The 433,300-nt window shown below is 39.5% G+C and overlaps 5 protein-coding genes, 1 non-coding gene and 4 pseudogenes across 19 annotated transcripts; 8 read left to right on the forward strand and 2 right to left on the reverse strand.

The window, feature by feature from the left end:
* The first annotated feature begins 29,189 nt into the window (after positions 1-29,189).
* On the forward strand, positions 29,190-30,945 carry LOC124087152 (uncharacterized). Its single transcript, XM_046435884.2, is given in 1 exon segment — positions 29,190-30,945. A coding segment is annotated over 1 exon segment (1,536 nt). The 3' UTR covers positions 30,726-30,945.
* A 2,144-nt stretch (positions 30,946-33,089) lies between these two features.
* Positions 33,090-34,691, forward strand: LOC131423858 (uncharacterized protein K02A2.6-like). The gene has a single exon (XM_058576233.1). It carries the CDS (start codon positions 33,348-33,350, stop codon positions 34,440-34,442), a length of 1,095 nt encoding a protein of 364 aa, XP_058432216.1. The 5' UTR covers positions 33,090-33,347; the 3' UTR covers positions 34,443-34,691.
* A 7,345-nt stretch (positions 34,692-42,036) lies between these two features.
* Positions 42,037-67,372, forward strand: Resf1 (retroelement silencing factor 1). Of its 9 annotated transcripts, XM_058576170.1 has the most exons (7): positions 42,057-42,164; positions 43,678-43,751; positions 44,682-44,772; positions 47,129-47,233; positions 57,758-62,308; positions 63,722-63,805; positions 64,406-66,627. In XM_058576170.1, the coding sequence occupies exons 5-7, from the start codon at positions 57,814-57,816 to the stop codon at positions 66,319-66,321; spliced, it is 6,495 nt and encodes a 2,164-aa protein (XP_058432153.1). In that variant the 5' UTR covers positions 42,057-42,164; positions 43,678-43,751; positions 44,682-44,772; positions 47,129-47,233; positions 57,758-57,813; the 3' UTR covers positions 66,322-66,627. The 9 variants fall into 9 exon arrangements, with proteins under 9 accessions (XP_046291726.1, XP_058432153.1, XP_046291730.1 ...); XM_046435774.1 differs by lacking the exons at positions 47,129-47,233; positions 64,406-66,627 and adding an exon at positions 67,108-67,372; XM_046435766.1 differs by lacking the exon at positions 47,129-47,233.
* A 14,674-nt stretch (positions 67,373-82,046) lies between these two features.
* On the forward strand, positions 82,047-82,538 carry LOC124087234 (large ribosomal subunit protein eL43-like; annotated as a pseudogene).
* A 7,886-nt stretch (positions 82,539-90,424) lies between these two features.
* On the forward strand, positions 90,425-97,659 carry LOC131423881 (uncharacterized). Its single transcript, XM_058576339.1, has 2 exons — positions 90,425-90,536; positions 95,641-97,659. Exon 2 carries the CDS (start codon positions 95,689-95,691, stop codon positions 96,523-96,525), a length of 837 nt encoding a protein of 278 aa, XP_058432322.1. The 5' UTR covers positions 90,425-90,536; positions 95,641-95,688; the 3' UTR covers positions 96,526-97,659.
* A 32,141-nt stretch (positions 97,660-129,800) lies between these two features.
* Positions 129,801-130,940, reverse strand: LOC124087414 (growth arrest-specific protein 7-like; annotated as a pseudogene).
* A 64,238-nt stretch (positions 130,941-195,178) lies between these two features.
* Positions 195,179-424,776, forward strand: Bicd1 (BICD cargo adaptor 1). Of its 6 annotated transcripts, XM_046436115.2 has the most exons (10): positions 195,181-195,909; positions 292,207-292,419; positions 357,869-358,021; positions 364,516-364,941; positions 378,737-379,831; positions 383,971-384,122; positions 388,049-388,366; positions 389,336-389,529; positions 412,966-413,041; positions 418,410-424,776. In XM_046436115.2, exons 1-10 carry the CDS (start codon positions 195,697-195,699, stop codon positions 418,495-418,497), a joined length of 2,928 nt encoding a protein of 975 aa, XP_046292071.1. In that variant the 5' UTR covers positions 195,181-195,696; the 3' UTR covers positions 418,498-424,776. The 6 variants fall into 6 exon arrangements, with proteins under 6 accessions (XP_058432431.1, XP_046292071.1, XP_058432430.1 ...); XM_058576447.1 differs by lacking the exon at positions 412,966-413,041 and having other exon boundaries at positions 195,182-195,909; XM_046436111.2 differs by lacking the exon at positions 389,336-389,529 and having other exon boundaries at positions 195,184-195,909; positions 388,049-388,256.
* Positions 221,090-221,189, forward strand: LOC124087486 (U6 spliceosomal RNA; annotated as a pseudogene).
* On the forward strand, positions 246,905-247,106 carry LOC124087499 (small nucleolar RNA SNORA73 family). Its single transcript, XR_006850088.1, has one exon. It is a non-coding gene; the product is annotated as a small nucleolar RNA SNORA73 family (small nucleolar RNA).
* Positions 256,259-261,076, reverse strand: LOC124087107 (large ribosomal subunit protein uL24-like; annotated as a pseudogene).
* Positions 424,777-433,300: the final 8,524 nt, after the last annotated feature.

Here is a 433,300-nt window from a genome sequence, read left to right on the forward strand (position 1 = left end):
TGATGAATTCAATCATTGGCCACTAGTGATCACCAGCATTCAGCCCTTCTCCTGGGACACTGGGGAGTAGAGCTAAAAGATCCCAATCCTGTTATCCTGTCTTGGTCTTTCTTATGACCAGTCCTGATCCTGAAGCTTCCTCAGGGTGTCTGGTCATCAGCCCACTCATTATACAAAAGGATATTTATCATTTTGAAGATTGCAGGGATTTTAGGAGTTGTATGTCAGGAAGCATATCTATGGTGATATTGTAAAATACATATTTCTTCCTCCAGACCAAATATGTTCTGCCTAAAAACAAAATGCAGATGCTGCCTCGGGAAGCTGAGGTTCCCTTTAATGGGATGAAGAGGCAACAAAAGCATAAGTGATGCTTTGGAAGGAGGGTAAGCCCCATGGGTTTTCTGCCTTTTGTCCCCTAAAATCTTTTTTCCTCTCATAAAAGTTGTTTACATTCCTGAGCCCCTTGAAGATAAAAATCTGAAACTAAGAAGGTCTCCTTTGTTTTCCTCAAGGCAGGCTTTAAATAAACCTGTTTTCCTTCATTAACCTCTGTCTCCTACCCTGTACAGAAGTGAATAGCAGTAGAACCTTCCTCTCTGGGAAGTCTTTTTTTTTTTTTTTTTTAAATAATATGTACAGGTGGCACATTGTGCCAATTTTATTTGCAGGTATAGTCCTCCAACTCAAATTCACAAGTTCCTTCCCAGAAAGCCTTGCCTTAAATCCTTAAATCTTCTACATGGTGGGATAAACAAGCTAGAGTTGATTTCCACTTGATCTTATTTTGCAAGCAGGGGAAGGTAAATATAGAAATAAATCAGAGGATAGTGTACAAAGTCAAGCGTTCCTGAAGAAACCATATTACAATAGAACTCTTTTTTTTTTTTTTTTTTTGGTACTGCAGATTGAACTTAGGGGCACTCAACTGAGCCCTATTTTGTATTTTATTTAGAGACAGGGACTCATTGAGTTGCACAGCGCCTCACCATTGCTGAGGCTGGCTTTGAACTTACGATCCTCCTGCCTCAACCTCCAGAGCTGCTGGGATTACAGGTATGCGTCACTATGCCCGGCTACAATAGAACTCTTTTTTTTTTTAGATGTTGATGTACCTTTAATTTTTATATATTTATATGTGGTGCTGAGGATCAAAACCTGTGCCTCACACATGCTAGGCAAGTGCTCTGCCACTGAGCCACAACCCCAGCCCCTCAATAGAACTCTTGAAGCAAGTACCAGATGGATAACTTCTTCTCATATTGATTTTTTTGGTGCTGGAGATCAAACCTTGCACATGCTAGGTAAAAGATATGGAAAATGACAATTTCTGGGAAGAAGGCATTTGCCAGTGACATTAGACCCTGGAGGAAGAAGATAAGCCAGGAGCACAGTGCTGGAAACTTTTCACCCCTTCCCAGCAATAATGGGTGTTGGATTTGTACAGCCTCTTTCCTGACTGCCCAAACCAAAATGTTCTGCTGAAGTGTTCGATGATTAGATCATCCTTATTGTAATCTATGAAACACAGACCCTTCATGTGACCTGGGGCCATTTTTTACCCTGAGAATGAGACCTCCAGTGCCTGATTGACTCCTTGGCTTAATAAATGGGCCTTGCGGAAAATGTTGAGGTCTGTTCCCTCTCCATTATTTGTGCTTACAGGAGGCAAGTGCTCTAAGACACACCTCCAGCCCCTCATTTCTTTTCAAAAGGAAATAAAATGGCAGGCAGGCATGGAGGCAGGGCCTGCAAAACACAGACCACTTTTCAGCCTTTAGAAAACAAGCCATTAGGGTTAGGGCTGTAGCTCAGTGGTAGAGTGCTTGCCTAGCATGTGTGAGGCACTGGGTTCGATCCTCAGCACCACATAAAAATAAATAAATAAAATAGTTAAAGAAAACAAGCCATTACATCTCACCTGTTGTATCTGACCTAACATTCTCACTGTAGTAGACAAACATGAAGTTAAAGGGATAATTCTATAGACTGAGCCTATGGGCTGGATGTCCATATGCTTTAGTGATATATATGTTTTAACATATATATATGTTTTAGTGAAATATATATATGTGTGTGTATGTGTGTGTGTATGTGTGTGTGTGTATATATATATATATATATATATATATTTTTTTTTTTTTTTTTTTTTTTAATGCACAAGGCCCTGGGTTCAATCCCCAGTACCAAAAAAAAAAAAAAAAAAAAAAAAGTTTAGTACCTGGTCAGGATTCTAGAAACCTCACTAAGACCCCAATAAAGTTGAAAAACAAAGGAATATGGATTCAATCTCCTGAGATAACCCAGTATCTTTGAAGGGTGCTTTCCTTTATCTTTTAATGAACTTTGCTATACATTTACTATGGCTCATGTTTTGCTTAAAACCTAATCTTGCAAAAACACAAGAATTAAGGGACACAACACAATTCCCAGACCTTGTAAACCTTCCAGGATATATAGACATCATAAACCTTCCAGGATATACATTAGACTTGGTTAACCATCTTCTTAACAAAGAATAGACCCCTGCCTTGACCAATCTGCTCTGAAGAAGATGACATTTTATACTAATAGCCAGAATTTCCCCACTTTATCTTAACCTACCTGCATAATGCTCCACCAATGTATTCACTAAATGTATACTAATTTATAATTGCCTTTTTCCTCAGCCTATAAGAATTGTTACAACCACTTTTTTTTTTTTCAAGCAACTTGAATCTATGTTCCTGGGACTTGGTCACTCACAAGTTTTGGCTCAAAATAAACCCATTTCAGCAGGGTGTGGTGGCACACATCTATATGTAATCCCAGTGGCTCAGGAGGCTGAGGCAGGAGGATCATGAATTCAAAGCCAGCCTCAGCAAAAGTGAGGCTGCTGAGCAACTCAATGAGACCCTGTCTCTAAATAAAATACAAAATAGGACTGGAGATATGGCTTGGTAGCCAAGTGCCCCTGAGTTTGATCCCTAGTACCTAAATAAATAAATAAATAAACTCTTTTCTCTCTCTTTCTACATTTTAGCCTGATTAACACTGCATCAGTGGTAGGATGGTTGTACAATATTGTGGATATGTTTGATACTTAAGTGTACACTAAAAGGCTGTTAAAATTAATTTATATGCATGTGTGCTTCTGGGGTCAGAATCCAGGACTTCCTACACGCTAGGCAAGTGCTCTAACACCGAACTATACCCAGTCCAAAATGGGAATGTTTCATGTTATATATTTTACCACAACTAAATATATACCAAAATAATAATAATAATAATAATAATACTGAGGATATAGCTTAATGTTAGAGCATTTGTCTAGCATGCACAAGGCTCTGGATTTGATTCCCCAGTACACAAAAAAGGAAAGAAAGAAAATAAAAATAAAAATATTAGAAAATATAAGGAAAGATCTTTTATCAGCAAGAGAAAATAGACTATATCAGAGCTGGGCATAGTGATGCACAGCTCTAATCCTAGCAACTCAGGAGCCTCAGGAAGGAGAACTCCAAGTTCAAGGCTAGTCTCATCAATTTAGCCATTCCTTAAGCAACTTAGTGAGAACTTGTCTCAAAATAAAAAGGACTGGAGATGTGATTCACTGGTTGAGTGCCCCTGGGTTCAATCCCCTGTACAAAAAAGAAAAGACAAGACACAAAAGAAAACCTGAATACTGTGCTCTGGATTGGAGAAATCACCATAAAATTTGTGAAAAGGAAATTATTCCTTCAATTTACCTGTGCATTCTATGCAATACAAAGGAAGTCTCAATAGAATTTTTACAGACATGCACATAATATAGATCCCTAATGAATGCATAGATATATTTATATTTATTCATGTACAAAAATGTATTCTCTTGCTATCTGGAATGGATTAACCAACAAGGAGTATTGTGACAAATGAATAACAATCTGGAAAGTGAGAGTTGAGTTCCCATAACTGATGTCAAAATTAATTCCAGGTGGATTAAAGATGTAAACTTTTGTAAAATTGTAAAAGAGTAATGAAAACCAGCTGGGCACCATGGCCTATAATCCCAATAACTCAGGAAGCTGAGGCAGGAGGATCGAAAGTTCAAGGCTAGCCTCAGCTACTTAACAAAATCCTCAGTCACTTAGTGAGACCCCCATTTCAAACTGAAAAAAAAAAAAGGCTGGTGGGAATGTGGCTCAGTGGTAAAGCACCCCTGGGTTCAATCCCCTATTGTACTAAAAAAAAAAAATTAAATTCATTAGGAAAAAATGTGTGCTCCCCTCCCTTCTCCAAAGGTGCTTAAAAAAAATAGTTCCTCTTAGTTTTATAAAAGAAAAAAATGAAAACAACTAAACTATGACCTGTTTAATAATATCCATATTGTGAAATGCAAGAGGCTAGCAGCATTTTTTGCCTCTAGAAGAAAAAAACCACACAATATAGAACAGTATTGGAAATAGGATTTTTCCCCTGTTTTTTGTTTGTTTGTTTGTTTGGTACTAGGGATTGAACCCAGGGGCACTTAACCACTGAGCCACATTCCCAGGTTTGTGTGTGTGTGTGTGTGTGTGTGTGTGGTGCTGAGCATTGAACCTAGGCAAGCACTCTACCAACTAAGCTATATCTCCAGCACCCCCAGCCTTTTTAAATATTTTATTTAGAGACAGGGTCTTGCTGAGTTGCTGAGGCTGGACTTAAACTTGCAAGTCTCCTGCCTCAGCCTCCCTGGCCACAGTAATTACACGTGTGCACCACCACATCTGACTGTGAGCATGGATTGAGCATTGAAGGGGACTATTTATTCTTGGCCAAGAATAGGAGTTAAACTTGCAACTCAACTTGGGAGTCTGAGGCTTATAAGTATACAGTAAAAGAAATGAGGAGGGATAGGCTGGAAAGGGGAAAGCAACACCGGGTGTGGCAGTGCCTGCCTGTAATCCCAGAGACTGAAAGCTGAGGCAGGAGAATTGTGAACTTGAGGCCAGACTCAGCCACCTGGCAAAACCCTAAGCAACTTAGGGAAACCCTGTCTCAAAATAAAAAATGAAAAGTGTTGGATGTTACCCAGTGGTAAAGCACCCCTGGGTTCAATTTTTAGTACCAAAAAAAAAAAAAAAAGAGGGAGAAATAGTTATGTATTTCTTGGGGAAGGGTGGAGATGTTCAGGGAATTCAGTTGCCACCTCTTTTCACCCATTTTATACCTCTTTGTAGTCATCTTCATGGTAATTGTCAACTGTCATGGCACTGGCAGCAGTGGGGGGGGTGTATCATTTAACATGTAGATGGGATTTTTGTTGGTTTTACGGTACTGGGGATAAAATCCAGGGCACATATAGGTAAGTGCTCTACCACTGAGCCAAGTCCCCAGCACATGCAGATGTATTATAATGAGGTTAGAGAGTATCTGGAGGTCATTCACTCTGGCAGTCATCTTAGATCCAACAAGCTTCATCCTGAAGCTGCTTACATCAATTTTGGTCTCTGGTGGTCTTTTGGGGGGTCCTGAACTCGAGCATACACTGGGTTCAATCTTACTGTAACAGTGGCCCACTTTATGATTTGAAAATAACCCTTGAGGGGCTGGGGATGTGGCTGAAGCGTTAATGCGCTCACCTGGCATGCGCGCGGCGCTGGGTTGGATCCTCAGCACCACATACAAATAAAATAAGAAGTTATGTACACCGAAAACTAAAAAAATAAATATTAAAAAATTCTCTCTTAAAAAAAAAAAGAAAATAACCCTTGCTACTTTCTCTTCCTGTCTCTCTACTCCTTCCTAATCTCTCCCCCTCCCTAATCTCAGGGAAACAAGATTAGTTTTCTTTCCCATTTTAGGTAGATTTATCTGTCCTTGAGTCCACAACCCACTGAAGGATGTGGAATTGGGCTGGCATGGTGGTGCATGCCTATAATCCCAGCAATTGGGGAGGCTGAGATAGGAGGATCTTGAGTTCAAAGACAGCCTCAACAAATAGCAAGGTGCTAAGCAACTCTGAGACTCTGTCTCTAGATAAAATACAAAATAGGATTTGGGGTGTGGCTTAGTGATTGAGTGCTGCTGAGTTCAATCCCCCATTCCCCCCCACCCCCCACACAAAAAGGTTATGTCCCCACTCTAAAGGACGATGGAAAAGCTCTGTAAACTCAACAAGTCAAAACAACCGTTTATTAGCGGGACCACAGTGGCCAGTCGCAGAAGAGAAGGGAATCGAGGGGAAGAGAGAGGAGAAGGGGAAGAGAGGAGAGGGGAAAGAGAGAGGAAGCAGGGAAGAGAGAGGATGGGAGAAGAGAGAGGGGAGGGAGAGAGAGGGGGGAGGGGAGGGGGAGAGAGAGGGGAGGGAGAGAGAGGGGGGAGGGGAGGGGGAGAGAGAGGAGAGAGGGGAGGGGGGAGAAATAGGAGAGGGGGGAGAAATAGGGGAGAGAGGGGAGGGGGGAGAGAGGGGAGGGGGGAGAGAGGGAAGAGGGAGGAGAGGGAGTAAGAGAGAGTAAGAGAACGAACACGAACAGGGTATTGATATTTATGAGCTTAACACAGGATGAGGAGGAGCAAGGTGAGTGGGCTATTACTTCTTCAGTGGCCGAGAGTTCCCACCACTTCAGGGATTGGAGGTGCGCCATTCAAAATTCGAGGCATTCACAGGGATTGGAGGTGACGGTTTGTGCGCCATTCAGTGGGTTATGGACCTGAGCTCCCTGAAGAGAAGCAGTCTGGGCGCCATCTTTACCAACACCCACCAAGACAGTGTGTGACCTGGGATGAGGAAGGGAGAGGGAAGCCAAAGCTTCTATCCTTCCAATAAATCATTTCTCAGTGACATGACAGTGAAACTACACATTAATCTTATCACCATGTCAATACAATGACCCCTGGAGGTCAGATGAGCACTGGACTCTGAACTCTGAACCCTCCATCCCTGCCCTTAAAAACACTCAGAAACCACGCCCGGTAGAAACAAGTTCCAGATGTTTGCAACCTTTTGCCCACATCCTGTTAAAGTCTTCAAGGACTAAGACACCCCCCAGTGTAACCTGTATAAACCCGTATCTCCCTTGTAATTGGTGCAGCTTTCTACCCAGAATGTGTGCCCACTTTCTGAAAGATGCCTGACTTCCCTGATGGATAAAGGCTTTGCTGAATTCGCGAAGTACACTCCCCCATAGAAACAAAGTAGTCCAGACTTTGGGGATGATACCAGAGATCTCAGAAATGACTATCTTCAAAATTAACAAATGAATGACAACAGAGAACATGTGGAATGTAACCTTTGAGTCACCTATTTAAAAGCCCCCTGTTCCTGCTGATGGGCAGAGTCACAGCCTTTGGGACAGGAGTCCCCTGTGTATCTCTTTGCTAACAAAGCAATAAGCCTTTTTCCTTTCTCAAAAAACCATGTCCTCGTTATTGAATTGGCATTGGGGGGACAAGGATGAAGCTTTGGGCAACAGGATGACTGCCAGGAAAAGAAAACAGAAAGTGAGTTTCTTGAGTCAGCGTAGCCTCTTATATTCAGTCTGATAAATGCAAAACTCTTAATATTTCAATTGGTGTTGATAACTGAGAAATAGAAAGTTTGGTGGTCCGTTTTCAGAATATAGCCTTAATTGGATCCAACGGTGGCCATGTTAAATAAAGGCTTTAATTAAGCCCTTCCCTTTGCCCACCCCAATTTTGAAATGAGCCAATCGTGTAGATTGTAACTCCAAAATCCTCCCATCAGAGTGAAGGGCAGCACTGTTGCCTTAGGTTAGAGATATAAGCAGGTGGACTGCTGACCTCAGCTGTTAGCTATCCAGGTTCCAGTAGCATGCCCTTCTGGCAGGAGCAAAAGTCTGCCTTGTCCACCCACTTTCCACCACTTTAAAGCACGTTTGATTTTTTTCCCCCTTTATTTTCCTAATTACCAAATTTCCCAAACTTGAGCTTGATTTTTCTTTAGATCATTCAACTCACAAGATCCCTTGCCCTGTTAAAATAAACACGACAGTGAGATCACTTTACAATGAGATAAGGAAAGGATAACTTTTTGGGTGTCAATGAAAATTGTCACAGCCTTAAAAGGAAGACATCCAGCAAAGTCTGTTAGGTTACAATCACATTTCAACACAGAATTGTCTTTCTTGGAATTTTTCCAATGCTTGTGGTTTATTTACATTGGCAAATTTGTAAATACTTTCAATATGATAATATCTTGAACAATTTAGAGGAGAACATTCTTTGCTTGACCAAACCTTTAGTCAGGTTCTTTAATCTTCTTCTGGATTCATCTATACACTGCCTTGCTGTGGTGAGCCGCTTCTGCCGTTTCTGCAGACTATGGTTGCCATTACAAGATGGCGCTGGCTCCGCTGTGGTCTGTGACAAACAACTCCTTATTTGGGAGAGTTGGCGCATGGTTTTTCACCACCCTATGAGAAAGCTCCACGTGGCAGCTTCGCATTGGGGCTTGAGATGCTTTATTAAGGCTGGGAGGGGCATCCGAGAGGGAGAAGAAGAAATATCAAGGGCCTGAATAAACTGCTGAAAGAAGATTCCTGAGTTGTGTCTTCCTTGCGGGCAAGGGGTCGCGACACCTTGCAAAATCAAATTTATGGAAGAACCTTGTTAAGTCATTGTATTCCATCTGGATCTTCAACCTTCATCCCACCCCAGATGATATCTGATCATCTTATCTTTTCTTCAGCAAGAATCCTGTTAGATTGCTTTATCCAGAATCTCCCTCAACCCTGATGTTTCCTCAGTAATTTTCCACTCACTGACCCCACCATGTTCCTTGGCTCTGTGTGTACTGTATTCAGAGTTAAGCCAACTGTTCCCACTCCTTTTCTCTGTGTGTACTGTATTCAGAGTTAAGCCAACTGTTCTTCTCCATTATAAGACTATTGCAGTGGTATCTACAATTATTGCAATGATCCTGAAAGGTCTTCCTTACCATGTTTTAACAAGCATTAGTATTTTAACAACTGAATAGATATCATATTGTTTGGAGTAATGACTTGTTGAATATAGCAAGACTCAGAAAAGTATGTACCATGTGCTATGTAATAAAATGGTGACTAAAATCTGTCCATGTCAGGTGCTGTGTATGAAAGAATAAAAGAAATTGAAGTTAAAATGTAAAGGATCAGGTTTTGTAAAGTTTCCAAGCTGCACTCAGAGCCTGAAATTCCTGTGGCAGTTAAGACAATCCCCGGAACTGCCTGACCACTTAGTTACTAAATCACCCCTTCCCAGAAACCGTGCAGCTCAGCACGTACACATCTCAGGGCTTCAACCAATCAGTTTAAATATATACCTATCTTAGTACTAACCAATCACACCCACCCAACCTGTTCCCACCAATGAATGTGCTAATCATGTTTTAGAGTTGTTATTTGATTTTCCCGCGGTATATGATGATTTGCTAAAGGAGGCTATGATGTATTTAAAACCCCTGCCCTCTCTAAAGAATGTATATAAACTCTGTTCAAGTGGTTCTCGGGGCTCTTTGTTCTCTGCTCTTCTGAAGTGAGCTCTGAGCCCCAGCATGCTGGACCCCCAATAAACCCTTTGCTGTTGCATGAGACGGTCTCTTGGTGGTCTTTTCCTCCGACGCTCACCCAACCTTTTCATGTAGTGCATACCTGTAATCCAAGCTAGATGGTAAGCTGAGGCAGGAAGGCCACAAATTCAGGGCAAGCCTGAGCAACATTGTCTCAAAATACAATGAATAGGGCTGTGTGTATAGATCAGTGATAGAGCATCTGCCTAACATTCCTGAGGCCCTGGGCTTAAGCACTAGTGCTTAAACAAAACAAAAAACAAACTAGTTAAAAAAAAAAAAAAACTACTTATTTTTATTAAAAGATGGCTGAATGAGCCAGGCAAAGTGGCACATGCCTGTAATCCCAGTGGATCAGGAGGCTAAGACAGGAGGATCACGAGTTCAAAGCCAGCCTCAGCAACAGCGAGGTGCTTAGCAACTCAGTGAGACCCTGCCTCTAAATAAAATACAAAATAGGGCTGGTGATGTGGCTCAGTGGTTGAATACCCCTGAGTTGAATCCCCGGTACTAAAAAAAAAAAAAAAAAAAAAAAAAGACTAAATGAGAGAAGTACTGAGGTATTTAAGGATTAGGGGGATTTGGTGCTGTATCTCTCAAATAATATACTTTTTTTTTCTGTGTGTGTGGTACTTGGAACCTAACCCAGGGCCTTGAACATGCTAGGTATGTGCTTTACCACTGAGCTGTGTCCTCAGTGTCAGTGTCATACCTGCCCCCACCAGTACCATACTTCTTGATTACCATAGTGTATGCCTGGAAATCATGCTATAAAAGTTCTTCAACTTCTGTTTTCCTTTTTATTTTTTTGTACTGGGGATTAAATCCAGGGGCACTTAATCACTACCACTAAGCCACATGCCCAGCCCTTTTTATTTTTTATTTTGAGACATGGTTTCGCTAAGTTGCTGAGTCTGGCCTCAAACCTGTGATCTTCCTGCCTCAGCATCCCGAGTTGCTGGGATTCCAGGCATGTGGCACTATGTAGGCTCAACATTTTTTTTCCCCAAGATTATTTTTATTATTCTTGGTCCTTTATATTTTTCTAGGCTCAGGTCTTTTTTTTTTTTTTTTTTAAAGAGAGAGAAAGAGAGAGAGAGAGAGAGAGAGAATTTTTTTAATACTTATTTTTTAGTTTTCGGCGGACACAACATCTTTGTTTGTATGTGGTGCTGAGGATCGAACCCTGGCCGCACGCATGCCAGGCGAGCGTGCTACCACTTGAGCCACATCCCCAGCCCCTAGGCTCAGGTCTTGTAATGGTTAATTTGAATTGCCAACTTGATTGGATTAAGAGATATCAAAAATAAAGAGGGTTATGGGTGTGTCAGTGAGGGTGCATCTAGGAATGACTGGCATGTGGGATAGCCATGGAAACGGAGACCCTCCCTAACTGTGGGCAGCACCCACCCAGAGGAGGATGGCTTGAATGGAATAAAAGCTGGAAGAAGAAGGAAGCAGCAGCAGATGCAAGTTGGATTCTTCATGAGAAGTTTCTTGATTTTTGCTGCGATATCTGAGGATATCCGTCTCTCACTTTTTCACTCTTCCAAAGTGGAACCTGCCAGTGATTCTTCAGAAGGCTTTGGTCTCAACAAGGGTAGCACTGTTGATCCCTCCTGTTCTGGGGCTTCAGCCTCTTGAACTGCACAGCTACTGGTCCTTCCACCTCTCCAACCTGCAGATGGCCATTGTGGACTATCCTGCTTCTGGTCATATAAGTCAACCTAATAAGTCCCTGATTTATAATTGTACTTCCTGTTGATTCTGTTCCTCTAGAGAACCCTAACTATAAAAATTGTTACGGGGAGTGGCTCCAGAGAAAGAGAAATGTAAGGATGAATTTCCTTAGTTGGTTTTGTGGGTTCTGGAGTTGGCTGTCTAAATTCATTAAACCTAAAGTTACTAATGTCTCTCCTACTGGTACTATGGAGAACAGTGACAATCCATGTTGTGAACTGTTTAAAGAGATTCGTAAAGTAAATGCATTTGATGCTCCTAATTCGCCACTTCTAAAAAGCACAGCGTTTAGTGACTATACATGATACCTTTGAATTGTTCTGAAAAAAGTAAGAAATATGATGATGCTGGTTGGTTGCTTCTGGCTTCACTGGACAACTTAACAAAGGAGAAGGATGAGCTCAAAAATTCAGTTTCTCAGCTACAGTCATTCGTAACTGATCTGAAAGCTGCTAAGTGTGTTCTGTAGGAGACTCTGCTTTCTTGTAGTCAGGGCTGAGGTTGCGGAAAAACAAACAGAAATTCTAATCCTACAATTGGCTGAGTTAAGATGAGACTTTACTCTCAGCCTTGGAAGATGTCTGTGGTTAAGATGACGGCTCTGCTTGGAAAAGAATGGGATCCTGCAAACTGGGATGGTGATGTATGGGAGAAGACTGAAGGGGTTGGGTTCATTGAACACCCATAGTCTGATGAGTTTATTTTGCCAGAAGTTGTTGAGTCCACACCCTTAGCCACAATGGAGGCATCCATACTCCTACCCTCTGTGGCACTGGTTTCTCCATCCTCCCTAGAGGGAACTAATCCTGCTTTGCTTATGGAAACAGTATAAATCTTCCATAATTCAGTTGCTCAGCATGAAAATTGACACTTCTCAGGACCCACCCTCACCATCCACATTTGCCTCCAGGCCTATAACTAGATCCTAATCTCAGCAGGCCTCCAGAGGCGAGGTACAGAATGTGACCCATGAGAATGTATGCTACATTCTGAAGGAACTTGAATTTTCTAATCTATACAAGCAGATGTCTGGGGAACATGCACAGGAATGGATTTTAAGGGTGTGGGATAATGGCAGAAGGAATATAACCTGACATCAGGCTGAATTTATTGATATTGGCCCATTAAGCAGAGATTCTAGATTTAATGTAATAGCCTGCAGTGTTAAAAAAAAAAAAAAGTACTAATAGTTTGGCTGGTTGGCTGAAGTAGGAGTTCAAAGATGGCCTACTATAAATGAGCTGGAAATGCCTGACATCCCTTGGTTTACTATTGATGAGGAATTCAGTGGCTCAGAGAGATTGAAATGCCAGAGTGGATCTGTCATGTACGACCTTCTCCTCCATACTTTGGGGGTCCAGTGCCGCGTCCGGCCAAGGGAGCCGAGTCCGGCGAGGGACGGCGAGGTTAAAAGACACACAGGACACCAAGGTTCTTCATCCAGGAGTCAATAATCTTTATTGTTAATACACCTTTTTTTATACCCCAAGCAGCAGAAGTGGAAAACTACCCAAAAGCAGGAGGGAGGGTGGAGAAATTTAGTTTTAACATCTATTATTGTCAGGTACCGAAACCTCCCTTAACAATAAGTCCATCAGACCAGAAAAGGTCAAGGCATTCCCGTGGGATACATATGTCTCAGACGGATAAGCAGGAACAGAAAAACCGCAAGTTCGCCATGGCCTTGTGAGCTGGCCACACTGGCATGCAGAACAAACTAGTGGAGGTAGGGCTCCAGGGGCCAAGGTGGACCTGTTGTCAACAGTCCAGAAGATGTAGCTTCACCAGAATTATAAGAAACAAATTTGTGAGAGGAGCACCAGCATACTTCAAGAGCTCTGTTGTTGCTCTTCTTTTCATGCCAGACCTTACTGTGGGAGCTGTGGTCAATAAATTGGAAGACTTAAATGAGATGAGAATGATTGGATCTCGAGGAGGAAGAGGCCAAGTGGCAACCCTCAGTCACCAAAGACAGGGTGGTTGGAGTTACCATAATGGACAGCAAAGGGGAAGAAATGAACACAATATTTTGACTCATGGAAATCTCTGGCATTAGCTAATTAATCATGGTGTTTCTAGAAGCCAAGTAGATGATTCCAGAGCAAATGTACCAAAGTCTGCCCAGGTCATAACATCAGAGAATCATGGTCTCTCAACCACTTCCCAGATTTGAGTCAATTTACAGATCTGGAAGCCCTTGAATGAATGGGAGGCTAGGACCCCTTGAGGAAGGTCCCTGGTACAGTACCAGAAACATTCACTATTAATCGTCGTCCCATCCTTCCCCAAAGGGACCAAAGGCCTTTTACCAGGGTAACTGCATTGGGAAAAAGGCAATGATCAGAACTTTTGGGCACCACTAGACACAGGCCCTGAATTGACATTGATTCCAGGAGACCCAAAACGCCATTGTGGCCCTCCAGTAAAAGTAGGGGCTTATGGAGGTCAGGTGATCAATGGAGTTTTGGCCAAGGTCTGACTCATAGTGGGTCCACTGGGCCCCCAAACTCATCCTGTGTTTACTTCCCCAGTCCTGGGATGCATAATTGGGATAGATATATTAGCACTTGGCAAAACTCCCATATTGGTTCTCTAACCTGTGGACAGAGGGCTATTACAATGGGAAAAGCTAAATGGAAGCCTCTGGAGTTGCCTATACCTGGAAAAATAGTAAATTAAAAGCAATACTGCATCCCTGGAGGGATAGCAGAGGTTAGTGCCACCATCAAGGACTTGAAGGATGCAGGGGTGGTGATTCCCACAACATTCCCATTTAACTCTCCTGTTTAGCCTGGGCAGAAGACAGATGGGTCTTAAAGAATGACAGTTGATTATATTAAGCTTAATCAGATGGCAAGTCCAATTGAAGCTGCTCTACCAGATGTGATTTCATCTCCTGGTACCTGGTATGTGGCTACTGATTTGGCAAATGCCGCAGTCTGGCTGGGCACACAATCACGAGCCACCACACAGCTTGTAGATTCAAACAGCAACTCTTTATTCCCGAACTCACACCAGCTGACTACAATCAGGTTCTGGGGAAATCCACGTTCTCTGCCCAAATCCACCTCCACTGGGCTTCTATCTCCCAAAAATATACTGTCTGAATCCCGTGAGAACTCAAGGGGAACTCAGGCAGCAGGATACGCCCTATTCCCAGCAGGAATAATCTTAAACCTGGAACGCCCTAAACCCGATTATCCTAAACTGGGAACACCCTAATCTGCCCTGGTCCTTGAGCAAGGTCACCTATATTCAATGTCACTGCAACATGGGGTACGCTGGCAAGGAAATTGTCATACCTACTTGGCTAATGGCTCCCAGCATCTCCCCCCTTCTGATTAATTAAACAACAAGCAATGTGGCTTAAGGACCGTGCCTGGTAGGTTGTCCAATTCAACATATGGTTCTTACCCGTCATCGGAAAACTGACCTTTAGGCATCAGCCTCCTGTCTTAGGTTGATACCACTGCAATTGAATCATACCCGTCACTGACTACCGGTCCACCATACAGCCATACTTGTGGATAGGTCTATGCACCAGTGGGGGGGTGAGGTTCTTTGCCTCACCTCTGTTGGCCCCCAAATTTGGCCTTGGTGCCAGTGGGGGAGTGAGGTTAATGTGGCTTAAGGATCATGCCTGGTAGGTTGTCCAATTCAACATATGGTTCTTACCCGTCATCGGAAAACTGACCTTTAGGCGTCAGCCTCCTGTCTTAGGTTGATACCACAGCAATTGGATCATACCCGTCACTGACTACCGGTCCAGCATACAGCCATTGGCCCCCAAATTTTAGACCATCACTAGCAGAAGGGAGGAGGATACAGAAATGCCACAACACCAAGCCAATTGACGGCTCCTTGGGAAAAATTGCATCACTGGTGACACCATCAGCAAAGATATGCCAGCACTACCACAATTAACATGGCGTGCGCTGGCAAGGAAATAAAAATTGCATCACTGGTGACACCATCAGCAAAGATATGCCAGCATCACCACAATTCGCTGCACCAAACGATAGTTGCATAGTCCAGGCAAGTTCTGCAAGCAGTTCAAAGCAGAGGAATCTATCAATATGTCCATTTCCTCCCCAAATCCATTTCCTCCCAAAGTAAGTTGACTCCTTGATTGAGCATTACTTGTTGAGTTATATTCATTGATGCATCAGTTTATACAGTTTACTGTGATAGCTATCATAGAAGCTGTAGTCTGGTTTTATCTTTGTCTTCACCGGCACTGGGATGAAGATAGGAATTCTGCAATTCTGCAATGATGCTAAAAGACATTATCCTAAAAAGAATTATTAAATATAATGAAAAGGAGAGGTGAAAGTAAACAAACAGATCTGTTAACCTACTTTAAAAACAATCCTTAACAGCTGTTTACCTAATTTAAATTAAACCATTTAAATCACGTGAATAAAAAGAAATAATAATAATTTGGATCCATTTTTTCATGAGCGCTCCTCATATAAGAAATATGGACATACGCACATACAGACATACAACACAAAACACAAGAGTGTACACAGATGTACAACACATAAGAAAATAGTAAAGGCCTTGTAGCTTTACCTAGGTGAAATCTCCATTGCAATGTTTAAAAACTCCACAGTCAAAAAAAATAAAACTGATCAGAAAAACATTAACCTAGGATTGTATGAGCTCAAAAAATAAAAATAGAACCTTATGATGTGGAAAAATGCAATAATAAAATAGCTATTGAAAAAAGCATCCTGGTTAATCACTGTCGCAGATGTAAGAATGGCCAAGCTGGAGTTCTGGATATCAGCTGTTATGGATTTGAGTCAAATCATCTTCTTTTCCATCTGTAGAAATTGTTTTAGTTAATCTCTCTGGAATCCAAATCGGCTGCTGTTCTCCCTGTGGAAACACACAAACAGAGCCCCGACTCCAGACAATCACTGGGTCAGGACCTTTCCATTGTCCTGTGAGAATATCTTTCCAAAGTACTTTAGGCTTATGTACATTTTTTGGATACATGTGTCTTTCCGCAGCACTAAGTCCTGATGAATCCAAATTTAAAAAGTTTAGAGTAAAAAGCGTTATTTTAAGTTTATCTTTGGGGGATATATGCCCCCTTCCAATTCCCTCTTTTTGCTTTAATAAGTACGTTTTAATAGTTTGATGAGCTCTTTCAACTATGCCTTGTCCCTGTGGATTGTATGGGATTCCTGTTATATGAGTAATACCAAATGATGAGCAAAATTGTTTAAAAGAGGTAGAGGTATAGCCAGGACCATTATCGGTTTTTAACTGTTTAGGAACACCCACAGTGGCAAAATTTTGTAAGCAATGAGCTATAACATCTTTAGTTTTTTCTCCAGCATGAAGGGAGCCCATCAAAAATCCAGAAGAAGTATCAACTGTGACGTGTAAATATTTTAATTTTCCAAATTCTGGCAAGTGTGTGACGTCCATCTGCCAAATATGGTTAGGCTTCAGTCCTCTAGGATTGACTCCAAGATTAACTTATGGTAAAAATGTCACACAATTTTGACATTGTTTTATTATATGTCTGGCTTGTTCCTTAGTTATTTTTAAACACTTTTGTAAAGTATTAGCATTAACATGAAACCTTTTATGAAAATTTGTAGCTTCTTCAAATGTAGAGAAAATATGTATGTCATGTGTAGTTTTATCTGCTAAATCATTGCCTAAACTAAGGGCTCCAGGCAATCCTGTATGTGCCCTAATATGTCCTATAAAGAATGGATCTTTTCTGTCCCAGATTAGACTTTGTATAGTGGAAAGCAAAGAGAAAACAGTAGAGGAAGGGGAAATCCTACCAGCATCTTCAAGGGATACAATAGCATTAACTATATATTGACTATCAGAAAATAAATTAAATACAGAATCTTTAAACATCAAAAAAGCTTGTAAAACTGCATTAAGCTCTACCTTTTGAGCTGATTGTTTGGGTACTAAAAATGTAAAAGTTTGATCAGGGGTAACGACTGCTGCTGTACCATTATTTGACCCATCAGTGAATATATTTGGAGCCTTCATGATAGGTGTTTTTCTTGTCATTTTAGGAAAAACTACAGGATGCTTAGACCAAAAAGACAACAAAGGATTAGATGGTAAATGATTATCAAATGAAACATTAGATTTACACATGATTATTGCCCAAGTATTTAACTCATTAGCTAACTCATCAATTTGATCCATAGTATATGGAGTAATAATTTTATTGGGAGAAATTCCAAACACTCCCTTCGCTGCTTTTATTCCTTTGAGTATTAATTGTCCTACAGCCTCAGGATACCTAGTAAGAATAGTGTTAGGAGAATAAGATAAATGTATCCACAATAATGGACCTTCTTGCCAAAATACTCCTGTAGGAATATTTTTTGTTGGTAGTACAATAAATAATAAAAGCAAACTTATATCAATTCTATCCAAATGTATATTTTCCATATATGTTTCAATAATTTTTAATGCCTTTCTTGCTTTAGGAGTTAACATGCGGGGTGAATTTGGATCTGATGGACCTTTTAGAATATCAAATAAAGGTCCCAACTCTCCTGTTGGTATACCTAGATAAGACCTTATCCAATTTATGTCTCCTAATAACATTTGAAAGTCATTAAGTGATTTGAGTTGATCTACTCGTATTTGAATTTTTGGTGGACGGACCATGGTTGAGGATAATAGAACTCCTAAATAATTAATTGGAAAATTTAATTGTACTTTATCTATTGTTATCTCTAGATTATAATTTTTTAATAAGTTTGTAACTGTGGCATAACATTCCAGCAATATGTTTTTATCTTTATGTGCCAATAATACATCATCCATATAGTGAAATATTTGTAGTTCAGGATTTTGATTTCTAAGTGGCTGGATTGCTTTGTTAACATATATTTGACACATAGTTGGACTGTTAGCCATCCCTTGAGGGAGTACTTTCCATTCATATCTCTGATCAGGACCTTCATGATTTAATGCAGGGATAGTAAATGCAAAACTTGGACTATCCTCGGGATGAATTGGAATTGAAAAAAAACAATCTTTAATATCTATAGCTAAAACATGCCAGGTTTTTGGCAAAGCAGACAATTGAGGAATCCCTGGTTGAGCAGGTCCCATAATAACCATCTCATTATTAATGGTTCTTAAATCTTTCAATAATCTCCATTTACCAGATTTCTTTTTAATGACAAAAATGGGAGTATTATGGGGAGATATGGAAAGTTGTATATGTCCTTCCGCTAATTGTTGTTTGACCAGATCATGGGCTACTTGTATCTTTTCTTTAGTCAGGGGCCACTGAGGAACCCACACTGGTCTTTCTGATTTCCAAGTAATTTTGATTGTCTCAGTGGCCCTTTCTGAAAATCCAACCCATGTCTGTCTGTTCCTTGATCTATTTGTACTGGTGCTGCTATACCTTGCCCTTGTTTTCCTAATCTTTTTTCTTTCCTAAAGCCTTGTCTAGCCCTAGTAGTGGGCGCATTAGGATTGATGTTATTTGTTAACATCAAACCTAATTGATCTAGGACATCTCGTCCCCATAAATTTATAGGAAGATGATCCAATACATATGGCTGTACAGTTCCTTCACATCCTTCAGGATCCTTCCAATCTAATATCATAGAACTTATATGGGGATTAGTCGCCACTCCTAGGCCTCGAAGTGTTTGAGTGGCTTGTTGTAATGGCCAATGTTTTGGCCATTCTTGACGAGATATGATGCTAAGGTCAGCTCCTGTGTCCAGTAGTCCATTAAACTCATGACCTTGAATATTTAGTTTTAGCATTGGGCGAGAATCTAAATTTAAAGACAACATAGCCCAATCTACACCTGTGGAGCCTAATCCCCTGGAACCTCTTTCTACAATATGACTAGGAAATTTATTATGTAGGCTGGGTATTATTAACAACAGTGCTATTCTATCTCCAGATGAAATTACTGATGTACCTCTTGGAGAACTAGCTATAATTTTTATTTCACCTACATAGTCGGGATCAATTACCCCAGGACTTATCATAAGTCCTTTTAATGTAGATGAACTACGTCCCAAAAATAAGCCTACTGTTCACTGGGAAGAGGTCCTTTTACTCCTGTGGGAATGATTTGAACTCCCATCTCTGGAGTTAATACTGCTCTGGCAGAGGCGCAGATGTCCAACCCTGCGCTCCCTCAGGTTTGTCTGATGAGGGATTTAATGGACAATGTGTCCTGGGCACTACCCTGATGGTGCTGCTGGGTTCCTCCACTGCCCCGTAGATTTGTGGTTGTGGGCCCCGGGGCATTGGGCCCCCCTGTCCGTTTTTTGGCAATGGAGCCTGATGCCTTTCTCCATGATATCGTGGATAAATACCTGGTCTTTGTCCATTTTTTGATAAGGGAGTACCCTCTATGGTGGTTTGAGAACGGCATTCATTAGCCCAATGTCTCCCTGTACGGCATCGTGGGCAAATACCTGGTATTCTATTCCTTTGATACCTACTTTTGTTAAACCTTCCTCCTATGGGGCAATTCCTTTTAAAATGTCCTGTTTATTCACAATCATAGCATGTTTTTGGCCTGGCATCTAAAGCCTGTTGTACTGCAGCTGCCAAGACTTGCCCTTGTTCATTAATATCTCTACATAACTTAATATATGTGTTTAAATCTTCATGTCTCCATGGTCTAATATCCTCTCTGCAGCAACGATTTGCTTGGTCATAAGCCAGTTGTTTTATTAATGGCATTGCTTGTTCTGTATCCCCAAAAATTTTGGCAGCCGTTTGAATTAGCCTATCTACAAAGTCAGCATAAGGTTCATTATCTCTCTGTATTACCTTAGATAGCTGACCTTGTAAATCTCCATGTCCTTGTAAAGTCTTCCATGCCCTAACTGCGTCTGCAGCAATTTGTGCATATATAGCAGGATCATATTCAATTTGTTGCCGTTGACCCTCATAAGGTCCTTTTCCTAACAACATATCTAGATTTCTTTGAGGGTAACTGGCTGCTGCATTTCACCTAGCTGTCTCCGCGCAAAATTTCTCATTGGCAACCTTCCATAACAAATATTGTCCTCCATTTAGTACAGATTTACACATGCTAGCCCAATCTGCTGGCGTCATGTCCAAGTTAGTAATGGACTCGACCATGCTTACCGTGAAGGGAGCTTGGGGACCATAGGTTGTTACAGCCTCCTTTAACTGCTTCACTGTTTTAAAATCTAAAGCATGGTGAATTCGCTGTCCTCCTACCTGTTCAAGTACAGGGCATGGTAATCTTTGCGGTCCTGTCTCAGGATCCCATTTATCAACTACGGGGTTTGAGGGCCACTCAGCTGTCTCCATCGGTGGGGCTGTTGGTTGAATTACGCCCTCTTGTGATAAAACGGAGTTAGTAACAGCCTCCTGTTGTGGCCTTTTTCCTAACAACCCCTTTTCCTTTAAATTTTCTTCCTCTGTCTGACTAGCTCGAGAGACCTTCTCTTTTGCTTGATCTAAAATATCTTTCTCCATGGTCTGAACCTCTAACAATTTAGTTAACATCTTTTCGGTTTGTTTTTTACTAATTTCTAATCTACTATAAAGATAACACAACCCAATAAGATAACACAAAACAAAACCGAAACTGAATGAAACAAAAACGGAATAAAAAAATCGTTGTATCAATTTTCTCTTCCTCAGGGCTGACAAACTTCAAACCTTTAGTCAACCATTTTTTCCAGTTTGCCTGAGAAATTTCTAGGGATAGGCAGCTTGAAACAAAAACAAGATAAATCAAAACAAGAACGCACTGTTTTTTTTTTGAAACGGTCACCCATTCTTTTGCTCTTCCTCAGGGACGAGCAATTTCACTTACCTCCAAGCTTCAGACGTTCCCCGTACGAGCCGCCAAAGGCGAATGCTTTTTTCTCCATCCCAGTACATAAAGACCACCAGAAATAATTTGCTCTCAGCTGGCAAGGCCAGCAGTACACCTTCACTGTCCTTCCTCATGGGTATGTCAACTCTCCAGCACTGTCAGAGCTTAGTTTGCAGCGACCTTTGCTGCAGTCTGGCTGGGCACAAAATAACCGAGCCACCACACACCTCGTAGATTCAAACAGCAACTCTTTATTCTTGAACTGTCACTGGCACTCTACATGCACGTTCTAGGGAAAATCCACCTCTCCACTGGGCTCTGCATCCCAAATACTCTCTGAATCCCACGAGAACTCAACAGGAACTCAACAGAGTGGGTGCCTGAGGCAGCAGGATCCACCTTAAACCTGGAACCGCCCTAAACCCAAGGAGCAGCCCCCCTAAACCCAAGAATACTCCCTATTCCCAGCAGGATACACCCTAAACCTGGACCCACCCTAATCCAGCAGGATCCTCCCTAAACCCAGATCATCTTTCTCTTTCATAAGTTGTTTTTTTTTTTTTAAGAGAGAGTGAGAGAGAGAGGGAGAGAGAGAGAGAATTTTTTAATATTTATTTTTTAGTTTTCGGCAGACACAACATCTTCGTATGTGGTACTGTAAGGGTAAAAGAAATTGAAGTTAAAGCGTAAAAGTTAAAGGGTAAAAGACCAGGTATTGTAAAGTTTCTAAGCTGCAAGGTCTGAGTTAAAATGTAAAGGATTAGGTATTGTTAGGTTTCTATGCTACCTGCAAAACCTGAAATTTCTGTAGCTGTTAAGACAATGCTTGGAATTGCCCAGTAAATATTCCCACTGACTCCCTGGTTGTCCAATAACTAGGGACTCTGTGTAACTGGTCACATAATCCTTTAGGCCCTAAAACCAATCAGTTTGAATGTGTACCCCGTTTAGAAATGACCTATCATTCCAGCCTGACCTGTTCCCACCAATGAATGAACTAATCAGGTTTAGGAGTTGTTGTTCAATTTTCCCGTGCGTCATGACGATTTGTTCTGATGTATACAAAGCCCTCCGCCCTCCCCAAAAAGTGTACTTAAGCAGTGCTCAGCCCCTGCTCGGGGCTCTGGGCTGCTTTCCCTTCTTGAGTGGGCACGGAGCCCCAGCATGCTGGTTCAATAAATCCCCTTCTGCCAATTGCATGAGTGGTCACTTGGTGGTCTCTTTCTCCGATGTTTCGCGGGACCCTTACAGTACTAAGGATCGAACCCGGGCCACACGCATGCCAGGCGAGCGCGCTACCGCTTGAGCCACATCCCCAGCCCCTCATAAGGTATTACACTGGTCCATTTTATTGATGACATTATGTAAATTAGGTCAGCTGAGCAGGAGTTAAGCAACTCAGTGAGACCCTGTCTCTAAATAAAATACAAAAATAGGACTGGGGATGTGGCTCAGTGGTCATATGCCCCTGAATTCAACCCCAATACCCGCTGCCCCCAAAGAAATCAAACACAGCTAATAGTAAAAATTATTTAGTGCATTGATTTACATACCATGGTGGTTGCTCCATAGGCAGACGAGCAAGGAAATCAAGGGATGGACAGCATATACATAAGGTTTGGGGGCTAGAAATTAACATATTCATAGCTTGGCACAGTAGTACACACCTGTAATTCCAGCAATTTGGGAGGCTGAAGCAGGAGGATCACAAGTTAAAGGCCAGCTTCAACAATTTGGGAAGACCCTGTATCAAAACAAAAGATAAAAAGGGCTGGGGATACAGTTTAGTGGTAGAGTGCCCCTGGGCTTTATCTCCAGAACCTTTAAAAAAAAATAAATTGACAGATTCATAAATTATGTTGCAATATTATCACTGATTCTTCATTATTTTGTACTTGACCAAAAATGCCTGAATTTGTTTCAAAATGTTCACAGAAATCCACCCACCTCCTTATCTTTTAGCATTTAATTGAGTTTCTCAGTTTAAGACAAGGGAGTGTGGTCATTTCTGCTTATGCATTCAGTGTTCTCCTGTTCTTTGTCTTTTAAGGATAAGGAATTTGTTGCAAAAGCTCAGTCCTTGTCCCTGAAGCCAATCCAATAATGAGGACACAGCTTCGAGAAAAAGAAGGTTTGTTATTCTGCCAGCAAAGGAGAAACACAGGGGACCCCTATCCTAGCAGCTGTGATTCTGCCCATCAGTAGGAACAGGGTTTTTTTAAGAGGTGATTTAGAGAAAATGAGATTAGGGAGGAGAAATCAGGAAGGAGAAGATCAGAGAGGAGAAGGTTGGGAAAAAGAAAAAAACAAGTTTCAAAGAGAAAGGGATTGTTGGCAGCAGGTCCACCCTGGCCCCTGGAGCCCAACCTTCACTAGTTTGTTCTGCATGCCAGTGTGGCCAGCTCACAAGGCCATGGCAAACTTGCGGTTTTTCTGTTCCTGCTTATCCGTCTGAGACATATGTGTCCCACGGGAATGCCTTGACCTTTTCTGGTCTGATGGGCTTCTTGTTAAGGGAGATTTCAGTACCTGACAATAGCAGATGTTGAAACTAAATTTCTCCCCCCTCCCTCCTGCTTTTGGGTAGTTTTCCACTTCTGCTGCTTGGGGTATAAAAAAAGGTGTATTAACAATAAAGATTATTGACTCCTGGATGAAGAACCTTGGTGTCCTGTGTGTCTTTTAACCTCGCCATCCCTCGCCGGACTCAGCTCCCTTGGCCGGACGTGGCAAGAGATAGAGTAAAACATCAAGTGAACCCGTTATAGAAATGACAACCCCCAAAACAATGTGGCTTGGGAAGAGGGAAGGAGGAAGAAGGCAACACATTGATAACATTGATCCTTTCCCAATACATCCTTTCCCAGTGATAGGACAATCCCTGGAAAGAAAATATCCATCAAGTCTAAAAAAGACAGTCTCTGGGAAGGAGCCAAAACAATAGAGTCTGAAGGGGAAAGAAATAAGCACTGAATGCTAAACTGTGGATCCTTCAGTCTTCTCTTTCCACCCCCCCGCCCCCCTCCCCCGCCTTGGTATCAGGGATGAACTCAGGTGCACTGACCACTAGGCAACATTGCCAGCCCTATTTTTTTGTGTTTTATTTAGAGACAAGGTCTCACTGAGTTGCTTAGCACCTCACTTTTGCTGAGGCTGGCTTTGAACTCAGGATGCTCCTGCCTTGGGATGTTCTCCCCAGCTGTTAGGATTACAGGATTACAGCTGTTGGGATTATTGGATTACATTAGCCAGTTAGCCATCAAGCCTGGCTGCCCATTCCTTTTTCATTGTTTTTGTTGTTGTTGTTTTTGTTTTTTGGTATTTCACAGTCTTTTTTTTTAAAAAAAAAATTAATATTTTAGGTGTAGATGGACAAAACACAATGCCTTTATTTGTATGTGGTGCTGAGGATCGAACTCAGGTCTTGCCTAGAATCTGCCGCTGAGCCACAATCCCAGCCCTCACAGTAATTTCCTGACTAACTAAATGAGAAGAAAGATATTAATTCACCTTTAAGTTGCTGAGGCTGGCTTTGAACTCATTATCCACTTGCTCAGCCTCCTGAATTGCTGATTATAGGTGCCACACCCCAAAAGTTTTTCAATGGTTAAATCATCTCCCAGTGTGCAACCTACATAAACCCAAACCTCCCCTCAAATGGGGGCCATTTTTTCAGCTCAGAGAGTCAGCTATCTGAGACCTAACTCTGTTACTGAATAAAAGCATAGCTGGTCATGAGGTCTGCTTCTGTCCTTGTTATTTGTACTTTCATTATGGTGCTGAAACTATTTTCATTATTTTTGTTTATACTTTGACAATTTCTCTCAAGCATTGAGCTTGAAATTCACCAGTTTAACCCCATACTCCTGCCTCACTACCAAACTGCCAAATACATTTGTGGAACAACAACAACAAAACAAAAACAAAAAGAATGCCTATTCTCAAGAGTTGTCTTCCTTTGTGTGGCTGAAATTAGGTTACTGCCATTTTTACATTCCAATCCAAGGGAATAGAAAAAATACATGTGTCTCCAGATAAACCATGCTTTTAGGCAGAATTTGCATATAGTATTTCTGCTTCTGAGTCATTGTGAAAACTGAAATTTGACAATACATACTAGCTGCAAGGGAGGCTTGGGGAATATAGTCTCGAATTGCCTTAAAAGTGACTAGGTGCTAAAAGGCTTTGTACTCAGTTGAATACTAAAAGATGGGCAAATATTGTAGGGAAAAGCCAAGGAAAGAAAAAGAAAACTAATGACCTCATTTACAATGAATCCTAAACCAACATAATTTCTTTATTGTAGACATGTTAATGATGTCATGCTGTTTTATTTATTTATTTACTTTTTTTGTGTGTCGGTGGTGCTGGGAATTGAATCCATTTCCCACTGTTTCCTAAAGCATGGTTGATAAACCTAGGAGTTAACAAGCCTTATGGCCAAGTATTCTGCTCTAAAAGGGCACCTTTGGGGCTGGGGTTGTAGCTCAGAGGTAGAGTGCTCTTGTCTCTCATGCTTGAGGCCCTGGGTTTGATCCTCAGCACCACATTAAAGAAAGAAATAATAAAGATACTTGCCACAGTCTGGCTGGGCACAAATGCCGCAGTCTGGCTGGGCACACAATCACGAGCCACCACACAGCTTGTAGATTCAAACAGCAACTCTTTATTCCCGAACTCACACCAGCCGTCTACAATCACGTTCTGGGGAAATCCATGTTCTCTGCCCAAATCCACCTCCACTGGGCTTCTATCTCCCAAAATATACTGTCTGAATCCCATGAGAACTCAAGGGGAACTCAGGCAGCAGGGTATGCCCTATTCCCAGCAGGAATAATCTTAAACCTTAAACCTGGAACCTAAACTGGGAACGCCCTAAACACGATTATCTTAAAACCGGGAACACCCTAATCTGCCTTGGTCCTTGAGCAAGGTCACCTACATTCAATGTCACTGCAACATGTCAGCAACATGGGGTACGCTGGCAAGGAAATTGTCATACCTACTTGGCTAATGGCTCCCAGCAGATACTAAAAAATAAAAAGGCACCTTTGCCTTTTTAGGGGGGCGGTGGTGCTATGGATTCAATTCTGGGTACTTTACCACTGAGCTACCTTCCAGTCCTTTTTAAGTTTGAGACTGTGTCTCAGTAAATTGCTGAGGCTGGCCTTGGCCTTTCAATCCTGAGTTTCTAGGATTATAACATGTACCACCTGGCTTTTAAAGTTTGGGAAATACAGGGACAGGGTCTGTAATTTATGAAAGGACACTTGCAGAGTCCACGCCAAGTCCAAAGTCAACGTCATACACTGGAATCTCACGAAAGAGATTTCTTTTCAGTAGCACAAATTAAATCGACAAGGCTGTCCTTCCGAGAAGAGCAGCAGTGTGTCCGAGCGAGCACAGAGCAGCTTTATGTCCCTCAAGAGGAATTTCATGAGCTGCTTAGGAGTGGCATCATAAGCAACATAAGTTGATTGTTTAGCTGGCACATGTTCTTACAGGAAGTTAAGTGGCATTGCCTTAGAATCAAAATTTTGGAGCCTCTACATAAAATGGCTCCCAACCTAAAATGGCAGCTCTGATGCCAATAATTTATAAAATCAGATACAGTCTAGCATAATCTAATCTGTTTTGGGGGAACGGTGGTGGGTGGTCTTTTCTCAACCTATCCAGTTGGATGACAAAGTTTTCTATGACACACTGGGTTGTAAATCTCCTCAAGTGACAACAATGTAAACATATCCCTTCAGTAAACATACTTTCTGGTTCATGAGATTACTTCTTCCATATGTCAAGAGCTTTGTAATGTTTTAAACAACCAATAAAAAGAAAAAAGAAAAAAAAAGAGATTACTTCTTCCTTTCTTTCTTTCCTTTTTTTTTTTTTTTTTTTTTTTTGGTACTGAGGGATTGAAAAGAGGAGCCATTAGCCACTGAGCCACATCCCCAGCTCTTTGTTTGTTTTTTTAAACAAACAGGGTCTTGCTTAGTTGCTCTGGGCCTTGCTAAATCACTGATTCTGGTTTTGAATTTGTGATCGTCCTGAGCTGCTGGGATTAGGGCATGCACCACCAGGCCAAGCTGTGTTCTTCCTTTTTGTCTCCTAGCTGGTGATCCTGTAGGGGTTTTATATTGGTGAATGTCCCTTACACTTCAGGATTGGTGCAAAGACCAAACACTTGGAAATCAAACTTTACTTAGCTGAAGAAAAGAGGAATGTCACCACAGGTGCCTGTCAACAGGAGCAAATCTTTCTGACTGGATTTGGCCACCTGCCCCACATAATGATCAAAAGATGGGAAAAGGAAAAATGTATTTCATGCAGTTGATTAAACTGGGGAGAAACAGATAAGTTGCTTCTCTGGTGGGTCCTATAGAAATAAAAAGAATTTATAAAAACAAAGCCAGGGGGCTGGGATTGTGGCTCAGTGGTAGAGCACTCACCTAGCCTGTGCACGGCCCTGGATTTGATCCTCAGTGTCAGATCAGGTGAGGCAGACCAAAGGAGGCAGATTTAAAAGGGCTGCTGAACAGGCTTTATTGAGATATCGCTCCTGGGCGGAACTCAGACCCACAGAGGGGACAGGGGAAGAGTCTGAGGAGAAACCACATGGAAGCTTGACTGGACTGGACTTTTATGGGGCTTACAGCAGGAAGGGAAGGGCTCAGGACAGGAAAAGGTGTTTCTAGGGTCCCTTTCCCCCTTGGAGTTGGTCAGGGGAGTTGGCTGAACTCCAGGATTGGCCAGGGGGTCCTGCTGATTGACAGGCGTTAGTCAAGAGATCTGGCTGATTGACAGGCATTTCTGCCGGCATCTGATTGATGTTCTTTTCCAGCGCGGTCTGCTTTGTTCTAAGTTGCCAATAAGTCGCCAGCAAGTCGCCATCACCGACCTAACACTCAGCACCACATAAAAATAAGTAAAATAAAGGTATCATGGGGCTGGGGTTAGGGCTCAGCAGTAGAGCCCTTGCCTAGCATGTGCAAGACCCTGGGTTCAATCCTCAGCACCACATAAAAATAAATAAATAAAATAAAATTATCGCATACAACTACAACTAAAAACAAACAAACAAAAAAAGATTTTTAAAAATTCTATGTTTAAAAAATAATAAAGGTATTGTGTCCAACTGAAGGACCCCAAGGCCCCAGGCCCAACATTAGGAAATCTAACCCCTGTGCCCTGAAGCTGCAAGATGTTCTCTTACACAACCCCCATGTCAAAACCCCACCAGCTGCACGTAGCATTTCAAGTCTTGCACAATGCCACCACAAGATGTTCCATATAGATAACCCCGGAAGGGCCAAACTTGAGCAAACAGGGTAAAAACAGGAACTAAACAGGGTAAAAACAGGAACTAAAAGGACAGGATGCAATTTTATGGTTTTTCCGAGAACTAAAGTGGAAAAACAAGTTTACCCCCCAGGTGACCTAAAGGCTGGATTCAGAGGAACCAATAGAATAACTGTTACTGTGCTAAGCTAAAAACTAACCCCCTGCTCTCTATAAAAGATCTGTGCCCTAGAGCCCGGTGTGCCAGTCACCAAAGCTCCGGCTGAGGTTTCACTGAGCACCCGCAGGCGCCTGTGTATGAATAAAGAGCCTCCTGCTTTTTGCAGCCAGTGTCTCGTGTGGTTCATTCTGGGTTTGAGATCTGTGGTTCTTTCATTGTGGAGGTCCCACCGAGATCCAGGATCCCAGTTCCGACCCAGATCCCTATCCGGAGGACACCCGACATCACTGGGAGGTAAGCCGGCCAGCTTGAGCTCTCTGTTTTGTTGGTCTAATGTTTAATGTCTTGCGCAGCGTCTGTAAGACTATGCATAGTCATCCAGTATTTTGAGGCAGCTTGAGAAGGAGTTGACGAACTCAGACTTCTCCCCTGCCACCCTGGGAGACGTCCCAGGGATCAGAGGGGCCCATTTCTTCGGGGCCCCCAGTGTTTCCGAGGGATACACTGTCTTTGTAGGCAACGGAGAAACCCGTGCTTCTCCCAGGCCGTCTGATACTTTCTGTTTCCACTGAAGTCGCGCAGCGCTCTTCCTGTTTGGTCTTGTCTTTGTGTCTGTGTGTTTGTCTCTTTACTTTCTCTCTACAACTAACATGGGGCACTCACTGACCACTCCTTTGAGCCTCACTCTAGATCATTGACAAGATGTTCAAGATCGGGCAAACAACCTGTCCGTGACAATCAAGAAAAAGAAATGGAAAACACTCTGCACCTCGGAATGGCCAGCCTTCAACACTGGCTGGCCGGCAGAAGGGACTTTTAACATTAATCTTATCTTACAGGTGAAATCCCAAATCTTTACCCATGGTCCTCATGGACACCCCGACCAGGTACCCTATATAGTTACCTGGGAAGATCTGACCTCCAATCCACCCCCTTGGGTGGTTCCTTTCTCTCCTCCCAAACCCCTTGAACCTTCTGCTCCCCTCATCCCCGTTCCCCCTCCCCCTTCTCAAACCTCTCAACTTTACCCCGTTCTTAACAAATCTGAGACCTTAATTAAAGCAGGGGCAACACCAAAGAAGGTTCTGCCGCCAGAAGACTCAACTCTGATTGACCTGCTGACTGACGAGCCTCCTCCTTACCAGCCCCAACCCTTACAAGCCCCTGAGCCCGATCAACAATCCTCAGAGGAGGAAAACAACCAGGAGGGTCCAACCGCCAGTGCTCCCCCGGATCCATCTCCCATGGTGGGACGACTCCGGGGACGTCGAGACCACACCGCCTCAGGGGACACCTCTAAAGTCCTCCCCCTATGAAAAACAGGGGGCCCCAATGGCCAATATCAGTACTGGCCTTTCTCTGCCTCTGACCTCTATAACTGGAAAACCCATAACCCTTCCTTTACTAAGGACCCTATAGCTCTAACTTCTTTGATTGAATCTATTCTAGTAACTCACCAGCCAACATGGGATGATTGCCAGCAGCTCTTACAGATACTCCTCACTTCAGAGGAAAAACAAAAGGTTCTCTTGGAAGCTCGCAAAAATGTGCCAGGGGACGATGGGCGCCCCACCCAACTCCCAAATTTGATTAACGAAGCTTTTCCTTTAACCCGGCCAAACTGGGACTATGCAACTGAAGCAGGTAGGAACCACCTACGTCTCTATTGCCAGTTACTCATAGCGGGTCTCCATGGAGCAGGGCGACGGCCCACCAATTTGGCTCAGGTAAGACAGACTATCCAGGGGTCAGAGGAAACTCCAACAGCCTTCCTAGAGAGATTAAAAGAGGCTTATCGGAGGTTTACTCCCTTTGATCCTGATAGTGAGGACCAGAAAGGAAACATCTCTATGGCTTTTATTTGGCAGTCCGCCCCAGACATCAGGACTAAATTGCAAAGATTAGATAATCTACAGGAATTTTCTCTAGCAGATTTACTGAAGGAAGCTGAAAAGATATTTAACAAAAGAGAAACTCCAGAAGAACGAGAAGATAGGATTAGAAAGATGCAAGAAGAACGAGACCTTAAGCTTAGGGAAGAATCAGATAAGAGAGAGAGGGAAAAAGACCTGAGGCATAACAGGGAACTGAGTAAGATATTGGCCACTGTAGTTCAGGCAGGACAGCAGGGAGACAAGATAAACAGGGACAGGGAACGGAGCAAACCCCGTGTAGACCGAGACTAATGTGCCTACTGCAAGGAAAAAGGACACTGGGTAAAAGACTGCCCAAAGAGACCCCCCAACCCCAGAAGAGGTACAAATTGGACCCCCCAACTGCTAGCCTTAGACGAAGACTAGGGGAGTCAAGGCCAGGAGCTCCCCCCTGAGCCCCGGGTAACTCTGCAATTAGGGGGGCAACCTGTGACCTTCCTAGTGGATACAGGAGCCCAACACTCGGTGCTGACGCGAGCACCAGGGCCCATGAGCCACAAAACGACATGGGTTCAAGGTGCCACCGGGAGCAAACCATACCGATGGACCACCAAAAGAGAAGTACACCTTGCCACAGGTAAGGTTTCCCATTCGTTTCTACATGTGCCTGATTGTCCGTATCCACTACCAGGAAGAGACTTATTGACCAAGTTAAGAGCCCAAATTTATTTTAAGGATGGGAGTGCCTCCATCACAGGGCCAAACCAGACCCCCTTACATATATTGACTTTCAAATTGGAAGACGAATATAAACTGTTTGACAAACCTTCTGTACCTATAAAAGATATGAACTATTGGCTTAGTTCTTACCCGGAGGCCTGGGCTGAAACTGGAGGAATGGGAATGGCTAAACAACAATCTCCAATAGTCGTTCACCTAAAAGCCACTGCTACTCCCATCAGTATTAAACAATATCCTATGTCAAGGGAGGCCTATCAGGGCATCAAACCACATATCAAACGCCTCCTAGACCAAGGCATTCTAACACCTTGCCGGTCGCCCTGGAACACTCCATTGCTGCCCATCAAAAAGCCAGGAACTAATGATTACCGACCGGTCCAAGACTTAAGGGAAGTCAACAAGAGGGTAGAAGATATTCACCCCACTGTGCCAAATCCTTACAATCTCCTCAGCACCTTGCCTCCTACCCATACTTGGTATACTGTTCTGGATCTGAAAGATGCCTTTTTCTGCCTAAAACTGTCTCCCCAAAGTCAGGCTCTTTTTGCATTCAAATGGAAGGATCCAGAGGAAGGAGTCTCTGGACAACTGACCTGGAGGAGACTGCCACAAGGATTTAAAAACAGCCCAACACTCTTCGATGAGGCCTTGCATCAGGATTTGGCCGATTTTCGTGTAAGACACCCTTCCTTAATCCTGCTTCAATATGTAGATGACATCTTGCTGGCTGCAGCCTCCAAGGAAAATTGCCTAACAGGTACGGAGGAATTATTGCAAACTCTGGGACTATTGGGGTACCGGGCGTCAGCAAAAAAGGCCCAAATCTGTCAGACAAAAGTTACCTATCTTGGCTATGAACTCCATGACGGTCAACGCTGGTTAACAGCTGCCAGAAAAGAGACTATCTCGAGTATACCAGCCCCCCAGAGCCCCAAGCAGCTGCGGGAATTTCTAGGGACCGCCGGTTTCTGTAGACTCTGGATTCCTGGGTTTGCTGAGATAGCAGCCCCCTTGTATCCACTGACTAAACAAGGTAATTCCTTTACCTGGACTAAGGAGCATCAATTGACATTTGATCACATTAAATTGGCTCTTCTGTCAGCCCCTGCCTTGGGCCTACCAGACATCACCAAGCCTTTTGATCTATTTGTAAATGAAAAACAGGGTTATGCAAAAGGGGTTTTAACCCAAAAGCTGGGGCCCTGGAGGCGACCTATAGCCTACCTGTCAAAGAAATTAGATCCAGTGGCAGCAGGATGGCCACCATGCCTCCGGATGATAGCGGCTGTGGCCCTTCTGATTAAAGATGCCACTAAACTGACTTTGGGACAGCCATTAACCCTATTAACCCCTCATGCCATTGAAACCATAATTCGCCAGCCACCTGATCGCTGGATGTCAAACGCCTGACTCACCCATTACCAGTCTCTATTGTTGGACACTGACCAAATTCAGTTCGGCCCCATGGTGACCCTGAATCCAGCAACCCTCCTGCCACTCCCAGGAGAAGCCAATCCTCACAACTGCCAGCAGATTCTTGCAGAGACACAGGGAACCCGGCCAGACCTCACAGACCAACCAATGAAAGACGCGGAGCTGATCTGGTACACAGATGGAAGCAGTTTTCTGCTCAATGGAGAACGACGAGCGGGAGCGGCCATCACCACCGAATCTGAGGTAATATGGGCGAGTGCACTTCCGGGCGGGACATCAGCTCAGCGGGCAGAACTGATAGCTCTGACTCAAGCCCTGAAGTTGGCAGAGGGGAAGAAGCTAAACATATATACAGACAGCAGGTATGCCTTTGCCACGGCTCATATACATGGAGAAATTTACAGGAGACGGGGATTACTGACCTCAGAGGGGAAAGAAATCAAAAATAAGACTGAAATATTAGCTTTGCTTAAAGCTTTATTTTTGCCTAAAAAGTTAAGTATCATGCATTGTCCCGGCCATCAGAAAGGGGATACTCCAGAGGCCAGAGGAAACAGATTAGCAGATGAGACAGCAAAAAAAGCCGCCCTAGGGCCACTACTTCTGATAATGACTCTATTGCCCCAATGAGCAGACCCACAACATGATGACCATGAGGAACAATGGGTCTATGAGGACCAAGATTTAAGTGTCATACAGAAACTGGGGGCCACTTACAACCCAGAAGAAAAGACCTGGAAATACCAGGGAAAGACTATCATGCCCCTCAAAAATGCAAAACAACTGGTGAAGTCCCTACACAGACTGACACATCTTGGGGCTAAAAAGATGAAAGAACTCTTAGAACGTGGAGAGGGTACTCTATATCTTCCAAATAGGGATCGACTCCTCCAGAGGGTTGCAGAAAATTGTCAGGCATGTGCCCAGGTAAATGCTGGTAAAGTCAAACTTGGAACAGGAGTCCGGGTTCGAGGACATAAACCCGGGACACATTGGGAAATAGATTTCACTGAAGTCAAACCTGGTATGTATGGATATAAATATCTTCTAGTCTTCGTTGATACTTTTTCCGGATGGGTCGAAGTGTTCCCCACCCGACATGAAACTGCCAAAACCGTTGCTAAGAAGCTGTTGGAAGAAATTTTTCCAAGGTATGGGGTACCCGGGACAATTGGGTCGGATAATGGGCCTGCCTTCGTCTCCCAGGTAATTCAGATGGTGGCCAATACATTGGGGATTAATTGGAAATTACACTGTGCTTATAGACCCCAAAGTTCAGGGCAGGTAAAAAGGATGAATAGAACCATTAAGGAGACTTTAACTAAATTAACGCTTGAAACTGGCACTAGAGACTGGGTACAACTCCTACCTTTAGCCTTGTATCGGGCCCGAAACACCCCAGGCCCACAGGGATTAACTCCATTTGAAATCCTGTATGGTGCCCCACCACCCACTGTTAACTTTTATGAAACTGAAACCTATGCCTCCCTCACCCCATCTATGCAGACTCATTTACGTGCCTTGCAATTGGTCCAGAACGAGGTTTGGAAGCCTCTAGCCGCAGCATACAAAGAGGAACTTAAAACCCCCTCGCTACCACATCCCTTCAAGGTCGGAGATACCGTCTGGGTACGCAGACACCAGAGCAAGAACCTCGAACCACGGTGGAAAGGACCCTACACCATTCTGCTGACCACTCCTACTGCAATCAAAGTGGACGGCATCGCTGCTTGGATCCACGCGTCCCACGTGAAGACTGCCCATCCACAGGAGTCCGCAGATACCTCTCCAGATCCAGAATGGAAGCTACAACGCATCCAAAATCCACTAAAGATAAGACTCACTCGCTGTTGATTTTTTTTTTTGCTTTGTGCTTTATCTTCCCCATATCAGCCGCCTATAACCCCAACCAGCCTGTGAGCCAGACATGGCAAGTAATATCGGGGACAGGAGAGATAGTTTGGGAAAAAACTTCCACAAAATACCCCCTTTGGGCTTGGTGGCCTGCCCTAGACCCTGATCTTTGTCACCTGCTGGCTGGAGCAGACGACTTTGATATCCCGGCTACTGACCCAGCTAAACCAGGTCCAGAAGTGTGCACCACCAGTGGACGCTGCCCCTGCTCCCGTTATCCAGCAGGGTGTAGGGACCCTAGAGCTCGAGCAGCTCTAAGAAAGAAATCCTTCTACGTATGCCCTAGGGACGGGAGATCTAGGAAGCAGGCATATAAATGTGGGCAATATGAATATTACTATTGTGGGGCTTGGGGATGTGAAACTACGGGGGAAGCATGGTGGAAGCCAAGCTCATCTTGGGATTTAATACAAGTAAAAAGAGAAAAGCAAAATGAGCCCCCACTCTCCACCGGCTATTGCAGGAGTACGCCTGGGACAGTCAAAACTTTATGGTACGGGGATGGGCCATGTACCGCATTTGCCTGCAACCCCTTAAACATCACCTTTACTCAGGCAGGCAAAGTATCAAAGGATTGGATGAAAGGAAGGCTATGGGGCCTAAGAGTATATCACCAGACTGCCTATGACCCTGGGGTCCTATTCAAAATTAGATTACTAGTAAATACCAACCCCCAACCAGTAGGCCCTAATGAGGTACTCTGGGATCAAAAGGCTCCTCCTCCTAAAAGATATACTCCTCCTCCCCAAAGATATACACCAGCACCCTCAAAGCCAACGTCCCCATCTAATCCCACCTATCCAAGCCTCCCCATTCCCCCAACCGTGCAGATTGCCATAAATCGTACCCTATCAGGGTCAGGAAAAAGACTGATAAACCTAGTTGAAGGGGGATATCAAGCCCTTAATTCCACCCAGCCCAATCTTACTGAGTCCTGCTGGATTTGCCTACAGGCAAGCCCCCCCTACTATGAAGGGGTGGCTGTTAACGGGAGTTTTACCTACGATGCTCCCACCAGTTGCAACTGGGGAACAAGACACATGTTGACTTTGCCTGAAGTAACCGGTTCAGGAACATGCCTAGGGGGCTCTTCTATATTGGAAAAAAATGAACTCTGTACACGCACTGTAAGTGTGTCGTCCTCTGATATGTCCAAATACATAGTGCCTTCGCCAGGTCTTTACTGGGCATGTAACACCGGGATTACTCCATGTGTCGCGGTAGCTACCTTTAACCAGTCTAAGGATTTTTGTGTGTTAGTCCAGATCTATCCAAGGCTACTCTATTATTCCACAGAAAAATTTGAGGGACATTTCATGGGCAGGACTCGATTCACCCGAGAGCCTATCAGCATTACCCTGGCAGTTTTGCTGGGGGCAGGAGTGTTGGCAGGGGTTGGAACTGGGGCTGCAGCTCTGATTGAAGGCCCTAGACAGCTGGGGATCCTAGAGGCCGCAATACAACAAGACCTGAGAGCAATAGAAACCTCTGTAACCGCATTGGAAAAATCCTTAACCTCCTTATCAGAGGTGGTATTGCAGAATAGACGGGGGCTAGACTTATTATTCTTAAAGGAAGGAGGACTTTGTGCTGCCTTAAAAGAAAACTGTTGCTTTTACACAGATCACACAGGGGTAGTAAGGGAGTCTATGACAAAGCTCAGAGAAAGACTAGATGAAAGAGAAAAGTCCCTGTGAGGCTCCCAAAGTTGGTTTGAAAGCTGGTTTAATAAATCCCCTTGGTTAACTACTATATTATCCACTGTAGCCGGCCCCTTGATTATATTGCTGTTGATTTTAACATTTGGACCCTGCGTATTTAACAAATTAATGCAGTTTATAAAAGAAAGACTATCCGTAATCCAAACTATGGTTCTCACGCAGCAATATCAGTTACTCCAACAACATGCTGAGCCATCAGCTGAGACAATGCAGGAATCCGAGCACATGGATCAATGGATATAAGATTATATCCATGATATAGAAAAGGGGGGAATGAAGGACCCCAAGGCCCCAGGCCCAACATTAGGAAATCTAACCCCTGTGCCCTGAAGCTGCAAGATGTTCTCTTACACAACCCCCATGTCAAAACCCCACCAGCTGCACGTAGCATTTCAAGTCTTGCACAATGCCACCACAAGATGTTCCATATAGATAACCCCGGAAGGGCCAAACTTGAGCAAACAGGGTAAAAACAGGAACTAAACAGGGTAAAAACAGGAACTAAAAGGACAGGATGCAATTTTATGGTTTTTCCGAGAACTAAAGTGGAAAAACAAGTTTACCCCCCAGGTGACCTAAAGGCTGGATTCAGAGGAACCAATAGAATAACTGTTACTGTGCTAAGCTAAAAACTAACCCCCTGCTCTCTATAAAAGATCTGTGCCCTAGAGCCCGGTGTGCCAGTCACCAAAGCTCCGGCTGAGGTTTCACCGAGCACCTGCAGGCGCCTGTGTATGAATAAAGAGCCTCCTGCTTTTTGCAGCCAGTGTCTCGTGTGGTTCATTCCGGGTTTGAGATCTGTGGTTCTTTCACAACTACAACTAAAAAACATTTAAAACAACAACAACAACAACAAAGCCAGGTGATATACATATGCAGATTTAGTTAGCCAGGCTTGGTGCCTGGGAGGGAGTCAATTTACATTCTTAGCTTCCTGGGCATGTCCCAGGCCAGGTTGGGGCAGTTCTTCAGCCTTTACTCTCAGTGCAAGGAAGTTGTTCTTAATTTCAGCAGAGTCCCAGATTCACTGGGAGTCTGTCAAGGACACATGGCAGAGAGAGCAGCAACCTAGGCCCAAAAGGAGTTGTAACTCCCAGGTATTGAACTTTGCTGGGCCTTTAGCATTCCTTAGGCTGTATAGGGTGTGTGCCAGATTTTTCTGGCAACAACACTCTCCCTTAAAATTTGTTTTTACTTTTTTTTTTAAGAGAGAGGAGAGAGAGAGAGAATTTTAATATTTATTTTTTAGTTATCGGCGGATACAACATCTTTGTTTTGTATGTGGTGCTGAGGATCGAACCTGGGCCGCACGCATGCCAGGCGAGCGCGCTACCACTTAAGCCACATCCCCAGCCCCTTGTTTTTACCTGTTGACTTGTGTGGTTAGGCCCTAGAAATCCCATATCTAAACCAAGTGTGGCACCCTTAGAGGAGTTGTTCTAAATGAGGATTGCGTATTAATTCATATAACTATCTAAAAATCCTGAGACTTGTTAACCCCACTTTATAGATGAGAAAAGTAAACAGTGAGATGAAATGACGGTCCCCCCACACACACAAGATCCCCAGTTTGTTTAGTTACAGCATTGCAGAGACAAGAACTAACGACTTCTGTTGCTCTCCTTCCTTAAACAGGATTCTGATTGCTTCCTTTATAAAAATCCCAGGTCAATTTTCTTCAAGATTCCCCTGCATAATGGATGTTCTCCCTACAGTAATAGCCTAAAAAAACAAAAACCCAAAACCCCTCTTAGAACAAAAAAGACCAGGCTGGATGCACACTTCACGAATCAGTTCAGCTTTTTATTAGAATGAAGTTTCACACAGGAGCAGGGGATACAGGGACGAAAAGACATCATAGTGGAACTCACTTTCCTGGTGGAAAAATGAGCCCCAGAACAAAGAAAGGCCCTGGGATTATATAGGTTATTCTGAGAGGTGGTCTAGTGAGCACATCAATTTTCTTTGGGCGCCCAGGAATTTGGAGTTGGTTCTATCAATCAGTGAAGGGGTCAGTTTTAGTGCTTAGGAATGTGAGGTCTGTTTTATGGGACAAAATGGGAGGGAGTCTAGGGTCAGTGGTCAGTTTCTGGGATTTATCTTACTGGATCTGATGGAGAGCCTGGGGTCAGTGGTTGGTATCTGGAAAGGATTTGTTTCCAGAAGGATTAATGCTTTGGCCTCTTCCCTGCATTTCCAGGTTTGATGGAAACCTCTTCCCCAGGGTTTGTTTTACCACCAGGAAAGAATGTATTGGGAAAGGATCGCTGCTCTCAATCTATGGCTTCTCTTCTCACTCCCCCCCCCCCATCTCACTACTTCTGGGGTTTATCATTTTCCATATCTAATAGCAGGGATGAGGTGATGCTGTTGGACCCACTCTCCTGGTGGAATGAGCCACTGAACAAAGGAGGGACTGAGAGGTGATTTAGTGAGCCTGTCAGTTTGGGCACTTGGGAATTTGGGATCTGTTTTATCAATTAATGAATGTGTCCCTTTGAGCACTCAGAAATTTGAATTTTTGGATGGGGGGTGGTTTGTGATCAGCATCTTGAAAGGGTTTATTTTAGGAGTGATTAATGCTTCCCAGAGAATATCATTTTTAGGTTTGATGAAACACCTTCTCCCTGCTTATGGCCAGCATCTGGAAAGGATTTATTTTAGGAGAGACGAAAGCTATTAATGTATGGCTTTCTTTTTCACTCACTTTTCCCAGGCCTCACTATTTGGGGGTTTGTCATTTTCCATATCTAATACTGTCCCCTTATGTATCTCTTTGTATACTTTCTTTCACATACTTTATAGAAAATGCTAGCTGTTTCCTACTCTAGATCAACAGTTCTGAGGCCAGCAGCAACTGTCCCTCTTTATAGAATTGCAAATGTCAGAAATGCAACTTGTTATAAATAAAAATCTTTAGCCCTACTCCAAATTACTGAGTCAGCGATTTTGCAGATGGCCTACTTCAATTCTCTCCCCCATTTTTTTTTTTTTTCTTTACCAAGGAATTGAACCCAGAGTGCTTTATCACTGACCTATATTCCCAGCCCTTTTTATTTTTGGAGCCAGAGTCTCACTAAGTTTCTGAAGCCGGCCTTGAAATTGAGCTCTTCCTTCCTCAGCTTCTCCAGTTGGTGGTATGCTCAACCCTTCATATCTTTTTTTTTCGTTTTTTTTTTTTTTTTTTTTTGGTGTGAAGGATTGATTGAATCCAAGGGCACTTAACCACTGAGCCACATCCTCAGCCTTTTTTTTTTTTTTTTTTAATATTTTATTTAGAGACAGGGTCTTGCTGAGTTGTTTAGGCCCTTACTAAGTTGCTGAGGCTGACTTTGAACTTCAGGATCCTCCTGCCTCAGCCTCCAGAAACGCTAGGGATTACAGGTGTGCATCATTATGCCTGGCCCTTCATCTCTTTTTAATAAGCTCTCCAAATAATTCGTGTTAATTCTTTATTAAGTAGGTAGTTAGTTATGAGCCAGTGGCAAGAGGGACAGTAAGGAAAAAACTTTTATGGAAGATATCAAGTGTGTACATCAGAGACCAAGTACATAGATAACAGGACTGATTAAAACAGAAAATTAAAACAAAAAGACAAGCATCTGGTCACTTAAAATTCACCAAAAAAAAAAAAAGGAACTGGTGTTTCAAACCACCCTAGGCCATAGTTAATTATAGCCCCTTAAAGGAACTATTATTTTAAAACCATATCAGAACTATCTCCTATGACCCAGTCATTACCACCATAACAGAAAACTTGTTGCCTACCCTAAAGGCACACACCTGTAATACCAGCAATTTAGGAGGCTTAAACAGGAGGGTTGCAAACTCAAGGTCAGACCCTGTCTCAAAAATTGAAAAGTGGCTGGAAGGTCAGTGATAGTCCTATAGGTTCAATCCCCAGCACACACACACACACACACAGAGAGAGAGAGAGAGAGAGAGAGAGAGAGAGAGAGAGAGAGAAAGAGAGAGAAAAGAAAAAGAATTGCTAAGGGCCTGTACAGAATGACAAAAAATAACTTGTTGATCAGTGGGGTATGAGGAAACAGACTCTGTGGAAACCTAGAGTTAAAGAGCCATGCCTTTTTCTGCTCAGGGCCTATGGTGTGCTTACTTTTCACTTTGATTTCTTCCTTCCTTCCTTCCTTCCTTCCTGGGTGCTTAACCACTGAGCCACATCCCAAATCTTTTTTATTTTTAATTTTGAGTCAGGGCCTCGCTAAATTGCTGAGGGTGGCATTGAACTTGGAATTCTCCTGCCTCAGTGTAGGGACAGACTTAGCCTAAGCAACTCCATTTTAAAATAAACCTGCAGTCTCACCAGGCACAAGCCTACAGAGCCCTCCAATGTCATTAGGCATAGCCTGATAAAACAAGTCACTTTCCACAACCCTGATAAGAATCAGTGAAGTCACTTTACATAAACATGTCATTTGCCTTAAACCTGATAAGAGTCAGAAGGGTAATATCTGGGTGGAAACAACCAGACCATATGTACTGACTCTAGGGACCAAAGGGGTGTGCAGATGCTCCCAAATTTAGCATAAATAATGGAGCAAATGAACAGACATTTGAGCTAGCAGATACTGATGCACACAGGCCTGAGAACCTGATGAGGACCTGGACTGACATCTCAACTCCTCTCTTCGTCTGCCTTATCCTCTCCATCTGTCCTCACTGCTCTCAAACTCTACAGCAGCCTCTTGACTGTGGAGAGAAGGGCCACATCCCTTTACCACCATCTCCTCAACCAGTCTTCAACTCCACACAAGGAGAAGCCTCATTCGGTTCCAGACTTGATCACTGCAGTCTGAGTGAGTGTGCATCTGCTGGACTTAAGCCTTAATCTAGCACTTGATCTAGCACTTGAAGGGAAAGTGAGGAAGGAGAGATGGGTAAGTGAGAAATGAAAGATGAAGACCAGGCAGAGATACACATGAGCGTGTATTTGTCAGAGTTGACAAATAAAGGCCATCTGTCTATTGCAAAGAGAGAGGCAAAACAAGCTTGGGTTCTGGGACTTTTATGGGGCAGGTTCAGGAATTAGAGCTGGGCAGGTACTAATGTGGGAGGTTAGGGCTTGGGTTGGTATGAGTGATGAGCCTTTCTCAGAAACACCCCTGGGTAAGAAAGCGAATTTTTTTCCTTAAAATGGCCATCCAGATGTTAAGCAAGGACCACTTAAGCTTAGCATGCAGAAGAAATATCTGTAATAGGTCTGTTATGATTAAGTGTGTTTGCATTCCTTAGAGTTAGAATTGCTTGCTTTGAATTAATTGGGCCTATTGCAGTGTTTGTAGTGCCCAGCATGAAGGATTGCCATTTTCTTGGTTAAGAACCTATAGAGTGAAATTGTTTTGAGTAATGTGAGTGAATAAAACATTGAAAAGCGCTGAAGCAGGTGGACCTTTTTTTAATTTCTCCCCCTCAACTGCATAAGTCGCACCTTTGCCCAATGAGACACTCAGCCTCTGGAGTTGTCGGGATTAAAGGCGTATCACCACCATAGCAGGCTTCCGCTAAAAAACTCTCGCTTGCTATTCTGTGCGTCTGGTTTGCAATCTTTCCTGCTGGTACACACAGGGGATCACATGGTCGCTTCAGCTCCACGCGATTCCTCTATAACAATTCGGACACAAATTAAAGTTATCCGACTGCTCGAGTTATCCCAACAAACAAATGAAAGAGCTTGGCAAACCTAAGGCTATTGGCTGAGCTTTGCGTAGCGGAGGCTCATCTACCCGGCACTAGGACCGCGGCGGCGAGGCACGCGCTGCCGCCGGCCGGGGCGGGGCTCAACTGTTGGGAGCCCGAGTCTCGCTCCTCGCCCCACCCCTAGGGGCGGACCCGACTTGACTTAAACTCCGGGTCCCGGGAGGCCGGGGGCGTTCTCCCGCTTCTCTGGGTTTGGTTTGAACGCTGTCCTCAGCGCTTCTCGGTAAGTGTGAGGTCGGGACCCCGGCCCCGGGCTCCTCTTCGGGGATCCCAGGCGGGGCGGGGTCAGGGGGATCCCGAGGCGCCGGCGGGCTGAGCTGTGCGCCGCGGCCCAGCGCTTTTGTTCTGCGCGAGGTCCGAGCGTCGGACCGCCCGGTACCTAGGCGTCCGGGCGCGCGCCCCGCGGGCCGCCACCCGGGGCTGCGCGGCGCACTCGGTGTTGCCCGCTGCTGTGGGTCGGCCCTGCCCTGCAGCCCAGGCCCAGCCCGGCGTCGGGAGGGCCCCGCCTCGGTGTTTGCTTTCCTTAAATTTCGATGTGCTTAACCTTAGAGGTCGCGGCCGGCGAGGACGGGAACGCGTTTTGTTCAACTGTGAGGCGGTTGGTCAGGCGGGTTTGTGAGTGCTGCTTATTATGTCTTTTAATTCTGTCTCGTCGTTGGAGTGATAAGAAGAACCTTTGTGGTTTGTTGTTGTTGTATGTTTGTTTGTTTTTACTGTTTAGGTTTCCCTCCTTCTCGGCCCTATTAAGCAAAAGCGTCCTGGAAGAGAATTTCTCTGCACGCATCTACAGTTGGCCTATGAAGGCGTGTGTGCAGAAGATGCTTGCTAATAGTTAGTTCCTCGAGGCATTTTAAAATGCATACCCACTTTAGGTGGTCTCCAGGGACGCGGGATTCTCTAAGCAAAGGTCCTTAGCGTCCTGAGTTTGGCAGCAAGCTTTCGGGGAATCATTTCTGTGCCAAGAGTTTATTAGTAGTACTTTGAATACCTACCTTGAAAATAAAGGCAAATGACGAATATGAGCTTGGGGTGCAGTTTAATGGACCAGCCTCAGAGTTTGTTTAGTGATTGTCGTTTTTGTATCAAATCATGTTTGTTTTTGTTGTTGTTGTTTGGTACCGGGGTTGAACCCAGGGATACTTAACCATTGAGCCACATCCTTAGCCATTTTATTTTATTCTTTGTGGTGCTGGGGATTGAAACCAGGGCCTTGTGCATGAGAGGTAAGCACTCTACCAACTGAGCAATATCCCCAGTCCCCTAGCCCTTTTAATATTTTATTTTGAGACAGGATCTGGCAGAGTTGCTTGGGATCTCGCTAAGTTGCCCAGGCTGGCTTTGAACCACCTTCTGGTTCAAATCCTCCTCTGAAGCACCGCTGCACCTGGCCCATTTTATTTCAGTGTTGACTGTGCACCTATATTAAGGTGTTAGTGTTTTTTTCATTCCTGTACAGTTGAATTCACGTTTACTATCGCAGTTGTTGTTGTTGTTGTTGTTTTAATTGCTAAAGTATTATTGTTTTGGAATGATAGGACAATAGTGGGCCTGGAGGAGCACATGAATTCGAACCAACCTACTGGTATTTTGTGGACAGACCCAGTTTAATGTTTCTGTTTTTAGCATGCTTAATAAGAATTCAGTGAACTTATTGTGCCTTCAGTGCAGCCTTAAGGAATTCACTATCCACAGCAATGTGCTTTTTATTGATCAAAATGTTTTTTTGCTGTCCCTAGAACCGAAGAAACAAAACCTCTGGGTGGAAGGGATTGACCTGTGAAAGGACATGTAAACATACAGTATTTAAAGAGTAAGTCATTTAAAAGTAATTATGTCACCGACCTTGATTTAACCAGTTAATTATTCACACTGTAGAATAACTTCTCTGTTGTGGAATAAAATGTTAATTCAATCAATCAGCATTGGATAATGAGTTTGTCAGTTTGGGCACTCAGGAAATTGAGAACTGTTTTTACTGAGCTATGTTGGGAGTCCCCCCCCCCAAGAGCCCCCCAATGGTGAGCCCTGCTGACTCACAGGATCCTTACCCACCAATCAGACTACTAATTTCCCCATCCCCCCCCCCCCCAGAAGAGCCGCCCAATGGTGAGCCCTGCTGACTCACATGATCCTTACCCACCAATCAGAAAGCACCCTGGCTCTATAAATATGCAGAGCCTGTTCCTCAATAAATGGGCACTTCTCCGACAACCAGCCTTGTCTGGTAGTTCTTTCAGGCTAGACTGAGGGCCTGGGGTGAGTGATCAGTATCTAGGAAAGAGTTTATTTTGGGAAGAATCAATGCTTTGGTCTCCTCCAGAAACTCTTTCTAGGCTTGATGGATATCTCCTTTCCCAATACATTCTTTGACACTGGGAAAGAATGTATTGGGAAAGGATCAATGTGTTGCCTTCTTCCTCTTCCTAGGCCACACTATTTTGGGGTTTGTTATTTCCCATATGTAACAGGTACCCGCTTTTTGTTTTTTCCCCTCCAACCCAGGGCCTGGTGCCCACTGAGCAAGCACTCTACCACTGAGCTACACCCTTAGCTCAGGAAGAGGTTGTTTATAGTGATGTGACTGGTTGAAATTACCTAGGCAGGGGTGTACATAATGTGCTGGCACTTATTTGATTTATTTATTTATTTATTTTTGTAATAGAGATTGAACTTACAGGTGATTCACCACTGATCTATATCATCCCCCTTTTCCTTTTTTTTTTTTTTTTTCTGCATATAGATCTTACCAAGTTATTGAGGGTCTCAGTTGCTCAGGCTGGCTTTGAATTGGGATCCTTCTGCCTCAGTCTCCAGAGTTGCTGGAATTACAGGTGTGCACCACTATGCCTATATTGAATGTTTTTAGCGTGGAGGGTCGTGGGAGAGCACCATTCTGGGAAAACTAGTCCTATAAAGCCAAAGCAATTATCTGTGAGGCTTATCTCTAGTAACCACACAACTTGTATTAGGAAGCCTTATGTAATGATGAAGGCTGTTGTTCCCCACAGTCATACCACACTGCTTTGTTTAAGGTCTCAGCTCTGTTGCTGACTATGTAACTTCACAGCAGTGTTCTGTTTCAGTTTTCTTATCTGTGAAATGGAATAACAAAAAATGCATACCTCATGGGATTATTGTGATCAGTTATATGAGTTTCATACATGGAATACTCATAGAACAGCTACGGGCATATGATAGTACATATTAGCTATTGTCATGTTAGAGGAAGTGTTTTGTGACCTAATGCATTTAACATTGTCTTACAGGAAATTCATTTTGCTTTTTTTAAGCTCTAAGTAAATTTATGGAGCTTTGTGTCATTTTAAACCCATCCCTGTAGATCCCCACGAATGCTTTCTATGTCAGTTTGAGATAAAACAAGAATAGTTCATCAACCCTGGCTATTGAAATATAAGTTAAAGTTTATTTTGAAAGAAGCCTTTAGTTGTGTGTGGTAGGGCATACCTGTAACCTCAACTACTTAGGAGGCTGGTGCAGGAGGATCACAAGTTTGAGGCCAGTCTCAACAACTTAGCAAGACTTTGTGGGGGGCATTAGGGGGAGGCCTTTAGAGAAAAAGGTAATCTTATAGACCTTGAAGAATTCTAAGTGCATGTAGGAAGGCAGCTATGCAGTGCTTAAGTTCTTGATGCCCTAAGTGTACTTGTACATGAGGGAAACTGGGAGAGTGGCCTGTTGAAGCAAATTTCTCCAATGAGATTAGAGCTGTACCTTTTGTGCTCAAAGTTATAGTTGCCAAGATTTAATGACAATGACTTGAGATTCTCTTGAGATGTATCAAATTACAAGGCTTCTTTTGTAGAGTCTTGAGATGAAAATATCACTGTTAAAACTTAATTGGATGGTGTGATTTCTTAAACAGAAACCATAAGCAGATTGCTTTTTTTTTTTTTTTTTTTTTCCTTTTTGGTACCAGGGCGCTTGATGACTAAGCTACATCTCTAGCCCTTTTTAATATTTTATTTAGAAATGGGGTTTTACTGAGTTGCTTAGGGCCTTGCTATGTTGCTTAGACTGATTTTGAACTTGTGATCCTCCTGCCCCAACCCTTGAGATTATAGGCAGTTTCCTGATGCTTAAGTTAAGTTAAAAATGTTTTCATGTACATATGGCTAGTTTTTTACTTTTAAAATTTTTTAGTTATAGATGGACACAATACCTTCATTTTATTTATTTTGTATCTGGTGCCGGGGATCGAACCCAGTGCCTCATGCATGCTAGGCAAGCGCTCTACCAGTGAGCCATAACTCTGGCCCCGGCTAGGTTGTTTTTAAATGTACTTATTCCTTATTAGTGATCATAAATGTGAGGGTTTATTTATGGGTTCTGGCTTTCTATTGACCAAAGCCTATCTTACATGAATACCCCAGTGTTCTTGTTTACTGTTTTGTACTAAGTTCCAAATTTCAAGTATAAGTTTTCCAAGTTTGCTTTTTTAAGATTGTTTTGAATCTTCTCATCTCACTCTTCATATGAATTTTATGATGAAATCTTCAATTTCTGTAAAATCCTTAATTTTTAAAAAAATATATTTTTAGTTGTAGATGGACATAACTCTTTATTTTTATGTGGTCCTGATGATCAAACCCAGTGCCTTACATTCACTAGGCAAGCACTATACCACTGAGCCATGATTCTAGCCCCAAATCCTTAATTTTTATTCTGTAACCTAGTCAAACTAGTTTCTTAATTCTATTAGTTTTTTAGTGGATTTAATAGGATTTTCTATGTATTCATTATGTATCTGCAAATGACAGGGTAGTTTTAGTTCAGTTCCAATCTGGATACTTTGCGGGGTATAACTGCAATGGCTAGAACCTCTAGTAAAATATTGAATAGAAGTGGCAAGGTGGAATCCTCATGTTACTCCTGATCTTTTACAGGGAAAGCAGTCATTCTTTCACCATTGTTATTGGTATCAGGAATGATTCCCGATTCCCAACCATCTATTGAAGGCTTGGTTCCCAATATAGCGATACAGAAGTGGGACTTTTGGGAATCATGAGGGTTCTGAGCTCATCTGTGGGATGCATTGAGGGATTCATGGCTGAATGGATTATTGGGAACTTTAGGAGGTAGGACCAAGTTGAAGGGAGCAGGTTCTTGGGGACATGGCTTTGGAACTGTATCTAGTCCCTTATCCCTCTTTCTCCCTCTGCTTTCCAGAAATGAGGTGAGCAGATGTGCTCCATCATGTTCTGCATTATCACAGTGATGGGGCCAAATGAACATGGACTGAAACCTCTAAAGCCAGGAGCCAAGCCTGACATGGTTGTGTAATCCTCATGATTTTGGAGGCTGGGACAGAGGATTCCAAGTTTGAGGACAGCCTCAGTGATTTAGTGAGACCCTTTGCAAGTTAGATCCTGCCTCAAAATAAAAAGGTCTGGAAATGTTGCTCAGTGGTACAGCACAGCACCCCTGGGTTCAATCCCTAGTATTGGAAGGAAGGAAACCATGAGTCAATATAATCTTGTCTTTTTTTTTTTTTTGGTACTTGGAATTGAACCTAGGTGTACTTTATCATTGAGCTATATCTGTAGTCCTTTTTATTTTTTTACTTGTTTTTTTTAGTCTAATTTTTTTTCATATTAATACATGATGATGAAATTTGTTACATATTCAGTATACATACACAATATATATAATCAACAATGATAGTTGTACATAATAATGGGTTTGTTACATATTCGATATACATGTATGCTATAACAATAAAATTTGGCCAATTTTATTTTTTAGTTTAGGACAGGTTCTCACTGAATTGTGGAGGACCTAGGTACTGAGCTTAGCCTCAAACTTCAGATCCTCCTGCCTCAGCCACCCAAGTGGCTGGGATTATAGCATGCACCATCATGCCAGCCTGATCTGTCTTTGGCCTGTGTCTTTGGAATTGTATAGAGTTGTCTGCCCTTATGAACCACTGCTACACCCAAGGGAGGATTGTTGAACTCATTAATTTGTTAGGACACTTAAATGATATTTTGTAATCAAAGCATTCAGCACAGTTCTTTTTTGGTACCAGAGATTTAATTCAGGAGCGCTTTACCACTGAGCCAATTCCTGGCCCTTTTTTGAATTTTGAGACAGGGTCTCAAGTGTTTAGGGCTTCACTAAATTGCTGAAGCTAGTCTCAAATTTCCAATCCTCCTGCCTCAGCTAGGGAGTCACTGGGATTATAGGCATGCACCGCCACGACTGGCCTTGTGCTGTTCTTGATATGTAGTAAGTTTCCAAATATTAACTGTTACATTTTAATTTTTATTTATTTTTTTAATACTAGCTAAAATTTTGAAATAAATAACATAAAATTTAGAACAATTGATTCTAGAAGTCCAATTTCAAGGACTGATAGTGTAATTTCTTTTCTTTTTTTTTTTTTTTTTTTTTTGTTGAGAGAGAATTTTAATATTTATTTTTTAGTTTTCGGCCAACACAACATCTTTGTATATGGTGCTGAGGATGGAACCCGGGCCGCACGCATGCAAGGCGAGCGAGCTACCTCTTGAGCCACATCCCCAGCCCTGATAGTGTAATTTCTTAACTAAGAATAGAAAAGGAGCTACTATAGGTTGACTAAATCATGACACTTCTGAAATTCCTGAAAAGTGACTTAACCCCAAAGTGTTGGCATCTGTGGTTTTGTTGATTTTTTGTTGTTGTTGTTTTAATATTATGTATGATTTTTTTTTCACATACTTTTATTACAGATCAGTTTTTTTCAGTGAGAAATCCTGGCTTTGCACAATTTATCCACATCAGTGAATAGTCTACAAGAAATGTTGCTTTTTGTAATATTGGAGTTGTCAACTCTTATAAGAAATAGAGGTATAAATTAAGAAATGAGTTATTTTAGGCTGATCACTGTTGCATTCTGCAGTAATACAAATTTAAGCAAAATTGAACATGTGCTTCTGTAGCGATTTCAAAGAGGTTTTAAAGACAAAAGTCACATGGGGAGAGAGGGGTTACATTAATTGTTAGTGAATTTGTTTAGCTTGTATAGACAGGTTAGCAAGCTCTCTTGTAAGAAAAATATTGTATAAAAGTGGATTGTTCGAGTATACTAAACAGATTCTACTGGTGAGCTACATCCCAGCCCCACAAGAATTTTCTTCACCTTAGTGAGATCTTTGAGAATTTTTTCTTGGGGCTGGACATGTGGCTCAAGCTGTAGCGCACTCGCCTGGCATGTGTGCGGCCCGGGTTCGATCCTCAGCACCACATACAAACAAAGATGTTGTGTCTGCTGAGAACTAAAAAAAATAAATAAATATTAAAATTCTCAAAAAAAAAAAAAAGAAAAAGAAAAAAAGAATTTTTTCTTTTTGATACCAGGAATTGAACCTAGAGGTACTCCTCCACTGAGTCACATCCCCTGCCCTTTATTTTTTAAAATAAGGTCTTGAGTTACTTATGGCCTCATCAAGTTGCTGAGGCAGTCTTGCACTCCTCCTGCCTCAGCCTCCAGAATCACTGGGATTATAGGCATTTACCTCCCCCCCAACAAGATCTTTGATAAATTTTTAATGTAAGTCCACATCCATAGTAATTATATTTACCACTTATTTATAGAAACTCATATCCTTTTTTTTCCATTATCACAAATGACTTTTGCAACTCACAGCTTGCTATTCACAATTTCCTACACTTTGGATTTGAAGCAACTAGCTGTCTTTCCAGTTTTTTCACAGGAAATAGTAGCAGTAGTAATGCCATCTAAGATTTAAATCCCCCAGTTGTCAAATCTAATGATAGACATTGTCTGTTTACAGGAGGCAGGGTTTGGAGGTTCTTTTTTTTTTTTTTTTTTGAGATGGGTTCTCAATGTGTTGCCCAGGCTACCTGCTTCAACCTCCCAAGTCACTGGGAATATAGGCTCATTGTACCACAACCAGATTTTTTTTTTTTTGGGGGGGGGGGGGGGCACCTGGAATTGAACGTAGGGGTGCTGAACCACTGAGCCACATCCCTAGCCCTTTGTGTTTTTTAAATTTTGAGACAGGTTCTCCCCAAGTTGCTCAGTTTGGCTTTGAACTTGCTATCCTCCTACTTCAGCCTCCCAAGTCTTTGGGATTACAGGCATGTGCCACTGTGCCCAGCCCACAGCTGGACTTCTAAAATTAATTAATCATTATTCTTTTTTTATGCTACAAGAGGTTGAATGCAGGACCTTATTACATCCCCGGCATTTTTAACTTTTTTTTTTTAGATTCTTTTCAAGTTTCCCAGGCTGAGCTTGAACTTGCCAAGTTCCTGCTCAGACTCCCAAGTACCTGGGATCAAAGGCATGCATCACTACCCCAAGCAAATTAAACATGGTGTAATCTCTTCAACTGAGCTACAACCCCAGCACCAAATTTTAAAATTCTAGACAGTAAAATTTAACCTTAGATTTAGCTCTCTTCTCTACCAGAAAATCGACCACCATGGTTTATAAGTAAAAAGTGCTGAGTAATAATATCATTATGACATATAGAAAGTCTCCAGATTCCCTATAAAATAGGAATGTGTGAATTATGACCCTGAATTCTGAAATTTGGGCTATGGCTCTTTATCAACCTCAAAAAGGACTGCTTGTCTCGAAGTGAGGGCCAGCACAACTTACCAGCATCAGCACATTAGAATTGTCCATCTTGCAAATGGTAAAACTTGTTGGCGGATGATTGGGATTATTAGAGCCAAATTATGCTAACTACAGTAGTTCCAGTTTATTGGTGGGGGATATATTCAAGACTCCCAGATGGAAACTGAGTAGTGTTGGGTATTTTTTTTCTTTTTTTTCTCTCTCTTTTTTTTTTTCTCTTTTTGGTGTCAGAGAGTGAACTCGGGAACACTCAACCACTGAGCCACATCTCCCGCCCTATTTTGTATTTTATTTAGAGGCAGGGTCTCACTGTTGCTTCCTGCCTCACTGTTGCTGAGGCTGGCTTTGAACTTGTGATCCTCCTGCCTTATCCTCCCAAGCTGCTGGAATTATAGGTGTGCGCCTGGCTGTACTGGATACTATATTTTTACTGTGCATACATTATGATAAACTTTCACCTTCTCACTTAAAGGAAGCACTTTTACAGAATTTTTTTTTTCATACTTGAATTACCATCACGATTGCTCTGTCTTGTGCTTTCAGGCCATTTTTAAGTAAAATAAAGATTAGTTGAATGTAAGCACTGAAAACCATCTATCTGAGATGCCTACCAAGTGACTAGCAGGTAGATAGCATGTACAGAGTAGATACATTCATGTGCTGGATAAAGGGATGATTCATATTGTGGGCAGAAAGCTGTGAGATTTCATCATATTACTCAAAAAGGTACATAATAGTAAACCTGTGAATTGTTTACTTCTGGAGTTTTCCACTAAATCTTTTTAGGTCTTGAAAAGCAAATCCACGAATAAGGGAAGACTATCCCATATCTCCAGTCAGAGTTTCAGGTTTGCTCATTTACCTACACCGTATCTTACGAAGGGTATCCTAGGACAGTTCCCCACAACAGAGTCTAAGAATTTAGTTCCTTTAATAGCCAAGATGCTGAATAAACTGGAATATTCATCAACAGATAAATAGATAATGAAAATGTGGTATATGTGATGGAATATTGTTAACCCAAAAGAAAAATGATTTGCAGCAACTTGGGTAAGTGGAGGTCCTTATCTTAAGTGAAATAAGACAGGTACAGAAAGAAAAGTACAAAGTTGATTTCATAGAAGAATGGAATGAAATAGTGGTCACTATATACCGGAAAGGGCAGGTAGGAAAGAGGCATGAAGGGACAGAGGATGTTAAGAAAGGGGCACAAAAACAGAGGCTTGGTTTAGTGGCCCACACCTGTTACAGATATAAAGTCCAAATGCTCAAGGCCAGCCTTAGTGACTCAGGCAGACTTTTTCTCAAAATAAAAAGACTGGGAATTACCTAATTGGTAGAGCATTTGCCTGGCATGTGGAAGGCTGCGGGTTTAATCTCAGTACCAGAAAGTGGGGGGGAAAACAGATACGGAAAATTATTTCTGGTTTTCTATTGCATCTTAGGGTAACTTGTTAACAATAATCTATGCCTTATTTCTTTTTAAAAATTTTTATTTGTTCATTTTAGATATAAAATGACAGTAGAGTGTATATTGATATCAATTAACTTCCCATTCTTTTGATTGTACAATCCATCAGTCTATGCCTTATTTCAAAAAACAAAAGGAGAAAAGCTTCCAAAATATTAAAATGATTGCCTTTAAGGAGATGCAGGTAATCTGATCATTGTATACTGCCATGACCCACACAGCATCACAAACTATCTTGAGAAAAGGCTACTGGAGATGGAGAAAAATACAGAAATAAAGAAAATAGATAATTTTAAGCAAAGCTGGGGCCAGATGGGACACTGCCCTCTGATGGAGGACAGTGACCCAGAACTAGCTCTGCAAATTTATGATATAGTGTCTCATAACCAGGAAGTTAAACTTCAGGGACTTTGTAAATTGTTCAAGGCATATGAATTAACAAGAGGCTTCTTTTGTGTATTAAATAGGTATAGAGCTAGAAACATTTTTGTAGCTATCCTACTGTTACAGTGCTAGGGACATCAGTTATCCTGCAGCACCCAGGAAGCCCATTGTACTGAAATATTGGATAACTGTTAAGTGTCAGATCCTAGTGTCAAGGCTGTTAACATCCTTGCCTTTTGGCAAGGAATGTTTCCCACGTTGGCTTTTGCCAACACTACAAAATCAGTTGATGACATGGGGCTCTTCTGCTTTTCATAGTATACATGTTTTGAATTATCATGAATTATATATCACCATAAATATATTTAATAATTATATCTCAATTTTAAAATGACTATAATGATACCAGGCACTGTAGTATACTCCTGTCATCCTGGCAACTCAGGAAGCTAAGGCAGGAGATAAAGAACAGCCTGTGCAACATAGTAAGACCCTGTCTCAAAAAAAGAAAGGGCTGGAGATGTGGCTTAGTGGTAGAGTGTAAACTGCAGTACCACCAAAAGGAAATATAAAGAAAAAGAATTCAGTGTGTTGATGGTATCTGCTTGCTATTATAGGCCTGTGTGCTGACTGTAACTTCATGAGTATTTGGACACCTGGGTCCAATCCACAGTAACTGTCAAAGACTAGAGACAGGTCCTACCTACAACTAGCGGACAATTAGTCCCTCTCCTATAACTTAGGTACTTCAGTTTTTTTTTTGTTTGTTTTGTTTTTAATGGGGAAAGGATGTGGGTGTGTATGTTCAAGGCTTCTGTTTTCTTACTGATTTTTGGCCATTTTTCTATTCATCATTGCAAGTAGGGAATTGAGATCCTGTGTCTTAATCTATTTTGTCTGTGTATTAGTGTAGCCATTCCAGCTGCTATCGATTGAATGCCCCCGTCTAAACATCATGTTGAAATTTAATCCCCATGTGAGGTGTTCAGTCAGTAGAAACTACCATGTTTGAAGGTGGGACCTTTGGGAGGTAATTAAGGTTTAGAGGAACAATCTGAGCTTGGATGCTTTGTCTACATCTTGCCATGGGATGCCTTCTGCTGTCTTAGGATGCCATCAAGTCCCCACCAACAGGAAAAACCTCACCAGATTCAGCTGCCTGGTCTTGAACTTTCCAGCCTTCAGAACCATAAGCCAAATAAATATTTATTTATTTATTTTTTAATATTTATTTTTTAGTATTCGGCGGACACAACGTCTTTGTTTGTATGTGGTGCTGAGGATCGAACCGGGGCCGCACGCATGCCAGGCGAGCGCGCTACCGTTTGAGCCACATCTTCAGCCCCATATTTATTCTTTATAAACTACCCAAGGTGTGGTATTCAGTTATAGAAATAGAAAATAAAGATAGGAGATTTCTTGTGGCTGCTGTTATGCATGATGATTTTTTTCCATCCCGTTAATCTGTCTCTTTAAGGTGTGTGTCTCCTACAAACTACGTAGAGTTGGATAGTTGGGTAGTTTTATCCAGTCTGGTATTTCTGTCTTTTAGATTGATTAATGTTATTTTGATATAATTGGGTTAATATCTGCCATTTTCTGAGTTTTATAACACTTTATTGTTTTTCATTGGATGAATTTTTTTATGGTATTGGATAATGAACCCAGGGGTACTCTACCACTGACTTAACATCCCCAGCCATTTGTTTTTTTAAAAATCGCTGGGATTACAGGCTTTACCATGGGCTTTACCATGCCCAGCTAAAAGAATATTGCTTAATTTAGTATCTTAATTTCTTTAATGATATTTTTATTATATATTTTAGTTTCGTGGAAACATAAGTTATTTTTATTGATTTTCTGATATGGAGATTAAACCCAGGATGGCTCTAACTCTGAGCTCTATCCCCAGCCCTTTTTTTTTTTCATTTTGAGACAGGGTTTTTGCTAAGTTGCTGAGGTTGGGCTCAACTCCTGCCTTAACTTCCCAAGTGACTGCAATTCCCAGTGTGCACTACCAGATGTGGTAGAGGAATTACACTTTTATGTAAAATTGTACGTATTCTTTGATGCAGCAAAAAAATGACATACACATGGCAGTGTCCATTCTGGGTGCCTTGAAACCAGGATAAGGAGCAATTGCAAATTTTCCTCTTAAGAGATTTTTATGAAGGGCTGTAAATAAGACTAGCAGTACAGAACCCTAAGAGATTAGTAATTATGTTTGTTGAACACTCAAAATCCTATAGGCTGTGTGAATTAATTACCCCATGGAGACAGTCTGATGCCAAGAAGAAAGGGGAATGGGATGTTATTTATTTGGGTGCTGCACATGCTAAGCCCGTAACCTGCCACTGAGGAGCCATACCCCCAGTCCCGTGTGTGTGTGTGTGTGTGTGTGTGTAATTTTTTTCCCCTTAGAAGAATAGGCAGCAGAGTATGGGGAAGTAGTATATGAATTGGAGTAGCTGGGGACCAGGGAGGAGAAAAAAGTTCTGAGAGGATCGAAAAATAAACCTATTTTGAATATAAATCAGATTTCAATACAATGAAGTAGAATTGTGAGGTAATATTGAGTTAGATGTCTACGTTTCTTGACTTTTCTTTTTTGTCGGGGGAGTGGGCGGTGGTACTGGGGATTGAACTCAACTACTAGTATTCAACTACTGAGCCACATCCCTATCCCTATTTTGTATTTTATTTAGAGACAGGGTCTCACTGAGACGCTTAGCACCTTGCCATTGCTGAGGCTGGCTTTGAACTCATGATCCTCCTGCCTCAGCCTCTTGAGCTGCTGGACTATAGGCGTGTGCCACTGTGCCAGGCCTGACTTTTCTTCAGAAAATTTTAGGTGCTTTTATGCAAAGAAGGAGATGCTTTCTTTTTTCATTCATTCTTTATTTTATTTTATTGTATTTTATTTTTTTTGTTTCTGGAAGTTGTGGAGATTGAATGCAGGGCCTTGTGCATGCTAGGCAAGCACTCCATACCTGAGATACAGCCCCAACCCAGAGACGAGTTTTGTTATGGTTTAAATAAAAAAGTTTTTCTCTAAAAGTTTGTGTGTGAGACAATGCAAGGAAGTTTAGTGGTGATATGATTGCTTTATGAGAGCCTTAACCTAATCAGTGCATTAATCCACTTGGATGGATTAACTGGTGGTTGATCTATTAGAATGGTCTAAGCAGGTGGAGTACTTGGGAGAAGGTAGGTTGCTCTAGGGCATGCCTTTGTGATATATATTTTTCCCTGATGAGTGGAGCTCTCTCTCTCTGCTTCCTGATTTTTATGTCCCGAAGTACTTTTCTCTGCCTTGTCCTTCTACCACACACACTAGTGAAAAAGCTGACAAAAACAGGTTTTTGTAGGGGGGTACTGGGGGCTGAATCCAGGCCCTAACTAACACACAGTAGGCTAGTACTTTGCCACTGAGCTAGTCCCCAGCCCTTTCTTTAGGCATTCTTGAGAAAACTTTTAACTATCATGACAACTCCCTCCTTCTAATTTGAGTTTTCAGAGTGCTTATATATGCTCTAGTTTAGTTCTGTGCTAGCAAAAAAGGAGAAGGGAGTGGGGGAAAACCCAGTTTACAGTAGGCTCTGTATTAGTTTGCTCGGACTGTGTTTGAGAGAAAACTCCAGACCAAACGTTCTCACATTGCTCACCACTTACCCTCTGGCACCTCTACGCATCACTCCCCATCAACAACCAGCTACCTAATAGACTCCAACTGGGGATATTACAATTAAATTCATTTTATTTTATTTTTTGGTACTGAGGATTTATCCCAGAGGCCCTTTGAAGTACTGAGCTGCATCCCCAGGTCTTATTTTTTATTTTGAGACAGGTTCTCCTTAAGTTGCTTAGGGCTTCCCAAAGTTTCTGACAGTGACCTTGAACTTGACATCTTCCTGCTTTCAGCCTCCCAAGTTGGTGAGGTTATAGGGATTCAACACTGGCTTTTGTCTATTTCTAGATTTATCAATGGACTGTTGGTGAGAGTGCCAACTATTTTAACCTTTTTGAAATAGTTTGTCACTTTATCAAAATTATTTTTATGTGTATCTTGACACATTGATTTTATATATAGGCATTTCTAGAAACATTCAGCACAAATGTAAAAGCACATACGAGATGTTTAGTTTTGGGAGAAAAACCACTTTCTTTTTCTTTACTTTGTTTTTTGTATGGGGGTTGGGGATTGAACCCAGGGGCAGTTTACCACTGAGCTATATCCTCAGTCTTTTTGATTTTTAAATTTTGAGACAGATCTTCCTAAGTTGACAAGTTACTAAGTTTTACTAAGCTACTGAAGCTGGCCTTAAGCTTATGATCCTCCTGCCTCAATCTCCTACATTGCTGGGATTCCTGGATTGCACCACTGCTTCCAACTCAGGCCTGCTTTTCTTGTCCCCTTGACTTTGCTTGAGAGACATCTCCAGCACATGGTATTGGATGTCCCTTCTTCCTTTTTTAAGATTCATACAAGATGCTTTGGTTTTCTGAGAATTTGAGGTCTTACTTTGTTGCCCAAGGCTGATGTTGATCTTGGGATCCTCCTACTTCACCTCCCAAGTGGCTGGGATTATAGGAATGTGATTTTATGCATGAACCAGTGTTTGTTTAGGGAATTGAATACAAGGGTCCTTTGTACTCAGTTACATGATGACCTCCAACTAATCCTCCTGCCTCATTTGTCATCACAAATTGGTTAGGATTACAGGCATGCTTCACCCTTCCAGGCTATGTCTAGAAAATTTCTGAATAAAGTAATGTACTCTGTTTTTTGTTATTGTTGTTTTCTTTGTTTTGTTTTTTTGCTTGAAACTAGCACAGATTAGTTCGAATAAGAAGCTTATGAAAACAAGCAAAAGTAGGGTTAAGGACATAGCTCAGGTATGTCACATGTTCAGCTTGAAGGAGGCCTTTGGTTCGATTCCCTAGCACTGTCCAAAAATAACAAGTAGAACATAAAGTGATAGCCACTTAAATAACAGTAATAACCATGTCATGTAAACAAATGCCTCTTATACATTCTATACATTTAATTGTTGTCTTCTTATTGCAGCTTTTGTTGCTATTCCTTTTCTAAGATTATAGTGTTTTTTGGTCTCAAAATTTCAGTAATTATGATAGACGTAGTTAGCTACTAATTTAAAAAAAATGTTTTTAGTTGTAGATGAACACAATACTTCCATTTTATTCATATATGCTGAGGATCAAACCTAGTGCCTCACACATGCTAGGCAAGTGCTCTACCACTGAGCCACAACCCCAGTCCCAGCTACTAATTTTTTTAGAAATCCTGTCTATGCAGAAGATCAATTTAATAGCAAATCTTTATTTCTTGCAGATTCCTGATATTCAAAAACAACATTTTTATTCCACTGCTACCATATCACACCAGTCATGAGTTGGAATGCAAAGCCAGAAGGTGATATGTTACCACCGCCACCACCACCATATAATAAAAGCCAGTCATCTGTTCTGCACCAGTTTTTTATAAACCAGCTTACCACAACATCTCCAAGTTCTTTCAGCTATCTTGGAAATAATGAAGCATGCATGTATTCCAGTAATTCAAATCCAGTTTCACAGTATCCCAGTAATTCAAATCCAGTTTTACAACCAGTGAAAAATACCAGAAATTATAATACTCCTCAAATTCCTGTTTCTAATACGCAAAACAGGACAGTGATGGCCTCACAAACATCAGTAGAAAGAATAACATGCACGCAATATACTGGACCCAGACAACCAAATCCTAATTTGCAAGTGTCTTCAGGAGTTTCGCAAAATGTGTGGTTGAATTCATCAATGAGGAATTCCATGCCTTCTCATATAGAGGCAACTGTATGTCATCAGGCTGATGTTGGAACTAATATGTCTAATGCTCATGCACTACAGAGTCAACTTGTATCATCAGATAGGTATTCTTTGCAACTACAAATGAACACTTCAAATTCTATAAGAGCTCCTGTAACTTTTCAAGATCAGGGACTTAGCCAATCACTATCAGATCGACAGGTTGATTGGGTGCAACAGTATACATCAAATGAACAGACTTATCGTGATTATAGACGACCTCCAAAGCAATACTCTTATTCATCACAAAGATTTTTACAAGAGCCAGCTGTTCAGAAACAAAACATTGCACCACAAAGCTATTTACAAGAGCCAGCTATTCAGAAACAAAACATGCTATCTACATCATCTCAAGTTAAAAATTGTCAGCTTCCAACCTTAACGCACATTTTACAGTCATCACAGACTCTGCCTGTGTCCTCATGTCAATACCCTACACAAACAAACAAAAGACCCCCTCCTCTTCTTCCTTACCCTTCTGGAAATGGAAGCCAGCCTTTGCCAAATTCTCAACATGTTATAAAAAACTTGCCTATGGAAGTTCCTCAGAGTCCTGAAGTGTGCTCATCTGAACTAAAAGACTCAACTAAAGGCTTTCATCAGCTCTGGCCAAACATTAGTGAAAATTTAAACACAATTGGAAATTTCTGTGATTTGAAAGTACATACTAATATTGCACAGCCTTTTAATGAACCAGTTAGATCTTCTGTGGATAGTGTTCAGACTCCTGCTCAAAATAATCAAGAGAAAAGAATGGATTCCTGCAATCCAGCTTCAAATCGGGTACTAGACACAAAAGAAAAGTTAGTGAGAGATATTAAATCATTGGTAGAAATTAAAAAGAAATTTTCAGAACTTTCAAGGAAAATTAGAATTAATAAAAATCTTCTAATGGGTTATAGGAAAACAGCAAATAGTTCTTGTAGTGGACCAGCTCAGCCTTCTGAATTCTCAACCCAAGGAATATCTGCTAAAAGTGACAGTCACTGTTCCATGGAATTGCTAACAACATGTCTCAATCTTTGGAAGAAGACACCAACAACAGCAACAGAAGAAGCTTCAAAACCTTCAAAGGAAAAGCAGTGTAATGAATTAAAAACAAACACAACTGCGCATGGAATTTCAGTGACTACAGAGGGTGATGAGAAGGGGTTTTGTTCAGTTGAAGGAAATTCTCAGAATAAAAGGGCAGAGTCATCCCAGGAAACAACCTTGACAATGATAACACAAAATTATGACTCTTCTGGTGCAAATGTACCCAAGGGCTCAGAACTTCAGATTGCTATTGTGTCACCCTTGATTCTTTCAAATGTCAGATCATTGCCTCACAAAAGAATGACACCTGAAGCTTTACGTGAACTGGTGTATCCAGTTATCAAAGAAGGTAGTATTTGTAGCTTACAAAGTCAAATGGAAAAAAATAAAATAGTGGATGCTTCAGTGAACATCAATGTTAACAGTCCAGTAGCCAATACTACAATATCAACCAATGCTTTTCCACTAACTCAGAAGGAAAAGCGGAATGAGCCAACTAGTGGTAATTCAGAACACACGTCTAATACCAGTCAAGGAAAGCACTGTCCTCTGGGTGATCAGCAAGCCTCATATAAATCAAACAGCATTTCTGTTGAGAGTGATGATATATTACTGATTGAAAATATTTGTTCTCTTGTTGAAGGCGATATAACTTATAATTCTCAAATAGCAAAGATATTCAACTCTTCCCCTTTGGAAAAGATCGACCCACAGAAACTCTCTTCATCCTATCAGCAAGTGATTAATAGCAGTCAACAAAAAGAACAAGTAGATAATACCACTACAAATAAGGACCTTGGTTTTCAAAGAGATGAATGTGTGCAGTGCACAGATGTTCCTGATGAAACAGTTGATCATTCGTTATCTTTTAAGTATATTGAAACAAACAGAGGAATTCCAGAGGAAAGCAATTTAGAACAAACCATTGAAAAGGAAAGCACAGGTGAAGATGTATGTTGTTCACCTCCCACGATTCAGCAGAGTATTTACCCTCAAGAAATCAAGGCAGCCAGTGATGTCACTACCCAAGATCCTGCAAGAAAGGAGATTCATGATGATGACACACCCATGTTTTATCTACATGACCAGCTCTCAGAACTTCTAAAAGAGTTTCCCTATGGCATTGAAGCTGTGAACTTATATGAAAAGTCTGGGGGCCAAAAAGTAACAGGTCAAATCTCACAAGATCAAACTGGCGATAAAACTATTTGTGATTCTCAGGACTCCACAGACCAAATACATATTACCATATTAAGCTCAGAACAAATGAAAGAATTATTTCCCGAAGATGGTGAACCCTGTGATGTAGACACAGAGGAAGCCTGTGAGGTAGATAGGTTGGCAGAATCTCAGACAGAGAAGCCTATAGCAGAAAGGAGCCTGTCTGTCCCACAAGCAACTACCTCAGAAGCCAGTTGTGATTCTACAACATGGGACCCAGAAAAAGACAAAATCCATTGCTGTGCATTGGGTTGGCTCACAACGGTCTATGAAGGAGTGCCTCAATGCCAGTGTAATTCCATCAAGAGTTCCACCCCAGAGGAAGAGAAAGGGAAGGATCACTGTTCTCCTTTGGAGACCAAGAGTTGTAAACAAGGAGAGACAACCTCAGAAAGTGATATCACTATCCTTGAATTTAATGTTTCAGATAATCCAAAGACAACTCTTACTCTGGTGGCTGAGAAAAAAAATTTTCCTGAAATATGTGGTGAGAGTATAAAAAATACATCTGAAACAAAAAACTGCTCGCTAAGGACAGAACAGGAATTGCCTGGTCAGTTCTCTAAATGTGATGGCGATAAAAAGGACACATCTAAAGCGAAACAGGACAGCTCCCTAAAAGAAAAAGAATTGAATTGTCAATTTTCACCAAAAGGCAACAAACTAGATGGCTTGCAAAGTAATACAAGAAAAAGAAAATTGAAATTTCATGAAGTGTCTTTTCACTTGACTAATAAAATGACAATGGTTTGTGAAGAAGCTTCCCAGGTAAACCAGCAGGAGAAACACATACCACAGAACTCTCATCCACTCCAAGTGAAAACTAAAGAGCTACATAGGAGGAATGGTTCTTTGGGACATTCATTATCACCAGAAAAGAAAAAATTTAAGTTTAGGGTAGGTACCTCCAAACAAAGACATACAGAAGAAAGAAAGTTAGCCCAAGGGAACATACTGGATGGGGAGATAAACAAGGAAAAATCTGATAAACAGGAACAGAAGAAAAATGTGGGAGGTGCACTCAAATTCTGTAATATTTTGTCAAACCCTAATGAGAGAGACAGTGTTAAAGAAAACACAAAGTCCTCAGACTTGAAGCATAATTCATCTAAGAAAATCATAACACCGCAGGAATATTTACAAAGGCAGAAGCATAAAGAATGGATGGCCAACAAAACATCAGAGAAGACATGTGTTAACAATGTACCACATGATTCTGATGGGAGGCCCAGTCAGCTTCCTGTGCAGATGGGGAACTCTGGGAAACCAGGCAGTAGTACAGAGGCTTCTAAAGAACCAGCAAATGTGTTGACCAGCAATGTTAAAAGCCTCAAATTCCACCATTCTGAGAAGTCTAAGAATGACAGTTCAAGGAATGTTAAAGGAAGAGCTGAGCGCATGCTGCCTGACAAAGTGTGTACTGATAAAACCAAAGCTGACCAAAAATCCACCAATACAAGTAGTGAAGTTGAATTCCACCAAATGCCTCCCCAAGCAAACAAGCAAAGAAAGTTGTATCTGAACAGAGTTGCGTTTAAGTGCACGGAACAGAAAAGCATTTGTCTCACCCAGTATGACAGTTCACCACCCCAAAAGCTTCAGAAAGACAAAGAGCAGGAAAAGAACCCTCAGAACTCTTCTCCTGTGAAAGACACCACAGTAAAACCAAGCATGTTAGAGTTTAAATTATGTCCAGATGTACTGTTAAAGAATGAAAACTCTGTCAAAAAAGGGAATGATCAGAAGCCTCATTCTAAGGAGCAAGAGCAAGCCCCCGTGCAAGGTGAAGTATAATTTTCTTGATGTGTACAACATGATGAAGAGGTGTAGGTGATAAAAGGGCCATGTGAATGTGTTACACAGTTACTATTCGTTATTGTCAGATAATGTTTCCTTGAGCAATGTTTGTTTTAGATTTGTGGCTCCCTTATTGTAAATTATAGTAAATTCATAGTAATGACAAGAGATACATAAAATCATAAAGTTTGCCAAATACAGATATTTCATTTACTATCAAGTTATATTGTGAGGGCTGGAGATATAGCTCAGTTGGTAGAGTGGTTGCCTCACTTGCATGAGGCCCTGGGTTTAATCCCCAGCACCACCAAAAAAAAAAAAAAATTGTGAGCCAGGTGCAGTGGTGCACGCCTATAATCCCAGCCACTTGGGATAACAAGTTGGAGGCCAGTCTCAGCAACTTGGCAAGGTCCTGTCAAAATAGAAAATGAAAGGGCTGGGGATGTAGCTTAGTGATAAATTGCCCCTGGATTCAATCCTGATTGCCAAAATTAAGAAATGATAATATTATCGAAAATATTTTTTTGACATAATTTAAAAGCAGTCCTGTAAATTGAAATTTTGTTCTAAATATTGGGAGACATGTAAGGTTAGTAGGAAGGTCCTCTTGTTCATATAGAAATTGATCAATTTATTTTCATCTTTGAAACTGTCAATGACTATTTCCGTAAAGTGCAGATGGTAACATCTAATCTGCACATGAAATGGGGACCAGAAAGCAGTGTCATCCAGTAGTAACTTATGTCACTAAAGACAGAGTGGCAGCCATGAGCAGAGCAGGAATAAAGGAGAAAATGACTGACTAGTTGTTTGTACTCATTTATGTTTGAACATTCAGGAATTGTGATTATTAACATAAAGCACTGTGCTTAGAAATCCAGATTGGAAACCTAAAGGATTTTGAGTAAAAATCTGTCTCTGATGTGTTTTTCTGACTCTCTGTTGGGGTGTATAAAGCTTCAGCATAAACAGGGTACGTTTTCATGGAAGGTGAGAGGAATGTGTGATGAGAATACAGAATTCAATTTGTTAAATGTGGATGATTCAATAATCCATTTCATTTGGGTCCTTAGAACCTGAGGCCTTGGGTGTAGCCACATAAGTGGAAGTAGATGGGCCATGGGACTGGCTTGCCCTCTCATTTCTTTGAATACCCCAGATGTGTCTGTGTTTCAGCCCCCATAGGGAAACGAATACAGAATGTAAAGAGAAACTTTTATTAAAAATAGCTAATTTTTCATTGGAGGTATTCAAGCACTTCATACATCATTTTTCCAGGCCCTAACGTATCTTGGTGTATTCCAAAATCTATTTTCAACTTAATGTGATATTTCTTCATTATATTACAAAAAGAGATGAATAACAATATGTAGAGATCTGAAAATAAATATTTAAATAGTTTCAGGAATAAAAAGTACAAAAGAAGATTGGATAAAATGTGTGACTGTGAAGAAAAGGAAGCAGGAAACCAGCCAAGAAACAGGTAAAATTGTCTATTAATTATATTATTTGAAACCATGTAAATTAGATTATGATTTTAATGCTTAAGAAATGATTTTATCCATATCCTTTTAGTCATTCGATGTTTTTATGAGTGGTAAGAGGGCATTCTCCACTTTTCTGTCATGCCATATGGGCTAGGAAGCTGGGGTCTATTATTTCCTTTTAAAAAAGAAAGTAAATCTCATCACTTTGAGTTAGCTAAGGGGTTTTCATATTTTTCCTATATGAGGCCATATAGTAAACGTTTTAGATATCTCAGGTTTTTAGCCTAACTGCTCAATTCTGTCATTGTTCCAAGAGAGAGGCTGCAAATAATGTGCAAATAAATTAGTGGAGACTAAGTTCTTAGTAAACTCTTTACCAAAATAGACAGCAGGCTGGACTTGCCCTCAGGTCAGAGTTTCCCTCCTCTTAGGCAATTTACAAGTTAGTCATTTTAATCCTCAAAGAGGCTAGGATATTTCCATTTTAAAGATGAGACATCATTTTGGTGCCATGGACTGCATTTGCATTGACCCAGACATAGCAGTTAGCACAAATCGGGGATCTGATGAGCTTTTCTCTACATGTGTCACTGAAGGACCCTTTATAATGAGCAGCAACTCTACCTCTGCAGCAAACGGAAATGATAGCAAGAAGTTCAAAGGTGACAGCAAGAGTGCCAGTGTCCAGCCCCCTGTGATCCACATCAACAAGCTGCCCAGTGAAGTCACCAAGGGCGAGGTACTCTCCCCAAACCGAGCACAAGCTGAAGTGGCCCTGCAGGCTGGGAACTCTGTCCATTCGGCGAACCTGACCTGTGCAAATCAGGGATCTGACGAGCTTTTCTCTACGTGTGTCACTGAAGGACCCTTTATAATGAGCAGCAACTCTACCTCTGCAGCAAACGGAAATGATAGCAAGAAGTTCAAAGGTGACAGCAAGAGTGCCAGTGTCCAGCCCCCTGTGATCCACATCAACAAGCTGCCCAGTGAAGTCACCAAGGGCGAGGTACTCTCCCCAAACCGAGCACAAGCTGAAGTGGCCCTGCAGGCTGGGAACTCTGTCCATTCGGCGAACCTGACCTGCGCAAATCAGGGATCTGACGAGCTTTTCTCTACATGTGTCACTGAAGGACCCTTTATAATGAGCAGCAACTCTACCTCTGCAGCAAACGGAAATGATAGCAAGGAGTTCAAAGGTGACAGCAAGAGTGCCAGTGTCCAGCCCCCTGTGATCCACATCAACAAGCTGCCCAGTGAAGTCACCAAGGGCGAGGTACTCTCCCCAAACCGAGCACAAGCTGAAGTGGTCCTGCAGGCTGGGAACTCTGTCCATTCTGCGAACCTGACCTCGGCCACAGCTGTGGATGCAGGGATGACAATAGCTGGGCACAGCCCTGTGCTCAGGATCATCATAAAGAACGTCTTCTTCCCTGTGACCCTGGATGTACTGCACCAGACTTTCTCCAAGTTCGGCACAGTCCTGAAAATCATCAAGTTCATCAGCAACAACCAATCCCAGGCATTACTGCAGTACGCAGATCCTGTGAGCGCCCAGCAAGCCAAGCTGTCACTGGACAGGCAGAACATCCTTGATGGCTACTGCACACTACGCATCTACTTCTCCAAAATCACCAACCTCAAGGTCAAGTACAACAACGACAAAAGCCATGACTACACACGCCCAGACCTTCCCTCTGGGGACAGCCACCCTCCACAGGAACAGACCATGGCCACAACCTCTCTGTATGCAGGACCTGGGTTCCCTCCAACCTTTACAATTCCTCAAGCCGTGGTTCTTTCTGATCCTAATGTGCATAGAGCCCCAGCCCTGTTGCCCACCCCAAGCCTGGCAGGGCCTGGGAACTCCATTCTGCTGGTCAGCAACCTCAATCCCAAAAGAGTCAGACTCCAAAACCTCTTTATTCTTTTCGGCCTCTATGGTGATGTGCAGCGGATAAAGATGTTCTTCAACAAGGAGAACGCGCTTGTGCAGATGACAGATGGGAACCAGGCCCTGCTGGCTATGAAGCACCTGAACGGGTTAAAGCTGCATACGAAGCCCATCCACATCATGCTGTCCAAGCATCAGAGCTTAGATCTGCCCCACGAGGTACAGGAGGGCCAGGGCCTCACCAAGGACTTCAGCAACTCTCCACTGCACCGCTTTAAGAAGCCCGACTCCAGATCCCTCCAGAACATCTTCCCGCCCTCCGCCACCCTGTTCCTCTCCAACATCCCACCTTCCCGAACAGAGGAAAACCTCAAGGTCCTGTTCTCCAGCACTGGGGGCGTGGTCAAGAGGTTCCAGTTCTTCAAAAAGAACCGTAAGCTGGCGCTGATCCAGATGGGCTCCGTGGAGGAGGCAGTGCATGCGCTCATCAACCTGCATAATCTTTACCTGGACAAGAAGCACCATCTGTGGGTCTCTTTTTCCAAGTTCACGTCTTTGGCTGGGCTCCCTGGAGCCACTTCCATCATTCCAAAAAAAGCCATATTAAGAAGAAGCAGCTGAAGTGACCCTAACAGACCAGAGATTTTATTGTTCTAAAGAGAGAAGTCAGTTTACTTTTTTAAAAAATAAACTTAATCTAGCTCACCTTGCTGACAAAGAAACATGAGCCATTACTGGCTCAGGCTGTAGCTCAGTGGTGAAGGACTTGCCTAGCATATATAAGCACCTGTTGTCCCAGCAACACAGGAGACCAAGGCAGGAAGATCCCAGGTTCCCGGCCACCCTCAAGGACTTGGCAAGACCCTGTCTCAAAATAAAAAGGGCTGAGATTAAATGCACTCCTGCACACACACACACACACACACACACAATAAAAAGTCACATCTATACAAAATGTACATTGAATGTGGATCTTTGGGGGTTCTTTTGTTGTTGTTTTTTGGTACTAGAGATTGAACTCAGGGGCACTCGACCAGCCCTTTTTTGTATTTTATTTAGAGATGGGGTCTCACTGAGTTGCATAGAATCTCACTGTTGCTGTGGCTGGCTTTGAACCCATGATCCTCCTGCCTCAGCCTCCTGAGCTGCTGTTGTGTGCCACAGTGCCCAGTTGAATGACTTTATTAAGCCAGGATAAAGGTAAGGGAACCCAGCCCTGGGCTATGAAAATGGGGTTGACAGGAGGAAACACGAAAGGCAAGAGCTCATGTGTATACGCTTCATTAACTCTTTTCCTAACATTTTTGTCCCATTGATAAATGTATAATTTTCTTCAATTTTTTGATTGTATATTGGTCATGTATGAAGAGTAACAAAGAAAATAAAGTAACATTTCTGTTTCTTTAGATGAGACTAATTTAAGACTTTGCAAGAGAAGCTTCAGTGCAGATGGATTTGAGAAAGTACCAAACCCTATAAAAGATTCAGTGTTTCAGACCTACAAACAGATGTACCTGGAGAAAAGAAGCAGAAGCCTTGGTAGCAGCCCTGTAAAGTAATCCCAAGATGTGGTTTTATAATTGCCACTAGGAAGTTCTGTTTACTTTCTGTTCAGCATCTTGCTGGAAATAACTCAGGATTGCTTCCACAATAAAGATTTCTCATCCAGAGAGTTTGGTTACCAGTTATGTTTCATTTATACTGCTTAATTAAAATGGCTTGACAACTTTGTGAGTTAAGAGACATAAGAAATGGATGATATTTGTCAGTGAAGCTATAAGGTGTTTGATCCTAGACATTGTTGAACCACAATGATTATTTAAGAAGGCTTGTACAAATGCTACCTGTCCATCCTGAGGGATGACTGTTCCTCAGCTGAGGGCTTGTTTATTTAACTTGGACTGTACATATTTCTGTTTCTAAGCTACATTAGCAAAACTTATTTTTCAAAAACACTCACTGTGAATGTCAATATATTCTTAAGTATTTTATACCTAATTGTAAACTTTTCATTTCTTGTTTTATACTGGTTAAAGCTGACCATAATTTTTGCATAATGTCTTAATGTTACTTTTCATACTTGAAATAAACATTTATTTTTAAAAAAAAAAAAAATCACCATAGTTTTGTTACTTTGTTTCCTAACCTCACAGAAGGACATATTTTGGGAAGGTTTTTAAAATGCTACACCAGGGCTAGTGACACACCTGTAATCCCTGTGATTTGGGAGGCTGAGACAGGAGGATTGTAAGTTTGAGGCCAGCCTCAGCAAATTAGGTCCTCCACCACTTGTTGACCCTGTCTCAAAAAATAATGACAGGGACTGGAGATGTAGCTCTGGTGGTAGAGCACTTCCCAAGTGGTAGAGCCCTTGAGTTCAGTAACTGGTATCAAAAGGAAAATTCTTCAGTGGTTACATAATAGTGTTTCAGAAACAAGTATAATAATGATGTCTAACTCATTCCACCATCATTTCCTCTTTCCTCCCCTTTGCCCTATCTAAAGTTTCCTCACCTCCCATGCTCCCCTCCATCACCATTATGAGTCAGCATCCTCATATCAAAGAAACATTCGGCCTTTGGTTTTTTGGGATTGGCTTGCTTTACTTAGCATTATATTCTCCAACTCCATCCATTTACCTGCAAATACTCAATGTTCCACTGTGTGTATATATACCAAAGCTTTCCTATCCATCTACTGAAGGGTGTCTGGGTTGGTTCCATAATTTAGCTCTTGTATCTCACTGTAGTTTTGATTTACATTTTTTTTGATAAGCAAGCATTTTTTCACGCCTTTGTATTTTTTTTAATAGAATTTTTAATATTTTTTTCCGCGGACACATCATCTTTATTTGTATGTGGTGCTGAGGATCGAACCCAGCGCTGTGCTTATGGCAGGCGAGTGCACTACCACTTGAGCCGTATCCCCAGCCCTACCATTCATATTTCTTTGGAGAAATATCTTCAAATAATTTCTTTTAAAAATTGTTTTTTATTATTTTATTCCTGATTAGTGATATTTTACTTTTTGAATTCCATATGTCTCCTGGGTATTGATCCTTTTTAGGGTGTGTAGCAGATACGTTCTCTCCCAGTCTGTGGGTTGTCTCCTCCCTACGGCACCTCGGTTGTTTGTCAATGTTTGCTTTTGCTTCCTAAAAATTTTTTGCTTCAAAAAATTATTGCCTGCTGTAATCCCAGCAACTGAGGGGGCTGAAGCAGGAGGATCCCAAGTTGGAGGTCAGCCTCAGCAATTTAGACCCTATCTCAAGAATAAATAAAAGGGCCGAGAATGTAGCTCAGTGGGAGAGTGCCTTTGGATTCAATTCTCAGTACCAAACACACACACACCAAAAAAAAAAAAAAAATGAAGAGGGGCTGGAAGGCAGGTATGTGACATGTGCCAGGCCATGGGTTTAATCTCCAGCACCAAAATACTGAAATTGAGCCACAACATTCCAACTCATATTCAAAGTAAGCTGGTTACTCAAGGACTTTATTATTATTTATGGTGCATAGGATTAATTGCACCATCCTAGAAGCTACCAACCTCATCCTTTCCTAAATTCACCCCTAAATTGGTCCATCTTAGAATGACAGTGGAAGACCTGAAATGGGAGCATGATCTTTCTGTTGGACTGGAGTAGCCTGGTGCTTACTTTGACCAAGATAAGGATAAGTGTTTCAGACCTACAAACAGATGTACTTAGAGAAAAGAAGCAGAAGCCTTGGTAGCAGCCCAATGTGAACTGTGCTAGCCAGTGATGGCAGGCATTGGTGCCTCTCTTAATTTGTCTACATGGGATACTGAAATATATTCAAAGGTGCCTTTGAGTTAACCAGTTACCTAGTCCAGTTGTAGCTAAGAGGTGGGATTATAGCTCAGTGGTTTAGTACTTGCCTAGCACGTGTGAGGCACTCTGTTCACTTCTCAGCACCACATATAAATAAATAAAGGTCCATTGACAAGTTAAAACAAAAAAACCACCCTTTATTAAATTCGTGCTTGGACCCCTTGAATCCACAGTACTTTGCAGCTATGTTGGTAGTTTATACTCCAAACTGTTCTGCGTGACTGACAAAGGGCCCAGCTGGCTGTGCTGTGAAGCCTCAGCTCTCCCTCTCTGCCCGATTGTGCTTTCTTCTGCCATACTGTTTACTTGTATGACAACCTCACCTAAGCAAAAGCTGTGGAGACATTTCAATGACCCAAACATGTGATTGCTGCAGGTGGGAAGTCCTATCACCACTCTGTGCGCTTCAGATACAACTACAGTGCACAGATCCCAAGAGTATCAAGTACCCTTGGACCACCTCCCAGCAGCAGGGCACAGTCCCACACCGCTGCACAGAACCTCATTCACCGTTTTCCCATACAGGCATTTTCCTTCCATGCTGGTCTCCAGGCCACGCTCTCCAATGTTGCTTGCTTGCTTGCTTGCTTTGTTTCTTTCTCTCTTTCCTTCTTTAGCATTACCTTGTTGATTTTTTTTTTTTTTTAGTTGTCAATAGACCTTCATTTTATTTATTTGCAGTTCTGAGAATCAAACCCAGGGCCTCACACACGCTAGGCAAGTGCTCTACCACTGAGCCACAACCCCAGCCACACCTTGTTGATTTTTTTATATTATAAGAATGCTTATCAGATAATATTATATTTCTTCTGAATATCTAGACAATTTAGGAGCTCAAGGGCAGGCATGCTGGCTTAATTATATCCATATTCACAGTACCTGTTGTCTAGCATGTGCTGTTCAACAGAAATGAAATGTGAGCCATATGTAATTCTAAATTTTCCAGTGGTCACATTAAAAACAGCAAACATAAGTAGGTGAATTCAAGTTTAAAAGTGCATTTATATCCAAGTGGCTCATATCTATAATGCCAATGATTTGGGAGCCTGACACAGGAGGATCACAAGTTCAAGATCAACCTCAGTAACTTAGCAAGACCCTGTCTCAAAACAAAAAAGGCTGGGGATGTGTGTCAGTGGTTAAGCACACCTTGGTTCAATCCCTGGTACAAAAAAAGACATTTACATTACTTTTTCTTTTTGTCAATACTGAGACTTTGAGTTATGATGTATATTTTATGTGTATCCTAATTTATATTAGCATTTCAAATGCTCAGTAGACATTTTTGGCTACTGGCTACTATATTGTATAACATAGACTAGGTGTTATATGAGGGCTGGGGATGTGGCTCAAGCGGTAACGCGCTCGCCTGGCATGCGTGCAGCCCGGGTTCAATCCTGAGCACCACATACAAAAATGTTGTGCCCACCAATAACTAAAAAATAAATATTAAAAAAATTCTCTCTAAAAAAAAAAAAAAAGTGTTATATGAGACTCCTCTATCCTTAGGATATAAGAAGTGCTTTTGTGTGTGTGTGTGGTATTAGGGATTGAACCCAGGGCCTTGTGCATGGGAGGCAAGCATTTTACCAACTGAGTTATATCCCCAGCCCTTGTTTTGTTTTTTAGTAAAAAGAAAAATTTAAAGGTTAAATAACTTGTCCAATGAGTGTCGGAACAAGGTTCAAACCCAGTGCTCTTTTGAATTCTCTCAACCTATGCCCCCTCTGTGAACAGATGGAGGAATCGGTAAGTTAATTAGTAGTAAGCAGCACATTTATAAGGATATTAAGCCCTACCATGAATGCCTTGCTATGTGAAGCAGATTTTTTTTTTAAAGAAAGAGTGAGAGAGAGTAAGAGAAGAGAATTTTTTTTAATATTTTATTTTTTAATTTTTGGCAGACACAACATCTTTGTTTGTGGTGCTGAGGATCGAACCAGGCCGCACGCATGCCAGGCGAGCGCGCTACCACTTGAGCCACATCCCCAGCCCCAATGTGAAGCAGATTTTTAATAAGTAAATACCAGAAAATATTTAGAAGTGATTGAGAAATAAACATTAAGATACACTTGAGATATCATGGTAGAGTGATTGCCTCACATGCACAAGGCCCTGGGTTTGATCCCCAGCACCACAAAACACCGATTCAGATTGCAGCCACCTTTATATTCTACCACCAGGCACAAATGAGGATCATTCACTTAAATTGTTTTTTGAGTTACTTATACTGCAACCCCATAGTCCTTTTATGAGCAAATTTTTGGGTGTGATTAGATATGAAACAGAGACAGAGAGCCTTGTACTGGTCCATTCATCTTTTACAACAACTACAAACTGGTAGAGTGGACTGCAGACAGGCAAAAACCAACAGGAAATGACCTGAGTAGGAAATGCCCTGTCTTGTTTGACAGGCCTTCAGGAAGCCTGTGTGTTAGCACAGAAAGACCAGGACACCAAAAACTTCACAAATCAGCTCAGCACTTTATTCAGGAACGAAATTTCACACAGGAGCAGGGGACACAGGGACGAAATGACGCTGTGGTGGGACACACTTTCCAGTGGAAAATGAGCCCCTGAACAAAGAGGGCCTGGGCTTATATAGGTTATCCTGAGAGGTGGTCTAGTGGGAATATCAATTTTCTTGGGCACCCAGGAATTTGGGATTTGTTCTATCAATCAGTGAAGGGGTCAGTGCTTACGAATTTGAACTCTTGGGTCAGAGGTTTGTGTTCCAAATCTAGAGAGGATTTACTCTGAGGAAGGTCAATGCCCCCAGAAGCTATCACTTGAGGTGTGATGAAACACCTCCTTGCTGCCTGCAGTTTGCATCAGGAAAACATTTGTATTGGGGGCTGAAAGCTCTCAGTGTGCTTTTTCATTGTCTTTTCTCAGGCTACATTATCTTGGATTTTTCATTTTCCCTATTACTGTCCATTCACTCTTTTTTCTTCTTTTTTTAATTTAGTTTTTCAATTGAAGATGAACATAATACCTTTGTTTCATTTTATTATTTATGTAGTGCTGAGGATCCAACCCAGTGCCACACATGTGCTAAGCAAGCACTCTGCCACTGAGCCACCACCCCAGCCCTGTCCATTCACTCTTTAAGTGACTATCACTGGGCTCTGAGATTGTCTGTATGTACTATCTGCTCTGTAGCTGCTAGCACATATGAGTTTCAAGGAACTGAATTTTAGATTTTTTAAAAAATTTAATTAATATTAAATAATAAGCTTTGTGTGTTTGGCTACATGAACCTTATTGGGTAACACAACCTTGTAGGATGGGTGGAATGTTTTCACTACTGTGTCTCAGCCTTGGGATCACCACAGGCCTTGCACCCAGAGAGGAGAGTTATTCTGTCATTAGGACCCTGGGAAAGCCTGGCTGAGACCTTATCTGGATTCTCTGTGAGCTCACTGCACCTGGCTACCATCTAACTTCCTAATCATAATTCTTTCAAACTCTAGAGCATAAACCAACAATTAGCATATCTGGTTGTGGTTACTTTGAGCTCAGACAGCTGCCTTCGAGCTTCCTGTTTTCTGTTATAAAGTGAAATTTGGCAATGCGGTGTCCCATAGAACATTGGTCTATTGCTTTGATAATATTATGCTAATTTGACCTAACAAGCAGAATAGGCATTACTTGAAACTTAATAAAACACATGCATGCCAGAGGATGAGAAAAAATGTTGTAAAAAATTCAAGGACCAACCACATCCTTGAGGTTTTTAAGGGTCTGACAGTAGTCTGGTGTGTATTGCAACATCCACCACAAAGAAAGAGGCACAAAAAAAAAAAAAAAAGAGGCACAAAATTTGATGCTCTCTGAAGAGTTTGGAGGCAACATAAGCCACATGTGGATATGCTGCCCTATGCAATTAATTTATCAGGTAACTCAAGGACTCACATTTTATAAGGCTGCAAGTTAAGATAAGGCTACACAACAGGCGTTGGCGGTGGTGCAAGCTGCCCGAGCCCTCCGGAATCTGGGTTTCAAGAAGCCTCTTGAAAACCTGCTTTGCGGACAATCCTCACAACCCCTCCCCAACCCTGATGACAGTATTCACCATATAAAAAGCAGCTTCATAGCTTTCCACCGGCTTTGTCCTTAGGAAACAAAATTGTGCATCCTGATCTGTCCTTTGTGAATGGAGTGTCATTTTCACAAAACTCTACAACTTGGACTGAGAATGTAGCTCTGTATAGAGTTTTTGCCTAACATAGGTGAGGCCCTGGGTTTCCATTAAGAAGAAAAAAAAATTATAAAACTATTATTTACAGCAGTATTTCATTGTTAAATAAAAATAGAATATAGGAGAATTGCCCAATCGGGTCTTAAAGGCAGAATTGAAACAGATAAGCAAGTAGCTAGCTCAGGAATGACTAGTTATTGCTTTATTCCTTCTGCTTTGCTGACTTTCCCTCAGTCCTCACATATGCCTTTGTAGGATCCAGCTTAGTGTGACAACAGCCATCTTGGTTGTAACCATATCTTTGCCAGTAGGTGACCCTGGCACACATTCCAGACCCTATAGGATAAACTGTTAGCCCCAAAGGACCAGGCAGGATGCAGACTTCACAAATCAGCAAAGCCTTTATTCGGGAATGGAGTGACACTTCTGATGGACTCACTCTTATGGTGGAAATTGAGCCAAAGGGCGAGTTTATGCTTCTGTGGATTACACTGAGAGGTGAGTCAATTAATGAGCACATCAGTTTGGGCTATCTTTACTGGGCCAGGTGGAGGTTTGGGGGTCACTGGTCAGTATCTGGGAAAGAATTTGTTTAGGGAGGGATCAATGCTTTGGCCTCTTTCTAGAAACTGTCATTTCAGACTTGATGGATATCTCCTCCCTGGGGCCTGTCTTGTCATTGGGAAAGAATGTATTGGGAAAGGATCAATTTGCCTTCTCCCTCATTCCCTGTCCCTGGACCACATTATTTTGGAGCTTGACACTTTCCATATCCAACATGAACGAAATTGTTAAGACAATCAGTGAAGCATTTTGTGTTGCCCACTGACATCTGGAATATTTAACTGAGGTTTGACATGTTAATAGTTTTTGAGATGGGCTTGTGGCTCAAGGGTAGAGCACTCACCTCACATGTGTGAAGCCCTGGGTTCAATACTCAGCACCACATAAAAATAAATTAATTAAATAAAAGCATCATGTCCATCTACAATTTAAAAAATAGTTTTTGAGAAAGCCCAGGTATATACTGATTGGCTGTGAGTCACCACCTTCAGCCTGCCTTGGAGTGTGAGGATCCTCCCATTCTGCTGCTGCTGAAGAAATGCTTCTGTTCTTAAGTCCCTAATAAATTGCATTTTGTGCAATTTTGAATATTTCTACATCTTTCTTTAGTTGCTCAGTACCTTCTGCCATCAGCAGCATGTTCTTTTTTTTTTTTGTACCAGGAACTGAATCCAGGGATGCTTAACCACTGAGCCACAACTCAAGCCCTTTTTTATATTTTGAGGCAGGGTCTCCTTGAGTTGCTTAGGACCTGGCTAAATTGCTGAGGCTGGCCTTGAACTCATGATCTGCCTACCTTAGCCTCCTGAGCCACTGGGATTACAGGTGTATATCATTGTGCCTGATGGCAGCCATTTCATACAAACTGGGTTTTATTGAAAAATGTATCATCAGTAGTTAACAGAAGAAGAGCAAGTGAGGTCCTGGTTTATGCTGACTGATGAACCCAGTCTAATTCCATTTTAAGATTGGGAGCCATCTTGTCAAAAAGTCATGAAAAGTTAATTTCTATTTTACTATAAATTACTGAGATTTCTAAACTTGTTTGGAATTCCTGCCCGTGCCTTGAACTCACCCATGCCTGGCTTTCTCTGATCAGATAACAACCCTCTCTAAAACCTTAGTGGCGCCTCATAAATCCTGGCTCCCCCTGACCAGATAACAACCCTCTTTAAATCCTTAGCCGTCCCTCATAAATTCTGATATTGGGATCTGAATTTATTCCCTACCTTGAAATGTTCAGCCATGTAGAACATTAACCTATCTGCCTTTTTATTATGCTTGTCAAAATCCTGTTAGCTGTAAGTTCTCAAGACACCCCTTTTGCTACTTTTTGTGCTATAAAACCTAATTTCTGAAGAGCTGGGGGCACTGGTCTCCCTAAGCTGCCCAGCTTAGGAAGAGACAGTCCTGGCCAGCTTTCTTTGTGTAAACAATATAAGCTTGCTTAATTTTATTTAAAAGTGGAGTCAGTGGTCTTTTCTTTGTTGTGGTTCAACACTGACTCCAGCCAGAAGCACTACACAGCCCCACTGAGAGGGGATCATAGTCAGTAATGAGGCCAACTTCATTATATCATGTTACCAACAGGGGCAGAGCAGAATAATTCTTTTAAATAGCTTTTGTTTTTTTTTTTTTTTTTTTTTTTTTTAAATACTTATTTATTTAAGTTCTCGGCAGACACAACATCTTTGTATGTGGTGCTGAGGATCGAACCCGGGCCGCACGCATGCCAGGCGAGCGTGCTACCGCTTGAGCCACATCCCCAGTCCCTTAAATAGCTTTTGATTTACCTCTACAATAACATCCCCAAATGCCACAACTCTAGCTTTTTGTTTGTTTGGTTGGATTTGTGGTACTTGGAATTGAACACAGGGCCTCACTCATGCTAAGTGTGTACTCTACCACTGAGCTACACCCTCTTCCCCCAACCTGTCCCCTGCCTTTCTTGGGGGTGAGTGTGCAGTGGGGAACTGCACACTCACAGACACTGAACTCACAGATACTCAACCACTGAGTCACATCCCCAGCCCTATTTTTTGTATTTCATTTAGAAAAAATGTCTCACTGAGTTGCTTAGCACCTTGCTTTTGCTGAGGCTGGCTTTGAACTTAGGATGCTCCTGCCTCAGGATGCTTTCCTGTGCTGCTGGGATTATAGGTGTTAGCTACCAGGCCTGGTTGCCCATCCCCCTTTTCATTGTTTTTTTTCCCCCCTATATTTCACAGCCTTTATAACAGTAATTTCCTGACTAAATGAGAAGAAAGATACTAATTACAGCATCAACACACTGGCATAAGGCAGATGGGCAAATCCAGCATTAAACAACTTCCAGAACATAAATTGAGATGCCCTATCTGGCATCCACTGAAGATGAGGTTCTCAATAATCAGACAGACAAGATTTCCAGCTCTATGGATAGCAGTCTGCCTTTCTCCAAATATTCTGGTGCTCAATTAAAGGGATATGGTGTAGATCATCTTGGTGCATACCTGTAATCCCAGCTACTGAGGCTGAGGCACAAGGATGACAAGTTTGAGGTCAGTTTGGACAACTTGGTGGGATACTGCCTTAAAATAAAAAAAAAATAAAAAGGCCTGGGGACGTGGCTTCATGAGAGTGCCCCTGAGTTCATTCTCAGTACGACAATAAAAGGGGAGCTGTGGCTAGAGATGTAGCTCAGTGGTAAAGCACCTTGGGTTCAACCCTCAATAACCCTCCAAAATAAGTTAATAAATAAATGAAATGGCATGGCAACAGGGAAGGAGGCTCTGCAAGGACTTTCCCTATTTACCAAAAGTTGTGTGGGTCCCTGATATACTCCACCATTTTCCAGGGATCCCGTGAACCATTTGGTGGTAGACTTGGTATATTGGACCTTTTCCATCATGGAAGGAACAGTGATTTGTCCTCTTGGGATTAGAAACATTCCAGATATGGGTTTGCCTTTCCTGCCTAAAATTCTCCCAGCACTGCTGGGAGCCATTAGCCAAGTAAGTATGACAATTTCCTTGCCAGCGTACCCCATGTTGCAGTGACATTGAATGTACTTAACCTTGCTCAAGGACCAAGGCAGATTAGGGTGTTCCCGGTTTTAAGATAATCTTGTTTAGGGCGTTCCCAGTTTAGGTTCCAGGTTTAAGGTTTAAGATTATTCCTGCTGGGAATAGGGCGTATCCTGCTGCCTGAGTTCCCCTTGAGTTCTCACGGGATTCAGACAGTATATTTTGGAGGTAGAAGCCCAGTGGAGGTGAATTTGGGCAGAGAACGTGGATTTTGGCAGAGAACGTGGATTTCCCCAGAACGTGATTGTAGACGGCTGGTGTGAGTTCGGGAATAAAGAGTTGCTGTTTGAATCTACAAGCTGTGTGGTGGCTCGTGATTGTGTGCCCAGCCAGACTGCGGCATTTGTGCCCAGCCAGACTGTGGCATTTGGTGGCCCGTACGGGGAACTTCTGAAGCTTAGAGGTAAGTGAAATTTCTCACCCTTGAGGAAGAGAGAAAGAATGGGTGAACATTTCAAAAAACAATGTGTTATTGTTTTGATTTATTTTGTTTTTATTTCAAGTTGCCTGTTCCTAGAACTTTCTCAGGCAAACTGGGGAAAATGGTTGACTCAAGGTTTGAAGTTGTTCGCCTCCGAGCAAGAGAAATTGTTAGAGGAAGGAGGCACCCCAGTGAGACCAAGAACAATTAGGACATATGTTGATACAATACAAAAATGTAGCCCATGGCTTTTTAAAGACGAGTTATTAAGTATATCAATGGGACCATCATGGTATCCTGTAGAAGGATTTTTCTTCAAGAAAGAGATGGCTAGTTCTGTTTACTACACTTGTCTAAGATCTTGGTTTTTACAGATATCTGATTAATTTACAATGCTAAAGTGTTAAAATATCAACCACTAAATATAAAATCAAGTACTCTTACTTATTAAGTTCCATAAGGTAATATATTTAAACATTATGTGTGTTTTCATAAATTGGTAAATGGAAAAAGGTTTAATATTGCTTTGTGTCTGTGTCTTTGCTAAAACAAGGTTACTAAGTGTTAAGATTCTATCATGTGTAATTTATATACAAAGAGTAGAAAAATTTTCAGTTGGGTTTCAATTATAGTATTATAGTATCATAAAAAACATGAAAGTCTTTCATCTTATTAAAGTGGAGTAATTTGTCTAAATCAGAAATTTTATAAGAGTTGTTTCAAAATGTGAATTTATAAAAAGGGTTAACGGTTAAAAAAGAGATAGAAAAAGATTCAAGATGTAGAAACATATTTTAATATAAAAGGTTAAAGGAAAAAGAAATGTTTCTAGATGAGATAATCTATGTGTGGTAAAGTAAAAAGTTGTAAAATGCCATTTAAAAAGAATTTGAGGAAACTAGACTTAATTTAAAAGCTTGAGAAAGGAAGAAAGAAGAAAAGATATTTGTACATGGCAGATTGAGACAAAGCTTCTCAATGGAGTTAAAAAAAAAGGCCTTTGGTTGAAAGGCAGCCATGTAAACTAACATTGAAGCGATTTAAACAAAATCTAAGCCTCGTTTAAAAGAGTGAAGCTGTAGGTGGTGAAAAAGTACATTTAAAAGTACAGTATAGATGATAATTAAAAGGCTTTAAAAGGTTAAATTGAAGATGGTTAAAATGCCTTCATGATGGAGGAAAGAAGCTTAATCTTAAAGGCATTACTTAAAAAAAAATCGGAAGATAATAGGATAAAAGATATTTAGATAAAGAAGATTAAAAATTTAAGGTGAAAAACTTTAAAGACAGAAGTATAGAAAGTTAAAAAGAATAAAGATAAAAAAGATATAGGAAGATAGAAAAGATGTAGGAAGACAATAATTTTAAACTCACAAAATAGGAAAAAAAAAAAACTAGGAGGAAAATAAGCAACTAAGGGTAAAAATACAAACCTTAGGAAAAAAAAAAAAAACTAGAAGATAAAAATAAGATAGAAAATGGTTGAAAATGTCAAGTAAAGATATTACACAGATAGAAAATGCAAAAAGCTAAGACAACTATTAGATACAGACATACTTATTAAAGCAAAAAGAGGGAATTGGAAGGGGGTATATATCCCCCAAAGATAAACTTAAAATAACGCTTTTTACTCTAAACTTTTTAAATTTGGATTCATCAGGACTTAGTGCTGCGGAAAGGCATATGTATCCAAAAAATGTACATAAGCCTAAAGTACTTTGGAAAGATATTCTAACAGGACAATGGAAAGGTCCTGACCCAGTGATTGTCTGGAGTCGGGGGTCTGTTTGTGTTTTTCCACAGGGAGAACAGCAGCCCATTTGGATTCCAGAGAGATTAACTAAAACAGTTTCTACAGATCGAAAAGAAGATGATTTGACTCAAATCCATAACAGCTGATATCCAGAACTCCAGCTTGGCCATTCTTACATCTGCGACAGTGATTAACCAGGATGCTTTTTTCAATAGCTATTTTATTATTGCATTTTTCCACATCATAAGGTTCTATTTTTATTTTTTGAGCTCATACAAACCTAGGTTAATGTTTTTCTGATCAGTTTTATTTTTTGACTGTGGAGTTTTTAAACATTGCAATGGAGATTTCACCCAGGTAAAGCTACAAGGCCTTTACTATTTTCTTATGTGTTGTACGTTTGTGTACACTCTTGTGTTTTGTGTTGTATGTCTGTATGTGCGTATGTCCATATTTCTTATATGAGGAGCGCTCATGAAAAAATGGATCCGAATTATTATTTTTTTTATTCACGTGATTTAAATGGTTTAATTTAAATTAGGTAAACAGCTGTTAAGGATTGTTTTTAAAGGTGGTTAACAGATCTGTTTGTTTACTAGTTTAAATTAGGTAAAAGGCTGTTAAGGATTGTTTTTAAAGTAGGTTAACAGATCTGTTTGTTTACTTTCACCTTTCCTTTTCATTATATTTAATAATTATTTTCAGGATAATGTCTCTTTAGCATCATTGCCAGAATTCCTATCTCCATCCCAGTGCCGGTGAAGAACTCAACAAGTAATGCTCAATCAAAGAGTCAACTTACTTTGGGGAGGAAACGGATTTTGGGAGGAAATGGACATATTGATAGATTCCTCTGCTTTGAACTGCTTGCAGAACTTGCCTGGACTATGTAACTATCGTTTGGTGCAGCGAATTGTGGTAATGCTAGCATATCTTTGCTGATGGTGTCACCAGTGATGCAATTTTTCCCAAAGAGCCGTCAATTGGCTTGGTGTCGTGGCATTTCTGTATCCTCCTCCCTTCTACTAGTGATGGTCTAAAATTTGGGGGCCAATGGCTTATGCTGGACCGGTAGTCAGTGACGGGTATGATCCAATTGCAATGGTATCAACCTAAGACAGGAGGCTGACGCCTAAAGGTCAGTTTTCCGATGACGGGTAAGAACCATATGTTGAATTGGACAACCTACCAGGCACGGTCCATAAGCCACATTAACCTCACTCCCCCACTGGCACCAAGGCCAAATTTGGGGGCCAACAGAGGTGAGGCAAAGAACCTCACCCCCCCACTGGTGCATAGACCTATCCACAAGTATGGCTGTATGCTGGACCGGTAGTCAGTGACGGGTATGATTCAATTGCAGTGGTATCAACCTAAGACAGGAGGCTGACGCCTAAAGGTCAGTTTTCCGATGACGGGTAAGAACCATATGTTGAATTGGACAACCTACCAGGCACGGTCCTTAAGCCACATTGCTTGTTGTTTAATTAATCAGAAGGGGGGAGATGCTGGGAGCCATTAGCCAAGTAAGTATGACAATTTCCTTGCCAGCGTACCCCATGTTGCAGTGACATTGAATGTACTTAACCTTGCTCAAGGACCAAGGCAGATTAGGGTGTTCCCGGTTTTAAGATAATCTTGTTTAGGGCGTTCCCAGTTTAGGTTCCAGGTTTAAGGTTTAAGATTATTCCTGCTGGGAATAGGGCGTATCCTGCTGCCTGAGTTCCCCTTGAGTTCTCACGGGATTCAGACAGTATATTTTGGAGGTAGAAGCCCAGTGGAGGTGAATTTGGGCAGAGAACGTGGATTTTGGCAGAGAACGTGGATTTCCCCAGAACGTGATTGTAGACGGCTGGTGTGAGTTCGGGAATAAAGAGTTGCTGTTTGAATCTACAAGCTGTGTGGTGGCTCGTGATTGTGTGCCCAGCCAGACTGCGGCATTTGTGCCCAGCCAGACTGTGGCACAGCACTAAACAGAAGGTATATTCCATATAAATCACCTCAGACAAGGAGCTTATTTACAATGAAGGACTTGATGGAATGGAATGGGTGCTCACAGAATTCACTAGCATTGCCACGAGCCCCAACAACCCCAAAGCATCTGGTTTGACAAAATGATGGAATCGCCTGCTACAAACTCAGTGACTACTAGTCAAGGGAAAATTACAGGATTGGGAAGATGCCTTATAGGATGAATATATAATTTGGCCCAGTGGCTGATATTTGATGACATCTCCCTCACAGCCAAATACATGAGCCAAAGAACCAAGGGTTGAGCTGGAGGTAAAGTTCAGTGGTAAAGCACAAGTCTTATGTGTGTGAGAACATGGATTCAATTCTGGGTACAAAAACACGCATACACACACACACACACACACCCGAGTTAAAAGTTTGGAATGGCCTCTTTTACTTTTCTTCCCTTTTTTAAAAAATTGAGATGTAGTTCATATATACACATAAAGTATGAAGTGTGCTCTTCGGTCTCGGGCCTAAGTCGCGGCGACATGGCTAAACGCACTAAGAAAGTCGGAATCGTCGGTAAATATGGGACCTGCTAAGGTGCCTCCCTCCGGAAAATGGTGAAGAAAATCGAAATCAGCCAGCACGCCAAGTACACATGTTCCTTCTGTGGCAAAACCAAGATGAAGAGACGGGCTGTGGGGATCTGGCACTGTGGTTCCTGCATGAAAACTGTGGCTGGTGGTGCCTGGACCTACAACACCACTTCTGCTGTCACAGTCAAGTCTGCAATCAGAAGGCTGAAGGAATTGAAAGACCAGTAGAAAGTTCTACCATATAGCAAAATTGTGGTTTGTTTGTTAATTGTATTAACTGGATGTTCTGATGTGAATTGCATTAATATTGCCCTTTCAAAAGATTTGTAAATTGAAGCCCTTCTAATTTGAATTGGAAAATTTTGCTAGATGGGTTATTGTAATTCAGGTCTTTTTTCTTCAGTAATCAGATGATAATGGCATGAACTAAGTCTTATGGCTTAATATATACTCAGCTTTTTTTTTTTTTTTTAAACACTGTTCAACTACTCCGAGATACATTGATATTGTACAAAATTTGTTTTAAAGGTAAAATATGCTAAAATACACAAAGGATATACATAAAAAAAAAAGTATGAAGTGTATAATTCAAGGCTGCTTTTGTAGCCCAGTGGTTGAGAACTTGCCTAGCATTGTATGGGGCCCTGGGTTCAATTCGCAGCATTAGAGGGAAAAAAATAAATAAACTACTTAAGTGTACAATTCCTTGATTATTTTCTTATTGTAATATATTCACAAAGTATAAGCCTATCAGCACTAATTCCAGAACATTTTCATGGCTTCCCAAACTCCATGTCCATTATGGATCTACTCTCCCTTCACCCACATCTCGCCCAGGCCCTGACAACCACTAATCTACTTTCTGTCTCTATGGATTTACATACTGAGGACATTCAAAATGAATGAAATCATAATATGTATGTGGCCTTTTGCATCTGACTCCTTTCACTGAGTATAATGTTTTCACAGTTCATCTGTGATGTAGCATCTGTCAGTACTTCATTTCTTTTTTTTTTTTCTTTCCCTTTTTTGCAACACTGGAGATTGAACCCACAAGCTCTTACCACTGAGCTATATCCCCAGAGCTTTTTTCAGTTTTGAGACAGGGTCTCACTTAACTTGCTAAGGCTAGCTTCAAATTTGTGATTCTCCTGCCTCAGTCTCCCAGGTCACTGGGATTACATGCCATTCCTCTTAATACTGAATAATATAGTTATAAGGAGCCACTCAGAAACAACTCTAAGTCTGAATTTAAACAAAAGAGAGAGCTTTATTTACCTGACCAGGGACTGTCACCCTTTAGAGACTGATGCTCTGTGGGAAAACAGCAATTTTCTGGCCTGTGTCTTGGGAGTTTAACAACGAAAACTATAGCTCAGTGACTTTCCTTAGCGTCATGCAAGCAAGCCAGCCAATCACGGAAGCTAAAACAGCAGTTAGCAGAGCAACTCAGAGACCTGCATCTTGGGTTTAAGCAGGTGTTATACACAACCGTATCCTGGGTTCGAGCAGGTGGTTAGCGGGGCGAGAATCTACTTCAAAGCCGTACAGACCACCAGGACCAACGTATCTTGGGGTGGGCACATCTTGCAGGGTACAAAGTACAGAAAAACAAATTTTTATAAGAAAACAGCTTTCATTTTGTTTCCTCTGAAATAGGTCATACAGCAGCCTTTTCACAGGAGCAGGAACAGAAAAGGCTAAGATGGAGTCTCCACGGTCACACCTGTTTGTTCATGGATAGCCAGAGTGATGCCATTTTCTATGTTCCAGCAAAAAAGGAAACTGTTACAAGTGACCAAGCAGTTTTGCCATAACAATTGCTTTATACAACTAGTTTTGGTAGCTTATTTAATGCTCACTTAGGACTATAGTTAACCTCTGGGCCTACACACACATTTACTTATCATCTTATTACTAATCTCTTAGAGACCTTATGTCTAGATGCAAAGCTATGTGATCATGCCAATACACTTGTCTGTGGCTATACTGATTTAACGTTATCTATGCCTATGTTAACTTCTTGACCTATATTTATCTGTAACTGTTTTTATTTATTTATTTATTTACTTTTTAGTTTTTAGTTTTCGGCAGACACAACATCTTTGTATGTGGTGCTAAGGATCAAACCAGGGCCGCACGCATGCCAGGCGAGCGCGCTACCGCTTGAGCCACATCCTCAGCCCTGTAACTGGTTTTAACTCACTACCTTATACTTATTATCTTATATCTTATTTCCTATGGCTTAAATCCTATGGCTTACAGTTGCTTTTTTCTGTTATCTTATTTTACTTATCAAAATCTTACTCCTATAGTCTATAACCTATGCCTATAATTCATTGATTGTATTGATCAATGCACACCACAACATATCGTTGTATGACTTTCACTTTTTTTAATATGTATTTTTTTAGTTGTAAGTGGACACGATACCTTTATTTTATTTTTATGTGGTGCTGAGGATCGAACCCAGTGCCTCACGCATGCCAGGTGAGCCCCTCTACCACTGAGCCATAGCCTCGGTCCAAGACTTTCACTTTTTTTGGGGGGGTGGGTGGGTACCAGGGATTGAACTCAGGGGCACTGGACCACAGAGCCACATCCCTAACCCTATTTTGTATTTTATTAGAGACAGGGTCTCACTGAGTTGCTTAGGGCCTTACTAAGTTTCTGAGACTGCTTTGAACTCACCATCCTCCTGCCTCCACCTCCCGAGCTGCTGGGATTACAGGTATGAGTCACTGCACCAAGCCATGACTTTCACTTTTAAGCATAATGATCCACTTCAGAAAAAATTTGAGGTTCTAGGGTCTAGGGTCCAAGGAAGGGATATTTTCACCTCTGAGCACTGACATAATTCTACTAATTTTGGAGCAGACACTTCCCCTTATAATTTTGGGTTCCTCATGCCACTGAAATAAGCAGAGGGAAGGAGGTCACTATACTGAGCTGATTAATCTTGATTGTCAAGGGGAAATTGGGTAGCTGCTAGCTAATGGGGGAGGAAGATCAGTCTACATCTGCAAACTATGAAAATGGAGAACAGATTTAGGAAACGTGTAGGGCTCGGGATATGGCTCCATGGTAAAGCCCTTACCTAGGATATGCAAGGCCTTGGGTTCAATCCCAGCTCCATACACACACACACAAAAAAAAAAAAAAAAAGAGAGAGAGAGAGAGAGAAATATGTAGGAAGTTTTATTGCTGGCACTTTGTGATTGACAAGATGGAGAGACTCAGGACAAGGAAGGACTCTCAACTTACTGGCTCTTCCTTTAGTTCTTCTGTGTCCTTTTTGGTTTCTATTTATAATTCTATAAATATTATTATATTCTATAAATTAAAAACTCTTAGGTAATAATAATTGGTAATAATAATAAATTTGGTAACAATAAAATTTCTGTTATTAATCTATTTTTGGTTCTATTTATTATTTTATTAGTTATTGGGAGAGGAAGGAAAAATAACCAACAATAATTGAGAAACAAGGCACAGTGACATGTGCCTATAGTCCCAGGTACTCAGGAGATCAAGGCAGGAAGATCATTGGAGCCTCAGAGTTAGAGGATAGCTTGGGCAATATAGTGAGACACTGTCCCAAGAAACAATTAAATAATTGAGAAGTTGTTGGATGCTGTGGCCCAAACCTGTAATCCCAGAGGCTGGGAAGGTTGAGGCAGGAGGATCACAAATTCAAAGCCAGCCTCAGCAAAAGTGAGGTTCTAAGTACCTCCGTGAGACCTTGACTCTAAATAAAATACAAAAATAGGTCTGGGGATGTGGCTCTGTTGTCGAGTGCCCCTGAGTTCAATCCCCAGGACCAAAAATAAATAAATAAATAAATAAATAATTGAGAAACAGTCAAGGTCCCTTCTCAGTTTTACCCCTGTTCGAACACCTTTTTCATGCAACAGACTGTTCTGAACTATTATCAACTGCATACATATGTATTTAGGATTGTTATGTCTTCTTGATGAATTGAGCCTTTTATCATCATGAAACATCTATTTCGGCTAGTATTCCTTGTCCTGAAATCTACTTATCTGAGGTATATAGACACTCCAGCTTTCCATTGGCCAATGTTTGTGTGGTCTGACTATTTTTGATGCATTTATTCTTTTTTTAATTTTTTTTTTAGTTGTAGATGGATACAATGCCTTTATTTCACTTATTTATTTTTTATGTGGTGCTGAGGATCAAACCCAGCTCCTCACACATGCTAGGCAAGTGCTCTTCCACTGAGCCACAACCCAGCCCTGATGTATTTATTCTAAACTTCTTTAGCCTTCACATTTAAAGACTTATAGCAGAGCTGGGAATGTAGCTCAGTGGTAGAGTGCTTGCCTAGTACGCGTGAGGCACTGGGTTCCATCCTCAGTACCACATAAAAATAAATAAAATAAAGACTTACAGCATATGTAGGTATAGTAGTAATATGTTTCTTAATGCATTAAGAATTTTAATATTTTGTCGCACTCTCTGTGATTGATTTTTCTGAACTACTTTTCATGGCTCTCACATACAATGAATTTAAAAAGGAGAATTTTTGAAGGGAAAGTGGGAAATGAGATTGCTGATCTTCATCCTTCATACCAGGCAACTCTTGTCCAGGAAGATAAAACTGTTTACTTCAGGATGTGGTTGCCAGCCAGGGTATCTGAGCAGATCATCTGCAGGAACAATTCTCTTGTTTAGATAACAGCTCTCTCACCTCAACAAAGAGCTTGCCTTGCTGACAAGTTTGCTTATCAAAAACTCTCTCCAAAATTCTCATTTTGTTGTCATGAATTTTACCAGTTCTAACCAGGGTCAGTGCCTTGAAGGATCTTCTTTTAGCCATTGGCACCTAGACCCCCAAACCCTTAGTACTTCCCTAATCATCCCTCTGCCCCTTCTGAGACTTAATTGTCTTCATCAAGGTGGCCTTCTCCCTGCTGAAGTCAGCTTAATGAGTCAACTTTGAGCACATTGCTCTGATAGTCTTATGGGAATTTGACAACATTTTGAAAGCAAATCAGGTAGGCATTTTTCACAAATTTAGGCTAATAAAATTATTTGAGCCAAGTGTGGTGGCACATGCCTATAATCCAGCGTCTCTGGAGGCTAAGGAACGAGGACTGCAAGTTTGAGATCAGCACCAGCAATTTAGTAAGCACTAAGCAATTTAGCAAGACCTTGTCTCAAAATAAAAAATAAAAAGGGCTGGGGATGTGACTTAGTGGTTAAGTGCACCTGGTTTCAATCCCTAGTACCATAAACACACAAACAAACAAATAAAATGTTGTTTTTTTTTTTTTTTTTGTGGTGCTGGGGATTGAACCCAGGGCCTTGTGCATGAAAGGTAAGCACTCTACCAACTGAGCTATGTCCCCAGCCCCAAATAAAATGTTTAACTAAGGTTGCATCTGGGTGCTGTGGCACATGCCTGTAATCCCAGCAGTTTAGGAGGCTGAGGCAGGAATATCCCAAGTTCAAAGCCAGCCTCTGCAAAAGTGAGATCCTGGGGGCTGGGATTGTGGCTCAGAGGGAGAGCGCTTGCCTCACATGTATGAGGCACTGGGTTCAATCCTCAGAGCACTACATAAAAATAAAATAAAGATATTGTGTCCACCTATAACTGAATTAAAAAAAAAAAACAAAAAAACGTGAGAGCCTAAGCAACTTAATGAGACCCTGTTTCTAAATAAAATACAAAAAATAGGGCTGGGGATGAGGCTAAGTGGTTGAGTGCCCCTGAGTTCAATCCCAACTACCCCCACACATACAACAAAAAACAGATTGCATCATTTTGGGGGAGGAAGTGATATTGGTGACCCAACCCAGGGTATTTTATCACAAAGCTATACCTCAGTTCTTTATTATTATTATTATTATTGTTATTTTGAAACAGCATATCCCTGAGTTGTTGAGGCTGTCCTAAAACTTGAGATCCTCCAGCTTCAGCCTCCTAAGTCACTGGGATTAAGAGTGTGCACCATATTTGCAATTTTTTGCTGAGGGTATGGCTCAGCGATAGAGCAACTGCTTAGCATGCAGGAGGTCATCTGGGTTCCATCCCAATCAGCAAAAACAAAACAAAAACTTTGCAGTTCTCTTTTCTAGGAACATCTTCCCTCTTCCCATCTTATGCATTCTTCTCCTCTTCCTCACCTGTATCATTTAGTTTTCAGCTTCAATAGCACTTCCTAGGATTTGTTCCCAGGTGTTCCAGACTAGGTTTTCTTTTCTCCATATTGTAAATTGAACTCAGGGGTACTTTATCATTGAGCTACATCCCAGCCTTTTTTATATTTTATTTTGAGACAGGTGCTCCCTGAGTTGTTTAAGGCCTCTCGAAATTGCTGAGGCTAGCCTCAAACTTGGGATCCTCCTGCCTCTCAGACTCCTAGGCTAGAAGGCTGCCCTTGCCTCAGCAAGTAGGATTCCTCTACACTGTCTTTTCTACTGGGTATTGAATTCTTTGAGCCAATTTGGATACTGCACAGCACAGCATCCGCCTCACTATGTATTTGTAGAACAGATGAATGAATTTCCAAAATTCATCTTTAATCTGGATCTTTTCTTCATGATTCTCCTCTCAATGTAGGAAAGTATGTGAAATAAAATAACATTCCTTTTCATGCTGAACTCCTGATGGTTAAGTTTTTGTTTGTTCGTTTGCAGTACTTGGGGACTGAATCCATGGATGTTTTACCACTGAGCCACATCCCCAGCCCTTTCTGTTTTGAGACAGGGGCTTGCTAAGTTGTCTAAACCGGTCTCCAATGTGTGATCCTCCTGCCTCAGCCTCCCAAGTTGCTGGGATTACAGTCTTGTGCCACCATGTCCAGCCTGACAGGTAACTTTTAACACAATTTTTAGAAGGCTCAGCTACAATTTTATTTAGGTAGAATGGCTTGGAACAGCTCTGCTTTTTCTGGGCCTTTCATACAAAGTCAAATTCTACAAGCCTTTTGGGTGAAGACATTCTTTAGTGCCTTATGCTTTCTTGGCATATCTCTTCAGATGACCTGCTCCCCAACTGATGGCTTCCCTTGCTACATGCCTTTTGTGATAAAGGGGTGCTGCTTGATCAGTTAGCACCTTTGGGAAGCAGAATGGTTTACCAGCCTCACCCTAGTGGTGTCAGACTCCATACAGGAGGCATTTTGGAAGTTAACTCTGCTTTCTTCTGCAAAAACATCTTTGTTTGGGTTTTTTTTTATTATTATTATTTTTTATTTTTTCAGTTTTGGGGATTGAACCCAGGGCTTCCTGCATGCTAGGTGAGCACACTACTACTGAGCCATACCCCCAGTCCTTGCTTTGACAACTTAAGAGGTATAAATTTTCTTTCTTCAGTTTCTTTACCTATTAAGAGAACAATAGCCAGGCGCCATGGTGCGTGCAGCTTGGGAGGCTGAGACAGGAAGATCAGGAGTTCAAAGTCAGCCTCGGCAACAGAGAGGCGCTAACCAACTCAGTGAAACCCTATCTAAATAAAATACAAAATAGGGCTGGGGATGTGGCTCAGTGTCACTGAGTGAACCCAGGGCCTTGCACATGTGAGGCAAGCACTCTACCAAATGAGCTATATTCCCAGCCCCCACCCATACTTATTTTTTATTTTGAGACAGGGTTTCACCTCAAGTTCCTGAGGTTGGTCTTGAACTTGAGATCCTCCTGCCTCAGCCTCCCAAGTTGCTGGAATTACAGGCATGTGCCACCACACCTGGCTTGACCCTATAATTTTTGTTTTTTAATTTTATTTCTAGGTTTTTTTTTTTTCTTTAACACCATAATTTTTAAAGTTTTTTTTTTTTTTTGATCAGGCTCGGAGTGTAGCTCAGTGGTTAACTCTTCCACTCTTTCGTGAGATCATAGATTCCATCACAGCACCAATAAACAAATAAACAAACAAACAAATAGTTTGTTTGGTTTTCTAATTCAAAAGGAATTTGACCTGTATAAGACTTAGAAAATTCAGCTGGGTACAGTGGTACATTGTTGGCAACAGGTCCACCTTGGCCCCTGGAGCCCTACCTCCACTAGTTTGTTCTGCATGCCAGTGTGGCCAGCTCACAAGGCCATGGCGAACTTGTGGTTTTTTTGTTCCTGCTTATCCGTCTGAGACATATGTATCCCACGGGAATGCCTTGACCTTTTTTGGTCTGATGGACTTATTGTTAAGGGAGGTTTCGGTACCTGACAATAATAGATGTTGAAACTAAATTTCTCCCCCCTCCCTCCTGCTTTTGGGTAGTTTTCCACTTCTGCTGCTTGGGGTATAAAAAAAGGTGTGTTAGCAATAAAGATTATTATTGACTCCTGGATGAAGAACCTTGGTGTCCTGTGTGTCTTTTAACCTCGCCGTCCCTCGCCGGACTCGGCTCCCTTGGCCGGACGCGGCAATTGGAGGCTCCCACTGAGATCCGGAAAGCAGGGGTAAGCGGACGGGGCTCACCTTCTAAGAAAGAAGGGGGAGGATTGGTTTAAAGATAATTTAAAGAGACAGGGTACGTACCATGGGTAACTCAACAGCGAAGGTTCGTCTGGCCAACGAACTGAAAGAGCTGTTAAATACACAAGGAACAGGAATAAAAACTAAGACTGCAACCGAATTCGTTGAAATTATTGCCCAGGCTTGTCCTTGGTTTCTGACAGGAGGATTTCTTAATAATAGTGACTGGGACCTGGTGAGGCATGACCTTCAGAAATTATTGAGGGACCGGGGCTCGGACAGTGTCCCAGTTGCCACCTTTTCCTTATGGAGGTTGGTAAAGGATGCTTTATTAACAGATAAAGTAAAGATCAAGGATCAGCTTGCTGAATGTGAACAGGCCCTTAATCAGGTGCAGAAAGAGCAAATGGCAGAATCCTTAAAGGATGAGGGTCCTCTTGAGGACTCGGGCTCGGGGGGTAGGAAACGCCTCCAGATTTCTAAGCCCAAAAAGGATCCTGAGGACCTCAGTTCTCTCTCTGAGGAAGAGGAGGGATTAGAAAGGGAGATAGAGGAACTAGAACATAGCCTTAAAAGGACAAATGTGAGGGTGCCTAGGGCCCCCTCAATTGCCGCACCTCCTCCCTATAATCCTGATTGGAATGAGGACGCCCCTACTAGACGGGCGGGGGTCCACTGGGGTTCTAGAGCGGCTCAGGTTTTTCCAATGATTGAAAACGCCGATGCTGATGGACAGCCGGCCAGAGCCCATGTCCCCCTAGCCTTCAAGGACATAAAACAGCTTAAGGAGGCGGTCATTAATTATGGACCTCATGCCCCTTTCACATTGACCCTCTTCGAGTCTTTCTCAGCCAGTCAACTGATACCTAATGATTGGCAGCAACTTTGCAGGGCTGTGTTATCTGGAGGGGATTTCTTATTGTGGAAAAGTGAATATCATAAAAGGTGCCGCGAGCTGGCTCAGATTAACCTGAATGCGGGCCATCAACGGCAAAATGCTAAAATGTTGACAGAAACTGGGCAGTATGCCACCATAGGCCAACAAATTAATTACGACCCAGGTGTTTATGCTCAAATAGCCTCAGCTGCAGTTCATGCCTGGAAAGCCCTGCCCATTTCTAAGACTGAAGCAAAAATTTCCAAGATCTCTCAAGGACCCTCTGAACCTTATTCAGACTTTATAGCCCGCCTAATGCAGGCTGCTGAAAAAATATTCCCTAATCTGGAACAGGCTATGCCACTTATTAGACAACTGGCATATGAAAACGCTAACACTTACTGCCAAAATGCTATTAAGTCCTCCCGGGCCAAAAGTATAGATGACATGATTCGAGCATGCAAAGATATAGATGGGCCTCATATTACTGGTCAGGTTTTGGCTGCTGCCCTTAAGACTGGAATGCAAAAAGCTGATAACAGGGGAACCCGCTCTAAGGGGTGTTTTAAGTGTGGGAAAGAGGGACATATAAAGAGAAACTGCCCGGAAAGGAGCGAGGGTGCTGGCAGAGGGATGCCTGGACTTTGTCCTAGATGTCATAAAGGAAATCATTGGAGCAGTGAGTACAGGTCAAAATTTGACATCCAGGGTAACCCAATACCGTCGGGAAACGGGAGCAGGGGCCCGCCCCGGGCCCCGGAAGCCAAAGTGTACGGGGCAATGCAGGGACGAAACAGTGCCCCAGGGAGTGGGCGTCTCCGCCGCCTCCCACTGACCAACCCCTTTCTATCTGGAAACTCCCCAGGGGAACACCAGGAAGCGCAGGACTGGACCTCAGTTCCACCTCCCGAGCGGTATTAACTCCCCAAATGGGACCTCAGACGCTGCCTACTGGGGTTTTTGGACCCCTGCCAGAGAGGACGGTGGGACTAGTGTTGGGACGAGGTAGCGCAACTCAGTGGGGCTTGAAGATTCTTACGGGGGTTGTTGATGCTAATTATCAGGGAAAAATAAAAATAGTAGTAGAAGCTACCCAAGAAATTGTTATTCTTCCCCCCGGGGAGCATATAGCTCAATTGCTGCTGCTACCCTTAGCTTCCATTCCTGGGCACGCCCTCCGTGGGTCCCGGGGCGACGGCAGCTTTGGCTCCACTGGAACTCCCCAGGCCTTTTGGGTAGCTCATTTGGATTCGCGTCCCAACCTGACCATTGAGATACAGGACAAGGCTTTCAAGAGAATACTAGATACGGGGGCGGATGTCTCTGTCATTTCTGAAAAACAATGGCCACCTGCCTGGCCCCTCCAGAGTCCCTCGGCCATATTACAGGGGATAGGACAGACCCGACCAAAAAGAAGTGCCTCCTTTTTAAAATGGAGAGATGGCGAAGGACATAGTGGCCATTTCCAGCCCTATGTGGTGACTGGACTCCCCACGAACCTTTGGGGGAGGGACTTGCTTCATCAAATGGGGGCTATTCTCACTACCCAGACTTTAAAAGGAAATAATGACTTTGTTAATGATGCAATGCTAGACATGGGATGGATCCCTGGAAGGGGACTAGGAAAGAGACATGAGGGCAGAATATCACCCGTGGATCCAGCAGAACAGGTTACCCGGCGGGGAAGAGACCGGAGAGGACTGGGAAATTTATCCTAGGGGCCACTGAAGTGCGGCCACCTCCACTGTCCATTACTTGGTTATCAGATGACCCTGTGTGGGTAGAACAGTGGCCCCTAACTAAGGACAAATTACAGGCCGCTTCCCTATTAGTTCAAGACCAGCTTAAGTTAGGACATGTGGTGCCCTCTACCTCCCCTTGGAATACCCCTATTTTTGTTATACAAAAGGGGTCTGGGAAGTGGAGACTTCTTCAGGACCTACGAGCTATTAATAAAACTATGCAACCCATGGGACCCTTACAACCAGGGCTACCCTTTCCTACTGCGATCCCAAAGGATTGGCATCTTATTGTTATAGATTTAAAAGATTGTTTCTTTTCTATCCCCTTAGACCCACGAGACCGAAAGCGTTTTGCTTTTTCCTTGCCTTCCACAAACTTTAGGGAACCTTACCAACGGTATGAATGGACTGTCCTACCTCAAGGGATGACTAATAGTCCTACAATGTGCCAATATTTTGTAGCTGAGGTTTTGCGACCCTTTCGACAGCAGTTCCCACAGCTCTACCTCATTCATTATATGGATGACATCTTACTGGCAGGGCCCAAGAAAAAAAAACTTCTTCAATCTTATGAAGTCCTCCAATCCCTTCTAAAAGGGGCAGGGCTGGTCATAGCACCCGAAAAGGTGCAGTTTCAACACCCTTACAATTATTTGGGATATATCATTAATAACATAGGAATCTTTCCCCAGAGACCCCAGTTCCAGATAAATCAGCTCAAAACTTTACATCAGTGGCAGACATTCCTCGGAGAAATACAGTGGCTGCGCCCATCCTTTCATATTCCAACTGGAGAGCTCAAACCCCTGTATGACCTCTTGCGAGGAGATCCTTCTCCTACGTCGTGTAGAGTACCTACACCAGAAGCCTTACGAGCACTGAGGCTAATAAAAGAGGCTCTGCAGGACATGCAGATTACGCAGATAAATTATTCTCTGCCCTTGTCATTTATAGTTCTACCTTCTAAAATTACTCCCACAGGAGTGTTCTGGCAAACGGGTCCCATTTATTGGGTCCACTTGCCGGCTTCTAACCCCCGGGTATTGACTCCCTTTTATGAGCTAGTTATTAACTTAATTTGGAAGGCTAAATATTTGGGTGATGCATTGTTTGGAAAAACCTTTGACATACTTATTCAACCTTACACTCAAGATATGATACACAAGTTACAACAAAAACATGACCTTTGGTGTCTTTTCCTGTGCAGCTTCAAGGGTCAGATTGATAATCACTTCCCTAAACATAGACTTTTGGAGGGCTTTAAAAGGTGTCCCATTATCTTCCCAAAGATTATGAAAAGGGAACCTATTCCAAAGGCCCAAACTGTATATACAGATGGGGCCAAAAATGGATTTGCTGTCGTTTTTGATGGATCTCAAATTCTCCGACAACCTGTGTCAGGTCAGTCGGCCCAAAAGACAAAAGTTGAAGCTTTAATCATAGCTCTCAAAGTCTATAGCTCTATTCCTCTTAATGTGTATACTGACAGCTTGTATGTAGCCAATCTGGCTCTAGTCATAAAAACAGCATCATATATTGGCAAGCAATCCACCATCACAGAACAACTACAGGTATTTCAGCTTCTCATTTGGGCTAGACGAGATCCTTTATACATTGGCCACATCCGAAGCCATTCAGGGCTCCCTGGACCTTTGTCAGAGGGCAACGCAAAAGCAGACGCTGCTACTCATGCTGTTGGCCTTTCCTGTGTGACGACCAAATATGATAAGGCCTTACAATTCCATAACAAATTTCATTTAAATACACAGTCTTTACGCTTCCACACAGGATGTTCACGAGACCAAGCTTTACAGATTGTCTCATTATGTCCAACCTGTGCACCATTTATTCATTCTCCTTCCCTTGGGGTTAATCCAAGAGGACTACAACCTAATGATGTCTGACAAACTGATGTTACACACTTCCCTAGCTTTGGTAAGCTCTCCTTTATACATGTTTCCACTGACACATATTCTGGCTTCATTTTTGCCACCTTACATACTGGAGAGAAGGCTAAGGATGTAATCAGTCATCTTCTAAAAGCCTTTTCCTCCATGGGCACCCCACGATGCCTCAAAACTGATAATGGTCCCACATATGTAAGTCAGGCGGTTCAACGGTTTTGCACCCAATGGGAAATTAATCATAAGACTGGAATCCCTTATAATCCACAGGGACAAGCTATCGTGGAACGAGCCCATCAACATTTAAAAACTTATTTACAAAAAACAAAAGAGGGGGAGATATACCGGAATTGTCAGGGACCACAAGCACTTCTAAGCATAACCTTATTTACTTTAAATTTTTTACTCACTGACACTGGAGGGCGCACGGCTGCACAACGCCACTTTTCCCCTCCCACTGTACAAGATGCTCAAATAAGGTGGAAAGATTTATCCACCGGAAAGTGGCAACCCCCGGCTCCACTCTTAGCTAGAGTGAGGGGAGCTGTATGTGTTTTTCCCCCAGGAACTGAGAAGCCCATTTGGATCCCAGAGCGCTGCACCAGACCGGTGAATGAAAATTCAAGACAAAATGAAGTTCCCAAGATGGCTGATCCTGCCGCTGTTGTTCTCACCCCTTCAAGTGAGTGCCGAGACACACCTCATGAGCTGGACCCCTCTTGTGGCATTCCTTCTGGACAGGTTTGCTGAAGGAGGGCTTGACCCCCCACCTGGGAATATTCATGAATATCTTTTTGGAGCCCCTTGTGAGTGTAAGGGAGGGCCCCAGCACTCGGCCCCCTCTGGTTATATCCAGAGCATTGATTGTGGGACTAAAGTAGCCTACATGGCGGCTGAACTCAATGAAAACATCGGAGGATTTAAACAACCAAAATGGGTATGTGTTAATAAGCCCGGACTTGTTGTCCCTAATCCGACCAAGACTCTTGGAAGCTGTTCCGCCACTTGTCATTACACCCCGGCAATGCACATCTCCTGTTATACATCGGCCTCAATTTGTGTTAATAATCAAGGAAAACAGTATTTTGAGGCCATCCTAACTAACACCCGTGGAGAATGGGGGACCACTTATAATTATATTCCTTTTCTTGGTGACCGGGGAGGGGAAGGCATCACGACTCGGTTAACTGAGGCGGGATGTGAGGGCGTCGTGGGTAAACCCTCCTGCTGGCCCATGCAGGCCCCTATCGGAATCTCTGACGGAGGGGGACCCACTGATGCTATTAAACACCTTCAGGTGATTAAGCTTTTAAAGCCGGAGATCCCTAAGCCTACATACCACCCCTTGATATTGCCCAAATCCCAGTTTCCTGATTTAGATGCCAATACATTAGATATCCTAGAAACTACCTTTTCTTTACTTAACAGTTCCAATCCTACATCATCCTAGATGATGTGCAAACCCTGTCGGGAACCATTAAAGACTTACAAGACCAGATAGACTCCCTAGCAGAAGTAGTTCTTCAGAACAGGCGGGGTTTAGACTTGCTTACTGCCAATCAAGGGGGAATTTGTTTAGCCCTTGGGGAGAGGTGCTGTTTTTATGCTAACAAATCTGGCATAGTTCGCACAAAAATTAAACAACTCCAAGAAGACCTAGAAAAAAGGAGGAGGGAATTATTTGAGAACCCTCTCTGGACTGGACTTAATGGATTTTTGCCTTATCTTCTTCCCTTATTGGGACCATTGTTAGGCCTCCTTCTAGTAGTGGCAATAGGACCCTACATTGTAAATAAGATAGTACAATTCATTAAGGATCAAATTAATATCTTAGCCTCTAAGCCAATACAGGTTCACTATCAACGCTTGAAGATGGATGATCGCCTCTCTGAGATATACTTCAGACCTATCCGAAGATGAGTGTCCTCCTTAAAAAAAGAACTCCTGCCATATCTTTTCTCTATGCATACCTCTCCCTCTTGCCTTCCTGTACTAGGATCTTTGCTGTCTAATCTCTCGGTCCAATCACATCTGCCATTCGGCGGTGACGGTCATGGGTCCCGTGGGTGGAGACGGTTAAGCGTTTACCGCAATAATGTCTTGATAGGTCATAACACCTTGAGCTGATCTTGTAGTACCCAGTGACGGGCAACTTTCACGCTTGCTGTGCGACCTAAGCCAGGGAATCGGGGCCTTCCCAGAGACGGGTAAGCATCGCAAGGGCTGTGAACGACCTAAGACAGGGGCTACTTGATTCCCACTGACATGCAAAAAACAAAAGAGGGGGACTTGTTGGCAACAGGTCCACCTTGGCCCCTGGAGCCCTACCTCCACTAGTTTGTTCTGCATGCCAGTGTGGCCAGCTCACAAGGCCATGGCGAACTTGCGGTTTTTCTGTTCCTGCTTATCCGTCTGAGACATATGTATCCCACGGGAATGCCTTGACCTTTTCTGGTCTGATGGACTTATTGTTAAGGGAGGTTTCGGTACCTGACAATAATAGATGTTGAAACTAAATTTCTCCCCCCTCCCTCCTGCTTTTGGGTAGTTTTCCACTTCTGCTGCTTGGGGTATAAAAAAAGGTGTGTTAGCAATAAAGATTATTATTGACTCCTGGATGAAGAACCTTGGTGTCCTGTGTGTCTTTTAACCTCGCCGTCCCTCGCCGGACTCGGCTCCCTTGGCCGGACGCGGCAGTACATGTCTACAACCTCAGGGATTCTGAAGGCCAAGGCAGGAGGATGACAAGTTTGTGACCAGCCTCAGCAACTTAATGAGATCCTGACTCAAAATTAAAAAGTTAAAAGGGCTGGGGATATAGCTTAGTGGTAAAGTGTCCCTGGGTTCGATCCCCAGTATGGCAAAAGAATTTTTTTTTTAAGTGGGGAGTTTCATTTGATGTGTCTTTGACCCAAGTTCCAGCTAATGTTCGACTTCAAGGCAGATAATGTATCTGTAAGTTCTATATATGGGTGTCTAACACATGATGTGAGCATTATTAGCTGGTAGGAAGGTGAATGAATAGAAAGAACAAACTCAGTTTCTCCTGCTCTACTCTCATAACACAGAGCACTTCTGGATCAAATGTGTAGGTGGTTTTTTCCCATACACCAAGCCAACAACTCCTCAGCAGATACCAGTGGTATGTCTTTAATTGACTTTTGATCTTATCTTTTCTTTCCTTCCTCCCTCCCTCCCTCCCACCTTCTTTCTCACTCTCTCTCTTTCTTTCTAGTACTGGGAATTGAAGTCAAGAGTGCGTAACCATTGAGCCACATCCCCAGCCTCTTGTATATTTTTATTTTGAAACAGGGTCTTGCTGAGTTGCTGAGGCTGGCTTTTGAACTTGCAATCCTCCCATCTCAGCCTCCCAAGCTGCTGGGACTACAGACCACCATGCCCGGCACACTTTTGACCCTTTCCACCTGGAAATAGTATCAGATTCCATAGATGGAGGGCTCAGTCCCTAGGACTATCTCTTCTTCAAATGTGGGTCAAGAATTTAGTGACACCTTGGGCCAGGTTGTGTGGCAAACACCTATAATCCCAGCAGCTCTGGAGACTGAGGCCAGAGGATCAAGAGTTCAAATCGAGGGCTGGGGTTGTACCTCAGTGGTCCAGGGCTTACCTAGCATGTGCGAGGCCCTGGGTTCAATTCTCAGCACCACATATAAATAAATAAACTAAGGGTCCTGCTGGGGCTGGGGTTGTGGCTCAGCGGTAGAGCGCTTGCCTAGCACTGGTGAGGCCCTGCTTTGATCCTCAGCACCACATAAACAACAACAAATAAAATAAAGATTAAATTCTTAAAAAAAAAAAAAAAATCAGGGTCAATCAACAATTAGAAAAAAATATTTTTTAAAAAGAGTTCAAAGCCAACCTCAGCAACTACGAGGCACTAAGCAACTCAGTGAGACCCTGTCTCTAAATAATATACAAAATAGGGCTGGGGACATGGCTCAGTAGTTGAGTGCCACTTAATTCAATCCCCAGTACCAAAAAAAAAACAAAAAACAAAAAAAACCCGGACTGGGGATGTGACTCAGTGATTAAGCCACTGAGATTCAGTCCCTGGTGCCCCCCCCCCCAAAAAAAAAAAAACCACTTTGCTTGCCCTCAGATATTTCTAAAATGAAACTTTTGAAACAATACATTCATCCATCTTCCTTCAAAGGTGGCCTTGAATAAAACCTGTTTTCCTACCAACTTGATTCCAAATATATATGATGGAGCAGCAAATGGTTTAGGCTAGCCTCTCCACACCCCCTGCCCCTCACCTGAGTGCTATTAATGTTGCCCAGTAACAGGATGTGACCAAAGTAGTTAAGGTGATAAAAAAGATAGATATAAAATGACATTTTGTAAAAACTGGAGATTGAACCCTGTAGTGCTTTACCACTACTGAGCTATAGCTACAGACCTTTTAAAATTTTTGTTTTAAAACAGGTCTTGCTGTAGCCAAAAGCTCGGTTCCTGTCCCCAATGCCAATTAATGCCAATTTAATAAGGACAACACGGTTTTGAGGAAAAGGAAAATGTTGTTTTATTGCTTTGCTAGCAAAGGAGAAACCCTGGTGACTCTGGTCCCTGAAATTGTGAATCCGCCCATCTGCAGGAACCAGGGGATTTTAAAGAAATTTTCAAGGGTTGCCTTCCAGGTGTGCTCTGGTAGGGGGGCCCAGGGCGCCCTGCTGGTATGTTAGGATTCACTTGTTAATTTGGAAGATATTTACTTCCTAGATCCTGTGGAGCACAGATGACTCCTGGTAATCTTATTCTCCGCCCCCAAGTTAGGGAGGAGGAGAGGGAGAAGAGGAAAAAGAAAATATGTCCCTTTTAAAAATAAGCCTTATAACTATATTCAAAAGCTGAAGTAGACCAATGTTAAATTGCTGAAGCTGGCCTCTGGATCCTCCTGCCTTAGCCTCCTGTGTGGCTGGGATAACAGGCATGCACCATCAACGCTGGGGCCTCTGCGGGCCTAAGATTCATTGCCTTTAGAGAAGGCAGCCTCTCTTAAAGTCCCTCTCACAAAACTTCTGACCAACCAACTATAAATCAGGTTTCCCAACACCCCCTTCTTTGGTTCAATTAACTTGCCAAAGTGGCTCACAGAATTTAGGGAAACGTGTTTCCTGGTTTGTGATAAAGAACATTGCAAAGGATAGAGATGAAAAAGCACATATGGTGTGGGTAGAGACTTAGTCTCCCCCACCCTCTGTGGATGCACCACCCTCCAGGAACTCCCAGGTGTTCAGCTATCAGGAAGCTCCCTGAACTGCATCCTGGGGGGGGTTTATGCAAATTTCCTTATGTAGGCACCAATTGGTTAAATCATTGGTCACATACCCCAAAAAAGTCCAGGTTTGCTGCCACCTGAGAAAGCCAGAGAAACAGTGATCAGAACAAAACAAATTTATTGGTAATAAGCTGTCAGGTAGAGGACAAAGGATTGCCACCCAAATTCCATTTTGCCAGGGCTCACAGGTGCAAAAGTTTATTTGAGGTTTCTGTGGGAGTCTAACTTTAGCCATAGCCTGGTGAGTATAGGAATGGTCTTTCATGTGGGTAGCAATCAGTTCTCTTGACATGGTTTTCTTTCTTTCTTTTTTTTTTTTTTACAAGAGAGAGTGAGAGAGAGAATTTTTTAATATTTATTTTTTAGTTTTCGGCGGACACAACATCTTTGTTTGTATGTGGTGCTGAGGATCGAACCGGGCCGCACGCATGCCAGGCGAGCACACTACCTCTTGAGCCACATCCCCAGCCCTTGACATGGTTTTCAATTTTGTCCAGGTTACTAGGCATTCCAATTGTTCTTGGTTCCTATAAATCTAAAGATTACTGATTAGGAGGTCATATGCCAGGTATTGTTCCTTGATGTTTTCCTTCATTCTTCTTTTCAGGCAAGGCTGACTTCATTGGTTAATTATTTGGGGAGTGAGGCAAAACAGAAACTGTGAAAAACAGATTAGCTAGTGCCAGGAGTGAGTTAACCTACTTATGTGCTTTAGCCACTGGGAATCAACTTAACCTCCAGCCCCTGTCCCCCTGTAAAGTTCCCAACCTCTAACCTTGCCCAGGTCTTTCCGGAGACCTGTCTCATTTGGAGGCTTCCGAGGGGCTGAGGGCCCTCAATCACCATTAGCATAAAAAGACACTTAACACTGTGAATTTTTCCCAATATCACAGATCAGGAAGAAGTCTCTCTGACTTTGAATCCTGGTGTATTCTTTCAGAGTGTATGGTGTGGAAATTCCCACTGACACCTGGAGTCACAGACCTTTATGGGGGATGACTTCTTTCCAGTTCATGAATCAAACAGAAAGATTAAAAAAAAAAAAAAAGTTTACATTTTTTTTCCTTGAAATAATACCAAACTAAAAAGCCTCTGCACCACCAAGAAAATAATAGATGAAATGAAAAGGAGATCTGGGGAATGGTAGGAAATATTTGCAAACCATATATCTCAAAATATAAAAGGGTTACTATCCCAAATACATCAGAAACTCATACACCTCTGTTGGGGCTCAGAGACCAACACCTCCAAATTATGGTGTTTGTAGCATGCTGAGTTATTTGATCCAAAGAAGATTAAAAACCCTTAAAAGCTTTATTGCTTTCTCTGGAATTTCTCTCATCTGCATTAAGACCAGATAAGCTACAGGGAATACAATTGCCTCCCATCATCAAAAGAGAAAGGAAGAAAGTGACCTCACCTGAACAGATTTCGGCATGATAAGATAAGCTCTGTGCTTTTCATATGCTTGGATTCCAAGACACTGTCTCCAGAACCATTCCCTTTCCCTAAAAATCATTTACAGGACCTCAAAATTGTCTATATCCTTCATTTCCCTTTCCCCTATAGAAAAAGGGATATGTAAATTTCTGGATATGGTTAAGTTAGTGGGTGATCACACTCCTGTGATATCCCCCCATGCTGTGGTTTTCTCCAGGTCAGTACATTTGTATGCTCTTTCTCTTATGTAGTCTTGGTCAGTTTATCCCAGTGAATTTTCAGGAGGTGTAGGGAAATTTTTCCTTTCCTCCTGAGGTCAAGAGGAAGAGATAAGGCTAGGCAGATAGGGTAATGGGTCTCTTGGTGATTTCCTGAGCAACAGACCACAAACAGCAACTGCAGGCTTTTGCTGAGAAACTTGCAAAAAGATTATTTTAAAAATCAGGACATATGTGATCTGGAGTCCACAGTCTCTTCAAAGAAGGAAAAAAACACTTGATCAGTATTTTTGTTGGGCTAAATGCCTCATGGACACTGAGTGCTTTACCCAGGATTGGGCTGAGGGCTGACTTCCTTAAACCTGTAGATCCATATCAACCAACAGACAATAGCCATTCATGGGCACCCCTCTCTGTTCCCAATCATGGAGCTTTGCTTCACTTTGCTCTGATAAATCCTTATACTTTGTTATCACTCTCTGCTGTCCATGAATCTCATTGTTAGAATTCACGAAACAAAGAACCCACTGGACTCCATGCTCCATATTACACTCCTGTACCTCAATAGCAAAAAAAAAAAAAAAAAAAAAAACAACAAAAAAAAACAAATAATGCAACTAAAAAGTTGGCAAAGGACCTGAATCAACATTTTCCCAAAGAAGGCATATAAATGGTACTGAACCTTACTAATTATGAAAATGCAAATCAAAATGAGAGCCAGCCCAGCAGCACATGCCTATAATCCCAGCTGCTCAGGAGGCTGAGACAGGAGTATTTGAGTTTAAAGCCAGCCTCAGCAATGGTGAGGCACTAAGCAACTCAGTGATACCATGTCTCTAAACAAAATGCAAAATAGGGCCGGGGATGTGGCTTGGTAGTTGAGTGCCCCTGAGTTTAATCCCCAGTATTAATTAAAAAAAAAAAAAAAAACTTTAGTGAGATATAATCTTGACACCTGTTAGTAAATGGGTATCACCCAAAGACAAGAGATGTGCTGGCAAGGATGTACAGAAAACGGAATATTTTTGGTGGGAATATAGATTTGTGCAGCAAAACAATATGGAAGTTCCTCAAAGAATTAAAATTTAAAACTACCATATGAGTTGGTGGTAGATGTCTGTGATCCCAGCCGTTTGGTACACTGAGGCCAGAGATTTGTAAGTTTGAAGTCAACCTCAACAACTTTTGAATTTGTCTCCAAATAAAAAATAAAAAGGACCCTGAATGCAGTTCCCTGGTAGGGCACTTTCCTAGCATGCACAAACCTTGGGGTTCAGTTCCCAGTACTGCAAACGACAACAGAAACTACCCTAGGATCGAGCAATGCCATTATTGGTTGTATATGTAAAAGAAATGTAACCCACTAGCAAAAAAAGAAAAGAAAAAAAAGGAAAAGAAAGAAAAAAGAAAGAAGGAAAGAAAAGAAATGTAACCAGTAGCTTGAAAAGACACCTGCAACCCCGTGTTTATTGCAGCACTATTCACAACAGCCAAGATAACAGAAGCAACTTCCAGTATTTCAAGTGTCTGTCAGCCCATGAATGCATAAAGAAAATACTACACACACACACACACACACACACACACAGGAGAGAGAGAGAGAAAGAGAGAGAGAGAGAGAGAGAGAGAGAGAGAGAGAGAGAGAGAGAGAGAGAGAATAGAATAGAATATTATTTAGCCATAAAAGAATTTGCAACAAGAATGGACCTAGAGGACAGTATGTAAGTGAAATCAGCCAGGCTGATTAGTGTATGTAGCCTAGGACTTCACTTACATGTAAAAACCTGGCATTTGACCCACTTTATTTCCCATTGTTCCTTAATGGAGCAAACTGAAAAGAGGGATAATAAGATTCTAATTCCACAAGCTCTTATCCTGAAAAGTCTCTCAGGAAAGTTTCTTTTCCTTTGACTAAATAACCATTATTACATTTTTTTCCCTTCTTGTGAAGAAGTTCTCTCTCTCTCTCTCTCTCCCTCCCTCTTTCTCTCTTTTTTGGTACCAGGGATTGAATGCATGGGGGCTTAACCATAGAGCCACATCCCCAGCCCTTTCTTTATTTTGAGACAGGGTCTCACTAAATTGCTTAGGGCCTGGCCCTAGAACTTGTGATCCTCCTGCCTCAGCTTTTTGATGAGCAGGGATTATAGGCTTGTGCCACCACATCTGGGTTAGGGTTGTATATTCTTATCCCCTACAAGGTAACTTCACAAAAGATAAAGAAACTGGTTGGGCATGGTGGCGCATGCTTGTAATCCCAGCGGTTTGGGAGCCTGAGGCAGTATTCTGGCTGTTTACCGGTGATGAGTCCTTTCTTCCCCAATGCTGAAGTATAACACTAGAGAAGCACCTGAGGCAAGTGTAGAGTGGAAAGTAGAAGTTTTATTAAAGGACAGCAGAAAAGACTTCTCCCCGAGGAAGAAAGGGACCCAAAAGGTGGAATCCCTGGAAGGGGGAGGTCTTCCCTCTTTTATAGCTAAAATCTTCTTTCAGCTTTCCCACACTCCTGTTTTTAGTTTTCCTTTATCTTGCAGTGATAGAATGCAGGTGGGAAGGCCAAAAGGTGGGAGACAGGTGCACTGGAGGAGTAATCTGGGCAGGAAGGGCCTGGGGAGGTTTTGGATTAGCACCTCTCTGTTTGCTGGGAGCTGCTTCATTAACATTTCCTTAGGATGGGTTTAGGGCCTTGGGGACATTAACATTTCAATTTCCCCAAGTGCTGCTCTGCTTTCCTGGACTACATTCTCAAAAATGGCCTCCATTTTCTTTATCTTACTCGATATTAGACCCGATTTACCTAATTACACTAACTACCTATCTGTAAATCTGGTTTCAGCAGGAGGATCGAGAGTTCAAAGCCAGCCTCAGCAACTGAGAGGCACTAAGCAACTCAGTAAGACCCTATCTCTAAATAAGTTATAAAAAAGGGCTGGGGATGTGGTTCAGTGGTTAAGTGCCCCTGGGTTCAATTAAAAACCAAGAAAAAAAAAAGAGAGCCAGAGAAACTGAACCTAAGATTCAGTACTTCTAAGAGGTATTATAAACTAGTTGCAAACAAACAAAAATTCTTTAATATTACTATGAGTTTTTAGAACATAATATTTTAGTAGGGACTATTCATGAACAAACTGTAACAGGGGTTACAGTTTTGTATGCATTGACTATATCTATCGCATGTGGCTTTAAAACTTACATGTTTTTTCCTTTTCCCCAACCTTCCCCTCCCTGATCCTCTCCTCTCTGATCTTCTCCTTCCTGATCTCTCCTCCCTAATCTCTTTTTCTCTGAAGCACCTCTATAAAAACCCCCTATTCCTGCTAATGATAAGAATCACAGGCTTTGGGACAGGAATCCCATGTTTTTCTCCTTTGCTAAAAGGGAAAAGAAGGTTTATTTGCAAAAGCAATAAACCTTCTTTTCCCTTTTTCTCAAAACGGTCATCTTATTATTGGATTGGCATCAAGGACAAGGACTGAGTTTTTGGCAACAAAACCAAGAAATAATTTGGAGCTGTGATAAAAATTATGGAAGTGTTTGGCAGCACAGACTGTAATCAGGAAGCAGAGACAGGAGGATTGTAAGTTCAAGGCCAGCCTGGGCAACTTAGTGAAACTCTGTCTCACAATAAAATAAAAGAGAACTTGTCTGGTATGTGTGAGGCCCTGGGTTCAATCACCAGCTCTGAAAAGATAAAAAGAAGTGTCTCCATCTCTCCACTTCAAAAAACCGCTGGGAATTGAAAATAAATGTCAGGGGCTGGGGATGTGGCTCAAGCAGTAGCGCGCTGGCCTGGCATGCGTGAGGCCTGGGTTTGATTCTCAGCACCACATACAAAGATGTGTGTCCGCCGAAAACTAAATAATAAATATTAAAAAATTCTCTCTCTCTCTTTAAAAAATAAAATAAAAGAAATGGCAGGCAGAGGACCAGGCCTTGAAAGGTCTTGCTACAGAAGACAGGAACAGTCCACAGGTATATATACTTTCAATATATATTTATATTGAAAAACCAGCCTCTATCTCAGAGCAAAGCCTGTCCAAGAAAGGGACATGACCTTTGTCCTTGGAAAATCCCACAGAGCACTCCTAGGCACATTCCCACCCTGCTAAGTGGTTTATCTACAAATAACAGGGGAGATCTGCTGCACCAGGTGTCCCTGACTCAGTCAGGCTAGGTGGAGATCCATAGCAACCCCCTAGCAGCCACCAATCAGCATGAGACAGGGAAATACCTGGGATGCCAGATAACCCTCCCAGTAGTTTATGGTGGTTGATAACATATTGGGAAACCATGTAGTTCAGCTCGTACACCCCTCTTGGCTTAAACCAATCAGTTCAAACGAATACCCCTTTTGCACTGACCAATCACCCCTACCCAACTTGTTCCTGCCAGTGAATGTGCTAATCATGTTTTAGAGTTGTTATTTGATTTTCCCGTGGTGTGTGATGATTTGCTAAGGGATGCTATGATGTATGTAAAGTCCCTGCCCTCTCCAAAAAATGTATAAAAATGCTGCAAACCCTGGGCTCAGGGCCTCTCAGCATCACCAGTTGCTGTGTGTGCATGCGGAGGACCGAGCTAGCTCGCAATAAACACCTCTTTGCTGCTTGCATCGATCTTGGGTCTCTGGTGGTCTTTGGGGGTCCGGAATTCAAGCATAACAATACACTGCTAAATAAATAAGCAAAATGTAGTCTATCCACACAATAGAAAATTAGCAGCAAGAAATAGAAATGCGATATTGATACAGCTAGAGGAATCTTGTAAACATTATGGGAAATGAAAGGAGTAGTAGCAGAGCACTGATTACATTTATATAAAATCTCCAGAATTGGCAACCCTTATATGTAGAAATTAAATTAGTGGTTTCCTAGAGCTTGGTGTCTGGTGGAGGTTGGATTGAGGGGTGACAGCTAAAGAGTACATGATTTCTTTTGGTGGTGATGAAGATGTTCTAAAATTTACTGTAATATGTGACATTATGAAATGTATGACATTATGAATATACTAAAACCACTGAGTTATGTACTTTAAGTTGGTGAATTCAATAATATGTGAGTTATATCTTTTTTAATTTTATTTTTTTAGTTGTAGTTGGACACAATACCTTTATTTTATTCATTTATTTTTATGTGGTGCTGAGGATCGAACCCAGGATCTTGCACATGCGAGGTGAGCGCTCTACTGCTGAGCCACAACCCCAGCCCAGTGTGAGTTATATCTTAATAAAGCCATTTTTAAAAGGTCATACAGGAGCCAGGTATGGTGGTGCACACCTATAATTCCAGTGACTAGAGAGGCTGAGACAGGAGGATCAAAAGTTCAAGTCCAGGGGCTGGGGATGTGGCTCAAGCGGTAGCGCGCTCGCCTGGCATGCGTGCGGCCCAGGTTCGATCCTCAGCACCACATACAAAAAAACAAAGATGTTGTATCCGCCGATAATTAAAAAATAAATATTAAAATTCTCTCTCTCTCTCCTCTCTCTCTCTCTTTAAAAAAAAAAAAAAAAAAAGAAGTGGACTCGGGAACCGAGACCCTCATTCTTTAAAAAAAAAAAAAGTTCAAGTCCAGGGCTTGGGATGTAGCTCAAGGGGGTAGCTTGCTCACCTGGCATGCCTGCGGCCCGGGTTCCATCCTCAGCACCACATACAAACAAAGACGTTGTGTCCACCGAAAACTAAAAAATAAATATTAAAAAAATAATAATAAAAAAAATTAAAAAGGCTGGGGTGTGACTCAGTGATAGAGTTCTTGCCTAATATGCACAAGGCCCTGTGTTTGATCTCCAGTAGCTGGAAGGAAAAAAAAAAAAAATATATATATATATATATATATATGTAAATTAGACAATTATTAGTAAGAATGAAAAAGACACTGTTCCTAGACATCTGAAGAGACCCATCTGGCACATACATCATAGCATCTTAGCAAATCATCACACACCACGGGAAAATCAAATAACAACTCTAAAACATGATTAGCACATTCACTGGTGGGAACAAGTTGGGTAGGGATGATTGGTTACTACAAAAGGGGTATTCATTTGAACTGATTGGTTTAAGCCAAGAGGGGTGTACGAGCTGAACTACATGGTTTCCCAATATGTTATCAACCACCATAAACTACTGGGAGGGTCATCTGGCATCCCAGGTATTTCCCTGTCTCATGCTGATTGGTGGCTGCTAGGGGGTTGCTATGGGTCCCCACCTAGCCTAAGTCAGGGACACCCGGTGCAGCAGATCTCTCCTGTTATTTGTAGATAAACCACTTAGCAGGGTGGGAATGTGCCTAGGAGTGCTGTGTGGCTCTTTCAAGGACAAAGGTCGTGTCCCTTCCTTGGACAGGCTTTGCTCTGAGGTAGAGGCTGGTTTTTCAGTTTGAGGCTGTTGGATATGAAAAACAAAACAAAAAACTCCAAATAGTGCAGCCTGGGAAAGGGATTAAAAAAGAAAGTCATACATTGATAACATTGATCCTTTTCCAGTGACAAGACAAGCCCTGGGGAGAAAGTATCCATCCAAAATCTAGACTGTCAGTCTCTGGGAAGAAGCTAAAGTATTGACCCTTCTCAAAATAAGTCCTTTCACAGTGACAGTACGAGGAGATCTCAGAGGGAAAAAGATAATTACTGACCACTGACGCTGGACCCTCCAACTGGCCCACTGACCTGGCCACTGACCGCTGAACCTGGAACCTCCGTTAGACCCGCTCTGGCAATAATTAGGTTACCTCCCAGTATAACCTATATAAGCTCATACTCCTCTTTTGGCCAGTGGCTCATTTTCTACCAGGAAAGTGGGTCCACCAGAGGCGTCACCCTGTTCCTGCACATACTGTTCCTGCATGAAGTTTGAGTCCAGCCCAGTCCTCTCGTGCTAACAGAAGCCAACCTCAGCAATTTAGTAAGATCCCATCTCAAAGTAAAACTGAAAAACAAACAAACAAACAAAAAAACAGTGGGGGGATGTAGCTTGGCGGTAGAGTGCTCCCCTACCATGCACTATGCACCTGAGTTTAATTCCCAGTACCATAGACAGAAAGAAGAGGAGAGAACAATAGATTGAGTACCTTGTAGAGAAGACAAAATCTCCCTGGATCTAAAATGACTGCTTTGTATGAATGCTGAGCTCAAGGTCTTACCTTTGACCTGATAAGAAGCTTGACCCTCCCTCCATGATCTCAACAAAGAAATGCAATCAACTGAATGATCATGGTTCAGGGAAATCCTAAGTCATGGGAAACTCTGTCGTGCTCTGGCTGGGCATGGTGGTGCACACTTGTGGTCCCAGCTACTTGGGACACTGAGGAAGAAAGATCACTTCAGCTCAGGAGTTTCAGGGCCACCCGGGCAACATACAGAGACCCCAAACTTCGCTCAGGCCTCTGAGAAGCTCCCTACTGGTTACTGGGACATCTCTCGTACCATCTTACCCCAGGCCTCTGTGCCTCAGAAGCTGGAAATTTCCTACTCTTGGTCACAGTGTGCATGAGCACTGGCAATAAATAGCAACAGGAAGAATATGAACAACAGGTGCTGGTGGCCTGTCAATTAACAGGAGAGTGTTACTGCCATACAAGGGTATGATGGCATGGCTCCCTAGGTTAGGAGGATATGAGAGGCCAAGAACTGGGAGGAGCATGAACATGTAAGTATCTTTTATTTTTTATTTTAGTTTTGGAACTGGAGATTGAACCCAGGGTCTTTACCACTGAGCTACATCCCTGGTTCGTTTTATTTTTTATTTGGAGACTGGATCTCTCTATATTATTGAAGGTCTCCCTAAGTTGTTGTGGCTGGCCTTGAACTTGCCCCTGCCTCAGTATCCTAAGTCTCTGGGGTTACAGGTATGCCCTACTAGGCCCAGCAATGTATATTCTTTAATATGACAATTCTTCCAGTATAGGCTAGAGGTCCTGGGGATACCCAATTTTTGTTACCAAGGAAAAACCTAAATGAACTCTCTAGCTTCACTTGCTCAGTTGACTTAAAAGTTAATCATTTTGGAGGTCACAATACACAATACATTCTTATTCTCCCATTAGCTTTGCTGTAGAAAAAAGTTACCAAAAGCTCTGTGCTTGTCCTCATTCCAATGAGGACATGATTTTGGGGAAATGGAAAAAGAAGTTTAATTTTTTCGCTAGTAAAGGAGACACAGGGGACTCCTGTCCTAGAGGCTGTGATTCTCCATCAGAGAGGAGAGGGGGCTTTTAGAGAGGTGATTTAAGACCAGGTGCGGTGGCTCATGCCTGTAATCCCAGCAGCTCAGGAGACTAAGGCAGAAGGATCACAAGTTCAAAGCCAGTCTCAGCAATGGCAAGGCGCTAAGCAATGAAGTGAGACCCTGTTTCTAAATACAAAAATACAAAATAGGGCTGGGGATGTGGCTCAGTTGTCGAGTGCTCCTGCTGAGTTCAATCCCCAGTACCCAAAAAACCAAAAAGAGGTGATTTAAACTAGGTACAGTGGCACCCGCCTATAATCTCAGTGCCTTGGGAGACTGAGGCAGGAGGATCATGAGTTCGTTCAAAGCCAGCTTCAGCAAAAAAAAAAAAAAAAAGGGGGGGGGGTGCTAAGGAACTTGGTAAGACCCTGTCTCTAAATAAAATACAAGATAGGTCTGGGGATATGGCTCAGTGGTTGAGTGCCCCTGAGTTCAATCCCCAATAACCCCCACCCCCCCCTTGACAAAAAAAAAAAAAGGTGAACCAAAGTCTACATTACACTGTTATGGTCTGAATTTATGGTCTGAATTTAATCAATAGATTATAGGTTGTGAAATATTAATAAGTAGGACAATACAATTATGTTATAAGTATTATAGAATAAATAATGTTATGTGATAGTCAAGCCAAAGTGACTCCATTTTGTTTAGTAACTCCACTTTGTAAAACAGTCATGCCAAATAGAAAGGTCATGACTGGGGCAAGTTGTTTTTCCTTTTGTTGTAGAAACCCTCAAGAACACAGAACTATCTAAGGGGGTTCTGTTTCTGTAATTGGGGTGATTACCGCGCTAATTGTGATTGGCTAAGCTTCCCGCCACCTGACTGCAATCTCCAGCTTCTGTAACTTGGCTTGCTTGCATTGGCTAAACCCCCAAATGTCCCTTTTGTGGTTTTCAAGCTTAAAAGGAAAGCTCTTACTATGGTTCGGGGCTGATCCAGAACAGACTTTATGTTCCTAGTCAGTCACAGCCGGTGTGCTTCAATAAAGGCTTGATTTGATTATACATGAGTGGTCTGGAAGTCAATTTATGGGACTTTGCTTTAACTATAACAGGACAGCTGCCCTAGTTATAAGCCAGAAGAAGTAAACATAAGTAATAGTAGGACAGCATAATCATGTAATTGTAAGGCATGAGATTCAAGTTGTTAGAAACAAGATATAGAACAAGGTGATAAGTATAAGCTGATAAGTTAATATCATTATAGATAAGTATAGGTTAATGGAACAATAGATATAAGTACAAGGCATAGCCATAGACAAGTATAAGTAAGTATAGCCATAGTGACTCCATTTTTATTTTATTTTTTAAATGTCCTCATCTTTTTTTAATTGATTTTAAAGAAATTAATGACAGCAGAATGCATTCCAATTCTTATTACACATATACAGCACATTTTTTCATATCTCTGGTTGTATGTTGACACCAATTTGTGTCTTCATACATGTACTTTGGATAATGATGTCATCACATTCCACCATCCTTGCTGACCTCCTGCTAGAGGAGTTCCTCTATTCCTCCCATGCTCCCCCTCCCTACCCCACTGTGACTCCATTTTTATGACTCCCATGTAAACTTGTTATATAAGCTGTTTTTAAGATGTTGAAAAATAAATTGTTTTTCTGTGCTTCATATGCCCACAAAAGTACTTGAACCCAGGATGTAGACCCACACATGTGCTCGAACCCAGGATGTGGTTGTCTGTTTCTATTCTGCTAACTCCTTTCTCAGCCCTTCTATCCTGGGTGCTTGCAACTTGCAGATTCCATAGGATGTGGTTTTCTTCCTTAAATACTCTGGCCACAGACAGTTTGGGGCTGTTCTCCCAGAGGGTCACTTGGACCCTGTGGGGAACAGTCTCTGGCCACATAATAAAGACTCTCTAATTTGTTTCAAATTCAGATTTAGAGTGTTTTCTGAGCGGTGGCCCCAGAATACCATGTGAGCCCTGACTATGCAGATGGGGTGGGGGGAGTTTTAATTCACTTGTTAATTTGGGAGATTTCTTAGTGTAAGCAAAAATAACCAAAACATTTTCTGCACCATAATAAAAGTGAAGCCAGATTTAAAGATAGGTAGTTAGTGTAGTTAGGTAAATCGGGTCTAATATCAAGTAAGATAAATAAAATGGAGGCCATTATGGAGAATGGAATCCAGGAAACCAGAGCAGCACTTGGGTAAATTGAAATGTTAATGTCCCCAAGGCCTAGAGCCCATCCTAAGGAACTGTTAATGAACAGCTCCCAGCAAGCAGGGAAGTGCTAATCAAACCACCCCAGGTCCTTCCTGCCTAGATTACTCCTCCAGTGCACCTGTCTCCCACCTTTTGTCTCCCAGCTGCATTCTATCCCTCCAGGATAGAGGGAAACAAAGGACAGGAATGTGGGAAGACTAGAAGAAGACCTTATCTATAAAAAAGGGAAGACCTCGCCCTTCCACGGATTCTGCCTTTCGAGTCCCCTTCTTCCTCCAGGGAGAAGTCTTTTCTGCTGTCCTTGAACAAAGCCTTCCACTTTCCATTCTACACTTGCCTCGGGTGCTTCTCTGGTGTTATACTAAAAGCACAAATAACTGGGATGGGAGCAGACTTCACGGGTCAGCAGTGCATTTTTTCTTTTTTTTTTTCTTTTTTTTGGTACCAGGGATTGAACTCAGGGGCACTAACCACTGATCCACATCCCCAACCCTATTTTCTATTTTATTTAGAGACAGGGTCTCACTGAGTTACCTAGCACCTCTCCATTGCTGAGGCTGGCTTTGAACTCAAGATCCTCCTGCCTCAGCCTCCTAAGCCACTGGGATTCCAGGCGTGGGCACTTTTTATTCAGCAGTGGAGACAGGCATCGAAGAGCTCACTTTCTGGATAGAAAATGGCCCTGGGTTTCAGAAGAGATCTGAATTTTTATTCCACTACACTGAGAGATCATTTAATCTCTTTAATAGAAAGTGTCAGTTTGGGCATCAGGAAACAGGTTGTGAGAATTTGAAACATGTTTTCCCTGGGCAAGGATGAAGGATCCAGAGTTTAGCATTCGGTACTTATCTCTTTCCCTCCAGAGTCTATCCTACTGTCACTGGAAAGGACTTATTGGGAAAGGATCAATGATTGCCCTTTTCCCAGGGACTACCATTTTAGGATTGATGGATATCTCCTTCTCAGGGATTGCCTGTTTCCCCACCATCCCTCAGGTTAGAGAGAGAGAGTAAGGCCAAGGAGTGGGAGGGAGAAAGGGAGAAGACAAAAAAAAAAGTCTACTTTAAAAATAGGGCTGTATTCAAAGCAAGGAGTGAACCACTGTAACAACACCCCGGCCACATGAGTTATAATGATAACAGTTGTCTAGATTACTTTTCAGGGACTTGAAGGCCACTTTTGCTGAAAACAGTGAGTCTTCACTTGGGCCTACAGATGTCCCATGTTGACAAAAGTGGGCTGGAAAGACTTGGCAGCTGTCTTCTTATTATGTCTGTCTCCTCTGTGGCCTTAACCTCTGGGCTAGAACACCTGCCAGCCACCATGACCAGGAACACCAGACCATACAAGGAGCAAAAAGAGGTGGCACCAGAGTTCCTGGAAGATCTCTCCCTATTCCCAGAAAGTATGTGAATATTCCTCCCCTTCATTAGTCTATCTCTCCCTGTCTTCATTCCTATCCGCTATAATTCCCCGTGTTGTCAAAAGCTCAGTCCATGTCCTGGATGCTAATCTAATAATGAACATGCTTTTTTTTTTTTTTTTTTTGGTACTGGGGATTGAACTCAGGGGCATTAGACCACCAAGCCACATCCCTAGCCCTCTTGTCATTATTTTTAAAATGAAGTTGCAAATATTTTAGCACCCTCCTCTTCATCCCCCCTGTATTGGGGATTGAACTCTGGGTACTCTACAAGGGAGGTACATCTCCATTTTAATTTTTAACTTTCACTTTGAGAGAGATTCTACTAAGTTGCTAAGGCTGGCCTGCTAGGAGTGATCCTCCTGCCTCAGCTTCCCAAGTAGCTGGATTACAAGCATGTGCTACCATCTGGAATATTGTAGACTTTTTAATATTAATGTAATATAGTAAGTGTACATAAATATGCACTATAAGAAAAAGTTCAGCCAGGTGAGGTGGCACACACCTGTAATCCCAGCTGCTTGGGAGGCTGAGGCAGGAGGATTGTAAATTCAAAGCCAGCCTCAGCAATTTAGCAAGGCCATGAGCAATTTAGCAAGACTCTGTCACAAAGTAAAAATACAAATGGCTGGTGATATGACTCAGTGGTTAAATGCTTCTGGGTTTAAGCTTCAATACCAAAAGTAAAGAAAAAGTAGAGTCCTCAAAGATGAGTAAGAATTGTGTCCTGAGCATGAAACATTTGAGAACTGCTGCTAAAACAGCTTTCTTTCCATTAATGGTGAGCACTTCTGGTCTACCATAATGGTGGATTTCTTGTTGAGTTTCTTCCATTCCATGTAAAGAGGTTAGATTCTTCCATCACATTATTTGACTTTTTCCTCTGCCTTTAAGTATTTGCATCGTAGTCATTTACCTCTAGTTTTGTGTTAATTCAAAAGTGTTAAATAATTGCATAGCTTTGTCATTGGAGGTGGTCTGAAGAGGTCCAGGAGAGGGGGAACTGAACTCAGAATGACAGTGTCCTTGACAAATACTATTAAATTTCTAGATGTGTCAGACATTGGAAACAGAGGTTTATTTAGAAAAAAGGAGTACACAATCAGGGGAGAATGTGGCTATCTCTAAGATGCATCTTGGGGGTCTTGGGCTTTTTTGGGGGTGGGGGTGAGGGTGGGTACTGGGTATTGACCCAGGCACTCTATCATGAGCTACATTTCCAGCTCTTTTGTTTTTTTTTATTTTGAGGCAAGGCCTCCCTAACTTGCCCAATCTGGCCTTGAACTCATGATCCTCCTGCCTTAGCCTCCCAAGTTGCTGGGAATACAGGTCTGCACACCTGGTTCCATGCGCTCTTCTTTTAAAGGAAACTTGGTTGAGGGTTGGGTATGGGAAGGCATGTGGCAGATGATATCAGTCTTCAATAGACTATGGTGTTCTGGCACCTGTCCAAGCCCAAAGAATGGACTGAGAGATACAAAATACAGCAAAAACAAGGCTTTAGTTTAATGATGGTCTTGCAAGGTCGGATGCCTAGTGATCAGGGACCGAAGGATTGGGCACAACCGGTGTTTTATCCCCTAGTGTATAAGGTCCCTCCTTCAGTTACTCATTGGTTGAGTATTATGGGGGGTACAGTTTTTGGAATGCCACCTAGGTTTTACTGCCTCCCATTGGATTATTTAAAGAAATATTCCTTTAGTTGTCCTCACCTCCCTTTACTTCCCTTTGTGCTCTTGTAATGCGACTGTCACCTTGGATCGAGTAACTTTTGGCACACACACCATTTGTTCCTGTTGGTCAGGTGGAGCCCCTTGAGTCTCACCTCCTGTGTCAAGGGGCTGGCAATTTATCTGCGTTTAACTTTTAGTCTGCTCTCCCTGCCAGCTGCCTTTCTTGTATTCCCCCATCACTTTACATTTAAAGCTAAATACTGTATTCTGAAAATGGATCTTCTATTTCTCACAGCTCTCAGAATCTTTAGGCTGAGGTCTTCGCTAGTTATTTGATGATGAGATAACATTGGAAAAACACTTATTGGTTTTGTATGTCCTTTTGCTCAATCTGTTTTAAACATACATATATTTGTGGGCTATGTAACAGGGCACAGGGCAGTTTTCATAGGTGAGTGAATTTCCAACATTAAGATTGTGAGTGAAGATTTGCTGATTTCCCAGAAATTTGGGAGAGACCATTCCGGGATACAGCTCTGCCTTGGGAAGCATCTTAGCTTTGGGAGTGAAAGTGTGAGAAGCTTTAGCCTAAGGTTTTTATTTTACTAAAATATTTATTTTTTTTAGTTGCAGTTGAACACAATACATTTATTCCAAACATTTAGTTTTATGTGGTGCTGAGGATCGAACCCAGGGCCCTGGGCATGCTAGGCGAGCGCTCTACCGCTGAGCCACAACCCCAGCCCCAGCCCAAGGTTTTTAGATTGTAGTCTCTTTGTCCTGTAGCCTGATTCCTTTCTATCTGTCTTTTTATTTCTTCTATTCTACCTCAGAGTGATAGAATATATTTATTATTAGGAAGTGTTAATGAACCAGGGTTTTTTTTTTTTTTATGGTACTGGGGATTGAACTCGGCATCTTCTATGTATGTGCTCTACCATGAGTATTTTAGTCAGGCTTTTTTTTTTTTTTCTTCTGTGACTAAAAGATCCTGATCAGAACACAATTGTAGAGGAGGAAAAATTTATTTGTGGGCTCATGGTTTCAGAAGTCTCAAACCATAGACTGCACGCTCCATTCCTAGGGGCTCCAGGTGAGGCTGAACATCATGATGGAAGAGTGTGGTGAAGGGAAGCAGCTCACATGATGATTAGAAAGCGGAGAGAAAGAGAAAGAGATAGACATACAGAGAGAGAGAGAGAGAGAGAGAGAGAGAGAGAGAAATTTCACTCGCCAGATACAAAATATATACCCCAAAGCCACACACACTCCCAATGCCCTCTTCCTCCAGCTGTATCCCACCAGCCTTCAGTTACCACTAAATTAATCCCTATCAGGGGATTAATTCACTGAGTGGATTAAGATTCTCACAACCCAATCATTTCTCCTCTGAACTTTCTTGCTTTGTCTCACACATGAGCTTTTGAGGGACACCTCACATCCAAACCATAATAATGAGCCATACCCCTCTGCTAACTCTTAAAATTGTGAGTGAGCCAGGTTTGGTGACTCAACCTGTAATCCTAATTATTCAGGAGGCTGAGGCAGAAGGATCATATGTTCATGGCCAGCCTTAGCAACTTAGCTGAGACTCTGTCTCAAAATAAAAATAAAAATAAAAAAGGCTGGGGGGTGTAGCTCAGTGGTTGAGCATGCGTGGGTTAAATCCCCATACCACAAAATAAATAAGGAAACAAATAAATACAGTACCAGTCCCCCCACCCCTTTAAAAAAAACAAACAACTTTTTCCAAACACACACACACACACGCCACATATATCAGTGAAAATTTGTGGGATAGAGAGGATAGCAATTTGATTTTCTGTTCCTTCTGTCGTTGTTATTTGAATAAAGGTGATTTGGGTTATTTAGAATTCTAATACTGTATATTTTTGAGTTCCCACAAATGAATACGAAATTTTGAGGGGGAGCTGATCTCAGGAAACACTGGGTGGGGAATGGCAAAGTGAGATGAGGAAGGAAAGGGAAAGCAGATAAGAAAAGGGTAAATCAGGTGCCATGGCACTTCCCTGTGATCCCAGCGGCTCAGGAGGCTGAGGCAGGAGGATCATGAATTCAAAGCCAGCCTCAGCAATTTATGGAGTCCCTAAGCAACTCAGTGAGACCTGGTCTTTACATAAAATACAAAAAGGGCTGGGGATGTGCTCAGTGATTAAGCGCCCCTGGGGAAAAGAAAGAGAAAGAAAGAAAGAGAGAGAGAGGGAGGGAGGGAGGGAGGGAGGGAGGAAGGAAGGAAGGAAGGAAGAAAGGAAGAAAAGGGTAAGTTATTACTCAAGCGAGCCATCACTGTGAGTAGTTATAGCTTTTCCTGAGTGGGAACTCGGCCTCAGTGTAGAAGTATAGCCTATGAGATGGGTGAGGGAGCTGGGATATTTCTATACCAACCTCCTTCAATGAACTAATTGTTATAAACTGCTGGGGAGTGTTTAAATTCAGACTGCCAGAGAAAATCAGTGAGTCATATATTAGAGATTCAGAAGTATGGATGGGGCATCAACTGGACAGTTTCAAACACAATGCAAAGGTTCCACCACAAACTCTGCATTGCTTTATATGTTTTGAAAGTTTTAGATAGTTATGTGTAATATAATGATGTTTCAATCAACAATGGGTGCCCATCTGATGATGGTCCCCTAAGAATTATGTCATCTAAAATATAGAAAGAAAAAGAAAAAAGAAAAAAAATTATGTCATAACATAGGCCTCTTAATTTGTGTAAACACTCTCTAGGATGTTCACACCATGATAAAATCCCCTAATATCTAACAATGGATTCTCAGAATATAGTCCCCCATCTCTAAACAATGCATGACTGTGATTGGAATCAACTTAATGCTATCTGTGAAGGTAGGATTTGAAGAGAAAGACTATTTAAGAGTCTTGAGGTATTCTAGGTAGCAGGTTGGATTTGGTTGAGTAGAAATAAACAAAGACCATCAAAATCAGAATATGCAAAGGCTGTTGTTTATTTATAGTTTGCCAAAGCAAGGGTCACTTGAACTTGGTAAAGATGTGAACTCAGAGAGCTTGGTATGGTGGTACATGCCTCTAATCCCAGCAACTCAGGAGGCTGAAGCAGGAGGATGGCAAGTTGAGGCCCACCTCAGCAATTTAGCAAGATCCAGCGCAGTGGCACATGCCTGTGATCCTGGTGGCTCAGGAGGCTGAGGCAAAAGGATCACAAGTTCAAAGCCAGCCTCAGCAAGGGCAAGGCACTTAGCAACTCAGTGAGACCCTGTCTCTAAATAGGGCTGAGGATGTGGCTCAGTGGTCAAGTGCCCTTGAGTTCAATCCCCATTACCCCCTCCCCCAAAAAAGATCCTGTCTCAAAAAGTAAAAAAGGGAGGCGGAGTTGTGGCTTAGTGGTAGAGCATTTGCCTCACACACATAAGGCACTGGGTTTGAATCTCAGCACCACATAAAAATAAAGAAATAAAATAAAGATATTGCGTCCATGTACAACTAAAAATATTTTTTGAAAAAGTAAAAAGGGTTGGGGATATGGGTATATAGCTCAGTGTCAGAGTTTTTTTAAAAAAAGGAAGAGTTTCAGGTGTGTTCCATTTGAAGAAGTTGACATGGGAAGCTATAGGGGGCTAGCTAGAAATGGAGTATCCTATCCTATATGATTGGTTAGGAGTACCTACTTGGCTTTCTTTAGTTGGTCCTAAATTGGAATCCAGGACAAACTAGGGAAACTGGCATTTATTGACTAAGACTTTGGCATTAAAGCATACCTGATTTTTTTTTTTTTGGTCCTGGGGATTAAACCCAAGGGCGCTTAACCACAAAGTGGAACCCCCAGCCATTTTTAAATTTTTTAAAAATTTTGAGACAGAGTTTCACTAAGTTGCTGAGACTGGCCTTGAACTTGCGATCCTCTTGCCTCCGTGTCCCAAGTTCCTGGGATTATAGATGTGGACCACTGCACCCAGCTCCAAAGCATACTTGAAATCTTTTTTTTTTATTATTATTTATTTATTTAGCCAAATTGGGGATTGGTAAATCCCCAGAGGTGCTCTACCACTAAGTGTTAGCACAAAAAGACTGAGCCTAGTGCAAACTTCACAGATCAGTACAACTTTTATTCAGTGACGAGATAAAAAATCTGATGGACCCACTTTCCTGGTGGGAAATGAGCCACTGGCCAAAGGAGGAGTGTGTGCTTACCCAGGTTGTACTGAGAGGTAACTTTTTTACTGACAGAACATGTCTAATGGAGGGTCTGCAGTCAGCGGTTAGTATTTACCTCTTTCCCTCCGGCGTCCCATTGTACTGTCACTAGGAAAGGTCTTATTTTGGGAAGGATCAATGCTTTGGCTTCTTCCCAGAGACTGCCAGTCTAGGCTTTGATGGATATCTCCTCCCCAGGGTTTGTCTTGTCTCTGGGAAAGAAGGTATTGGGAAAGGATCAATGCTATCAGTGTGTTGTCTTCTTCCTCACTCCCTCTTCCCGGGTCACACTATTTGGGGGTTTGTCATTTTCCATATCTATGTTATACTTCTAGCCCTTTTAATTTTTTTATTTGGAGGCAGGATCTGCCTCAGCTTCCTGAGTAGCTGGGTTATAGGTGTTGGATATGGAAAAAGACAAACCCCAAAATAATGTGGCCCAGGGAGAAGGAATGAAGGAGTCACTGTCTTTCCCAGCAACAAGACAGGCCCTGGGAAGGAAATTTCTATCAAGTCTAAACCGACTGTTTCTGAGAATAGGCCAAAGCATTGATCTCCCCCTAAACTGTCCCCACACCCTCCACCTGGCCCAGTAAAGATAAACCCGGGGCACTGATCACTGACCCAACACTCACTAACCCCACACCCTCCATCTGGTCCAGTAAAGATAGCCCAAACTGACATATTCACTAATAGAGTCACTTCTCAGTGTAACCTATATAAGCCTAAACCCCTGCTTTGGCCAGGGCCTCATTTCCACCAGGAAAGTGGGTCCATCAGAGGCATCACTCTGTTCCTGAATAAAAGCTGTGCTGATCTGATCTGTAAAGTTTGCGTCTGGCCTGGTCCTTTTGCACTAACAATAAGCATGTGCCAATACAACCGCCCTGAAATCCTTTTCTTCCTTCCTTCTTTCCTTCTTCCTTGCCTCCCTCCCTCCCTCCTTCCTCCTTCCCTCCCTCCTTCCTCCTTCCCTCCCTCCCTCCTTCCTTCCTCCCTCCCTTCTTTCTTTCTTTCACAGTGCTGAGGATTGGTCCTGGGGCTTTGTGCGTACTAGGCAAGCACTTTACCACTGAGTCATGTCACCAGCTTTTCTGTCTGTGTAGTGCGGGGGCACTTTTCCACCCTCTGTCTGCCTGCCTTTGAGTCTCTGCCAAAATACAGGTAATGGTGGCTGAGTCCCTTGTATAGCAAGCCCCAGATAAATAGCCTTTGTTCTCATTTGGTTGGTTTTTGTTTATTTTTGTAGATTGAACTACTTTTACTCTCATTCCCCTGCTTCTGGCCTACATTTTCTTTGTGCCAGCCATACTGTTGCCAAAAGCTCGGTCCTTGTCCCTGATGCCAATCTAATAATGAGCACATGATTTTGAGCAAAAGGAAAAGGAGGTTTATTGTTTTGCTAGCAAAGGAGAAACATAGAGGACTCTTGTCCCATAGGCTGTGGTTCTGCCCATCAGCAGGAAAAGGGGGCTCTTAGAGGTAATTCAAAGGCTCCATTCCATGTGTTCCCTGTTGGAGTAGTCATTTCTGAGATCTTCTGGTACCATCCCTGAGGTCTGGATTACTTCCTTGCTATGATGGGTGTGTACTCAGGGACAGATAACTCTGCCTAGGATGGGGAGGAAAGGTAATCCTGTTTTCCCTGAGATTAGGGAGAAGCAGGGAGAGAGGAAGAGAAAGAAACATGTCCATTTAAAAACTAAGTTGCAACTCTGTAAGTGCCCATGCACTGCTGCTCTCCTCAGAAGGACAGCCTTGTCTGTTTGCCTCGTTCTTCTGACAGTAAATCTCCTGCATGAGAAAAAAAAAAAAAGAAGAATAAAAAAATAAGTCGCGGGGCTGGGGATGTGGCTCAAGCAGTAGTGCGCTTGTCTGGCATGCGTGCAGCCCGGGTTCAATCCTCAGCACCACATACAGACAAAGATGTTGTGTCCGCCAAATACTAAAAAATAAATATTAAAATTCTCTCTCTCACTCTCTCTCACTCTTTCTTTAAAAAAAAAAAAGTCGCAGTGTCAGAGCAGCAAGAGCTGTATTCAAAGCATAAAGTGGGCCACTTTATTTATGTTAAAATACTAAGTTTCTCAGGCTGGGTTTGTGGCTCAGTGGTAGAGTGCTTACCTAGCACATGTGAGGCACTGGGTTCGATCCCCAGCACCACATTAGAAAAAATAAATAAATAAAATAAGGGTATTGTGTCATCTACAACTAAAAATAAAAATAAAAAAAATATTAAACTTCTCATTTCTCCCAAATAAACACACCAGCCCCTGGTGTGCTGCGCTCATGCTGTAGGTCTCCACTATCTAGAAAACCCTCTTACTGTTTCCCCAGCTTCTCCAGCTGATGGAATAATCTTACTCACTTTATTCCAAAGCTCTGCTCAAATGTCACCTCAGCTGTGAGGCATTCTGACCCTTCCAGGGAGAAATATATATATATATTCTATTATATATTATATTGAATTCCACTCCTGGCATCCCGTTACACTGTACTGGTGCTGTGAGCATAAACTCCCAAGGCCTCTTATAGTCATAGTTTTGCTTTTTTGCAGGAGATTTCACTCAGGGGGCCTCTACACCAGAGGCCTTTTTATTTTTTATTTTTTATTTTGAGATATGGTCTCACTAAATTGCTGGCCTTGAACTTTCAAACCTCCTCCCTCAGCCTCCTTAGTAGTTAGGATTACCAAAGTGCACCACCAAAATTCCTGTAGGTTAGGTGCCTAAATTTACTTTTTTTTTTTTTAATGCTGTGATAGGGATTGAACCCAGGGCCCTGTGCATGCTAGGCAAGTGCTCTGCCACTGAGTCTCATCCTCAGACCTTAGCTTACCTTTATATATAGATATATATTATAATATATAATATATAAAATATTATATAGGTAGATAGAGATAGAGATAGATTTTTTTTTTTTTGGTGGGCCTGGTGTATGCTAGCAAGTACTGTACCTCTGAGCTGCATCTCCAGCTTTATTTATTTTATTTTGAGACAGAATATCACTAAGTTGTCCAAGCCGGTCTCAAACTTGGATCCTGATGTCTCTGTCTCCCAAATACCTGGAAATACAGATATGCACAACCATGTTTATCTTTTTTGTTTGTTTGTTTGTTTTTTAATTTTTTAGTTGTAGTTGGACACAATGCCTTTATTTTTTATTTATTTTTATGTGGTGCTGAGGATCAAACCCAGGGCCTCACACATGCTAGGCGAGCGCTCTACCACAGAGCCCAGCCCCAGCCTATGCCCATCTTTTATTTTGTTCTTGACCTTGAGAAAATGCTCATAAGAGCTGGCATGGTGGTGCATGCTACATGACTCTAATCTCAGCAGCTCAGGAGGCTGAGGCAGGAGGATTGCAAGTTCAAAGTTAGTCTTAGCAACTTAGTGAGGCGAGGTGCTACGCAACGCAGCGAGACCCTGTCTCTAAATAAAATGTAAAAAAGGGCTGGGGATGTGGCTCAGTGTTTATGTTACAGAGTGCATGAGGATTATAGAGCACCATGGTTAATTAACCAAAAATGAAAGGGTAGCTAGGCAAGGGACTGGGAGCAGTCTAATGCCTCAAAAACTCCCTGCATTTGAATTTTGAAAGTACAGTTTATAAAGGCAAAAACTACAAGGACAGTTGAGCCAGATGTAGGTCATAAGACCCTGTTGAAACATACATTTCGAAGTCATTTTTGTTACACATCAGGGCAGGCAATAGTCAGGGTCACGGGAAGGTCCTACTGAATTGTCAATGTTAGAGCAAAAAAAAAAAAATGGGACAAACGAAAAATTCACAAATCAGCTCAGTGCTTTATTCAGGAACAAAGTCTCACACAGGAGCAGGGGATGCAGGGACGAAATGATGCTGTGATGGGACCCACTTTCCTGGTGAAAATTGAGCCCCTAAACAAAAAAAAAGGCCCTGGGATTATATATGAGATGTGGTCTAGTGATTATATCAACTTTCTTTGGGCTCCCAGGAATTTGGAGTTGGTTCTATCAATCAGTGAAGGGGTCAGTTTTGGTGTTTAGGAATTTGGGGTCTGTTTTAGGGGATGAAATGGGAGGGAGTCTAGGGTCAGTGGTCAATTTCTGGGATTTATCTTATTGGATCTGATGGAGAGCTTGGGGCCAGTGATTGGTATCTGGAAAGGATTTGTTTACAGAAGGATCAGTGGTTTGGCCTGTTCCCTGCCTTTCCAGGTTTGATGGACTCCTCTTGCCCAGGGTAAGAATGTATCGGGAAAGGATCAGTGCTTTCAATGTGTGGCTTTCCTTCTCACTCCCTTTTTCCCAAGTCTTGAAAAACCAGCCTCTACCTCAGAGCAAAGCCTGTCCAAGGAAGGGACATGACCTTTGTCCTTGGAAAGACCCACAAAGCACTCCTAGGCACATTCCCACCCTGCTAAGTGGTTTATCTACAAATAACAGGAGAGATCTGCTGCGCCAGGTGTCCCTGACTCAGGCTAGGTGGGGATCCATGCTGGGAGCCATTAGCCAAGTAGGTATGACAATTTCCTTGCCAGCGTACCCCATGTTGCAGTGACATTGAATGTATGTGACCTTGCTCAAGGACCAGGGCGGATTAGGGTGTTCCCGGTTTAAGATAATCGTGTTTAGGGCGTTCCCAGTTTAGGTTCCAGGTTTAAGGTTTAAGATTATTCCTGCTGGGAATAGGGCGTATCCTGCTGCCTGAGTTCCCCTTGAGTTCTCACGGGATTCAGACAGTATTTTTGGGGAGACAGAAGCCCAGTGGGGGTGGATTTGGGCAGAGAACGTGGATTTCCCCAGAACGTGATTGTAGACGGCTGGTGTGAGTTCGGGAATAAAGAGTTGCTGTTTGAATCTACAAACTGTGTGGTGGCTCGTGATTGTGTGCCCAGCCAGACTGCGGCAGATCCACAGCAACCCCCTAGCAGCCACCAATCAGCAAGCATGAGACAGGGAAATACCTGGGATGCCAGATGACCCTCCCAGTAGTTTATGGTGGTTGATAACGTGTTGGGAAACCATGTAGTTCAGCATGTACATCCCTTTTGGCTTAAACCAATCCAAATGAATACCCCTCTTATAGTAACCAATCACCCCTACCCAACTTGTTCCCACCAGTGAATGTGCTAATCATGTTTTAGAGTTGTTATTTGATTTTCCCGTGGTGTGTGATGATTTGCTAAGAGATGCTATGATGTATGTGAGGTCCCTGCCTTCTCCAAAGAATGTATAAAACTGCTGCAAACCCTGGGCTCGGGGCCTCTCAGCGTCACCAGTTGCTGTGTGTGCATGCGGAGGACCGAGCTAGCTCGCAATAAACACCTCTTTGCTGCTTACATCGATCTTGGGTCTCTGGTGGTCTTTTGGGGGTCCTGAATTCAAGCATGACAGTCTCACTACTTTTGTCATTTTCCATATCTAATGGTCAACATAGATACAGCTGTCAGGAGGCTGAAAAGAAAATATTTTAAGCAAGCATAAAATGAAGCCAGGTGAGAACAAAATGGCATTACTCTGGTTCTTTTCCATTTTAGTTAAGCACCTCTGGGTTCAGTCCCCAGTAAAAGAAAATGCCCATAAGTGTTTATAAAATGAAGTTGATTTGAATCCCTCCTCCTTAAACTCATTTTTGCTATATTCTGTACAACCAAAGGTAAAGGGTTGTCTAATTGATTTTACTGGTTGAACAGTTACTTTGAGCCTTAAAATACATTTTCTTTAGTTGTGATTTATCTAATTTAAAATCTATGCAAGCCTGATAAGTCTGGCATTGCCACCAGGTATAGTGGCAAACAATTGTAATCTCAGCTACTCAGTAGCTTGAGTTAGGAAAGTTATAAATTCAAAACCAGCATGGACATCTTAGTGAACCCTTTCTCCAGACAAAAATAAAAAGGGCTGGCTGGTGATGTAGCTCAGTGGTAGAGTGCCTGGGGTTTAATCCCAAGTATTGCAGGAGGGGGAGAAATTGGCATCTCCAACTCTCCTTCTTTCCAGGTCCTTTGCAATTAAAAAATAATAATAATACTTATAGCCCAGAATGGTGGTACATGCCTATAATCCCGGTGGCTGAGGCATGAGGATTAAGACTTCAAAGCCAGGGCTGGGGTTGTGGCTCAGTGATAGAGCGCTCACCTAGCATGCATGAGGCACTGGGTTCCATCCTCAGCGCCACATCAATGTAAAATAAAGATATTGTGTCCACCTAACTAAAAAATAAATATTAAAAAAAAAAAAAAGAGTTCAAAGCCAGCCTCAGCAACTTAGTGAGGCATATAGGAACTCAAGGAGACCCTATCTCTAAATAAAATACAAAAAAGACTGAGGATGTAGTTCAGTGGTTGAGCACCCCTGGGTTCAATCCCCATCCCCCGAGCCCCCAAATAATAATACTTGTGCTGGGCTCAGTGGCACATAGTTATAATCTCAGTAATTTCTGAGGCTAAGACAGGAGGATCACAAACTCAAGGATAGTCTCAGCAACTTAGCAAGATCCTAAGCAATCTAGCAAGACCCTGCTTCTAAGTAAAAAAAAATTAGAGGATTGGGGATGTAGCTGAGTTGTAGAGAGCTTGGCTAGCCTATGTATGTGTGAAGTTCTAGGTTTAATACCCAGTGTTGCAAAAACCTCCTTGTGAAAATCAGATGCCTTCCTTTTCACAACTGAGGTATTATAAGAGGAAATTACTAGAGATACCAACGGGAGAGATTAATAGTTTTAAGAGCATTCATAATATTAATACCAGGCATGGAGGAAGGAACTCTACTTATTTGGTCTCCTTTCAAAGAAATATTGCTCAAATATGTATTCAATATTTGCTTGGAGCAGATCCTAAGCCTTACTTGGAGAAACCAAACTCACTCAGTCAAACAGATGGCTTCCACTTACAAATCTCTGCTCCTTAAGATACTAGTTATGATCACTTGAGCATGACCCTTTGCAGTCTCCTCACCCTATCATCTTAAGCATTTCCATAAAGTCCCTTTTAACCCCAGTAAGACATCTGATAAATAGTTTATTCCATGATCCCTTACATCTCTAGGTCCTGGGAGTTTACTTTGGACAGCCATACCTTATCCTTGTCCCTTTAAAAAGAACATACTTTAACAAAGTGTGGTTATAAATAGTTTTATTAAAGTCAACTGGTATGGGCTGGTAGGCTTGGAGTTGACCTTATAGCTTCTGCTGTGATCTCCTGGCAGCAGATCTCATGGACACTTGTGCTGGAAATAGGGCTCTCATTAAATGTGAGAGATCATCTGTCTCCCTATTGCCGATCCCTGCCAGACATTACCTAATGCCACCTTCTTAGAGGACTGCAGGCAGAGGCAGAGTGCTTGCTTCTAAATAAAGTGTGATCCAACACTGGTGGCTGGGGGCAATGAACTCATTCAGGTCTCAGATGATGGCATGACAAGTTTGGGATGTTATTCTGCTGGCCACTTGATACACTTGCCACTTGAACCCAGGCTTTCATCTGAGTCGTGCAAAGTCTCCAGGCCACCCAATTGCAGGTTAGTTGTACATGAAACAAGTGGAAAAAATAGACTGAGTGACTCTGGAGAGAAGCAGACATTCTAGTTTCAGGATTTGATGGATGTTTTTGGTGGTTCTGGGAATCAAAAACATCCAGAATCTTGCTCATGCTAAGCAAGTGTCCTACCAGTGAACTCATTCCCCAGTCCTTTAGTGGTTTTATTATATATCGTGTAAAGATATATATATATATATATATATATATATATATATATATATATATATATGTATATATTTATATAAAATGTATAATATATATATTTATATATATATTATGTTTCAGCAGTTTATTTATTATGTTATTTTTTCAGTAAAGTCTTTCAATATTAATAAGCTTTTTGCTGAGTGTGATGGCATATGCCTGTAGTCCCAGCTTCCTGGGAAGCTCAAACCGGAGGATTACCTGAGCTCAGGAATTCAAGACCAGTCTGTACAATATAGAAAGACACCACCTGGGAGCTGGGGATATAGCTCATTTGTAGAGAGCTTGCCTAGCATGTGGGAAGCCCTGGGTTCAATCCCCAGCACCACACACACAACAACAACAACAACAATGACATCAGGACATCATCTGCCAGGTGTGGTGGCACATTTCTGTAATCCAAGTGACTGAGGAAGCTGAGGCACAAGGATCACAAGTTCTTTTTTTTTTTTTTTTATTTAAAGAGAGAGAGAGAGGGGCTGGGGATGTGGCTCAAGCGGTAGCGCGCTCGCCTGGCATGTGTGCTGCCCGGGTTCGATCCTCAGCACCACATACAAACAAAGATGTTATGTCCGCCTTTAACTAAAAATAAATAAATATTAAAAATTAAAAAAAAAAAAAGAGAGAGAGAGAGAGAATTTTTAATATTTATTTTTTTAGTTTTCGGCCAGGCAAATGCGCTACCGCTTGAGCCACATCCCCAGCCCAGGAAAGAATAATTTTTAAAACAAGTTCTTTTTTTTTTTTTCTGGTTTGCTTTAGTATATTGAACATCTTTCTAAAATAAACTATGAGAAAGCCATTCTAATTCAATGGAAGAGATGCTGAAAGATTCAAGATTAACATCCATTATTTGCATGTAAAACGGAGGGAAAGATCAGTGAATTGTTCTTGAAGAATTCTGCCCCCATGGGAGATGGAAGGGTCAAGCCAAAAGCCATCAATGGGAAAGATGAAGAAAGATGGGCTCTCAGGGCAGGGGTTTCTGGCTAGAAACTGTTCCTTGCTCACTGTGTCAATTTTTTCTCTCAGCCCCCTCAGGCTGGTTCTCTAGGCTAAGATGGGGGAGATGGTGTTTGCTGTAGTCGAGAAATAAAGTGGTGAGCTGAACCCAGGGGTATTGCTGAAGCTTCCCGAGTCACACTTGGCTCAGGCCTCTCCAGGGAAGATGGACAGAGGGAAAGGAGGTGCTGGCACCAAGCGAGGGCTTGGTGCAGGGCTCTGGAAAGTTCAGAGGAGCTGGAGGCCCAGGTGGCAGGACACGCCTGGATAGCAACAAGAGAGAGTCTGCAATGCCCATACAAGGGACAGCAGTCCAAACCCTATCATGCATAAGCAGATGGAGTTGACAAAGACTTGCCCTAACCTGTCTCCCATGTGGGACTGACCTAGCCCTATTAAGCCCTTGGTGGGCAGCCTGGGAAAGCGGGGGTCAGGGTAGCCCAGTGTTGGACAGGACACCATGGGAGACAGACCCCATGTGGTTTCTGGCTCATCTCCATCTCTCAAAGCTTTTGGACATGCACACAGCTAAAGGAGGTTTCCCTGGCAGAGAACTTTGGAAAGCTCCCTCTAGTGAGACTGGGCAGGGGTGGCAGGGTGGGGGTGGGGAGTGCCTTGAGAAAGCAGCTGAGGAATGGAGGGATCCGGATTTCCAGAGACTTCAGAGATGATGCCTGGTCTGATAGGAACCGTGGGGCTAATTTGCCAAATGAGGTAGTTCCATCCTGACCTCTCTGGGCAGGGTTGGTCAAGGAAGACAGAAAACAGGCCTTCCCAAGACCCAGGGGGATGAAAAGTGGCCAAAAAGAGCCAGATTTGGGCTCCCAGAACGCAATGAGAAAAATAGAGAGCCGTAAAGGATTCTAGGTGCAGGCTGAGCTGATGGCGCCTTCTATCCATGATTCTGATCCTGACATTGGCTTGGAGGCAGAGACAGCCCTTCCCTGATCTTTCAAAGCCCTGGAGATAAAGGGACCAGCTGGAGGATGGGCTTTGGGGTACCCAAGGGCACAAGTGTGTGACGGCCACCCTTATGGAACTCAGCAGGGACCACAAAGTTCCAGCCTCAGTTTGTTCTTAGAGCAACAAGCACGGCACGGGTTTTGGGGGGGCTTCAGTCTTGGAGACAAGGGCGGGGTTGCAGGTCTGTCTTCTTGGCCTGGGAATATTTGGGATTCCCCAGCTGGGCCATCCAGATCACCCTTCTGGAATTGCCGCTCTCTCCTCTCTCCTCAGTGGACAGGAGAGTGGGTGGGAGGGCAGCGTCACCCAGCGGGAGCCACCAGCCCCTCTCCTGGGCAGGACCCCCGGGGGCCCGCACAGGCATGTCTAGATCTCCATGTCCACAGGGCAAATGTTGCCCGTTTTGTGCTCTCTGACCTGTAGCTCTCTGTCTTTGGCCGGGTCCACTTTTCGAAGCAGTTGGTCCACAGGCTTGACTGTGCTTTGGTTGAACATGTCTGTCTCATGCCACAGCTGTGTGTGCTGACACAGATGTTGCCGGATCATCTCCACCCTCTCCACCTCCAGCCGCTCCAGCTCCAAAGTGGTGGTCACCATCTCTTCAAACCACTTGGACTGGGCCTGGTTGTAGAGGTCCACACAGCGCATGAGGTCGTCACCAGACTGTGTGGACTTTCTCCGTGCCTTCTTGATGTCCTCCTCTGTCTTGTTGCTCAGCTTGATCTCCAGCTGCTGGGTCTTCATCTCCAGGTCTTTCTGCCACTCAGTGAGGGCTTTCCGGGCCTTCTCCACCGACGCTTAGCGGCTGGCGAGCTGCTTGAGGAGGTCAGCGATATGGTGGTCACACTTTTTCATGTCTTTCTTGAAGTTCTCACGAAAGTTCATTAGGGGCTTCTCTACCTCGCTGTGAAGCTTGGCTGAGAACTTGAGATGAACTTCTGCTTCATCTACCAGACTCTTCTTCACCTGGGCTCAGGCTTCTCCCAAGGAGCCTTCCTCCTGTGCAGCCAAGGAGTTCTGAGAGAGCTTAGCCAAGTTCTTTGCATATTCTTCTTCAATCTTTATCCTCTCTAGGATGAATTCAGACATTTCTTTCTGCATTTGTTTGCCTTTCAGTTGCTTTTGGAGCAGCAGTTCGAACCCAGCCACCGTGCCATTGCCTTGGGGATCCTTCTTATCAGCCCAGAAGTAGTCACAGTAGCTCCACTCGGTTGGCTTTAGCAGTTGTTGTTCAGGCATGGTGTCTGGGTGAGGGAATGTCACGCAATTTATCATCTTCTCTGTGGGGTCAACTTTATTTTCAAGATTATATATTTTGTCTTCATTGCCTGAGGTTCTGTCTTCCAAATGGTCTTGTCTGTGGGTGATACTTTCCATTGAACTTTTAAGTTGGTTTAGTGATTCCTTCACTTCAAGGATTTCTTCTTCATTTCTTTTCAGGACCTCTAATATATCTTTACAGAAGTGATCTTTCATCTCCTGAAGCGAATCTGTTATTTTACTGCATAACTCCTGTGCCTGCTCTCTTCGATAATTCTTTAAGTCGTAGAACAGTTTTACTAAATACATCCTGAACTCCTTCTCTGACATTTCTTCGATGGATTCTCTTATGGGAGCAGCTTGGTTTGTTTGGAGCACTTTATTCCCTTGTTTTTTCATTTTGTTTGTGTGTCTTCCCATCTAGCCGTGTGGATCTGAGGCAGGATAGTTTCTACTCCGTAGATTTGAAGTGTCCCTGAAGGTTTCCAGAAACTAGCAGATCCAGGCTCCGCAGGACCCAGGAGGCTCACCCACCGAGGACGATGGATGAACTCCAGGAGAGAGTCAAAACAAGTTCTTAATGAAGGGCTATAGCTCAGTGAGGTGGACTACTTGCTTGAACTGCCATATGGCCCTGGGTTCAATCCCCAATACTGCAGGACAAAAACAAAACGACTATGCCTGAGGATAACCATGTAATACATGCAGAAGCAGAGATGAATTTACTTACCCTCTGTGAGGCATTCTTTCCATTTAAATCAAATGGCAGTCTAAGTTAATTTTCTCACTTTCAAGTCTAAGTTTTCTTGTGCTCATGTGAAAAGTAAAATGATATTTGTTAATGCTCCATCTGTCTTAGCGGAAAGAAATTAGCAATAAGTTTAATCAGGTCTGTTTTATATTGATGTCTTTGGACATTTAAGTTAATTCCAATAATTTCATTTAATTTTTTTTCCTATGATGTGTCAAAATACATTCTACTGTCATGTATAACTAAAAAGAACAAATTAAAAACTTTTTTAAATTGATTTTTTTTTTCATGTAATCCATGGAAGCAAATAAAATTTTTTATTTTTTATTGTCTATTAATTATTTTTCTTCATATTGGGGATTGAACCTTAGGGAGCTTTACCACTGAGCTACATTCTCATTCCTTTTCATTTTTTTAATTTTGAGACATGGTCTCACTGTGTTACTCAGGGCCTTGCTATATTGCTGAGGCTGGCCTCAAACTTACAATCTTTTTGCTTCAGTCTCCTGAGTCACTGGGATTACAGGCATGCACCACCACACCCAGTTTATTATAAATATTATTATCATTTCAGAGCAAAAAGTAAATGCATCAAAGATAAAATGATTTTGTTTTCATTGATATTGGAAAGGTAAACTTTGATGGAATACAGCTTTATGGTGAAACAATGTTCTTATTAAATTAAGAAATCTAGGATTAGAAATGTTCTTGGATTTGGTTGAGGCACAAATATAATTCATAATTGTTTTTAAAATTGCAACAATATACCAATGGAAATAGAAGCTATACTCTAAATTAATAAATATTTTATATATACACAGTTTAAACTATAAAATTTTACTGAGGTTTATTTGAATTCAAATAAGAACTCTTATGGGGTGGGAATGTAGCTCAGTGGTAGAATATGTACTTAGCATGTAAGTACAATCCCTAGCACCACAAAACAACAACACAAAAACTACTATTAGTCAAATTGTTAAAAATACCTAAGTCTCATAAGAACTGTTAAAAAACAACAACAAAAAAAAAGAAATAAAAAAACCCTGAGTCATTGAACCTTTTGATAAGCCAGTTCTTTCTGAGTGCATTGTATTTAAAATGAGAAATATTTAAGAAATGAAGCACCCCAAAAATATCCATTTCCAAAATTTTTAGCAAATTCTAATTACTGAAATTACAAAACTTGCAAGTAGGGCTGGAAGTGTAGCTCATGGATTTGATTCCCAGCACTACAAGAATAAACAAACAAACAAAAAACAACAAATACTTATAAATAGAAATACACTAAAATTTATCCTTATGAAATTTATTCCTTATGAGAGCAAAGGAAAAGCTGAACAAATTTAAGAGTGAGAAGTGAAACAGTACATAAGATTAAATTTGAGGTGGCACATGCCTGTAATCACAGCGGCTCAGGAGGCTGAGGCGGGAGGATTAAGAGTTCAAAACCAGAATCAGTAATTTAGCAATACCTTGTCACAAATAAAAAGGGCTGAGGATGTGGCTCAGTGGTAAAGTGCCCTGGGTTCCATCCCCAGTACAGCAGAGAAAAAAAGTTTAAAAAGTAATATTATGCCCACGAAAAGATTTTTCAGAAAAATGCTAATGATACTCTATTGGCATATGTCTATATGGTTAAGAAACTGATTATAGTATGTGAATGTGTGACTAAAGTAATTATTCTGATTTTGCTATTTTTAGTGTTCCTAAAATCAACATGGAGTTTTAAAATTTTGCTTTAATATACACAGATATAGCTTATATCTTTATTATTATTTTTTAAGATTTTTAAATCTTTTATTAATTTTATTGTTTAAAATACATGACAACAGTTGAATGCATTACAATTCTTATTACAATATAGAGCACAATTTTTCATATCTCTGTAATCTAAAGTATGTTCATGCCAATTCATGCCTTTATACATGTACTTTTTTTTTTGCTTTACAGTTCTTAATACACATATATACCACAATTTTTCATATCTCTGTATATAAAGTATGTTGACACCCAAATCAATGTTTTGGCATTATATTATAGATCAACTAAAATAATCAAACCAACTTGTTGATCAAAAATAGATATTTCAAAAATTATAAAATTATGACAACTTTTGATATCCCCTTTCAAATCTCAAAATTTTACTGTTTAGAAGATAAACTATATGATAATCTTCCCTATCCACAGATTCATCTTCTGGGCCTCTGCCTAACTGCCCTTCTGCTTTAGCTGGCTCAGGATAAAGCACTGAAAATAGCATGGACAAATAAGTCACATCACAAGTTATTAAAAGAAGATGTGTTACAAGGGAGCTCAGGGAGGACAAGAAAAGGAGGGAGGGAGAATAGCAGCAGTCTCTAATAGTAATCTAACCCTCAACCAAAGAATTTTGAGGGATCTTTGCCATTTCATTCTCAGGCCACTGTATCAGTCCATTAGGGTTGCTGTAACAAAACACCACAGCATGGGTGGCTTATAAACAACAGTTATGTATTCCTTATAGTTCTGGGTTTGGGAATTCTGAGATCAGGGTGCCAGCATGGTTGGGTTCTGGTGAGGGTCCTCTTCCAGACTGCAGGCTACAGACTTCTCTTGTATTCTGAGATGGTGAAGAGGGCAAGAGAGCTCACCAAGGTCCAGTTTATAATGGTACTAATCCCATTCATGAGGCTCCATCTCATCACTTAGTTCATTCTCAAAGGTCCCACATCCTAATACTGTCACATTGAGGGATAGGACTTCAACATATGAGTATTTTGGAGATGAGGGGAAACATAAAGTTCATTGCATCCATCACCAATTCACTAAGCTAAATCCAGAGTAAATATGTGAAGATTTTCTTTCTTCAATTTTATTATAATAATTATTATTGATATTGGTACTATGGGATTGAAGCCAGGGGCACTTAGTCATTGGCCACAACCCCAGCCCTTTTCTGTATTTTGAGACAGGTTCTTGCTAAGTTGCTTAGGGCCTCACTTATATGCTGAGGCTGGCTTTTGAACTTGCAATCCTTCTGCCTCCGCCTCCTGAGCTGCTGGGATTACAGTTATGTGCCACCAAGCCTGGCTTCTTCAATTTTATTAATAACTATTTTCCACTTTAAAATTTTTACTATGTCTTGTGTCTTTTACACTGTACTTGTCATTCAAACATATTAGGTAAACAATTTGATGTGAAGTAAGTACTGTGTAGGGTAGCAACGGGTTGTTATGGGCCAGGCTATATGGGCAGTGACCAAACAGACTCCAATTTGCACTAAGATTCCATGTCATGTAAGAAATGATTCTTCCATGGGAACACCCCACCTCTGCCTTTCTGATCTTGCTTAGCACACCCTGCTTAGAAACACAAATGTTTCTATTCTTCTTATACAATATAAAATTGTTCTCTTTTTGGTTCCCATTTTTCTTGGGCAATGTACCCTGTCAGAGAATGATTGTCTAGATGTTAGTAACCATTCTTTAACTTGGACTCAACTAGAGTCGTTTTGGCTCACTTCCCCTTCTGCTTATGATTTTAGATCTCATGACCTTTATTTATGGTTTTGAATCATAGCAACAGCCACTTAGGATTAATGTGGTTTTGGACAATAAAGGTGTACTCTAACCCTTGGAAAGGGTCAAAGGGTGTAGACTTGCAGCCTGTCCCTTGGCTCACCAGCTAGTGAATAAATGCTTCGTGTCCTGCTTCAAGACTGACCCAATGATTTATTGTAATCTCACCATAACAGGGTGTACCAACAGGGTTTATTTGACATTCTCATTAGGAAGGTCATAATCTAGAAATGGCCACTACAAACGGTGAGTTAATTGTACTTCTGCATAATCCCAGAAGCTTTATTGTTAATGCCCACTCAATGTGTATTCAGTTTCCCAAATGGAGTGGCCAGAAGATTGGAAATAAGACAAACACACAATATAGAGAAAGTGGGACTTGGTAGACCAACCAAACTCCTGATGAGAGAGAGACTGGCCACAAGCAGGCTCCATATGTTTATTACATAGGTTTCAACATCAAAAGGATTCATTGTACGAGAGTTACTTTAATACCGAACTGATGTCAAAAGTTTGAACAGCCCAATTATAGTTGTAAGCACAAAATGATGGAGACAGGTACAGACCTCACCAATTAAGCTAAGCCTTTATTCAGCAGCAGAGTTAGGCATCCGATGGGCACACTTTCTGGATAGAAAATGGCCCATGATTATAGGAGAGATCTGGGTTTATATAGGTTACAACTGAGAGGTGACTCAGCCATTTAAGACTTTTTAACAGGATGTGGGCATTCAGGAAAATGGTGGCAAAATTAGAAATTTGTTTTTACTGGACAGTATTTTTACAGGGCAAGAATATTGTGCTGTAATCGAGAAAGGATTTATTGGGAAAGGACCAATGCTTGCCCTTTTTCAGAGATTGTCTTGTCACTGGGTGATGTTTGCTTCCTTCCTAGGGATTGTCTTGTCATTGGAAAGGATCAATGTTATCAAAGTTTCACCTTCTAGATGGGCTTCTGTCCATCATTCCTATTCCAGCAGCTGTGTGATCGAATGCTTCATTTACTGGGCTATAGTATAAGCTTTCCCTTTAGGAAAGAGGATTGAAGCCAAAGCCTTTAGTCATGAAACTCTATGAACCCAGGTCTTCTCTCCAGTCTGGAAATACAAGTTCTTTCCTATCCCAAGCTTTTGCATGTTCTTTCTTCTTCCCGAAGCTTCTCCCCCAACCAACTGTAGCATACTTTCATCCTTTAGTTTTTTAATTAAATGTCACCTCTTCCAAGAGGACTTTCCTAACCATCCAACCTGTTTTAGGCAGCTTTTATCCTTTCTCCAAGCATCTTGTCTTTTTTGGTTGTTGTTTAGTTTTATTGGAAATTGAACCTCACAATCCTATGCAAATGCTCTACCACCAAGCTATACCCAGACCTTTTTATTTTATTTTGAGACAGGGTCACAATAAGTTGCCAAGGCTGGCCTCAGACTTAGAATCTTCCTGCCTCATGTCCCTGAGTAGCTGGTATTACAGGTGTATCCCCTGTGCCTGGCCAATTTGTTTTATTTTCTTTGTTCAGTTTTTGTGGATTCTTGCTCCGCTGAGTATAAGCTAGGCGACAGCAGGGACCTTGTCTGTCTTGTTTACCTTGCCTACTCACCACCTAGTACAGTGTCTGGCACAAAGTTAACCATATGTATATATATTTTAGTTGTAGTTGGACACAATACCTTTATTTTATTTTGTTATTTTTATGTGGTGCTGAGGATTGAACCCAGCGCCTCACACATGCTAGGCGAGTGCTCTACCGCTGAGCCACAACCCCAGCCCCCCTGAAGTTGACCTTTAATGAGGTCCTGGGTTGATCCTCAGCACTGAAAAATAAATAAATAAATATTTAAAGAACCAATGACTGAAAATGAGTGAGGCAACTGGAGTTTTTGTTCAGCCACTTTCATTAACTAAAAGAATTTTATCCTTAAATGATCTTGGGTAAGATTCTCTGTGAGATGGTTTCTACTTCAACACCACATGGTTCAAAATGAACTTTTGATTTATTTATTTAGGTATCAAGGATTGAACCCAGCTTAACCACTGAGCCACATCCCCAGCACTTTTTATTTATTTTGAGACAGGGTCTTGCTAAGTTGCTTAGTGCCTTGCTAAGTTGCTGAGGCTGACTTTGAACTCATGATCTTCTTGCCTCAACCTCCCAAGTCACTGGGATTCAAGGCATACACCTGTAATTTTAATTTTAAAATCTATCTGCATCTGCATCAGAGCATATGCTCCTGGTGGGTAGGCCCTTTGTGTCTTCCTTTAATTATTCATCATGTAAGGAAAGCATTTATATTAATTTCTTTTTCTTTTTTAGTGGTACAAGGATTTGACCTAGGGACACTCTACTAAAGAGCTACAGTCCCAGCCCCATCCTCCCATTCCCTCCCCCCCCCCTTTTTTATATTTATTTTTTTAGTTATAGTTGGACATAATGACTTTATTATATTTATTTATTTTTATGTGGTGCTGAGGATTGAACTCAGGGCCTCGAATGTGTTAGGTGAGCCCTCTACTGCTGAGCCACAACCCCAGCCTCCCTCCTACTTTTTTTGAGACAGGATCTCCAGTTGCTCATGCTGGCCTCAAACTTGAAATCCTTCTGCCTCAGCCTTCTAAAGTTGCCAGGATAGGTGTGCGCCATGACACCTGGCAATTTATGTTAATTCCCTGAATGCATGTGAAGAATAGGAGCCACCTGCCAACTTGGACATAAGTGTTGGACTCTAGACTGTAATTATGCTGCACAAAATATTAATTGCAAAGAGAAATTTGGCAAAGCTTTGATGCAGGTCAAGGAAAATAAATGTTGGAAATGGTAGGTATAGCACATCTACAACAAATCAAACAGCTGGGTACAGTGGTGCATGCCTGTAATCCCAGCTATTCAGGAGGCTAAGACAGGAAAATCACAAGTTCCAAGATAGGCTGTACAGCTTAGGAGATTCTGCCCCCAAATAAAGGGAAAAAGCTGGAGTTGTGGCTCAGTGGTAGAGTGCTTGCCTAGCATGCATGAAGCACTGGGTACGATCCTCAGCACCACATTAAAAAAAAAAATGTGTCCACCTAAAAAAAAAACAAAAAAGAAAATACATAAATAAATAAATATTTTTTAAAAATAAAGGGAAAAAAGGATTGGGATGTATGTCAGTGGTAAAGCACTGGCTTAACATATGTAAGGCCTGGGTTCAATCCCTTGTGGGGGGGAAAAATCAAGATTGCATCTGTTTAAGAAGGTGCATATGATGGAAAAGGCAGAAACATTTCCAGCCTTTCACCTGGTAGAATTTTGCCTTGGAATTTGGGACAAGAAATTTTATTTATTTATTTAGTTAGTTATTTTTTCGGCACTGGGGATTGGAGCAACAGCCTTGCACTTGGTAGGCCAAGTGCTCTACCACTGAGCGACATCCCAGCCCAAATTCTTAAGTTTCAAACCACTTGAGCTTTGTTTTGTTAATTTTCTCTTTGGGTGTTTGAATGAACTCTAGATAAAATCTCCACCAGGTGTCAGTAAACTGCAGATATGAAAACACCCTACTCAGAACACCCCTGGATGTCACCATTTCCCTACTTTCCCCAAGCAATGGCTACATGTTTAGTGAGGTCTCACTGGACCCAGCGTGTCTCCTCCAGATGCTGTGGCTTCAATAAATTCAGGGAAAATGAAGAATGGCAGCTCCTCAGCCACCGCCAGGAGCTCCTGCGGCTCCATACCAGGCAATCCAGATGTCCTGTAACTTCAGTGTGCAGACTGGCGGAAGGCCAAATGAAAATACGTCCACATCCGGGTAATACTCATGCATTTCTCCATCAGCGGCGTGGAGTTAGCACGGAGGGATAACTCTAGTCTGAAAAAGTGAAGACCTAGTTTCTTGCTTTAAATCCATCACTAAATTGCTATGGGACCTCAGGTAAATGACTAAACGTCAATGGCGTTAACTTTTTCTCATTTGGAAAAAATGGTAAATCATGGTTCAAGATCTTTTTTCCAGTCCCTCGAGATTATTTTTGTCCATATCTGTCTACCTATTTACAGATACTAGATGTATCTTCTTCTATTTACAGATACTAGATGTATGATACTTCTTCCTTGTTTATCAGGCTACTTTATTCCTTAGCGGCTGCTATTGTTCAAGCACAGTTCGAGCGTGTCCCCAAAGGCTCCTGAAGCGGGTGTCTGGTCCTCAGTGTGGCGATGCTGGGAGGTGGCGTGGAACCTGTAAGAGGCGGGGCTAGTGGGAAGTGATTAGGTCCCTAAGAGGGCTGCCAGAAGGAACTGGTGAATTTCTCGCGGGACTCTGGCTAGTTCTCGCGAGAGGGTTGTTATAAAGGAGTGAGCCTGGCCCAGTCTCTCCCTGGCCTACCACGTGATCTCTCTCTTGTACACCTTTGCACTGTGTTGGTGGAACCCCGGAGTTAGGCAGTCAGGTGGGTTCTTTGTGAAGCGAATTCAAAGGATGAGCTCCTTGGACAAGCGGAGGGTAGAGCAGTAAGATTTATTTAAAGCAGAGAAAGTAGAGTAGTATTTATTTAATGCAAGAAAGATTCCCACATCAGGTACCCAAGGGAGGGTACCACTGGCTAATTTTTGTGGGGGGAGGGGTGGCTAGGTTGGGGGGTATATTTAAAAGCTATTTACTAGCTCTGCATGGATGATTGATTGAGGGGATAGCCATACTAATGAGGGTTGTTGGTATGGACCAATCAGAAGTACATACTTTCAGTCCCTTATTTGCATAGTTAAGAGGAAGGGTCCCACTTTGTGGTTTGACTTGTCTGTTAGAGGAAGCACTTTGGGTAGGGCTCTGCTTTGTGGTCTTCTGTTGTTAGGGGTAGGGGTAAGGGTAACTAAGGAAGGGCTGCTGTGGTTGAAGCTGTTAGGGACAGAAACAGACGTTCTAACTCAGAAGAAGTCGAGGTTACCCAGGATGTTCTGCAGACCCAATGTCTCCTTGGCATGATGTTCCCCTCCCCTCCTTGCCTTCTCCAAATGCCCTTATCTGGTCTGCCTATGGGAAGTCTACCTTCCTGCCTCAATACCAGTGATGCAGCCCAGTAGACATTCAGCAGAGGTGACCTGATGCCCGCACCATACCACTGAGTCTCCAGAACTGAGCTTTGTAAACTTCTTTCCTTTATGTTGTAAAATACCCAGCATCAAGTATTTTGTTATAATAGCAGAAAATGGATCAATACACAGGCCTTCCTTGAGATAAGTGAAGGAGGCTGCTTTCTAGAAAGTGAGAGAAACCAGGGGTGAGTGAAAATGCAATGAGTTTCGAGTTTCAAATACCAGACTTGGGATGGCTGAAATCCCCATAGGTGATTTGGACTACCAGTAGTATCAACTGGTAGATGAATTGAGAGGACAGACTAGATTTGAAAACCTGGCCTGTTAAGCTCTGAGACATACTGAAGTAAGTTAATTGACTTCTTCCTTTTTTTTTTTTTTTTTTTGGTACTGGGGATTAAACTCAGGGTGCTTAACCACAGAGCTACATCATCACCCCTTTTTATTTTTTATTTTGAGACAGGGTCTTGCTATGTTGCTTAGGGCCTCCCTAATTTGCTGAGGCTAGTCTCAAACTTGAAATTCTCTTGCCTCAGCCTCCCAAGTCACTGGAATTACAGGCATGTGCCACTGCACCCTGCATTTAATTGACTTCCTACTTCTTTCCTTTCAAGTAACTATTAGGGATCTCTTAGGACATTTCTCAAAGAAATACATCCTACAGGGTTGGGGATGTAGCTCAGTGGTAGAGCACTTGTCTTGCATGTACTGGCCAATCCCCAGCACTACAAAAAGAAAAAAAAAAAAAAGAAATATACCTTACATTACAACCCAGAACACATATTTGCATGCATACATACACAAAAATATTTTTATGCCACCGCACCATTTTCTATTCTATTGTTTGTTTTGTGGTGCTTTGGATTGAACCCAGGGCCTCATACATACTCGGAAAGTCCTACCACTGAGCTACATCCCCAGACCTTTTTATTTTGAAGCAAAGATTCACTAAGTTGCCAAGGCTGGCCTTGAACTTGGCAATCCTCCTGCCTCAGCCTCCTGAATATTGGGATTTCAGGTGTGTGTCATTGCACCAGACTTATTTGTGTCTAATTCTTGGCTTCCAATAGCATTTTAAAAGTTGTCTTGCTCAAAATAAATAAAGGTTGTGTTAGAGTGATTTCCTAGTCTGTGTCAGGCCCTAGGTTCTCTCCCCAGTACTAGAAAAAAACAAAAACAAACAAAAAGAGCAGCAGCTGTTTTGGGGTAGAGGAACATGGCTAGCAGCTGTCTTTTTCTTGGATTTATTTGGGTTGTGGATTTTAGACCCAGATGTTTGTTATTCACTCTCAACTTTCCAGGCAATCTGCCAGTGGGATTGTGCTGCTGTTGGTCTCTGAGTTGATGGCTCAGCTGCCCTGCATCTTGGTGAAAGTGGGAGTAAAGTGGGGGATGCGTTAAACATGGTCTTAGCAGTGCGCAGTGGCGCACGCTTGTAATCCCAATGGCTTCAGAAGCTGAGGCAGGACAATTGTGAGTTCAAAGACAGCCTCAGCAACATCGAGATTCTAAACAACTGAGACCCTGTCTCTAAAGAAGATACCAAAAAAAAAAAAAAACAAAACAGGGCTGAGGATGTGGCTCAGCGGTGGAGCGCCCTAAATTCCCCTCAATTCCCAATACCCCTCCCAAAACAAAAAACAGCAACAACAACAACAAAAACAAAAACATGGCCTTATTGGGGTTGAAGGTATCATTCAGTGGCAGAATGCATGGCACAAGTGAGGCCCTAGGTTCAATCCCCAGCATTTAAAAGCAAAACAAAACAAAACCCCTGCAAAAAACAGTAAAGATTCACAGCTTTTTCCTAGTATTCAGAATGTAGTGGTATCTGTTGAATCACCTTGCCCGCAAGGTTGTTCTTTAAAAGAAATGTGAATTTTACATTTCGAAAAACTGGATGATTTAGAAATGTAATCATCTTCTGCTTAACATCAGCATTCTTACTGAAAAGGGATTGTTTTATATGCAACTGTTATTTTGAAGCAAAGATTCACTACGTTGCCAAGGCTAGCCTTGAACTTGGCAATCCTCCTGCCTTAGCCTCCTGAATATTGGGAGCCTATTTTTTATTTTATTTTAAACAAGAAAAATTATAGTATGTCATTCCCAAGCCCTCAACCCATTTTTTAAAAATGTAGCTAAAGCATGGCAATATACCTAAGTATAATTTTAATAAACACAAACTCGTTTACCTTTGTTAGTTAAGTGTTTAACACATTGCTACTTGATCACCAAGTAATTAACGTGACTAGTAATGAATGGTGGCTTTTGTGCAGGGGAAGGCTGCTGTCCAAGGCAACCTAGTGTCTTCCTCAGTTGGACTGAGCTAGAAACAGGCTTCTTCCTAACTCTGGGACCCGGGCCCCCACCCCACCTTTTATAGCATTTACTTCAGAAACTTATAGTTGCAGATTTTTTCTTTGCCCTTTGAAGTATTAATAATAATAATAATAACAATTATTATTATCATTATTATTTTAAGCCTTGTTAATGTTATGATCCAGGAAAAGACTCAAAAACCTGGCCTGGGGTTGGCCACTGCAGCACAGGCCTAGAGTGCCAGCTACTCAAAATGCTGAGGTGGGAGGATTACTTGAGTCTAGGAGTTTAGTAAACAAAACAAAAATCTGGGAACCATTTCTTTGTGGTATTTTGTTTTGTTTTGTGATGTTTGGGATAGAGTCCAAGGCCTCACCCATGTGAGTCAAGTACTCTGCCACTGAGCTACATCTCCAGCCTCTGGAATCATTTCTTTGAATACAGTAAGCAAAGCACTTGGCATGCCTATCATTCAGTTTCTGTGGGAGGCTAGGATCCTAATTTCAAGTTGTCTTGTTCCAAGTTATAGACTACTTCCTAATACAAAAATAGGAGAAACTTATTTCTCAGAGCTTTGAAGTCTGACAGGGAGCCAGCACAATGGTGTTCTGGCGAGAACCCTCTTGCAGGTTGCAGACTGCTAACTTTTCATTGCATTCTCATATGGAGAAGAAAAAGACTTTTCTTTGAGTAATGACAGCCTACACACAATGAAATACAATCATCCTTAAAAGAGAAAGGAACTCTGTTACTTGTGACAACATGGATGAACCTGGAGGTCATCATGCTAAGTGAAATAAGCCAGGCACAGAAAAACATACACACCATGATCTCACTTAATTTGTGGCATCTGAAACAACTGAGTTCATAGAAACAGAGAATAGAATTATGGTTGTTAGAGGTTAGAAGTGGGGGAGAATGGAGATATGTCAGGCAAAGGGTACAAGGTTTCAGTTAGACAAGAGGAAGAAGTTTCAGATGTACTGCATAGCACAGTGACTGTGGTTAATGGAATAATGATTTCAACATTGCTAAGAGTAAATTTCAAATGTTCTCATTATGAAAAATGGTACGTATGTGAGGTGATGGATATGTTAACTAGCTTGAATTAATCATTCCATATTGTGTACCTATATCATCATATCACCCCATAAATATAGACAATAAATAAAACCAACAAGCAAACACAGATGGCTTCTGATTTCCCCCTCACATCCTGCAGCTCCCTACTAGCTCACTCCAGTCCTTAGAAAATCCTATCCCCTCGCCTACAACAGAGTTTAGTCCAGGCTTAGCTCTGGCCTCACTCCCCAAGCAGTAGCCATGGATAAAATCTTTGTTCAGTTCTGTGTGTGTGTGTGTGTGTGTGTGTGTGTGTGTATGTGTGTGTGAGAGTGTGCTTGTGCGTGCAAGTGGTGCTAAGGCTGGAACCCAGGGACTCACAGCACATGCTAGGCAAGTGTTCTACCACTGCTGCTGAGCTGCACTCCATGTCCTTGTGTGTGTGGTACCAGGGATTGAACCCACAGGGGCACTCTAATGCTAAATTACATCTCCAGTGATTTTTAAAAAAAAATTATTTTCAGAAAGGTTCTAGCTAAATTACCCAGGCTGGTCTTGAATTTGTGATCCTCTTACCTTAGTCTCCTCAATGGATGGGATTACAGATGCCTGCCCCCACACCCAGCTGTTTAACTTCGTGTTTAGTGCACTTTTTCTTTAACACCATCCATGGTTTTGAATTTCACCCCTTTTGTTGACATTTAGCTACACAATTTTCCAGAAATTTAACAGGGATTCTACAGTTGTTTCTACAGTTGCTGTAACAAAGCACTACAAATAAGGTGGCTTTAAAAACAGAAGATTTTCTCACAGTTCTGGAAGCCAGATATCCAAAATCAAGGTGTTGGTGGGGCTGTGCTCTTTCTGAAGGCTCTAGGAAAGAATCTGTTCTGTGCCTTTCCTGATCCTGCCATTAAATCCTTGGCAATCCTTAGCCACAGATGGGACTCTCCAGGGAGTGCCTGTCATCACGTGGCATTCCCCCTGCACATCTCTGTCTCTTACCTGCTTTTAAGGACACTGGTCATATTGGATTAAAGGTTCACGCTACTTGAGCATGACATCCTCTTAGTTTACATCTTAATTAAATGTGGGAAGACTATTTCTAAATAGGGTCACATTCATAGGTCCAGGGTTATGACTTTAATGTATCTTTTTGTAATGATGTAAAGGAACTCATAATGGACTCTAATTAAATAGCAATAGTATTTAGGATGAAAGACTTTTCCTATATTTCATTTAAAAAAATTCTTATGTTTATTATGTAAGATTTTTCTTATATAAATGTTGACTAGAAATGTTGTATTGAGAAACGCAGATGTCCTATGAAGTTTGGGTATTAAAAATGAGAAAGTGGAGGAGAAGGTTTGAGAGACCTGGTACAGGATGAGTAACAAGCGCTCTCTCTAGATGGCACCCTTGGGATTGGGGAGGGTAAACCTTCTTCAAAGAGGAATCAAGGGATGGGTCAAAGGCAAAAATCCAGGGCTGGGGGTGCAGCTCAGCTGTAGAGCTCCTGCCTAACGTGTGTAGGCTCTATCACCTGCATGACACATAAAGTAAAAATAAAAATAAAGCAAGTAAAAAATGTAAACGAGTAAAGAGATTTATTTTTCAGGGTTTTATTTGTGTGTGTGTGTGTGTGTGTGTGTGTGTTTGGAATTAAACCCAGGGCCTTGCCTATGTTAGGCAAGAACTCTGCCACTAAGCTGCATCCCCAACCTTTTTTTATTTTATTTTGAGACAGGATCTCGTTAGGTAGCCCCAGCTGGCCTCAAATTTGTGATCCTCCTGCCTCAGCCTCCTGAGTCACTGGGATTACAGGTGTGTGCCGCTATGCCTGGCAAGGAGATTGATTTTTATTTAGACTACTGAGGTAGGAAGTGTACCCTACATTCAAAGATTGAACAGTCTTAGCAGGGTGCCTTTGCTATAGACTCATAGAGGGATGAATAAACAGGCTAGAGGTGAGGTTATAATGTACAGTGGGGTAGTTTTGCAAGCAGAAGTCTCAGCTGAACAGGAAATGTTTTTCTCTGTGGTTAGTTTCAGGGGAACAAAGTGTTGTAATCTTAGTCAGTTATAACAAAGAACAGAGAGTTGGACACTCTGTGTTTGACATTGTCACAGGTGAACAAGGAAGTCATCCATGAAAATCATGGGAGTCATGAGAGAGTAGACAGTAGTTTTACTTAAGTCCTATAGGGAACGATTGTTAGATTAAATTGTTTCCTAGAACACAAAAGATTGGTGGGTTTTAAACTGAAAGCTTTTCCCCTAAGATCTGGAATAGAGTGTTCACTCTTAACCACTCTTACTCAATGTAGCACTAGAAATTTTAGCCAGAGAAATTAGACAAGAGAAAGAAATAAAAGACATTCAAACAAGAATGGAGGAAGTCAAATTATCCATGTTTGCAGATATGATTCTGTATCTAGAAAAATCTAAGGGCTACACAGAAGGACCATTAGAATTGATAAACAAATTCAGTATATATGCAGTGTACTAAATTCACAATACTAAAATAAATAATATTTTTATACATCAGCAATAAACTTCCAAGAAAAAAAAAATGACAGAAATACCATTCACAGATTCATAGTAACTACCAATAAAACAAAAAAAAAAAACCCTAGGTAAAAATATATCCAGGGAAGTGAAAGACTTTTACTATGAAAATTATAACATGCTGATGAAAGAAATTGAAAAAGACACAACAAAATGCAAAGGCCTCTCATGTTCATGAATTGGAAGAAATAATATTATTAAAATGTTCATACTGGGGCTGGGGTTGTGGCTCAGCGGTAGAGAGCTCGCCTAGCATGTGCGAGCCCTAGGTCGATCCTCAGCACCAAATAAAAATAAATAAAATAAAGGTATTGACAAATACAACTAAAAAATAAATATTTTAAAAAGTTCATACTGTACAAAGTGGTTTATAGATTAATATAATCCCCATCAAAATACCAATGATATTCACCAAATTAGGGGAAAAAATAGAAAAATTAGGAAAAAAAATTAGAAAAAAATAAGTGTTCGGAAATAGCTCAGTGGTAGCATGTGCAAATCCCTGGAGTCAATCACCAAAAACAAACAAAAAACCTCATAAGTCACAAAAGCAAAAATAGCATTATATCAAGAACCTTCGACATAGCCAAGAAAACAACAGAGTGGAAAGACGATGTACAGAAAATATTTGCAAACCATTAATCCAGCAAAAGATGTGTTATGGTTTAGGTGCGATGTGTGCCCCAAAATCTCGTGTATGAGACAATGCAAGAATGTTCAGGGGCTGAGGCTGTGGCTCAGTGGTAGCGTACTTGCCTGGCATGTGTGAGTCACTGGGTTCCATTCTCAGAACCACATATAAATTAAAAAAAGAAATAAAGGTCTATCAACAACTAAATAAATAAAAATTAAAATTAAAAAAAAAGAATGTTCAGAGATGGAAACAATTAGATCATGAGAGCTGTAACCTAATCAGTGGACAAATCCACTGATGTAACTAAGCAAGTAGGGTGTGGCTGGAGGACGTGGGTCACTGGGTGGGTGTCTTTGGGGTTTATATTTTGTCCCTGGTGAGCAGAGCTCTCTCTGCTTCCTTATTGCCATGTCCTGAGCTCTTTTCTCCACCACATCCTTCTGCCACGTTAGGCCTCACCTCAGGCTCAGAGCTAGGCAGTCAGCTGACAGGGACTGAACCTTTGAAACCATGAGCCAAAATAAACTTTTCCTCCTTGACATTGTTCTTGTCAAGTCTCTTGGTTACAGAGACAAAAAAACTGACCCAAAACAGTGTATAATATCCAAAGTAAATGAAGAGCTCAAAAAATTCAACAATAAAAAAACTGCCAGGTGCAGTGGCGCACGCCTGTGATCCTAGTGGCTCAGTAGGCCGAGACAGGAGGATCACGAGTTCAAAGCCAGCCTCAGCAATGGTGAGGTGCTAAGCAACTCAGTGAGACCCTGTCTCTAAATAAAATAGAAAATAGGGCTGGGGATGTGGCTTAGTGGTCGAGTGCCCCTGAGTTCAATCCCCAGTACCAAAAAATAAAAATAAAAAAACAACAACCAAGTAACCCAATGAAAAAACAGGGCGAATAATCTGAATAGACATTTCTCAAAAGCAGACATAGAGAAGGCCAAAAAATACATGTAAAAATGTTCAACATCATTATGCATCAGGGAAATATAAATCAAAACCACAATGAAGGGGATGGGGGGCATGTATCTCAGGGTAGAACACATGCTTAACGTGAGGCCCTGGGTTCAATTACCAGCCAAAAAAAACCAAAAAAGCAAGGAGAAATGATTTTGTTGTGGAGAAGACATATTTCTGAGAAGGGTCTAAGGAGTTTGCAGAGAGAAGAGGGAACTTGACCTGGGACCAGTAGGCATCACTGATGGAAAAGAATTTCAGCGTGTGTCAGGCAAAGGCATAGATGACAGAGATTTATTTGGGAAAATAGAAACATACTTGCTAGAGAATGGGGGGCCATCTCAAAAGTGATGCCTTTGGTTGGAGTAAAGCAAGAAATACCCATTTGAGGGAGAATGCAGGCTATCCCAGAGGGAGAGTCAGCAACCCATTGATGTGGGGTGTTAATATTTATAGAGAGGCAGTTGTTAGGGTCTGGGCTAGAGGTGGAGCCAGGTTGGAATTACATAATTTCATGCCAGATTTTCCTTTCCTTGCCCATTGCTTTCATGTGATGAGGACATGGATCAAGAGTGTTCTCTGCATTCCAATGGTTCATGAGTTTTTTTCTGTATTTCAATGGCTTATGAGCACCTCTTTGGAGACTTAGTATCATTCCCTTTAATCTCAAATTTCTATCATCTCATCTATCATCTGGTTAGAATGGCTAATTACCAAAAAGAAAAATAAATGCTGGTGAGGATGTTGAGAAAAGAAAACTCATTTATACTATTGGTGGGAATGTATATTAGTAGAGCTATTATGGAAGACAATGTGGAGATTTCTCAAAAAACTAAGAATATGATCTAGCTGTCCTACTTCTATGTGTGTGTGTGAATGTGTGCTTGTATTATCTATCTTCAAAGGAAAAGAAGTCAGCATATTAAAGAGAGACATACACATCTGTTTATTGTAGCACTATTCACAATAGCCAAAGTTTGGAATCAATCTAGGTGCTTAACAAATGAATGGATAAAGAAAATGTGGTACATATATAAAATAGAATATTATTCAGTCATAAAAAATAAGATCTTGTCTCTTGAAGCAAAATGGATGGAACTGGAAGACATTAAGTAAAATAAGTGAGATCTTGACAGAGGAATACTACTTGTTCTTTCTTGTGTGGAAGATATAAAATGTCAATCTGAGTGTAGACTAGTGATTTCTAAAAGTTGGGAAAGGTTGTGAGCAGGGCAACAGAGAGAGGTTGAATAATGGATATTCAAACTTAAATTAGATAGAGGGAACAAGTTCTAGTGTTCTACAGCACAGTAGGGTGACTTAGTGTTACTAGACCAGTCTGCCTACTCACCCAGTGACAGGCCAATTAAGTTGAGAGACAAGGTATTGAGGTAAGGGAAGTGACTTCATCTGGCTCAATGAGAAGTAAGGGGGGACTCTTGTCACAAAGCCTCTATTGCTTAAAAGCTTATATAGTTATCTAATGGTGTTCCCAGAGCAGAGGATGCCTCCTTCTTAGGGGTATGAGCCAGATGTGCACATCAGATTCTTACCACCTAGTCCTGAGCATCTTTTCAGTTCTGCAAATCTCAGGAACAAGATCAATTCTTCTGAGAATAAGAATTTTAGTTTGAATCCATCCCATTTATTAATTCTTGATTTTATTTCCTGCACTTTAGGAGTCTGGTTAAGGAAGTCAGGACCTAATCCAACATGATGAAGATTTTAGTCTACTTATTCTTCTATCAAGTGCAGGGTCTCTGGTCTAATTCCTAGGTCCTTGATCCACTTTGAGTTGAGTTTCATGCATGGTGAGAGATAGTGGTCTAATTTTATTTTGCTGCATATGAATTTCCAGTTTTCCCAGCACTATTTGTTGAAGAGGCTATCTTTTCACCAATGTATGTTTTTGGCACCTTTGTCTAGTATGAGATAACTGTATTTATGTGGATTTGTCTCTGTCTCTTCTATTCTGTATCATTGGTCTACATGTCTATTTTGGTGCTAATAACATGCTGTTTTTGTTACTATAGCTCTGTAGTATAATTTAAGTTCTGGTATTGTGATGCTTCCTGCTTCACTCTTCTTGCTAAGGATTGCTTTGACTATTCTGGGTCTCTTATTTTTCCAAGTGAATTCCATGATTGCCTTTTCTATTTCTATGGGTAATGTTGATAGGATTTTAATTGAAATTGCATTAAATCTGTATAACACGTTTGGTAGTATGACTATTTTGACAATATTAATTCTTCCTATCCAAGAACATGGGAGATCTTTCCATCTTCTGAGATCTTCTTCAATTTCTTTTGTTAGTGTTCTGTAGTTTTCCTTGTATAAGTCTTTTATCTCTTTTGTTAGATTGATTCCCAAATATTTTATTTTTTTGACACTATTGTGAATGGGGTAGTTTTTCTAATACATCACTGATGTATAGAAATGCATTTGATCTATGGGTGTTGATTTTATATCCTGCTACAGAGTAGGAGAACATCTTTTCTACACACCCTCAGAGCACTAATCTCCAGGATATATAAAGATCTCAAAAAACTTAACACCAAAATAAATAAGTGAATAAGTAACCCAATCAATAAATGGGGTAAGGAACTGAACACTTCTCAGAAGAAGATATGAAATCAATCAAAAATATATTAAAAAATGTTCAATTTCTCTAGTAATTAGAGAAATGCAAATCAAAACTATTGTAAGATTTCATCTCACTCCAGTCAGAATGGAGATTATCAAGAATCCAAACAATAATAAATGTTGGCAAGGATTTGGGGGAAAAGGTTCACTCACACATTGCTGGTGGCACTGCAAATTGGTGCAACCACTATGGAAAGCAATATGGAGATTCCTTAGAGAATTTGGAATGAAACCACCATTTGACCCAGTTATCCCACTTCTTGGCATATACCCAAAGGACTTAAAATCAGCATACTACAGAGATGCAGCCACATCAGTGTTCACAGCAGCTCAATTCACAATGGCTAAACTGTGGGACCAACCTAGATGCCCTTCAACAGATGAATGGATAAAGAAACTGTGGTATGTATATACAATGGAATATTACTCACCATTAAAAGAGAATAAAATTATGGCATTTGTAGGTAAATGGATGGAGTTGGAGAATATCATGCTAAGCGAAATAAGCCAATCCCCACAAACCAAAGGCCGAATATTCTCTCTGATAAGTGGATGCTGATCCATAATGAGGGTTTGGGGGAGAATGGAGGAACTTTGGGCAAATGGGGAGGGAAAGAAGGAGGAGGGGGCACGGGGGCAGGAAAGATGGTGGAATGAGATGAACATCATTACTCTAGTTACAGGATGACTGCTCATACGATGCGACTCTACATCATGTAAAACCAGAGAAATGAAAAGTTGTGCTCCATTTGTGTACAATGAATTGAAATGCATTCTGCTGTCATATATACCTAATTAGAACAAATTAAAAAATAAATAAATAAAATAGATGAATTCTTCTTTAGGCTGTTCTTGTCTCTATGGAGTTCCACATGACACAATGGACCAGTTAGACGGTGGGCATAGCTGCCCAGGCCCTCCTGCTGATTGCCAAACTCCCTATAATGAATGAAAACACTTGTAATGGTTTTGGTACTTCTTGGGAACCTGTTATGTATTTTAGGAAGAACTAGAAATGAGGAGCTCGGAGGCTCTAAACATAAAGAAATGATAGGGAGATAATAACACTAAATGATTTGATCAGAACAGACTGTCTACTGTGTTGAAACATGGTACTATACCTTTTGGAAGTATACAGTATTTTTTTTTTAAATAGAGGATTTCAGAACAAAAGGCTGGAGTTAGAGGGGTTTCTTTACCATTGCACTTTTCTTGAGCAAGAGACTCAGAAAAACTCAACCTGGCTCAGTGGTCAGGAAGAAGAAGGACCTGTGTGTCGCCTTGCACACGTTGTTACTTCTGTCTTCATTCATTTAGTCTCTCCTTTGCCAGTTTATTTTTGCAAAATGAATGTCACAGTTGTGGGATACTGCTGCCATCAGGTGGTGATATTCACTTAACAATGGACTTGAAAGAGGTTCTTGGCGTTAGACTCCAGCAGGCTCTGAGCAACCCAGGTGTAGGCCCCAAACCCCTGGGATGCAGGAAGAAAACACTACAAGTTTCACTTTATTTTATTTTTAATTTAAAAAAGCAAAAAATTTAAACTTTACTGATATCTGATATTTAATCTACCTGAGTGCACTGGGTTCCTCACCCTGATAGCTTCCTTAGTACTGCATATCACCTTCTTAGGAAGAAGTAGAAGTCTCACACTGTGGAGACTTTCCTCCCTGAACTCCTTCCAAGTGCAGCCACCTATGGCAGATCGTGAATGACTCGCAAAATGCAGATAATATTATCTAGTTCCAACTAAACCTTTTCTTGCACAATGCTTTAATTCTTTTAAAAGACTTGAAGAGAAAGAGTCTGTTTTCAAGATAACAGTGCCCGTGCCAGCAGCTGAGCCAGAGCTACCCATCGCATCTTCCTATAGGATGGAAGCTCCTAATTAGCTACTTGCCAAAAAAATATTGCTAACTAATACTTAAGAACGATTTTTTTCTTTTCTTTTTTTTCTTTCCTTTTCTCTCCTCCTCCTCCTCCTCCTCCTCCTCCTCCTCCTCCTCCTCCTCCTCCTCCTCCTTCTTTTTAGTACTGAGGATCAAATCCAGGGGTGCTCTATCACTGAGCTACATCCCCAGCACCTCCCCCCCTTTTTAAGACATTAAGTTTTCCAGGCTGGCCTTGAACATGAAAACCTCCTGTCACAGCCTCCCAAGTAGGTGGCATGCAGCTGACAACTTTTAATATATAATTGATCTGTTTCCATTACCTTCACTTAGTTTTTCTATCTCAAATTCCCCAAGTTTTATCAATCAATATTTATTGAACACATACTCTGAGCCAGAAAATGCTGGGCTGAATAGAACTTAGGCCTGTCACTTTTCCATTTACTGAGGAGGTCAAAGGTGTAGTGGTAAAAGGTTTTTCTCTTAGAGAAAAGCTGGAGGGAGTCTGAGGAAAGTGTCCTAGACATTGAAAACCGGAGGTTGGAGGAGAAAGGGAAATGAGACACATTAATAGTTACTAAAAGGGAAAATTTGAATTGACTTTGGGGTCTCTATTTTCAGGAAAACTACTTTAATGGGTCTTTTGATAATAGAAAAGTAAAACAAAAGTTCATTTTGGGAATGAAGATGTGTTAGGAAGGTGTTTTGCTTGGTATCATAATGCTCAGTCTTAGTTCCAGATGCCAATTTGTGCCAATTTAGTAATGATGACATGGATTTTGAGAAAAAGAAAAAAGGATGTTTATTGTTTTGCTAGCAAAGGAGAAAGTCCCAGTCCCAGAGGCTGTGGTTCTGCCCATCAGAGAAAACAGTGGGCTTTTAAAGAAGTCATTTTAAGGCTAATATTCCAGATGTGCCTTGCAAGGGGTCCCAGGAGCAGCCCCAAGTATGTTGAAATTCACTTGTTAATTTGAATTATAGTCACTTCCTAGATCTGGTAACAACTCCTTTCTGTAGAGAACACTTAACTCAAGGTAATCTTGTTCCTTGCCCCTAGGTTAGGGAGGGAGAGAGGGAGAAGACAAAAGAAAAAACATGTCTCTTAAAATAAGCAGCAAGGACTATATTAAAAGGTGAAGTGGGCCACTGTTATAATTGTCTTATTTTGCCTTCTTACAGAAATAAATGTTCTAACACCCTATTTACTACACAGCTACTTGTACACACAGTTTTTTTAAAATCAATATGTAATACTCAAGTTGAAACACAAGAGTGAAAAAATGATTTATTAATAATATCTAGCTAATATATAACTGTTTGTGTATGATCACACTAAGTCATAATGAAGAGTGAGATGCAAGGGCCTCTGTGTAGAATAAGAATGTGAAGACTATAAATGCATAGAAATAGTTATGGTATATTTCTGACTTAAATGCTGTAAGTGGAATTTGCTTCAGGGAAATGATTCTCCAAAACAGTGAGTATCTAAATAAAATTCAGAGTCAAGGGGCTGGGGTTGTGGCTCAGTGGTAGAGCACTTGCTTAGCATGTGTGAGGCACCAGGTTTGAGCCTCAGCACCCCATAAAGATAAATATATAAAGGCATTATCCATCCACAACTAAAAAATGAAAAAAATAAACATATTTTTTAAAAATTCAGAGTTAAGCAAAATACATACAATCTTTTAAAAATTTATTTATTTACATGCAGTCTTTTCTAGATTTTTCACAGTAGTGGCTTCCTGTGTTGAACCATGATGCAAAGAAAAGACCACCAACTCCAATTTGAAATAAAAAAAAAAGTGGGCTGGGGATGTGGCTCATGGGCTGGGGATGTGGCTCAAGCAGTAGTGCGCTCGTCTGGCATGCGTGCGGCCCGGGTTCGATACTCAGCACCACATACAAAGATGTTGTGTCCGCCGATAATTAAAAAAATAAATATTAAAAAATTCTCACTCTCTCTTTAAAAAAAAATAAAAAATAAAAAATAAATAAATAAATAAATAAAAAGCAAGCTTGTATTTGTGTACACTGGAGCTGGCCAGGACTGTCTCTCCTGAAAACCCTAGGCCAGAGATCATTACCCCAGCTCTCCAGGAACCAGTTTTGTTTTTTTTTTTTTTAGGGACAAATGGTGGACCTTTATTTTATTTTTTTATATGCAGTACTGAGATCGGAACCCAGTGCCCCACACATGCCAGGCAAGTGTGCTACCGCTGGACTCCAGCCCCAGCCCAGGAACCAGGTTTTATAGCACAAAGAGTTACAAAGGGGGTGTCTTTGAGAACTTACAACTAACAGGATTTTAACATGCATAATACAAAGGCAGATGGTAGGTTAGTGATCTATATCTACATGGCATGATATTTCAAGATAGGGAGTAAATGCAGATCCCAACATCAGAATTTATGAGGCACTGCTGAGGTTTCAGAGAGGGTTATCTGGTCAAAGGGAGCCAGGATTTATGAGGTGCCACTAAGGTTTTAGAGAGGGTTATTTGGTCAGAGAAAGCCAGGCATGGGTGAGTTCAAGGCATGGGCAGAAATTCCAAACAAGTTTAGAAATCTCAGTAATTTATAGTAAAACAGAAATTAACTTTTCATGACTTTGTGATGAGATGGCCCCCAATCTTAAAATGGAATTAGGTTGGGTTCATCACCTGGAAAATTCAGTGTGTAGTAAAACCATGAAATATTTTGTAATATGTAAAGCAAAGTCACATTTAATTTCAGATAATCATAAATAGGTTTTTAACCTCCTTAGATGTGCAGAGGGATGCTAGAATCCTACCTTGGCTGAAGAACAGTTTTGCACTGTTCTAGGCTATGGAATGTTCTTGGTCCCCACCCACCAACTAATGCTGGTGCTCATGCAAATCCCTCTACCCCAAACTCAGTCACTGGGACCAAGAGACTTCCAAATCGTCCCCTAGGGGGCAGTATTATCCTTGTGGATAATCACTTGTGGGTGCATATTACCTCATTCTGTTGCCTGGGTAAGGGTGAATGGGGGACAAAGAATATTTTTTTTTCCTTTTCCTAGTTCCATAGGGTAAAATGGAGTGCTGAGGCTTTTACACACATCAATGACAAAGACACCTCTGACAACTTTCTGGAGTTTTGAGTTATTTTGTTCAATTTGCCTGCTGTAGAAAGCTGGAGTCAAAGGGGCTGGAGGATATGAGGCCCTCAGTTTGAATCCCAGTACTGCAAACAAACAAAAGATGAGGGGTCCTGAAACAAAAAATCTTACTGCAAAAATAATGACACAAATGCAGAAATATTGATGTACATAGCAAAAATATATGTGCATTTTTTAGTACACCCCAAAATACACACCATTATCATGACATTGTATTGACTTATTTATTTATTTATTTATTTTTATTTTTTTTTGGAACTGGGGATTGAACTCAGGGGCACTCCACTACTGAGTCACATCCCCAGCCCAATTTTGTATTTTATTTAGAGACAGGGTCTCACTGAGTGCCTTCCTTTTGCTAAGGCTGGCTTCCCCAGCTGCTGGAATTACAGGCATGTGCCACCGCACCCGGCTATGACATTGTATTTAGAAAAAGTGGAGGCATTCTAAATATTCAGGAGACTAGATTCTAAAAAAGAAAAAAACAAAAATATTCAGGAGACTAGATTCTAAAAAAGAAAAAAACAAAAATATTCAGGAGACTAGATTCTAAAAAAGAAAAAAACAAAAACAAACAAACAAACAAAAAACAACAACAACAACAACAACAACAAAGCCAACCTATGGCACATCCATAAACTGGAATCTAACAATTGAACTTCTAAATATGTTTAGGGAAATTGTATTTATTCTTTTTTATTACTTTGTGGGGGGGGGTAGTGGGAAGTGAATCCATGGATACTTTACCACTGAGCTACATCCCCATCCCTTTCACATTTTTTATTTTGAGACAGGGTCTCACTAAGGTGCTGAGGCTGACCTTAAACTTGTGATCCTGGTGCCTCAGCTTCCTGAGTTATTGGGATTACAGGTGAGCGCCACTGGAAATTTTACATTCAGTCTTGGAACTGCTACATGCCAGAGACTATGTCTCCTCAGACTATGTTACCTGTGGTGCATAGGCATGTTGACATCATGTTGCATAGGCATGTTGACATCAGCTCTGGCAATGTTTCTGTCCGGCTTGTGATTACAGAACCCGTGACAGAAGAAATGGGGATGGTCAGTTTTCTCTGCACCTGCAGGCTACTTGGACTTGAACTTGGTTCTGTAGTCCTCTGATCAATTCTCTGTTGAGTTAACTCCTTTTTCTGCTTATGTCAGTCAGAGTGGACTACTGTGGCTTGCAAGTGGAATGCTGGGTGAGCAGAAACTTTCTCTCTAAAGTAGAAGAGCCGTCAGACTTTTGCTGAGAAAGTCGCTCTCATTTTGTTTAGCCTGGGGCTTCCATAGTGACCTGTCTCTTGTGTACCAGGTCCCCAGGTATCCCTGATGAAGTTCAATGGCAACGTCTCTGAGAACAGTCAACAGTAGAGAGCAGGTGAGAGAAGTGGAGATGCCTGGCCTATTCTACCAAATAAAAATGAATATTACTAAACATTTGTGGCACTCTGAGCATGGACTGGTCCGTGTCAGATGCTATAATGATTTAATCTTCACAACATTTTAAGGCAGGAACCTAATGTGTGGAATCCAATTTATGGACCAGGAAATTAAGGTTTATAAAGTGTGAAGAGGTAGGATGGTGATTTTAATCCAAATTGTGTGTTTTGAGAACCTATTGACCTTAATTAAAAATGCTACAGTCTCCAAAAGTGTATGAGCTATGGGAAATTTTATCAGGCTGATGTGAACACAAAGATCAAATGTTAAAAAAAACAAAACAAAACAAAAAAAACGTTGGTTGAATTGACTTGCTATGTTGTGTACTGAGAGAGACCAGAATAAGGTGTAGAAATGATAAGATTGTATGTGGATGTGTTTGCTGTGCTTCTGAGAACTTCTTCCTATAGGGTGCTGGACTCTCTGCTTTTAAAGTTGTGTGACTAGTGTGGGATAAAGGCAGCACTGGCTTCAGTTGCTTGCCTTTACTAGACAGAGGCTGGTTGAATTCAGAATGAATAGGCTGTTTGAATGAGAAGGTCCTGGGGTAAAGTCTCTTGACTCTTTGGTGATCAGCTGGTTCAGGAACAGCATCAGCAACAGCAAAGTCCTTGACTAAAACACTTTCTATGGATGGAAGTTGTTGCAAACTAAATATTTTGTATTGATGTCCAAAGAACCAAGCCAGTTGTTTTAGTCAGCTTTCCATCCCTGTGACAAAATACCTGAGATAAACAATTTAAGGGAAAGAAAGGTTTCTTTTGGTTCTCAGTTTTCGTCCATGGTCACATGGCCTGGTGCTTTAGGTTTGTGGTGAGGCAGAACATTATAGTGGGGAGTATGTGGTGAAACAGAGCTGCTCACCTCATGGTGGCCAGGAAGTGAAGAAAGAAAGGTGATGGGGCCCAATGTCACCTTAGGGGCACAATTACAGTGACCTAATTTTCTTCTATTAGGGCCTAATGGAAGGAAATTAGGTCACTCTTAAAGGTTCCATCTTCTTTCAATAGGACCACAACAATAAGTCTTTAGGATATGGGCCTTGTGTTAGTCAGGTTTCATTGCTGTGACAAAATACCTGAGAAAAAGGAAATATTTATTTATTCCTTAGAAAAGGAAATATTTATTTTGGCTTATGGTTTCAGAGTTTCAGTCCACAGTCAGCTTACCCTGTTGCTTTGGGCCTCAGTTAAGGTGAGCATCATGACACAAAGACTGGCAGAGGAAAACTGCTTACTTTATAGCAGCCAGGAGGCAGAGGAAGAGAGAGGAGGAGGAGAAGGAGGCTGGAGACAAGGTACAGTCACCACAGGCTCATTCCCTAAGGACCCCCTCCCTCTAACTGGCTTCTACCTCTTGTAGCTTCTACCGTCTGGCAACAGCCCATTCAGTTATGAATCCCTGGATAGATTATTCCACTGAAGAAGTCAGAGCCCTCATGATCCAATCACTTCCCAGAGGCACCACTTCTAAACATTGCAATGTCAGGGACCAAGCTTTCAGCATGTGAACCTTAGGGGGACATTTCAGATTCAAATCAGAGGAGGCTTTTGGGACATTCAAGATCCAAACCGTAACACCAATGCTGGGACATCTCATGTACACGCCAGTTGAAGAGAAATGTTTGCAAACTATTTCATGCTCTATATCTTAAATCCATTCACCTCTGCCTTCTCGGGAAGGAGTTTGTGGGATGTTACAAATTCACAAGTGGAAAGAGATACAGAATGATAGAAAGAAACCAACACATGAAGCAAAATTAAGCATATAAAGATCATTAGTCTGACTTTTCTGAGAACCAGATGTCAATAAACATGGTGTATTTTACTAGGAGAAATGCTAGCGTTAAAGAGAACGGGCAAGCAGCAAGGGAAGGCCAAGAGAGCCATCAGATGTATTAGGTCCATGCAAGTCTGCCCACCTGTGAAGGAGGAAGAGTGTGGAGGAATGGAAGCACCATAGCATGTAGCCCAAGGATTATTCTGAAAAACCTTTGAGGACCTGGGTTCAAATTAACAGTAATCTTTTAATATCATCCAACACTCAAATATCCAAATTTATAATACGTCCTTATTCCATTTTTTATAAGCATCTATTTTTTTTTTTTTTTTGACCAGGGATTAAACTCAGGGGCGCTCAATCACTGTGCCACATCCCCAGCCCTATTTTGTATTTTATTTAGAGACAGGGTCTCACTGAGTTGCTTAGCGCCTTGCTTTTTGTTGAGGCTAGTTTTGAACTTGTGATCCTTCTGTCTCAGCCTCCAGAGCCACTGGGGTTACAGGTGTGCGCCACTGCATCCAGCAATTTTATATAAGCATCTAAAATTATATTATTGAAGCCTGGCATGGTAGTGCTCGCCTGTAATCCCAGCGGCTCAGAAGGCTGAGACAGGAGGATTGGAGTTCAAAGCCAGACTCAGCAAAAGTGAGATGCTAAGCAACTCAGACCTTGTATGTAAATAAAATACAAAATAGGGCTGGGGATGTGGCTCAGCAATTTAAATCCCCAGTACACCCCCACACAAACAAAGTAAAGTTATATTATTGATTTGTTTGAATCAAGATACAAAATTTAAAAAGTCCACTCATTGCATTTTTGTCTCATAAAATTTTTTTTAAAAATTTTGTGGAAGAAACAAGAAATTAAGATCCAAAGAAAAATGACAATTCATAAACAGAATCAGCTAAGTTTATTATTGAAATAAATAAATAAATGTTTTAAAATTTCATATTCAGGCAGCTCGTGAGTGATTACAAAACTATCATAGGTATTTAGCTGTTCAATCTGGATTTTTTTTTCTTTTTTTTTGGTACCAGGGATTGAATCCAGGATTCTTAACCACTGAGCCACATCCTCACCCTTTTTATTTGTTGAGACAGGAAGTAGCTAAATTGCTTAGGGCCTCACTGAATTGCTAAGGCTGGCCTTGAAAGTCCAATTCTCCTGCCTCAGCCTCCAGAGTTACTGGAATTATACAGGCCTGTGCCCAGCAATGTTTTATTTTATTTTATTTTTTATTTTTTTGGTGGTGCTGGGGATTGAACCCAGGGCAGTGTGCATGCAAGGCAGGCACTCTACCAACTGAGCTATATCCCCAGCCCCCAGCAATTTTTTTTGTAAGTCATCAATTTGATTATGAAGCCAGGTCTATTGTCCCAAGAAATGTCCTTAGTTCTGGTTAGATTGGATACTAGCTTGTAGTATTAGGTAACTTTTCCCTCTCATCCTCTATGTTTCCTGTAGACTGCAGGCTTGAATTCCTTCAGTTAAGCTTTGGGTTTTTTCAGAACAACTTCATTGGTGGTATAGTGTGCTTCATAGTGCATCATACTCAAAAGCACATAATATCTGGTTTTATTTTAGAGTATGCTAACATTAATCAATGAGTTTGAGTGGTGGCAAATGGATTCCCTTATTGTAAAGTTTCACTTAATTTCCTTCCTAACAGTTTTTATCATTCATTGATAATCATTGTTTGAGTAATTTCATTGAGTTGTAAAATGTTGATTTTATAATTTTTCATGTATTATCTGGAGTTATTCTATATTGAACCCTTACATATTAGAGCTAATAGCATTTCCAGGAAATACTATTCATACTAGAAAAGCAATATAAATTCTCAGTTCTTTCTCTTTTTTTAATATTTACTTTTTAGTTAAAGGTGGACACAATATCTTTATTTTATTTTTATGTGGTGCGGAGGATTGAACCCAGTGCTTCATGCCTGCTAGGCGAGCGCTCTACCACTGAGCCACAACCCCAGCCTGAGTTTTTTCTTTTTTTAAAAAAATTTTATTTGTTCTTTTTAGATATGCATGACAGTAGAGCATATTTTGATATATTACATACATAGAGTATAACTTATTCTAATTAGGATTCCATTCTTGCAGTTGTACATAATGTGGCGTTTCACTGGTTGTGTATTCATATAAGAACACAGGAATGTTATGTTCAATTCATTCTACTGTCTTTCCTATTCCCATCCCTCCTCACTTTCCTTCTTTCCCTTTTGTCTAATCCAATGAACTTCTATTCTTCCCTCCCCTCCTTATTGTGTATCAGCATCCACATATCAGAGGGAACATTTGGCCTTTGGCTTTTTAGGTTTGGTTTATTTCTCTTAGCATGATAGTCTCCAGTTCCATCATTTACAGGCAAATGCCATAATTTCATTCTTCTTTATGGCTGAGTAATATTCCAATGTGTACATATACCAACCACATTTTCTTAATCCATTTGTCTGTTGAAGGGCATCTAGGTTGGTTCCATAGCTTGGCTGTTGTGAATTGAACTGCTATAAACATTGATTTGGCTGCATTACTGTAGTAAGCTGATTTTAAGTCCTTTGAGTATATACCAAGGAGTGGGATAACTGGGCCAAATGGTGGTTCCATTCGAAGTTTTCTGAGGAATCTCCATACTGCTTTCCAGAGTGGTTGCACCAATTTGCAGTCCCATCAGCAATGTATGAGTGTACCTTTTCCCCCATATCCTCACCAACATTTATTGTTGCTTGTATTCTCGATAATTGCCATTTTTGCTGGTGTGAGATAAAATCTCAGTCTAGTTTTAATTTTCTCTGGTCTAATGCTTAGGTCCTTGATCCACTTCGGGTTGATTTTTTTTTTTGGGGGGGGATGAGAGATAGGGGTTTAATTTAATTCTACAATATATGTTTCCAGCACCATTTATTGAAGAGGCTATCTTTTCTCCAATGTATGTTTAGGGCACCTTTGTCCAGGATGAGATGAGACCTCATCTAAAATTAAAAAGGGCTAGGGATAGATACTGTTTTATTTATTTAGATCTTCCCTAACTTGTCTCAGCAATGTTTATAATTTTCATTGTACAGGTCTTGCACATATTTTGTAAAATATTTGAAAAGTAATTCATGATTTGAATGTTACTGTAGAGTGCCCCTGCGATTTCTAGCATCACAAACACATAAACTTCACATACACATACATACACACACACAAACATACAGCTATTGGTTTTAACATTTTAAATTTATTTTAATAAATTGGAATCATAATTCTTTTTGATGCTGAAATCTTATCTTCAACCATAGGAGCCTCTGTAAGCTGGTTCAAGGATGTTTTGTTTTGTTTTGGATGTGTTCCATTTTTAACCTTTGATAGTGCCTTTACTTTCTGGAACAATAAGCTATTTCAAGCTCATTTTGTACATTTTCTGCCCCAGACCTTCAATAGCCTTGGTGCCTTTTAATGAGAAATGACATTTAATTTTAGCTATGTTAATCGGTAGGTAGTGGTATTTTATTGTGGTTTCAATTTGCATTTCACTGATGACTGATGATTTTGAGCATCATTTCATCGGCTGATTGACAATTCTATATCTTCTTGGCTCAAGAATTTCACTCATTTATAAAACTGGGTCATCTTTTATTAAGTTGTAAAAATATTTTCAAAATATACTCTGAATTCACAATTTAAGTCATCTGTCATTCATATAAATATAAAATTTCTTCCAGTCTGTGCCTTGCCTTTTTATTTCCTTAATTATATTTTCAGAGAAGTTTAATATTTTGATGAAGTCCAACTTAATGCTTTTTTTCTTTTATTCTTTCTTTCTTTTTTTGGTACTGGGAAATAAACTCAGAGTGCTCCATCACTGAGCTACATCCCCAGTCCTTTTTATTTTTTATTTTGAGACAGGTCTCACTAAGGTGCCCAGGCTGGCCTTGAACTTAGTCTTCTCCTGCCTCAGCCTCCGGAATAGCAGGCATTACATGTATGTCCCATCTCATCCTGGATATGGATTTTTTTTGAGTGTACTTTCTGCTTTTCTATGACCTAACTTATCTTCATTTCAAGATTGTGAAGATGTCTTCCCTGTATTTTCTAGACGCTGCATCGTTTTAACTATTATCTTTGAGTATATAATCCACTTTGAGGTAATTTCTGTCTATGGTATGAGGTATGATTCAAGTTTATTTTTCCCCACGTGGATATGTTCTTGTTCTTACATCATTTGTTGGCATAAGACTATTATTTCCTCATTTAATTGTTTTACATCATGTATAAAAATCAACTGATCGGGGGCTCAGGATGTGGCTCAAGTGATAGCGTGCTCGCCTGGCATGTATGAGGCACTGGGTTCCATCCTCAGCACCACATAAAAATAAAATAAAGATATTGTGTCCACCTAAAACTAAAAACTAAACATTTTTTTTAAAAATCAACTGATCAGGACCAGGGATGTATCTCAGTGATAGAGCGCTTGCTTAGCCTGTGCAAGGACCTGGGTTCAATCTCTACTCTTGCAAAAAACAAAACAAAACAAAAATAATCAATTGCTCATATATGCTTTGGTCTATTTTTCTGAACTCTATTCTGTTCTATAGATTTTATGGCAATATAAAACTATCTTACTTATTATAGTTTTATGCTAAAGTCTTTAAATCTGGTAGTTTTAGTTTTTAAGCTTATTTTTTTTAACCCCCAAATTCTCAATTCCAGTTTATTGATAATATTGATATTTACGTTAATAATCTTGTATGCTGTGATGTTGTCAAACTCACTTATTTGTTTAGGAACTTTACCGCTTGAGCCACATCCCCAGCCCTAGGAACTTTTTTTTATAAATGATATTTAAAGACTGCAGTCTAGATTTTAGGACTATTTATTGCTATTAGGTTGTCATTGTTCTTAGGGTTTCTCATTGGGTACTACCAAGAAGAGATCATGAGTGTACATTGATATTTCTTCTCTCTTTCTTTCTTTTTCTTTTTTTTTTTTTTTTTTTTTAGATGGACTCAATACCTTTATTTATTTTTATGTGGTGCTGAGAACCAAACCCAGTGCCTCACACATGCCAGGCAAGTGCTGTATCTCTGAGCCACAACCCCAGTCCCATACATTGATATTTCTGTTCAAGTTTTAGATTACAGGGTTTTTGTTTATTTATTTATTTATTTTTAATTTTTTTTAAGAGAGAGAATTTTTTTAATATTTATTTTTTAGTTTTCGGTGGACACAACATCTTTATTTTATTTTTATGTGGTGCTGAGGATCGAACTCAGCGCCCCGTGCATGCCAGGCGAGTGCGCTGCCGCTTGAGCCACATCCCGAGCCCACAGGGTTTTTATTTATAATCTTTTATTTTTTTAAAACCTGTATCTCACTTAGGTTGAAAACTCTTGTTCCTAGCATCATTCATATAATTACTTGTTTTAGTCTGAGATATACATATGTTCATATCCAAATTTTAACCTCAATGCCATTACTAACAATAAGAACACCGAATGAAGTTCAAGCTATTTTTCACAGTTCCTTTTGTCCTTGGAATTCATCCCACTGTGGGACCTGTGTGGTGGTACACATCTGTAATCCCAGCAGCTCTGGAGGCTGAAGCAGGTGGATCACAAGTTCAAGGGCAGCCTCAGCAACTTAGCAAGGTCCTAAGCAAATTAGAGAGATCTTATTTCAAAAATAAATAAAAATGACTGGGGATGTGGCTCAGTGGTAAAGTGTCCCTGGGTTCAATTCCTGGTATCAAAAAAAAAAAAAGAATATATCCCACTGTGGATATTCAGTCATGATACGGTATAATAAAGTTAGGTTCATTTGTCTTTATTTAAAAATATTTTCAATTTTCAGGCATTGATTTTAAACTTAATTTAGAAGCTTACAATTATATAAACCTTTTAATTATTCCAAACTTAATGCTCACTAACCAAATTTGGACAGGTGTCATTTCCCTCCTCCCTTCTCTCCCATTTCCTCAAGGAGAACTATTTTCATCAATATTTCATTAACTTTCCATTGGTTCATTCTACAAACATAACAAAGTATTTTTTATTTATTTACATTTATATCTTTGATATAGACTTAGTAGAGGTGGGACTACTGAGCCAAAGGATGAACACATTTGTAATTTTTCCAGATATTGACAAATTCCCCTGTATAAAAGCCTGAAGTATTCTGAGTTCCCACCAGAAAAATAGGAGAGAGTCTAGTTTTCCCACAACTTTGCAAACAGAATATATTTCAAGTTTTGGAACTTTTCCAACAGATAGGTAAAAAATGATATTTTACTAGAATTTTTATTTCCTTTGGTACCATGTTTTTGATTCTTTTTCTGAATTATTGTTAATGCTTACAGATTTTGCCTTTTAATAGATACTGATAAACATTAACACCTGTAATCCCAGCGACTCAGGAGGCAGGAGGATCATGAGTTCAAACCCAACCTCAGCAACTTAGCAAGGCCCTAAGCAACTCAGCGAGAACCTGTCTCTAATAAAAAATATTTTAAAAAGGGCTGGGGATGTGGCGTAGTGGTTAATTGCCCCTGGGTTCAATCCCTGGTACCAAAATGGATTTTATTGCATGGATTTGACAGTAATTATCTTCTGTTTTGAATTTTTGATCAACAATTGATTACCTCTGAATTATATATGAGTTAATATAAATTCAGAGACTGGCTATAACACGAATTAGTTAAACACTTATTTCCTTTGTTTGTTCTTCTATCACATGATCTCTGACTATTTTACCAATTATTAATGGTTTCCTTATTATCTGACTTGTCAGTCAGTTAAAAAACATAATGGAGTTTTGATGAAATCAGTCAATTTTATTATTTGCTTGTTATTCAACATTAAGTTAGTTAAATAGAAATATTTTCCTTGGATTGTTGATTTTAATGCATTTTAATTCTTTAGCACCTTGGAAAATAGTGTTGTCTGAAAGTTGCATGTGTCATGATGACAGGTGCTTTAACAGACTCTCTGCTGAGTGGACTGGGAAGGAGATAGGTTGCATGGCTACCTTTGCATTTCTGAATTGTATTTCTTGCCTCTGTTTATATTTGTGATTAGGTTATCAGATTAGTAAGTCAAGAAATCACCTGTAGGATAGCATTTGCAGGTACATGGCAGGTAACTTCAATAACAATAAAGCCCTAGCTACAGCTGTTGGAAGTCTAGACAGCTGCACGAGAGATCTTTCCTAGTAACACATATAAGCAGCTCTCTTGTTCTCTTCTTTTCTTTTTTTGGATACCAGGGATTGAACTCGGGGGCACTCGACCACTGAACCACATCCCCAGCCCCATTTTGTATTATATTTAGAGTCAGGGTCCCATTGAGTTGCTTAGCCTGTCTCTTTTGCTGAGGCTGGCTTTGAACTTGTGATCCCCCTGCCTCAGCCTCCCAAGCTGCTGGGATTAAGGCATGGGCCACCGTGCCCAGCGCTCTCTCGTTCTTGATGTATGCTGATCACCAGGTTCACCAGAGGAACTTGAAAGTCTAACTGGTAAGAAGTGGTATGTGGAGGCAGTGGAGTAAGGAGGAGCCTAGATGCAGCCCCTGCCCTCAGTGAAGGCGTGGGGACAGAAATCAGAGGCAGGCACTAGCTTCCTGAAGCTGTCATGGTCTCTTAGTGGTCATGTCTCTTTAGAAATCTCCTTGAAGAGTCTGCTTTCCCTTTAGACAGTCAGGTCCTTGAAGACAAAGATCACGTTTTACATGTCTTTAATCTTTGCATAGGACTCACATTTTCTTCCAAATAAAGGGATGCTGAAGGCTTGGTGAATTGTAGCCTTGATCAGTGGTTATGTTTTGGTCTCACAGTTATTCAGGGGAAGTTGTGAACCCCACAAGGGCAGGGATTGTACCTGTTTTGCCTCTTGTTGTGTCCTCAGCACTTAGAACAGTGCTTGACACAGTAGATATTAATTTTATTGAAGGAACTAATTTCCCTTCCTTCAACACCTGAGAGTCATAGACTTATTCTATGCCTGCAGTCAATGAAAAACAGATATAACTGGATTAGGACCCCCAACATCTCCCATGGGTGGGAGTTAAAGTTGGTCTGTATACTACGGCCCAAGTTGAAGTCTAGAGATATGGTCTTCCCTCTTCTTCCTTCCTCACTCCACACATTTGGTGTCTAATTTGATTGAATGGGATTTTGATTAAGTGCCCACTAGGATTTGAGTCCTGCTATTAATCCAGCCCATTTGGTAATGGACCAGATCCTTTGCGTAGCTTCTGTTAGCCTTCTTCTTTTTCTCTCTTTCTTTTCTGGACTTGGCCTCAGATCCTAGAAGTCCCAGCTTTGTCCTTTGTCCTGGCTCTCCCTCAATCTGCACTGATGCCATAGTAAGTTTTGCCAGTACCCATGGACTTTTCTATGAGATACCTGTCTGACAGAATGAATTCATTAAGTTCAGATTCCAACCTGTATCAGACATAAATCAATAGCCCTTCTTTTTTCCTAACACTCACTCACACACACACACACACACACACACACACACCCTTTTGGATTTTTTGGGGTTGGTACCAGGGATTGAACCCAGGGGCACTTAACCACTGAGCTACATCACCAGCACTTTTTTTAAATTTTAAGACAAAGTCACACTAAGTTGCTGAGGCTGGCTTTGAACTTGCAATTCTCCTGTCTCAGCTTCCCCAACTGCTGGAATTACAGACATGTGCTGCCATGCCTGGCCAAGCCTTTGGGTTTTTAAGTTTAAAATACTGTCTCTCCACTTTGGGAATTGATTTTATTACCAATATTTTTTTTAGTCCTAGCTTGTTTGTTTCTAGGGTTTACTTCTTTCTCTCTTCTAGTTCACTATTGAACTCCCAGCAGTTCTCAAGGCCAGGGCTACATACGGTTATGAGAAAACCTCCTCTGCTTGGTGCTGCAAGGACTTTCAGTGAGGAGCAGGGAAAGACAGCAAGGCTTTATTGCTTTAATTTACCCTTATCTTCTTTGTTCCAGGAGTGTCTTGTCTTTTCCTTTCTAAACCATAAGACAAACAGGGTATTTAAAAAAAATTATAGCATTCCTATAATTTTGTTCTCTTGGTTAATAATTCATTTAGAGTGGATACATGATCCAATTTTGGCAAATGAGATGGAAGTGGAGCAGAATCTGGAGAGATTTCTTTCCTGAAAAACATTAAGGCTCCAGAGGAAAGCTCTCACCCCCTCCCTTTTTACCAGCTTGAATGGGCATGCCTGGAGCAGCTCTCCTGCAAACTAGCGAGGGCAAGCATGGGCACAAAGACCAACATGCTAAGCACAGCAGAGTGGGAAGAGAGCTGAATCTCCAATGGCACAATTTTGCAGCTGAGCTGAGGCCAGCAACAACCTACCTCTGGATTTGTTTTGGGAGAAAATTTACCCAAGAACTATTTAAGCTGGAAGTTGTGTTTATTTTTACTTGGAAAAGCATACATTCCTAACTTGTAGTTAATGTTCTCCTTTTAGCACATCAGTCTGCTCTTATTTCTAGGCATTGTCTCATCCAGCATTTATTGTAACTCATATTCTTGCATTCCTGGCCCACACCTCTCTTGGAATTTTATTTCCCCTATGATTCCAGCTTCAATCTGTACACTTTCCCCGGCCCACTGCTAATGTCCTTCTACAGCTTTCTCTAAACAGTTTTGGTAGTCTACTCCAACACAAATTTGATACTTAAAAAATGTAGGAAACAATGAGGTATAGAGGACCTACTATGTGTCAGGCACCTCACCAGGTATGTTATAGATATTACCTCACTAAAACTGCATAACAGTAAGATGATGTTGAAGATCTTACCCAAGGCTTCTCGGCTAGCAATTGATAGAGCCAGTTTTGACAGCCAGGTCTATTGAATGTCCAAAAGCTCTTGCAATTTGGGGATGAGGCTTATATTTGTCAGTGTTCTCAATTGCAAAAAAAAAAAAAAAATGCATTCTGGTAATTTTAACAGAAAATGACTTTTATTAGGATTTTAGACTATTTTACAGAATTTGCAAGAAAGGTGGGACCAAGCTGGAATTCTGTATAACTTGAAGAAAAACCCAACCACACCATGGACTGTCAACACCGACATTTCACCATTTGTGTACACAAGCACTGGGCACCTAAGACACTAGGGCTTGGTTGGTAAAACCTCTGCTCTGGAAGAGATTCTGGAGAATCGAATGCCTCTGTCACAAGAGCCACTTGACCTCTGTACAGCTGCCTCTTTGCTGGCTGCTTCTTCTCTTGAGTCTTTTAGACTTGCTTGGCAAGACCTGGATTACAAATGTAACTGTGGCTGCAAAGAAGTTTGGGAAATAGTTCTTAGAATTCCAGATGGCAAGCTAGAAGGGCATGGAATGGGCCAATAGGAAGACCTGCCACAGGTTTCCTTAAAGTCACATTTTTTTTTTTTTTCAGGAGAGCATTTGCTTGGTTGCTATCATATGCAAAGGAAGCAAATGGATTGTGATTCAGCAGCATCTCCAAAACACTAGTAGTAGTAGTAGTAGTATGATTTTTGAGGTGGAATTTTGGGAATGAGGGCCATAATGCATGAATGATGCCTTCCCTGACCTGAGAAGGAGGAAAGTATTTCTTTTTACTATAGGTTAAGAAGTTATTCCTGGGACTGGGGTTGTAGCTCAGTGGTAAAGCACTTGCCTAGCATGGGTGAGGCACTAAGTTAGATTCTCAGAAGTTATGCCTGAACTTTCTTTTAGGTACCCCAGTATATAAACTTATTAAAATATTTACATACATCTTTTTAAAAGATTAGATGGTGGGCTGGATGCAGTGGTGCATGTCTGTAATCCCAGGGACTCAGTATTACAAGGTGAAGGCCAGCCACGGCAACTTAGTGAGGACCTGTCTCAAAAATAAAAAATAAAAAGAGCTGAGGCTGTGGCTCAATGGGAGAGCCCCCAACCCTGGGTTCAATGGGGGAGTTGGAAGGGGTGAAGATGGTGATTTACTTCAGAGAATTTAAATACTTTGTTAAAAAAGTATTTTTACCTGTTTCAAGTTGACTTCTGGAGGCCAAATGAAACCTTCCTTTGCTTCCTCTGCTTATGGGGAGGCTTGTTGAACTGCTTCTACCCTTGGCACTTTAGCAGTGGGCAGGCACATTTTAACACTTAAAGAAAACCCTATAAATGTCTTCATTGAGAATTCTCTGCTAATCTGTTAGTTGTTTGTTTTCAACTTTTAGGACAATGATCATTTAGCACACCAGGTCAGCTGACAGCTTGTCCAATGGGCTGTCAAGAGCATTGACAAATGACAAGGATATTGCTTTTCCTGAAGGATGGTGGGTAGCTTTCCATTCCTTCTCAGGGTGCTGACAGCGGAGAACATCAATCCACTGGTGGGGAGTCTCCAAGTGGCAGAATGAAGGTTTCCTGCTGTGCCAGAAGCCAAATGCTGTGGAGTGAAGATCTTCTTTGCATTCAGTACCCACCTCAGTCATTCATTTTCTGAACTTGATTTTCCTTAGACAATGCTTCTTGGGGAGAACTGTGACCAGTGTACAAATGAACTGTCTAGTTTGATGTTGCAGTAGAACACTCTTACTGTCTTGAATCCTCAAACGTAGTTGCGTCTAGTCTGTTTTCTTAATGTATCCCTCCTGGTAGCTACACTGGGGGTTACTGAATCTGATTTTCATTGACAAATGCCCCAAAAGATGAAATGTGCTTCTCTTGGCAACATTGCATGGCTTTCACAACATAGATTATAAAATTATTTATAGTGAATCTTGTTTTTCTTATTAGTATCATCTTATAAAGTAGGAATTTCATCCCCCCCCAAAAAAAACCCAAAAAACTAGTTTTGACATGTAAGTTAAAACATTCATCAGAATGAGGCAAATTAAAAAAAAAAAAAACTTTTTCAGGAGAAAGGAATATCAATAATAATAATTTTAGCACATTTCAACACAGACATCAGATTCAGCATTTGCTTTGGACTGAAATCATATTATTTAAAGATTATAGGCTTAGTTATTAGGTAACCCTTTTTAAGATGCTTTCTGCTGTTTGCTGACCCATTTGGTTTATTTTGTTAAAGATGTGTATTTCTCACTACTTTCAGAATATTTACTAGGTAAAGAGCCTGACTAGTGCTGGCCTATAATCCCGGGGACTTGGAACACTGAGGCAGGAGGATTAGCAAATTCAAGATTAGCCTCAGCAACTTTGCAAGGCACTAAACAACTTAATAAGACCTTTTCTGGGGATGTAGCTCAGTGGTAAAGTACCCCTGGATTTAATCCCCAGTAACCCCCCCCCCAAAAAAAAAAAGTTTAGTGTTCTTTATAAGGGTTTTATGCTATTATTGAATCTGAGTTTGGGTCTTATTTGTTCCACCCAAAGGTGCATGGGGTAAAGCCTTGGTCCCTGGCATGGTTCTATTGGGAGGCAGTGGAATCTTTAAGAGGGGAGGTCTAGAGAGAGGCCGTTGAGTCGTTGTGGGTGTGCCCTTGAAGGGGATAGTGGGATCTGGTCCCTTCCTCTTTTTCACTTTCACTTTCTGGCATGAGGTGAGTGGTTTTGCCCTGGTATGTGCTCCTGCCATGAGGTGCCACCACAGGCCCAAAGCAATAGGGCCAAACAATCATGGACTGAAACCTCTAAAACTATGACTCCCAGATCAAACTTTTCTCATTATAAGTTGATTATCTCAGTTTTTGTTACAGTAATAGAAAGCTGACTAACAGGACTTCTATTTCATGAACATTTTCAGAAGCCAGAATCTGAGCTCAGAAATGACATCTGCTTAAAGTGCAGGACATGGATTATTCATAACTTTGAATTAGAAGAGGCCCAGAATGGGTGGAGAATTCCATAGAAATTAAACCTGGGTTTGGTTTTCAACTCCACTGTTGTATATCTTTTTTTCTTATTAAACTGGGGATTGAATCCAGAGGTGCTTTACCACAGGTCACATCCTCAGTCCTTTTTACTTTCTATTTTGAAACAGGGTTCCACTGCCGGGTTTCTGATCTCGCGACTAAAAGGCTCAGGGGTCACTCCAGTTAAACTGGGCTAACTGGGCTGCACGAAATAACCACACAAGAGACACAAATACCTTTTTCTTTGGGGTCGCTGTGACGGCTCCTCTGACCTTAAGGGTCCGCAGAAAGAGAGAGAGCGAGAGCACGGGCTGACCCCTTTTATTGAGGAGAAGCTATTCAAATGAGGCAAGGGGTCAGGTTTCAGGAGGCTCAGTCTATCTTCATGATGTCCACTGTCAGCAGGTTGACCGACATCTGGGTAGGCCACACCCAAGGGCACAGTAAGAGAAGGGGATACACACAAGGCACTTCCATGGAAGATTCTATCCTTAACAGGACAAGGGGTTATACTACAAAGGAACAGGTGAGCATAGCTTCACCCATGGGGCTGTAGCAAGACACACCCATGCACGAGACACCGACCACATTTCTGTGACTGAGCACCTCAGTACCCAGCCAGGGAGTGTGACCCAGTCACGTGCAAGGTTGGTCTCCCACATTTCACTAAGTTGCTGAGGCTGGCTTTGAACTTGTGATTCTCCTGCCTCAGTCTCCTGAGTCACTGGGATTACAGGTGTGCACCACCACACCTGGCTGTTGTGTATCATAATGAGAAACAATTTTATCTTTGTAAAATAGGGATAATGCTTCATACTTGGGTAGTGTGTCGCTGAAAAAAAATTGTATGTATATTGAGAAGACAGTGTATGTCAAACATTAAATATTAACTTCCTTTCCAATTTTCTAAGAACTAACACTCTGTACTTGTAGTGATTTGACTAAATTCATAGAGATGGTTTGGGGGACAAATAATTTCTTAGGTAGAGTAGCTTGTTTTTTCTTGTTCCTCTCTGATCGGGTGATTTTAAGTGAATTTCCATGATTTAAATGGAACTGTCTTCAAGACTAGGGCACCTTCAGTCCAGGGTCTGAGGAGATCACAGTAACACTGTGGCTGATATATAGACTTTGGATTTATCTGTATGACTTTTCATTGTTCTGTTCAGTTTATCAACTTTGTTTTTATCTCCAATTTAGCTCTGTTTTTATAAAAATTATAGGTCAAGATTTATATTTATAATGAATTTCATTATCCCACATTATTTTTTATTGTGATCCTCAAAACAACATGGAGGGGCTTGAGGTTGTGGTTCAGTGGTAGAGCACTGGCCTAGCATATGTGAGGCACTGGGTTTGGTCCTCAGCACCATATTAAAAAAAATAATAAAATAAAATAAAGGTATCATGTCCATCTACAACTAAAATAACAACAACAACATGAAATTTTGGAGGAGTTAGAGGATGGGCTCTTGCTATGTTGTCAGGCTGGCCTCAAACTCCTGGGCTTAAGCTGTCTTCCTACCTCAGCCTCCTGAGCACCTGGGTCTATAAATATGCTGCTGTACTTTTGCCCAAATATTATATACTCTTAAAGAAATACTACAAACACCAAACAACTAGCCATGTTTTAATATTATTCTTTCTTCCTATGTAAAATGTAGGTATTAATCAAAGTTCTAACACTTAAAATGTTTCCATGATTATTGTTAGATCCCAAGTTTGTTTTCAGTCTGGGTAGAAGCCACAGTGATGACTCAGTTCATTTCGTGAACTTTGAGTCTACTTTGCTAAAATAAGACAATAGCTGAGCCATATTTATGCCATAATCTAATGAACAGTCTATAAAATAACAAAAATCTGCTTCCTTTTTTTGAAAAGGAAATTTACTTAAAATATGTTTTTTTCTGTTATAAATTTGGAAGGAGCAAAGAGTGACAATTTCTTCATGAGCTGGTACAGAACAATAATCTGTTCCCAAACAGTAGTCCGGAAGTGGCAGGATTTCCAATGGAATTGGCTGTAGGGAGCCAGACACTGTACCTCGTGTTTTCAGACCTAGGACTCTGGAGAGGTCCCAGATTCTCTGGCATATCCTGGGTACTCCTTATCTGCTTCCCAACAGGTATGGCTGCCTGGGGACTGATTGAGTCAGGCCAAGGAGACTCTGGGAGAGCTACTGATCTTGCCTTTTCCTGACTGTGATCTAAGGACCCAAAAGGAGATGATGACCTTAGGATGGGACTATCCTGTAAGGTATTGATTGATATGTTTTTTATTAATATTTGGTGTTTTCAGATAAGGACACTTGTGGGCATGATGGTGCATGCCTGTGATCCCAGCAACTTGGGAGGCTGAGGGAGGAGGATTGCATGTTCAAGATTAGCTTCTGGGGCTGGGGATGTGGCTCAAGCATAGCGCGCTCGCCTAGCATGCGTGCGGCCCGGGTTCGATCCTCAGCACCACATACAAACAAAGATGTTGTGTCTGCCGAGAACTAAAAAAATAAATATTAAAAAATTCTCTCTCTATCTCACTCTCTCTTTAAAAAAAAAAAAAAAGATTAGCTTCTGCACTTTAGTGAGTCCCTAAAGCAACTTATCAAGACCCTGTCTCAAAATTAAAAATAAAAAGGATGGGAATGTGGCTCAGTGGTTCAATCCCCAGTATCAAAAATAATAAAAAATAAGGATGCTTGCTTTGTCCCTTGCTGTTGTCTATGAGGTCTGTGTATGTTGCCTGACTGTTGAGTGATAACTGTTGGACCTCATTTCTTTCTTTCTCTCTCTCTCTTTTTTTTTTTTTGGTACTAGGGATTGAACTCAGGGTCACTTAACCACTGAGCCACATCCCCAGCCCTATTTTATATTTTATTTAGAGACAGGATCTCACTGAGTTGCTTAGCACCTTGCTCTTGCTAAGGTTGGCTTTGAACTTGTGATCCTTCTGCCTCAACTACCCAAAGCACTGGGATTATAGGTATGTGGCCCTGTACCTGGCCCTGGACCTCATTTCTTGATTGACTGAAACTAAATTATCAAAGTTCCCAAGCATAGAAACTGTTTTTCCCAACCCAATGAAGGTAGCCAGTGGGTGTATGTGTCTCTCTGTGATCCTAAACTTGCCCTTGCATCAGCGGTTCTGAGATCTAGACTGGAAGATGGGAGTAAATACCATCATTTAGTGTTTCTAAAAGCTTCATCTTCTAAATTACATTGTATCAATAAGAAAAGTAATAGTTGAATCTTCATTTGCCTAATCTCCTTGTATTATTTATCAATTGGCCTAAAACACAGGTGAGAAGAAGGACACTAATTATGGGCCCCTCTTAAAGATTTTATCAACAGCCAACCCCTGGCATAGTCAATGCCATCAAAATGTCATGACTTTTACACAAAGAAGGAAGAATGAAATGAACACTAAACATAGTTGCTAAGTAGCATACTTTGATTTGGACTTACTTACATAACTGACAGACATCAAGTTTGATTTTTAAAAAATAGGTATCAGTAACTGCTCTTAGATATGGGTAGGAGTTAGCTAGATCTTACCCCTCATTCCCGGGTAATAATGAAAGCAAACTTTGAGCAAAATTAGCTACCTGTGCAGTTATTTATTAAGCAGGTACATGTCATCAAGCAGACACACAACAGTTCATACAACCTGTCTTGTTTATTTAGGAAGACCCAGTTTTTGTCCCTTTTGATGCTGGAGCATATCTTGCATAAAAAGGTTTGTTCTAAAAGGCAGAGGTGTTGGTATTTTGGAGGCAGAATGTGGTTAACTTCATCAGTATCCTAAGACAACAGAATCTTCTAAACCAATGATCGGACACAGGAGGCTTAGGAACGTGATCTTGGGAGTTATCTCTTGGGCAGCAGGACCTAGAGCATCCTGGATTCTTTCACTCTGTTCCTGCAAAGGTGGGTAAACACTGTAGCCAATTCCTGCATCTTTTTCTTTTATTTTTGCGGTGCTGGGGATTGCATGCTAGGTCTTAATGCATGCAAGGCAAGCACTCTACTGCTGAGGTACACCCCAGCCCTGGTAGTACACCTATCTTTTTTTTCTCTTTCCACATTTTTTTTTTTGGTATCGGGGGCTGAACTCAGGGACTATGGACCACTGAGCCACATTCCCAGCCCTATTTTTCTTGTATTTTATTTAGAGACAGGGTCTCACTGAGTTGCTTAGCGCCTTGCCATTGCTGAGATTGGCTTTGAGCTTGTGATTCTCCTGTCTCAGCCTCTTTCCACATTTTTTAATTGGTTCAGATGTAGTTGTATATAATTATGGGATTTGTTTTTATGTATTTGTACATGCACACAATATAACAATGTAATTTGGCCAACATTATGCCCCAGCAGTTCCCTCCTCTGTCCCCTCCTCTCACCCCCTAACCCCTTTGCTCTACAGATCTCCCTTTGATTTTCATGAGATCCCTGTTCCCACCACCTTTCTTTTCATTTTTCCTCTCTGGCTTCTGCATATAAGAGAAAGCATATGACTCTTGACCTGAGTTTGGCTTATTTCACTTAGCATAATGGTCCCTAGTTCCATCACTTTCTTGCAAATGACTAATCTCACTTTTATTTATTCCTGAATAAAATTCCATTGTGTATATATACCACATTTTCTTTATCCATTCATCCATGGTACTCCTAGGCTGGTTCCATAGTTTGGCTATTGTGAATTGTGCTGCTATAAACAAGGGTATGTATGTATCCTATAGTATGATGAGTTTAATTCTTCTTTCCCCCACATTTTCTTATTGTTTCATTATAGTTGTACATAATAATGGGATTTGTTGATACATATCTGTACACGCACACAATACAACAATATAATTTGACCAGTATCGCTCCCCAGCACTTCCCCTCTCCTTCCATACCTCCCACCCCTTGGTGCCTTTCCTCTACTGATCTCCCTTTGATTTTTAGGAGATCCACCCCCACCTTTCATTTCCTTTTTTCCTCTCTAGCTTCTGAATATGAGAGAAAACATTCATGACCCTTGACCTTCTGAGTTTGACTTATTTCACTTAACATAAAGTTCTCTAGTTCCACCCATTTTTCTGCAAATGCCATAATTTCATTTTTCTTTACGGCTGAATAAAACTCCATTGTGTACACGTGCCACATGTTATTTATCCATCTGTTGCTCTGTTGCTGGACACCTAAGCTGGTTCCAGAGTTTGGCTATTGTGAATTGTGCTGCTATAAACATGGGTGTGCATGCATTACAATAGTAAGATGACTTTAATTCTTTAGGATAAATACCAAGAGTGGTATAGGTGGGTCATATGGTGGTTCCATGCCTAGTCTTTTGAGGAACCTCCATACTGATTTCCATAGTACTTGTACTAATTGACAATCCCACCAACAGTGTAAAAGTATTCTTTTTCTCCATATCCTCTCCAGCATTTATTATTATTTGTATCTTTAATGATTGTCATAAGATGAAATCTCAGTGTAGTTGTGATTTGCATTTCCCTAATTGCTAATCATGTTGAACAGTGTTTAATATATTTGTTGGCCATTTGTTTTCTTCTTTTGAGAAGAAATACTTCTTTTGAGAAGTGTCTTTTTAGTCCATTTGCCTATTTATTATTTGGGTTGATTGGTTTTTTTGGTCATAAGTTTTTAAAGTTTATATATTCTAGATATTAATTCTCTGTCATAAGAGTAGCCAGCAAACATTTTCCCCCATTCTGTGGTCTGTGGGTTCTTTCTTCACATTCCTAATTATTTCCTTTGCCCTGCAGAAGCTTTTTAATTTGATGCCATCTCATTTATTAGCTGTTGGCATTATTTCCTGAGCTTTAAGTGTTGTATGAGAAAGTCATTGTCTGTGCCTATATGCCAGAATATTGACCCTATGTTTTCTTCTAGGAGTTGCATAATTTCTGGTCTAATCCTATGTCTTTGATCCACTTTGAGTTAATTTTTGTGTAAGGACCTAGAGTCATTCTTCTACTTATGGATAACCAGTTTTCCCAGCACCATTTGTTAAAAAGGCAATCTTTTCTCCAATTTGTGTTTTCAGTGCCTTTGTCAAGGATCAGATGACTATAGATGTGTGGATTTGACTCTGTGATTTCTGTTCTGTTCCATTGGTCTATGTGCCTGTTTTTATGCTAGTATCATGCAGTCTTTGTTGCTGTAGTTCTGGAATATAATTTGAAGTCAGGTATTGTGATGTATCCAGCATTGGTTTTTTTGGCTTAGAACTGCTTTGGCTAGTCTGAGTCTTTTATTCTTCCAAATGAATTTTAGGACTGTTTTTTCTAGTTTTGTGAAGAATGTCCTTGATGTTTTGATGAGGCAGTCCACATCTCTTTATTGCCATACCAATCTTAGCATTGAGAACCCACTTCTAACATAATGATGCTAATTAACAAAGTCTCTGATGCTCATTAAATATAAGGCATGCTGGCTGGCATCCCCGAGGGCTGGAGGAGTTCCCAAGAAAGGCTTGGGACCTGCCTATGCTACAAATTCTACAGAGCAAGTGCTTCTATAATCGCAGATGGCTTGTTCAGTTAACTTTGCCATCAGTTATAAAGGCTTATCAACTTTTACATGTTCATATATGGAGGAGAAACATTATAACAAGTTTCCTAGTTTGTACATATTTCCTGTGAGAAGGTACAAAATTTATATAATAATGAAATGTTTTCCATTCATTTTTCAACCATCTATTTTATTACTTTTGTTTTCCCTTTCAAGAGTTGAACATGTTTCTTACTATATGTCATTAGTTGAATGATTTAGGATTTACCTAATTGCCTCCTCCTACCTATAACCTTTTGTAATTTTTTCTCAGGCCAGCTGGTGGCCATAGTTCAATTTTCTATTGTGAATGTGTTTGGATTCTTTATTACTTTATTATTATGTGAGATCACCTGATCCAAATTGTTTGTTTTCTCATTTCTTTTTTTATTTTTAATATTTTTTTAGTTGTAGATGGACATAATACCTTTATTTTATTTTTATATGGTGATGAGGATCGAACCCAGTGCTTCAAACATGGAAGGCAAGCACTCTACCACGGAGCCACAATCCCAGCCCCTTTCTCATCTCTTTTGCAGCATTTTGTGCAGATTTTAAAGATGGTAACATATGGCAGGCATGGTGGCCCAGGCCTGTAACCCCAGTAATTTGGGAGACTGAGATAGGAGGATCTAACATTTGAGGCCAGCCTGGGCAACTTAGTGAGACTCTGTCTCAAAATAAAAATAAAATAAAATAAAAAGAACTGGGGAATAGCTCAGTGGTAGAGTGCCCCTGGGTTCAGTCCCCAGTACCACAATGAAGGAAAGAAGGAAGGAAGGAAGGAAGGAAGGAAGGAAGGAAGGAAGGAAGGAAGGAAGGAAGGAAGGAAGGAAGGAAAGAAAGAAGGAAAGAAGGAAAGAAGGAAGGAAGATGTGTCCCTGTGTCCCTCTCCCCAGATTAATTAATCTATGAGCACTCAAGGGATGCATCAGTGAGCTCTATGGGGACATATGGGAATAACTCCTTTTGGTCTCAAATGTTTTCCAAGAGGGATTGTTTGCATCTATAATGTTCGTTTTTTGGCATCCAAACAGAAGAGCCAAATATGGTCTAGACCAAATATCATGAAGTTAACAGCTATAGACATGGTTTGGTAGATTAATAATGGAATTCTTACTTAACATTATTTGTCACAGGCTGTGTAGATATTTGGAAAGATTGCCAAGAGAGAGTATTCTATTTAGGGTAAAAGGCCGAAGTAAGAATAGCTTGATAAAGATCTTCCTTTTTATGGTACCAGGGATTGAACTCATGGGTGCTTAACCACTGAGCCACATCTCTAGCACTTTTATATTTTATTTAGAAACAAGGTCTCATTAAGTTATTTAGGGCCTTGCTAAGTTGCTGAGGCTGGCTTTGTCATCTCCAGTGCTTGGATGACAGACATGTGCTTGATGTCTTAAGATTCTTCTGCCCACCTCCCTCGTTCTCCATTAGGAATCCTGCTTAGCCCTCCTGTACCCTTGGCCTTGCAGAAGGAAGTGGCTTTGAGTGCCCTTCTATTCTTGTCTGTTTCCAGCCATTTGAAGAATAGAACATGTAATTCTCAACATGGCCAATACTGTCCATGAAATGAGACAGACACTACAAGCATCAGTCTTGTCTTAGCTACATGTGAGGTGGACCAACCTCGCACATTTATCTCTTTGGAAATCTACCTGTCACATTCATGGAAACAATCAAAAGTAGCTGGAACTTCTTTATTTTTGTCACGGGAATGAATAACAGAATTTCTGTTCCTGGATTGGAAAGGTGGTTTTTAAAATTAGTTGGGAATATTGTGAGATGAATTGTGTCTTCTATCCCTACCTGATTGCTATCCATCTTTCACCAGTCATTCTCCCCTGCTCCTGGCTCATTGTGCCATGGCATATGCCTTAAAATGCATTTCCTTACTTCTTGTTATATAAACTGGGACAATATTTGGAAACAATCTAGGTTTTTAGTCTTTTTATTGAGGTCTCTGTTGTTCTTTTGGTCTAAGGACAGACAAAGCTTAAACCAGAATAATTAAAAAAAATAGTTTAAGAACTTTTCCTTGAGTGCAATGGGAAAAGGCTGATCTAATTGACATGCTAGATATGTCCCACACTACACTGTCTCAGAATGTGGTCACTGACTCAAAGGACCAGGGGTGGTGCTCTACCAGCCCTTTTTAGTTTTGAGATAAGTTTTTGGTAAATTGGCCTTGAATGTGTGATCCTCCTGCCTTCCCAGTAGCCGGATTGCAGGTGTGTGCCACCGCACCCAGCTCCTATTATGTCTTCATCAAGCTCATCAGTGCATGGCTTGGGCTTCCATGGTTCCCTCATTTGGGGAACACAGGTTGTTATCTTCCAAATCTGTGCAATTTGCTGCTCCAAGCACTACCACTTCTGTCTTTAGGCTGTGATTGATGAACAATAACATCACTAGCCTATTCTTTTTTTGGAGGGGGCTACTGGGAATTGAACTCAGGTTCCTCTACCATTGAGTTCCTTCCCCAGTCCTTTTTGATTTTGAGATAGGTCTTGTTAAATTGCTCAGGCTCGCCTCAAACTTGTGATCCTCGTGCCTCAGCCTCCTGAGTGGGTGGGATTATGAAAAACCAGCCTCTATCTCAGAGCAAACCTGTCCAAGGAAGGGACATGACCTTTGTCCTTGGAAAAACCCACAGAGCACTCCTAAGCACATTGCCACCTTGCTAAGTTGTTTATCTACAAATAACAGGAGAGATCTGCTGCGCCAGGTGTCCCTGACTCAGTCAGGCTAGGTGGAGATCCATAGCAACCCCCTAGCAGCCACCAGTCAGCATGAGACAGGGAAATACCTGGGATGCCAGATGACCCTCCCAGTAGTTTATGGTGGTTGATAACGTGTTGGGAAACCATGTAGTTCAGCATGTACACCCCTCTTGGCTTAAACCAATCAGTTCAAATGAATACCCCTTTTGTACTGACCAATCACCCCTACCCAACTTCTTCCTGCCAGTGAATGTGTTAATCATGTTTTAGAGTTGTTATTTGATTTTCCCGTGGTGTGTGATGATTTGCTAAGAGATGCTATGATGTATTGAAGTCCCTGCCCTCTCCAAAGAATGTATAAAAATGCTGCAAACCCTGGGCTGGGGCCTCTCAGCGTCACCAGTTGCTGTGTGTGTGCACGCGCGGAGGACCGAGCTAGCTCGCAATAAACACCTGTTTGCTGCTTACATCGATCTTGGGTCTCTGGTGGTCTTTGAGGGTCCCGAATTCGAGCATAACAATTACAGGTCTGTGCCACTGCACCCAGCAATGACCAGGCTGTTTTTGATTCATGCTAGCAGGCCTTTCTCTAAGCAGGTCGTTAGGGCCTACCTGAATGACCTGACAGAGTTGTTATAAACATGAAGTGAAATAATGTGTATTCGGCTCTTAGCAGAGCCTGGAACATAGTAATTTCTCACTAAATGTTATTGGTGATTCTATTGGAACACACACATCTTCAAAACCTGGCTCAATGTGGACTTCTCTGTGAAACTTCCCTGACAGCTCTTACTAGCACTGATATAAAAAGTCATTGGAGTTATTTAAAAAATTTCTCCTTATGAAGACCTTTCATCTCTACCTTCTCACTTAATTTTTATGACACCCTGTGAGTTTGAGTGGTATTATTATTTCAACCTGACATTTATAAAATCCCCAATGTGATTGAATGACTTTACCAAGCTCACATAAGACAAGAATTCGGGTCTTATGACAACTAGCTCACTGTTTAGTCCACTACAATATTTTAGCAGAGACCATGACTTGTCATTTGTAGAAGAAATTGGGGTAAGAGAAGAGGACATGGCCTGGGAAAGAAGGTTTATTAATAGCTGATGAACGTCATTTCAGTTCTCCAGCTCTGTCCTGGCCAAGGTACAAAACCTCTCTGTTCCTTTATTTCCTCATCTATAAAATGACAATATTATTATTTCATTATTGTTACTCGAAATTTCTTGTGATTGTTGTAAGAGTTGAATTAATATATGCAAAAAGCTTAGAACAGGGCCTGGCATACAGTAGCACTTAAATCATGTTATTTAAAAAAAAAAAAAAGTTGAAGAAAGGACATTGCAATCAACCTTTGACTTTGCTTTGGAATATCAAGAGCTTGTAACTAGGTTCTCCTCAATCACCCAAAGACTTTAGTTATACATTAAATAAGTTGTGTGTTATCCAGGTGTGGTGGTGTGTGCCTGTAATTCCCGATACTTGGTAGGAGGACCAAAAGTTCAAGGCCATCTTGCGAAATTTAGTGAGACCCTTTCTCAAAATAAAAAATAGGACAGGATAGAGGTGCAGGTCTGTGGTAAAGTGGCCCTGTCTTCAATCCCCAGTACAAAAAAAAAAAAAAAATTGTGTGTGAGGTTTGTGTAGTCCATGGAGTGGCCACAGCACCTTTTGGTGACTTAGTATCCTTAGGAAAATATGCCCAGGGCCTTTATTAGGGAGAATTAGAAGAGAAATTAAAGAACAATTGTGGCATGTGCTTGCACTTGTTAAAAATTTTTAAAAGAACAAAAGAAGTTGAAGTTCAAGAAAGAAAAGCTAAGAAGTTGAACTCATATATTTAACACAATGTGTTAAATTTAACACAAAGCCTTTAACTTTCTCCACCAGCAATGAGATAAAGCATTTTTAAAAGTGAAATGGTCTTAGCTGGTGAACTGATTGGTGACTTGGTTTACTAAAAATGTTCTGTGCAAGCTGGTTATGTAGCCATGGCACCAGCTGGGTTTCCATGACTACAAAAATAATTACTCTTCTGCAAACAGTCTTTGCATCAAGAAGTGTTTGATTGTGATCTTAAAATTACTTTGTAATTCAAGGAATTTTCTTTCAGTTTAAAGATGAACTTTTTTTTTTTTTTCCTTGGAACTGATCCTGTCTTAGAAGTACAAGAGAAAGTCAGATTGTGCAGATGTTCTGTTAACCACGTTTTGCTTTTAGAACTATGCACCCATTCTCATTGAATAAGGCAGTAGCTCATTCCATGCAGGACACATATGATGACCTGGTATTCACTTACATATCCTTGGTGTCCTTTTTTCTACCCCACCCCCATCCTGTGACTATTGCTTCTGTCAAGCCCCTGTACCAACCTCCTCTCAGCAAATGATGGTGACAGAAAAAAAAAAAGTCTATTATCTCATTTAGATGGTTTAAAGGAAAACACAAAGAGGAAAATTGCAAAAGATGGAAAGAGAGAGAGAAAATATTAATAATAAATAAATGTAGTTTTGGTCAAAAGGTTCAATGGCAGGAGTTATCAACAGAATGTGCATTGAAATGACAATAAGACAATACTCCTTTTTCATCTGTCATATTGACAAAGAGCTTTGCAAGTAATAGCATTTGACCCCTATGAAGGCATTTTGGAGCTAGAGCTCATTTCCACTTCAATTGGCATGGAAATTAGCACGCAGCCTTCAAAACATTCTTACTCTTTGACCCAGTCATTCCACTTGAAGTAAGTTCTATACAAGGTCAAACTCTTTTTTCCCAACATTTTTTCTTTTTTTTTATTGGTGCATTATCGTTGAACATAATGGTGTGGTTTTTGGATACATCTTCGTACATGCATGCAACATAACAATATAATTTGGCCAATATCATTCCCCAGAATTTCCCTTTCAAACTCTTAACAATAGCAGAATGATCACAATGATTTATTTTTAATTATTTAAAATTTTATTTTAAGCACTTAACTATGAGCAGCCACAAGTCTAAGATATTCACATGTATTTTGTCATTTAATTGTTACCAAAACTCCATGAGGAAGATGCTGCTGTTCCTTTTTCATAGAGGAAGAAGCTGTGGTACAGACAAGATATGTAACTTGTCCACAGCACAGACACAGCACAGAGCCACTATGCCTCCTTCCAGAAAAGACTGAAGGCAACAGGCTGACCTATATAAAACACAAGATAATTTCAAGTATTCTGTAAAGAAAGAAAATCAATGGAGGGGACAGACAGAAAACAAGGTCCAGAATTGGGCCGAAAGGACTTGTCACTTGACCTACACCCTTGCTAAAAGAGAGTCACAAATATCCCAAGCTGCTAGAGAGGGATAAAGGGAATCTGAGTAGTTTTACAGCTCCCAGCCAGTACTCATGATATAACAGCAGACCAATTTCTCAGGAGAAGACGAAGTGTTTTTGACAGCAAGACCAGACCCAGATTTATTCTGCAGGACACACCAAGTTTTCATAAAAAGAGACATTGTATAAACTAATGATAATGACTTCACAGGCACTGTTGTGTAGACAAGATGACCACTTTCACTAGGTTGTCTTTCAGCATGTCCCACAGGGCCACACAGCTCAACATCAAAATCTGGTAACCAGTCAGTAGGCTGTGACCCTGGCACCTTGCTCTGTACTGGTTGGGGATTGTAGAGTGCCTCAGAATGAATGGGCTGATAAACTTTAAATAATCCTTGCTTTGATAGATGTTGTGGGGCATGAGATTAGGTTTTCAAAAAGTAGCTAGCATGGTGGTGCACATTTATGACCCCAACTGTTACCACAAGGGGGTCCTAGTAGCTGAAGAGCACTCTACTCCTTCACAGAAGAAAATTTAAGGATGCATCAGTAATGAGTAGCAAAGGTTTATTGTAAAAGAATCATACACACTTGAGAATGGGTGTGTGGGCTATCTCAGAGAGTGAGTTGTGCCATCTTGATTTGGGGTTCTAACATTTTTAGAGGGATAGTAGCTAGGGACAGAACTGGAGGTGCAGTCGGGGGTTACAACTTTCCTGTCAGTTTTGCACTCGCACATTGCCGTCACACATCCTAATCATGCTATTTTCTACATGGATGTCATATTAGCATCTTAGATCTCCACCCAGAGGTGTGCATCTTACTATTATAATAAATTAGTGTCATTTCTCAGTCACCAAAATCTTTACTGAGCATACTCCTGAAAGGAGTGTTTCTTCTAGATGCCTTGTGGTTGGTCATCTTGCAGTTTTTTTTTTTCATTAGCCAATCAGCAAGCTGTATTTTGAAAAAAAATTTCACACTATAATGTTAAATAAATAAAGCAGGATACAAAACCACACCTAATAACAAGTGATCTTAGCAATGTTTAATATATGTATGTATCAAGATATGAATCTTCATTTTTTTCTTAACATAGAATCTTATTTTTCCCTTTATTTACTATAATAGAAAGATGAAAAACACTTTTCTGGATGGGTTGGAATATCAGAAAGAGATACCAGTTTGTAGTTAGTAATTCCTTTGGTTTTAGGTAGGATTGGCCATCAAAACAGGGAAAGAAAAAGAAAACAGGTTTTGTTTTCATTTAATTTGTTTGAAGGGTGAGAGCATATGGAGGGTTCATAAAGATCATGGCGGGGAATTAGATTGGGGAGAAAGGGAACAGTTGGAGGATTCCCAAAGTGGCCCTTCAGAAGCCTGAAAGCTGATCCCGAAGTTGTTCCTGAAGAGAAAGGAGCCAGGGCTAGAAGATTTCTGTGTTCAGGAGAGGCTTGCGAACTCAGTCCTGATTCCCTACTACATGCACCTTCACCTAATTGTCAACATGCCCATAGATAAAGTTATGATTTGAATATCTGTGTCCCTTCCAAAATTCATGTTGGACTTTAGTCTCCAGTGTGATAGTACTAAGAGGTGAGACCTTAAAAAGGTGATTAGGCCAGGAAGGCTCTGCATTCATGGATGGGATTAGTGTTTTATAAAAGGGCTGGAGGGAACTAGCTAGCCTCTTTCTTTCTCTGTGCAAGGACACAGCAAGAAGAAGCACTATCTGGGGAATAGGAAGCCCCCCTCACCAAACACAAAATTTGCTGACTTCTTAACCTTGGACTTCCAGAACTATAAAGAAGTAAATTTCTGTTCTTCATAAATTACTCCATCTCAGATATATATATATATTTTTTTGTTCTAGCAGCCCAGACTAAGACAGATAGACATATACTTCAGTAAAGTAGAATTGCAAGTCTAGAAATAAATTCATATATTTAGACAGCTGGATGCAGTGGCACATAGCTGATATTTCAGGCTGAGAGAGAAGGACTGCAATTTTGAGTCCAGCCTGGGCAACTTAGTGAGACACAGTCTCAAAATAAAAAAATACTGGGGATATAACTCAGTGGTTATTTGCTTTCCTAGAATACAAGAGGCCTTTGGTTTGATCCCTAGTATAACACACACACACACACACATAATCATATGTTTTTGGTCAACTGATTTTTTAAAAAATATTTTGGTATTGGGGATTAAACTCAGGGGTACTTTACCACTGAGCTATGTCCCCAGACCTTTTATTTTTTTATTTTGAAACAGGATCTCAGTAAGTTGCTTAGAACCTTACTAAATTGATAAGGCTGGCCTTGAACTTGCTATCCACCTGCCTCAACCTGCTGAGTCACTGGGCTTACAGGCTTGAGCCACTGCACTTGATTGGTCAACTGATTTTTTTTTGTTTTAAAGAGAGAGAATTTAAAAAATATATATTTTAGTTTATTTTATTTTTATGTGGTGCTGAGGATCGAACCCAGCGCCCCACGCATGCTTGGCAAGCGCGCTACCGCTTGAGCCACATCCCCAGCCCTGGTCAACTGATTTTTGACAAGGTTTCTAAAGTCATTCAATGGAGAAATAATAGTCTTTTCAACAAAAAATGCTGGGACAATAGGATAGTCACAATCAAAAGATTAACCCTTTAAACACACAATATAAAAACTTAATTTAAAATGTATCAGAGACCTAGAACTATAAAATTTTAGAGTTGGGCTGGGGTGGCTCAGTGGTAGAGCGTTTGCCTAGCATGTGCGAGGCCCTGGGTTTGATCCTCAGCACCACATAAAAAATAAATAAGATAAAGGTATTGTGTCCAACTACAACTAAAAAATAAATATCAAATAACTTAGAATAAAAAAAAGGTTTAAATCATCATAAGCTCATATTTAGCACTGGATTTTTAGATATGACACCAAAAGCATGAACATCATAATTGGACTTAATCAAAATTGAAAACTTTGGGGCTGGGCGCGTAACTCAGTGGTAGAGTGCTTGCCTAATGTGTGCAAGGAAGGCCCTGAGTTGAATCCTCAGCTCCATAGAAACAGAAACAAAAACAAACCCTGTTCAAAGGGCACTGTCAAAAATATAAACATATAACTTTCAGAATGAGAAAAAAAATCTTTGCAAATCAAGTATCTGATAAAATGGAGTTGTATCTAGAAATACAGAGAACTCACACACTCAATAGTAAAAAGATAAATAATCCGATAAAAATGGGCAAAGTACCTAAACACACATTTCTCTAAAGAAGATATACCAGTGGTCAACAAGCACATGAAAAGATGGCCATTAGCCATCAGGGAAATGCAAATCACAAGTTGCCACTTACACTAGGGTGATTAGAATAAAAAATAAAAATTAGATATTAAAAGCATTGTTGAGCATGTAGAGAAACTGGAGCCTCATACACTGGCGCTGGGAATGTAATGGTGTAGGCACTATGGAAATCAATCTGGAAGGTCTTCAAAATGCTAAACTTAGAGTTGCTGCATGACCAGCAATTCCACTCCTAAGTGTACTCTAGAGAAATGAAAATATATGTCTATACAAAAACTTGTACATGTTGTTTATGGCAGGGATGGGAGGGGAGGGTGATGGCTAAAGGATACAGTTTCCTTTTGAGGTGTTAAAAATGTTCTAGAATCCACTGTAGTGAAGATTGCACAATTAAAAATCACTGTGTAGTACATTTTAAATAGGTGAATTCTTTGGTATGTGAACTACATCTCAACAAAGCTGTTTCTCTCCCTTTCTTTCTTTCATTCTTTCTTTCTTTCTTGGGGACCAGAATAGATAATCTCTAATGTCATTCCCAGCCTTAGATGCTCTCTCTAGTCAGGAAGGAAGAATAAGGACTGAACTGACCCTCAATTATAAATTTTCTCTTTATTTTATCTAACTGAAAAAAAGTCACCTCACATGGGTATTGACTTTGGAAACTGAAGGCTGGTTTCCCACCAGTCCTCCTGTAAAGGTTCAAGGACCCAGAATCCTTCTGTCTTGTTATTCCCTCTACATTACTTTCATTTTGGTTTTTTCCCCCATGGTCAAGGAAGGCTCCTGTTGTTTAGTCTTCACTCCAGCCAGCAGGGTTGCAGGGAGAGGGACACACCGCCTCATGTTAAGGACACTTCCTGGGAGCCGTGTACACTCCTTAAACCCAATGAGCCAGATCCTAATTGCATGGCAATTTACTTAGCTTATTAACTTAAATGAGTGGTCACTTTCATTACACGACATGAACCTAGTGAGAAAGCGGGAGTTCTCTTCACTATGGAAGAAAGGACTAGATGTGGAGAGACAACTAGTCATGTGCTGTCCTCCTTGCCTTAACTCATTAGCTGCCTTCTCCCCTACTATCATCAGTTTCTTTTTCTCCTTGTCCTCTTGGCCACTCATTGACAAAATGACAGGGTAGTTCTGTATCATTACAACTACCCATCATTTCTACTCATTTTCCCTCTGGAAAAAGGTAAACAACTATGTGGTTTTTGGTGACTAAACATGCATGATTTTAAACTTCAGCTTTTTTTGTTTGTTTGTTTGTTTGTTTTTTGGTACTGGGGATTGAACTCAGGCGCACTCAACCACTGAGCCACATCCCTAGCCCCATTTTGTATTTTATTTAGAGACAGGGTCTCACTGAGTTGCTTAGTGCCTTGCCATTGCTGAGGCTGACTTTGAACTCGAGATCCTCCTGCCTCAGCCTCCCAAGTTGCTGGGATTACAGGTGCTTGCCACCTATGCCTGGCTCAGCTGAGTTTTTGATTCAGCTAGTGACAAAGATGTATTCAAGTAATTTGTGTACTCTTTGATCCATTGCACTTTGGAAGACCCTGGCTGCACTGATTTAGCTGCTAGCATGTAGTTTTTTTCACAAGAGTGGTCCCCAAAAATAAAGATATTAAAAAAAAAAAGGAATTGGTATCTGACATAGGTGATACAAAACGTTGCATCAGATCAAGAAAATCCAAGCTGGTCAGGTGACAAACTCTAAAAATATAATAAATGGCAATCAGAATGTTTTAGTCTTCCTTCAAAGAAAGAGTAAGTTTATTACTCTGCATATTGAAATATGCTGCCAATTATTCTGATTGCTCTCAGCCAAAATAGATGAGGAATTGATTTAATATTGAAGAGAGAATTAATAACATGAGATATGAGATTGCCCCCTGGATAAGTAAAAGCTGATGACAAAAATGGAATCATTAAGAATTTTGAAGAGATTTAGAAATCAAGATAAAAAACAAGATGGAAAAATTCAATCCCATATGTATGGAATTGTGACACCATACCCCATAAATACATGTTACATGTACCCCATAAATACAATTATTACATGTTAAAAAAATTTTAAAAATGAGTGGGCATGATGGTGCACACCTGTAATCCCAATGGCTCAGGATGGCTAAAGCAGGAGGATGGCAGGTTCAAAGCCAGCCTCAGCAACTTAGAGAGGATGTAAGCAACCTAGTGAGACCGGGTCTCAAAATTAAAAAATAATAAATAAACGGGGCTGTGAATGTGACTCAGTGGTTAAGGGCCCTTGGGTTTAGTCCCTTGTACAAAAAATACATAAATAAATTTTTTAAAAAAATGTAATTTAAAAAGAAAACATACTTCCAGCTTAAATTGAGTAGCGGAGAATGCAGTGGTTTCCTAGTGAAGGGATGACAGGGTTGCATCTGTGGCTAAGAAACGCAACCACAGAGAATCTGTTGGCCGCTGATATGGGAGATGTAAAATGAGGAGAGAACATGGTTATTTGGCTGTTTTTGTTTTCCTGGAACAAAGAACTCCTGCTATAATTAATTGATGTCTTAGAAGAGACAAAAGATAGATGAGGTGGTGGAGCTGGGAGAACTCCCTGAACAAAGGAACAGGGGCGGTGGGGCTCAGGAAGCTACCTGAGCAGAGGAGTGGGCCTGCACCCAGAGATGCTCCCCAGCCTGGGCCAGGGGCAGCCCCTGGATGAGCAGGTATCTGAGCATCTTGGAGTCAGGTGCTGGCTCCAGAAGGCACTGATGGGGAAACCACACATCTCCCGTGGGGTCTCAGTGAGAGGTGCCCTTCTGCCAGTTGTACATAGCAGAGCACCTCAGTGGATCAAGACTTCACCTTCTCAGCCCAGGTTCTTCCTCCGTCATTTCCGGGGGAGGGGGCAGAATTGTCTGCTCAGGTTGTCTTCTCATCTTCTATTTATTATAATCTAGTTCCCACCCTTTCTCTTCCACACAAACAACTCTTGCCAAGAAACCCATCTTTGTGTTGCTATATTCAGTGATGTTATCTTGTGTCCTTATCTTACAAGACCTTGACCTGTTGATGGTATACTAGTGCTCATTGCCTCACTCTTTAATTTTTTTTCTTCTCACTTTTGCTCCCTTTCAAATGTTTCTCTCTTGATTTTCTTCCTTTTACACTGACTGGTCCCCCTTAATTTCCTAGGTTGGCTTTTCCTCTTCAACTCAACCTTCAGCTTTCAATAGAAGGACCTCAGAGCTAGGTCCTGGACCTCCTTCTCTATTTACACCTTTCCTCAAACGATCCCATTCATTTCCATGTTGTTGTTGTTTGGTGTTGCTGGGGATGGAACCCATGGCCCCCCACATACCTGCTAGGCAAGCACTCTACCACAGAGCCATGCCTGCAGTCTCTCCATTTAATACCAATGGTTTCCTGAAGAAAATAGTTATACCTCCTAAAAAGTCTTTTCTTAATTCTGGCCTTACATTAAATTGTCTATTTAACATTTCTACTCAAATGTCTTCAAACTGTCTTAAATTTTATATGTCCAAAATAGAACTCTGAATTTCCTGCATCTGTCCCATCTAACTAAGTGACAAACCATCTTTCCAACTGTCCAAGTCAGAAATGAGGCCGGGCGTGGGGGCACACACCTGTAATTCAAGCAGCTCCGGAGGCTGAGACAGGAGAATCACACATTTAAAGCCAGCCTCAGCAATGGCGGGACACTAAGCAACTCCGTGAAACCCTGTCTCTAAATAAAATGCAAAATAGGGCTGGGGATGTGGCTCAGTGGTTGAGTGCCCCTGAGTTAAATCCCTGGTACCCAGGAAAAAAAAAAAAAAAGAAATGAGAATTGACTCAGGATTCATATTTTCTCCTTAGTCCACATCCAATCTCAAACCAGGTCCTTATAGTTTTACTTTTCCATTCCATGCCCCAATTGATTTGGAATCCATCTATTTTCCTTCATGCCATCATTCTCAGTCCAGATCACCATCTTCTTTCTCCTGGACAATAGCAATAGCTTCCTAACTAGTGACCCCACTCCTATCTTTCAGGGTTTTTTTTTTCCCCCTCAATATTGGTCACTGAACCAGTTCCTTGTATACTTCTATCTTTTTTTTTAAGTATTTTTTGTAGCTATAGATGGAAAGCATGCTTATTTCATTTGTTTATTTTTATGTGGTGCTAAGGATTGAGCCCAGTGCCTCACACGTGCAAGGCAAGCGCTCTGCCACTTAGCCACAGTCCCAGTCCCACTTCTATCTTTTGATGCCTCTAATCTCACAATACAAATATTCTTACAATCCAAATCATTTTGTTTTCAGTTTAAAGAATAGCCAAAGACCTCTCATTACCCTGAGAATAAATCCCAGATTCCTCATTCTGACCTGCAAAGCAAGTATAATCCCTGTCTTTCCAGTGTTGTTTATTATTCTGTATAGTCTTGGACCATCTCTGTTTTGCTTATTAAACTCTAGCATTTGTGATATTTATTCTCTGCATTCACAAAGCTCTTTTCTGCTACAGGCTTTTACATGTTACTCTATTTTTTTGGAAAGCTTTCCCCCTGCAACATTTTACATGTTCAACTCTTGTTCCTAAGATAATAGGATAATACATTATCACTTCTTCAGAGAGATCTCCAATGATCATCCTGTTACTTCTTCTTTCTGTTTTATCTTTGTTTTTTCTTCAAAAACTTTTTAAAAATGCTGCTTATTAGGTGTCAGATACTATTCTATTCATAATAGTAGGTTATATTATTATCCCCCTTTTAAGTATGAAAGAACTGAGAAACATATAGCAAGTATGTGTCAAAGTTGGATTTGAATCAAGTAGACTGGCTTGTCTTCTTAACCACTGTGTTCATCCTGCCTGCTAATGTCACAATTTAGAATTATCCCAGTAATTAATGTTTTTGGTGGTGGTTGTTGTTTGCTTTTTTTTTTTTTCTTGTCCCTTTCAGAACATAAGCACTTCAACATAAGGAACTATTGACAACCATTATTGGTCATTGATTTCACAGTGCCTACTATTGTATGTTGTTCACAGTAGGTGTTTAATAAACATCTTTTAAATGAGTGAATGAATGAGTGATAGCAAAAGAAACAATATCCATGCTGACAAAGTTGGTGAGAGATTGGTTAGAGGACTATGGTACAAAATACAATTTCCCCCTAAATATTTGTAAAAAGAAAGTTTCAGAATAATTGGAGACTGCTAAGATAAGAAAGTATAGGAAACCCTGCTTCTAGGAATAGTTTAAGAAATTATTTTCTGCTGGACTCAGAGGTGCATGACTGTAATCTGAGTGACCCAGAAACCTGAGGTAGGAGGATTGCAAGTCTGAGGCGCCTCAGTGGTTTAGCAAGACTCTGAGCAACTGAGTTTCAAAAAACAAACAAACAAACAAATAAATAAAATAAAATAAAAATAAAAGATTCAAGGATGTAACTCATTGGTAAATAATGTTGTGTTCAATCCCAGTACCAAACCAAACCAAACAAAAAAACCCAAAGCAAAACCCAAATTATTTTCCATGTACCTGTCATTGATTTATAACTCATTGACACACACCCACAAGTATTCAGACATATATGAAAAAAGAGGGAATTGTAACTTGAAGTACTGGAAGAATTGTGTATAAGAAATTCTTCAAGTTAAATATCAACATATAAAGGACTGAAGTTGAACTAAGCAAAATCTTGAAGTGTTAAAATAGTATGCAGGCTTGAATAAAGTTAACAAAAGTGTATCAATGAGGGAAATGGGGGCAGGATAGAGCATAGGGAGTGGGCAGCAATGGAAACTTAGAACAAGAAAAGCCACAGAGGCAAACTCCATTTAGTTCTATCCCATAATACTCTATGTATTATGATTTCTTTGGAAGAGCTCTGCTTAGTTTGTGGAGTGAGGACCATTCAGGGACACAACACAAAAATCCCCACAGTTGTGAGTTTCATCTCTTTTGCAGCTCATGATCATTCATCAGTGTGACAAAGGACAGGTGCAACAGGGGCACACATGAGGGGCTTTTCATTTGGAGGGTGAGGCTTGGGAAGCATAAGTGTAATAATGGGATTATTATTATCCCAGCTCCTCTTTGATGTTGGAATTCATGGTGGCTGCACAGTTTCCCCTTTATTTATCTCAGATAATTGCAAGAGAATATTTTGATTGTAAGCATTTAGAGGGAATCTTTTTTTTTTGGGGGGGGGGGGCGTCTGGTTTCTGAAGCAATGGAAATTAGCTCCAGAGAGCCTGTTACTGGAAGCTTTCTAAACGTTTTTCATTTTCTTTTCCTCCCACACCATCGATTGTCTTCTTTCCTATACCATATGCACAGTGTAGGGTTGGTTTCTGCTCTCTGGTTCAGACAATTCACGCGCTGAACACATCGTGGCCACTGAGAAACAATTTGGAATAGGTGCCTCTCAATAGGAGAGAGGGAAGGAACTGGTGAGACCCATTGGTCTATGGAACCCATAGCCTCCTATTTACACACAACTGTTCTTTGCTCTACTGCTCTTCCTTTCCTTCTTAATTGTTCTCTCTCCTCATTTCTTTCCCACCCTTTTCATCTCTTTACTTTTTTGTCCCTTTATGAAACTTCTTCATCACTTTCATATTAATGTTGTTATCTTACAAACACATACTATTTTGTTGCTAAGCTTGTATTAGAAATGAGTGAAGGTGAAGCCAACGTAATAATCCATTTTAGGGCTTTATCGCTTCAAAGAGTTGCCTGACTTGAAGCAAATCACCCAACCTTCCTGTGACTTTCTTTCACCACCTATACATTGGAGACAGTGGCTCCTACATCACAGAATCCTTGTAAGAACTGAAGAAATTTGATATAACAAACTCAGAAGAAGGCTTGGCGCATGATCTCATGAACTCTTTGCTCTTATATTTACAGTGTTTGTTGTAGGGTATTATAGATACCTTGTAAAGGGAGTTTCATGGACATTTCTTTCATTCTTTAATGAAATAGAGTAAGGTGCCTCGATGGAAGAACCATTGGGAGGAAATAGTGCCTAAAGGCTTATTTGGTACATGCATTATAATGGTATTTTCCAGAGTAGACAATGATCCTGTGATACACTGGACCAGAAAAGGTTGAAGGCAAGCAATCGTGTGTGTGTGTGTGTGTGTGTGTGTGTGTGTGTGTGTGTGTAGTGGGGATTGAACTCATTTTTTTTTTTTTTTTAAACCACCGAGTGCCATCCCCAGCCCTACTTTTTGAGACTGGATCTCCCCAGGTATCCCAGGCCGGCTTCAAACTTGTGATTCTCCTGCCTCAGCCTTCCCAGTTGCTGGGATTACAGGCAAGTGCCACCATGCCCAGCAAGGAAAACAATTTTAGGGAAGCCTGTCTTGAGGGGGGATGGTAAGGCTCTTTAGTGGCGAGTTTGGTTGACCCGGCAAGACTAGAGGGGGTGAGGCGCAGGGAGAAGAGGATGAAGGAGGGCAAGTGTCTTAGGGGCCACAGCTAGGAAGCTTTGGAAGCAGCATTTATTAGGATGTAGGAAGCTAGGAAAGGTTACTGTGAGCCAGAGGTCCCACGGGTCGGGAAGAAGGTTGCGTGGGGGACCCTGACCATGCTGATTTTGTTTGCGTTCCCTTGGAGAAGGCACCAATTCCAGGCAGTTTCCTGAGCTTTGCCCACATGGCAGCGAGATAGTTGGGGCGCCCACACCACCCTCGGGGGCTTCGAAGTTCAGGGGACAAGGCTCTGGAAGGTACTCCTGCTTCAGCAAAGCCGGGCCGGGCGCAAGCGCCGGGCTTTCCTAGCTTCCCGATGCCTCCCGGCCAGGTCGGCCTCCGTCTCGCGCGCCGGGCGGTGCAGCCAGTGGTGGCAGCCTGCGCGCCCGGCGGGAGGCGCCTCGGGACGTTTCCGTCTGGTCCTTCCCTCCTCCCCCCGCGCTGACTCCATCCGCTCCCCGCCCCCTGCCTGGAGCCGAGGGCAGGCGGGAAGGGCCCGAGACTGCATCATTCCGCACCGGCTGCTGCAGGGCCAGAGGGAGCAGGTGGAGCGAGCGAGCGAGCTTGGAGCCGGAGCGCGCTAGACCCAGGGGGAGACTGCAGTGACGCTGCCGGGAGACATGGCGGCCCCGCGCCTCTGAATAACGGGATCCGGAGCCCCTCGCCTTCCCCGGCCGCCGCAGCCCAGGCCATGCGGCACCGCTGCTGACCGCACGCAGGGGCTGGCCCAGAGGACACATGCCGCAGCAGCTGCCGCCTCGCCCCTGAGCCTCTCGCCTACATTCTCCATGTTGCATTTCTCGTCAATTTCTCGGGCAGTGTAGCTGCCTCGGCCAGCAGAGCCGTCAGGGTATTGCTTTGCTCATTCATCCAGGCACACTTTTTCTTTTCCATTTTTGCTTCCCCTCCCCATTTGCTTCTCCCGTTCCCCGCCTGTTTTGCACCCATCTCCCCGACCCGGTCACCCCCACCTGCCTCCATCCACCGGGGCTATGGCCGCAGAAGAGGTATTGCAGACGGTGGACCATTATAAGACCGAGATAGAGAGGCTGACCAAGGAGCTCACAGAGACGACCCACGAGAAGATCCAGGCTGCTGAGTACGGGCTGGTGGTACTGGAAGAGAAGCTGACCCTCAAACAGCAGTATGACGAGCTGGAGGCTGAGTACGACAGCCTCAAACAGGAGCTGGAGCAGCTGAAGGAGGTGAGTTGCCTGTCACCTCTTCCCTGCTCGGCCGCTCCCCCCACTCCCCTGGCCCACTCGTCATTTATAAAGAAGTCGGAAAGGATGCAATTGAAAGGACTTCATCTTAGAGTCCTTTGTTGACACGAAAAAAAAAATGGAAAGAGTCCATTGTTTTCCACCCCAAGAGAAAAATTGCCCAAGAAATGAATGTCTCAGCTGAAATTCTGGAGGCCCTGGCTGTTTAGCCTGTGGGGGAGGGACATTCACTGGAGTCCTCAAGTATTAGCTCTCTAAGGCCATACAGAACCGGGTTGGAATGGATAGATCAAACTTCTCAAAACTGTTATTTCAAACCCAGGTTTCAGTAACAATCCCACAATCCATACAGATGACCAGTATGTTTGTGCCTGAAGACCCACAGTTTCAAGATGTAGAATCAGTAGTACCTTAGCTTTTTGCTAAATGCAACTGCTTCCTAGTGAGGTAGGGAATTGTCATTGGGAGAACTGGCAATTCCATTTGACAAAGGCTGGGCAATCTTCATTCTCCTTGGCTTTGGTCATTCTTGTTACAGGGCTGTTAGAGCAAAACAACTTTGCTGGGTGATCTTGCTGCCTTGATTTCACCTCTGAGCCAGGCTGGGCCATGCCCAAGTCTTATGAGGTCACCCTGACCATGGGGAAATTGAATGGCCTTCAGATGGTCTGAAAAAATGGTATATATCAAATATGTGGGTAGCCCTGCATTTCAAATGAGGCTCTTCAGGTTAAAATGACCATATTTATAAAAGCAGAATACACAAATGGGCCATGTATACTGTTTGTTGTCTTTGGTCTTTGGCTTCTTTTAAAGACTGATGTATTGGAAGAAAATCATGAATGTGCTTTGATTTTCTATCAAGCACTTGTGAGAACATATATATTGTTTAAAGCACTCAGTCTCTTTTACCTGATTCTGTAGGCACTATGAGTAGCAAGTCACCAATTATAAATTTTAGTGTACATATGCACTGCTTTTCTGTATGTCAAGTCTTTATTTTTGGGTGCGTATTAGCATTTTAAATGTTATGCACATACCTTCAAAAATGTTTTTCTTATAATGTAAATTTATTTTAGGGGAGGGGAAGGCCTTATTTGTGTGTTTTTATAACTAAAAGACTTGATTTATGATGTATCTAATCAACCTGCCTTCTAATTTAGCACATAATATGGTAAGCATTTATACTTTCAGATAGCTTACTTTTATTCAGATAGTAAACAACCAAAAAATAGATGTGATAATATGGTTTAAAACCTCAACTAGAAATACAGTATTTGTGTATCAGGCTGTAAATTCATGGCTTATGTTTTTCTTGGTATATGCATGCCTATTCTTAACAACCACTGGACTTGTTTATATTTTCCAACTTAGATTAGTTGTTAGTCTGATGTGATGCTGAACCTTATGAAGTACGGGAACAGGACTATGACTGTGATTCTCAGAGATATTTTGATGTTGTCTTCACCTATCAACAGTGCTTTGCCAAGATGGAGAAGTGGAAACCAGACAGTATTAGGGCATCACCTTTGTGATAAAGGAGGTGGATTTATTTCATGACATGAAATATAACTGTTAGCTGACCTTCCTGCTTGATTCAAACAATCCTTCTAGGGATATTTCTGTGTCATTGAGCTTACTCTGCGTGGAAAATCTTAATGCAGTTGTCTTTTGCCTTTAATAGACCATGAGCTCTTAAGTCAGGGAACCTGCCATTTATTTATTTATTTATTTATTTATTCAAACTTGATGGACAACATTATATGTACTTATCATGCATGATGTGATGTTTTGAAGTATATATACACGATGAGATGGTTAAATCTAGCTAATTGACACATGCATTACCTCACATAGCAATCATTTTTGTGGTAACTCTTAACACCAATTCTCTGCACTTTCCAAGAAATATATCATCATTAACTATAATCACCATGCTGTATAATAGATCTTTTGAACTTAATCCTCCTATCTAACTGTAATTATGTCTTTTTTTGATCAGTGTCTCCCCAGTTTCCTTTCCCTCAATACCCCTAGCCTTTGGTGACTACCCTTCTACTCTCTACTTCTATGAGATTAACTTTTTTTTTTTATTATACATATGAATGAGATTATGGTATTCATCTCTCTGTGCCTGGATTATTTCATTTAATATAATGAACCTGAAGAAATCTATCTTAATGAACATCGCATCCAAAATCTTTAACCAAAGCTTAACTCATAGAGGGTATACAATAGATATTTTATAAAAAAATCAGTTTATACTGGAAGAAGATACCTTTTTCAAGTATTCACTAGTCCATATTGGTTAGTGTCAGAGAGAGACTAAGAAAAGTAGGAAGTGTAGGGAGTAACTACCTGTAACAGTGTCATCATCAGCAATGAGAAAATGGGAAAAAATTTCGTGGCAATAATATAACAGTGGCTGCTTATTGCAGAATAATACAAACACCAATTATATTTTTTTCTATAGAAATTTAAGGCAATTTAGTTCTGTATATCAGAAGGTTAAAAAAAATGATCAGGATTATTTTTACCAAATGGTATTTATTCATATATGTATTTTGAGTTACCTTTAGCATAAACAAAATACAATTTGTGGTTCCTAATGAATTGGCACAGTTATCTGAAAATGTATCTTAGGGTAATAAAGCAATCATTATATTTGGTTATAAAGTACATAAACTTATTTTTATCCTTTAAATAAGTTTATGTACTTTAGTTGGGAGCATTACTTCAGTGAGCTAAATCAGTCTCAAGTAATATTTTCTGTTTCTAAAGTCCATCCCAAATACTTGTGCAAACTGAGATATTCCAGCGATGATGTCACACGGAAGCCATTTTTTAAAAACATTTTGTGACTGCTCTGATTTCTCAGGAATATAGAGAAAACAGTATTGTTGCATTAAAACTAAAAAGCCAAGTATAAAAGGACTCTGGCTTATTTCTAGGTTCTTTCAGCAGAAATGATTCATTGAAAAATAACCGGAATAGTTTATGGGAAATATCAACAGAAACTAGTGCACTGAATTAATTTTGGACATTAGTAACTTGCAGTTTAGCATCATGACTTAGCTTTTGAAAATCATTTTGTTTTCTACAGTGAGTACCCAACAGTGTTGCCAACCTCCTTCCCAGACTAGGTAGTGCTGTGACAGTATTGCAGGGGAGAAATGTGGCCTGAAGGAAATAACAGAAAAAAAAATTCATTAATATTTTTCTAGTTATTTCTTCTCTCAGCCCAATTGCTTTTTAGTCTGGTCTGATATTGTTTAGGACTTTGCCTTGTGGTGAATTACAAGACTGCTACAGTTGTGTTCACAGAGGAACACAATTGAAGAAAAAGTACCAAGGATCTAAAAAAAAAAAAAAGAGAGAGAATGTCTGACATCATGATAATGTTCTCCATTTCCTTATACTTGCGGCAGCATCACGTTCACTAGAATACTTGACCATGGTTTTATGATTTCACAAATAGTGTTTGTTCTTCAGTGGTCACAGGGGCACACCTGCCTGGTTATGCTCAGGGCCTGGTTGATGATATGTTTGGGATATGTGCAAATCAGTGCTGTGTCTGTCTCCCAGGCCAAAACAGTGTTTGAAGAAGAGTCATGGTTCTAAAATAAGTAACACTATAAATATACATCCATAAAAGACTCCAAATTTTAAATTTGAAATTTTTCTTTTACTTCAGAATGGTCAAAATTGGAAATAAAAAAATTTAGCAAGATCCCCTAGAAAAGAGTGATTCAGCATCTACTGGTAGCATTTTAGAAGACATGTCGTGTGACAGTCTTAGGAGCGTTCTGCAGCTAGGCTACACTAGACAATATTCTAGGAATCTTCAACTCATTTTCTGCCTTGTTTTCTCAACCAGGGTAGGTACCAGCTGCTGAAGAAGTACTTTCTGGGCATTGAGCAGCTTTTCAGGGCCGTAGTTAAATTGTTCAAATATAAACATTTACTTCTGCAGTTTTAGAGATTGTTACATAGGGATCTGAGGAAAGTCATTTAAATTGCTTGTATTCCTCTTTAAACAGAATTAATTTTTATTTTTCACATGCTTAGAAAGATTGTTAGCTTCTTTTTATATCTGTACATTCTAAATCACAAAATCATATGGAGAAAAATTTCTCTGATTTCTTTTCCAATCTATGTGAATAAATGTGAAGAAAAAGTTAAGACTTAATTGATATATCTAAATTTTTATTTTAATTTCTCTTTTACTTACTTTATTTATTTACTTAGAAGTACTGGGTATTGAACCCAGGGGCACTTTCCCACTGAGCTACACCCCTAACTCTTTTTCAGATTTTCATTTTCTATTTTGAGACTTGGTCTTCTTAAGTTGCTGTGGCTGGTCTCCAACTTGTGATCCTCCTGCCTTAGCCTCCCTGAGTAGCTGGGGTCACAGGTGTGTGCCACCCACCTGGTTTTTTTCTCTTACTTTTTTTTTTTTTTTTGGTACTGAGGATTAAACCCAGGGGTGCTTTACCACTGAACTATGTCCCTGCCCATTTTATTTTTTTATTTTGAGGGTCTCACTAAGGTATTTAGGGCCTTACTAAATTGCTGAGACTAGCCTCGAACTTGTGAGCCTCCTATCTTAACCTCCCAAGTTGCTGGGATTATGGAAATGCACCATCACATCTTGTTCTCTGTTTTTAAAGAAGAAATATTTGCATTTATTATCACATTAATTAAAAAATCTAAAATATTACTGACATACATTTTGGGGACTGTTACAAACAACCTCAATAATCAATCACTTTCAATCATCTCTGTCTTTTTTAACCTGTTTTGTCAGATTTATACCATCTCTCTTTCTTTTTTTGGTACCTGGAATTGAATCCAGGGGTGCTTAACCACTGAGCCATTTGTCTAGCCTTTTTTTAAATATATATTTTATTTAGAGATAGGGTCTATCTGAGTTGCTTAGGGCCTCCCTAAATTCCTGAGGCTGGCTTTGAATTCACAACCCTCTACCTCAGCCTCCTGAGCTACTGTGATTATAGATGTGTGTGGCCACACCCAGCTCCATCTGTCCTTTTTATTTCAACTCAAGGAGTCATCTCTGACAAAGTTATTTCTCAGATATGATTTAAGAAAGATTTTTATAATCTTTCATCATTTTTACCATGTTTTTGTGAATATGTATACCAGCTATAGTTTGAAATTTTTTTTTTTTTTTTTTTTTTTTTTTTTTTTTTTACAATTTCTGGCTTAAAAATATTCTGCCCTGTCATCCCCTTAAATACACTTGCACTTGTGGATATTGCTTTCCAAATTTGAAAATGTGATAATTACTTGCATGTTGAAATATGTGGTAAAGGACTTTCTCACACATAAAGTTTTACCTGTAATTGTGGCTTTGAAGGAGAGAAGGGTATGAAGAGATGCAAAGTCTTACCATTAAACAACTCATTAAGAAGGAGAAGGGATATGAAGTCAAGTGCCAGAGATACAGTTGGGAAAGGGTGCTGGCCTTGTTTTGTCTTGGGAATGGGGAGCCACCCCCAGGAAATGACACTGTAGCTGTGTTTGATGCCTCATACCTCATCTAATTGAATCTTCGAAATTATTCAGAGACTTATTACTCATTTTTATAGATAAGAAAATAATACAAATAAGAAAGCACTGAACTAGATAACAGGCTCCCTTAGGTCTAGGTGCTTTGTAGGCCGTGTCTCTGATTCTTAACAGCAGTCCCTGTACAAAGTAGATATTGTGTGTACTGGGTCTTGGAGAGGTCAAGGGCCCTTCTCAAGGGCACAGAACTAAGTGGTTTAAGAAGCCCACTTTCTTTTCAGTGAACCATGTTACATCAGAGGTGAAATGTCTTGACCAGGGCCACAAGTGCAGCTTCAAAGGTCATGGCGATGGTCATAGAGGGTAGATTCTGTGTAGTGGGGCGGGCAGTGGCAGTGGGGATGGGGAAGAGGAGACACATCTAAGAGCTATTTAGGAGTCAGGATAGAATACAGTGTTGGATATGACTGGCGTGGAAAGTGAGCAAAGAAGGTGGAGTTGAGAAGCTCAGGATGACAGAAGGTGGTTCCATTTACAAAGGCAGATACTATGGGAAAGAGCACTTTTAGAGGGCAAAATTGTTGCGTAGGTTTTATGAGTCCTTTTAATTCATGTTTTTTTTTGGATAAACTTGCTTAGAATCTAAGCTGCTTAGGACCTAAGTTTCTTAGGACCTCACTAAATATCTGAGCCTGGCCTTGAATTTGAGATCCTTCTGCCTCAGCCTCCCAAGCTGCTGAGGTTATAGGAGTGTACCACTGGGCCCAGCTTTAAATTTTATTTTTGAGATAGGGTCTCGTTGAGTTGCTGAGGCTGCCCTCAAAGTTAAGATCCTCCTGCTTCAGCCTCCCATGTTGCTGGGGTTACAAGTATGTATCACTGTGCCTTAAAACATCAGACAAGACCCTGATGTTTTAAGTGTGAAGAAAATAGGGCTGATTAGGGAAGAAAAGTAAAGGGACTCAGAGAGGGTAGGTGACTCTGGAAGCTGGGGCTAGGGAAAGTGGCCCAGGGTCTACTTATCTGGGTACTGAGAAGGAAAGAAACATAGGTGTATGTCAAAGAAACTGGTGGAATTTGGTCGTCCCCATAGTAAGCTTGTGTGATAACACCAAGGGAAAAGGTGGACGGTTTTGTGGGTGAATTAGCAGTGATTTTGCTTCCTTGCCTCGTTGGCTGGTGATGGCACTACATGTATCAGCAGAATACCTGGCGGATTTCCATGGTCAGCCAAGCTGGTCCTGCAGTGTGATCACATCCTGTCCATTCTGGATCTTGGTGAGAAGCCAGGATGATTCAGGCAATTGGACCTTATTTCATTATCCATCTTTGCTCTCTGATAGTTGGGTTCTGAGATCGTTGATTAGGATCTTAATACAACATCTCACAAAGGTGGGGAGAAAAGGGTGGAAAATAGGAAAATGTCAGCAAAAGTGTCACACTCCTTACAAAATAAAATTGGAGACTGGCATCTTTTCCTTTTGGGATTTCATTACATTGTCTACAAAATTAAGATCGAGGGGCTGAGGATGTGGCTCAAGGGGTAGCACGCTCGCCTGGCATGCTTGCGGCCCGGGTTCAATCTTCAGCACCACGTACAAAGATGTTGTGTCTGCTGAAAACTAAAAAAAAAAAAAAAAAATTAAAAATTCTCTCTCTCTCTCTCTTAAAAAAAAAAAAAAAAAAAAGACAAAATTAAGATCGAACCCAGGACTGCCCTACCACTGAGCTTTTTATTTTGAAACAGGATCTTGCTAAGTTGCCCAGGCTGGCCTTGGTCAATCCTTTTTTTTTTCAGCCTGCCAGTGGCTGGGATTAGAGGTGTGTGCCACTGTGCCTGGCAATTTGAGTTTTTCTCTTTGCATTAGACTGCTCATTATCTCTTATTCTCTCATTTATTCATTCAGAAATCTGTATTGAGTGGCTATTTGTTGGACAGTGTGCCACTCGCTGAAGATACAGTGTTGCATCTGGCACCCAAGGAGAGTCAACAGATAGAATCACACTTCAGATGAGAGAAGTGCCCTTAGTGAGCAGAGACTGGCTTGGGAAAAGTGTGATAGGGCACAGTATCCCAGGGAGGTGACATTTGAGCCCAGACCTGAGAGAACAAGGAGCTGGAGCTAGGCATGTGGAGATTAGACAAAGTGATTTTTAGGAAGAGGGACTAGTGCAGAGATCTTGGAACTCTATTGCTATTGTTAAGGGGCAATGATCACTTTCTAAACTGTGTAAAAATAGCCATTTCTTGTTGAAAAATAATTATTCTTCAAAGCAGTGCATTGCTACTGCTGGGGGTGGTGGTGCACGCTTGTAATCTCAGCAGCTGGGGAGGCTGAGGCAGGAATATCGCAAGTTCAAAGCTTGCAACCGAAATGAGGCACTAAGCAACTCAGTGAGACCCTGTTTCTAAATAAAATACAAAATAAGCCTGGGGATGTGGCTCAGTGGTCAAGTGCCCCTGAGTTCAATCCCTGGTACTGCCCCCTGACCCAGGAAAAAAGTTAAAGTAGTGCATTGCCTTTGAATTTTTCTAATGAGGTATCAGGTCTCAACATGGGAAGTTTTTCAGCAGAGCCTAGATATCCCCAAGGTCTTTTCTTAGAAGATTTGATGGGAACTAGTATAATGTTAAGACCACGTGGTATTTATCAAAATACTGCTACTTGAACCCCACTCCAGCACAGCTGAATCAGACACTGGAGGTGTATCTGGGCTTCAGTATGTTCATCCCCTGTCATTAATTGGTGCTGAGAACGTCTCTTCTGCATATTTTCAACTCCAGGATTAAATGACTCCATCGGAATAGAAGTGTTCAGTAAGAAAAGCTGGGAAGTTATGAGCTTATAATAACCCTTGATTGCATGGTCTTTTAAAACTTGTTTTCTTTACTTTGTGGAAATGAAGCTACTGTAAAGCTTTTTGAAAACCAATAAACCCCACCAAAAACTTAGCTGCATTAGACAGGGAGATAAGATTAAATTTGACTGCATTTAATGTTCCATTCTTGAGGGTTGTTTAAAATTTCTTTTAAATGTTATTTGTCTCAGGACAGTGTCACATGCCTGTAATTCCAGTGATTCAGGAGGCTGGGGCAGGAGGAGCACAAGTTTGAGGCCAGCTGCAGCAATTTATCAAGACCCTCGGCAACTTAGGGAGACTCTCCCTATGTTAAAATAAAAAAGGACCAAGGATGTAGCTCAGTGGAAAAGTGACCCTGGGTTCAACCCCCAGTAGCCCCCAACCCAGTTATTTGTCTCCTTTGTTATATCTGCTCTGTTGGTTTAATTCTGTTTGCAGTTGTTTATGATAACTTTACAAGGTTGTAAATAGAATATTAAAGAATTTCTTTGAGGGATTGGTCTTTAACTCATGGGTTATTTCAGTTGTTCTTTTGGTTATGCATGCTGCTTTCAAATATTATTTTAAGGAGAAAAAGCACTACTCTAAAATGTAATGTTTAACTGCCATGTTCCTATCTTTAAATCTAGAATGGAAAATAGGAAAGCTGTTTACATTGATGGGAAGAAGGCAATAACACTAGCAATTTCCTGAGGAATGTTTTCTTTCACAGTGTGGCGTGGGTCTGTAATAGAAGGTTCAGAATCATGGGTCTTTGTTTTTGCTTACATACTGCAGAGTAATGTGGAATCAAATGCCACCACTCAAGAGCCCTTAGCCATCAATTTTTGAAATGGAAAAAGATTTACATTGTGACATGGATGGGCCTGTTGATAAGCCTCACTGATTGCAATTTTCTAGATGGCTGTAGGTGATTTTCCCAAGTTGACCTTGGGTGAGGTAACTAGATGGAGACAGAATGAGCTTGATCTTGTCCATGACTTCTCTTTTGAGGTGGAGATATTGGCATGCATGGCCACTTTCCCCCCTTTAAATCACAAGCTGGTTTGTTTTTTTCTATGGCTTATGTGCTCAGAGCCTTTAAGCTCAAAATATCAGAATATAATTAGGAAGAAAAAGGGGAGGGGGAGAAAGGGGAGGAAGGGAGGGAGGGAGGATACTAGAGAGGGGAGGGGGAGAGGGAGGGAAGGAGGACCCTGCACTCCCAAACCAGTTGTAAGTAAGTAGCTTTTTCTGTTGGCTCTTTGGATATTTTAAAAAAATTGACTCGGATAATTTGTTAATGTTGGTAGCTGGTAACTAACTGTAGTTTAGTGATCTTACTTCCAGGGATCTAAACAAACAAGAAGGTCCTTTTTAATCAATATTTTAAAATATTTCAAAACTAGAATCCTTTCAAAGAAAATTCTCAGGTTGTCTAATTACTGTAGTTATTTTCCATCAAGTTTTACAATTGAATGTGTTTTTTTTTTTAGTTGTAGCAAAATAAATAATATATCTTGGCAAATCACACTAAAGTGCTTGGTATAATACAAGCTGTTATTTCTTAAAATTTAGAACAGGGTCTCAAAACTAAAATTACATTTTTAGATAATGGTCACTGTAAGTCATTTCTGATAAAAGCAATGGAAAAACTCTCAACCCATGACATTTCAGTCATCACTGATCAATTCCAAGTGAAAAAAAATTAAAGATTTATTTAAATTTGTGATGCTAATGTGATTCAGAAATTTGGAAAATGGACATCAGAGTAAATGGCAATGAGCCAACAGGTCATGATGTAAAGATGAGACGGTTCATTCAGTCTTCCCTATAGCAATGATGTATTTTGTGCCTTCAGTGTTCTAAAAGGATGTTCAGAGGTGGCTTCATTCAGAAGGAACAGCAAGGAGACCAGGGGCTGGCTGGGATCAAGCGATGGGGTGAATGTAGATGAGACCACAGAGGAAACAGAGGTTCAAATTATGTAGCAGGGTTTAGGTTGTTATCAGGACTTTGGCTTTTGCTCCGAATGTGGGAAACTTCTGGAGGATTTAATTGAAGGAGTCATGGGGCTCTGCACCTACTTACTTTCCCCAATTGTATAGAATGGAGCAAGACTGGGACCTCCTTCAGAGAAAAGGAGTTTAATCAACCCAGTAGTCCATGAGGTTTGTGAATTCTTTCATCCCTTCTATGGCATTGTATTGAATTGGGCTAGGAAAAGATAAAAATGAAGTGATTGAGATAGCCAGTTATTTTGAAAGGAGATTAGAATACCCCACTTGTTTTTAAAAGTAAGTACTTGTTTTACTAGATTAAACCAATTTGCTAAACAGACATTATGCTGACCTGCCTGATTCCTTGTACCTGAGTCTTCATCTAGCTGACCTCTCTCTGCCTATCATTCTGGACAATATGAGCCATCCAGTATATTCTAGTTGAGGGTGAGATAAAGACAGTTGCAACATCGTGTTATCAGTTCTGAGATACAGTTCATGTTCTAGAATGCTGGTGATGTATTCATTCATGTATGAAATATTTTGAGAGCATCAGCTCTATGTCAGGCATTGTACTGTGTATAACAAGGAGGAAGGCATAGCCTTTTAAGTTATTGTTGGAGGCAGCGGAGATAAACAAAGTTGATTATGTTATTTAATTGAAGAGATCATGAACTTTTGAGTCACAACAAACCATGTTTGAATCCTTTCAGTAGCTGTGTAATTTTAGGTGAATACTTCAAACTCTGTGAACCTGTTTCCTCTTCTGTAAAATTGGGGACAATGTTAACAGGGCGTGGTAGAGAAAAAAAAACATGTAAAGCATTTAATACAGCACCTGATGCATGCTAAGCATTCAGTGAGTGATGAATGTGATGGTATGAATACTGCTAATAAATCATGATTAAAAATAATCTTAAAACTAATGTGTTGGCTATACTTGACAGAACCCCAAAGCGGAGTGATACAAACTCGACTTACAGGAATCAAGGCAACATTTGAGGGAGCTTTGAAGAATGAGTTGGGATTTTCCAGGGAGAGAAGAGGGGCCGAGTCATTCAGGAAGAGGGAGCTGCTTGTGCAGGAGGGAAGCCTGGAGTGATTGCTGCTTGTCAGCCTGTGTGTTGTGGCAGGAGGTGGTAGATGGAACAGGAGAGGTAGAGGTGAGCCAGGAGAGGTGGTGTGGGGCCAGGTGGCGAAGGCCTGGTGCTGAGCGGTTTGTCAGTCCCTGCCAGCCAAGGCCTTAGCCCAGCTGACAGCGATGAGGTTGGCCATGGTTGGGAGGCTTTGCCTGTGAAGGCCAAGCCCAGTGTCATGGTGAGAACTACCTCCACCTAACACGGACCTGGAGGTAGGCGCTGCTCTCAGGCCTTCTGGTGTGTTTGAGGGTTTGCTTGAGCCTCTGGGGCTTCTGTGAATTGGAAGGTGGCAGATTTATCTTACTCCTTTTATGACCATGTCACCCAGTTGGCCCTTCAGTTTGTATCCTCGGTGCCCACTGGCCTTCTGAGTAGTTGGGCCAATATTGCTAATGATGGGCCTGGTCTCCCCCACTGCGCTCTGAGTCTTGACTCTCTTGGCCTTGAGAAGCTTTCTCGCCCTGCAGTCTTGGCTTCTCACTTGCTGACCTGACACTGAGCTCTGCCTTCCTAGGCTTGAATATTCCTTTGCTATGGAATTTGCTAATTAGGATTCATTGCTGTTTTCCTGCACTCTCTTGTTTTTCCTCTGAGTTGCTGCTGATTCAGTTCAATTTCCATTTTGCTTCTCCTCTGGGAAAGTTTTCCTCAAGCCTTTGTTCTTTTTTTTGTGATCCTGGAGAATGAACTCAGGGCCTTGCACCTGCAGGCAAGCGCTCTACCACTGAGCCACACTGCCAGCTCCCCTCATGCCTCTTGAACAGGGCTGGGCCTCTCCGGGAAGTGCTAAGCTTGAACTTTTTTCTCTATACCATGGGAAAAGCACTGAAGATTTCAGAGCAGGAAAGTAATATGATTATGTTTCACAACAGTGAGTTTTGACCTTAATTCTGTCAGTAAAGTGGTTTAGGTTGTCCAGCTAGCTTTCCTGGCTGGCAACAATGGAAAATACTGATTGAAATATAAAATACTGGCTCTTAAGATGCATGAATGAAATCGACTAAGGTAAGGGTGCTTCGCAGCTGAGAGTGAAAGCAGGAACCCTTGGAAGTCAGCAGGGCATCAGGCTGACTGCAGTCTTGAGTGCATTTGCCACATCAGGTAAAATCGAGCATCTGTCTATAGGCTACTTCGGATAGAGGAAATAGAAGACCAAGCTTAGAATCCCCACAAACAGGGTCCCAGAGGACTACACATGCAGTATCATGGAGACCAGATGCACTGTCTTCCTCCAGCAGGGGACTCTGTGAAACTTCTGGCTTCATAGCTCTCCAGTTGGCTGTCACCAAGATTTGCCGACTGTTCACACTGAGCGTGTGCGCCTGTGCATGTGTGTAGGGGATAAAATCCAAAATATGGTGAGAATTTCCTTTTGGGTACTCCCAGTTTGATCATGCCTTCAGCCATCTGTCAGAAGCAAGTGCAGACCTGCTTTGTAGAAACCCACTGCCATGGCCGCCTAGAGAGCCACCACAGATGATATTCTAAAAACTGTATTTGAGCTTACAGTAAAACAACACTGTAGCATATGTAAGGAACAAGCCACCATTGGTTTCATCTCCTTGTCAGTGATTTACATGGTCCGACTTCAGAACTTTTTGCCTCACCTGGTAGAAGTGAAAGGGTCCTTCTGTAGCTTTAGTTGGGATTTTTATGATTACTAATGAGCTTAAGCATCTTCCATGTTAATGGGCATTTGTGGTTCTCCTTCCTCGAAATACTTCTCATGTCTTTTGTCCCCTTTTCCACTGGGTTGTTTAGATTTTTCTTATTGATTTCTAGGAATATATTTCTTTTTTTTTTCTACCTCATGATTTGTTGATTTGCATTTTATTTTTTATTTATGCATTATAATTATACATAATGGTGGAAATCATTATGCCAAATTCATTTGTGCACATGATTTGATCAGTCTCACTCCCTAGTACCTTCACTTTTCCTCCCCTCCTCTCTCTCCGAGTTTGTTTGTTCTACTCTATTGATTTCCTTTTAATTATTATTATCTTAATTTATATATTGTAATTACATATATAAGCTGAGTGTGGTGGCATAGGCCTGTAATCCCAGTAACTGGGGATGCTGAAGCAGAGGTCGCACGTTTGAGACCAGCCTCAGCAACTTAGTGAAATGGTATCTCAAAATAAAAAATGAAAAGGGCTGGGAATGTACCTCAGGTGTAAAGCACCCTGAGTTCAATCCCCAGTACCAAAAAAACTATATATATGTGTACACACACATACACATGTACACATATATATAAATGCACACAATCATACACACATATACAATAATACAGGATTTGTTGTGGTATATTTACACATGGACATAGCACAATTTGGCAGATTTGATTCCTCAGTACTTTCCCATGCCCCTCCCTCCCCCCTCCCCCTTGATCCCCTTCCTTTACCCTATTGGCCTTCTAACAGTACATTTCTCTATCTCTATTTCTAAAGGAGAAAGAGCCTAGTATACTAGGCTTTTTTTCAGGTGTATGTGTTGGAAATATCTTTCCTAGTCTTTGATTTGTCTTTTCAGTCTTTCTGTGGTGTCTTTCAAAGAACAAAAGTTGCATAATTTTTTAAAAAAAATATTTTTTAGTTGTAGATAAACACAATATCTTTATTTTTTATTTTTATGTGGTGCTAAGGATCAAACCCAGTGCGTCATATGTGCTAGGCGAGCACTCTATCACTGAACTACAACACCAGCCCAAAAGTGCATAATTTAATTTGGTTGATTTATTATTCTTTTGTGCTTATAGATTATGTGTTTTGATTCTTAAGAAGTCCTTTCCTACTGTGAGATTATAAAAACTTTCACCTGTATTGTTTTCTGAATATTTTATGCCTTATCTCTTACATTTAAATGTTCAATTCTCCCTGGAATTGTTTTGTATATTTGGTATGAGTTAGAAATATAATTGAATTTTTTCCTAAATTTCTCTCCCATAAAATTGTATAGCCAGTTCTTTTAATATCAATATTTACTGAATGGTAACTGCTTTATTCCACTAATCTTCAGTACATGCCTTGCCATAAATCAAGTTTCTACATAGGCACAGGTCCCTGTTTGGATTATTCTTTTCCAATGGCTTATTGGTCTATTCCTGTGCAAATGCCACACTGTATTATTATTAGACTTGTGTGATAAGTTTCTGATAGCTGGTGGGATATTTTTCTCATTTTGCTCTTCCTTAGGAGCCATTATCTTTTGAAGTCTTTGCTGTCATCTGCTCTTTGCTTTGGAATAGTTCCAGCATTTACAAGGAAATGACAAGTGTGAATGAGAGAAGATTCTAGGTTTACTTCTATCTCCCCAGTAAGCCTAAGGAGAAAGATGCTAAGAAGGTGTCTATGGTTGTGCTAGACTTTGTGTCTGTCTTTGTAAGCGAAGCATGCTAGCTCAAGAAAGAGAACTCAATTGTCTAATTTAATGTTACCAGAAATCTTACAGGGTCTGTGATCTAATTCCTAAGTCACTTTTGGAGAAAAATATTATTTATGGGCTTTTCATAAAGTATTAAGAAGTACAAGCTCTAATCTAATCATCCATTTTGTGGTATGTGAGCAAGGACATTTCTAACTTAGACAAGTATCTGAAATTTATTATTATATGTAGCTCTGTAAAAATTCTCCCTTTGGTTATTTTTATTCTTATATCACCAGGGAAAAATAACTGTTTACTGTAATTCCCTATTAACTATTTAGGTACAAATTATATTAGAATCATATGAAATTTACAGCTTTTATGGAAAAGGCTCACATGAAATAATTACCTAAATTAAAATTAATTTTTTTTTACCCCATTGCAATTAAATCAATATTTGTGGTTTTGTTTTCCTTCTTAATATTAACAATATGGTAATGAAAAGTTCAGTAACTTAGTGTTACTTTTAAATCTGCTTCTGTGGGATAGGGATATAGTTCAGTGATATAGTATTTGTCTAGCATGCACAAGGTCCTGGGTCTGATGCCCACCACTGCAAAAACCAAAAAGAAACCCCCTCTTTAACATTAAAAAATAAGAGTTTTTCAGTCTTGGGCTGGGGTCGTAAGGTTGTAACTCAGTGGTAGAGTGGTTGCCTAGTATGTATGAGGCACTGGGTTCGATTTTTAGCACTGCATATAAATAAATAAAGATCCATAGACAACTTAAGAAAATATATATTAAAAAAAGAGTCTTTCACTCTTATTCTAATACTACATATTTTCTTTCATCTTATATTTTCCTCTTCCCTTCATTAACTTTACACTAGAATACAAGGACTCAGTGGATCATTAAAGAATGAATTCTCATACGGAGAAAGTTCCTGAAAATGTTTATTAAATGTCAGTGTGGAGGGCATCTTCCTAGGCAGGATATAAAACTGAGAATTATTATAAAACAGGACTGACACATTGGATTTACATAGGGAAATAAAATAAATGTGATAGATACTATAAACAAAAGTTGACTCCAAACAGTCTGGAAAAAATAATGCAACAGGACCAACAGGAGGATTTGTAGATGACCAGTAAAGATGCTCAATCTTGGTCTGCATAGGTTCCAGATATTTAAATAAAAGCATGCTTGAAAATCTGGGTGTAATCCTCAACATACTTACTTGTCACTTGTCTCTGAGTCCACTTCTCAGCTCTACTTTGAACTTTTGATGTAGTGCTCTCAAAGTGTGATTTTAAAAAGGAAAAAATAACAATCCGTTGTTTCAACTCTTCTTGGTCTTGAAAATATGTTGGTGTGTATTTTTGATGAAAGGTGATGTTTGTTCTGTATTCCAGTAGATTCAGGGGTTGCTCCTCTCAGAGTCAAGGGGGGGCTTCTCTCTCTGGGTGCCCTCAGAGGCTGCCCTCTTGCTTTGATGACTATCTGAGCTAGGAGAAACTGCACCTTTACTGTGAGCTTGACTAAAATACTCTGTTCATCAAAAAAAAAAAAAAAAAAAAACCTTTCAAATTTTATGAGAGAGTTAGATGGTGACTTAGTTTTTAGCTTAATTTTAAACTTGCCATGTCTCCCTGTACTATATAAAAGTAAAAGTTGTGAAATGTAAAAGCAACTCCCAGGGCTATGGATGTAGTTCAGGGGCAGAGCACTTGCCTAGCATGTTTGAGGTCCTGAGTTCAATCCCCAGCACTGGAAAAGACAAAACAAAACCCCCAAACTGAAAAGGGAAACTTGACATAGGAAAAAATAATCACTGTCCTCCCAAATTGAAGTTTTTTTTTTTTTTTTTTAAGAATCTCTAATCCTAAATAAGAAAAATATTTTAGATATTTATTTCACACATGATGATTATTATAGATACTGATTTGTTGATTTATTTTCTTTCTTTTTTTTTTTTTTCTGTTGAAGAAGATTGAGTCTGAGGCATTATTAGGTGGTCGGGGTACAAAATTCCTGCTCTTAGGGAATTTCAGGGAAGGAGAAAAATAACAAAAGAGTAACCAAATGAATAAATAATATTGCATAGTGATATGTGTTTTAAAAAGAAAATAAAGCAGGGTAAGGAATAAGACTGGCAGGAGTATTGGTAGAGGAGGCTATTTCAGAAATGAGGTCTGGGCATGGCCTTCCAGAGGAGATGACATTGGAATTGAATCCAAAGTGTAAGAAGGAACAAGCTGGGAAAATTGTGTCCTGGGCTGAAAGGGAAAGCAAAGATCTTGTGTGAATGAGTGTGGTGTTTGTGAGAAAAGCAGACATGGTGTATAGACACCACATTTTCTTTATCCATTCATCTGTTGAAGGGCACCTAGGTTGGTTCCATCGCTTATTTATTGTGAATTGAGCTGCTTTAAACATTGATGTGGCTGCATCACTGTAGTAAGTCCTTTGGGTGTATGCCGAGGAGTGGGATAGCTGGGTCAAATGGTGGTCACATATTCATATATGGTGGTTCAAGTTTTTTGAGGAATCTTCATACTGCTTTCCATAATGGTTGCACCAATTTGCAGTCCCACTAGCAATGTATGAGTGAACCTTTTCCCCCACATCCTTACCAAGATTTATTGTCACTTGTATTCTTAATAATTGCCATTCTTACTGGAGTGAGATGGAATCTCAGTTTGGTTTTAATTTGTATTTCTTTAATGACTACAGATGTTGAATATTTTATCATGTAATGTGATATATGTATATATGTATATATATATATATATATATATATATATATATATATATATATACACACACACACACACACACACAATGGAATATTACTCAGCCATGGCATTTGCTGGTAAACAGATGGAAGTGAAGACTATCATGCTAAGTGATAAACCAATCCCAAAAAACCAAAGGCTGAATGTTCTCTCTGATATGCATATGCTAACACACAATAAGGGTGGGGGGGAGGGAAGAATAAAAGTTCATTGGAGTAGACAAAGGACAATGAAGGGAAGGGAAAGGGCATGGGAATAGGAAAGACAGAATGCATTGAACATTACTATTTTCATATATGAATACATGACCAGTGCAACTATACATAATGTTCAACCACAAGAATGGGATCCTAATTAGTGTAGGGGTTCTGTGTTTGGGTTGAGGTCTCTTATTAACTTTGTGATTGTGGCATGCTTAGTGATTAGGAAGTTTCTGTGCAAGGACACAGAATGCCTGACGGCTGAGAAAACTTCTGTGTAAAGACACAGGATACCTGGCTGCTGTAGCAATGTCCTTCATGAGGAAACTCTGTGTTGGAGTCTTATCAGTTTTGACCTTCATCTCAGGCACACAGGGACTTGTAGGTATTCTGACTGAGAAATGTACAGGGAAGCATTCCTCTGGTGAGCAAACTCCCAGGGGGCAACTGGCACTCTGTTTCCCATGCTTGGAATGCTAGGCAGTTCTCCTGGAAGCTAGTAAGATAACTATTAGGTATAGTAGAAACTTCCTAGTCACTAAGCATCCCACAATCACAAAGTTAATCAGAGACCTCAACCCAGTGTCCTTAGAGAAAAGGCCTCTGTGTCAGATAATCAGTCCAGTAATCAGCGTGGACTTTGATCTTAATTATCCAGCACCTGGGATTAAAAGATTACTAAATGATAATGCAATCATGGTACTCATGACCTAATGTAACTTTTGATATAAATAAACGTGTCTGCTTGGAAGAACAGTCACTTCTTTTCCTGTCTCTGCATCTTGTCTCTGTGTCTCCTTTTGTTTTTCTTGCAAATTAGAATAAGTTATACTGCATGTATGTACAATATGTCAAAATCCACTCTACTGTTATGTATATCTAAAAAGAACAAATTAAATAGTTTTTATTTTGAAAAAAGCAAACATGGGTGTTACTGGTGCTGGGGCACAGTGATCCCTGTATGTTATGGGACTGCTTGATCTAGAGTGACACCTTCCTGCATCCCCAGGGGTCAGCACAGCCACCCCAAAACCCCCAAGGACTCTGGTGTAGCTGGAGCAGAGGAACCCATGTGAGAGAAGATCATGGAGAGGCGGACAGCAATCAGGTCCTTGAGCCCTGGCAAGAGTCTGGAGTTTGTTTTAATAACAGGCAGCCACTGGAATGATGTAATCTGATAAATGTTTTTAAAAGATCACTCTGGCTATCCTTGCAGACGGAGAGTGAATCAAGTTAGGTGGCTATTGCAATAGTCCAGGTAAGAGATATGGACTAGGGCAGGGGTGGTGTTGGGGGTCTCCTTGGGCATAAGAAATGAGCTTTGCTAACTCATTGAAAGATTTGCTAAGCAATAAGAAAGGGAGGAATCAGGATGGCTTCTCAGTTACTTTATAAGGAGCTGGGAAGAATGCAAAGAAATCAAATGATAGAAAAATATGAAAATGAAGCTGTAAAATAATACTTCACCAGTCAATTTAGGAAATGAAACATGGGCTATTTACTTGAATTTGAAAATTCTTATGATCCTAATTTTGATACTTTGTTTTAAAAAGTTTTTAAAAATGAGTCTGCCAAGACAAAGATCATTTGGAAAGGATTCATGACTTTGACAGAAAAACAAGCATCATTCTATAGTTGTAATGTTCTGTGATGTAATTTACTGGACTGATGTTGGCAATATTTCAGGATACACATTGAATTTGTAGCAATATTTCTTAATTTCTATTACAAAGCTAAAATGTTAAGTCATTTTTCTTCCTATAAAGTCAAACAAACTAGCCAGACATATTCACTTAACATTCTGTGAAACCAACTCCATTCTGTTACTAAAATAAATGTCAGGATTTTTTTAAGCCAAAGAGTTAAAATAATTATTTATGGGAAGCAAAGTATGTACTCTAGATCAGGAACATGGAGACTGGGACATAAATATATCCTGAAGCTGGAATTAAAGTAAAAAATGTGACTAGTAGAAATAACAGCTCACTCTCTCCTCTGTTGTGGGGATTGGTAAGCCTTTGTTGATTTGCTGGGGTTGCTACAGGCAGGGAGGCAAGTGTGACAGGCTAGGTAAAAAGCTGATGGGGACCAGGTGCAGTGGTGCACACCTGTAATCCCAGACTTCGGAGGATGAGGCAGGAGGATCACAAGTTTGAGGCCAGCCTCAGCACCTTAGTGAGAACCTGTCTCGATATCAATAAATTAAAAAAAAAAAAAAAAAAGAGCTGGGATGTAGCTCAGTGGTAAAGAGCCCCTGGGTCCAATCCCCAGTACTGGCAGGAGGTGAGGGGAAGCTGATGTGAGCATTGTTTACATTAGCAGAAACACTGTCCAGAATGTGATGATAAAATTTGCCTTATCACTTCTGGAATATTGTATTCTAGGTGTAATGATCCAGGGACTAATGGGTTGCAGTTACAAGGATACAGAACTCAACTTAATATGAAGATGGGTCTTCAGTCAAGACTAAGGGCAGAGTGAGTTAGCAGGGTACCCGAGGGGAGACTTCCCAGTTGGGTCATGGGGTGTCTAAGCAGAAGCCAAAAAGCTGCGTGGTAGGATGTCAAGGAAGTGAGTCAGACACTTCATGGATTTTGGAGCTGTGATGTCTAAATCGTTTCAGCACTGTGACCGTTATTCAATGCACTTGTCTCCATAACACCTCAGCATTAGAATAAAGTCTGTTGACAACATCTGTCCTGTGGTTTGCTTCGCAATGGTTGCTTGATGGTTAAACTTCACAAGAGAAACACCCCAGTGACAGAGGGCCACACCTGCAAGCTTAGCCACCTCTCTTCTAGAGAACAAATTACAAACTGGTATCCCAGGGCCAGAATGTAGCCCTGGGATTGAGGAATATTTGATTTCAGGAGCTTCTTCCTTCTCCTCCTCCTCCTCCTCCTCCTCACTCCTCCACCCCCACCCTCCTCCTCCTCTTCCTCCTCCTCCTTCTTCTTTTAAATAGGGAGAGTGGTATAAAAATCTGGATTTAAAGCTTCTCTCAAAATTGTAAGGGTTCATAAAGCCCAGGGGTGGCATTTTCTGGCTCGCCTGAGAGGCTGGAACTGAGTGAGTTTCCTTCTTCAGGAAGGGCATGAACCTCCAACTTGCCCCGGTCCCCGCCATTCCATCTCATGCACATCATCTTCCCGTCTGCCTGCCTCTCTCATTTACATCATCTATCCCCGACCTGTTGACATTTGAGTTTTGACTTCTGATTGAGATGCTGACACTCTCACCCACCTAGGGAAGAGAAATAAAGGAGAAAGGAAAGTGGAGAATGGGAAAGGGGAGGTATTTAGGGAGGATCATAGTGCAGAAGAAAGATCCTTGGACTTGCATTAAGAGGACCCAAATTTCATTCTCAGTTCTGCCTCTTATATCTTGAAGCCTTTATTTCTTTGTCTACTGAGCAGAGAGCAAACAGGAACATATAGACTGGGACAGAAATATATCCTGAAGCTGGAATTAAAGTAAAAAATGTGACTAGTAGAAATAACACCTCACTCACTCCTCTACAGTGAGGCTTGGTAAGACTTTGTTGGTATTTATTTTTTACTTATTTATTTATTGAACTCAGGGGCACTTAACTACTGAGCCACATCCCCAGGCCTTTTTTTGTGTGTGTGTATTTTATTTAGAGACAGAGTCTCACTGAGTTGCTTAGCACCTTGCCAAGTTGCTGAGTCAACTTGAACTCAAGATCTTCTGCCTCAGCCTCCCCAGCCGCTGGGATTATAGGCGTGTGCTATGGTGCCCAGCGGCATTTATTTTTGAATGGCATAATGTTTACGGGAGCACCTGGCATATTATCTTGCCCAGTTCTATGTTCAGTGCTGGTCAGCAGGGGTCCCTCTGTGACCCCTGAGAAATCCTTGGCAACTGTAATGCTCCACTGTTTTGTGATGTATTGGTTTTCATTTTGTTTTCTCTGCCAGATTCTTTATTGTCTTATTCAGCTTTTTATCGTGAGTACCTAACATGATATCTTGATGAATAAATGAATTGATGAGTGAATTCTGAGGGTTGGGGGAGAGGAAATAGAAAAGGGCAGTGATTGGGCATCTCCTACCTTCCCCTTTTGTGGGACCTTGGTCTTCTAGTCTAATCTCTTTAGGAATTCATCGAAACTCACCTGGACCACTTTGTGCCAGGGTTGAGTATTCTTATGAAATGAAGAGGTATATCCTGGTTCTTTGTTTAGAAACTTTAAAAAATGAGTTTTGTTTATGGCTCCAGAAATAGCTCTTAGTACCTGGAGCTGAAACACTGTTTTGGTGTAGTATGATTCTGCTTCTCACTGAACCCTTCATAGTTTAAAGTTGTTTTATTAACAAATTATTTTGCTTTTGTGACTTAAAAGTAACACTCTGAAATATTTCCTATAGTAATTCATTACTCAGATATATAATTTTTTAAGAAGGAAAAACAAAAAAAAAGAGAACAAGGTAATGTTTAGGTGGTGAAATATTTTTGCTGGAAGCACCGCCTCTCATTATCTGACATCACATAAAGCCCTGGCCATACAGTGTCAGCAGGTGCGACAAAGGTTACTTTTTATTACTGTATAATAATGAGACAGTTGTGTACTTTGATTAAATGGACTTTTGGGGGGTGTTTCCTGGCAGTATAGCTATAGAAAGTGTTCTAAAATTTAGAATGAGACCTGGGTTTTAATTCAGATTCCTTATTTACCAGTTAGGAGAGGAAGCCAAATGTTTAAATGGAAAAAGAGATAAATTGTGTTCTCTACTCACCACATACTAGGTATTGTGCCTCGTGGTAGTGCTCGCAATGTCTTTGTTTTTATTATTATCTCCATGATCTAGATGGGGAAGTTGCAGCACAGATGGATTATGTGATTTGTCTAGTTAGTGATGAAAGCAAAATTCAAGGCAGGCAATGTAACTTACAAACTTGTATTTTTGCTGAGTATGGGGATGCATACCTGTCATTCCAGCTACTCAGGAAGTGGAAGTAGAAGATAAAAAATTAGAGGTCAGCCTGGGCACCACAGTAAGACCCCATCTCAAAAACAGAAAAATGAGGGGCTGGTGTTGTGGCTCAGTGGTAGAGCCCTTGCCTAGCATGTGTGAGGCACGGGGTTCAATCCTTAGCACCACATATAAATGAACAAATAAAATGAAGGTATTGTGTTCGTCTACAACTAAAAAAAAATTTTTTAAAAATTCACTCAAGGGCTGGAGTTGTGGCTCAGCGGTAGAGCATTTGCCTAGCACGAGCAAGGCCCTGGGTTCGACCCTCAGCACCACATAAAAAAAACCCAAATAAATAAAGATAAAAAAAAAATTAAAACAAAACGAAACAAAAATCAAAATCCAAACCAAAACCAAAAAAACAAAAAGAAACCAGTCACCTGTAATCCCAGCAGCTTGGGAGGCTAAGGCAGGAGGATCATGAGTTCAAATCCAGTGTCAGCAAAAATCGAGGCGCTAAGCAATTCAGTGAGACCCTGTCTCTAAATAAAATACAAAATAGGGTTCGAGATGTGGCTCAGTGGTCTAGTGCCCCTGAGTTCAATCCCTGGTAACCCTAAAACAAAACAAAAACTTTTTTCTTAATAGTAATAACAACAAAATACAACAATAACAATATTAATACTGTCATGGTAGAAGTAATAGGGTGGACTTAAATAGTGCTGGTTATGGGTACATTAGTTACCCAAGAACTGTACCTTTGTTGATTCAACTCACTAAGCAATGCTTTCTTAGTTCAGAGTGATATTAATTTTTAAATATGTGTGTTTGTGTCTTCATGTGTATATATGTATACATATATATACAATAATACACCTATGTAATTAGAGTTCATTTACAATTTTCATAGTAGATATGAGATATGTATATATATTTCATTTACAATTTCCATAGTTTGTGTGTATATATATATATATATATATATATATATACCGTACTATATAATATATATATATATATATATATATATATATATATATATATATATATACATACTATGGAAATTGTGAATGAACTCTAAATTACATAGGTGGTATTATTGTATATACGCCCATAAGAATGAAGAATTTTGTGATTTTTATTAATTCAAGCATGACTTGAAGGTAGGGTTTGTATACAGAAAAGCTACATGTATGTTAGTTTCATAAAACAATATGGAACATATAGCCTGGTTCTTCTTTAGTAAGCATGTGGTTCAATTTTCATTTTTTTTAGAATTTCTTACAAGGTAGAATGCACTCAGTGCTATAATTTAGCAACTGTGTCACTGCTTCATAATTTGGGGGCTAATTGCCTGTTTGTGCTGTAGTCCTGTTTGTGGTTGCTATGGTGACTGCTTTAAAAGGGTCCAGTGACCGTTGCTACTGAATTAGATTTCAATGCAACATCCCTGTGTCAGAGGCCAGGTTTCTTCTGTGGATAGAACTCTCTTTCTGTAAATTTGTGTTTGTTTTCTCTCTAATTTTAGGGCAGTGGTTTTATGGTGTCTCCTCTACTGTTTTTGTGTTTGCAGCATGATGGAAAAAAAAAAAAATCAAAAGCCCTTAAATTAAATCAGAGTTTAATCCATGTTCCTAAACTAGAGGATAAGCTGCTTTAGTCCTTTCTCCTGTCCCTGGCACATAGTTCAGGCTCAGTAAATCCTTGCTGATTGACTCTCAAATTAAGGATAACTTTTACAGGAGCATATGGTGGGCACAGAGCTCTTAAAAAATACTGATAGCAAAAAAAACTTTTTGGCACATATCCATTCTCAGAGTTTTCTAGAGGGTCTCCTGCCAGAGGAGAAGCCGTGGGGCCATCTGTGCCTGCACGGAGGACCCAGGTCTGCACTGGCCCTGGAAGGTGGCCGCTGGCTTTGTGGTGGATCCCCTTGCTGCGCTGTAATTAAGTCCCCCGCAGGAGTCCCTGTGTTGAGGGGCCCTGTCCCTGCTGGAGAAGTACCGCTCCTTTGTGTTCCATGCCATGTTATTGTGGAGTGCATAATTTTTTTCCTGTGTGTGTCTTGATTTAACAGCAGGATCCTCTGGGTTTCTTCCAAGAAGCGCTGCATTTCCTTGAAAATAAATGACGGGTGAATTCTTTCTTGAGATTATGAAAAACTCCTAGATAAAAGCTTTTCCTTTTCTCATATTCAAAACAATGCTAAATGTTTATAATTATATTCCCGGAGAATTTCTTGGTGTACTGGCTTCCTTTGTTCTGACGAAGATGGATTTTGTTTCCTTGGCAGAGAAACTTCATGGAAAGGTAGTATTTTAGAAAATGCCCCAAAGTCAAGAATGCAACATCTTGTGCTCACTGGGGCAGCATACTAAAATTGGAATGAGACAGAGCAGATTAGCATGGCCCCTGTGCAAGGATGACATAAATCCAAGAAATATTCTCTATTTTTATGTTAGTCAGAGTGCAAAGTTTCAGTTAGCTAGAAGGAATATGCTCTTGAGATCTCTTGTACATTCTGGGGACTATAGTTAATAATAACATAATGTGTGTTTCAAAATTGCTTAGAGAGCAGATTTTTAACATTGATACCACACACAAATAAGTATATAAGGTTATGGATATAATCAGTTTGAATGAATCATTCCATGATGATATATCAGGTATCACATTATACCCAATAAATATGTATACAATTATTTGTCAATGAAAAATAAATACAACAACAAAAAGAATATAATATTTTTATAAGCCTCTCACTATAGTCTAATAAAAGAAAGGCTATAAATTGGGTGTTGTAGCGAAAGCCTGTAATCCCAGCTACTTTAGAGTCTGAAGACAGGAGGATTGCAAATTCAAGATGAGCCTCAGCAATTTAGCGAGGTCCTAAACAACTTAGAGAGATCCTAAACAACTTAGTGAGACCCTGTCTCAAAATTTAAAAAAAGGACTGGGGATGTGGCTTAGTGGTAAGGCACCCCTGGGTTCAATTCCCAATATTAAAAAAAAAAAAGGCTATAAATGAGAGGAGTATCAATGGATTTGAGTGTCCTTTATTCCTTTCTCTTCTTACCTTCATAGAAGTTTCTTCCTCCCTCCATTTAAGACTCCTTCTGCTCATCCTCTTCCTCATCTCCCCTTTTTATTTTCTATTTTAAGACAGGGTCTCCCTAAGTTGCCGAGGCTGGCCTTGAACTTGCAGTCCTCCTATTTCAGCCTCCTGGGAATACAGGTGTGTGCTGCATGGCTGGCCATAAGCTTTTGATTTTGACTATGTTACTGAACACAGAACAGCAGCAGCAATAATGAGTTCTGGATTCCAATTTGAAGGTAGAAATAATAGTATCCTTTTGGTAAAAATGCACAATTTCGTCATGAAATGCTAACAAATCAAGTCAAAATGGTCTAGGTTTTCAAGAAGCATTTCATGGCGCTTTCATTTTCTATTAGAAATCTTCCCAGACCTGACCTTTTGAAGTCTGATATCATCCTGAGGATGCATTAGGAGAAACATACAATTAGAAATGGAAATTATGAAAAATGCTGGAGTTTATTTGAAATCTCAAGCACTAATGGCCTGTACACACAGTAGATAGAAATTCATTACCTTTTTAGAAACATTCTTGCCTATTGTATAGGTAAAACATGGCATTCCGTACTATTTAAAATATTTAAGTAACTTATAAGGTTGAACGTTTTTTTTTTTTTTTTTTTTTTGGCCTTGTATAACCATTTACAATTCTTATATGGATTATCGTCGGGCTTCAGTTTCTTTGGATGAGTAACACTTTACTTATATTTCCTCATTCTCACAGTGTTCATGTTACATACCTAAGCGTGTTGTTTGGGCATTTAAGGAAGCAGAACTGGGAAAATAAAATAAAAAAAGAGACCTCAACAACTGCACCAACAACATGGTATATGCTAGGTCAAACATGGGACCTTAAATTCTGTGATAGGAGACTCAAGAGTTTTTCAGTATAGTTGAGATCTTCCTCAGGACCAATACGTTTTCTTGATTCTGAAAAGAAAACACCCTGGAGAACGTTACACTAGTTACCTTTGTCATTCTGTATGCCTCTGAAGCTCAGTCATCCTTGACCATTGGAGGGGACAGCAGTTCAGAGCCATTTTCTGATTTGCTCCTTTCCTTCTGGCAGAGCAGTTACCTTTGCTAGCGCTCGGCTCTCCTTCTGTGAACATAAGGCACGCCATCTGCCGCTTTAACAAGGAGGTACGATTCAAAGAGACGACGTTTAGCTCTTTTACACTCCTTTTTTATAAGCTACCAATTTAAAATCAAGAAAATGGAATTATACAGGACCTTATTATTCAGCTGACTCTGAATTGACATTTCTGATCTCTTTGTCCTGATGTCTGCCTTTGATTTGATCGGTTGTTATTAAATTAAACTCGTGTGGAAAAAATATGGCAAAGGTGAAATCCTGTATTTCTAACACCCGGTGAGAAATGTGAGTTAGAGGCTCCTTCTTGGAATGTACTTTCCTGGACATGCCGATTTTCTTACCCTTTTTATTTCTCTTTCTTTGTAAGCTTCACAAATCAGTGATCCTTGTCTTGCTTGTTTTTGTCTGTCCCCAGGCACATGGTAGGTGATCAATAAATGTTTGTGGAATGCATGAGCTAAATCATAGTCTACTTTAATAAATTGTGTACACCTCATCACTGCTTTATCTTTTTTTGAAAGAAAGCAGATAGTGGACTCCTTTTAAATATGGAGGAAAAGTTATCAAGAAAACCAGGGGCGTCTTCATGTTGTTCTGCACAACTGTCAGCTCTTTAAGCACACGGGCAGGGGCATGCCGCGGGCAGGAGTGTGCAGCTTAGGCTGTGGAGGCTACCTATTAGGGTGAATCATATAAAATTGCTGTTTTTGTAGGTCAAAAATAATCAAATATGGCAGTCCTACATAGCTCAACCTGCTCTGTTAGACAGGAAGGTAATGTAAAGTGAAGGCTTCAACTGCAGTCCATTTTGAGAACCTTTGTTATCTGACAACACCTGACATACAGAAAAAGCAAAGTGAACTCATTTAAAATGAGGACTAACATTTCTAGTAAACAATAAAGGGGAAAAGGGTTGATTAGAACTCTTTTTATTGAAGTATATAAGCATCCAAAATTGTATTGGTAAAATTAATAGTCTGCTAATTCTTCACATTAAAATGATTATTTATTGGTATTTATGGCATGTTTTTTTTTATAAAAAAAGGCACATTATAACAGCCTTTGCTTTATATTTGACTCTTGCAGTATTTTGTTTTTGAAGGAGAGTGTACTGATGATCAAACCCAGAAGTGCTCTACCACCAAGCCTCATCCCCAGCCCTTTTTATTTATTTTTATTTTGAAACAGGGTCTCACTAAGTTGGGAGGCTAGGCTTGAACTTGGGATCCTCCTGCTTCAGGTTCCATAGTCACTGGAATTATAGGCATGCACCATTATGCTGGGCCTGATTACATTTTTAGTTCTTTTTCTGCCCCTACTTCCTTGATGTTTGTTATTTCTAGAATGTCTGTTCTTTTTTTTTCTTTAATTTTTATTATTGAACCCAGAGCTTTGCATATACTTAATCAGCAAGTACTCTATCACTGAGCTACATTCCAGCCCCAGAATGTTTGATCTTATGTTTCACTTTTTCAAAAAACAAAAGTGAAGCATATACAGAAAAAGTGTACAAATATGATCACACAATTGAACAAATAATATAAACTCTTCATGTAGCCACCAGGCTGGTGAAGGAAATATAATATTATGAGCACCCTAGAATCTCCTTTCACCTCAGGCAACCCTTATCCATAATTTTGTCCTAATAATTTTCTTGGTTTCTTTACAGTTTTACCACACATAGTTTAGTTTTTGTCTGCTTTTTAACTTTACATGAATGGAATAATATTGTATATATCCTTTTATAATGTCTTTTATTTAATAATACTTTTTGTGGGATCTCTAGCTCATTCCCTGTAGCAGTAGTTATTTCATTCCTGTATAGTATTCCAGTGTATCATTGCACCAGAGTTTATTTTCCTTTCTTTGGTTGGTGGACTTGTATTGCTTTCATTGGTTTGGCTATTATGAACAGTGCTGCTCTGGACATTTTATACATATAACCTAGTACCCATGTTCACGAATTTCTGCGAGTGGAATCACTGTGTTGTAGAACATGCCTGTCTTCAACCTGGTTGTATTTTCTAAAGTGATTGTGTTAGTCAGCTAATACATCACAATAACAAATAACTGAGACAATCAGCTTAAGAGAAAAGGCTTAGTTTGGCTCATGGTTTTGGTTCAGTTGGTGATTGGTTGGTCCTGTTGTTTGGGCCTATGGAGGTACATCATGGCAGGGTGTGGGATACAGCAGAAGGGCTAACCTTGTCAGAAAGGGAGAAAGAGGAATCTCTCCTCCCCATCCCACTTTCTCCTTCAAGGACACACCCCTGCTGCCCTGAATACCTCCCACTAGGCCCACCTGTTAAAGGTTCCACCACCTGCTCAAAAGCACCAAGCCAGGAACCAGTCCTCTAACACCCAGGCCTTTGGGTGGGTAGAGGGAGTATGTGAGATCCAAACTACAGCAGTGATCATACCAATTTATATACCTGCCAGCAGTGCATAAGAATTTCTCATTGGATATGGTTAGATTTTAAGGTGTGCTCATCTGGTGGGGGTATAATTATCCTAGTAGAATTTTTTTTTTCCTGACTACTGATAAGCTTAAGCAACATTTCATGTTTGCTGAATTCATTTAATTGGATTCCTTGTTCTACAAAATGGCCATTTAAGTCTTCAGCCATTCGAAGTGTTAGGTTTAACTTACGTTTTCATGACGTTTAGGACTTCTTTATATATATTCTGGATCCTAGCCCTTCATCCCCTGTATGTTGCATATTTCTTTGCATTCACAGTAGTTTGTCTTTTGACTCTTTTTGTGGTAGCGTTTGATAAAATTCCCACTTATAATAAATGTAATTGAATTTATCAGTTTTACCTTTGTTGTTCAGATATTTTTGTGTCTTTACAAAATTCTTCCCTACCCTGAGGTCTTTTTTGTTTTGTTTTGTTTTGTAGGTATAGGTGGACAGTATGCCTTAATTTTATTTGTTTATTTTTATGTGGTGCTAAGGATCAAACCCAGTGCTTCATACATGCCAGGCAAGCTATCTGCCACTGAGCTAAAGCCCCAGTCCTACCCTGAGGTCTTATAAATAATTTTTGTCTTTTATAATTAGTTCTCTAATCCTTCATAACTTTAAATGTAAATAAATTGTTGTGCTTGTCTTTGAATTCACAGTAGTTGAATTGCATATATAAAATCTTGAGTTCGTAAGTTATTCTTCCCAAGGTGAGTATTAGCATGCCGTAATAGGAGAGTAGCTTTTTTTCCTAGTGAAATGTAAGATTTTTCTTTCTCACTCCTGAAAATGGTTTTGCATACATAGTAATGAATATACAAAAGGCATAAATCTGTAGTGGGTGTAAATGCCAAAGATTATGTTTAAACTAGCAAAACATTCATTTTTAGATATGGGAAACATTTTTTCAAATAACCCCTGGCTTTATCTGGGCTAAATGAAGAATTACCCAGAGACGTCATTTAGTGGAATTATTCCACTTATGGTAACAGCACTTGGTAATTGCTTTCATTAATCAAGGTAGGTTAATATACTATCTACTTGCACACCAATGTCAAGATCTCTGTCATCCACTGAAACCTTTTATGTAGCAACTTAAGCTCCTGTTTCCTTCATAAAGATTAAGATTTCAAATATTAATCCAAATCACTTTCCCTCTACCGCAGAGAGCAGAACTGCATTATCAGTCACTTCAGAGCTCTGAGCTCTCCACTTTTATATTCAAATATGAGGTCATCCATTTACTTTGATGGACAGATATCAATGGCATCAGTAGGGAGGGGCCAGTGCTGTGGTCTCTCACCTAGGAAAGAGTTGGCTTGTTGAGTCATATGCTTAGACATAGGAGACCTGAGTTGCTTGAAAGCAGTATTCTTTAATATTTGTCAGTGTTTTAATCAGCACCATTATTCATGCATTGTCTCTGCATAGTTCAGTTCTTTGTGTTGGACCTCTCTGTGTTGTGGTCTTTGCTTCTGATAAGGAACAGAATAAGGGAAGAACAAAGAAGTAAGAAAGTGATAAAGTTAGTACATCCATTCAGTGCCCACAGCTATAGCCATGAAAACCATGAAGAAGGTGCTGTGACACCAGATCATGATCTGAAATTGACAAAACATGGTAGGGAAAAGGCAACTGAGAGGCTTAAAGTCGGAGGGATGAAAGGCTTCATCTTTGGGTTTTTTGTTTTTTGTATCAGGAATCAATCCCAGAGGTGCTTAACTACCGAGCCACATCCTCAGCCATTTTTATTTTTTGAGATGGGGTCTCGATAAGTTGTTTAGGGCAATTGCTGAGGCTGGGCTTTAACTTGTGATCCTTCTGCCTCAGCCTCCCAAATCACTGGGATCACAGGTGTGCACCACCACACCCAGCTTCCAAAGGGTTTCACCTTTGCTATCAAAATCCTATGCTCATGTTTCCAATTCCTGTTTTTTTTTTTTTTTTTCTAATTTTAGCTTATGATTTACTGAATACTTTTTAAGCCTAGTTATTAGACAGGAAATCCTGAAAATCTTTAAGTAGTTCCAAGAGGGAAGGAGGAAGGAGATGCTAAAATAATTATAATATATTATTAAAATACATGTTAATACAGAGACTTCCTTTGTAGCATAGAGAGCCAGTAGCTTGACACAGAGAAAGCAGTTTTTGAGCAGAATCTTACATAACCAAGTTGATAGGATTTGCTGATCGGTTAGATTTGAGGGGCTAGAGAGAAATTTTTGTTTGTTTTAAGGCTGGAGTGGATATTATTTCTACAAATGTAAAATTTTAACGAGGAAGGCTTAGGAAAAAGTTTCACAAGCAGATTTTTATTTTGTGTATATTTGTGTCATGACAATGCGTTTGCAGATATAAACACTTGTCTTTGTATATGAATAATTCTTATAGTGCTCATCCAGTTTGAGTTGTCAGTTTTGGTCACAGAGAACTGGGAATTGGTTTCTCCTTCCTCAGGTGTTTGAGTGGAATGCTTTCAAAGATGTTCTTTTTCCTGTGCTCTTGCCTGTGTCCCCGGCCCTTCAGAGTTGAGATCTTGGTTAGACCTCTCTGTTTTTCTCACACTTTCCTGATCAATCGATGCTTAATTGGTATCAGAGATTTTAGCTTTGTTTCATCTTTGGAAGGGGCTTTTCAAATAATAAATGACCCTCAAGGCCAGTTTATAGTGTTGCCAAGGTGAGATTCATCATCATAATCTAAGTCTTGGGTCTAGTGAGATAGAGAAATTTCTGGTTATGTGATAAACTGAAGACCCAACAGATAAACTGAGTAGGTTTTATTTGTTCTATTAGGTATTTTTTAGTGTTTGTGGTCCTATTAGACTGATATTGTCCATTGGCTTTCTGCAAGTCTGCTTTGATCCTAAAAGTCAAAGTAGAAATCCATTAGATTTTCAGCCAGTTGTGTTAGCAACTATGTATCCAGCCAGTGTTGACTGTCCTAGGTGCTAGGCATACAAACAGTCCTGCCCTAGTCCAACTTAGAGTTGAGAAGGGAAAGCAGAATTAGTTAGATCTCCTTAATTATACTTACAGATGGCATACACAGACACATCAAGGCTGTCTCATAGCACATTATTCTTCTCTTTCACTCTTCCTAATCATGCCACTAATGTAAGTCAACAGTTATTCATCAGGCTTATTTAATTACCAACGTTGAAATTTTTTTCTTATACATTGTTGATCATTACTGTGACATAGTCACTATTATATATTGGCCAATAATGCTTCATATCCATAATGGTTTCTGAAGTTTTTACTTGGGGAAGTAGGTGGATGCTGTAAATTCATACAGAACCCAGGAGAAAAGATTTGAGATTCTCCCCCCGGCCCCCTCAGTGCTGGCATGTAATCTGGAGTCTAGTGCATGCTAGGCAAGTGCTATGTCACTCAGCTACATCCCTAGGCCACATTTGATATGAAGTGGAAAAAAATGTTTTGCACAGACAGATAGCATGAAAGGGAACTAACATCAAAGTGGAGATAGCGAGTAGGCAAAGTGCAAATACATTCTGAATCTCAGGACTGATTGATGAAAAAGCAAGAAAAGTAACAATGAGGAACTGTAGATATGTGTCTCCCTGTGGTTGTGCACTGCCTGGTTTCAAAGCATTGTACATAAGTAGTTCTTGAAGTCCCAGGGGTGAGTGAGTCACAGGAGTTATCAGATGGAGAAGGAAAAGAAGTGTGGAGGAGTCCTGGGGGGCAGTAGTACTTCTGGGCAGACAGGAAGGCCATGCAGTAAAAGGGCCAGAGAAGCATAGTCAGAGCCACGAGAAAGCTCAGGAGAGAAGTGGTGTGTGGAAACAACGCTGGACACTTTCAAGGAGCAGAGACCCTCCAGGCCTATTAAGACGGGGCCTGGGAAGCAGCCAGATGGGGAGATTTACAGAAATCATTACTGGGCAACTCAAATACCACCTGGGAGGAAAGAGGCTGGACCACAAGGCTCCCTGCTCCAGAAACCAGCTTTGAAGGAATATAGAAGAAGCTTATTTTGTTTCAAAGTTTCTGTTTTCAAGGAATTCTGGGAGGAAGAAGGCTTTTAAATGGGGGGAAGGGGCACATTAGGACAAAAGACAGAAATTTTACAGGTTTAGCTTCCTTTAGAGTCCCTGGAGCTTTCTTATTACATCAAAAGGAGCCAAGGAAATTGAGCCAAGTGGGCATGCCTATAAACTCAAGAGACTCAGGAGGCTGAGGCAGGAGGGTCACAAGTTTGAGGCCAGACTCAGCAATTTAGTGAGGCCTTAAGCAACTCAGTGAGATCCTGTCTTAAAATAAAAAGGGCTGAGGATGTGACTCAGTGGTAAAGCACTCCTGGGTTTAATCCCCAGTAAACCCCCTCCCCCCAATACATACACACATACACATACACACAGAAAACAGAAACAAAAGGAGCCGGTCCTTCCTGGAGCTAGCATCTGTTATGTTCCTAATTTGGGAGTGGGGCAAATTCAGTGTGTTTAATATTCGGAGCAGAGAACTCTGAATCCTGACATCCATAGCTCTTCATTTCAGTAAAAGATCAGTGGAGTGCTGTTTTCCCCTAAACCACCATTTTGGATATTTGAGTAATTATCAGACAGTTAAACTTCTTCCTTCTTGATAGTTGATTTAACAAGAAGAATTTCTTTGTAATTTAAGGTTACACAATCTATGATTAAAATCATTCAAGTTGGCTTTGGGGCCAGACCATCCTCAAAGCTTCTGGTGAAGAGCTGGGCTTGTGACATTTGTTCTTTCATAAGCTTTGGGTCAAGACAAAGGGCCTGGCTTTGAGTATGTTATGTTCTACCACAACGTGGAGAAAGGTGGTTTGCTTGTTCTAGGGAGGTCCTTACTGCCTTCCTTCACAGTGGTGCAGTTGTGGCGGGGGCAGTTGTCATGACTGCCAGGCTCAGCAGCAGTTTTTTTTGGTGGTGGTGGTGCTGGGGATTGAGCTCAGTGCTCTCTCCAGTACTTCTTATTTTTTATTTTGAGCAGGGTCTCACTGATTTGCTGAGGCTGGTCTTAAACTTGTGATCCTCCTGCCTCAGCTCGCCAGTAGCAGGATTAGAGGTGTGTACCATGTGCCTGGCTCAACAAGGAGTTTGAAAGATCTATCTTCTTTGTTCTGTTTTGATTAACAGCCATCTTGATAAAGTCAAAGGAAGGAACCTTTTTTTCCTGTAATATTTGAAGTATTAATGAAAAAAACTATACCAAGACCAAACTTATTTTTAAAGCTGATAAAAGTCTGATGTAAAATTGCTCCTGGTGAAGTCCACACCATTCTATGCAAGTTTCCTCCTCCTCTGGAAGAATCACTTGTCCCCACTCCTCCTCTGCATATCTGCTGCTGAATCTCCAAACGGGAAGCCTGATAACTCTGAGCTTCCAAATGGCCTTCTGAATGTGACCCCAGCATCTTACTGTTCCACCTTCTCAACTTTCTAACAAAGAGTGTCCGCAGTTCTTTGTGTCTCCTTTGGATGAGTCTGGTTCTTCTGAGATTGGGATGGGCACCTTAAAGTTACACACATCTGTCCTTCTGTAGCCTGGAGGAAAAATTTTCACTGAAACTTGGAAATGTTAGAAAACCAAAGGAAAGGATAAATGTAAAACAATAATCATTCAAGTTCATTATTCACCTCACTATTCATCAATTTTTTTTTTAACATTGGATTCAAGGCCACTTTAGGTTTGCTTTGTTTATACTTTTGAAAAGTTTTTGTAAGTTTTCTAGAAGCATGAATAAGTATGCAGTAATGTGGGCATAAAATGCAGTTTCTGATGTGAAGTGTCTTCAATGAATTTGGAAGTAAGGAATAAAATTAACACTTAATGGGTTGGAGTAGAGAAGGAAGCTCTCCAAGATACAGAATGGCTCCAGGTCAGCCAGCTTTGACAGAAACCTTAAGAAAGATATTAGTATCTATGTCAAGACTGTAGCAATCAAGCCCCACATGGTGGCACTCATCTGTAATCCCAGGTACACAGGAGGTTGAGACAGGAGGATCACAACATGGAGTAAAAAGGACTGGGCATGTACCCCAGTGTTAGAGTGTGTCCATAGCATGAGAGAGGCCCTGGGTTCAAACCCTAGTGCTCAAGAAAGCATGCAAGCAAGCTAGCTGGAATCAGAGATGGGGCTTTAAAAAGAGAGGCAGAAAAGAGAGAGAGAGAGAGAAAGAGAGAGAGAGAACCTGAAGAGCATATGTTGGCCATTTCCAGCCAAGTACAATGTTGGGTTCCTGGAGTGGCCAGTGTTATGGAGATAGGTGCTCTGGGTTTCAGAGCCTGGTGCAGTTATATTCAAATCAAGCAGAGCTCCTGTTAATTTAGATTCCATGCTCCCCCAGCAGGTGCCTGGCAGCTGGCTTGCTGGAGAGCCTGCCTTTGAGGAGAGGATGTGATTTTCTCACTGTTTCCGTCACTGACCTCTTGGTAATCATATGATTCTTTTTGTAAAATATATGTCTATTCAGATTTTGTGCATCAGTCCCTGTGGGTTTAATGCACATGAAAGAGTATCCTCAAGCTTCAATGAGACCGGAGTGGGTAAAGCTCCCCAGTCCATGGATTGTGACCCAAGTCATATCAAATTTACTGTGTGGTGCTTCCTGTTCGGGTCAGCTAGCGGGCAGGCAGGAAGGAGCTTTCCTGACTGATCATTCCATACGAACATGAGGCCTTCCCATAGGAATGTTTACAGGTTGCATTTTTTTTCTTAAAAATAATAAAATTTAATGTGGTAAAAAATTTGTAATTGTAAAAAGGTGAAGCAGGAATTATCTAGAAAGCGACGAACACTGTAAGCATTTCATACATGGTTCCCATACTGTGCTGGGTTTCCTTGGTCTCAACTTCATGGGATAAGCCCTTTATGTACAGCCTGATCCCCTGAGTAAAGAATCATGATGCCCCAAACATGTATTAAATGTATATCTTGGGTAATATTGGAGTTAGTTTTGGTCATCAATAAAGATTTCCTCTGTGATGGATGGGCTGCTATCTTATAAAGGATGGTATTAATACAACTGTATGTTCTTGTATATTGTACATAACTTACAAATTTGTAATCAGTTCTGTAGGTCATACAACTTAATCCAACCTTCTTTTTATATGTTTCTATATGTAGGAGAAACCATTTTTTCTGAATTCAAGAAATACAATTTCATGTTGCTAAATTTGTATGCTTTGTCAAAGACACGTACCAGGAAATGGACTGAAATGTAGAACAGTAAAGTAGGGGGCTTTAGATGTGCTAGGTGAACCAAGAAAAAAAAGATTAGAGCTAAAGAGATGCAGAACAAGAATTAAGGCAAAACATTGACCTAGCTGATGTGGGAGAATTCTAGGATCACAGAAGATCCTAGGAGATGCCTCATTAATTTTAGAGGCAATCCTAAGGTGAGAGAATAACCAGTTTGGGATTCCCTGATGGTACATGTCTTGTCCATTTGAACTGCTACAACAAAATACCTTAGGCCAGATAATTTATAAGCAACAAAATATATAGTTCCCAGTTCTGGAGGTTGAAAGGTCCAAGGTCAGATCATCATCAGAATCAATGTCTAACGAAGGCTCTCTTCCTCCAAGATTGAGCGCTCACTTGGTGGGATGGAGCAAACTGCCTCCCTTAAAATTCTTTTGTAAGGGTGCTAGTCCCAATCATGAGGGCAGACAGAGCCCTGTTGACCCAGTCACCTGCTAATGCTATCACACCCCTTAACTGGATCCCATTGGGTATTAGGTTCCAACCTATCATTTTTGGAGGGACATGAACATTCAGACAGTAGCAGTACCTATAGCTTATTTTGGCCTATCTGAAAGTTTTATCTAGAGAAGTAGGGGGTGGGGAATAGAAAAAAGCAAAAAGCTTGTATTTTTCCCTGATGTTGAGGATTTAAACTGGGCTTTTTTTTTTTTTTTTTGAAATGCCTCTTCAATTTTAGAGGCAAATAGATGAAGATGGATTAAAAGAACTGAGCGTGGGGGCTGAACAGAGAGAACGATGATCTGAAAGGACACTTAGGTAGGATGTGTCTCTAGCTGTTCAGTTGCCCTTTTTTTTAACTTCCACTAATCCACACAGTTGCTCTGTTGTGCTGTGGACAGGACATGTCCTAGGCTGCTGCATTGCACAGCTTTGGAGAGTAGAGATGGAAATGGTACCTGAGTTGTTATGCAGTGCAGATCTGCACAGCCTCACACAGGACCTCGGGGTGGCCCGTGACAGTGCTGAGTGAGTGATGGTCTGATATCTCACTCTGGTCCCTTACACAATACGTGAGAATATTCAGGTGGTCATTCAGAGACAGTCTGAAGAGAAGAACCCCTTCCATAGCGAAGAAGCCATACAAGACTCCTGGCAAATCCATTGACCCTTCTGCTGAATATTTTCCTGACATTTTCATTATAGCTTTTCTTTGTAACCTTAATAGAACTGTACCATGCTTCCCAGCAATTCTGGTAAGTTTTTGTGTTTCAGCCAGCCCTTGGGAAAAAAATAGGATCTACTGGCTTATATCTTGAGTGTAGGTATCAAAACAGATGGTGGTGGGGTTTTTGGAAGGATGGTAGCAGACGTTGTTTCCTGAGGATGTGACTTCCATGATGTCAAAGAGTACTGAGATTTATATGATGGAAATTTCTGCACGAAGCAGGAGACAGCGTAGCATGTTCTCAGCAGGTTCCCTGTTCTCCCAGAGTCCTTCACATAGAGCTGCAGCTGCCTGTGATGGAGCCTGCACAGAATTCCACCAGGAACAGTCACTTGCCTTCTTTCTGCCTGTGCCCTCACAGCCCTTCTGACTGTTCTGGAGCCTCTGGCTGTTTGCCTGCTTGCTCAGCAGGTGCAGCTCATTAACTACTTGTATACAATATGACTATTGGATTATGGTAGAGCTTAGCCTAAATCACTTACATCATTCATTCTTTTGGAGACATGCACACATTAACCCAGGCACAGTAAAGTGCAGTAAATATTTGTTGCAAGGAAAGATGGATTGAAGGTCATGGTGCCAGGTACCTCTAGGCTTCTAACTGTACATGATGGTTAGTTCATGTTGGGGCACGATCAAATAAACTTGATCAGATCCTCCCTCTGGGAGTTTGTGAGACAGAGAGATTGTACTAGAAATGCCAAGGGTGGCAGCAGGAACAGCAGAATGGAGAGCAGCAGAGCAACTGAGTCACAGGACCCTGTCTGGTGATCCATGAAGATCTGATATTGGCTGACATCCCTACTTCTGCCTGTATATGTCCTTCCATCCCCGCCTCCAGGTAGCCCTTTTCTCCTTCCCAGTGGCCTTGATGGATGGTTCACAATCCTGTGAACTGCATGTCTTTAGTTTCAGTAGTCAGCAGAGACTAGAATTTTAAAATTCCAATTCCAGGGGCTGGGGATGTGGCTCAAGCGGTAGCGCGCTCGCCTGGCATGCTTGCGGCCTGGGTTCGATCCTCAGCACCACATACAAACAAAGATGTTGTGTCCACTGAGAACTAAAAAATAAATATTGAAAAAATTCTCTCTCTCTCAAAAAAAAAAAATAAATAAATAAATAAAAAGACATTTGTTTAAAAAAAAAAAAATTCCAATTCCAGTTGCCAGGGAGAGAAAAACTGATGAACCTTCCTGAATTAGGTGTTTGCTGGCAACCCATAGTCCTATAACCAGGAGAAAGATTTGTGTGTATAAACATGGTTGCCAGACACAATCCTTGGCGGGGGGGAGGGGGAGATTTGAGCAATGTTAGAATAAGTTTTCCTGTTGATGGAGTTATTTTGGTTGGCATCTCATAACTTTTATTTATTTTTCTTTTAAAGAAGTAAAGCCTAATTAGTATAGTAATAACATAGGCAGAGAAATACACAGCCATGTGGGATAGATTTGTGTAGTTTTGTTTTGCAGTGCGGGGGCTTAAATCTAGGGCCTGGCACAGGCAGCGCAAGTGCTGTACCATTGAGCTACACCCCAGCCCCTATAATGGCTAGATCTGCTCTGTCATCCAATACCTGGGTCTGACAGAGGATTGCTCAGTTACATTCCAGGAATGTCAGTAGTAAAACTGCTCTTAGTGAGTCACCAAGGCCTACCAATCAATTAAGATGTTTATCACATTACCAGTGCTGGAAATCAGAGTGGAGCCAAAGTTTACTCAACTCCAGATTTTTGATGGCCTTCTTCAGGTTCACTAGGGACTTTATTTTAGTCAATAATATTTTTCCCAATGCTGAATGTTCTGGACCTAATGCTTTTTCTGTTACTCCTTCTCTGGGCTTCCATGACACTCTCCTCTCTTCCTCCAAGATTTCCCAGTTGTTCTTTATCTCCCCACTCTGTGAACTGGGACTGAGGTTGTCCTTAGTCGCTGCTCTTCTTTTTCACCCATTTTCATAAGTTTTTCCAGTGTCTTGATGCTAAGGAGGCACGATCTGGCCTTGACCTCTCCATATCCATTTCTTTGCAGACTGAATTGTAATTGAGTTGGCGATTATGTCTACAATTAGTAACATGCCCATGCCTTTTTAGTGTCGGCAAAATTCTTCCACTTATGTCAGCCTGATGCAGTGAACTTACCTTTGACAGCTTCTCCTTCCTTGAGTCCCATTATTGAGTCCTGTTGAGTTTGTCTTTGTGGTGACTCTAGGAATAATTCTTTGTTTTTTGTTGCTATTGTTATGACAGCAGACACAGATTCTCAGTGGATCCTTCATTAATTTCTTTGGAGAGCTTACTTTTTAAAAAACCACTGACCACAGCCAGAAATCACCAGAATCACATACAAAATATTTTCAAAATATATATGCTCTGGGCTCCATTATACTTAGAATATCTGGAGTGGCTTGAAAACCTTGAAAAATAAAAGCAGGTTCTATTGTAGAGCAATGCGTGGTGATTCTGAATATGCTCTTCCCTTTAGTACACCTTACCTCACAACTGTTAGTTTTTCTCCTCCCCCCCTTCCTCCTCCCCTTCCCTCTCCCCTCCCCTTCCCCTCCCCTCCCCTTCCCCCTCCCCTTCCTCCTCCTCCTCCTTCTTCTTCTTCTTCTTTCTTCCCTTTTTTCTTTTTACTGAGATGGGATCTCACCAAGTTTCCCAGGGCTTAGTGATCAGTTCTTTAAATACCACTTAAATTCTTCTTTTTGCCAGCACCCTCCTCATGTCTGGGGGGTAAAGGCCCTCAGTCTGACCTGCTGTGCTCACCATTTCTCTATGTGAGCCCTCAACTCCTGGCAGCCAGTGTTTCCTTTATCTGTCACATTTGTGCTCATTCTTATGACTTGGCTGGTTTCATTAAAGTAGTTCTTCCTTAACTCCCTCAAGACCCCGTTCTCTACCAAGCCAATGAATACAACTCATAATGTTCTCCCTCACCCCCGATTTCTTTGCTTTTATCATCTCTACTGCTTATGTTATAACCCAGTACTTGATTATGAACTGTCTTGTATGAATGAACTTTTTTTTTGAAGTATTGAAGTAGATTTTCAGTTTCTTAAGAACAGAAAAGTCTTTGGTATCCTGTATGTACTCTTTCATATCCTGATATTGTGTTAGTAAGTTTCTGTTACTATAATAAGTACTTGAGATAAATCAAGTTAAAAAGAGGAAAAAGTTCATTTTGGCTCATGGTTCTGGAGGTTTCAGTCCAGTATTGCTTGGCCCTGTTGCTTTTGGGCCCGTGGCCAGCCAGTACATTTCAGTGGGAGCATGTAGTAGAGGAAGAGGCCAGGAGCTCCAATATCCCCCTCAAGGGCACATCCCAGGTGACTGAATTCCCTTCCAATAGGCTCCACCTCCCAGTAGTACCATGAGATGGGGACCCAGCCTTTGACACATGGACTTTTGAGAAACACTTATTCAAACCATGGCACACATACTAAGAAATATCTGTACTAATGGATTGTTGATAAGCTTTCTATTTCATCCTATATCCGGTTAAATAGATCCCATTTCAGGCTTTCCTCTGATTCACAACATTTTACCCCACATTGTTTCTGCAATTAGGCAGAAAAATGAGCATCTGTGAAGTCAACCTTTTTGTTTGTCTTAGTCTCAAAGGCTGCTGCTTTTTCATTAAGCTATGTTTTTTAAAATCCAGTATCTTGAATGACATTTTCCCCAGTTAATCGACTTATTTTAAAATTTGTTTAATCCACAGTGCAGATAAGGGCTTAAAAGCAAATGTGAACTAGGTCCACAGCTGTACCCCGTCATCCACCAACAGCCTCATTGCATTGTTTCAAAGGCACAAGCAATCATTTACATTCTTTATTACCCAGGGGCATTTCCAACTGTTACTGAGATGCATCCATCCCTGGAGTAACCATCTGTGAATAGTAGCACCATAAGGTAGAGAGACTAAATCTAATTAATATGCAAAAGGAGAATTTCAGCTGTCCAGCTATGGAGATTAAAATTCAAGTTCAGGCTGAGGATTTTAGCTCTTTTTTTTTTTAAGCATCATATCTAGTTCAAGAACTCATTGCTTTAGGATTCTCAGAAGAGGGAAATACAGCTCTCTTCTTCATTGAGATAAGAACATCTAACAGTATCATCTTTAATGTTATTGTAAAAAATTTAAACTCTACAGAGAAAGCAAGTCCTAAATGCAAGGGGATTGTGATTGTTGCTATAGAGTAGCAAAGTAGAGTCCCTTCTCTTGTATGTACATCTGCTTGAACTCCCAAATCCCCATGATACAGGAAAAAGAATGCCTTACTTTAATATTTCAGCTGCATTAAAACACAAGAAACAATACTGGGAATAACATTTGTTGATGTATTAAGATATATTCACTTACATTAAGTGGGTTTTATAACAGAGACTTAAAATTTTTAAAAAATGTCTTTGCCTTTATTATGACATGTAACCCTGAATCATTTAAATGATCTGCCTGGCAAGATGTCCCGAGCTTTTCCAGTGATTCCCACCCACCTGGAAATATCTAGCCATGCTGCAGACCAGCACATACTTCAGAGAGATGTTGGAGGGTGATTTATAAGTCTCTGTGGACAAATAGCATCTTTAAATATAGTGAGGTCTTGAAATAGCCCTGCTGTGGCCCATTGAGAGGGAACTCTTCTTCTGAGGTCTACCCTGATGGTTGGAAATCAAATAGCAGACCCTGTAAGTTTGTGACAGAAACAGATCATCAGACACTTGCAAAGAGACAACAGCAGACTTGGTCTTTTTTTGCAATAAAATTGCACTTAAAAATGACTGCTCCTCTAGGGGTTTTGTGCACAGTGCTGAGGCATGCCGCATTCCTGGCAGTGGCTAGACAGCTCTCTGTGAATGGCAGGACAAGCTTGTCTGTGTGTGAAGTGCCTGCGCTTGTCCTGCCTTTGCCAGGGAAGACACAATGCCATATTCTCTGCTCCCCAGCATGGCTCAGCCCCCTCTGGGATGAATTAATAAAGAGATGCAGCCAAGGTAGCCTTAGCTGGGGCTCAGGTTCCCAACTATCACATTGCTGAGATCTAAGGACATGCTTACTGTAATTGAAGGGCTGTGTCACAGACCCTGTTGGCTTGAGATGGGGCACTCTGGGAGGTCATTGCTGAGTATTGTGAACAGCATTCTGGGAGCTATTCAGACTGAACCCCGAGATCATTTTCCCTAAATTTTCAGATTTTTGGTGTGTGGGTTCTGGACTCCGAAACTGTTTTCTAGAGAGCCATTAACCACCTGTCAGGTTTACATTTTTAATCATATCATGATGACCTCCCTAAACTTACAGGGTGTTACCCAACACAAGCAGGGGATGTGTGCTTGCAGAGCACTCATTTAGATCAACCAGGAAAACTGCTTGTGACACAGTCCCAGAAGCAGCTTTTCTTATTCTTCATAAATTATTTGAAAATTGCTTGTGGTCAAGCAAATTCTGGTCATGGAAAATTGTGTTGTTTTTATACACGCATACATATTATACATATATATTATGTATGTACAAACACATAAACATGTACATATTTAAAATATACACACAAATATGTATATATACACACACATATATAGGTGTATGTGAGAAATACATTTTCTTTAGTGTTTTGTGATATGCAGTACTTTGTTTTGTTTTGCTTTTTGTAATCCTGGGGATTGAACCTAGGGCCTTGCACATGCTAGGCAAGTGCTCTACTACTGAGGTACTTTCTCAGCCCTTTTTTCTTTTGGTACTGGTGATTGAACCCAGGGACACTTAATCACTAAGCCATATCTTCAACCTTTTTTTATATTTAATTTAGAGACAGGGTCTCACTGAGTTGCGGAAGCTGGCTTTGAACTCTTGATCCTCCTGTCTCAACCTCCCAAGCTCCTGGGATTACAGGAATGTGCCACCGCGCCTGGTTTTCTCAGCCCTTTTATTTACTTTGAGACAGGATCTTGCTTGGTCACCAAGGTCGGCCTCAAACTTGTGATCCTTCTGCCTCAGTCTCCAGGGTACCTGGGAATAAAGGCATGTACCAACATGCCTGGCTATTACTGTTTTTTGTTGTATATGAGGTGCTGTATACTAGGTGTGTATGGTCATATCTCTTTATCTTAAGATTAGTACCCACTTGACAGTATTTGAGCATTAAGAATAGAGAATAAAAAATAAAAGCTCAGGACTGTGGGGGGGGAGCTCAGTGGTACAGTGCTTGCCTAGCATGTGGGAGGCACTGAGTTCGATCCTTGGCACCACATAAAAATAAATAAAGTTATTATGTCTATCTACTGCTAAAAATATTTAAAAAAATAAAAACTCAGGAAATCCTTAAATTTTAATGCTTATACAATTTCTCAAAAAGGATGGTACTGTTTCATACAGAGTATATGCTACTGGCTATTATAGAAACAACAATCTTAAATCTTACACACGAAGAAATGTTTTTTTGTGTGTGTTTTGTTTGGAGGATCAAACCTGTGGCCTCCTGTATGCGAGGTCTGCACTCTACCACTAAGCTGCATTCCCAACCCAAGAAATATTTTGTAGACAAGCAAATTCTCTGACTTGCAGCTCATTTTTCACAATTAGTGAATCATTTAATCCTTACAATTATCTTATGCTCTAATTGCTATGTTTGTGTTAATAAAATCGAAAATAATTGTAAGTAATTTGCCCAAGCAACACAACCAACAAGGAGGTGGGGGTAGGACCCAGAACCTCAGACATCAAATACTGTTCTCTTTTATACTGTGTTATATTACAAAAAGAGATGAGTAGATTCTAGTTTAGACTTTTAAATTATTTATTTCCTAAGTAGTTTACATTATGTAGCATGGTTCAGTGTTTAAAAGAATGACTTCTTAAAAATGTATGAATTTAAGTTCTGGATCTGTTATTTGCTAAGCTGTGTGAACTTGGACAAATTACTTAACATCTCTGTGCCTCAGTTTTCCCATTTGTAAACTATGTATGTTAATAATACATACCAAATTCATAGTCTTACATTATTTATCTGTCTGCCTACACAAATGTATACATAATTTTCCTTCCTACTCTCTTGAAATATATAATAGAATGTGTATAAACACACACACACACACACACACACACTTACACTGTAGGGAAGACATTTGGCAATGTTAGGAGACAGTTTTGTTGTCACAGTTGAGGGTTGTTATTGGCATCTAGTGTGTAGAGGTCAGAGGTGCAGCTGAATGTGCTACAAAGCCCAGGACGGTCCTCCCCAAAACAAAGAATTACCTGGCTTAATACGTAAATAGTGCTGAGATTGATTATCCCTGGATTAGTATAAATCAGCTATCGTCAATGTGAATATATATTTCTGTGTATGCAGAATAAGGTTTCTGTGTCACACACACACACTGCAGGACACAGACATAACTAACTGAGTTAGTAAATAAAAAACAATTTGAACTGTTCTCTAGAATATAATTATTGGAATCTATGTTAGTTACTCTTACTTATTTTTCTAAATCAAAGGTCTGATAGATTTATAGGTTTAAACACAGCAGACAAAATTGGCACAAATTTTGAAAGTATTAGGAATTGATTCAGGACATGAAATTCTTAGAAACATTCTTACCTTATAATTGAATCCAGGGTCTTATTTTCAGAGATAGGTACCTGATCCTTGCCTCTCTACATCGATTTGGGTTTCACTTTTTTGCATAGCCTTTTTGTAGGATCCTTCACATAAAGATGCAAATGTTAATGCAGGACCCTGACCTTCTCTTGAAGGGACAAAAAAGTGGTAGGAGCATCTACAGGCATATTGTTATCATTATTTTTGGGTAGTTTGAATTCACAGATTTTCAGACCCATTCCTACACATTTTAGAGACCTGGGGCAAGAGCCCCAGCCTCTGTCTAAATATTAAAAAAGTGTTTCATCAAGGGACCCCCTCCCCCTTCTGCTCCTTCTGGAAGTAACAAGTTCCCTATGGGGTGGTACCAGGGGCCTCCTGACCCCACATCTCCTTGCTACCATTTCTTTAAAACTCTTAGCACCGCAGCTCATTTCCAAGGTATTGCAAATGTATAACAATTTACCAGCATTATAGGTTAAAATATGTTTTTGTGATAGGGTACTTTTCCCATTTAGTATTTGGGAAAGTATTTTCAGAATGCAATACTATTAGCGAATGTTTGGAAGACAATGGGTTTGTAAGTTGCAGCTATACCTGCTCAGCTATATTAACAGTGGACCAGCATCTTACGATCTGGGGTCACTAGGACCCTGAGAGCCTCAGAGGAGGCTGGGGTCTTTAATTCAATAAGTCAGATATCACATGGTGTATTTAATTTTAATTTTACTATTAATTATTGAGCACCTTCCTGTAGGCTAAGAGTTGAAGTGGTTAAACTGTGGGTTTTGGAATTAGTTTGACTGCTTTTAGATCCCAGCTTCCTTATTCCCTACTAGAATGTGACCTTGGACAAATTACTTAACTTATCCCATGACTCAGTTTCCAGAAATGAATGGGGGAAATAAAAACCTATTGTGCAACATCCTAAGGTTTTTGTAAGAATTCATACATAGAAAGGATACTCCTGGCATATGGTGAGAAAAAAAAAAAATTAGCTGTTCTTTTTCTCTGAACTCTAAAGGTGGCAGAGTTGGTCCCTCTCTTGAATGCACTTTATTTGGGGTCAGCCTTCTGCTACTATCATGAATCCTGCTTTCTTTTCTGCACTTTCACCCTGTGAAGTGTTGGAACCTCAGTTACACCGTGTGGTGTCCCATCCTGTTCCCACCTCTTCATTCTTTCTGGCATATGAGCCAGTCAGAGGTATCTTTGATTTCCTAAGGTATTGTAGAACACTTGCCACTCTTGAGAATGCTTAAAAAAATATGTATCAGCTGGGCGCAGTGGTACTCACCTGCCCAGCAGCTCGGGAGGCTGAGGCAGGAGGATCACAAGTTCAAAGTCAGCCTCAGTAACTTAGCCAGGCCCTAAGCAACTTAGTAAGACCCTGTCTCAAAACAAAAAATAAAAAGGGTTGGGGATGTGGCTCAGTGGTTAAGTACCCCTGAGTTCAATCCCTGATACCCACCCCCGCCAAAAAAAAAGGCTTGTTGAGTGAATGAATGGAAGAACAGCACCCATTTGTAGGTTGTTCACATTCTGTCACACAAGTTTGTGTGACTCACACAAGTTTGTGCCAGTTCCTGGCATATTATAGTCCAGCTACTAGGGTGTGTAGGCAATGATGTGCATTTTTTTGAGAAGCCTGGTAGGACCGTAGGGGGGACACAATTTGCTGTTTAGGCAAAATGACACCAAAATATGACTGGAAAAGAGGAAAGTTCTAGAGAGCATAGTGGTATGGAGCTGTTAAACAGACATGCTGCACCTCCTGGGAGCCCTTAAAGGTATCTGTGTAGCATCAGGTACAATAACCGTGTCCTCCTAATCCCGTGTAGCTCCAGTCAGAGTTGTCCCTCATCTGTCAGTGCAGCACCAACCACAAAGCCTGTCTTTGGCGAGGAGTTTGCAGGGAGAATCGGTTCACCAGCATGTGGGAATCTGTAGTTGTCATGCTGCAGCATTTGCTGTGCCTCCAGCATTACTGGGCATTTGTGTCTCCAAGTGAAAATCTCCACTTAACCCACCCCTTGACAGGGTCTCTGGCTTGGATCCTGCCTGTTTCTCTGGTGCTTTCCGGAGAGGAAAGAGAACATTTATTTTCCATCCATAGTTGAGTTTCTCCTACAGAAGAAAAAAAAAATCCGCCTGCTTTGGACACAGTCTCCTTGTTTAGGATGGGTTGGACCTGACAGCCAGAGGTTCGAATCCAGACTCTCCCATTCCTAGTTGTGTCCCTCTCTGCAAGTATTTTGTTCCCTGGGCCTCAGATTGCTCACCCACAATAATGTCCATTGGTTATGAGTTTAGAAAACGTGCATTTATCACATACTTAGCATGTGCTGTAGTCTGGCCCATACTCATATTCAACACATAGCAGCTACTCTGTCCCAGATCCTGGCTTAGCTCACTCTGGGTATTATCCCCTTTTGGAACCAAGCCCCCCTTTACCAGGCAGCCTTGCCTAATCCCTCAGAGAGGAGCGCACAGTGAGGAGGCTCTCTCCTGGTGTGCCTTCCTCTGCCCTTTGGATAAGATTTTATAATTCCCTGTATTGTTATGAAATGTCTTATTTTTAAAAATCTTAGATAACTATGATAATTTGTTGTATACTTTAGAAGTATTTTAATAAATATTGTTAAAATGAAAGTAATCATTCTTGGAAAGGCAGTGTTTATCTTGAAAATAGAAGTGCCTCATTAAAAAAAATATGGAAAATCAGGAAGAAAGAGAATGTTTCCATATGAAGTTTGGGTACCATAAGCTTACTCAAATTACTTTTAACTTTTGTAATTTGGTATGGAATTCCGAATCATCTTGAAGTAGTGGTGCCATTTGACATTGATTTTGTGTTTCAGAGTCATTTGTTCATGCAACAATTTAGGGTTTATTATGTACAAAGTACTGTGGTAGTTAGAGATTCCTGTTAATGTTGAAACATATTTATGTAGTATTTAATTTCAGATATCTTATCCACACATATATTCATCTACATGTTTTTCTTTTTGTATATGAAAAATTGTGCTCTTATGTGTAATGAGAAGTGTAATGCATTCCGCTGTCATATATAAATAAAAAAATATTTACAGAATAAAAGAAAGTTAAAACAAATGAAAGTAAGTAAAATTTCAGTTGTATTTAGGTTCTGAGTTTGCTTTTATTTGCAGCTAAGACTACAGTATAACTTTATAACTGTCTAACATTTTTAAAAGCATTTTTACAGATGAGGTTAACTGTTTGGCTCTATAAACAATACCCATATCATCTGTTTGGAAGCTGTAATGACACAATAATATCTATTACTGCCCATAATCAGATAAAAAAAAGATTTAGATGTCATGATGTCTTCAGACTCCCCTAAATCCAGTCTTTAACATGACCTTCTGAGCCCCCCAGTGGGTAAAAACTCTGAGCCTGCAAACACCCTTTGCCAGTCATTACCCATCATAATGCTGAGTAGTAACCCCTCCAAGCTGAGAGATGGTGTACTGTGAGAACAAATGAAGGGAGCTCACCCTAGAAAGAACATTAGTGCCATCAATACGATTCAGCCAGAGACCTGCGCTCCATTAGCGGTGTGTCAATATGACTAATTATTTTCCTCAGCACTGATGTCATGATTGCCTTTCCCCCCTTCATCTTTAGGAGGGAATAGTTTTGCTTACCGTAATTGTTGAATGGTAGCCATGGCCAGAGGAGTCTTCCTGGACGTTTTGCATTGTCATCATTACTGGTTTCTTTGATATATGAATTCCTGACTGTAACTTGCCTTCATTTGAAGGTTAAAATTGATCAGCTGGACTAAATGTTCAATAAGTTATGAATTCTAGAAATTCCTGATGGTATCTACTGCCCAGGGTGAAATGAAAGCATGTGGAACTTTAAGAGTAATCAGAGTGTAAAGATAATCAGAGATTGGATTTCTATAATTACTTTGTTAATTTCTGCTCCCTCAACTAAGTCGTAAGCTCCTAAAGTGCAGGAACAAGTATATTTTGTCACTGTAATCCCATCTCCTTGTACTGTATAGTGCCTGGTCAGTAAAAGGCTCTGGATAAGTATTTTTTTTATACCTTTATTTTATTTATTTATTTTTATGTGGTGCTGAGGATCGAACCCAGTGCCTCGCACATACCAGGCGAGTGCTCTACCACTGAGCCACTACCCCAGCCCCTGGATAAGTATTTTTTAAAAATGATCTTGTATCTTTTCATGAATTTTTGCTCAGGTGTCTAAAGCTACCAGGTTTAGAACTGTACTACCACTACTGTAGCAAAAAGCCACGTGTGTGGTCTGTGGATAGTGTCCATAATCAGGACACTGCGAATACTATTGCTGGTTCCAGAACCACGCCAGGTCTGCTATGATGTGCATCAGTCAGCGCTTGGTCCTTACTGTACCCATCAACACCCATGAACTGAGGGAACACACATCATAACCCCTGGCAGCACTGTTTTAGAGAAAGAAGGTACCTCTGTGACCATGCTCAATGGCAGAATCTGCCATGTTTCTCACTCCCGCTTTGTGTCTGCTTGGTGGACTCTAAACCACACTCAGAAACCTGGGTGCCAAGAAGTCTGGGTGCAGAGAAGTTTAAAAAACATTTGGCTCATGCTGGAAAAAAGGAGATCATTAGGAAGAAGCTGGAATAGATGTTGAGCACCAATCTACTATTCTGCCTCCTTTATATCCCATTGTCAGTCTTGGGAAGGGTGTTGTTTTTCCAGTACCCCAAATGATTTGACATGTATAAGTGACATGGGGTAGTAGTTATGAGCACGGGATCCACTCATGATATTTGATGTCAAATCCTCTATGTGAACTAATTTCCATATCTGTAAAGTGGACATTGTCTTTCTTCAGAATCTGACTTTGAGGAATAGATGAGAGATAGAATATGATATGTTTAGCAAAGTGCTTGGCAAGTGGTAAGGTGTTGAGAGCCACAGCCGAAGGGGCCCCAGCAAACTTCCAGCTGCCGGCTGATGATTGGCTCACAGCTGCCGCAGCAACATCTAGCTGATTGGCTCCTCTGCGGTGATGCTCATTGGGCTGTTTCCCTGCCCTTTCAGACCACGGAGCTGCTCATTGGGGGACTTTTTTGGCTCCGCCCACGTGACCCAGCCAATCGGCCTCAAGAGCAGGAGGATTGTGGGAGGTGGAGAGAAGCTTGGGTGGGAGAGAGAGGCTTGTGGAAAGCCGGTGGTGGCAGTTGAGGCTCTGAGGGTTTTTCCTGAGAGGCTGTTTTGTTTGGCGTGTGTGGTTCTAAAAATAAAGTTAGTTTCTTTTGACAAGTGGCTCCTGATTGTGCCCAGCCAGACTGCGGCATTTGGTGGCCCGTACTGGGAACGAACCCGCGACCTTGGCATTATCAGCTGCCAGCAGTAAGGGATCAATATGTGTTAGCTATTGTAACTCTAACCCTTCTTCGCTTTTTGACTTCTTGTTTGGAAATGGAGACGCTTTAATTAAAAAATAAAATCTGATTCAACATGGATACCCCAGGAAGTCACTCTCTCTGGCCCCTGTCCACGTGGCACAGGGGAACACAGGCTTTGCTCCATGATGTCCAGGCCCTTTCACAGCATTGGAGATGAAGCTGGGCTTTGTGTGTACATCTGCATATTCCTAAAACTTCTCAGAATCCTGTGGACAATGACCGAGAAGATAAACCAAGCAGAAAACATGGTCTAGAATATTAAGGTTTTTAATTAGACTAAGCTCTTTAAGAATCCAACTTTCTTTCCTTCTTTCTTTTTTTTTTGTGTGTGGGGCTGGAGATTGAATCTAGGACCTTGTGCATGCTATGCAAGTGTTCTACCACTGAGTTACACCCCAGCCCAAGAATCCGATCTTCAAAAAAATTAGGAAAAAATTTGAAACTTCATAGCTTTAAATTCTAAATTTAATGTATTTATTTGGAAAGAGCAGTCTGAAATTTCATGAATGTTTCTTGCAAATGTATAATTATGTAGCAAGGGTCTTGGGTCTTGAGAATTGTTGCGATATTTTTATCTGCTTTTTATTAGCACTATACCTAAGCAACCAGAAATTGAGATTGATTTTCATTATAGTAGATTTGGTGTAACAAATTACGTTGTTTAATTCTTCCTGGCTCTTTTAATTCTTTCTTGCAGTAACTGAAGATTTATTATGTACCAGGAGCTGAGGTGGGAAGATAATCCTGTATGAAACTGAATGATATAGATTCTTTATGTAATAATATTTTTATTATAAATTAATACTTCTTATAGAGAATTTAACAATAAGAAAGTATATAGAGAATAATATCAAGTCACCTATAATCACAGAATTATACAGAGAGCTGTTGTTGACAAAATGATATTTTTCTTTTTTTTCTGTATATTTTTACTTTAAAAAATTAGTATCATCAAATACTCATGTGTCCCTTTATAAATCCTACGTCCCTTCTTCAGAGTTAGAGTCATGAGACTAAGATTCACTCGAGGTCCGGGAACAGTTTCACCAGTGCTGTTTCCAGGCAGAGGAAACAGTGCATTTGCTTTGTTCTTTTTCCTTCCCGTGGAAATGAACTTGGAGGTGGTATATTCAAGATGGCACAGTTATGAAATGGAGGAGGTACTTTCACGTTTATCGGAGAGAAATAAACATGTTAAATCATTGAGAGTTTCAGATTTGCCTGTTGTAGCAGCCTCTGTTAATTATCCTGAAATTCATCTTGTTTACCAATGGTATTGATCAGAATATATAGTACAAAAGTTGAGACTAAAGAAAGTTTACCACCACGACATCTGTCTTTGTCTCTTTCTCTTTTTTATCAACATCAATCTAGTCAATGTTTTAGACTGAGAAATTCTCATCAAATAGAGGAAAGTGAATGGACTGGGAGAATTCTCAGCTGTTAAATGGAACTTCATTGTGTTTGTTGCGAAGGCAATTAGTATAATTAGAGAAAGCCAAATATGACCTGGCCCTCTGTTTCTTTTCCTTAGTGGTGAGGGTCAGAAATCCTTTCAGTAGCACATTGATAGTTAAAGAGAAAGACAGATTGTTCTTCAAGGATCTCAAAGGACAAAAGTGAATCCATTAACACTCTAGGAAACAATCTGACTATTGGGAGAAAATTCAAGACCTTCTAAAATGGATTTTAGAAGGTCACAGGAGCCAATTGTCGCATTTGTGTTCTCCGTCAAAATTGTTTTAATTGAGCTCTGTAACAACTGTGCGTTCTGACAGTGGGGTGAAATGGCACGTCTGGGGCTCTAGGGGTGAAATTAGCTGATGTGGTCCTGCCTTTGCTGCAGCAAAGGGAAGTCTCTTGGGAAAGATCTAGAAGGGACCATAAGTTGGACAGAGTATTCCTTGAGACTCTGAAGTTTATATTAGAGCTCAGAGGAATTGCAACAAAGATAATTAGGTTCATGAGGATTAAATGCAATATTATGAGAGGAAACGCTAGAACAACTGGAAGAGATGTTGAAAAGAGACTCTAGCATTTACTTAAGTTTGGATTTATATGAATGTATTTGAGTGGATGTTCTGTAAAAAGTTCATTTGTTGGGGGCTGGGGCCATAGCTCAGTGGTAGAGCTTGCTTAGCACATGTGAGACACTGGGTTCGAGTCTCAGCACCATATATAAATGAATAAATAAAAAATGGTCCATTGACAACTAAAATATATTTTTTAAAAAATTAATTTGTCAGAAAGATTTGGATTAATGATAAGACCGCCTCAGTCCTGCCTTAAACTAATTTACAACTTGACTGGTGGGAAGATATGTGAGGACTCATCTGTTCAAAAAAAAAAAAAACAGCACAATAAAAAGCATTGTAAGATACCTCAAAACTATAGAGAAATACATACATGTGGACCTGGTCAGAAACCCTGAAGGGGCTCTACATAAATGGAAAGTTGTAGATGATCTTAGTTGAGGTGTTTCTGTGAATTATGAAGGCCCATCTCAATGAATGGACTATGTTAATATGACTATGAGGTTTCAAACACTGTTAAGAGATTTTTATTAAATTGCTATTTTGTCCCTCCCTCCCCCAAGACATTTGGCAATGTGTAGAGACATTTTAGATTGTCACTACAGGGAAGCACTACTGACCTCTAGTGGGTGGAGGCCAGGGATGCTGTTAAACAGAGGTTTCATCGGATGGTCTCTACAAAGAATTACCTCCTATAGTGCTGAGGCTAAGAAACCTTGAGGTCAAATAAGCTAGGGAAGCTGTATTTAAAAGAGAAAAGAGAGAAACCTGGAGAAAATAAAACTAGCAACAGTTGTTATCTCTACCAAGCACAGAGCCTGAGACAGACTGAAGAAAGGATGTCTGCCTTACTGAGATTATAGGATCAGCAATCCTGGGTCCTAGTTTGCATCCTGACTGGGGGCAAGTTCTAAACCCTACTAAAGCCTCAGTTACCAAAACTGAGAATAATAATGACAACAGTACCTGCCTTATAGACTTTTGGGAATATCAAATAAGAAATAGAAATAAATTCATATCATATTGCTTGATAATCTTTAAATGACCAATTGGTAACTACACTCAGCATAGAAATAAAATGGAAAAGATGTCAACCAAACTGCTTGTATTGCTTATCACAGACCCTTGATTATATTAAAAATGTTTTCACCATAGCATGTATTACTTTTATAATAAGAAAATGATAATTTTTTTTACATCAATTCAAAAGGAAGCTGTGGATTGCATATCATCAACTCTAAATGTTCTGTTTTCCACAGTCAAGTTGAGGTTGTCCCAGTAACAAAATAATCAGATATTTCAGCCAGTCCCTAATCCATGAATGTGTGGAAAGCTGCATCTCTCTGTCATTGGAGGGAGGTAAAATGATTATTAATATTCTGATATAGCAAAAGCATTGGAGTATTTATGATGTACTGGAGAATGGATTATAGGATTTGGTTTTGCTGTAGTTATTCACATATATTTGTGTTTTGTTTGATCTTTAACATTATTTCTCTTTCAATGGGCATGTAGCAATTTTATGCTTAAAGTTATTCTTACTTGACAGGGATTTATCTACTGCCAGTTCCTATGAGTTAAGGAAACCCAGAGGCACTGTTTTCTATTGGTTAAAACATAGACTCTGGAGCCAGGCTTCCCTGTGACAAACCCCAGCTCTACCTCTCAAAGCTTTTCGACCTGGGGAAGTTACTTTATTTCCTTGGGAATATCCTTGTGATTTGGTTTCCTCCTCTTTGAAAAGGGAGAAATAATGCCCTTAAAAGGTAACATAAAAGTTAAAAGGAGACAGCATGAATATCATCCTTAAACAATGCCTGGTTTCTAACATATCCTCCGTAAGTGCTAGTTGCTATTATTTGAAGGCTGATTTTTTTTTTTAACACATCACAAAGAAGAAAGACACAGTATTAACTTTGATAAGACAAAAATTAATTTTGGTAGCCATTCTCCAACATGTAGATAAGAAACACCAGACAGCCCTCTATTACTTAGTTCTATTTTAATTAAGCCAGTTTTATCAGATTGCATTCTATGGTTTATTCATGCTGCTGATTACACAAGAAGATCATGGTGTTTAGATCTACCCGCTAATGCATGACCATAGCTTTTCCAAGTTGTAGTTACTTATAAAACACTTTCTTCACTTCTTACTGTTCCTCAGGAGAGCTTCCCATATGTGTTTCTATCATGGAATAGTCTGAGAAAGTGTTATCAGAGTCCTAGGCCAGAGGCCCAGCTCTGAGGGTCCCAACAAATCAGGTCTAGCCACTCACTCCAAAAAACAAAAAGTGTAATAGTGAAAAGCAGGAAAGGAACTTGAATCAGCATAGCCAGTTGGAGACATGAGTGAGATCTAGTGTCTCAGCCCTGTCTTTTGAGGGGATGCTGACATGAGCTTTAGCTTGGAAGAGAAGAAGAATTGGGGCTGGGGCAAAGGTCTGCATAATTAAGCAGTTTTGGTCAGACTGTGGTCTGGCTGATCATTATGTCAGTTCTGGTCACACACAGTCTACAGGGGTCAAGGAAGTAGCCACTGCTCAGGGGGTAATTTTCATTGCTTTACAGGAAATTTCCCATCAGATCTGTGATCCTGGAAGGGGATGATTACTCTCAGGGGAGGCAGCTTCATCATGGGTTGATCTGCCTGCAAGCCTCACCATTCCTGGAAGGTGGGCAATGACTGAAGACTTCTGTGCTCCACCCCAGGGGTCTGGAACAGGATGTCAGAGCTGACAGTGGACAGTCTGCTGAAAATCTGCCTTAGCTATTCTTCTTTTGGTGTCTTCAGCCTCGAAGGGGGAGGATGACCAGCTCTGGATGAACACTCCTTAAATGGTTAACATGCCCACATGCAGAGTTGAGCAGGAATCTGATCCAAAGTTTAAAGTAATAAAGGAAATAGGTAAAAGTGAAGACAGAGATGCCACGCTTGAGCCTGCTTTTAATGACCCATTGGACACCTGCAGGCCCAAGTACAGAGTCTGTACTTCAACAAAAATGGTCTCTAAGTCCCTCTTATAAAAGTACAATTTAAAAAAAAAAATGTTCTTCTTAGTTATGCCTAACAGTAGATTTAAAAAATTTTTTTTTTTTTTTTTTTGTGCTAGGAATTGAACCCAGGACCTTGTGCATGCGAGGCAAGCACTGTACCAACTGAGCTATATCCCTAGCCCGGTAGAATGTTTTTTGACATAGCATACATATATGGAGTATTACTTCCCATTTTTGTAAAAGCACAATTCGATGGAATAGGTGGTAGAAGAGCCAGGGGTTCAGAGGTCCCTTTTTTTCTGGTGCGGTTTCCTGTTCCTTGTCTGCTCCCAGGGTGAGATGTGGTAAATGAACTTTCACTTGAAGGGTCTCAGTTCAGGACTGAGGAGCAAAGCCCCATGAGGGTCCAGGGCAAGAGTGAAAGCTGGCTGCTCAGGGGTGCTTCTGTCTTGGTCTTTGAGGGAAGAGAATGGGAGGTTTGTTGGGGTCTTTGAGACTGAGGTGAGAACAGTTTCCTGACATTAAACTGATAGGAACCAGCAAGTCATAACAGTGGTCCATCGCTGGCAATATTTGTGCTGAAAAATCTTCAGACCCAAACTGCCTGAGATGTTCAACAATGTAGAAACTATGGACATGAACCAAACTTTTAGTTAAGTCCTGTATGGATCCAAAATAGATTTCTGAGAAAAACTCTGACTTGTGTCCATCTGCTCTGAGGAGATAGAACAGCCTTGCCCCTGGATATGATTCCTAGTCAGAACTTTAATTTCCATAGTGAATTTGGGCTTAATGATTTATTTTCCCTTCCAGGCTTTCATGGGGATTTACCTGGAACTGTTGATTTTCTCATAAAATGTTCAACTGAAAAAAATTATTTTCAAGAAAAATAATCTATAAAATAATATTTACTCTGATGCTTGGCACAATGAATATTTATTGTATTATTGAGTCTATCCTAAGTATTTCAAAGTTTATTTTCTAGGTTAATGGCTTCTGAACTCTGCCACAGAAGCCTTTGAGGCCTTTGGGGAGGGAAGACAATAAAAGGAAGGAAAGGTCCAACTTTGCCTTGATCTGTTTTATATACTTGACTTCTCTAGAAGGTTCTCTCTGAAGAAAAGTTTTCTTTGTTAACCACAGAGAAAACCATTTCTACTGACAAATAATATTTGTGTGTATGTGTGGTGTGTGTGTGGTATGTGTGGGGGACTGGGGACCAAACCCAGGGCCTTGTGTGTGCTAAGCACATGCTTCACCACTGAGCTACATCCCTGTCCCTGCAAATGACGTGTCATCCTGAGATCACCAAGGTCACTGGACAACTTCCATTGTAAAAGCCACTCATGTTGCTTTACTGTCCTAAAGAAATACCTTCACCAAATTTGTTGAACTATTCCTTTATAGTATATTGAAGGTTCATACAAGAATGGCCTCTCACTGTGCAACCATAGAATATGGGTCCTTTTGATCTGTGTTCCACACACAGGTCTCCCCATCAAGCATCTTTCTGAGTTCAGTCCTAAGAAAAATCTTATTTCACTAGAGAATAATTTCCCTTCTCTGACAATGTGAAGTATACAGAGAAGTGTATTTTATTTTCAGCTTTTCCTTAGAGGTCCTGAAAAATCCTGAGCTAAGTTTTCTGCTCATCACAGAAATGGTATTGACTTTCAGGGGTTGGAATATTTATTTTCTCTCTTCCTTATCTATTTCCACCTATTTTTACCATTTCGCCTCCACTTTATTTTATATGCCTCTTTGTGAGCTGCCTCCAGGGCTTCTTGGAATAGGGCAGGATATAAGTTCAATAAATAAAAGATGTCTAAACCACTTATGGAGAAGGTCCTCTTGGGACATAGCTGAAACATTACTGATAGAAAGGGACCTGGCTCCCACCTTCTACAGGAGTACTGTTTTCTCATTTCTTCACATTGTGCTTTAGTCTTTAAAGGCTGTAGGATTGTAGGTAGCATATTAGAAGGCTGATGGATCTATATTTATAGCAGGTGAAGTCCTATTTACAAAATGTCACCCTAATGAACTTTAGAGTTACTGCTTACTTGGGCTGGCATAATATTGTGTGAGCAAAATTTCCCAAAGGGTATTATCAGTTTGAACAGAGATTAGTGGATCACTGAATTTTAGGATTTCAAGTGACACTAGAGATCATCTGGCTCAGTGATTCTCAACCAGGGAGATGTTTGTTAATGTCTGGAGACATGTGGTTGTCACAACTGCTGCTGGCATCTAGGGGTAGAGACCAGGGATGCTGCTAAGCATCCTACAGAGCCCCAGGGAGCCCCCACACCAAAGTGGTGATGCTTCTGGGGTTGGAAACCCTGATCCAGACCAATTACATAGTACTTCAGATAGACTGAGATCCAGAGTTTAAATGACCTGTCCTTCCAATATAAGATCAAAAATATAATTACCCAGATTCATTCTTAAAATAATGAAATGATGAAAAATCTCCCTTTAAGATTGACAAGAAGGCAAAGACCTCTGCCTTGGAGAGCTGTATGTGGCAGCCCTGTCGGAGTCGGGCATGGCTGCTGAACTTATTTGGCCCTGTGGAGCGTGAACAGCCTCAACATATGTCTCTTTCAGGTGGGAGCTTTAGACGCACCTGTTTGATGTGTCATTCTGCCTCCCTCTGCCAGCGTGGCCTGCAGTGTTCCAGAGAGAGGCAGCCACAGCTGCTCCATGTTGGGGACATGCTGGGAACTGGAAATAGCCTTTTACTGCTGCTTTTAAAATGTATTCACATTATCAACTAGGACCCTAGGGAGTGTGACATACAGGGCTGGGCAGCTGAGCAAGATTTTGTTGCTTTCCTTTCCGTTGTACCTTAAGATTTGCATGTGCAGCCTTCAATTCTTGCTCCTTCTGTGGTTCCTCAGTCGGGTCCCTTTTTATTCACACCATCTGGAGCGCATGGTAAGGCTTCTGCTGTGGTCCTGCTATGACTGAGATAGCAATACGAGTGCTTTCCCTTTTTGTGATTTGTTATTTATATTTTTAAAATTATAGTCCTGAAATAGCTTTAGCACTAGACAGCAAGACAGAATTTTCCTTCCTTTCTCCTGTGTGTGTGTGTTTTTTTTTTCTCTCTCTTCTTTTTATATTTGCTTCTACCCAGGACTGGGCACCAACGCACAGATGGCCAGCTGGCTTTTATCTACCTATATATGTGGAAGTCTAGAATGATCCATTACCTAAAGAGGAGGGGGTAAGTGCTAGTGATGTGGTACTGGAGTTAACAAGCAGCTAGGTGTTTTGGGAAAGGGGTAGCTGGTTTGGTTTTATTCTAGGTACTGTTTATAGGGAATGAAAGAAGAGGTTCCTTCTCTCAAAAACCTTGGAGTCTTGCAAGGAAATGTACTCATAAGCAAGCTATTCTGCCTCCTTACTTCTAAATTCACACTTGAATCTCTGATCGTGACACTTCAGTGGTGAGGAAATCACCCTCTGAGACCAAAGGCGATAAGAGAACAGAGTCCAGAGCTTTGTCTTGGGGGCTTACGGGAGAGCCTGCTGAAGTTACTTTCTCTTCCACTCCCTACGTGCCATTGGTCCTTGCCACACTTTAGGTCTTTTAAAGGTGTGAAGAACTCCCAGGACTCAGACCTCTTTTATCTTGTTCCTGTGTAGAAAAGTCTGATGGGTTCCATCCTCCAGGGAATATTATGAATGACTGCTGTTATTCTCAGGAGGGTCTGACGGGTAGACCGCACATGCCCTCATTTCCTATGTGCTTACCATGGGCCACACACAGTTCCAGTGTTGGGGATCCACTGCTAAATGAGGCAAAGTCTTTTCTCTCTTTTTTAAAAATTTTTTTAAAACATTCTTTTAGTTATTGGTAAATCTTTTATTTTATTTATTTATACACAGTGCTGAGAATCGAACCCAGTGCCTCACACATGCCAGGCAAGTGTGCTACTGCTGAGCCCCAGCCCCGGTCTTTTCTCTTAAGGTACTTACATTCTCAGTATTGATCCCCACCCCATATCAGGCCCTAGGTAGGCCAAGCCATCCTCCGTTCTCCTTCTCATCTTTTTTTTTTTTTCCCGTCTCATCTTTGAGTAGGCCTTGTTGACTTGTTAAGCCAACATCACCAGCTTATCAGGCAACAGCATAACTAATACCCATAGTACAAAATGCCTAATTCACCCCTGCCCCAGCTCCCAGCTGGCTGGCCAGGGTCCTTCTCTGCTTAGGTAGAGAGCTGGTGACCACCCTCAGTTGGGTACCTGCTGGGTACTCACTTCCACTTGGGGAAGCTCCTTCCTGCTTACCCGACTGGCTGTCTCCATACTCCCTGCCTGTGTGGAAGGCACTTGCCTCTCCACTGTCCGTGAGAACTGCAGTTTACCTTAGCTTCTGGGAAACCTTTTCTAAAAAAAGAGAAAAAAGAACTTTTAGAGTCATGCTTACCTAGTGTTAACTTCTAAAGGAATATGGAATCTCTAGGAATTGTTTTTTTTTTTTTCCCACAAATAGGCTCTTATTTAGATTTCCAGAAATTATTTTCAGATGAAAACAAAAAACAGAACAAAACAAAAACTAGTCTGCCTCTTCCCACAGAATTCTAAAACACCTTCCACATAATGATCGTCAACATATTTTAACGTTGTTTATGGCAGAAATAAAAATGCATCATCACATTTTTTCTTTTGGATAGTTCATTGTTTTCCCCATGAATTCATAGGAGTTCTTTGTCTACTTGTGAATATTTTTACTTTGTCTATTTTGAAAATAGTTTTTCCTTCTGTACCGTTTTTTCTTATTTTCTCTATTTATATACCTTTTTTTCTTATAAGAATGTAAGATGCCTACACAAAGGTGCCTACACAAGTTCATTTTCTGTTGTATACAAAAATGTGTACCAAATCCCTCAATTATATAAATATTCCTAACTTTTTTCTAAAGTTTTAAATTCCATTTTCCAGTTAAAGTTTTTTTCCAATTAAAGTAGAATGATTATTCTCTTCTAGTGGGATGACCAGTTGTGTCAACATTATTAACTATCTTGCCCTATGAAATGAATCACTAGCTCTGTTTATATTCAATCTTTTCCCAGATTTTCTGTTTTGCTCCACTGATCTATTTGCAGGCCAGGGTTGTAATGTTTGAAAGCACTGTCTTTAACAGAAATTTTATTATTATTATTATTATTATTATTATTATTATTATTATTATTATTATTTTGGTACTGGGGGTTGTACCCAGGGGCACTTTACCACTAAGCTACATCCCAAGACCTGTAAGTTTTTTTTGTTTTTTGTTTTTTTTTTTTAATTTTAAGATAGGATCTCACTAAGTTGCTGAGTCTGGCCTTGAACTGGTTTAGCCTTGGCCTCCTGAGTCACTGCGATTGCAAGAATGCACCACTCTGCCTGGCTTTTAATGGAAATTTTAAAATAGTAAAGCCTTCTTATTGTTTTTAAAATAGCTTTCTGGGTTATTTCTAGATTTTTATTTTTTAACAAATGAAATCATTTAGCTCCAAAACCTCACTGGGAATATAAATGGAATGAAATCTTCTGATTCACCATCATGGAATGTATTTACATTTATTCAAATCTTCTTCTTTGGTTTTTAAAAATAAGAGTGTTATAGTGTTCTTCACCTAGGATGTGTTCCTCTCCTCATGTTTTATAGGATTTTTTTTGTAATGGAAAAATGGAAATTTCCCTTTTACCTGGTTATTATTATTATAAAGAAAAGTTATTATTTTACTTGAACTTTTATAGCATTTAATATGTGCAAACATTTTTAGTTGATTTTTGGGATTTGTTTCTTCTTATGAATGTAAGAAGAGGTTGATCATGTTTGCCTTGCTTATTGTTTTATCCCCAGCATTCTAGCAGGTCTAGTGAATGAATGAATGATTGAATAAAAGATATCTTAAAAAGAGTTAGAGATGACATTCAATAATTTTCTTTATTTTCCCTTTCCTTCCTTTTTTCCTGTGTTTTTAACTCATACCAAACTTTGACATCCTTAGGTTATTGCAGCAAATAAGGTGGGTAGTTCCTTCAGTTTTTTCTTTAACTTTAAAAAAAAAAACTTTATTAAAGTCTATCGTATGTATCTTAAAAAAACCCACTTTTAATACTTAAGAAGTGTATAATACTTAAGGAGTTAAATAATTTTTATTTATTTTGTTCAGTGTTGCAACCAAAACTATACATCAAATTGAGAATATCTCATTTTCCTAAGATCTCTAATGCCCAGTGAGAGTTTATTCCTGTTCTCATCCTCACCTTAAACCCAGGCAACCATGGATTTTCTTTTTATTCCAGTGAATTTGCCTATTCTGGACATTTCATAAATATGAGTTTGCACAGATAGTATTGTTTATTCTAGAATTTCATGTAACCCAAATCACACAGTGTGTGCTTTTTGGCTTCTTTCAGCAACATGAGTTTTCTGAGTTCATTCTGTTATTGGGCTCATCTCAATACTTTGTTCCTTTTTATTGTTGAGAGTACTCCAGTGTGCCAGTGTATCATGCTTTATGCATTTTCCTGTTGATGAATGTTCTGGTCATTTTTTGTTTGTGTTTATTAGGAGCAAAGATGCTGCAGAACATTCTTATATAAGTCTTTTTGTAGACATGATTTCATTTTGTTGTGTGTGTAAATACCTAAGTGTCATTACTAGGTCACTGGGCAGTTGTATGTTATCTGCTAACTTTTATCTGGCATTACATCACTTTACAAAGTCTGTTAGAATTACAGTTTTTAAAATATCATGTTTTGGATTTTCTAAATAATGTACAATTTGGAGATATTTATAATTTCTTTTATCATATTGTTACTGATTGTTTTATTTACTCTTAGAACTTCCAAAACATTTAATATTTTTTCAATAATGATGGAGATATTGTCAGTCTTGTTTCTGATTTTTTTTTTTTTTTTGGTATTTTTATTTTTTTGTCGTGCTGGGGATGAACCCATGTCCTTGTGCATAGGAGGGAGGGAAGCACTCTACCAACTGAGCTATATCCCTACTAGCCCTTTCTGATTTTAATGGAAATTATTTTGGTGCATTATCATTTAGTATGATGTTTGCTTTTGGTAAACAGTTTTTATCATATTTAAATAGTTTTAGTAAAGCTTTCCCTCTTTTGCCTAGCTGCTGAATTTTACCAAATGTATTGTGGGAATTCATTTGCTTTTCTTCCTTTGTTTATATAACAAAGTATTCATATAGATTTCCTGAAAACAGACCCTTTTAGCATTCCTGAAATAAATCTTACAAAAGACGAAAGATGGCACTAGGCTTTACAGAAGAGAAAATCTAAATGGCCAACAAACATGAAAAAATATACAACCTTAGTTTTTGTCAGAAAAATGTATATTAAAGTAACATTAATATACCATTTTCTGGTTCAGGTTAGCAGAAAAAGTGATTATTCCCAGTACTAAAAAATTAAGAATAGAGTACATTCATTTACTGGAAGGAATGTGACTTCTTTTGGAAAAGCTATTTGGCCAAATATTTTAAAACTAAAATTACATGTAATTGTTAGGTCATCAATCCCAAATTTTAGAACCTAGCCTAAAGAAATAAAATTACCAAGATTCAAGTCTATGAATACAAAGATCATTTTGTATAATGAGAAAAACCTGAAGAGGAATGAATGGATAAAATCCATGCCATAAAACTGGGCTTGGTGCACTTGCTGATGGCCCCAGCTATCTGGGAGGCTGACATGGGAGCATCGCTTGAATCCAGGAGTTAATCGCCAGCAGCACAGTGAAACTCTGTCTCAAAAATAAATAATAATTCCATGTCATTTGCTTATATAATATGATATAATTTTCATTTTTTAAGTTTTTATTTACTTTTTTAGTGAAATAAGTTGCCCATATATGGTATGTATAGTATAATCCAAATTTTGTGAGATGAACAATAACATGTATATAGGTTTCCCATTCTATAGGGAAAGGAAAAGATTTCAAAGATACTTGTTTTAAACCCTGGTTTTCTGAAGGGTGAGGATGAGAGAGAGAGGAGTTAACTTTTAAGAAAAGGAAGCAAGGATAAAGAAAACATATATATGATTATAGAAAAGAGATTACTATGTATTACTATGTAAAATAGTATTGATTGCAAAAACTTCACAATGTTGAAAAATTTGGAAACAGCATAAAGATCAGCTTAAAGAAATTATTTCCATCTGTTAAAAATAGTGCTACACATGTGTTTAGAATGCATATTAAGTGAAAATTCCAATTGCATTCTATGATCCTGTGCTAGTATGATTGTGTGGTTGATGGGCTTTGTTGCTTTTATTTTTTTAATCTGATGAGGGAAAAGAACAGAAGTTATTTCTGGAAGTATGAATCAACAAAACAGAGTTGCATTCCTTAAATGATACTTTTCTTGGGCTAGCTGTAATTTCATGAGATTTAGTCATATCTTTAATTAGATAGTAGAATGCTTGAGGATGGGACTCTCTTCTTAAGATTCAGTATAACTCTCAGAACCCAGAATAATTCTGGTTCATAGTAGCAAGAAATCATCCTCACCATACAAGGAAAGGGCACAGTATGAAGAGATCAGGGCTTGAGCATTTAAAATAAAACACCCTGGTCAAAAGTGCTCCCCATCTGACTTCAGTGCTTGACGCCAGCCAGTTGCAACTAAATAGGCCTGAGTACTCTTCCCTTTCTAAAGATATCATTTTATCAGTTTTTTTTTAAAATGAAAATTATATATGAGATTAACGTATTACTGCATCTTCTAGTTGCTTCTTCCTTATCTCTGCCCTTTGCCTTTCCTACTTGGCTAGACTTGGCTTTCCATTCCAGGATCTTCTTGAGGCCTTTGTCCAGTGTTGGTCTGGTGCTAACCTGCTTGCTGGGGTGAGTGCACACAGGGACAGTTGTGCCATTAGCCTCATTAGCCTTTTCCTGCTGCACCCTATTCAAAGCACAAGACACCCCTCTTCCTGTAAACCTGAGCTACTTTGCCAGTCTGCTGACCTTCATAGTGTCTTTGTACAACCTGAACTTCCCTCTCCTTTCAGATGGGCACGGTTGCCCATTGTACTTCTGTTCTCAGCTCTTTGGAAAGAGAGGAAGACATAATCTTCCTGTGCATGTGAGAAGGTGTGTGGAAATGTCTTTTATGGTTCTTGCTTCGGTCAGAAGTCACAAAGGGATTGAACTTCATTCTGGCTGCTGCCACTTCAGTGATGAACACACAAAATAGGAGGCCACAGTTCTTGATGGGACATAAGCTACAGTTTCAAGGACAGGACAGGCAGGCAGAATCAGAGTTATGGGGACTGACCTGTTTGTTGGGTCAGCAAATTAGTCCCTGATTTATAGAACTAAATTTGGAATTTGATTGGGTTAGAATTCAATTACCTTTGCTTTGGTTCCAGTTGGAGTCTCTACTCCAGGATGTCTTACCTGGTGGATGGACCACAGCAGTAGGGATCTCATGACTTAGCAATATTAAAAACTCAGGCAGGTTATACTTGTTGGTTTTGAACAGACTCTAGATATGTATAGAAACCTGGCAGCTGACTGAGGAGAGAAAAATGTCAGCTCTCCCCCATGCCGATGTCGGGAGTTGTTTTGTTACTGCTGTAGGCTGTCCTGGCCCCCACAGGCCAGGAATCATTTCTAGGGGGTCAGCTATGTTGAGAGAGGCTTGTGCACTACGTTTTCATTGAGGGCATTCACACTTCATTTCAGGGAAAAGAAGCTGTTTGTTCCTTAGTTCAAAAAGCTCTCAACTTTTGACAGAGGGCAGCCTCTTTTTTTCCATATGAAGTAGGACACATTTTGGAATCTAAAATATTATCTGAAAAAAGCATGATGTATTTTATAGTTTTTTAAAGACCACTGAAATGTAAATAAATCTATCAGAATATCCATTAAAAGGACTTGTTCCTCGTAGTGAAGGGACCCTGCTACGCGTTTTTGTGTGAAGTAACAGCCCGTGGCTCTGCAGAAATAGCAGGCCTCTCCTCAGTTGACCAAGAGCTTCTGTGGAAAAGCCTGTTTACACCAGAGTCCGGATGCCATTCCTACCTGAAGCAGTTCCAAGAATATGTACTTAAATTTTAAATAAATGATCAGATCAATTTCCAGATGAGGTGGCCATTACAAAGTAGACACTTTGTATTATTGGTACAGTTATGATTCCATATTAGCTAAAGTTGAACCTGACAGAAAAATATTGATCCCTTCTTAAAATATAAGATAAAACACATTTTGAGGTAAGTTGTTTGTCTTCCTATTTATGCTGTCCAGTGTTTAAAATATAATGATGTGATAGGTTGAATATTAAAGGAATCTAAATTTCTACTTTCTTGATTTCCAAGGTGCTAACTTTGCTAAAAACTATGGGAATAAACAATGTAATTTTCATAGTGATAATATTACTGGTTTTTTTTTTTTAATTCTGTGACAATTGCATATTAGGCTGAAGTAATCCATATCTTTTGTGGTGCTGAGCTTAGGACCCAGGACCCTACTCATGCTAGGCTAGTGCTCTACCACTGAGCCACATACCCAGTCTTGAAGAGGACTTGAAATAGAGGATTTGCCCTTACACTGGGTAAAGAGGCAGAGCCCTACTTAATCATAGCCCAAGTCTAGACTCCCCTTATGAAGTGGCAAAGTCAGTTGAATCGAGATGTAGATTTCAGGGTCCTATCATCAGCTCCAGTGCTTCTCTCAAAGAATCCAGAGGACTTCCTGCCTGGACCTTGAAGTCACTTGCCAAGGACAAGTTTCCTGGTTCTTCTCTTCCTCCTTCTTCAAAACGGATGTCTTCTTCTCTAACATCCTCTGAAGAATCTCAGCTGCACTTAACCTTTCATCTAATGGGGAACAGAGGCCCCAAAATAGGCACCTGGTACACATTCTATTCTGGGATTTCCTGGGTCAGATTATTAAAATTTCTTTATCTTTTCATATTTCTAAATATGCTCTTCCTTGAGTCTCTCTACAAAGATTTCCTAGGCCAAGTTACCCTTGTCCTAAGGAATTACATGGTTCCCTTGAAGAGTTGAAAATAGAGCCTTTTCATTTTCCTTTAGTCCACTCTGGCCTTAGCAGGTTAGATTTTCCTCACAATATTCTCATTCCTGGTTCTTATTTCCTAATTCAAAATGTTATGCTGTCTTCCAAAAGATTGCCCTTTGTAAATACTTTATTAATGTTAAAAGCAAGCATTTATTCTGTACTGGTTTTGTAACATTTCATTTAATCTCTTTACAATGGTGTTATTAATGAAGGAGAATTTGCTTCCCAGGTCTGCATTATCATTCACTCCTTGGCCATCTGTATCTGGCTTTTTTTTTTAACAGTTTGTAGAGATTGTCTCCTATCGCATTCTCTTGTGGGCATTAAAAACACTTTTATAAAAATTTTTTTACTGTAGCTTTAGAGGAGTTTCAGAGAGTAAAATGTGTTTTCAATCCATCTTTACCCAGAAATTAGAATATTACTTTTTACAGTAGAGCCAGAAATGAATTTAGGAATATTTTTGGCATTTGGAGCAATGCTTAAAAGTATTAAAGAGGTGTTTATAGAGAATTCCACATTTTGCCAATTTATCATATTTAAAGCCAGGGTGTACAGTAGTTATGGCTACAAAATGAAAATAATTTATTTTTAATCTCAATTCTTTTCCTGATTAACATTTAAAATCATTAAAAGTTACCATCAGGAGCCCTTTATTTTATGCATCTAAATGGCAATAAGACAGCTGGTTATCTTATGCTGTATGTGAAGGATTCTATTTCAAGTGCATTTTCAAATTTAGCTAAGTTAATGATTGTATCAGAAAATATCATTTCTCCCTCACTGGCTTTAAAAACATAATTAAGTTTTCTTAACAACTGTTGCTTAAAATTAGAATTTACTTCTACTTCTAATAGAGAAAAACACTGACCTATGTAATTTTAGCGTGATTAGATTTTTCTTCTTGTATCTATGTTCACCTCATCAATTTACCAAAGCCCAACTTGATCTAGAAATCCTGGTGCAGCCAATCGCAGGGGAGAAGTAAATTGCTGGTCTGTCTGGACCAGACTGTGGTGTTTGGTGGAATCGTAGTGGTGATTGCTCCAAGGTGCATTCTGTTCACCAAGATTATTGTTGCAGCTGCTTTTAATTAGCTGATGGAAATGAAGAACCACCAGGGTATGCTTGTTTAGATGTGCATACATTTATTTCAATTCAAATAAAGGAGAATTTAAAGAATGTCAGTGTAAAATAGGAAATTGCTCATTGTAGACCCAGTTCAGAGTGTGGGTGGTAAAAATATCTTAATGTGTTCTTTTGCTTTTACAGGAAGAATGAAATTTTGATTTTTGATGGCACAATTGCATTCTATATTCTGTTGTAGTTTTCTTTTCTCTTTCTCTCTCTCTCTCTCTCTCTCTCTCTCTGTGTGTGTGTGTGTGTGTGTGTGTGTGTGAGAGAGAGAGAGAGAGAGAGAGAGAGAGAGAGAGAGAGAGAGAGAGAGAGAGAAACAGAGATTTAGCTATGATGTCCAGGCTGGCCTTGAACTTCTGGGCTCAAGCAGTCTTCCTGCCTCAGCTTCCTGAGTAGCTGGGACTACAGGCATGTACCACCATGCATGGTTTGATTGTAATTTTCCAGTATTTTCTTATATGTAAATTTCTCTCCTGAGTAGATGATTCACTTCCAAGGATGGGACTCTGCAGTTCCCACTGTCTGCTACTGTGCACAATAAAAATTTACTGACCTGAAGAGATTCGTAGTTTTTTGATTCATTAAAGTTTTAGAAATTGTTTTGAGGAAACCAGAGGGTTGGAAATGGTGGAGAGTTGAAGGCATTGCTATGATTTATCACAAAATTTGATGAATATTATTCACAGAGCTTTATTTGTCCAGTGGGTTAGAAAATTCATGTTTCTTATTTTATTTCTCTGTTTCTACATGCCTTTTGGCCATTTTGCTATTAGTTTTTAAATAGGAATATTGATACTCATAGTCAGGACTGCTGAAGACAGCCAGCATTTTCTGGTGCTGTGAAGCATTTGATCATCTTTGATGATCTCTAATGCAGTGCCTTGCAAGGAGAAAACATTTATTGATTTGAGTGCTACACTAATTTCTACACTGAATGCTACACTAATATCTCTCTCTCTCTCTTTCTCTCTCTCTCTCTCTGGTACATGGGCTCTCTACCACTGAGCTATATCCTCAGCTCTTTTATTTTTTATTTTGAAATAGGGTCTTGCTAAGTTCCGCAGGGTGGCCTTGAACTTACAATGCTCCTGCCTCAGCCTCCCTGGTATCACAGGCCTGGGCCATCTTACCAGCCTACACTGATTTCTGGCTATTGTACTTCCTTGAATAGTCAGGAATTGACTATAACTACAATGTCATGTGGTTGATGATTGTTTTTTTCTCCCCTTCATTTAAGATCTAATGAGAATTTGCTTCAAATAACGTCAAGTGAATTTGGACTCTTTAAAAAAGCAAAGTAAGGATGATAGGACTCTTTCTGCCTGAAACTTTGGAAATAGGTAGACGAATTATGGACAAATTTTCTGTCAACTTTTTTGGGGGGCCAGGGTACTGGGGATGGAACTTGACCACTTAGACACATCCCCAGCCTTATTTTGTATTTTATTTAAAGACAGAATCTCACTGGATTGCTTAGCACCTTGCTTCTTCTGAGGCTGGCTTTGAACTTGAGACCCTTCCCCCCATGTCCCCCTCCCCCAGCTGCTGAAATTATAGGCATGCACCACCTCGTCCAGCTTTCTGTCAGCTTTTGATTTCTTGATTTCCATTGTTATGTACAAAATTTCTGACACCTAAATTTTCTTTAATTTACAAAATGTATTTTATGAGTAGAAAAGTAATAAGCACAAGTCAGAATTTCAGGGACGTACAACAAGAGTTTATCTCTGGACATTCATCATTATAAGTAACCAAGATACTATCCCATGTAATGGTCATTCTAAGGCATATGCTAAAGGAGCAACCCCTCTCTGAGCTTTGCTAGTCTTTCAGCAGAGGGCAATAGAAATGGAAATGTACAAAGGTTCTCAAGGCTTCTGCTTGACAGTGGCACATCCCATACCATCCACATTTTATAAACTGAGTCAGATGGCCACTCTGGATGTGCAGCCCTGCCAGAGAGGGGTCAAACAGCCAAGCCTGGCATTGGTATGATAGAGATGTATAATCCTTCCAGGTGAGGGACACTGAATATTTTTGACCAATAATACAATCTACCACTTGGGACCTGTTGTAAACAGGTTCTCAGGTATTTGCATGACGAAATCTGTATGTTACCTGATTTCTGTGGCAGAGAGAGCACTCTGTGCTCACCACACCATTTCATTTTCTTGGGCTTATGGGAAGACAGCTTTCTCTTCCCCTTTACATCTTTGTGGGACAAGAAGACTATTTATGGTCAATAGATTATGGGGAGGAATGATGTGTGACATTTCCAGACCTAGTTCCCAAATATTTGACAAAATCCAAAATGCTCCCATGTACACACTGTCTCTCCCTTCCTCCACTCTCCCTCCATTGGTGGAGTGAATTCAGAGGAGCCTGTCTCTCCAAATCACTGCTTAGCAGAGATGTATCCAGGGGAAACTCATCTGACCAGAAACATCGACTTTGAACACAGATTGGAACAAATGAAGCTTTGTTGTGTTAAGACACTGAGATTTTGTGGTTCTTTGTTATGTATTACCCTGACTGATATAACCTTGCTTGGTTGTTTACTTAATCTTGCACATTTACTAGAGTGATATATATTCAATAGTAAAGTGGCCAAATACAAGATACCCCTAAAAATTGCTGAAAGTTCACATACATTTCTACTGTAAAAATATAAAAATGTGACCAAAAAGCTGATTTTTTAATTTTGTTTTCTTAATTTGCATTTAAATGATCACATGGAGCTAGTGTCTACCATGTTAAATCATAGAGCCTTGGACAGCAGAAAACTTTTCTCTACGTGATATATTGTAAATCTTTCCACGGTCTCAGCAACCTAAACATAAGACGTGTTGTCTAGATATTACCTTTTCTAGATGATTGAGTAATAAAAAAACAAAAAACCATCAGATCTTTATATAATGTTTCATTGGTGACAGTCGTGACATTGGAGTGCTCCCAAAGTTCTTTACTAGTACCAGTTTACATGAGGGTTTAGATTAATAGTGTTCAAGTCTAGAATGCAGATGAACAAATGATGGAATGGACATTTTTGCAGAAGCATATAGTTGTGGTTTCCATAGACATAAAATGAATAAGACTACATTCATTTCTTAAGATTTTTTTTTTAAATTTTTTATTGTTGGTTGTTCAAAACATTACAAATTTCTTGACATATCATATTCCACACTTTGATTCAAGTGGGTCATTTCTTAAGATTTTCATTATGAAGTATGTAAGTTGTAAGAGTTGACAATTTTTGCAAATGTTGTGTCTTTGCTTAAATCTGTATTACATTTATGGGGATGCTCAAAGTCCTGGAAGCCATTTATAGGTGTTGTAATACATTTACCTCTACTTCTCCACCTTTAAAGGACTAGTTGCAGTAGTGATGTGATGGGTAGAGCATTGGATTAGGAGGCAAAATATCTGGGTTTTATTGTCTACTCTCTTACTGTGTGGATTTGGGCAGGCTATTTGGACTATCTGGGTCTTAGTTAATTCTATGGTGAATTTATGGGCTTAGCCTAATCACCCACCTCTACAATTCTATGGTTAAAAATTCCTCTATTTCATTCAATTTTTTTTCTCCTTCGCCATTTGTTAGTAACACATGCAACGGGAGATAATAGAACTCAGCTGCCTACTTGCATTGACAGGACTTCTTTTTTTTGTTCCAGGAAGTTCTTGCCCAGGAAGATAAGACAGTAAATTAATAAATAACTTCAGTGTTTGCTTTGGGAAATTCTTGCAAATCAATTTATCAGGACAAACAGTTTGCTCTGCTTGGCAAACAGTTCTTATTAGAACAATATATTGTTCACCTGGGCAAACAGCCTGCCAAGTATGCAGAGAATGACATTAGGCATTGCGGTGTTGGAAATGAACCTGCTGTAAATGTTATTTTATTTCACTATGTAACCAGGAGTAAAATTTCTTATTAAGTGAATCTGGGTATTTTTTCCTGAGAAGCATGAGACTCTCTAGTTTACATATTGGTGAAGTTAATTATAATAAAATGAGCAAAATTGTAGACATTGAATTAATTATAGCAAGGTGAGTGAGAAAATCAATTTTCTATGTCAAACATAGTTTAAAAATTTGTGTAAAAAGATCTTTTATAATTTGTGTTCTAAGAAATTCAGTTTTTTATAACAAATATACATAATCTTAAGGTTATAGGTTAAGTCCTCTGTGGTATAAAATTGCCTGCCAGAGAGCTTCCCTGACATTAAAACAATTAAAAGCTGCCTGTTCTGAAAGGTCAATAAATTTATGAACAAATCTCTAACATCTTTAGCAATTAGAGAAACACAAATTAAAACTTCAATGAAATTTCATCTCACTTCAGTCAGAATGGCAGTTATCAAGAATACAAGAATAAATATTGGTGAGGATGTGGGGAAGAAGGTTTACCCATACATTGCTGGTGGGACTGCAATTGGTGCAACTACTATGGAAAGCAGTATGGAGATTCCTGAGAAAACTTGGAATGGAACCACCATTTGACCCAGTTATCCCACTCCTTGGCTTATAACCAACTTAAAATCAACATACTACAGTGATGCAGCCCCATTAATGTTTATTGCAGCTGAATTCACAGTAGCTAAGCTGTAGAACCAACCTAAGTGCCTTCAACAGATGAACTGATAAAGAAAATGTGGTATAAATGTACAATGGAGTATTACTCAACCTTAAAGAAGAATGACTATATGACATTACTATATGACAGGAAATGGATGGATCTGGAGACTATCATGCTAAGTGAAAAAAGCCAGTCCCTGAAAGCAGAAAGTGCTGATTTGTGGAAGCTAACCCACAATAAGGGTGGAGAGGGGAAGAATAGGTATTCAGTAGTTTAGACAAAGGGGAAAGAAGGGAAGAGGGGTGTAGGAAAAGGAAAGTATAATGAATCTGAAATAATTTTCCTACGTACATATATGAACACACCATAGTGAATCCCACCATCATGTACATCCATAAGAATGGGGACCTAATTAGAATAAGATATATACAGTGCTTGTATAACTATATCAAAATGAATTCTACTGTCATGTGTAACTAAAAAGAACCAATGAAAAAAAGAAATCTGCCTATTAGTCTGACAAGAGATAGCGTGTACACATAGACACCTAAAGCAGATGGGTGTGTCTGTCATCTATGTGTTCTTTGTTCACTGTGCTCCCAAGATGACAAAAAAAGTACTTGGTGACGTGACATAATATGGACCCAACACCCTCAGTTATTAAATTACCTGTTTCAAAGTTTTCTTGAACTCTCTCACTAAGCACTTTCATCACCCATGTGTTCTTTCTTTAAATTTAACGAAGGTTAAATAAAAATATTTTCAAGTTTATAGTGTTTATTTCCTCATGGAGCCTGATAGGAAAACTTCATCCTTAGGTTCACAGTTTTACCTTAGGAAATTCAATCATGGATGCAAAATCAGCTTGCTGAGGATATGGAGTTAGAACCTAGAAAGTACCTTTAAGGAGGAATAACCCCGAGGAAGAGCACCATGAGTTTTAGGGTATAGTGAGTGATTTACAAAGCCATTTTGACATGGACTAAAAAAGATACTTAGATTCTCTGGTTAAAAAGATTACCAAATAATGTACAAAGCAGATAGTCTTACCACCTCTTGAGCCTCACTCTCCCATTGACCAGTCCACTACATATTCTCTTTCTCTTTTTCTTCTTGCCTTCCTTCCCCCCCCCCCCATTCCCTATCCAAGCCTTGTCAATATTCACTATAATGGCAGATCAGAAATGTGGTGAGGCCTAAGGCACAATCAAAGAGAAATGTGTGGTCCATGAATAATATCTGGCAGACCAGCCATGGGTAAGTGGACAATAAAAGTTTATTTCAACTCTAGCATAAAAGTTAGAAGGCATAATCTTTAAAAATAATTATAGCTACAATAATTTGTTAATGGATACACAATATAAAACGTTATGAAGCCTGACATCCGTTGTGTAATAAGGTAGAAGTAACATATAGTATTTGTAGATGATTGAAGTAATCCGCTTAAAATAGAATGTTATAACTGAAATGTTTTATGTAAGACCCATGGTAACCACAAAGAAAATACTTCCAACAAATACCCAAAACATACAACAAAATTAAGACAGTAAGTCCATAATTATCAATAATTACTTTAAATCCCCAATCAAAAGCAAAAATTGGCCAAATGAAGGAAAAAACAAGATCCAATAATTTGTGGCTGAGAGAAAACTCACTTTAGCCTTAAGAAAACAAATAGACTGAAAGTGAAGGGGTGGAAAGAGACATTCCATGCCACTGGTAACCAACAGAGAGCAGGGTGACTTTTGTTACATCAGACCATAAAGACTTTCAGTCAGTGTCTTTCACAAGACACAGAAGTCACTATGTACAGTAATAATGAGGTCACATCAAGAGGAAATAACAATTATAAATACAATACACACACACACAAAGCTCCGGAGCACCTCAATGCATAAAGCAAATATTAACACAACCAAGGGGGACAACAGGCAGCAATACAATATTAGCAGGGTACTTCAACACCCCAGTTTCACCCTTGGGTAGATCATATAGACATAAAATCAATGAGGAAACAAAAAGACTTGAGAAACACTGTAAACCAATGGACCTAAGAGACACACACCCAGCATGTCATTCCACAGGAGCAGAGCACATGTTCTCCTCAAGCCCACCTGGATCTTATGTTGGGCCACAACCACATCCTAACAATTTTTTTCTTATGTGCTGCTGGGGATTGATTATGATGCCTTATACATGCTAAGCAGGAGCTGTATCACTGAACTGCACCCAGGGCTCTCTGTTTTTGTTATTAACAGTTTATCAGATAAATAGTTTGCAGATATTTTTAACCATTTCATAGGATGCCTTTCCATGTTGTCGATTGTTTCCTTTGCTACACAAAAATTTTAAATTTGACATAGCCCTTCTTGTTTAGTTCTGCTTTGGTTGCCTGTGCTTTTTGTGTCATGTTCAAAAACTCATTGCCAAGGCCAATGTGAAGGAGCTTTTCTCCTATTGTTTCTTCTTATGGTTGATCCATTTTAGCTTTTATGTAGCTATAAGGCAAGAGTCCCATTCTTCGGCATGTGGATATCCAGTTTTCCCAACACTGTTTATTTAAGAGATGAGTCTCTTCCCACTGTGTATTCTTGGTACCCTGTCAAAGATTGTTGACCAGTGTGGGTTTTTTTTTTTTTTCTGGGCTCTCTATTTTGTTCCATTGGTATTGGTCTTTGTATCTGCTTTTATGCCACGTCCATAGTTTTTTGTTTACTATGCCTTTGCCATATAGTTTGAAATCAGAGAGTGTGATGCCTTTGGCTTTGTCCTTTCTCAAGGTGCTTTGACTATTCAGGGTTTTTTTTTTTGTTGTTGTTTGTTTGTTTGTTTGTGGTTCCATACAAATTTTAGGATTGCTTTTTCTATATCTGGGAAAATACCATTAGTATTTTGTACTGAAACTGTAGATTGTTTTGGGCCATCAGGTCATGTCCATTAAGAAAGTAGAATGGGAAAAGAAGAAAAAAAATTATCTATCTATCTATCTATCTATCTATCTGTCTATCTATATCTATCTCAACTAAATCAGTTCCCTGGCTTCCATCCCCTTAACTTCTGCTCACATGTCCTTGTATACCCCTTGCAGCTAGGGAGGTTGGGGTGAAGTAGCCTTCTATCTGGGAACATTGTCACCCAAACAGAATCAGCATTCTGTAGTAAGGGAGTGAGAAGAGTGGATTTTGTGTCAGCAATTCGTAGTTTCTTGCCCCATAGAGGATGAGGACAGAGATAACTGGATAACTTTTGCTCCAGTTTAGTCAAGCTCATTTCTTACTCGGCTTAAACTACTTTTTAATTTTCTCACTTTCCATAAGTCCAGAACAAAAGTTTCATATTGTCTCATGAATGTTTCTATTAGAGGTTCCTAATTTCTAGCTTCTTGCTGCATTTCGGTTGAGGACAGCATAGTATAGCCAAAGGCAGATTCTACCACTGGCTCTGAATACAGGTTCTGTCACTTACTCACTGACAGGTTACGGAGCTTTGTATGCGGAATTAGACATTACTATCTGCTATGACAAATAATCATTTTAGACTCAGGCAGTTTTTAAAAATCAAGGGAAAAATCACATCACATGAGGACAAGAAGATGCACTCAAAACATATATTTAATTCATTTTGTTAACCAGGAAGAATGTTAAGTACCTGAATACAGAGCAAAAGAGAAAATATGTTCAGGAAATTTTTTTTCTTAATAATAGGTACTTTATCTATTCTACATAGAAAGTAGAATGAATTTTAAGAAAATCTAGGTGACTATTACCAATATACAAGTTGAATGCAATCCCCATCAAAATACCAATGACATTTTCACAGAACTAGGAAAAAAAATACTAAAATTCATTTGGAAAAATAAAAGAGCCATAATAACCAAAGCAGTTCTAAGCCAAAAAAGCAATACCTGACTTCAAATTATACTCCAGAGTTATAGTAACAAAAGCTTCATGATACTAGCATAAAAACAGACAGATAGACCAATGGAACAGAAGAGAAAATGACAAACCCACACATCTACAGTCATCTGATCCTTGACAAAGTTGCCAAAAATACACATTGGAGAAAAGACAGCCTTTTTAACTAATGGTGCTGGGAAAACTTGTTATGCATAAGTAGAAGAATGAAACTAGACTCCTCTTACCCTGAACAAAGATTTAACTCAAAGTGGATCAAAGGCTGGGCATGCTGGCACACACCTGTAATTGCAGTGGCTTGGGAGACTGAGGCAGGAGGATGCAAATTCAAAGCCAGCCTCAACAAAAGCCAGATGCTAAACAACTCTTGTTTCTAAATAAAATACAAAATAGGCTGGGGATGTGGGTCAGTGGCTCAGTGGCTGAGTGCCCCTGAGTTCAATCCTCAGTACCAAAAAAAAAAAAAAGTGGATCAAAGACCTAGAATTTAGACCAGAAACTATGCAACTCCTAGAAGAAAACATAGGGTCAACACTTCAATATATAGCCATAGGCAATGACTTTCTCAATAGGACCCCTAAAGATCAGGAAATAATACTAGGAATTAATAAATGAAATGGCATCAAATTTTAAAGCTTCTGCACAACAAAAAAGTCAAGCAAGAATGTGATGAGAGACGCTACAGAATGGTCAAGATAATCCTTGCAACCTACTTTTCTGACAGAATTAACATCCAGAATGTATAAAGAACTCCAAAAACTTAACACCATAAAAACAAATACCCCAATTAATAAATGGGCAAATGAACTAAACTGACTCTTCTCAAAAGAAGAAGTACAGACAGCCAACAAATATATGAAAAAAAATTTAAACATCTTTAGCAATTAGGGAAATGCAAATCAAAACTAAGATTTCATCTCACTCTAGTTAGAAGGGTAGCCATGAAGAATACAAATAATAATAAATGCTGGAGAGGATGTGGAGAAAAGGAACACTTTTACACTGTTGGTGGGATTGTCAATTAGTGCAAGTACTATGGAAATCAGTATGGAGATTCCTTAAAAGACTAGGCATGGAACCACCATATGACCCAGCTATACCACTCCTTGGTATTTATCCTAAAGAATTAAAGTCATCTTACTATTGTGATGCATGCACACCCATGTTTTAGGAGCACAATTTACAGGAGCCAAACTCTGGAACCAGCTTAGGTGTCCATCAACAGACAGATGAATAAAATGTGGTACATGTGCACAATGGGCTTTTATTCAGCCATAATGAAAAATGAAATTATGGCATTTGCAGGAAAATGGATGGAAGTAGAGGCCATCATGTTAAGCAGATAAGCCAAACTCAGAAGGCCAATCGTTGTGCAAGTTTTATCTCATATATAGAAGCTAGAGAAGAAAAAGGAAAAGAAGGGTGGTAGTGATGGGGAATCTCATGAAAATCGAGGGGTGATCAGTGGAAGAGAGGAGGGGGACCAGGAAGGGAGGAGGAGAGGGAAAGGGAAATACTGGGGAAGGATATTGACCAAATTATATAGCTATATCACGTGCGTGTACGAACGTGTAACAACAAATCCTAGCATTATGTGCAACTATAAAGCACCCATAAAAATATGGAACAAAGAAAACTGTAGGTCATATTGATAATTTCATGTCAGTAGTGCTTTTTGTCAATAATTGCAAGATCTGGAAGGGTCCTTAATTACTTTCTTCTTTGGCTTTCAAAAGAGACACCACATTTTTGTTGTTGTTGTTTTTGTTTTCTGGTTTAGTATGAAGCAAGCACCCCCGCCCCCCACTCCCCCCCCCCGCCCCCTGCAAAGAAAGCCTCCTTTCTATGGTTCTTTCTTCTGAAACAAGGCTTTCCTTTTCTGTGCCCTGAGCTAGGATAATTTCCTCTGAGATATTCCTATTATCTGGGGCCTTGTAGTGAGGTCACAGCCTCAGCTGATTTCACTCTGTTTTCTTGAGTTGAATGGAATGAATGGCTTAACAAGTTGTCTTTGAAAAGGATAGACTTGCTTTTATACAAAACATGCATATAAATAAATCCTCCAGATTTTTTTCATACACTATAATGAAGCCAGCAATTTGGCACTTAAATACATAGGGCACTTAATGAATGTTCATTGGAAGAAAGAGTAATGGTAAAAAGAAAGGGCAAAGGAGGAAAATAAGGAAAAAAAAATTATTCCTTTAATTTTTACTAGGGGAAAGGTTTGATTTTTAATTGGGAAAGAGAATGTGAACCTTATTACTTACTACTTTTATACATGGATACCTAGAATATAACTTATGATGACTTAAATAATTTCATCTTATCTACATTTTAAAGACAAAGACACTCATGGGACAAGACCCAGGAAAAAAGTTTGCCTATATATTTAGTACATATTTGTTGAAAAAAGACGGAATCTATTAGACATGTGAATTTCTTTCTGGTTATAATAATCAGAAAATGTATGCAGTTCAGTTTTGTTTCTGGATTGACATTCTGCAAAGCAAGCAGTCTCTTGGAATTTCTTGCTGAGCACACGTATTTTTCCTTGTGCTGATTCTCGAAGTCTCTGTATTTGGATCATGGCTGTTGTCGTAAGAGACCAGCTTCTAACCCAACCAAAAGAAGTTGATGTGAACCCTCAGAAATGACACTGAACATATACAAATAATTATGGGACAGTAGTTTTCAACATATTTGATCCCATGATTTTTGACATGTATCACACTGCCAGCAACAAAATATTAGGAACCTGGAGAAGTTTTAGTGAGAGAAAGGGTGGAAGGCTCTCCACTTGGGCACATGGAATCCTTTGTAGTTGAGACAACTTCACCAGGTAGAACACCAGATCCTAGTTTGAGGCTCAAACATGGGGAAGAACAAATATTTAGGATCTCCAGGGCTAGTGGGCAATGGTAAGCAAAGATGTGGAGAACCTGAACTTACCAAATTTGTGGGGGTGGGGCAGGAAAAATTGCTATAAGAGGTAATTTTTTTTTCTTTTTCTTTTTTTCGCTGATTTGTGTATTACATTTTCATTAATCTTATATATGTGTATATATACACACACATATATAAATGTACACACACACACACACATTACTTACATAATGAAAAAAGGTTTGATACATTCAGCACCAGTATGGCTTTACTCCTTTTGTACAAAGCCACTGTTTTCGTCATTAGATTGGCTTTAGGCTACCTTAGTAACAGCATCCAGTTTGAAGCAGAAAATTCAAAGTATAACTAACTTAATGACTAAGATGTAGATGATATAATGTTCCCCTTCCTTCTCATAGGAACTGTCCTTCACCTCAGTACCTTATCCACATCCCTGGGACGTTACAGGCTAGCCTGGAAACAGACACACTCTGTCAATAAGATTTACGGCTGACTTGGCAGTCCACATAAGTGGGAAGGGAGGGGCAGTGCATTAAATGGTGCGAGGGAAATTGATTATTCATATAGAAAATAATTAAAATAGATCGGTACTTCATCCCATCCACAGAAATCAATTTCAGGTAGATTAAGGAACTTAAATATAAAAGGCAAAACTTTTAAACTTTTGGCAGGAAATAAAGGAGAATAGATTTATGACCTTGGGGGAGGGGAGGATTTCTTAAATGAGACAAAGATAGTGCTAGCCATAGGAGAAAGGGTTGGCCATTAGACTAATTTAAAAGCAAGGACATTATCAAAAGCCACAACTAAAAGAGTAGGAGTGGGGATGGAGGAAGGAGGTCACAAACTGGCAGAAAATATTTGTTTTATATATACATATACATAACTGATGAAAACCTGGGGAACAGAAACCCATCCTTTATAAACAGGACTTCATCTCATCAAAAGCATTGCCAAATAAGTGAGAAACAAGCCATAAAGACTGGGGGAGCGAGGGGGCTGGGGTTGTGGCTCAGTGGTAGAGCGCTTGCCTCGCAAGTATGAGGCACTGGGTTGGATCCTCAGCACCACATAAGAATAAATAAACAAAATAAAGGTATTGTGTCCATCTACAACTAAAAATAATATTTAAAAAAAAAAAAAACACTGGGGAAAGAGCTGGGCCTGGTTGCACCTGCCTGTAATCCCCCAACTCTGGAGGCTGAGATAGGAGGATTGTGAGTTCAATGCCAACCTCAGCAATTAAGTGAGGTCCTAAGAAACTTAGTGTTTCTAAATACAGTATAAAAAAGGGCTGGGGATGTAGTAAAGCACCTCTGGGTTCAATCCCCGCAGTACCAATAAATAAAAAAATAAATAAGACTGGGGAAGGTATTTGTCATATGTATAACTGGTAAACTAATAAAGGAAAAAAAAAAGGATCTCTGGCTAATCTCTAGGGTATATAAAGAACTCAAAAAGCGAAACACAAAAAAAACAAATAACCCAATCAATAAATGGGCCAAGGATATGAACAGACACTTCACAGAAAAGGATATTCAATCAATCAACAAATATATGAAAAAATGTTCATCATCTCTAGCAATTAGAGAAATGCAAATCAAAACTACTCTAAGATACCATCTCACTCCAGTCAGAATGGCAGCTATATTAAGAATACAAACAACAATAAGTGTTGGAGAGGATGTGGGGGAAAAGGTACACTCATACAATGCTGGTGGGACTGCAAATTGGTACAGCCGATATGGAAAGCAGTATGGAGATTTCTTGGAAATCTGGGAATGGAACCACCATTTGACCCAGCTATCCCTCTCCTCGGACTGTATCCAAAGGACTTAAAAACAGCATACTACAGGGACACAGCCACATCAATGTTTATAGCAGCACAATTTACAGTAGCTAAACTGTGGAGTCAACCTAGATGCCCTTCAGTGGATGAATGGATAAAAAAATGTGGCATATATACACAATGGAATTTTATCAGCAATAAAAGGGAATAAAATCATGGCATTTACAGGTAAATGGATGGCATTGGAGAAGATGATGCTAAGTGAAGTTAGACAATTCCAAAAAAATAAATGCCAAATGTTTTCTCTGATATAAGGAGGCTGACTCATAGTGGGGTAGGGAGGGGGAGCATGGGAGGATTAGATGAATTCTAGATAGGGCAGAGGGGAGGGAGGGGAAGGGGGGGGAGGGGAATAGCAAGGATGGTGGAATGTGATAGACATCCAAAATATATGTATGAAGACATGAATTGGTGTCAACATACTTTATATTCAAGCAGAAGTATGAAAAATTGTTCTATATGTGTAATAAGAATTGTGATGCATTCCGCTGTCGTGTTTAAAAAAAATAAAACCAATTTAAAAAAAAAAGAAGAAAAAAGGCTCTCTGGAGAAAAAAAAAATGACAGAAGCTTTGGATAGAAGTTACAGAAATAGAATAGTGAATGGTTAGTAAAAGTATGAAAATGTTTAATTTTATTAATAGGGAAATGCAAATTAAACCTGCCAGGTGAAACTATTTCACAGATTTCAGGGTGGCAAAAGTTTTAGTCTTCACACTAACAGTAAGGATAGGTAGCAAGAGGGACTTGTTGGTGCTGCTCATGGCAGTATGTATTAGTATAGCGCATTGGAGTCAGCAGCCTTGTCAAGAACTGATGCTGACACAGTGCAGCCATTTAGCATCTGGTCCAAGCTTAGAGCAGTGGTTCTCAGTGCCACATTAAGATTTCAAGGAAAAACATAGCTGAGACTTATGCCAGACCTGTGGTTCCCAATTGTGTTTCCAAGTGTCCTGGGCACCACAGCAAACCATAGAGGACTGTGGGATATTTTATATTCAAGCGAACTCAGTGACACTTGGCATCTGTCTGTTGGACATTATGTGAGCTACTAGCTCAAGACGGTTCAGTGCAGTTTCAATACTTAGTCCATGTGGCAGTCTTTTTCTAGCATAAAAGGTTTTCAGTGATTGCTATGATTAAAGCAGATGCCTAAAGAAAATCACTGTGGAACAGAAAACCAGGACGGTGGAGTCCAATCCGATGCCAGGGTTTGAGAAGCTGTAGAGTGCGGGTGCACACATTGCAATAGTAGATGATTGTAGTTATTTAAGAATGAAATAAGGGCTGGGGATGTGGCTCAAGCAGTAGCTCGCTCGCCTGGCATGCGCAGGGTGCTGGGTTCGATCCTCAGCACCACATAAAAATAAAATGAAGATGTTGTGTCCGCCAAAAAAATAAATAAAAAGAATGAAATAAAAATATCACTTTTCTTTCAAAATTTTTATACAGCTTTTTCAAACAGTGTTGTTAGAATATAAAGACGTAAGTTGTTTGACCCTGACTATTTCAACAGAATTATTACATATTTGTTCCAGGGATGCTGTGAAAAACTTGACATGCCAATCCTTGAACCAAGAACACTGGGAATCTCCATCCCGAATAAGTTACCACAGAGCATTTGGAGACGGAACCTCTTCCTTCCCTCCCTCCCTCCTTTCCTCCCTCTGTGCTGGGGATGGAGCCTTGCACATGCTAATCACATACTCTATGATGGAGCTGCATTCCCAGGCCTGTCTTACTTTCTACAAAGGTCCCCAGTTGAGCCAAGCATGGTGGCCTGCACTTGTAATCCTAGCCACTCAAGAAAGTGAAGGCAGGAAGATCAATTGTGAGTTCAAGGCCAACTTGGGGAACAGAGAGACACTTCTGTGTGCCCCCCCCCCCCAAAAAAAAGGGAAAAAAATGAAGTTAAAATGACAAAGCTCCCTGGGTAATTCTAACAGCCAAATAATTATTGGCTGAGAAGCACCACTAGAGACCCTGTTGCTCATGTAGCTTAGGACAGTGCTACTCAATTGTAACTGGGGACCACTGCTGGCTTGGAAATTATTTCCTACAGGTCTGCATCAAGATAAGTACAGATTATATTAATCATACTTGCGGTGAATAATGGTACAGATTTATGATCTTTTTCTTTTTTTCTTAAGTTTATTGATATATAATTTTGTCAAATTTAATAAAAAACCATGACTTTTGCCATTTTTTTCATTTTTTTAGTAAGTTACTATTTTATGGTGTTTTTTTTTAGTTATTAACATATAATAAACTACATATTTAAAGTATACTTTTTTTGTGTATGTAGTTCTGGGAATCAATGTATGGCCTCATACATTCTAGGCAAATGCTCTACCACTGAGCTATATCCCCAGCTTGTAAAATGTGCAATTTGATAAGTTTTGACATAAGCATCCACCCATGAAATCATTACCATAACCAAGGTGATGAACATATCCATCATTCTTTTTTTTTTTTAATTTTTATTGTTGGTTGTTCAAAACATTACATAGTTCTTGATATATCAAGATTCAAGTGGGTTATGAACTCCCATTTTTACCCCATATACAGATTGCAGAATCACATCAGTTACACATCCATTGATTTACATATTGCCATACTAGTGTCTGTTGTATTCTGCTGCCTTTCCTATCCTCTACTATCCCCCCTCCCCTCCCCTCCCCTCATATCCATCATTCTTTAAAACATTGCTTACCTCTTTGCAATTTTTTCTTTTTGACACCCCACACCCTTTACAACCTCCTGATCTCTTCCTCCTTCTCAGAGCCACCACTGATCTTTCTGTCACTGTAGATTAGTTTACATTCTCTAGAATTTCCTATAAATGAGATTTTTAGAGAATATACTCTTGTTGGCTTTTTTTACTAAGCATAATTATTTTGCAAATCATCCTTGTGGTTGCATGTATCAGTAGTTCATTACCTTTTTATTGCCAAGTACTATTCCATTGTATGGATGTACCACACTCATTTATCACCTATTGATGGAATCAGAATTGTTTCCAGTTTGGGACTATTACAAATAAAGCTGCTACGAATCATTTTGTACAAATCTCTATGTGGTCATATGCTTTCATTTGTCTTGGGTAATTATATACCTAAGAGTGGAACAGCAGAGTCGCATGGTATGTGTAGGCTTATAGTAACTTATTTTTATTGTGTTTTACAAAAAAATGTGAGTCTGCCAAAGATTGGAAATAAAACTCTTCCTTCCCCAAATGTATTTTGAGAAATACTAGAAATACTAGCCTACTAGGAGGCATGCATGAAAATGTTGTTCATAGCTACATTGTTTATAACAGCAAAAAACTTGAAATAATCCAGTCATCCATTATCAAGGGAATGGATTATTAGAATAATATATATTTATGTATGAGACTATAACAATGAAAAAGAACTACACATATGAACAACAATAAATGTATAAATATATAAATGTATAAACTAATAAACGTAAAAATGAACAACTAATAAATGTCTGAATTGTAGAAATTTAAGCTTGCATTAGAAAAGCAAATTGCAAAAGGATACATATAGAAGGATTTCATTGTATGAATTGTAAAAACAACATTATACAGTATTTACAGATAAATACATATGTGGTCAACTATAAAGAAAATGATAAGTACAAAATTTTGGATGGTGTCTTCTTGGGGAGGGGTTGGGATACAGTGAAGAAGATAGGACCGAGGTGGGTACATAGAGGCTTTTGAAGCTGATGGGTCTTGGTCTATTTCTTAAATTACAGAAATTCATTTTTGTTCTATTTTTGTGCTTATGTTTTATTACAAATTTTCTTTTATGTGTATTTAACATATAACAACAACATTTCGAAAAATCACGTTAAAAGGGAGGTTGTTAGGCAAGACAGAGGTGCCAATTATAAGCCATTGAGTATAGAAAAAAAACTCAGGCTTTAAGTAGATGAATATTTGAATAGGAGGCTGTTGTTAGGTGTTACACTGAGAAAAATCAGGGTCATTAAACCAGATTATGGTAGAGCATGTAGGAAGTATAGAAAATATGATATGTTATTTATTAGAATAATGTTCTATAGCCACATAGCGTGATGATTAAGTCAGTTGATAATATGTCATATATTGTTTTTTTTAAAAAACATAATCTCAAGTTAAATGCATATATTTCAGTTTTATGGTAATTGAAAAATGGTTTGCAGAATGCAAAACTAGGAATCAAAAGTCAGCAATCAAAAGTCCTTTAAGCCTATGCCTTAAGAAATTACTCCTAGTCTTTTTACATATTTGGTCGCTTCATGAGAAGAAAGATAGATCAGAGGTCCCCTTGTAGTAAGAGGTTCAATGTTTCCCATGTATGTCTTGCACAAGTCCAAGCAGAAGCTTAACACCAAGGGAGGAAGTGGCCTGCCAGGGTCAGGTCTGAGACTTACTAAGGGCAGGAAAGAAGAGGATGGGGGCTAACACTAGGCATTTACTGTGCAGAGGCATTTGCTATGAGTTTTGTACCTCTTATCAAATATCCCCAAGGCCTAGCTTTTTTTTTTTTTAACTTTAAGAGATGGTTTTGCTGTGTTGCCCAGGCTGTCCTGAATTTAATAGGCTCAAGTGATCCTTTTATGTCAGCCTCCCAAGGCCCATGCCATTACACCTAGCTAAACTAGTATAGTCTTACCTTTTAGATAAATGTTACTATTCTTATTTTATACATAAAATGACTGAAATAGAAATTAAATATGTTGCCAAAAATTCCAGAGAAGGCCAGGTGTGGTGGCACATGTCTGTGATTTCAGCAACTGTGGAGGCTTAGGCAGAAGGATTGCAAGATCCAGATCAGTCTTAACAACTTGGCAAGACCCTGTCTCCCAAAATAAAATAAAAAGAACTGGGGGTGTAGCGCAATGGTAAGCCACTCTGAGTTTAAAATGGAATACTGCACCAAAAAAAAAAAAAAAGGATTTCAGAGGAGGCAGATTTAAACCCAAATGCCCTTGATTTCAAAGCATGAACAGTTATTGAGCACTTACTATTTTTGTCTCAAAAACTCTTCCAAATGATAACATAGATTTTCCCTTTTAAGCCTTACAATTAAACTATGACATAGAAGCTATTATTATTCCCATTTTACAGATGAGAATCCTGAGGTGCAGAATGTTGAGTAACTTGCCCAATGCCACAGCTACTAAGTTGGGCAGAGTTACTACAGTTCAGAAGCTCATCCTCTTAACTTTTTTTGGCCTCTTAGGAGTGCATCTTCTCTTTCAAGGACCTGGCTTGTTTTTGTCGGGGAAACCTCATGTTGCCTAATAACTTTTAAACTCTGTGAGCATGGGAACCAATTTCTACTAACTGGATATTTCTGGGTTGCCTGAGCAAAAGTGTGGTCTTTTCCAATTGGATCATACCTTCTAAGTCTCTGCTGCTGGAATATAGTGGTTTGGGAGACACTTCTCAGTCAGTTGTAATAAGTTTAGCTAAATTCTTTCCATTTTTTGGGGTGTACCTTATCAGATCCCTTGGATTCAGTGTTTTCCATGGAATGAGAATGAATCCTTGGAAGAGCTTTCAGTCCTCAAACTTTCAAACTTCTTTAACATGGACCTTTTTTTTAAAAAGACTTCATTAAAAATAGACAGTAATTAAACATTTTAACTCATGATAGGATTATAACTCACATCATTTCTACTCCCAAAGTGTTCAAAGTAGATTAAAATAAAAGAAGCCAACATAATGGGATAAATGCAATGAAACTCAAAATATTAGAGAGAAAACAGGAGAGAGTTATACCAAAAACATAAAGGTATTTTAATGATTGGTATTTATTTCCTGTCAGCTGAGGCAACAGAAATATAATTGGTCAAGTTATTTTTGTAGTGTATTCACAGAAGGTAAACTGGTTCATTGGGGAAGTTGATCTAGCTCATTGGAACTTGTAAGAAGGAAAGTGTTGGCAAGTTGAATCCTACAAGTTGAATCATTTCTAAATATTTGCTGGAACACTCAGATCGTGAAGTGCTGTTGGAAAGCTTTTCATGAACTGCCACTGATAGTAATTTTTGCTGGGAACTGAACCAAGGAGCACTCTACACTGAGCTACGGATCCCCAGCCTTTTAAATTTTATTTTGAGACAGGGTCTTGCTAAGTTGCTGGGACTGGCCTTGAACTTGAGATTCTTTTGCCCTCAGCCTCCTGAGTTGCTGAGATTACAGGTGTATACCACCATGCCTGGCCACTGACAGTCTTAATGAGACAACATGACACTGCTATAATTCTTGCTTAGCAACATTAAAATGTAGGCTAGCTCCTCTGGGGAAAGGCCGGTTCTAGGTCATTCTTTGACTTGGTTGGAATCTCTTCCCTGACCACCGTCTCTAAACGAGGCTCCCTCTCTCTGCTCTTGTGTAACCCTCAATCCCTGCACTTTTTAACACAGTAGCCACTAGCCATGTTACTATTAAAATTGTATAAAACTTAAAAATCAGTACTTTGGTTCTGCTAGCCGTACTTGAAGAGCACACATAGATACAGTGACCACATTGGACAATACAGATAGGTCATTTTAGGAAGCTCCATTGGACTTGCCTTTCATTTTTTTTCCTTAGAATTTTTCCATCATTATGTCACACACTTATTATTGATTTATTTGTTTATGTTTCACTGGAATGCATGCTCTGGATGAGAGAGATTATATAGAACACTGTGGTAAACCATGCCTAGAACACTGGTATCCACCAGTTCCTGGTATAGTATAGTGCTCTGTTAATCTGTGGAGTGAAGAATAAATGAATGAATGAGTGAATGTAAGTATTATTTTGCAGTTTCAAATTAAAAATATTGTGTCTCATGTCCTTGAGTGACCTAGTACACTTTCTGCCAGTTTTTAAGATGAAAGAATTAAAATTTTGTAAGCAAGGATGCTTACTGAAGTTCAAGTGATGTTATTAAATTTTCTCATCGAAAATTTGCCTCTCATATTATGAAGAGAAATAGTTATGAAAATTATACTTCATAATTAATATGTTATCCAGAGCATGAAGACATAAATATCATTTTTCTTTGGATTAAGAAGTCATATAAGTAGAAGGAGAAAAAAGTGCTTATTATATAGCTAATTGGACTTAATGCTAATAAGTAAAGCAACTTTGGTCCATTGCAATGGAATATATTAAAAGAAGTGTGCAATTATAACTACGTACACTATGATAAGTCATAGAACATGCTAAAACTGTTTAGAAATATTAATTTGCCTCAATTGATTTAAAACAAAATACCCATAAAATTATTGTAGTACCTAAAAGGAATTTGCCATCTCAATAAAAAATAATTAGAAGCATGCCTACTTCAGTTTGCCTGTAAAAGGACATTGAAGCTGGTTTTGTGGTTCAAGCCAGGTTTTGTAGCTTCAGTAGGCTTGAAAAAGATTGATGAAAAAGATTGATGAGACCATTGGTGATGGAGGAAGGAGGTGCCTGGTGAGCCAGACAGGTCTGGTATATCAACTTTAATAAGTGACTGAACGATAGATATCAGTGACTGTCATGCCTGATTCCAGACATTGGCAATTAGGAATTAGATAAAATAGGAGTATTTCCTCCTTCACCCTTACTTTTTTTTTCTTTTCTTTCTTTCTTTTCTTTTTCTTTTTCTTTCTTTTGTTTTTTTCCAGTACTGGGGATTGATCTCAGGAGCATTGTACTTTGAGCTACATCTCCAATCCTTTTCTGTTTTATTTTGAGGCAGGGTTTTGCTAAGTTGCCCAGGCTGGCCTCAAACCTGTGATCCTCCTGCCTCAGCCTCCCAAATATCTGGGATTATAGATGTACACTACTGCATCTGGCTCACTCTCCCTTTTTTAAAAAAAAGCAGATAGTTTCTGAGTAGTGTTAGCTCTCATTGGCAAATGTGGATCATGGGGCATCTCTCGCCTGTGCAGAATTGGTATTATTTTGCTATTTCAAGTAAAAAACACGAGTCATGTCATTAGTTTACATTTTGCACTTTGATCATTTTTCAAATCAGGTCCATTGAAGGGCCAAGTTCTTCATTAAAATAATGACTAATTTCAGAAACCCATATGTTCATTTAAAGTTTCTGGACTACAATAACAACAAATAAAATATTCATCAAAATTTTATACTTGAAATTTTAATTCTTGATTCTTTTTTTGAAAACCCATTCAATGTCTATATCTGAGAAAAATATTTTTTATCTCCTTTGGTGCTCGATGTAGAGTACAGGTATTTGAAAACTTTACATTAAGGTTGGAATAATAAATTTACTTTCCATGAAGATGTTGGGAGTTGTTTCAACCAAGAGCTATACAGTGCCCAAGCCAACAGATTTTACTGAGGCAGCGTAAAGAAAATGGCCCTTTGGCAGATGTTTCAAGTTTTTTGTACCCATAAATGGGGAAATAGTTGTGTAAAAGAAGCTAGCTGAGGCTCGTGACACACAGTTCATGATAATGTTAGATTTTACCAATACCTGACTACAGAGTCAGGGATCCTTTAGCAGGGCAAGAGGCTGCAGAAAGACTCACCTGCCCACTGTGGGGATAGTTGCTGCCAGAACCTTCCTCGCTCTGGAGGTATTTCAATGGATAATCAATTAAGAATTGACCTCACAGAGTCTGTTCATTACAATTGAGTAGCCGAACAAACATCACCTCCAAATACAATTTTTCATCTGTTCATGATTTTATGTGCTTATCACCATACATGATTATCTAACTACTCAAGAATTCATTTCTGTCCAGAGGTTGAACAAGCCAAACTCCAGGAGTATCTGTGCACAGGAGAACACCTATATTGGAAGACTTTGTTCTTAGCCGGTGCTTAGGACCCATATTTGATTTTGTTGACATTCAAAATATAGTCTTACTAAGACCCTGCTTTTTTAGGGTATTATTATTATTTGTTCTACTTAGTTGTACATGACAGCAGAATGCATTTCAATTCATCGTACACAAATGAAGCACAGCATTTCAATTCTCTGGTTGTACATGGTATAGAGACACACCATTTGTGCAATCATACATGTACCTGGGGTAATGATGTCCATCTCATTCCACCATCTTTCCTACTCCCATAATCCCTCCCCAGGGCATTATTTTTAAATGTTGTATTTCTATGAGTAGTATTTAAGAGAAGCCCCAGATTATCTTTAAAATCACTAAATCATGCTATCTCCTATTATCAGATGTCCCTTACAGTAATTAACACATATCTTTTTTGCCTTCAGATTAACAGTATAACAAATGTGAGATGGAGTTTCATGGGCCAATTCTGGTCTAGTATTTTCACAGACTACAGCATGATCCAGGAGCATTTTAAATTTCAAAATGTAATGATATTGTGGCACATCATGAAACCATAGTCTTCTCAATGAATATAGCACTTCTTTGGTGTTCATGTCTTTGATATTCTTCCATAACCCTGTGCCAGTATTTTATCAGATCTGCAAAGTCCTGTAGGGCAGAGACCATGTGTATACTAGCTTTTTATTTTGAAATAACTTTAGATGTAGAGCAGTTGCTAAAATGCTACACAGATTTCCACATAATCTTTATGCAGCTCCCCCAAGTGTTACCATCTTACATAACCATGCTGCAACTGTGGAAACCAGAGACTGACACTGATACAATATTATTACCCAATCTAAAGAACCTGCTACATTTTATTAGCCATCCTACCAGTGCCTTTTTTATTAGTGCATTATAATTATATATAATAGTAGAATTCATTATGTCTATTCATATATGTGTATAATATAATTTGATCAATCTTATTTCCCAGTACCTTCCCTTTCTCTCCCCTCTTCCTTTCCCTGATCTGTTGCTGTGCTCTACTGATTTCCCTTCTGTTATTATTATTAATTATATTAATCATTTTAATGATATTAATAATATAGTTATTATTAATTATATAATCATGTTTACGTAATTATAATACAGAGTGCAGTATATTTGTACATGGTCATAGCATATGATAGATTTTGTTCCCCAGTAATTTCCCATTCTCTTCCCTTTTCCTCTCCTCTCAATCCCCTTTTCTCTACTCTGTTGGTCTCCCTCCTGTTTTTGTGAGACTCCTGCCTTTTGAAAATCTCCCTCACCCCAGTTTCTGTATATGAGACAAAAATTGAACCCTTGCTGTTCTGTGTCAAGCTTATTTCGCTTAGCATGATATTCTCTGGTTCCAGCCATTTACCAGCAAGTGCCTTAATTTTGTTCTTCTATGGCTCAGTAAAACTCCATTGTGTATATAGACCATAGTTTCTAGCAGCGTCTTTTTTCAGGTTCAGAATAAACAGTCCAGCACCCCATCCAGCACTTCGTCATGTCTTCTTGTTCTCGTCTAATCTGGATGAGTCTTTCTCCATTTTTTATAACCATCATAATATTGAAGAGTACTGGCCAACAGTTTTGTAGAATGTCTTCCTCTTTGGGTTTGTCTGATGTTTTATGGTAAGAATTGGCTTATGCTTTGGGGCAGGAATACCCCTGAACAAACATCACCTCCAAACACAATGATGTTGTGATGTTGTGCTTCTTAACATACGTTAGTGGGTATGTGACATCTATGTCTCATAGTTGATCTAACTTTTGATCACTTAGTTAAGGTGGTGTCTCCCAATTCTTTTTCACTTTAAAGTTATTATTTTCCCATTTGGAATTAGTAAGTATCTTGAGGGGAGATACTTTAAGATTTTGCAAATACCTTATTTCTCATAATACTTTTCCCCAAAATTTTAGGTTATTTGAATGATTCTTTTTTTTAAAAATATTTTTTAGTTGTTGATGGACCTTTATTTTGTTTATTTGTATGTGGTGCTGAGAATCGAACTCAGTGCCTCACACATGCTAGGCAAGTGCTTTACCACTGAGCCACAACCTCAGCCCCTGAATGATTCTTTTCTACACTAGTTATTACTTGATGTTTGTCCAAATGCTGATTTAATTTATTTCTATCATTTCTTTCATATTATTAGAATCTACTGTAAGAAATAACTATTGATATAATAACCATTTATTCAGTTATTATATCAATATGTGCTCATGCATTTTTAGTTTTTTCAGTGGATTATAATGCATTATTATAATTATTTTATTGTTCAAATCATTCCAAATCCATATATATATATATATATATATATATATATGGATTTGGAATGATTTGAACAATAAAATAATTATATATATATAATTATATGTATATATATATTATATATATATTTAGTTTTTATTCTAATTTGTTGTATATGACAGTAGAATGCATTACAATTCATATTACACATATAGAGCACAATTTTTCATATTTCTGGTTATATACAAGGTATATTCACACCATTCATGTCTTCATATATATACTTAGGGTAATGATGTCCATCTCATTCCAACATATTTTTTTACCCCCATGCTCCCTCTCTTCCCCTCCCACCCCTTTGCCCTATCTAGAGTTCGTCTAATCCTTCCATGTTCCCTCTCCCAACCCTATTATGAATCAGCCTCCTTGTATCAGAGAAAACCTTTGTTTTGGGGGGATTGGCAAACTTCATGTAGCATTATATTCTCCAGCTCCATCCATTTACCTGCAAATGCCATGATTTTATTCTCTTTTATTGCTGAGTAAAATAGTCCACTGTGTATATATACCACATTTTTTTTTTATCCATTCATCTACTGAAGAGCATCTAGTTTGGTTCCACAGTTTAGCTGTTGTGAATTGTGCTGCTATAAACATTGATATGGTTGTGTCCCTGTAGTATGCTGTTTTTAAGTCCTTTGGGTATAGACCAAGGAGTGGGATAGCTGGGTCAAATAGTGGTTTCATTTTTAGTTTTCCAAGAATTCTCCATATTGCTTTCCATATTGGCTGCACCAATTTGCAGTCCCACCACCAATGTTTGAGTGTGTCCTTTCCCCCACATCCTTGCCAACATTTATTGTTGTTTGTATTCTTAATGGCTGCCATTCTGACTGAAGTGAGATAAAATCTTAGATAGTTTTGGTTTGCATTTCCCTAATTGCTAGAGATATTGAACATTTTTTTCATATATTTGTTGATTGATTGTATATCATCTTCTGAGAGGTGCCTGTTCAGTTCCTTGGCCCATTTATTGATTGGGCTATTTGTCTTTTTGGTGGTTAGCTTTTTTAGTTCTTTGTATACCCTACCGATTAGTGCTGTATTTGATGTGGGAGTGGCAAAAATTTGCTCCCAAGATGTAGGCTCTCAACCCAGTGTGAGACCACATCTCAAGATGTGGTCCTGGGGATTGAACTCAGGGCCTTGCACATGCTAGGCAAGAACTCCATCATTGAGCTATACTCCAGTTCTTTTATATTTTTTGAGAGAGGGTCTTAACTAAGTTGCCCAGACTGGCCATGAACTTGTGATCTTCCTGACCTTCTTCCTGAGTTGTGGGAATTCCAGGTGTGTGATGCCATGCCAGTCTCCTCATTGTTTTTATTTTTGTTTTTAAAAAAATTTTTTTTAGTTGTAGATGGACACAAAACCTTTATTTTATTTATTTGTTTTTATGTGGTGCTGAAGATCGAACCCAGAGCATTGCACATGATAGACAAGCCACAACCCCAGCCCCTCCCCATTGTTTTTTTTTAAATATATATATTTTAAATTATATGTAGACACAATATCTTTATTTTCTGTGATGCCGAGGATCGAACCCAGTGCCCCAAGCATGCTAGGTGAGTGTTCTACCTCTGAGCCACAACCCCAGCCCTCCCCATTGTTTTTTAAAAAGTATTTTATTACTCTTGGCTATCACAGACATACCAAGCTCATTGTACTCCAACCCTAGGACCAATTTTTCCAAAGAGTCTTTCTCTTTTTATTGGAGATTGATATTGAGGAACAAAATCTGGGTGCTGGGTGTGCTTATTTCTACTGGCATGCCATTGCTTCTGGGCCCCACAGCTGACAGAGCTGGGAAGTGTGTGTGTGTGAATATGCACACCTTTGAGAAGCCTTTCTCTCTCCCTATCTATGAATATTTATTTACCTATTAAATCATGTTTATCCTGATAACTTCCTCCACCACTGGTTTTATTCTCAATTTCTCCCTTCTTTATTTGCGGCTCCTTTCTCCAACAATGAGAAACATTGCTTTCATAATCTCTATGAGAAACAACTTCACCAGCTAGATTATATGGTGTTTTGAGGAAGTCCATGTTGTCTTTTTTTTAATTTAAATTTTAAAATATATTTGTTTATTTATTTATTTTTTTGGTACCAGGGATTGAACCCAGGGGTACTTTACCACTGAGCCACATGCCACAACCCCAACCCTTTTCATATTTTATTTAGACACAGGGTCTCACCGAGTTGCTTAGGGTCTTGCAAAATTGCTGAGGCTAGCTTTGAACTCACAAACCTCCTACCTCAGTCTCTTGAGCTACGGGGATTACAGGTGTGCACCACTGCCCTCAGTGTCCATGTTGTCTTTAACCTCATAGTATGTAGTAAAAATATTTTCTAAAATGCTAAGCTTTGATTTTTATTCCATATACCTTCTGGTGTGACTTTGTTATTCAGTTATAATACAGTTGGGTTTGTCCTTATACTATTTGTGTTCTATTTTGGGTTTCCACAGCACATAGAGGTTGATTTCTAATGTATATTTGTGAGGCATGTGAAGCATTACTGTCATTCTAGGAGTCAGACTATTTGAGAAGGCATAACCAGAGAATCCATTGCACCCCTTCTTCCCTGCAGTACATTTCATTCCCCCAGTCTTTTCACCCCATTCCCACTATCCCCTGGAGACAACCAACTTGTTTAGTTTCTAGTTTATTCTCCTAGATTTCTTTCTGCACAAATAAATAGATACATGTTTTCTTACAGAGATTACATTTCAATGTCTTTGTGGTACTGGGCCATTTGAATGTTGTTTGATGATTTTCTCTTTGAAGGGCACTTGTTCATAATTGGTCTGACATTAGGCTAATGTATTAGAAAGCTAGTGAAGCTATTATTTTCTTTCTGGGAAATATTTGTGGGATTTTTTTGAGGGGGGTTACTGGGGTCTGAACCTAGAAGCTTAACCACTGAGCCACATCCCCAGCCCCCCTTTTTTATAATATTTATTTTTGAGTTGGACACAATAGTTTTATTTTTTGTTTATTTTTATGTGGTGCTGAGGATTGAACCCAGGGCCTCAAACGTGCTAGGCAAGCACTCCACCTCTGAGCCACAACCCCAGTCCCCTTTTTGTTTTTTACTTCTTTGAGACAGGATCTCGCTAAATTTCTTAGGGTCTTGCTAAATTATTGAGGCTGGCTTTGGACTTGTGATCCTCTTGCCTAAGCCTCCCGGAGCTGCTGGGGTTACAGGTGTGCACCACTGTGCCTAGCTGTGGGATATTTTTCTGGAACAAAGGTGACAACACGAATGTTAATGGACTGATTAACACTGAAGTGTTTTTCAATAGAATCTGTCTGAACAAAAATAACATAAAACAGCCAGTAATGTTTTTCAATTTTTCTTTAACACATAGCTATTTTTGCAAGATGTTTAATTTTTTTTCTTTTCTCCTCAAAATTGGATTTTGAAGGGACTGAAGCTTTAGCTCCATGGTAAAGCATGTGCTTAACATTCAGGAAGCTTTGGGTTTATCTCCAGCACCCTTTTTCCTCAAAAGGATTTGAATTATTCAAAAAGGATTTCAGGCACCAATTAGAGCTATTAGATTGCTACCTATGTCTTTTATTAGTTATTATTATTTTTCTTCTGGAGGTCTTTCAGCCTAGCTTTTTTTTTTTTTTTTAAATACACAAAGCCAAACAAAGCATTTTCCATGTCTGCTTAAGAGTGCTGTGGTATATTTCATTATGCACTTTTTTTCTTTCCAAATACTCTACAGGCATTTGGGCAGTCCTTCTCCATCCATCGTAAAGTCGCTGAGGATGGAGAGACTCGGGAGGAAACGCTTCTGCAGGAGTCTGCATCGAAGGAAGCTTACTATCTGGGCAAGATCTTGGAGATGCAGAATGAACTGAAACAGAGCCGGGCTGTGGTCACTAATGTCCAAGCAGAAAATGAGAGGCTCACGGCCGTTGTGCAGGATCTGAAGGAGGTAAACAAGTAAACCCTGCAATACTTGTGTGGGAGAGAGAAACAATACAAAATGCTCTCTGCCTGAGAGATGAATAAAACCTTTGCTTCCATCCAAGGAGCTGTGTTAAGCAAGAAGCGCATAATACTGATGCTAGCAGTTTTCCTGCCTTTTTTAGCAAAATGGCAGCTTGCTCTGAGACGAGATTTCCTCGTTTTTATTGTTTTTTAAGAATTAAAAATTTTATGGGTTAGGAATGGCCTTAACAGTTTTGCCAAGGTGTGTTTAAAAAATATAGTGACCTTAGCACTTCCTCCCTTCATTGCCTGTTTTAATACAATGTGGAGAAGAATGGTGGGTTGTAATCCTCTGCAGCAGTGTGAACTGAAAATGACAGCAGTGTTAACCCAAGATGCTCCTCACTGGGGAATGAGATCCCAGGGGAGTATTCTGAGGGCCATGGAGTCTCGTAATACAGAACCCCAATCCATTTTACTGGTTGTAAGGAAGGTAGCAAATGATAGCCAGTATGAATTAGATTGGGGGATCTCCATCAGACCCTGAGCCTCCACCAAACTACCCTCATCATCCTTTGCAAGGCAACATCACACACCATATCCTTTTGAGACTTCTAGGGTCATTCTTTAGTGCTGGATAGCATGGGGACAGAAATAACCAAATGCAGCTTTATCCATTAAACCCCGTAAGGCCATTTTGGGAAACTTCATATTCTATCACTCCATTTTCATCAATTTAGGTTACTTTTTATTAACATGTATTAATTGTACATATTAATGGGGCTCAGTGTGATATTTCAACACATGCAGACAGCATGCACATCTGGAATCAGTAGAAGAGGTGCAGATGTCTTTTAGAACCCCACACCCATGCAGCAATTATTGACGTGCAGCTGCTAGGTCCACAACCAACTGGGTTCCTTAATTGAACATCTTTGTAATAGAATATGCATTTCTAACAAGTTCCCAGGTGATGCTGTGGAAGCATTTTAAGATCCACTGATTCAGACTTTTTGGTCTGCCCAAAGCTGAAGAAGGGAGGACCAGAAGGATCACAATTTGGATAATTGCTGAGCACCATGATCTCCTGAATGAATTCCTTGACAACACTTAGGTTTCTGTGCATTTGGGGGAATTGGTGTGCAGTAAGAGAATAGCTTGGTACATACATTTTTTTTTTAATCTAAAGCAGCTCAAGGCAATTTAGGCTATGAATATATTCATTCAGATTTGTCAGGTAATTGAAAGAAAAAAATAAAAAACTTGTTAGTTTCCTGGTTTCCTAAGTGTTTGTTGATGTTCTGACAGGCTGAAATCTAGTGGCATTACTGTATCTCTAGGGCCTACTGTTGTTTTGATGCCCTTAACAACATTATTATTAGCATTTAGAGCAGAACATGTATTATAAAAGGAGAATAGAAATAAATTATATGTATTTTTAGTTAACTCATAACATACCTTTTGGGGGCATACTGGGGATTGAACTCAGGGCTCTCAACCACTGAACCCCATCTCCAGCCCTATTTTGTATTTTATTTAGAGACAGAGTCTCACTGAGTTGCTTAGCACCTCGCCTTTGCTGAGGCTGGCTTTGAACTTGCAATTGGCTGCCTCACTCAGCCTCCCACGCAGCTGAGATTATAAGTGTGCATAACATACTTTTGATGGTTGATATTAAATTGAAATCTCAGACTTGTTTTTGTTGTAGGATCAACTTAATTTATTTTTTGTACTCACTGATACATAGTGATTGGAAGAGACATCAATAAGTTAGAAAAATTATGCATGATAGACTGTGAGAAATATGTAAGGACAACCAAAGCTTAGTAAATCATCAGCTTGACAGATGTTGTGTGAATTTAATAATTAATGAAAGCATGTGTATTTACTTAAAGGGCTCATCTCTTTCTTTCAGTAGGATCATTGGTATTGGCAAAGGTGAGTTTCTGAAGTTGTGTGCAGTATGTTAGCGTTACACATATATGCATGTGTGTATGTGTATGTAATTCCCAGGTCAATTTGTCTTGCATATATAGTAGTTATAGGAAAGTATAGAGGTCAAATGGAAAAACTGCCTAATTAAGTATTAGGAAATCAGTTTTCTCAGTTCTGCTAAAAGTTTTATATTCCTGATATTGGTAAAATTTGTTTTAAGGTTATATTGGCATAGAGTAAGTCCATAATAAGCATATGCTATTATCATTAATAATTTTCTACACCCCTATAAAAGTCCATGAAGATATCACTCATTATGTAGATCTGTGTTCTTAGGTTAAAGAAATACTAGATAAATGTCTCTGAATTTACCACCATGGAAATCCTTTCTATTGTGGTTCAGGTTGGGCAGTAGGATTACAATATGCTTTTCTTTCTGCCTTGGCCTCAGGACTATGTTTAACTGTTAAAAACTAACTTAGATTTTCATATAATTCCTCTCAATTTTTAAGACATTTGACATTTTGTCAGCCTTACTATAAGCATGTCTTTAATGGTAGACAATATTTAAAATTATAGGTAAATAATATTTAAAATTATAGGTAGTATAAATAAAAAAATATCCAAATCAAAGAATCAAATTAGAAGTTAATCTTAAACAAGTTAGAAGTTAATTTTATAAAATCAGTAATAGACAGTGGGGGGAAAATCCCTGTGTTCTCTTCAGTAGCAACACTTAGGTGAAAACATAAAGCGATAGATTACTCTAGTTCCTAAACAGAGGTTACTGAAACAGGTTTGGATTTCATTTTTCTACCTTCAGTGTATTAGATCTAAGAGAGATAACCGAAGTAGGTTTATTTGGACAGTGTTAATTAAACAATTTCTTTGTACCAAATTTAACTAAAATCCACACTGATGAAACCATATAGTAGGATAATTAAACCTTTAATATTACCTACTGCTTGCTTAGTAAGGTTTGTCAGAATTTACTGTAATATTTACAAAGCAAACAAAGCATTTGGATCAGTATTTCTAAACAGAATTGGTGTGTCACATAGATAGACCTCTTAGGTGGAATGCAGCAGATTGGAGTTAAACAATGAATAATTGGTCCAGGGGTATAACTCAGGGGTGGAGTGCTTGCCTAGCATGTGTGAGGTCCTCTGTTCAGCCCTGGCAGAGCAAAAACCAACCAACAAACAGATAAACAAAAAACTTATTAAGTCAAAAGTAAGATTCAGCCTGTACTTTAAAGTAACTTTGTTGAGCACTGGACACTGTTCTGAATTCTATACTTATGTTTGAGCATATTATCCCATTTTACTAAAATGGGAAATGGGACATGTGAATTCAAGAGACATTTAGATATGTGTCCAATGTACTTGCACTAAGTGACAAGCCAGAATCAAAAAAAAACTGGCTCTGATCTATACGCTCTTAGCCTTGTCATGGTAGCTGCCAAAAGCACGTCAGCCTCTTCTGAATCTTGGCTCCAACTAATTAAATTCTTGAAGAATGTATCGAGAATTAGCACAATAGCTTCTGTGGTCTTACTGTGTCTCCTTCAGATTCATGTGTTGAAACTTCATCAGTGATGCGGTAGTACTAAGAGGTGATGAAATCATGAGAAGAGTGCACTCATAATGGGATTAGCACTTATAAAAGAGGTGGGGAACTAGGTAGGCTCTTTGGCCCTTCTGCCATGTGAGGACACAGCATTCCTCCCTTCCAGAGGATGCAGCAATAAAGCACCATCTTGGGAGTCAAGACTGGGTCCTCCCGAGACACCACAGCTTCTGGTGCTTTGACCTCAGATGTCTGGCCTCAGGTACTGTGAGAAATGAGTTTCTGTTCTTTAGAAATTACCCAGCCTTAGGTATTTTGTTTTAGCAGCAAGAATAGACCAAGACAAGAGCTAATTTTTTTTTTTTTTTTTTTTTGCAGTACTGGGCTAAGAACTTAGGTCTTCTTGCATATTAGACAAATGCTCTACACTGAGCTATATTTCTTAGCCCTTTATTTCATTTCATTTTTTGAGGTAAAGTCTAAGTCACCCACATTGGCCTTGAATTTGTAATCCTTCTGCTTCATGCTCCCAAGTAGCTAGAATTATAGGCATATACTACATGCTTGGCTTGACAATAATTTAATTTGTAATCCCATTTTAGTGGGATATGACTTTTATATTTTAAAAGATGCTTACTCCATATGATTTTTTAAAGTTTTTTTTTAAACAGATGCAACATTTTTTATACCTTTATTTTATTGACCCTTTTTATGTGGTGCTGAGGATCAAACCCAGTGCCTCACACATGCTAGGCAAATGATACCACAACCCCAGCCCCTTACTCCATATGATTTTAAAAAAATTTTTTTTTAGTTGTAGTTGGACATAATACCTTTATTTTATTTATTCATTTTTATGTGGTGCTGAGGATTGAACCTAGTGCCTCATATGTGTTAGGTGAGTACTCTACCATTGAGCCACAACCCCAGCCCCAGTCCATATGATTTTTACCACATTTGAAAGTCCAATTTTTCTCTCAGTGGAGTAAAAAAATCAAATTTCATAATATGCCAGTGACCCAATTTCCAGAAATTCATTATATGAACATTTTGAAAGTATATCTCTTCTACCACAAGGAACTCATATTCATAAAATCCTAGGGTGGGAAGGAACTGCAGTGGTTATTTAGTAAATACTTCTCCCAGAACAATAATATTTCTTTAACATCCCTAAATGGCCATGTATTTGTTATTCGGACTCTTCCATAATTATGGCAAAGAGAAACTGTGAGCCCCTTTCAAAGAAGGGACTATATTTTGTCTATCATTTACCTTGGTATCCCCAACATCAAGGCTAACCAAAATCAGATATTAGAGATTAAAATTTAAAAATAATTTTTATTGAATCAAATTGAATTAAACAAAACTGAAAGAACATGTTTTAGAAGTTAGCCATCCCTGTGTGAATTTTAGCTGTACCAGTGGCCAAGTATGTGATATTGGGCAAGTTACATTTGTTCTCTGTGTTAGTCAGCATTCTATTACTGTGACAAATACCTGAGATGAAAAACTTGTAAAACAAAAAAGTTTATTTTGGCTCACAGTTTTGGAAATTATAGTCCATGATCAAGTGACTCTGTTGCTTCAAGTAAGGCAGCACATCATGGTAGTGAATGAACAGCAGAGCAGAACCTTTCCTCTTGACTGGGACTCAAAAACAGTAGGAAACTAAGGGGCTAGGCTTTTCTTCTACCCCCTTCAAGGACATGCCCCCAATGACTGGAAGGTGTCCCACTAGGCCCCTCAAAGTCTCTACTACCTCCCAAGAGCACCAAGCTGGAGACCAAGAGTTTATTTACCATGTGGGTTGTTGGGGGACACTTACCTAAACTGTAGTATTCTTTAAGCTTTAGTTTCCTTACTTACAACATGTAGATGGCAATGCTAGCTTGAAAGTCCTGGGTGAGAAGACCGGTGCTATGACCATGCTCATGCACTGTTCATGGACTTGGGCTGTAGCTCAGTGGTAGAGTTTTGCCTGGCATGTGGAAAGCCTTGGGTTCATCACCAGCACCACAATCAATCAGTAAATAAAAATTTAAAAAATAATAAAATAAATTACTGTTCATTCCCTGTCTTCTGCCTTCTTTCCAAGGCTGCCTGTCCCGTTGTGTGGCAGCACTAATTATTAAACTGCTTCTTTTTGTTAAGGGAAAATTGGTCTCTGTACTTCTCACCAGCTGGCCATATTTCTAGCCTCTGGCACTACAGAGAATGTTTGTTGTGGTTGTTGTTTTCTATTTCACTTGACAATTTTAGGCCATGCTCAGCAATTTCAAATATTTGGAAAGAGCTGTCTCGCCATTTCTCTTTCAGACTAAACATATCTAGATCCATTATTAGTGCTTCCCCATGTGGCAGGTTTCAGGATGCCTTAGCATCCTGGTTTTCAGACAGACATGCAGTGTCTCTTTAAAACATGTGCCTGATTTAAAAGAAAAACAAAACAAACAAAAAAATGACATCATGGGCTGTTTTTCCACCTGGTGGAAATCCTTGAGAATTTGAGCTCTTGGACCTAAGTGTTGAGCTTCTCTTTAGACCTTCATCTTGGGTTTTTAATCTTTTTGGATCTTCAGTTTTGCAGTCCTACATTTATTCATTCATTCCACATCTTCGGTGTCTGTGGTGAAGCCAGACGCCATTTAGATGCTTTTGAGAGCCTACAAGCTCTTCCCTGTCGCCACAGTTTTGTCTTTTCAGGAATGTCATAAAAATGTCATCTTCTGGTATGTAATCTTTTGAAAATGGGTCCTTCCTGTCAGCATCATGCCCTTGAGATTCATTTAAATCGTTGCCTCCATTAAGTCCGGTCCTTTAACTGCCGGGTAGCATTCCACTGTGTTTGTTTAATTGATTCACCTATGGAGGGACATGTGGGTTATTTTCAGATTTTTGTGGTGATAAGTAGCACTTCTGTACGCGTTCATGTACATTTATGTTTTTGAGTGAGCATAAGTGTTCATTTTTCCAGGGTAACTACTTAGAGAGTGGTTGCGCTAGGTTATAATGGTAAGGTGTGTTTAGCTTTTCCAGCGTGGCTGTACCATTTCGTACTCCCCCTAGCATTGCATGAGAGTTTTTGTTGCCCAGATTTCATCCTTTTCAACACACTCAGTATTGTCAGTATTTTCTAATTATTATTACTCTGGTAGGCATGTAGTGGTATCTCATTGGTTTCGATTTGCATTTTCACAATGGATAATAATATTGAATATTTCTTGGGCTTCTTTGCTTTCTACATATTCTCTTTGGTAAGTGTCTGTTCAGGCTTTTGCCCTTTTTTTTTTTTTAATGATGATTGAGAGAGAGAGAGAGAAAGTGAGAGAGAGAGAGAGAGAGAGAGAGAATTTTTAATATTTATTTTTTAGTTTTCGGCGGACACAACGAAACTGTTTGTATGTGGTGCTGAGGATCGAACCCGGGCCGCACGCATGCCAGGCGAGCGCGCTACCGCTTGAGCCACATCCCAGCCCCGCTTTTGCCCATTTTTAATTTAGTTGTTTCTTTTCCTATGGAAATGTTGAGAATTCTTTATATATTCTAGATACAAGTCTTTTGTCAGATGTGATTTGCAAATATTTTTCTCCCAGTATGAAGCTTATCTTCTCATTTTTTTAAAAGCGTCTCCTGCCGTGTATTAGTCTGTTCTTCATTACTGTAACAAAATGACAGAGGCAGGCTACTTTTTAAATAAAAGAGTTTTTTAACTATAGTTCTAGAGACTCAAGGGCATGGTACTGGCACCACTCAGCTCCGGTGAGGACTTCCTGGCAGATGACAGGAACACCTACAAGAGGGAGAGATTATATTACCTAACAAGAAGCCAGAAAGTTTGGAGTCCCACAGTCCCTTCTGAGGGTATAACTCCAGCTAGCCTAAGGATCTTCCACTAGACCCTTCAATGTTGGCACACAAAGAAAAAATTTTTCATTGTGATTAAATCTAGTGTATACAACAAAACAAACTTATTTTGAGGGCTAGGGATGTAGTTCAGTGTCAGAGCACTTGCCTAGCATGTCCAAGTCCCTGGGTTCAATATGCAGCACTGAAAACAAAAAGCTTCTTGCATGTTGTGCTATTGATGTCAGATTTAAGAATCCTTCTCAATCTCCAAGTCATGAAGATTTTCTCCTAAATTTTCATTTAAAGCCTTGTAGTATTAAATGTAGATCTATGATCTACTTAGGGTTAATTTTTATATAAAGTATGAGGTTCACATTAAAGTTCATTTTGTGGGGGGGGGGGCATATGTATGTCCAATTTTTCCAGAAACCATTAGTTGAAAAACTACCTTTTCTCTGTTGAATTGCCTTGGCACCTTTGTCAAGATGGACTAGCCATGTCTATGGGGGTATTTTTCTGGACTTTGTGTTCTTTTATATTGATCTATGCACCTATCCCTTCACCAACACCACACTGGCATGATGAATTAAAAGAGGAAATAGGAAGCCAGATCCTGCAGGGCCTTACATACTGTTGACAGGGGTTTGGTTTTTACTTTGCACGATTACTAGAAGGTGTTGAGCACAGGAGGGATAGGACTGTTGGGGCAAGGATACAGGTGGGAATTATCACAGATGACCCATCTGTGATATGAGAAGATGGTGATTTGGGCCACAGGGACAGGAGGAGGTGGGGAACAAGAGTCATATTTTGAACATCTTTTGAGAATAGAGTCAGCATGATTTTCTAATGGGTTGGATGGACAGAACCAGAGGTAGGGAGGAAAAAAAAATAGCTCTAGTCCAAGGTTTTTAGTTTGGCTAACTTAAAAAATGGAATCATCATCAATTGAGGTGGGGAAGTCTTCAGCTAGAACAAGTTTTATGAGGAAAATCAGAAGCTCAGTTTTGAGCATGTAAAGTTTTCAATTTCTACTAGGTCTTCAGGTGTAGATGTGGATGGGTAGTGGGAGAGAAGGACCTAGAATTCAGAGAGAGGCCGAGGGGTACAGTTGTAAATTTTGGAGTTGTCAGCAGACAGATGCTATTTAAAGTCATGGCATTGGTGAGATCATTAAAGAGAGAAGTATAGATAGAAAAGAGAAAGGGCCCAAGCACTGAGCTCTGGGCCACCTCACATCAAGAGGTGGGGGACCAGAAGGGAAACCAGCAAAAGGAACTAAAAATCAATAGTAAGTGAGGTAGAGAGTGATGGAGAGAGACTGGCTCCTGCCAGCCCAGTCAAGAGAGCCGCTGCCCACAGGGAGAACAAGATGAGGAACTGGAGTTGACCTTGATTTAGCAGCATGTCACTGGTTACCCGTGAGAGAATTTCTCCAGGATGGTGGGAACAAAAGCCTGATGAGAGTGGACTTCAAGGAAATAAAAGGTGAGGAACTGGAAACAGAATAGAAACAACGTTTTCATTGGTGTTTGTAAAGAGGATGAAAGAAATGAGGAGGTGCCAGGAGATGGAATGGGCTCAAGGGCAAGTTGGTTCTTGTTCTGTCTGTTTTAAGAGGGAAGTAGTAGCAGCATATGTGAATGCTGATAGGAGCAACCCACTGAGAGGGAAACTTTAAGGCTGTACCAGGAAAAGGGAAGAATGCATGGACGAATTGATTTCCTTAGGCAAAGGAGAGGTATGGAATCTGGTACAAAAGTGAAGGGATTAGCCAGATGAGTGATGCACGCACCTGTAATCCATCTCATCTGGTCTGGAGGATGAGGCAGGAGGATTGCCAGTTTAAGGCCAGCTGCAGCAATTTATGGAGGCCCTAAGCAACTTAGTGATACCCTGCCTCAAAATTTAAAAAAAAAGTAGGTGGGGAGGTCTCTGGGGATGTGGCTCAGTGTGGTAAAGCATGTCTGGGTTCAATCCCCAGTACCCTCCCCCACCAAAAAAAAAAAGTGGTGGTACTACTTTTGGAGGTCAGCAAGGACATCTCACCTATGGCAATGTCTGGGAAAGCAGAATATGTGGATACAGAGGCTGGTCCACGCATAGACGTAGAAGAAGAGAGTCTGTAAGTCATCTTCCACTGGCCTCAGTCACCTCACTGAAGTGGGAGGACAGATCCGTAGTTGAGAGGAAAGCTGGGGAGGTGTTGGGACTTGAAAGGAGAAGTGGGCTATTGCGACCTGGAGAGTGGGTCACTAAGGTCTCTGCACGGGAAAGACACTAGTAAGAGAAGATCTGTCAACAAAAGGAACTGCAGGAATGAGGTCATCTATATGCATTGTGCCAGTTTTCTGTCACTGTTACAAACACCTGAAGTCATCAGAGAGATTACCTCTGACTTCAGAGAGGAGGTTTATTTTGGCTCACAGTTTTGAAGGTTCTAGTCCATGACTAGGTGGACATATTGCTCTTAGGGCTCTGGGAGAGGCATAGCACATCATAGCAGAAGTGCACAGTGAAGCAAAAACCCTTCCCTCATGGCCAGGATATTAAGTGAAGGAAAGAGGAAGAGAACAGTGTCTCACAGCCCCCAGTGAGGGCACACCCTCAAGGTCCCAAAACCTTCCACAAGCCTCCACCTCCTAAATGTCATCCCGCCTCCCAGTAGCAGCAAGTTGGGAACTCAAGGGACAGCTAAGATCCATACAGGAGTGTGCATATTGAGATTGCCCAGAATTAAGACCAGAAGTTCTGGAGATGATGCAGGGAAATGAATGGATGTTTGGTGGGACTGAAGACCTGGTTGAGCAGCAAGGCTAGGTAGCAGATGATATGATCTGATGCCACGAGAGTTAAAGCACAAGTGTTTCAGGGAGAGTGAGGGAGAATATCAGAGAAGAGCCACATGGGGTAAAAAGGGCAGCACTCCTGCCTCCAGCTCCTGCGGTAGGGGGACTTCAGGAATAAAATGGTCAGCACTTGGGAGGGATGTGAGGGAAACAGCATCCCTGGGGAGACTCAGGTTTCCATTAGAGGAAGGCGAGGTACACATCCTGCAGATCTGTGAAGTCATCGCGTTGCCTGCTGTAATCCCATATACCCAGAGAGATGTGAGTATTGATCAGCCATAAAATGCAGGCATCATTATAAGGAGCATGCACATTCAGTTTCTCTAATAATAAGGATTGGAAATGCTTTTTCCAATTATTTGGAAAGTTGGTTATTATAGGTGTCAATGAGACATAATACAACAGCTTTTTAATAGTTCTCAAAATGATGTCTTCTGATCTTCATTCAAACATTTTTTTAGCATTTTGAGGTTATTATAGGGCAGTAATAAGGACTTGCATCTTCATGATCCCAAATATTTTGGGGGAAAACTTTAAAAACTTAAGCATATTTAAAAATTCCCAAAATCCAGGTATTGAATATGATTTGCACATAGATTCAAAATAGTATCATTATTGTTTGTGACTGTTTTATCTCTACATTAGACAATGAGAAGGGGCCATAGACTTCTGGCCTGATATGACAGTTATATCAATTTCCTGTGTGATAGCTAGTCATTAAACCAGTGCCAAATGGAGAATTAAGTGGAAAACTGCCAGGAAGGGTCAAGCTGTAGTTAGAAATAGTGAGACTGCGCTGCTCAGGACATGCTGTAGAAAGGGAAGCCCTGGAGCTGACACAGGCTAAAAAAAAAATCTGTTTTTAAATAATCTTGCACTGCCTCTTTACTTTATTCAGGGTTATTAAGTTTTTTTTTAATTTTTAATATTTTTTAGTTGTCAATGGACTTTTATTTTACTTATTTATATGCAGTGCTGAGAATCGAACCCAGTGCCTCACACATGCTATGCAAGCACTCTGCCACTGAGCTACAACCCCAGCCCATGATTAAGTTTTTATTAATTATCATTCACCATTTACGAATAAAGAACAGTAAGAGGCTGCCCACCCTTTGAACTATAGAACGGGTACGGTGCATACTCAGCATATACATGAGCATTTATTTCCTCCCCTCCCTCTCTCCCTTCCCTTCCCTTTCTTATCTTTTGAACAGGGTCATTTCTACCTCTTGGAACATAAGAATAAAGATCCATGCACAATCCATTTAGCACACATTGATTGTTGGACTAAAAATAGCTTGATTCTGTTTCAAACTTTTTCTCCCACCCGAGGCTCAGATTTTGTTCCCTGCACGGCCTGAGCAGAAGGAGAAGGAATGTGATCAGCATTTTAGCTGGAATGCTTAGTGGACAATTTAATCTTTTTTTTTTTTTTTTTTAAACATCTTGACCTCTGTCTCCAAAGAACATCCCAATTGGCAGGTCCAGGCTGATTAAGATTCTGTCCAGGCATTTAATTCTCCAAAGGGAATTTATAGCTTAATCTCACAATCAAGGATACCCGAAGCCACTCAGGACTTAATTTCTTGAAGGTTATGGGAAGCTTATACTTGAGTAACCTAAGGAGTGAGCTGGGTTGTCATAATGAATTTTTACATACATCTCAGGCTATACAAAGATATTTCAAAAATAAACCCTGTGGCCTGAATCATACTAGATGTATTAATAGAAACTTTAACTTTGAATTTGAATTAAAATACTGTGCATCCCAGAAGAAAATCTGCATATTGATTACCTACTTAGCTGGCTTATATATCACTTGTTCAATAACATTAAAAGTGCTTATTTTTAAAAGATATTTTTATTAGTTATAGATGGACACAATGCCTTTATTTCATTTATTTTTTATGTGGTGCTGAGAATTGAACCCAGTGCCTCACACATGCTAGATAAGCACTCCACAACCCCAGCCCTAAAAGTGCTTATTTAGAAATAGCTTCCTGAGAGGGTTTTAGTTTTACTAAAATAATTTTTCAAAGAGTAGAATTGTAACCATACATCTCTTCTGAGGCTATCACACGTTATAAAGACCTAGTCTGTGTCAGATTATAGGAATCTAGAATATCAAAATAAATTTCCTAGTACCTAAGTATTTTGGTATACAGTGTACCTCTACAGTTGTTTTTAGACATGAATATTAATAGATTGACACTATTTAAGCAAAATTATTACAGTGTATTAATATAGAACATATAAGAGAATATCTGTCTTAAACACTAGGTAAATGTTTGCTACTGGTATGAAGAGGTGGTCAGCAAGCTTTTTCTGAATAACTAATTGAAAAGTTAAAATAAAAGATATAAAGCCAACCCAAAGGCCTATTGTTCTTTCTGATATGCGGATGCTAACACAAAATAAGGGGTTTGGGTGGGAGAATAGAAGTTCATTGGATTGGATAACAGGAAATGAAGAGAAAGGAGGGGGGATGGGAATAGGAAAGACCATAGAATAATTCAGGCATAACTTTCCTATGTTCATATATGACCAGTGTAACTCCATATCATATACCTCTGCAAGAATGGGAAGTTATGCCCCATGTGTGTATAATAATATACAGTAGAGTGTAAAATACACTCTACTGTCATGTATATCTAAAAAATAACAATAATAACAGCAACAAAAGAAAGACATAAAAGAATGTAACAGGCTATTGGGGAGGCTGAGGCATGGGGATCGTAATTGAAGGCCAGACTCAGCAACTTAGTGAGACCCTGTTTCAAAATAAAAAATAAAAAGACTGGGGATATAGCTCAGTGTAGAGTGCCCCTATTTTAGATTCCTAGTACATCCCCCCACAGACATGCATGTGACACATAAACATACCTGCAAAACAAAAACAAACAACACCTATGAGAGCTGGGCATGGTGGCTCATGCCTGCAATCCCAGCAGCTAGGGAGGCTGAGGCAGGAGGATTGCAAATTCGAAACCAGCCTCAGCAACTTAGTGAGGCCCTAAGCAACTTTGTGAGACCCTGCCTCAAAATAAAAAATAAAAAGGGCTAGAGATGTGGTTCAGTGGTTAAGTACCCCTGGGTTCAATCCTCGGTACAAAAAAAAAAAAAAGATAATTCTAACTAACTTCTTTACCCCAACAATTAATAATAATGAAACTTGAGTCTTACGAGTAATAAAATTATTGCATTGTTATTTGAATCACTCTCACTAGTAGTGCTTGCCAATAAATAATTTACAACCTTTCTTTGGATTGTCATTTTTAAAAAATTTTTTTTTTATTTGCCAATGGAACTTTATTTACTTACTTACTTATTTATTTACTTATTTATACATACGCAGTGCTGAGGATTGAACCCAGGGCTTCTATACATACCAGGCAAGTGTTCTACCACTGAGCTGCAACCCCAGCCCTGCACTGTCATCTCTTTAAGGAGCATTTTTGGACATTTTCCTCCTAATTTTTCCTGTCAAATAAATGAAGACTGAGATACAGTTTGAGCTTGAGAAGACCACAAACCATTATAATATCTAAGAAAGTTCTGGCTTCTCAAAGTATCCATTTTGACCTGTTTGGAACTGTATTAGTCTCGCATGGCTGGTGTAACAAAGGACTACAAATTTTGTGGCTTAAATACAACCCAAACTTCACTCTTAAATGCTGGAGGCCAGAGTCTGCAGTTTGCTGGTTTAAATCCAGGTGCTGGTAGGGCTAAACGCCCTCTGGAGGTGCTAGGGAAGTGTACACAGCCTTTCCAACTCTCAGTGTATTCATTGCCACTTCTCTGTCATCCAGAGCCAGCCAGCAGCACGGTGTCTTGTCTCCACATCACACTGCCTTCTTCTGAATCAAGCACCCCTCTGCTCCCCTCTTAGAGGTGCACTGTGATTACATTTAGAGCCTACTCAGCTAATCCAGGAAAATTTCTCCATCTCAAATTCCTTAGTTACATCTACAAAGTTTCTGTTACCACCTAAGGTAACATTCACAGGTTCCAGGGATTAGGACCTGAATATCTTTGGGGGCCATTATTTAGTCCTCCACAGGGGTTATACCATCTCCCATTGGACATGCATATTCTATATCAATTTTTTAAAAAGTTTCAAAAAAGAGGAATAAGAAATAATATATAACTTTGTCTAAAACTCAATTCTTTATCATATCTCAATCTATATGGGGCATATGTTATTAGGACAAAGAGAGAAGATATATTAAAAGTTGATTGGATTCAGAAGAGTAGAATTGGCGATGCCCATCTCATTGCGGTGTACTCACCCATTCATTTATTTTGTATTACCCTTTCTGCCTGGGGCCAGTCAGCAGAGAAGGGCAATGAGTCACTCCAAGGTCAGACAGTGTTATTACCCTCTTATTGTGATGGACAAATCCACCATTAAGCTTCAGATTGAGAGAAATACTATTGAGTTGGCAAATGCTTTCCATGTGTACGTGCAGAGAGTCATATGTAACCACAAGTTTCCAGACTCTGGCAAAGAGAGATGGAAACTCTGTATATTTTAATTTTCTATAAAATGTCTCCTTCAGGAATGACCATCCGGTTAAGCACCTACTCTGCAAATACTGTGCCAGACATTGCTGGAAATAGCAGAATGTGCAAGGCATTGTCCACCTATATTACACTGTTCAGGGAATAAAATGAATATACAATTCGTTCTGATATGGGAAGGCACTTCTCTGCCAGAGTGCTGCTCCCTCCGGGGCAATTGCCAAAATCAGAGCAGGAAGTACTTGGCTGGTATCCTCCAAGTACACACCTGAATTAATGTCCTATGGGAAACATCCAGGTGTACATCACTCAGCTCTCTAGTCTGAGAGAAATCTCTTTAATGACTTCACACCAGGTTCTTTGTTTATTCTGTGCATATCTTAGATGACCTTGAAATTGATTGGTTGTTAGCAATCTGTCCCTATTCCTATCTGAAATGAGTAGAAGTCAGGGTTATTGCTATGGTTCATATGTGTTCCCCCAAAATTCAGATGTTGGAAACTTTATCTCCAAGTTTCGGTGTTGGCAGTATTTGGAGGTGGGGCTTCTGGGAGGAAATTAGAGTTAGATGCAGCCATGAGGATGGAGCCGCATGATAAGATTAGTTGTTTTATAATAGGAAGAAAGATCCGAGCAGGCGTGTGATGCCTTGCACTATGTTGTGACGCAGCATAGAGGCCCTCCCCAGATGCTGGTCCATGCTCTTGGACTTCCTGGCTTCCAGAAGAAATCAATTTATCTTCTATATAAATTATCTGTCTTGGTATTCTGTTATAGTAGTGTGAAACAAACTAAGATAGTGAAGAAGGCTGAGTTCCTATGAAGAATTCCTACGAAGTGTAATTACACTGTTGGTGCTTTGCTGTAACTGCTTTTGGAGATGGACTTACCCACACAATATACCAAATTGCAAGCTAAAAATGGTCTGATTTGTCCAATTCTTAGGCCTGAGGACCCCTGTTCTTTTTTTTTTTTTTTTTTTGGTACTTGGGGTTAAACCACTGAGCCACATCCCCAGCCCTTTTAAAAAAACAATTTATTAGAGACAGGGTCTTACTGAGTTACTAAGTGCCTAACTAAGTTGCTGAGACTGGCCTGGAACTCTCCATCCTCCTGCCTCAGCCCCCAGAGCTGCTGGGATTACAGGTGTGCGCCACCGCGCCTGGCACTTTATTTCTTTTCACGTCCAAGAATAACTCTATACACAGTTAATGAATAATTAAAACATTTTTTTGGTCTGAGTTGTTTTCTCCATAATTTCCTTTTAATTAAATTTATTCCTTCCTTAAGGACACTTGTGTTTCTAAGAGAACGTCCACATTATTCTGTCTTTACTGTGTGATTTTCTATCCACGTGTCTGCTTTTTTTTTAGTTCTGTTCTGTCTTATTCCTGTCCTGTTCTGTTATTCTTTCTACCCACTCTTATGCCTATTTAATTATTACCACACAATAATATATGTAAAGTTTACAAATACTATTTTCCCTTATTTTATTCCTTATGTTTCAATTACTTTGGAGGCTCTTCATTCATCTCTGAATGGTCTAGTTCACTTTTTAGATTATCAATATTATGCATGTATTCTTTCTTTTTTCTTGTACTGAGAATTGAATGCAGGGGAGCTTAACCACCTGAGCCATGTCCCCAGCTGCCCTGCACCCCTTTTTTTGAGACAAGGGTCTCACTAAGTTGCATGGAGCCTTGCTAAAGATGCTAAGGCTGTCTTTGAATTCTCAATCCTGTCTCAGCCTCCTGAGCTGCTGGGATTACAGGCACCACCATGCCTGGCATATATGTGTTTCTTAATAGAGCAGTTTAGAAGACTTATTCAGCCTTCATTTTTGTTTTAAAGTGCTAATTTTAGTATCTCTTCTAAGAGTGACTTTATGAAATCATTAGTTCAGTTGACTCTAGGCAAGAAGAATAATTCTTTATCAACTATTATAATATTAATTTTCATAGATATTCTCTTAAAATGAAATACAGAGAGCAATTATTTTTGCAACCACATATGGGGAAAATCAATATTAAGCTTCTTTAGTATTTGAAATAGAGAGCTAATAATACCCAAATATTTCAGTATAATTTTTTTCTGCAAAATATTTTCTCAGTGTGACAAAGCTCTGCTTGAGGACCATTTGACCCTATGTCTCTTTGCCAGAAGATAAGATGACCTCCCTCATCCAATCAAATTTTCCCAGAAGGCTTTTCATCCTTTTAATGAAGAATGTCAGCCTTGCCACCTAATTGCTGGTACCTAAAATATCTGCATCTCCTTCAGTCTGCGACACAGGATAGTTGAGGCTGTCATCAGAGAATTACCTCCAATTCCCCTGTTATTTCAGCCCTGTCCAACATAGGTACCCAAAGGTTATCAAGTATAATGCAGTGCCTCAACTCCTATTTTTTCTTAAGTTTTGGTTTTCACTTGATGTAGGATATTAGAAAGCTGTGCAGTCTTGTGAACAGTATGATGTGACTTAAAATACATACTCTGGCAGGGCACAGTGATGCACACTTGTAATCCTGACTACTCACGGGGCTGAGGCAGGAGAATCATAAGTTTGAGGTCAGCTTGGGCAATTTAGCAGAATCTGTCTCAAAATAAAAAATAAAAGGGGCTGGGGATATGGCTCAGTGATAGATGCCACTGGGTTCAATCCCAGTTTCACCAAAAAACCCCCCAAAACCAAAACACCCACTGTACTTTAAAGTCAGATAAGACCTGAATTCAAATTCGGTCCCCACCACTTACTTTCAATGAATCTTGTCTAGATCTTATAATCTCTCTAGGCCTTAGTTTTTTCATCTGTACATTGGTGATAAAAACAATAGCTAATGCCTTTCTCTTGAATATCTTATATCACTTTTAATCAGATAATTAGAATTGTATTTTCCTTTTTTACTTATTTGCTAGGAATCAAAGAACTCTATTTTTTCTCTTTCCACATTTTAAATTGGTGCATTAAAGTTGTACATAATGATGGAATTTGTTGTCACACAGTCATACATGGCACACATAAAACAAAATAATTTGGCAAATATCACTCTCAGCACTTTCTCCTCTCTCCCTTCTTCATAAACTGGGTCCCTTTCCTCTACTAATCTCCCTTTGATTTTCATGAGATTCTCCCTGCTCTACTTTCTTTTCCTTTTTCCTCTCTAGCCTCCACATATGAGAAAACACAATGACCTTCTGAGTTTGGCTTATTTCATTTAACATTATAGTCTCTAGTTCTATTCATTTTCCTGCAAATGACATAATTTCATTTTTCTGTATGGTTGAAAGAAATTCCATTGTGTATATCTATACTGCATTTCAAAGAACTCAATTTAAAGCTCAGTTCAAATAACTACTTGAGGCCTGGTCAGGCTATTTGATGTTATTTGATGTGTGAGCTATTTGCCCAGGTGAGCAATCAATATATCACCTAAGATTACGTGATTTTCCTAAGGCAAAATTGAATTATTGGTTTATGATCTTATCTGGCCCGGGCAAAGTTTCCATGGAACAAACAACTAAGTCATATTGATACAGGGGAATCTCCATTTTCAGACGTCAAATCTACATCATAATTCTCAAGGATATTTGTTCTTTTATTTTAAAAGTTTACTATTTTATCTTAACTGCTTTATCACGTATACCTATTTTATTATAAGTGCCCTCAAATATCTTAAACATGTACAGCATAAATAATAGTAATGTATATCAATCATAATTTAGTCAGCTATTTTGCCACTGTGACTAAATGACCCAACAAGCCCAATTGTAGAAGAGAAAAAGTTTATTTCAGGGCTCACAGTTTCAGAGGTCTCCATCCATAGACAGTTCCATTCCTCAGGGTTTGAAGTGAGGCAGAACATCATGGTGGAATAGTGTGGCAGAGGAAAGCAGCTCACATCGTGATCAGAAAGAAGAAGAAGAAGAAGAAGAAGAAGAAGAAGAAGAAGAAGAAGAAGAAGAAGAAGAAAGAGAGAGAGAGAGAGAGACTCCACTCTCCAGATACAAACTATATACCCCATAGGCATGCCCCCAATGATCCACTTCCTCCAGCCACACCCGACTGCCTCAAGTTACCACTCAGTTAATCCCTATGGGGATTATTTCACTGATTGGGGTTAAGATTCTCAAAACACAATCATTTCCCCTCTGAACTTTCTTGCATTGTCTCACACAGGAGCTTTAAGGGGACATCCAAACCATAACACTAATATAGTCCAAATTATCAGCAGGAACAAAGAATACATAGTGGTCAAAGCATAGGATCTGGCCCTTAACAAATAACTTACCTCTCCCTGCCTCTATTTCTTCATCTGTTAGATGAGAATAATATGGAATATAGTGTTACTTTGAAGATGAGCTAATGCAAGGCTCTTACAGTGGTTAGTAGGATAAGTGCCCAATAAATGGATATTTAAGAAGAGAATGAAATCACAACATGGAGCCATTTGCATTTTTAAGGACTTGAGTGTTGGGTTGAAGCAAGGTTGACATCTGAAAAGAAAAAGCAACCCTTAGCTTTTCTTATCAAGAAACTTGAATTTTAGAGAGAGAAGATGGGAGGGGAGGGGAGGGGAGGGGGGATAGTAGAGGATAGGAAAGGTAGCAGAATATAGCAGTCACTAGTATGGCAATATGTAAAAACGTGGATGTGTAACTGATGTGATTCTGCAATCTGTATACGGGGTAAAAATGGGAGTTCATAACCCACTTGAATCAAATGTATGAAATATGATATGTCAAGAGCTTTGTAATGTTTTGAACAACCAATAATAAAAAATAAATAAATAAATAAAAAGAAACTTGAATTATAGTAGATAAATTGTTCCTTGTTTTATTATAGTTCCTGTTAAGTTTAAGAATTGCTTAAAGAATGTCACAAAGCCCTAATTTGGCTAAATGCTCTTGGGAAGATCTAATTCCAGAGTTCGTTCTCTAGTTCTGGGGACAGACATGAGAATCACTAGACTAAAGTCTTCAAACAAGGACATGTGTGGATCAGGCATCGATGCTTCCTGTTCCCTCTTGAGGAGAGGATACGTACAGACTCACCCTCTGAGGGGCAAATGTCGAAAAGGAATGTTAAGAATTCCCAGTAAGCTGATTTTATTTTTAAGTAAGAAAGGAAAATTATTAAGTGTTGCCTAGGATGACTTTCTAGTATTAAAAAAAAAGGTGGGGGAAGGGTGTTTAGACAGAAAAACAACTGTGCATTGGCCTCCAGAGATCTAAGTGATACCTTTGAATCCCTTCAGTATCCTGTTTCTAGTTATAGCTTCTCCTTCTCAGGATTGCCAGATAACTAGGAGAATAATGGGAGGCATGAGACATTAAAGAGGAAAAGAAGTAATCATCTCCACCTACAGACATTAACACCCTAATACCTGGCAGAGTTCCAACAAAGCATTAAAAAAAGTGGTCTGTTTACACTTTTCAACTGATTAGAAAGAACTTTTAAGAAAGCATCTTTATAGTTGTTTGATATTTGCAGATTTTCTAGTGTTTATTGTTTTCATTTTTCTTCTCTCACTATTTTGCATCCATTAAATATTTATTGGACACAGATTGCCAGATACTGGTCTGGAAACAGAACTTCATCAAGATTCTAGGCAACACCCTTCTCCCTATGAAACTCACATTGATGTGAGATGAGCAAGAAGCAAAATCATCACACAGTGTCATGTTGTTCCGTGGAAGACCCTCATGGAGGGACTGGGCTTGTTGTAGGGAGTGTGGGCAGTACATCCAGACTTCTCTTCTGGTTATGTCTGGTTGGTTCAGGCTGCCTGTCTGACATGCATGTGAAAAGACAAGTGCACAAGTGGTTTCAGAGTCCGAGCTTAGGGTAGGAACTGGGGCCAGAGAAGGAAATTGAGGAGTCTTTAGTGAATAGATGGCATTCAAAGTCTTGAGTCTAGAGGAGATCACTGAAGGAGTGACAGGAGAAGATATCCAAGGATCTAGTGATACAGAAGTCAGAAAGACAGGGAGGAGTCTAAGAGACTAAGATAAAAGCAACTACCTAGAATCCCAGAGATAATTACGTTTCCAAAAAGAAGAAATGAAGAACCATGTGAGTAGAATGAGCTTAGGAATTGATTATTGGATATGGCAAGGTGGAAGTTGCCCATGACCTTGGCAGGTGGTGGGAACTGGGACCAGAGGACAATAGGCCAAAGTGCACATGAGGAAATGGAGATGGCAAGTGTCAGCATCCATGTGAGCTTTTTGCTGGAATGGTAGCAGAAGGATGGGGACACCATTATTTTAAATTTTGTTTTATTATTAATTCCTGCCTTGGTGGTAGTCTGTGTTTGTAAAACTGGTGATCCTTCAAGCAAGAGAAACTGATGGTGAAGGAGAGCAATAGAAGGGGTAATTACAAGAGTGATGTCCTCTAGTAGTCTTTCTTTCATCTCAAGGTTTCCATCTATACAAATAATGAGAAAAAGTATGTGGGACTTCTCTTTTCTCATTATCTGTATAGATGGAAACCTTGAGATGAAAGAAAGACTCCTGGGCCACTTTTAAGAATTCTGAGTTAGGAGAGGATGGGGAAGGTGGTCCAGGGAAACTGGGTAAGTGGTGAATTTGCATATTATTCAGCACCAGTCTTTAGGAATTCTGGGTGGGTAGGGTTGACTATAGTAACAGCTATGAAGGAAAAAAGGAAGGAAGGAAGGAAGGAAAGGAGGGAGGGAGGGAGGGAGGGAGGAAGGGAGGGAAAAAGGTTTTGTCACCAGAAAAGAGATATATCTGAAGAAGGATCTAGGGAGTGGATTGGGTACTCAATTCAGGAAGAGTTAGGTTCCTGGAATAAGTGATGGAAAAGCATTTCAGCCAAGTGTCAGTCAAAGGCATAGGCCGAGGTCGATTTAGGAAAGTGTTTACACATCTAAGGGAGAACCTGGGCTGTTTCAAGGGAGGCAAGGAATACACGTTCAAGGGAGAGCACTGGTCATCTTGGGAGTGAGAGAGGTGTTTTGGGGTTTGTGACTCTTCTTTTAAAGGAAATGTGGTGAGGAGTGGGTATGGAAAGGTGTGTAGGAACGATATTAGTCCAGTGATCTCAAGATGGGTTCTGGTGGTCTGATCAGTTTCGAGATCCTAAGGCAGAAGTGATCTTCATTATCTGATCAACATGTAGTGCTAAAAAGTCCCCTAAATTATAGTCATCAAGATATTGTATCTCTCTTCTCTTTGTTTAATCTACTTGGGGGAGTAATTAGCAGCACACCAGAAGATTTACAGATTTCCCAGGAATTTAGGAGTCACAGACCTGGAAAAGTATGTAGGACGTCTGTTAAAATCTTTTTTCCTTACCCTTCCTTTATGTCTCCTTTCCAACTATTTTTTTATTCCTTCTATCCTATCTCAATTTGAAGAAGCAAACTTCCTGGTGCTTGTTCCTGAGGAACAGACCTGGGTTGGAAAAGTGAACCTGGGCTTCACTGGCAAGAGGCCTGAGGTGTACAGTGATCTCTGAAACAGAAAATGTTATTTATACGAGTTCTTTGAAATACTTATAAACTTTAGTTAACAACAGATAAATCTTAAAAGTAATTGGCTGGCCTGAGAAGTGCCTATCCTCTTTTCTTTTCCCTTCTCACCTAGAATTTAAGCAAGAGAGAAAAGAGTTTCTGATTTGATCTTCATAGGCGAAGTGTTACTACAATCCTAAGCCCGAGGCCTGACTCCAGAGGTCCCCACAAACCAGGTCCAAACATTTGTCTCAAAAAACAAGCAGGGGTGCTGGGGTTGTGGCTCAGCGGCAGAGCGCTTGCCTAGTACGTGCGAGACACTGGGTTCGGTCCTCAGCACCACATAAAAATAAATAAAATAAAGGTAGTGTGTCCAACTACGACCAAAAAAAAAAAAAAATTAAAGAAAAAACAAACAAGTAGGAAGGGTAGTTGTGAAAAGAAACTTTAATGATTATGGCATTATTGGGAAGACAAAGCAAGATCCAGCATCTCAGACCTGCCTTCAGGCCCTGACAGAAGATTTGACTGGAAGAAGAATTGGGCCTGGGGCCAAAGGTCTGTGTGAGTAAGCATTCTCCGTCAAACTGTGGTCTGGTGGATCATTTTTTCAGTTCTGATTTTTCAAGGTGGCTCCCGAGCAGTTTTTATCACCTGAGGGGATAATTTTCACTTGTTGCTCAGCGTGTTTGTCTATCAAACTCCTGATCTGGAAGAGGCAGTTTAGTTCTCATGAGAGGATTGCTCCTTCATAGGGACAGCCTCATCCTTCCACTTATTGCTGGAAGGTGTAGGACAATGACTGAGACTTTTAGGTGCCACTCCAGGGGGTCCGATTTGAATGTCCCTGCAGATTTTTGTCTCAGACAAGAGAGACAAGGTAGGTTAGATAAATTTAGGGCTAATAAAATTTGTATTACTCATGTTTAGATGGACACTCCTTAAATGATTAACATGCCCAGTGCACAACTGAGCAAAGCTTCAGGTAATTAAGGAGACAGATAGATACTAAATGAAGGCAGAAGTGTCACATTTCATCCTGCTTTTGGTTACCCACGGGGCATCTGCAGGCCTAGGCAAAGGCAGCCTCTTCTTTTTTTTGGTAGCAGGGGTCCTTAACCTCTGAGCCACATCTCCAGCCCTTTTTTATTTTCAGACAGGTTCTCGCTAAGTTTCTTAGGTCTACACTAAGTTGCTGAGGCTGACTTTGAACTTGCAATGCTCCTGCCTCAGCCTCCTGAGTTGCTGGTATTACAGGTGTACACCACTATGTCTAGCCTAAAGCTGGTCTTTTAAAATCCCTGTTAGAAGGTAACATGGGGAGGGAGGATTCATCTGTTTCCTGGGTGTCTCTGACACCATTCAAATGGAGTCTAGCTTAAAATGTTGCAACTTTGGATGGGTTTTCCTGGAGATCACTAAGGGATTCCAGAGTCCTGCAGATGTGTTGCTCTTCATTTGCTTGTTTGCTTCTGGTGTTTTAAAGACATTTGGTTAATTGGCAGCATTGACGATTCAGTTGTTTCATTATTACATTTTGCTCATTCTTATGTGCAAATATCTTTTTTTTTTTTTTTTTTAAAGAGAGAGTGAGAGAGATAGAGGTAGAGAGAGAGAGAATTTTTTTTTAATATTTATTTTTTAGTATTTGGCGGACACAACATCTTTGTTTGTATGTGGTGCTGAGGATCGAACCCGGGCCGCACGCATGCCAGGCGAGCGCGCTACCGCTTGAGCCACATCCCAGCCCCCAAATATCTTCCTATGTCATTATACTGATATGATAATATCATGTGATAATACCAATAATCTGCAAGTGATTTTATTGGGGCACAACCTTGGTTCCCAGGGATACTAAAGCATAGGTCCTAGAACAGAGACTTCTAAAAGGACATAAGGGACTTGATAGTAAATACAGTCAGGATTGGTTATTCTTGTTAGTGACCCATTCCTTGAGACCAAATTAAAGACACAAGAAAAGATGTTGGGAGAGACTGAACTATTGGAATGAAAGGCCACAAGTCACATTATTATGCTATTTTAACAGCCTTGGATCCGCAATGCTAAAGCTAAAGCTCAAGCTAAAGCTCGCCTACATACATTGATCACAAAGAAATTTTATTTACATGTTGAGCCGAGCTTTCTTGACTATATTGATAGAAGAATAAATTAAATGTTTAAGATTGCACACTCTGCAATTACCCTGCCTCTGTTCAAATCTGGGCTCATTTGTGGCTGTGTGGACCTTGGGCAACTAAGAGGAATGAAGATTGTACCTACCTTAGTGGTGCGATCTTCATTCCTCTTCATTGAATGGTGAAGATAAAATTAATACAGACCCATAAAACTATTATCAGGATGCCTGGGAAACAGGGAATGTCCATTCAATTTCAGATATTTTTATTATCATTACAGTGTGATTTATGACTAGAAAATTTAGGTGGGATTTGCAGTGCACATTTATCTTTGTGTAAATTTGAAGACATGTTGTCCAGGGGACTCAGCGGGGTCCGTCATAGAGTTCTCCTTGCAGCATGCATGCAGCTCTGGATTCGATCCCCATCACCTCTCCCTACAAAATAAAAAATAAAGGGGCCGGGCTTGGCGGCTCACACCTGTAATCCCAGCAGCTCTGGAGATGAGGCAGAGGGATCACAAGTTCAAAGCCAGCGTCGGCAGCTTAGCGTGACCTTGTCTCAAAATAAAAAATAAAAAGGGGCCTGGGGATGTGGCTCCATGACTTAGCACCCCTGGGTTCAATCCCTAGGACAAAAAAAAAAAGAATGAAACCAGGGGACAATGAGGGCAGATGCATTAGGAGGAGACTCAGGTTGTATCTTGTTTTGTTTTTGCATTTCACTAGAGACCCACCTACTTTTCAAAATTGTACTGTTTAATCTTATTACCTACAGACATATTCTCAGTAAGCTTAGGCCACCATATGTAAAATTATAAGGATGAACTAGTCTTATTGGGGGTACTGGGGATGGAATTTAGGGACTCTCTACCACTGAGCTATACTCCCATTCCTTTTGTTTAGTTTTGTTTTGTTTTTGGTGCTGGGGCATAAACCCAGGGGCTCTTTGCCACTGAGCTATATCCCCAGGCCTTTTATTTTTCATTTTGAGACAGTCTCACTAAATTGCTGATGGTCTCCCTAAGTCACTGAGGCTGGTCTTGAACTTGTGATCCTCCTGCCTCAGCCTCCCAAGTCACTGGATTACAGGCATGTGCCATCCCACCCTGCTCCATTTCTTTTTATTTTATGTTGAGGCAGGGTCTCCCTATTTTGCTTAGACTGACCTTGAACTTGTAATCCTCTATCTCTGCTCCCCAGTTGTTGGGATTACAAGTCTGTACAGCTGCACTAGGAAGTTCCTAGTCCTTTTTTAAAAATTAATTAATTTCTAATTAATTAATTTTTTATTTGCTTTTTTAGAAAATTTATTTATTCTAATTTGGTAGTTTCAAGTGTTTTTGAGCGAACTATAATATAGACAAAAGTCCACCCTCTTAGAATTTTATTTTTCTTACATATACTTCATTATTTCTTGGCTATAATAGAAAATTATCCTTAAAATTACCAGCATTATAAAAGGAATTATACATTTTAAAATGCCAATTAGAAACAATTCTATATTGTTGTTATTATATATTTTTAAAGTTATATTATGGATGTTAAATATTTAAGTGCAGCTGGATTGTAGCTCAGTGGTAGAATTTGCCTACTATGTGTGAAGCCCTGGGTTCAAGCCTCACCACCTCAGAAAACAAAACAAAAAAACAGACATTTACTATCTTAAAGTTCAGAAGTCTGAAATGCATCTCACAGGTTCCTCTCATAGTCTCCAGGGAAGAATCCTTTTCCTTGCCCTTCCCACATCTGGAGGTTGTTCACATTCCTTGGCTGGTGGCCCCCTTCTTCCATTTGCAAAGTCAGCAACGTCAAGCTGTATCCTCACATTGCCATCCCCATGGTCCCCTCTTGGGCCTCTCTCTCAACTTCTAAGGACCCATGTGATTCCACTGTGCCCACCGGATAAGCCAGTCTATTCTCCTATCACATGATCAAATGATAACTGCCCATGCCCCATAGCCTACCATATGGACATGTTGGGGTGGGGAGTATCATTCTTTCTACCACCCACTATCCACACATGCTTATTATAGTTTGTATCTTGAATGTTTCCCAAAGGCCCACGTGTCAAAGGCTTGTTCACCAGCCTGTGGTACTATCGGGAAGTAGCGGAATCCTTAGGAGTGGAAGGAAGTTAGGTTATTGGGGACATGACACTGAAGGGAATATTGGGACCCTGGCTCCTTCCTTGCTGTTTGCTTCCTGGCTTTCATAAGGTGAAGGCCTCACCCCACACACATTCCTTCCACGGTGTGTGGAACCAACTGACCATGGACTGACATCTCTGAAACTAGGAGTTAAGATGAGCCTTTTCTCCTTATAAATTATTATTTTGAGCTATTTGTCACAGTCATGAAAAGTAGATGAGCACACTTATAAATTGTTTCATAAATGTTTAATGCTCCTTGATTTTTTTTTCACCTAATTACATACTTTGTGGAATTCTCTATTATTTCTAAACAACTACATACTATTTTAAGGTATGGCTATACCACAGATTATGAAACCAGCCCACCATGTTGATGGTCACTTGGTTTATTGTCAGGTTTTATTGTTATAAATATACCACAAGGAATATATTTATAACTTCATATTTATGCATATTTATATACTTATTCCATGTAAAAATTTTGGCAATATTTACATGGAATAAGTTGTTTGTGGTATGGTTTCCATGTAAAGCAGGATGTATACTTATAATTTGTTGTTTCTTTCCAAATTGCCTTTTCAAAAGTCTGCATCTATTAAATCTCCCTCCAATGACAAGTAAGAGTTTATGATTCCATACGGTGTAGGAAGACCCTGGGGTTTGTTTTTACAAAAGTTTCTCAGCTTTACCACTATGATAAGTTTTAATTTTGAAATCACTTCTCTTTTTACTTTGATTTTCTTTAGTTATGAGTTGTTACCATTGGGGTTCTGAGTGGTCCTAGTTAACCAGCTTCCCCGGGGGGCGACTTCTCTCCTTCCATCTCATTCCCATCAAAGATAAGTCTTAGAGCACAGCCTGACAAGACACCAGAGCAGGGTGGTGGCATAGGTCACAACCAGCCAGGGACTGGAGGACTACCTCAGAGTTTAGAGATTCTTCTCCCTTCTTTATACCTGTATTTAGGATGGTCGGTTGCAGTTTCTTTCACAGAGGGAGGTTAGGCTGTGCTTTTCAAGGTTGCTCTAAGGTTTATGAAAGCTGCACTGTTGTCGAAGCATCCTCGTCTCCTGGGACTCCCTGGGCCAGGTCGAATCTTATTGCCAAGTGACACGTGGTGTCAGCCCTGCATGACACTTGAGCGGACCTTGTGGCTATGGCTGATGTTATAGCCAAAGTACATCTCTTAGAGTATGCTACAGAATTGGTTTTAACATCTTACAGTGTTTATTAGGCATTTGGATTCCTTTTTTCTTTGAACTACTCTTTGATATATTTGCCCAATTTTCCGTTACATTTAGCATATTAATCATGCCAGGGATTAGGATGCAGAGATGAGGGAAACCTGGTCCCTGTGCTCACACTGCTTACATTTTATGCTCAGACCTGTGGACTTTAATGCCTCATTGGACTTATCCAGCAGTCTTTTCCATTTTGTCTTTCAAACGGACCCAATCTTTTATAACTGAATGATAATAGCAGAAGAAAGACAATGGATTTTTATTTTGTTGTTTTAAGTACTAAAAGTGATTAAAACATTTCTTCTTTCAAGAACAAAGAGAAAGCAGAGATGAATATTAAGCTTCCAATTAATTTTTATTCATCGTAAGCGGTAGGTGATTAATGATGGAAATAGTTCCCTAAGGCCTTTCTAGTGTATTCCTGCTTATTTCAGTCTTAGCATTTTCCACTACATGAGAGTTTTTGAGAGTTTATTTTCTGTTTCTGTCCAAGTGCCATACAAGCTCCTTGTAAGCAGGAACTATACCTCTCTTTTTCACTGCTGTATTCCAAGCATCCAGAAGAGTGTCTGGCAATCACAGATGCTCAGTGAATATTTGCTGAGGGAAATATTTGCTGCATAAGCAAAACAAGACATTTGAACCTCTTAACAGGTCCCATATTTTGACATACTGTCTTGTAACATCTATTTGAAAATCCATAAACAGCCCAAGCAAATAAATAAAACACTGACCTCCTCCAAGATCTTTCCTCCTCTGTTCAGCATGCCGCTATGAAGAGCAATGCATTTGTGTGTGTCACTGTCTCATTCAATCTGGACAGCCAGATTGTCTTCCTCTTGCTGAATTGAGCCATTACATCACAGGGGCAAAATCAGGGCCCACCCTCAGGAATTCAATGAATACCATTGTCTAGTTTCCCTAGGGTGCAATTAGAAAAGAGCAATGAACCAATAGATAACATTTCTTAACAAGCAATTTCCTTTACTATTCTTGTTGTTTAATTAGTCAGTTTTCTTCTCTTTGAGCTCTCTAGAGGCATTTTGTTTTTCTCTTAAAGTGGAAGCATTAAGTAAGATGCATTCAGTACTTTTATTTAGAGTCTTTCATTCTTCCTTGGACTAAATCTTGGTCATTGTATTAATCTGCTTGGGCTGCCATAACAAAATACCAGAGGCTAGGTGGCTTTAAAGAACAAATATTTATTTCTCATAGTTATGGAGGCTGGGAAGTCCAATCTAAGATCAAGATGCCCATTGATTTTGCTCTTGGTAATGGCCTGTTTCCTACTTACCGTCTTGCCGTATCCTTCACATGGCTTAGAGAGACAGAGAGAGAGAGGGAGGCACATCCATTCAAGAGCAAACTCTCTGATGTCTCTAAGGACACTGATCCCATCAGATAAGAGCCTCACCCTCATGACCTCTTTTAAACCTAACTACCTACCAAAGATCCCTTGTCCAAATGCAATCACATTGGTAGTCAGGGTTTCACCATAGGAACTTTGGGGGAATGCAAACTCTCCATTCATAAACAGCCATAACAAGCAGTCATCTGGACAGAATTTGAAAAAAACTACTCATGTGAAAGCCTTATCTCTTTTTTAAAGCAGGAGAGGCATAACTGCTAAGGTGATCCTTTTAATTCTTATTTATTCTACCAATATTCTTTGTTTGTACCATACTCCTGCCTTAAAAATATTCCAATAGTGAGGCACTGAATTTGGAGAAAGCATCCAAACAGATGCTCCTCTACTCATGATGTTATCTCATCCTGATAAACCCACTGTAAGTTGAAAATATCCTAAGTGGAAAATTCATTCAACACACCTAACCTACTGACCATCATAGCTTACTGACACAGGACACTGTAAAGTATCTGTTATTTCCCTCATGACCTTGGGGCTACTGGGAACTGCACCTGATTGCTGCTGCCCAGCATTGTAAGAATTTCTTACTACATACATTGGCAAGGGGACAGCATTCAGACTTTTAAGTATGGTCTCTGATGAATGTATGTTGCTTTTGCACCACTGTAAAGTTGGAAACCCTTAAGCCACACCATCCTAATTTGGGACTCTCACCCGTACTGTGTTCTGCAAAGCTGTGGTCAGGCACCTGCTGACTCCCAGAGGTGATGCCTATATTACTATGTATGACTCTGCGTCACCCGCATTGGCCTCCTGGCTGCTGCTTCCTCCCTCAGTGTCCCCATCAAGCCTAGCTGGAGACCTAATGCTGGGTTCACAAAATCTGACGATTCCAATAACTCAAGAAAACAACAAAGAAAGCTCGCAACCACACAGAATTACCTTTTCAGTAATCCGGAGACGGCTCTGCGACCTTAAGGGTCCTTGGAAAGAGAGAGAGCCACCGGCATTCTTTATTCATACATAGGGAACACACAAGGGGAGGTTCCATGGAACATTCTATCCCAAAAAGGGCAAAGGGGTAGGATTACAAAGGAACAGGTGGGTATAGCTCCACCCCCGAGGTGATGCCTACACCTGGAGCCACACCTGGCTATGGAGCTGGGGTAACACCCAAGCTACTTCAAGACCTGGCGCTATTGTGGCAGACTGAAGGCAATAATTGGTCAGTGCCCAGGGCATCAGGACTTGAAGGTCTGTATCCAGGGCAGCTCCCGTCACCTCAGGGCACTTGCTCTTGCTTCTCATTGTTACTGAGATGCTTTGCCCTAGACCATGACACATTCTCACCATTTGGATCCCAGCTAAATGTCACCACTCATAGGACATCCCTGACACCCACTCAAACTACTTCCTGTGCCAGCTGGTCTGTGCCAGAAGCTTTGCTGGATATGAAGACAGCAGAGAACAGTAGCGAAGCAGGCTTGTTAAAGTGTTGTCCTTAATAAATGTTGGCGTGTGTCTGTGTTGTTAACAATATAGCAAATATTGATCACTTACTATTTGCAAAGCACAACACCAAGGTTTGCCATTATTTATCTGTTAATCCTCATAGCTATTCTTTGGATCGGATCATAAAGATGCAGCTTAAGGAGGTCCATTCAATTGTTGAAGACCACTCAGGAGGTAGTGAGATGATGGAGTATCACCTGCTTTCATTAAGCTTCAGATTTTGTGTGTGTGGGGGATGGGTCCTGGGGATTGAACTCAGGGGCACTCGACCCCTAAGCCACATCCCCAGCCTTATTTTGTATTTTATTTAGACAGGGACTCACTGTGTTGCTTTTCCTGAAGTTGGCTTTGAACTCATGATCCTCCTGCCTCAGCCTGCTGAGCTATTGGGATTACAGGTGTGCACCACTGTGTCCAGCGATGCTTAAGATTTTAAAGCTAGCAACATTTCCCTTTTGCCAAATTAAAAAAAAAATTAACAGTACAAGTGTCTTTATTTTGAAAACAAAAGAAAAAAATAATAGCTCAGAGGGATATTACAAAAAGAAACAAAGATGATTAATAGAAATAAAGGCATTTTGTAATCACACAGACCTGGGTTTGAATTGTGATCCAGCCACCACTTGGCTTTGTCACTGCAGGTTAAAGAAATTTCTTTTCTTAGCTGTGGAAAGGAAGTTTGAGGATTACATGAGATAAGAAACACTGGTACAAATATTTTCATTCAACATTAGTTTGATTTTCTTGAATAATATTAACAAAGTTCAGTATCTAATTACTTTGTGCAGTTCAGCATCAAATACAAATAATCATGTAATGATTTTTACTTAGTGGTGTGAAATCTTTTCTAAGCAACACTAGGATTAGAAATTTAAATTTTTCAGAAATTTTAGAACTATGGAGAAGAGACCAGACTTTTTCTTAGGGAAGTAGAAATATATATAATATCTACAGAAAATTATTCGTTCTGGATCACAAAGTATGTTACCTGCCTTGCTCATTGTAGATCCCGTGGCCATAAGAACTTGAGTAACATTTTGTCAAACCCCTATGTCTCTTTAAAGATTTCTAAAAGATATGGATTATACCAAAAGTTGGGAAGATGGAGTTCAAAAGACTCTTCAACACTAACAATAGGCTTGTAATTTGGTAAAACCACCTAGAAAAACTATTTGGCCTTGTCTAGTAAAACTAAAGATGTTTGGGTCCTAAGCTTTAGCAATTCCAATCCCAAGTGTGTACCCCAGAAAACCCTGCATTTTTGAGTAAGAAGACACAAACAATAAAATGCATAGCAATGCTGTTTGTAATAGAGGAAATGCCATTTATAGTAAAATGAATGTTATAGTACAGTGAAACAGTAGAAGCTCACGTGCATTTATTTAAGTGGTTACATGTGATTGTGGTTGATTAATTCATATTAACATGCGTGGTACAGGTAATACATATCAGTGATATGTTCATATATGTATGGATATATCTCATCATATGAATATATCAGTTTATTTTTCCATTCCATTTTCATTTGACATTTAAATTGTTTCAGATGTTTTGCACCTATGAGTAGGCTGCTGTGAACTTCCTAGTTTGTGTATTTTGAGGCATGTCTGGGTTATATTTCTGTCAGTTGTATGCCTAGAAGTAGAGTCACTGTGGGATATGCCTGTTCAGCTTTAGCAGAGATTGCCAAATTATTTTCCAAAGTGGTCATACCAGTGTACATGCCTGTATGTGAGCGTCTGGTTATTCCCCCTCTTTACCAGTATGTGGGTACTTTCTCTCCTTTTCATCTAAGCCACTCCAGTGACTGCACAGTGGTATTACATTATGGTTTTAATGTGTCTAATGTTTCAAAGATTGGTTTCTACTTAAGGAATCATTTTAGTGTTCCTTTTTTAAAAAAATTTCATATTTGTTCTTTTTGGTCATACATGACATAGAGTCTATTTTGACATATTTATGGAGTATTTTTTCTCTAATTAGGATCCCAGTCTTGTGGATGTATACTCATTTTAGTATTTCTAATAGTTTTATTGTAATTAAATGAAATTTTGAAGCAGATGAAATTTTAATGAAATTGCAGACATTTAATATGTCTGTTGGTCATGTGACATGCTATTATTTTAAGGCAAGATAATTATTAATAAAGGGATCATTGGGAATTTAATAAGGTTGTTTATGAAATATCTGTGGAAAGCAGTATGTTCCTGAGTTGAGGTTAAATTACCCCCACAGTGACATGATTTGAGAATCTCAGTAGATTAAAACAACAAGGTTTAACTCCTGTTCTTGCTACCTGTTTGTTTCCAATGGTCAGTGGTCTGCTCCACATCACCAACATTCTGGCCCTTTGGATGGTCGGGCAGCCTCAATATGGAACATCACTGGCCTCCAGACAAAGAGAAAAGAGCAACATGATGGGTCACACAATAGCTTATAACACTTATGCTCAGAAGTTTTATAAGTGTTATAAGTTAGACGTGTCACTTCTGCTCACCTGGCACTGACCAGTGCAAATCATTTGTCGAAGACTGATGTTTGTGAGTGGATTGTACAGTCTCTTGAAAGGGAGGACCACCAGGGTGGAGCTCAATGGGAGAGCACCTGCCTAGCATGCTCAAGGCCCCAAGTTTGTTCCCCAGCACTGCAAAATATAAAAATAAATACAAACAAATAAAAGGGAGGTCCTCATAGAAAGAGCAGTAAATCTTTGTGAATAGGAGGGTGCCCAGTAACATCTTTTTCTGTACAGTAGGTATTTAAAAATATTATTCTACAATTGAGAAACCAAACTGTTTGTATAAGGGTTGTCTTCAACACATATATTTGTTCTGTTTTGTTTGGTTGAATTAGTTGCCAATATTTAAAAATCATGACATTTTACAAAGATGCAGATTTCTGATTTCTCGTGGAAATTGTAAGCTATAGCCAGAATTCTTTGGAGCTGAGCAGTAGCTGCCAGTATTCTAGGTGGAATACTCTCTGGTTCTTCATGACTCTGTCTGCTTGCCTTCTCTGTAATGGTGCCTTTCAGACATTTTTTGCATAACTCACTATAAATAATGTAATTTATGCTATTACCCAGGACTCACATGCATGCATAAGTGTGTGTGCAGTCATATATAGGTGTAGACATGCATAAATGTCTACATCCCACAGCAAAATACTTTGCTAAAACAATGTTTGCCCTTACTCTGTGCAGTGTGTGTTGTTATTTTTCTGTTCTGCATCATGCTATTCTTTTATTTTAGTATTATTTTTTTAATGCTGGAATTAACTCTCTAAATTGATTTCACAAGCCACTTTTGAGTCACAGCCCTGTAGTTGAAAATATTGCTGTCAGCCATATGGCTAGTCTGCTGTCTTCTACATGCTATGCTGTTGATTAGATTTCTGGACTGAACTTTTGTTGAAGCCTTTCAGAATCCTCAGGCCCATGTGCTGTGTGGGTGAGCAGCATCCATTGACCCTACAGATTCAAACCTGTAGAATTACTGGGTTTGCCCAAGGTTCTTAAAACTTAAACTTATTGAATACATGACAGGTTCCATCATCTGGATTTTCTACTCAATAAAAATAGACTTTTAAGCAAATAATACTGATTCAAAAAATCATAATTCCCTGACGAGGCTAGGGAATCCAGGGAAGATGTAAGCAAGCCCTACTATAGGTACAGGAAAGAGAAGTTGACTGTGAACTTTGTTATCTTATGACACCCAAACATATAGTTTCCATAGAGTCGATACCTTCATCTCATTTATTAATTTAACTTAGGGATTACCCATGTGCCAGGCTGGGGAATTCACCCAAAACTTGTGCAAAGATCTCCTAGATGCACAGTGTATAGGTAGTAATCATTTTTTTCTGTTTCATTTGTTCCTATTTCTTGTTTTCTTACCTCAACTTAGAAATCCATCCATTATGGCTTGATGCTTTACCAACTTATGCCCTTCTGCTGTGTGGATCTCACTGGTGTATGTAGTGGTGTGGAATGAAATTGTGCCTGGTGCTATGGGGAGAGCATATGGGGATGTGAAGTCTACAAGAAGCATTGCTGTAAATCCCAATATTATAGGGAAGGGTAATATTATAGGGAAGGAAAGCAGTGTTACTACCCTGGAATTCCATGAGGCTTTGCACTCTGAGTACCAGTGCCATTTTTTGAAACCAGAGGATTCTACCCCTTCCATGGTATTGGCATCTGGAAGAGATTCCACCACTCAAACAGTGTTGGTACCAGGTGTGCCCAGCAGATGCAGGAAGCAAGTCCTCATGGAACATGGCAGAATGGGGCCCAGGAGGGTAACAAAAAGAGTGGTGGGATCCCTTCATGCCAATGGGGAAGTAGCAGAGGTCCAGATGGCCAATACCTTGATGAACATGATTTTGATCCCAGGCGGACAACTCATGGAGACTCTCGAAATAATTATGGGTGTGAGTTGAGTTCATACTTGGTTAGATAGAGGTGTTACAGTCACTGGTAAGGGCAAAATTCAGTAATATGTGGGTTGTTACTATTAAATGTGACCCTATTTTACATCCTTAGTTTATATAACAAGGTTATTTATGCTTGTCCATGAATGTGTTATATCTATAAATATCCTTAAGCTTTTATAACAGTGTAAATGCAGCTCATTACCAGAAGTTTTGAGCACTATCTCCGAAGCTGCCTCATTACCTTGACATTTGTTTCTTGTCTTTTTCTTTTTTAATTAATTTTTTATTATTTATATGTGATAGCAGAATGCATTATAATTCTTATTACACATATAGAGCATAATTTTTCATATCTCTGGTTGTATATAAATTATATTCACAACAATTCATATCTTCATACATGTACTTTGGATAAATGATATCCATCACATTCTACCATCATTTCTAACCCCCTGCCCTGTCCCTTCCCCTCCCACCTCTCTGCCCTATCTAGAGTTTGTCTATTCCTCCCATGATCTCCCTCTCAACCCCACTATGAATCAGCCTCCTTATATCAGAGAAAACATTCAGCATTTGGTTTCTGGGGATTGGCTAACTTCACTTAGCATTATCTTCTCTACCTCCATCCATTTACATGCAAATGCCATGATTTTATTCTATTTTATTGCTGAGTAATATTCCATTGTGCATATATGCCACATTTTTAAAAAAATCTATTCATCTACTGAAGGTCATCTAGGTTGATTCCACAGTTTAGCTATCGTGAATTGTACTGCTATAAACATTGATGTGGCTGTGTCCCTGTAGTATGCTGTTTGTAAGTCCTTTGGGTATAGTCTTATCTTTTTCTTAATAATGTCTCTTCTAGCTGCTCTGCCCTTGATCTCTCTTGTCCACATCTGAGCCTAAGAAGAAGAGAATCATGAACCCCTTGGCTACTGTGTTGTTGATGTCTTCTATTTCTTCCTGCTGTCTGCACTCATTTTCCCATGTCCTTCTCCATCTCCATTCTTGTTACTACCAAGTCTCTCCCTGATGTCCTTGTTATCCACCCCTTTTGGTATCTTACAAACAATTTAATAATAAAAGTAGAATGGGTATAGCAATTGCTTATTGGCCCCTAAAACACCTGTCACACGGCCCAACACATTCTAACCCTTGGTACCCCAGAATGTGTTCTTAGTTGGAATAAGATGTCTTTGAAAATATAATTAAGGTAAGGAACTAAAGATGAGACAGTCCTGAATTAGAGTGAACCCTAAATCCAATGACAGGTATCCTTATAAGAGACAGAAAAGAAGACAGAGATTGGAGTTTTGCAGCCACAAACCAAGGAATGCCAGAGACCACCAGAAGCTGGAAAAGATGAAGAATTCATCCCTAGAACCTTCAGAGGGAAGGCCCTTCCAGCACTATAGTTTCAAACTTCTGGCCTCCAGAACTATGAGAGAATAATTTCTGTTGTTCAAACTACCACACTTGTGGTAATTTGTGACAGCAACCCTAGGAAACTCAGACAGGAGAACATATAACACCAAAAGTACACTTATTTCCTGAATAATCTAGGTATAGTGGCGTGTTCCTGCAATTCCAATGTTAGTCAGCTTTGTGTCACTGTGACACAAAGTACCTGAGAAGATCAACTTAAAGGAGGAAAGATTTATTTTAGGTTATGGTTTCAGTCCATGATCATTTGGTTCCATTGATCTAGGCCTGTGGCGAGGCAGAACATCATGGAGAGGAACACATGGTAGAATAGAGCTGCCCACCTTATGGGAGCCAGGAAGAAGAGAGAAGAGAAGAAAGGGTCCAGGGACAAACTACACCCTTCAAAGGCATGCCTCCATTGACCCACTTCTTCCTAGGAGGCCCCAGCTCCCAAAATTTCCAGCCCCTCCCAATGGAACCACCAGCTTAGGACTAAGCCTTCATTCAGCACACCAACCTTTGGGGTATTTTTCAGATTCAAATTATAACACCCAGCTACTTAAGAGGCTGAGGGAGGAGGATCATTAGTTTCCGCTGGCCTGGGAAACTTAGTGAGACCCTGTCTCAAAAATAAATAAATAAAAAGAAAAGAAGAACAGGGATGTGGCTCAGTGGTAGAGCACTTTCTTAGCATATTAGTAGCCCTGGGTTCAATTCCTAGCATTACTAGAGAAGAATTATTAATAACTTATCACACGTTAAAGAGCCAGTTCTTGCCTGGCTTCTGAAGTTAACTCATAAGCAAATTGTTTAAGACTCCTAACGCCTTTTTTTTTTTTTCCCTGCAGGAGTCATGTGTTGTGTTGTGGGTGTTTTCAGAGAGTAATCCATAGTAGTCATTTTAATGTTAATTATGGTTGACCATAAATTTCTTTAAGCTAGGGGTTGTCCTAATGTGTTTAAAACTAGCTACCTAACATAAAGTTTTGCACTTGGTAGCCTGCCAATAAACACTTCATGGGTAGTTCATTTCTTAAGAAGCATATGCTAATGTTTAATAACAGCTGTTTTCAAGTCGGATTGCAAGGCTTGAAATCCTGGTTCTGTCACTCACAGAATGTAAATAAGCAAATTATGTAATGTCTCTATGCATCTCAATGTATTTTTCTATAAAATTGGGATAATAATACCTACTTCTGAGCACGGTGGTGCACACCTGTAATCCCAGTTACTTGGGAGGCTAAGTCAGGAAGACCACAAGTTCAAGGTCAGCCTGGGCAACTTAGCAAGACCTTGACTCAAAAGAAAATTTGCAAAGGGCTGGGGATGTAGCTCAGTGGTAGAGTGCTTGCCTAGCTAGATGTATGAGGCCTTGGGTTCAATCCTCAGTACCACCAAAACACACACACACACACACACACATACCTCCACTATAAGGCTGTTGTAAGAGTAAATGAGTTCTTTACATACTAAGTACTTAGAACTGAATTTGCATGTAAGGATTCAATAGGTGTTAAATACTGTTATTAGCTCTGTGCACTACTCCCCAACTCAATTATAAAACTCTTTGAGGAAGTGTCCTGTCCTTTTTATAATCTTGGCACCTACACAATTTCTTATGTACTCAGTGAGCATTTATATGTTGAACTAATGAAAGGAGTGAATGAATGACTGGTCGCAAGTTTAAAGTGCCTTCTTGAAAAATCAGATACATGCAGCATTGACAAAGTTCTAATGTTTGTTTCCGTAAAAATTGTTTTCTGAAATTAAACAATCTTAAAATTGTCAAAGAACTACAAATATAATTAAAAGGGGGAAAGGAAAAGGAAATGACTGCTGATGTGAAATTCTTAACTCTCTTTTGGGCCCTGTTTCTTTGTAATTCCGGCCTTTGCATAACGTTTTGCACAGATTCTTGCACATAGAAAGGGTTTGAGGAAGCCCATAGGCAGATTTGTGGAGTTTTCTTTTTGCATAGCTCATAGCCATCTCCTTTCCAGTACTCTATCTTGCAACTTCCAGCTGCCTGAGTTCTGAACTCCTGGCCTGGCTAGGCCTTTGGCTTCTCTGGGTTCCACCCCTCCCCCTGCACCTCCTATGGGGCCTTTGAGCAGAAATTTGGGGTGTTTCTACTGACAGTTTTCCTGTCCTAGAGGTCAATCCTGTTCGGGCCTTGTTCACAATGGAAAGCTAAGTCCATCCTTTGCTTCTTCATCATGGCTAGCTATAGAAGTTCTCATGCAAGTGTTTTGGCCAAAAGAAAATAGTATATGCACCTATAAACTAAGACATTTAAATTCATTCAGATGGCTCTTTGCTTATTGAAAATTACTGTCATTTCTCAGTTTCTTAAGAGGTGATTCTGGGCAGATGTTGGGTCTCAGTCAGCAGTTTACTTCAAAAACACTCTTCCATCTTCATTTCCAGCTTAAGTGAATTAAAGAGGAGAGTGGAATTCTAAAGGATGAAGGATGTATACTGTCACTGCCCCAGTCAGGTGTCTCTTAGCTTATCAGGCAGCATGGTGAGAAAGTGTGTCATCTCTCGCGTTCATTTGTGCATCCATTCTTACAGCCGCTGTCTGTAGGGTCTTCCATCGCTTTTCAAAAATTAGTTTAAACTTTTAATGATGATGTATACGGACTTCCTTGCCTAAGCCCGGAAACCATTTCTGTTTAGGTCATTTCTGTGCAGCTAGTCATTTCCCCTGCCAAGGTCATAGCCCTATAATTCTATCATGCATAAAACCATCCATTGTAATAGAGCCTTGCAGTGGTGGTAGGAGGAGGAGGGTGCAGGTCATTTCATCAGAAAAGTACATTACATCTATTGGAGGATTTTCTTGTCCTAGAAACACACATGAAATTATGTTTTGAAAATTTCAAATCGACAAGTTTACAGTAACGGTTTTTCTTTTTCCAGTATGGTGACTATCAACAAAAGTGCTATAATTGCAGTAATAGGCCACATTCTAAAAATTCAACCTCTTAGTTAATTACAACCTCTTAGTATCTTCCAGAATGACATTTGAACCATGTCATCTAAAAAAATACCTTGGGAACACCTATGGTCTAAAATCCATGCTAATGGCATCTGAGAGAGAATTTATAATGAGAGCAATTAATAATTATTCAGTTATTCATTATTGAATAATTATTCACAGCAATGAATAATAATCACTTACTGGTAAGAAACTATTCTTCCTTGTAGGGATTAGAGCCCTGCCCCAGAGCCTTGGCTCTGAGACTTGAATTCTATTTATTATATACCGACAAGAGCCCGTGGTACATTCACGGTTTCATTGTGCCAACACAGGGGTGGCTATGACAAAAACTGATGCATGTCAGCTAAGTCATTCAGTCTGCTTTGTGGTTTAGGGTCTCTCATGGTGGACGCCTTTGATGGGCGTTGTTTACATGCAATTCAAAGATCTTCACGTTTTGATGCTATATCCATATGCCTCTTCCTTGTCCTCAATCATCCGAACTTTCTCCTTTCTGGATCTTTGTATATATGCATAGTGTATATAATTTACTTATAATTTAAGTGAATAAACTACAATATTTACTTATTGATTATGTCTATTTTAAGGTAGGCATGTAGGTTTAAAAAAGCAGAAATCATATTTTTATGTTTTTGTTTTGATATGTACTATATCCCTAATTCTTATAATAGTGTTTGGCACATAATGTACACCCAATAAAGAGTTGTGAGGGAGAGGCTGTGGCTGTAGTTAGTGGCAGAGGGTATGTTTAACATGCATGAGGCCCTGGATTGAATCCCAGCATCAAAAAAATAAAAATTAAAAAAAAAAGGATGAATGCAGGGTAAATAAAAATCTTTGTCGATTATTGTATGTCGGAGAAACATCTATTTCTAGATCTTTAAATTATTGATGTTGAATGAACAAGTATTGAATTTTAACATAGCTAATTTATTAATATTTATCTTTTCCTGTGTGATAAGCCATTTTTGCTTTTTATCATTGATTAATTTTTCATACAAATATGAGTCTGGTTCTAGGCTCTCTGTTTTGTTTCACTGTCCTATTTACTTTTTTAAAATTTTTATTTTATTTTTAAAATTTGTTCTAATTAGTTATACATGACAGTAGAATGCATTTTGACACATCATGCATACATGAAGTATAACTTCTCATTCATCTGGTTGTACATGTTGTAGAGTTACACAGGTCATGTAATCACATATGCACATAGGGTAATAATGTCTGATTCATTCTACTATCATTCCTACCCCCATGCCCCCTCCTCTCCCTTCATTCCCTTTTACCTAGTCCAAATTATCTCTATTCCCCCCACCCCCATTGTGAATTACCATCCTCAATCAAAGAAAAGTTTCCACTTTCGGTTCTTCAGGATTGGGTTATTTCACTTAACACAATATTCTCCAGTTCCATCCATTTACCTGCAAATGCCATAATTTCATTCTTCTTTGAGGCTGAGTAATATTCCATTGTGTATATATACACCACATTTTCTTTATCTATTTATCTGTTGAAGGGCACCTAGGTTGGTTCCTTAGTTTAGCTATTGTGAATTGAGCTACTATAAACATTGATGTGGCTTCATTACTGTAGTATGCTGATTTTAAGTCCTTTGGGTATAAACCCAAGAGTGGGATGATTGGATCAAATGGTGGTTCCATTCCAAGTTTTCTGAGGAATTTCCATTCTGCTTTCCATAATGGTTACACTGATTTGCAGTCCCACCAGCAATGTATGGTGGGACTGCAAATCAGTATAATATAAATTTCTCTAATTGGTAGAGATGTTGAACATTTTTTTCATATATATATTGGTCAATTGTATTTCTTCTTTAAGGTATCTGTTCAGTTTCTCTGCCCGTTTATTGATTGGGTTATTTGTTTTGTGTGTGTGTGTGTTAAGTTTTTTTGAGTTCTTTATATATCCTGGAGATTATTGCTGTATTTGAGGTGGGTATGGTACAGATGTTCCTATTCTGAAGGGTCTCTCTTCACATTATTGATTGTTTTGTCATACTTACTTTTATTTCTTATTTTTTGTGTGTGTGTATGTGGGTAGGTATTTTTATTTTATTTCATTTTTTAAAATATTTTTATTGGTGCATTGTAGTTGTACCCAATGGAAATAATGGTGGTTATTTGTTTTTATCCACAAATACTTGATGTCATTGAGTAACAAATAAGCCAACCTGCTTTCATCCATTGTCTGGCAGAACTTAAGCTGTCCTAAGTACATTTTTCTGTTGTGGACCACAGGTTATCAAATTTTAGTGTGCATCAGAAGACTAGGTTGCTGGAGTTTCTTATTCAGATTTGGGGTGGGGTTTAAAGATGAGTATTTTTAGCAAGTTGCCAGGTGATATGTTGCTGATGTGTTCTAAGACCACTCTTTGAGAATCTCTGTTATCAATAATATGTCCACAGCTCCACATGCTTATTTTCCCGCCATAATTAATTTACTATAAATTTAAATGGCAGCATATATTAATGCTAAACATCATATTAGAAAGGCAGATTTATTTAAAGCTTAATATTAGAAATGAGAACATGAATACGTAATATTTTGAACTTTGCTGTGGGCTTTTTTAAAGCAATATAAATATAAATGCTGTCCTCCAAAACTTAGTGGGATTTTGTTGTTGTTGTTTATTTGTTTGTTTTTGGTAGCAGGGATTGAACCCAAGGGTGCTTAATCACTGAGCCACATCCTCAGCCTTTTTTATTTTTTATTTTGAGATAGGGTCTCACTAAGTTTGCTTAGAGTCTCGATAACTTGCTGAGGCTGGCTTTGAACTTGCAGTGCTCCTGCCTCTGAGCCACTGGGATGGGGCGGGGCACCAGGGATTGAACTCAGAGGTACTCGTCACTGAGCCACACCCCATCCCTATTTTGTATTTATTTAGAGACAGGGTCTTATTGAGTTGCTGAGGCTGGCTTTGAACTCATGATCCTCCTGACTCAGCCTTCCTAGCCATTGGGATTACAGGCGTGTACTACTTCGCCCAGCTTGAAGACTATACACTTTTATAGAGTACTTAAGTCTGAGTAATTTAACAGTAATTTGCCATGTGCAAAAAAGCATTTTTACTATTCTGTACTTATAGGTTTCTATAAGTACAGAATAGTAAAAATGTTGTTCTATCAAGAAAAAGAGAATTATAGGGAAAATGTTTCAAAGATTGGTTACAATTGTAATGCATTCTGCTGTCATATATAAATTTTAAAAAGATGGGTTACTACTTAAGGAATCATTTTAGGGTTCCTTTTTAAAAAAAATTTCATATTTGTTCTTTTTGGTCATACATGACAGTAGAGTCTATTTTGACATATTTGTGGAGTATTTTTTTTTCTAATTAGGATCCCAGTCTTTTGGATGTATACTCATTTTAGTATTTCTAATAGTTTTACTGTAATTAAATGAAATTTTGAAGCAGATGAAATTTTAAACACTTTTAATTTGCCTTCTGAAGTCATAAATCTCATGGCTGAGACAGTGGCTTATTATGCAAAATTGTTGGCTTTGATTTTTTTTCCCTCATACAAAGGTAGACTCCCAGCCTCTTTTTTTTCCCCCTTTAATTTTAGACAGGGTTTCACTGAGTTGCCAGGCTGACTTCAAATTCGTGATCCTCCTGCCTCAAACTCCCAAATAGCTGGGATTACAGATATGCACCACTGTACCAGCTACCTTTGATTCTTTTTAAGTTGCTGTTTCATTTTATGTTTGCTTAAAATTGATTTGTCCTAGTCTTGTCCTATGACGGGGCCCAGATAAATGCTAATTTGCAATTGGGATTGATCCAAAACATCATTATATAATTTTGTCTTCTAAATTTATTAATGAAAATTATGATGAATAAAACATTAAATATATGAATAGTAATAAAATAAATCTCCACATCTGAATATATTTGTGTAAGGTCCTGGGTTCAATCCCAGCACCGCGGGGGGTGTCTATCATTTTAATGTGAGGTTTACTAAAAGTATGAAAGTTCAATGAAAGTGACATTGAACAAGTAAGATACCACCAAAGAACAAAGATATCTGACACAGACTGATTAATTAAATGGGAGATAGGGACATTTTTATCTTATGATTCAACTCACTAAACTATAAAATAGGTAAAACAAAAATGTAATTATTGGGAATTTTTAGGTAAAACTATGACAAGATAAAATAAATATGAACCCCCACAGAATACTCATGAAATATCCCCATCTTCCCATACACACAAAACGCTCACTTGACTCGTACTGATTTTTAACATATATTTTATAATATTTCCTTGGTCTGGGCCTGCAAATTAAATACAGACATTTCTCACTTGGTCATTTTCAGGTCTGTTGGCTGAGGTGCTAATTGAAATTCTAGGCAGGGAAGAATACATCACTGGCCTTTGTGCACTTATGAAAGGCCTCCTCATTGGGCCTGCTCAGTATAAAGGCTTCTCTTCTCCTCTGCACGCTGACAGGGACCCTGTGTGTGAAGTGTGTTCTGTAGGATCTTTAGGCAACAACAGAGAAAGCAGTCGCTCACCAGCCGGAAGCCACTGGGCACTCTACTCCACAGTGTGGCTCCAAGGCTGTCTCAGCCCTGGCAATTAGGCAGCCCAAGAAGGGGCTTGCACTTCCCTAAGTTCTTTCCCAGGGCTGGGGGAGGGGAGCCAGCCCTGAGACCCAGTGTGGAGCTCTGAGTCTCCACAGAGGCAAAGCATGTTCTCATCCTCCAAACACTGCATTTTATCCTGAATTCATGTCCTTTCTTTAAGTCAAATAAGACTTCTTGTGGCCATGGATCTTTAGTTTTCTGTTTTCACAGGGCTTCCAATTTGGAGGTCCCCAAATGAGGAATTTACTTCTTTGATTTGCAGATAACCCTTTATTTTCTCCTTCCATATTTTGTTCTATTTCCCTTCCATCTGATTTTCTTTGGCTTTCTTCCTGAAGCCAGGAGACAAGTCAAGGTGTCTTAGGTATCTGGGGTCCCTGGATCAAAACCTAAGTCTGTTATTTCTTAGTTCTGTTACTCATTCAGAAATTGTAATCTCCTTAATGTCTCTGGGACCTCAGTTTACTCAGCATTTCAGTAAAATATATACGGCAAGTTTTTTTTTACTACTTATATTTAATTGCCAAATACTAATACTTTATATTAGTTATATATGTTTGAATGATGATGTTCTCTTACATTTTTATGCTGAGAAACTTTTTCCTGTGTCTAAATGATATGTATATGGTAAAAACACTTTTATTAAAACATGAAAATATTAAGGTCATCCACTTCAGTGGCATTGTAATTGATTGAAAAGTGCATTTGAGTAGTTATGAAATAAATAATTACAGTAAAGCAGTTATTTAGTATAAAAGAGAAAAATCACAAGACTTGGAATCTAGTTTTCTTTACCTGACAAGAAGGAAAAGCATTGAATATATATTTATATATACGTATATATATATTTCAAATATAAATTGAATTCTCTAAAGAGTGGTGTTCGGATGTTTTTTCCTGTGCATCTTACCCATTATTAGTTTATTTGGTTTAAAAAGTCTATCTGCAAATATAACTTATGGAAAAATTTGTATTCCAAATGCTTCTTAATGTGAGTATGAAGGTAACATTTTTGAGATGCAGCTCATATTCTTTGACACCACTGTTTTACTTTAGGGCTGACGTAACTAATCTGCCTTCTGGGATTCATGGCTCAGCTTCATCTGAGTGTGCAAGATGCCAGGGAGGCCATGCCTTCTTCTCTTTTGTGCAGCATCTTCTTGGATGGTTGATGGAATTCATAATTATTGCACACTGTGGTTGTAGCCTCAGTTTCTGTTGTTTGCTTTTTACGGAAGTTGCAATAAATACAGGTCAGATCACTAAAAGGACTCAAAAGATTCCAAAGGATGTACTTATGGAAGGGTTTGATAAATTAAAGGATGTGGTTCAGCAGGAGAGAGTAAGCACAGGCAGCAAGCACTGAGAGGGTTGGGCGGTCTGGGCACAGTGCCAGGACCCCTCCTCGGTCTCAGTGGATGCACTTTGTGTCCAGGCTTTGAACCACCAAGGTATAAGCGTGATACCTGTTTCCAAGGAAGCCAAAGCACAAGTGTACAGAGAAGCCTTTTATGCCCTGCTGTACACACAGCTCAAGCAGGACAATTAAACCAGACGCCAAGCAATCTGTAAATTCTACAGACTATGTAGACAAACTAGTAGAGACGGTGCTTCAGGGGAGTTGTGGACTTTAAATAGCTCCTATAAATCACTGGCTAGTTTATTTCATCTTTATCATGACCGAAGTGCAGTCCTGACTTCTAGAGTTACACGATGGTGTATTAACTCCATCTGTACACAGTAGTAATACTTTTTGATGATACAGTGTTCTTCCCACCCAGGCCTTATAACTTTTAAATTTTGCTATCTAGGCTTCTTCTCCTATCCCAAGCTATTACCCCTCGTTGTCACCCCAAATTCTTCTCTTTCAGTGATTCCAAAATTCTGTTTTTCTACTTATTTCAAAGCAAAAGGGGAAAGCCGATACCAGGAAGACCCTGGTTAAGAGAGTTCTTATTGAAGCTTTAATGTAGGTTCTAAAAGGAGAAGACAGATTACCTTTAGGAAAGTTACTCGAAAAACACATCTTTGAATTTTTCGCAATTTAATGTGATTGTCAAAAATTGGAATAACAGCTAATTTATGACTGATCAATACTTCTAAGTCTGTCACTTTTAATAAGAACATCACAACTGAATTTCCTTATTAATCACTCTCCAGCATTCCCATTCCCAGAACATCGAAAGCCTTCACAGGGAATATTCCAGAAACACATGGGGAGAGGGGACAGAATTCCAGTATTTGAGCCCACCACCTTGTTTTCCACCACCTCTATATAAAACAACTGCTCTTTGAAGCTATTATTTTTCATAATATTGCATAGATTGAAGTCTGTATTTGGAGTAACTATATTCACGAGTATTTTAAGCTTTTTCCTTCATTATCAATATTTGGGCTAAATTTTATTTCCTGGATAATAAACATGTTTTATAGCAGCAAAAATAAACAGCTGAGTCAGACCAACCAGGTACCCTGTGAAAACGTCAGAGACTCTGTGGATCAGAATGATCAGTCAGTCACCACTACACACAAGCTTAAACAAAACTAGAGCCTTTTTGGAATATATGAGCTCCATAGACAGCGCTGGGACAAGGCAGGGGCTGGACAGCTACTGGGCGGCTGTGTCTTGCTGAGGAAAAACAACCACATGGGCAAAGGAGATCCTAAGGAGCCCAGAGGCAAAATGTCATCCTGTTTTATTAAGCTTCTCAGAGTTTCTAAGATGTGTTCAGAGAGGTGGAAGACCATGTCTACAAATGAGAAGAGAAAAATCTGTGGATGGGGCAAAGGCAGACAAGGCCCATTGTGAAATGAAACCCTATTTCCCTCCTAAATGGGAAATAAAGTTCAGGGACCCCAGTGCACCCAAGAGGCCTCTGTCGGCCTTCTTCTTGCTCTGTTTTGATAGCACCCCCAAATCAAAGGAGGACATGTAGCCTGCCCATTGGTGACGTTGCCATGCACCTGGGAGAGATGTGGAATAACTCTGCTGCTGATGACAAGCAGCCCTGTGAAAAGAAGGAACACCACACAAAGGATGTTGCTGCCTAGGAGCTAAAGGAAAGGCTGATGCAGCAAACAGGGGCGTGGTCAAGGCTGAAAAGAAAAGGAAAAGAAGGAAGTTGGGGGAGATGAAGAGGAGGAGGAGAAGTTGGTTCTAGTGCAGCTTTTCTCTTGTCTATAAAGCATTTAACCCCCTGTATATGACTCACTTCTTTTAAAGAAAAAAATTGAAATGTAAGTCTGTTTTATTTTTAAACAACAGAGTATCTTTTTTGTGTGTCCTTAACATATTACCAAATATGTCTTTAGATAGCCCTGACCCAGTGGTATTTTCCGTGGCCACTAACTTCATTCAATTTACTTCCTGTAAATTGGCATGAAAATTTAAAGCAGGTTCTTGTTGGTGCACAGCACAAATTAGTCATCTATACAGATGTTAGATTTTTCATTTCCATTGTCTCTGATGCAGCTTATATGAAATAATTGTTGTTTTGCTAACTGAAGAAAACTCTGTAATTGCAAAAAAAAAGTTGCAGTTTTGTTGACATTCTGAATACTTCTAAGTAAGCACAATTTTTTATTTTTTTATTAAAAAAAGAAAAAACAGCATAACTAATAACTTTAAGTCTCTTGAGCAGCTTTTATCTTTCAAATCAGCCTACAGGCTATGCAATATTCCCTTTTCCATACAAACTTTGCTTTCACATTTTACTGCTGTTTGTTCCTTCTCCTTCTCATCCCTCTATATTTTTTTCTTTCCTTCTTTATTTCAATGTTTAACTCACTATATTGCATACCATCACCTCTGTTTTTATTCACTCATTTCCCTGTTATAGTGTGTTCCCTAAATTTAATTGTCATGGTCAGTGATTTTCAGACTGTTGGTACCATTTATCTCCTGGGTTAGATCATTCTTTGCAAAGTCTGTGAAGCTGAGGAAAAAGGATATTTGCTAGAGAACCTTCACCTTCATTGAACAATCTAGTTTTTAAATCTATTTAGTGCATTACCAAAATTTCCCTTTTCCATTTAATGATTTTTGATGGCAGTAATGGTGGTATCAAGTCAGAATGCATATCCATAGTTATGAAAGGATTCTATCAGAGAGGAAGCTTGTCATGCTGTTGTTCATGATGGTGCTTGTTGCATCTTAAAAAAAAAAAAAAAAGAAAGAAAGAAAGAAAATTAAGTCAAACAAGTAAGCAAGAAATGACAACTCTACTTTGGGACATGATCAGTGGTTTCCTGACTTCAGGGTAGATCATAGAAAAGAGAAAAGATTATAATATTTTACATCTTTAGAAGTTTATTCCAAAAAAACAAGTATACTCAGGTTATAATACCCAGGTTACAAAGTCACATTTTTATTAATTAAAAAATAACTTTCAGTTCATTGAGTAAACTTTAAATGACCCTACTACCTTATGAAATATAGTATCTCAATTACTGGATCTACTCTATGCTGAACAAATGCCAACACCCTGCAGTAAATTTGCTGATATAATTTAAAATTTAATTTGCACTTCAGCAAAGATATCTATAGACTTTGAAAGACAAATATTTTATCAGCATTAACTAAATTGTTTAAAATCTTACTTGCATTCTCAAAGGACCACATATTATTATGTGATTTCATCTATATGAAATGTCTAAAGTAGACAAATTTATAGAGACACAAAATAAGTTAGTGATTGCCTAGGGTTGGAAGGAATTGCATGCATTGTGGGGAGGGGGCAGTGATGATAGCTAAAGGGATGGAGTTTATTTTTGAGGTGATAAAAATGTCCTAAAATTGATTGTGGTAATGGTCACAACTATGTAACAATATTAAAAATTATTTAATTGTGTAATTTACATGCGTGAATTGTAGAGATGTGAATTATATCTCAAAAAGTGGATACCAAAAAAAAAGATCCTACACAAAAAACGTTCCTATAATATACATGTTCTGTCCAACTAAGATGCAATTTGAATGTTTATTGATCTGTTTTATTGTTTAAAATAACATGTGTTCTTTTAATGTCCTTTTACATAAAGAAAAATCTATAAAGGAGAATATAAGATGAAGACCTGTCCTATATTATTTATTTTGCACCATTTATTTCAGTTGTTTAAAAGGACAGATGTTGTGTTGCTGCCAAGATTTTGCCTATGATAAGTATTTAAAATGAGGCCCTGAAGCGTGAACTGCTTGTGAGATGAGATGTCCTTAGCTTCTAATGGAGGCAGTGATCCCTTGGGGAGAAGACTGTATTGCTTTAAATCCAGCATCAGATAGTTAACCCTTCATGGTGCCACCTTTAGAGCAAGATTTGCACAAACCTTGAAGTGACAATGAAGAACAAGAAAGCAATTTGACAGGTAGAGGAGGGAAAGTTTCTGCTGACATAGAGCAGATGGTTGGAACAATATACATATTTCATTATAATTTTACGTGTGCAGTGGAAGTCTCACAAGAAATGAAGACACCCCCCCCCCAAAAAAAAGTGGCCAGAACAGAAAACTTATACATAGACAAAGAAATAATGAATGTATGAAGAAATGACAGACCATGGCATTTGGGCCAGAACCAAATTCTGGGAAAAACTAGTAGAAAACATGGGTTATTTTAGTTGAATTTGTACAGATCTATTTCAGCATCAATTCCAGTCCAATAACAAGGGTGTATTTCTCTTCCTGGTTGCAGGAAAACACCTTTCTCTGGGAAATTTTATGGCTGGTTTTCAGGTAGAAAAGGAGAGGGCAGAAAGCTCTTCCGGCTTTTGCTATTTCTCCAAAGCGTTTGGCTCAAAATAATCAGTATCCCAGAGTGATATATTTTAGGGTGATATGTCCTGAACTCCTTCACCTGTTTACTCACTCATTGCAAATCAGGACCTACTCATTTGTCACACCCTTTTTAACATCTGACTAGTTCTCTGCTTTCATTTTTATGCCATTACTTAAATCAAATGATCCACTTAGCTATCTGCAATTGCAAGAGTCCTGGGTTAGGTTAGCTTTGTGTTTTACCCCGCCATCTGAGAACTTTTTTTTTTTTTTTGGTGGTGCAGGGGATTGCACCCTTTGCATGCTAGGCAAATACTCTACAAACTGAGCTATATCCCCAGGCCTCAGAACATTTTTTTGATGATCTTATCTAATGGATTGTTTAAAATGCTGCATGAAAGGGGCAAAGGTCTTGTGGTCAAATAGATTTAGAATACAGTACATACCATATCTTTCTCTTACAAAGTCTGAATGCTCAATATATTAAAGGTTCTGAGAAGTTTAGAAGCCAAAAGAAAAGTGTATAACTTCATGTAACCTAATGTTTCCCAAACTTATGAGTAACTTCTAGTGACTCTGCACAGAACTTATAGAACATACATTCACAACTGTCCTTAAGTCCTCATTCTCCCCTCCTTTATTATTCTTTCCCAGCCTTGACAAATCTCTTTATTTTTTTCCTTGCTTAACATGGGAGGGAAGAAGGGGCCAATTGTAGGAAGAGAGAGAAGCAGAAAACATGCTATACTTAAACCTACAGTATGACCATTAGTCAGTACGTAAGGCCCATTTGGGAGAGATTCAGGAAGTTTTTTTTTCTTAAATCAATCTCATACACTAGGCAATGTTCTAATCTACATATCAAGCCTCTGAAGAAATTTCCCCTGCAGCAAAAAAGAAACAGACATGGAGAAGTAAGTAACTGACAAGGCTAGTAAGGGTTAGAGTCAGTATCTGAACCCAGGGAAGTTTGATTCAGAGTCTGGGCTTCTAACCACGCCTCTACACTGCCTTTTCATGAATGGAGCTGAAACCAGTCAGCCCCAATTTATATTTTCCTTAGTTCTTATTCAGCTATGGGCATACATGGGGAAGGCAGTTAGATTTCATTAGAGACAGAGGGAGGAGTGTGTGGGGGGCACAAGGGAACTAAGTGTATTTGTAAGAGAGTAAGAATGTGGGGACAGTGGCATTGAAGCTGGCTGAGGAGAGGAGTGAAGAACCAAGGTTGCAGATAATGAGCAAGTTGGAGATCAAAGATGAGGAATCCCTTTTGAGGTGGAAGAGTGGTTGGGTTGGGGGAACTGGAGAAGATGACTTGTGAGAACAGGAGGTGCCCTTATTGGCAATTGTGGGACAAATGGCATGGGAATGTGTGGCCGGCGTGAGTGGAAGAATGGACCACTTGAGTTAAGTAGGTTTGGGAACTGAGAGATCTGGGGCTTGCCTCATGTATCCATCATCCAGTGTCCCCATCCTTCTTCTTTCCTTGCACAAGAGAAAGTCAGAGCCTTGTGCTCCTGGAATCCACAAGTAGAGTGTGTGCTTGTCCTCAGGTGCACAGCAGGAGCAGTGCAGGCAACGATGTGGGTGGGCTTGCTTGGGTTGGTGGCAGCCCCTCGCCTTCCCTGTCCACCCTCCACCCCTACATACTTCCCTTAACTCCTAAAGCTCAGGACTTCTTGGCTCCAGGGTGGAAAATTTCTGTGGGATACTTGATGGGTAAGGAGAACTAGTGTCCCCCTCTCTCCAATAACAGAAGGGTTATTATTTGCCAAATGAAGGAAAATGAATGTTATGGTCTGGGACTGGCAGAAAGCCTGTTCCACAAACCCAGCTTTTCTCCTCTCCAGCTTCTCCACTTGGGCAAAAACAGCTCTCCTCCTTTACTCTTCTCATGGCTCCAGGAATTTCTGGTATGACAGTCCAAGTAAATACCACTTATAATTATTTACAGGATGTATCATTCACTCTCTCATTAACTCTATTGTAAAATTTCCTTTTTTTCTAACAACTCTGTTAGGTACTTGTTATGGTTTGTATCTGTAATGTCCCCCCAAATGCCCAGGTGTTGAAGGCTTGGTCCCCAATGCAGCAGTGGGGCTCTTGGGAAGTCTTTGGATATGAGGCTCTGACCTCATCAGTGGATTAATCCATTAGTGGATTAATTATTTGATGGCATTATTGGAAGGTGGTGAAAACTGCAGGAGATGAGGCCTCGTGGAGGAAATAGGTCACTGGGGGTGTGCCCTGGAAGGGGATATCTTGTCCCCAGGCCTTCCTCTCTCTCTGCTTCATGGCAGCCATGAAGGAAGCAGCTTTCTTCCACCCTTCTGCCATGATGCTTCTGCCTTCCAGCCGAGGACTAAAACTTTGAAACCCTGAGCCAAAATCAGTCTTTCCTCCTAAGATGTCTTTCTCAGGTATTTTGTCCCAGCAACAAGAAGTTACTTAACATGGTACTTTTATCCTTATTAGATCATTCGTCTTTACTCTTTTTCCCCCCATTCACTATTGCATCAATCAGTGACAAAGTCCCATTAATTCTAAGACATTTCTTGATCTGTCCCCTCCTCAAAATTCCTCTGTCTCTCTTGTCTCTCAAAGGCTGTTGAAGCATTTGCTTGTTTGTTGTCTTTGACTCTTTCTTTCAGTCTACACTGAGCAGTCACTTGTCAAAACAGGTCTGATCAGGCGGCTGCTTTGCCTGGAAGACTTCAGTGGTTCCCCACATTCCTTTGTTTAACAAAGAATTTCCTACAAAATCTGTCTCAAGTTACTTTGCTCCAACCACATCAAACTGCATTTTTACTCAGACCACAGTCTAGTTAAGAACTGTAAAGATTCTAAGGACTGAAAATATTTTTGGTTCTTCCCATTCTCCCAAAAGTTAACAACACTAGACTGTAATTTAATATTGCATTTTATGAGATAGCAGCAAACTTAAGCATGTGCTGAAAACACATAACAGTTTTGTAGATTTTTCCTACTTTCCCCTCTCTTTTTTGACTTTCTGTCACTCCTGTAGCTTTGCTTAAGGAAGAGCTCAGTCTGACAACTTCCTCACAAATACGGGGCTTTTGTTCAAAGGCTTATCGCTGGCTGGAATATCTATCCTCCTTGTTCCACTTTACTTTTTCCTCATTTATTTTTTGTCATTTTTTTTAATTTACTCTTTTTTCATTTCCAAACTGTGCTTTTCCTTCATGGTTCCAGTCAAATGTAATCTCCTTTATAAAACTTTCCCAACGAATACAAGAATAATTGATTGCCCAGGCTTTTGTGTGTGAACCCATTTGTGTTATGGTGAATTATCTGTGTATCTGGCATCCCTGCTTATTTCTCCATGTTATATCACTGAATCCTCACAACCACCATATAACCTTATGAATTTAGATTGCCATTCTGCAGCCGAGGAAATTGAAGGTCTCTCCTCCAACTCAACACAAGCTGTCTGTCATTCAGAGCTAATGTGATGCCAGGCACAGGGGTGCATACTTGAAGTCAGAGCTAGGCAGGAGGCTGAGGCAGGAAGATGGCTTGAACCCAGGAGTTCTAGACCAGCCTGGTGACATTGTGAGACCCTATCTTAAAAGTAAATACATAAAGCTTTAAAAAAATATATAGTGTGGCCAGGCACAGTGGTGCACACCTGTAATCCCAGCAGCTTGGGAGGCCGAGACAGGAGGATCATGTTCAAAGCTAGCCTCAGCAATGGCGAGGCACTAAGCAACTCAGTAAAGCCCTGTATCTAAACAAAATAGGAAAACAGGCTAGAGATGTGGCTCAGTGGTCGAATGCTCCTTAGTTCAATCCCTGGTACCCCTCCAAAAATCTAGCGTGGCAATGAGTATAACTGATTCATAAAAGACACTAAAAGGCCAGGGCATAGGTCAGTAGTAGAAAATTTGCCTAGCATGTGTGAAGCCCTGGGTGCTAATCCTTAGCACTGCAAAAATTAATGAATAGATGAGACACTGAACATTGGAACTGGAAGGCATTGTTATTATTACATACTTTTATGTGCATTTCTCATATGTTCTTTGTGTGATAACCAGGATTCATGTTTAATATTCCTTCTTACCAATAATAGAAGGAATTTTTATGATTACTGCAAGAAGAAATCTTTTTAATATTGATTAAAATAGTGCTCTAAGAATGCAGCCACCCAAAGGGCAATGCAAATAAAGAGGATGTTCTTTCCACAGCTACCATCTTAGGTTGATCCTGCTCCCTGGGGAAGCTGATCAGGAAGGAAGGGGGGTGCATCCCCCTCCTGGGCCACTGTCTCCCCTTTCTCTCCTGCTTTATTATTCTTGCTCTCATTGTTTTCATTGGGAGTTTTTAGTAGAGCTCAACACCATCTTATGCTAGGAAGACAAAAAAAATGCACAAGGTGAACCGTGTGGTGATTGGTGCATAGAAACAGCCACGGTTGTTTGATTTATTGTGGAATTAAAAAACCTTCCCCACGGATTGTGATCTTCGGCAATTCAAAAAGCAAGGATTTTTTTAGTGACATAAATAGGACTCATTTTCTTTCCCTGGGCCCAGTGCCTGTTTTATTGGTAGTGATTCTTCCACATTAACTGGTCTGCTAGTCCCAAGCTCTTCCTTTTCCTTAATTAGCACCGCAAGTTTTCATTAGTTATTTTTTCATTAGTTGTTTTATGAGTTATTTGTTAGTAATCCTCATTAACTTTGCTGTGGTCTTAAATTTGTCTTGACATTTACTGTTTTACAAAGATTTTATGGTTAATTTCCAGTATATACAAGCCAGGTTTCTGGCCATTACTTTTTTTTTTTTTTTGCAATGTATGTATTCTCATTTACAGAACCTCTAATATTTTAACATTTTTCTTTACAATTTTATATAGGTGACCGGCATGCAATTTACTGGGCTTCCTAATATTTTTATACATATATTAAATAAGGAAAAGTAAATAAATGTATATCACTCACCCAGGTAATGATAGATCTTTTAAGATACAGAAAACAATTAGGATTTCATGTTTCTGCAAATACAACAATTCAATAAAATATTGTAATTTAATTCATAGCTAAATTTGAGAAACTCTACTGTTTTTTATTCTATATTTAATTGAGTACATATGTTGCAAAAGCATATGTCCAAAGAGCATGAAATCATGTTTCTGCCTCCAAGAAGCTCCACAGTATATTGAAGAGGAATTATAACAAATCTTGCTTGTTATTTCACAGATTTGGGTATATTTTATTTCAAAGTGCATTGTTCTCCCTTTTGTCTCTTCCTCTAAAATAAGACAAAATCCATCATCTATGCAATAACATATATTTTCAAATTTGTGTTTAACCCTTCCTTTACCTATGTTATTATCCCATGATTATAAGGAACTAAAATGTGCCAGGTACTAGGGACATACTCATGAACAAGATAGAAACCGTCCATTATATTCAGAAGCAAAAAGAAATGTAATCATCTAATGTAAAATGCATAAAAATTAGTAAATAGCTAATTTCAAATAATGACTAGTGTTATTCCTTCAACAGTTATTATTTTGTTTTAGTACATACTGTGTGCTAAATATTGATCCATAGAGTGAGTCATGTAGGGTGATTAGGGGTGGGGCTGTTATAGTAGCTGTTCAGGGAAGGCCTCTGTGGGGAGAGGACATTTGAACTGAGACATGAATGGACAAGAAGCAGCATAAGTGTGTCTTAACAGAGGTTCTGGAAGTTTGTAGTTAGAATTTGAGAGGCCTCTAAACTTGGGTGGGAAAATAATTGTTTATTTTCATTAAATTCAGACTGAAATTTGGCATTTTCTTGCTTTTGAATGTAGGCAATGAACCCCAGTGGTATTAGCAGCGCCTGGTACTTTTGTAATCAGTAGAAAGTAATTAGATTTTGCTGGTATCTTGCAATGTCATTACTTCAAACTTATAGTATTTCTTAGATCTGCCACAAAATCTGATTATACATTGTGTTTATAAAGAAGCTCATGTATCACTGTACCAGTTATGAATTATTGTACAATAAGTGACCCCAAAATGTAGGTTAGGGTTGCAACAACAACCCATGATTCTGTGGTGAGCAGTTTGGGCCGTGCTCAGCTGGAAAGTTCTTAGAGACTTGGCTGGGTTCATTAGCGTGGCTGCAGTCATCAGGCAGCTCACTAAGGCCAAGCAGTCCAAGGCCTGGCAGCTGTGCTGACCATGGCTGGGCCCATGACCCTGTGTGCTAACCTGGGCTTCCTCTCCTGGCAGCAAAGTTCGACTAGGACAAGAACATGGACTGTGAGACCCTGGAGGCCTGGACCCAGAAATCCCACAGGACTTCCTCTGTGTTGTGTGGGTCAAAGCCAATCTGAAATCCTGTTCAGACTTGCTTTGAAAAGAGACTCCACAGGTTGTCTTCGGGGAAGTGTAACCAATCGGGCCATTATTATACTGATCTACCCAGCTACCATATCATAACTTTTTAAATTATTGTAAAAATTTTAACATAGCCTTTTGTTATCTTGACTTTCATGACCTTTAAAGTAATGTTCCAAGAAGAGGTTCAGAGGCTTAACCACATTGTCAAAGAGGACATGGTCAAGATGAGCCTGAAAGCCCGTGGTCTGAAGGCAGAGTGAAGAAAGTTGAAGGCAGCAGCCAAGTGGGCATGTTCAGCAAGTGGAGGAACAGAAGGAAAGGTCTAGGGCCAGAGCTGAGTGCCCAGGGGCAGAGCAGTGGAGGGAGAGGCAGGCCAGGCCTTGTGGCAGAGGGCCTCCCCTGAGCAGGAAAAGTAGGCCTTGTGTGTAAATTGTATTTTCTGACCTTTGGGGGTTGTTGCTAACTCTTTTGTTTGATCTTAGCTGAATTAAATGTGTTCTTTTTGCTATTCTATCCATCTATTATGATATCAGAGTTTTGCTTGTATTGGATGCTTAGGCAGTAGCTTTCCAAAGCTGGGAAAACCACATTCTCACAGGATTATATGCCACTATTTACTGTTTCATAAACCTGGTCAAATGTACTTGAGATAGTCTCTTGTAGCAAGGTAAGAAGCCAAAGTCTGTCTTTTAGTTTTTTTGGAAAATTTGTAGAAGCCATTCATCAGGTTCTTTTAAGTTGGCAAACTATCTTCATAACACTTCTGTGCTGCAGTAAACTCATGGCTTACCGCTGAGCAGAACCCCTTTCAGAGATCATTGATGCAGAGAATGAGGCTCAAAAGGAGGGATTAAGCTGAAGTCAACTAGGGGAGCAGACATAGGCAAATTTTTAAGAAGTCTAAGAAGCGACTGGTAGAATTATTAATTTATCATAATGAAAACTAATGAGAGAGGACCCAGATGTCTGAAGCAGTCCAACTAACAAGGAGCTCAGATTGCTCATACACACGTGATATGACACATGGTAAGCTGAATGCAGGTTTCCAGGACAACCCATTAGTTGGTATAGCCTCAGGATTGATCATTATATTCCACAGAAGATTACAATGAATTGATGAGGTCTATACACTTCCGGGAAGTTCCTTAAAATCTAGTTTTTATGATGACAAGATATGGAATAGATCAAAATCTGATGCCAAAAGGACCTTGACTCTGCCCAAATTAGGATTTACGTTCTCTTGACACCAAGGCAGATGTTTTGCAAACTCTCTTATCGTAGTACAGAGCATGACTATCCATGACACACTCTCTCTCCTCAACCAAAATTTAGTGAAGTTCCACTGACGCCTCTTTTGGCCTAGGTCTCAGCCCTGCCCTCCCATCTTGTCTTTGGCCTGCCAGTCAGTTGTCACAAAGAGTCTTGCTAAGTTATCCCCTGACCTTGATAACCCGATTACCCTTCATAACCAACCAAGTTCTTCATCCCCTACCTTTTTGATGCCTTGGTCCTTGAACTTCCATCAGCAGGAGTTCTATTGGTCCAACTTATCAAGAGCCCTCCTACCCTCCGGGTCTCCTTTTAGTCATTTCCATCTGTTGACCCCCTCACCATGATCCTTAGCTCTAAGTCCCCACTTCCCCTTGCTATATTCACAGTTGAGCCACTCTCTCCTCCTTTCAGCTGCAGTGGTCTCCGATAAAGTCTTCCTTGCTAATTTAATAAAGATCAGAATAATTTTTCCTTTGTCATCTGTCTCCTCATTTGAGTCAACAACGCTTCATCCTCCCAAGACTCTGAGCTGACAATCTGTGTGCAGAGAATGCAGTATCTGCCTTAGAATGACCTTTTCATTAGCCAGCACTCAACCAGTGATTTTGGAGCTGAGTTTTCTGTTTGCATGTGAAGAAATTATGAGTTTATGATTTGCTGTTTTCATATAGGTATAAGCAGAACCAGGGAGAGCTGTACTGAGGAATAGAGTCAGGAGAAAAAAATCACCATGTTCAGACAGAGAGGTGCTTATAAAAACCAGAGTCAAAGGGGCTACTCAAAATCAAGATCTGTAGAAAATGAAGCTAGATAAGGGGCATTTGAAAGTATACACAGGAAAATTAGCAATTCTCTTTAGGGATGACCTTCTGTTAGGAACAAAGATCTTTTAATTCTTTGTAGTGCTTGCAGATGTCATTCCTCTTCCTGCAAAGATAATATTATGCCAACTTCTGTCACCAATTAGTTTTGTATGTGTGGTCACTTCTTAGGAAGCCCCAACAAACTTCTATAAACTGGTGACTTCATACAGCAGAAATTTGGGGCTGGGATTGTGGCTCAACGGTGGAGCGCTCGCCTAGCATGTGCAAGGCCCTGGGTTCAATCCTCAGCACCACATAAAAATAAATAAAACAAAGGTTTTGTGTCCAACTACAACTAAAGAATAGATGATTTAAAAAAAAAAAAAAAGACAGCAGAAATTTATTGTCTCACAGTTTGTTCTGGAGCTGGAAGTCTGAGATTAAGGTATCAGCAAGGCGGAGCTCCCTCTGGTGGCTCCCGGGGCCACCTTCCCTTCTCTCTTCCTAGCGCTGGTGTGCTGGTGATCTTGTGGTTCCTAGGCTGTAGAGGACTGACTCCGGTCTCTGCCTGTGATCATGGGCTGTCTTTTTCCTTGTGTGTCTTCACGTAGTCTGCCTCTGGCTTCTGTGGCCCATGTTCCTTTTTTTATAAGGCTATCAGTCTATTGGATTGGGCCAACCCTGATAACCTCATTTTAACCTTCCCTTTTGTAAAGACTCTAGGAGTCAGGACATATCTGTTTTGGGAAGACCAACCCACATAGCATGTTCTTGGACTTTTAAAAAATATTCTTCCACATTTTTTATTCATGCATTATAGTTGTATATATTGGTGGAATTTTTTGTGACGTATTAGTATGTGCACACAGTATAACATTATAATTTGTCCAGTTTCAGTCCCCAGCATTTACTGCCTCCCACCTGCTGGTTCCTTTCCTCTACTGATTTCCCTTTGATTTTTTTCATAAGAGTCCTGCCCCCACTCACAACTTTCTTTTCCTTTTGCCTTTCTAGCATCCACATATGAGAGCAAACGTATGACCCTTGATACTTCTGAGTTTGACTTAGTTCACTTAACCTAATGGTTTCTAGTTCCATCCATTTTCCTACAAATTTTATTTTTCCATCCATTTTCCTACAAATGCCATAATTTCATTTTTCTTTATGACTGAATAAAATTCCACATTTTCTTTGTCCATTTATTCATCAGTGGACACCTAGGCTGGTCCCATAGTTTGGCTATTGCTATAAATATGTGTGTGCATGTATCACTGTAGTAAGATGACTTTAATTTTTTTAGGATAAATACCGAGAAGTGGTATAGCTGGGTCATATGGTGATTCCATTTCTAGTCTTTTAAGGAGCCGCCATACTGATTTCCATAGTGGTTGTACTAATTTACATTCCCACCAACAGTGTAAAAATGTTTTTTTCTTCACATCTTCTCCAGCATTTATTATTGTTTGTGTTCTTGATGGCTGCCATCTGACTGGCATGAGATGAAATCTCAGTGTAGTTTTGGGTTTTTTTTTTTTGGCATTTCCCTAATTTCTAATGATGTCGAACATTTTTTAATGTATTTGTTGGCCATTTATATTTCTTTTTTTAATAAGTCATCTTTTTAATTAATTTGCCCATTTTATTAGTTGGGTTATTTGATTTTTTTGATGTAAAGTTCCTTGAGCTCTTTATATAGTCTAGATTTTAATCCTTATCAGAAGAGTAAGTCACAAAGATTTTCTCCCCCTCTGTAGGTTATCTCTTTACATTTCTAATTGTTTCCTTTGTTTTACAGAAGCTTTTTAATTTGATGCCATCCCATTTATTAACTCTTGGCATTATTTTCTGAGTTTTAGAGGTTCCATGGAGAAAGTCATAGCCTATGCCTAACATGTTGGAATGTTGACCCTACATTTTCTATGAGGAGTTGCATGGTTTCTGGTCTAATTCCTAGGTGTTTGGTCTATTTTGAGTTGCTTTTTGTGTAGGGTATGAGATAAGGGTCTATCTAGTTTCATTCTTCTACATATGGATAACTAGTTTTCCCAGCACCATTTGTTAAAAAGGCTGTCTTGGGCTGGGGTTGTGGCTCAGTGGTAGAGTGCTCGCCTCGCACGTGCGAGACCCTGAGTTCCATCCTCAGCACCACATAAAAATAAATAAGTAAAATAAAGGTATTGTGTCCAACGACAACTAAAAAATATATATTTTTTTTTTTAAAAAGGCGGTCTTTTCTCCAATGTATGTTTTTGGCACCTTTGTCAAAGAATAGATGACAATAGATGTGTGGGTTTGTCTGTGTGTCTTCTATTTTGTGCGATTGGTCTATGTATCTGTTTTTATGCCAGTACCATGCAGTTTTTGTTATTATAGTTCTATGGTATAATTTAAAGACAGGTTTTGTGATGCCTGCAGCATTGTTTTTTTGGCTTTGAATTATTCTGCATTTTTTATTCTTCAAAATGAATTTGAGGACTGTTTTTTCTAATTCTGTGAACAATGTCACTGGTTTTTGATGGGGATTGCATTGAATCTGTGTATTGCTTTTGGTTGTTAACAATATTAACAATATTAACTCTGCCTATCCATTAACATGGGAGGTCTCTCTCGTTACTGAGATATTATTTAGTTCTTTCAAAAAATTTCAATTTTTTGATGTTCTACAGTTTTTATTGTAGAGGTCTTTCCCTCCTTGGTTAGATTCATTCCTAGGTATTTTATTTATTGAGGCTATTGTGGATAGAATTGTTTTCCTGATTTCTTTCTCAGCAGATTTGTTGTTGGTATATAGGAAAGCTATTGATTTTTTTAAAAATGTTGACTTTGTTACTCTGCCAAATTTGTTTATTAGCTCTAGCAGTCTTTTGGTGGAATTCTTTGGATATTCTATGTATAGGATCATATCATTGCAAACAGTAATAACTTGACATCTTCCTTTTTTATTTTTATCCCATTTATTGTCTTCTCCTGCCTAATTGCTCTGGTTAGAACTTCTAGCACTATATTAAAAAGGAGTGGTGAGAGTGGACATCTTTGTCTTGTCTCAGATTTTAAAGGAAATGCTTTCAGTTTTTCCCCATTTACTGTGAGGTTGGCTTTGGGTTTTTCATAGATGGCCTTTATGATGTTGAGGTAGGTTTCTTCTATTCCTAGTTTCTTCAGTGTTTTTATCATGAATGGGTACAGAATTTTGTCATATGCCTTCTCTTCATCTATTGAGATTACTAAGTGATTTTTGTCCTTAATTCTGTTTATGTGATGAATTACATTTATTGATTTGCATATATTAAACCATCCTCACATCTCTTGGAATAAAACCAACTTGATCATGGTATACAATCTTATTAATATGTTGTTGGACATGATTTGAAATATTTTATTAAGTATTTTTGTGTCTAAGTTTATCAGTGATATTGGTCTGTAGTTTTCTTTCTTTGATGAATCTTTATCTGTTTTGAGTGTGTGAGAACAGTTTCATAGAGTGAATTTAGAAGTGTTCCATCCCTTTCTGTTTCATGGAATAATTTGGGAGAATTGGCATTAGTCCTTCTTAAAAGGTTTGGTAGAATTCAGCTGAGAATCCATCTGGTCCTGGGCTTTTCTTTGTTCGAAGGTTTTTTTGTTGTTGTTTTTTTTAGTTGTAGATGGACAGAATGCCTTTACTTTATTTTGTTTTATTTTTTTATGTGGTGTTGAGGATCAAACCCAGTGCCTCACACATGCTAGGCAAGCGCTCTACCACTGAGCTACAACCCCAGCCCCTCGAAGGCTTTTTATTACTGCTGATATCTCATTACAAGTTATTGGTCTGTTTAATTTTTTTCTTTGTTTGTTTTTCTGTTTTGTTCTCTTGATTCAGTTTTGGCAGATTGTATTTGTCTAGAAATGTACCCATTTATTCTAGGTTTTCCAATTTGTTGGAATATAAGTTTTCAAAATAGTCCCTAATGATCTGCTGGATTTCTGAGATATCTGTAGTGATTTCTTCCTTTTCATCTCTTAATTTTATTAATTTGATTTTCTCCCTTTTTCTTTTGATTAGTTTGGCTAAGGGCTTATCCATTTTGTTTATCTTTTCAAAGCACCAACTCTTTGTTTCATTGATCCTTTGTGTTGTTATTTTTTATTCTCAAGGTCATTAATTTCAGCCCTGATCTTAATTATTTCCTTCCTTTGGACTTGTTTTGTTCTTCTTTTCCAAGGGCCTTGAGATGCATCATTAGGTTGTTTATTTGGGAATCTTTTTGAAGGAATGGGTTGAAGATATCATGAAAAGGCTTCTGAAGTTTAAGGATCAATTGCTGATGAAAATGATTAGAAACATTTCCGAGCATGATGGACCAACTAAAAATGTGTTTATTGATTTTGTTGGGGACCTTGCAGCCCAGATCTCTAATGATGAAGAGGAAGTTTGTGATGAATGTTTGGGAACTCTTGCAAATTTGACCATTACAGATTTAGATAGGAGTCAGCTCTTAAATAGCACCAGTTAGTTCCATACCTCAAGGATAAATGAAAACCAGGTGCTGCAGAAAATGACTTTGTTTTACAAGTGGTTATAATGATTAGAACTATATCTATGGATGACTCTTATGCTACATTGCTAGCAAAATCTAGAATAATCCCTGCACACATCAAATTTCTAATTGCTTGACATTAAGACAATGAGTTTGTATGTTGGTTTTCTACCAAGCCCTGAGAAACGTCATAATCAAGGGGACCCAGGCTTCAGCATATCTTGTAGATATCATGCATGATAAAAAATAGTGAAATCTGAGAGGTCTGTAATATGCTATATATTGTAGTGGAATATGATGAAGAATGGGCTAAGAAATTTCAGAGCGAGAAGTTTTGCTGGCATAACTCTTAGTGGCTGGATATGATATAGAGCCACCAGATGGACGAGAGTGAGCAGTACTTGTATGGTGATGATTGAATTGAGCATATGTCCATAACAGAGATATTCTTGAAAGACCTAACTATTTCTATAATTCAGATGGATTAATTCCCTCCAAAGGAGCCATGATTCCTTCAATGATTATCATGGAGATGTAGTTGGGCAGCATTCATTTCCTCGAAGTCTTGAAATGGATAGCATTGGCCAACCAGAGGGCATTCTTGGATACCCTGCCATAGTTTATGGATTCTCCCCTGATGAATCTTAGTAATAAGGCTATTAGTCTCAGTAAAGTCTTCTCTTTCCATGTGTATTCTCAGCTTAGAAGAAGTCTGTATGGATTGGGTTAATTCTGATCTTGGCCTAATAAAGCATAATACTATTATGGGTCTGTGTTTCTTCTTCCATATTATTAGCTGCAGATGAACTTCAACCCTTTCAGTTGATGCTACCATTGCTCCCTCATCCACCCACATCTTGATGCTGAAAAACATTTCCCATGAGACTCAGAAGTGAATGTTAAAAAGCTGCTAGATTAGAGAACAAACACTACATTATATACATTAAGTGAATAATTTAATTTCTATTAAAAAGATGCATGAAGTGCAAAAAAATCCTTTTGTACATGTAATCATACAGTTTACTCTTTGCACCTGGCTTGTTTCAGTCAACAATATATTAATGATATTCACTCATGTTGCAAATAACAGTACTTTATCCATTGTAAACCCTATATAATATTATATCAAGAGTTGGCAGATTGTGGCCCAGAGGCCAAATGTGGTCATGATTCATTTTTTACCTTATGGATATCAAAGTATTAAAAAGAAAATGTCTTTGCTTCCTACAGTACCTTTTAAAAATATGTGTAATATTTCTCTTTGTTTAAATAGGAAAATAATATCATGGATCCTGAATTAAAAGAAAACATATCCCTTCTTTCCATGCTTATGAATATATTGCATGTGTAAGTGTAGATACCCATTATACATTTTGTACTAAAACATACCTTATACTTGCACACAAGTTTAGGGGAAATTTTAAATATTTTACTTAATTGTTTTATTTTTTAAAAAAAATATTTATTTTTTTTATTATAGGTGGACACAATATCTTTTTTTTTTTTTATTTTTATGTAGTGCTGAGGATTGAAACTAGCGCCTCATGCATGCTAGGCAAGTGCTCTATCTCTGAGCCACAACCCCAGCCCTTAATTGCTTTATTAATATCCTGAATCTTTACACATAAGACCTGGCAATACATATTTGTTGTCAAAACTTTTGAAATGACCCAGAAGGATATACAAATCAAAGTAATGTTCGCCTCTGCTCATCCCTTTGGCTTGTGTAATCCAACCCCTTCTAAATAATCACTATTGACAGTTTTGCAGGGTATTCTTACAAATATATTTATGACATGAAAGTGTTGTGGTGTGAGTGTGTGTGTGTACACTTTTTTATTTTTTAACACACCTGGGATCCTAATATGCATACTAATCTATAACTTGTTTTCATATTTAATTATATATTATAACTATATTTCCATTTTTGCAAAATAGAATTCTCACTCATTGTTTCTCATTTTTAAAAATAATTTTGTAGTGTACAATGAATACATATTTCATCATTCCTCAAAATAGCAAAAATTAAACTATTTCTAATTCTTTGTGTAAGCACACATGAATTTTTCTTTTTGTTTACCTATATGAGAATATATTTAAGAATGATTTTTAGACATTGAATTGCTGAGTCACATATATGTGCTTTTAAACTTTTGACAGATAGGCAGGGCATAGTGATGCATGCCTATAGTCCCACCCACCTACATGGAAGGCTGAGGTGGGAGATTGCTTGAGCCTAGGAGTTTGAGACAGGCTTGGGAAACACATCAGGTCTCCATCTCAAAAAAAGGCGGGGAATGAGGGATGGTGGGTAAAAGACGGTGGAATGAGATGGACATCCCTACCCTAAGTACATGTATGCAGACACAAATAGTGTGGCTCTGCTTTGTGTACACTAGAGATATGAAAAATTGTGCTCTCTGTGTGTAATATGAAGTGTAATGCATTTTACTATCATATATAACAAATTAAAATTTAACAAATAAATTTTTAAAAATTAGATATCACTAAATTGCCATTCAGAAAAAGCAATTGGCCATTTTGCCCCACGAGGCATTATTATTATTATTGACAGCAGAACTGTCTCTGCACTTTATGAAATCTAGAATAAGGAAGTTTTATATTGATTGTTTCTTCTGTTGTTTCAGAACAATGAGATGGTGGAGCTACAGAGAATACGGATGAAGGATGAAATTCGAGAATATAAGTTCCGGGAGGCCCGGCTCCTTCAGGACTACACTGAACTAGAAGAAGAGAATATCACTTTGCAGAAACTAGTGTCCACGTTAAAGCAGAACCAGGTGAGATTTAAGAAGGTTTCTTTTAGATACACACAGATGGATCCACAGATTCTGACAACTCTAGTTCCATCACCTCTATTTCTTAGGGAGGAGCTTGTCAAATTTTTTTTATAATCCCTTAATCTTTTTATGTAATATTTATGTACTGAGATTTCTCGACTTTCCTATTTCAGCTACAATATAGAAGGAAAAAAATACACCTATAAGGAGTATAATTTACAATAAAGCTTTACTAATAAAGATACAAAGGAGAATTTTGGTTTCTACTTTAACTCTGTTGATTTTATTTCAGCAGTTAAGTTAAGCCCATTACAGTAAACTAAATCTGACAACTTCCAGTTCAAAGCCTGGGTCTGTAGGCTATTTCATTCTACAAGCTTAAGGTCTCCCTACAATCACTTGTCTCATTCTTTTTGCTTTCTTCCTCCCTCCTTCCTTTTTCCCTCCCTCCCTCTCTCCCGTTTTTTTTTTTTTTTTTTGTGTGTGTGTGTGTGTGTGTAATTTATTTTTTAGTTTTAGGCGGACACAATATCTTTATTTTATTTTTATGTGGTGCTGAGGATCAAACCCAGTGCCTCACACGTGCTAGGTGAGCACTCTACCACTGAGCCACAACACCAGCCCTCTCCTTTCCCTTTTTTTTGGTAAATTGCTTTTAAATCATAGAAGGAAAGGGATTATAAAGTATATACCAGCAGGAACAAAGGCATAAGAAATCAAGTGCCTGATTTCTTTTTCAGCTGTACCCTGTACCCGACTCTAAAGATGTACATTTACATAATTATGTAATTTTTTTCTGTAGTAAGGCTTACATGGCTTCCTTTTTCTAATTGTTTTGCAATGTGGTTTTGCATAATTATTACTAATTGAATTCTTGAATCTGTAATATGAGAAGAATCCATTTATGAATACAGCTGTATCGAGTAGTTAAGTAAAGGCAACTTGGATATCCAAATTTTTTTTAAGGAGCTTCCTCAGCCATAATCTCTACTTTGGTCTATATGCTATCATAACCTCTCAGTTCAGGTAACCCGACTATGTGCCCAGCACTGTACTAGGCTGGAAAGGTACCAGAATTCATAAGACATGATTCTTAACCTTGGTAAACTTGGAAAACAGCCAGTATATACTTTTAGAGTTAATGAGCTGGGGATTTGGCTCAGTGGTAGATCTCTTGCCTAGCTGATGTGAGGCCCTGGGTTTGATCCCTAGCACTAGGGGGGAAAAGTTAAGAGGACAAAAGAAAAATATGGATTGACACAATTAAAATTTGGTTTCTGATCATTGCCACTTAGCTTTGGAGTTGCTGGGGAAATAAGATGTCTACTGATGAGAACAGGGGGTAGATTCAGCCCATAAAAAAGGGTTATCAGGAAATCCCCATGTGTTTTTACCTCATTCCTTCCCCTTTGAGCACTGAACACCCCATGCACCAGAGGCCAGCAGACCCACATGTCACAGGAGAGTAGGCAGCTGAAGCTCTAAACCTCCATTCTTGTGTCCCAGCAAAAGAAAATTTAAAGAATTTAAAGAAAAGCCATGCAAGAGAATTTTATTCTAGTGAAAGTAAAGTTAGGTTGAAGCAGAGAGCACTCTCAAGAGGGTGGGTCCTTTCTGAGCAGAGAGTGACAAAGGAAACAGTGAGGCTTCCAAATTCATTGCTGTTACACATTTGCCTTGGGAACTGGGGTTCACCTTCCGCACTCTTCCGCAGTCCTGTGTTGAGCGCCTCCTTTGTGTTGGACAGTGGAGTCTTTGACCCTAGTTGGTCCTCTCCAGACCTGTCATGGTGGCCTCCTATTCAGAGTGGCTTCATCTACAAGTCAGTCAATCCTAAGTTAATGTGGGGACTGGATTTGGTGGCCAAACTACCTTAGTGCACTTGTGTCATTAAAGAAATTTATCTTCTGAAATATATGGAGAAACTTATGGCCACAAATCCTAACTTCACAATGACCCTCTCAGGAGTTAGCTTCATTGATCTTTCTTTCTTGACCTGTTTGATTGGCTCCCTTTGTTTCCACCTGTTTATTCTCAGGGTTTGTGCACCTGTTATTTTTGTATAAGTTACTTAGTTGTTCATTTGCCTTAAAAACAATTTAAAGAAGCTGAGCACAAGAGTGCACTCTTATAATCCCAGCAAATCGGGAAGCTGAGGCAGGAGGATCACAAGTTCGAGACTAGCCTCAGCAAGTTAGTGAGGCCCTAAGCTACTTAGTGTGACCCTGTCTCAAAATAAGAAGTGAAAAGGGCTGGAGATGTGGCTTAGTGGATTCAATCTCTGGTAACAACAACAACAAAAAAAAAAAGTAAAGAAAACTCATGACCATGCCATGCTATTGGTTTGTATTCTGCTGCTCATTACTATCTACTGCCTAACACAGGCATCCCAGGTCTTATTTTGTCTGGGGTAAATGAGCTTGCAGTGCAGAAATTAATACTTAGAGGAATTTTTTAAAAATATGCTTCTCAGCTGGGTATGGTGGTGCATACCTAAAATCCCAGCTACTTGGAAGGCTGAGGCAGGAGGATTAAAAGCTGAAAGCCAGCCTTAATAATTTGGTGAAACCTGGTCTCACAATAAAATTTTTAAAAAGGGCTGGGGATACAGCTCAGTGGTAGAGCGCTTATCTAGCATGTGCAAGGTCCTGGTTCAATCCCCAGAACCCTCAAAAAATGCTTCTTAAAATGAGAAGGATTTTGTGTGTGTGTGTGTGAGTGTGTGTGTGTTTCTTTTGTGTGTGAGTGGGTGGGAACTTTGGGGTTCTTTTGTTTATTTTTGGTGTAGTTTTGGTTTTTGTCACTGATGAAGAATGAGAGAACTTTGTTTGAAGTACAAATATTTAAATTGCCTTTCCTTCCTCCCTTTTCTCTGCTCAGACAGGAACAGGAGCAGACAGCCTCCCTGTGGTCCTGTGTGGTGGGCTGATTCATCTCAGGGGTTAATTAGAGCCAGGATTAGGGGTCCTTGGGAGACTGCCAAAGTACCCTGCCTGTTTTCATTAACCTAGAAGCTGATTCTAAGGGAATTCATTTTATCAATGTGGCTGATCACTGTTTACCATTTACCCAGACCCTTCTACCAGAAATGGAAACTCGGGAGTTTTGAGGAAAATGTTTACATCTCTTCAATTTTACTTTCTAGATGTCAGATGATAATTCCCCCAATTAAATGTTGAATCAATTGAAAATAATTTTCTGTACAAGCTGTTTGGGCTTATTCCCTGACACATGGGTACACCGTAGCTCCAAGTCTGTTCCAGATAAGGAAATGCTGTGGGTTTTCCCCTACTATTGGCTTTTATTTAAAGACATTAGCATCATAAATACTCTAATTAATGAATTGAGCATAATATTTTGTGTACAAATGCCACCGGTTTTTGTGAAGAGACAAATGGCATTCAATCACAAAATCAGTCTGAAACTTACTTTGTACTGATCCTCCCTACACGCTGTGTACCCCAGCCCGGCTGCAGGTTTCTCCAGCAGCAAAGCTACTGCCATTGTAAGATGCTTGGTTCCAGGGATTTTTCCCTTCTGAAGTTTTGTTTTTCTATTAGCTATTTATTATTTTCTAAAAATATTTAAATAGCATGTCTTACTCCCTCTTTAAGCATCTATTCACAAATACTTGCTGAAAGACTGAGAAAACAGGTGTTCCTTTCTTAACCTTCCCATGGAACACATTAATTCGGGAGTATGGCTAGTGGCTGGGGACTGTCAAATTATCAGATGCTTTAGGCTAGGTAACAACTGCTTGGAATTTTGAAAAGCATATTTCAGTGACAGGGGTATAGCCCAGAGGTAGAGCATTTAACTTGTAGGCACACAGGCCAGCACCACACGCACACACACACACACACATACACACACATACACACACAAACATACACACAAGTATATTTTATTTGCACGTCATCATGGCTGTTATATTCTATTTAAATGCTCATTTATGCATTTTCCCCATCAGGCAATTTATTCTCCCATCAAGTATCCACAATCCTAAGTAATGTAGTTAATATGAAACACAGAAATTTCCTTTAGAGGACAATTATTGGTAGTATGCCATGAATTGATCTGTTATGTTTCCTTATATTTATTCAAAGATATATTTAGGGTAGAACAATTAGCATTCTATAATTATCATTATAAATAATAGATATATATCTCCTTGATTGACTCTTCTGAGTAATTCTATCTCTGACATGTTGAAATTCTAATTACCTTTTTTTCTTTAGAAATGTCTTTTATAGGGTGTTTTTACATAATGTATTCCAGGCACCACACTGTGGTAAACACATTCTTTTTATTGAAATAACACTCTCCTTATTCATATATACAAATAGCATTCTTGAAAACATCTTTTATTCATGTGCCTTACAGAGTTTATTATATGCTGTATAATGTGGTAAACACATTCTTTAATGAAATACCACTATGCTTATTCACATATGTATCTAGTATTCCTGGAAACTTCTTTTACACACGTGTCTTTACAGACCATGCCCCACAGTGCTCCAATGACCTTCTGTAACAACGAGTTTTGGTTTTCATTTCTCCCCATTGTATTTCCCAGTTTTAATTGGGCCCAAGGCTGCCCAGAATAGAAACTACATGCTTCCAGCTCCCTTGCATTAAAGTGTGTCGTAGGATCAGAACTGGCCAATAGAATATGAGAAAAAGCAATATGGGAATGATGGGATGTTTCTGGAAAGGCAGAGGGTGTGCCCCTTACTTACTTCAGCCCACTGCCAGGCACAGGATCAAGATGGCAAGCCAGCTTGGCTCATGGACCAAGTAGAAGTCAGGGCAGCAAGAGAGGAGGAGCCTGGTTCCTGGATAACCTCCTGGAGCAGAGATTCCCCACTGGTCTTGACAGTCTGCCTCCATACTGTTACATGAGAGAGGAAAACTTTCATCTTGACTGAGACGTCTCCTGTAGGTCTCTGATACATCAGCCAAACCTGCATCCCCACCAAACCCGTATTCTAACATTTGCAAGATAAATGATCACACCAAGATTATGTGAGGGGGATAAAAATACGTGAAAAGTAGTGGTTTATGATCTCTTTTCAATTCTTAAAACCATTTTTAAAATTTAAGTTCAAACTAATAAATACCAAAGTTAGATATAAAGCCAAACAGTTTATGTGAGCATCCAATAGCAGGATGTCTTTGTTTTTCTAGTTTATTTTTTCACTCACGGTTTTTCAGCAAATGCTTATTGAAGAGCAGAATTTTGTTTTAAACGCTGTGAAGGAACATTGAAGCACTATGAGGGACACCTTGGTGAATAAAAAGTACTTTCTCCAGGCAGATTTCAAGGCAGTTGTAGAAGTGAAATGTTTATGGAATGGTGACATGTGACAAGTGCCAAGGAAACAGTCCCAGGGAAGGCCCAGCAGCTCAGAAGAGAGACCTCTGTCACCTGTGGGTTTTCATGGTCAGAAGTCGTCTGAGCAGGCTTCCACTTGATTACATCTCAAAAGAATATTATATTGATAACACTATAGATATGTTTTGTTATTGGATAACTTGCCCCTTTTCTTTCAGATTTTTTTTTTCTTTTTTTTTTTTTTTGTACCAGGATTGAACCCAGGGGTGCTTAACCACCGAGCCACATCCCCAGCCCTTTTTCATATTTTATTTAGAGACAGGATCTTTCTCAGTTGCTTAGGGCCCTACTAATTTGCTGAGGCTGGCTTTGAACCTGTGATCCTCCTGCCTCAGCCTCCTGAACTGCTGGAATAACAGGCGCTCTTTCAGATTTGATCCTTAAGCCTATATAAACTTTCTTTGCTTTCTCATCTTAATCTCAAACATATCTTATTGAGATTTTTTTATTGTATTCTTTTAACTTAATTTATCCCTGGGTATAAAAGTTTCCTATTTATAAATAATGACATTTTTAAAAGTAACAGTGATGATAAAAATCTTTCCATGGATTGTATTTGGATAAATTATTAGCAAAAAAACATTCCTGATTTATTAGGCAAACAATTTCCTCTTTTGACGACAGGATCCTATAAAAGAAATCCTAGGACAGTAGAAAACTTTTTCATCCTGCTAAGAATTAAATTATATACTTATACATATTTCTGTTACCAAAATAAATTAGAAAAAGCAACAATGTCATCATGCTATTAGATGCTAATTATATATAATTTTATATATGTGTGTGTGTGTGTGTGTGTTCATTACATATATAATTTCTAAGGAAATCATCCTCTGTTATCTTAAGGAAATACTATTGCTTTTTATGATTTATTTCTGGCTGGGGGTATAGCTCAGGGGTAGGGTGCCTCCCTAACATGGATAAGGTCCTGGATTCAATCCTTAGCATCTGGAAAAAAAAAAAATCATATGTATATGGTTCATTTTGTAGACGAATGTTGTCATCTTTTTTAGTGATTAAGTCCACTAGAGCGTTTGATGGCAGTTTTGTAAGACCCAACTTTTAGTTTTATGAATCTTCTTTGTCCTATCTAATTCAGGTTGAGTACGAAGGCCTAAAGCATGAGATCAAGCGGTTTGAGGAGGAGACGGTGCTGCTCAACAGCCAGCTGGAGGACGCCATCCGGCTGAAGGAGATCGCCGAGCACCAGCTGGAGGAGGCGCTGGAGACGCTGAAAAACGAAAGGGAGCAGAAGAACAGCCTGCGCAAGGAGCTCTCCCAGTACATCACCCTCGGCGACAACCACATCAGCATCTCAGTCGACGGCCTCAAGTTCGCGGAGGACGGGGGCGAGCCCAACAACGACGACAAGATGAACGGGCACCTCCACGGGCCGCTGGTGAAACTGAACGGAGACTACCGGGCGCCCACCCTGAGGAAAGGGGAGTCCCTGCACCCGGTCTCGGACCTATTCAGTGAGCTGAACATTTCAGAGATTCAGAAGCTGAAGCAGCAGCTTATGCAGGTGAGAACTTTGCTTAGGGCTGAGAGAAGGGTCCATTGCACTATGGTAGATTGCATGTGGTGTGCGGTGGGATTTCTGATTCTGGTGTTTTAGTTCCAGGCTGATTTTTTTAAATGTTGCTTCTTCGGGTAGAAATTGAAAGCACAGTCTTTTAGAAGGATACGACAGAAGGAATGTTGAAAAGAAATCTCTTATTTGTATCACTTTAAGGAATGAAGTTCTTAATGTGGTACATATACACAATGGAATATTACTAAGCTATAAAGAAGAATGAAATTATGGCATTTGCCAGTAAATGGATGGAACAGGAGACTATCATGCTAATTCCAAAAAACCAAAGGCCTAATGTTCTCTCTGATATGTGGATGCTGGCTCACTATGAGATGGGGGAGTGGAGATTCACTGGATTAGGGGAGAGTGGGGAGAAGGGCAGGTAGATGGGAATAGGAAAGCCAGTAGAATGAATCAGACATAACTTTCCTATGTTCATGTGTGTAACTCTACATCATGTGGCACTCAAATGAATTTCTTTGAGCTACAAAGTTCTGAGAAAAAACAGATTCTTACTAACATTTCTGACTAACAGAGACTCTAAAAGCTTTATACACAAGTGGAACAGCAGAAAATGCAGTTTTTTATCACAAGTAACTGTATGTCTAGCTTCCAGATTAATGGTTACATTTCCCAGGAGTACTTTAAGCTATAAAAAAACAACAAGGACTTTATGTATACAAATTGGCTAGGATACTATATGATTAAAAACACAGAACAGGTGTAAATCTGAAACCAAAGGATTCTAGATATTCCAATATAAGCTAAACCTTAATTTTTAACATCTTCAAGTTATATGTATCCAGAAGAGTGAGAGCCTTTATCTTATCTCACTATGATGGGACTTTCTTATTTATAGAGCCCTGCCCCCTAATCTTAATTCAGTGCCATTGGAAATGTCTGTAGAACAACGGTACCGCCATAGCCTGGGGGTTTATTTGAAATTGCTGGGCCCATATTGATCTACTGAGCCAGGAATCTGGCTTGTTAGGTGGTTAAATTTGGGACTAATCTTCAGTCTCATGCCTCCAAGGTTCGTCTTGTATAGCTGATAAATTGAGGCTGTTAAGATTCTAGCAATCGTACAAACAGAAAAATGAAAACTTGATCTCCATTTGTATATTTGAATTGAAATGCATTCTGCTGTCATGTATAACAAATTAGAACAAATAAATAATTAAAATTACAAAAAGAAAAGACTCTAGCAATCACTTATTTTACAGCAAACAGAGCTTCGAATTTTCTTCTTCCAAAGAAATGAACAATGAAACTAGCAGAAATAAAGACGAGAGAGCAAATAAAATTAATTTGTTAATAAGTTTATTTTTAATACTGCATGCCCTTCACTTTACCACCCCAGTGCTTGTGGCTGCTAAAAGACAGTTTTTGCAATATTTAATTTGAGTCAAGATAAGAGACCATGACCACTGGAAGAAAACCAGTTTTATATAGCATTTCTCCTGACACAAAATCCAGTTCTTTGTGGGTAATATTTTTCCATATCTTTTTCTCAGTTTATACTAATACAAGTAGGTTGGTAGAAATAGAAAACATGCCTCTTCTTGAAAAAGTTGTATACGATACCTATTTTCATAAAAATGTGTGCCCTAAATTAAATAGCACTTATGATTAGTATATTTTCTGAAAGTATCATGTTGATGGCTTTGGAATAAAAAGCCATTGTGAGTTGAGCCTTTTTGTTTCTTCATTTTATTTTGCTGGCGGGGGGAAGATAAGAGGAAGTGGGGCTTCAAGGCATAGGACAGCTCAGTAGTTTTTAACCAAGTCATTTATTGGGTTAAAGCTCAGAGCTGTTGTCACACTTGACCTTAAATGTAATCTGAATTGAGAAATATAAAGTCCAAAAAAGATGAGTAGTTTATCTTCTCATGAGTGATAGAGAAAGAGAACAAGTAAGTCTCAGCAGAGTGAAGTATGCATTTGGGACAGTTCCTCATTATCTGAGACTGTCTCCCAAGTTAAGGAGGTTTAGCCTCTCTAGCCCAGCCTATTAAAGTGCCAGGTATATCTCTTTAGTCATGTGATAACCAAAAATGTCCCACACATTTCAAGTGCGCTCAGCTGCTAGATGAGATTTATTCTTGGAGCTACAACATTTTACTTTTCCATTAAATAGGGAGTCGAAAGACTTCCTCATTCGATTGTTGTGAAGGTGTATGAGCTAGTTAATATGTGTAGATTGCTTAGAACAGAACCCAGTGCACAGTAAATAGTTATTGGAACTATTATTATTTCAACTCCATAGTGCCTTTAGTTTTTGAAGCACCTGATTTATTTAAGTATTTTTATTCTTGCTACTAGCATTAACTGTTGTTTTTGGACTATCAGCTCAAGAATTGTCACCTGGTACAAGACTGGTACGTGCAACTGAGTGGAAAATGAGAGTTAAGTCTCCTGATATGAAAAGGGATGTTCGTGTTGCAAAACATGAGGGTGAGAAAAATTCTGCAGGATACACCCTCCTTCCTTATCCCAGAGAGCTGTGTGCCTTCAAGTCTTTCATCAGCACTCAGTTAGCATGGACAGTTCATAAAGGTGTAGAGGGGCCCAGGCGGGCCTTGGATCACAAATTTGGCTCCAAATTGAGTAATGAAAACCAGGCTCAGCACAGGAAGGACTTTATAGCTTCTGGTCTCACACCAGCAACACTAACCTCTCAATTTTTTTTTTCAAAGTAACCATTTATCTTCTCATAATTAGCATATGGTACCAGGGATGCCATATGTGGGTGGTACCAGGGTGCTTTAGCACTGAGTTACATTCTCAGTCCCTTTAAATTTCGAGACAGGTTTTTGCTAAATTGCCCAGGTTGGCTTTGCAGTCCTCCTGCCTCAGCCTCTTGGGTAGCTGGGTTTACAGGCATGTGCTACCATGCCCCGCATTTTTTTCAAAACCGTATCAACTGTTTTAGGGATATTTTTCATTCAACATTTTTGGTACAAGGGCAACAGAGTGTATCTTCTCATGAATGATTTCTTTATAATCTGATTGTTTTTCCTTAGCTATGCACTCTTTTGGGTTTCATTCATATAAATAAATTATAAAATTATTATTTGATGTGAAGCTTGAAAATAATATGTCAATTCTGATCAACAGCAGTTCTGATGGGCCATGAAACATACTGTGAGTTGTACTGTTCTAGACGTTCTGAAGGGACTCCAATAAAATGCACTTAAGTATTGCTACCTAAAATACTTGAGGCCACATGTGTTTTGAAATTCAATTTTCAGACTATAGAAAGGTTACATGCTGCATATGTCATGTGTATATTGTGTCATCCCCAATGTGGCCACATGTGGTACCCAACAATCACATAATATTAACGTTAAAATATTAATGTTAATGTACAAATATGTAACAACAAATCCACCATTATGTCCATCTATAGTGCACCAATAAAAATGTGGGAAAAAATTAATACTAATGTTAAAAATTAATGCTAAATGTAAAATGTTAAATGCTAGTATTAAAATTTGTGTAGTAAAGCATGCAAATATTCATATGAAGAGAAAAAAATCAGGACCATTTTTTATATGAAAAGGACTTCGTTTGGTTGGGTGCAGTTTTGCTGCTCCACAGGAGTTTAGGGCTGTCATTATATTGCCACCAAACAAGTTATATATAACTTCTATTTCAAGCTTTTTGGACATTGAAATTGTGGCCAACGTAGGTGGAACTGGGGCTGCACGGTTAAGCAATTTTGTATGTACACTTGGGATGGGACAGTTGGTATTTTCATAGTCCCTTTGTCTCTTAGGATTTCTTTTGGCAAGAATACAAAACATTTCATCTGAGTGAAGTCTGTGTGCCATCAAATCTAACACCTATGCTTAGTTACTGCTGATCATGTCGAGGGGCACAGGCTGGGATATAACACCTTAAATGGGGTGATATGCAGCTTTTCAGACTATCTTCCTTGTGATTAAGATCTCTTTAGATGGATAGGGGAATAAGTTCAAGAGGTCTGCCGTACAATGCGGTGGCTATAACTGATAACAATGCATTTTATTCTTAAAAATTACTAAGAGAGTAGTTTTTTTTTTTTTTTTTGCAAATGATAAGTGTGGGATGCAATATATGTATATGTTAATTAGCTCAAAATTTAGCCATTTCACAATGTATCCACATTTCACAACATTCTGTTACACATGGAAAATATGTACAATCTTTTATTTGTCAATTAAAATTAAATTTTTGTAAAAAAAAAAAGAAGAACCTCTTTAAAAATAGCATACGTAGGCCATACCCTATTGGCCTTTTCTTGTCTTACAAGTCTCCATCTATACACATAAATTATGTTATCTCTTTTGTAGGTGTTTACTTAACCTGGTTGGGGTGGAGGGGACCTGTGCATCTTTCTGCCTTGAATGTCAGGAATGCTGGGTAGTTGCTTTCTCTGAAGCTCCTTCACAAAGAGGGAAGGCAACACATTAGCAAAGCACTGGTCCCTTACCATGCCTTTGTTAGAATTAGGAAAAAAGAAAATACAAAACCTGGTCTCCTTCTTTAAGAGGTTATACTGCCATCTGCTGGGAAATGATAATAAGTAATAAAAATCTACAGGGACTACAGTTTAAATATTGCCTCCTTATAGAATTGCATTGTGTACAACCTGCACAGTTATACTTTAAAGCCCTAGTAATAATGCCAGGCCTCTTTTGTAGAATTGTGAAGAACAAATGGGATGGTAACTATGAAACTATGTGTCATTCATAAAACTGTAAGTTATTATTACTGTACTGGGAACTCTCCATCAGTTTTTGAGGTGCCAAGGTCTCCACTACCATTTTATATAAACAGTGAATACAGAAACCATAAAATTATGGGAAAGGGTAGATGGTGGTAAGCCTTGATTGAAATTAGGGAGTGCTTTTCTTCCCAGAGCAAATTGGTGTGAATATTTTACTGCTCTATGTCTTCTAAGATTATGGAATAAAGTACAGGAATATCTAAAAATTTAAATTTAGTTAATCAAGCTTTCATTTCACACAGAAACCTATGCACAAAAAATATAAGAGAGGGCTGGGGATATAGCTCAGTTGGTAGAGTGCTTGCCTCACATGTGCAAGGCCCTGGGTTCAATCCCCAGCACCCCCCCACACACACACAGACACACACACACACACACATACACACACATACTCAATGGTACAGCACTTACTTATCTAGCATGTGTGAGGCCAAGTTCAATCCCCACCACTACAAAAAAAAAAAAATGATAAGAATAACATAGTAGGAAAACATGTTTTGTTCATCTAGGAGTCCCTGTAAGCTTAACAATAGGCCTCGATAGTGAACAGCTCAATTAGCATCATCCCTTATTCACTAGAAGAAAATTTGAGGGTATTACTAAATAAATTATTTTGGCTTCTTGCTGCCCTAAGGACCTTGCTCTTTCAAACAGATTATAATTGACATTTTCCAGTGACAGTCCAGGACCTTAATTAGTTTTATTAGAAACAAAATAAGTAGATCCTATCTGGAAAAACTAACTAAATTACTTCATCTATTTCAGGAGTCCTTTGTGCTTGTGCTGAAATTTATTCTTTTAATTGGAAAAAAAACAAAACACTGTTAACTTTACATCCACATGAGGTCTGAGCAGGAAAACAGGTTCAATTTTTTTAAATGAATTGATTTATTTCTTAGTATCATATTGGATAATTTTACATGTAGTATGAGAAAACAACAATGTTTCTGTAAAACTGAAGTTAGTACATTTTGTTGAACCTCATAGATGTAGAATAAATAGATTCATATTGTATTTGGGTCTATTCTGTTAAAGGCAGTTTTAATATTTTCTATAATGATCATAAGTTATAATAATAACTTTCTATATGTCCACTAAAGTTCAATTTTTATTTGCTTAATTGGCTGGTGCTTATAACCACCATAGGGGGAAGATCATGTCATCCCTGTTGTACAGATAGGGATGGGACGAGGGTGCTGTATGTTGCATCATTTGTTCAAGGTCATAAATCTAGCAAGTGGAGCTGCCCCACACAATCAGTTAAATATTATCTCTGCTTGTCAAGAGCTTACTCCCAAATATGGGATGAAGTTAATTAGAACATGTTTGGTCAGTTCCTGGTTCTTAAAACCTAAGAGACACTTTCCTAGTACAAGTTGAGCACTTAAGTGATTAAACTACTTTAGAGTCTGTATAAACTTCGTACCACAAGCCTTACTTTTTCTATTACATATCAGTAAATATAAGAAGAGCATCTAGTAATCACAACCAGGGAAAGCCTCTGAGTAGTTTTTATTGTTGTTGTTTGGTTTTGTGTTTTTTGTAGAACAGGACTTATGGAGATACCATTCACAAAGCATAGAATCCATCTGTTTAAAGTGGTTGTTAGTATATTCACCAAGTTGAGCAACCACCAACCACAGTCAATTCTAGAACATTTTCATCACACCAAAAAGAAACCATGGGCCCAGTGTGGTGGTGCACACTTATAATCCCAGTGACCCAGGAGGCTGAGGCAGGAGGATCACAAGTTCAAAGCCAACCTCAACAATTTAGCAAGACCTAGTCTCAAGATAAAAAATTAAAAGGGCTGGGGAATAGCTCAATGGTAAAGTGCCCCTGGGTTTAATCCATAGTACCAAAAAGAAAAAGGAAAGAAAGAAAGCACATATTTGTTAACAGTCACTCTACATTTTCCCAGAAACCCCCAGCCCTAGGCAGCCGTGAATCTGTGAACTTCCTGTCTCTATAGATTTGTCTATTGTGAACATTTCCTATAAACGAATCATATAATATATTGTCTTTTGTAACTGCCTTCTTATATTAACATTTTTCAAGCTTCATCCATGTTGTAACCTGTAACAGAACTTTATTCTTTTTTATTGCCAATAATATTCCATGGCATGGGTAATCACATTTTATTTGTCATTTATTAGTTGATGAACATTTGAGATGTTTCCAGTTTTGAGTTATTATGAATAAATTATGCTGCTGTGAACATTCACCTATAAGCTTTGGGGTGCACATATGTTCTCTATTGGATCGAGTTCTAGAAATTTCTGGGTGACATGGTAACTCTGTTCCAACTTCCAAAGAGCTGCCAGACTGTTTTCTTGGTGGGTGCCCCGTTTTATAACCCCGTGTGAGGGCTTTGGTTCCTCCGCCTCCTTGCCAGCACTTGTTGTTATATACCCTTTTAGTTGTAGCCATCCTAGCAGATGTGAAGTGCCATTTCATCAAGGTTTTGATTTGCATTTCCTTTTTTTTTTTGTCAATGGACCTTTATTTTATTTATTTATATGCAGTGCTGAGAACCAAACCCAGTGCCTCACACATGCAAGGCAAATGCTCTACCACTGAGCTACAACCCCAGGCCCCTTAATTTGCATTTCTTTGAGGACTAATGATGTTGTGAATTTTTTCATGTGTTTCTTGGTCATATGTAATTTTTTTTTGAGAGAGAGAGAGAGAGAGAGAGAGAGAGAGAATTTTTAATATTTATTTTTTAGTTTTCGGCGGACACAACATCCTTGTTTGTATGTGGTGCTGAGGATCGAACCCGGGCCTCACGCATGCCAGGCGAGCGCGCTACCGCTTGAGCCACATCCCCAGCCCCATAAATATTTTTTATCAATTAACTTCCTTTGCCCATTTTTTGATTGAGTGATTTCTTTTTATTATTTAGTTGTAGGACTTTTTTTTTAATATATCCTGGATGCAAATTTCTTATCAGATATAGGATTTTCAAATATTTTCTCCTATACTTTGGATTTTCTTTTCACCTTGGTAGTGTTCTGTGATGCACAAAATTTTTAAAAATAAATATATATTTTTTATTTTATTAAAAAATATATTTTTTATATATATATGTAATTTTTTAGTTGTAGATGGACCCGTTTCCTTCACTTATCCAAGCAACATCTATTGAAAACTATTCTTTTCTTTCCTTACTGAGTTGTCTTGACACCTCAGTTTATCAGATAATAAACTGATAAATCAGTTTATTACAGATATGAGTCTATTTCTTGATTTGATCTCTTGCCTTGATCTACATATTCACTTTTATGTTAGTATCACACTACCTTATTATTGCTTTGTAGCAAGCTTTGCAATTTCCTTTTTCTTCCCTTTCCTTTTTGTGGTACTAGGGATTAAACCCAAGAACACTGCACCACTGAAGCTATATGCCCCATCCTTTTTTAAATTTTGAGACAAAGTCTTGCTAAGTTGCCCAGGCTGGCCTCAGACTCTTGATCCTCCTGCCTCAGCCTCCTGAGTAGCTGGAATTACAGTTGTGCACCACCATCCCCAACCTTCTTTGTCCTTTTCTAAGAACTATTTTCAAGATCATTTTTACCTATTCAGTGGCCTTTGCATTTCCATGTGGATTTTATGATCAGCTTGTCAGTTTCTGTGAAGAATTCAGTTGAGGCTTTGATAGGTTTTGCATTGCATATGGAGTTCAATTTTGGGAATATTGTCCTCTTTTGGCCCATGAGCAGGGGATATTATTTATCATCTTGTTTGGATTTTTTTGTTTGGTTTTAGAGATTGAGCCCAGGGGTGCTTTACCACTGAGCTAAATCCACAGCCCTTTTTATTTTTCATCTTGAGACTAACTTACTTAGGGCCTCCCTAAATTCCTGAGGCTGGCTTTGAACTTGCAGTCTGCCCCCCTACCCTTGTCACTGGAATTACAGACATGTATTACCATCCCTGGCTAGGACCTCTTTAATTTCCTTCAACAATGCTTTATGGTTTTCAGAGTATACATTTAGCATTCTTTTATTAAACTTTACCTAAATATTTTATTATTTTTCATAGTGTTGTGAATGCAATTATTTTATTAATTTAAAGTTTGATTTTTTTCATTGCTAGCATGTAGAAATATAATAGAGGTTTGTACATTGATCTTGTATCCTGCAAACTTATTATACTTGTTTATTTGTTCCAATAGTTTTTTAAAAAGTGGATTTCTTGAAGCTGGGGTTGTGGCTCAGAGGTTGAGTGGTCACCTAGCATGCGTGAGGCACTGGGTTCAATCCTCAGCACCACATAAAAATAAAACAAAGGTATTGTGTTCACCTATAACTAAAATATAAATATTAAAAAGTGGATTTCTTAAGAACTTCTATATACAAGATCATATCATAACAGGGGAGATGGCCAGCGTCTCATTGTGGGCTTCCTCTTCCTTTAAGGAGGGTGTAAGCCACCTGGAAACTTAAAGTCTAAATTAATTAGTGAAGAACAAAACACAAATAATCAGAAATATATTTACATAAAGCAGAGCCCCTGATAGATCTAGTCCACATAGGTGCTGGAATTAGACAAAGGAAAGATGGCTCTGGTGGTTTATTTAAGGGGGTACATCAAAGGCAGGGATAAGGTTTCAAGGGCAGAGTCTTGCTTAGTGATTTCTTGTAGTCACCAGGTGGATTGACATCTTGGCAGGTCACATGCAGCTCAGGTGCTGTGTGAGATCTTGGCAGAGCTTGGGTGAGAGTTCACCTGCATTGGGCAGTCGGTCCCTATAGGGGTGCCACAGGAAGTTCCCAATGCCAGACTTATCCCCTCACTAAGCTATGATGTGCAACACAGTCCACACACAAGCCATGGACGGCTTGTGACAATATCTTCTGCAAATAAAGACAATTATGCTTTTTCCTTTCCAATCTAAATGCTTTTTATTTCATTTTCTTGCCTACATTCCCTGGCAAGAACTTTCATACTATGTCGAATCAATCAGTCATGTCTTGTTTCTGATCTTAGCAGGAAAGGGTTCAGTCTTTTTCACCATTGTTTCATTATAGTTGCATCTGGAATGTCCCCAGCCTAGTCCCCAATACATCAATGTCCAAAGATGAGGCTTTAGGGAAGTGGGACTGGAATCATGAGGCCCCTGATCTCATCAATAGAGTAGTCCAGCCAGGCACGGAGGTGCGCACCTGTAATCCTAGTGGCTGGGGAGGCTGAGTCAGGAGGATTGTGAGTTCAAAGCCAGCCAGTGCAGTTTAGGGAGCCCTAAGCAACTTAGCAACTTTTTACCAAAGTGAAAAGGACTGGGGATGTGGCTCAGTGGTTAAGTGCCCTTGGGTTCAATCCCCAGTACCAAAAATAACAACAACAACAAAAACAGAGTAGTCCATTGACTGGTTCATAATTGAATGAACTATTAGGAGATGATGGAAACTGTAGGGGGTGGGGCCTAGTTAGAGGAAGTAGGTCACTGGAGGTGTACCCTGGAAGGGTATATATATCTTGTGCCTTTGCTTTCTTGCTGCCATGAGGTAAGCAGCTCTGGTCCGCCACGCCCTCTCTACCATGATGTTCTGCCTTACCACAGGCCCATAACAATGGAGCCTGCCAACCAGGGGCTGAAACATCTGAAATCATGAGCAATAAATATTTCCTCCTCCAAGTTAATTTTCTCACATATTTTGTCAACAGTGATGGAAAGCTGAATTGCAGAAGTGTGATGTTATCTTTGGTTGTTTCATAGATGCCTTCAATCAGTGTAAGGAAATTTCCTTTTATTCCTACATTGGTGACTTTTTTTTTTTTTCCTGGAACGCACATTGAATTTTCTCAGATGCTTTTCCTGCATGTATTGAGGGATCATGTTGTTTTATATTCTATTAAAACAGTGTATTTTTTAAATATCTTTGTTTTATTTATTTATTTTTGTATGTGGTGCTAACGATCGAACCCAGTGCCTCACATATGCGAGGCAAGCACTCAACCACTGAGCTACAAACCCAACCCAAAACAGTGTATTTTTCTTATTGATTCTTGAATGTTAAATCAACGTTACATCCCTAGGAAAAATCCCACTTCGTTGTGCTATCTAATCCTTTTTATGTTACTGGATTCAGTTTACTAGTATTTTGTTCTGTATTCCTAATTGATAATCAGCATGTATTTTTCAGTTCCTGTAATATATTTGTCTGGTTTGGGTATCTGAGTAATACTAGTGTCTCAGAATGAGTTGAGAAGGTTTTAAATATTTTACTACAAAGAAAGGATAACTACGTGAGATGATTTATATTTAGCCTGATTTAATCATCCTCCAATGCATAAATGTATCATAGTATCACAATGTCCCCCAAAATATATACAATTATTATTTTTAATTTTAAAAATAGAATTATATGGGCTGGGGATGTGGCTCAAGCGGTAGCGCGCTCGCCTGGCATGCGTGTGGCCCGGGTTCGATCCCCAGCACCACATAGAAAAAACAAAGATGTTGTGTCCGCCAAAAACTGAAAATTAAATATCAAAATTTTAAAAAAAAAATAAAATAAAATAAAATAAAAATAGAATTATGGGGCTGGGGATGTGGCTCAAGCGGTAGGGCGCTCGCCTGGCATGCGTGAGGCCCGGGTTCGATCCTCAGCACCACATACAAACAAAGATGTTGTGTCCGCCGAAAACTAAAAAATAAATATTAAAAAAAAATAGAATTATGTATTGAGTTAAAATTCACACACAAGAAAACTCATCCTTTTAAATTGTTAAAAAATGAAATTCATGGAAGTTGATAGTTTAAGAATAGCTTTGATTTCTTTTCCTATAGAAGTCCTAATGTTAATTGTGATTATCTTTTCTTGGTCTTTCACAAAAACTCTATTGGTCCACAATACATGTAAATATGTTTATTTAAAAGGCAAGCAGGGCAATCCCAGCAACTTGGGAGCCTGAGACTGGATCCCCAAGTTAGAGGCCAGTCTCAGCAACATAGCAAGGCCCTGTCTCAAAATTAAAAATAAAGAAAGAAAGAACTAGGGAAGTAATTTGGTGATAGAGCACTCCCCTGGTGTGCGGCAGGGACGGGGGGGGGGGGGTGGGGGGTGGGGGGGGTGGGACAGGGGGATATAAAAGAGGAAGATGATAGGAAAAAAATAAGGTGACTCTTTTCGTGATAGATTACAATTAACTCAGCAAATCTCTCTTGGATAAGTTCTTCACAAATGGAGATTAAAATAATGACCCCCAAAATGTAGAATCATTTTAAAGCTTTCAAGTGTTTTACATTTATTAATTCTAAGCACAGTGAATCTTAAATAGTTTAAGTGCCTGCTCTCTTTGAAATCCAAATACATTAAGGTACTACAGTTCTTAATAACTGAAGGAAAACATAATGCTAGAGTTCTATAAAAATTATCTGTGATAATTCAGTAATCATATTTTGGTCAGATCCACTTGAATTATCTGGAGCAAAAGAGTGGAATATGTGTGTGTGTGTGTGTGTGTGTGTGTAGATATATAGGTATACAATATATATGTAGTATGTATATATGTATATATATATATATATATATATATATGCAGATATGTGTGTACATATATACAGTATTGTAAATTTTGAGTATCACTGCCTGTGAAGTTGTGTGTATGTGTATACCACTCCCTATTCAATATACACATACACATATGTATTCATATTCATATAAAATTTATACCACAACAGGTGTGGTAGTGCATGCCTATAATCCCAGCTATTCAGGAGACTGAGGCAGAAGGATCACAAGTTTGAGGCCAGCCTGGGCAATTTAGTGAGATTCTGTCTCAAAATACAAAAAGGGCTTGGGAGGCTGGTGCTATAGCTTAGTGGTAGAGTGCTTGCCTAGCATGCATGAGGCACTGGGTTTAATCCTTAACACTACATAAAAATAAATAAAATAAAGGCATTCTGTCCAAATACAACTATAAAAAAATTTTTAAAGGGGGCATTTGGGGTGTGTTTAACATACGAGACCTTGGGTTCAATCCCCAGTAGCACTAGAAGAAAAAAAAAAGCCAAGGCTTCTGCTCTCTATTCAGTTGATTTCATCAGAAATAAATTGGGTGTGGAAAGCAATACTGTATATGGAACATCTCCACATGAAACTATGTTCTATGTGATGTTTTCTGAAGGTGCTATCATAAAGAGAATGGTAGACTTATCCTTTTAGACTTAGAACATATATATTTTAAATATGAACTAGAAGAGCATAGCTTGAGAACCATTTCAAACCCATTACCTCATTTATCATAATACTTTGTCTCAAAATAAATTTGAGGCACATTCAGTAATTTTGGGGGTGGAGGGTACCAGGGATTGAATTCAGGGGCACTTGAACTACTGAGTCACATCCCCATCCCTATTTTGTATTTTATTTAGAGATAGGGTCTCACTGAGTTGCTTAGTGCCTCACTTTTTGTTGAGACTGGCTTTGAACTCAAAATCCTCCTGTCTTGGTCTCCTGAGCTGCTGGGATTACAGGCATGCACCACTGCACCTGGCATTCAGTACATTGTGTTTTGATCAATTTTTATTTTATAAAAGGTTTTGTTCTATTGAGAGATTTTGGGAAATGGTTTTATCTATAATCATGTACACTACTCAAATAATGTTTAGACTTTTCCAAGGAAACCTATTTGATTTTCAAGGGAAAAAAGAACAAAACACTCCTGAAATCCATTTTCACTGGGATTGTACATAATGCCCATAATAGAATATTCGGAAGATTTTCTATCTCCTTTATGAAAAATTCAAATGGCTTGACTTTTATCAATACCATATTATGAATTATGTACTTTTGGGTTGACTTCCCAGAACTGCTGAATAAGAAAAGATGTTCCAATTTACTTTGAAATAACGGGAACATTGTGCTGCAGTTATTTTAAATATGCACAGGCCCCACTGTGAATGGACTAAGCTCCTCCGTGGTACTGCATTGAAGGCACTCAGAGACTTTCTTTTCATTGCAGGTAGAGCGTGAAAAGGCCATTCTTCTGGCCAATCTCCAGGAGTCACAGACACAGCTGGAACACACCAAGGGGGCGCTGACGGAGCAGCATGAGCGGGTGCACCGGCTCACAGAGCACGTCAACGCCATGAGGGGCTTGCAGAGCAGCAAGGAGCTCAAGTCTGAGCTGGATGGGGAGAAGGGCCGGGACTCAGGGGAGGAGGCCCATGACTATGAGGTGGACATCAACGGCTTAGAGATCCTCGAATGCAAATACAGAGTGGCAGTAACCGAGGTGATTGACTTGAAAGCAGAAATCAAGGCCTTAAAGGAGAAATATAATAAATCTATAGAAAACTATACAGAAGAAAAGGCCAAGTATGAGAGTAAGATCCAAATGTATGATGAGCAGGTGACAAGCCTTGAGAAGAACACCAAGGAGAGTGGCGAGAAGATGGCCCACATGGAGAAGGAGTTGCAAAAGATGACCAGCATAGCCAACGAAAATCACAATACCCTTAATACAGCGCAGGATGAGCTAGTGACGTTTAGTGAGGAGCTAGCCCAGCTTTACCACCATGTCTGTCTGTGTAATAATGAAACTCCCAACAGGGTCATGCTGGACTACTATAGGCAAAGCAGAGTTACCCGCAGTGGCAGCCTGAAAGGGCCTGATGATCCCAGAGGACTTTTGTCTCCACGATTGGCCAGACGGGGTGTGTCATCCCCAGTAGAAACAAGGACCTCATCTGAACCCGTTTCAAAAGAAAACACAGAGGCCAGCAAAGAACCAAGTCCAACTAAGACCCCAACCATCTCTCCTGTTATTACTGCCCCACCATCATCTCCGGTATTGGATACAAGTGATATCCGCAAAGAGCCAATGAACATCTACAACCTTAACGCCATAATCCGGGACCAAATCAAGCATCTGCAGAAAGCAGTGGACCGGTCCTTGCAACTGTCTCGTCAGAGAGCAGCGGCTCGGGAGTTGGCCCCCATGATTGATAAGGACAAGGAAGCCTTAATGGAAGAGATCCTCAAGCTCAAGTCCCTGCTGAGCACCAAACGGGAACAGATTGCCACGCTGAGGGCAGTGTTGAAAGCCAACAAACAGGTAATCTCCTTCCACTGGTGAAAGCATGCTAGTTGAAAACCTTCTTTACCAATTTCCTCCCGAATGTTGTTGAGTTTCCAGGACCATCAAGACAAGGATTCAGATTACTGGTCAATGGAGCAATAAGACAAAGTGCATCCTAGTGCCAGGTCAGAGTGTGATGTTATTTTTAAGTGAGTGAATGGATGAAATAGAGAGTAGTTGTGCCCAGCTAGTGGAGGAAGAGATGAGGAAGGTAAAAGGACAACAGAAGGGAAGACCCAGCTGCAGATACACGACAGCAGTCCTGTGAGTGTGGAAGCAGGACATAGATAGTGGCAGAAGAGGCCGGCATGGCAGTTTACGACAACCAGGGAGATCCGACAGGAGGGGCAGACACCTGGTGGGCAGCCAGGTCGTAAGGGAGTCTGGGTGCAGGCAGGTATAAAGGAGGTCTGAGAGCCACCAACCTGACCTCAACTTCAGAGACAGAGATTCCTCAAGGGCATGTAGCAAGATGGAAAATGGGTGTCTTGTCTTTAATCCTAGGCTTTGAGAAACAGGAGTATTAGATAAATGATCAAGTCATGGACTCAGGGATAAAGAACAAGACAGCAGCAGGCAGATTTTAGCAACAAATAGTTTGGAGCCCACATTAACAAGCAAACGATACAGAAGGAAATGGCGGTAGCGGTGGGGGAGAGGGGAGGGAGGAACTGGGGATGTAGCTCAGTGGTAGGGTGCTGGCCTACCATGCATGGGGCCCTGGGTTCAATTCCCAGCACTGCAAAAAATATAAATAAAATAAAAATAAAAAGAACAATGGAGAGAGAGAGAGAGAATGAACTCTAGCTCCATCAGTGACCATATATCCGAAACTTAGGTTTAGATGGGTATTAATTCATGGTTCAAAATCACACTAGACAAGATTTACACACTCTTTACCCTGAGCACAATATCCTGAGGTCATTCTTGGTTGAGTCCTTCAGATAACTTCTCTGATTTATTACATAAAGTTTGAATATTAACCAACCTAGAAAACTAGGCCAATGAAAATGTCAAGAGATTTGACTGAAACAATAAGGTTGGTTGATAAGCCAAGAGAGAACTAATTTTTGAGCCAGCATTCATTGACTTTACATATAAGTTATGGGAGATAGTAAGTAAGGATGCAAAAATAAATGACTAATAATCTAGTGCAAATTGAACACATGCCTGTAACTACAGGCCGGAACATGTGGAACACTTTATAGTGGTATAAACAGTGCCATAGAAATTATTAATTTTTTTTTTTTAGTTTTCGGCAGACACAACATCTTTGTATGTGGTGCTGAGGATCGAACCCAGGCCGTGCACATGCCAGGCGAGCGCGCTACTCTTGAGCCACATCCCCAGCCCCATAGAAATTAGAGAAGAACAAAGCATGCCTAGCTGAATTTGATTTTCACAGTGCTGTGTGGTACCATTTGCATTACATCAGAGTCACAGCCTGTGTAGGCTCAGTAAATCCAATGAAAACACATTTCTAGCCCATTAAAACAACAGTGGGCCTATTACCATGATGCTTATGCGCATAAATAGCTTCAAGTATCAACAGATAACATCATCATATTTAGACATTGTGAAATGTTAATTATTGAGACTAAGGTGAGAATTCTGTGGTTTAGGGGAAAAAGGAAATCATCTTATTTTGAGGTAGGCATTCTGTATTCTCAGTGAAAATTTTTTTTTCTTTAGGGGTGCTGGGAATCAAATCCAGGGCCTTGCACATGCTAGGCAAGTGCCCTACCACCAACCTACATCCCAGCCTATCTATGAATCTTTTATTATACTTTAAGATTTTTTTATTCAGAGGCACGGTGTCTTCTGACGCAATAATTTAGTTATGAAGCATCATTTATGTACTAGACTGTGTTAGATGTGAACATTCAAATAAGACTAATATATGGTTTCTGCTTGCCAGAAGAGGACTCACAGCCCCCTGGGAATGGCAGAATACAACAGATAATTATAGTTTGATGTTACATGTGCTGTAATCTAAGTTATGGGAACATGGCAGAGGAAGTCAACAATGTTTCTTAGAGGAGTTGGAAAAGACTTCACAGAACAATTCTTGAGTTTTTTTTTTTTTTTCTTTTGTTCTTAAAGGATAAGAAATTGTTTTCCCAGGGGAAGAGGAAATAATTCCAGACAAACGAACATTAGGTACAGTGGGACAAGTGACAAAACAGGATAATGTATTGAGGGAATGTTTGTGATGGTCTCTGTGAATGAGAATAAGTTTTTTTTTTTTTTTTTTACAAAGTTAACTTTGAAGTATGAGAAGAAAGTGAATGTAGATATCAACAAATCTACTAATGGGGTTTGATGGTTTAAATTAATTATGAAAAAGTTTTACATAGTCTGTGGAGAAACAAATCTGCAAATAAAACAGTCTTTGGGGGCATTTCTTACAAATAATAAATGAGTTCTTACTTCTATTTCAGATCCAGCGGCCTGTCATCCCCCTTTTTTTCTCCCCTTAGAAACTGACTATGTGACTCCATGTGCTTACAAATTCCTTACACCTACATTCGCATGACTTAAATTTAATCATCTGTTTTAAATGAATATGTGTGTAAACTTTTTGAAAAACCAAACAATTACTTAGAGATGTAGCTCAGTGTTAGAATACTTACCTAGCACGTGTGAGTCCTGGATTTGATCCTTAGTACCTTAAAAAGAGTGAGAGAGGGGAAAAAAAAAAAAAAAACTGACATTTTTCCCCAGGCCAATTTATTCTGGATAGTTTTCTGAATTTATAATATTTCTGAAGATTCCACTGAACATTAGCTTTACAGAACATACAGAACTGTTATTTGCGTAACTTGTCATTTAAATCTGAATTTAAATACAGAGTCAAAACCAATAAGAAACTAACTTGGAATCAGATACTAATGAAATACCTCATCTTGATATTAGTTTAATTAAAAATGAATTCATCCATTTCTATCGAAGTTGACACTTTGCGTAAGAAAGTTGAAACTGTGCATTTCAAGCACAGAAATATAATGGTAGTCTCCCTGGGAAATCCCATTAGTAATGGGGTTTCCAGTAGTATTGATATTTTTTCATACTCTGAAAAGTTGCAGTTTAGAGTCTGTAAAAATAGTGCGTTTCCAGTTTGACTTCAAAATGCATGTCATGTGCCATGTGCCATGCTTCCATTTGACTTCCCAATGCCATGAGCTGTGCATGTCCCTAAATATTCACTGATTTTATGCACTGGATTCAGTTATTGTGTTTTTACTTTCTACTGTGCCAGGCTAGCTCTTGGTTTGAAACACTACTAATTCTAGAAACTTCAGATAATCCCAAACCCAAACAAATATTTTAACAACTTCTACATTTTGGAGTTTCTGCTTTCTTGGAGATTATGAATAATTTAACTATAACCCACTGGTTCTTCGTTATTTCTTTTCCTTAAACATAAGAACATCGGCTTACAGTTTATCATATACTCATGTTATAAATTACAATGGTCTTTTATTCCGTGTTTTAAGCCCACAGGGAACACAGAGAACACAAAAGTGAGTCCTAACGTATTTCAGTTGGAAACTTCGCTCCTTTACTAACTCCTTAATAAAATCCTTCTTATGTAAGGTTTCATTTTGGCTCCCTCCATGTCTGAAATTCCTACACCTTCAACAATATACATGAAGTATTTATTGGACTACAGCCAATTTTTTAGCTCTTGATACTGACTGGCCTATGGTTGGCTTCTAAGGCAGTTAAACCACATTATCAATTCACACCAGGTTTTTGGTTTTCTTTTGCTTTTTCTTGTTGTTGTTTTGGTTTATGTGGGGTTTTGTTTGTTTATTTGGGCAGTACTGGGGACTGAACCCAGAGCCTCGTGTGTGTGTGTGTGTGTGTGTGTGTGTGTGTGTGTGTCTCAAGCATTCTACCCCTGAGCTCCGTCCCCAGCCCTCTCACAACTCATTTTGACACTAAAGAAAATCTTTGCTATGTCCAACGTATATACATATGCTTATGTGAAATCTAACCAAGTCAATTTCACTTTCCATTTATGAGAGAAATAATAGACCCAGCATGAATAACTGTGTATGACAGATGTTCCTGATATGAACAGGGTGAGCATTGTGATTTTTCTGCTTCAGACAGCTGAGGTGGCCCTAGCTAATCTGAAGAACAAATATGAGAATGAAAAAGCAATGGTGACAGAAACGATGACGAAACTGAGGAATGAACTGAAGGCTTTGAAAGAAGATGCAGCCACTTTCTCATCCCTGAGAGCAATGTTTGCAACAAGGTAACTGGTTTTCTTCCTAAAATTGTGGTCCACGCCAGAAAGACTAGAGCACTCACAAGTGAGTCTCTGTGCATCTTGAGCATATTGGATTGTGGTCTAGGACAGAGATTCCGCTCTGACAAATATAAGGCTCACTTCCAGAGTCCTCTACTGGACACAATGGATCAAACAATTCTATTACATAAATATTTTTTCCAGCCACTTGGGAGGCCGAGGCAGGAGGATCACTTGAGCCCAGCAGCTCAAGACCAATTTGGATAACACAGCCAGACACTGTCTCAAAATCAAATAAACAAAAAATTAATTTAATAACCTTTTTCTATACCTTATATGCTCAAAAGAATTAGGTATTGGGCAGAGATGGGGAATACTGGGAAAAGAACCCAGGGCTTCACACATGCTAGGCAAAGACTCTACCATTAAGCTACAGCCCAATCCCATATATTAGATTTTTTTTTTAAGTTTCCCATAAGGGAAAAAAATACTTCTTAAAATAGCTAAATATTATCATTACTAAAATATATTCTTATGACTAAAGTACATAAAAGTACATTAAGGTGCTTCCTGATACTGTCATAATGAAGACTAGTATTCATCAAATCAGCTAATACTTACACTTTAATACACTGTGAATTAAATTGTATTTATATTATTTCTAAAACGTAATTGTGTATATCACTGACTTTTTCACATTGCCCAACTAATTATACAAATATTACTTTCTATCTCCCCCACCACACACACACACCAGTTTTATTATGAGGAAATGCTTTTTAAAAAAAATTTGAAATAATTAATTAAGAATATTCTGGAAACTCAAAGAGTGAAGGGTTGTATGTTTTCTCTCATATGTGGAAGCTAGAGAGGAAAAAGGAAAAGGAAAGGTTACATTTTTTACGACTCTCAAGATCGGGGCCACCATCTATAGCCACTTTGATGTGGCCAGATCACTGAAAGTGACCAGCAGAGCCTTACCAATCAGGAGAGGAAAATGCTGGTCACATGGCGTGGTGGCCTCCCACACACAGAGATGTACAATCATCGCCAGAGACCATTTTCAAACACTTTTATTACCCCAAAAAGAAACCCCATATCTATTAGCATTCACTCCCCATTCTTCCTAGTGGTGTAACCATCATCTCTTCTCTGACACTGTAGGTTTGCTTCTTCTGGACATTTCATATAAATAAAAAATAATTTAATTGTGAAAAAAATAAAGTTATTATGTCTACCTAAAACTAAAAAATAAATATTAAAAAAAAAACCTGAAGGGAGATGAGTAGACTAGAGGAAAGGGACTAGGGAAGGGAAAAGGGAAATACTTAGGAGTGATATTGTCCAAATTATATTGTTATATCGTATGCATAGACCAATCTGTAACATGAAGTCCCACCATTATGTCCAACTATAATGTACCTATTTTTAAAACGTGGGGAAAAAAATAATGTACTAGGCTGGGATGTGGCTCTAGGGTAGGGCACTTGCCTATCATGCCCAAGGGCCTGGGTTCCATCCTCAGTACTACAATAAAGATTATTATTACATGTAATGATTTGAGGGTTTTAAAAATCTGGAGATCCTCAATATACTGTTGAAATACCTTTTTTGTTGTCACAAAGCAGTCCCCTCCCTCAACAAAAAGCACCAACTATATATATATCTTCTCTGATACAAATTTGGTGCAAAATTCACAAAGCATAACTTTGACTTTATTTGCATACTCATAAAATGATTTACATGTAGCTGATGTAATTTTAAAAAAATGTCTTGGGCTTTATAGGAGTCCCCAGGATCTGTGCAGCTTGCTTTGTAATTTGGGAAAGAAAAGGCTCAAGGTCATATGTGATTGAATCTCTGGGAAATGACAGTCAGAAGGGACCTGAGGGACCACAGGGGTGGAGAGGAACTGGCTTCTGGGGCCCAGAGCACAGTGGTATTTGGAAAGTAGAAGATGTATACCTCTGACCACTATGAGGGATAGGATAGAGAATGGGAATGGTCCCCTCTCCAATGCAAGAAATCAAGTTTATGTTTAGAATCAAGAGAACATAAATTTGTTCTTTGGGAAAGAAATTGAAAACATTTTAAAAGGTCATTTGAAGTCTCCATATATGAGTGAATGGCCTGTATCCCTCATTAATTCATTTTCACAGTCATTTATTTTTTCAGATACAGTAACTGCCTAATGCTATATGTTTAAAATGTTGTTATCTAGCAGTGAAGATTAATCCAGGTCCTGAAATTTGCTTGGTATTTTACTAAAATCTGATTTTTCTTATGATCTACATGTCCCCGCTGATTCCTGACATTCAATGATAAAGAGAATGGCACCCCCTTGATTTCAAGTATTTTACCACAGAGCCTGTTTTCTTCTTTAAAATACCCCAGGCTTGTGCTAATTTCAAAGTTTGTATAATGCGTCTTGGATAACTCCAAGATGGTCCTTAACCATCTGCTGGTGCATGCAGAGGAATTGTTATTAATATCTTAATGGGTAAGTAAAGAGCAGAATCTCAGAATAAGTTTTTTTTCCCACACTGCCTCTTTCTTCCAAATGCATATGGATGGGCTCAGGTTTCGCATTTGGTGGGGAAATAAATCACTGAGCTTACCTTCATGCTTAGTGCAAGCATGAAGCTGAATGAAGATGCTCCTGACAACTGGCTCTACCTCCATCAAACCTTGTGCAGGTTTTCTTTGACAACTCTCTGCACTCTCATCTGGTAGAGAAATCATTGAAAACACCATTTCCTAATTCAGAGAAATCACCCATATTGAAAACAGCCAGCTGTGATCTGTACTAAATTAAAATAAAACCTATAAATAGAGATAAAGAAGCAAATAGTTCCTTCACTAACATTATTATTTTTTCGGATGCCACAGACATAACCCATAACAAACTTGTCATGTTCCTGCAAAGAAGACAAATGTTATACAGCAGAAAGAGCCATTGTAACACATCTAAGGTATTTTGGACATGTGAGACTGTACAATACGACCAAAATGCAGCCCCCAAAAAAACTCTGTCCTTGGGGTTCATGATGCCTATTCAGAGTGCTCCCATATGTACCCTATTGTGTGGGTTAGTGAACATGCTCTATTATTTCCTATTACTATAGGTTATCTCCATTCTGTTGATAGGAAGACCAGGATTCTATATATCTAAATTGTAGTCAAATTCATTTCAGTAGTTTTTCTCTTATCCATGAGAGATATAGTCCAAGACCCCCCAAAACTACTGATCATACAAAACCCTATGTAGTGGTTTTTTCCTATACCTGTTACAAGGTTTAAGTTATAAATTAGGCACAATGATAATTAACAATAATAAAATAGAATGATTATAACAATAATAAAAAGTTATGTGCCCTGTTTTTTTTCCTATACATAACTAAAAGGAGGGCGGGATAACCAGAAGATGTTATTGGCCTTAGAAATGGTTACTATATATATAAAATGTACCTGTGATAAAGTTTAAGTTATAAAATAGGCACAGCAAAAGATTAACAATAATAAATAATATAACAATTATAACAGTATAGAGTAATAAAATCTTGAGAATGAAATTTTGAGCCAGGTGTAGTGGTACTTGCCTATACTTATAGTGACTCTGGAGGCTGGGGCAAGAGGATCTCAAGTTTGAGGTCAGCCTCAGCAATTTAGTGAGACCCCGTCTCAAAATAAAAAATGAAAAAAGATTGGGGATGTAGTTTGGTGGTAAAGTGCCCCTGGGTCCAATCCCCAGTGCCACAAATAAAAATAAGATAAAAGAAAAATCTTTTGAGTCAAGACAAATAAAATTTTGGGACCACAGATGATCTCAGGTAACTGAAACTGTGGGGAAATGAAATTACGATTAAGGGAGGAGTATTGCACTTCAGTTTCCCCAAGATGTCCCCCTCACCACCTTTCTGTTTGGGTTCCAGATGTGATGAATATGTCACACAGTTGGATGAGATGCAGAGACAGTTAGCAGCCGCAGAGGATGAGAAGAAGACTCTAAACACTTTGTTACGAATGGCTATCCAGCAAAAACTCGCCCTGACCCAGCGGCTGGAGGACTTAGAGTTTGACCATGAGCAGTCCCGTCGCAGCAAAGGCAAACTTGGAAAGAGCAAGATCGGCAGCCCTAAAGTAAGTGGGGAGGCATCAGTCACCGTGCCCACCATAGACACTTACCTCCTGCATAGTCAGGGCCCACAGACACCCACCATTCGGGTCAGCAGTGGCACTCAGAGGAAAAGGTATGCATGCAGCGATCTTCATAGTATGGTGCAGTGGCCAGATTTTAGTTAACTGCAAAAATTAATGTGCTCTTGTTGTGGTGGCTGGAGGAGGGGAAGGAGAAGGAAAAATGGGAGCTGCTATAGATGGGCTTTGCAAATATTGGTCTTCCCAGATCAAAACCTTGTGATAATCGTGCTACTATATTCCTTTCTGCCCCCATCCCCACCGCTTTGACCATAAAATAATTTTCAAAGTGTCTGTTCATATTTTTGCTGCTCTTTGTATGCATATATGCCTCTCCCTTACCTCCAACTGGAAAATTGGTAAAGGTGGATAATGAGAATGAAGCTGTGTTCTACTTGGATTTTAAGTCATTGTACCTCTGGAAATGGTGCTATTTACCAGCTTCTCTTTAACGGGGCAAGGATATGAATATGTTCTCTTAAGGGAACTTTTGTCCATATGACCCAAACTGATGACTGAAAGGGCATGCCTGTATTTAGGTAAAAACGGAATGGAATACATATACTCCTTTCCTTTAAAAGCAAGTTTTTGTGCTCTTTCAGTTGACATGTGAATATTTCACTGAGAAACCACTTGTAAGGTTTTGGGTGGCCTGATTTCATGATGTTTTCCCCCCAAGTCCTGGTTATTGAGTTACATACCTGGTGTTGTCTGTTAATATAGTAAAACTTTCTATTTTTAGCTTTTGTTTAAGAATCAAATAATACATATATTTTCTATTTGAGGTTCAAACTTACTAACTGTAATAAATCTCTTTTCCAGTTTATCCAAAACAGTTTCCAAATAGGGTTGTATCCTGGTGTGGAAACTAAAACAATTAGCAAAAAATAAAAAATCTTGATTTACATATTAAAACAATTAAATGCCAATATAAATAATGTTGTCACTGGTGAGGCGTTGAAAGGTAATTAAAGTAAAACTTTTTTGTTTCCTATATGTATTTTTCTTGGATCTCCTGCAAGACAATTTTCACCTTCCCTTTGTGATCAGAGCCGTCCCAGGACTTCAGGGGCTTCCTACCTACAGAATTTATTAAGAGTTCCCCCTGATCCCACCTCCACAGAATCATTTCTTCTGAAGGGCCCCCCTTCCATGAGTGAATTCATCCAAGGGCACCGGCTCAGCAAGGAAAAAAGGTTAACCGTGGCTCCACCAGGTAAACATTTTTTCCTTGGGTGCATGTGATGCAAATGTCTAGTTGAATAGACGACTCTCCCCTTCCTTCCAGCCGCTCAACGCGCTCCCCCATCCACAGAGCCTAACTCTGAGGGACTTTGAGGATGTGTGAATTCCCAGCACTGAAGTAAAGATTCCTCTGCACTTAGCTTCCTGTCTCCTCCTTGACCACAGCCAGACATTGTTCCTGAGACAACTCTAGGGACTTCCTTCCAGCAGCCAAGGATGGAAATGAGAGCTGGAAGGAATGGGAGAGGGAAAGGGAGATTAGCCAGATGTGCACAGCAGGGCACACACCTGAATCCTCTCTGCAGTTTGGTCGTTCGTGGCGATTCCATCTGGGTCAGATTTTGAGTTTGGCTCTTACCACGTTTAATGTCATTTCACCCCAGAGCCATGTTTATGTTATGGCTTTTGAACCAATTCCTTTTGTAGTGACTCAGAATGTCAGAATTTTTATACAGAAAATTAAAGTGAACTCCATGAAGGCTTTGCTCCTCAGGAACATTTAGGTATTAGTATAAGGTTCTTGTCATTTGTAAGCCCTTAATTTATGCTTACCAATATGCTCACAATTTACTTTAACATTTCTGTTTTTTTAAAAAAATCTTTCCTATGAAAAGGCCTAAATCAAAAGCATGATTTATGGCAAATAAAGAAAATGTGACTCTGACAAATAAAGATCATCCTTTTGCAAAACCCTTGCATGCTCAGTATAAGTTAGAGATGGCCAACAGGAAGCCCATGAAAGAAAATAAGCCCAAGGGCAGCTATTATTTGTCTATTACAGGGAACCAAAAATTAAAACAAATTCAAGTTGGTTGTCAGCAGTTAGAAACTCAGGGATTTCATATGAATACCTGTTATTTCTGGCCTCTTTTGAATGATTCTGGATATCTGGCAGCCCTTGGTCTGCATTCATGCATGTCAACAACCTGTTGGAGCTCAGCAGTGGCTGCTGTCGTTAGACAGGGAAAGCCTGGCACTTGGTCACATCACTCCCTATGACTGACATAGCCTGCTCTACCTTTTCTGTTACCTTCTGGCCTCTACTGTAGCCTCTGAGTTTGCCACCTTTGTGAGAGTTTTGTCTGTCTGTCTGTCTGTTTGTTGTAATTTATTTCAGTTTTACTTCCTACCCAATTTACTTCAATTTTACCTTAATTCCTTTTTGGAAACCTCAGCCTTTGAATCTCTAATATTTTTCTTATCTGATTCATTTAATCAGCCTACTGATTGGGATTAAGAGATGTACTATAATGATTTAGATCACATGTTCTACATTCTAAGAATGTTAAGGAAATGTTGAGGAAATCAGTAATGGGGTAACAGCCCAGATGCACAGGTACACACACAAAAGTAACCCTTCCAATGGTTACTTCTACTTTTATAACTCATTTTCTAATTTTTTAGACACCTTTGGAAGGTACCTTGAAGTATTCTGTGAACCACCAAAGGGGTAATGATATGCCAGGGCACCTAACTTGGGTAAAACCCACAAAAGCCTTCTTTTTAGTGTTACAAATGGATTTAGTAGCACTGTCTACTCGAATTTAGAAAATAAATGGTATGATTAATAAGAAACTCCTGTTGCATTTCACTTTAAAAGGTGGTGTAGCAATAAGATTAAAAAGTAATAAAATCTAACAATAGCTATTTTCATTTTTGTATGACTGCTTGGTTCTTGTGTACATGAATATATATTTTATATCATTATCATTACATCATGGAAGTCATTAATATTACATCATTAACATTTCCATGTTGCTACTTGGTCATTGTTATTTTTAAGGTTATTGTATCTTAAATTTTATTTCAGATGTTGTTATTGTATTAGTCACTCCTTCCCCTGGGGTTGTCCACTGGAATGGTATTTCCATTATATGGTATATTATTGAATGCTGCTGGGAATAGCTTCATATGTTCAACAACTCATGTATTCGATTTTTTCAAGAGTGAAATCATGGGTTAGAAGTTGAACATCTTTATGGCTTTTGCTACATTTTGATGTTGTCAAAAGGGTATATCAGTGTGCAGACTGCCCCACAAAGCATTTTCCCCTTCTGCTAAATCTTTCTCCTACTTTATACACAACTGTAAATATCTTCAGCTCTAAGACCACTGAGCTTATGTGAATTAAAATGCCATTATTTTTCTTAAATTCTTTAGTTTTGAGTAACCAGAAGATGTTATTGGCCTAAGAAATGGTTACTATATATAAGATTATAACTCAGAATCATCACTAGACAAAAAAATCACTTTAATAATAACTTACTAGTAAATTTTATATTTCTAACCATTTATTTGAAGTTAAAATAATAGAAGAGGAAAAGAAGTAAAGCTCTTATAGCCTGCAGATCTTTCAATTATATATCATGGAATCAATTAGATTAATTCTTAACAAATTATCATTAGATCAATCAACAATAATTTCTAAAAGATCTCAAATAAATCAATTACTATAGAAATTGATTGACACACCAAACAAACTAGCTCCTAAAAATACCAGCATTATTGATAACATATATTACTTTTCCTAGGCTGAACTACAGTGGGTAAAATATATTGAATGTTGTTTAGAACGCTTTTACTATATAAAATATTTTCATTATGCCAAAAATGGGGAACTATGTCATATTTATGACCAATCCTATGTTCTATGCAAGCAATATCTTAAACCTCTAAGTAATAATAGATTTTGAGATTTTTTTTATTCATGAGTTTAATATAAATTGTTGATTATTATAAAATTTGCTGGCTGGTATCAACCATTTTTAATGTACAATTCCCTGTTCATTTTTCAGAATGTTTTTGTTAAATATTGTTTTCTAAAATACATATTAAATATATATTTTAGGCAATTTAAATTATTTAAATGAGCAGATACATCAACATTGTTTTCCTTTTGAGGATCATTGAAATAATTATATCAATAAGTTAATTATACTAGTTTAGTTTGTCTTTTTTTTTTAAACGTGGAACATAAAATGTTTTTACCCTAAGAAGTACTTTTAAATAGATTTCATTTCTATGAGATGATCAACAAAAAACTCAGTCCTCTTGAAAACACAATTTCTCAATTCTGAAGAATAAGAATCCACTCTAGGGTAGAACATTGATTTATAATATTAGTTTTACACTAGTTGATTAGTGCATTGTACTAATTGATTTGTTACTTTAATACAACCTTTTGGGGGAAACTTTTGGCCCTTGCCTCTGAATTTGGTTCTGCTGAGTCATTCACTGAAATTCCAGAGTTTTCTGCTCATGACTGTTGACTTTTTCTTGACATTATCCTTATCCTGCCACACAAACTCCCGAGTCCTCTTACTCCTGTTAATTTTTACAGTTTCAATTACCAGCTCATCTGAGAAGTGCCTTCCAGCGTTGATGAACTTGAATCAAAAGGGACCTTGTTATCATCAAGAATTTATAATCAGGCAGCAGATTGCATATCTTCATAAACTTGTTGCTATTTTGTAGCCAACATTTTATCTTGATGTTATAACTGCCTAGGCTTATATAATAATAGTAATAATGATAACAACAACAACAATATCATCTTACCATTTAATCAGTAATTAAAATCTGTCTATCAGAATATGTAAAAGGAATCCATGTAATTCACAGGCAAGAGATGTTCTTTCTGTAGTAAAGATCTGATTGCAGCATTTGTACAAGATAAATAAGAAATTTCAAACCTGAAAAAGCAACTTTGGCATTTTCTTAAAGTACTATCCTAAATAATTTGCTCTTTAAATCATTACTGAACTGGTGTTAAGAGAATTGCATTGCCTTGAAATCTGAAATTTTTCTATAATATTTTAGACTTTGCTGATTTTAAAAACAATTCAGAGAAATGTGTTGACCTTAGATTCATAATCCTTTTAGAATCTGTAGTCAAGTAGGGCATGATGCTGCACGCCTATGATCCCAGTGACTTAGGAGGCTGAGACAACTGGATGACAAGTTTGAGGCCAGCCTTGGTAACTTAATGACACCCTGTCTCAAAATTTTAAATTTTAAAAAGGGATGGGGATGCAGTTCGGTGGTAAAGCATTCTTGGGTTCAATCCCAGTACTTAAAAAAAAAAATTCATAGTCAACATACCAACAAGCATGTTCATAGTAAAAATTGCTTTTACATTTCACTACATTCAAACAAGTAAACAATTTTCTGTTTGTATTGCAAAGCTTGTGTTCTTAAGCTTATACCAAAACCACATTTTTTTCATTAAACCATTTGCTTATTTGCTCATTCACTTATTCATCAAATATAACAAAATTTATTGAGTACCTATTATGTGTCAGGCACTTTTCTTGGGTCTTGATATACAATGATATTCAAATGAAACAATTCTATTCTTCAGGAAACTCACAGCCTGGTAGGGGATGAAGGCATGCAAATAAGTAATGGAGTTAACAGATGTTCCTGGAATAAATGAAGGAGTTAGGTTAAGCACAGCCTCCTAAAAGTGAGGCAAATGCTGACCATGAATGAAGATTAGATGTTGATAGGCAGAAGGCAGAGGTGCAGGGGTGGGTAATGAGGAGACCTTTCTAGGAAGGAAAGTCAACTTGTACAAAGGCCATCAGCTTGAGGGGTAGAACCTAAGTCAAGACTTGGAAATGAGACTGGAAAAGTGGGCAGGGACTGGTAATCAGGTTAGTGCAAGCAGACTTTACACCACTGAGCTCACCTAACAGTTACGAATAGGATCAGATGTCCATTATATGAAACCATCCTGACAGCAAGGTGAAATGGATTAGGTATGGGTAACGTCTCAGATAAAGAAGCAGGTATGGAAACTGATAGAATGTGCAAATGAAAGAGGGTGTTGACCAGAATCAAAACTGAGAGAAACATTTGTACGTGTGTGAAGTTTTAAAAGTCCAGCCTGTGTGTGAAATCCAGCATGTCCTGTGTGCACACAGCCTTCTCTTACCACCTTCTTCATCTTCCCATGTGGAAAGAGCTCAGCGAATGCTATTTGAATTTACCTCCTGAACTAATGGCCCTAGTAGTTTTTTTTTTTAATAAGTTATATTTTTCTATAGAGGCTTTCCTATTTATGTCTCTTCCAGGTCTTCATATCACTATCCTTTCTTTTTCTACAGTATTTAATTCTTAAAATAGTTTAAGTGCGCAGGATCTGCTAAAACCTGTGATCATGTGGGAATGGGGGCTACCGGGGTGGAACCCAGGACCTTCAGTGTGCTAAGCAAGTGCTCTACCACTGAGCTACACTTCCAGCCTGTAATCAGCCTGTAATCCAGCCTCCACACAGTTCTTCCTTGTGGAGGAAGGCTTAGGCATTACCTGACGCTAGAGCATGTTGTCTTTATTTGGAGATCTGCTATTAACAAAATTTAATTCAAAAATATTCATTCAGGGATGGGGATGTAGCCCAGTGGTAAAGCACTTTCCTAGCATCCGTGAAAACCTAGCACCACAAAAAAATATATATTTTTTAAAATAAAATAAATAATTCAGAAGATTACCAAACACATGTTGAAAAATACATTTTCTTCTATCTTGTCCCACGGTAGTATGCAATTAGAAATTGGTTCAGATTTCCAAATTTAAGGGAATCATAAATGCTGCAAGAGGTTTTTTTCTTCCTTTTGGGAGGTTTAACCATGATTCTTTTTATAGTCGAAATATACAAAATCTTGAATCTCTTAATTTTTTTCAATATTCAAGTGGTAATTTTATTTTTATAGGAAATCTTTTAGAATGATCTTGAATTAGAGTCTGCATTGTTAAGGATATTGTCTGAGAGCTGTGTCTCATTGTTAGATTTCATTTGTCACTGTACATGACAGGCACCTAATAGAAAACTGAAAAATACAGGAATTTATCTAATTTTTCCCAACTAGCTCTACTTTTGCTTTGTTTAGATAAATACCACATAGCCTCAAATTTAGCCCAGTGTTCTTGATTTTTATAAATGGTTTCATAAAAAATATTTTGGACTTTTAAGATTTCTGCTCTTTTATTTTCTCTTGCAAAGGTTATAAGCTCTATGTATCATATATAGCAGTTTTGCTGTTGCGTACATAAGTGCAAACATTAAAGAAGCCTTTGTCTACACTAGGGAGAACTAGCTGCTGCCTCACTGTGGGCCAATGCAGACAGCAAAGAGGTTAGCATCAGATTCCTGGATGAGTCCTAAGCTCCTGTGGATAGGAACCTCCTTGGCCTTTGAAACAGAGGATCTTGCCCAGTACCTGGGCCTTCAGTTTGTTCCATAATTGATCATTAGTCCAAATTTCCTACAATATCAGAAAATAAATGCTTTATTGTAGTGTGTCTTCCACATGTGTGGTTCTCTTACTGTGTTGGTTTATTGATAGTATATTTGAGATGCAGTTTACTATAGTTGTTGCAGTGAAATCTACCTAACAATTGCATTTGGAAAATTTCCAAGTGAATTATTCATTTGTCTCCTTATTTAAGCCAGGCAGCGCGTGTGTCATTTTGAATTGTCTTTATTTGGTTGCTTTAACATATGCACACCTAAAAATCAAGGCAAAGATAAGCAAATATCCACTTTAGATGGTAACATTTGTGACCATGTAGTACAAAGTACTGTAGAAAGGTATATGTAAATATATCAGCTTCCCTTGTTTTTATTTTATTCCTTTTTTATGTTAGAGTTTTTAAGTATACTTTTCAATAGTTAATTATGTTTCAAAATTCAAAAAGTACAAAATATTATACAAACAAAAGTAGACCTCTGCCACAACTGTGCCTGCTCAACCTTCTCTATCCTTATAGAAATACATTCTTTGGGCTGGGGTTGTGGCATGTGCGAGGCCCTGGGTTCGATCCTCAGCAGCAAAATAAATAAATAAAGGTATTGTGTCCAACTACAACTAAAAAAATAAATAAATACTTAAAAGAAATACATTCTGTACATATGTAAGTGAACATACATATATAAACACATTTTATATATGTATTAACAACATTGGCACGTTTTATATATGCATTTTATATATGTACTAACAACTTTGGCACATCCACCAACATTATGCATGCTATTTTTTTCACCTAATGTGCCTTAACTCTTCTTTCATATCAACCTATCTTTTTATTTTTAATCAGAAGAAATTACACAGGGGAAGGAAGATAAGCTTGAATTCTTTAAGAAAACTTAAAATATAAGCCAGGCACCATGCTGCACTCCTATAATCCCAGAAATTCTAGAGGCTGAGACATGAGGATCACAGTTTTGGGGATAGCATGGGCAATTTAGCAAGATCTTGTCTCAAAATAAAATTAAAAAGGACTGGGGATATGGCTCGGTCTAGAGTGCCCCTGGGTTCAGTCCTCAGTAATATCAAAATAATAAAATAAAACACCTTGAAATGTTTCCACGTGTAGAACAGGAATATTTTTTCCAAATGACAAAATGATAGCTATGAGACTGTTTAACTTCCTAAGTCAGAATTATCCAATAGAAATAACATAAGCCCCATATGTAATTTTAAATTCTCTAATAGTCAGATTTTTAAAAGTAAATGAAACAAGTAATCTTAATTTTAATAAGATATTATAAATATGTCCATGATATTATCATTTCAACATGAAAATCAGAAGTAGTTATTAATGAGATATTTTATGTTTTTTTCCTCAGTCTTTGAAAATTCTGTATTATGAACTTACAGGTGTTATCTCAATTTCAGCCACATGAAAAGCACCCCGCGTGGCTAATGGCTAGTTTACTGGACAGTGCAGTTCTAAACCTTCCCTTACCAACTGTTTTGACCAGATACAACGACTACACAGAAATCTAATTGTAATAACTAACATCTGATGTTTAAAATAAGATTTAAGATGGCACATACCTTTTCTTTTAAACAGAAATAGTGGTTCTGATATTTGCTATTGCAAATTGATTCTGCATTCTCTCTGATTCATAGCTCTGTTTTAAATAGATATTAAATATTTAATATTAACATTTAATATTAAAAATATTAAGTAATATTAAATGTTTGCATATCCTTTTTTATACGTATCTTTTATTCGTTTCTAGGTCTCCTTGTTAGGATAATAACTTAATTCCTATTGTTTAGGTATGTGCTAATAAAACATGTTTCTTAAATATTTTTAAAACAATAAAATGACTTCAGGCTTTTTTTTTTCTTTTCTTTTTAAATTGCTGCAGTCTAGTTGTGAAAAATCCCATATTTCTTATTTTAAGCAGGGAATGCCTTGTAAGTGTGTAAAATGCATCTTGCCAGTTTTAAGTGGTAGCATTTAATGGTGCCACATATAGATCGAAAATGCATCGAACTGTTTCAAGGTGAGTTCCAAATGTTTTCCTTCTTCCCAGAATAAGAGAGAAGATGAAGACAATACTGAGTAAGCTATTTCATGCTACAAATTGGAGCCACTCAACAAATAAGGCAATGATTGATGGGACATCTGATGACCACAGTTCTATCTTGTTTTGTTTTTATTTTTGTTTTTTTATTCCCTCTTCTATCAGGTATTCCTGTCCAGAACTTGGATTTCCTTAAACGATTCCACATTCAAAACCTGAGCATTGTAAGCAAAATAAACTATGATAAAAAGATGGGAATTCCATCATTATTGAAGGAGTTATATGACAACTTCACAGCAGGAATGTGCATAGATTAGATCATATTTTCAATCCATGTTGACTAATTGGTATTATTATATAATTTTAAACTTAAAGTTTAAAGCTTAAAGTTATATTAAAATTTTATTAAATCCATGAAAACTGAAATTTTCTAATTTAAATCCTTAGGGGAAAAAACTTTTCTCATATTTTCATTAAGTGAAAGAAAATATACTTAGTTGATATTCTCAATTGCTGCATATTCAGAGCAAAAGTGATTAGGTTGTGCTTGTGTCCACCCAAGTCCACCAACATGGTGCTGAAGATTGTGAGGTCTCCAGGAGGCAGCAATGTCCAGAGGGGTTCATTACCCCTCTGGAGAAGGAACAGGTATGCTTAGATGCACGGAAAGTCCAGGACATTCCCAGCAGTAACTACTGTCCTCTCTTGACCCTGCCCAAATGGCCCTGCTTTCTGGCTCATAGAAAAACATATCAACAGGAGCGCTAGAAAACCCAAAGAGACATTCTCAGAGTTGGTTCCTAGACCATACAACCTGCTGTAGACTCACTTAAGTGACCAGCCTCCAACCAATAATAAACTAAGCCAAATACTGAATGAAACCAGTGTGCATTTCATCCGTCTCCACCCCAAGTCCGAGAACAACCTTTATCCTACCATCGGCAATTACCTATAGCACCTGACCCTTAGCTTCTTTGGTGTCCTTGGTGCTAGGGAGTTGGGTACTTTGATGGCCTGCCTTTGTTATTGCCTTTGTATCCCAAAGCCCCACGTGCAAAAAAAAAAAAAAAAAAAAGAGTTCTCATGGGCAGCTGGGATCTCTCCTCCTTGAACTCCATGGAAAAGAGACCATCGAGGTCTTTGTCAGGCTTCTGTGCTGTGCCCATACTATTTAGTACAACCTGCTGGCCCTGGTTTGTTGTATCCCAGTCACCCTCATTATAAGTACATGACACCCTTTATTATACCAAAACTTCTGATTATAAGGCATTACCTGAAAGGTTTTATCCAAACTACACCCTCTGAAAAAGAGGGTGAAGCAGTCCTGAAGGAGCTCAGACCATCCCTAAGCTTCTCTCATTCTGTGAATTCAATTCCATGATGGGGTCTGGAGCCCCTTACGTAAAACCCATGTTTCTAAATAGACATATAAAAATATTAAAAATATCAGAACTATACAGTTTCTAAGGGAATTTTTTCCCAAGAAAGAGGAAAATGTCTTTTATCTAAGATATAAAACAAACTCTTGACAATTTAAAATATCTGTGCATTAATGAACTGAAAAGAGCAGTGTTCCTGAGTTCCCACTGAACTCTTGCAGTGTACTAACACTTTGATTTCTTTCTCAAAACAGATGGGAGTCACAATCTAAAAATATATCTGTATTGTTACACTGATTATTGGGGCCACCAATTTAATTTAGAAATGCTTCTCTGGTGCCCATCAGCATGGCAGGCACTCAGACTCCTCTGAGGCATTATGAGTTGTTTGGGGGAATGGACCTTTCTGTACACTAAACCTGGCTTCAAGGATATTCCTAAACTCTGAGCCAGCTGGGCAGGGTCTGAAGGAGCAGTCCGAGCTCTGCCTGGGAGCATAGTGCAAATGATATGTAGGTATAATGCTCGTGGAAGGGCTGGGCTTGCTACTTTCTGTATTTTGGTTTTAAATGATGTACTGAAAGTATGGTTCCGTGTGGGCACAGTAGTGCATACCTATAATCCCAGCTACTTAGGAGGCTAAGGCAGGAGGATTCCAAGTTCAAGGCCAACCTCAGCTTAGTGAGACTGTCTCAAAATAAATTTAAAAAGGGCTAGGAGATTTAGCTCAGTGGTACTCTTGGTTTAATCCCCAGTATGAAAGAAAAGGAAGGAAGGAAGAGAAAATGTAGTTCCACAGCATTTACACCTAGACTACTACTCAAAGTGACCTAATAATTAGACTTGTGCAGCTAATCGATCAGAAAAGATTCACAGGGCACTGTATTCATTAAATTACATGAAACATTCTTGCCACCCTCTGGGATTCCTTCAGCACAGCTGTGTATCCCTCTTCATGCCCCCATCTCTTGATCTTGTGTGGGTTTCTTGGTCCTTTCCCCAAAGTATCTTCTGCCTGAAAGGAATGAGAAAGAAAAGGGAAAGCAAACTCTAAGTGGTTGACTTTATTTCTTCGTACCCTTTAAAAAGTGTAAAGTCATAAATAGGACGTCCAGCCATTAAATCATTGTCCTTTAATTGTCAACTCTCAGCCAAAAATAAAATCATCAATAGACTCTAAATATCACAAATTTAAAAGTATTTGTGAAGTGTACGTGTAAAAGCCTTGTTTGCCTTGGATTTAGTCATGCCTGGGCCCTAGGGATTTTCTTATTCTTTTTCAGCATTTAGATTATTTATGTCACTTCAAGTGTGAGGGATTGCTTCTAGAGCTGGCCTCTCATATAATTGCATTAGTCAACTAAAGGTCTCAGAAGATGTACTAGATGTGATGGTTACTCTTAAAAGAAACTTATATAATTTCAAAAATTTGTAGGTAAAGATTTACATAAGGATATGTACATCTGTTTTGCCCAATAATGACCTAGAGCAGGACTGTAATTTTAACTAATTTTTGATGGATATAAAAAACAAAACAAAACCAAAAAATAAAATAATTTTTTAAAAATTTTTATTTGGAGGGGACACATTTTCTCATACTGAGGACTGTTTTGCAGTTCTGATGCTGATCGTCTACCCATTTTTTACTTTAAGTGAAGCCTTATCTCCCAATTTTTCACTGCACTGAAGAATATACTACAAATAGAAAATCCTTCTCTTATCTGTGTGGACCATGAGAACCAAAATCAGAAATTTAGAGTAGAAATATACTGTTTGCTTATGATCAAATGGTACCCAGGTCCTGGGTTCAGATATCTCAGTGATGATGCTGCTGGGTTCATCTGAAATCCCTGCTTCTGGCTATTTACACAGTCTTTACTTCACCTCTGTACATAGGATCCTTTAAAAACCAGAATAGTATTTTACTCTGAGTAGGTATTTATGGAATGAGCCATTATGTAACGCATTAGAATCAGTTAAACATAAATTTTTTTCTCTTTTTATGCACTACTTGACATCAAAAGCAAAAAGAGGTAAGTTGGCTATAAACATGTAGGTGAACCTTGTTTTCCTTCATAGATTTATTCCTGAAGCTTTTGTTCAATTAAATTTCTATCAATCAAATACTTTCACGTTAGGAAGCTTGTAATTGTAAATACTTATTTTTTTTCTTTGAAAAAATGTATAAGCACCTTCTGTAAACTTGGATTTTAAAAATATCTACTCTTTAAACACATTGCTCTTCCTTTAAGTTGTACTTATGCTTTAATTTATTTATGAGAACTTAGGGCATTTTGAAACACTTAGTTTCATTTTGGGTTTCTGAATTGTTTCCCCCCAAAATGTGGATTACATTGATAAGCATTTCTTTTCTTAAAAGGGGAGGAAAAAAAGCCAAGAAACAACTGACATTGATGAAAGTCTATAATTTTCAGATCCATGGATTTACAGAAGAGGATGCCTTGAGCCTATCAGAACATATTCTAGTATGATTTTTTTTTTGCAATGATTTTTTAAAAGTGAAGAAAATATTAAATCAGAAAAATCAAACACATTTCATTGAGTGGTGTCTCATATATTTTTCCGGTCTGGGGTCTAATTTCACAAGTGATCTGTTCAGTGGGTTCTTGGTTGTGGCTTGTTTAATGTCCTTCTCGTTCGTGTCTTTGATGATGAATTCATTCTGCCATTTCAGAGGAGAAGCTGGTCTTCATTTGATACATGCTATTATTGACCTACCAAGAACAGACCACCACACCACCTTGAGTTAACTCTGTGCCGGCTGGCATTGCTCTTGAGAATGTTATTTCCAAACAAAAGGCTGTGTTTTAATTGGTGTAAGAAGAGTGTACTTTTCCCTCTTAGTGCCACTGTACTCAATCCCTCCCAGCCGTTTCCTCCTCCTCGTCTCTCCTGCCGTAGGCTGTTGGTGACACACATGCTCATGGTTTAATTGTAAGTTGTTCAGAAGCACAAAAGTGACTAGACTGCAGGGTACTTTTATATTTCTCTTCTGCAAGATTTGAAATAAAAGTAGACTTTTCTATGAATCCCGATTTGCTTTATCGGCCAGTCATATGATATTCATTAATATAGGAAATGGAAAGTTGGGTGAAAGTTTTTGTCTAATCAATAATCACTACAAAATCTAAAAAAATGCTCCCTCTTTTCTTAGCAAGTCATGTTCTGATTCTACATCGTGGAAGATAATTTTAATGCCTGTCACCAAGGTGTGATAAACTAGATGCAGTTGTCACTTACAGGAGGCAGAGCCAAATGCTTTTTAAGATTTGTCATCAGGTTTTATCTTTTTATTTTTTTGCATGATCTCTATTTTTTTTTAAAAAAATTGTGTTTCAACAGTTCTTTTTGTTCTCTGAAGGTTATTACTGAATAACAATAGTTTCTGACTATCATGGGTATAAACATAGCATGGAATTTGCTGTTAAACACTGATGTAAAGAGAAGTGTGTGGTGTTATCAATTAGCAGATTATATCCCTGAGAAGTTGGAAATGATGCTGTTGTCTTACCTGTGGATTCTTTCAGAGAAACTAATGTGTTAACAGAACATGTGATGTGTTTGTCAAAAAGGGATGAGATGGCCAACTCTATGTGTTTGATTAAAAAATGTCAAAGGTTGTTCACACCTATCCATTTTTATTAGTATCAGTGTATCTATAAACTCATCATTAGATATTTTTAAAAATTTCAACTTTTCCTAACTACTACATAAATGTTAGTATTTGTGTGTTTCTCTTGTTCTTATTTTTCTTTATCACATATCTATCTCAAGTTGTTCTATTTTTTTCCTAAATTCTTTATATACCTGTCTTTTCAATTCATATGTTTAGGAGTCCATAGGACTATTTAATGTTCAAGTTGTTACCATAGGGAGAATTTACTTGATGCTTCTTTTCATTAACTTTTCTGTTAATTCATTAACCCACTATTAATCATCTTGTAGATTTAGTGAGGAATTATTCAGTATTAATGTTACTTAACACTTCATAAATAATGAGTTTAAATATTATCTTCAATATTTATGCATCAAAGTCTTATGCTATAATGGCTCCAATTATCAGAAAAAAAATGTTATCACTACACTAACTTTAAAAACTTACCGGGCACTGTGGCACACCCCCTGATCCCAGCTATTTGGGAGGATAGCAAATGCAAGGCCAGCCTGGGTACTTTAGTGACACCCTGTCTCAAAATAAAATAAAAAGGGCTGGGACTATAGCTTCATGATGATAGAGCACCCCTGACTTCTGTCCCAATACAGGAGGGGAAAAAAAAAGACCTCTTTATCAGACAGTGTTTGAAAGATGTTATGATATCAGAAATGTCTGAATTGCAAACTCTCCCTTCAAGTGGATCTCTCAAACATTGATAATGAAACAAATCCAAGGATCCTTTAAGAGACGTGACATCTATATAAGCAAGTATTTTGAGCCACATGGAAATTCTCTAAACAAACCACTATAGAGAAACAAAGAATTATGACACAGGGTCCTGCCTGCTGCTGGGGGAGCAGACATACTTTCAGGAAAGCAGTGGTCAAAAGTTGGGCAAGAAGTGCTGAAGGAGATGAGATCAGGCTGAAGGAGGTTAGGGGAGCAGAAGTTTCCTTCTGGAGTAATCAGGAATAAAACTGACACTGGTTGGCTCTGAACAATCCGAGAAACCAGGAACACTTCGGATGGATATATAATGATAGCAACACATGGCTATGGAAATGAGTTAGTTCATCATAGGGCCTGTTTGGGCCTTTCTTGATGGATTGCTGTTAATAGCTTTGTTTCTTAAAGCTGAAAACCTCTAGGTCACGATTCCCCCCATTCCCTTGTCTCTTGTCTCATCAGTAGACTGCATGTTTTCACAAACATCCTCTCCCTGGTCTTAAGAACCCTGCAAGACTGGTATCTCATGTTCTCACTTAGCAAATAAGTGAGGCTTAAAAACTGAGGCTTAACATGTTTAAGTCCCTTCTTTAGTGTCACTCAGCCACTGGTTGGCAGAACAGTGGTGCAAACTTGTGGGTCTCTACAAGTAGGTCCAAAAGTACCTACAAACTGTAGGTCCCATGCCAAAATGGAGATTTGAGAATACAGAATAAAGACAGACAATAAAGGTCACAAGCAGTCATTGCAAAAGCATCATTGGCAAGTAGAGGGAGGAATGACTGTAGTTAGCCTATTATCCATAACTGATCTTTGTGTAAAATCCTCACTTAAGACCTGAGTGTATCTGTAAGATTGTCAGTTACCAATTATGGAGAGTGCTCTGTGCTTCAATCCACAAACTTTCAGAATTCCTGAGTTTGGGAGACTTGTTTGTAATTACACAGGTTTTTTATCTCCACCTCGGTGTATAGTATATAGAAATTTATACTTTCTACTAATGTAATTACAAATTCTCAAACATAATTCTCAAGTTTCACATTCTATCATTGGTTTAGTTCTCCTAATATCACTGGTTTGGACATTTTCTCTTTTTTTCTCTCTAGCATGCTTTTTGCTAAGAAGAAAATCTGCTGAAATTCAAGTGCATATTTTCATTCATAATTTGTACTGCTGGGCTTGTGTATATATCATTTTGCTTTGAGTTTATTTCAATCCTTGGAGAGCTTAGAGACTAGAAGAATTTGTGAGAACTGTTGCTGTTTGGGTTTATTTGTACTGCAGAGCACTCTTGGCAGAGTCAGCAAAAGTAATCCCTGTTTCCACTTTGGAGCAAGTACCAAAGGCTCTGTTTGCTCCAGATGCCATTACACAATACCACAGATAGAGCAACTTAAACAAATAAATTTATTTTTCCCAATTCTGGAAGTTTGAAGTCCAAGTTCAAGGTGCCAACAGGTTTGGTTTCTCTGGAGGCTTCTCTCCTTGGCTTGCAGACGGCCGCCGCCTTGCTGAAGCCTCACGTGGTCTTCCTCTGTGCATGTGCACCCCTGTGTCTCTGTAATCTCCTCTTTACACAAGGACAGGAGTCGGATTGAATTAGGGCCAACTCTACCAGTGTCGTTTTAACTTAAATCACCCCACTAGTGACCTCATCTATCTTTTTGAGTTTTTATAAGGATTAAAGAGTCTGCATGCAAAGTACTTGGCCTTGTGTATGTTCATATGTAGGTGTGTATACACACATTTACATATATACACATATGTGTGCATGTATGTATACACATATATATATGACTTTATAGATATTATGTTACCATTATTTCTCATCCTTCCTTTTTCCTTCTACTCTCCTTCTGCCTGTTCTTCCTTTTTCTGTCATTATGCAAGTCTGCATGCCCAGACTTGCAGAAAGAAGTTGGAGATCCTTTTCCCTCCCATAAGGACAAGAAAGAAAATGCCTCAATGCTTTGATCATTAACCATGCTGTGTTGATCTTAAGACAGTCCACAACTCTGTCAATTTCCTATCTAGTATCTTTCATAATTAATCTTGCTTTTCTGCTTACTGTTAATTAGTCATCTGTGGAAGGTCTTTAATGAATATTGACTGTTTACTCCAAGTATGTAAGAAAGATTTTTGGTCCAAAGTGGTATCTATTTGAAAATAGCAGCAAAGTCGTTTTCTGTGACAGCAATTGTTCAAGGAGATTTAGTAAACTTTTTTTAAAAAAATTTTTTTAGTTGAACATGGACACAATACCTTTGTTTTACTTATTTATTTTTTATGTGGTGCTGAGGATTAAACCCAGAGCCTCACATGTGCAAGGCAAGCACTCTGCCACTGAGCCACAACCCTAGCTCCCAAGACTTAGTAAACTTTTAAAAACAGTCTTGAAACAGTACACCAAGTTAACAAAGACCACTGAGCATCTCACCAAGAGGCATGTGTGCACTTTGTACCATGAACTTGCATTTCCCCTGCCTGTTTTTGAGAATAAGTATGAGTTGTCATTTTCAAAACAAGAGGAAGGCACACATCCCTTTTCTTTTCATTTTTCTTACTGAAGGAAAGATATTAAATAGTCACAGACAGGGTGGTAGGGGGTGGGGTGTTGCACGCCTGTAATCCCAGCAGCTCAGGAGGCTGAGACAGGAGGATTGAAGTTCAAAGCCAGCCTCAGAAACAGTGAGACACTGAGCAACTCAGTGAGACCCTGTCTCTAAATAAAATACAAAGTAGGGCTGGGGATGTGGCTCAGTAGTCAAGTGCCCCTGAGTTCAATCCTGGAACCCCCTCCCCCAAAAAAGTCATGGACATATGAAAGAGAGAGGAAGAGGTGCCCAGAGAGAACAAGAGCCTGGAAGTAATAGGATCAGTACCTAAGTGCATCAGGACAGAAGATGTGGAAATAGAGATTTTATACAGTGGAAAAGTAAAAATTTCTCTAAATTGTAGACTAACAAACTTGATCCTAGACAAGTTTCTAGAAGTTGATGGGTTTTATATGCTCAGTATATAATGGGGATTGCTAAACGCCAACAAGTGTCCATCAAGAATGACTTTTGGGGATGAGGGGTGCAGCCCAGTGGTAGAATCCTTGCCTACCATATACAAGTCCTTGGGTTCAGTCCCTAGCACAGAGGGAAGGAAGGAAGGAAATGATTTCTGCTAGACCACCCTCATCCTCTCTCATAAAACCTGGGAAAGTAAAACAATATATCTGAACCTTGGCACAAAGCCAATTAGGTATTTTTAAATATTCTTGAGACTAATAGAGAAATCATTTCTTGGTGGTAAGATAATTTTTGATTCACAGCTGGTTGAATGACAGCTACAAAGGGTCCGAATCATGGATGTTTATAAAATATGATCTTTATTAGCCAGGTCCTATTATTAGTTGCTAATCTTAGATAAAAATGTCAAAATCAGAGCCGGCGTGTGCCTAGCATGCATGAGGAACTGGGTGGATTCAGTCCCTGGCACCACATAAAAATAAACATATAAAGGTATTGTGTCCATCTACAACTAAAAAATATTTTTTAAAAAAACCAACAGTTGGGAATTTAGCTCAGTGGCAGAGCGCTTGCCTAGCACACGCAAGGCCCAGGGTTCAGTCCTCAGCCCTGGGTGGGAAAAAAAACTTTAAAAAAAAATCAAAATTATGATTAGCACATTTTCTGATCTGAGACAAAAACAAAATGGGAGAGGAAGCAAATATGCTGGATGATGGGATAGATTCCAAAAGTTATTGAGGGGGAAAAGGTAAAAAGTATTAGGGAAACACAAAAAAATTAAGAGTATTAATACATTGAAATTTCACACACTCTATGTATAGGATGGACGAAGCCTGACTTGACAGCACCATTTATAAACAAAGAAACCTTCTTATGCAGCAACAGTGGGATGTGAATTCCCAAAAATGCCACAAGGGTTCTGCTATTTTCATAGAATTGGGATGACAGATGGGACAAGACTGCCATTCCCCCTCTCCGCTAGTCCTGTCTGACCACATGCAATTCCTTTCTGAACACCTCATTTTCAGAAGGATTTGCGCAAACTGGAACATGGTTAGAGAGCGAGGGAAGTTGACATCGTGTCTTATGAGGAAGAACTTGTATGAGGGAAATTCAGAGGACACTAGTTTTCACAGAATGTGGGCAGCATCTGGCAGAGTTTGTGGTCCTGGGGGAAGGAGCTGTGGTATGGAAAAGACCTCCTCAGAGGTGGGGATGCATTAGTTCCAAAGTCAGGAAAACAAGGGGTCAGGGTGAACCGTGCCGTGGGGGATTATTTGTTGCAAAGAGCTGCTGCTCCACCTGCCGCAGAGCATCTGGGGACCAGGGCAGCCACCCTGTGGCCCCACTACTCACCTTGGTGGGGAATGGTCTCCATAGACAGCTCTGGTCCATACTATCCACACCAACGCCCACTGCTGCCCTGTGGGCCAAGGCAGAATCAAAATTTAGTGTTTCTGCCTCCTTCCACATGAGGCTCTCCCTTCATCCAAATGGCCAGTCATGGGCTCTGGGACCACTGAGGCAGTGACTTTTAGAAAACTGTTTCATTTTCTAAACTGCACTGGAATGTTTAAAAATAGTAGAAGCCTAAGAGAAAGCCACGTGGCAAGACTTTTTCTGTCTGCCAGGAAATTTGTTATTTTTCCCCACATCTTTTCAAATAATAGGTGTCATTCCTGAGGTATTTGATTGCCTGCAAATCAATTTCTTAACTGGTGAAGTTCTTACATTTCTTTAATTCTATGACATGATATTTTCTGGAAGTAGCTGACAATGAGTTGAGAAGCAAGAAGAGTAGTGAATGAAAAATAGTCTGTAGCATTAAAAAGCCTAAATTTGTCATACATGGCAGTGCATACAGCTACTCTGGAGGCTGAGGCAGAAGGATCACAAGTTAGAGGCCAGCCTCAGCAATTTAGTGAGACCCTGTCTCATTTAAAAAAAAAAAAAAAGGATAGGGATGTAACTCAGTGGTAAAGCGGTAAAGCACTTCTGGGTTCAATCCCCAGTACCAAAATAAATAAATAAAAACTAAAAAAGAGTCTAAATTTAAATTCTCAGTATGCTACTTCCTGGCTATGTGACCCTGGATACACAGAGTGGTTAGTGATCAATTTAATCAGTGGAAGTTTGCAGACCACCTACTGTGATGCCAAGCTCTGGGCTTGTTTCTGGTGGAAGAGATGAAGAAAAATGAAAATGTTAAAGGAAGAAGAAAATAGCTGGGCACAGTGACACACGCCTATAATTCTAACTACTCAGGAGGTGTTGAGATAGAAGGATTGCAAGTTTGAGGCCAGCCTAGGCCTCAAATAAAGTCTCATAATAAAATAAAAAGGACTGAGGATGTAGCCCAGTGATAAAGCACCCCTGTGTTCAATCTCCGGTACCAGTAAATAAATAAGAAAAAACGGACACAAAATACATACATAGAAAATATTTCCCTCATTATGGGAATAGTGAAAATGAAAACTCCAGATTTTGCTAAGACTTAAAACAGATGACTAATGTAAAGTTTGTAGGAAAGATTACAACAGTTGACTCGGCAAATATTTTCCTCCCTCCCTTGTTTTCTATCTCTCTCTCTCCTTTTTCCGGGTCCTGGGGATGATCCCAGGGCTTCCCTCAGGCTAAGCGCACTCTCACTTAGACACATATCTCTTTTCTGCCTTCCTTCCTACTTGAGTCTTTTGTTTATGAGGAATGTCACATGAGAATACTCTTCCTGTGCTTATCAAGATTCTAGATGCTTTTCCCTTTAACTTTTCTTATTCACCCTGTATAATAGTTATCCTGGAAACACAATCTCTTTAAAATATACTGTGATTTTTCTCAGGTCTATGAGTGACAACTTACAATGTTATCCATTTCAGTTCTAGTAAACACTAATTTTATAATGAAGTGACCATAAACAGCGTGTGGTTGCTGTCAAGTATCTGTTAGGTGTCAGTTCAGATGTCACATCTGCAGCAGGCATTCCCTGACCACTTAGATTCAGTTCAGTTAGTGCTAGGCATGGTGGCATATGCCTCTAATCCCAGAGGCTCTGGAGGCTGAGAAAGGAGGATCGTAAGTTCAAATCCAGGCCCAGCAATTTAGCGAGACTCCAAGCAACTCAGTTAGACCCTGCCTCTAAATAAAATATAAAAGGGGTTGGGGATGTGGCTCAGTTATAAAGCACTCCTGGGTTCAATCCCTGGTACCAAACCAAACAAAAACTGATTTCGTTTAGTTGGTTAGATTAAATCTAATTTAATTTAGCTAAAGTTAGTCTCTATAATATCCCATGCTACTGCCATCATGGGAGCTACAGGTTCAGCTCAGCCTTTGGATCATATAATCATACATTCAAAGCCTTTTCTCTACCTCTCAGTGGATTTGCCAAGTTGCTTAAGTCTCCTTTTCCTCATCTGCAAATTGAATGAATAAAACAGGGCTCAAGGAGAATGTGCATATTAAGTGCCTGCACAGTGCCTGACACATGGCAAAGCCATGAATGGGTGCGGGGTGCTGTTACCATCATCACCATCACCACCATTTCACTTACTGTGATCGCTCATGGAATATGTTTGTCTTCCTCCATCAAGCAGCAACTGTAGCTTCTCTGTTTGCCTTTTGTTCCCACTGCCTAACACAGTTTCTGACACATACTTGGAGCTGAGTGACTTGACTGTTGAACGGTTGAGACAATCCTGGTGGCCAAACAACAGCAGTGGCTGCAGGGTGATCCACAGTGCCTGCTGCATAAGCCACATCATTGTCATCTTTTATGCCCTCAAAGGAAAAGAGATTCAGCCTAGTTCCTTCTCTGCCAAAGGAGGGAAGGTCGTGGGGAGCCCACAGGATCTCAGCTAGAAGGGACTGTCTCCCTCTTCCAGCCTGCCCTCTTCATCTTACACAGTACACGTTGAGACAGAGCTGAGCTCAGCTGGGCTGGATGTGAGCCCAGCTGGAAGTCCTTAGACCAGAGATTTAGAAGACTATTTGAGTCACATTAATGTAGATAACTTTAAAATTTTTTCATCTGTCATCAACTTATCTGTGGAATTTGACTTTTACTTTCTAAGGCTAGCACTCAGCGAAGTCCTCATAAATAATAAATGTAAAATAATAATTAGCCAGAGGTGTTACTTCTAAAGAAGGAAAAATGATGTTTACTACAAATGTAAAGAATAACTACCATGTATTAAAACAGTCCACTAGAGGAGAGCATTGTGGTCCTGATTACCTTCCTTCTAAACTCTTATCACAAAGTATATTTTGAATGAATAATAATACATGACTTATTGCAAAAAAAAAAAAGTATTTCTAATATATGTAAGATATGAAAGATTTAGACATTTTAATACTCCAATCAATTCGAGTATTGTCATTCCACAGAGACAGTACTCTGCTTTAGAACAACTTCATTTATACCTCCCTCCCAATATTTAAACAGGGATTCCAGAGTGATTTTCCAAATGTTTGTGTCTTTACATCCATTGCATTTACCCAAATACACCACAGGAGGGCAACACACACTTGGTTAACTTCAAAAGTGCACAGTCTTGTCCTCAAGTACAGTAGCTGTCTAAGCCAGGCATGGTGGTGCATCCTATGTCCCAGCACTTGGGAGTATGAGGCAGGATAATTGCTTGAGTCCAGGAATTTGAGACTAGCCTAGGCAACATAGAAAGACACTCTCAAAAATATCAAACCAACCAACCAAAAAAAAAAAAAAGTGACTAAATTAGTCCAAGACGTGCCTAAATTGCAAGCCAGATAGAAAGGCTATTAGAAAAGACAAAAGGAGCAAAGATTAAAAAAAAAAAAAAAAGGAATGTATTCCTAAGACTCTGAGTTTCTACAAAAGGGAATCATTGAAGCTAATTAAGGTGAAACATGGGTAAACAAAATGAAAGAAAAAAATTTCCTCAAATATGAGAAAATAAATTTGTAATTTTTGTAATAATCTGAACATTAGCCACTCAACAAAATCAGGTTTTCTTGATCATATTATAAGCAATAATTAATATGTTACTCTGCAACCCAGGCCACCATTTAATAGGGTTCCTTCAGTAATAATGTTCTCTTAAATGAACTAAAGTCAAGACTACTTTATACTGTATTCTGTGTGGCACAGTTTCAGTGTATTTCCAAAGTCTTTCATAAAAGCATCAACAATTATCATGATTTTGGATATTCCTTAGCTATGTAGAGTATATACTGGCTTTAGAAAAAGTGATACTTAGGTACACATTTTTAAATATACATGTCATTCATTCAAGACAGTAAATCCAGAATTTGTGTTAATTGGGCTTAAATGTTATCTACGTAAATATAGAGGAAGCAGTTTGCAAAACAAACATAACTGAATCAGTTACCAAGAGAAAGTGCTTCAAATTTTCAAGAACAGTTTTTAAGTCTAACTCCAATTTTAAATTATGTGCAAAAGTATTTTCGCACAAATATAATGTATGAATTTCTAACTAGATTCTTGGGTGATTCTAGTACAGACTGATTTTTGATTTTTTAAACACCAGGCACATAGTCTTCCTTGAAGTGGATTGGCTGTAACATGGACTCTACTAGCTATCACCTTGTTAACCTAGTATGAGTCATATTATATGGCTTCAAAATGGTAAAAACAAAACAAAGAATGGAGTTCCCCTTAATTCAATTTAGCTTTCTTCATAAGCCCAAGTTACTAACAATTTGTTATACAATAAACAGGAAGATTTCTGCTAACAATTCTCATTTTCAATATATAAAAATCAATCTTCAGGAAACTAAGGATGATTTTCTTATCCAACATCCTTCTATTAATTATGGAAAAGATTTTATTACATGCCTTTCTCAATGTACCTGTAGGATTGACAATATGTCCACATGTCCTGACAATATGCTCAGTTATCTCAATACATTCCATTTTAGAATAGCAGATTTGTGTACTATGCAAGTAACCACCATCACATTCAAGTTCAGAACTTGAAGATCTTTTATTAATAGCTCCTTCCTTTTTAGAGGTAGCAAAATACCAAATATGAATGACTACATGTGTCCTAATGTACTTGAAAAGTCTTGCTACTAATTTTGTCACTAATTTTTTAATACTGTATTTGATTTAAAAAAAAAAGTGTGTCTTCTCTATTGGCATCATTCAGGAAAAAACCTGCTTAATCAAGCTGTTTCTGTGTGAATGCACATTCCTCACTAAATCTCAGGCAGCTGCTTTAGTTACTGTTACTAACACCTTGCTCTGTCATCTCTTTGTATACATGTCTAATTTATCAGTTTCTTGTAGATTGTCAGCAGCCTGCTGCCTCCGTACCGCCACAGTGCTCACAACTAGCCGGGAGGCAAGACTGCCCAACTGTCAGGTAAATTCACCCGTCCTTTATCTTCCCACCCAGCTGCATGTCAGATCCCTAGATGTACCCCAACTCCCCTTCCCAATTCCATAACTACCTATACATAATTATATTTTGCTATGCATTATTTCATATATGGACTACATGAATACGGTTTGCATACCTGAAGTCCATATGCTCCCAACGAGAATGCAAGAGAGCTTGCATGTGTGTCACCAGCCACTAGCTGGGAGACTGAAGGCTGCCTTCAGCTCCCTAAATAAATACTTGGATTAGTATTTCAAGTATTTGAATTAGTAGTTTCAATGTTTCCAAAATATAAAACCTGGAACTGTTAGGATGTTTGTTCTACTTTTTCTTCTGCTTGTCTTTTGTCCTTCAAATGCATTTCTCAGGCAAATCAACAGGAAGAATACAGAAACTAGATATGAAATATGTCTAATGTCTATTCCAGGACAGCTTTATAAAAAGTGTTTCTATTTTCTGTCTGCTCAGTGCTCTCATCAAAACTGAGTTTGAAAGCTGTTGAAAAACCTTATAATTGACATTCAAAAAAGGGTATCTGTGGTGAGAGTCCTTTACATGAGATTAACTGAAGAAATTTAAAGGCAAGTTTGCACACTCCCTGGACACTGAACTGGAGAGTTTGCTGACAGTTCCTATTCCAGATGAAAGCTTTCCATATCAGTCACAAGTTGACCTCCCCCGAGGGTGAACTTGCACACAGCATCATAGTGTCCGCCAGGACCACCTCATCTCCATGGAATACTTCATCTCCAGTTACCTACCTGGCCTTGTTGGGCCAAGCTTTTGTAGTCTGGCTGTGTCTTTATGGTCTGCTTATTGGTGTATTTTAATGTATCTGTTGCTCTTCTGCCAGGGGAAGGCTTCTTTTGATTAGAGGCTGGCCCAAACACATTTCCATGCATGTCTGAGGAATAGATATCACTGGCAAGGTCACATCTTGGGGGAGCTAGGCAGCTACAAAGACAAACACAGTAGCAGCCAAAGCCCAAATATGGTGTGGGCTCTGAGACAGTTGCACTGCCAGCTGTATAAGTGGAACCTAGAGTTAGAGATCGGGGTATTATTAAAGAGTCACTATCCAGGGTCTTTCAATTGATATCTCCTGCTCAGCTATTCCACAAGTTCCAGCAATAGAGCTTTTTGTTGTTGTTGTTGTTGTTAGGTTCTTTTCTAATATACTAATGCTGTTTAATATAAGCAGTCAACACTAGAGTAATTTGCATTATGTAAGTAATTGAATATAAGTACAAATGTTCCAATCCATCTCAGTGGGATTCTACAGTCCAACCTCCACTCTCACCCTGGACACTGCTAGACACAACAGATGTTCAGTAAATATTGATCATATGAATGAATGAATGAGCTCTGGACTAAGTAGCCTGGGTTTGAATCCCATCTCTAAAACCAAATCTTGGAAGTTTCTTCTTCAACTAAGATTCTGTATCTTCATAAAGTGAGGAAGAATAGATATTGGGGAAATTTAGGGAGACTTGGCATGTTGTGTCCACTCAATCCTTATTATCAATACTAACTTTGTACCTAACTCACCCTCAAGAAAAAGATCTGCAGTCCCTTTCATAGCCTCTAATTCGCTTGGACACAGAGTAGGGAAGCCTATTGTTTTAAGGGTTTCAATTAGATAGGAAACAGAAAGGCTGGGAGGAAATATTTTTAACTTTAATTTTATTTTACCTTTTTTTTGGAGAATGGGTTTGAATAAATGGTTCTGTGACCCAGTTCCATTTCTTTTGAGATTACTGAATGTAGGGTATTTGCTACCTCCATTGGGATGGTTTTCTTGAAAAAAAAAAGGAAAAATTTAATGAATTACAAATGTTTCAGTTTCTGCCCACATGAATCCAGCATGGTCCAGACCGGGCTTCCTCCATTCCTCACTGTGGTTTACACAGAGAAATGATTGAAAGTGTGGTGTATTCCTGGAATCCCAGGCACTTGGGAGGCTGAGGCAAGAGGGTCACAAGTTCCAGGCCAGCCTCAGCCATTTAGCAAGACTGCCCCAAAATAAATAATAAAAAGGGCTGGGGATATAGTTTAGTGGCAGAGCCTTGGGTTCAATCCCTGGTCCTGACAAAAAAGAAAGAGAGATGATTAAACATGTATGGACTGGAAAAGACTAACTTGTTTGCAGAGTTGCGAAATTGTGACTGGCTTCCTTCCTGCCCGCATCCATTGCTAACTGGATGGAAGTTAAAGCCTTCATTCTCCTTCCACTCCTTCCTCACAGAAAAGGAACCAACATTAGATTTCATATCGCATTCCAGACAAGGGTTAAGTTCTTCACAAGTATTAATCATTACACCTCACTTGTAAGGTAAGCACAGCTATCGTTCCCATTTTTAAATGAGGAAATTGAGGTCAGAATGTGTCAGATGACTTGTCCAGAGTCATGCATCCCGAACACAACTGAGCCCAGTGATCCAATGCCCATCCTACTGCCCTGACTGTAGACACTGCTCTACAGAGGACAGGACCCCTCCCTCACTTTACTTACAGTAGGAGGAGCAAGAGTATTTTATTATCCACATAGACTCTTTTTTCAAAAGAGATGTTTGTTTAATTAGACAATGAGAAAATTTGTTACAAATGTTGAGTGATTTCTGATTAGATGTTCTCTGTATTTCATTTTGAAAAAAATTGCGGGGGGCTGGGGTTGTAGTTCAGTGGTAGAACAATTGCCTCACACATGTTATCTTAAATAAGATAAGAATATTGTGCCCATCTACAACTAAAAACAAATATTAAAAAAAAATTTTACTTCCATCACTTTATACATTTACTGTTTAAACATATAGAGGTGTTTGGTATTCAGACCATCTCTACTTCTTTCAAATAGTTATTTTCTTGGAAAAGGAAAAAGAAAAAAAGCTTTCCGAAGATAATATCCACCTTTATGACATAGTAATAGTTTCTAAGTTTACTGTTTACAACATGATCTTCAAGACCAGTGGAGGGAAGGGAGCTGCAGGTGGGGAGAGAGAAGGGGAAGAAGAGGTACTGGGGTCCGAATAAGACAAGATATAGTCCATGCTTGTATAGTTATGTTGAAATGGATTCTACTGTCATGTATAACTAAAAAGAACCAATAAATTTTTTCAAAGAATAATTTCTTAGGCTGGAAACCAATAGTGTGTTCCTTAAAGGGTATTATACATAATATGCAGTAAGAGTGGATTTCATGCAAATTTGTAATAGTAATACTATTAAGTTGTTTTTAACTCTTGCTTTATGTAAAAAGTCTGAAATAATGAAAATAATCTTAAGTCATCACGAATGATATTATGTCAGGGTGAAGGGCCAAGTGAACTGTAACCCACACTCAATGTATTGCCACACAGGACAGCCAGCCTTGCAGAAATACTTGCCTTCCTTTATCAAAGAGAGTATTGAATTACACAGGTCTTCAAAAATGCATCCTTCTTGCACAATGTGACTATGCATTGCTTGCTATAATTTACATTGCATAACATATTAATTCCCTAAAAAGGAATCAGTCCTAACTCATGCAGATTTGCAGATTTACAGAAAGAAACCGTTAGGTCTGTGGGAAAATCTGTTTGATTTAGCAATAACCTGCTGTTTCCCAACCATCTGACTGACCATCTGAGAATGTCAATCTTGCCATGAATTATTTTCTTCCTTTTAAAATATTTTTTAATTGATAAATAATACCATCCACTCAGTTCTTTTGACGGTGTTCCAGTTCTCCTGTATTTACCTACCACACATTTTTAAAATATGTAGGATAATAACTTTTACCATTGGTTCTAACCAGCCCAGAACATGAATCTTCTTTTAAACTAAATGTACAAGTGCAAAGAGCTTAGGAAGTAAAGGTAACTTCAAGCAGACTAGAAATTTTGTGTAATTATGATTTTGTATTAAAATTCAAGATAGATATATTTGAATGATAATTTCAGTACCAAAGTTTAGAATGTATTTATTTAATACTATTTTTTAATTATTTCAATGATATTAGCTTTAAAAAGTATTTAAGTTAGGGCTGGGGTTGTGGCTTAATGGTTGAGTGCTTGCCTAGCATGTGTGAGGTACTGGGTTCCATCCTCAGCACTATATAAAAATAAATAAATAAATAAAGGATTAATCCAGTTTTTTTTTAAAAAAAGCATTTAAATTAATAAATAATAATAATAACAAACCTTGACTAGTTCTCTCAAACATTTCTGATAAAGGAGTGAATTGTATGGTACTGAATTTCATAATATATGGGGAAATAGTAGTTTTAGAAAAATATCCATCTTAGCTGGATTTTGTGGTGTGTGCCTATAATCCCAACTACTTGCGATACTGAGACAGGAGGACTGTTTGAGCCCAGGAGTACAAGACCAGCCTGGACAACACAGCAATAACCCTCAACAAAAAATAAAGAAGAGAAAAATCCCCACAATGCCCTTTCCCCACTGCTAGCCACATTTTAAAAGATCTGAACCCAAATACGTTTTAGGTTTTACTCTAGGCAATTCAGTTATTTTACTTCCTCATTCTTCAAGATTACTCAAGACCTTGATGAGCCTGAGTTGTTTAAATTGGAAGCTCTCAGAGGTGATGGTCTATCTCCATCATTTACTTAATAAATGGAAAATGTCATAAAACTCTTCAGTTGTTTTTGCATCACTGTGCTAAAGCAGGTGGGGGAACTCCTAGTGAACTGGCCTTCCACGGGTCCATTAATTATCCCATTGAATCCAGATTTCACCAGAGAACAATAGAATCCTCTCAACTCTTAAGGCGTTGGTCCATCTTCCAGCACCACTTAAATCAGTAGATAGAGCCAGGCCAGCAACTTGGGCTAAGGCGGAAGAATCACAAGGCTGATCAGCCTGGGCAACTTAGTGAGACCCTGTCCCAAATAAATAAATAGGGCCAGTAATGTAGCTTTGTGATAGAGCACCCCTGGGTTCAATCCCTGTACTGCAAAAACAAACCAACCAAATTACTGGAGCAAGCACTTATAAGAAATGCAGAATCTCAGGTCCTACCCAGATCTACTAAATCAGAATCTACCAAAATTGCTAGGCAATTTGTATGCATACTGAAGTTGAAAAGAAGTGACTTTGGGGCCAGAGTTCACATGCAATTTCCCTAACATGGTTCCCCCCCCTTTCTATTATTATTATTATTATTATTATTATTATTATTGCCTTGTTTTGAAAGCCACAGGTGACTTGTCATGTTTTGAATTTAAACTATTTTCTGTGCAAAATTTCTGATCATGTTTTTAAAATGTATGTGAAAGCAATTGATCTGACCCTCATGGTCTGCCTGGCCCCTCGGTGCGTTTCCTGCTGACCAGCTTATTTCTCGTTTTCAGTCCTGACGTAGCTCTCCCTGAGGAGCAGCCACATTCCAGCTCGCCCTGCGCCCCTCTCCACTGTCTCTCCAAGCCTCCTTACCCCTAGTCTCCAGCTCCTGTGGACGAACATCTGGGCTGAAGGTTCTGTAGCCACTCGCAGGATACTGCCCAAGCCCCGGCGGGGATGTTCTTCCCGGTGGTTCGCTGTACAATTGGATTAATGTTCATCGTTTTGGAAGAGAGAAAATTGAGAAGATTGACAAAAAGCACAGACCCCGTGTGATCAAACGTTTTATGGTTCCTCTGAGTCACTGTTAAACTTCTCCAATCCAATGGCTACAGTTCAGTTAAATTTCAAAAATAAAAAGAAACATGAAATATGCATCTCAGATGGCTGGCTTACCTCTATAGCATAAGAGAGACCTAAGACGATGTAAAATACGTATATTGTAAAATCATCTTTCCTCATGCTCCAAATTCAGCTATAGAAGTTGATTCTGATATTTTCGGTCATTGATATTTATTTTGTTACTTTATTTGCTACATGATTTATGTCTGTAATAAATAATTTCTGTGAGAAGTGAATTTAATGCACTTATTTTCAAAGAAGCATAATTTGCTCAGTTACATATGAGTTTTAATTGAGTTTGAAATCTGGAATTGGCCAGATTGTGATCGTTTTTCTTGCACAAAATGATAAATGTGGTGCATCAGAATGTTAACAATAACTGTATTTTGCTGCTACACTGATTATTTATGCACTTATTTTCTAATCAGTAGCTCATTAACTGCTGTTTTTTTTTTTAACTATATTTCTTCACTGGACATTATTAAGTAAATCTAAGAAAGAGACTAAATTTTGTTTCATTGACTTATTCAAATTTTGATGGCATCTTCAATTTTTTAAAATTGCAGTTGAGTAGATGTACTGGTGCTGCTTCTTTGTACGTGTGTACGTGTGTGATGACATTATAGAAGGCTAAACAACCTGAAAGGAAAAAAATGATGTGTTTGTTTAATGACCAGAACTTTTTTTTTTTAAACTTCTTCCAAATTCAGGGTCCTACTATGGGTCTTTCCTGCTAAAAGGTATCAAGAACAAAGGAGAAAATATATACATACATAGATGTAAGGTAGCTTTGGCTAGTTAATTTACCAGAAAGTGTTCAGATTTTGATTAAAATTGTATGTTTTGTTGTTAGGTTTTTTCATAATGAATCTTCCTTGCCAAAAAACAAATAGATAATAAACCTTAGCTCATTGTCTACTTTTGACAAACACTCAGGTGCCTACAATCATTATATTATATTGAGATAAGACATGTTCCTAGTTCATTTACAGATTCTGCTAGGTAACTTTTATGACCTGATTTAAGGCAGTGGATTTTCATAGCAAAATTTATTTTGCACATAATCTGACAAACAAGGAAACAGCTAATTGAGCTGAAAGGTCTAACACTAGGGCTCCTTAACTCTCAAGTGCTGCCCACACAACTGCTCCTAGCCCTGATTCCTTGTCTTTGTCAGGTAGCCTTAACTAATTTACAACCATAAGGGTTTCACCTTTTCATGTAACTTCTCTTCAGAACGGACACAGTCCGGCTGTTAACGTGAAGGACAGATAACGGTGCAGGACACTAGCAGTGGAGGTTTAGGAGCTTATCGAGTGGAAGTGGGTGGTACATTCATAGAGGGGTCCATCCAAGGCCCACCTGTCAGTCATTAAGCACATTGCAGGAGCCTCTGTCAGTCATTTGCCTGATAAGTGGTGGTCATTATTACCAAAGCAACCAGGAGGTTTTGTGTTCCTTCTCTAAGTGCTATTTTCAACAGTCATTTCTTATGCAACTTGGGGTAAATAGTCGAAATCTTCACCAAAAGAGAGATTCAGGTTCAAGTACAGAAACAAACAAAACAGATCTTCATGAAAGCCCTAGTCACAGTAACCTAACATGCTCCATCCTACCAGTGTTCCCTTGCTGTTTCATCTGCCTGCTACCAGGATTAGTGAGACAGTGTGGATTTTATTAGAGTGATTCAAGAATGCTTGCCCCACCTCCACACACACTTTTCCTTTTTCAAGCATCATGTGTTTGGACCTGAAAAGTGGCATAGCTGCTAAGTTGACTTTGTTCAAGAGAAAACATGCCTTTTTTAACGAGTACCTCAGAACAACGTCTTTCTGTTTGTCTCATGGATTTTGTCTGGTGAGATGGGAACTCAGCAGTCGATCTTGGTTCTGTGAAACCACACAACTGTCCTGTTACCAGGGCTGCATTCATTTTTATTCCCTTATTCTAGATTTAGGTCCCAGGGAAAAGTGAGTCATATACAGAACATTTATTTCTTCAAATATGAAACCTATCATAAACTAGTTTTATTTCAGTTCTTTATCCAAATAGAGTGGAAAATGCTTGTTTTGAAGTCTTAACTACAAAATACTAATTTTAGTGCAACTTTGTCAAGAAGATTTGGAAACTTGGAAATAAATTTCTCACTTTCAGCACAAAATTAAGTGGCAGTAAGAGAGAATACCATGTATTTACAATGTGGCATTATTTGGTATAGTTTAAATTGAGCCATATTTATATTTATTTATAGGCATTTTAAATGAATAAATATGTGTAGTGTTGGTAAGAATCAATACTTGTAAAGATAATACAAGGATCCAAAAGGAAACCGAAAAAGTGAAGAACTAGTGAAAACCCAAAAGGATGAGCCTTACTAATTGAAGACATGTTTGGGGAGGAAAACTAAATTGAAAAAATACACTAAAGCTAAGTGTTGTAGACACGATGAGCAAAAATGAAAGAAATCTAGCAGGAGTGTTTAGTAGAATAACCAAGTAGAAGTTTTGTTTCGATTTGGTTTTTGGCTTTGATGAGATGGGGTCTCTGCTCTTCAGCTGGTCTTGAACTCCTGGACTCCAGTGACCCTCCCACCTCAGCCTCTTGAGTGCTGCCTCTCCTGGCCCAAGTAATTTTTTCAAAAAGGAAGCACAATTACAATGCTGAAAAGAATAGTGTTAGTATGCAGAAATGCTTTCTTACTAGAGATTTTTTCTTAATTAAAAAATATCAGTAAAATTAAAAGGAGCAATAAATTGCCTTTGGCCTAAGTGCTCAGGGGCATAAAAACCTTGGATACTTTCCCATCAACTCACATTTTATCAGATTCCTTTCATGTATACAGTTCTGGATTCCAAAAAAGGGAGTTTGGGGAACTTTGCAAAAACAGAAAATTCTTAAACAGTTAAGAAAAGACTTGGATATACTTTATGTAGCTGAAGGAGAGCATGTACAACAGTGATCTTCAAGAAAAGAGAAATTTTAGCAAGTAATAGACACCTGTGATAGATATCACTAAGGCTAGAATAAGAAATTCTTCAGTGTGAAAGATTTATATTAATTCTAGGAAGAAGGATTTTACAATGGAAAATTCATCACTGGAATTGATAATTATAAAAAAGATATGTTTTTTTGAAGTTAATATTGTTGGAGATCTAGAGAGCGTTAAGTGGCAAAATATCTTAAAATATCTTACAATAATCCCATGATTCTTTTATTTTTTTAAAATACATTATAAAGTTTTACTGATAGTCATAAAGTATTTAATCCCTTGAAATAAGATGGTAATCTTACTTTCTCCAAGATATTTGGCTTAAAAATTTTTTGTTGGTATTAATTTTCCTCCCAGCTATATTTCATAATATCTTTAAAGTTATCTAGAATGTAGCAGTTTTGCTACAAAAAGCCTCAATTTTTGGAATCTAAAAAACAACTGTCCTCAGGAATACTTCCGAAAGAAAAGGTATGTGATCCCTCAGGGGAAACAAGTACCTCTTGAATTTTATCTTTACTTAAAAGGATCTTCAAGCTTTTCTTATCCTATGGAAATACAACAGATAAATCCCACTATTTTGAAAAGCCTGAAACAGTGGTCCAGCAAATAGCCAAGATGTGGGAATTTCCTGATTAAAAAAAAATAAATTAAATAAAATCCTCTCCAGTTCTTAAGTGGAGATCACAAAACAAGAATATGAAGGAATAAAATATATTTTCTACTGAAATAAGAATGTCACATTTCATTGTCATGCTCCAGTCAGCCAAAAGATATAATTGCATCTCTGAAAAAGTAATCAGAAGAAGCTAATAGGTTTTCAGGAAGGAACAGTACTGGTTCAACCCAGGGATGCCACAAATACATTGATATTGTAGCTAGACCTAGATTTGAAAGAAACTCTTGGGGTGAAGTTTCCATTTTTAAAAGTTCACTCTCTGGTTGTTTGTTGTTGTTGTTGTTTATAAATCAGAGTGATTTAAAATAATTATGTATTTAAGATCACAAAAACTTTACAGTAATATGTTTTCAAATAAAGGGAACATAATTTTCCAGAAAGCCATCAAACTGGAGTCATGATAGATAGCATGATCAGTGCTGCTACTGAAAAATCATTTTTTACCTTAAAATCAATTTGTGTTGACATATGAGAACAAGCTTACTCCCGAGTGACTTCTTCCATCCTCTGTAATAATGCTCCCAGATGATTGTGTCTGAAATTATTGTTATTATTATTATTATTATTATTATTATTATTATTATTATTATGTGTGGTGCTGGAGATTGAACCCAGGGCCTCATGCATGCAAGGCAAACACTCTACCAACTAAGCTATATTCCCAGTCCAATTTCATCTTTATTTTGATGCCAACATTACTACCATAGTCCCTGATGTATTGCATTTGTAGCCTAGCTCTGTTAACACCTGAAAGACTTCATCTAGACATCTCTTTCATCCTATTACTCAAAGTGTACTTGAAAGAGATATTTAGTGTTAAGGTATGTTCCCCAGCTGAAAATTTTCTACAAATGGTGTTCTGTTTAAAAAAAAAGAGGAGAAGAAATAAACTGCTGCTAGTGTAAGGCAAGGGTGCACAGAGGTACACAGTGTAAGATGTTTGCATGAGATAGTTCACACCGTGTAAGCCTTCCCATATCCATGATATGAACACTCTAGAAGTCTTATTTCTCCTGTGATTTCCCCATTAGGAATGTAAAGAGATTGCCACCTGTACCTGGTCTCCTTTCCATATTGAAATGCATGGCTCTACTCTTTAATGTAGTTTTATCCCTTTCCTCTGGAGTTATTTAAATTTTGCCCTATTTAATCTGAAGCCTGGATAAACTGCAGATCTAGATTAATTCTGAGATTGGCTTTTAATTGCTGTACAACATGTGTTGAGAATTTATTTTTATTTTAACTTTTCTTCCTTTCAGAATTATTCTCTGGTAATCATGACTCTAATCAAAACACTGAGAAGTAAACTTGTGTGTTGACTTCTTTTTTTTTTTTAAATCAATTTGGTTGACTGGGGTTGTGGCTCAGCAGTAGAGCACTCTCCTAGCACGGGTGAGGCCCTGGGTTCAATCCCCAACACCACATAAAAATAAATAAATAAAGATATTGTGTCCGACTACCATTAAAAAATAAATATTAAAAAAAAAAGAATGCCATTGGTATTTTAAAAAAATCACTTTAAAACGAAGATCAGAGACCTATAAAATAAAAGGATATATCATCACTATGTTGAAAAATCATTATTTGGTGACAATGAAGACACAGAGTGAATGTTGGATTCATAGATATGGTTGCATAGCAAGTCATAGAGGAAATGCATCGTTTTAACATTGTCACCACAGAATTTTTAAGCTCAATGGTTTGACTGTTAGAGTCAACAATTCTTTGGAAATCTTTTATGACATTTTTGTAATCTACTCAGTGTTTTTATTTGCATGATTACGTATATACCGTGAACCAAACATGATTCCTACATTGTATTTCTTTCCAGTATTTACATTTGTGTCATGTGTGGCCAACCCTGATTTGTACACTGTCTGATTATTGTTATAGCGATTTAGCTTTCTCCTACATTTAATTAAAGTTTCTTATTATGCCTTTTGGGGTTAAATGATGTGAAGTGTTCCACCTAATAACACCATATGGAAACATGACTAAACGACTGATCTAAGGAACTTCTGTTTACTAATTATTTTTAAAAATTCAAATTTCAAAGGAAACATTCTCAGACACATGCATTTGTTCTTAATTCGAAAAAAAATCCTTATGTATTTATTATTGCTCGTCCTTTTTATTTTTTTATTGTAGACAATCTTAAGTGAATGTCTCATGGGAGAATTCCTACACCCTGTGCTTGTTTTCGTGTAATTGATCACACACTCAATGGTTGGGAAAGGCACTCCGATGCTAAGAAAATAACCAGAAGCCGATATATCGATTCTTATACCTTGGTTTATGTTAACGACTGAATATTGTGTAATGCATAATTTTTTCCAGTAAATAAACTGGTTACCTTTTGTTCATTTCATCAGTGCTCTCTTTTTAATCAGTCTAGCATTTTTTTCTGTATATCATTTTGATTTATAATTACAAAAATTATAGGAATTTGTATATGATCTATATATTTATTCAAAGAACTTATTTAAACTAAAAACTGAATGGCTTGCTTTAACATTTCTGCACATTCCTGTTGAATAACGTGTATAACTGCCCATCCTCTGTATTTACCATCTCTCTGACTTGTAGTTGTTCCTAAAAGGGTATTTTGGCGGGAAAATACACTTAGCTAAATTCAGCTAGAAATGTACCAACACTAAGAGGATGCCTGTTCTTTAAAAAAAAAAAAAAAGAAAGAAAAGAAAAAAGAAACATTATTTTGACAGAAGAATGAAGGTTTGGGTTTTTTGGGGGGAGGAGGTTGCTTATTTATATATATATATATATATTGTTTTTAAAATATAAATTTATATATATATATATATATATATATATATATATATAATGATACTGGGGATTGAACCCAGGATACTCTACCACATCCCCAGACCTTTTCATTTTATGTTATTTTGAGACCAGGTGTTGCTAAGTTGCCCCGACTGCCTCAGCCTCCCAAGTTGCTGGGATTACAGGCATGTACCACTGCACCCAGCAAAAACGAAACTTACATTCTTTCTTTTTGGAGATAATTATTTGTCCTCCTACATGAAAGAAAAGCAGAGACCCAAATTGTTGAGGGAGGTTAATTTACTGGCTCCTCCTGCAAATATGTCTGGTAGTAAATTAGTTGCTTTGATTGGATTGGATTGAGAGGGAGAACCAGACAGAATGTAGATATATGTGAGGTTCTAAACCTCTAATACAACTCCCATAACTCATCAAACTCACCCACCGTGGGCCACAACAATCCAGCTAAAGCTGCCTGCTCACCTGTTTCACGAGGACAATACTAGCAATAAACTTTCCTAAAAATCTTTTTATTATTTCTTCCACATCCCCCTGGGTTTGTTGTTGTTTGTTTTGATTTTCTTTTCTTTAGGTTTATTTGATAATACCACTTTTGTCACCTTCAAAAAGCTAAAACAGCTGGGCGTGGTAGGGCACACCTATAGTCCCAGCAACTCTTGAGACCGAGGCAGGAGAATTGCAAGTTCAAAGCCAGCCTTAGCAACTTAGCCAGGCCCTAAGCAACTTAGCAAGACCCTGTCTCTACACACATACACACACACATACACACAAACAAACAAACAAACAACAAAAAAAACAACTACATCAACCTGAGAAGCACCAAGGAAGTTTCTTCTCAAGATAGAGGAGGTAGTACACACCTATAGCCCCCAGCTACTGGGAGAGAGGTTGAGGCAGGAGGCTTGAGCCCAGGAGTTTCTAACATATCTCAAAAAAAAAAAAAAGAAGAAGAAGAAGGAGGAGGAGGAGGAGGAGGAGGAGGAGGAGAAGGAGAAGAAGGAGAAGAAAGGAACAAAACAAGTCTTCTCATCTCTTTCATTTTGCAGACAACTTAGATGGTACTACATTATGAAGGCAACTTGGAGGATTCCCACATCTCCACTATATTTAAGAAAATGGCCAAAATTGGTGGGAATTTTTGGATAGACACATATTTATTGGTAGGAATTGATAAATTTGAATAAGAGTAGCAAGTACCTGAAAAATGGGTTTCTTGGCTCCTTAACATCTAACTTTGTTCATAAGACATCTGGAACTGAGTTTATAGAACCTAATGTCACCTACTATAATTTCAGCAGGCTCTCACCACCAACTGGAGGAAATGGTGAGTGGTTATCAGAACTTCAGTATGCTAAACTCACAACATAATTGTCAAAGAAGATAAATCTTGCCAGGAAAAAATATTAGCAGTAATATTAAATAAACATAATGGATAATATAATTCAAATGTGGAAAGCAACATAAATATAATGATAACTATAATGACACATTGTTGTAGTAAAGAAATATGATAGTAGGAATACCTAGTTTTCTTTATTATCTATGTCAGGGGATAAGAGAAGGATAATTCAGTAAGTTAACTTCTGTTACTACTAAAATCAGGTGGGAGAAACTATAAATATTCAGTCAGATGTCTGTTTTCACATCCCACAATAGGACTGTGAACATAATTTGTGAGACCCTGTTCAAAATGAATATGTAAGACTCTTTGTTCAAAATGTTTAAGAATTTTAAGATAGTGACAATAGAGCATTAAACCAAACATAAGGTCACCCCTTTCTTTTTAATCTTCCCCAGTATTGGAGTTTGAACCCAGGGGTGCTCTACCACTGAGCTACATCCCCTGCCCTTTTGATTTTTTATTTTGAGACATGATCTTGCTAAATTGACAGGGCTGGCAATTCAGCCAGCCTCCTGAGTCACTGGGATTACCAGTGTGTACCACCCTGCCTTGCTAAAGGATTTTAAAGTTGAAACTCTCAGTACTCCTATCCTCCATGTAGCCATAATATGTCAACTCAAAATTTCTAACTCTGACTCATGTACCACCTTGTACTAATATTATAAAACTCTTTAAGAGAAATCTTCAAAATAGCAGCAGTAGACATTTTAATTAGTGTAGATTAATATAAAACTAATTTAGGAAAACCTACTGATCTCTTCATAATTTGACTTCCTTTGAAGTTGTAAATTATTAATAATGTCAGTCAAATGTCACAGGCAGATTTTACCTCATTTAAAGGAGCACAAATTTTCAAAGGAAGTAAATAATTATTTACTTCACTGAAATCTGACTTTAAAAGTGTGAGCTCCCACATATAGTAAGCTACTCGATATATATAAAAGGAAGAAAATAAAAATGTTAGTCTTGTTTTTATAAAGTAACAGTGGATATAGAAATGTTTGCCTATGAAAGAATGAAAGATTGGATGAAGGGGACCAGAGGGGAGTCAGACTCTGCAGTAGGTGACCTTTTCATGTTGTTTTGCTATTTTTCAACCATGCAAATATTCTATCTATTCAAAAAATGGAAAAAAATAAAGAAAATATGGGCTCTCAAAAATTTCACAATGGAACTAGGGGGGAAAAAAAGCACGAGGGGCTGGGGTTGTGGCTCAGCAGTAGAGTGCTCGCCCACCACATGCAAGACACTGGGTTCAGTCCTCAGCACCACATAAAAATAAATAAATAAAATAAAGGTATTGTGTCCAACTACAACTAAAAAAAAAAAATATTTAAAAAACACACGATTCTAGAGAAATATTTGTCCCAAAGCAAGCTATGTTGGCAGAAGTACTTTTAAAAACATGAATTTTTTTTTTTTCCAAATTCTAGCCCTGGCATTGCACTGAATAGCTCTGTGACTTTGAAAAAGGTACTGAAACACAAGCGTCAATTGTCTCAGTTTTGAAATGAGGATAGAAATCCCCTATCTTGCAAGGTTATTTTAAAGATTAAATGAAATAACACACACATTCTCTCTTACAGTGTTTCATGCTTGATAGCTAATATTGTTTTTAATAATACACCGCCTAGACTCTGGAGTCCTCCACACTGACATGGATTAATTCAGCAAATATTTTTTTGAGAGCCTATTTTTTTTTGAGCCAGATACTGCTCTAAGATTAAGATATATCAATCAGCTTTTTGAAGTTTGTATCATATATCTAGCATAGATGGGGAGACATAAAAAAACCCTGTAGATACAATAAGTATGTAAATATCAAAGTATGTTAAGAGAGCGAAATTGTATGGAAAAAGAAAAAAGTAGAAATAGGGGGAAAAACATGTCAGATTAGAGTGGGGAGAAAGTAAAACATGGCAATTTTAAGTGGAGTGATCAGGTTGGGCCTCATTAAACAGATGAAACAAGAAAAAAATATTCTTTTCACATCATGTTATCAGTTTTTAAAATATTAAATTACACATTTATTTTTTTTCAAAAAAATTTAGAAGTTATTGTCTGTCTAAAAATATAATCAATACTTAACATTAAGCAAGAACATTTTTTTTTCTTTTCTGTTTTTTTGTGGTACAGGGAATTGAACCCAGGATTACTTAACTACCTAGCTACATCCCCAGTCACCTTTTATGTTTTATTTAGAGATAGCGCCTCACTGAGTTGCTTAGGGCCTCATTCAATTGCTGAGGCTGGCTTTGAACTCTCCTTCATCCTGCCTCAGCCTTTGGAGCTCCTGGAATTACAGGTGTACACCACTGCGCCTGAACATTTTGAACTTTTAAAATAGACTAATAATTTGGAATAACCATAATAAAATATGCGTATATTATATTTCATGAAAATCTTGCTTTGAAATTCCAGTAGTCATTTTATAAAGAGATAGTGTGCTCTTGGAGATTTAGGACATTTACATTTAGGCTTTCTCTATAAATATTTGTATCAAATGGATTTATTCAACAGGATTATTGATAACTATTAATTCTAATGCCTTTGTAATTAACCCTATTAGTACTCTTTAGTGGTTTTCTTTTTCAGTACTGGGATTGAATCCAGGGGCACTCAACCACTGAGCCACATCCTCACCCCTTTTTTGTATTTTATTTGGAGACAGGATCTGGCTGAGTTGCTTAGGGCCCCACTAAATTGGTGAGGCTGGCTCTGAACTCGTGATCCTCCTGCCTCAGCCTCCCTAGTTGCTGGGACTATAGGCATGTACCACCACATCCAGCCCTATTAATACTCTTTAATAACCTATAATATTGTTTTTCAATATATAAACAGAGGCTAAACTTTTCTTTCTTCTAGTCCTTAATTCTCTCTCCTTGAATGACCCTTTCATCTAGATTTTCTATGAAATTAAAGGTATCTTTTCAAATATTCTTGTAAGAAAGCTATCATCACATTGTTAGACTTTGCATTTGCTTCCTATCAAGTGTTCACCTTTTTTCTTAGATTTACATGGATTCATACTTCAAGCTTGGCTATTTCAAGAAAATTAATAGCAATTAGAATATATTTAAAAGTCAACCTTTGCTTCATTCACATCAATTTTTGTTCTAATTCTGGGTTATTTATTTTATTAGAAAATAAAGACCATGTTACTAAATATACTTAAATAATGCAAAAAAGGTTCATCACATCACATTCCTAGGTAAGTACTATATGTACTCAATAAGTATCAAAGATGAAAATAAAATCCGAATAATGAAGTCTACTTATTTTCTGTGAAGAGATTTTGTTGTTGTTTAATGTTCAGCAAGTACAAAAATAAAGCTCAGCTGGGTGTAGCGGCGCATGCCTGTTATCCCAGCAGCTGGGAGGCTGAGACATGAGGACTGGGAGTTCAAAGCCAGCCTCAGCAAAAGCGAGGTGCTTAAGCAACTCAGGGAGGTCCTGTCTCTAAACAAAATGCAAAATAGGGCCGGGGATGTGGCTCAGTGGCCGAGTGCCTCTGAGTTCAATCTCCAGTATAAATAAGACATAAATAAATAAAGCTGTGTTGAATTAAGATATAATTATGATAATGTGCTTTCAACTATGCATATCAGACCAATAAAAGGCTGCCCTTTGAAAATGTGCTTTATCTGGGAAATGACTATTGTTTGCCTTAAACAGTGGCGGCCTACCATTGTCTGTAATATCAATTGATATTGACTGGCAGAAAAAATGTTCTGAGATGCTCCTCAGAAACATTTTTGTTGGATGTTGAATATTCTGAAGTCCATATTTGCCCATATTGTACACATTCCGATGTAGTTTGTTTGCTTACATAGTGCTGGGGAATCAAACCCAGGGTGTCACTCACACTTCTGCCACTGAACTATACCCCCAGGTTTCTATTTTTTTTTGGTACCAGGGATTGAACCCAGGGATGCTAAATAATTGAGCCACATTCCCAGCCCTTTTTTATATTTAATTTAGAACCACGGTCTCACTGAATAGCTTAGGGCCTCGCTAAGTTGCTGAGGCTAACTTTGAACTTGCAATCCTCCCGCCTCAGCCTCCTGAGCCACTGGGATTACAGGCATGAAACCACACCCAACAGCTGGTTTCTATATTTCTAAAAAGATATATACCTTACATTTAAAGCATGTTTTCTTATTCTGTGTACTTCATTACTGCTATGAAGTGAGGCCAGATTAGGGCAATGGAATAACTTTATAATTCTTGTATTGTTGAAAACTAAATGAGTTATGATGAGTTCAAAGTGTAGGCATCAGTTCTCTTGCATTCTCTCCATATTGTTGCACATGATGGAACTGGAGTTTTCTATTACAAGCCATCTCCTTACTACTATTACTTCTTATGAAAGTCAGTAGATGAATATTTATTAACCATAGGCTGTATGCATCAATAGAATCTTAGAGATTCCTTTATGATCAACCAGTTGAGCACACTTGCACCAACTACCAAACATGGAAAGCCAAAATATATATGGAATTAGCTGCATTCTCTTAGCATTTGCAGCACTATCCTGAACAAAACTGATGCTTTCAGGGGTTGGGGTTGAGGCTTAGTGGTATAGTGCTTGCCAAGCATGTGCAAGGCACTGGGTTTGATTCTCAGCACCACGTATAAATAAATGAATAAAGATCCATCAAAATCTTAAAAAAAAAAAAAAATTAAAAACTGATGCTTCTAAACAGTTACATCATTTAGGAAATGCAAATTAAGGGTAACATAGTTAAGATAAGTTCCAGGCTACATTGATAAAGTTTAAAAAGAGACACAGATAGCCTATGGCTGTGCCTATTTTCAGATGGAAAACCTGTGCTTAAGGTATTGAACAAATTATTCAAGAACTGATTGTGTTCCTAAATATCCTCTAAATCAGCAAAGACATGGGGTGCTAATTGGCTGTCTAAGTGACAATCACACCAGCAAGGCTGCAGAGGCAGTGTCAGCTCTGTTAAGTTGAGAAACCTATTAACAGCTGAGCCCTGCTCAGTACACTTGTCCCTGGCAGAACTTCTCCCTTGGACAGTGGTGAGACCTGCTCAGTTCAGGATAAAAACGTTAATTTCACCTGGAATAAATCAGGTTATTTTCCGACAAATTGACTGCAGACAGGGTTACTATTATAAAAAATGAATCCTCCCAGCACAGTGATGCACACCTGTAATCCCAGCTACAAGGGAAGTAAAGGCAGGAAGATCACAAGTTCAAGGTCAGTCTGGGAAACTTAGCAAGAACTTGTCTCAGAATAAAAAATAAAAGAAAAGAAAGAAAGAAAAAAGAAATAACTTAATCTTTATATAGGGCTTGGATATATAGCTCAGTAGTAGAATCCTTGCCTAATATGCACAAAACCCTGGGTTCAATCCCTAGGACTGCAAAAAATAAAAATAAGATTTTTAGGCAAAAATTTTCACCTGAATGCTTAGTCCCTGGGTCCTCTCCCCAGTACAAAAACAAAAAAACAAAACACCAAGTTTCTGTTAGGTGAATTATTACTCAAAGAAGAAAGAAGAATTGCTGTTAATGTTCATGAATATTCTTCCTTTTGGTCTCTTTTGTTCAGTAAATTTCATTGAGTAATTTAACTATAAAGAAGCTACTGTACATGATGCAACAGAGAATATAAACATGAATTGAATGGACTGGGCCATCAAGGAGCTTAAAATCTAGAAAGGAAAATCAGACAAAAGTATCTATGCTATAATGTACAGTAAAAGATGATGCATTTCATGAGCACAGTTTTTTGCTTGCTTTTTTGGTACTGGGAATTGAACCCAGGTGGCTTAACCACTGATCCACATCCCCAGCCCTTTTTAAAATATTTTATTTACAGACAGGGTCTTGCTAAGTTGCTGAGGCTGGCTTTGAACTCATGATCCTCCTGCCTCAGCTTCTCAAGCCTCTGGATGATGAATGCAGTTTTTGATTAGGACTTTGGAGATCCAAAAATTTGGAAACTGTTTTCTTTCATTTTTAGTTGTTGATGGATCTTTATTTCATTTATCTATATGCAGTGCTGAGAATCGAACCCAGTGCCTCACACATGCTAGCCAAGAACTCTGCTACTGAGCCACAACCCCAGCCCAGGAAACTGTTTTCTCATGAAACATTGAGTATTATTAGCATGAAAATGTTTAAACCCTACTTTAAAATATTTTTAATTGGCATTATTCTCATTAAAATGTGTATCAGATGTCTATTTATGCCTTTGAAAAAAAACCAATCGTATTAGAGGTACTGCATATACATCACTGATTTCAGATTTATATTGCCTCTTTCACAGAAAATTTCATGGTATGATGAATGTAGTTCTTTTGAATTCTAATTATGCAGAGCTATGTGGGCTACTACAGGTGCCTATAGATGCATAAGCCTTGTCATGAAGCCATGGTGTTATTGAAGAAGGATGTAAATTTACAAGTAGAGATAGACACTATAGTCTGATTGCCTCAGCTTGTCACCTTCTGTTGACATTATTATGGCATTTACAAAGGCATAACATAGCAGAACTTGAATTATAGTTTTTGAAAATGCCTTAATTCATTTTCAAAATCAAATGAGCCCTTTAAAATTTCTCTTGTGTATCAAGATCGAGGTCAGTATAATTTCTCTGTAAAGGACCAGACAGTAAATATTTTCAGATTTGCTTGTCATCTGGTCTCTGTCA

This window comes from Marmota monax, unplaced genomic scaffold (assembly GCF_021218885.2).
Source record: "Marmota monax isolate L192 unplaced genomic scaffold, Marmota_monax_Labrador192_F-V1.1 WCK01_AAM20220418_F8-fsc00012, whole genome shotgun sequence".
NCBI classification, from domain to species: Eukaryota; Metazoa; Chordata; class Mammalia; order Rodentia; family Sciuridae; genus Marmota; species Marmota monax.

Excerpts from the sequence above, each read along its gene's own strand:
- LOC131423858 (XM_058576233.1), top strand. The coding sequence starts at position 33,348 with ATGCCCCTCAAAAATGCAAAACAACTGGTGAAGTCCCTACACAGACTG.
- Bicd1 (XM_046436115.2), top strand. The coding sequence starts at position 195,697 with ATGGCCGCAGAAGAGGTATTGCAGACGGTGGACCATTATAAGACCGAG. Across the intron at positions 195,910-292,206 it reads AGCTGGAGCAGCTGAAGGAG|GCATTTGGGCAGTCCTTCTC; the intron begins GTGAGTTGCCTG and ends AATACTCTACAG. Across the intron at positions 379,832-383,970 it reads TGTTGAAAGCCAACAAACAG|ACAGCTGAGGTGGCCCTAGC; the intron begins GTAATCTCCTTC and ends TTTCTGCTTCAG.
- LOC131423881 (XM_058576339.1), top strand. The coding sequence starts at position 95,689 with ATGAAAATTCAAGACAAAATGAAGTTCCCAAGATGGCTGATCCTGCCG.
- Resf1 (XM_046435770.2), top strand. The coding sequence starts at position 57,814 with ATGAGTTGGAATGCAAAGCCAGAAGGTGATATGTTACCACCGCCACCA. Across the intron at positions 62,309-63,721 it reads AGAGCAAGCCCCCGTGCAAG|TTTCAGGAATAAAAAGTACA; the intron begins GTGAAGTATAAT and ends ATATTTAAATAG. Across the intron at positions 63,806-64,405 it reads GGAAACCAGCCAAGAAACAG|GACCCTTTATAATGAGCAGC; the intron begins GTAAAATTGTCT and ends GTGTCACTGAAG.